At 41.4% G+C, this 576716-nt stretch overlaps 2 protein-coding genes and 1 long non-coding RNA gene across 11 annotated transcripts; 1 reads left to right on the forward strand and 2 right to left on the reverse strand.

Moving 5' to 3' along the window:
* The first annotated feature begins 58154 nt into the window (after positions 1–58154).
* On the forward strand, positions 58155–462409 carry dock1 (dedicator of cytokinesis 1). 3 transcript variants are annotated; one of them, XM_078413628.1, is made up of 52 exons: positions 58167–58421; positions 92075–92158; positions 99767–99807; positions 103545–103600; positions 106273–106369; positions 107317–107465; positions 110242–110377; positions 128190–128347; positions 132748–132829; positions 135840–135975; positions 138210–138282; positions 142314–142393; positions 144490–144615; positions 151089–151213; positions 151372–151470; positions 151566–151638; positions 154356–154459; positions 154573–154756; positions 161426–161523; positions 162902–162991; positions 163425–163525; positions 168167–168301; positions 174232–174340; positions 178680–178750; positions 179366–179472; positions 182583–182710; positions 184342–184437; positions 248919–249020; positions 253468–253562; positions 305331–305409; positions 321300–321400; positions 334461–334519; positions 340299–340447; positions 351564–351649; positions 351816–351972; positions 354819–354859; positions 356577–356667; positions 361430–361549; positions 366954–367043; positions 367123–367227; positions 379775–379916; positions 386571–386652; positions 406525–406609; positions 410717–410803; positions 420268–420444; positions 423076–423159; positions 441615–441752; positions 449024–449169; positions 452414–452612; positions 456664–456802; positions 459768–459913; positions 461573–462408. In XM_078413628.1, the coding sequence occupies exons 1-52, from the start codon at positions 58379–58381 to the stop codon at positions 461663–461665; spliced, it is 5574 nt and encodes a 1857-aa protein (XP_078269754.1). In that variant the 5' UTR covers positions 58167–58378; the 3' UTR covers positions 461666–462408. The 3 variants fall into 3 exon arrangements, with proteins under 3 accessions (XP_078269756.1, XP_078269755.1, XP_078269754.1); XM_078413629.1 differs by lacking the exon at positions 367123–367227 and having other exon boundaries at positions 58165–58421; positions 461573–462409; XM_078413630.1 differs by lacking the exons at positions 452414–452612; positions 456664–456802; positions 459768–459913; positions 461573–462408 and adding an exon at positions 450827–451244 and having other exon boundaries at positions 58155–58421.
* Positions 196634–224559, reverse strand: insyn2a (inhibitory synaptic factor 2A). 6 transcript variants are annotated; one of them, XM_078413635.1, is made up of 5 exons: positions 224421–224559; positions 224161–224258; positions 212753–213940; positions 205373–205444; positions 196634–197651 (listed from the first exon to the last, which is right to left on the reverse strand). In XM_078413635.1, the coding sequence occupies exons 3-5, from the start codon at positions 213931–213933 to the stop codon at positions 197462–197464; spliced, it is 1443 nt and encodes a 480-aa protein (XP_078269761.1). In that variant the 5' UTR covers positions 213934–213940; positions 224161–224258; positions 224421–224559; the 3' UTR covers positions 196634–197461. The 6 variants fall into 6 exon arrangements, with proteins under 6 accessions (XP_078269761.1, XP_078269760.1, XP_078269759.1 ...); XM_078413634.1 differs by having other exon boundaries at positions 224349–224559; XM_078413633.1 differs by adding an exon at positions 222486–222552 and having other exon boundaries at positions 224161–224559.
* Positions 441331–461711, reverse strand: LOC144601478 (uncharacterized). 2 transcript variants are annotated; one of them, XR_013548316.1, is made up of 5 exons: positions 461548–461711; positions 451911–452139; positions 450795–450890; positions 449558–449655; positions 441331–441697 (listed from the first exon to the last, which is right to left on the reverse strand). It is a non-coding gene; the product is annotated as an uncharacterized LOC144601478 (long non-coding RNA). The 2 variants fall into 2 exon arrangements; XR_013548317.1 differs by lacking the exon at positions 461548–461711 and adding an exon at positions 456946–457064.
* Positions 462410–576716: the final 114307 nt, after the last annotated feature.

The raw sequence follows: 576716 nt of genomic DNA on the forward strand, positions 1-576716 counted from the left end.
GAGGCTGTTTCAAGAGGAACTTAATGTAAAATGTCACCACTCTCTTCCTCCATCTTAAGGAATTAAATTGAGAAACGACTCCAGCATATCAATGTTACATTGAAAAGCCAGGCTGGATTATGTGCTCAAAACCCTGAACCTATAACGTTCTAATCCATAGCCATTAGGTTATATTGGGTCATGACTGACAGCATTCAGTACAATCGAAGGAGAAACCCAAAATATTCAAATCATATATATGTGTTTTGTACCTTTTCAATGGACGTTATAGAGTTCAGAAGAAACTTATTTATTTTAGGATCCATGGACAAGAAATGCAGAGGATATTCATTGATGCTGAAAAGTTAAGTGGATGTGTTTCCGCAAAACTATTTCTGGTGTCCAGTCTATTTATGCAAACCAAACTCTTTCCTGTTTCTGTGGCCAGCTAATGTTCCTCCATAGGAAATGATCACAATGTTAGATAATTTCCTTTGCTTCAGTAATAATATGTAGTGCCTCTGAGCAAAGTAAAACTACAGATTCGAAAATAAAAACAGAAATATTTGAAATAAAGGTGCTGGAAATACTCGGCAGTTCAGGCATGATTTGTAGAAAGAGAAGCAGAATTAACATTTCATGTTTGATGATGGCCTTTTGCTAGAACAAATTTAGAAATTTCAGAAAAATTTGAAACCAAACATGTTTAAGGATGCAGAGAAGAGGATATGTGACAATAGACAATAGGTGCAGGAGGAGGCCATTCGGCCCTTCGAGCCAGCACCGCCATTCAATGTGATCATGGCTGATCATTCTCGATCAGTACCCCGTTCCTGCCTTCTCCCAATACCCCCTGACTCCGCTATCCTTAAGAGCTCTATCTAGCTCTCTCTTGAATGCATTCAGAGAATTGGCCTCCACTGCCTTCTGAGTCAGAGAATTCCACAGATTCACAACTCTCTGACTGAAAAGGTTTTTCCTCAACTCAGTTCTAAATGGCCTACCCCTTATTCTTAAACTGTGACCCCTTGTTCTGGACTCCCCCAACATTGGGAACATGTTTCCTGCCTCTAACGTGTCCAACCCCTTAATAATCTTATACGTTTCGATAAGATCTCCTCTCATCCTTCTAAATTCCAGTATATACAAGCTTAGTCGCTCCAGTCTTTCAACATATGACAGTCCCGCCATTCCGGGAATTAACCTTGTAAACCTACGCTGTACGCCCTCAATAGCAAGAATATCCTTCCTCAAATTTGGAGACCAAAACTGCACACAGTACTCCAGGTGCGGTCTCACTAGGGCCCTGTACAACTGCAGAAGGACCTCATTGCTCCTATACTCAACTCCTCTTGTTATGAAGGCCAACATTCCATTGGCTTTCTTCACTGCCTGCTGTACCTGCATGCTTCCTTTCAGTGACTGATGCAATAGGACACCCAGATCTCATTGTACGTCCCCTTTTCCTAACTTGACACCATTCAGATAATACTCTGCCTTCCTATTCTTACCACCAAAGTGGATAACCTCACACTTATCCACATTAAACTGCATCTGCCATGCATCCACCCACTCACACAACCTGTCCAAGTCACCCTGCAACCTCATAGCATCTTCCTCACAGTTCACACTACCACCCAGCTTTGTATCATCTGCAAATTTGCTAATGGTACTTTTAATCCCTTCATCCAAGTCATTAATATATATTGTAAATAGCTGCAGTCCCTGCACCGAGCCTTGCGGTACCCCACTAGTTACTGCCTGCCATTCTGAAAGGGACCCATTTATCCCCACTCTTTGCTTTCTGTCTGTCAACCAATTTTCTATCCATGTCAGTACCTTACCTCCAATACCATTTGCTCTAATTTTGGCCACTAATCTCCTATGTGGAACCTTGTCAAAGGCTTTCTGAAAGTCGAGGTACACCACATCCACCGGCTCTCCCCTGTCAATTTTCATAGTTACATCCTCAATCAATTCCAGAAGATTAGTCAAGCATGATTTCCCCTTCGTAAATCCATGCTGACTCAGAACGATCCTGTTACTACTATCCAAATGCTCCGCAATTTCGTCTTTTATAATTGACTCCTGCATCTTCCCCACCACTGATGTCAGACTAACTGGTCTATAATTTCCCGTTTTCTCTCTCCCTCCTTTCTTAAAAAGTGGGACATTAGCTACCCTCCAATCCACAGGAACTGATCCTGAATCTATAGAACATTGGAAAATGATCACCAATGTGTCCACAATTTCTAGCGCCACCTTCTTAAGTACTCTGTGATGCAGACCATCAGGCCCTGGGGATGTATCAGCCTTCAGTCCCATCAGTCTACCCAACACCATTTCCTGCCTAATGTGGATTTCCTTCAGTTCCTCCGTCACCCTCAGATCTCTGGCCACTAGAACATCTGGGAGATTGCTTGTATCTTCCTCAGTGAAGACAGATCCAAAGTACCGGTTCAACTCGTCTGCCATTTCCTTGTTCCCCATAATAAATTCACCTGCTGCTGTCTTCAAGGGACCCACATTTGCCTTGACTATTTTTTTCCTCTTTACATACCTAAAAAAGCTTTCACTATCCTCCTTTATATTATTGGCTAGTTTACCCTCGTACCTCATCTTTTCTCCCCGTATTGCCTTCTTAGTCATCTTCTGTTGCTCTTTAAAAGAGTCCCAATCCTCTGGCTTCCCACTCTTCTTTGCTTTGTTGTACTTCTTCTCTTTTATTTTTATGCTGTCCTTGCTTTCCCTTGTCAGCCACGGGTGCCTCTTACTCCCCTTGGAATCTTTCCTCCTCTTTAGGATAAATTGATCCTGCAACTTCTGCATTATTCCCAGGAATACCTTCCATTGCTGTTCCACCGTCTTCCCTGCTAGGGCCTCCTTCCAGTCAATTCTGGCCAGCTCCTGCCTCATGCCTCTGTAATCCCCTTTGCTATACTGTAATACTGACACTTCCGAATTTCCCTTCTCCCTCTCAATTTGTAGAGTAAAACTTATCATATTGTGATCACTGCATCCTAATGGCTCTTTTACCTCGAGTCCCCTTATCAGATCAGGTTCATTACACAACACTAAATCCAGAATTGCCTTCTCCCTAGTAGGCCCCAGTACAAGCTGTTCTAAGAATCCATCTCGGAGACACTCCACAACCTCTCTTTCCTGGGGTCCATTACCAACCTGATTTTCCCAGTCTACCTGCATGTTGAAATCTCCCATAACCACCGTAGCATTACATTTGCGACATGCCAATTTTAGCTCCTGATTCAACTTGCACCCTATGTCGAGGCTACTGTTTGGGGGCCTGTAAATAACTCCCATTAGGGTCTTTTTACCCTTACAATTCCTCATTTCTATCCATACTGATTCTACATCTCCTGATTCTATGTCACCCCTTGCAAGGGAGTGAATATCATTCAATAGACAATAGACAATAGACAATAGGTGCAGGAGGAGGCCATTCGGCCCTTTGAGCCAGCACCACCATTCAATGTGATCATGGCTGATCATTCTCAATCAGTACCCCGTTCCTGCCTTCTCCCCATACCCCCTGACTCCGCTATCCTTAAGAGCTCTATCTAGCTCTCTCTTGAATGCATTCAGAGAATTGGCCTCCACTGCCTTCTGAGGCAGAGAATTCCAAACCGGGGCAGTATTTAAAAAAAATAATAATAATAAACTCAGCACCAACTCAGCACTATCTATATAAATATTAATCTGTTTCTACTTCTTGTGCAAGTACACTTGGATCCTTCTAAATGCAAACATATACTAGTTCCTCACCATTTAAAAAAATACTCTGTATTCCTGGGTAATCTAAAATGTCTCCATTGTCTCCTCTGCCAACCTCCTTCTTGCTCATTCACTTAATCTAGTTACAAACCTCACCTGACTTGTTACATTCCTCTCATGTCTTATTTCAATCGTTAGTTCAGTATTACCAGTAAATCTAGACAAACTACAAGGTCTCTTTATTTAAATAATACAAAATTTAAAAGAGCTGAGATCCTCAGCAGTGATCACTATGGCATAGTTTTAGTAACTGCGGAGATACCAAATAGTGCACCTCTGGCTCTACAGCATGAGAACACCGCAAATAAGCAAAAATGCATAAGCAAATCAGCATAGAAACTACAAACTGTTAGGACCAAATCTGAAAGGATAATCTCTTGGCTCAAATATACAGAAAGCTTGGCATGAAATTATAGAAAGGCTAGAGAGTTCGTTTGGATTGATTTTTTTAAGCTTTCATTATTAAAATACATGCCTTAAGTAACATTAGGTGTATAACTGTATCATATCAACAACTGCCAATAGTTTTTGTATTGTTAGCATTAAATTAGATTTTTTTTTGTTCTACTTTGGATTGCACTGCAATCTTGTACCAATCTGCAATCTTGCACCCGTCACATTTATTGTTGTTATTTAACATGATTATTGTTGTTATTGAACAGTATGTACACTGTTTATTTTGAGCTTCACATGAACAAGAAATTTCATTGCACCCTGGTATTTGACAATAAAGTAATCTGAATTTAATTCCGACTGATTCGTGATCATCATTCTCAGTTTTTGAAATTTAATTAATTCACTGTTCGTTTCACTTATTCCTCTATTTTAGAAAATGATACTGATACATAGTTTCTGAATTGCTCATCAAAGAATCTGTGAAATTTAAACATTGTGCCTGAAAATTAATCTTATACATGGACGTGCTTAAAGACAGTGATTGGCATTATTAAATTAAGATACTACACCATCAAACAAAGGATGAAAGGAAAAATTGCAGATTCTCCACATTTGAAATAAAGATAATAAATTCTATGGAGAATACTCATCAGATCAGGCAGCATAATTGGATAGAGGAACAAAGTTAGCGTTTCAGGTTCATTATCTTTCATCAGAATGCATATCTGTGATACTGAATTTCCAGGCAAGTATGAAGAAAGACACAAAAGACACAAAATGCTGGAATTACTCAGCAGGACAGGCAGCAATGCTGGAGAGAAGGATCCCCGTCCACAAAATGGAAGGAAGAGTTTATATCCCAAATTGAGCTGATTACGCAAGCTAAATCAAAACAGACAAAAGTCAAGGTGCCATTACATCTCATTCGCCATGTCCATTGAAAGGTATCGTATAGTAATGCCCTCAAGTGAAACTTTGCAGAATGTATTAAATATTTTACAAGAACGTTATTTTGTTCTTGTTTTACAATGGTCCACTGATGCATTGAGCTGTACAATTTACAGTAACTACTTTCCACCCGGAAAATGACTTGACATTATCAATGTTTTGTTCTTTATTTAATGATATACTCTTGCTAACACATTAAACTGAACTTAATCACGTTGTTCTGATACATTATAGTACAATGAGTGCTACAGATAAGAACAACAAGAGCCTTGGGAATCATTGGAGGAATGCAGCTTCAACCAGTACACAAGTGACCAGAACTAAAATAAACTTCTTAGACAAGTCTAAGCAATCGGTGTTTTAGAAGGCTTAGGATATCAGATGAGATGTTGCCAAGTGAACCACATAGTCTTTCTTTACTAGTATCTACTAATATCACTATTGTCATTAATATATTTGTCTCTGAATGATTCTAGAATTCCTCCAGAGTTTTTTAAAGGATCTCATATCTTATGTGCGCAAATGCAGATTCTTGGGGTTACTAATGACTTCTCTTTCAGAGCCTACAAAGATGTCAACCTCATTTGCAAAGATGCCAATTAGAATAAGCAGGCACTTGGGTTTGCTACTCTAACAGACTTCCCAAAGGTCTTTATTGACTCTACTTTTGTGGCAATTGAGGCATCATTAGGTCACCCTCAATATCTGTCACATAAGTTGATGCCTAATCAATGTCCTTCTGATGTGTAAGCACAGTAAGATGCTCAGGCAGTTGTCATGCCACTTATGTTCCAATGTCGTACATCCTTCCGAGCATCTTTGCTGCATAACTTTTGTTCTGCTATTCTACCAACAGCTCCAGCAGATAATAAAGCTCATCTTTCAGCCCCCTATTGTTCAGGTGCTCATGTTCTTTGTTTCAATATCACACATCTGAAAAAGGCCACTTATCCAACAGCAACCATTTTAAAAGGAGCAAAATAATCATATTTATATGACTTACATACAGTATATTATTTTAATAATGCACAACTCAGCCTTGTGCAGTACAAATCATGATTATTTTTAGAACACCTCCCTGCAATCCATAAAAGTGAGAAAGAGCTGCCAGTCATCTGTCATAGAATCATACAGGTTGGAAACAAACCCTTCAGCTCAACTTGATCATGCCGACGAAGATGCACCATCTGTACTAGTCTCACCAACCTCTGTTTGGCCCATATTCCTCTAAACCTTTCATATCCATGTACCTGTCCAAATGTCTTTTAAATGTTGTTATGGTACCTACCCCGACTAGCTCATCTGGACATTTGTTCCATATATCTACCATCCATCTGAAAAAGTTGCCCCTCAGATTGCTATTAAATCTTTCCCTTCACACCTTAAGTTTAACATGTAACTTTAATTCTCCCTCTCTCATTTTCATCTCTGCCTTTGGGCTCCAACATTCCTTCAATGAGGCTTAACATCTACTCAACGAACAGCGTCAAGCGGGAACATTTTGGCCTTCGGATTGAATACCGTATTTAACAAATTTAATTTCATCCGTTTAATCCCTTTTCCCCCCACAGTCCTGACTATGTATTTCAGATTGTGTTCTCTCTCTTCAGTCTCTAACGTAGTTTTTAAAGTAACTGTTACCTTGAACCTATCACAGACAATCCCTCTGTTCTCTCCCCTCCTCTCTGCCTCATGTCTTCTTACTTTTCCATTTCTGATGAAGGCTCCTTGACCTGAAAATTCGACACAGTTTGATCCCCTGTGTGCTTCTAGAATTTTATGCTTTTGTTTCAAATTTGCGGCATCAGCAGTTTCTTACTTCAATCATTTGATCTTTGCCATGTCTCTGAGATGCTACTGCTCAGCCTCAGCAAAAGAGAAAGCCTGCTCAGGTCCCTGTTCCAGGTCAATGTTATCATTTTGAACCCTGTAAAACCTCCAAAGACTGCTCCACACACTTCTTTGCAAGAGTGCATTCAGAACACAAGGCTGTATGTAGACTATTCACTGAGATGGAAAAAAAATGGGTGAAAATTGAAAGTTTCCTATTCCATACTCCCTTTGACCGTCATTCTATTTTGATCCAGTCACGTTTGTGCTGCAAACAAGTTGGATCATATGCTGTATATGTTGATTGGTCAATCACATTTAATGGTTTTAATTAGCAGGGAAATCCAGAAATGATATGTTGATGACTGATTTAAAAATTGATTTAACAGTTACATTACAATATATTTTGGGTTTCTCATGTGCTATCTGATTCATGAATTCCCGGTACACCTGCAATTAAAACACATTCATAAACAACAAAAAAACTAGGCTGGAATTTCCAGGAGAGTAATGAATGAATGCTACACATCAGAAATGCCATCATCCATGTAAAACATTCAACAGAAATCCTGCTTCCCTTCGCAAATGAATCTAAAATAAACAAAGGAATAATCTTAATGAATGATGAGATTTCCTTGGTGTTCTGGTCAATATTTTTCTCAGTCAGAATCACTAAAAATAGAACTGTCAAAATTTAAATGTCAGTGAGAATTATAATGACAATTTCCAGGTTATCTCATGCCATTCTGGAAATTCAATTGGCACTTTCCAATGTGAGATTTGTTGGTGTGTTAAACTTTGTCATTCCTATGGTGCACTCGATAGAAATTTGATCATACTATCTCTGGCATGACAACTGCTGGGCATTCCCATGATGGCTAACCAGTGCAGCATCTCTATTGTCGGGTCAGAGTAGGTCCCATTATTACTGCTCATTATCTCGCAGGCCTTTATCTCCCCTATCCCCAACTTGAATCCCTGCCACTGTATGTTTCTTTTTTTTTCCTAGTCAGATGTGCAGCACTTTGGTCAACGTGGGTTGTTTTTAAATGTGCTATACAAATAAATTGACTTGACTTGACTTGACACTCTCTGATATCTTCCCAATCAGCCTGATTCCTATTTCCTACAATGTCTGATCACCACACGTACTCTCCCAGTTGATACAGGCACCAATATTCTCTGATATCAGACTCAGAGACCAGTCTCCGATCTCCTTCTCTATTCCTTCAATGTGTCCAGCCCTTCCATTTATTATACTTCTAATCCACCATCCTCCAAATTAGTCCAGGCCCCAATCATCCTACATGCTCCAAAAAAATCCAAACCTTTTACTACTGAATATATACTTAGACTCCATTTAAACATGTCACCATTGATCTATTACAACCTCCCCCCCCCTCCACCCCCGCACCTCCCCCACCAACAACCCCACCTGAGCAACATATTTTGTTCGCAGTTATGCGCAAAGTTAATTCAGTACAAGGGTTAGACTCATGACCTGAATAATTGTTAGTGCCTAAAGAACAACGAGTTCAAACGTATATAGTTATTAAAGTACCTTAGGAAGTTCCAAAACTTATGAAAGATTCTATTTAAATGCAGGCCATTTTTTCCACTAGAAGAATTCTAAAATACCATTGAGGCATTCACTGAGCCTGATGGGCTCGCCACTAAACATACAGACGTACACTCCAAAGACGTACAGGTATGTAGGTAAATTGGCTGGGTAAATGTAAAAATTGTCCCTAGTGTGTGTAGGATAGTGTTAATAGTGTTAGTGTGCGGGGATCGCTGGGCGGCGCAGACTTGGTGGGCCGAAAAGGCCTGTTTCCGCGCTGTATATATATGATATGATATGATGATAATCCCAGTTTGTGACATCTGAAATGTTATATTCTTTGTAAAGTAATAATATCTGGGCTAGCAAGCACAATTAGCATTTGAATTTGAGTGAGCTTGAAATACGTTTACCCTGATCAAGGATTTTCTTGCAGTCTTCTTAGGGAAATAACTTTCTTCTGGGATTGAACCAGAAGCCTCCAAACCTATACTCAGATACCAAACGTCACTTTGATTGAAAGACTTCTTAAAGACATATGTTGTAAGGCTCATACTAAACATATTGTTAGGAAATCCAAAAATCATCAGTATTCTGATGAAAATTTATGTTCTAAAACACCTATGCGAGGAGTAATTTCAATTCTGCATCTACCCTCTGAAGCCCCATTAGAATTTTATACATCGGGTGGAGGATTGATGTGCTAGTTAGAGAATCCAAAAATGATTTGATTCACTGGAGGTAATTCTTTTGATTCACTTATCCATGTACTGAAATAGTGTACCGCAACGAAAGTAGAAATATAAATGAAATATTTTATATTGCTGATTTCTCAGGCACTTCCAGGATCTATGGAGTATAATTCCTATATAAAATATTGAACTTTTGAACAAATGAAAAACTAGGACCTTCAGCCTATGATTTCTCTACTAATTTTTTCAGATAATTGTTTTGAGACGGGAGTCTTCCCAATCAGGAAATCGACAATCATCTAAAATATGTAGCCATAATGAGCAGTTCAAAGAAATAACATGGAAAAGTGATGGAGTGGACTTTAAACCCACTGCTGGTATCACAAAATGCTGGAGTAACTCAGCGGGTCAGGCAGCATCTCTGGAGAGAAAGAATGGGTGACGTTTCGGGTCGAGACCCTTCTTCAGACTGATGTCAGGGGGGGCGGGACAAAGAAAGGATATAGGTGGAGACAGGAAGACTGTGGGAGAACTGGGAAGGGCCAGGGGAAGAGAGGGACAGAGGAGCTATCTAAAGTTAGAGAAGATAATGTTCATACCGCTGGGCTGTAGGCTGCCCAAGCAAAATATGAGGTGCTCTTCCTCCAATTTGCGGTGGGCCTCACTATGACTGGAGGAGGTCCATGACAGAAAGGTCAGACTGGGAGTGGGAGTTGAGGTGCTCAGCCACTGGGAGATCAGGTTAAGGTGGACTGAGCGAAGGTGTTGAGCGAAACGATCGCCGAGCCTGCGTTTGGTCTCGGCGATGTAGAGAAGTTGACATCTGGAACAGCGGATACAATAGATGAGGTTGGAGGAGGTGCAGGTGAACCTCTGCCTCACCTGGAAAGACTGTTTGGATGGAGTCGAGGGGGGAGGTAAAGAGACAGGTGTCGCATTTCCTGCGGTTGCAGGGGAAAGTGCCTGGGGAAGGGGTGGTTTGGGTAGGAAGGGACGAGTGGACCAGGGAGTTACGGAGGGAACGGTTTCTGCGGAAAGCAGAAAGGGGAGGAGATGGGAAGATGTTGCCAGTAGTGGGATCCCGTTGGAGGTGACGGGAATGTTGGAGGATAATTTGTTGTACATGCTGGCTGATGGAGTGGAAGGTGAGGACAAGGGGGACTCTACCCACTGCTTTTGACTTACCTCTCACGCCAAAACTTAGGCACAGCTTAATTTGAATATTTGTCGCAGGTATTCATTGGTGTTCTCAAATCACAAAAGTGAATGCCATCAGTGTAATACACCACTGCTCTGATGTTGTATTTGTTGTGCCCAGATTGAACCAAAAAAATCAGTAAAATATTAGGAATTCAACCCAAATTACAGAGAGATTTTATTGCATATCAATTCATCAATGAAGTCCAGAAACATCAGAGACTTGTCCAAAATTGTTTGTTCCGTACAGATAGAAATGTCTGCCTTTCTTTGGCATCTTAAATAAGGCAGAATCCAGCTAATTTTGTGTGGGCGGAATTTCTGTCCACTAGCATTCAGTTACCAACATGTACACACTAAATATGTCTTTCTGCAGTTTCCTTTGAATTCATTCGTAGATTGAGAATATCGCTGCAAATCTAGTTGTCACTGTCCATCCTTAATTGCCTCCTGAAACATGTGGCTTGCTAAACCATTTCAGATCTAGACCGAATATAAATACGATGTAAGCCATAGATTTGTGTAGGTTATAAGGCTCTGGAAAAAAAAAAGATGCAACATGGAGGTAGCAATCTAGTGAGGAAAATGTTATATAACATGAATGACATGAATGTATAATTTGCTTCATAAAATAAATCAATTCTAATGCTTGTGTTCTGGTGTGTGAAAGATAAATGCAGTGACACAGTTATAGTCTAGGAAGATCACATCCAGTGTCCCTTTCGGTGGACAGAATCCACAATGTGATTAGGGGAGGAGCCACTACATCGAAAGGGAGGTGGAGATTGATGAGATTCCTGATGATAGCTTTCCCTGCAGCAGATAGCAGAGAGACACTTTGTAGTTATTACAGCTGGACATCCCTTTTCTTGAACGTTACAGTATCTAAGAGGTCTAGTATATCCTCCTTTGTACAGATGTAAAAAGTGAGATTATGGATTTGTGCCTGAAGATCATACCAACATGTTTTAAAATTTCAGCAGTTTTTTTAAAAGTTGGTATGTTATTGGCTTATTACTGTAATTTCCTGCAAGATCAGTGAAAATCAGTTTGCATGCTATCTAAATACATGAAAGATTAATGATTCAACTCATTTGGGGGCTCAGCATATGCAGACATGTAGAAAGCTTTGAACGGGAAGGAGGAGCTCAAAATACCTTAGATAGTAGGTAGAGGTGGAGAACAAGATGGCACAAGTGGATAGATGAAAATGCTGACACAAGGAAGTGCATGTGCTGATTTATTTTTAAAAACTCACACAAAGTGCTGGGGTAACTTAGCGGGTCAGACAGCATCTCTGGAGAACATGGATAGGTGACATTTTGAGTCAGGGTCCTTTTCAGACTAATTGTGGAGAGGTGTGGGGGAAGGTGGAAGAGAGGTGAGAGCAGGAGAAAGTCTGGCACGTGACTGGTGGATATAGGTGGGGGGGGGGGGGAGTGGTCATTGGCAGTTGGTTGGACAAAAGCCAGAGATGAAAAGACAGAAAGTGTGGGATAAGGATGGAAGATTTGCAAATTGTGAGAGCAGACAAAGGAATATATGGGAAGGAGATGGGGTGAGGGAAAAGAAGGTGGGGTATAGCAAAGAAAGGGGGATAAAAGGGGGAGGGGTGTCTATACATTAGTTACCAAAAATTGGAGACATTCAATGTACATACCGTTAGGTTGTAAGCTGCCACAGCAGAATATGAGGTGCTGTTCCTCCAGTTTGCGTGTGGCCTCACTCTGGCAATGGAGAAGGCCCAGGACAAAAAGGTCAGCATGGGAATGGGAAGGGAAGTTAAAACCAGTACATCCAGCAAGCCTTGGCGGGCCGAGCCATAGTCTCCGCTTGGTCTTAGTGATGTAGAAGAGGCCACATCGTGAATACTAAATTAGTAGATGATGTTAGAGGAGGTGTACATGAACCTCTGTCTCATCTGGAAGGAATGCTGGGATCCCTGGATAGATGTGAGGGAGGAGATATAGAGACAGGTGTTGAATCTCCTGCAGTTGCAGGGGAAAGTACCTTGGGAAGGGGTGATTTGGGTGGGAAAGAACGAGTGAAGCAAGGACTTACGGAGGGAGCGACCATTGTGGAAGGTGGAAAGGGATGGGGATGGGGTGAAAATGCTGACTACTCCAACAACCAACCTCCAGATCTGTATTGGGAAAGGAGGCAAGCAACAGAAAACAAAAGAATTAAAAACAGACTGAAAGGTAGCTCTGCAGGAACTGCAGAAGACGAGTTCACAGGAACGAAAATGTCCTGCAGATATATGGACCAAATGTGGATAAAGTAGCAAGATCAGCCATTGGAAGAAGATGTATGAATCAAGAATTAACAAATGAGGACTATTAAATTTTATTAGCTCCAATAGATGCTGATAGTTACTGGTAAAGCCGGGGCACGGAATCATAACAATAATGATGACTTTGTTCCATGTGCAGATTTTCCTTCCAGTGTGTTATAGGCAATAGACAATAGGTGCAGGAGTAGGCCATTCAGCCCTTCGGGCTAGCACCACCATTCAATGTGATCATGGCTGATCATTCTCAATCGGTACCCCGTTCCTGCCTTCTCCCCATATCCCCTGACTCCGCTATCCTTAAGAGCTCTATCTTGCTCTCTCTTGAATGCATTCAGAGAATTGGCCTCCACTGCCTTCTGAGGCAGAGAATTCCACAGATTTACAACTCTCTGACTGAAAAGGTTTTTCATCATCTCCGTTCTAAATGGCCTACCCCTTATTCTTAAACTGTGGCCCCTGGTTCTGGACTCCCCCAACATTGAGAACATGTTTCCTGCCTCAAACGTGTCCAACCCCTTAATGATCTTATATGTTTCGATAAGATCCCCTCTCATCCTTCTAAATTCCAGTGTATACAAGCCTAGTCGCTCCAGTCATTCAACATATGACAGTCCCGCCATTCCGGGAATTAACCTAGTAAACCTACACTGCATGCCCTCAATAGCAAGAATATCCTTCCTCAAATTTGGAGACCAAAACAGCATACAGTACTCCAGGTGCGGTCTCACTAGGGCCCTGTACAACTGCAGAAGGACCTCTTTGCTCCTATACTCAACTCCTCTTGTTATGAAGGCCAACATTCCATTGGCTTTCTTCACTGCCTGCTGTACCTGCATGCTTCCTTTCAGTAACTGATGCACTAGGACACCCAGATCTCGTTGTACGTCCCCTTTTCCTAACTTGACACCATTCAGATAATAATCTGCCTCCCTATTCTTACCACCAAAGTGGATAATCTCACTTATCCACATTAAACTGCATCTGCCATGCATCCGCCCACTCACGCAACCTGTCCAAGTCACCCTGCAACCTCATAGCATCTTCCTCACAGTTCACACTACCACCCAGCTTTGTATTATCTGCAAATTTGCTAATGGTACTTTTAATCCCTTCATCCAAGTCATTAATGTATATTGTAAATAGCTGCGGTCCCAGTACCGAGCCTTGCGGTACCCCACTAGTCACTGTCTGCCATTCTGAAAGGGACCCATTTATCCTCACTCTTTGCTTTCTGTTTGCCAACCAATTTTCTATCCATGTCAGTACCCTACACCCAATTTCATGCGCTCTAATTTTGCCCACTAATCTCCTACGTGGGACTTTGTTTAAGGCTTTCCGAACGTCGAGCCACATCCACCGGCTCTCCCCTGTCAATTTTCCTAGTTACATCCTCAAAAAATTCCAGAAGGTTAGTCAAGCATGATTTCCCCTTCGTAAATCCATGCTGACTCGGTACGATCTTGTTACTGCTATCCAAATGCTCCGCAATTTCGTCTTTTATAATTGACTCCAGCATCTTCCCCACCACTGATGTCAGACTAACTGGTCTATAATTTCCTGTTTTCTCTCTCCCTCCTTTCTTAAAAAGTGGGATAACATTAGCTACCCTCCAATCCACAGGAACTGATCCTGAATCTATAGAACATTGGAAAATGATTACCAATGCATCCACAATTTCTAGAGCCAACTCCTTAAGTACCCTGGGATGCAGACCATCAGGCCCTGGGGATTTATCAGCCTTCAGTACCCAACACCATTTCCTGCCTAATGTGAATTTCCTTCAGTTCCTCCATCACCCTATCATCTCTGGCCACTAGAACACCTGGGAGATTGTTTGTATCTTCCTTAGTGAAGACAGATCCAAAGTACCGGTTCAATGCGTCTGCCATTTCCTTGTTCCCCATAATAAATTCCCCTGCTTCTGTCTTCAAGGGACCCATATTTGCCTTGACTATTTTTTTCCTCTTCACATACCTAAAAAAGCTTTTACGATCCTCCTTTATATTATTGGCTAGCTTACTCTCGTAGCTCATCTTTTCTCCCCGTATTGCCTTTTTAGTTATCTTCTGTTGCTCTTTAAAAGAGTCCCAATCCTCTGGCTTCCCACTCTTCTTTGCTATGTTATACTTCTCTTTTACTTTTATGCTGTCCTTGACTTCCCTTGTCAGCCACGGGTGCCTCTTACTCCCCTTAGAATCTTTCCTCCTCTTTGGGATAAATTGATCCTGCAACTTCTGCATTATTCCCAGGAATACATGCCATTGCTGTTCCACCGTCTTCCCTGCTAGGGCCTCCTTCCAGTCAAATCTCGCCAGCTCCTGCCTCATGCCTCTGTAATCCCCTTTGCTATACTGTAATATTGACACTTCCGATTTTCCCTTCTCCCTCTCAATTTGTAGAGTAAAACATATTATGATCACTGCCTCCTAATGGCTCTTTTACCTTGAGTCCCCTTATCAGATCAGGTTCTGATCACTAAATCCAGAATTGCCTTCTCCCTGGTAGGCTCCAGTACAACTTGTTCTAAGAATCCATCTCGGAGGTACTCCACAAACTCTCTTTCCTGGGGTCCATTACCAACCTGATTTTCCCAGTCTACCTACATGTTGAAATCTCCCATAACCACCGTAGCATTACATTTGCGACATGCCAATTTTAGCTCTTGATTCAACTTGCACCCTATGTCGAGGCTACTGTTCGGGGGCCTGTAGATAACTCCCATTGGGGTCTTTTTACCCTTACAATTCCTCATTTCTATCCATACTGATTCTACATCTCCTGATTCTATGTCACCCCTTGCAAGGGAGTGAATATCATTCCTTACCAACAGAGAGACCCCACCCCCTCTGCCAACCTGTCTGTCTTTTCTATACATTGTGTACCCCTATTCAGTTCCCAGCCCTGGTCCTCTTGTAGCCATGTCTCTGTAATTCTCATAACATCATACTTGCCAAAGTCTAACTGAGCCTCAAGCTCATCCACTTTAATTGTTTTCTACTTCGCGCATTTAAATACACTTTAACTTCGGTATTCACCTCCCCTCTCACACCGGTCACAATTGGCCCTGACCTTACTCCCTTATCCCATCTAGAACGTCCCTTCCCATTTATTCGAGAGTCCTTTGCAATTTCTCCTGTATTCGCTTCCCCTTTAACTCCATCTTCATATTCCCAATTTATCAACCCCTCCCCACCACTATTTAGTTTAAACCCACACGTGTAGCACTAGCAAACCTGCCTGCCAGAATGTTGGTCCCCCTGCTGTTAAGGTGTAACCCGTCCCTTTTGTACAGGTCACCCCTACCCCAGAAGAGATCCCAGTGGTCTAGAAATCTAAATCCCTGCTCCCTGCATTTGCCCCTCAGCCATACATTCATATCCCCGATCTCTCTGTTCCTGCCCTCACCAGCACGAGGTACAGGTAGCAGTTCAGAGATAACCACCCTCGACATCCTACTTCTTTTAGGCTTCTTCCTAACTCTCTAAACTCACGTTGCAGTATCTCCTTCCTCTTCCTCCCGACGTCATTGGTGCCCACGTGCACAACTACTTCCGGTTGATCGCCTTCCCTCGCTAGGATGTTCTGAAGCTGGTCCGTGATGTCTTGAATCCTGGCACCAGGGAGACAACAGACCATCCTCAAGTCCCGCCTGCCGCCACAGAATCTACTGTCCGTACCTCGGACAATGGAGTCACCCACTACTATGGCTCTTCCTGACTTCGGTCTCCCTGGTCGAGTCTCCTTGCCTGGATTAGAGCCGCCAACTTGTCCACCGCTCGGACTGGAAGCGTGTTATGTCTTGTTCTCAGAATTCTGTTTTTTAATTATACTTTTAGAATTAAATAACCTACATTAGGTTAATGTTCAGATTGCAGCAATATTTACTGTTGTACGAAGATTTTAGAACTGCAAAGGTCAGACCCTTTCCTTTAACTTAACTCCAACCACCAAAAGGTGATAAATTAATTGAGCTGTTGAAAGACAAGATCCCTGGGCTGCCTGGAGCATTACACAGCAATTAAGTGAATTTGCTACAGTCCTCTGCATAAATTAGAATGCCCTGATGCATGGATGTTAAGGAAAGCATTAACCTTAAAACCCCAGGTAATGAGGTACAAGATCTGATAGTGGACTGCAAGTAATGCAAAATAGTTTCCAAATCTCACTAATTGTACCCCAGGTGATGCAGAACCGCTGAACTTGCTGTTTTTCACTAGAAATAGAATTCAGAAGAAAGTTTTAACTGTATTGAGCAAGCAGGTTTTGAGTCATAGAGTCATACAGCATGGAAACAGGCCCTTCGGATGAAGTCGTCCATGCTGACAAAGATACCCCATTAAAGCTAGTCCCATTTGCCCATGTTTAGCCAATACCCCACTAAACCTTTCCAATCCATGTACCTGTCTAAGTGTCTTTTAAATGCCATTATGGTACTTGCCTCAACTACCTCTTCTGGCAGCTTGTTCCATATACTCACCATGATCTTAGTAAAAAAGTTGCCCCTCGGGTTCCTATTAAATCTTGCCCCTCTCACCTTAAACCTATGTCCTCTGGTTCTTGATTCCCCACCCTGGGTAAAAGACTGAGCATTTTTCTCATGTCATATTTCGCCATATTTCTCATGATTCTATACAACTCAAAGTGACCAGGCCTCAGCCTCCTGCAATCCAAGAAATAAAGTCCTAGCTATGCCCAACCTTTTCCCTTGCCAGGACGCAGGACCCAGGTCCTGGCAACATCCTTGTAAATCTTTTCTGCACTCTTTTCAGCTTAATGGCATCCTTCAGGGTGACCAAAACTGAACCCAGTACGCGAAATGTGGTCTCACCAATGTCTTGTACAACTGTACTATAACGTCCCAAATTCTGTAATCAATATCCTGGCTGACGAAGGTCAATGTACCAAAGGCGTTCTTTACTATCCTATCTAACTGTGATGCCACTTTCAGGGAACTATGTACTCCTAAATCGCTCAGCTCTACGATTCACTGTGAAAGTCCTGCCCTAGTTTGATTTCCCGAAATGCAACATTTAAACTTATCTGCATTAAATTCCATTTGGTATTCCTCAGCCAACTTGCCCAGCTGATCAAGATTTTGCTGTACATTTTGATAACCCTTTTCACTGTCGCCATCATCACCTACTTTAGCGTTATCTGCAAATTTACTACTCATGCCTTGAATGTTCTCATACAAACCATTGATATAACCCACAAACAGTAATGGGTCTAGCACTGATCCCTGAGTCACAGACCTCAAGTCCAAAAATCAACCTACGACTACCATCCTGCTATGAAGCCAATTCTGTATCGTTAGCTGGCTCTCCTTGAATCCCATGCAATCTAAATTTCCAGAGCAGCCTACCATGAAAAACTCTATCAAAGGCCTTGATGAAGTCCATAGAGACAATTACTATGGCCTTGCTCTCATCAACCTACTTGGTTACTTCTTCACCATTTTGTGCACCTTTATAAGTATTGGCATCATATTTTAGCTAACTTTCTGACTTCCACACAAATATCAGGCCACATGTAGGAAACTGCCATTGCTCCTTAATAGGTATTTGCCAATTTAACTCTTTATATACAGAATTCCTGATCTTCCTGGAACTCAGTAGTCAGACCAGAACAGAAACTTTCGGGTTACAGGAAGCAATACCTGCATCCTTGGCTTGTGTATCTAAGTTTTTTTGATATTTGCTGAACACCATTGTCAAATGGAAAATAGAGATATTACATTGGGTGATGGAAGTATTCAATGTTTACAGACACATTATCAGTTTGCTATTGAACCTGGCATCTAAGACTGTCAAGGATACACCCTTATCTTCGTAGCAATTAGATCTTTCCAGAGATATAAGCAGAAAATGCTGGAAATATTCAGTGGGTCCACAATTATTGGGACATTGGCAGACAGCCGTACTTTAATGCCTCAGCTCGTAAAGCACAATAATTATATCAACTTTGCTTGTGCTGAGGGAAATCAAAATGAAAAAGTGGCCAAGTGTATGGTTCTGGATAGTTTCTTGTGGTTGCAGGGACATATTGGTTAATTAGGACTCACAAATCACTCAGAAGTATTTATCAACTTCCACCTCATCACCAAGCTTCAACAAGCTTGAGGAACTACGAGCAAAGCTGATGTTTCAAAGGGAGATCATGGTCTGTTGTGTTCCTTGTTTCACTGAATCATGGCTCATCTCGCTCTGCTGGGAGGTCAACAAATTTCAGGTAGACCAAAGAGCATCTTTCACAGATTTGATAACCTTCCAGCAACTCTTGACATCCATCTCCAATTGTGTTCCTGGGAACGGTCCGTAAAACAGAGCTGCTATGGAGCTGTTTGGAATAAACCCTGCCAAGAACCCTTGCATTCTTCTCCAGACTCATTACAAATCCACACTCTGCAAAAAGGTGGGCAACCAGCTCTTCTCCGTAGCAGCCATCCCGAGGGTAGCGTGCACAGGTAGTAAGATTCCAATAGTGCAGGAAGGACCTGATGGGGAGGGCCATTCTCATCGCCAGCCAAGCAAGGTCTTGGTGCTTGTTGGTGCGTTCTGGTGATGAGGCATTTCGGCAGACAAGCTGGGCAGCCTGCTCAGGGAACCACACCACAGGATCCATCGTCCTTTTTCTGCAGTGCCTGCAGAATGTTCCCCGCTGGCTACTGCCTGATGCATATCTGGTCAAATACGTTGTTCCGGAAGAAACTCCACAGGACAGATGGTGTGGCAATGTCCAACTAACCAGGCCCATCAAAATGCACACACTGCCGGTTTGCCCTTGCCTGAGGATTCCATATGATCCAAACCATAGTTTAAACAAAAAACTGCAGATGATGGTTAATACATGAAAGGACACAAATGCTAGAATAACAGCAGGTCAGGCAGGATTGCTGGAGAACATGGATGGGTGACATTGGGACCCTTCTTCAGACTGATTGAGTCTGCTGAGTTAATTGAGTACTTTTAACTTAAAACTAGGTGCCGATGCCGCTGGTCTGCACCAGCGAGCCCTTCTTCACCCACTAGATGGTCCAGTTGATGCAGCTGATGTTGCAGCTCACGTTGTGGTCCTTGGGGACAGCACTTTCTTCAGGCCGCTACCACCGACAGGATACGCTCGGTCACTGTGGGGCTCCATCACCTCTCACCTGCTGCCGCTTCTTCCTGTGGCCGTCGCTCCTCCTCCTTCCTCCATCAGTTTGTCCAATCCACTGCACCCTCCTCCACCACTGCCCCTGCCTCCTCCTCCGCAGTCAACGACAACTTCCAAGGTGGAATATGTCGGTGACTCTGGGGGAGGAGGAGGGAGTAGCAAATGGACAAAATAAAGAATAGGAGATGGAGGATGCAGCGGTGGTGTGAACAAAACAACAGCCAACAGGAAGAATCAACAGCAGATGGGAGGGGATGGGGCCCCCACAGTGACCGAGCGCGTTCTATCAGTGGCCCGAAGAAAGCATTGCCTCGAGGGGCTACAAATTGAGCTGGAAAAACAACTACAGCATGTGTAGGCATATAATTCCTTGAAGGTGGAGTTGCAGGTGGATAAGGTTGTTAAAAATGTTTTTGGCACATTGGCCTTCATCAGTCAGAGTATTTAGTATAAAAGTTGGGAGGTCTTGTTGCAGTGAAATAAGACATTGGGGAGGCCGTAGGAGTATTGTTTTCCGTTCTGGGCACCATGTTTTCGGAAAGATGTTGCCAAGCTTGAAAGTGTTCAGAGAAGATTTACAAGGATGTTGTCAGGACTAGAGGGTCTGAGCTATAGGGAGAGGTTGACTAGGCTGAGTCTCTATTCCTTGGAGCGCAGGAAGATGAGGGGTGATCTTATAGAGGTGTATAAAAACATGAGAGGAATAGATCGGGGAGATGCACAGAATCTCTTGCCCAGAGTAGGGGAATCAAGGACCAGAGCACATAGGTTCAAGGTGAAGAGGAAAAGATTTAATAGGAATCTGAGGGGTAACTTTTTCACACAAAGGATGGTGGGTGTATGGAACAAGTTGCCAGATGTGGTAGTTGAGGATGGGACTATCCCAACTTTTAAGAAGCAGTTAGACAGGTACATGGATAGGACAAGTTTGGAGGGATATGGACCAGGTGCATGCATGTGGGATTAGTGTAGCTGGGACATGTTGGCCAGTGTGGGCAAGTTGGGCCGAAGGGCCTGTTTCCATGCGGAATGACTATGTGCTGGATGAAGAAGGGATCGTTGGGTCACCGAGCAGGTCAGCGGGTTCATATCCGCTATAACTGAAATCCATTATAAAGGAGACCATTAAAACGAGGGTTTATTGTAATATACCGTTTACTCTGTGAGCTCCTTGTGAGCAAGGAATTTCATTGCATCCTGGTGTATACGGTAATAAACTAAAGTGAATCTGAGAAGCTGACCTACAATCTTGGTCTGGGTATTATTTCCAAGTGTCTCACACTGCCATTCTGAGGCAGTTCCTCCTTCCTGATTTCCTCATATGCTCAAGCAGATATTATCAGCAGGTTGTTTAAAGATAAGATGTACCCAATAAGTATGAGTATTACTTAATTACTTCCACTCTTGCTTTGGAGTTAAAAGGTTATGGATTCAAAATCCACCTTGAGACCAACCAGGATGATACACCACTTCAGTATGGAAAAGAAGTTGTACATCGCAGGTATCCAATTTCAGATTAGATGTCAAAATTAATCCTAGTCTAGTCCCAGAGACGCACATAAAAGTTTACATGAATACAATGCAGGAGTCAATCCTAATTTTATGATCAATTTTTATTCCCCAAGCCAAAAAAAATGATCTGGTGATGATCACATTTCTTACAGTGGAAACACCCTGCATGGAAATTTTCTGACAAGTTTATTGGCTGTAAAATAATTGTGATGGCCTGAGACCATCACAGGTCTTATTTAAATGCAATGGTTGTTTAAGAATGGAAGTTGCAAAATCAGTGTGCAAAATTTAATATTCAAAGATCAACAGCACACAATCTACAGTACGTAAAACCAGGATGTTAGCTTATCCATACAAGTAGAAGAATTGTGGGTTAGAAAATTATTGTTGAAGAAGCTTTGGGAACAGAACTAAATTTTAGAGCAGTGCTCAAAACACAACCAATGTGCATAAAACTGAGGATAGGTTTTTCCCCCAAGATATTTTCCAAAGGATGAGCTAACTTAATATATCTGTGGATGTGAATGCCCACTACTTTTAGTTACCGTTGGATTTGTTAAATTGCACAATGGTATTATCTAGAACATTACAGGAAAATAAGCTGTTGTCCGGTGTTATAATCAGGATACTTTCAGTTGTAACAGCAGCGAAGAACTAAGTTCTTTAACGGCTTATCACCAGGAACATTTGAGAAGCAAAGGAATTTTATATCAGTTGCATGAGGATATTTTTTTATCTGGAAAGCATCATGCTTTTCTGAAGATTCCGTATCATCAAAAGTAAATTGCAAAGAAGCTAGGAATAGAAATGAGAAAGGAAAAGATAAATATCTGCAGTGAGGTGACGGTCGAGATTATCCTTTGATGCTCTTCTTGTTCTCGGCCACCAGCTGCTGTCATTTTAAACTACATCCACCAACTAATTCTAAATTCCTTGCTTATGAGAATTTTGTTTAAAATCCGAAATCCTTGAGTACTTTTTCAGGCTAAATTTGTTCATGACCACTGAGCTGAAGAATTACATGATGATGGCCAGGTAACATAATTCACACTTTTGTGATTTGAGCATATCAGGCAGATTCTGCTCACTAATAACATTTCTACTTTGACTTTCCATATCGCTGCTTGTGTTCCCATGCCAGTGTCAATTCTTTCAGTTAATTATATTTTTTAAAATCATTTTGTGTGCTTAACAGAATTTAGTATGCTAACAACCTGCTCGTAAATGGCCCTGCCTGAATGAGTTTGACAAAAAGATATCAATATTCAGAAACTGCCACCACTGTGAATGTCAAGTTAAAACCAATGGCCTTGAATAAATCATTAATAAAATTTAGAGCATCTATTCATTTAATAGTTTCATTAACATTCTTACGTTTTCTTTATTTAATCTTTAGCTGATGAAAAAAAAAAAAATGGTACAGTTGAAATTATAGCTCTGTACTTCATTATGCACAGCCATTACAGTGACCTTCAAATCAAAAGCCTGCAAATATTGATGAAGGTCAGCATGGTATGAATCCTTGGTGTTCAATAGGTCAGAATTCATTAGCTGAATCTGAAAATGTAATAGTCCTGTATTTTCTGTATCATTCATTTTATATAAGCTTTCATATAATTTCAGTTCAAGGAATAAGCATCTGAGACCTAAATTATGATTTTATTTTTAGCCGAGTAGCAAACATTGTAAACATGCTTTAAAAGAATCACATCAGACAATTTAAAAATCTGTTCTTACTAACTGTTAACATTACCAGATATATTATCATATAATAAAGGGCCTGTCCCACGTAGGCAATTGTTTAGGCGACTGCCGGCGACTGTCAAAGTCGTAGCAAATCGCCAAAATTTTCTTTTACCCTACGACAATGACCACGACAATGTCGAGTCAGCTCGAGATTACACCGTCTTCGGAAACATCGCAAAATTCCCACACTGTCAATGCTTCTCCGGCGTCCTCATTTTTGCTGAAATCACTGACAAGTCGGTAATTACTTGAGAGTTTTGAAATATAACATCTTGCCCGGGTTACTTGAAAATCAAGCTTCACGGTAACAAGGCATAAACTGGATTTACTTCCAGTTTACTAATAGCAGTATTCGGAATTTTAATTTTAAAAGTGGTTAAATGGATTTTTTGTGCGGAGTGTGGGCATTCTTTGAAAATGTATGGGAGATGCATATCTGGTTTCTGGGTTGCATATCTGGGTTGGGAGCCTACTTTAAATGTAATCGCTGATGGCCATAAACATCGCAAAAATTCCCACGTTTACCTGACCGTCAAACTGTCGCCTCCAATCTACCTGTCAAATGCCCCAACGGTAAATAAATTGGTTAAACACAAGTATTTTATGGTATCTTCAAATGACTTTACTTAATTTAATATTATGTGCTTCTAAATGCATCTAAGAGAACCTAGCAAACCTGGGGACAGCATGCGACAGCGCCCGCAATAAGCAACGATACCTGGCGACAAGCTGGCTGTCGCCGAGAAATTTCATACCGGTTGATTTCTCAGCGATGTGCCGAGATCCACTACGATTCTTTGAAGACTCCTCACGATCATGCCCGTGACACCCCGGCGAACTGTCGGCGACAGCGTAGTCGTCGGCAGTCGCCTTAAAATCGCCTAAGTGGGACAGGCCCTTAAAAAACCCAGCATTAATTATCTAGTCAATTGAGGTTCTTCATCTTAGTAGCCTATATTTCTAAGGATGTCATCAATCCTCGTATTGTCCAAAAAAATATTTCAAATAATAACTTAAAGGGGAAACATAATCTTTACAAGAAAAAGTCTTGCATATCGCACAAGTCCAAGGAATTAAGCATTTGAAATACTTTAAACATGGAGTGTAGATGTTACTCCTTCAAACTTCACTCCTCAATAATCTAATAGGCATTAAATCTCTAAAGGAATCAAATGTTGTGAATGAAGAGAATAATTGCTTCCAATAACTATTTTTTCTATGCTAATTAAACATCTGTTACAGATTAACCAAATGTTAACAAATTTAAAGTATTAAAATACATATGAGAACCAATGAATGATCAAAAAATTCAACAAATATTTTATTTTGTCTTCGAAGCTATCTTTCAGAAAATCACTCCCCATCAGTCACTTTCACATATACGTCCAGATTTACTTATACACCTATAAATCCAGGATATGATAAAATGACACAAAATGCTGGAGTAACTCAGTAAGGCAGCATCTCTGGAGAAAAGGAATAGGTGACATTTTGGGTGGGCACCCTTCATCAGACACCGGATAAGTGACAGATCTGCTGGTGGAACTACCAATGCAGTTCGACAGTAGGACACTATCTTCCTGGAATTCTCAGCTGTACTCTGACAAATCCGTTTTGCAATCCTACACTACTCAAGCATTGAAAAGGCTGGCCCATTTATTTCAGTGCAGGTTCCAAGCCTAAAGTTCGGAACGAAAAGGTAAGTTCGGTTATTAACCTTCTTTGTTATTTTGCATTATTTTCATGATTCTAGTTGTTTCTCAGTGTTTTCATGTGTTCTTATTTTTAGTTTGAATTGTTTCTTAAATTATTTAGTGTGATCTTAATATTTGTTAAATGTTTTAGTATATCAAAAACATTTAAGGTGCCTCAGTGGTTTTGAGGAAAGCCAAAATTATTTTATAGACTGTCAGGGCAACCCAAGGATTAGGCTTAACAATTGTGCTGTCTGAAGCCCACAGTGATAACACTTGGTGCCATGTTATCACTGCCCCTCCACCAGATACCTAAAGATCAGCTAGATCACCATTTTGTATCCTGGCAGAGTTTGGCTAATTTTAAGCTGATCAAGTTCTGACCAGGAGTAGGAGGGCTAAAATAAAGCCCTATTCCTTGATGGGGACCGATATACTGTATGTGGGACATAGTTGCTGAAAAGGTAATTCTTGATAGATAGTACTAAACATAGAGTGGAATCAGTACATGGCACTCAAACTTTGTTCTATTGAAATCACTGAATGAGGGAGATTAATGTTGAGGGAGCTTTCGTCTTAAAATACACGTTTGTGATGGTGGGCAAATTACATTCACTGGAGGAGTATTAACATTTGTCGTCGTCCCTCGATGCATCATTTTTCCACTCTTTAATGAACTATGTGATAAGAATCAATAAAGGTGAACCAAGATGAAAGGGTACCCACCCCCTCAAGGTTGCACATGCAAATCCCAAAATTAAGATATAATAACAATCAATTTTAAATCACATATTATGTACACCAGGTAATATCGTATGTGAAGCAACATTCTTTATCTTTCCTCCATAAATGACCACAACATTACTGTCTTTCTGGCAACAGAAATAAATTTAAATTATATATTTTATAAAATCCCCATTAAATATTTATTTAATAATTACCCTGATACATCCCCCTAGAATTAATTTTCTGTGTGCCATTGCCCAATCTAGTACTATCCAGCCAAAAAGCTATTGGGTTAGTGACTCAACACCTGTGAATACCTTTATATTTTGACCTTAAAATACAGCAGTATTTTAAGGATTTACATATCCAGAATTAAGAGATAGAGCTTTTTCATATGCAACATGAAGCTCCTCTTCCTCTTCTAACTGAGAAAAACCCATTTCTTCAGTACCTGAAAATATTTTTCTGAAATTCTCATTGAGATAATTTCTTTAGGTTTGTGGTCAGATTCCTAACCCATGTTCTTGTCCAAAACCGAGGTATAGTATTTAACTGCGGATGAGCAGTTAAAATAGCCTGACCCAAGGAAGCCTCGGTGGAGTTGTCTTCCCAGCCCAAATAACAATGGGTTCCTTTATTTTCCTTTCACAATGTGCCATAATTTACTAAATGAAACGAGAAAAAAAAGTCAATACATGCAAGCTACATACCTTCTGTTGAAGTGTCATTTTTTTGTCCGGGCGAGCGGCGAGGCGAGGTCGGGCCAGCGGCGAGAGGCGAGGTGAAGCCCGCGGTGAGAGGTGAGATGAGGCCAGGCCAGCGTCTAGGCAAGGCGAGGTCGGGCCAGCGACAAGGCGAGGCCGGGCAAGCGGCGAGGTAAGGCGAGGCTAGCGGCGAGGCCGGGCTAGCGGCGAGACCGGGCCAGTGGCGAGGCGAGGCGAGTACAGCGATGAGGCCGGGCCAGAGGCGAGGCGAGTACAGCGGCGAGGCGAGGCGAGTACAGCGGTGAGACCGGGCCAGCAGCGAGGCGAGGCGAGTACAGCGGCGAGGCTGGGCCAGCGGCGAGGCTGGGCCAGCAGCGAGGCGAGGCGAGTACAGCGGCGAGGCGAGTACAGCGGCGAGGCTGGGCCAGCAGCGAGGCGAGATGAGTACAGCGGCGAGGCGAGTACAGCGGCGAGGCGAGTACAGCGGCGAGGCGAGTACAGCGGCGAGGCAAGTACAGCGGCGAGGCCGGGCCAGCAGCGAGGCGAGGCGAGTACAGTGGCGAGGCGAGGCGAGTACAGCGGCGAGGCGAGTACAGCGGCGAGGCGAGTACAGCGGCGAGGCGAGTACAGCGGCGAGGCGAGGCGAGTACAGCGGCGAGGCGAGTACAGCGGCGAGGCGAGTACAGCGGCGAGGCGAGGCGAGTACAGCGGCGAGGCGAGGCGAGTACAGCGGCGAGGCGAGGCGAGTACAGCGGCGAGGCGAGTACAGCGGCGAGGCGAGTACAGCGGCGAGGCGAGGCGAGTACAGCGGCGAGGCGAGGCGAGTACAGCGGCGAGGCGAGGCGAGTACAGCGGCGAGGCGAGGCGAGTACAGCGGCGAGGCGAGTACAGTGGCGAGGCGAGGCGAGTACAGCGGCGAGGCGAGTACAGCGGCGAGGCGAGTACAGCGGCGAGGCGAGTACAGCGGCGAGGCCGGGCCAGCAGCGAGGCGAGGTGAGTACAGCGGCGAGGTGAGGCGAGTACAGTGGCGAGGCGAGTACAGCGGCGAGGCGAGTACAGCGGCGAGGCCGGGCCAGCAGCGAGGCGAGGTGAGTACAGCGGCGAGGTGAGGCGAGTACAGTGGCGAGGCGAGTACAGCGGCGAGGCGAGTACAGCGGCGAGGCAAGTACAGCGGCGAGGCCGGGCCAGCAGCGAGGCGAGGCGAGTACAGCGGCGAGGTGAGGCGAGTACAGCGGCGAGGTCTGGCCAGCGGCGAGGCGAGGCCAGAGACGAGGCATGTGTTTTGCGGAAAAATGTGAGGCAAAATCAGAATGGCGGAAATGAAATAAGAAAGTTTCTGAAAGCAGAAACTTTCCGCCAAATTCGGAAGGGTTGGGAGGTCTGGGATTAGTGTAAAATGGTTGGTGATGGTCAGCATAGACAGTTGTCTGAACAATCTGTTTCTGTGCTATATCTCTCCATGACTATGTAATGACTGTACGAAGGCAAGTCAAGCGCCTTTTGTAGAGATGGAAATAGTGTTACATTTCAGGTCGTATATGCTTTTAGGAATTGGGAATACAATGTGTATGAATATTGTACCAGATACTGCTGTTTGTGAATGAATGCCTTCAGTCAAGGGTGATCTGTTCTCAAGTCTCTCTGGTCTAAGTGATAATGAACTTAACCAAAGAAACCTACACACGCTTTAATGATAGACACAAAATGCAGGAGTAACTCAGCGGGTCAGGCAGCATCTCAGGAGAGAAGGAATAGGTGACGTTTCGGGTCGAGACACTTCTTCAGACTGATGTCAAGGGAGGGGGCAGGACAAAGATAGGATGTAGTCGGAGACAGGAAGACTAGTGGGAGAACTGGGAAGGGGGAGGGGATAGAGAGGGGAAGCAGGGACTACCTGAAGTGGGAGAGGTCAATGTTCATACTGCTGGGGTGTAAACTGCCAAAGCAAAATATGAGGTGCTAGTCCTTCAATTTGCGCTGGGCCTCACTCTGACAATGGAGGAGGCCCAGGACAGAAAGGTCAGATTGGGAATGGGAGTGGGAATTGCAGTGCTGAGCCACCGGGAGATCAGGTTGGCTGAGACAGACTGAACGGAGGTGTTCTGCGAAACGATCGCCGAGCCTGTGTTTGGTCTCGCCGATGTAGAGAAATTGACATCTGGAACAGCGGATACAATAGATGAGGTAGGAGGACGTGAACCTCTGCCTCTGTTTAGGTCCTTGGATGGAGTCGAGGGGAGAGGTAAAGGGACAGGTGTGGTTGCAGGGAAAAGTACCTGGGGAGGGGGTGGTTTGGGTGGGAAGGGACGAGTGGACCAGGAAGTTATGAAGGGAACGGTCACTGCGGAAAGCAGAAAGGGGTGGAGATGGGAAGATGTGGCCAGTAATGGGTTCCCGTTGGAAGTGGCGGAAATGTTGCGGGATAATTTGTTGTATGCGACGGCTGATAGGGTGGACGGTGAGGACAAGGGGGACTCTATCCTTGTTACGAATGGGGGGAGGCGGAGCAAGAGTGGAGCTACAGGATATTGAGGAGACCCTAGTGAGAGCCTCATCTATAATGGAAGAGGGGAACCCTCGTTTCCTAAAGAATTAAGACATCTCAGATGCCCTGGTATGGAACATCTCATCCTGGGTGCAGATGCGGCGTAGACAGAGGAATTGGGAGTAGGGGATAGAGTTTTTATAGGAAACAGCGTGGGAAGAAGTGTAGTTAAGATAGCTATGGGAGTGATTGGGTTTGTAGTAGATGTCGGTCACTAGTCTGTCTCCTGTGATGGAGATGGTGAGATCCAGAAACGGTAGGGAGATGTCAGAGATGTTCCAAGTATATTTAAGAGCAGGATGGAAAACAGTGGTGAAATTGATGGTCAGTGAGTTCTGCATGGGTACGTGGTAGCATCAATGCAGTTGTCAATGTAGCAGAGGTAGAGTTTGAGGATAGGACCAGTGTACGCCTGGAACAGGCATTGTTCGCCGTACCCTACAAAGAGGCAGGCATAGCTAGGGCCCATGCGAGTGCCCATAGCTACGCCTTGGATTTGAAGGAAGTGGGAGGGGTCAAATGAGAAGTTGTTGAGGATAAGGACCAGCCCTTCTAGGTGGAGGAGAGTATTAGTAGATGGAAATTGGCTGGTTCTGCGGTCGATGAAGAAACGGAGGGCTTTAAGACCCTCTGGGTGAGGGATGGAGGTGTAGAGAGACTGGATTTTAAAAAACTAATTTATTGTATCTGCTGTTCCTGAATAAAACTCAACAAACACTTTGATGATCTTTCATTAGACCATTTGGGTTTGTTCTCTCATACTTTGTAGGGAATGATAGGTGAGGAGTGATAATTAATATGGAATCCATTGTGTTTGTAATTTGCTGCTGCTATGCACACAAAATATCTCTGACACCACTCTACCCTTTCTCTGTCTCCATCACAGGGGTTACTCTATCAACTAACATCTACTCCAAACCTATTGAGTACCACAGTTACTTCAATATACTGCCTATCCTCTTGCAAGGATGCCATCCCTTACTCTCCATTTCTCCATCTCTGCCGCATCTGCTCCCAAGATGATGCTTTTGATTTCCAAGCGTGAAAAGCTGTGGAAATTTGCATGATGGTTTTCTGAATTTCAAGGAGATTACCGATTAAAAAAATGTCTTTGTGTGTTTTAATTGAAAAATGTCACTATCTGCTCAGATTGCAAAGGAATTTGTTTGGACTGCTTGGCTTGTTTGTCACCATCATAAGATTATGCAACTGATTACTAACAAGCCATAATGCAATGACATGACTTTAAAGTAGCTCACTGCAACAAAATTTGATCAACAGAATTGTCAAGGTCATTTCTGAACAATCAAGTCTCTCATCAGTAGCTTTGGCTCATTCGTATATATAACATCCAAGGTCACCATCTGCAAACAGACAGAATGAGATAGAATGCCCAGAGTGTAATCATGCAGCAAACCACCAGAATACTAATGCACCATTTCAGGTGCAATTGCAATGCTTGCCAGCAAAAGCATTTGATCATATAATCTGCTGTATTATTTTATTTTGATGGGAAAGGAAACATGCAATTATGTAAGTTTCACAATCTCAGGCTTTGGCTGAGAATGACAAGAATAATGTAGTCTTGAGTTGATATAATATATGCAAATATAATAGCCAATTTTGCGCATCATAATCACACTGTCTGTAATGAAGAAATGATTATAAAATGTTGTCAGCCACGACATTGGTAAAACTTGCTTATTTTTAAAAATTGTTACCATGAAATCACAAACTATCACTTGAAGGAGGAAAGAAAATTTTGTTTTAATGTCCCCTAAAAAGGTAGCACCACATTTATTGCAATTTTCCCTCGGGATTGCACTGAAGTGTCTTGCTCAAATTTCTAGACTAAGACAACATTATTACCACCGAGCCAGTTTGCATGTTGGCCCTTTGCCTCTGCAATTGAATAAAAACACCCAAAGAAAATATCGAAAGGCCAACTCTGATCTCAGGTTGCATCCAAAACAAGGGCCCAAGCAATGCCAAATACACAGGCGATAATTGTGCCAACTGATCAACTTGTTTGAAATAGCAAAGCAATATTATACCAGCTTCCTTGCCTGTTAAATCTAATCACATGGAAGCAAAATATATTATTCCTACATTATGTTCACTACTTTGCTTTCTCTGATAAAGTAACATACCGCATATACACATCAATAAGATTGTTAACTACTTTGTTACTTTTGGTAAATGGTGAGTTTTGCCTCCTTTCAGAGGTTGTTAGTAAAGATACATTTGGCTTAACACAACAGGACCATGCCTGGTGGAAATTGTTGTAATATATAAGACAAGGGGGATGTTGTGATATTGCTGGGACTACTTTGTGTATCCAAGGACCGGGAGACCCGACACCCACGGAGGTGTGCGGTGACCGGGGAAGACCGACACCCACGGAGGTGTGCGGCGACCGGGAGAGGCCGACACCCACGGAGGTGTGCGGCGACCGGTAAGACCGACACCCAGGGAGGTGTGCGGCGACTGGTAAGGCCGACACCCAGGGAGGTGCGGCGACCGGGGGAGGCCGACACCCACGGAGGTGTGTGGCGACCGGGAGAGCCCCGGAGGAGACCGACACCCACGGAGGTGTGCGGCGACCGGGAGAGCCCCGGAGGAGACCGACACCCACGGAGGTGTGCGGCGACCGGGAGAGCCCCGGAGGAGACCGACACCCACGGAGGTGTGCGGCGACCGGAGGGGGTCGGCGACCGGAGGGACCGACCACCCGTGGAGGTGCGGCGGCGGTAAGGCCGAGGCACTATATACTTACCCAGGCGCGTCGACCGGAGAGTCGGGACGGCCCTGGGCCCGAGGCAGCGGCAGCGCGTTCGAATTGCGCGGCAGCTGCCGGGAGCACCTGTGGGCGGGGCCGGGGAGCACCTGTGGGCGGGGCTGTGGAGCACCTGTGGGCGGGGCTGGGGAGCACCTGTGGGCGGGGCCGGGGAGCACCTGTGGGCGGGGCCAGCGCGCACTGCAGCGGAGGCGCGATCGCACCGCAGTGCCAGCCCAGCAGTGGGAGCCCAGCAGTGCCAGCCCAGCAATGGAGCCCAGCAGTGGGAGCCCAGCAGTGCCAGCCCAGCAGTGCCAGCCCAGCAGTGCCAGCCCAGCAGTGGGAGCCCAGCAGTGGGAGCCCAGCAGTGCCAGCCCAGCAGTGCCAGCCCAGCAGTGCCAGCCCAGCAGTGCCAGCCCAGCAGTGGCAGGCAAATCATGGCGGTGGAGCATCTAGAGCCTACACTACGTTTGATCTACACAGCACGTCTTCTTGAGGGGAGGATATGGAACAAAATGAATATTTTGTGTTTAATGACCTGTATAGTGATCTGTGTACTGAAAGCTTAATGTATTATATTTGATGCTGTTGTATATGTATATATCTGTGGAGTGACCACACGGAGATGAGTGACCACACGGAGTGAGTGACCACACAGAGTGAGTGACCACACGGAGATGAGTGACCACCCGGTGTTGAGTGAACTACCGCAGAGGAGTGACCACCATGATGGCGAAAAAAAAAGCAATTGTGTTTAATTGTGTTTAGTTGTGTTATTGGTTTTGTTTGCAAAAAGCAATGGTGTTTTGGTTTTGTTTGTTAAATATATTTTAGCCCTCGAATGGTAAAGAAAACAATTTTATATAAGACAAGGGGGATGTTGTAATATATAAGACAAGGGGGATGTTGTGATATTGCTGGGACTACTTTGTGTATCCAAGGACTACTTTGTATGCCTGTGTATATAAGTGATTGGTGTGATTAGGCGGTCACTCTGGATCCAGGCGGCCTTGGAACAAACAGCCTGGAGTACAAGCTGCACCATGATAACATCATAAACACGTGTAGTCGTGGTCCGTCCAGAGTCACCAAAGGTGACCACGAAGAACAACAGAAATCAGAGTTGCTTTTCTATGAATTCTGCTTTTTAGTTGGGGTGGAAAAGTATTTTGTCATGAGTTGGTGAATTTTGCTGTTAATTCCAGATATCTGTTAACCTACAGTGACTGCTTGTTATACATTGAGCTACAATATTATACACAGTTGCACGTTTTAGTTCAAACACAAGATTTTTATATTTCAACATTTGTAAATTTAGAGAGATACAATTGTTGCAAAGAGCATAACTAAATCTAAACACATGTGAGTTATTGGATAGCTTGAGGATAAAGGAAGACATAAAGGATCAAGGAAGATAAAGGAAAAGTGTCTTGGATTCACTCAAGCTTAAGGGAGAGTATTTCCAATAAACAGGTGAACAGCTCTTTCATACGTCTGTTCAAAAATGTGATGATCGTACGGAGAGTGTGACAGAAAATGTAAGCGGATATATAAAACAGTAGGAACGAAATGTAATGATTGACAATATTGCCTTTGCAGATACCCAATGATAAATAACTACGAGAGGGATAAAGTGTTGGCATTATCAACTCCATGAGCTTCACAAAGAGAATTCCCAACTATAGGTAACCTACCCACCCTGTCTCCTGCAAAAAGTCTATCCCCTACTCCCAATTCCTCCGTCTTCGCCGCATCTGCGCCTGGGATGAGGTGTTTCACACTAGGGCATCAGAGATGTTGTGGCGGCTCCCAAGGGTCAGGCCACTCCCATATCGAACCTTCCAGCACTGTGATGGACAGGTCCGGGGGCGGCTCCCAGCTGCAGAGATAATCCGGGGGCGGCTCGCAACTACACAGATAAGTAGCAAGGATTTTGGCGCGAGCCCTGTCTTCAGTCTCTCACTGAAGCAGAGAGGAGTGTGCTGTGCTCATTAAAGCCTCTACAGAATTTGCCTGGCTCCTCGCCTTCATTCTGGGCTTTCTCACGCACCCGCTACACTGGTGACCCTCGACGCTCCATTACAGGTATGATGGAGCCTAACAAGATGCTCGCCGCGCTGCCTGCCTAACCAGCCGACCAGGCCCAGCTCAATTCGGTCGCGTTAATATTGCCCACGTTCTGGACCGCCCAGCCTCACATCTGGTTTCAACAGGCGGAGGCCCAGTTCCAACTGCGGGGCATTACCTTGGACACCACTCGTTACTATTATGTGGTCGGCGCCCTGGACCAGGAAATGGCTGGCTACATCGTATCCTACCTGCGCGACCCCCCAGCCAATGGGAAGTACCTCGGCCTTAAGGAGCTCCTGCTCCATACTTAGGGGCTCACCCGAATGGAGCGTGCGGCCAGGATCCTCCGGATGGACGGTCTTGGCGACAGGCGACCGTCAGCCCTGCTGAATGAAATGCTGGCGCTGCTGGAGGGGCATGCCCCGTGCATTCTATACGAATATGCTTATCTGCAGCAGCTGCCAGACGACATCCGCCTGCAGCTCGCCGAGGCGTCCTTCGCCGACCCCCAAGCACTCGGCAGGCGCGCCGACACGCTGTGGATGGCGCGACGCAAGGACGTGAATGTGCTGGCCGGTAGCCTTGCAGCGTCCGAGCTCCTTCATCAGGGAGGTGGAGCCGTGGATGCGGTTGCGGCCTCACCCCGAAGGCCCGTGCGACCGTCCTTCGCGGCTACCGCGCATTCGTCCTCTGCAGTCCCGCCGCAGCAGGCTCCGGGCGCCCCTGGCAGGGGGCACTGGTGCTTTTTCCACCAGTACTGGGGCACTGCAGCCCCTCAGTGCACTGCACGTACCCGGGAAACGCCGAGGCCGGCCAACAGTAGTTGCCCGGGGGGCCAGTCAGATTCACCGCCTCTTTGCCTGGGATCGGCGTTCCTGGTCGACACCGGGGCAGAGTTGAGCATCCTGCCCCCTTCAACAATGGACATCCGCTCCGGCAAGCGGGGACCCACGCTCACCGCGGCGAACGGCAGCCCTATCACAACCTATAGGGTTCGCACGGTTGCCGACGTCTCCCAACCGTTGTTAGGCGCAGACTTCCTCCGGGCTCACTCCCTCCTGGTGGATGTCAAACAGCGGCGCCTGATCCACTCTGCGATGCTTGAACCGTTCTCCTTGCGCTTTGTCGCACCTGCAGCGCCGCCTCGTGACCCGGTGTCGTCAGTGGACAACATATATACGCATTACGGGCTGACTTCCCTGATATTCTGACTCCCCAGTTCCACTCCACGAGCCCCAGGCACGGTGTGAGGCACAGCATCCAGACTTTCGGCCCGCTGCTCCATGCCTGTGCGCGCCGGCTTCCACCAGACAAACTCCGCTTTGCCGGGAAGAGATTCGCACCATGGAAGCCATGGGAATTGTCCGTCGCTCCGACAGCCCATGGGCTTCCCCGCTCCACATGGTCCCTAAGGCGAGCGGAGGTTGGCGGCCTTGTGGGGATTATCGGCGTCTGGACGACGCGACGACCGCGGACTGGTATCCCGTTCCCCACATACAGGACTTTAGCGCGCACCCGGCAGGGGCCAAATTCTTCACTAAGGTGGACCTGGTGCGGGGATACCATCAGTTCCCGGTCCACCTGGATGACGTGTCCAAGACGGCAATAATCACTCCATTCGGCCTTTTCGAATTTCTTCGTATGCCCTTCGGCCTTAAAAATGCCGCACAGGCTTTTCAGCGCCTCATGGACTGGGTGTGCCGTGGCCTCGGGTTCGTGTTTGTGACATCCTTGTGGCGAGCCGCTCTCGACAGGAGCACGTTGCACATCTCCGGCTCTATCAGTGGCTCAACGACCACGGCCTGGCCAGCAACCATGGAGTAGTGCCGGTTTGGCCTCACGTCCATCGACTTTCTCAGACATCGTGTGACCCCACAGGGTGCAGTCCCACTTCCGGAAAAGGTCGATGCCATCCGCCAGTTCCCACGGCCTTCTACTGTGCGTGGTCTGCAGGAGTTCGTGGGGATGGTCGCATTCTACCACCGCGGTGTTTGTGCCCACTGCGGCCCGAATAATGCGGCCATTGTTTCAACTCCTGGCGGGTCGGCGGAAGGCCGTACACGACGAGGCCGTGGCCGCTTTCGACGGTGCGAAGGAGGCCCTCGCACGGGCGACGATGCTGGTCCACCCGCAGGAGGAGGCCCCGACCACACTAACGATGGACGCCTCGGAGACGGCGGTCGGTGCGGTGCTGGAGCAGTTCATGGACGGGTGTTGGCGGCCCCTGGCTTTTTTCAGCAAGCATCTCAACAACACCCAAAGAAACTACAGTGCATTCGACCATGAACTCCTTGCCTTGTACCTGGCAGGACGACACTTCCATTACTTCCTGGAGGGTCGACCCTTTACCGCCTACACTGACCACAAGCCCCTCACATTCGCCTTTGCCAAGGTGTCCGACACGTGGTCTGCTCGGCAGCAGCGCCAATTGGCATTTGTGTCGGAGTTCACCACCTCCATCCGCTACATTGAGGGGAAGGAGAACCGGGTCTCCGATGCGCTGTCCCGCCCCGCCATCAATGCTGTCCTGGAAGTGGCCCCGGGCATCGATTACTCCGCCCTGGCAGTGGCTCAGCTGGAAGACAACGAGATGTCCGCCTACCAGACTGCCATCTCTGGACTGCGGCTGGAGGACGTGCCGTTTGGTCCAGTGGGGGCAACATTACTGTGCGACGTCTCAGCCACAGCCCATCGTCCCTGCCGCTTGGCGCCGAAGAGTTTTCGACGTCATCCACGGGCTGGCGCACCCTTCCATCCGGGCGATGACAGCTTTGGTGGCCGCCCGTTTCATGTGGCACGGCCTGCGTAAGCAGGTTGGTCACTGGGCCCGGTCCAGCATTCCATGCCAGACGGCCAAGATCCAACGGCACTTCCTTTGTCCCGCCCCCCTGACATCAGTCTGAAGAAGGGTCTCGACCCGAAACGTCACCCATTCCTTCTCTCCTGAGATGCTGCCTGACCTGCTGAGTTACTCCAGCATTTTGTGAATAAATACCTTCAATTTGTACCAGCATCTGCAGTTATTTTCTTACACTAAATTGAGAGATAGTTACTTCTATGAAAGTAATATCATTTTTATATCATTCCTGGATCATTTTTGCATCATTGTCAAATGCAACATTTATTATCAACTGTCATAGTGCAATAGAATCTTACAGCATGGAATGAGGCTCTTTGGCCCAACTTGCCCATGCCAATCAAGATGCCCTATCTACACATCCCATCTGCCCCTGTTATTCCTCTCAATCTTTCCCAATAGAGCTCTTGTATAATGATACAAACAACGTAACATCTATTTCTAGGTTTATTAAGACAACAACCCTTTCTCTTCTGACCACAATTAAAACAGAATTGCGGTATTTATAGCCCACAAAGGGCATAACTGTTGAGAGAACAATTTATCTTAGGAACACCTCTCCACATATAACCTGGGATTCAATGGGAAAAAAGTTTGGATCATGGAAAATTGCAACTTTGAGGGTTTAACAGAAATGCAACCATCCTGTAAAATGGGGGGCGGGGGGGTGGGACATTGTATTTTTCCACTGTAATGAGGTGTCTCCTCAGGGTAGTTCAGATCTCGGACACAGTTTGGGAGGTGGGGATCACTGCTGTCTACTACATCAAGTTTTGTATCAGGTTTGAGGTTTCGATCTTCAAACAGTTTTCCTCAGGTAGCTGAATGTCTAGTTCTAAAAGATACCTGGATGAATATCCATGCCGTGGACCAAGAGCCGAAACCTGGCATTAGCTTTTATGGTCAGCATGCATACAATGAGCTGAATGGGCTCCTGTCCCGTGCAATTCAATTAAAAGATAAGTTATGCAAATCTATGTGCCTGTGATGCTGTTGCTGCAAGCAAGATCTTTAATTGCATTTGTACCTCACTATTCTTGTGCACATAATAATAAACTTGAACTGATTTGATGTGATCTTTTTCAAATGATCTAAATAACTCCTTTGCCTCAGAACGTAAAGCAAGCTTAGGCAGCACAATGATGCAGCAGATAAGTGTGGTTGCCTCACAGGTAGAGTGACTCCAGTTTGATGCATGTTTGTGAAGTTTGTATGTTCTGCCTTTGACTGTTTGGAATTCCTCTTGGTGTTCATCTTTCTTCCCACATCCATAAGAGATGCTGATTGGTAGGTCAGAAAGTAAATTACTCCTAGTGTAGATTTGTGTGGAGAGAATCAGATCTTTTAGAAAGTAGTAATTAGTCCACCATCATAGGAATTCTTTCAATACTGTTACACAGGGAGTTCCTGAATCTTGAATGAAAATGAGGATAATGTGTGGTCTGAAAGGGAAAATGCATGAAATATGCATGATATCTTTGGTAACAGATAACTACCTTTTCTCAGGTGAAATATTGTTATATATTCTTTAATGATGCAAAATAGAACAACCATTATAAATAGCATAAGGTACCAAGTATTGTGCCGCAAAAAAATATATTAGCAGGCTGCAGAATAATGACAACAATTCAGATGCCCTCTGTGCACCCCTTAAGTATTGAATACTTAACATCAGGCTCTGGTACTGCTCTACATTTTAATCTAATAACAAACTAAGAATTATAAAGATTCATGATATTTATAATAATAAAAATGTAACTATTTTGCACAAGATCAGATCATTATGGTTAAAGTGAAACATTTCACCAGCATTTCTTTTAAAAAAGACTTCTGATAAGATAATTTTGATGTAAAGCTGATCACAGCCATGCATTGAGCGAATGTGGTAACTTTATCCCAGGCTACCCATATTTTTTCTTTTATTTGCCCATAACATGATGACAAGATATCCATTAACTTAAACATATTTTATGGATATAACTATAAAGACCCAATACAAACAGTGAGGCTTGAGATGTAGCAATTAGTTATCAAAGACTTGTGTCCATTGTTTGTGGATGTCAATGGAAAATGAATCACAAAGGATGAAAATGTATCTTTCTGATAAATTATCATGATGTGGGGCTCTGCTAATGGAACATTACGTTCCATGAGCCACACTGTTTGAGGATGCTTCAAGCTGAGAACAGCAGATATATTTGAAATGGTGAAAAAACCCAAGAGAAGATGTGTGTTTTTTTGTACGTTCTTGCCATCATATTATGGACAACTGAAAAAGGCAATGTAGGCAGCCTGGGATAAAGTTACCACCCTCTCTCAATGCATGGCATGATAAGAACCTAGAAATGTTTTAAAAAGAAAAAATGACTTTATGTGTATAAAACGTTAAAAACAGATTCCATTATTTTAAATTTCAACTGTGCGACTTCCATACAGCATTGTTTCGATTTATGTCTGTTTTTTGGTGCTTCTAATGTTTAGAATTAAAATGATTCTGATTCTATTTGAAACAAACTTTTTAATATTTTCTGACATTACTTTCCTGTCACATCAACCACCTCAGAACCCCAAAGAACTAGAGTGGAAGCGTAACATTCTTGTCTCAAGAAACTACTTAAGAAAAAAAAATGTAAATGCAATGAGCCTGAGCTCAAAACTATGGTTACCAGTTCTAGAATTATTGAGCATATTTGTTGTCATTCTCTGCATAATTTTCACCAGCTTTGTTAAAGCGGTAGGTATATTCATTGCTGCTTTTCATTAATATATTGCTTTTTCATCTTGTAACTATTTTGTATAAGTAACCTATGTTTTACTCACCGATAAATAATAGTAGTGCTGAATTCAATGCACCCTTTGACTGAATTATAATCTTTATAATACCGGGGATCAAGCTGAAAGATAAACAGATCATGTGCAATTTAAAATTGCTGAAAGGGTGGGAACTGAGTCTTTATCAATTTTGTGTTTATTATGAGACCATCATTAAATATTTATTCAGTATAGTTTGAATAATACTTTCAACTTTGTATGCTAAGATGTGTATTGTAGCTCTAAAGATTCACAGTGGCATCACCAACTATTCCTGTTCCATTGCCATGCTTGCTCTGACTCCAACCTAAAAATAATACATTGCTACAAGACAAAAGTAACTTTCATAATCAAGGATAAACATTAGCATAAATTTGGCTAATTCCGAATTCTCAGGGTATATGGTTAATGAATCAATTGTCTCAAAATTCACACCCTTTCTTGTGTTGTTGAAAGATCGTTACAAATATCTATACAATAATGTTTCTCAAATTGAAGTGAAGGATTTATTTGGTGAAAGTAATCACCAGGCCTCAGGCTCGGCCTCCACAGCCACAGCAGCAGCGGCTCCATCCACCTCTTCTCACCCTGACTCCCTTCAGTACAGCCCCGGGACCGGGACGAGTTGGAACCGCACTCGGGCACCTTGGACACAGACCCCCGGTCGCTCCAACACCTCCCGCCCAGGGGATCTCTCACGTCCAACCCCGGGCCCAGGGCACTCAATTCAGTGTGGAAACCACTTGTCCACACCGGCCACATGTTTTTAACTCTTTGTTTTAGCACTTTGTTTTTAACTCCGGATTCCAGCATCTGCGGCCTTGCGTGCCTGAGGAGAAGGATCCATTTGGGACAACAGGACCGTGCATTTTTGCACTTTTTAGCATTTGGTGCATTTTAATTGGCATTTTTGGATTGGAATCTTCGCGCGCCGACGGCAGCCATTTTTAGAACCAGCAAGTGTGTATTGCGTGTATGTGTTGTTGCATTGGATTGTATCATGGACCACACTACCTCACTTCATTATGGCTCACTGCAATCTTCATTGGACCTTTGTTATACCAACTTTCATGCTGCTTATGTTCAGCAATGTTACTCCGCCTTCAATTTCTACTCTGCATTTTGTGGAACACTGGACTACACCAGTTGATGTTTTGGGTAATCTGAGACTACAGACCCCGGTGAGTCAGTTCCATGTCACCATTGACATTTGGATTCCAGCTTCCGACCACTCTTTCATTCAATCATCAAGACTAACTTTAAAAGTCACTCTTGTGTGAGTGTTGCATTATTTCTCACGTTAGCTGATGACGTTGCTCCTAACCCAGGACCAGCTTAGAAGCCGAAATACCCATGTCATGTGTGCAACAAAACAGCCAAATGTGGAAAAGAATGCCTCCAATGTGAGAATTGCCAGGAATGGTTTCACATTCAGTGTCTAGGAATGATCCGAAATATTTATCAAATTCTTGAGCAACACTCCTCTTGGGTATGCTGTACATGCAGATTGCCAAATTTCAACTACTCAATCTTTGGATCATTGAACAAGTTTAGTGACTCAAATATTTATGACTCCCTCTCAGACTTAAGTATTGATAGTTTGCCACTAGATATGAATTTTGGGCAACCAGTCAAAACTTCTAGCCCGATCAAGAACAGTAGTGAGACTAATGGAAATAAAAAAACGTCAAGCTAAGTGCCATAAGAATAAACAAAAGGATCGATCTCTCAAGATGATCAATGTTAATTGTCAAAGTGTGCATGCTAAACTCCTAAGCTTCCAGCACCTCCTCCAAGAAGAAATCCCTGACGTAGTTGTAGGTACGGAGTCTTGGTTAAATACCAACATTACCACTGGGGAGAGTTTTCCATTGAATTTTCAAGTGTCTCGAAAGGATCGCAGTAAAGAAGGGGATGCACATGGTGGTGTCTTCATAGCCGTCAGAGATAATCTGATTGCACAGGAAGGGAATGACTTGGATCAGCCAGACTGTGAAATGAAGTGGATTAGCATCCATGTGAGGGGCATCGCACCAGTTTATATTGGTGCCTTGTACCATTCTCAAAAAACTGGAAATGATTATATGCACAAACTCGAAAGCTCAATTGAAAAAAATCCTAAACATGCCTCTATCTGGCTGTTAGGAGACTTCAATATGCCAGACATAGACTGGAACTCCAACAGCCTATTGCCTGGTGGAAGGTACTGTGGACCTAGCAAGATAATGATTGAAATGGCACTTGATCATAATCTCCAACAAGTCGTTACTCAGCCTACAAGGGACAGGAGTCTACTTGACTTATGTTTCACAAACAACCCTGCTTTTGTCAGTAAAATAGAAGTCAAGCCAGGAATAAGTGATCGTGACATCGTTACTGTGGAAGCCTTAATCAGACCTAAAATGATTAAAAAACCAAAGCATAAAGTATTCATTTATGCTAAAGCCAATTACCAGAATATATCTGAGGACCTCAACACCCTCAATAGTCAACTCACTGATGACGTTGTTTTGAACTCCGACATTGGCAGCTTATGGACAAAATTTACCAGCACAATACAAAAATCTATGAAGGTCAACATTCCTCACAAAATGACCTCTTCCAAACCAAGCTTACCATGGGTTAATGCTTTGCTTAGGAGGAGGATTAGGAAGAAGCGCATGCTATATGACCGGGCAAGAAGCACAGGTGATTTTTCTACGCGGGACGAGTTTAAAAACCCTCAGGCTCCAGTACGACAGGTAAATGAGAAATCTTCATTGTGATTATGTGCATGATATTGGTACAAGCCTCCAGAGTGAAAACACCAAACCTTTCTGGAACTACGTGAAAGCTATACGTTGAGAAGTGTTTGGTGTATCTCCATTATTATCAATGAGTAAGATTGTGTCTGGTGCGAAGAATAAAGCAGAAGCACTCAACCAACATTTCTGTTCTGTCTTTACGAAGGAAGACATTTCGTCAGTACCGGACTTGGGACATAGCAGTGTTCCAGATATGCCGAGCATTAATGTTACCACAGCAGGTGTCGAAAAAAAATTGAAAAACCTCCAGGCTCATAAATCTACGGGACCTGATAATGTGCCGGCTCGTGTCCTCAGAGAATGTGTTACTAGTGCTGCTCCAATACTCCAAAAGATCTACCAAAAGTCATTAATTACTGGAACCTTGCCTAAAGACTGGCTCTATGCAAATGTTACCCTAATCTTTAAGAAAGGGGACAGGTCTTCACCATCCAACTACCGTCCAGTGTCACTTACTTGTATTGCGATCAAGTAATTGGAACATATTATGCATAGCAACATTATGGGGCATCTGGAGAGATTCTCACTACTCTGTGACAGACAGCATGGATTTAGGAGAGGACGATCTTGTGAAACTCAGCTAGCTGGACTGGTTAATGATCTAGCCCAAGTTTTGGATGCTAAGGGTCAAGTCGATCTTTGCATTATGGATTTTAGTAAAGCTTTTGATGTGGTGCCCCACCAACGCATGTTAGCAAAACTTGACCATCTTGGCATCCGAGGTCCTATCAAGAAATGGATCAAAAACTTTCTAACCAAACGACACCAGAAGGTATTAGCCGACAGTCAATCTTCATCCAGCTGTCCAGTGTCTTCAGGAGTACCCCAGGGTACTGTCCTGGGCCCCTTGCCTACTTAAATGACCTTTCAACTTGTGTAACATCTGAGGTCAGATTATTTGCAGATGATCTGATTCTCTACAGACCCATACACTCTCTGAATGACTGCGATACCCTTCAACAAGAGATCAATTCACTCCGCAAATGGGAATCTTCTTGGCAGATGAAATTCAACAAATCCAAGTGCTATGTCATGAGAATGACCCACAAGAAGAATTTTCATCATTATCAGTACTTCATGGGGAACTCTGCACTCCAGGAGGTAAAACATCACCCCTATTTGGGCATCGAACTGTCAGACAACCTCAGCTGGGCAAAACATATTAACCAAGCTATCTCAAGCTCAAACAAAATCCTTGGTCTCCTGCAACAAAATTTCTGGAATTGTACAAAATCCACAAAGGACATTGCTTACAAAATGCTAGTACGTCCAAGACTGGAATACTGTAGTGCCATTTGGGACCCCTACCAAATGACCCACATTGACAACCTGAGAAGGTCCAGAGAAGAGCTGCCAGGTTTGTAACCGGTGACTATAGAAAGACCAGTAGTGTCACAGAAATGTTTCATGAACTCAAATGGGACACACTCCAAAGATGCCGTATAATATCCAGGCTTGCTGCAGTCTACAAAGAAACCCACTCATTAGCTCCATCCAACATTGCCCATCTTTCGTACAATCGGAACAACAGACCAGGAACTTGACTAAACCAATCCTTGAATTATATAACCATCAAGACCAACAAAGACTGTTTCCGCTATTCGCTGTACCCCAGAACCATCCCTGTTTGGAATCCTTTGCCACCGCATAAAAATCAGCTGCTGATAGTAAATCTTTTAAACTGTTGCTTGCAAACACAAAATTTTAGATCTGCAACTACATGCATGAGGGGCTGCACGTTTATAGCCCAACAGCGGTGGTTGGTGCAGTATCAACAAGACAATATCTGGAATCAGATTGAAGTAGCTTTAGGTTTTATAATGCTACCTGGAATTCTGGAATAATTCTGGAATAACTATGGGACTGAATCATAATAGATTTTTCTCACTGTGTGTACCAAAGCTACCTTGGTACCAATGCACAATCAGCTCACCAGTTACATGGTTTCAAGTTATGCTGATTCATGTTTTGTACTTTAAGTAATGTTACCAATATTTCAACTTTTGTGATAACAGTTTTAAATTTATGCAATATACTGTTGCCTTACTTCGTACCTTGGAACAGAAATGCTAATGGAACCCTACCTTTTTAACTGATGTGCCAGAATCCTGGCACAAACCCCTGCTTTCTGTTGGCATTCCAGCAGCAAAGAAATTCTGGTGTGAAGACGACCGCTGTGAGGGCTGATGTAGAGCAGGATGTGGGAGGTGATACAGTTCTTCAGCATTGAGATGCAACCTGGAATTGGCTCCAATTGCTCCATTGATATGCAAATCACCGGATTGTTTAGTAATACTCATCACATCCTGTTGGATATGATGGAGGTTGTTGTCTTCCATCTCTCTTTTGCTGCACAGGACTCCCTAGCTGGTTCTCTAGAATAACAAGCTCAACAGCCATTGTTGTCAATCAAATTTTTATTCAGGCCAATGATTCCATAATTGTGTTTTTCAATATTCATTCCGTGTAAAATGAGGTTATCGAATTTTGGAACCAGACCCCTAACCCCTTATTTTCCATGGACATAAGTTACACATTTCAACTTATATAGTACTATGAAGCTTCAGTTGAAACTTAGCCTGAGCAGAAGAATAATTGACAGGGATCTTTGTTTCTTCTGCAGCCACATGGTCCCAGAGGACTTGAGCGTGGCTAATGTTCCTTTGTTTAAGAGAAGGGAAATAGAGAGAATCTAGGGATCTATAGGCCAATGAGCCTCACCCCCAATGATAGGCCAGTGAGCCTCACATCAATGGTGGGGAAACTATTGGAGAGAATTCTTTGAGATAGGATTTACTCGCATTTGGAAGAGAATGGGCTAAGTAGGAATAGCCAGTGTGGCTTTGTAAACAGCAGGTCATGTCTTACTAACTTGATTGAGATTTTTGAGGAGGTGACCAAGGAGATTGATGAAAATGGGGTGGTGGAAGTTGTATATATGGATTTTAGTTAGACTTTTGATGAGGGCTCTCATGGTGGGTTGTTCCAGAAGATTAAGATGTACAGGATTCATGATGACTTTGTCATAGGGATTCAGAACTGGCTTATTCGTAGAAGACAGAGGGCTGTGGTAGATGGAAGATATTCTGGCTGGAGATGTGTGACCAGGGAAGTTCCGCAGGGATCTGTGCTGGGACTTCTGCTGTTTGTGATATATATAAATGATCTGGATGTAAACGTAGATGAATTGGTAAGTTTGCTGATGATAACAAAATTGGAGGAGTTGCAGACAGTGAGGAAGGCTGTCAAAAGATAGTGGGATATAAATCAGCAGCAGAAATTGGTGGAAAAATGGCAGATACAGTTTAACCCAAGCAAGTGTGTGGTGTTGCACTTTGGGAGGTTGAATTTGAGGGGAAAGTATATAGTTAACGGCAAGATCCTTCACAGCATTATTGTGCAAAGATCTTGGAGTCCAAGTTCATACGTCACTGAAGGTGGCAGCACGTAAATAAGGTGGTAAAGAAAGTCTTATCGTATGCTTGTCTTCATTGAACACAAGAGCCAAGAAGTCATGATGCAGCTCTATAGGACTTTGGTTAAGCCGCATTTGGAGTATTGCACACAGTTCTGGTCGCCCCATTACAGGAAAGATGTGGAAGCTTAGTCAGTGTGCAGAGGAATGTTGACTCAATTAGAGGATTCAACTACATGAAGAGATTGGATAGACGGACTGTTTTCTCTAGAAGATCGGAGGTTGGGGAGAGACTTGATAGAAGTATATAAGAGGTAGACAGGGTATATAAGAGGTAGATATAGGGTAGACAGTCAGAATCCTTGATAGGTCCAACACTAGAGGGCACAGCTATAAGGTGAGAGAGGAAAAGTTTAATGATGATATGCCGGGCACGTTTCTTTTACACAAATAGTGGTGGGGGCCTGGAACGCACAGCCAGGGATGTTTGTGGAGGCAGAAATGATAGTGGTGTTTAAGAGGCATTTAGATAGGCACATGGAAGTACAGGGAATAGAGAAATATGGATCATGTACAGGCAGATGAGGTCAGTTTGACTGGCATCATGTTCAGCACAACATTGTGTGCCGAAGGCCTGTTCTTGCGCTGTACTGTTCTATGTTTTATCTTCATGAAGCAATCCTATTTGCAACTGAAGAACTACAGCAAATGAAGAACCACGTGGAATTTAGCGAGGCCTTGACAACATTCAAACATGGGTTGACAAGTGGCACAGAAGTACCAGTCATAAATATTTCCAAGAAAAGAGGATCTAACCACCTAGTCTTGACATTGGATGACATTACCATCACTGAGTCAGACATCCTGAATATCCTGGTTCTCCATTGACCAGAAACTCAACTAGACCAAACATGTCAACATCATGCCTACGACAGTGAGGTCAGAGGCTGCTTATCCCTTGCTGAGTGACGCATCTTCAGACACTTCAAGACCTTTCCACCAGATACAAGGCATAACTCAGTTGTATGAAAAATGTTTTCCACTTGCATGGATGATGCAGTGATAACAAATGTCAAGTGATAACAAATGTCCCATTTTTCTCTTAATCTGAACCAAGCAATTCTCATTGGAAGGCTGGAAACTTGGCAAGGATGGTATCGTGAATGTATTGGTAAATCACAAGTTCCACACTTGACAGCACATCTGTGCGAATGTGAGTTTTCTGTCAATTAGATGACTGATCAAATAGTTGTATGAAAATAGAACCAGGTATTGAAACCAGGTTCCAAATAGAACCAGTTATTGAAAATACTAAAGGTTTGCATAAGGTCGATAGAGAGGAAGTTATTCCTTGGATGGAGGATTTCAAGACATTGGGCAGTTAGGAATGAAAATACAAAGCAAAAAGTATTGGGAAGCTCGACCTCATTCTCCGGAAGGCTGTTGATACTGGGACAGCTCAGTTTTATAAGACCAAGATCGGTAGATTTGGGTTTTGTAGTTGTTCTGAAGGTCAAAGGTAGATAAATGGAATTCAGGAAAAAGTTCAGCTATTGTATAAGATCACTCGCTGGAGGAAATGAATTGTACAATTTGCTCCAAAACAAAAGGAAGGCGGCAAAACTGGAATGCATTTCCAGGGTAAATTTTCATTCATTTTAGCCAAATGTTAGTATCATGTAATGTAAATGGCTTTGAAAATTCCTGTTGATGAAATCATCAGTTAACAGTGTTAGCAGTCTTTTTATTTGCTCCATATTCCATTATCTCATCCCCTAATGGTCTTATATGTTTAAATAAGGTCACCCCTCAATCTTCTAAACTTTAACGAATACAGATCTAAACTACCAAGCATCTTGATATGTGTCCAAAAAGGTTTCATGCAGAAATACACATAAATTAAGCATAGATGCAAGGAAGATGATACCTAGCAGCTAAGAAGCAATTGCGGATTGACCAGAGGAATTGGTTGATGAACAGGAATAAATGGAATGTTAGCACAAGATAGCATGAACTATAGCAACTTGTGCTTACTGTGCCTTCAATAAAATTCCTCAAAGTATTTCACAGCAGTATTATCAAATAAAAATTGATACTTAGTTGTGTAACGAAACATGATGGCTGAGAGGCTTCAGGGAGATTTTACAGTAGAGGAGAGATGCAATGTCATTCAGGGAAGGAATTCCACAGCCTAGGGTTAGGTAGAATGAAGGTATGACAAAAATGATAATTTAAATAAAATAGTAGGATGAGTAAGGGACCACAGTTGGAGGTCTTAGAGATGTATATAACCTGGACATTTTTACAGAGAAAGCCATACGTAATATAAATACAAAGCTCAGAATTTTAAAACTAGTAATGAAAAAAGAAAAGAAAAAGGAATCGTGTGTTAGGTTTAAGAAGGTTGCATTAGATGAATAGAATATAAAGCCAGTAGGAAACAACTCGTGGGTGATTAGAAAGGCCATGAAATGTCATTGACAGAGTCAAATTAATGAAAATCTCAAGACTTTTTATACATATGTTAAAAAAAGAGGGTGACCCGGCAGAAGTTAGGACCACTCAAGGCTAAAGGAGAGTATCTACGCTTGGTATCGGAGGACGTTGGTGTGGTGATAAGCTAGTACTTTGCATCTGTATTCACTGAGAAGGACTTGGAGGACAGCGAGATCAGTATGTAGCATGCAAATATGCCAGGGCAGCGTGAGAACAAGAAAGAGGTAGTGAGGCTCTTGAAGAACATTCAGGTGGATATGTCACCAGAGCTTCATAGGTTCTATCCCAGGTTATTGAGGGAGGCAAGAGAGGAGATGGCGGCGGCCTTGATGAGGATCTTTGTTTCTTCTCCAGTCACAGGCAAGGTCCTGCAGGATTGGACAGGGGTCAGTGTTGTTCCTTTGTTTAAGAAGGGAAGCAGGGAGAATTCAGGGAACTATAGGCCAGTGAGCTTCATGTCAGTGGTAGGGAAGGTATTGGAGGGAATTCTTCAAGATAGAATTTATTACAATTTGGAAGATAATGGGCTACTTAGGGTTAACCAGTGTGGCTTTGCACACAGCAGATTGTGTCTTACTAACGAGATTGAGTTTTTTGAGGTGACAAAAAAGATTTAGTGAAGGTACGGTGGTGGCTGTTACATACATGGATTTTAGTATGGCTTTTGATGAAGTCCCTCTTGGTCGGCTGATCCAGAAGATTAAGATGCACTGGATTCATGGTGGCATGGTAGTATCAGTAAGGTATTTGACCCGTGGAGTTCCACAGGGGTCTGTTTGAGATATATATGTAAACGGCTCGGATGTAAATGCAGATGGATTGGCGAGTACGTTTGCTGACAACACCAAAATTGGAGGAGTTGCAGATAGTGAGAAAGGTTGTCAGATATATTGGGATATAGATCAGCTGCAGAAATGGGCAGAGAAATGACAGTTGGAGTTCAACCCAGGCAAGTGTGAGGTGCTGCACTTTGAGAGAATGTAAGGGGAGAGGATACTGTTAATGGCAAGCCCCTTAACAGCATTGATGTGCAGAGGGATCTTGGAGTCCACGTTCATACCTTATTGAAAATGGCAGGGTGGTAAAGAAGGCATATGGTATTCTTGCCTTCTTCATTGGTGGCACTGCATATATGAGTCAGGAAGTCATGATGCAGCTCAATAAGACTCTGCTTAGGCCATGTTTGGAGTATTATGTGCAGTTCTGGTTGCCCCATTACATACAAACATAGGTACAGGAGTAGGCCATTCAGCCCTTCGAGCCAGCACCACCATTCAATATGATCATGGCTGGTCATCCAAAATCTGTACCCCGTTCCTGCTTTCTCTCCATAATCCTTGATTCCGTTAGCCCTAACAGCGATATCTAACTCTTTCTTGAAAACATCCAGTGAATTAGCCTCTACTGCCTTCTGTTGCTGAGAATTCCAGATTCAGAACTCACTGGGTGAAAAGGTTTTTCCTCATTTCAATCTTAAATGGTCTACCCCTTATTCTTAAACTGTGACCCCTAGTTCTGGACTCCTCCAACACAGTTCTGGACTGTCCAATCCTTTAAGAATTGTATATCTATATACTAAAACTGTCGTTTGTTTGTTTATTTGTGATCGAACTACAGCCAAAACGGTACACGATAGCGTGACAATTTTAGGCCCACCTTACTCACCGTCATCGCTTTAGTGGTAAAGCAAGTAGTTTTATTGAAATCGGTGTTATATTTTTAAAGTTATTCACATTTTAACGTTTAAATCTATCTCCTAGGGAGGGAGGGGGAGGAGGGTGGATAAGGGGGGTTGAGGGGGATGGATAGGGGGAAGGGCAAGTGGGGAGGGGAGGGTGAAGGGAGGGAGGGGGGTAGGAGAGGGTGCTGCACCAATGCAGGAGAGGTTTGGGCCCAACGGGTCCACTTGGTGTAGTGTTTCTATAAAATCCCGTCTCATCCTCCTAAATTCCAGTGAATATAAGCTCAGTTGATCCATTCTTTCATCATATTTCAGTTCCGCCATCCCGAGAATTAACCTGCTGAACCTACGCTCAATAGCAAGAATGTCCTTCCTCAAATTAGGAGACCAAAACTGCACACAATACTCCAGGTGTGGTCTCACCAGGTACAACTGCAGTAGGACCTCCTTGCTCCTCTCCTCAAAAGCTCTTGCTATTAAGGCCATTTTTGTTTCTTCACTGCCTGCTCCACCTTACATGCTTACTTTCAGTGATTGATGTACAAGGACACCCAGATCTCGTGGCACCTCCCCTTTTCCTAATCTGACACCATTCAGATAATAATTTGCCTTCTTGATCTTGCCACCAAAGTGGATAACCTCACATTTGTCCACATTATATTGCGTCTGTCATGCATCTGCCCACTCACCCAACCTATCCAAGTCATTCTGCAGCCCCATAGCATCCTCCTCACAGCTCACACTGCCACCCAGCTTTGTGTCATCCACAAACTTGGAGATTTTACATTTGATTCCTTTGTCTAAATCGTTAATATATATTGTAAATTACTGAGCCTTGCGGCACCCCACTAGTCACTGCCTGCCATTCTGCAAAGGACCAGTTAATTCCCACTCTTTTCTGCCAACTAGTTCTCTATCTATGTCAATACCCTACCCCCAATATCATGTGTTCTAATTTTGCACACTAATCTCTTGTGTGGGACCTTGTCAAAGACTTTTTGAAAGTCCAGATACACCACATCCACTGACTCTCCCTTATCCATTTGACTTGTTACATCCTCAAAATTTTCCAGAAGTTTAGTCAAGCATGATTTCCCCTTCATAAATTCATGCTGACTTTGACCAATCCTGTCACTGCTTTCCAAATGCGCTGTTATTACATCTTTAATAATTGACTCAAGCAATTTCCCCACTACCGATGTCAGGCTAAATGGTCCATAATTCCCTGTTTTCTCTCTCTCTCCTTTCTTAAAAAGTGGGGTTACATTAGCTACCCTCCAGTCCACAGGAACTGATCCAGAGTCTATAGAACATTGGAAAATGACCACCAATGCATCCACGATTTCTAGGGTCACCACCTTGAGTACTCTGGGATGCAGACCATCAGGCCCTGGGGATTTATCTGCCTTCAGTCCTAACAGTTTACCTAACACCACTTCCTGACAACTGTGGATTTTCTTCAGTTCCTCCCTCTTGCTAGATCCTAGATGCCCTAGTATTTCTGGGAGATTGGTTCTGTCTTTACTAAGGAAGACACCAACAAATTATAAATTATATCCCATTATAAATTCACCTGTGTCTGACTGAGAAACCTACATCTGTCTTCACTAATCTTTTCCTCTTCACATATCTATAGCTTTTAGTCAGTTTTCATATTCCCCGCAAGCTTTCTTTTATGCTCTATTTCCCCCCCTCTTAATTAACCCCTTTGTCCACCTCTGTTGAATTCTAAATTTCTCCCAGTCCTCCGGTTTGCTGCTTTCTCTGACCAATTTATATGCCTCTTCCTTGTATTTAACACTATCTCTAATTTCCCTCGTTAGCCACGGTTGAGCCGCCTTCCCTGTTTTATTTTTATGCCAGACAAGGATGAACAGTTGTTGTAATTCATCCATGTAATCTTTAAATCTTTGCCATTGCCTATCCACCGTCAACCCTTTAGGTATCATTTGCTAGTCTATTCTAGCCAATTCCCATCTCATACCATCAAAGTTACCTTTCATTAAGTTCAGGACCCTTGTCTCTGTATTAACTGTGTTACTCTCCATCTTAATGCAGAATTCTACCATATTATGGTCATTGTTGCCCAAGGGTATTTGCACAACAAAATTGCTAACTAATCCGTCCTCATTACACAATACCGAATCTAGGATGACCTGCCCTCTAGTTGGTTCCTCTACATTTTGGCTTAGAAAACCATCCCGTATACACTCCATGAAATCCTCCTCCTCAGTGTTGTTACCAATTTGGTTAGCCCAATCTATATGTAGAAAAAAGTCACCCATGATAACTGCTGTCTGTACCTTTGCTACATGCATCCCCAATTTCCTGTTGGAGGCTATTCGTAACCTCATTACTGCTGTTGGTGGTCTGTACACAACAACAAATGTTTTCTGCCCTTGGCTATTTTGTAGTTCTACCCATACAGATTCTACAGCATCCAAGCTAATGTCTCTCCTTACCATTGCATTAATCTCCTCTTTAACCAGCAATGCCACCCCACTTCCTTTCGGTCTATCCTTCCTGAATATTGAATACTCCTGCATGTTGAGCTCCCAGCCTTGGGCACCCTGGAGCCATGTCTCCGAAACCCCAACTATATCATATCTGTTAACAACTAACGGTGCATTCAAATCATCCACCTTATTATGAATGCTCCTCGCATTAAGGCACAAAGCTTTCAGGTTTTTTTAACATTTTTGGCCCTTATAGAATTATGTTATAATGTGGCCCTTTTTTTACAGGAAGGCTGTGGAGGCTTTGGAGAGGGTGCAGAGGTTTACTAGAATGCTGCCTGTATTAGAGGGAATCAGCCACAAGGAGAGTTTAGATTAACTTGGAGATAGACACAGATAGCTGGAGTAACTCAGCAGGACAGGCAGCATCTCTGGGGAGAAGGAATGGGTGATGTTTCGGTTCGAGAAGGGTCTCGACCCGAAACATCACCCATTCCTTCTCTCCAGAGAAGCTGCTTGTTCCGCTGAGTTACTCCAGCATTTTGTGTCTATCTTTGGTTTAAACCAGCATCTGCAGTTCCTTCCTACACATTAGATAAACTTGGATTGTTTTCCCTGGAACGTCAGAGGTTGAGGGGAGACTTGATAAACCATATAAAATTATGAGAGGCATCGATAGGCTAGGTAGTCAGAAATGCTTTTTTCAAGGGTTGGAAATGTCCAACACAAGAGGTCATAGCCATAAGGTGAGAAGGGGAAAGTTTAATGGAAATGTGTTGGGCAAGATTGGTGGGTGATTCAGACCTGGACAACATTCCCAGGGGTGGTGGTGGAGGCAGATATGACAGTGGCATTTAAGAGACGTTTAGACGGGCATAGAAGTGCAAGTAATGGAGAGATATTGATCATGTCACGAGATCGGTTTGACTTGGCGTCGTGTTCTGCACAAACATTGTGGGCCAAAGGACCTATTCCTGTGCTGAATTTTTCTATGTTCTCTGTTTTATGGAATGTTATTGAAAGAGGCTCCAATGTAAATCAGTATTTACTGGGATTATGTAACTGACATTCAACATACTGAGACCTGTTCCCCATTTCAATTACCCAGATTCAAGAGAGTGCTAGATAGAGCTCTTAAGCAGAGTCAGGGGGTATGGGGAGAAGGCAGGAACGGGGTACTGATTGAGAATGATCAGCCATGATCACATTGAATGGCGGTGCTGGCTCGAAGGGCCGAATGGCCTCCTCCTGCACCTATTGTCTATGGTCTATAGATCTGCAAAGTCTGAAGGAAGGTCTCGACTTGAAACGTCACCCATTCCTTCTCTCTAGAGATGCTGCCTGTCCTGCTGAGTTACTCCAGCATTTTGTCTCTACCTTCTGCAAAGTCCATGTCGCAGATATCACTTTATGCGCATTATATTCTAACAATCAGCTATACCATTGAAATTTATTTGCATATAATGACCTTGCGTTCACAGGTTTACATAATAATATTAAACTTAGAAATCCAGCCCTAAAATGGTTAAAATCCAACAGTCTTCAAAATCTACCCTGATTCTGATTCTGATTCTAAAGTTTGAGATATTGTACATCTGAAATTCTGGTATCATCTTGATTTTTAACCAAATGCATCCTCTGATTCAATGTATTGCTGCAGGTAATTTGAAAAAGGAGGGGAAGTGGTCAATTTATTGTACCCACAATTCTCATAAAAATTAATGTGAGTGTGTCTGTGGGTAAAACTAGTTGGCCAATTCACAAACCATGACCCCATGATGCAAATCCTATGACCATAACTGAACCTTCTGAATACCTTATTTGAATCCATAATCCACAGTGGTTATAATGCAAATTAATGAAACAAAAATCAATAATGAAGTGGTCACACTAGCTGTACTTTTCAACAGCATTGTTGGAAAGGTGCACAAAGGCAGAGCGAACATGGGTGGATAGGGAAAGGAACATAGGGACAATGGATTATCTGAAATTGTAAAATTAGGAGCTTGTTCCTTTCCCACTTCCACCAGACCACCTATGTTCTCGCCCTTTCAATTTTTCCATCCCTCTCCCATCCCCCTTGAAAAGGACATTGGTCTCCCTCATGTTTCCATCTGCCCATCACCAACATATTTATCTACCTAGGGTTTTTCTCCCTTGGTTCATCTTTCCGATCCCCTTCCTGTCCAATGCTGTCTGCCCATGATCCCTCCCTTTTCTGGTCTCATTCATCACATGTCAGCCACTGTCTCCACCACCCCACCTGGCTCCATCTGCTATTTTTCCCCTTTCTGTTCCACCTATGACCCACCAACCTGGACACTGATGCGCCTTCTTGGTTCACCATAGCCCCCCACTGAGTCTGACGTCGGAAGATCCTCCAGGATGGCGAATCCTCGGAAAGCAACTGAACCTGCTGGCATATCTGATCAAAAACTGTGTGGACCAACTGGATAGAGTTTGGGTGGACATCTTCAACCTCTCATTACTGGGGTCTGAGGTTCCTACCTGCTTTAATAGGTCATCAATAATAAGGGCCCAAAAGAGTAAGGTGACATGCCTCAATGACTACTGACCAGTGGCACTAACGTCCGTGGTGATGGTGTTTTGACAGGTTGGTTATGGCGCATCTCAACTCCTGCCTTGGCAAGAACCTGGACCCATTATAATTTGCCTATCACCACAATAGATCAACGGAGGTTGCTGGCTCTCTATTCTGCATTGTTCTTTGATGACAGCTTGGTGTTTAACACCATCATCCCCTGCAAACGTTACTAAACTCAGGGAATTGGGTCTCTGTGCATTTTTTTCCAATGGAAATTACAATTTCCTCATCAACAATCAATATGAATTGGCAACAGCACTTCCTCCTTGATAACCATCAGCACAAGGGGACTTTGAGGCTGTGTGCTCAGCCCCCTGCTCCACTCACTCTATACCCATGATTGTGTAGCCGGACACAGTTCCCAATCCATCTTTAAATTTGCCGATAACACCACATTATTGAATTATTGATAAGAGTCAGGAGGGAGATCGATCCTCTGAATAAATGGCACCGGAACACCAACATCATTGATCTCAACATCAGAAAAACCAAGGAACTGATTGTTGACTTTAGAAGAGGAAGGCGAGGATCCTGCCTTCATCGATGGGTTGGTGGTGGCAAAATTTAACAATTTCAAGATCCTGGGTGTGCATATCTCTGAAGATGCATTCTGGACCCAGCACATTGATGCAATGATATAGAAAGCCCATCAATGCCTTTACTTCCTTAGAAGATTGGTAACATTAGGTGTGACGACGAATAATCTCTTAAATTTCTACTTACGGCAGAATATCCTGACAAACTGCAGCAACACCCAAACATCAGGCTGGAGTTGCCCACCATGGAACCGGCAAGGGAAGCTGCTGAGCCCGACCCCTGCTCCCTCAAAGACAGAGAACCGGAGAGGAGGGTGGAAGTAGTTGTCAGCACATGACAGTTCGTGGGATGACCAGATGGAGGAGAGGGCTGCAATGGGCCTTTATGGCCAGCTGCATCTGGGACTTTGGAAATGGCGCCTAACCTAGTGAATCTTGCAAATAGATTCAGTGGACTCTTTCTATACATTCTATACTTAACCGGCAACTGTACTTATGTATGGCAAAAATCTTACCGATCTGTATGCAAAAAAGGAATTTCACTGTACCTTGGTACACTTGATAATAAAGAACTATTGACCCATTGATTGAACCACTGTATGGTAGAGAGCATATTGATGGTTGTGGCACAGCCTGATTGGGCAACTCAAATGAGCACTCCTCTTGTACCACTGTAACATAACAATCCAACCTTTATACTCAATACTTTGACTGACTGCCGAAAACCTTCTTGACCACCCTTGACCAGGTTGGAACATCAAACTACACTCTGGCTTATGGGAGGATTGTACAGTAGGGAAGAAGGAATCTGCTTCTGTGTTTTTGTATCTTCTGCTAGACAGTAGAAGGGAGAAGAGGAATGACCAGGGTGTGAAAGGTCCTTGATTATGTTGGTTGGTTTCCTGAAGCAGTATGAAGTGCAAGAGGTGTAGAGTCGATGGCAGGGAGGCTGAGCTGTGTGATGGACTGGGCTACCTCGACAATTGTCTGCAATTTCTTGCATTCTTGGGAAGACCTGTTGCCGAAATAAGCTGTGATGCATCTCAATTGGATGCTTTCTATGGTGCATCTGTGGAAGTTGGTATGGGTCATTGGAGACATGACAAACCTTCTTGGTCTTCTGAGGAAGTAGAGGAGTTATCTAGCTTTCATGACTGTAACTTCAATGTGTTGGTCCAGGACAAATGGTTGGTAATATTTGCACCTAGGCACTTAAAGTTCTTGACCATCTTGACTTTGGCACCATTGTTACTAATTGGGCACATTCTCCATCTGGCTTCCTGAAGTCATCACCTACTCCTTCATCTTAATGACATTGAGGGGGAGCTTGTTGTCAAGACACCATGTTACTAACCTCTCTAACTCCTTCCTATACTCAGTCTTATCATTGTTTGAGATCCGGTCCACAAAAGCAGAGTCATCTACAAACTTGAAAATGGAATTAGAGCAGAATTTGGACACACAGTACTATAGGGAGTATAGGAAAGGGCTGAGAATGTATCCTTTAATTGCTTCAATGTTGAGAACTTTTGTGGAAGATGTTTTGTTAGCCATTCTCACTGATTGTAGTCTATGGTTCAGGATGTCAAAGATCCAGTACCAGAGCGGGTTGCTAACTCCTGGTTCCAGGAGTTTGGAGTTGAGTTTGGTTAGGATTATGGCATTGAAGGCAGAGCTCTGGTCAATAAATACGAGTTTGATCTAGGTGTCCTTGTTATCTAGAGGTTTCAGCGATGAATGCGGAGATCATCCATCTTGGACAGATCACAATAGTATGCAAACTGTGGTGGATCAATGGTCTCTAGGAAGCCAGAGTTAATGTACAACATGACCAGCCTCTCAAGGCAATTCATTGGTTCATTATGAGGAAACCAACATTTAAATTTAAATTAAATAAATTAAATAGAATACCCACATCACATTCGAAATACTGGAAGATCATTACTTTCCTTGCTCCCTCATCGGGGCGCACTCAAAAATTACCTACTCATGAATAACAAATACCAAACCTAGTCAAGTAACTTCAATGATCACAACCATAGTTTCCCATTCCTTCTCTCCTGAGATGCTGCCTGACCTGCTGAGTTACTCCAGCATTTTGTGAATAAATACCTTCGATTTGTACCAGCATCTGCAGTTATTTTCTTACAGATACAGTTTACCCTTATTTCAATGATGGAAGCAGCATCCCATTGTTTCTTTTCAAATAAGAGAATTAACAAAGTGTATTTTTACAATTCTCACCCGGTCACAACGCTTCCACTTTAAAAAAAACCACTTAATTGACTGTAAAACGCGTTGGGACATTACCTTGAAAAGTCATTTTCTAAGTTAAAGTTTAAAAACTAGAAAGTTAATAAACTTTCACCAGGAACTTTCTCCCTCTGCACTGACAGAATAATTTATTTCTCCCTGTCTTACCTTCTAACTATTTTCAGTATTTTCTGTTTTGTTGCAGATTTCCAATATCTGCAAAGGATGCAAACACGACTCTATTTCCTTGAATGAAGGAGTACATTAATGGAGTCATTTTTTATTTTTGTATTTTTCCTCAAGTGAGGTGATTTAAAAAAAAAAATTAAATAAAACAACCGCACCTAAATCACAACCTAGATTATCACCACAAAAAAAAAAGGGGGATTTGAACTCTCAGAACAAGAAAAAGTAAAAATCCAGCATTAGACTGATATGATCCTTAATTCCCTTCCCTTCCCTGCGCTCTCTGGTTGCGGGCAGCGCCCCACTACTGAAAGTTGGCTTGTTGTGAAGAGGAACAAAGTACATGTTACAATTCCCAGGCGGCAGGGAACGTACTGTGAATTGATGATGTTGTGTCGCGGGAGGCGGTGACTTCGCCCAGGAGAAGTTTTTTTTGGAAACTTGCCGGCCGGCCGCTCTCTCTCTCTCTCTCTCTCTCTCTCTTTCTTTCTCTCTCGCTCGCTCGCTCGCCCGACCGACGGCAGTTGTACAATCAGTGACGCTCGAGACACATGACTGGAACTTTCTTTCTCCTCCCGTGGAAAATGGCGGCCTGGAGTTTTCAGGACAAATGAGGAAAGGCTGGAAAAAGGCTGAAGTTGAGGAAGTTTTAAACCACAACAATGACGCGTTGGGTCCCAACCAAAAAAGAAAAATATGGAGTCGGTGAGTGGCATCCCCTCACGCAATTCCAACTATTTGCATTTCCAATTTGAAGACCTTGTAGTTTAAAGGCATTTAAAAAAAATTGCTTTCTCTCTCTCTCTCTCTTTTTTCCTCTTTCAACTTATCCCAGACCCGAGTCTTTCTCTCTGTCTCGTTTTCAATGCAATGTGATCCTGAACATTTCATCCTTTCGGAAGCGGGTTTGTTTTTATTTCCCTGAGAATAAATAACGACAAGAGTGCATTGATGCTGGGAATCTGGTCTCCTTCCTATCAAATGAGACACACATTAGGTTTGAGGTGCGCCGGGTTCAAAGGCCGTGCTCACCAAGTTTAATTTTGCGGCGTTGTTTAGTAAAACTTTAGTAAACATCAGCTTGTCAGGTTGAAAACAAACAGCACTTAATGTTTCAAAGTGGATGTTTGGATTACCTTGTAAATTTCGAAAACAATTGTCATTTCCATTTTCTTACCCTCTGTAATCGCAAACACCTGAGATTTTATAGTATTATTTATTAGCTCTCCGTGCCGTTAATAAAGATTGGTCTGATATAATCTTTGAAAATTATATCAGAATTTTTTTATTTTTAAGTGTTACAGTGTAAGTAAAAAAAGTATTGTCTTAACAAATTGGTTTGTCTCCTTGGGATCGCTACTTTTTAAAAAACGAACGTGGTGTCATGTTTATGAACGGAATTTTTCAATATACCTGTTGTATATTTGAGAATCAATGAACTTGGTGACAATTGAACTTAGTCTTCTGATCTGATTAAGATTTTTTTTAAATTTGTAATTGTGCAGCCATTCTGTATAATAAAAATCGTGCCTGTAATAAAAATCAGTCATGAACTATTCTACAGAAGTGACTTCGTTACCGATCTCAGGAATTACACACCCCTGTTCTGATAACAGATTTTGCCATTACTTTCAGATTAGTCATGAGTATAGACAATGCTTAATAGTCCATAATGACACTGGAAAATAGGAACAGGAATTGAAAACTTGGCCTCTTATGCACATCCTGCCATTGAATATGATCATGACAGGCCTCGTCTTCTCTTCTTTTCCCCATAACCCTCAATTCTCTGATCTTTGAGCTACTTCCTCTTAAATATCCCCAACAACATTTGCTGTAGGAATAGGAATACTTTATTGTTACATGTGACTGGGCACAGTGAGATTCTATGCTTGCATACACAATGTATACAAAGAGCAGCCACCAACGCAATTCCAACCTACGGCGCTGACTGTCGTTGAACCTTTGTTCTTGCTCCTACAACCCCCTGTGGTAGGAAAATCCAAAGATCCACCACCCTCTGCAAGAAGATTGACGCAACTCAGTTTTAAATGATCACCTAATCTTGTAATTATTTCCTCTTGTTTGAAATACATCTCAACGTCGATGTTTTGTTGCTCCTTAAGGATCATATTTACTTTAATAAGATCATCACTCATGTTTCAAAACTCCAAAGATTGTTTACAATAAAAACACATAAGTCAGACTGTTGTTCATAAACTACAGCTCAACACAACTACAGTTCAACACAATCATCACCTCCAAACCGGTTCTGAAGCTTATGGAACTGGGTCTCTGCATTTTTCTGCAACTGTATCCTTGACTTCCTTATCAACAGACTACAATCAAAATGAATTGGTTGAAACACTTCCTCCTTGATAACCATCATCACAGAAGCACCTCAAGGCTGTGTATTCAGACCCTGCTCTACTCACTCTATACTCATGACTGTAGCCGGACACCGTTCCAACTCTATTTTCAAATTCACCGATGATACCACTGTTGTTGGATGGATTATACATGACAATGAGTTTGAGTATTGGAGGGAGATCGACCGACTGACCAAATGGTGCCAGAACCATAACCTTGCTCTCAATGTCAGTAAAAACCAAGGACTGATTGTTGACTTTGGAAGAGCAAGGTCAAGGATCTATAAACCTTCTCAATCGATGGGACGGTGGTGGAGAGAGTCAAAAACGTCAAATTCCTGGGCGTGCATATCTCTGAAGATCTGTCCTGGACTCAGCACATTAATGTAATAATGAAAGCCCATCAACGCCTCTACTTCTCAGAAGATTGAAGAGATTTGCTATGTCAACGAATACTCTTGAACAGTTGACTGGTTGACTGATTACATCATGGCCCAGTTTGGCAACTCAAATGGCCAGGAACGAAGAAGATTGTGAAAAGTGGTGAACATTGCCCAGTCCTTGGGTATTGGCCTCCCCAAAATCGAAAGCATCTCTCGGAGTTGCCACCTCAAAAAGACAGTCATCATCATCAGGGACCAACACCACCCTGGCCATGCTCTCATTTCACTCCTGCCTTCGGGAAGAAGGTATAGGAGCCTGGAAACTGTAATATCAAGGTTCAGAAGCAGCTTCTTGCCTACAATCATCAGATTAAATCATAACTACAATCATTAAATACTAAAACCTCCACATAAGCTCTGAACTACATAGAATTAAGGGCATTATATATATATATTCAGTATACAGGCATATGAATTTTCCACGGATTTCCGCATTTTTAAAATCCATTTTCCGCGCTTTTTGCATGATTTCTGCGTTTTTCACTTAGCCAAAATCGCGTTAATCAACGGAGAAGTCGGATCGAAAAAAAGAAAAGAAACGATGTATAGCCTTGTAATGAACACTTGGGTTCCGCTAGAAGTCGCTAGGGGTTCTGCGAGAAATCCCCTGCGCCCTGGAAGTCTCCCCGAAAATGTGGCACCTAGGCTGGGCAAGGCAGCCAATCTCAACCGCATCGGGACTTCCATGGCCGATCGGTGGGTTGAATTTGCAACCTGCGGCCGGGGCTCTTGAACTCCAGCTCAGCTGGAGCCAGCACATCTATCCCCATAGCCGACTTCCTTGGTACGGCTGGATAAACCAGCAAAGCTCTGGAAAGTGCCAGAATATCAGTGATGGAACAGTAATGAGTAAATATTAAATTTAAGTGCAAGATTATAGAACTAAATTAATTAAGATGGGGTTAAAATATAAAATACAGCAGAAAAGCCAATTACCACCTTTTTGGGCTGTTTATCAATTAATGTGCGAATTTACTTAAATGTTATTAGTATACAGTGACATATTCACATTATTTAGTATTGTCCATTTTTACTTTGAAATACACAAAAAGAGGCTTGAAACTGATAATTGTGTGTAAATTTTCAAAAATTGTCCAATTTTTCTGCCCCCGTTGTAAGCCTCGCACAAGCATTCAGCTCTTTTTCCTCTTTTTCCACCTTGCTTACATGCCTGAGCACATATACTGAACTTTTTTGTTGTTGGTGTTATTCTGGTGTTTACAGGGTACTCTGTTTACATATCAGTTATGCTGCTCCAAGTAACAATTTAATTGTTCTGTTTCGGGACATGACAATAAAACACGACTTTCTTAACTCTCGACTAAATCTAATTTCTTTAGACATTCTTGAAAGGACTAACTTCTCATCCCAGGATCAGTCAAAGGAACCTCTTTGGCAAAGTGTAAAGTGCTGGAAGAACTCAGCGGATCAGGGTGCATTTGTGGAATGGACAATGTTTTGGGTCAGGACCCTTTTTCAAACCAGTTAAGTTCTTCCAGTACTTTGTGTCTTGCACAAGTTACTAGTATCACATTTTCTTGTGTCTCTGAATCTATTTTGGTCTGTCTCCAAAGCTAGTATATCCTTTATGCTAACATGGATCCTTACTCATATGATCAATGTTTTTATTTTTGTTCCCATCTGTAAATTGTCTCTGTCCATTTAGCTTTGTTTTAGTTTCACATGTGAATGTATTCTTTTTTAATTATTGGATTTTTTATGCTATCAATGGTGCAAGGCTTTAATCAGTCTCCAAATTCTTAATGAATAAGTAACATTTATCATTTTATTTACCGGGATTAATATGGTGCAATATACAGTATATGAACAATTTTCATGGTGGGGAACAAACAATTTTAAGGGAGAAATGTAATCTAGAAGATTTTCTATGTAAGAATTGTATGAAATTATGTTTGTCCTACATGTAAAACTAGTTTTTTAAAAAATGTAAATTTAGTGGTACTATCGGGAAGACAAGCATAATAGGGAACAAACCCCCGCAAAAAAACAGGAAATAACAGGCTAGGCAGCATCTGTGTGGAGCGATTCAGAGCTAATGACATGAAACGATGTCTTAAGAAGGTTGTCGACCCGAAACGTCACCTATTCCTTCTCTCCAGAGATGCTGCCTGTCCCACTGAGTTACTCCAGCATTTTGTGTCTACCTTCATGAAACAATCACTTCTTTCCACAGATACCCGCTGACATTTTGAATATTCCAATCATTTTCTGTTGCTCTTTCCGATTTTGTTTGATAGACCCTTGTATAGGAACAGCTTAGTATATAAAAAAAAAATATTTTTTGTAGAACAGTTCTTTTATAAAATTTGTCATTCTTGAATAGTGCTTTTCTGAAATAAACAGTTTTGATACTGCTTTACTGGGATGCGATAAAAGAAAAACTTGAAATCATACAGCACTTTTTGTGTTTCCATCAAGCTATCCCAAGAACATTTTAGAGATAATTAAGTATTTTTTGAAATACAGTAACTATTGTGAAGGTGGACAGTAAATTTGCATGGAATAAGCTCCCATGAACAGTCATGATAATCTGCCTCTTTAGTGAAGTTAATTTCAAGAGAAATTAATTGATTTACAGGTTTATTATGGGCATGTGTACCATAATATAGTGGAAAAACCTTGAGTGGTTTGTAGGCAAATTGTAACATACATAAGAACATTAAGGTACTGCAAGAGAAAAAGGAAAAAGGAATGTAGTGTTTCAGCTACAGACAATGTGCAGGTAAAAAATGCAAGGGCTGCAACAAGTTACATTGCAACATCAAGAATTCATCATGAGAGATCTTTTCAAGAGTATGATTACGCAGGAAAGAAGCTGTTCTTCAATCTGGTTACACATGCTTTCAAGTTTTTGTATCTTCTACCCAATAGGAGTGGAAAGAAGAGAGAATATCCAGGGGGCGAGTGGTCCATAATTATATTGCTGCTTTCCCCATGTGTGATGCGTAGACAATGTTGATGGAGGTGTGGAAGCTTTCTTTGATGGACAGGGTTACTCACAACTCTGCAATTTCTTTTGATCTTCGGGTGGACAGTTGGCATATCAAGTTGTGATACATCTGTAAAGATGCATTCTCTGGTGTCTTTGTGAAAATTGGTAAGAGACATGCTGAATTTGAAGTAGTGTGCATTTGCAGAATAAAATATTTGAGTGGACTGTGGAAGAAATTATAACTTATTTATAGCAAACAAGGCCATTCAGCCCATAAAGTTTATGCAGATTCTTTGTAAAACAATTTATTCACACCCATTCCATAGATCTTTCTCTGCAGGCCTACAGTTTTTGTTTCTTGTGCCTATTCCTTCTGAAAGCTCTGATTGATGGAACAGAAATCACGTTTGCAGGCAGAAGTTTCATATTATAACAGTTCCCTGGATAACATTATTTCTCATTACACTATTCTGCACCCCTTCAACTTCTGACCTCTTCATTGGCTTGAATTTTGAATTTGAAATTTTTACTCCTTTGTCCTTAAACTATCTATTTAGGAACAGTTTCTGTCTATCTCCCCCATTTTATCCTATCTAAACCATAATTTTGAACACGTCTGTTGGAACCTTCCCATAGTTGTCTTGGTCCAAGAAGGACATCCCCAACTTATTTGGCCTAACCTGTTGGTTGAAATAACGTTATGAGAGGCATGGACACTCGGAACCTTTTTCCCAGGGTGGAAATGTCCAACACAAGAGGACATAAGGTGAGAAGGGGGAAGTTTAATGGAGATGTGGGGGCAAGATTTTTTACACAGATAGTGCTGGGGGCCTGGAATGCACTGTCAGATACGATAGTGACGTTAAAGAGACTTTTAGATAGGCACATGGTAATGCAGGAATTAGAGAGATATGGATCATGTTCGGGCAGGTGAGATCAGTTTAACTTGGTATCATGTTCGGCACAAACATTATGGTCCGAGGGACCCGTTCTTGTGCTGTACTGTTCTATGTACTATGTTCCTTAACATATATCTCAGAAATCATTCTTTTAAATCTCTTTCACATCCTCTCCAGGAACAGCCGCCTATCCTTAAACACTGATCCGAGTTTGGAATTGTGTTTATTTGTGGTCTAACTAGTATTATCCACACATGAGATTTAAAGTTATTGTTATTAAGCAACTTTGCACATTTTATGACTATCCAATATAATTTACATTTTGTTATAAATAATAAAATCATTTGAAACTAAATACAACTAAATACAATGAAATTGTACAAGAGAGAAGTGTGATGGGACCAATAAAGATTATTAAACTTTCCAACGATACCTTCCTTTATTGACAAATGACTCTGCTTAATAGATCTGACTAGCAACAGAGCAATAGTGCTAACATTGGATCCAGAGTAAAGAAATATGAGAAGCATCTGTGCTTGTTCACAAATAATAACGCAATAATCCAACCCAGTGCTCACAGGCAGTTACAGGGAACATGTTGGAACATTTTCTTGAAACGGTAGAGTTGTGAATCAACAAGTCTCACATTTGAGATAATATTTTTGTGGAGGCATACTATAATTTGCAATTTCTGTGCGTGTGTATGTGCTTGTGTTTTGCAGCCACACCCCATAGAAATTCACTAATTCAACTGCTTGATTTATTTTGGTTAACTAAAATAAAGAATTAAGAGCATGATCAATGAAAATAAGTTAAATTAACTTTTCACTTGGCATATCTTGACAAATGTATCAAAAAGCATTTGTAATGACAACTCAAGTTTTATCAACAGAAATGTAATTGATGTAAATGAAACTTCACTCACAAGCCTTAAATTGTTTGCATTCCTAAGCAGGTTTTATGACCCTATTATTACACCCAACATGGCATTGTCAAGAGCAGATCCAGTCTGACCAATTTGAACTGTTTGAAGAGGTAACAAAGTATCGATGAGGAAAGGGCATTAGATGTTTTTTACGTGGATTTTAGTAGAGCCTTTGACAAAGTCCTCCATGGAGACTTGTTGAAATGGTTAGGGCCTGTGTGATCTAGAACAAGTTGGCAAACGATCCAAAATTAGCTTGACAATAAGAGACAAGAGGATGATGATGGAGGGTTGTTTTTGCAATTGGATGTTTTGTGACTAGTGGTGTCCCACAAGAATCAATGGTCGGACCCTTGTTGTTTGTAATATATGTGAATGACCTGGATGTGGGAGGCAAGATCAATATTTTCACGGATGACATGAAGATTGACACAATCATTGATAGTGTGGAAGGTAATCTTAGGCTGGAGAGAGATATTGATGTGTTGGTGCAATGGGCTGAAAACTTGCAGATTGAGTTTAAATGGGAGGTGACGTTGCTTGGGAATACTAAATAGGCTGGGAACATACACAGGCAATGTTTGGGTTTTAGAAAGTTTTGAGGAACAGAAAGAAGCACCTCAGAGAATATCCATCGATTCTTGAGGAAGGTCCAGAGTCTGGTGTGTTTAATTGTCATAATTACCGGTAATGGGACAATTAAATTCTTACTTGCAGCATCATAACAGGCCTGCAAACATAATACACTTTATGGATAATAGATAATAAGCAAAAAATCAATACATTTGTCACCACAATACTAGTGCGAAAATTTCTGAAGTCCGCAGTGCAACCAGGACAGTCCATAGTCATATATCATACGAGATAATACATGTAGCCAATATGGTTGGAAGGCAAATGGGATAGTGACATTAAATACAGATATAGGGAGACTGGGCTCCAACCTTATAAAATCTTGGTCAGATCTCAGCTAAAGTACTGCATACACTATTGATCACCAAGATATAGAAAGGATCTGATAGCGCTGGAGAGGGTGCAGAGGAGATTCATCAGGATGTTGGTTGGAATGCAGAGTTCAGTTATGATGAGAGAATGGAGAAACAATATCTTTCTGGGCAAATGGAAGTAGCTTGATTGGCCATCTTGGTAGGCATGGTTGGTGCTGCATGACTCTAAGAGACATGCGTTGATAAATAAGAGTCCTGCGAAGGAACACAAAAATACTTTCAATTGGATTCAAATTAAAATAACTAGTTGGTGTAACATTATTATTGTTTTGTTGCATTTTGTACTTCTTTATAAAATACGCATTTTCTCAAACCAAATGCAAACTGTCAGAGGAATTCATGGTTCAGATATCAACGGTGGAGGGAAAAGGACAAACGCTGTTGGGTCAGGACTCTTCTTCGTGACTGGAGTAGAGGGGAGATAATTAGAAAGTGATAATGGGAAAAGGGGCGTACGAGCTACCAGGTGAAGGATGGATCCAATTAGGGAAGGATTGATTGACAGGTGAGTCAAAGGGGACAGGGAAGGGTTGAGATGGTAACAAAGGTTGGAGGTAAGAAGATGAGACAAAGGGGTGAAGATAGTGAAATTTGAAAAGAAAGGAAGGTGAGGAGTGAAATGTAGACTCAGAGAAAGAGATGTTGGATAGATGGGAACAGTGGGGGGCTGTGGGAGAAATAGAGGCCCTAGAGGAGGAAGGGATCATAAGCAGCAAGTGGAGGAGGGGAAAAAAAACTGGATGATGGAGATGGGGGAGGGACTGGGGGAGTGAAAGAAAGGTTGTGCATGTGGACGTGGTAAATGAGAAAGAAAGAGAGAGAGAGAGAGAGAGAGAGAGAGAGAGAGAGAGAGAGAGAGAGAGAGAGAGAGAGAGAGAGAGAGAGAGAGAGTGAGTGAGTGAGTGAGTGAGTGAGTGATTGATTGATTGATTGATTGATTGATTGGATGGATGGATGGATGGATGGATGGGTGGATGGATGGATGGATGGATGGATGGATGGATGGATGGATGGATGGATGGATGGATGGATGGATGGATGGATGGATGGATGGATGGATGGATGGATGGATTGATTGATTGATTGATGGATGCTTGTAGACACAAAATGCTGGAGTAACTCAGCAGGATAGGCAGCATCTCTGGAGAGAAGGAATGGGTGACATTTCGGGTCGAGACCCTTCAGACTGATATTTATGCTGTTGGGTTGGAGACTACCGAAACAGAATATGAGTTGCATTTCTTCCAGTTTGCACGTGGCCATGTTCTCGTAATGAAGGAGACTGAGAACAAACAGGTTGGAATGGGAAGAGGAATTAAAGTGGCTGGCAATCAAGAGCTTCAGCTGGGCCTGGTGGCCAGAGTGCAAGTGTTCAGCAAAATGATCGCCTCATTTATGCTTGGTTTCACTAAAGTAGAGGAGGCCAGATTGAGAACCCTTATTGCAATCGACAAGATTGGTGGAGATACATATAAACCCTTGCCTTACCTGGAAGGGCTGTTTACGTTCCTGAATGGAGGGGACGGAGGAGGTTCAGTCACAAGTGTTGCACCTCATACACTTGCAGGGGAAAGAGCCTGGGGAGGGGCATGCTTTGGGTGTGGAGAGATGAGCAGCAGGGCAACATGGAGAGCATGGTCTCTGGAAAGCAGAAAGAGGTGGATGGGGTTTGATGTCTAATGCTGGGTTCATGTTGAAGCTGACGGCTATGCCGGAGAATGATATGTTAGTTGCGGAGGTTGGTGGGGTGAACGTTTGTGCGTTCCGCCAGGTGGAGGTGAGCATTAGTTGATGTGAACTGGTGGGTCTCTGGTGTATTGGTTTACTATTGTCACAGTGAAAGGACATAATGGAGGGCACTGAGGCCCTGAATGGAAATGTCCATGACCAAATGTCCATGGTGGAGAAGAGGCAGTAGGGGCCAAGGAATTTGAAGTTGATAAAGTGATGGAGACGGTGTGAGGTGCCCCGTATATAGGTATGTGGGTGGGAGTGGCCTGGACAAGGGGAGACAAGATAGAGGCAAAGTATGAAGAGATGATTTCAGTGGCACAAGTGCAGGTAGAAATAGTAGGGTTGGGGAACTATGATGTTGGAAACCGGAGGGGAGATTTAAAAATTTGGCGTCGTTCATCAGCGTGATATTTTCCTCATGCATTTTTGTAAATATATCTTCCATAGTAGTTCTTCCCAGAACTGTGTTTAACGTAACCAGGACACTCCAGAAATGATATTTTCCTCATGCATTTTTGTAAATATATCTATTCAACTCCACCAATGTTTATGTTGTTTGCAAACTTACTAATCAGACCACTGATATTCTCATCCAAGTCATTTACAAAGAGCAAACAACCAAAATCCCAATGGCAAGCTCCTCAGCACCTCCCTCCCCTTTCTTGAACTTGCCATCTCCATCACAGGAGATAGAATATCGACTACACTTCCCACCCTGCTTCTTGCAAAGACTCCATCGCCTACTACCAATTCCTCTGTCTACACCGCATCTGTGCTCAAGATGAGGTGTTCCATTCCATACCAGGATATCCGAGATGTTCTCATCCTTTGGGGAACGGGGGCTCCCCTCTTCTATCATAGACAAGGCCCTCACACATGTATCCTTGGTACCCCGCAGCTCTGCTCCTGCTCCCCTCCCCCTCGTCGCAACAGGGACAGAGTCCTCCCAGTCCTTGCCTTTCACCCCGTCATCTGTCACATACAACATATAATCCTCCCGACATTTTCGCCACCTCCAACAGGATCCCACCACTAGTCGCGTCTCCCCATTTCCACCCCTTTCCGCCTTCCACAGAGACAGTTCCCTCTGCAACTCCCTGGTTAACTCATCCCTTCCCAACCAAACCACTCCCTCCCCAGGTACCTTCCTCTGCGACCGCAGAAGGTGCAACACCTGTCCTTATACCTCCTCCCTCGACAGTCCTTTCAGGTTAGGCAGTTTCACTTGTACCTCCTCCAACCTCATCTACTGTATCTGTTGTTCAAGGTGTGGGCTTTTATACATTGGTGAGACCAAACATAGACTGAGTGATCATTTCGCTGAACACCTTCGGTCAGTCTGCCTTGGTCTACCTGATCTCCCGGTTGCTAAACACTTTAATTCCCCAGACTTTTCTATCCTGGGCCTCCATTGTTAGAGTGAGGCCAAATGCAAATTGGAGGAAAAGCACCTCATATTTTGCTTGGGCAGCTTACAACCCAGTGGTATAATTGATTTCTCTAACTTTAAGTAACCCTTTCAACCATCTCTCCTTCCCTCTCCCACCCAGGTCGTTGTACTAGCTTCAAAGTCGCCTTGTTGAGTCTTATTGCCTGTAGCTCTTTTTCAGCTACACCACAGTTATCAATGGCTCGTCTCCTTTATCATCGTTACTTTTTAGCTTATCTTTCATTCATTTGTTCTCTATCTCTATATCACCATCTAGAGAGATAGTCCCTTTTCCGTGACACTCATTCCGAAGAAGGGTCTCGACCCGAAACGTCACCTTTTCCTTTTTTCTATTCATGCTGTCTGAGCCGCTGAGTTACTCCAGCTTTTATGTCCATCTGCAGTACATCATTTAATACGCTAAATTTAGATCCAGTTTGCTATCATGCCTCAGATTTCTTGCGCCTTAACCTGCTGGATCAGCCTACCATGTGAGACCCTGTCAAAAGCCTTTATGAAGTCTATATAAATGACATCTACATCTACAGTGGTTCTGACCTCCCACCTACCTCATTGGAGACCTTTGAACTAACTTTAATCGGACATTACCTTGCATTAAATGTTATACCCTTTATTTGTATCAGTACATTGTGGATTGTAATCATGTGCAGTCTTTTCGCTGACTAGATAGCACGCAACAAAAAGCTTTTCTCACTGTACCTTGGCATATGTGACAATAATAAACTAAGCCACACTATCTAGTGTGTTACTTGATCCATTTTCATAGTTACCTTCCCAAAAGAAATCAGTCAGAATTGTGAGACATGATTCCCCAACACAAAACCATGCTGACTTCTAATCAATCGCTATCTTACCAAGTGATCATAAATTCTGACCCTTAAAATCTTTGCCAACCACTTCCCTACCACTAATCGAATGGTTCACTCACTGGCTTATCCCTGATGTACTTTTTGAATAAGGGGATAGATAACATTAGCCTTAAGTCTTCTTGTACCTGATGCATAGGTAATGGTGATGCATAAATCTCACCAGAACCCTAATAATAATCTTCCTTGCTTCCCTTACCATGCTGACATAGAACCTGTCTGACCCTCTAGTCCCTAATGTGCACTAATATTTCTAACCTTTCTTTCCCATATACATGAGCTCCTGAATATCAGCATATCTTTCTGTTAACTCATCAGCATCCACATCCTTTGTGATGAATACTGATGAGAAGTATTCATTCAGGACCTGTTCATATCCACTTCCTCCCCACATTCACTACTATTTTGGTTACTGAGCAGACCAACTCTTTCTTTAGATACTCGGCTCTAATATGCATAAAAATTTATTTTGTATTTTTAACTATCGTATAAATCTAAATTGAAAGAAATCTATCCTTGCTGCATGCTGTAAGATGACTACTTAAGTTGTAAAAATGAACAACAAACCAACCATTTGTTGCAATAGCATGCTTCAAATTATGTATAGATGTGGAATGATCGAATAACACAAGCTTAAACCTGCCCAGTGATGTATTCATGTTTCATAATCATTTACACATACCATTTTTGGGTGGGAATAGTAGGCCATGTTAATGTTTACTTATATTAAGTTCATGTTACGGAACCACTCCCAAGTGGTTATATAGCATGTTATCAAAATTGGAGACAGTAATGTATTTCTTAACGATAGAATCATGTTCTTTTTTTGTAAGTTATGATTACAATTTGTTCTGATCATGCATCTGACTTAATGGCAAGGAATCAATCTGCAAAGTAGAAAATAGTGGACATGCTGGCAGTTTCTGAATGTTTCCAGGATACATGCTTTTTCTCGGCAAAATAGTGCAGCTTTGTACAGTTGAAAAAGAGATTTTGCTATATAAAGTTGCTATTATTTAGAATAATGGGAACTTTAAGTAAATACAGTGTTTGTGTTTGAAGGGGGAGAAAGTTATTGTTATTCTCAACTGTATTCCTTCCATGCCAAGAATTATTTTGGCTGACTCATCAAGGTTTTAAAATATATTACATCTAAGAATTCAACTGCAGTGAAAATCTGAACTTTGATGGAGCCGAGCTAATAGATTTACTGGATTATTGAATGCTACTATTAATACCAAAACATATCTGTATTTTTGCATCTTAAATCATATTCTTACTATTTCACCTTTTTTTACATGTATCACTAGTGTAATACATTTTCCAGTGATCCCATCAGTTTAAAGGGAGCAGGAAACATACAACCACGCTGAACCCAAGCTCCGCTGCAGTCCAGACCATTGGTTGCACACCATTGCTACACTGTAGACCCCTGCCTCATGTTCCAGACTAATGAGTGAGCCAGATGCCGAACCATCAGGTTTTTAGTTTTAGAGATACAACATGGAAACAGGCCCTTGTGGCCCTCTGGGTCCACGCCTTTCCAAAGGATCAGATCCCAGACTATTGTAATTTTACTTTATCAAATCCCTTTAACCCACAAGATGTAACATTTTTGAATGTCATTTTTTCCATGTGCCTTCAGACTGTAGCTGTCTACTGGCAGGCTAGTTTTTCGCTGATCTGAGTCTTTGCTCTATGTAATCAGAGAGGCTCTCTGATTGTAAGTGGCTGGCAGTACTTCCAGAACAGCTTTGACCATGAGGTGAGATGCCGGAAGACTGGAGGGTGACAAAGGTTGTGCTTCTATGTACGAATGGCTGCAGGGAAAAGCCTGGGAACTACAGGCCAGTGAGCCAACATCTGTTTACACCTGATTATTTACCATGTTAGTCTGATTGTTTAAAATTCATGTGGATTTATGCATTTCCCAAAGCAGTCCTTGCTTCTATCATTTAGGATAATCCATAAAAATGCAATTGCTATTAAATGTCGATTTCCTCCCCCGCTAGTTGTACCATTGATATTTTAAAGGGACTTATTCATGAGTTGCATTTTCATGATTTTATCGCTGACATTGAAATTTCTTCTCACAACCGTGCAGTTGAAAATAAACCTAAAACAGAGTTGAAGAAAATTATACTAACTTCTGGATGTTGTAATACTCTGGAAATGTGATCTCTGACAGTGGGGGGGAAAGAGAGTGGGGGGGAGAGAGAGTGGGGGGGGGGGGAGAGAGAGTGGGGGGGGAGAGAGAGTGGTGGGGAGAGAGAGTGGGGTGGGGGAAAGAGAGTGCGGTGGGGGAGAGAGTTGTGGGGGGGAGAGAGTGGTGGGGGGGAGAGTGTGTGTGTGTGCTGGGAGAGAGAGGGGGGAGGGAGGGAGAGAGAGAGGGAGGGAGCAGCACCCGCTCCCGCTTTCACCCGCTGCTTCCTCAAAACATAGATACTCATAGGCTGCATTCTTAGTGTTAGAACTCCCCTTCACATCCTCACCTATTCCTTAATCCAGAGAAATTCCATTCACTCAGTGCACAGCTTTTGGTCTCAGAAACGTTTTATGATTAATTCAATGCATGTTGGCAAAACACTTCCATTCTTAGATGGTCACTGGTATCACTCATCTTTAGTGATGGTGGAGGTAGGGGCGTGTGGTTGGCTGTAACTCTGCCTTAGAGGATGAATAAAGGGAAATTATGGAGACAGAAAGCAGGAAATTAGAGACCAGTTAACCTAACATCAATCATTGGGAAAATTTGGATCCAAAACTTGGATCCAAAATCATTGGATAATCAAAGCAGAGTTGACATGGTTTTATGGAAGGAACCATGAGATTGACAAAATTACTTGCCTTGATTTTTTAACTAATGATGAAATATTAGTGGCCCTTAGCTCTGTTGCTGCTTCGCAATTGGTTCCTGACCTAAGTATATCTAGTAGTCTTACATTTTATTCGAGAATAATTTTCGTGAGGACCATAACATTCCCCCCTTCCAGTACGCTCGTCTGCTCATACTTAAACAATGTGTAATCTTACAGGGCCATTCAGGGGCTTACTGTATTTAAGTAATATTTAATTGAAACATCACATCAAATCTGTAGCACTAGAACATAGAACCCTGGAATGGTACAGTACAAGGACAGGCCCATTATTTCTGTGCCAACCATGATGCTAAACTAAATTCATCCCAACTGACTATCTGCATATGGCCTACATCCCTTCATTCTCTGTCTGTTCATGTCCCTGTTTAAATGCCTCGTAAAGGTTGCTTTTGTATCTACTTCCACCACCTCCACTAGTGGTATGCGTGACAATAAACTAAACTGAAACTCTGGGGGAAATATTTTGCCTGCAAAGAGCATTTCAACTCATTGAATAACTGCTTTATTTATTGGATCCAACACATCATGGCACATCTCTGCACCTGTGTTGAATTTTTGCTAACTATGGAAAATCAACATTATAAGCCTTTAAGGCATCTGCATTAGTCTATTTTTACTGGTAATGTTAAATCATAAAGTTGTAATTGGATCCTCGACTTCCTCATCAACAGAACATTATCTGTACAAATTGGCACCAATACTTCCTCCTCAATAACTATCAGCACAGGGGCACCTCAATGTTGTGTGCTTAGCCCCCTACTCCACTTGCTCTACACCCATGACTGTGTACCCGGACACAGTTCCAACTCCATCTTTAAATTCACTGATTACACCACTGTTGGACAAATTATGGATGACGAGTCAGAGTATAGCAGGCAGATCGATCATCTGATTGAATGGTGCCAGAACAACAACCTTCCTCTCATCATCAGTAAAACCAAGGAACTAATTATTGACTTTAGAAGAGGAAGGCTGAGGATCCACAAACCTATATTCATCAATGGGTCGGTAGTCGTAAGAGTCAACAACTTGACAACAACAAAATAACCCAAAAGGAAAAGTTGTCTTGCCTCCAAGAGAAGTCAGAGATAGTATTAGATCACAGAAAAAAGGGCATGCAATCTTGCCAGATAAAAAAGCAGTGAGCTTGAGAATTAATTGGGACTACTCAGCTTCCTCTCACATTCCAAAGACGTATAGGTTAATTGGCTTGGATTAAGTGTAAATTGTCCCTAGTGTAGGATAGTGTTAATGTCTGGTCGGTGCGGACCCGGTGGGCCGAAGGGGCTGTTTCCACACTGTATCTCTAAATTAAACTAAACTAAACTAAAACTACTTGACCAGGTTAGTGAAAAATATGAGTTTCTATAAATAGGTTAAAAAAAAGAGGATTGGCTAAAGTTAATGTAGGTGTTTTAAAGACCGAAATGGGGAAATCATGTTGAAGAATGAGAAAATGGAAAAAAAAATCAAACAAACATTTTTCTGTCTATCTTCAAATAACTAGAATAGAGCCCCCCTTCAGAAGCAATAAAGGATTGCAGGTCCAGGGCGAATGAGGAACATGAAGACATTGGTGTCAGTTATATGACGTTTTGGAAAAATTAATAACATTGAAAGCTGATAAATCTCCAGAACAAGATGATCTTTCTACCTGGGTTTTTAATTAAATGGTGATAGAGCTGGTGGATGTGTCAATTGCTGTCTTCCAAAATACCATAGATTCCAGAATGAAGAAAGGTCTCGACCCGAAACGTCACCCATTCCTTCTCTCCTGAGATGCTGCCTGACCCGCTGAGTTACTCCAGCATTTTGTGAATAGATTCCAGAATGATTGTCAAAAATTGGAAGATAGACATCCTACTATCTAAGAAAAGGAATATGAGATTTACCAGGTAGCTAAAGGAGACACATTGCTAGTAAAGGAATACTTGGAAATAACAAAAGAATTGGGCAGAATCGTCATGGATTTATGAAAAGAAAATGTTATGTTTGACAAAATGTTTTGAATGTTTTAAGGTTGTGTAATTTGTAGTATAGATAAAAGTAAACCATTTGTTGTGGTGTACTTAGACTTTCAGAAGACCTTCATTAGCCGTGTTCAGCCATGGTCTTATTAAATGGCAGAACAGACATGCACTAATAACCTATTTATTTCTGCTTCTTTGGCTTCTGCATGTTTTATGTTTTATTGACAGTGAAAACCTTGACAAAGAAAGGTGTCGACTGATATGGCACCAAAAGGGTCTATAGGAAAGATTGGTCTATAGGAAAGATTGGAGGGAAATGTTATCTATGGAATGGCCTAATAAATGTATGCAAAGGTTTAATAAGATAGTTGTAGAAATGATCAGAAGAGTGGTAAAGACTCAAACTATAGGCTATATATAAGCTTGTCACGACTAACTAATTGGGAATCACATTGACACACATTCGGAATAGTTGAGGCAAATTGAGACATATGCAAGGGGAAACTAGATACATTTTCTGGAGATAGAAATAGTTTGTTGATGAGATTAGAAGAGGAAGAATTGGAGGTGGTTTGTGTGGAGCATAAACTGCATGAGATTGACAGGTAAATGACCTATTTGGGTATGTTGAATATGAGCTAAATTAAGGAAGTTAATCATGTTTAAATAAAGAGGATGACTGAGTTATTTTGTATCTGTCTTTACTGAAGAAGATGTTGCAACTGTCAACAAAGACAAAGGTGGCAGAGAAATAGATAAAGGACACTTTAATTTTAGCATGAGAAATAAAGACACAATGTGCTGGAATAACTCAGCGGGTTAGGCAGCAAGTCTGGAGAATTTAGTTCTGAGGGATAAGTAAGAGTTGAAATTGTGGAAGTATGACTGCAGTAAAATTCTGATAATTCACTGTCTATTTGGAAATCACGATAGTTCGCCGATGTTTGCTCTGCTCATTTTCTGTTCACCTGGATCAGCAACATTTTCTAAGCTTTTGGCCAGCAATTTATATTGGTGGAAAATCTAAAATGTCAGAATAAGATGGGAAATTCTGAAAGCCATGCGACATCTCTGATAATGGAGGTAATTAATGTTTTGGAAAAAATACTTGTAGGTTATAATTCCACTGTAGCAAAAACAATCTCGTAATTGACAAACATTAGTAGGATCCTTTGATTGATTACATCAATTGACAATTGAAAATAAAACTTTTCTACACTATAGTACAATGGATATGGTATAGGACTTGTGAAACATTAATATAAGAGCTGCCATATGATATTAAACCATGCACTTTTCTGAAGAAAAAATGTAAATTATTCCAAAACGATCTTCTCTTTTCAGATTTCTTGTGATTGTTACTTGTTGATCTTGTCTAGATGGTACTTTACTGTCAGGAAAGAGTGTAGAGAGTCTAAGGTAGGAAAAAAAGGACCTTTATGTCAGCGTTCTGCTGACCATCAGGTCACAATAATTATTCCATTACAACTCGCACTCACATCAAACAGTTATTTACGTTAATCCCAATATATTTCCCCCACATTCTCATCAACTTCCTCCTGATTCCACCACCTGCCTAAATGCAGGGGGCAATTTACTGTAACCAAGAAAAATCAAACCTGTATGCCTTTGGGTTGTGGGAGGAATCTGAAGAACCTGGGCAGAAATGCAGACAATGTTAGGGAGAACTTGCAAACCTCATACAATCAGCTCCAGAGGTCAGGATTGAACCCAGGTTGCTGGGGCTGAGGAAGCGACATTACTGGCATCACCAATGTGCTATTCGGAGAGCCTGGTTCAATGTTCTAACACGGTTTTCTGATATTATTTGTTCTAGTATGGTTTCTTAAATTAAAGTTGTTTGTTTCTTGAGCATAATTTTCTCTGGAATACCAAACGTCTTTGAGCAGAAGTTTGGAAGGCTTTTCCCATCACTCTCCCAATGTTGCATTCTTCTAACCCACCACTCTATCTCCAGGTCCCTCAGGTCGGCCGATTTGGGGCTTCTCACTATCCCGCGGTCTAGGCTTAAGCTCAGGGGTGACCGCTTTTGTGGTTGTAGCTCCGAGACTGTGGAACAGCATCCCTCTCCCCATCAGAACTGCCCCCTCCATCGACTCCTTTAAGTCCAGGCTCAAAACCCATTTCTACTCCCCAATGTTTGTGCGCCATTGTATGTTCGTTTCTTAGTACCTGAACTGATGTACAGCACTTTGGTCAACCTGGGTTGTTTTTAAATGTGCTATACAAATAAAATTGACTTGACTTGAGGTGACTGGTAGTAAATGGGCAAGACAGTCCACCTTCTGTAATCTTTCCCATTTGTTTTGCTGCATCCTCCAATCAGTTTGCTCACTTATGCATATCAATCCTGCGTCTTGCTGTACAATAGAAATGTTGGTCAGATACTCAGGCTGCATGCAAGCTTACATCAGGCAGAACAATTTAAATGAGGGCCAATTAATATAAACATATTTATTGTCTTTCCCTTGTGTAATTGCAATGATACAGAATCAGAATATCCCAGTAACATTCAGTGACTCGTTTTGATGGCCTAAAGCAGTAATGGTCACTACGTAGTGTGATAAAGTATTTTGCAAATGTCAATAGGAGAGATTTGCCGTGTCTGTTTCCAGAGCAACTCTCTTAATGATTTCCTGCCGTGAATGGGCAGCTGCATTTCTTAAAGACAATGTATCTGTTTGATTACTGCTGGGAGGTTGCATGTCAATATTTTCTTTTGAAGATTGGTTGTCCTTTGAATTAGCTACCTGCTATATTTATTCTATAACCCCTGAAGATGTTTTAATTTCTTTAACTAATATTTGTCTTGAAAAATGCTTAAAAAATTAAAAGAGAATTTGAGTAAAGTCAGGTTTTTTGATAACCAGGGAGCCCTGTAGTGATTTGTTACGGGTAATGTAAATTACTGGAATAATGTTCCATTCTGTGCAATACTGGCTTGCCAATTTTTTTTGTGGGGCACTAAAAGTGTTTAGGAAAGAACTGCAGATGCTGGTTTAAATCAAAGGTAGACACAAAATGCTGGTGTAACTCAGCAGGAATGCAGCATCTCTGGAGAGAAGGAATGGGTGACGTTTCGGGTCGAGACCCTTCAGACTGATGTCAGGGGAGTAGGCGGTTCAGAGATAAAAAATCATTATCTCTGTACCGCCCACTCCCCTGACATCAATCTGAAGAGGGGTCTCGACTCGAAACGTCACCCATTGCTGCTCTCCAGAGATGCTGCCTGTCCCGTTGAGTTACTCCAGCATTTTGTGTCGACCCTAGATTTTGTTGTTCGCTCTCAGCGTTTAGACTGTTCGACTGTGCAGATTTAAATTGGAATTTGTGAAATTATTAATTGCAACCTCTGATACTTATTTTATACAGTTGGTAAAATGTATTGAAAACTGAATGTAAATAAAGAAAGATGTTTGCATTCTTCTATGGATTAGTTAAAGAATTGTGGTGAAACTTAATTAACTTAATTCCCACTTAATTTTGTTAATCTAAAGTTTTTACTTGGAAGAATGTAAGAGCATGAAAGACGGGAAAAAGAGTGGGCCAATTGGTCTCTATAGCCAGCTCCACCATTCATTCAGATCGTGGCCTCAACACTACTTTTTCACGCTCCCCTGATTCCTTTTGAAGTTCAAATGTATAAATCAACAGTTTGTAAAATCAACGATTCCACCTTCATAGTTGTTTGGGGGAAAGGATTCCAAAGGGTCATGATCCGTCACTCATTCCTTCTATCCAGTTATGCTGCTTGTCCCCCTGAGTTACTCCAGCATTTTGTGTCTGTCCGAAGAAATTTCTCTATTTTAAATGAGCATCCCTTTATTCTGAAACCATGCTCATGAAGGGAATGTCTTCAGTATTCACCCTTTTATTCCCCTCAGAATCTCATAGCATTTCAATATTGCGTCTAGTTATTCAGTTTGAGTAGGACCAGTCTGCTCAATTCTCTTCATATGTCATCTCTTTATTCTTAGAAATCAATCTGGTGGTTCTCTGCACTGCCTGCAAAGGAGACTAAAATGTATACAGTACTTTAACAAGCTGCAACATGTTTCCATTTGTGTATATTCTATACCCCTTACTAATATTCCTTTCTGATTACTTTTTTTTCTGGTGATAGATATTGTTTTAAGTCCCTCCCTCCCTCTTCATCACTTCTTTATTACCGGGATGTCTTTCACTTCAGTCGAACAATACAATACAATACAATATATCTTTATTGTCATTGTACAGAGGTACAACGAGATTGGGAATGCGTCTCCCATACGATGCAATAAATTAATTAGCTAGTCAGTATTAATTTAAAAAACCCAACGAAACAAATTAGAACAGTTTTAAAACAGAATAAAGTGCAAGTAGATCTGTGCCGGTTCACTCTGCGATGTGACCTTCTGGCTCAGCAGGACCGGTTCATAGCAGCAATGGCCCTGGGGATGAAGCTGTTCCTGAGTCTGGAGATGCAGGCGTAGAAGGCCTTGTATCGTCTGCCCGATGGTAGAAGTTCGAACAGACTGTTGCAGGGGTGTGAAGAGTCTTTGTGGCTGCTGGTGGCTTTTCTGAGGCATCGTGTGTTGTAGATGCCCTCCAAGGCTGGTAGCTGTGTTCCGATGGTCCTCTGAGCTCTATGGACTACCCGCTGAAGAGCTTTCCTCTCTGCCTCTGTGCAGCTGAGGTACCACACAGGGATGCCATGTGTTAGGATGCTCTCTATGGTGCAGCGGTAGAAGGTCGTCAGCAGCGGTTGGGGTTCTTAGGTAGAACAGTCATTGCTGTGCCTTCTTGACCAGTGCAGCAGTGTTATTGGACCATGTCCCCCAAAATGTGAGTGCCCAGAAACTTGAAGCTGGGCAAGTTGATGATCAGCTCCTTGGTCTTGGTGATATTTAGGGACAGGTTGTTATCAGAGCACCAGTCCGCCAGGTTCTGCACCTCCATTCTGTATTTTGTTTCATCACCGTTGGTGATCAGCCCGATCACCGTTGTGTCGTCTGCAAACTTGACAATGGTGTTGGTGTCGAATGCAGGAACACAGTCGTGTGTGAACTTGCCCACACCAGCCAACATGTCCCATCTACAGTATTCACACCTGCCTGCGTTTGGTCCATATCCTTCTAAACTGGTCCTATCCATGTACCTGTCATTAAACATTGCGATAGTACCTGGCTCAACCACCTCCTCCAGCAGCTTATTCCCCAGTGAACAGGGGGGCTCTGGGGAGTGTTGTGGAGCAGGGGGATCTAGGAGTACGGGTATAAAGTTTGTTGAAAGTGGCATCACATAGGGTGGTCAAAGCGGCTTTTGTCACATTGGCCTTCATCACTCAGAACATTGAGTATAAACTATGGGAGGTCACGTTGTAATTGTATAAGACGTTGGTGAGGCCGCATTTAGAGTATTACATTAGCTTTGGTGACCATGTTATAGGATATTGTCAAGCTGGAAAGGGTGCAGAGAAGATTTACATGGATGTTGCCAGGACTCAAGGGCCTGAGCTATATAGAAAGGTTGAGCGGGCTAGGACTAATTCTTGCAGTATAGGAGGATGAGAGGTGTTCTTACAGAGGTATACAAAATCATGAGAGGAACAGATCTAGTAGATGCACAGAGTCTCTTGCCCAGAGTAGGGGAATCAAGACCAGAGGACAGATTTTAGGTGAGGGGGGAAAGATTTAATAGGAACCTGAGGGGTAACATTTTCACACTGGGAAAAATCACTTTTTGAACTTTAATAAATGCTTTCTCCACTTGCCGTGCCCAAGATGGCCGCCGGGTGTGGGACCCGCCCGAGTGAAGGGAGTGGCAGCCAATGAGGGAGGGGGTGAGGAAACCAGAAGGAGAGGATGGGGTGGGGCCTGCACGAGTGACGGGAGCGGCGGCCAATGAGGGGCGGGGGAGTGAAGCGGAAAGAGGCGGAATGGCAATCAGGAGAGGCTTGGTCCCAATGGGTCCACTCGGGCTAGTACATTTAAAAAATATCTTTACAGTATGTATTTTGATGCAATCTTTAGCTTATTTGGTTAAGCATTTTCAACAACATTTTACTTTCTTACTCAAATATAACTTTGCCGACATTTACAAAATATTTTGTTAAATATCTGCCAATCCTGATATAATTCGGGTGTTAACTTCAGACACAAGTTTCTTATCTTTAAACTGCATTTGAAATTCAACCATGCACTGTTATTTGATTGTTCTTTTGCAGGGATTTTTAACTCTGAGATGATAACAATTCTCATGAGACGTTATCAAGGCGCATGGTTCTTGGTTAGTTCCTGGACATATTGCTATAAAAACCATCTGGAATATACTCTTCAAACCTTTCCTTAAGGCTACTCTTTTACAAAGCTCACTGATCCCATTTTAGACTGAGCTAGAAAGATAGATCAATTCGAAGGCAGATTGAAATGCCAGCTCCAGGGAGGCCTATAAAGGTGTGATTTATGATTCTGGGTAACTGGTTGATAGAATAAACCTGTCGCAATCACTTGCTTAGAGTGAAAAGCATTGGCTTGGGAAAAAGAGTAAATTGTATTCCAGCACTCTATAGGAAGATATGGAATTACTTCAGCCTAAAGTGTGACTGGATATGCTGAGAAATTACAGGTGCAAACTATTTTATCCTTAATAATCTTTTAAATGCCCGACCACCATACCCAACATTTTGCAATGTGAATGCTTGGTTAATGTCAACAGAGCATAAAAATCATTAAAATATTTATTCTAAGGAAATGAAGATGGTATTAAAATAAGCTCATCAATTATTTAATTTAACTTCAGTAGATCTGGATATGCTGTTTAAAGTAACTTTTATAAATGGCGAGCTGAACTTGGAAAGGAAAATGTGTTTTCCGTTCACAAACAAGATTTACCAAAGGACATAATTTTCTCCACAGTTTGTGAAATTTTAGTAAGTTACTGGTAAACGTGGACCTCTTTCCTGCTGAACCCTGGTGAAAACTGACGACGTAGGAATAATTGGGTTAGGATGCAGAGCCATATAAAGAATGAACTAGACAATTACACGGACGAGTGTCAGTTGTGATGGGAATGAACCATTTGTATTATAAAAAGAGAGATACAGGCATAAACCGGAGAGATTTACACATTAGGCTCAATCAGGGAAAGATCACTTACAGGATGATCCTTTTAGACCTAGTGCCAGGATAGAAGGGGGGACAGGTAGTCAGAGGGTTAAATCACCAATCACATAATAGAAGAGTGATCCGTTTATTCATTTTTAACCAACATCTGAGGATGACTACTTGAAGAGTTGGTTAATGGTCTGTGAAGTTCTCTGAAAATGTTTAAAATATACATAAGCAAGAGACTGATAATGACTTAATCAAGGAACGAGTGAATCTCCAGGATTGATTGATCACATGATTATGAATTACAAATTGTTTTGAGTTGTCATCAATTGCAATTAAAAGTCTATGAAATAAACATAACTGGAATCAGATTGCCATGAGATAAGGACCAATACTTCTTGGTAACATTATTCAAGCCATATTAATCTATTTGGAAGAAAGTTTTATTATTAAGACCAAAGGTCTCAGAAGCCTAACAATAGACAATAGGTGCAGGAGTAGGCCATTCGGCCCTTCGAGCCAGCACCGCCATTCAATGTGATCATGGCTGATCATTCTCAATCAGTACCCCGTTCCTGCCTTCTCCCCATACCTCCTGACTCTGCTATCCTTAAGAGCTCTATCTAGCTCTCTCTTGAATGCATTCAGAGAATTGGCCTCCACTGCCTTCTGAGGCAGAGAATTCCACAGATTCACAACTCTCTGACTGAAAAACAAATTAGGGCCAATTTGTGGTAGTGAGCTGGGGCCTCAATGGCAAACAAAAGAGCTGAGAGATAACCAATGTCTTTGATTAAGACAGAGCAATACCTAAGTGATGAGGTCTTATGTGGAAAGCGAGGTCTTTGTCAGGAGTAATCAATTCTATGTACCTCTGTACCTGTGTGGTTCAGTAGCACTAATGAAGATGTTATGGAATTGGTGAAATATAAATTAACAATAGTGCTGCTGTACTGGAACAAAGATGGCCAAAATGGGTCGGGCCTGTACTAGATAATTATGTGGTACACTCTTGTCGGAGGAGAACAGAAGAAATGAGAGGGATATAAGCCCTGTAAACAGGATTTATCTCCTTCCTTAACCTTGGAGCAGCACGAGAATCAGAGGTCACTGAGCGAACCTAGGACCAACACTCACAAGGAAAGACCCTGAAACTGGGGTTCAGATGAAAGGTAAGCTACAACCCTGACTCAGATTGATCATCTTGTGCCTTGACAGTTAAAGTACTGTGCAAGCTTGAGTTCCTCTATGTCGCCTTTGGAATTCGGAGTTTGAATATAGCTAAGTACACATTCCTGAGTCGTTTTCATGTGTCTCTATTATAAATGTGATTTATTCACAAAATGCTGGAGTAACTCAGCAGGTCAGGCAGCATCTCGGGAGAGGAGGAATGGGTGACGTTTCGGGTCGAGACCCTTCTTCAGACTGATGTCGGGGGTGGGACAAAGGAAGGATATAGGTGGAGACAGGAAGATAGAGGGAGATCTGGGAAGGAGGAGGGGAAGGGAGGGACAGAGGAGCTATCTGAAGTTGGAGAAGTCGACGTTCATACCACAGGGCCGCAAACTGCCCAGGCGAAATATGAGGTGCTGCTCCTCCAATTTCAGGCGGGCCTCACTATGGCACTGGAGGAGGCCCATGACAGAGAGGTCAGACTGGGAATGGGAGGGGGAGTTAAAGTGCTGGGCCACCGGGAGATCAGTTGCGTTAATGCGGACCGAGCGCAGGTGTTCAGCGAAGCGATCGCCGAGCCTGCGCTTGGTTTCGCCGATATAAATAAGTTGACATCTAGAGCAGCGGATGCAATAGATGAGGTTGGAGGAGGTGCAGGTGAACCTCTGTCTCACCTGGAAAGACTGTTTGGGTCCTTTGATGGAGTTGAGGGGGGAGGTGAAGGGACAGGTGTTGCATCTCGTGCGGTTGCAAGGGAAAGTGCCCGGGGTTAGGGTGGTTTGGGTAGGAAGGGACGAGTGGACCAGGGAGTTGCGGAGGGAACGGTCTCTGCGGAACGCAGAGAGGGGAGGGGATGGGAAGATATGGCCAGTGGTGGGGTCCTGTTGTAGGTGACGGAAATGTTGGTTCTACCCTTGGATTGGGATCCCTATGCTCAGCTAATTTAAATTATCTGGTACAGCACCAGCAACATTCTCCTGTAAGAGTATTTATTCACCCTGTCTCCATTGAAGTTCTACTCTTCTCATTTGTTGTGATGGTTCCATCTCTCACCCACACCGATCTATCACTGGGAACCTAAAGCTTTTCCTCCTGCAATTTTTGCTTGCCTATTACTGCACTCACTAGTGGTGGTGGTAATAGAGACTACTGATTATTTTTGAAGGCTCTGCTTTTTAAGCTTTTTCATAGCTTTCTTATTTAAGTCTGGTGAGTCTCATCTCTTTTTTCACCAATGTCATTGGTACTGATATATACCATGGCCCATAGCTATTCACTTTTTCCCTTGAGTCACATCAGTGCACTCCCTGTAGTGCTATTCAGTGACGTCTCTGACCTTGAAAACCAGGAAGATCAAGAGGGTTTAATTGTCACATGTTCTGGGAATGGAACAGAACCACCAAATTCTTCCGTGCTGCAACTTTACATACCCATTAACACAATAACGCAACAAATCAATATGCCATAATCAATAATGAAATAAATTAATCAGTGTTCGTCGGTGTACAGGAGGCCACATCATGAATACCAGGTGCAGGAGATGAGGTGAGGCGAGGTGCACGTAAACCTTTGTCTCACCTGGAAGGACTGCTAGGGTCCCTGCATGGAGGTGAGAGAGGAGGTATAAGGACAAGGAGGATTGCTTTTGAATTTTGAAGACGAGTGTTGCAAAATATTCAGTGGTTATTCAGTAAATACGTATTGAAGTATCCTTTTAGATGATATCAAAAGTAATTTCTAGTTGTGTTGTAAGACAAGTAAGAGCTCTGGACTATAAGTTATAAATATTTTCCCAAGAAAATTACCGAAATATTAGTAATTTGAGGCTACAGATTGAAACCATTTAGCTCATCTAGCATATGCTCAAAAGAAACAGTTGTATTTCTTAAGTTTCTTTGCCCTAAGATTTTGGCTTGATAATGTATGTTTGGTCTTAAGCGGAGTTATAATGACATTGAATAAAACTCAAAAATTTAGGCTTGATTTTTGATCAACGTCTGTGAAAAAATATTAGATTGGAGGATCCCATAGTAAAGATTCTGAGGTTCAGATCGTACATCCTTGTTTAATAGTTTGTGTATACTAGTTTAATCATTTGCATATTTCAGATTTCTTAAATATTCTTGGCTTAGAAAACACCTTTTTCAGCCATGAGGAAATCATATGTCTCTGTTCTCTGGTGGCTAATTTACTTTAATTGATACTACTTATGTTTAACAATGTTGGATGAAACTGGGGGAGGCTGGTAGGGGTTATGGGTAAAGTATTTTGAGAATTTGCAAAGAGCAAGAACCATCTGTCAGAAATGAGTTACATTATACCAATCATCTGCAAAGCAGCATTGACATGAAGTAATTTGTGTCAAATTTTATTGCAATGCTGTGATTTTATTAGCATCAGAGTAAAATAAAGGATGAGTTTCAAAACGTTCTAGAGTTCCAGGTGAAAGGGACAAAATTATGGAAAAATATTATCTGCTTCGGGTAACTTCCAAAAGTCAGCAGGTGTAATTATTTCTAGGGTGATAAGGAGTTTAAACTGGATAACACATGTTATAGTTCTGAATTTTGCTGCTAAATCATGTTTGTGGACCGTTTTACCTTGAGAGCTGTTTTTTTTCCCATTACACATCTCTTGGCTCATAGCTCCAATCCACGGCAAAATTTGTTTGCTTCACAATTTGCTCAGAAACAAGTGAGTCTGGGGACCTGAACAAAGCAGACAATGAGCCTTGCAAGTGTGTGAGATGCAAGCGAAAGTTCTAGGCTGCAATCAGGATCTAAATTTGAGATTCCAGAAGAAGCTGAGAGTAAGATGAGAATCTCTGGAAGTAGCCAAGATGTAGGCCAAAGATCCTAGAAGTTAAAAACAATTCAGATGATCTAGCTTATTTGCAAAAAGAATCAAATATTGTGAAATAGGTAATTTGTGCAATACCACAAATTGTATGTGTCAAAAGCATTACCGCCTCTAAATGTAAGCAATGCACAGAACGGGACTTAGTTTATCCAATATAAATTTTCAACAAATAGTCAAAAAAGTAAGGATCAACCTTAAACGTTAAAGGGCCTGTCCCACTTAGACAATTTTAAGGCGACTGCCGGCGACTAGTCTGTTGCCGACAGTTCGCCGGGGTGTCGCGGGCATGATCGTGAGGAGTCTTCAAAGAATCGTAGTGGACCTCGGCGCGTCGCTGAGAAATTGTCCGGATAGAAATTTCTCGGCGACAGCTGGCTTGTCGCCAGGTATCGTTGCTTATTGCGGGTGCTGTCGCATACTGTCTCAAGGAATTACAGACTTGTCAGTGATTTCAGCGAAAATTAAGACGCCGGAGAAGCATTGATAAGTGTGGGAATTTCGCAATGTTTCTGAAGATGGTGTAATCTCTTAGCCAGGAGCTAGTTTTGCAAAAAAAAGTAAATTGTATCGACCTGACTCGGCATTGTTGTGGTCATTGTTGTAGGGTAAAAGAAAATTTTGGCGATCTGCTACGACTTTGACAGTCGCCGGCAGTCGTCTAAAAAATCGCCTAAGTGCGACAGGCACTTAACTCTTTTTCTTTCCACAAATTGATGGGCTGGATAGCCTAATTCTGCTCCTCTGATTTAGGAACATAAAACTGGATCTCCAAAATGTATTCAATAAGGTGCTTCATGCAAAGGTACTACAAGGAATCATGGGGTTGAGCGTATAATATGTTTAGATTGCTTAACAGAGACAAAACAGGTGAAATGGACATTTTTAAGCTTGAATATCATGGCAAATTAAGAAGAACGCAAACAAATGTGAGGTTATCTGTTCAATTGGGAAGAAATGACAAGCAGATTTATAAAAAGAAACCTAAAACGTTAATTGTTTATATTTGGGGAGACCTGGGGATCCTCCTGCAAGAAATGAATTGCTGGCGTGCAGAGAGATCAAGTAATTAAGATGACAAAAGGATTAGAATCTGAGAGGAGAATCTCGGAAGGAGTGAAGTAAAGGCATGTGCAATATAGAAATCTGGCTTCTATATAGAATGAATAGGCAACAGGAACGATGCTGAACAGAAAACAGGTCAGAGTACAGGAGTAAAGGTGTACGTACACACAAGGAATTAAAGATGCTGGAATCTTGTATTGAACACAAAGTGCTGGAGGAACCAGTGGGCCAAGCAGCATCTTTGAAGGACATGGAAGGATAACTTATTCAAAGTATGCAAAGTAAGTGAGTCTGAAGAAGGGTCCCAACCCGAAACATTACCTATCCATATTCTCCAGAAATGGCATCTCCAGGCATCTTCTGTCAGATAGGATCAGGTGATTTCAACATTCCTTCCCCATCCCTCCATCTGAAGCACCAACAATTGGGGCGAGGTTGATCCGAGCAGAACTGAGTCACTGGGGCCAGCTGGTGGCTGCTCTTCCTAAACCTGTGCATTCTTCTGTCACAGTTCTCTGTGATCATCTGCTACACTCTCATTTCCTTCATTTTAAACATGATCAGTTTGGATTATGAGCAGAATTCTGTACCTGAGAACTGTTGTCACTTCCTCTTCAATATTGATGCAAGTTATTTATAGTTTTCTGAATAGTGATGTTGATATAGGACATAGTATAAATGAGGATATAAGATGTGCATGTGGGGCAGTATAGACAGGGCAACCAAATTACAGTAAACCCTTGTTTTAATGGACCACTTTATAACAGATTTCAGTTATAGGGGAAGGACCTCGGCATGCACCGCCTCTCTGTCCACTTAAAGCCCTGGCTGCCCACATTATCCAGATGTGGCTGATGGTGCGGCTCACGTAGTAGCTCACCTGGCCAACAGCACTTTCTTAAGGCTGCCATCGTTAATAGAATGCGCGCAGTCCCTGTGTGGCTCCCTCCCCTCTCACCAGCTGCTGCTTCTTTCTCTTGGCCATTGCTTTGTCTGCTCCCCCATTGCCTCCTCCTCCTCCCCCCCCCCCCCCCCCCGGAATCGATGGCATCTTCCAAGGTGGAATATCAAGGTAGGCTCTGGATGAGAGGCAGGAGAAGGCAGCAGTGGAGGGGATGGGGATCGGGAGGAATGGAGGCCACCAACGTGTTCCAGTGAACCCTTCTTCACCAGGTGACCACATCATCCGGTTAACGCGGCTTTTGTTGCAGCTCACATAGTAGCCCCCGACAGGACGTGCTCAGTCATCGAGAGGCTCCCTGCCCTCTCACGAGCCTCCGCTTCTTCCAGTGCTGGGTCCACTGTTCGGTGTCTATGTTAACAATTTGGATAAGAATATAGTTGGTATAGTTAGTAAGATTGCCGATGACGCAAAATTGGTGGTATGGTCCGCAGGCTTTACCTATATCTACAGCCTTCAGCATAATTGACCATAAATTCTTTACACAAGACTGTTCAAGTTCGTGGGCTGCTCTTGTTTGGATTTATCCTTATTCTATGAATCATAAGCAGAGAATTATATGCAAAGGATTTACTGCCACATATTACCTCTTGAACCTCATGATGATATTTTTTGAAGATGCAAGAGATTTCATTTGTATGCTGATGGCTTAGATCTCATCTCATCATCAGCTTCCTTCAATGTTCCATAGTCTTAAATTTGTCACAGCCTGCCAATCAATAATGAATGAGCAGAAATTTCAACATATGAATGAGAAGACTGAACATATTTTCTTTGGTCAGACTCTGGGGCATCTTGTCTGAGTGGCAAATGGGTTTTATGTAGACAGGTGCTAACCTTACTGAGGAAAGTACTATTGGATTTCTAGACTAAAATGTATGAATAATCTTTGTACGTTTTTTTGCATGTATTTTCTATTATGAATAAACTTCATATTTATTATAAATAAACTATGCTAGAGAATTTTCTGCAGCTGTGTCAGGCCATTGGTAAACTTTGTATTGTGTTCAACACAGCTGAAATACAGCCCCTCAGTAAGAGTAATGATTTTCATCTCCACAATATTGCCTGACTTTCTTCTTTCCTCTTTCTTTTATTTGTTGAAATCTTCATTCATGTCCTTGTTACGGAAAGTATTGATTATTCTAATGCTGTCCAGCATGCTGTCTAAATCTGTACTAAATGAAAATTCTGCTGGACAGAGTATTTTGTACTTCTTTGAATTCCTTCTTATCCTATGCTTGCTGCCAGCTCCCATTCGTAAAGTTGCATTTCTAAAACCTACATCCTGGTTTCCAAGTTCTCACTACCCCCCCCCCCCCCCCCCCCCCCCACATCCCTAGAAAGCTCATTGATCTCTGAACTTTTCCAATTTTAGCCTATTGTCCTTGACCCAATACCTACCTTCCAAAACCTCACTATCACTATATGATCAAGTCTAGTGATCTGTCACAGCAACCAATTTTCATGAAATTAGAGATGTTATGTCAATGCAAATAGTTTTTACTGATGGCCTGATGTTTTTAAAATAGGAGTTATTTTCAACAATGTGAAAAACGTTATTATGGAGTAATGGTGTATGATTATATTTTTGAATAACAGTTGAAAATAACAACAAATATTTTCCTGAATCCCTAATTAAAATGAGTAATATAACAAATATATGAATCAACTAGGCTGGATATTGAAATAATTTTGAGCATTCCTAAAAGGTGTAAGTGAATGTCAGTAAATGTCTTTCTCACAAATCACATGCAACAAGTCTTCAATGTTCGTCTGTTTGCATATTCTGTGGGGGACTTATTTTGCATTAGAAGTTGAAATTAGATAATTGACTTAACATTTTACTTGCAAGTTTTTATATACTGGTAATCTGAGTGTTATTGTTATTCATGCCCTTGTAGAATGGCAATGAAGAGAATGAAATGTGATGTAGAGGATTTATCGATGGTCTTGTTATTCATCTACATTTGATATAAATTAATTTAAAAGTTTAAAAAGTGCTTCATTTTCAATCCAAATTAAGAACCTATTTGTTTCCCACTATATCATTACCAAGAAAGTTCCTTTTGAAGATTGGATTTTATCAAATTCATATAGCTAGTTTTTGAGGTATTACTGGTTTCATTAGGAATGAAGATAGATTCATTATTCCAATGATGTAATCATGTTAGCACTTAAAAATCAGTTTGTATATTGCATTCGCGGCATGAAATTGTTCAAAGTGCTAATTACAACGGTAATGCAGCTGAATGCAGTAGGTTTCTAACAGCAATTGGAATGGGATCTCTGATGTTTTTGCCACCTTCATAGGCTATTTTCCTGCTACAGATCAGTATTTTTATCCATTGCACAATGAAATAAAATGTACATTATTTAGTGCAGGCTAATTTAAAATATTTATTGGAGGAAAAAATAGTTCCAGAAGCTTCAAAATTGTGATTATTGTTAGTCGCAGTTTATTGAATTAAAAAGATACAACACATTGTCCTTCACAAAGGGTACTCCACATATTGTGCAATACATTCAAATACTGTGGTTCCTTTGACGTATATGATAAAATAAATGCAAATGGCAATATCCCAAAACAATAATGTGAAATCCATTTAATCTGTTTTTTGGTTGAGGGAGGAGTATCAATATTTATTAAGATGTTCCAATGCCCTATGCCACTCAAGTGCATCATGAAATGAAAGATTTAATGGATGCTGAATTAATTATGCAAATCCTCCTTTGAATTCTCATGCATATTTTTTGTTGAAAAATATATAAATCAAAAACAGAAGTATAGTCAGACAAATAGAAAACTTGAAGTAGTGGAATAATTGACTCCACTTCTGGACAATTTCTGACAGTAAAGAAAATTTGTTTAAGATTAGGATCAGGATGGCACAATAGCACAATGAGTAGGCCTGCTGTATCAAATGTTCACCATCCTGGGATCAATTGTGACCCCTGCGTGGAATTTGCAAGTTTACACTGTGACTGCGTGTCTTCCAGGTGCCGTCCCACATCGCAAACATATGCTGATCAGTGGTGATTGGCTATTGTAAGTTGACCCTAGTATGTAGGTGTGTGGTGGAATCTAGGGTGAGTTGATGGGAAATAAAATGGGATGAGTGTATGATTAGCGTAAAGAGATGCTTGATGGTTGGCGTGGACTTGGTGGGGCGAAGGACCTATTTCTGTGCTGTATAGATATAGCATAATCATGAATATGAAACATGCTTGCGCTGCATAGATATAGCATAATCATGAATAAGAAACATGCTTGGTAGAATTATTTTTCAATTGAGCAAAATACACTTGTACTATGCTCTATTGCAAAGAAAATTCTTGCTTATGTTTTGCATTCTTACTCTCCCGATGAATGAGCAAGTAAAATTGCCAAAGAATTTTACGTACACTGTCATTTTCTCTGAACCTGAACAGGAGTATTACTTTCTGTTTAATCTTTAATTCTTCCTAGTCCTGCTCATTGTCATTTTTATTTCTCCTTTTGTCTCCTTTTAATTTATCTTTTCATGCTCTAAATCTTGACGTGTTATTTTTGTGGAAAATGTTGAATCTTTGAATTTTTTGTACATGAGAAATCTCATTTTAAGAAAAGAATCATAATTAAGAAATGTGTGTAGCTGTATTTTAAGCAAATCAACATTTAAATACACATTATTCAGATTTCTTTTTTCATTTTAGCCATATATAACTACGACTCCAGAGATGAAACGGAACTGTCTCTGCAGATTGGTGATACAGTGCACATACTGGAAACCTATGAAGGCAAGTTACCAATATTTTGTGAATCCAATTGAAGGGATCATTTATTTTCACCATTCATTTTAGTGATTATATTAATGATAACACCATAAAAAGATAACATTCATGTTTAGCCTTTTAGCCATTCTTTCTTAATTTGATGTCAATGATTTGTAATATCATAGATCAAGCAAGAAATTGTCCACTTAGAATCCTGGGCAAGCTCCTCCTCAGATGCAAAGACACCTTGGCAGACCTTACACATCTTATACTGCTTATCCACCGAATGTTTTGGTTGGAGATATGTGGGAAAGGAATGAAATAATGTGTTTTCATCAAATTTAAATCTCAATTTTAATGTTTCTCAATATAGTTTGCCCAAATCCGTCACCAGTCAATTAAGGATGTTACATAATCTTTACAGTGAAAGCCAAAGAATGGGCACTGAATTTCTTTGTATTTGGATCTTTATCATGTAATGATTAAAAAAAAATCAGGTACCTCTCTCTTCAGTACACAGGTGGCTACTGAAATTGGCAAGCAATTGATTCTATTGAAACTGTGCAATGATACGCAATTAAACAATGTAACATACAGCCCTAGGTATCTCTCGCTTGTAGTAACAAAAACAACTTTGTACCTATTAAAAAGGCCTTTTGTTTTGAAAATCCTATGGTAAAACAAAACTTTGTTCTTGTGAGTCTGAAACCTTTTTTCCCCGAATGATACAATTGTCTTTATAATGCAATTTTCTATACCATGAGGTTTCTGAGGAAAGCAACTATTGCTTTGTAGTTTAGTTTAAAGATACAGCGAGGAAACAGGCCCTTCGGCCTACTGAGTCCACGCTGACCAGCGATCCCTGCACATTAACACTGGGACAATTTTGCATTTATACCAAACCAATTAACCTACAAACCTGTATGTCTTTGGAGTGTGGGAGGAAACCGGAGAAAACCCACGAAAGTCGCGGGGAGAATGTACAAACTCTGTACAGATAAGCACCTGTAGTCAGGATCAAACCCAGGTCTGGCGCTGTAGGACAGTAGTTCTACCACTACGCCACTGTGCCGGTAGTAGAACTATCTTTATAAGAGCTTGGATGTCCTGTTACAGTGTAGGCCTCATTTGCAGTATTGTGTGCAGTTCTAGTTGTCATAGTAGAGGAAAGGTGTGGTTAAGCTAGAGAGGGTGCAGAAAAGATTCATAAGGATGTTGCTGGATTAGAAGGCTTGATTTACAGGGAGATATTGCACAGGATAAATCTGATCTTTCTGAACCAAAAGTGACAATTATAATTCCCTGCATATTCATATGCTTATTCAAAAATTTCTTAAACATCCTTTGGTATCTGCCTCCACCAACCTCCCTGAAAGTGCAACTTGGGCACCCACCACTTTCTGTGTAAAAGACATGCCCGACACATCTCCTTTAAACTCTTCCTCTAACCATAAAGCTATGCCCTATTGTCTTTGACATTTTCATCTTGGGAAAATACTTTTTCCTTCCTGTCGATGCCTCTCATAATTCTATATACTTCTGTTAAGTCTCCACTCAGCCTCTGCTCCAGGAAAACAAACGCAGTTGTCCAGTCCGTCCTTATAGTTGTCCACTGTGCTACCCTTATTGGTCGCCTTCATCACCTCCTTAAAGTCTCAATCAAGTTTGTGAGATATGACCTGCTGTGGACAAAGTCATGCTGACTGTGCCTAATTAGTCCATTCACTTCTACCTCCTCTGTGGTTTTCTTAGATTCCCTTACCTTGCCATCCCCATCCTTCCACCTTTCTGGAACATGATGATCCTGAAACTCTGATCAGCTGGCCTTTAAATTACTCTCACATGTCAGATGTGGATTTAACCCAATAACAACTGCTCCCAATTCACTCTCCCTAGCGTCTGCCAAATAATACTTTGGTCTGCCTTAATTAATTTTTCTTTCCTCAAGTTTCAAACATATCATTATTTGTAACGATCTTAAAACTCATGGAGTTGAGATCACTGTTCCCAAAATACTCTCCCATTGAAACACCAGCCACTTGGCCAGGCTCCTGGACCAACAAGGACCAATATGATAATTTCTTGAGTTGGACTATCCACATAATCTTTCATGAAACCCTCTTGGAAACACCAAAACAATCCTGTCCTGATATATACTTTATCACTGAGTAAGCCCCATTCAATATTGAGGAAATTAAAATCGTCCACTCGACAACCCTGGTGTATTTTCCATCTTTCTGTAATCCATCTACATATCCTTTCCTTTACCTCCTGCTGGTTATTGGAGGGCCTATCGGACACTTCCATTAGTGTGATTGCACTGTTGTTATGTTTGAGCTCCACCCTCATCACCTCTGTGGACGTACCCTCCAGAATGGCCTCTCTGAGTGCTGCTGCGATACTCTCCCTGATTAGTAGAGCAACTCCTCCATCTTCTTTATCTCCCTCTCATGATGAATACAGTTTAGATAATACCTAACTTTACTGAAGGCTGTACTGTTCATTTTATTGTTGAAACAGCATGAACTTGTTTTACCTCAAGAGTATGATTTTCTTTTGTAGGGAACCTGTTAGAAATTAATCGTATCTATAAATTATATGTTATCATGCAATTAAAATAACAACTGAGTTAACTCTATATTTCTCTTTCCAACTGGTGCAGCCTAACTTGCTCTATATCCTCAGCCTTTTTTGTTTCTATTTCAAATTTCTATTGTCTGCAGTTTTTAGCTTTTCAATTCATTTTACTTTGTAGATTGGTTGACAAACATGCATGTCACTTTTGAATTATGAGTGCAGTATTATAAATGTAAAATGAGTAGTGAATTTGTTCCCCCTCTATGAATCGTGGTTTTAGGTAAGTGTTTTAATTTTATTTTAAATTTACATAAATTCTGTTTCTAACATTAATTGACCTATACTTGAATAATTTGAAGATGCTCATTTTTAATGTAACCTATAGAGAGAGTGCACACAAAACAATTTATTATTATTTCTACAAAAAGCTAGAAGTGGTTTATACCTATTTTACCTTGAGTTATTTATCATTAATTTGTTGTGCTATAAATTGTCAGTAGCTGGATGTCACAGTACAATTATCCAGCTACTGACAATTTATAGCACAACAAATTGAATGTGAATCCAGTTGTTGACAATAATTTTGAAAATGGACTAAAGATATTGAGATTTGTTGGTAAAAGGTACATTTATTATGTTAAGATGTGTATCCAAGTTTTTGGAATTTACCTGAGGTCATCATGATAATCTATAATTGATTGCCTTCCATTCATTTATGTGCGTTACAAAAAAAACCCACAAAGTACTGCAGTAACTCAGCGGTTCAGGCGGCATGTCTGGAGAACCATGGGTAGGTGACATTTCGGGTTGAGACCCTTCTTGAGACATCTTTATTGATGTGTGTTGTTCAATATGATTTGTCAGACAACTTTGAGGCTGTTGTATTGAACTGCAAATACATTGATTATTTCAAAGCTGATTCTAGAAAGCATCATAAGATCATAAGACATCGGAACAGAATCAGGCCATTCGGCCTAGCGAGTCTGCTTCACCATTCGATCATGGCTGAACTATTCTTACCATGAGGGAAGAATCCTTCTTCCCTTAACCTTTGACACCTTTGCTAATCAAGAACACGTCAATCGCTTTAAAAATATCCAATTATGGTTTCCACAGCCATCTGTGGTAATGAATTGCACAGATTAGCCCTCTGGCTAAAGAAATTCTTCCTGATCTACCACAAGTGACACAGCTAAAGATGTCATTTTGTTATGGTGTTTGATAATTCATGGTTCTGAGACCTCAATTGCTGATATTTTCTATGGAATAGTAAAACTACAAATTATCATATGTCCCCCGATATGTCTATAAATAGATCTTTTGTAGAACTTTGAATGTCCAACTGTTCTTCAGAACACCTCCCTCTGTTTTAATTCTTCGTGATGTTGCCATCCTTGAACCTGTGGATATGATCAACCTGGCAAAGGTGCCTTCAAGACTCAAGAGAGTTTAATTGTTATTTGTACCAAAAATGAAACAATTAATTTCTTACTTGCAACAGTGTAACAGGCCAATAAACAAAATGCATTTTAGTGTAAAAATACTCGCAATGTCCTGTGTGCAACCAAACATAGTCCATTGAATTTAATTGTTGAGGTTAGTGTTGTCTAGTGTTCAAGATGGTTATTAGGAAGAAGCTATTCTTGAACCTAATGGACACGGTTTTCAGACTCCTATACCACCTTTTCAATGAAGTGAAATTAGAGTGTGGATAGGGTGATAGGGATCTTTGATATTGGCTGATATTTGCCTCCAATGGATGCATGTTGAATGTTGGAATGCATGTCATCTTTGTTCTTGGATGGGCTTTGACTTTGGAATTGTTCCCTTCCACAAGTGGCAAAAATATCGAAGGTGGAAATTGTTGAGCTTTCTTTATTGGCAGCTGAATGTAGCCCATAGTTTGCCAGTAGGCAGCAATGTACTAGAATGTGGATTTTGTAGATCAGCATCTTAATCCTAAGGGTGAATTTGTTCTTTTGCACCAGATTATGACATGTCGTCTTTTGTGTCGCTAGTTTTTAGAAGGTCCACCGAGTCTGCGCTGACCAGTGATCCCGGCACATTAACAATATCCTACACACACTTGGGACAATTGGGTAGCGCTGCCGCAGTGGCTGCCTCGCAAGCAGTCTGTCTGTCCTTTCTACTGTTTTTTTATTATTTTAAGTATGTGTTAAAGTATGTTTTAGTGTTTCTTGGTTTGTTTTATGTTGGGGGTGGGGCGGGGTGGGGTGGAATTGGGGGAAACTTCAATCTATTGCTTCGTCGGAGATGCGATTTTTCTCCGTATCGTATCTCCGTCCCCTCTGTGGCCTAACATCGTGGAGTGGTGCGGCCATTTCTGGAGACCGGGCCGGCGCTTCAACCCATGGGCGCTGCGCGGACTTTAACATCGTGGAGCTACGATCCTTTGCTGAGGATCGACTGTGGAGAGCTCCAACCGTGGGGCCTGTGGACTTTAACACCGTGAAGCCGCGGTCTCTGGTAAGAAGAGGACGATTTGGGAGCTCCATGCCACAGAGTGTTTCAATCCGTCCCGACGCCGGAGTTTCGATCATCCCGACGCGAGGACTTGGACAGTCAGCAGCAGCGAATGCGGATGGTTCAACAGTCCCAACCGCGGGTGAACAAAGGAGAAAGTTGATTGACCTTTATTACCTTCCATCACAGGGAGGGGAATGTGGAATCCCCTGCGGTGGATGTTTATGTTAAATTTTATTTTTTGTGGCTGTGTGTCTTGTTGCTTTTTACTTAGTATGGCTGTATGGTAAATCAAATTTCACTGTACCTTAAATGTTACATGTGACAATTAAATTGAATCTTGACTCTAACTAACTGAAGACAGAGGCCTTGTGGGCTGGATGGAAGAATTCTGCAAAGTGGTCATCTGATCCGTATTTCGTATCGCCAGTCGGAGCAGAGAAGATTTACCAGGATGTTGCTTGGGATGGAACATTTCAGTTATGAGAAGTGAATGGATAAGCTGGGTTTATTTTCCTTAGCGGAGGAGAATAGAGGTGCACAATTACCATGAATGGCATGGTTAGGATGTACTTTCCCCTGTAATGGAGGCATCTAAAATAAGAGGTTTAAGGTGATATAAGCTAGAGACAATCTGAGGATTATTTTTACTGAGAGGTCGATTATAATCAGGAATTTATTGTCCGAGAAGTTGGTGGAGGCAGGTATCTCATTTTTTAAAAAGTCTGAAATATTCTCACTCAAATTGCTAAAGCTTATAGAAGGCTATGGACCAGTTGCTGATAAATGGTATTAGTACAGATGGTTGATTGATGGTGAGCTGAAGGGCTTGTTTCTGTGCTGTGTGTCTCGAATATGGGGGTGATACTCCAGCTTGAAAACTTAAATTGCAGAAGAAATATTTTAATTTGATGTAGAATAACCTTTTCTCTTCCCCTCCTGCCCCTTAAGAATATATATTTAGTTTGAATGAATGAATAAGTTTATTGGCCAAGTATGCATATACAAGGAATGTGCCTTGGTGCTCCGCTCACAAATGACAACACAAACATCCAGTTAACAATTAAGAATTAAGCATAACCACATCAAAACAATAAGGATACAACATTACGGTCTAAACATGTGGGTGAAAATAAACCAGAGCAAAAAAGAGACTACAGACTTTGGTTATTGAGTAGAACTATCACTTGTGGAAAAAAGCTGTTTTTATGTCTGGCTGTGCAGCTTTGACAGTCCAGAGTTGCCTTCCAGAGGGAAGTGCTTCAAAGAATTTGTGGCCAGGGTGAGAGGGGTCAGAGATGATCTTGCCCGCTCACTTCCTGGCCCTTGCAGTGTACAGTTCGTCAGTGGGGGAAGGTTGCAGCCAGCAACCTTCTCAGCTGTGCGATCGATCTGTTACAGCCTCCGGATGTCGTGCTTGGTAGCTGAGCCAAACCAGATGGAGATGGTGAGGACGGACTCAATGATAGCAGTATAGAAGTGGACCATCATTGCCTGTGGCAGATTGTGTTTCTTCAGTTGCCGCAGGAAGTACATCCTCTGTTGGGCCTTTTTGACTGTGGAGTCGATGGTGGCCCCCCATTTAAGGTCCCTGGAGATGATGGTTCCAAGGAACTTAAATGACTCCACAGATGTGACTGTGGTGTTGTTGATGGTGAGTGGGGGAGGGGAGGGGGATCTCTTCGAAAGTCTACAATTAGTTTCACTGTCTTGAGAGCATTGAGCTCCAGGTTGTTGCGATGGTACCAGGACGCCAGCTGTGTCACTTCCCATCTGTAGGCAGATTCCTCCACCTCCTGGATCAGTCCAATCAGGGTAGTGTCATCCACAAACTTGAGGAGCTTGACAGAGGAGTCTGGAGATGCAGTCGTTGGTGTAGAGAGAATAAAGGAGAGGGGAGAGTTGCCGATGTATATATAAAATATGTTTGTGTGTTTATACATCTCCCTATATATCTATATACTAAAATTTGTTTGTTTGTTTATTTGTTCCTGAACTACAGCCAAAACAGTACACAATAACGCGACAATTTTAGGCCCACCTTGCTCACCATCGTCCCTTTGGTGTTAATGGAAGAAGTTTCATTGAAATCACTGTTATATTATTAAAGTTATTCACATTTGAAAGTTTAAATCTATCTCCTAAGGAGGGAGGGAGGGAGGGAGGAGGTGGAGGGAGGGTAAGGGGGATTGAGGGGAGGGGGAGGGGGGGTGGAGGGGAGGTTGAGGGGGAGGGGGGGTGGAGGGGGTGGAGGGGGGAGGAGGGAGGGGGGAAAGGAGGTTGGGAGCGGGGTGGGGGGGGAGGGAGGGAGGAGAGGGTGGGGGGGGGGGGGGAGGAGAGGGTGCCGCACCAATGCAGGAGAGGTTTGGGCCCAACGGGTCCACTTGGTCTAGTAAACAATAAACTTGCTCTTGCAATTTCCACATTTCACTGATACAATTTTTAAAGAGTTCTGCTTTTAAACTACTAATCCCATTCATTCTGATGAGCTGAACTTGGTTGAGATGTATTGTATCACTAAAATTATTATAATTTCACATTATTAACATGTTAAATATATTTTCTTTTAAGGGTGGTATAGAGGATACACACATAGGCGCAAGGCCAGAAAGGTGAGCAATATAAAGTTAATATATAGTATACAATTAAGAAAGTTGTTTTGTTGCACATTATAGTCTGTTGTGAAAAATCCAATGCATGAGCTAGAACATAGGAATCACTAGACATCGAAAGACGACTGACATCAACGCTTACTTTTTCCAAGCCGACTGCACCTACCATATGTCATGTCTTAAAGTACTCAAGATTCAAGATTCAAGATAGCTTTATTTGTCATCACTCATATTTGTAAACTAATTTAATTTGAATGAATCAGTACCATCAGCTTTCACCACCTCCCTCAGGAGCTTGTTCAATAGGTTTACCATTCACTCACTAAAATGCTTCTGAAGATTAATGTTGATGTCATCTCTCCTGGCTAAGGTTACTGCTTTTACAGAACAATGGAAGACATTGTGCAGTTCAGCCTATTAAAATTCCAAAAACCAATGTACTAATATAATTGATTTAATCACCATAAACCAATGACCCTAATTACAAATGGTTTGAACTGGAATGTGTGAAGGATTTTAACTATTGGTTTGGTTGTGTGATCCTCATGATGGGAGACTGTATCAATTGTGAAGGGCGAACTTGGGAAATTACTGCAGATTTGCACATATTCTAATGGGCAGGCTGGAGATAATGGTAAACGGCAGATAGGTAAGTGAGGGGTGGCAACAGGACACTAATTTTTCTGATTATTCAAGCTCAAATTCATAGAAATTCAGTGCACTGCAATTTAGTCCTCTGCCTAACCCGAAAGGACTGTCGGGGTCAGCTCCTACCAAAATCACTGTAGATGTACTGGTTTTTATGACATTATCCTCCCTTCCCTTTATGAAGTGCTGGTGCTCCCTAGCCAATTGTTTACACTGGGTGATAAGAATTGGAATTATTTTATGATTTTTAATGGTTCAAGTTCCTTTACAACAAAATGTGTTTGAATATATTATCACTGTTAAACAGTTGCATATGCTGGCAAATCGGGTAAAAGTTTTAACTGTACAGGTTTTAGAATGACCTGTCGTATTCTGTGTCTTTAAGTGATAAAGGCATGTATTGCTTATGTCTTTTAACTATCTTCTTTACCTCTGCTGCTGCCTTGCGAGAAGCATGGATATACACTCTAGATAATATGTTCCTTATCTTACAATCCATGCTAATATTTATTGTGATTTCTTTGGCCTTGTTTCCTGTTCTCATATGCCTCACATGCTTTTTTGTACAGAATTCCACTTGTCGTTGTGAAACCAGTCATTGTCTACCCGTGGCTTACAACTTTCTTCCTTATTGTTGGTGGCATTGCCAATATTAGTATCGCTGGCATACTTAATCATTAACCTAGTATTGAGCCAATTGGAACCCGACTGCATACACTCCTCTAGTTACTACAACTGATGTTGGCCATCAGCCAGTAGTTTCTCCCACTAATCCAATTTCTCATGTGATTTGCCACTTACCCTGGCGTGCCAGTGGCCTATCCTTTTTTTCATTGGACTTCCATAGAGGATTTAAAAGTTTTTGAACTTTATACAGCTTCCTTGTTACCTGAACAAAATAATAACAAGTGGCAATTTAAATGTTGAATCGGTTCAACAAAATTTTTTCCAACAACTTGCCTGCTCCGGATATTAAGCTGACTGATCTGCAGTTACTTAGGCCATTCATGAGTCCTTTTGTAAACTGTTAAACAACATGACCAGTTCTTGATCCCTTTGTACCATGCCTGTATCAAAGAAAATTAAAATGTGAACATAATTTTTCACTGTTTTCACTGTTTCCTCCCTAGCTTCTCTAAGCAGCCTAGAATATATTTCTTTCAGGACGACCGATTTATCCCCTTTTAAAAATATCCTCTCTTTCTGTATGTCATATGCAGTATTAATTCTTCTAGCACCTAAAATCCATTTACGTTTTGTGCCATTAAAAGTATCAATTAAATCTGCATTATTCTTCTACCTTGGTATACTTGAATGCATTATCCAAACTCAAGTTCATAGAAATTCAGTGCACTGCAGTTCAGTCCTCTGCCTAACCTGAAAGGACTATCGGGGTCCCTAGAGTCGAGGAAGGAGGTATAGGGACAGGTGTTGCATCTCCTGCAGTTGCAGGGGAAGGTACCTGGGGAGTGGGTGGTTTGGGTGGGAAGGGATGAGTTAACCATGGGGTTGCAGAGGGAATGGTTTCTGGGGAAGGCGGAAAGGGGTGGAGATGGAAACATGTGACTAGTGGTGGGATCCCGTTGGAGTTGGCGAAAATGTCAGAGCATTATATGTTGTAATCGGTGACTGATGGGATAAAAGGTAAGGACTAGGGGAATTCTGTCTCTGTTGCGACCAGGGGGAGAAAGGGCGGAGCTGCGGGGTACCTAGGAGACATGAGTGAGGGCCTCATCTATGATGGGAGAGGGGAACCCTGTTTCCTAAAGAATGAGGACATCTCAGATGTTCTGGTATGGAACGCCTCATCTTGGGCGCAGATGCGGCGTAGACGGAGGAATTGGGATTAGGGGATCGAGTGTTTGCAGGAAGCAGGGTGGGAAGAAGTGTAGTCGATATAGTTGTGGGAGTCATTGGGTTTGTAATAGATGTCAGTCGATAGTCTATTTCCTGTGATGGAGATCAAGAAAGGGGAGGGAGGTGTTGGAGATGGTCTTAGTGAAAAAATGATAATTCTTCTTAAAGCATCCTTGGTTAAATTCGTCACTATAATTAGCTAGGATGTGTTGAGAGTATGCAAAAATGTATGTATGCAACATGGTATTTTGCTCTATTACTACAAATAGATCTTTTACTACAAATCCTACCTCAAAATGACTGTAACCAATAATATTTTTTGGGTTCCAACGATTTAAACGCAAATAAATTGAAGTTTTCTCATTACGTGGTGCAGTGCAAACTTGGTCCCATTTGTGTCCTTTCAGTTCATCACAGAATTGATTAATATTTTAAAAATTCTTTTCATTGCCCAAAATATGAATTTGGTTTGTTAAGTGATATGTCTGGCATAAATTTCCATTTCTTTTCATAAATTAAAACACAGTTTTAAATTCTGGTTAGCATGTTAAAAATATTAGAATGATTTGCATAAATTTTGAAATTTAATTCCAAAACTGCTTTGAGTTGCACATATTAAAAGTCAGGACCTTTTATTTGACTGTGAATCTTTGACAACTTGTAATTGTTTATGCAACATTCGTTTCCACAACTTGAATTATGATCAATTTAAAAAAAAACAAGAGATGGGGGAATTTTGGATTCATTTAATCATTGGTATATCTCAAGACAGCGATTTTCTCTAGATAAACTGAGACTTTGCTGCGATAAACAATTTTAAGATTTTACAATATTTGAGATTTGTGGTTCATTATCTATTTTCCACATTTTCAAGATTCATGAATAAATTCTGCTATCATTCTGGGGGGGGGGGGGGGGGGGGGGTTGTTTCTGATATTACATTTGCCCAGCTACGGTTATTTGCAAAGTGAAATGGTTACATTGCAGTTTTGGAACATTGACTGTGGTATTTGATTAATGTGAATCTGTGGTGTGTTAATGAATACATTTGCAAGAAGTGTGTGACTGTAATGTACTACAATGTTAACTAATTTATCTTGTTTTTTCCCCCGTTTGCTGTGAACATATATATACATCAATCCCAGGGATTTCTAAAATCTGATAGTTTATAGCAAAATGCCAGTTCTGGTAATGGAATGCAACTCCTCTAATTAAAGGATGTTTTCTTATAGGGTATTTTTCCAGCTTCATATATTCAACTCAAGGAAGCAACAGTTGAAGGCAAAGGGTGAGCTAGTGAATTGAAATAGACTTTCATTCAAACAGTGTTTTTGCATTTTAATAAATTTGCACTGTGCGGAAAATATTGTTTTCATTTGTTATATGCTAAATCTATTTTCTCTACAGTGGATAGTGAGTGATGCCTTTCTAGGTGCAAAAACCACAGCGGGAATGATTTTGTGATGAATAAGAAAATGGAAGGAACAAAGTGCAAATGACATGGGAATTATGTACAATAGACATCATGCCATAACAACAGCTCAGATAAAAATACATTTAAGCTACTTAACATGTGTAACACATTACTTTTGGAAGAATGCATTTGAATTGTTCAGCTGCCATGGGTTTTGGATGGACTGCAATTGTTGATGGTATTTGCTTTATTATCCTTCAGGTTTCCTGATGGTTTATACTTATCCATTGATTTAATGAATTTTGCAAACTAGTTAACTGCAGCTGTGGATGACCTACTATTAAAAGAAAATTTCAGCTGTATAGTTTGCAGAGACTCAATTCAACAATTTGCACCAGAAAAATGGCGTTAGTCATAAACGAATAAGTAACATTAGATTTCATTAGAATTGAGTAAAGATGACAAAGGAAATCTTTTGTATCTTAATATGATTAGTAGGGAAAGGGGTAGAGAACCAGTAGTGAGTTGTGTTCTGAAAACTCATAGAAAATGACAGATATTTCTTTTTGTAAATTGTCGGTGCCTAAAATGCTATAGAAAAATGGGATATTATTTAGTCTTGGGATTACTTTTGGATTGCTGTAGCAGTAAGCAGTGGCTATATAATGATGACGTTGATTAATTCTTCTGTTTATTTTCTAAGTAAAAGCAAATGTAAAATTGTGTAATTTGTCAGATAAATTATAAATGATAGAGCAAATTACTATTTTCAATGTTCATTAGATGAATGGGCATACAAATCTATTTGCTCAATGCAAACAAAATGGGTAGTGTGGTCAGTGTTAGCCTTCTGATTTGTCTGGGATCTTGCTTTGAATCCTAACTTAACGGCTTGAAAATCCTTTTCAATTATAATTTTGCAGTTTCAGCTCAGTTTCATCAAATTGAAAATGCAGAGTTACCCCCAGCTTTGGATCATGATTTGGCAAAAAGAATGGCCATGTTCTGAAGTGTAACTATTGTTTTAAAGAATTAAGCTATTAATCTTATTCAGTTCTTTGTTCTCATTTCATTCCAATTGCGTTGTCAATTTTGTAATGGATTAAACAAAAACTGCAGATGCTGGAAATCTAAAATAAAAATAGAAAATGCTCAGTAGGTCTTGGCGGGGTACTATCAGATATACTCTGACAATTATAAATTGAAGCATGAGGGAAACAGTTCATTGGAGGTAAGGATAGAAGAGAAAGGTGGTGAAGGGGGTGATGTAATTAATGATAGCAATAAAAGTATTGGATTTGAATATGTCCCAAGGCAATAAACAGTCATTAGATAGACACAAAAAGCTGGAGCAACTCAGCGGGTCAGACAGCATCTCGGGAGAAAAGGAACAGGTGACGTCTTGGGTTGAGACCCTTCTTCAGACTCATTGACATGACAAGTAGTCAATGATGCCTTTGGTCTGAGAGGCCTTTGTATTTTGACAAGTAGTAATTAAAGTAAAAGCTAGGGGATGGCGTGAACATTTAGCTGAATATTGTGTAGTGTTGAAAGAGAGCTGAGAAGTTGGATATTATGGGTCAAGAGTCAAGGGTCAAGAGTGTTTTATTATCATATGTCTCAGATAGAACAATGAAATTCTTTCTGGAGGATTTTGACATAGGTATCTGAAATGTTTAAAAATATGTAGAAATTTTGATACCAAGAAGTGAATTTTGTGATGAAACAGTACAAAACAATGAGATATAAATATAACGTATTCAAAAATATTTTGTCATTTTTAATGGAAAAAGTGTGCAGGAAGCAGGAAACCTAAATTGAAGTACAGGTCCACCACCTGTACTTCAACCACCAGCGGTTGCAGCACCTAGACTATGGAACAGCATCCCTCTCCCCATCAGAACTGCCCCCTCCATCGACTCCTTTAAGTCCAGGCTCAAAACCTATTTCTATTCCCTAGCATTTGAGGCCCTCTCTGTTTATGTATGTGTTGTTGGGTTTGTGTGCTATTGTGTGTTTTTTAGTACCTGCACTGATGTACAGCACTTTGGTCAACGTGGGTTGTGTTTAAATGTGCTATACAAATAAAATTGACTTGACTTGACCACCGACTTTCCAGCAACTGGTGGTCCAGTACATCCTTTAATCAGGCCAATATTATGAGCGCTCACTTGCAATCCCCCACAGAAATCAACCGAAAATGTGGTGCCTAGGACGGGTGAGGCAGCCAATTTTGACCTCATCGTGACTTCCTCGCCGATTGGCGGGTTGAATTTGCCCCCTGCGGCCGAGGCTCTGGAACACTGGCCCGGCTGGAACCGGCAGATCCGTTCCCATATCCGACTTCCAAGGTCAGCTTTGTGGGCCAATAGCTCTGCTCCTTGGCTGTCTAGGTGGACCGCTGCAGTACCGTGGATTCTTCTCGGAGTCTGTAACCTCTTGGTCCAGCAAAACACCTCTGGAAGAAAGGATGCCGGAAAATCGGTGGTGGACCTTTAGTTATTTGACATTTAAATTTAATCATACTATTCTGTATTTCATTCAAGGCAACATGAAACTGTTATACCCAATGAGCTCCCACTGGTTCAGGAAGTTACCACAACACTACGAGAATGGTCAAGTATATGGCGACATTTGTATGTTGTGAGTGAAAAACAATGTGTTCATAATTTTTAAACTTTTAAGGTTTGAGCTTTTTATATTTTACATGATGCACTTTGGTACTGTCATTTCAACAAAAACATAATAATGATGGCTACTAAAATTTGTGATATATGAAGTTTTAAAGGTTGAGAATCCCAAACCGAAGATTAAGTTGTTAAATCTCCTATTGGGTGCCATGTCACAATGTTATATAATCATTTGGCTGTTATCCCCTTATGGAGCAACATTAATATTTACAATTTGTAAATTTACAGACAAGCACTCAAAACCAAACATAAATACACTACATTCTGCGATTTCAGCTCAATTCTCTTATGCAATTAAGTCTAATTGGATATTCTAATGTTCGGGGCACCTTTCTGCTTTCTTTAATGACATTTCTTTGTTGTGACATTGCTAAATGGGCTAAATATTCACATAAAACCTTCTGTAAGTGGATTGGCAACAATTCTGTTCAGGTGTAGACCATCTATCTTAAGCATCTCTATTCTTCCTGCTGCAAATTGTTCCCAATGTTCTCTGTCTTGCCCTGTCCAGCATGAATTTACAATATTCTTCTGTTTCTCCGTTATCTAGTACCTGGCCTGAGGTTACCCAGATGTAGTACTTAATATTGTCTTTGGCTGCAAAACCTCTTTCTCCTAATGTTCATGATATGTTCATATCAACATGGATAACAATGGACCTTTTCCTTTGCCCAGAATGTTCTGTACCTTTTTTATAATGTCTTGCCTATGAAATATGCTAATATAAAAGCTCTTATTTCGTTAAAAGCACAAAAATATGAAATTCAAAATCTGATGTGAACAATGCTGTTCAATTTTTAGATCACGATGTTATCTGGTAATATTAAATGATATTGGGACTTGTTTTGCAAAATGAATTGTTTCCTCCATTTAATTTCGTACAAATTTATCTTGCCTTAGATTAACAACCGGGAGATGTTCAGCCGAGTTAGGGTCATGATGTATGATCTCATTGAATGGCGATCACAGATACTTTCTGGAACGCTTCCCCAAGATGAGCTGAAGGAATTGAAGCAGAAAGTCACTGCCAAAATTGATTATGGCAACAGGTCTGCATGATATATCTAGATAAATTAACATTGCCCAATATATTGCAAAATTGGTATTTTACTACAAATGAAATGTTGAAAATGCTAAATACAAATGATTAATTTAAATACCTGCAATTTTTTTACATGTTAAGTGCAGAACTGGTTGGTTATTCTTTTCAGATGGACAGTTGGTGTGTGTATGTATCCATTTTAAATTTTGCTCAGTTTACCAGAAACTTTGTTCTGGTTTAAGATACATTTAAATTGAGCAAAAAACAATTGGAGGGCACTGCATGATGAATTTATTATGTGATAAAGTATCGACTATTTAAAGAGAAATGTTGACTCCCAAGTGTGATCTCACCAACGACATGTACAGTTGCATCATGAGCCAACTTGTGTACTCAGCACCCCTCTCAATGAAGGCAAGCATGCCAAAGATCTTCATGTCCATTTGACTAGGCAGTTTTATGGAACCATGCGCCTGTGCTCCCAGATCTTTCTATTCTGCAACAATCTCCACGATCTGACCATTTATTGTGCAAGTTCAACCCCGGTTTGCAAAGCTAAGTGCCGCACCTGACACTTGTCAGAGTTAAATTCCATTTGCCATTTCTTTGCTACCTTCCCCACTGATTTAGATCCTGTTGTATACTTGCATATCCTTCCACCATAGGAAGTGTCTGCTATACCACAAATCTTGGTGCCATCCGCAAATTTACTAACAGTGTTAACTACATTGTCATCCTAATTGTTAATTTGTTTGTTAACAAACCCTGCGGCACTCCACTGGTCTCCAATCAGCAAACAACCATCCACGGCTATCCTTTGATTTTGAATCCAATTGGCTAGCTCACCATAGATTCCATATAATCTAATCTTCTAGACCAGCTTACCAGGCGGGACACTGTCAAAGGCCTTACTAAAATCCACAAAGACAAAGTCCAGTATTTCAAAGGGTTAGTCTCTTCGCAATTTTTTTACTGTCCCACCAACCACTCATCATTTTGTAGCATTTTTCAAGATGCAATTACTATCCTTTCACCTCTCCTCTGCCCACTATGCAGGAACCTAAGCAGTCTTTTCAAGTGAAGCAGAGGTTCATTTGCATCTTTTCCAATCTAGTATGTTGCATTTGGCTTCATTTAGATTGGAGAAACAAAACACAGACTGGGTGGTCGTTTTGGAGAGCACCTATTTCAATTTAGTTTAGTTTAGAGATACAGCGTAGAAACAAGCCCTTTGGCCCATCGAATCCAGCAATCACCCGTATACCAGTTCTATCCTGGGGTTAATTCACTGAAGCCACAACCTACAAACCTGCACATCTTTGGAATGTGGGAGGAAACCGGAGCACTTGGAGAAAACCCATCAGTCACAGGGAGATTGTGCAAACTCCACATAGACAGCACCCAGAGTCAGGATTGAACCTGGGTCTCTGGTGCTGTCAGGAAGCAACTTTAGCGCTGCATCACTGTGCCGCCCCATAAGTTTGTTGGTGATCCTGAGCTTCCGTTTGTCTTCAGTTTTAATTCGTAATCAATCTCTTACACTGACCTTCATTCTTTGGCTTCCTGCGTTATTACAATGAGGCCAATTTCATCTGGGCATGTTTCAGCCTTTATGATTCAAGTCTCGAACTTTTGATAATTCACTCTTTCTTTAGTTAAGTTAAGCTTCAAAATCTAAGTAAATTTATGCACTACTTACATTTTCTACTTCAGTAATGAATGTATTGAAACAAAGTTCTAAGTATAGATGTCATTAACATTAAACTGTTATCTTTATCCTCAATGATTTGTTCTACTGAAATCCATATGCAAATTTATTTTAATTTTTAAAACTTTAAAAAAGATTCATGTCCCAATACTATGATGACCTTCAGAACTATTTAGAAAGCAGATGAATAGTTTCATGACAAAAGCTGATTCCGTTGTGCAGCTGCATAATTGGCTGTTTGTGGCATAAATTTGCATATTAACATTTATAACAATTCATAAAGAAATAATTTCAAAATTATTGGCTCTGTAATTTTAATGAACAACAGGTGACGAACAATAGAATGTATTGATTAACCCCAGAAATGAAAAAGACCTTCTGAAGGTCAATCTATTATGGAATTAATTTATTTCTAAGGTCTGTTTTTGTTCAAACCATTCGCCTTGCTTTGATATCATTTGGCATTGTGGATATAATTAAATCAACGAGAAAAATGTCAATTTAACTGGCATCAGAAGTTGCTTACACAAAAAATACTTGGTGGAATTAGTATATTCTTATTCAAGTTACAAGTCATGACCTGCCGACTCATCAAGCAAATGCAAAGATTCACCTTCTTTATTTTCTGCTCAGCATGGAATGTAATTATCACTGATAGCACTATTCATAAGTGCTGTTGTTTAATATATAGTTGCACGACAGCCTACTTGGCACTGCAAAAGATATGTTGGGAGCTAATTTACATATAACAAAAGTTACTTAATTTCAGTGTAGGTGAATGGGAAAGAAGAGTAACTTATTTACCAAATCATCAAATTGTGGTTGAGTAACATCTAGCAATATAGCAATATGTTCGTCAAAGTCCATGTTCTTATGAACTAATGCCTTATGCTTGGAAGTGGACACAATTGGACATTACCACGTCATTTGTAGACCTGCTTACAATGGAATATTATACAAAAGTAGAATTATTGTATAAATCACTATAAATTATACTTTTGCAGGAGTTAAGTAGTTTTAGAAGGAACACTATTGTATTTTTACCATAGTAACATTCGGTCCTAATTAATTCTAGAATCCTTGATCTGGATCTGGTAGTACGGGATGAAGATGGCAATATTTTAGACCCTGACCAATCTAGCACCATCAGTCTGTTTAGAGCTCATGAGGTGGCATTGAAAAGGATAGAAGAAAGAATCCAGGAGGAAAAGGTAAATTGAACAAATAAAGAGATAAGTTACTGTTCTCTTCTGAATATATTTTGAATCTTTATACATCGTTTGTTCATTGTGATTGGGTGTCAGAGTTCTTGCGGTAAACATATCTTTTTTTTTATTACCTAAATGAATGCTGGATGAATTTGAGATTTGCTTAGAAAAATAAGATATACATGATGTACCCTCTAAACCTTCCACATTTTACTTTTAAATTATAATTATATGAGCAGGCTATTGTAATATTGACTGAGATAAAACTGGAATATTTCCAATGAATGCATTCAACCTGTCTAAAGTACTTGGAAAGCTGCATACAGACGTTATAAACCTATATGGCAAATGGTTTAAATAATTGTTACATCTGATCAAACCAGACCATTTCAGGGGTTCCGCGCATATCCACTTGCCCATGATTTCCACTTCCTCACGTGAATTTATCCATGTATGGAGTAATTGAAGTGACTACATTATTGAATGCAATTAAAATCTCAAAATAGTGTGGCACGTTTATGAATATTTTAAGGAGTTTGGTAATGCGAAATAAAATTCTCAGCGGGATAGGCAGCATCTCTGGAGAGAAGGAATGGGTGATGTTTCGGGTCGAGACCCTTCTTCAGACTGATGTTAGGGGAGTGGGTGGTACAGAGATAGACAATAGGTGCAGGAGTAGGTCATTCGGCCCTTCGAGCCAGCATCACCATTCAATGTGATCATGGCTGATCATTCTCAATCAGTACCCCGTTCCTGCCTTCTCCCCATAACCCCTGACTCCGCTATCCTTAAAAGCTCAGTCTAGCTCTCCCTTGAATGCACTCAGAGAATTGGCCTCCACTGCCCTCTGAGGCAGAGAATTCCACAGATTCACAACTCTCTGACTGAAAAAGTTTTTCCTCAAAAAGTACCTGGGGTGATTTGGGTGGGAAGGGACGAGTTGACCAGGGAGTTGCGGAGGGAACGGTCTCTGCGGAAAACAGAAAGGGGTGGACATGGGAAGTTGTGGCTAGTGGTGGGATCCCGTTGGAGGTGGTGAAAATGTCAGAGGATTATGTGCTGTATGCGATGGCTGATGGGGTGGAAGGTGAGGACACGGGGGACTCTGCACTTGTTACAAATGGGGGAGGGGGAGGGGGAGCAAGAGCGAATCTGCGGGATATTGAGGAGTTTTTTTTCTGGGTTTAGACGTGGTTGTAGAATCGGAGGGCAGGAGGAATCACAGAGGGGGAGTAGTGAGAGAGGATGTTGTTGAACTCTCGTCAGAGAGCGGAAGGGATTTACATCCCTTATATTTCTTGCATACTATACCTGGTATAATATCCCAGCTGCCTATACCTGATGTGCACTTGCATCATTTCCCAATAGGAGGTCCAGTGTTATCACTCTAGTGTCGGCTGTGTCTACAGCCCTGCACAAGTCAGCCTTCTCGGTTACTTCAACAAAAATTTGTGAGGCATGATCTCCCATAAACAAAACCATGCTGACTATCCCAAACCAACCCCTGTTTTTCCAAATGCACATACATCTTTTTCCTCAGAATCCTCTCCAGCAGCAGTCTCACCACAGAATTTAGACTTACTAGTTTATAGTCCCCAAATTTTTATTTGCAGCTCTTCATAAATAGAGGCACAATATTACGCATACCCCAGGTTTCTGACATCTCACCCGTGTCTAACGGTGATTCATATATCTCAGCAAAGATTCCTGCAATCTCTTCTTTAGTTTCTTCCAGTCAATAGTCAATAGTCTTTTATTTGTCACATACACATAAATGTGTAGTGAAATGAAACATTACCCGCAGTTGAACAATAAGACCAATAAGAATAAACAATAAAAATGCAATAACACATACAATCAAAAACTAACACCAAACAAAAAGAAACATCCATCACAGTGAGTCTCCTCCAGTCCCTCCTCACTGTGATGGAAGGCCACAATGTCTTTTCTCTTCCCCTGCCGTCTTGTCCCGCGGTCAGGCTGTTGTCGTTGCCACGTCGGGGCGGTCGTGGCTCCCGACATTGAAGCCCCCGCTGGGCGGTGAAAATCCCACGGCCTATTCCAGGCCGCGCCGGACGGTGAAAGGTCCGCGGCGGGCCGACCCAAACCCCGCGATTCGGGGCGGGCGAACACGCTGCCTCTGCCGCTGCCGGAGCTCCCGATGTCGGCCCCCACCCAGGAGCCTGCGGGCTTCCGACGTCCACGCGGCCCGCGCCGGAGCCTCCGGAGACGAGTCGCAGCCGCTCCCGCAGCATCCGCAGGCAGCCAGCGCCGCAGGTGGTGAGTCCAGGCCACGGGCTCTGCGAACCAGAGCCCCAGGTGGTCCCAGGTGCATGGCCGGTGGTAGGCCGCAACGGGAACGGAGACACGACACAGAAACAAAGGTCGCGTCTCTGTTCGGGAGAGAGAATTTTACAGTTCCCGTTCCCTCCCAACCCCCCCCCCCCCCAAACATACAAACACTACACCATATTAAAACTACAATTCAGACAAAAACAACAAAAACAACAGTGTGCTTAGATATACCTTGTCAGGACATTTACCCACCCTCATGTCTTAGGACATCCAGCATCTCCTTGACTATAATAAGGACTGTGCTCAAGACATCTCCATGAACTTTTCCAAGTTCTCTAATCTTCATGTCTTTCGCCACAGGGAGAGGAGAAATATTCTTTGAATATTTAAAAAACAGACAAATCACTCAATTTGGCATGATGCCAACTACTGAAAAGAAACATGACACAGCTTAGAGTAAAACTAATTGTCTTTCTACTTCCCACTGTGTACAAAAGTTCTCCTTTTTGATTTTGTCCTCAACCCTCACTTCCCACACTTCAAGCTCCCTCTCCCTCAAGCAAACATCTGCTACACATCTAGTATGCTACCTAGCTATAACTGTACTTCTTTTCCTTTGCTCTGATGTGTCTGAAGCACTCTTCTTGTATGACAATTAAGCTAGTGCCGACAGAGTTATAAAAAGATTTGACTTAACTATGTCTAGGCAAATCTGATGCTTAGTACATCTTGGGCTTATTTCTTAAAACTTATTTCTTAACTAATGCTCCAAAAGTTATCAGCATAACTTTGTATTTATTTATATATTTCTACTAATGCAATACATTCCTTTATTCATCCCACACCGGGGAAATTTACAGTGTTACAGCAGCAAAGTGGTAGCAGGAGATGATTCATTATAAATAAAAGTAAAGACAAGGATAAATTGTCATCAGTTTACTGTGTATTCCTTAACTGTTACTGTTGACTCGTCTGCTGGGAGCAGTGCTGGTTGTGCAGTCTCACAGCAGCGGAAAGGAAGGACCTCCTATATCTCTCCTTCACGCACTTGGGGTGAAGGAGTCTGTCACTGAAGGAGCTACTCAGTGCAGTGACAGTGTCCTGCATGGGGTGGGAGTCGTTGTCCAGCAGCGATGTTAACTTTGCCATCATCCTCTTCTCTCCCACCGCCTGCACTGAGTTGAGGGGGTAACCCAGGACAGAGCTGGTTGAGGAATTGCTTTGTTTAATTTATATTCCATAATGCTACTGCTTATCTGCTATCCAAATAAACCTACTTTTTGATAATATTCTAACCCATGCTTTGTAGTTATTTATTTTGTTGGTTTCTGGTTTGAATGATTAAAATAAAATATTATGATATATTTAATCACTAAATATAGGGAGAAGTTTATTTTTGACCCTGAAGTATTGCCTAGTAGGATCCTGTTCATTGATTTATTTTTTTGGCATTAAATGAAATGAGCTGCGTGCAATGTAGAGGTGTTAATAGCAGTGGAAGCCCAAGAAACATGATTTATGAAATTGTAGTTATTTGTGCAACAGTCACATAGAGTAGTAAGAAAATCAACAGGTTTAGAGAAAAAAAATGGAAGTAGTTAGGACAGAAGTGGAAGTGATTTGCGCTGATACATTTTAGGGCAGGCTGGACGAACCTGTGAGGGAAGAGTGAGTAGGTATTGTTGATGGGTATAAATCAGGAAAGGAAAAAGGAAGCTAAATTGAGCATAAATGCTGTTTGGGCTGAAAGGTCTGGTTAGTGTTTTATGTTCCACGTGTACCTTCTACCTGTATCAGTCCAGCAGTGCTTTGCAGTATTCTTTCAGTGTGCAGAGACTTCACAGTTGCCTGCAGCATATTAAATTTAATAATTTGAAGATGGCAACTGGTGCAGGTGCCATATGAAAGCTAATTTGCAGGCCTTGTCAAAAAGCTGTTCTTGTTGGCGAATGAGTTAATAATCATGTTAAAATCAATGAAATAATGAAGTTGAGAAAAACTTTTCAGTGAGTTGTTCTGTGGAACACTATCTGAAAAATCATAATTGCAGATTCCATCAGTAACTTTAAAAAAGGATTTGAATGGACATAAGGATATGTGAGTTTATGAATAAAGTGCTCTTTTAGAAATTTAGCCTGATACAATACCCCTGGTGCAATTTATGACTAAGGCCATAAGCCAGAAGTGATAGGAGCAGAATTAGGCCAATCGGTCCATCAATTCTGCTCTGCCATTCAATCATGGTTGATCTATCTCTCCCTCCTAACCCCATTCTCCTACCTTCTTCCCATAACCCTTGACACCTGTACTAATCAAGAATCTATCTATCTCTGCTTTAAAAATATCCATTGACTTGGTCTTCACGGCCTTCTGTGGCAAAGAATTCCTCAGATTCACCATCCTATGACTAAAGAAATTCCTTATCTCCTTCCAAAAGGAACGCCCGTTAATTCAGAGGCTATGTCCTTTAGTCCTAGACTCTCCCACTAGTGGAAACATCCTCTCCACATCCACTCTATCCAAGCCTTTCACTCTTCAGTACGTGTCATTGAGGTCCCCCTTCATTCTTCTAAACTCCAGCGAGTACAGGCCCAGTGCCGTCAAATGCTCATCATGTTAACCCACTCATTCCTGGAATCATTCTTCTAAACTGTGTCACATTGTCAGATTTTAATAAAGGCCATTTTTATACATTTTGGTTTCATCATTAGGAAATTACAGCTGTGATAATACATAGTCCTCCCATTTCAGTGCACCATAATGTTTGGACACCTGGCTTCACAGGCGTTTGTAATTGCTCAGGTGTGTTTAATTGCCTCCTTAATGCAGGTATAAGAGAGCGCTCAGCACCTAATCTTTCCTCCAGTCTTTCCATCACCTATGGAAACTTTTATTGCTGCTTATCAACATGAGAACCAAAGTTGTGGCAATGAAAGTCAAAGAAGCCATGATGAGACTGAGAAACAAGAATAAAACTGTTAGAGACATCAGCTTACCAAAATCAACTGTTTGGAACATCATTAAGAAGAAAGAGCACTGGTGAGCTTACTAATCGCAAAGGGACTGGCAGGCCAAGGAAGTCCTCCACAGCTGATGACAGAAGAATTCTCTCTATAATAAAGAAAAAACCCCAAACACCTGTCCGACAGATCAGAAACACACTTCAGGAGTCAGATGTGGATTTGTCAATGACCACTGACCGCAGAAGACTTCATGAACAGAAATACAGAGGCTACACTGCAAGATGCAAACCACTGGTTAGACGCAAAAATAGGATGGCCGAGTTACAGTTTCCCAAGAAGTACTTAAAAGAGCAACCACAGTTCTGGAAAAAGGTCTTGTGGACAGATGAGACGAACATTAACATATCAGAGTGATGGTAAGAGCAAAGTATAGAGGAGAGAAGAAACTGCCCAAGATCCAAAGGATACCACCTCATCTGTGAAACACGGTGGTGGAGGTGTTATGGCCTGGGCATGTATGGCTGCTGAATGTACGGCTCACTTATCTTCATTGATGATGCAACTGCTGATGGTAGTAGCATAATGAATTTTGAAGTGTATAGACACATCCTATCTGCACAAATTAAAAAAAATGCCTCAAAACTCATTGGCCGGCAGTTCATTCTACGGCTAGACAATGATCCCAAACATAACTGCTAAACAAAGGAGTTTTTCAAATCTAAAAAATGGTCAATTCTTGAGTGGCCAAATCAATCACCCGATGTGAACCCAATTGAGCATGCCTTTTATATGCTGAAGAGAAAACTGAAGGGGACTAGCCCCAAAACATCCATAAGCGAAAGATGGCTGGAATACAGGCCTGGTAGAGCATCACCAGAGAAGACACTCAGCAACTGGTGATGTCCATGAAATGCAGACTTCAAGCAGTTATTGCATGCAAAGGAAATGCAACAAAATACTACACATGACTTCATTCATTCACATGACATTGCTGTGTCACAAACATTATGTGCTCTGAAATGGGGGGACTATGTATAAACATTGCTGTAATTTCTACATGGTGAAACTAAAATGTGTAAAAATGGCCTTTATTAAAATCTGACAATGTGCACTTTAACCGCATGTGATTTTTTTTCTATTACAAATCTTAAATTGTGGAGTACAGAAGCAAATAAATAAATGATGGGTCTTTGTCCCAAACATTATGGAGGGCATTGTATATTCAATCTGCCACTTTTTTGCCCACTCTCCAAAGTTGTCCAAGTCCTTCTGCAGAGTCCCTGCTTTCTCTGCACTACCTGCCCCTCCACCTATTTTCGTATCATCCGCAAATTTGGTGACAAAGCCTTTAAACCCCCTCATCCAAATTAAACATAGCACAAAAAGTAAGGAAATTTGTGTTTGGTAGATTATTTCTTTGATGTAACAATGCTTCTTGGCAATAAATCTTATACCGTTGGAAAACCTGTTTATTTCCCTTTTAAATGGTGCCACATTTGTAAGGAACATGCATTTGTGGGATGAGCAGCAGAGCTGAGTATGTGGGTTGCGCCCATGAAAAATCTGCCAAATCTTCTCTGCCAATGCCAAACAGCTTATTCTGCCATTGACTCTTGTTTGGTGTTGTTTGGTGGATTGGATGATTGAAGTCTGAAGAAACAAGACATATTGGCAATTTAACAATTTATTCATTTAATAAACAGGAGCCTCAGTAGCGTGTGGAAGAACCATACACAGCCACAACAGCCTGGCACCTCCTCCTCATGCTGGTCACCAGCCTGGTCACATACTGTTGTGGGATGGCATCCCATTCTTCAACCAGCATTTGTCGCAAGTCAGCCAACGTGGTTGTGTTGGTCACTCTGGCACGAACAGCACGCCCAAGCTGATCCCACAAGTGTTCAATGGGGTTGAGGTCAGGACTGCTGGCAGGCCATGCCATCCTCTCCACTCCCAAATTCTGGAGGTAGTCTCTGAGAAACCCTGCTCTGTGGGGGCGAGCATTGTCATCTTGGAGGATAGAGTTCGGTCCCAGACTGTGGAGATATGGGATTGCCACTGGTTGCAGAATCTCATCTCGATATCTCTCTGTTCCTCTATCGGTGCAGCAATCAGCATAGCGTTCTCCACGTCTTCTCCACACTTTGACCCTATGATCTAACTGCCGTAGGCAGAATCTGGACTCATCGCTGAACATAACGTTCCTCCACATGTTCAGGTTCCAGTGCACGTGTTGCCGACACCATCGCAAACGGGCCTGACGGTGAAGGGCAGTCATGGCAGGCCTCCTGGCAGCCCTATGAGACCGGAGATCGGCTGCGTGCAGTCTGTTCCGAATTGTCTGGGCAGAGAGCCGTCGGCCATATCGTCCTGCAAACGTTGACTGCAAATCTGTAGAAGACGGCCTACGGTTCCTAAGTGCTGACAGGGTGAGGAAACGGTCTTCTTCGGGTGTCGTCTTCTTGGGACGCCCACTTCGCGGCCTGTCTCTGACATCCCCCGTTATATGGAACTTGGCCTTCACTTCGGAGATGGTACTAGGGCTCACTCCAAATAATGCCGCAACTTGGTTTTGCGGAACACCAGCTTGAAGTTGCCCTATCGCATGGGCCCTATCCAGATCAGTCAAACGTGGCATGCCGATTCTTGGAGCAGACACCTACTGACCACTGTAGCAGGGCCCATGCTCACAGATGCTGCCAATCAGGTGCCAATCAGGCACCTGATTGTCAGCACCTGGGGGTACCAGAAGCTCAAAATAAGAGTCAATAGCACCAGCAGAATAAACTGTTTGGCATTGGCAGAGAAGATTTGGCAAATTTTTCATGGGCGCAACCCATATACTCAGCTCTGCTGCTCATCCCACAAATGCATGTTCCTTACAAATGTGGCACCATTTAAAAGGGAAATAAACAGGCTTTCCAATGGTATAATATTTATTGCCAAGAAGCATTGTTACATCAAAGAAATAATCTACCAAACACAAATTTCCTTACTTTTTGTGCTATGTTTATATACATGGTGCTACACAATTCTCTGATTCTCTGTTCAAATGGCCTCCTTGACTCTGACAATCAAAAATGTGAAAATATTCAAGTTGCGCACTTGTACATTTTGGACTCTGGTCTGCGCCTCAATCAAATATATTCCTCTTTCCTTCTCCCCAATCAGTTGTGGTGATTTAAATTTTTATTTTGCTGCTTTATCTTTTTCCACACCAAAGGGAAAAAGATAATCATCAATAACCCTTTAATTGATTATCACTTATTTACATGAGAAAATCCAAGCGTTCTGCCTAATAAAGATGTTTTGCAGATATCCCTACAGTGAAAATGAAAAATTGTGCAATAGTTATCAAAATGAATTTCTCATCAAGACCATTGTTTATTTTAGAGACATAAAAATGTGATCATATATTTCAGATGTAGCAGTGAATAGTGGCATTGCAGCAAAGTAATTTATTTGTGCCACATATTTCATTCTTCAGTGACTGCATATGTAAACATAGAACCTTACTGTAGAATTTCTATTTCGACTATTCCCTGTCCATTGAGTGACATTTTGTAGCTGATTCATGTATGATTTTTATAACCTATCAAGTATGTTGTACATGATATCTATTAATTACATTCATCGTTATTCCAATCTTGTTTTAAAGTAAAGTCTATATGACATAAACCAAAATGAGAATGAAAATTATTTACAATTTGTCATGAATGAGGTTAAATGAAGCCTCTTCATCACGTAATAGTAGTTGGAGCGGGGTTGACATTATTCTTCACTTACTGAATAATTCAACATTTTTCTATTTTATCATGAAAAGTTTGCAATTTTTATTTTGTTCTGTTTCCTTATGATAACGCACACATTCAGTATGCACATCCTGTGATATTCCCCTTAGGTTTTGCCTAGATGAACTCTGAAAAGAGACCAGGAAGATGAAATTGTGTTGTTCATTTTCAGGAAGGTTGAACAATGCTTGACTATGAATGATCCAATTAGTCTTCTGTATTATGCAAAACATATAATAACTGCTTATCAGGAGTAAACTCTTAACAATAACAGGGGAAGAAAAACATTGGTTGAATTTTGAAGAGGGCCAAACCAATGTTATTTTTGAAGATGTGACATCACAAGTGAACTGTGATTAATTGCCTCGAAATTGCACTCATTCATTCCTCAGCCTGATGCACATTTCATGTGTAAAAGCCAAAATTTGCTTGCTTTGGAAGACTATTTCTGCTCCTTTACAAGTATTCGACCCAAATGCAGAGTTTATTTGTTGATCGTATTTACCATATGATTATATCATTTACATGCCTTGTTTATATTAATTATGTAATGACAATTAAACAAGTTCATCAGCCTGAAAGTAGTGAACTTTGTATGATTTAAACTGAGGCATTGTTCCATGTTTAAAAATCCTCCAATGAAATTTCTATTTGGAAAGAAATCAATGCTGCGGAACTATGTAAAGATTATACATATTTTGTAGTATAGTTCATGGAATCCTTAATCTGTGGACCTATTGTTTGCTGCTGATCATGGGGACTGGGGCCATTAGTAATCGCAATACATCATCGGGCTACTTAACGATTGGGGTTGATCTGTTCCTTGGAGACTTGTTTGCAGAATGCCTCCTTCCACATTTTCCACAATCTGGCAACTGAAGGCACAGGATCTCAAAGAGCAATGTGGGTCAGCGCATCAATGACATGCCAGCTGCTGCCAGTGAAATGCACAGATGTGTTTTAACACACTTACAGGGGAGCAGATAATGTTAATGATATCTTAAAGCAAGGCTGCACCAATTTTGTCAATTTTTTATGGCTTGGAGAAAGCAACATTTGCAGCGTCTATTAAATAAGAAATATTAAAGCCCAATTTCTAGATAATTAGGTATTTTGCTGAGGCATTCCATCATGCATTCAGTAAAATCCTGCATGAAAGGCAATACATTCAACTCTAAGTTGTGGAGATTTAGGTAAATTCTTGGAGAAATTTTAAGGTTAGCAGGGTATTGGGGGTAGTTGATAATTACGTTGTCTAGTAATTTATTGGAATCACTACTATTTTTAATTTGCACCATTACATTGAGAAGTATACCTGGGAGGAGCCAGCGCTGCCGTCGCAGCTGCGGCTTGCCTGCAGTCCGTCCGTCTTTTGTGTTTGTTGTTGTTTTTGTCTGAATTGTAGTTTTAATATGATGTAGTGTTGTATGTTATGTTTTTGGGGGGGGGGGGGGGAGGGAACGGGAACTGTAACATTCTCTCTCCCGAACGGAGACGCGACCTTTGTTCTGTGTCGTGTCTCCGTTCCCGTTGTGGCCTACCATCGGCCATGCACCTGGGACCACCTGGGGCTCTGGTTCGCAGAGCCCACGGCCCGGACTCACCACCTGCGGCGCTGGCTGCCTGCGGATGCTGCGGGAACGGCTGCGACTCGTCTCCGGAGGCTCCGGCGTGGGCCGTGTAGACGTCGGAAGCCCGCAGGCCCCTGGATGGGGGCCGACATCGGGAGCTCCGGCAGCGGCAGAGGTAGCGTGTTCGCCCGCCCCGAATCGCGGGACTTGGGTCGGCCCGCCGCGGACCTTACACAGTCCGGCGCGGCCTGAAATAGGCCGCGGGATTTTTCACCGCCCAGCGGGGGCTTCAATATCGGGAGCCCCGACCGCCCCGCCACCTCCAACAGCCTGACCGCGGGACAAGACGGCAGGGAAGAGAAAAAGACATTCTGGCCTTCCATCACAGTGAGGAGGGACTGGAGGAGACTCACTGTGATGGATGTTTCTTTTTGTTTGGTGTTAGTTGTGATTGTATGTGTTATTGCATTTTTATTGATTAATCTTATTGGTCTTATTGTTCAACTGCGGGTAATGTTTCATTTCACTACACATTTATGTGTATGTGACGAATAAACGACTATTGACTATTGATTGACAGATATATTGTAGTTGCAATTACCAGGAAGATAGCAAAATAGAAAAATAATTCTTGAAACCTTTTTAACATAATTTAAAAGTTTTTCCACCACTGAACCTCATCTCATTTTACGCCTTTATCAATAATCTCTTAATATTATTCATAAATTTGCTTTGAATTAATGTGAAAAGTAGTCAAATTCATATTTTATCACAAAATAATCCGATACATTTACACACCATTCTTGTAAGTACGTGCCCTCCATAATGTTTGGGCCAAAGACCCATCATTTATTTATTTGCCTCTGAACTCCACAATTTGAGATTTGTAATAGAAAAAAATCACATGTGGTTAAAGTGCACATTGTCAGATTTTATTAAAGGCCGTTTTTATACATTTTGGTTTCACCATGAAGAAATTACAGTTGTGCTTATACGTATTCCCCCCATTTCAGGGCACCATAATGTTTGGGACACATGGCTTCAAAGGCGTTTGTAATTGCTCAGATGTGTTTAATTGCCTCCTTAATGCAGGTATAAGAGAGCTCTCAGCATCTAGTCTTTCCTCCAGTCTTTCCATCTTCTTTGGAAACTTTTATTGCTGTTTATCAACATGAGGACCAAAGTTGTGCCAGTGAAAGTCAAAGAAGCCATTATGCGACTGAGAAACACGAATACAACCAATAATCCATATCCCGCCAAACCTTAGGCTTACCAAAATCAACTGTTTGGAACATCATCAAGAAGAAAGCGAGCACTGGTGAGCTTACTAATCGCAAAGGGGCTGGCAGGCCAAGGAAGACCATCACAGCTGATGACAGAAGAATTCTCTCTATAATAAAGAAAAATCCCCAAACACCTGTCCGACAGATCAGAAACACTCTTCAGGAGTCAGGTGAGGATTTGTCAATGACCACTGTCCGCTGAAGACTTCATGATCAGAAATACAGAGGCAACAGTGCAAGATGCAAACCACTGGTTAGCTGCAAAAATAGGATGGCCAGGTTACAGTTTGCCAAGAAGTATTTAAAAGAGCAACCACAGTTCTGGAAAAAGGTCTTGTGGACAGATGAGACGAAGAATAACTTATATCAGAGTGATGGCAAGAGCCTAGTATGATGGCAAGAGAGAAGGAACTGCCCAAGATCCAAAGAATACCACCTCATCTGTGAAACACAATGGTAGGGGGGGGTTATGGTCTGGGCATGTATGGCTGCTGAAGGTACTGGCTCACTTATCTTCATTAATAATACAACTGCTGATGGTAGTACCATAATGAATTCTGATGTGTATAGACACATCCTATCTGCTCAAATTCAAACAAATGCCTCAAAACTCATTGGCCGGTGGTTCATTCTACAGCCAGACAATGATCCCAAACATACTTCTAAAGCAACAAAGGAGTTTTTCAAAGCTAAAAAATGGTCAATTCATAAGTGGCCAAGTGAATCACCCGATCTGAACCCAATTGAGCATGCCTTTTATATGCTGAAGAGAAAACTGAAGGGGACTTACCCCCAAAACAAGCATAAGCTAAGATGGCTGCAATAGCGGCCTGGCAGAGCATCACCAGAGAAGACACCCAGCAACTGGTGATGTCCATGAATCGCAGGCTTCAAGCAGTCATTGCATGCAAAAGATATGCAACAAAATACTAAACATGACGACTTTCATTTACATTACATTGCTGTGTCCCAAACATTATGTGCTCTGAAATGGGAGGGACTATGTGTAAACACTGCTGTAATTTCTACATGCTGAAACCAAAATGTATAAAAATGGGCTTTATTAAAATCTGACAATGTGCACTTTAACCACATGTGATTTCTTCTATTACATATCTCAAATTGTGGAGTACAGAGGCAAATAAATAAATGATGGGTCTTTGTCCCAAACATTATGGAGGGCACTGTATGTAACCCCTTTGTTGGATTTAGAAGCCAATGATTTATGATTTTAAATTCAAAGTCTAAAAAATATGAATGCTGTCTCCACAAGGTTTGATAGGGAGCCAACAGTGAACCTGTTAAGGTTTGCTTCTATGTTTATGTATGTGGCACAATTAACTCTATGGCTTATTATTCTTTACCCAACTTAAACATGTTCGTATTTTCAGATCAAAGAAATTCAAAATGGGCCATCATTTTCAAACTAAATTTATTGAACTGGCATATTTATGCCTCCAGCTACTTAACAACTTACACTTACTGAACTGAAAGGCATTTGAGTTTTCACAGTTGTGTAGAGATTAAAGAATTTTACACCTTAAAATTTCTCATGACACATGGTTTATTGCTTTCAAGTTACTCTCTGTTCTGAATTTACAATCAGACATCAAAGCATTTTTTCAGTAGAATACCAGCAGCCTCATCAGTTTCAGTTTGAGTTTTTTAAAGTTAATATTTCTGATTTTTTAATGTCAGATAGTATTAAAATAAAACTTTAAAGAAGAAAGCCTTTAGTTTTACGAAACAAAGCCGTTGCAAGTATAGGATAGCATTCAAATTTTTGACATAGATCTGTCCAATTGCTTGTGCAATTTGTAGTTATCTATCCTATCTATTTTTTGTACATTTTGTCATGAAAGTTAAATCGTGTTTGTGCCCTGAGCAGCTGATACTGTTCTAACGTTTCGTGAAAGTGCAAACTTTATGCTGGGGGGAGAAAGTAAAATAATTTACGAGGCTTCATTTTGAAAAAGGCTGTCCCGTTAAATATTGGTTCCAGTTTCTTGTTGAGCCATGGATCACATCAGTCCATGATAATGATAATAGAATGTTTTCACAAAATAAAAGCTAATTTTACAGATCTTTATTATTTTGCTGATAACAGCAAACAGTAGGAATGCCATTCCATTTGCTTGTAAGCTGCAGCTTTATTATTGAAGTTTAATTGCAGGTTTTATTTGTAAAGTTGTAATGTATGACCTTGCTGGCAGACATAAATTGCAGAGGAAGTAAATAGGTTTTAATTGTAATTGGCTGAAAGCTTAGCTTCAGGACTTTGTTGCTGATTAATTCAGCAGTTAAACATTCTATTGATTTTTGAAATAGTTTAGTGTATCCTGCTATCTAACGGTACAATACGAGAATCTCTTAGTTAACAATCTTTTGGAAGTGTTGGCACACTCGCATATATCTCCTGTCTGTGCTGTTTAAACTTTCATCAAACAGTTGCTAATTCGGTTCTGTTACATAGAGGTTGGTGTGATGCTATCTAAAATGATTTGCAGACAAGATGAAATACATAAATCATTACAGTGATAATTATATGATTAATCCATTGATCAGATAACCACACTTGTTGGATTCAATGACCTTTAAACATAAATAATTCATAATTTTGGGCATCATAGTTGGATAATATTTAGTAAATGTAGTAGAGTTAGATTTTTAAACAAAAATTGAATATTGTTTTTCTCTCCCCACTCCCACAACAGTTCTTGGTTCCGTTTGTGCTAAAACTATCCAAATAATGCATTATAACAGCGGTGAAAATATTGTGAGGGCATTGCCACTGAATTTGTAATGGCTTTCTGTGAATCCAGTTGTATTTATTGGAAGTTTATACATCTGCAATTGTGATGTATCTCTTGAACATGACTGAGAACAGAATTTAGTTGCAAACATGAATTTGTTTTCTGAAAGCTGCATGCTCATTATTGGTTCTCTGGTGTGCTTTGCTGCAGAAGATAGTTCCACTTGTCAGATTAACCACATAATAGGAAGTTCTATTTGCAGAGAAATTATAAACCTATTCTTTATGAATAGAGATATGATTTCATTACACACATGACCATGAAAAAATCAAGCAAATGGCCTACTGTTATTTCTCCTGATGTCACACATCGTTTGGAACTCAAACTTTCCTGTTAATAGAAACTGGAAGAATTGTATCTCGCAGCATTATTTTTAATACACTTCTATGCTTGTGATTTTTTTTTGTGCATAATACCGAGAAAATCTACTGATGGTTAGCTCATATCATAGTTGATAAAATAATGCATTCCATGGAACAGTTAATAGAAATTGTAAAATATTTCATGCTGTGCCTCCTTTTTGCATTTAAAAAAAAATCACTGATCCATATCTCAAATATCTTGAGATTGCACTGCAGAATTTGAGATCCTTCTAGGAGCTGGAATGTAGTTACTTTGGAGGTTACAAACAGGCAAGAGTTTTCAAAGAAACAATTTGTGTACTGTGAGGGTGTCAAAGCTATTCAAATAGAAGCTTATTTTATTATTAGTGCAGCTGTTATTGTCACTTCCAAATTTTATCACAAAGAGCCTATTCATCTCAAACATTCAATCTTTTTTCAACATTATGGATTTTGCCATTCTATAAGTTAAAATAAGTTTCCATGCAGTGGCAGCAATGTGGATAGATAAAAAAACCTAATGTAAAACAGAAACTACAATCAAAATTTGAAAATATATTTCTAAAGATCAGTATATATGATAAAATAAATTTTACCTTGACTATTTTAGATGTACTGAACATTGTTACTGATTAACAATCCTTGGACGAAGACTGTTTAACCTTAAAGAGATAAAACATAGAACAGTAGAGCACAGGAACACACCAAAGCACCTTTGGTCCACAACCTTTATGGCGAATATGGTGCCAAGACTTTATTTGCACGCCCATAATCCATATCCCTCCATTCCCTGCATATCCATGTGCCACTATTGTATCTGTCTCCACCACCCTCCTTGGCATCATGTTTCAGCACTCACCGCCAACAATGTAAACAAATTTACCCAGCAGATTTCCTTTAAACTTTGACCCTCTCACCTTAAAACTATGCACTCTTGTATTTGATAATTCCATCCTGGGAAACAGGTTCTGACTATCTACCCTATCTAGGCCTGTCATCATTTTACATACTTCTATTGGGTCTCCTTGCAACCTCTAGTCTTCCGCGGAAAACCATCTAAGTGTGTACAACCTCTCCCTGTAGCTTATACCCTCTAATCCAGGCATCGTTCTGGTAAACTTCCTCTGTACCCTTTATAAAACATCCACTTAATTTCTGTTAATGGGGCGACCAGAAGTGCATGTTGTGCTCTAAATGTGGACCAACCCAATTTCTGTAAAGCTGCATCATGACTTCCTGACTCCTAGACTCAATTTCCCGACCAATGAAGGCAAGCATACCTTGTGCCTTCCTCACCACTCTATCTACTTGTGTTGCCACTTTCAGGGAGTTATGGACTTGGGCCCAAGATCCCTCTGAACATCAATGCTGTTAAAGGTCATGCCATTAAATAGCATGGAAATAGGCCCTTGGCCCAGCTTGCACATGCCAACCAAGATGTCCCATCTACGCTAGTCCCACCTGTCACGTTTGCCCCATATCCATCTAAACTTTTCCTATCCATGTACCTGACTAAATGTCTTTTAAATGTTGTTATGGTACCAACCTCAACTACCTCCTCTGGCAACTCGTTCCATACACCCATCGCCCTCTGTTTGAAAGGTTGCCCCATGGGTTCCTTTTTACTCTCTCACCTTAAACCTATGTCCTCGTTCTTGATTCTCCTACTTTAGGTAAAAGATTCTCTGCATTCACCCTATCCATTGCCCCCATGATCTTATGCACCTCCATAAGATCACCCCTCACTCTCCTCCACTCCAAGGAATAAAGTCCTAGCCTGCCCAACCTCCCTCTATACCTCAGGTCCTCAAGTCTTGGCAACATCCTCGTAAATCTTCCCTACATTCTTTCCAGCTCAACATCTATGGCAGGGTGACCAAAACTGAACACAATACTCCAAACACGGCCTCATTTTGTACAACTGTAACATAACATCTCAAATTCTATACTTAATATCTTGACTGATGAAAGCCAATGTACACGAACAATGTACTTGCACTCCAGGATCCTTCTGGTTGACAACACTCTCCAGGCCCTGTGGAGGCCCAACTCTGGTTTGTCTTCCCAAAATGTACACCTCACACTTATCTGCATTATACTCCATTAACCATTTCTCAGCCAACCTGCCCAACTGATCAAGAGCTTGTAATGTCTCTTTCAACATGTAGAAACATGGAACTGCAGAAGCTGGTTTAGAAAAAAGAACACAAAGTGCTGGAGACCTGCTGAATTACTCCAGCATTTGTATTCTATCTATTTCAAGATGATTGACAGAAAGCAACTAGGGCATAATACTAGAGGTACTGGATTTGGAGAAGATGGTGACATTGGTTTGCTTATCCATTTTGGAAGAATTTGTGAAGACTGTGTTGACGGTATTTTTCCAGCACCTTGAAAACCTGCCTTTGGTAGTCTAGGTCTCAAAAGCACAACACGACGGATCAATATTGCATATTAAACCATGAATTTTGTACCAGATTTGGGGTTTTGATGTTAAACTAATATTTTTCTTAACAGAGCTAGGGATGTACTGCTGCACTGAAGTGAATTTCATTAAAAAAATTAGTTTCTATTTTGAGTACTTCAATTGGCTTCATGGAATAATGATCATTCTTTCTGCTGTCCCTTGGTGGTGTATGTGGTTTACTACTTATTTGTAATGTGCAGATAAAATACTGAATTGAAGAAGGAGGCTGGTGGAGTATGTGATTATTTCCGGGTCTTTAAAATAATCATTTCCTGCCTATCTTTCTTGCAGTCACAGAAGCATAATATTGACATAAACAGACAAGCGAAGTTTGCTGCCACGCCTTCTTTCAGTCTGTTTGTAACTCTGAAGAATGTTGTCTGCAAAATAGGGGAAGATGCTGAAGTCTTGATGTCTTTATATGACCCGATTAAGTCTAAGTTTATCAGGTTGGTTTTTAGCCTACTTTTGCATTAGTTTACTTAAAGGTATCCTGAATATTTTGTTACTTTTCTCTGATTAAAGTAAAACAATGCTTTAATTATAATTGATTATCTTTGAGAACTGAATAAGCAATAGATTCCACACCTGGGGCATCCAGATAGAAGAGGGCAATCTCTTATATTTACACAGAACAAGCATACATAATTTCTTATACATAAATTAATTGTAATAGCAGTCATTTTTAAAACTATTAACAATGTTTAAGATCTGGATTATGCTTGCTCACTTGGAAAATGTTGAATCCTGAATTATTGTATAACATCTTGCTTTTATAACATTTCAAAATAAGATGGCAGTGAAATATTGCATTTGTTATGTTTTGTTGTACTTTGTGATTACTGTTATTGTAATTGAAGACAGGCTTATTTATAATCTGAAGAACAAAACATGAATCACCTGAATTTATTTTATTCCTGTCAAAATATATTCATCAATAGCACTTCTTGTTTTAAAATGTTAGTTGCGACCTATTCTACCTACTCTGTTTTACATAGTTAAATTATGTTAAGATTAATAGAAATTACAAAACAGATCTGTGTAATCTTAATGTATTGCCTTTGGGCAGATAATTAATTTGCACAGGGGGAGAAGGCTTATAGAATATATAGAAATATATTAGTGCGAGCATTCTAGTTTTGTGCTATCCTTTATAAGGTCTTAAGGACATAAGTAATAGGAGTAGAGTTAGGCCTTTTGGCCCATCAAGTCTACTCCGCCATTCAATCATGGCTGATCCATCTCACCCTCCTAACCCCATTCTGCCTTCTCCCCATAACCTGTGACACCTGTACTAATCAAAAATCTATCTATATGTTCCTTAGAAATATCCATTGACTTGGCCTCTACAGCCTTCTGTGGCGAAGAATTCCACAGATTCACCACCCTCTGACTAATGAAATTCCCCTCATCTCCTTCCTAAAAGATTGTCCTAAAAATTCTGAGGCTATGACCTCTTGTGCTAGACTCTCACACTAGTGGAAACATCCTCTCCACATCCACTCTATCCAGGCCTTTCACTATTCTGTATGTTTCGATAAGGTCCCCCCGCATTCTTCTAAACTCCAGCAAGTACAGGCCTAGTGCCGCCAAACGCTCATCATAGGTTAGCTTACTCATTCCTGGGATCATTCTTGTAAACCTCCGATGGACCCTCTCCAGAGCCAGCACATCCTTCCTCAGATATGTTGCCCAAAATTGCTCACAATATTCCAAATGTGGCCTTACCAGCATCTTCTAGAGCCTCAGCATTACATCCCCGGTTTTGTATACAAACCCTCTTGAAATAAATGCATAGCATTGAGTTTGCTTTCTTTACTACCAATTTGACTTGCAGATTAACATTTTGGGACTCCTGCACCAGCACTCCCAAGTCCCTTTGCACCTCCAATTTCTGGATTCTCTCCCCATTTAGAAAATAGTCTACGCCTTTATTCTTACTACCAAAATACATGACTCCACATTTTGCTACACTATATTCCATCTGCCACTTCTCTGCCCGTCTTCCAACCTGCCTAAGTCCTTCTGCAGAGTCCCTGCTTTCTCTACATTACCTCCCCTTCCACCTATTTTCGTATCATCCACAAACTTGGCCACAAAGCCTTCAATCTCCTTGTTTAAATCATTAAGAAACAATGTGAAAAGTAGCAGCCCCAGTACCAACCTCTGCGAACTCCACTAGTCATTAGAAAAAGCAGCCAACTAGAAAAAGCCACCTTTATTGCCACTCTTTGTCTTTTGCCATCCAGCCAACCTGCTATTCATACAAGTGTTTCCCCTTTGATACCTTGGGCTCTTCCTTAGCTGCCTCACGTGTGGCACCTTAACAAAGGATTTCTGAAAATCTAAGTAAACAATGTCTACTGACTCTCCTTTGTCTGTCCTGCTATTTACGTCTTCAGAGATTATGTGGGAACATGGTACCTTAATTTCTTCCTGGATGGCAATGTTCGACCGTTCCTTTGCTTGTGCTTCTGTTCTAGTTTTTTTACACTAAACAAAGTAGTTTATGTTTACCCAATTAAAGATTAATTAGATGTCTCCTTCACTTCTGTAGTCAGCAGAGTATAAGACCGGTTTCCAAACAAAAACACCCAAAAATATCCAGAGGAAGGAGTTAAGACGTGTTCAATAACAACATTTAAAGTACATTTGCACAGGGACATGGATAGAAAAGGTTTACAGGGGTATGCGCCAAACGTGGGCAAATGGGACTTGCTTAGATAGGGCATCTTGGTTGGCACGTACGAGTTGGTCGGCACAGAATGAGTGTGATATATTACTCTATGGATTTATATTTAGAAAACTAGTCTTTCTAATTTAATGTATTGAACTTTTTTGTATGTTTCTGCTGAAACTGCTCGAACCAGCCAAGGTCAGAAATTTCTTTCCTGGGATGTGGAACTTGAGAGTTTGATGAAACCAAGATTTTGTACATCATTCATTTTATATTCTGGCTTCATTAGCATTAAGTTCTAAATCTACATTTTAGTTTAGTTTAGAATACAACATGGAAACAGACCCATTACCCTACTGATACCACATCAACTATTTATATGCCTGAACTGCGAACTTTTACAATTCCATTGTTTTCTCTCCTGCATGAAGTATTTTGATTTGTTTTTACGGATCCAGACTGGAGATACCTACTGTCTTACATGGTTTTGCTCAACTCATGTAACATATCCATGTCCTAATGTAATTTTCTGCTCCCATTCGCAGAACTTCTTTTATCTCTTGCTGTAGTTTGCAAACTGAGGTGCACAAATTCTGCTCCTTCATCCAAATATTATTTTGGCATGGTGGACAGTATAATAATTTGGAAAACTTTAAGATGACTAACTGTTGCCTAGCATATATGTTGACAACCACTTTGTGGTAAAGTAATTGAATATCCTGTAAAACAGAGCAGAAGGATTGCCATCATAGATTGACTTAACATCATCCAGGGGTATTATCGTTCTTGATGTGAGCATACAAAGTCCATGAGTGCATGCTCGGCAGGTAGAAATGGAGATAAGACAATGCAGCAGTTCCAATTAAAAGCTCTAAAGGGAACTGACATTTATTATGCATTTAAACCTGGATGGCGGTGTGAGATAAAGAAGATAAAATGAATGATGGAGCAAAAAACAAACTACCCGAGAAACTCGAGCCAAAAACAAAGTGCTGGAGGAATTTGGTGGGTTAGACAGCATCAATAGAGGGAATGGACACATGATGCTTGGGGTTGGGGCCCTTCTTCAGACCCATATCCTATCCCGCTGATTTCTTCCAGCACACTGTCTTTGGTTAAGATTCTGGCATCTGCAGTTTCTTGTGTCTCCATTTTACTGCTGGAGGAATTCAGTCGGTCGAACAACATCAGGTTGAGACCCTGCATCAGGACTGAGAGTGGAGAGGGAAGATAGCCAGTATAAAGAGAAGAGGGGAAGGGATGAAACAGTGGCCTACAAGTCCTAGGTGGGCTGAGGAGGAGTGAAGGATCATGAGCAGATGGAGGCAAATGGTGGAAACAGATGCTGAGCATGATAAGTGGGGACACAAATGTCAGAGGTGCTGGAATTTGATAAGTCAGGAAGGTGATAATGGGAACCTTTGAGAGAGAGATGAAAGGCAGATGGAACCAGACAGTCTTTTGCCTTTATTTCACCTCTGGCCTTTGTCACTTATTCCATTCATCTGCCAGTCACCCCTCATCACCTGCATCCACCTGTCACTTGCCCCACTCCTACCTCTCTTTTCCAAATTTCTCCCCCTTAGTCCAATCAGTCAGAAGAAGGGTCCTGACCTGGGAGTTCATCTGTCCATTCCCTACACAGATGTCGCCTGACCCACAGAGTTTCTCCAAACTTTTGTTTTTTGTTACTGAAATAGTTGAGAAGGACATGAGGAGACTTGTGTGGAGCATGGACCTGAGTTAAATGGTCTGCTGCTGTGCTGTAAAACAGTTCTCATTTATATTGAATCAAAAATCCTTTATTTCTGAATAATCCTATTTATTCTTCAAATGTTCTGCTTTCCAGTTCAGTTTCAAAAGTAAATGCATTTTGAACGTGACAAAGCAAGCACATTTAAACTCTTTAATTATCCACAAAACATATACTCCTGGTTTAATAAGATTCCCTATATTAGGAGTGCATATTTTGCATAAAAATTAGCATATCGCATTTTGAAGCTGCCATGACCTTTATTGCTAAAGTGAGTTTAAAAAATGCATATTTTACTGCTTTGTATCTCATACATTAGATGAATGTATCTAATCTAATGTACGAAAAGATAGATAGACATAAGGAATGCATGTGAGCACATTATGAATAACACTGACAAACCTGCCGTGTTTATACAGTGAAAACTACCTGGTGCGATGGGCAAGCTCAGGCCTTCCTAAAGACATAGACCGGCTAAACAATCTAAGAGCTGTATTTACAGTAAGTAATTCCCCCATTTTATCAGTAATGGTTGATGATGTTATTTGCATTTGCCTTGTATTTATTTAACTTTTACTTTGATTTGGTGTAATGTTGCATAATTGCAAGGGACACTGATGTTGCTAATCCTTTGCCATTAATTAAAACATTGAAATTAGGATAAAATTTCCAACACCTTCAACCTGATCCCACCACCAGTCAGTCACAAAGTCCTAGCCCACCCTTTTCCTCTTAACATAGATACCACTCTCTCCCTAACTCCTTGATTTGCTCATCCCTTCACACCCAAACCACCCTTTCCTCGAGTTTATTCTCCCGCAACTGCAGATGATGTAACACCTATTCACATTTCCTCTCTCACTTCACCCCAGTAACCCTTCCAGGTGAGACACCTGCACCTCTTCCAATCTCGTCAGTTATATTTCTTGCTCCTGATGTGGGTTCATTGGCACTGGTAAAACCAAGCAATCATTTGGTTGAACACTTGCCCTCTGCCCACCAAAGCCTGCTGGTTGCTTACCATTTTAAATCCTTACCATTTTCACACTGGCCTTGCTGTCCATGGCCTCCATCATTACCAGCGTGAGGCCACTCCCATATTGGAAGAACAACACCTCATATTTGACTTGGGTAGCCGACAACCCAACAGTATGAGCATTGAATTTTCTAATTTCAGTTAATAGACCTGTATTCCCACTCGTTCGACTGCCACCCCTACCCTGCACACATTTATCTCACCATCTCCCAATACCCGAGTCACCTCCTCCTTTCTTCTGGCCTGTTTGTCTCCATGAGTCCCACGTTTTCCTTTAATCTTCCATCTTTCCCCCCCGTCCCTCCCTGAACCCTTCCTCCTATCATTTAATTTTACCCTTTCACTCCTCCTCTTCTTTCCTCATCTGACACCCTTTTGTCTCCTTTTCACCTCAAGTCTTTGTCACTTACTCCACCCAATCAACTCCTCTCTCACCTTAACTACTTTTGCACCACTGTATTTCACTTTTCTAGCTTTTTCTCACCTACTCCATCAGTGTGCATATCCAACCTGAATTGTTGTCTGTTCATTCCCTCCACAGATGCTGCATGGCCTGCTGAGTTCCTCCAGCACTTTGGTTTTTTTGCTCAAGCTTCCAGCATCTGCTGATGCTTGTGTATTCAAATTGACTTGTGTTTGAATATAGTCTTTTTTTATTATTTGAATTAAATTGATAGTGTAAAAAGGCTAGAATGTAACCTTTATTTAAAATAAAAGTATGAAGACATTATTAAATCATATTATGATAGGTAAAAAGCCAATCTTAACCAGAATAATAAATGTAAAACATCAGTTAGAATCTTACAAAAAACAATTGTAATATTTCAAATTTTATAAGTTATTGTAAATATACATGGAATAAATGAAACAGATTACATACACTGTTGGAAAAGTAAACTTAACAGGAGGCCATTGAACAAAACAAAAGAAAGTATTGTCCTCAGAAGATCTATCAACTACATTAATTTATGTAGTTAGAATCTTTGGAGGATCTGTCTAAAGAGGTCAGGTTAGCTAGATATAAGATATTTCCAAAATATATATAGAAATGATTGTAGATGGTAGGGTGCAGAGAGTTTGCACATCTGATTTATGCAGGAAAAAAAAAATCTCAATGGTGTCAGGTTAGGTAAGGGGGAAGTGCAGCGAGACCTGGGAGTCCTTGTGCAGCAGTCACTGAAAGTTGGCGTGCAGGTACAGCAGGCAGTGAAGAAAGCTAATGGCATGTTGGCCTTCATAACGAGAGGATTTCAGTATAGGAGTAAAGAAGTTCTTCTGCAGTTGTATAGGGCCCTGGTAAGACCACATCTGGAATATTGTGTGCAGTTTTGGTCTCCTAATTTGAGGAAGGACATCCTTGTAATTGAGGCCATACAGAGTAAGTTCACGAGATTGATCACTGGGATGGCGGGACTGTCATATGAGGAAAGATTGAAAAGACTAGGCTTGTATTCACTGGAGTTTAGAAGAATGAGAGGGAATCTTATAGAGACATATAAAATTATAAAAGGACTGGACAAACTAGATGCAGGAAAAATGTTCCCAATGTTGGGCGAGTCCAGAACAAGGGGCCACAGTCTTAGAATAAAGGGGAGGCCATTTAAAACTGAGGTGAGAAGGAACTATTTTCACCCAGAGAGTTGTGAATATGTGGAATTCTCTGCCACAGAGGGCAGTGGAGGCCACATCACTGGATGGATTTAAGAGATAGCTAGATAGAGCTCTGGGGGCTAGTGGAATCAAGGGATATGGGGGAAGGCAGGCACAGGTTATTGATTGTGGATAATCAGCCATGATCACAATGAATGGCGGTGCTGGCTCGAAGGGCCAAATGGCCTCCTCCTGCACCTATTTTCTATGTTTCTATGTTAAAATCTTTCTGTCCTAATAGTCTCAGTCACTGGCTTGCATTTATAAAATAGGTTTAGAAATGTTGTTACATGGAAAGGCTATCAATATTGAGCAGACCTTTCAACAAACTTTTGCAGTAGCATTTCTTTGATAAAATGGACAGTGATTGTATGAAAAATTGCAAAATGTCAATTTGCGCTTGGCTCAATTGTTTTTCTGAGGACAAGTAATTTAAGATGGAAGCCGTTTTCCTTCACATCTGCTGCTCTGATGATCAGATGTCTGGACTGGAAAATTAAGGACATTTTAAAACCGTTATATATCTCGTGCAGGGTTGAGTTACCAAAATAACTTTTGTCTGCTTGTTCTTAGCATAACATTTTAATCCATTGAGAAGTTCTAGCTAAGCTAGAAAAAGAAAGCCATCTGTAGAAATAATTAAAAGCCAGCAATGCTTAGTCAGGGTAAGATGAATATGCCAGCTTCGCGCAGTTTAAAATAATATTGCAATATACACATGAGTCAGTACCTATAAAGGGGCAAACAGGTTATGACATTTTGCACATATATGCTTCATTAGAGAGGCAATGTTTTATTTGAGATATTTCTTATATATTTTTACAGGACCTAGGCAGTAAAGATCTTAAGAGAGAAAAAATTAGCTTTGTGTGCCAGATTGTCAGAGTGGGTCGCATGGAATTGAAGGACAATAATACCAAGAAATCTACCACGGGGCTGAGAAGACCTTTTGGAGTTGCTGGTAAGTACCTAGCATGTGATAATGAACATAATATTGCAAATAAAAATAAATATAAATTAAGTAGTTTATATACACTCTTTGATTTATTTCTCTTGTGTTTCCTTCAAATTTTAAACTCAGTTAATAAGCCAATAGGGTATATGTGAGCTTCAAGTTTTTAAAAGTTTTTATGGATGGTAAATATAACTTTCCATTCAGTCACTAGCAATATGGAACTTAGTCTTTCGTGGACAAAGCGAATGAACAACTCATTAAAATGAGCTAATTTTAAAGGTGAATGTTAGACAATGTGATCAAAGGATCTGGGTATTATGCACAGATATGATGAGGGCCATTTATATGTATGAGTGGTAAGCCCCAAATAGCTTATTTGTATTTTGTAACATATATGTATTTCTGAATGTGTGTTCTGTATGTTTGGAAGGTGGGATAAATGTAAAGTACTCTTCAAAACAGAGAAAGAACCCAGTTTTGTATTTAAATGCAAGAATTTAAAAAATATCCTGCACTTAATTATATCGAACATTTGTTTATCTTTTTTAACATTGTTAATGAAAGTAGTTCAGATTTTTTAATTTATCTTTTAGCATAATGAAACATGTCCATTGGATTAATGTTTAATTTTCACAAAAATTGAAAACAATATACAGTTGTTTGCAGAGTTGTACAAAAGGTTTGGAAAGCTATTTTCACACTAAAGTGGAATGTGCCTAAAGTGGAAAACTATGCACTGTCCATGTGGAGGAATTTTTTTAAGTATGGAAATGCAAGGAACAGCAGATGCTGAAATTTTGAACAAAACAAATTGCTGGAGGGACTCAGCGGGTCAGACAGCATCTGTGGAAGGATTGGACAGGCGAGGTTTTGGGTTGAGACCCTTCTTCAGACTGAATTTAATGGGGGTGTGTGGGGGGGGGGGGGATACGCTGGATAATATAGGCAGGGTGGGACAAGGCCTGGAAAATAATAGGTGGAAAAAAAGATAGTGCTGGAGGAACTCACTGGGTCAGGCTGAAAATGGATGGGTAACATTGCAGGTTGGGACCCTTTTACAGACATTGAGGGGAGAGGAAAAAAAGCTGGAAGAGAGGAGGGGCAGGACAAAGCATGGCAATAGCTGCATTCAGGTGGGGGTGGGGGGTTGTTGATGGGCAGATGGTTGGATAAAGGTCAGACATGAAAAGACTAAACGTGTGAGATGGGGATAGAAGAATTGTGAACTGTGAAACCAGAGAGGGGATAAATGGGTGCAAGTCCAGGTGTTACATAGGGAAGCGAGGGGGTTTCTCCAGCACTTTGTTTTTTGTAAACCAGCATCTGCAGTTCCTTGTTTTGAAGTGATAAATGGACACAGGTGCAGGGGTTTGATATGGTGAAGGGTAGAGTAAGAGACAGAGGCCAGAGGTGAAAAAGAGTTAAAAAGGTATCAAATTAGAAGAGAAGAATGAAATCTAAAGCTGGAGGGATAGAGGTGGTTGGTTGGAAGGTGGGGGGGAGAGGAGGGGGAATGAGAGGGAAATGAATGGGAACAGAGGGACTTGGGGATAGGAGACGAAGGAGGGAAATGGAGCAGAGTAACTGGAGGGGTGGATGATAGTTGGAGAATGGGTTCTCAGCGGGGGGGGGGGGGGTGCATGGAAAGTGGGGGATGTGTGTGTGGTGGTTACTTAAAATTGAAGAATTCATTCTTCACACAGTTGGGTTGTATGCCACCTAAGTGATATATGAGGTGCTGTTCCTCCAGTTTGCATGTGGCTTCCTTCTGGCAATGGAGGGAAGTATAGGAATGGAAAGGGGAATTAAAATGGTTGGCAACTGGGACTTGGTGGTAGAGCGCAAGAATTTAGCAAAAAGATACCACTATCAAAGTTCAAGGTAAATAAATGAGGACAATTAATTGTTTACTTATGATTTAATTCTGCCAAAAGTACACATTGAAGATACTAATATGAAATTGGCTTTGCAAACCTTGTGTGAATGAGGAATTGATTAATCCTGCATCAGACAGAATGCAGGTAATGTTATTTTGAGATTGTTTTTTTACTTGGAGGCATTAAATAGCCCTAGATTATATTATCCAAAAAGTGTTTGGCTCTAGTAAGTTTTGTAAATAATAGTGATGAAAATCTATTTTGTTATCTATAACCAACTCTGTCCAAATTTCCCAACTTTTAAACATTTGAAAGAAACTTACTTGTAAGAATGTTGATGCACTTTTCTTATTACTATTACAGTTATGGATGTCACTGACATAATCACAGGGAAAGTCGATGATGAGGACAAACAACACTTCATTCCATTTCAACCGTAAGTAGTAGTTACACTTGGTTGTTACAAATGTTGTAGTCAAAAAGCTGCAGCAGAATTTTGGATTTTTTTTGGCTTTAAGAAATTTGTTTTCGGCCATATGCACTTGTGGCCTACTTCTGAAATTTGGTTCCACTGAAGACAATAGCATTGAATTTTGGAAGCACAATGCAAAATGCATATGCTACTGTAAAACACTTAGCTTTTCTGAATGACTTTTTTACTTCATATTTTATATGCATTTTGCCTCCGTTCAACAATTAAATCTATTTATGGATATGTAGAGGTGTTTGAATCTTGGTTTGGTATCTATGACTATTTTGCTGATCACCATATTCAATTTTTTGTTTGATTTACCAGCATGTTAGATTTTTATGTTCCCTACATGAAGATACACAGATCTCTGCATAATTATGGTGCAGATCAATTACTGTACTGTCATTGCCCCCCTTGCTGGACTATGTTTTCTCCAGTGCAGTGTTCAAAGATGTGACCCTGGGGCACTGGGCTATACAGTGCAGTGCGTTCCAGAACCTCTCTCAGCTTAATGATCTGGCTTCACTGACAGATGGAACATAATGGCCAGTGCCTTAATGATCTTTGGCTGAATATTTGTAAATGACTTGGACGTGCACTCATTTTTAAAAGCACTCGATATTTTTGTAACAAAAAACGTCCTAAAACCCAATAAAATACATTAGAGTTGCTGCTTTACAGCGAATGCAGCGCCGGAGACTCAGGTTCGATCCTGACTACGGGTGCTGCACTGTAAGGAGTTTGTACGTTCTCCCCGTGACCTGCGTGGGTTTTCTCCGAGATCTTCGGTTTCCTCCCACACTCCAAAGACGTACAGGTATGTAGGTTAATTGGCTGGGTAAATGTAAAAAAATTGTCCCTAGTGGGTGTAGGATAGTGTTAATGTACGGGGATCACTGGGCGGCACGGACTTGGAGGGCCGAAAAGGCCTGTTTCCGGCTGTATATATATGATATGATATGATATGAAAGCAAATGAAAGCATTTACACTAGATTAAACCAAATAAAAAGCTAACCCTACCTTTCTTCCTCAGCTAGTTTCTCCCCTTTATGTCAATGAATCCATTATATTTGTCAGTAGCAGATTTCCTTCTGGGAGTGGTACTCTGGAGTGGACTGGTGCAGCAGAGGTAACCTGTGGTTGGAGCAGTGCTGTGGTTCACTTTCTACTCGCAAATAGCCCAGTTATGAAATTACCAGCTGACAGATCCAGTAGATTATTAGATGGAATATCTGTTTCAATATATTTTCTTCAACCCCATGAACACACAACATAAGTTATCTTTTTGGTGGCACTTTCTTAAATGCTTTTTGCAGATCCAAATACAAATAGCCACTGGGCTCCCTTTATCTATCTTGCTGTTACATTTCCAAAGTATGCTGATAAATACATTAAACACTCTTTTTCATAAAACCATGATTCCACAGCTTTTTGCTTTTTTAGGGCCTTTGTACGACAATACATATACATGGTTAGCGTTTGAAGAAATAATACATAAGTGGCCATAAAGATTTATTTTCAAGCATCAAAAATCACCAGGATTAATGATTCTTCTGGGATGACAAGTTAAATGAGAACGTATAATTTAAAAGTAATATATCGAAGGAATAGGCTTTTAAAGTTACAGTAAGTCTGAGAATTGGGAGCATTTTTGACCTCGATAAACAAAGAAATTGATAAAGAAAGATGTTGTGGAATATGAGGCGATTTTGGCAAGAAACGGAAACAACTGTAAAGGAAGTAAATGAGTAGTAGAGGGCAAGTGTTAGTAATTTACAGACAGAATTTTTTATGGAGAATAAAGAAATGACAGGGATTAAGCAATTATTTTGCATCTGTCTTCACAGAAGACATACAAAACAGGCTGGATTTCTTAGAATATCTAGGATCTGTGAAGAATATGGAACTGAAGGAAATTATTATTAGTCAAAACGCACCACTAGAGAAGTCAGTGACCTGCAAAGCTAATGATTTGCAAGGACTTGATCATTTACAATTGAGTTTTGAAGGATGTAGCAGTTGACAACTATAATGAAGGATTTAATAGTGGAACACCTTATAATAAATAATAAGACCGAGCAGAATTGACCTGGATTTGTGAAAGGAAAATCAGGTTTGACTAGCCTGGAGTTTTTTTAAGGATACAGTTCATAGAATGGGGAAGGTGGAAGTCAGTGCAGAGTGGTGTATTTGGATTTGCAGAAGGTATTCCAAAAGGTCCCAACCAGATATGGATCAGCAGAGCATATTAGAGCTTGTGGAATTGGGAATCACATATTGAAAAGGATTAAGAATTGTTTTTTGGTCTGAAAGCAAAAAATGGATATAAACAGTAGACACAAGGAATAAATGATGCTGGTTTACTAAAAAGAGACAAAGTGTGGGAATAACTCAGCAGGTTAGGCTGCATCTCTGGAAGACATGGAAAGGTTAAGTTCAGGGTTGGGACCTTTCTGCAGACTGGTTTAATGGGGAAGGGGTTGGGGTGGAGGGGAAGAAAAGAGATGGAGACAGAAGAAAGGCTAGAAGGTGGTTACAGGTGCAGGGGGGTTGATTGGCGAGGTGGACAGAGGCCAGGGATGTTCATACCATTGGATTGTAAGCTACGCTATTGTAATATCTGGTGCTAGTCCTACACTATTCCTACTTCTGTTCCAACTGGAAGGACTGATGGGATCTCAGGATGGATGTGAGGGAAAAGATGTCGGGCCAGGTATTACATCTTTGGCAGTTGCAGGGAAAAGTACTTGGGGAGAGGTTGGCATGGGTGAGAAGTGATATGCGAACCAAGGAATTGCAGATGGAATGTTCTCTACATTAATCGAAAAGGAATGGAGATGGGAATATGTGACTGGTGGTGGGATGACGTTGAAGGTGGCAAAAATGTTGGAGAATTATGTTTTGTATGGAAGCTGGTGTGAAAGGCAAGGATCAGGGGAACTCGATCCATGTTCCTTCGCGGGACGAAGGAGCGAGAACAGAACTACAGGAGAGAGGAGACACGTATGAGGAATTCGTCTACAATGTCTACAAAAGAAAGAGGATCTTGGATGTTCTAGAATGGACTGAGAGGTCCTCTTTCTTTAGGGAATGTGGAATTATGGGTTATGGAGATATGGTCAACTATTGCTTTTTATTTCCTGAGAAGCCAGATACAAAATATTTATTTAACATCTCTACTGTTTCTTATTCATTATTAATTTCCTATCCTCTTCTAAGGAATAACATTAACCTCTGCCACATTGGATCTCTTCATGTGCTTGTCAAAGCCCTTTTATTAATCTAATTTATTTCCAGCTCATATTCAATTTCTTCTTAAATTAATATATTTTAAAGTCACCATTTGCTGGTTTCTATGATTCTTCATTTTGCCTGGCCTATTCTTGTCAACTTTGAAAAGATTCTGTCATCAGATAATTGCCACACTCAAATGGAATGCTGAGCAAGCTCAATCACTGCGTATATTCAAGACTGAGACTGATTATTAGATATTAGATGAATTAAGGAGAATGATTTTAATGTGGGGAAGTGACGCCCGATAATGAATGGAAGAGAAGGCACAAGGGGCTGAATTTTCTGTTAAAACTGCAACCAGAAAGTACTTTGAAAGCACTTATGTGCATTTGTACTTTTTTACTTTTTCTATGCATGTTGGGTATTTTTTTTCATCATGCTCCTGAGAAAGGACTTAATGTAGTGAATAAAGCTATTTGTAAATTCAATTTGCAATTATTCTTGAGCAATCACCATTTTCTTGATTAATTGTCTTTCTGTGTCTTTCTTGTTATCCATCTGTCTTTCCCCTGCATTGGCTTATGACAACTGTTTGTTGCATTAATGCAATAATATTTTGTGAACCCCTGTACTGTGATTTCTGGTTTGTATGTTCCTTCCGTTTCCTGTTGTGTTGGCCGTCATGTGCATATTCCAGGCTAGCATTGGATGACGCCATTCGACATAAGCAGCTGAACATATCATCCCGTTTTTCATCCAGGGTAGCTGGGGAGAACGACTTCCTTCAGACTGTGATCAATAAAGTCATTACCGCCAAGGAAATAAACCACAAGGGTCAAGGTAGGTGACAAAATAACATTATTATGCCATTATTAAAATGCCTTCTTCTCAAGCATAACAAACTGGTTTTCAACAACTTTATAAATATTGCATTAACTTTTGCACAAAAATATGACATATGGCATTCTCATAACAAAACCTATTTTAGTAAAATCTTGTTATGCCAGATTTTGTATGTAAGCTCTTTTATGGTTGATGCAAAGTTGCAGGTTTTATATGGTGGACAGCACAGTGACTCAGCAGGTAGTGTTTCTAGCTTCCAGCTCCACTGACCGGGTCGGATCTTACAGTCAGGTTGGATCTTGGCCTCAAGGCCACCTTTGTGGATTTTATATTTCCCCCCTTGCGACTGCCTGGGTTTCAATGAATGCTCCTGTTTCCTCCCACTTCCAAAGACATGGTTGGTTGGTTAATTGGTTAGGGTAAATTACCCGTGGTATAGATGGGTGATAAGAGAATTGGATAGGGAGGGGGTGCTGGAGTTGATGGACCTGTGGGGGGAAAATAGTTGATGGGGAAATATGGGAATTGGCTTGCTATGTGAGTAAATAGAGACCAGATGAATCCAATGATCATCTCCAATGAAATGTGAAAAAGGTATATGTATGTTAGGGGGAAGTTGGAATGAGCTTGATAAGCCTGAATATACCTTTTATTACTCTGGGTTGAATTTTCCTGTGGTGATAAATTTCACCACAAGAAAATTCAATAATTAATATCTATCTCTAAGTTGTAATATTTCTTAACTACTATTCAAGCTAGACAGAGTTCAATAGACAATAGGTGCAGGAGTAGGCCATTCGGCCCTTCGGCCCTTCGAGCCAGCGCCGCCATTCAATGTGATCATGGCTGATCATTCTCAATCAGTACCCCGTTCCTGCCTTCTCCCCATACCCCCTGACTCCGCTATCCTTAAGAGCTCTATCTAGCTCTCTCTTGAATGTATTCAGAGAATTGGCCTCCACTGCCTTCTGAGGCAGAGAATTCCACACATTCACAACTCTCTGACTGAAAACGTTTTTCCTCATCTCCGTTCTAAATGGCCTACCCCTTATTCTTAAACTGTGGCTCCTGGTTCTGGACTCCCCCAACATTGGGAATATGTTTCCTGCCTCTAACGTGTCCAACCCCTTAATAATCTTATACGTTTCGATAAGATCCCCTCTCATCCTTCTAAATTCCAGTGTATACAAGCCTAGTCGCTCCAGTCTTTCAACATATGACAGTCCAGCCATTCCGGGAATTAACCTAGTAAACCTACGCTGCACGCCCTCAATAGCAAGAATATCCTTCCTCAAATTTGGAGACCAAAACTGCACACAGTACTCCAGGTGCGGTCTCACTAGGGCCCTGTACAACTGCCGAAGGACCTCTTTGCTCCTATACTCAACTCTTGTTACGAAGGCCAACATTCCATTGGCTTTCTTCACTGCCTGCTGTACCTGCATGCTTCCTTTCAGGGACTGATGCACTAGGACACCCAGATCTCATTGTACGTCCCCTTTTCCTAACGACACCATTCAGATAATAATCTGCCTTCCTATTCTTACCACCAAAGTGGATAACCTCAAAGTTCAATGTACATATTTTAAAATAGTGCCTGATAGAAATTCTATTTGTTAATTTTCTATGCATGGATGTTGTGGAATGGGCATCATTTATTGCCAGTCTGTAATTGCAATGAAAACGTGGCAATGAGCCCCCTCCTTGAACCATTGCTGTCCTTCAGAGAACTATTGGGTAGGACATTGCATAATTAGATCTAGAGACAGTGAAGTCTTGAAGGGCGTCTACCAGTACGCTTACCAATAAGGGCGGCACAGTGGTATAGCTGGTAAAGCTGCTGCCTCACAGTGCTAGAGATCTGAGTTTGATCCTGACCTTTGCTGTCCGTGTGGAGTTAGCATGTTCTCCAACTGACCCCATGGGTTTCCTCCGGGTCCTCCGGTTTCCTCCAACATCCCAGAGACGTGCAGATGAATACCTAAGATTCAACCTGAAATATTGAATTTTAAAAGCTACTTTCTTTTTTTATTGAATAAATAAACCTTGTGCTAAAATTTGGAGATTCTTTTTCACTTACTTTATTCATCCAGGTTTGTGGGCTACAATGAAACTGCTCTTAGGGGATGTTCATCAAATTCGCAAAGATTTTCCCCATCTGGTTGACAGAACCACAGCAGTTGCCAGGAAAATGGGTTTTCCTGAAATAATAATGCCTGGTAAGTTTGTGAATGTGATTTAACATATCTGTTGTCTAAGTGTATATATATTTTTGAAGACGTTATGTCTTCAAATTTCTGATGCTGATCAAAAAAAACAAAGTGCTAGAGGAACTCAGCAATTCAGGCAGCATCTGTGGAGGTAATGGATAAATGTTGTTTTTGGTCGGGATCTTTCTTTAGACTGATTACTTTACTTTTTTGCTACATACATTTTTGTTCATTGTAACAAGATTAGCATTAGATTTCAGATCATTGTGTTGTCATATACATCAGGGTGCAATTAAATTCATAGAATTAACAATAATCATGGTAATGATAGAAGCATCAACAAAACAGCAGAATGATGCAAAGATTGTAGTTCAATCTGAAGTAATGAAAAAAGAATGATTGAATAGGGAGAGGTATGAGTAAAAGATCATAAGATCATGTGATAGGAGTAGAATTCGGCCATTCGGCCCATCATGTCTGCTCCACCATTCGATCATGGCTGATCTATCTCCCTCCTAACCCCAATCTCCTGCCTTCTCCCCATAACCTTTGACACCCATAAAAGAGGTGATTGGTTCAGGAATCTGATAATCATGGGGAAGAATCTGTTCTTAAGAAGGTAGAAGAGAGCAAAGGGTATGGCCAGAGTAGCAGGCATCCTTGAGAATACTTCCAGCCTTCCTGATGCAACGCATTGTGAAGATGAACTAGGTGGAAGGAAGTGACGAGCTTGTGATGCACACAGTAGACACAAAATGCTGGAGTAACTCAACGGGACAGGCAGCATCTCTTGAGAGAAGGAATGGATGATGTTTTGGGTCGAGACCCTTCTTTGGACCTTCTCTCCAGAGATGCAGCTTGTCCCGCTGAGTTACTCCTGCATTTTGTGTCTACCTTCGATTTAAACCAGCATGTGCAGTTCTTTCAGACACATTTTCATAGACACATCTGTGTTCACCACTCCCTGCATATTCAGGCAGTCAAGAATAGAGCAGTTGCTTTACCAAGCTGAGTTGCATCTTGTCAGAATATTTCCTATATTGCATTTGTATAAGTTCGAAGGAGTCCTCGTGGAAATTCAAATTTTCTCGGATATCAAAGAAAGTATTGTTTTCTTCAAAATCGCATCAGTGTGAAGGGATAAGATTAGGTTGTGGTGATATGCATAACAAGGAACACAAAGCTGTTGACCATCTCTTCAGCAGTTCTGATGATGAGGACAAGTTGTGATTTACATACATTTTATTTTTTCAAGTCCCACCTGTCTGCAAAAGGGTAATGCCTTGAAATCAACATTGAGTATGTATGACAGAAGATTTTTAAATTCATATGTCGTTTACAGTGCTGTATAGTTTGCGTCCTAACTATGAAATAATAACGATTGAAGATGGTGACCGATTTCTGATAACAGATCAAAAATGTGAGCCATGCTCATTCATCCCTCCCAACCCTTCCGATTTTGGCGTAAAGTTTCCGCTTTTTTATTTCATTCCCGCCATTCCGATTTCGCCTCACATTTTTCCACAAAACAGTCGGTAATTGCAATTTGTCAATTCGGCCGTTAGAGGTCGCTAGGGGTTCCGCGAGAAATCCCTCCGCCCTGGAAGTCGCACGGAAAATGTGGCACCTAGGCTGGGCAAGGCAGCCAATCTCAACCTCATCGGGACTTCCATGGCCAATTTATCAATGCGGCTGCTAGAGGTCGCTCGAGGTTCCACGGGAAATCCTCCTGCCCTGGAACTCTCCCACAAAATGTGGCACCTAGGGAGGGCACCCAGCCAATCTCGACCTCATCGGGACTTCCATGGCCGATCGGTGGGTTGAATTTGCAACCTGCGGCCTGAGCTCTGGAACTCCAGCCCAGCTGGAGCCAGCACATCTATCCTCATAGCCGACTTCCTTGGACAGCTGGATAAACCAGCAAAACTCTGGAACAAAGGGTGCTAGAAAATCAGTGGTGGAACTGTAATGAGTAAATATTAAATTTAAGTGCAAGATTATATAACAATATTAATTAAGACAGGGTTAAAATATAAAACACAGCAGAAAAGCCAATTACCACCTTTTTGGGCTGATTATCAATTAATGTGCAAATTTACTTTGACAAGTATTTCCGGATGCTTAATCGAGTCGCATATATCAACTCTTTCTTCATAACTTAGTCATACATTTTATGACCATTGTCCTTTTATTTAATACCAAGAGAATTGGGATGTGTAAGGAAAAAGCAAAATAGAAAAAACAAAACAAAACAATTTTTTCTTTGTGTTGCAAAAAGTATCTCTGTTCAATAACCTTTCTATAAATAGCAGAATATACTCATGATAGGTCTGACATTATACATGTAGTCCAAGAACTACAGACGGTTGGAAAATAATAGTAGTTTTTCACACGTGAATGTAGCGCAACGCCTATGCGCATTTGGTGTGCATACTTTTTTTTGCATTATGCGCCATATCATGAATTTTGATGTAAACTGAATTTTGGACATCAAAATTATGAATTTGTAAAATCAAATGTTGGGAGGTCTGCACATTGATATTACTGCATTCATGGGGAAAAACCCCAGAAATAACACCTGTGCTAAAGTGAATTACAAGTTTTCAATTATATGACGGGTGGGAATTAGGAAATGGCTGCAAACAATTGTAAACAAAATAAATGTGCATTTTATTTATGTGACATATGCATAAAAGTAAGTGTATATCTTTTCATACTGATTACATTTATTGGTTATAGTTATTGGAGATTTGTGAATTTAATGTTTTGGGAAGTAAACTGATTAAGTGCATATATGAGTTATGTTATAAGTTAGCAGCTGCTTCATACATCATTGTAACATTAAGTTCTACTGAGATCTTTATGACGAATTGATTTTAAGCTAAGAATAGACACAAAATGCTGGAGTAACTTAGCAGTTAGACAATATCTCTGGAGAAAATGGATAGGTGATGTTTTGGGTTGGGACCCTTCTTGCAGGACACCAGGCGCCTTTGGCAGGGGCTACGGACTATAATTAGCTACAGGTCCAGCACCCCCTCAACTGGAAGTGCCGGCTCCTCCTTAGCTGATGACCTGAACTCTTTTTATGCACGGTTTGAGACGGGTAACACCACCAGCTCGCCGTCTAAAAACAGCACCGAAGGGGCGCTGGCTAGCGAGGCTGGAGGGGGATCCACCGCCGGGGATGTGCACACATTCTCGGTGTCCGAGCATGAGGTGAGGTGGGCTCTGACACGTGTGAACACGAGGAAAGCTGGAGGCCCAGATGGTATATCTGGGCGAGTACTAAAGTCTTGTGCTACTCAGCTTGCTCCAGTGCTCACCACAATATTCAACCTCTCCTTGGCAAAGTCCGTGGTCCCTGCATGCTTCAAAAGATCCATCATTGTACCGGTGCCAAAGAATGCCTCTCCAGCGTGTTTAAATGACTACCGACCGGTGGCCCTCACCTCGGTTGTCATGAAATGCTTTTAGAGGCTAGTCAAGAAGCACATCTGCGCCCTCCTTCCTCGCAACATGGACCCACTACAGTTCGCATACCGTCCGAACAGGTCCACGGATGATGCGGTCTCCCAGGTTCTACACACCGCTCTCTCTCATCTGGACAGCCAGGGGGGCTATGTGAGGATGCTGTTCATTGACTTTAGTTCAGCATTCAACACAATAGTCCCCAGCAGACTGGTTGAGAAGCTGCTGGAACTGGGGCTTAGCACCCCTCTGTGTGCCTGGGTCCTGGACTTTCTCACTGCCAGGCCCCAAGTGGTCAGGATGGGGGAACACACATTTAGCTCCCTCACCCTGAACATAGGATCCCCCCAGGGTTGCGTCCTTAGCCCCCTACTGTACTCCCTGTACACACATGACTGTGGGGCCAGGTTCAGCTCAAACTCCATCATCAAGTTTGCTGATGACACTGTGGTGGTGGGCCGGATCTCCAACAACGATGAGAAGGCCTACAGGGAGGAGGTGGCTGATCTGGCACTCTGGTGTCAGGACAATAGCCTCCTCTTGAATGTCACTAAAACAAAGGAGCTGATTGTGGACTTCAGAAGGGCTAAACATCCAAGGACGTACACGCCACTGGAGATAAATGGGTCTATTGTGGATAGGGTGAGCAGTTTTAAATACTTGGGAGTCCGCATCGCAGAGGATCTGACGTGGGCAACGCACATTGCCGCACTGGTGGGTAAGGCTAAGCAGCGCCTTTACCACCTTAGACCACTGAGGAAATTCAGAGTGTTTCTGAGGATCCTTCATTGCTTCTACTCTGGGGCTGTAGAGAGCATCCTGTCCGGCAACATTACAGTCTGGTTTGGGAACAGCTCTGCCCAGGACAGGATGGCCCTGCAGAGAGTAGTGCGTTCGGCAGAACGCACCATGGGAACTACACTCGTCCCCCTGCAGGACCTATACATCAGGAGGTGCAGATCCAGAGCAAGCAAGATCATGAGGGACCCCTGCCACCCCAGTAACGGACTGTTCCAGATGCTACGATCAGGCAAACGCCTCCGCTGTCACGCTGTGAAAACGGAGAGGATGAGACGGAGCTTCTTCCCACAGGCCATCAGGACTGTCAACTTTTATAACCCCAGAGGCTAAATTTTTGTCGACACTAATAGTAACTTATTAACTTTATTTATATGCTGTAACTGTAATTCTTTTTGTGCATAACCCGCAGGCATTGCCACTTTCATTTCACTGCACATCGTGTATGTGTATGTGACAAATAAATTTGACTTGACTTGACTTGACTGCTAAAATATATGATCCTTCGTGGAGCCCAGGTAGGTGAGGAAGTGTTTATTGAAGCTGTGGATGTAGCATAGCATGAAGTAAAGTTGGGGTTCATTCCAGGTGTGGATGAGTGAGGTGCAGAGCTGTGGGAGAGTCCGATCGAGTGCCTACTGGTGCCAGTGCATAGCGGCTCTTGTCGAACGCAAGAGAACTGGTGTGAAAAGCAGTGGATTGACTGTTGGTAACTGAAATATAGGTTGGGTCTGAACTGGGAGATCTGGAACTAGATTTGAAAGCTATGAGGCACAAGATGGAGGCGCAGAGAAGCACCGAGGTACACACGTGACTGGTAGTAAGTTTGGGTAAAACGTGGTCGTAGAGCTGGGAGCAGTAGGAATCGCAGAGGAGGGGCAGTGAGAGAGGGACTCGCAGAACTCCCTTCAGAGAGAGGAAGAGAACTTCTTCAAAGTAAGCATGCGATGAGATTTTGCAGTGGAACAGACAAAATGTAATAAAAAGGAACTGTAGATGCTGGTTTATACCAAAGAAAGATATAAAATGCTGGAGTAATTCAGCGGGTCAGGCAGCATTTCTGGAGAAAATAAATAGGTCACGATCCAAGTTGGTGACGCTTCTTCGGACTTTGATTTTTAAACTGCTTGTTTGACTGATTTAGAGAAGTCGGGTTCAGCAGCTTTCAAAGTAAGCTTCCCTCTTCCCCTGTCATTGGGTGCAGAAGATCATTTTTGAATTTCATACTGCTTTGCGTCATTTATTTCAACTTTTAAAATTGTTTTTACGATGGGAAAGAGGCCATTAGATCCAATTTTGAGTCCCAATTCCCATCTTATCAGGTAACCTTTTTTTCTCGCTCATGCGCTTCAATTTTCCGATTCTTCCACCAACTACATATAGTAGCGGTGATTTTTAGTCACCAATTAACTATCAACCAGCACAACTTTAGGAGTGGAAGGAAGCTCTCAGGGGAAAATACACGCGGACTTTGGCAAGTTCCAAACCAGCGGCATTAGAAGTCAGGATCAGAACTGAGCTGGCAAACTACTTCCTGTTGCACCATGTGTCACTCATTTATGTAATGATATCAAAGTTACATTGTAATCTGTAAATGTGGAGATGACCTATTGATGTTAGTTATGCAACAATATGCATTTTGTCTTTTGGGAATTCATGCCTGTATTGTCCATGTGGAATTTGAAGAATTCTGTGATATCTAGATTTGACTGACTGACATTTATTGATCAAAGACTCAGTTATGATTACTAGTAATTTGAATTATTGGGGAAACTGACCCATTTTATTTGACTTTTATGATCAGTCGGCTCCTCAATGATAAACAAATTATTTGAATTTCATTTGTTTCAGAAAGTACAAGAAGCTAACATTTTACCATGCTCTTGTATTTCTTCAGTTGAAGGAAAATACAGATTTTCTGAAATGTTATTTTTATGGGTAACAGTTATCATGCACTAAGGACCAGAAAATAGTGGTCATTTGACTTAGTAACTCAATGCTGCTGAACCTATTTTTAAATATTTAAAATTATTATGGTGTGTCTGGGGACAACATCGCACAAGATTGGCAGATTTACTCCCCTGATGACATTTGTGAACCAAATGAGTATTGTTTAGTGTCAAATATATGCGTTGCTTGGGTTAGTAGTAAAAGTATTCTGGTAGTATTAAAATCATAAATTGCTTAGGATTGTTTATCTTTGCTTCTTTAAGGTGATGTACGTAATGACATCTATGTTACGCTAGTACAGGGAGAATTTGACAAAGGCAATAAAACAACTTCCAAGAATATTGAAGTCACAATGATGGTGTATGATGAAGAAGGCAAGCGTTTGGAGGTATGACTATTCTGGACAATGTATCTGCGGTATAAACAGTTTGGATTCACATGTTTAGAGCACTTAAATTTAACTTAATGTTGTTCTTTAACTTTTAAATTCCTAACCCATTTTAATATGGTTCTGAAACTGAATTGACATTTTCTTCTTTTTTAAAGAACGTAATTTTTCCTGGTGCAGGAGATGACGCTATCTCTGAATACAAATCTGTTATTTACTATCAAGTGAAACAACCCCGATGGTTTGAGACAGTAAAGGTATGTTCTTGTAAGCTGGAACTGCACATGCTAAAATGTCCATCTCTATTTTTCAACCTTTGCTTGAGTATTTAATAGTTTTATTTTGAAACTAGGTGGCGATCCCCATTGAAGATGTAAATCGTAGCCATTTAAGGTTCACATTCCGCCACAGATCATCTCAGGAATGTGAGTACTGAAAGTGATTACTATATTGGTGTGAAAGGAAGGTTAAGAGAAAGTGATATTCCTCGCAATAGGAAGAATTCAAAGACTGGCTCTGTGGTTTTCTTATTCTGTTTTGTACTTTCAGAACAAAGCAACAACTCTACACTGCAAATGTCCTCTGTCCTGTTTCTGCTCTCACAGAGAAATAATTTTGTCTGAAATATAAAAGCTTAGATGAGTAGTATTAATTATTCTTATCAATGGGACACACTTTACCGACACCACTGTTTGCTAAGCAATACAACTATCTTTGTCCTATATTCATTTTTGATAAAGTGGTAAAACTATTTTGACTAGTTTTTTCACAAACAAGCGTACTGGCAAAGTACAGCTTCCAAATTTGTATAACTTTCAATTAAATCTCTAATTGGCTGGTTGTTTAACTCAACTAATGAGTGATTTTGGAAAAAATGGTTTATTAAATTTGCATGGAATGTCGCAGTGGTGCTATGGCTTCCAAAAAAATTAAAACTGCTGAAATGATAACCAGAAAATTATTTTAGAAAATTCTATCTTCTGTAATTCAATTTTTCCATGTAGTAAGTTCCAATAACAACCATCACTTTCCAAAGGAATCTTCACATAGTACACAGTGGCACAGCAGATAGTGCCGCTACAGCACATTGCCAGCAACCCAGGCCGGATGACCTTGAATACTTTCTGCATGTTTTCACATTCTCACTGTGAACTCATAGTTTCACCCTGTGCTCCAGTGTTTTCCCTCACTCCAAAGTGTGCTTTTCAGTTAATTGGTGCTGGTTAAGTTAATTGGTGCCAGTAATTTCTCTCTTGTGTAGCTGTGTATCAAGAGAATTGGAGGAGTTGATGTAGATATGGGAGAGAAAAGACTGGGAAATAAATAGGGATTGAGGCTGGGAGAACTCTGAGAACTGACATAGACTCAGTGGGATGACTGGCTCCTATGTCTTAAGGAAAAATAAAAAATAAAATAAAATATAAATAGGCAGTATCATAACTCACCATTATTTGATTTGATCTTTAGTGAGATCTTTCTTGGAGATACTTTCCAAAAGCAAAACATTATTTGAGCATTTTGAATAATCTAGATATTTATTTTGCCAAAGGTATATAAGATACAGATTCCATTATCAAATTACATGACCTCATGTAGTAAATGGCAATTAATAGGTCTTTCAAAGGCATTTGGAAGGCATGGATTGTGGCAGGAATGATAGAACTTTTATTTGTTCTGATTTAACAGTTTACTTTTTTGTTTAAACAAAGCAATAGACAATAGACAATAGGTGCAGGAGTAGGCCATTCAGCCCTTCGAGCCAGCACCGCCATTCAATGCGATCATGGCTGATCACTCTCAATCAGTACCCCGTTCCTGCCTTCTCCCCATACCCCCTCACTCCGCTATCCTTAAGAGCTCTATCCAGCTCTCTCTTGAAAGCATCCAACGAACTGGCCTCCACTGCCTTCTGAGGCAGAGAATTCCACCCCTTCACCACTCTCTGACTGAAAAAGTTCTTCCTCATCTCCGTTCTAAATGGCCTACCCCTTATTCTTAAACTGTGGCCCCTTGTTCTGGACTCCCCCAACATTGGGAACATGTTTCCTGCCTCTAATGTGTCCAATCCCCTAATTATCTTATATGTTTCAATAAGATCCCCCCTCATCCTTCTAAATTCCAGTGTATACAAGCCTAATTGCTCCAGCCTTTCAACATACGACAGTCCCGCCATTCCGGGAATTAACCTAGTGAACCTACGCTGCACGCCCTCAATAGCAAGAATATCCTTCCTCAAATTTGGAGACCAAAACTGCACACAGTACTCCAGGTGCGGTCTCACCAGGGCCCTGTACAACTGTAGAAGGACCTCTTTGCTCCTATACTCAACTCCTCTTGTTATGAAGGCCAACATTCCATTGGCTTTCTTCACTGCCTGCTGTACCTGCATGCTTCCTTTCAGTGACTGATGCACTAGGACACCCAGATCTCGTTGAACATCCCCTCTTCCTAACTTGACACCATTCAGATAATAATCTGCCTTTCTATTCTTACTTCCAAAGTGAATAACCTCACACTTATCTACATTAAACTGCATCTGCCATGTATCCGCCCACTCACACAACCTGTCCAAGTCACCCTGCAGCCTTATTGCATCTTCCTCACAATTCACACTACCCCCCAGCTTAGTATCATCTGCAAATTTGCTAATGGTACTTTTAATCCCTTCATCTAAGTCATTAATGTATATCGTAAATAGCTGGGGTCCCAGCACCGAACTTTGCGGTACCCCACTGGTCACTGCCTGCCATTCCGAAAGGGACCCATTTATCCCCACTCTTTGCTTTCTGTCTGTCAACCAATTTTCTATCCATGTCAGTACCCTACCCCCAATACCATATGCTCTAATTTTGCCCACTAATCTCCTATGTGGGACCTTGTCGAAGGCTTTCTGAAAGTCGAGGTACACCAATTTTCCTAGTTACATCCTCAAAGAATTCCAGTAGATTTGTCAAGCATGATTTTCCCTTCGTAAATCCATGCTGACTCGGAATGATCCTGTTACTGCTATCCAAATGCTCAGCAATTTCGTCTTTTATAATTGACTCCAGCATCTTCCCCACCACTGATGTCAGACTAAATGGAAGCTACTGTTTCACAAATGAAAGGAATGATTTAAGGCATTGTTTCCTCCTTTATCTAGCCAAAGACAAATCTGAGAAGATTTTTGCACTGGCGTTTGTGAAGCTAATGAGATTTGATGGAACAACCCTACGAGATGGAGAACATGATCTTATTGTATACAAGGCACGTTAGTTTACAATTATTTTTAATTAACATCTCAAGCAACTTAAAAGATTTATATAAAAGTAATTTAATAAGTGGAAATATAATACTTTAAGTTTATTTTTACTGAACAGTGGGATGCCAAAAAGCTGGAAGATGCATCACTATATTTAAATCTACCAGCAACTAAATCAGCACTTGAGGAGAAAGGCTACACAATGACTGGGAAAAATATGCACAGTTTTGGAAACTTTGCCATCAGCAAGGATTCATTTCAGATTTCCACTTTGGTCTGTTCAACAAAACTTACACAGAATGGTAAGTTACTAAAAAGAAACACTTGAGTATGCGTGATTCAGTTTAGAAAGTTGATTTTTAGATTATTTGCACTTATTTGTTTTCAGGTTTTATTTTAAAAATATCTTAAATATTCAGTTATTTTGCATGAGAATTTTCTCTCAAAAATTGATGTTTGTGCATGATATGTTATGCACATTTCTAAATTGTACCTATAATGTTTCCTGGTGCGATTCAATTTTCTTTCTGTAAGTCAAACAAATAAATTTTACATTAGCAGAGAAAAACTATCCTTGTGTTAAAAAATAACCTACAATTTATAAATGAATAGACCTTTTACAGCAAAAGTAGCATTATTTGAAATGGTGATGAGAATTACATGAATTAAGAAATGCTGCATAATCAATCAGCATGTTTGGTATTTCAGTGCACTGATAATATATAATTAAAAAAGTAAACTGCAATTAGTTGCATGATGTGTTCTAAATCTTAGCAATATTACTTTGAAGCATTTGAATGGATTACAGGTAGTTCTGTTATAATGCGAGTTTTCAGGACATAGTTTTCAGGAGACGCGCGTCCTGAAATCTGATTAACGAATTTAACGCAAGTGATAATTGGGGAACAGCTGATGAAAAGCCGTTTTGGATTTAAACAGCATAGAGGGGAAGAAACCTGTTTCTATGTAACCTCCCTGCAGTAATCAGACATCATTAACTCTTAAGAACACACCTGCTACTATATCACGGATGGGCATTGAAATTAACAATCGTTTCAATTCAAACTTGTGCAACAATACTCTATTAAACATTGTAACATATAGCCTTTAGTATTATTAGCTTGCACAAAAATAAATTCATTGCTTTTGAAAAGACCTTTATTTTTGAAAATCTTGCTGGAAAAATAATGTGGTAAGTTTGAAACTCTCAAGCCCCACTCCCCTTTCCCCCCACAGACATAATTGTCTTTGTGATGCAATTTTCTATAACATAATGTTTTTAGGTTGGTATTGTATTAGATAGAGTACAACTACTTGCATTGGGCATTTCCCTATAGGAAAAGAGGAAAATTGAAATGGAATTTACTAGTAGCTTGTCATCTTTAAGAAGCTATGAAACAGGACTGTTTCCATTTTTCTCCATGGCTGTACAGATTCAACAATTTAAAAGTATTTAATAATCATTAAAGGTAGAAATTGAAAATGTGTAGTGAACACCAGCTTTATGACATTTGATCATTTTTTTAACTGTCAAGAAGCCCTGAAACTTGAATATTAAGTAATAGAAAGTTTAAAAACATGCAGGTGCTGAAAGTGTTGAAACAAAATGTTAAATGCTAAACGTCGAATATCCATCAGAGAATGAAACAGAGTTCAAATCATTGGCTTTCCATCTGAGTTATGGAAAGTAGAGAGGAGAGAAAAGAACAAATGGGAATGTCAATTAGCATGGAAAATAGGAAATTCAAAGGACCAGAAGGGATGATGGTCCAGGGCAAATGAAGAGCTAGAGCTAGTGGGACAAGCCAATAAGATTGATTGAGGTAAGGTGGGAATAGCCAAATTAAATTACTGAAATTGATCATGAGCTTTTTCCACTAGTATTGTGGTTATTAATTTATTAAATTGTTTTGTTTATTCTATATTAGCTGCGTGTGTTATGTTTACAGATCTGTTACGCTGCTGCAAGTCAGAATTTCATTGTTCCATTGTCAGTGCATATGACAATTAAACACTCTTGTCTTGACTCTTGAGAATGCTGTAATATTCATAGTCAAAAATTAGTTTTTCTTCTTTGACTTTGCTTTTATTGGAACAGTTTAGGAGTCTGATCACAAAATGGTCAGAGTGGTGGATGACACAAAACGTATGGTCACATTTGTGAACTAATTTGAGCTGTTTCATAAGGTGGTGAATTATATTGTATTTGGTTGAGGAGACCCTATTGTGAGTAGAGCATGAAACGTATTAAATTGAATAAAGCACATGTCATTTTGTATTTGACCTGGTATTAATTTTTATATTTTTTAAAGAAAGGAAAGCTATGCGTGGCAATTTTATTAGTGGCTTTGGGAGGATGTAGCTGGGATACATTATGTTTAAGAGGGAAGACACAAAATACAGATGTAAATCAATGGGTCAGGCAGCATCTCAGGAGAAGGTTTTGGGTCGGGACCTTTCTTCAGACTGATCTGCCGTGATGACTTCCAAGCTTCTGTCCTGCCCCTCCGCTCTTCTAGCTTTCTTTCCTCCCACCTGAATAATGAAAAGTCTGGATAGAATGGATGTGGAGAGGATGTTTCCACTAGACCAGAGTGCAGAGCCTCAGAATAACAGGACATACCTTTAGAGAGGAGATGAGGGTAATGAATCTGTGGAATTCATTGCCACAAATGGCTGTGGTGGTAAGTATTTGGGTATTTGTAAACCAAAGATTGTCATGTTCTTGATTAGTGAGGGTGTCAAAGCTTAAGGGGGGAAGGCAGGAGAATGGGATTAAGAGGGAAAGATAGATCAGCCATAAATGAATAGTTGGATAGACTTGATGTTCTGAATTACCTTATTTTGCTTCCTTGATTTATGAATTTACACCCCTGCAATCAGTCTGGAGAAAGGTCCCGACCTAAGACGTTTGCGATCATGTTCTCCAGAGATGTTGCCTGACTCACTCAGTTACTCCAGCATTTTGTGACTTGCCTTGGTAAACCAGCATCTGCAGTTCCTTTTTTATATGTTTAATAGAAATTGGAGGTGAGAGGTGGAGGGTTGAGGCAGTGGACATGGTGCATTTGGATGTCTAAAAGGCATTTAATAATATAGCCCATATAAAATTACTGCACAGAATCTAAGGGCTCCCTACAATAGAAGAGCATTAGTTAATAGATGAAAAACAAAATCAGGTAAACTGTAAATTCTGCGACAACAGCTATTTACATCAAATTAAATTTCATGTAATTTTATGATATGATGAATGTTTTTAGGTTGTAGAGAGTTGCCTCCTTTAAACACCGTGCCTTCATTGTTAAATCTACTATTCACTGCTTTCTGAATTGCACACAATTACATTCTGGCAGATGACAACAGCAGGCAAAATAAATCCAGCAAAAGTAATGCTGAATATTTTTCAAAATAAAATGACATATTTAACATATTAGGGATTTGTAATTTTAGAAGTGCTGTGTTGTACACTGGTGTATGTTTGTCCGTGATAGGTTTTGTTCTTTCATTTCTATTGCTAGAGTTCAAATCAATTTTCAAATTTATTTGCCTTTGAGCAGAGCAGCGCTTTGTTAAATGAGATTTACTGATTTTACTTCACTGTCTAGTAAATTAGCTATCCTATTCAGAGTCCTTGGGAGATGGGAAATGGCAATATAAATATTCTTGTGACTAGCCACTGGAGAGCTCCAGTGGTGACAAAATTCATTGTTTATAAGTTCACACTCTAGCTCTTGTTTATCATGATGTTTAGAACTCTAATTTTTAGGTATGAAAACCAGATATGTCACTGGAGCATGCTCAAAAAAATAAATCTATTTTGCTGTTATCTATTTCGTGAGAGCTCTGAGTAGGTACATTGATCAATTGTGGACACAACCTATGCAATAAAATTGCCATTCTGTTTTTATTTCCACAGAGAACAATTAAATGATGTGCTTCTGGATTTTGAATGAATGCTCTTCTTTAGTCATTAAACAAAATAACATTAAGTTCGTGATTACAATCCAATCTACTTAAATAGAATGCTCAGGGATAAAATGATAGCAAAATAAAACAGTGACAGTAAATAGCCTAGTTTTTCTTTAGAATTCTTTGGGAAAGATTAAATCACCTTTGTGTAAAGTTGAGTATTTAAGAGATGTTTGAAGTTTTAAGGTTAAAAGGAAATTCTGAATAGTACTTTAATAAATAAATCAGGAGGGCAAAAAGAGGACACGAGATAGCTTTGGCAGATAAGGCTAAAGCAGAATCCTGAAAAATGCTCTAATTATATTAAGATCAAACGGATAGCTAGGGAGAGAATAGGGCAGCTAAAAGATCAACGAGGTTGTCTTTGTGTGGAACGACCTGAAATGAATATTTGTTATCTGTGTATACCCTGGGGAAGGTCATCGGAAGAATCGAAGGAAATGAATAGTGATATATTGGAATATATCCACATTAAGGCACATGTTAAGGTGGATAAATCCCTGGTCAAGTGTATTTTCAAACATTGTAGCAAACTAACAAAGTTAGTAAGCCTAACATCACTGGAGGGGATTCTAAGGGATAGGATCTATCAGCATTTGGAAAGGCAAGGACTGATTAAAATTTGTCAGCATGACTTTGTGCATGGGCAATCGTGTCTCATGAATTTGATTTGAGTTTTTTGAAGCGATGAATAAGAGGGTAATGCGGTAGATGCTGTCGACATGGATTTAGCAAGGGCCTTTGGCAAGATTGTGCTCTATCGGCTAACCTAGAAGGTTAGATAACATTAGATCAAGGGTAGGTTAACCAATTGGATACAACATTGGCCTCGTAGAAAGAGTCAGAATGTGGTAGTAGAGGGTTATTCAGGTTGGAGGCCTATGACCAGCTGCAGGGATCGGTGCTGGGTTCACTATTGTTTGTCATCTACATTGATGATTTTGATGATAATATGCTAACATGGTTAGTAGTTTTGTGGATAACACCAAAATTGGTGTTGTAGTGGACAGTGAAGAAGGTTATATAGGATTATAACGGGATCTTGGTGAATTGGGGAAGCGGGCGAAGGAACGGCAGATGGAATTTAATTCTGGTGTGAGGTGTTGCATTTTCCTAAACAAGGGCAGGACTTGCACAGTAAGTGGTGTAGCGCCCTGTAGAATAGAGATCGACTAGGACGTGTACTCCACCCCGCTTCCTGAAGTTGATAACCAGTCCTTTTTTTGCTGACAATGAGGGAGAGGTTGTTATCTTGACACCATGCTGCAAAACTCTTGATTTCCTACTGTACTCCATCTCGTCACTGTTTGAAATCCAGCACACTATGGGCATTTCATCTGCATACTTGGAAATTGAGTTACAGCAGAATTTGGCAGTGCAATTGTGAAAATATGGCGAGAGAGCATAGTAATGGGCCGAATAAGTGGCTTGTGCTGATGGGAATTATTGTGGAGAATATTTTGTTGCCTTTCATTACTGATTCCAAAAAATGTCTAGTCCTTTTGGAACCGGAAGTCGAGTCAGGTGATCGTTTGTTCCTGTGGATGTAAGATAACCAGGCCTGAAAGTAGATTTAGGAAAACATTGTTAATAATTTTGACATTCTTAGAATTAAGATTTCAAAGTGTAGAATAATTGGGAGCTAATGCAAGTAGATCCGCTGGGGCCAGCATGTGGCATCACCATGCACTGGCATCATCTTGATGGGCCAAAGGGAAAAGCTGTACATCTCTGTGACTTTCATAAGTTCAGTAGAAGATTTGTAATTGTAATTAATTTATTAGGCAAGTATGTAAAACATACAAAGAATTTGATTTGCCATACAGTCATACCAAAAAAGGAACAAGACACACAACTACATAAAAATTAACATAAACATCCACCACAGCGTACTGTGATGGAAGGCAATAACGTATCATCTTCTTCCCTCCTTTTCTCCCGCGGTCGGGGCAGTCGAACCATCCGCAGTCGGGTCGATCAAAGCTTCCGCAGCCGGCGATCGAAGCTCCCGCCTTCGGGGCGGTTGAAACTCCTGCGGTTGGAGCTCCCAAAGTCAATCCCTAACCAAGGGACCGCGAGTTCCACGATGTTAAGTCCGCAGGCTCCCGCAGTTGGAGCTCCCGAAGTTGATCCTCGGCAAAGGGACCGCCAGCTCCACGATGTTAGCCCGCAGTGCGGACAGAGATACGATACGTAAAAAGTCGCATCTCCATCAAGGAAGGAGATAAAAAAAGTTTATCCGGCACTCCACCCTCCACATAATACAAAACTAAAGATACACTAAAACATACATTTAACAACAGACTAAAAGCCACAAAAGAAGAAAAGGACGAGACAGACTGTGGGCGAGGCTGCCATCGTATGCCACCCGGCAAGATCAGTTCAGCATTTAAAAATGAGGATTGCGCCAAGCGGATGCAATCTTCGTATTTAAACAAATGAATTACATTTGTAATCCGTTTAGCACTACCGAGCAGAATGGTGGTTCATTATGGTGCACTTGCTCCTCCAGACCAAAAGACTATTTCTGATCTCCTTGTCTGGTTTTAAAACTCTTTCCCAGTTGAAAGATTTCTCTACAGTACCAAACTCAATAGTACTTTCAGGCTGTTGAGCGATATTTAAACTTAGAAATCTAAAGAGAAAGTGGCTTCTTGCGTCTATTATATTTTACAATCATTTTATTGCTTGGCATTGAAGTTAGGGGGTAGACTGAATTGCACTTACAAATTTTATTGTTTAATGGCTTAAGATGAGGGTTAATTTAAAATGTAACAAAATTAACTTGTTTAATTGTTCTCTGTGGAAATAAACCAAAATGACACTTTAATTGCCTGGTGGTGTCCACAATGGATCGTTGTGGACAAAACATTATTTGTAACCGTCACATATTGCAGTGCGATGAAGCTGTAGTTGCATTATTTTTTTGCTTTTATTCTTTGGAACTTTATCACCTTTATACTTGGTTATTAATAAAAAATTCATATCTGGTTTGCTTACAGTGGACCTCTTGGGGCTCTTGAAATGGAGGTCAAACACAAATATACTCCAGCAGAATTTGAGGCAGCTGATGAAGGTGGATGGAGAGGAGGTTGTTAAGGTAATTGACTTCCATTTTCTGAATAAAGTTAGATATGCTGTATGTTAAATTTCCTAAGCTTATGCACATCTGAACAAATGTGCATGCATGTGTGAAAATAATTTGACAGGTAACTAGGATATTCACCTGTCAAGATGCAATCAATTTTAATACTTAAACGGCGGGTACAGCTTTACTTTAAAAATAAAATAACTTAGCTGGATCTGATTCTGTGTACAGTTCTTTTCTTCAGATAGACAAAAAAAACCTGTGAAGTGGTTGTAAAAAAATCTCTTAACACTGTTAGTGGGAGACATTCAAAGTCTTCCCCACATGTCTGATGTGAACTTACCGAATAACAACTCCCACTTTATTCTCCCTAGCACTTGCCCAATGACTCTGTAATTTGCCTTACTCCAATTTAGTACCATTCCTTAAGGTCGAGACATCCATATTCAAAATAATCTTTATGGATTAAATTCATGGAATTGGGTTCACTCTCCCCAAAATACTCTTCCACTGAAACGCCAATCACCTGTGGTCCTTAAACATTTCATCCATTGACTATGTCTAAGGAGTTTGTCATATTGTTCTCTAAGATATCAGGCCATTCTCTCCTTCATCCCTTACTCTGTTATTCCCTTGGAATTGGACCCCCTCACCTGACACTTTCCCTTTTTTCCCTTTGATTGGTCTTTTGATTGATTGAAAGGGACAGCATGGAAACGGGTTTTAGGACCAACAAGTCAATGTATTGAGTCTATGTTGACCATTGTTCACCCGTTCACACTATTTCAATGTTATCCCAATCTCTCACATCCACTCCCCGTACATTAGCAGCAACGTACTGAGGCCAATTAACCTACAACCCGCATGTCTTTGAGACGTGGAAAGAGCACTTGAAGAAGACCCATGTGGTCATAGAGAACGTGTAAACTACGCAGACACACACAGCCCACAAAGCTTGTATTGAAGTGCCTCTGGCGCTACGAGGCAGCAGCGACACCAGTTGTACCGCTGTTATTTCAGACTGGTGTACTTGATATTTCTCCCCAACAAAATGACATATTAAGCTTGTATTGCCTATCCATATCTAGTACTGAAGTAATATCTTCTGCCCTTTAACGCTTGGCATCAAGACATTTACTGGTCAGCTGTAACTCGTGGGTGGGAAATAGAGTTTGACTAATATTAGCCCCAGTGTAGTCGATATGGCCTTTTCCTGTATTGAAATCTGTGTTTTTTATAAAAGCAATGAAGTATGCCGAGTATTTACTGCGATGCTTGACCAAAAACATTTAGGCTTTTAATCACAAGACATTTTGTGAATGTGAAAGCTAAAATATAAAGACAACAATATCTTGGATTGTGTATATTCAAATCTAAACCTTTCTTTCAGTTTTTACAAGATACACTTGATGCACTTTTTAATATCATGATGGAGAACTCTGACAGTGATACTTTTGACACGTTAGTTTTTGATTCTCTGGTAAGTTCATCCTTTGGAGACCTATGAGCCTCACTCGTTGTCTTTCTCTAAAGTTCCTTTGTAGGCCTCCTCTTTATTGGCACGATCCTAGAATGTTCTAAGGTAGCTCAGTTTCAGAGTTTGATTGATAGTGCTTGTGCGAAATACTATGGGGAAACTATACAATGCTAATAGAATGTAAATGTAACTTGGTAATTGGTTATTAATTATGGCATTCTGTGCTTTGGAGTTACTTGTCATGATGCATGCAGCATAACTTAATTTTACCATATTATCATCATTATTTGGAGTTTTGAATTTATTGTTCTAATTGAATGCAAATGAATCTACCAACCATACCATGTCAAGTAATTAGATGCAGATTTGTTAAGAAGAAGTCTCTAGGGAGGAATGCTATTCATTTCAACCAATTTATTTTTTCTTCCACATCCAGGTATTTATAATTGGACTGATTGCTGATAGGAAATTCCAGCATTTCAACCCTGTTCTTGAAACCTACATCAAAAAGCACTTTAGCGCAACCTTGGCTTACACGTATGTTTTTCAAGAACCTGATCTTTCATGTTTGTATTGTTGGACATTCTAATTAGAGTCTCATTTCTGCTTTTGGCTGGAGCATATTTCATGACTTTTATTGAAAATAATTACATTTATTCTCTGAGAAGGATCTACAAAACATGTTTAACTCTTGTTCATACATTCAAATTGTTGTCACTTAGATCAAACATGACCAATTAAATAATGGCAGGGAGGAGCAATTTTGTTTAGTTTAGTTCAAAGGTACAGCATGGAAACAGGCTCTTTGGTCCACTGAGTCCACGTCAACCATCGATCACCTGTTCACACAAGTTCATAAACAGCAATTTTGCTCAGGAAACTGGCTTTAATCGTTCTTGCTATTTTGGCAGTAAAATAACACTTCATGACAAGGCGTGAACATTTCCCGAGAATAAATGTTTTGCCAGCATGTTAAACTATGCTCCAACTTCACAGGGTGTCAAATGGTTTGAATGTATTTAACATTCAAAAGCTATGAAAGTTAGTCATACCATTAAAACATTAATCATGCCATTCAATTTCAAATTTAATTTAAAAAATAAAAGTAAAGCACTTAAAACAAGTTAACATAAGTAATTGCTAATTAAATGAAACTTGCCTCGCTCCCACGCAGCCATTCCTCTCCTCAGAAATGAATGGAATCACTGAACCTATGCCATGTCAAACCAGGTGCTGGTTCAGTGGGCAGGTTTCCCAGCAGAGATGTTGGGTAACTACAGGAGGTTGGCACATTTTCTGTGGCTTCATGAGGAATCCAACAAGATAAGGAAATTGTTGGTGACGACCTCTCAGGAACTCCATGTGAGTTTATATCAGAGTATAGAGTGTCTAGACTGTTAACATTTTTAAAGATGTTTCAAAGTCGGTCAAACTCTAAGCCAGTTATTTAACCTAATGTGCCAAATGAGTCATTCTTTAGTTTACAAATGCATTGGTGATGTCTTGTTTGCGTTACTTAAACACCACTTTGTTGGTCACATCTACACGACACCAGTACTGTTGAAAATTACTAAATTACCTATTTTCCAGTTTTTAAGTGTCGTGAACTGTGAGGAGGATTGTACTAGACTTCAAGAGCATAGGAACAGATGGATGAAATAAGCAGACTCATGGAAAATATAATTTAACAGTGAAAACTGATGTGTTGTACCTTGTTAGGGGAGAATGAGAATAGACAGTAAAAACTAGAGGGCAGAATTCTGGAAGGTTGATAGGAATACAGATCTGAGTATATCTTCATAAATCATTCCTGGATAACTCTATTCTCACAGTCCATTTAAACTTATTAGCTTATTTGATTTAATTGTGTAAAGTTTATAAAATGTAAATTAAGTGTTTTGTTTTATTAATAACAGTTATGTCCAATAGTTCAGAACATCTTCCATTCCAGCACCACTGTGTTTGATTATCAGAATATTACTCTATTTTGTCGTCCTCAATTGCAGTTTCTCCTGCTTGTACGCTTACTTTATTAAATCTTCTATAAACTTAAACATGTTGGACTAGAGGCCTATGATTGAAGGTATGCCTCAGGGATTGGTGCTGGGCCCATTGCTGTTTGGCAACTATTTTAAGGATTTGGATGAGAATGTTCAAGGCATGATTAGCAAATTTGCATAACACTAAAGTACATGATATTGTAGAAATGAAGATAGTTATCAAGAATGACAGCAGGATCTTGATCAGCTGGGCAAGTGGGTCAGGGAATGAAAAATAGAGTATAATTCTGATAATTTGTGATGTGTATATAAATGACTTGGACATAAATGTAGATGGGTTGATTGCTGAAGTTGTGGACTGTGAGCAAGGCTGTCTAAAGTATACAGCAGGATGTAGATTAACAATGGAAATGGGCAGTGAAATCGCAGGTGGAGATTAATCTGAGCAAGTGTGAGGTGCTGCACTTTGGAGGTTAAATGCAAGGGGAAAATATACAGTTAATGGAAAGATCCCAACAGCATTAATGTTCAGAAGGTTCTTGGGGGCCAAGCCAATAGCTCCCTGAAAGTGGCAACATGCTAGACAGTTGTAAAGAAGGTGTATGTTATGATTGCTTTCATCGGTTGGGGCAGAGAGCATGCAAGTCTGGGAAGTCATGATGCAGCTATATCGGACGGGTTGAGCAGCATTTGGAGTATTGCATATAGGTCTGTTTGCCCCATTATGTGAAGGATGTGGAGGCTTTGGAGAGAGTGTAGAGGAGGTTTACCAGAATGCCACGTAGCTATAAGGAGACGTTGAACAAATTTGGATTGTTTACTCTGAATTGTTGGAGGCTGAGAGGAAACCTGATGGAAGTATATAAAATTGTGAGAGGCATAGATAGGGTAGACAGTCAGAACCTTTTTCCCAGGATGGAAAAATCAAACTCTAGAAGGCATAATTATAAGACGAAAGGAGCAAAATTTGAAGGAGATTTGCAGGGCAAGTATTTTACACACAGGGTCTGGAACTAGATGCTGGGGTAGTGTGGAGGTAGATATGACAGTGGCTTTTTGATAAGCACTTGGATATGGGTGTTTCCATAAGTAAGGATACCAACCTGTGACATGGATGACCAAATTTGAAAGTTATTAAATCATAATGAAATACTGCAGCATTAAACGTGGGTCTACCTATGATCCTTTTGAGCTAATTTGTGATCACAATCGACCAAAATTTAATACTTTAAAAATATGGGGAAAAAAAGAGAATTAAAAAAAATATATAAGACATATGGGATACTGTCTTTTATACAAATTTCTAAGCTCCCTTACAAAATGTCGGCGCCTAACCCACCACGAGGCCCATAGTTCACGCCAGAGTCATTATAATTGCGTTAAAAAAAATTTTTAAATCGCTACGAGTGCAAAAAAAAGTTATAGCATTGACAACGGGAGGGACTACAGAATGAGACATCACTAAAATAGGTGAGCAAACTAGAGTTTTATTTCATGATTTTAAGTTCTATTCATTATTAAGTGGAAAGCTTAAACACAAAATATAAACAATAAAAAAAGAAACAATAAATATAAAAACAGTTACTCTGCTTTTAATTCACACATTTAACATGCGATCAAATGGGCACCGCTACTCACGTCGTGCTGCAAAAACTTGGGGCATCAGAAAACCATCTAATCGGGTGATAAATGATAAAAATCATAAGCATAATCGGAATTTGGCTTATATAGTTATTTATTTGCAAAATTAATGTAATCTTTCTGGTATAAATTAGCCTGAGGATTTGATGAAATCCTGCTTGAAAAATGTCATTAAAAAAGGCAAGAAAACACAGGGACATATCAGATATTTTTATTTGTAAAAACAGATTTATTGATTTTTGCCTCATCTCATTATTTTGGCTCTACACCATGATCTATACTACTTAAAACACAGGAGATGAAACAATGGGAATATTACATAAAAAACAGGAAAATAACCTGGAGGTTTGGAGACCTTCATTTTCACTACTGACAGCACGTCTTTACGGAAACACCCATATACAGGGAATGCAGTAATACGGATCATGTGCAGGCTGATGGGGTTAATTTAGCTTGGCTTCAAGTTCAGCACTGACATTTTGGGCCAAAAGCCCTGTTCCTGTTCTGTACTTTTCTTTGTTTTATGTTAAGTGTAAATGTTGCATTTTGGAATGTCAAGCCAGGCCAGGATCTTTCCAGTAAATGGTAAGGCCCTGGGGTACATTGCAGAGCAGGGGGATCTCGGAGTACGAGTACAGAGTTCCCTGAAAGTGGGGTCGCAAGTGGGTAGAGTGGTGAAGAAGGCTTTTGACATGCTGGTCTTCAATAGTCAGGGAATTGAGTTTAGAAGTTGGGACAATTGTACACGGTATTGGTGAGATCACTTTTAGCATATTGTGTCCCGTTTTAGTCACTCTGCTCTAGGAAAGATGCCATTAAGCTCAAAAGATGGCTGGACAGTTGGAAAGCAGTTGCGGCAAGGACATGAACAACATTTATAAGGCATTTGGACATATACATGGATAGGAAAGGTTTAGAGGGATATATATGGACCAAACACAGACAAATGGGATTAGCTTAGATGGAACATCTTGGTCAAATTGGGCTGAAGGGCTTGTTTCCATTCTGAACAAGCTGTGATTTTATTCCTCAATTTTGTCTTTTCCGAGAGAGGAATATTCCAGGCTGTTGAATCTATCATGATAATATCTGATTTCTCAGTTCTGGTATTATTTAAGGTTATCTTTATGACCTAACTTCATTGCACTGTTTTATAAAATGGAAAACATTGAAATTAGGTTTAAGGTAAATTGATCAGACTAATAAATAAGTCTGCACCACGTTTTAGTGATTTCTGTTGAAAATAGATACAGCATTTCATAAACATATCATTCTCTGGCATTTTATTCCGGAGAGAAATGTGTTTACCAGATTTTGACGTAATAGGGAAGGAGAACATTTTGGGGTCCTGTGTCCATTTCTTGGTTATTAATCATCATATAACATAAGAGATGAGGGAAATCTTATAGCATACTTTAGGGAAACAGCAGAAATAGGAAATTTGTTTTTTGGAGGAAGAATTTGATATGGAAACATTTTCTGAGGAGCATAATGTAATTAATGTATTCAAACTTACAAAGTCTTAATTTTCATTCAGGAAACTCACCACTGTATTGAAAAACTATGTGGACAACTCAGAGAAGCCAAACGTGACAGACCAACTTTTCAAAGCAATGAAATCTTTAGAATATGTTTTCAAATTCATTGTTCGTTCGAGAATACTATTTAATCAGTAAGTATCCCGTTTTTATTCATAAATATATATTATATATAAATGACTTGGACATAAATATAGATGGGTTGGTGATGGGTTGATCTGTGGCCTCCTTACTAATCAAGAACCTATCAATCTCCGCTTTAAAATTACCCCAATGACTTGGTCGCCACAGCCGTCTGCACTAAAAATTTGTAGGCACTCTAAAAATTCCTTCTCGGTATCCAATACAACTTGATTTACCCAGTCTACCTGCAAATTAAAATCCCCCATGATCACTGCAATATTGCCTTTCTTATATGTCGATTCTGTCATGTGATGTAATTTGTACCCTACAGTTCGGAGGCCTGCTTAAAACTCTCATCAGGGTCTTTTTACCCTTGCACTTTCTTAACTCTATCTACAAGGATTCTACATCTTCTGATCCTGTATGATCCCTTGCTATGGATTAAATTTCATTCCTTACCAGTACAGTCACCCACCTCCTCTGTCCCCTACCCGTCTTTTTGACAGGATGTATATCCTTGGGTGTTCAGCTCCCAGCTCTGATTTTTATCTAACCACATCCCTGTCATGCCCACACGTTTTACCTACAAATTTCTAACTGTGCTATCAGCCCATCCACCTTGTTCCGTATACTGCATCCATTCAAATATAACACCTTTAGTTCAGTATTTTTGGTTGAGCTTCTCTTATTCATGTTGATAGCTGTAAATCTACAATTCTAAGTAATCTTCAGCTGATAGTTGATTCTATTATTTTACACAGAATTGTCTGCATTTATGTGTAGTTCTACATTGTTATCTTTGAACAAGGGTCACCTGTTACCGTTTAAAATTTGATATTATCTCCCCAATATTTAGTAACCTTGAAATGATCATGCTCCATCACAAATCTCTCTACTCTTCATTGGTATAAAGTCATGTCATATACAAAAATAAGTCAGGGCACGTAGTTTTACTCAATCTCCCGTGGGCATGGATTTGGATGACAATTCACTTTAGGCCAATACCAATTGACAGCATTACCTTAAAATGGGAAGGTATTTACTTCAGGGACATTACCTTTACTTCAGGGACTGTTTTTAGGATTAACTGCATTTGTGTAAATTGCTGCAAATTAGTTTTGTCTTTTGTCTTTCCCATGCACAGGTTGTTTATTGTGTATTTTTTGTTTTGAGATTAAAGTTGAATTTAATATGTAAACGCTTTGCACATTGATAAACATTATGTAAATTATTATGTAAATTATACTTTATATCTGAGGAACAAATAATGATTTTAAAATTACATCTAAATACATGTATTTGTGATTGACTTTGGACTATTTAGTCCATTATTCTCCTTATTTCAACAGATCAAAAGATAAATGTTTACTCTCCCCATCTATCCTTCCCAAAGCCATTATGCTAATCGAAGATAAAAATCGAAAAAACAGTTCTCTAAAATGCTTTTATTCCTCTCTTCCTGCCCTAGCTAACTGTTGTCTCTCTGTTGTCATCCTGTCATTTAAGATTTGGCAACATCTGATTTGATATCATAGCAGCAATTATGTTTGGCTGGAGAACTTTTGTTTGGCTAGAGTACTGTAGAAATTCACTTATGAACCTACATATTCTGTTAGTTATAACTACAGGAGTATAAAGAATATGTCGTATTGTTTGTCTCAGCACAGAAATTTGCCAGAAACGTTATATTGATGAAACTTTATCCAACTTTTTTTCGGATCTACTTTATATGTTTTTCTAAAATTGTAGGTTTGGTTCTTACATGTCAGTCAAGCTGAGAAAGACGCACTCTTAAGAAAAAGTTTACCCCAACCTACCTATATTTCATTCATTGCATTCAAGTGCATTTATAATGATAACAAATGCACCTTTTTCCTGTGGCTATTTTACTATGCACCTTTAAATATCTAATATTGAATTAATATCAGTATATTCCAATTTTATTGTAATTTTGGTCACGAGCAGGTAAATAATAACAGCATTTAAAGTGGCATTCCTATAATTATCAGAAAACTATATTAAATACATTTTGCAAACTAAATTATATAAAGGTTTATCTCAGATTTATGTTCAGAAGTGTATAAAATATACAACAGTACAGTACAACACAGGAAAAGGCCCTTTGGCCCACAATTATGCCAAGATATCTGTACATGGCCTATATCCCTTAATTCCCTGCCTGTTCATATATCTGTTTAAATGGCCCTATGAATGCTTATCGTATCTGCTTCCACCACATCCCCAACAGCAAGTTCTAGACACATAACAGTTTCTATTTCACTTTCATTTGAGAGGTATGTTCATCTTTTGGATCAGCCTATCATGCGAAATATTGTCGAGAGCTTTAAAATGTCCATGCAAATACCATTCTTTGTCTTACCCTCATCAATCATCTTCATCACCTTCTCTATTTATATATATGTTCAGTATTTCTACAGAGCTAACGCTTGTCTTCATGTTTTAGTTTGCAACTATGATGTTAGCTGAATTGTGATTGTGTAGCCTCATCATATAAAGTTTACTTATTTTCTCTGGATCATTGCTGCCATTCAAGAGTTAAAGCTTCTGACAGTTTCAGCTCCTCTTAATTCAACGGGAAAGAAAGGTTCAGGTTACATATTTCAGAAGCTTTCAAAATTTTAAATAGAGAAGAATGAGCACTTCTTGTTTTCTTTGTGTACTGTAAATGACTAAATTTATTACGTTGAATATTTAACTTAATTTAAGTTTATATTTAAACAAAAATAAAATTTTGTGACAACAGCTTCTAATTTACACTTACATAACACTAATTATGTTATCTGTTGGACAATATTCAAATTTAAACTTTGTACCGTGGATCACACACAGGGAAATGGATAAAATATATTTCCTCATTTTTATTACAGTTTTTTTCAAAATATTTTTCTGTTCATAACTAAAATATTTATATTCTCTTACGTCTTTGCATGATATATCGCATTGTGGTTTGTATAATCCATTTGGAAACAAATCACTGCAGCGACACAAGGGTTCTTAGTGTAATTAGTTTGGTCAAAATACATGCTGATGTTGGTAGGCAGCAGACAATCAAAGATTGCATTCCACCTTGAGCTGTACCAAATCTCAGATTTTCCCTGAAACAGTTGTTAAATTCTTGTTTCCCTCTATAGTCAGCAGCTTAATTGAAGAGTGTGCCAATTACAGTGAAATGTCACCTCATGTCTAGTGCATACATCAGGCTGCAGGATCAGAAGTGCAAATCCTAGGTAGATTATTAGATGTATAGCAAATGTTTGATGGGGAAGGGGGGTAATGACTGAGCAGCTGGAGCTTCTCAGAAAACAATGTGGCCATCTATGTGTGGAGTTGTAGGACAAGGTCCTCAAAGAATATTTCTCCTCTGATTTTTACCACGGAGAACGAGGGAACTTGGGGCAGTTAATGGAAATATTTTGAGCACTGTCCGGTTACAATTAAGAAGGTGCTGAATGTCCTAAGATGTATGAAGGTTGATAAACTTCCTTGGCCTTATCAGATATATCCAAGAACACGCTATAGGTATACTTTTAGAATGTCTTTGTTTTCTTGTTAATTTAATTTTATCCTGCCAAGGATATTTTATGGCCTTTTTTGGCCTTTTAATTTCTTCATTAATTCTTCTTGTGCAGGTTTATAGTATAATCCCAGCAGAGTGATCACCCTTATCATATTCCTTAATTCCACCCCTATGGGCACATTTGAAGATCCCTTTAGGATATCCTCTTTTAGTACTGCCGTTATGTTCTCCAAAATCAGTGGTAAAGCTTTTCCTTCTCTTTTCCATTTTCTTCTGTCACATCAGACACCTGGAATGTTAAATTGACAACCCTGCCCTTCGCTTAACCCACCTTCTATGTTTATAATAACATTATAATACCAAGTGCCAATCCATGCTTTCCATGTGAGGCTCCTTGCATGAAAGCAACGCATTTGACCCTGTAAGCCCATCACTGCTTTCTAAACTGCCTCTGTCCACCAGAATTGCTTGATTTCTCTTTTACATTATTCTCCTGACTTGCTGCATTGCTACAATGGTTCCCATCTCCCTCTCCCAACCAAGTTAGTTTAAAACCCCCCAAGTAATGAGAGAAGTTTTCTGCGACAATATCGATCGCCCTACAGTTTGGGTGCAGCCTGACCTTGTACAGTTCCCATTTACACCAGAAGCGATCCTAATGATCAAAGTACACATAGCCCTCCCTCCTGAATCAACTCTTTAGCCATGTCTTCATCTGTCCTATCCTTCTCATTCAATCCTTACAAGCATGTTGCCCAGAGAATAATCCTGAGATTCCTTTTAACTTAATGTCTAACTCTCTATACTCACTTTGTAGGGCCTCATCTCTCTTTCTACTAATATATACTATGACCTCTGGCCCTATTCCTTCAGAATGTTCAGCAGCGGATCTGAGACTTCTCTGATTATTACATTAGCGAGGCAACATATCATGCTGGAATCTAGTTCTTGGACAGACAAGTACCTGTCCCCCTCATTAACGAATTTCTATCATTATTGCTCACCTAAACTTTCCGTCCTCTGCTAGTGATCAGCCATGATCGCATTGAATGGCGGTGCTGGCTCGAAGGGCTGAATGGCCTACTCCTGCACCTATTGTCTATTGTCTATTGTCTATTGTCTATGCATTAGAGCCAACAAAGTACCACAAACTCAGCTTCTGCTGCTTTCCCCTTAGGCCATCCCCAATAGTATCTAACGTGCTATACCCGTTGAGAATGGAATGACCATGGCAGTTTCCTGCACCATTTGTCTGCCCTTATTGCCATTTCGGATGGTCACCCATCTTTTTGTACCTATGGAATGACCAACTCGCTAAACTTACTGTCTGCAACATTTTCCAAATCTTAGATGCGACATAGCAAGTCCAACTGCAACACCAATTGAACTACCCTGCAATCTCCAATCTCCCTTTTGAGATTTACCCTGTAGGGAATTTAAGTAGTACTTTATATATATGATATAAACTCCTCATTTATGGAGTCTGGCTCATCATTCATTCACTCATCATTGTTAATTAGCAATTAATAATTCCTATTCTTGCTACTTCGCAGTTCCTTGCATCTCAATTTAAACAAAATAATACTTGCAAATTAGCAAGCCAATTATATTGGAGAAAGACTGATCCATTGTTATTTTGCATTGAAAATAATTCTAAATGTTTCATGGTCCCTTGCCCTTGTGGACTTTCATTTAAATTTATTTTCTAATCTAATTTTCTATAAATTTATCTGATATTTCTTTTTTATTTCAAGTGCTATCTTTTTTCTATTCTTAATTTAATTTGTCACTGGCTGCTGTTTTATTTTGACTACTAGTTATTTTTTGTTTGTAGATATTGTGAACTAATTTACTATACATTGAACATAGAACTGTACAGGAACAGGGACTTTGGCCCAACACATTGGCACTGACCATGATGCCAATGTAAAGTAATCTCATTTGTGTTGGTTGAATGGCCCTCAAACTGTGCTATTGTATTTGCTTCTACCATCTCTGCAACATTTTACAGGAGAGGGCCTGTGTATCTTACCTCCCCCTGAACTCAATATGTATTTAATGTCAAATGCTAATAACTATAATAACATTTGGGCAGATATATGAATAGGAAGGGTTTAGAAGGGACAAATGGGACTATAGACAAATGGGACTAGTCTAGAATGCTAACTTTGTTGGCATGGAAAAGGTGTGACGACGGGCCTGTTTTCGTGCTGTATAGCTTATGACTCGATAAATACTTATTCTGTGTAAAACAAAACATTCCAATCTTTGTTTTGTAAAACGTGATTTTTGAATGAATTTATCATTGAAAATATTTATAATTAATTGCCAAATTAATTGCTTTTTTGTTTACAAACTTTACCGGAATTGTAAAATGTTGATCATATTTGTTCATTTCTCAAGATTGTATGAAGATAAAGGTGAAAGTGACTTTATGGATTCCTTGAGACATTTGTTCAGATCAATTAATGACATGATGAGCAGCACTTCAGATCAAACAGTAATAGTAAAGGTAATTTTTACTTGAAGATTTAAATCAATAAAAATTACTCCATTTTTTTTCTCAGCTCAACTTGTGTGGAGTTGTTTCTGAAATTGTTTTTGGAAACAAACAAGAGAACTGCAATGTACTTGTACCTTATTGATTGCATTTATATTTAAACGTAATTATAAACAGGAGAATACATACTTTACTAATGTTAACATGAATGAATACTAAAACATTAGGAAGGAGAGGGCCTGTGTGTCTTACCTCCCCTTGAACTCAATATATATTTAGTTAAATCTTAATAACTATAATAACATTTGGGCAGATATATGAATAGGAAGGGTTTAGAAGGGTATATATAGACAAATGGGACTAGTCCAGAATGCTAACTTGGTTGGCATGGAAAAGATGTGATGAAGGGCCTGTTTCCATGCTGTATAGCTTATGACTCGATAAATACTTATTCTGTTAACAGCAGTAAGATTCTTATTGCATCCATTGACCTCGGAGAATGTTTCAGATGTTCAGATCTATATTGACACCGTACAATCATAAGCCTGTAAAATATGCTGATGTGATTAACCCAGCACAAGGTTCATCTTTGTCCCATACATTCCCCATTGCAGCCCTAAACATTTGCAGCAATGCAGGTTCATTCTGCTTGAGCCACTACCCCATGGTGGCACTTTGTGGCAGTGAGGGCCATGAATCGGTGACCAGGCATCGGGCAGAGAATCTGACTTACCCTCCCTCCCCCCCCCCCCCCCCCCCCACAGAGCCAAGCCACGAGTCGGCAGGAGGTCGGGAGAGTAATTTTTTAGCAGCTGTTATTGGACAAGTTCATATCCGATATATGGGAGTTGTTTAAAGGCCAACTGATCAGAGTTCTGGACCAGCATATTCCAGTAAGCAGGAGCATAGGGATGGTAAGGTAATGGAGCCTTGGATGGCTGGAGAGGTTTTAAGCTTGGTCACAAAGATAAAGGAAACTTATATAATGTTTAGGACAATGAAATCAGACAAGATCATTGAGGAATATAAAGCAAGCAGGAAAGAACTCAAGCAGGCATTGGAAGAACTTGAAAGGGCTATGAAATTTCATTGGGAAGTCATATTGATGGAAATCGCAAGCTTTTCCTGTATACGTCAAAAATAAGAGTTTAACTAGAGAGAAGGTTGAACCATTCAAGGATGAAGGAGGGAATTTATGCTTGGAAGATGTTTCAAAGGTCTTTTATTGTCACATGTACCAATTAAGGTACAGTGATGTGTGAGTTACCATACAGCCATACGGAAAAAAAAGCAACAAGACACACAAATACATAAAAGTTAACATAAACATCTACCAGAGCGGATTCCCCACATTCCTCACTGTGATGGAAGGCAAAAAAGTCCAATCTTCTCCCTCTTTATTTCTCCCGCGGTTGGGGCAGTCGAACCATCCGTCGGGGCGATCAAAGCTCCCGCATCGGGGCGGTCGAAACTGCCACAGCTTGCAGTTCCCGATGTCGGTGTCTGAGCAGAGACCGCGGGCTCTGTGATGCAAGTCCGCAAGCACCCACGGTTGGAGCTCTGAGGTCGATCCCTGGCAAAAGGATTGCGGTTCTCGCGATGTTAAAGTCCCGTACGCTCCCGGCGGTAGAGCTCTCAAAAGTCGATCTCCAGCTAAAGCTGCCAACTACTCAATGTTTGGCTGCAGTGCGAACGGAGATCCGATAAGGAAAAAAATTAGCATCTCCGTCGAGGTAAGAGATTAGAAAAGGTTTCCCCCAATCCCCCACCCCCCACATAAAACAAGCTAAAGAACACTAAAAACTTACATTTAACACAATAGTGTACCCTGCATCAATTTCACCATCCTCCATGTTCTTCCCCTTGCTGAATACAGCAAGGAGTTTGTACGTTCTCCCCGTGACCTGCGTGGGTTTTCTCCGAGATCTTCGGTTTCCTCCCACACTCCAAAGACGTCCAGGTATGTAGGTTAATTGGCTGGGTAAATGTAAAAATTGTCCCTAGTGGGTGTAGGATAGTGTTAATGTACGGGGATCGCTGGGCGGCGCGGACTTGGTGGGCCGAAAAGGCCTGTTTCCGCGCTGTATATATATGATATGATGATATGATATGATAACACATACTATTTAAACACAAAGAAGGAAAGGACAGACAACTGTTGGTGAGGCAGCCATTGCTGGCACCACCCGGTGGCATGTGGGATACCAAAGAGAACTTTGGATCTGTATTCAGCAAGGGGAAGAACATGGAGGATGGTGAAATTGATGCAGGGTACACTATTGTGCTTGGGGAGTTTGAGATGAAGAAGGAGATAGTATTGGGTCTCATGCAAAGCATTAAGGTGGACAAATCCTCAGGGCCTGACAGGATCTATATCAGGTTATTGAGAGGCATGAGACAAAAATCTAGGGGATGACAGATCTTTTTATCCTCTTTAGCCGCAGGTGAGGTCTAAGAGGGCTGGAGATTAACCAGTGTTGCTCCTTTTTTTAAGAAGGGAAGTCATCAAAGAAATGATAGGCTGGTGAGTCTTGTGTTCGAGAGAGGGAAAGTATTGGAGTGGATTCACTCCAATTATTCACATTAGGAAGGGAAAGGGATAAAGGGCAGTCAGCATGGCTTTGTCTGCAGCAGGTCACGTATTATGAACTTGGAATTGCGAAGGTGATTGATCAGCATAGGCCAGTGGATGTTGTTTGCATGGATTCTAGTAAGGCATTTGATAAAATCGCTCATGGCAGGTTGATCCAGAAAATTAAAATTCACAGCGACTTGGTAGTTTGAATTCAGAACTGGCTTACCCATAGAAGGCAGAGGTATTGGTGGAAGGTTGTTATTCCGGCTGGAGATATGTGACTAGTGGCATGACACAAGGATCTATGCTAGGACCTCTTTTGTCTGTGATATAAATAAATGAATAGATGTAAATGCAGATGGGTCAGTTAGTAACTTTGCAGCCAGCATCAGAATTGGTGGAGTTGCAGACAGTGAGGAAGGCTACCAAAGGATATGGGGATAGAAATGGCAGATGGAGTTTAATCCAAGCAAGTGTGAGGTGTTGCATTTTGGGAGGTTGAATGAAAGAGGAAAGTATACATTAATGATGTCCTTTAACAGTCGAAGGATCTTGGTGTCCAAAATGGCAACATAAATAGTTAGCATAGTGAATAAGGTGTATGGTATGCTTGCCTTCAATGGTTGAGGCTTTGAGTATAAGAGTTAGGAAATCATATTTCAGCTCTTAAAAAAAACTTGGGTTATGCCATTTGGAATATCATGCATTTCTGATCTCCCCATGAGAGAAAAAATGTGAAAGCTCTGGAGAAAATGCAGAAGAGAATGCAGCATGGATTAGAGCTGTAAGGTGCATGGGTGTCAGAGGTTTTGGGGAGAAGGCAGGAGAATGGGGTAGGAGGGAGAGATATGATTGAATGCCATGATTGAATGTGGCATATACTTAATGGACTGAATGGCTCCTATTACTTATTACCTAATGAGGTTAGGCAAATTTGGATTGTTTTCCCTGTTGGAGGTAAAGGAAGACCTGATATAAGTATATCAAATGATATAGCAGGGTAGACAGTCAGAACCATTTTCCTGGGTGGAACTATCACAGGCCTGAGGCATAGCTTCAAGTTCAGAGGGGAAAAGTGTAAGAGGTTGTGCAGTGCAATTTTTTTTACACGGCAAGTGGTGGGTTCCTGAAATGCATTGCTGGGGCTTAAGGTGGAAGCAGATACGATAGTGGGATTTAAAGGGCCTTTGGATAGGCACATGGATATATATGTAGGGGATGGAGGGATATTGTTCAAGCGCGGGCCGCCGGTGAGATTAATTTGGCATTATGTTCAGCACAGACATTGTGTCTGAAAGACCTGTTTTGTGATGCTTTTCTATGTTGTCGAGAAGCAAATCTACACCTGAAAGAATTGCTAATGTTTCATTTGAGGTCTATGACTTATCAAATCCATCAAAGGGTAATTTAGTTGAGGAAAAACAGCTTCTGCAGTGTTGGGATTTTATTTGGTAATTTATTTGTTCACTTACAAAGAATGGGCATTTTTGAGTGTCAACAGAGGAAGAAGAAAATTAATAGATTGGGTAGAGAAATGAACATGGCAAATCACGTGACATTGTTAAATTTGTTACGCTCCTCTGTTCTTAATGAAAAAAATCAGATTAATATAGGAAGCTCAGCATAAATATATGTTAAACCATACAGGAACATTCAGTATTTATGCAAATAATTTATGATGACATGTATCTTAATGAAGATATTCTGTGTTAAATACTGTATATTTGAAAACTATTATTTTCCCTTCAGAGCTAAATTTACTTACGTTATTTCTAGGGGGCTGCTTTGAAATACCTCCCAACAATTGTAAATGACGTTAAGCTGGTGTTTGATCCAAAAGAACTTAGGTAAGGAATGGGCTTTCCCAGAGCATTCGTAACAAGCTAAGTATTTGCCCTCTCCCGTGTGCAGAATAAAACATGAATAAAATAAAATATATGTGGAATTAATAGATATATAGTTTAAGCATTCAGATTGGATTATTCAGCCAGGTGGGTTGTTAATTGACTAGAAAACTATTGATCTGGATGGTACAAATATTGAATGACTAAATCTGTCACATAATTCTGAAAAAAAGCATTGTTATTGTTGTTTGCTATGTTTCTTATAACAAGTCAACCAAGACGAATCCGAAAATAAAATAAGTTTATTTTAATTTTTATACTGACATTGACCATATCTGAGGAGTGAGCAATGATTACTTTTGGACCAAATTAAAGTGATGTGATCTTTAAAAAAACCTCAAGCCTTTAATGTTGTTGGCCAAATTTCCTGCGTGTAGCTTCATCAAATATGAAGAAATCCAGGCATGTGGCTGGAATTTAGGGTTCAGAAAAATGTTCTTCCCAAATGAAAAACCTTATTAAAAGAGAACTTACACAATAAAGTGATGTTTTTGATCTTTGTGGGGCCCTCATTAAATTATAATTTACTCATGTTTTCTCTAATCACCTTTGTGACAGCAAATTGTTTACAGACTTCATTCATAATGTTCCACCGGGCAGACTTGTGCGTCAGAAACTCTACTGTTTGATTGAAATAGTGCACAGTGACCTCTTCACACAGCATGGTGAGTAAGATTTTCTTCTAATTGACATACCATTTTCTGCAAACAATGGAGTTTTTGCCAGGCTTTAATATACATTTCTACTATGTTATGGGGGCTTGAGCCAATTCACTCCACAAGAACAGCAATTTTCTGTATTTCATTTTTTGCCTCTGACTTCTGCTGGTGGAAACTTAAGGGGAATGCTTTGTGCAAATAAATTTCCTAGAATCCCAGAAATTTTATTTAAAAACTAGTCCAAACCTCTCCTGCATTAGTGCAGCACCCTCTCCTCCCCCCTTCCCCTCCCCTCGCCTCCCTTCCCCCCACCCCTCTCCTCTCCCCCCTGCCCCCTCCTCTCCCCCTGCCCCCCTCCTCTCCCCCCTGCCCCCCTCACTCTCCGCTCTCCTCTTCCCTTCCCCCATTTCCCTTCCCCCCACTCCATCCCCCTCAACCCCCCATTATCCTCCCCCCTCCCTCCCTCCCCCTCCCTCCCTAGGAGATAGATTCAAACTTTAAAATGTGAGTAACTTTAAAAATATAACACTGATTTCAACAAAACGTCTTCCATTAGCACCAAAAGGACGACAGTAAGGTGGGCCTAAAATTGTCGTGCTATCGTGTACCGTTTTGGCTGTAGTCCAGGAACAAACAAATAAACAAACGAGAGTTTTAGTATATAGATATTCTCAAGAAATTCCAGAGCAGATAAGTGAGTTAAACATGCCTCACTTCAATGGCTTTGTTTCATCTCGCTACTTAATGGCTTTTAAATTAACATAACAAAATCACTAAAATGTAAATTATCATAGCTTTGGGGTTTACATTAAATCTGGAATAAGGAGATGAAGCTATTGCTCGAGTGCATAGAAAATATTTAATTTTCTATTGTGACTTATCTACAAAACAACTTTTACATCAAGATGCATCTGTTTACTCTACCAAGTCAATCGCTGTAGAAATGTTAACTGTTTTGCCTGGCTTTTCAGATGCACTTAATGTAACTGTTTTATATTTTATGTATGGAGATCATGTCTTTAATTTTATGATTAAAGTTAATGCCCTAATAGAATCTTAAACAATTAAATGAAATTGTGTTTTAATGCAAATTAATAATTAAATTTATTGTGGCAGTGCTGGGGGCAAATTATTACCAAATCTCAATTTTGCTGTTTGCATAACAATCAAAAAGTGCAGATGCTCGAAATCCTGAAATTAAAAAAGACAAAATACTAGAAACACTGAACAGGTCAGGCATAGCTTGTGGAAAGAGTAAATGTTAAAATTTTGGGATTAGACCACTTCACCTGAATTGGGAAGGGGGAAAAGAAAATGTTAGTTTTTAACTGCAGATGAAGCAGGTGGGCGGATGGGTAGAGAAAACGGAGAAACTCTGAGATGAGACCAAGTGAGATAACATAGGAGATAGAGAGCATTCCGATTAAATTGCACTTGTCTTTGTGTAACATGTTGCTAGTAGCAAGGTCATGGGAGATTCTTAGCAGACCAGAGTACACTTTACAAAATGAAATATATGGCCAATATGACTCTAACCTCCCACACTGAACTATGTTTGTATTTTCATGGACCTCCTCATAACCTGTATAATTCAGAGATTTTGAGAAATTTACAAAACAAAGAGACGATTCCAAACGTTGAGTCGATGTCAGCCAAAAATGGAACAATTTGCATTACCCCACTTTCATCTTTTAACTATTAGCCTTGTAAGTTTATGTCTTCAAGAACTTGCTCAGGCTCATGCAGTTTTTTTGCCTTTGCTATTTTTTCAGGCATTGAGTGCCAGACAACCCAATATTCTTTTTGGATGAATTCTTTATCTTTGACACTTCCATAATCCCTTCATAAATTAATTTATATTCATGACCTATAGTTATTGATTAAAACACCATTATTTCACTTTCTTTTCACCTTGTGGAAGCCTCTTATTTTATATGTGTATTAAGGCAGAAAAAATATTTAGCTAATATTTCCTTATAACTATAATTATCTTTATATTTTGGCCTCCTTATTCAGTTGTGGTTTCTAATTGGACCTACTCATTCCTCCTTTCCATTCAGCTATTTGTGAAACAACTTCAGTCTATCCAAGATATTTCCAGCCAGTATTTTCATCAATGTTCTTTATTGTACTTTCATTCTTCCTGTCCCCGAAGCATCTTCATTAGTCTCCACTATGCTGATTTCTCACCAACTGTCATAAACTTTCTTTTTATGTCTTGTTCAGCTGTATATGTACTTTGACTTTAATTCTCCTTCACTTTCCATTTAAGCAACTCTCTTCTACTGCTTGCAATCCTATGACCTCCCACCCTCTCCCCCCAGCCCTCTCTCCCAAGATCCAAGTTCCCTTTGCTAGTTCTCCTTCCTCAAATATTCTCCACTGGTTTCTGGTGCATGGTCAACATAAAATTCATTGGCAACTCTGATATCCTTCAATGCTTGTCCAATCTATCTCCAATGTATCATACAGTTCTGTATTCTTGCACACAATTCTCTGCTTCTTCCATGCCGAGTTATTGTTTGTGTTTTTGTCACATATTTTGAACTGGTGTGAATCATGTCTCATTCTGCCACTGTGCTCCTATCCTCTAAACCTTTGTTCCTGTGCTTTATTCTTGCCAATTCTTTTCATTTCAAGAATGGGTTACTAAAAATTGTCCTGCAAGCCATCACTTTTGCTGCATAATTGATGAGAATTTCAATATATTGATGTGGTAGCAATAAGTCATAAGAAAAAACAAAGCCCTAAATCTTTAAAGATATTTTTGTGAAATATATATTGGTATTGTGCCTATTTTGTTTACTCTGTTTCAAATGCAACTGGCATTATGAACCACATGCTCAATTCAAAGCCAAACTCCACATCAAAGAAATCTGTTCAAGAGTACTTTTTCAGTTGTGGCTATTCTTTGCTAAACTATTCCAAGTCAAAAGTTGTGTACATTGAAAAATTCTAATGTTGGTATATGAATTTCCATGTATTACAAGGATAATTCGCTGATGATTACAGTTAAAGTGTGTGTGCCCTTTGGGTTAACAAACAATCCTAACAAATGAAATAATTTATTAGTTAGTAGTTTTTATGTTTTGAATACTGTTGTTCATTGTGCCTAGAATGCAGAGACATCCTTCTACCCATGATGACAGACCAGCTGAAATATCATTTAGAAAAGCAAGAGGAGCTGGAAGCTTGCTGCCATTTGCTTAGCAATATCCTTGAAGTACTCTACAGAAAGGATGTGGTTAGTAGATATATCCAATATTTGTCAAATGTAACTCTGTTTGAACTCTGTATACATTTATGTCTTCTTATATCTGGTACATTATTTATTCTTTATGGCGCACTTAATCTGATCATGTATCAGACCTCTAATTAGCACACTGAAATTGCAAAGCAGAACTCCTTTAGTTTCTTCATGGTGCTGCAGTAATGCTGTGAAACTCTTTAGTGCTGAAACTATCAATGAGGAGTTAATCAGTAGCTTGGGAGTTGTAAAGGAGATTTGATGGCATGTGTATTAGGAACTTAGTGACACCACAGCTCAATGCAAAGTTCAATCTTGGTGCTTGAATTCTAGAGGAGAAAAATAAAATGTTGGTTTTCAACAAAAGAAAGCAGACAGTAGGCTTGACAGGAATATTCCCAAGTTCCTAATGACGTAGGAGAAATGGAGAAATTATCTGGCAAAATATTAAAATTCTTCAAGATACTACTGGCAAATTAGTAAAAGGATAGAAAGAATCTGAGGTTATAGACCCTTGCAAAGCAGTAAACAAGAAACATGGTCCAAAAGGCTCCTCGGTTCCTTCCTTGTGGACAAAAATTACTGAATAAGATTCGGCCATGATTTGTTCCATGATTCTGAAAAATCTCTCTCTCTGTAAGTGACTGGATTTGCTGTGAACAATTGCTGATCACCAGAATGAAACCAGATTTCAACAGAACCTAGGATAACTGTAACATTCTTTGAACTTTCCTGTACTTATGAAGCAGAAAGAGTGGACTAAAACAAAAAAATCCCCTGGAATCCATCTGAAATAAAAATAGAAAGTGCTGGAAATACTCATCAAGTCAGGCAGCAATTGTGGAGGGAAAAATTATGTTTCAGGTTAGCTGTCTGCAAATACTGTTGGACTTGCTAAGTATCTTCAGCATTTTTGTTTTTAAAGAATGTAGATATTTTTTGACTGCCAGTATAGATGTGTATTTATTACCTGTTTATTGCAACCTCTTAAGGTACAGCATTCTTAGAGGAGAAATGCCCCAAGACAATTACAAATATTTTGTCAGAATATATTTTCTCTGGAATTATAAAATTACCTTTGTGAAGCAATCTGGTTCTATTTTACCTTTAAGGCTGCTATAGAAATGCAAGGTACGGGTTGTAACTGATTCAAGTAGTGAAGACCACCATCTAAGAAACAATTACTACATGAAAAACAAAATTTCCATTTCAAATGGAAAAGATTAAACAAAATTAGACACAGCAAACCTTACAGCTACTACAGGCTTTGTGCATTGATGGGGCTCTGGAATTAGGAAGACAGTTCATTTGGAGGTAGTACATAGCCTTCGTGTCCCATTTGTGGGCAAAGGCTTGATCTAATATTAATTTGTTCTTTGTTATTAACTTTGAAAGGGTTGATTGGTATAACATATCTTTGCAGCAAAGTATGATTTAATGTCTACTCCTTGCACCTGATAGTGCAAGCTTTATATATGACATTGACATTAGTTATATTACTTTCAATCGAAGTGCAATTATAATTGATTTCTTGCAATGATAATTGCTTTTTATGGTGAATGTCAGTGAATATGTTATTTCTATCATTGCTCTTATTAATATACTCCATTGTTTGATTTTTAACTTAGGGACCAACACAACGACATGTCCAGTTAATAATGGAGAAACTATTGAGAACTGTAAATAGGACAGTCATCTCCATGGGACGTGATTCTGATCTAATAGTAAGTTCCTGTTGAAATCAGTGTTGGAATCTTTATTGGAGCTGTGAGTAACCAGTTTGAGCCATATTGGCAAAATTACATGTCAGTGCAATACAAAATAGTTGAAATCTTGATCCAAGTGTATTATGAAGGAGAGGAAGTGCAACAGGTATACATGAGAATGATTTCAGGCATGGGGATTGTCCTGTGAGTAAAAATGGAGTTAGATTGGCCTAATCTTATTGGAATAAAGAGAAATTAAAAGTGATTTATTTGAAAATATTAGATTCTAAGATGCAAAAACACACATTTTTGGAAGAGTTTGCCCATTTTCCCTGTTTTCTTCGGGTGCTCCGAGTTCTTCAAACATTCCAAAGAAGTACAGGTTTGCAGGTTAATTGGCTTCTGCAAATTGTCCGTGGTGTATACGGTGAACTAGTGTACGTGTGTTCACTGTTCAGTGCAGATTTGGTAGGCCGAAAGGCCTGTTTCCATGCTGTATCTCTAAACTAAATACAAACTAAACTAAACTCAGTTGATCAGGTAGCATCTCTGGAGGGAAATGTGCAGAGGGTGTTTTTGTTCAGGACCCTTTAGACTTAGAAATCATGTCTGAAGAAATGTTCTGACACAAAGTGTAATTTGTCCATTTCCCTCTCCAGATGCTGCCTGCTGAGTTCCTCCAGTAGTTTATTTTTTGCTTAAGATTTTTTTGTCTGAGATTCTAAGATGGACTTACAGCACAGAAACCTATGAACTTTGTCAATGGCTATGAAGTCCAAAGTTATGAGGCCGAATCTCTGGATAAATGGTAAATCATTTTGAGTTAAGACTCAGAAGCTTGTTGGAAATCCTTTCTCAGAAGATTGTGGTTGCTCAGTCATTGAGCATATTGAAGACTTTGATCAATAATAAGCCTGTAACAGAATACACATAGATAATATATGATCAATAACATTTCAATAAAATAATAATCCCAATATTAGTGCAAAAAAAGCCAAAGTCCTAGTGCAACCCAGGACAGTCCTTAGTTCATGGTTAGTATTGTGTACTGTTCAAGAGCCTGATGGTTGTTCTGAAGAAGGTATTCTTGAACCTGGTAGTCATGGTTTTCAGGCTCCTATATGTTCCTAATGATAGGAGTGAAATAAGAGGGTGACAAGGGAGATATGGGTCTTTGCTGACGCTGACAGGCTTTTTTGTGGGTGTTCCTCCTCTCTATTGTGGGAAGATCAGTATCCATGGTGGACCACCATTGTGTCCACCTTTTTCTTGATGTTCCAGGACATTCAAGTTGCTGAACCAGACTCAGAACCTAATACATCTTTGAAAATCCTAGAAAATTGTGGTTGCTCAATCGTTGAGCATATTCAAGACTAGGATCAATACCCTTTTGACATTAAATGAATAAGTGGATTGAGTGGGAAATGAACAAGGCGCTGGGTCAGCTGTGATCTAATCAAGATGTTGTATGGCGTAAGTCTTCTGTTCTTAAATCAGATAAATTGACAGCAAGTTAGTATTGACTTAGCATGGGGGTTTGCCTTTAAGGCAGAAATGGGCTAAACATTTTATTCATTGTAGAAACAAGGAACTGCAGATGCTGGTTTACAAAACCCCCCCACAAAGTGCTGGAGTGACTCAGCTGGTCTCTCTCCCTCGCTCTCTCTCTCGCTTCCTCTCTCATGCTCTTGTTCTCTCTTGTGCTCACTTTCTCTCATGTGCACTCTCTCTTGTGCTTGCTCACTCACTGTCTCCCGCACGCTCGTTATTCCTCTCCCTCGCATGCTCCCCGCCCCCTCACCCCTCTCCTTCCCCCTTCTCTTCACCCCTCTCTTCCTTTCTCCCCTAACCCCTCGCCTCCCTCCTCCCCTCACCCCTCTCCTCCCTCCCTCCCCCTGGTTGCCCTGATGTGCCTGTTTCATTCCTTTCTAAATCAGTGTCATGTAGCACAGAAATAGGCTCTTCTGCCAACCATCCAGTTCCTATTGATGCTAATCCGACTTACAATCACCATCCTCTGCCTCTTCTGGATCCAAGTGATCCTCCACATTTTGAACCTTATGCTGGAAGAATGGTAATTGATGAAGCAACTGGCAATGCTCTGGCCGAGGTCACTGCCCTGTAGAGCATTGGTTCAAGTTGCATCTCAATGTTGGTTCTCATTTGATTGCACTACCTGATATTCATAAGGGAAGGAAACATTCTGAGGTATCCCAGCAAAGTTAACTCAGGCTTTTAAATACATACCAAACCATTTCTGCATGTTTTGTAATAGTTATTTATGATTTAGAATATTAATTCTTAGAAATTGAGTGTGAAGTTAATTAGATAAAAATAAATCTGTATTGGGAGAAAACTATTTAATTGATGTGTGATATGGTAATAGTCCCATAAAAATAATACATTTACGAAATTTAAATTAAATAGAGCTAACTTCAATTTGATTCAACATTGTTCATTTTTCTCACAGTATTTAATTCCATTAGAACAATTCTAGTGCTGTTGTGGAAAATTTTAAATCAACTAGTCATCAGAAACTTACACAAGGGAAACAAGACTGTGCAGCAGAGAATAGGATGAGAAAATATGCAAGGATGTTTTGGATGATAATGTCAAACTTAATTGAGATGGGAATAAAACCATTTTGAAGGGTTAATGGATACTTTCACAATTTTGCTTTGTGATTTCTAATTCCTCACCCATTTGAGAACCAATTAGATATATCAAAGTTCCCTAAGTGAAGTATTCTTATCTCAGTTACATGCAAAAATATGATATTTATAAGAACAGAAATGACAATTACCATATGATTTTGTATGCCATGCCTGAGGTTTGAATGTTTTTGTCACTGGAAGTCTTTTTCAATTTTGCTCTACTTGTGGGCATGACTTAGAAGAATTTTAGAAATTATATTTTTACCACTTTTTGCATAAAATAAAAATGCCAAGATTTGAGGATCAAACATTTTCTTGCATTAGGTGTGGATATGATGTTACTAATCCAGAATTTTGCCACCATTGATAATTTTGACCAGTTATGTTCAGTCTTATTAATTTGAAGTATTTTCTATTTAAATTTGATATCACATAAGAAATGCTGAGCAGATTGGTTAGCATCCATGCAGAGAGTAACAATTTTTGCTTATTTGTTTATTTCTAATAGGATCTAGCTATTGCTGGTAAGGCTAGTGTTTATTGCTCAGCTCGAAATGCCCTTGAGAACATGGTGAAAGCCATCACTTTGAACCATTCCAGTGAACACATTCTGACAATGCTGTTGGAGGATGATTTTTATAATTTGGACCCAGTGATGGTTTAGGATTGGTGACATAATTACAAGTTTGCAAGTTGCGCAATTTGGAGGGGACCCTGTATGTTTTGGCATTTCCATGAGCCTGTTGTCTTTTCCCTCCTTGGTTGGAGTTTGTTGTATTAAAGTGACCTAGGTGAGTAATCATAGTGTGTTTTGCAGATGCTGCAATCACTGTGCACTGGTAGTGGAGGAAATCTATGTTTAGGGTGATGGACTGGGTGGACAGGGTTCATGCTGACAGCGTGGTACTGGATGGTTTTAAGCTTGTGTAATTTTGGAATTTTACTCATCCAAGCACGTGAAGAGCATTCCATTGTACAACTTGCACATTGTAGATGATAAACAGGCTTCAGGATGTCAGGATGTGAGACACTTTCTATAGAATACACGCCTCTGATCTTGATAGCTACAGTATTTATATGGCTGGTCGGGTTAAATTTCTACTCAGTCATCACAACGATGGTGTGTAGAAAGGAACTGAAGATGCTGGTATATACCAAATATGGACACAAAGTGCTGGAGTAACTCAGCGTGTCAGGCAGCATTTCTGGAGAAAAAGGATGGATGATGTTTTGGGTCAGGACTCTTCTTTGGACAAAAAGTAGAGGAGTGGGAACTGGAGATCACAAAAGGCCAGAACATTGCAATGCTGGCAACAGATGACCAAGGAAGGGTGGAGCCCATAATGGTCCATAGTTGGCTGGGGAAGAGGTGGTAGCGAAGGGATACAAGGATGTGAACAGTTATCTGGACTGCACTTCTTCCCACCCAGCCTCCTGCAAAGACTATCCTGTACTCCCAATTCCTCCGTCCCCACCACATCTGCCACATAAAATATACGCACCCTCTCATTTATATTATTTCTCTGAAAAACACTGGGATTGTTTCAAACTACCTAATGTGTGTTTTATATGTAAATACAAAAAATTTAAATCTTCATCGAGATAACAATTTGGCTACAGTTGTTGCTATGTTTATAAATGTAAGCACATTTTTCATAGCTAGCCTCAAAAATAAAGATAAACTCAATTAGGTGTTTAAATTACATGTTGTATTCTGTTGCTGCTTGCCAACAGTTTACAAGCACGGTAGAGAGATTTGTTGTATAGCACTCTTAAATCTGAAAGGTGTGCATGGCCCACAGAATCACCAGGCGACTTTGATGTATGACGCTATTTCAAGACACTCTACCCTCTGGCTTAATTCTGTTCATTTCTATGTAAAAGAATGCCGCAAAGCACAGATCTTCAGCATTTCATTTATGTTTTTCTACCAGGAAATCTAGTTTAAATTTAGTTTTGTCAGAACCACAAAATTACGGGCTATGCAATGCAGTGAAATCTATATAGTTAATTTTCTTTCAGTATTTGCCATTATACATACAAACTAAAGTTATGAAAATGTGTGACTACTATCTGAAGGGTGAGTAATATCAATTCAATATTAAAACAATTTTACCATTTAGATCAATGAGGGTGACATCCTCTAAGCATTGCTGCTTTCACTATACTGCAGGAGAACTTGAAAAGCATTGTTGGATTGTGTGTTGTTGGACACTCTAGGGGCAATTAGGATTGATTTCTGCACTACTGACATGGGTGGCTTCTGAGGAAGCGAGGCACTTGCACATAGCATACCCTTTTCTATCAATTATATTCCTCTACCCTGACCCCCATTCTCCAACCTTTAGCAAATTCTATGACTCATCGGTCTAGTTGATCTGCTGGCTTCCACCCCCTCCCACCGCCAGACACATAAGTGCCAATCTTCACTTTCCTGCACCACTATGGAAGTATTAGTTAGGACATTTAAATCTCCATTTAGAACAGAGATGAGGAAGAACTTTTTCAGTCAGAGAGTGGTGAAGGTGTGGAATTCTCTGCCTCAGAAGGCAGTGGAGGCCAGTTCGTTGGATGCTTTCAAGAGAGAGCTGGATAGAGCTCTTAAGGATAGCGGAGTGAGGGGGTATGGGGAGAAGGCAGGAACGGGGTACTGATTGAGAGTGATCAGCCATGATCGCATTGAATGGCGGTGCTGGCTCGAAGGGCTGAATGGCCTACTCCTGCACCTATTGTCTATTGTCTATTGACAGGATCTACAATCCCTACCTTCCAATTCGTTACCATTTTCCCCCACACTGATCACCATCACAGAAGATGTATCCAAGTTCTGCACTTTTACCTCCCTTCTGCAACATACAGAAGATTGCTATTTGTTCCCTGTAGAATACTAATAATTCCCTGAACCAAGATTTTGGTACCATGTCCTCCATCACTAGCTCCCAAACTTCTGGAGATCAGAGCTGATCAGCACATTTTCAAAAATGTTCAAAATATTTTTTGGACATGTTGCAACTGAAATTTGATGCAGTCGACTTAGCAGCTTTCATTCCTGCTGGTTCAAAAAACAAACAAATTCTTTAAGTGCTATTATGAAGCAAGATGTCCTAAAGTTGTAAAGACTTTATTAAACAATTTTTATTCTTCCACAATAGAAAATCAAAAAAGCAGCTCACAAAATGTAAGATCTAAATTGGTTCACTTTGTCAGTGTATATATGACATTGGTGTTGGTTTATTATTGTCACAAGCTATAGTTTGCATTCTATCCACTTAAATCGGATAATACTACACATGAATACAATCAAGCTGTACAGGTAGACCAAAGAGAAGAATACCAGAGTGCAGAATATAGTTTTCAGCATTGTTGCATTGCAGTTCCAGAGAGTCTAATACATACAATAGGATAGTTTGGAAGTTTGGGGCTACACCCAGCTTATGGGACGTTCAGAAGTCTGATAACGGGGAAGAACCTGTTCCTGAGTCTGATGATATGTGCTTTCAATATTTTGTATCTTTTGCCTGATGGGACAGTAGGGAGAAGAGGGAATGACCCAGGAGAGAAAAAATCTTTGATTATCTTAGCAGTTTTCTCAAGGCAGCGTGAAGTGGGCGGCACAGTGCACAGCGGTATAGCTGCAGCTTTACTGTGCCAGAGACCTGGATTTGATCCTGACTATGGGTGGTCTCTGAATGGAATTTGTACTTGTTCTACCTGTGACCACGTGGGTTTTCACCGGCTGCTCCAATTCCCTCACACACTGATGTGCCGGTTTGTGGGTTAATTGGCTTCTGTAAATTGTCCACAGGGTGTAGGATCGGACGATCATTGGTCAACACAATTTGGGCGATCATTGGTCAACACAATTTGGTGGGCTGAAGGGCCTGTTCCGTGCTGTATCTCAAACCTTTTTTTTAAAAAGTGTAGAAGAGTTAATGGTGAGGTGGTTGTCTGTATAATAGACTGGGCTACACCCACAACTCTGCAATTTCTTGCTGTCTTGGGGAGTTGATCCCAAACCAAGTTGTGATGCAACCTGATAGTATGCTTTCTGCAATGTATCTGTAGAAGTTGGGAGACATTGTGAATTTTCTTGGTCTCCTGAAGAAGTAGAGGCGTTGTCCTTTTCTGGATGGAGATTCAATGTGGTTAATGCAGGACAGATTGCTGGTAATATTTATGCTTAGGAACTTGAAACTTTCAACCATTTCCACTTCGGCACCATTTTGCTGAACGTGCTAGACCAAGCATAGACTTAGTGACAGTTTGGCCAAGCACGTGCTGGGTCCGCCAAGGTCTGTTGGATCTCTCATTTGATAACCCATTCTTTCCCATTTCTCTTTCCCATTCTTTCCCATTCTCGTATTGACCTTTCTGTCCTGGGCTTCCTCCATTGCCACATGCAGCAGATGTTAAAAAAGTTTCTTCATAAAATGAAAATCCATGGTATTGAAGGTAACATATTGGCATCAATAGAGGACTGGCTGTCAAGCAGGAAGCAGTAAATTGAGATGAGATAGATTTTCAGGTTGGCAACCTGAGACTAACGGGGTAAGAAAGGGATTACTGCTGGCACCATAATTCCATTATTTAAGTTAAGAAACAATGCAAAAAACTGCAGTACAGGATGATATGGGGATCCTTGTGTGATTGAATATTGACCCTTATTTTATGGAGGTTAGAATATAAAAGTAGTGAAGTTCCCTTGCAAATGCAGAAGGTGTGAATGAGACTATATCTAAATTACTGTGAACAATTTTGTTCCCCTATTTAAGGAAAAGTTTTGTTTCATTTGGATTAGAGAAGATGCTCTGGCTTGATCTTGGGTATGGAGGTGCGGTCCTATGAGGAACAGGTTGAGACTGATTGGTGATTAGAAGAATAAGAGTTGATTAGATTGAAACATATACGATTATCAATGAACTTTCAGGGTAAATGCTGGAAGGATATTTCCTCCTCTGGAAGAGTTCAGGATCTAAAGAAGGCTCTGAAGAAGGGTCACGACCCAAAACATCACCCATTCCTTCTCTCCAGAGATGCTGCCTGTCCCGCTGAGTTACTCCAGCATTTTGGGTCTACCTTTGATTTAAACCAGCATCTGCAGTTCTTTCCTACACATTCAGGACCTAAAGACATGGCCTCAGTATATGGGGGCATCCATTTAATATTAAGATGAAGACAAATTGTCACTGAGTTTGGGTATATGGCTGAAATAGATTTCTAATCAGAAAGGAATTAAGGGCTATGGGAAAAGGGCAGCAAAGAGAACATTGAGAAAGTCAGAATCCTACTGAATAATCATACTAAATAATAATAACCAAGCTGGAATGGTCAACTCAGGTTCCTATCAATTATGATGATCTTTATGGGCTTGCAAAACAACCTGGGAATTCTCCATTTAAAATAAAGTAAATAGAGGCAAATGGGATTTTAAATACCAAAACAAAAATAGTTCTAATAGAGGCTGTCAAGCACTCAAATCTACCTTACTCAAAATCTGCCACCATTATCTGTCACAATATTAGGAATTGCCTTTTACTGATTACTATGCCTACGTTTGTAGGATTAATGCAAGGGATATAAAAGTACACAGTATTGTTTCCCAATTGTTGTACATCAGTTTTCTCTTTTCCATTCCCATAATCCCACCCATGCACATTTTTCTGACGACTCGGCTACCTTCTGTCATGAATGTTAAAATGGAACACTTTATTTTATCAGCTTTAATTGTTTTATATCAACATTATGACTTGGAGATTATGTGAAAAATTTATTTGCTTTTTCACTGCTGAGACTTAAAATCTCCAGACAAAAAAAAATCGACTATAATTACCTGACCAAATATTTGGACTTTGGCAGAAAATGCTATGAAATTGTGTGTTATTGTGACCCTGAGGGCATCCTAAAATATTTCATCTTATCTGAGAATCCCTGGTTGAATTTTCCAGATCTGTGAGCACAACAATGGTAGAACCAAAGACCATTTAAAACTCATCAAGTACCACACATATTTAATCTCTCTTCTGTTTAGCTCTCTTGTTCTAAAGACATACTGAGAGAATTAATCCATTTATTAATCATTTAAAAACTTTTTAAAAATCAACTTGTGATTCCAGCAACAGAATGTTTTAATCATCTTCATCTTAAAATGAAACAATGTTATTTTGTTCATAAAGAAAGCAAATGGAGCTCATTCATGTAAAGAGCAGCATGGTGGCACAGTAATTAGTGTTGTTGCTTCACTGTCCAGAGACTTGGTTTGATCTTGATCTCAGGTGCTGTCTGGGTGTTGTTTCCACTTTTTCTCCATGATTGTGTGAATATTCTCCAGGTATTCTGGTTACCACCCACATCCAAAAAGATTTGTTGGTACATTAATTGGTTGCAATAATTACACCATATAGACTAATGGCAAAAAGAATCAAAGGGAGTTGATGGGCAGGTGTGTGAATTTGATTTACTCTTCGTGGCATCTAAAAAAATACAGCAAGGATTTTGAGATCATTTGTTCCAGATCTAGTTGCACATCCAATGTTCAGCTCACAAAATAGAAAATTGTCCCTGACAATGCAGGATGAATCTGTGGGCAATTATTGTCCCAAAACAGAGTGATGAAAAAAATCATGGCTAATGCTGTCAAATTGCACTTGCAGCAATTTATTCACTGATGCTTAAACTGGGTTTTGATGGGTTAATTCCCTGTAAGCCTCATTAGAGTTTTCTTTGTTTGCTATTTTCTGTATTTGCCTGATGGAGAAAAGGTAAGGTTTGGGATAGCTGGTGGATGGTCGCAATTACTTGTTTTTTAATGATTTCTTCATGGATGGCTTAGGCAGAAAGAGTTTTTCTAGACTGTAAACAGAATATTTCATTCCTCTTCCACCTCAACTGCTTGTCAAAACTATAAATTGGCATCTAGGGCAATCCTCTCGTGATGGATAGGCTTTTACAGGGTGTCACGGACAATAGCAAATTTTGATAATTATTCTTGAGTCCTTCTCAAACATCCAGAGAAAGGAAGCAGTATTTGGGGGTATCAGTGATTTACCTTTATCTAATTTTGCATTTCCTCCTAGTGTGTACATGGACAGTACACCAAATTCATCAACTGTGTTCTCAATGTGCACCACCTTGATTTGTTCATGGTGGTTCAAATGCAGCTGATCCATTGGCAGAATGGAATCTGCTTCCAGAGTATAAGGCATAACTGTCTATTGTCGCACATGAGCCATCTGTTGAAGGAGTTCAATCTCTTTCACTCTTGGGTGGAGCTGATAGGAAGCATTTGCAAATGATGTGTGTGTATTAAAATGCCCTCCGTCTCAGGAGGATTTCCTAGTAATCCCAGTAGAAGCAGCATATTTTCACTGCCTGTTGGGCTCTGGCAAGAATTAACACTTTTTGAATAGTCAGTGTCAGTACCATAATTGATCGAAAACTGTGAAATATAGAAAATGTCTTCAGTTCCACCATTGAAGGAATGAGATATATAAAGGTTCAATGCTAAATCATCTGATCAGGCAGATGTTATGCTGTCCTTGTCATGTACCATAGTTACATTAGGAGGCATACTTTGTTACAAGCACACTTATTGAAGTGCAGGTGCCTCTTGCATTGTTCCTTTTTGAGGGTCAGATAGGAGAGTTGCTCTCAGAATACCGTAGACTGAAATGGCATTCTGCAAATTCTTTCACTTAATTGTCCTCAACAATATGGCATTTGGTAGATTTGCACAATCTCCACAACTGGGCACTCCAGCCATAGTACTCATTATGGAAGATAGACATGAAAAGCTGGAGTAACTCAGCGGGACAGGCAGCGGGACAGGCAGGAGAGAAGGAATGGGTGATGTTTCGGATCGAGACCCTTCATCAGGCAACAGTACTCATTATGTTGACACTTGTAGCAATTTAAAAAAACACACATTTTCCACTAATTATCATTAACAATTGAATCAAAAATATATATCCTAGAATCTAATTTCCACTTTTCCATATACACATGTATAATGTTATGTTTCATAGACACAATATATATTCCAGATTGTTACTTTATCCCTTGCAGACCTTTATTTCTTTTATGAATATTTCAGTGTCTTCCCTTCTTCTAGTCTCCTTTACTGGACATCTACCTATTGCTTAAAACATAAAACAGAAAGACCCCCACAAAAAAAATAGAAACTTGCCAGTATAGAATCTAGTAAGATGTAGAATCAAGATATAAGATTTGTAATTTTTAACTCAGGAATAGAAGATGTTCAATCATATAGAAGAAAATTCAGCCTATGTTCCAATTTTTGGGGATACTGTGCAAGAAGACCAAGATGGGTCATGTTTCAACTGCCCTTCGTAATGGAGGAATGCAGTGGACATATGGTATTTGGGGAAGTCTAATGAATACAATTATTGATGTTAGATTTTGTTGTAAATAACATATAAGATCTCCCTATCTTCCATTTTGGAGCAGTAGCCTTCAACTCTGGTGAAACTGAGTTTCCAATAGAGTAATTAAAAATGTGCAAATATGGCATTATTTTAAAAGTAAGTCAGATTAACCAAAAACTGGAGAATAGATAATCAAGCATTGACATTTGAGGTTCACTAGCATATAGATCTTATCCATAAATGTGCAACTGAAACATTTGATTTGCTTCAGTGTTTGAATTTGAGTTTCAAAATAATCATGTGATACAGGATTTTTAAAAGAAAATTAAACAGATTTTTCTAATACTAAAAATATTTGCTCCCTAAAATATTAGTTTCAAGATTTTCTTAAACTGGATTTACAGATTAAAGCAATCTTGAAGTTTATGTAAAATTAATTGCATTTATTATGATAATTTACAAAGGTTAAATGTTAAAATATTTTTCCAATAAGATTGTACTAAATATGAAAGTAATTTTTCATCATGTTTACAGTTAAACCATTTCATATTCTTGTATGCTGCATTACAAATATACACAAGTTAATGTTTAACTTCAAGTGATTCTTTCAACTTGTACAATAAAATTAAATATTTTTGTAGTGCAAAGTACTTATGTGAAAACTAATGTTTACATATGACAAAAGCCACTTCATATATTCTAATAGTCTCCTTGTGGTGTTTAGTATTATAATGTAGAGGAACAAAATCCATATCATATGCCAGAAAATCATTATATTCCACAGAATTCTTGTACAGCTTGTTTTCTATGTTGTACTTTGCCTAACACCGTTTTCTTTAAAAAAGCCTTTACTGTGGTTGCTATTACTTCCCTCACCTTCCCCTGTTAAAAATAATGCATTTACTTGTGGTTGATATTTCCATTTGGTTTAGTTTTTGAATACTATTAGATAAAAATATTCTTAATGAAGAAAAATATACTCTGTGCCAGAGCTGTCAAATGGAAAAGTTTAAAGATGCCTCATTGCTTATGCATAAGAGTACAGGGCGGCACGGTAGCGCAGCGGTAGAGTTGCTGCTTTACAGCGAATGCAGCGCCGGAGACTCAGGTTCGATCCTGACTACGGGTGCTGCACTGTAAGGAGTTTGTACGTTCTCCCCGTGACCTGCGTGGGTTTTCTCCGAGATCTTCGGTTTCCTCCCACACTCCAAAGACGTACAGGTATGTAGGTTAATTGGCTGGGTAAATGTAAAAATTGTCCCTAGTGGGTGTAGGATAGTGTTAATGTACGGGGATCACTGGGCGGCACAGACTTGGTGGGCCGAAAAGGCCTGTTTCCGGCTGTATATATATGATATGATATGATATGAATTCATATTTTTTACATGAATAGTGCATAAAAGTGATTTGGTAAAACATTACGCAGTATTAATGTTAGGTGTGATTCTATTTTATAAGCAGATTTACTGGGTTATCTTTTGGCATGTAAAGCTTTCTGAGAAGCATTGTAATATCCTGGCATACCTATTTGAAGATTGTGCTCTTCCTCCCGAATCTGCCGTCAGCTTGAACATGTTAATTTCGTGCCTTTTAACTTAAAGTATGAAATTCCTGTAAAAGTACACCTTTCTCTAATTTTCTGCAGTTATTTAATAGAAGAAGGCATTAGAATATCTTGCTGACTGGCAGAACACGAAATGGCGTTTACAGGCCAAACCATAACTTAATTGGTTAATAAAAATAATTATTGAATGTATACATTGAAATTGATACTTCATATTTGTAACTCTAACTCAACTGTAAATAATAAAAAATATATATTTTGTTTTGTTATGCATTGTAGTAAAATTCTCAACATTGCACGATCGGGCTGAATGCTGCCTTGAATTGACTGATGGCTGATTTGAAACTTCTGCTAATTGAATATTCAGCTTAAATCTCAAACCACTCAAAAAGGGATCACTTCAAATGAACAAAATTAACATTTAGAAATTTTAATAGGTTTTGTTAAAGAAACCATAGTTTCCATTTCCCATGCTTTTTTGATTCAGTCTTGTTAGGTTTTTGCTTTTGATAGGCAGATGAACAAAATTCTTGTGTGTAAGGCAGGGTTGAAACCTGAGTTTCTTCGGTTGAATGGAGTTTTCTCATAATGGGTTGAAACTTGTCTTCTTGTTGCTTGAAATCCAGTTCAACACTAGGCAATAATAAATGTAATTTTAATCAATTAACAGATGACTACATTGTCATTTATTGTACATGATAAGACGTAAAGAATGTGTCTATAATGAATGTAACATTCTCATTCACATAACATTAAATTAATGCAATGAAGATTTAAAACATTTACTTGTGGTTGATATTTCTAACATTAGAAATTAGGTTTCCTTTTCAATTTAAGTTAGGATATTTTCACGGTGTTTTTGGTCACTTTAAGAAGTAAGATTGATATGATTATGGGGAACATGTAGTCCATCAGTATTATTGTCATATGAACGGCTGGGAATTCTTGTCATTTTATTCAAGTTACTCAGTGATCTGGTTTTAACATATGTCCTTACACAATTGAGCTATAGTGAAATTAAACACGGGCTTTTAAAAAACAAACTAGGAAAGGGGCAGGGCAAAGGATGATTGACGTGTTTCACCATACAGTAAGTTCATGGCTGAGTGGATCATTCCTCTCACCTCCACTTTTCTGCATAATTCCCGTTAGCTTTGATCGCCTTGCAATCCAGCAATGTAACCATTTCATCAATGAATGTAGTGAATGATTCAGCATCTGCAGCATTAGAAAGTAGATAATTCCAAAGACTCACTTCGGAGAGAAGAAATTATTCCTCATCACAGAAGTAGCTGATGCCCTTATCATGCTCTCTAGTTCTCGACGTCCACGCCAGGAGAACTATCCACTCAACATCTTTCCTTTTCATTCCCTTCAGAATGTTAAATGTTTCATTACATTTTGTTGTTCCAAAATCACTTTCACTTTATTCCTTTTTAATGACCATAGATGTACTCTTGCCAAAACCCTGTAAATCCATACTAAGACACACTGTTGCTGTTGAAACTAACATTCAAATATCTGCTTTTACTTTGTTTTTCTATTTTTCCTACCAATGTATTACTATACCTCACATTTCCCTGAATGTGCTTCACCTATCATTTTTTAATCCACACATTTAGACTATCTTTATCCTCTACAGATTTATCTCACAATTTATTTTCTCATCCAATTTTGTATCAGCATGATTCACTTTGTCCCATGACCTAAGTTAGAAATAATTGTGAGACACCCCATTACTTCATCATGCAAATAACAAAATGACCCCTTTGTCACAACAGTGTTTTCTAATCCTTAGTTTATCCTATATCCCTGCTAACATAATGGGCTCGAACTCATGAGCCCACAAGGGCAAATTTTGTCCGGTTGATGAAGCCAGTTGTAAACATAGGTGCAGAATTAGGCCATTCGGCCCATCGAAACGTCTCAAATTCAATCGTGGCTGATCTATCTTTGCCATTCAACCCCATTCTCCTTCCTTCTCCGTAACCTTTGCCACCCTTGTTATTAAGAACCTGTCAATCTCTGCTGTAAAAATACCCAATGACGTTCTCCACAGCTGTCTGTGGCAATGAACTCCACAGATACACTAACCCTTTGGATAAAGAAATTCCTCCTCATCTCCTTTCTAAAGGTACGTCCTTTTATTCGGAGGCTGTGCCCTCCAATCCTAGACTCACCCACTAGTGGAAACGTCTTCTCAACATCTACCTTATCCAGGCCTTTCACTATTAGGTAAGTTCAAATGACATCCCCTCCCTCATCCTTCTAAACTCCAGCGAGTAAAGGCCCTGAACCAACAAACGCTCATCATACGTTAACACAATCAACCCTGAGATCATTCCCGTAAACCACCTCTGAACCCTCTTCAATGCCTGCACATCCTTCCTCAGATATGGGGCCCAAAACTGCTCACAATACTCCAAATGTGGTGTGACCAATGCCTTATGCAGCATCAGCATGACATTCTAGTCTTTAAAAAAACATTTTGTTTAGAGATACAGCATGGAAACAGGCCCTTCGGCCCCACAGAGTCCGCCCGACCAACGATCCCTGCACACTATCCTACACAAACTAGGGACAATTTTCTTCAAGCCAATTAACCTTCAATTAACCTGTACGTCTTTGGAGTGTGGGAGGAAACCGGAGCACCCGGAGAAAACCCATGCATGTCATGGGGAGAACGTACAAACTCCGTACTGACAGCACCTGTAGTCAGGATCGAACCCGGGTCTCTGGTGCTGTAAGGCAGCAACTTTCCCGCTGCGCCACCATGCCCTTACTAAGCTAAATAGTTTGTTGAAGATATTCAAAATGCCCTACTTTTAATAATATGGGATAATTTACATGACAATGTGACTTTTCTACAGACCAGCAAAAGGCCATTCAATCCAAAATGCTGCTGCTTTCCTTGACTCATCATCATCATGGTTTTTCCCTTTTCAATGATACATCCATTTTCCTTTTCACTGCAACTACTGAATTTACTCGCAACATGATTTCAGCAATGGATTTGCAATCAGACTAATTGAGTGCGTGAATTATTTTCTCAATATTTCCACTCCCGATGTTTTTAACCTTAAATGTGTTTTCCAGTCATTGATTTTTCTGCCATTGGAAAAAACAGTTTTTCCATACTTATGAAACTTTTCAAAATTCAGAACAGTTTTTGTGCTTTTCATCATTACTGCAAATGTCTGATAGAGGAAAATAATCCTCTTCCAACAGAAGCTCCTCATCTTTGATGCCATTCTAGTAACATCAGTACGATCCAATGCCAGAAATGAAAGTAGTAATCTAATTCTGGCCAGTTGTATTGCATAATACAAATTATATGTACAAGCAGATACCTTGTTAGAATATAACACAAAATAAGTATGGTGCCAGAAGACATCATAGTATTTTGTTTATACAAGAGTAAGTAATAGAAATTGTAATAAGGAACATGAGGATTAGTTTATGCGAGTCATGAATTATTTGAAAGCGTGATGTAAATCCTTATCCTAGGCATGTATGCAGAGATTAGGGAAAATTCAATTTATTTCACTGTGCTGGTATATAAATGGATCCTCATTGTCCAAATGGAGAAATTGATGAATGCACTGTAATATGAATTTCATTCCTTTTTGACCGGAACATACAATGAATGAATGCATGTACCTGGGTTACACCAAGAAGATCTGTGAATTTTTAGGTTTATGCTCCCATGCATTAATTCGTGGCAGATTTCTAAAATCTATTGAATTGATTAAAGTAAACATTGTTGTAAATATTATTTCTTCTGGTGAGCACAGTTGCTACGCTGGTAGTGCAGCATTTCCACAGCTGCATCAACCCAAGTTCCAATCTAATTTCTGGTGGTGTCTTTGAAGGGCTTGTGTGTTCTTCCTTTGCTCTGGGTTTACTCTGGGTGTGTTTACTCAGGGTGTTCCATTTTCCTCCAACATGCCAAAGATGAACTAGTTATTGGGGGAATTATCACTGATGTAAGTGAGCTGTAGGTGAATTGGGGAGGGATTAGTGTTAAAGTGCATGTCTGAGAGATTAGGTTGCATAGATAATAAGTAAAGGGGTGAGATTGTTTTGAGAGCTGAAGTGGTCTTAGTGGGCAGAATGACTATCACCTTTGTTTGATGGAATTATTACGTGTATTTCACATTCATTTGAAATGGATGACCAAGGAAAACATAAGATTAGATTTGCTTTTGATACATGATTCAACGTTGCCAACAATAACCTATAGAATTGTTATCATATTACAGGCAATAGGTGACACAGCTGTTTTATGTGTTGGCTATATTTTCGGTCTAGAAAGTATCTGTGGATGTTTTATGAGAAATAGGGTTCTGAATTTATGATATTTGATTACATACAAGAACATAATTTCTGTTATATGTAAATAAAGTAGTAATAGTGTAGTATCCTATAGATGACGTATGATTAACCTTATGAGCTAGGATAGACAAAATAAAGGGAGAGACGATATGAAAGATAAGAGTTGTTCATGGATTTCTTTATTCCATGGATTGAAGCTATTTGGACAGCTATTTCTGACAGCTATATGATCACTGTATCTTAGTCCATCAAGCTAAATGTCCTTTGAGACCCCTTCCTGTGCTGTCTAAAAGTTGCACATACCAGTTTTTCCCTGTTTCCTCCTCATCCCATGTCTAACCACATTTTTACCATCATCACTCGTATCTGCCCTTCTGGCCCCATTGTACCTGTTGTGTTATTCAGTAAGAACATGAATGAACAACTTCATTTTGCCACCTATTTCCATGTTTTAATGTAGGAAATGATATTACCAATGGGTACCGTTAGCTCCCACCAGTATTGATAAACTATGATATTAATTGAAGGATAAATACCAGCCATTTTCTTTGAAAAAGTGGCTTTGCGTTTCCAAATCTACCAGTAAAAACAAAGGTGTCTTTGGAATGGTTGTATGTAGACGGTCCTTACTTTGACTTGCGTATTGCATGGCACCAACCAGTCGGTTGCTGAAATCTTGCTGTCTCTTTCAATGGAAAGGTAGAAGAAAGGCAGAACATTGCAAAGATTTAATGAGTTTAAGATGGCAGGAAATGGGTATTTTTTGAGTAATGCTGACAAATTACTTAATATTGTTGAATAATAGGATTGCATTTGGTTCATTTTCCTGATTGTTGCATAATTGCACAATGATATTGTTGACTAATCTGTCTCCATTAAGTAGTCTGCAACAAATTGACTTTTGAGCACCATAATGGACACAGTGATATAATAATGCCCTATACTGTGGTATTTTCAAGTTTTTTCTTGGGAAGGGTTGTTTGGAAATTTTTAATTGTGAAAAAATACATTGAAACCATGATTTAGTTACAAATCATTTTATTTTCCACCAAGTGGTATGAGTTCTTCAGAGAAGAAAGTTATTTGTTGATAAGTAGACTAAATCTCCATAGTTGTTTGTTTTATTCTGACCTCCTGGTAAAAATATTGTGGCCTCAAGAAATGTAAACACTGAAGATTAGTGCTCAAGTTCAATAGAGAAGGTATCAGCATGGCCAATACCATCTTCTCTCAGATGGGAAATAAAACCAAGGCCATCTTTGCTCTCCACAGTTGAGATAAAAGATTCCACAAAGCTACTTCCAAGGGCAGGAAGTTATTCCCATCCACGGGCTAATTTTGATCTTGATAAACATCATAAAAATAGATGATCTGGATGTTATCACATTGTTGTTTCTGAGAAATAGCTGCATATGACATGGCTGGCACATTTCTTATGTTAGAACTGACTACATTTCAAAAAGTACTTGATTGGATATTGAGCACTTTTGAGGTAGAAAAATACGTTGAGTAAATGCAAATTGTGCATCTTTATGCTCAGCAGTCAAATTGTGCATTCTTAAATGTGCCAGACATGGTATGGCTTGCCAAAGGATGAACAATTATTCTTACATCACATCAATATTGCTCTCCTATCTGATCCGAATGACAGTAAATACAATGTTGCCAGTTTGTAACAAAGAATAACCTCAGGCTTCATTTACAAATAAGACTATTACACAAGCACGAGTGGAATGAAATGAGGTTGCCAGAATTCATGCAGCATCAAATTAAGGTTGTTGGAGGTTATTTCTTGCATTACAAAATTACATGCAAGGGTTTTGTGGGATGTCTTTTGCTTTTTATTTGTGGATGAGGGGATATTCCTGCCCACTGCTGAATGGGTGAAATGCAGAAATCTTGAATGTTTTTATCAGGAACTTAACCTAGCCATGTGAATAGGGTCTTTCATTTGAAAGATGCTGCACAGATGCTGTTACCCATGAATATATTTCAAAATCTTTATTTGATCTTGTCTTTTCAAAAATAGTTATTTATTAATAGTTCGTATAGCAGACTGGAGGTACATATGCAGAATAGAAGGTAGACACAAAATGCTGGAATAACTCAGCAGGACAAGTAGCATCTCTGGAGAGAAGGAATGGGTGACGTTTCTGGTCGGGACCCTTCTTCAGACTGATTGTGGAGGGGGAGAGGGAAAGAAACCTGGAAGAGAGGAATGGTAGGACCAAACCTGCCAAGTAATAGGTGGGCACAAAATGCTGGAATAACTCAGCGGGACAGGCAGCATCTCTGGACAGAAGGAGTGGGTGACGTTTTGGGTTGAAACCCTTCTTCAGACTGATTTCAGGGGAGTTGGCATGACAGAGATAGGATGTAGTCGGAGACAGTAAGACTGGTGGGAGAACTGGGAAGGGGGAGGGGATGGAGAGAGAGGGAAAGCAAGGGTTATTTGAAGTTAGGGATGTCAATGTTCATACCGTTGGGGTGTAAGCTACCCAAGCGAAACATGAGGTGCTGTTCCTCCAATTTGTGCTGGGCCCTACTCTGATAATGGAGGAGGCCCAAGACAGAAAGGTCAGATTGGGAATGGGAGGGGGAGTTAAAGTGCTGAGCAACCGGGAGATCAGGTAGGTTAAGGTGGACTGTGAGCAGAGGTGTTCAGCGAAACGATCACAGAGCCTACGCTTGGTCTCGCTGATGTACAGAAGATGCATAATCGATATGTTATTGGATTGATTACAGAACTTTTAGCCTGGGGATTTTAATTCAAATTCTGTTGGGGTAAGAGAGGAATTTAAGTTCTGTTTCTTCAATTATACTGGCTTAAAATGGTCGTTTTTGCATTAATCATAAAACTAATGGATTGTTTTAAAACCCCTATCTAGTTCATCTCTGCTCTTTATGAAATCTTCCACCCATTCCCAGTCGGTCCAGTGTGTGACCCCAGGCTCACTGCCATGTGATTGACTCTTAACTGGCCCAGTTCTGAGGGATTTAAAGATGGGCAATAAATGTTATTTTAGCCCGCAACGCAAGATCTTGCGAATAAATAAATTAATGAATTAAATTATTTACGCATGAATTTGGTCAGTTATAATATAATAAACATGGTAGCCATGTGATGCACAGCTAGCTCTTAGAAACAGCAACCTGATAATGTCCAGATCATGTGTTTAATTTGAAACCTAAACTCATTATTTACTTGGTTGTGGTAGTTCCTTTTCAGAAAAGATAGCCAAAGAAAAGTAATATATTTAGTGTACTTCATCTAACCTGACCAAAAGAAGCATCATCAATTATCTTTTTGCAAATTCCCTCAAGTCTATGAGCAGGAGAAAGAAACAAATGCCAGTATCATTTCCAGAATAACACCACTAGATTAAATTCATAGGCTACGTTCTCATGTGTCTGATGTCAGAACAGTATATTCTGTGCCAATGCAGCAAGAGATTACCAGATGGACAAAGAAAAAAGGTCAAGGATGTTCTTAAGTTCTTGTTTCAAGAAGTGTTACATCCCCAGTGACTCAAGAGAATCCTTGTCCCTTCGCTGCTCAAAGCAGACAAGTAAGTAACTTTTAAAATGACACTGAGGACAAATAGCTGTTAAAATGGCATTGAGCACGTTGGAATGGCATTGAGCATCGTAAATCTTATTCAGGAACACACTTTACTGGCAGAAGGAGCGCACCATCTCCCAACCTGCAACCTGCCTGCCGCATCAAGTGCCTCTTGCCCCACCTGTGGCATATTCTGTGGTCCTACATTAGCCTCATCAGATCCCATAAAATTGGAGTGGAAGCAAGCAATGTTAATTAGTGACCGAGAAGAAGAATGTCACACATTATATTTTCTACATGCAGGAATCATAAAGCACTTTTAACTGAATCTGTACATTGTGATGTGCATATGCTCAAACGCTTGCACAGAATTAAGGGAAATATAGTTTGGTTGTCGATATGTAATTATCTTGAAACATAGTCAGAAATTGTTTTTTTGCCTTGTTCGGTAGCTTACCTATAAATGATACAAGCGCTGTTTCGACAGGTGTCACAGTTTGCAGTATCTTGTCCCGTTCTGTAGGAAAGACTGAAAAGTAAAATCGAACATTATGATGTAAAACGTATTTAATTAGTTTCCAGGGAAAAATTATAAAATAATGAGGTATAAAAATCATTTCTGGAGTTCCTGTTGATAAAATTGGTATAATTTTAAATGGATATTTTGTTTTATGTTTTCATTTTGGTTGTTCTGGTCTACATTAAGCAGAAATCCTCAGTTTTTATAAATACTGATGATAGATCTAATACTTTTATTTAAAGTGTTCAAGATACTAATAATTCAGAATCCTAGACTAATAATGTAGATTTACGTTCAAATTTACTCTGGTAGCTGGGTCAGTTACATTTAATTATTTAACTTGCATTGAATGAAAATCTAGCAATACGAATTGGTACTTGGAACCCTTAAACTTCTTCTCCTACAGGATCATTGTTGATCCTGCATCCCCAAGTCCAAGAAACTGCATTGTCCCGGCACTCTGCCCTCCATTTCCAGATTCTCCCAATGGAGGAAGCATTTCTGAAGAAGGATACTGTCCCTTTTTCTTCTGAACTACAACAGAATGTGAGAAAATCAACATAAAATCAACATCTTCATCACTGTGTATATCACAAATATACCTGTCCATGATTTATTGGTAAGGGTGACCTTTAAGATTAAATTATGGAGAGGTAATTGATTGATTAAATTTGTGGAGGTGGTCCTTTCAGCATAATGAGGGCTCTATATTATGCTTGTAGTGCTACCATCATGCTAAAAGGGATAGATTCAGAAAGAATCTAGTAGTTCAAAACCTGGCATCTGTGACGAATATTAGTAACAGCAGAATTATATTTGCCCCCAATCTCTGCACTTGCAGCCCAGTTTAATCCTCACTTTATCATTGTAATTCAAATGAGGCAATCAACCATAATTCAACAAGGAACACAGAAGAGTACACCAGGAGTAGAACCACTCTGGTGGAGCTAAAACATAAGATTCATTTGTGTTAAGCAGAGATGGTATGCTATAAAAGTGTAGTCTTACCACATGCAGTATAGTCTTACATTATCATGGTAAGACTACACTATCACTAAAGAGAGAGAATCGGGCCCCTCAGAAACCAAAGCAGTCATCTCTGTGAGGAGCTGTAGGAGATAGGCAAGGTCCTCAATGAACATTTCTCCTCTGTTCTGACCATGGAGAAAGGTCAGACTGGGGAACTTGGGACAGTTAATGAAGATTTCTTGAGGACTGTCCGTAGATTTGTTGAGGAGGTGCGGGACATCCTAAGACATATGAAGATAGATACATCTAGGTCTGATCAGATATATTCGAGGACACTGGGAAGATAGAGAAGAAATTGCAGGCGCCCTGGCTGAGATATATGAATCATTGTTAGACAAATGTGAGGAGCTGGAAAATCGGAGGGTGGTTAATGTTGTATGTCTGTTTAAGAAGGGTTGCAAGGAAAAGTCTGGGAACAAGAGCCCTATGAGCCTAACATCTGTGGTCAGTTAATGGAAAGAATTCAAGCTGTAATGTAATCCTACGTGGAAACTTTTTCACATTGAGGGCGGTGGGTACATGGAACGAGCTGCTAGAGGAGGTAGTTGAGGCAGGTACCATAACAATAGTTAAAAGGCATTTGAACTGGTACATTGATAGGAACACTTTAGAGGTATATGGGCCAAATGCAGGCAGGTGGGACTGGTGCACATTGAGCATCTTGGTCGGCAAGGGGAAGTTGAGCCAAAGGGCTCCGTGCTGTGTGACTCTGACTTTATGCAATTGGAAAAGATAATGGACATCTCATCAGCTAATAGAAAGAGCAGGCTTTGAGCTCTGTGACATCAATGTGAGTGTAATGGATGTGGCTGATATACTTATAGCAATATTCAGCTAAGAAATTGTGCCCAACTTCACAGGGACCAGCTTATTCGATTGACTTATTCCAGCTGCACTCCTGTATCCTTGTGTTTTAGAAGTACCTGTGCTATTTTCCGAGTGATTTGTAATCTTTGTAATTTTGCAATCCAGCCACCTCCATAATAATTGCCGGGAAATATCTGGTCTATTAAAAGCCAGGAGCAAATTCGTTCAATCAATTACCACTGCAAAGTGTAATCTTAATTTTCAGGAAAATCGTGGAATGTATTAACAACGTTGAGCAACAATAGCTGCACTGCATGGTTAATTTTTGTCCACATTTAATTGCAGCCTTATAGTAGACAACAATTCCGAACAAAGGAATTTTAGAAAAGAAAATGATCATGTATTTTTAGGGTGAAGGAATCTAAACTAGAGGAAAAACACTCAATAATTCTCACAATCAAAAGGTCAGACATGAAAGTATTAGTACATGTCAGAGCTATAATATTCATGTTTTCTCTTCTCAATAGTACCAGATTTCTGTGGTTGGAGGTTGAAAACAATTTCCCCAAAGAAATAGAAAAATCGTAAGCAATATTGCATTTGCAATTTATAGTGCCCCCTGGGCAGCCATGAAACTTATATTTTAGAATTATTGAGGATCGCTAGCAACAAAAGAGAGTTAATGTGTATTTTGAAACAAACATTTGTATTTCTTTTTAATGTTATTGCATTTGAAATGGCTGTCAACATAATAATATTCTCTGTGCTCACAATAGTGCAGATTGTGTTTGAAAAGAACAGGATTTTTTTTTGGGGGAGCACCTCTTTAACTTTTAAAAAAGTTTTGCATGGCGTATTTATCAAGTAGTTATTGTGAAATTGTTCATTTTAATTATAAGAATTATCAGATGTGATTAAATGAACAGATTTCTGTGAGAGTGCACTAGTAGGATTGTTCCCATATCACTGGGCAGCTCAAAATATGTTATCTGTTCCTTAATAGAGCTATGTACAATTGCATTGTAAACAGTTCTTCTGATTTAAAACTGGTGTAACATGATTTTTAAAGGATGCATACATTAATTAAATGCTCTACAACTTCATTTTTTGAGCATGCATATATTTGTGGATCTAATTCAATGTTTTCTCCCTTTCCTCCCCTGTCCAGAAAGAGGACATGATTGGTATTAAAAAAAGGTCAAGATGTATTTGTTATGAATTGTCAATGTAAAATGCAGCTTTTTAAATTCTGAACTTGCAGTCCTAAAACAAATTCATGAACAATTTATATCCTGTCTTTAACATAGAAAAACACCATAAGGTGCTTCAAAGATTTAACTGAACAAAAATTGATACCACTTTAATAAGGACAAGGTAGATTTCCAATTGTGACTGTGAACTCCACTACTAACTGAAAAGCCCCAAGTAGTTCCATCAGAAAATGTGGGCAGAAACTTATACCTCCTTGACCTCGTTCTTAAGTATCAATGTGCTTTGAATGTTTCTTTCCGTTATGCGATTAATGACCACTTCATGATATTTGTGATTCGTCTTCACTCAGAGAACACCTTTATCTGTGTTGTGCATACCTGAAGTTTTATGAAATTGTGTGAATATCTAATCACAACTTATCTGGCAACTCAAAAGTGGATATGTACCCTTAATGTTCAATGGAATGGGCGTGGCTGAGTCCCCCTCCAGCAACATGTTGGGAATCATTAGTGACCAGAAATTCAACTGGAACATGCACATATGGTAGCTACAGAAATTGGCTGCAAGTAACTTATTACCTGACATCATAAGGTCTCTCCAGTATTTAAAAGGCATTAGGGAATACCATCCCCTTGTTTAGATGTGCAACTCAAAGTACACTTGGAAGCTCAACATTTGTGACAATACAGTTGGACTGAATGCCAATGAATTACCACACTAAACTTTCATTCCCGTGTTACCCTGGCTGCAGTATATACCATCTACAAAAAAGCATTGCAGTTCCATGCATAACCTCCCTCTTAAAGCTTGAACCTCTCGTAACAAGATGGATAAATGCTCCTAGGGCGGCGGAGCAGTAGAGTTGCTGCCTTACAGCGCTTGCAGTGCCGGACCCTGGTTCAATCCTGACTACGGGTGCTGGTGTTGTCTGTATGGAGTTTGTACGTTGTCCCCATGACCGCGTGGGTTTTCTCCGAGATCTTCGGTTTCTTCCCACACTCCAAAGACGTACAGGTATGTAGGTTGATTGGATTGGAGTATGTGTAAATTGCCCTTAGTGTGTGTAGGATAGTGTGCGGGGATCGCTGGTCGGCACGGACCCGGTGGGCCGTAGGGCCTGTTTCCACGTTGTATCTCAAAACTAAAGGTGCTGTGAATACGACTTAGTGCAGGTCACCCATTCATGTTGGACACAATCCTGACTTGGAGATATTTTGTTGTTCCTTTCCATTGTTGAACCAAAATTCTAAAGCTAACTAAGCTAACTTCAAATTCAGCTTTTCAAGAAGTTAGCTTGCCATCGCCTTCTAAGGGAAATAAATGTAAGCCTTGCCCGTAACATTCATGTCTCAAAAAAAAAAATCTTTGCTGAAAGCCCTTACTACCAAAACCTTGAACTATCCAATAGCTTTTAAGGTGCATTTTAAAGAAGGAAAGAGATTGTGAGGTTTAAGGATAGAATTTCAGATTTTTTGGTCGTCAACTGAATGTACAAAAGCAGAACAGTTAAATTTGAGAATGATCAACAGGCAGAACCAAAGGAGTGTAGATCTCTAGGAGATTATTAGACTGGAATAGATTCCAGGAATAGTGAAAGGCAGAAGAGTAAAGCGATTTGAAAGCATGAGTGAGAATTTTTACATTTATAATGTTCCTTAACCAGGAACCAATGTTGACTATGAAGGTGAAGCACTTTAGGATGTGTAGCACGGAGTTTTGTACAAAACATTGCTAACGAATAAGACAAATAATATTGAATTTAGCTTGAACAGAGCTCTTTATTTAGTGCAGTTTCATAATTCAGGTACTTTTGATCCACGAGGGTTCAGATCTTGGCGAGGAAGTTTCAGAATTTGAATTAATTAGATGCTGCTATAAAATGTCGTCATTAACTAATTAATTACAGTTCTTTATGGAAAGAGTCTTGTCGCACTTAATTGACCAGCCACTGTAATGGCACTCTTAACTGTCCTTGAAAGTGCAGTTTTATTAACTTGACACCGCATTGTAACTGCACTTTTAACCTACCGATTGCGTGATAAAGGAAGGCTCGTCTTCGCAAGGACAGCCTGACATGGACAATAATGTCCACAAATTGAATTTAAAATAATACAATTTAAAAACTTACGGAGAATTTTAATTTCCAGAACTGAACTGTTTAAACCACATTAAACTGTTAAATATGTCAAATCCTTCTTAAACATGCCCATTTTTTGTTTCTCTTCCGAAAGATACTACCTGACATGCTCAGTATGTCCAGCCTTTTCTGTTTTTGATTAGGAAGATGAGATGAGGGAGAGAGGTAACACAAATCAATGATGAAAAAGCTGAAAAATGTATACTGCAGGGAATGCTAATCCAGTGGGGCCAATCTAATAGGGAGAGAAAAACATATGAGTCAATGTTCCTACTGTTACAGAGAGCAGGAGTCTCATGAAGCTTTTTCATCCATTATTGAATCTAAAAGGCTGCAACATGCCTGGACTAAAGGTGAAGTGCTGTTCTTCAAACTTGCATCGAGCCTCAATGATGCTTCATGCCTGGGATGTAATCTAAAATTAAAGTATGGAGACAGCAATTTGAAGAAAGAACCCAGCCTGAAACGGCATTTATCCATTTCCCTCCATAGATACTGCCTGGCCCATTGTGTTCCTCAGGCACTTGGTTATTTGCTCCAATTTAAATATTCGTGCTCCCTTGGCCAAGGTAATCTGAAGGGAAGCAGAGATGGTTGGATCCCGCTTAACTGTACTTTGCTTTAATACTCCAATTTATTTACTTTGTATACATTGTGTATGCAAACAATGAATTACTTTGTATACATTGTGTATTTCACTGTACCTTGTCAGATGTGACAATAAAGTATTCCATTCCATTCCAATTTCCCTTAACCGTTCTAATTTCCCTCTTCCTCCTTCCAATCCACTCGGTCAACTAATTGTTCCGCACCCTACATGCTCTGCAATCTGTTGAAACTCACAGCTGTAGGCCCACCCAACAAGCCATCAGTAGCATCATTTGCCACAAATACAAAAAATTCTGTGAACGCAGCAGGTCAGGAAACATCGACAGAAAGAGTTGATGTTTCATATCAGAGGCCCTTCATTGGAACTGGGAAAGAGAGATAAAAAGGACATTTTAAATTGGAGAAAAGGAGATGGGGCGATAGATAGAACATAAAACAGTACAACACAGGAAAGAGTCCTTCATCCCACAATGTTTGTGCTGAACATGATGCATAGTTAAATTGATCTCATCTACCTGCATGATCCACATCCCTCTATTCCTGGCACTTCCATGAGCTTATCTAAAAGCTTCTTAAATGCCACCATTGTATCTGCCCCCACCACCACCTGCTGGCAATGCATTCCAGGCCCCTACCACCCTGTGTAAAAAAAATCTTGCCCCACATATCTTCATTAAACTTTCCTCCTCTCACCTCATAGCTACGTAGTGTTGGGCATTTCCACCCTCAGAATTGGAACGTGCAGAATTTATTGTTTTGGAAATTAACGATCTATATTACTTTGGTTGGTAGAGAGAATAGTAATCCAGTGCTTATTTTGCGGTTGATTAGAATGGAAACAGCACTGATTGTGCAATTTTTTTAAAAAAGTGTATAAAATAGAATCACAGCTAATTACTTTCACCAATACTTTTGAAACAGCTTTTCCTTAATTTGGAGAAAATAAAGCGATTGACTAGCTAAAAAGCTTATTACACCTGTGCTATTGTCTGAGCTGATTTTCCAGTTTGGAGATGCAATAATTCCTTCAGTAATCATCTTATCCCACTTTCAATTTGCACTAACAGCAATGCAATATCCTGCAATTTTCCCATCACTTTGAATGTTATGAATATATGGATTTTTCCTATTTAATATTCAGTGCTACATAATCAGAATTCCATGCATTTTAGCTTGTATAATAGTTTATTTTGTCGATGACCTTCATAACATTTTGTAATGCAGCACAATTGGCAGTACAACTGCAGATCACAGTCTGTGCATTGCATTCTCTAATTCTTGCCCTGAGGAGGATAATTGCTATTTGTTATTTGTGATTCTGTTTGTTTTAATGAATAAAACGTAAGATTTTTGAGAATCATCATGAATCTCATACTTTGTGAAATCAGTATTTTACAGCATGCATTAGTTAATTTTTTGGACACTGGTTCTCAGATAATATTGCAATATATCTCTGCATGACTTCCATTATTCAGACATTCTTTTGTAAATTAACATGAATAAATAATTTTGTATTGTCTTACCCTTCTCTGAGGGCTTCGCCTTTCTCTAATTCTTGAATAACCCCAAGCAACACCTTAATGGTTTCCTGACTGGAACTGATCAGATTTTCCATTATTTGCAGCTGAGCTTTCAGATCCACAACTTCTGTGAGGGGTACAATTTGTTGATCTGACTCCATTACTGATACCGCTGTTTGATTAGACTGATCTTCATCTCTCGGTGCAATGTTTGACACAGTGGATTCGGAGAGCACTTCTTTTTGTGGAGACTGTACTGAACAAAGTTGACCATACACCGATTTAGGTTGCTGACCGTCTGGGTGCAAAGTTCTTTCATACACTTCCCAGGCAGCCACATTTTGTGAGGAGTCCTGTGTAAAGGGAGTTGAGGGGTCAGACTGAGTAAGTTCACAGTTGCTTTCTGTTAAATGGAAGGAAGTAAAATCTGTTAGTTGCAGCTCAGTTTGATTAAATTTCGGATTTCTTGAAGACACCTTATCATATGTTGTTATATTGCACAGTTGGTAATTTTCCTCAGGTGGGTTAGAATCTGTCAAATTTACTATTTGAAGTGAGTCTTCAGTGCAACTGTGTATTTCTTGGTCTTTGTTGCTGGAAGCATCCAATCTCACACAACCGGCTTGTTCATTCAGTTTGCTGAAGTTGTTATTATGTGCACTGGTATCCGGACTCTTCTGACTGCTTCTCTTTGTACTACTTATGGTACGTGCTCCGAAGTCTTTATTGAGTTTATTATCTTTAATTTCAAAAGCCAAATCATTGTTTTGTCGCCTGAATGTTTCTAAAGTGGGAGCAATTTTAATGACATTTACTTTCTTCCTATCCAAAGGGAACGTCTGATAGCGTTTTTTGAGGTCAGGTGATGTCTGCACACCCGTGCTTCTGGTAACGTTTGGAATTGACCTTCGTGCAGGCACTGTCATGTATTTGCGATAAGCTGCCTTATAAGAAATAGCTTTCATCGTTTTTTGGTCCATTTGCTGTGTTGCAGCAAGTCTCTTCTCCTGTTCATTCTGAGCCTCACGAATATCTTTAAATCTCACCTGTAATGCTTTATTCCTTTTTCTAATCTGCCTATTTGGATCCAGAGCATATTTCATTTCCAATGCTGGTGATGCTTCTTGCTCAGTTTCATTTTCCTTACTTGTGAGTTGGCATTTACTTGGTTCCTTACTCACCATGTTTTACCTACAAATTAAATAAAAACACCATATTTTTACAGCAAAGTGAAGACTGTTGAAATTTATCATAATAAGACCTAAATGAATAACTAGTGTTAGATTGGCACCATAATACATTTCATATGAAGACATTGCGTAAATTAAATTAAAGCACAGTGCCCTCCATAATGTTTGGGACAAAGAACCATCATTTATTTATTTGCCTCTGTACTCCACAATTTGAGATTTGTAATAGAAAAAAATCACATGTGGTTAAAGTGCACATTGTCAGATTTTATTGAAGGCCATTTTTATATATTTTGGTTTCACCATGTAGAAATTACAGCTATATTTATACATAGTTCCCCCATTTCTGGACACCATAATGTTTGGGACGCATGGCTTCCCAGGTGTATGTAATTGCTAAGGAGGCTTTAATTGCCTCCTTAATGCAGGTAGCTCTCAGCACCTAGTCTTTCCATCACCTTTGGAAACTTTTATAACTATTTCACAACATGAGGATCAAAGTTGTGCTAATGAAAGTCAAAGAAGCCATTATGAGACTAAGAAACAAGAATAAAACTGTTAGAGACATCAGCCAAACCTTAGGCTTACCAAAATCAACTGTTTGGAACATCATTAAGAAGAAAGAGAGCACTGGTGAGCTTACTAATCACAAAGGAACTGGCAGCCCAAGAAAGACCTCCCTCCACAGCTGATGACAGAAGAATTCTCCCTATAATGAAGAAAACCCCCTAAACACCTGTCCGACAGATCAGAAACACTCTTCAGGAGTCAGGTGTGGATTTGTCAATGACCACTGTCCACAGAAGACTTCATGAACAGAAATACAGGCTCTACAGTGCAAGATGCAAACAACTGGTTAGCCGCAAAAATAGGATGGCCAGGTTACAGTTTGCCAAGAAGTAGTTAAAAGTGCAACCACAGTTCTGGAAAAAGGTCTTGTGGACAGATGAGACGAAGATTAACTTATATCAGCGTGATGGCAAGAGCAAAGTATGGAAGAGAGAAGGAACTGCCCAAGTTCCAAAGCATACCACCTCCTCTGTGAAACACAGTGGTGGGGGTGTTATGGCCTGGACATGTATGGCTGCTGAAGGTACTGGCTCACTTATCTTCATTGATGATACAACTGCTGATGATAGTAGCATAATGAATTCTGAAGTTTATAGACACATCCTATCTGCTCAAGTTCAAACAAGTGCCTCAAAACTCAATGGCGGGCAATTCATTCTACAGCAAGACAATGATCCCAAACATATTGTTAAAGCAACAAAGGAGTTTTTCAAAGCTAAAAAATGGTTAATTCTTGAGTGGCCAAATCAATCACCCGATGTGAACCCAATTGATGTTTTTTTTTATGCTGAAGAGAAAACTGAAGGGGACTAGCCCCCAAAACAAGCATAAGCTAAAGATGGCTGCAATACAGGCCTGGCAGAGCATCACCAGAGAAGACACCCAGCAACTGGTGATGTCCATGAATCGCAGACTTCAAGCAGTCATTGCATGCAAAGGATATGCAACAAAATACGTAACATGACTACTTTCATTTACATGAGATTGCTGTGTCGCAAACATTATGGTGCCCTGAAATGGAGGGACTATGTATAAACACTGCTATAATTTCTACATGGTGAAACCAAAATATATAAAAATGGCCTTTCTTAAAATCTGACAATTTGCACTTTAACCACATGTGATTTTTTTCTATTACAAATCTCAAATTGTGGAGTACAGAGGCAAATAAATTAATGTTGGGTGTTTGCCCTAAACGTTATGGAGGCCACTGTGTATTATCAGACTAGTAATCTCAAAGCCTATTTAAATAACCCAGAGGCATGAAATAAATTCTTTAGTTATGAATTAAATAATTTAGAGTATTTTTTTAAAAGGTGGTCTCTATCATGGTTGCAGTTATAGCCTGCCTATATCATTCATTGATGGCTTTTGCATAGGTGGCTTTTGTATGACTTCAGATCCACAGTCCTGCTTGATTCCTGTCATTGACATGGCAAAGTAATTGCCCGCCAAGTTAATCTTGACTCAGATAGACACAAAAAGCTGGAATAACTCAGCTTGACTCACTTCATCTGGTACTTAAATTAGAAGAGTTGTCCAATAGCACGCCAAGCAGCAATTTGATAACAATCCCAGACCATCATCACAATCCCTGTAAAAATATATGGTCCAACTGGTAGGTCAGACGCACCAGAGATCCGGGCCAGCACGGTTGACATATTTGCAATAAAACTGTTGAATGAATGATCTATTTCAGCATCCTCCTGATATCCCCACCGACACAGAAGCTAGTCTTCAGCCAATTCAATTCATTTCATGCAACATCTGGAATCTGCTCTGAATTCCGGATACACCAAAGGCTGTACAGCCAGACAATGTCTCAGCGATGGTGTCAAGGTATGCCACCAACGAATTGTTCTGGTATTGATACAACATTGGTATCTATATGGCAATGTGGAAAAATTGCTCACTCTGTCCTGTCCATGCAAAGTAGGACGAATCCTTCTAACAATAGCAGTTGCAGAAGATGTTGTAGACTGTGCTTTTTACTGGCACTTCCTCACAGATGAAGTTTGATGTTATCTGAACCATTTGGTTCCAGATATCATTGTGGCCTTTGGCCCTGTGGATCTAAAAGATGGATTTCAGAGAGCAAGTGAGAATGATTGCCCTTTATGTTAAGGTAGCATTTGATCAAGTGATGTGAGGAGAAGCCCAGGTAAGAAAAAGTCTTGGGGCATTAAATAAACAATGATTCAATGATTGGAGTAATACTCTGCATAAAGATCGCTGGATAAAGTGCTGAAAATAAATCATTACAACATGGGAAATGGTTGTAGTGGTTCTTCAGATTCCTGGGTAGTATCTCAAGTTATTGGCATGACCACCAGTGAGTTCCTCACCATCAACGTACTGGAGGTGGACAAGATTCATTTAAGTTTTAGATACCTATCGTATTAATAATGTTATTACAAGAGCAGTTCACATGCTGCTTATCTGGACACCCTGAAACAAGTTTCCACAATCTAGAAAGGGGCATAGAATTAAGAACATACTGCCCAGGTTTGCTGGATGAGTGCAACTCCCAGCAATTGTTCAAAAGGTTCAGCGACATACAAGACAAAGCTGTCCACTTGATTGGGAACCTGTCCAATCTTAGCTGCAGTATGCACCATTTGCAAAATGTACTATATACTGTAGTTACATGTCCAGGCTACTTCAACAACACCTGCCAAACCTGCAACCTCTGCCACAAATTCATATCATAAACCATACTGACTTGTAAATGCATTGCCATTCCTGTTGATGATGCTAAATCCTGGACCTCCCTGCCAAATATCAATATGGGAGTATCTTCACCAGAAGGATTGTGGCAGTTCAAGAACCTTGTTGCCCACCATCTTCACAACGACAGTTAGATTTGAACGACTAATACCAGTAACTGCTGCATTCAGAAAATGAATAAAAATAGTAGGAAACTATTTCTCATTATACGTGTTTAAAATAAGTAAATTTGTGTGCACACAGATAGTAATCTGTCTTCCCAACTAAGTTCCTTCAACCTTCAGAACAAAATGTGTATATTAACTGAAAATTTATTCTAGGATACATAGTATTTTAAATTACTTCATTCACCATGCTGTATCTCTAATCTAAACTATTCCACCCACACCACCACCTAACCTAATGACACAGTAACTCATCTCACTGAAAAACTCTCATTTTATGACTTCATTGTTGCTTAAATTTACAGTGCCCTCTGTAATGTTTGGGACAAAGAAGCATCATTTATTTATTTGCCTCTGTACTCCACAATTTGAGATTTGTAATAGAAAAAAATCACATGTGGTTAAAGTGCACATTGTCAAATTTTAATAGAGCACATTTTTATACATTTTGGTTTCACCATGTAGAAATCACAGCAGTGTTTATACATTGTCTCCCCATTTCAGGGCACCATAATGTTTGGGATACAGCAATGTCATGTCAATGAAAGTCATCATGTTTAGTATTTTGTTGCATATTCTTTGCATGCAATGACTGTTTGAAGTCTGCGATTCATGGACCTCACCAGATGCTGGGTGTTTTCTCTGGTGATGCTCTGCCAGGCCTGTATTGCAGCCATCTTTAGCTTATGCTTGTTTTGGGGGCTAGTCCCCTTCAATTTTCTCTTTAGCATTGAAAAGGCATGCTCAATTGGGTTCAGATCGGGTGATTGACTTGGCCACTCAAGAATTGGCCATATTTTAGGTTTGAAAAACTCCTTTGTTGCTTTAGCAGTATGTTTGGGATCATTGTGTTGCTGTAGAATGAACAGCCGGCCAATGAGTTTTGAGGCATTTGTTTGAACTTGAGCAGATAGGATGTGTCTATACACTTCAGAATTCATTATGCTACTACCGTCGGCAGTTGTATCATCAATGACGATAAGTGAGCCAGTACCTTCAGCAGCCATACATGTCCAGGCCATAACACCCCCACCACTGTGTTTCATAGATGAGGTGGTATGCTTTGGAACTTGGGCAGTTCCTTCTCTCCTCCATACTTTGCTCTTGCCATCACTCTTGTCCACAAGACCTTTTTTTCCAGAACTGTGGTTGCTCTTTTAGGTACTTCTTGGCAAACTGTAACCTGGCCATCCTATTTTTGTGGCTAACCAGCTGTTTGCATCTTGCAGTGTAGCCTCTGTATTTCTGTTCATGAAGTCTTCTGCAGTCAGTGGTCATTGACAAATCCACACCTGACTCCTGAAGAGTGTTTCTGATCTGTCAGACAAGTGTTTGGGGATTTTTCTTTATTATAGAGAGAATTCTTCTGACATCAGCTGTGGAGGTCTTCCTTAGCCTGCCAGTCCCTTTGCAATCAGTAAGCTCACCAGTGCTCTCTTTCTTCTTAAAGATGTTCCAAACAGTTGATTTTGGTAAGCTTAAGGTTGGGCTGATGTCTCTAACAGTTATATTCTTGTTTCTCAGTCTCATAATGGCTTCTTTGACTTTCATTGGCACAACTTTGGTCATCGTGTTGATAAACAGCAATAAAAGTTTCCAAAGATGATGGAAAGACTGGAGGATAGACTAGATGCTGAGAGCTCTCATATACCTGCATTAAGGAGGCAATTAAACACACCTAAGTAATTACAAACATCTGTGGTCATGTGTCTCAAACATTATGGTGCCGTGAAATGGGGGGACTATGTATAAACACAGCTGTAATTCCTACATGGTGAAACCAAAATGTATAAAAACACCTTTTAATAAAATCTGACAATGTGCACTTTAACCACATGTGATTTTTTTCTATCACAAATTTCAAATTGTGAAGTACAGAGACAAATAGATAAATGATGGGTCTTTGTCCAAAACATTATGGAGGGCACACTATATGACAAGTTTAGAATTTTGTAAGTCTGGTGTTTTTGCTGAACAGAAAAGGGTGATAATTATTATTGCTCTGGATCAGGGCTAGCTCGATTTAAGTACAGAGAATACTACCTGAAATGGAAGACTGAGCATTTATTTCCTGAAAGTGCATTTCAGACTACAACAATGCAATTGTTCATGATTATGCTTCATTTCACATGTTCCATTACTTAGTATTTTTAAACAGCTGTAAGTCTATATCTGAAATGGAAACTAACACCAGAAATGACTGATAGAATTATTACAAGGAATATGTGATCTTTGATTGGGTGAATTCACAATCTAACCACAAGCATGTGCTGATGAAATCGTTCAAAGAAGCAGCAGATGAAACACCTTTATCTGCTTAGGAAATCAAGTTCTGCCGATTTGTCTGCTTTAGAAAAAAATACATACTTCATCAGTTCTTGTTGAATAAATCTCAATTGTGATTGCTGAGACTCTTTGTATATGTTATTGTGATCAGGAAGAGAAGGAGAAGTTCTCTGAACCCCACCTTGAAAATGTACTCCTTGCCTGCCTCACACTTTCTTTCCATTCCTTCCAGTGAAACCTTCCTGCAACTACTTTTATTGCAAACCCTTTGCTTAATGAAAGTATTTAGCTTAGGTGAGCCTTTAGGTGAGGTGAGCCTTTCGTGAAGATATGTAATTAACTTTTGCATGCAGAGCATAGGTTTTTGATGCAATTTTCAGATATTGATGGATGGAATGTGAATTGCAGATTGACATACTTGGTGCTTCGTATATGGCATTGAATGGTCTTTTAGGGGGTGATGGATCTGCTTCAAAAGCATACAAACGTGCTGTGGTACTGTCTATGAAATCAGAAACCAGATTTCAACTACTGACGGGGTGATGGATCTGCTTCAAAAGCATACAAACGTGCTGTGGTACTGTATGAAATCTGGAGATATATAAATTCTTTTTTTGAAGCCGCTCAAATCTTCTCGTGTTATACTTGGTATCTCAGTGTTTTCTTTTAAAGAAATGTCATATTCCTTGACGTGTTCTTCAAACCAATAAACTGTACATTTAGTGTTTGCTCGGCATTGGCAGTTTTTCGTAATCTAAACCTGAAAATTGATCGGGTCAAAGACTGATTATGTTAGCTAAACAACGAGCAATGTTCACCTCCTAACTGGTGAATTTGGAACTTGCACACAAACATATTCCATTCTTAAATTGACAACGTCAAAATAATCTATTAAAATTTGTTCACTTTTCCACTTACAAGCTTCTCTAGGACTTCAAACAAACAAAAAATACTGCCAAATTATTTGTATTCAAACTGTGTTTTTAAAGAAGACCTAAACTAAAAATGATTAAGAATGTCAAAGTTAAAATCGCACCCATCTAATTTTGACATGTAAATTAGTCGCCTGCTTCGTTTGTCAGTAGTTGAAAAATAATATTTACCCATCAGCTGTATCAAAACTGATTTGATTTTTCCAATGATTATAAATGAAATAAAATGGATTATATAAAATAACAATATGGGATTTCAATTTCTGGGTTACATTTTCCTTATTTTACTCCATTTAACAATGTGTATCATAGCAATAGACATGTTGTTTGCATTCACACGGCTGGTTCTCTTAGGTCTTACAAAAAGTTATTCACCACATAATGTACAATTCATTATTTTCTACGTACATTTTACAGCATCTGAAATGAAAAAGGAAGACTTCGATTGACACAGCTGTTTTACTATACTAAAATCTTTGCAGCCAATGATATTCTTTAGAAATGTAGTCACAGAGATAGTAGAAAAAGCAGCAATGAATTTACACTGTACAATTCTCCCAATCGTATTTGATAAAGGTAGTAAAATGTTTTGGAGTGATATAGAATTAAAGAGTAAATATTAGCTTAAATTCCCTTTTCCTCTCAGAAGTACTACCATATGAGAGAATAGTTTAGGCTTGGTTTTTGCCATCTCCAAAAGATATTCCCTTCATAACACACAGGAAAGTCAGGTTGGAACATTTATTCCTGCCTCAAGATTAAGACCACTGACAGCTGAGATGTTACTAACAACATTTGTAATCACCTGTGTCCTAGTTGATCATTAAAAAGTGGCGAATTAAGAAACAACAAAATTGAGATGAAAAAGTTTTAAAACTATTTTGCTGGCATCAGCTCCCCCCCCCCCCCCCCCCCCCCCTCTTTTAAATTATGAGATACAGGTTTGTGGAGTGTTAGAATGTCTCTGTCACAGGCAGAAATGCCTTGCATGTATTTGTTATTTTCAGCAATTGCTTACCAAGGAGTATGCACCATCTTTGGGAATGTATACATCATAACCTGCCACCATTTTCCCAAGGACAATTAGAAACAGGCATTTAAAGTTTGCCTTGCCAGTAATTCTAGATCCAAAAATATGAATAAAACAAATTAAAGTGGATCGGTAATGCTGTAATTATGCTTGATTCCAAAACAATTGCTGTGTGTGTTTTGGAAAGTACAATTGTGTCTTTCACTAGTTTACATACAATCAAATGAATGTAAAGATTTGAAAGTATTATAAAAATGGTTTCTCTACAAATATATATGCAAGGTGCTTATAACTTATTTGAGGAATTGTGTTTTCTGTAAGCTGATGCAAAATTGGTTCAGATTTTTGGGGGTCTATTTTGAAAACTACCTGATTTGCCCCAATTTTTTTACCCTAACAGATAAATGATGTAAATGAATTTCTGGTTGAAGCATAAAATAATGCATAAATACTGAAGTATATCGCATTGATAAATTGCAATCAATTATTAATGTTCCAATCTTTGATTTTGTGATTGGTCTTGCTTTACTTTACCAGTTTACTGTGCACTTTTTAAATAACTGTTCAAATACTATGGCTAGATGTAATGTGGCTGTTGAATTTGATGCGATGACTCTATTAAAAAGAGACAGAAAGGTAGTGACTTATTTTTGAAGTAGATTGTGCAGTATGATAATATGGTTGCAGATCTAATTTCTAACTTTCTTCTTGTGAATGAAGAATAGACCTACGGATCTAATTACATCTTTCATTTTATTAAATGTGAAGCACATTTAAAACTGATAAATTGTTGATGAACATTTGGAGTGTCTTCATTTTTATTTAGATTCTACTTACAGAGAATTGTATGTGTATTCTCAGCTCCAGTTTGAAAATGTTGTGCAGTGGATAAATTACTGTGAAGCTGTAATAAATTTAACCCATTGATCAGTAAAAAAATCTCGCAATTCACTAACAAAAACACAGCATCTTTTAAAATATTCAAAATTTTCATTAAAATATACTGACATAGAGATTATAGAGAGTGAATTATATTAAAGACTTGATAACATTTAGAATTAATGGAAAATAAACTAGCCTTATTTTTATGTTTACATTCAGGGCTTCAAAACCACGGTTAAAATTTAATTGAGGATATTAATGAAATGACCGATAAGATTTTGATCTTAAAACTTTTAACAGTAAACTTAGATAGTAGATCCTCCTTTTTAATTGCGCTCTTAAAATTTGCTAAAATAATACATTTTGTTTTCAATTTGCTGTGTAAGAAAATTATAACTAAATTATCATTTCATTCTTTACTTATATTGACATTTGCTTAACAATCAGATGGTTTTAGATATTGTAAAAACAGGCTGTTAACCATTGTTTGTTAAGTCTCATATTTTGCGAACTATATTTTTCCTTAGAATCTAACTTTGGCAACATCATCGTCTGATTTATTTTCCAGACCACTTCAAGTAAATCACACATAACAAAAATATCTATAGGTGGCCTACAAGAGCTGCTTTTTGAGAAAGCTCACCTTTACTAGATTTACTTTAAGGCTTTGATATGCAGAGGATGATCTAAAATCATTTAATGTTAGAAACATAGAAACAATTAAGTTTTCTTCAGCCTCACTTACAAACCTGATCAAACACATCTTAAATTGAATTGTACTAGAGTTGGTGGGAAGCTAATCTTTAACGAGGAAGCAAAAGGGTTAAAATGAAGTAATTTTTCTCATGCAGCCAACCAGTGATATGAAACCAAATGGTAAAATGGACCACTATTCTCTTCAGCCCGACCCTTTGAAAGACATCAGAGCAACAACGTTATGGAATTCTTTCTGAAATTATTGATTTGTCAAGGAAAAATATTTATTTTTGTGACGTTTCCGGCTGACAAATATTTTTGAAGGATTTAATGGCAATGAGAATTATTGATCATCCCTTCAGCAGCAGAGATATCTGGTTTGCTGCATCTTTATAGAGAATTTCCAGGTAAACATGCACAACAAAAAAACATGGTGCACTATTAGATTACTTAAAAGACAAAGTACTTGAAACTTGATTGTTCCAGTTATTGCAAATTATTACCTTGTAATTTCTGCTTCTCTAACCTTTGGATTTCACTGGACAGTGGATCATAGCAGATTTTCTCCTCCTTGCCTCTTTTCTAAATGACACTTCTGTCTAGCAGACACTTATAAATTATTTGATGATAGGAAAGCTACTGCGTTGAGGTAAAAAAGCTCATTTGAGTTGAATATTTGTTCAAAAATCTGGTTTGTAATTTACTCAAAAATAATCCAGTTACCTTTAATCTAAAAGTTGGACTTTATAAATGATTGCAGTCACAAAGTACATCTAAACCTCAATTTACTTTTAAGATAATCTTAAATATTTTGTATTTCTAATAATTGATATATGTGATTGCGAGCTGCATTTTAAAATTGGGTATAATAAGAATTAATTAAAATATTTATTGCAGCGAAAGAGATAATGTTCTAGCTATAAATATTGCTTACCTTTAGGTAAATCAGAAATGAAAGAGCGATGTCTGTATGCTGCTTCTGTTGTGAATATCCATGTGTATGTGAAGTAGATTCTCTGTAATAATCCAGTGCTGTAAAATATGAAGTATTAGTTTACTTTCCAGGCTGCATTTTAAGCCATTGAATAAAGTTCCCTCTACTCCGTAGCATTTGGTCGGCACCTTTCCCTTTATAATACTGAGACATTTAGCCAGCTGTGACCAACGATGCATTCGCTAGAGGCAGCCACGCACTTATGAAATTTTCTGTTACTGAGATTGCTGTATGCAAGCTCTCCAGGCTGCTGGGGAAGACCAGTTCCTATCAGCTGCAACTGGCAAGCTGTGCATGCAAAGCAAGACCTCGCCTCCTTATCATCTTGGCTGAGATGTTTCTATAGTGGATACATGCCAGCAAGCTATTACACAAACTGATTTCCAGGCTTCTTGAACTGAAAGTGAAAAATGATATTTTGCTGCAGTTTTTTTTAATTGGATGTTTTCTGCCCACATGTTCCATGCTGACATTTGAGAGAAAACAATCAATTCTAGTAGTATTGCAGGCTGCTGGCTCCCCACTAAGGAGAGTTAGAATATTACTGCTTTTTAGCCCTTTTCCATATAAAACTGAATTTTGATGAGGAACTTGTTGAATTGGATGTCCAGGCCATTCTATTATATACACAAGCAAGCATTGAATAAATATAATCTAAAACATACCTCTTTTGGTTATCATATTTTTGTCTTTGCCTGTTAGATCTTGAGGATTCTTGCACATTATGAATTTAAGTATAGCTTCATAAGTTATTCATAAGTCATAAGTCATTTGTTCTTTAATTTAATGGCAGACATCTCATTCCAAATAGTGCCACATCATACAGATTTCTTCAAAAGATTTTTCTATGTAAAGCTGCATTCAAGTTTTGCTTTAAGCAAAATTACAAAATCCACATATCTTATTTGCATTAAGATAAAAATAAAACAAAGCTAGGGGTCGTGTGAGAGCTGTGCATCCTGAAGAGTTAGCAGCTTTAATTGTAAAGAGACTGCATCAGTTGCCGCATATAGTGTGAACTATTGGGAGTCGTTCATCAGTTTAGTCAGTTGGGAGCACTAGGATCATTAGATGGTGAGCTAAAAGCAATTCTTTTCATATTGCTGCATATTCAATGACATTAAATAGGTCACTGCTCTTAGACATGTAATGTGACTCTGGAGATTTTTCTTATTGGGGATCATAACTTGTGGAAATTGCAGATGCCTTTCATTTGAACAGTTGCTCATTAGTATATTTTGCTTCTAAAGCAATATATGTTTATAGACATGTATACATACATATGTGGAACTAAATTATGGATGTTGCCTTGGACAATTTTCTTATATGACCCCTTTTAGTCCATGTTCAATTTTCTTTAGAGTGGCATTTTAAATGCACATCAGCTTATGGAATATTCCCTATGATATTTTAAGAGAATCTATTAATTCAATTTGTGTGAATTGAAATCTAATTTTTTTTTAAATTAAAAGGAATTTATTAGGGTTCAGTAGAGTTAAATGGCAACTTGTGTGGCAGTTTTATAATTTAAATCAGTAGTATGAAAATAATTATTGTGGTGCATTGAAATGCAATTTGATAGATGCATCAATGTGACTTACAGTGCCTTGACTGGACTCTTTTTTTTTCTTCAAGAATCATGTAAGCTTGTCATTGTTACTGATGATTTGTTTCTGTAAGGGTCTTATTGATTGTCCTCTTGAAGGCCTTTATGATCATGGAAGTTGTAAAACTTCCTTAGGTAATGTGTTCAAGAAGGCTTTGACATGTAGCAGAAGAGATTGAGAGTTGTAAAAAGGACTGGGAGGCTTGTTATCAGATATTGAACTGAAAGAGTTTGAATACGCTTATTACATTAATACGTTTGAATACAGGATTATTACATATTTCTGCACACATAATACTTTTGGATACTTCATATTTTAATCATTGTACTGAATTACATTATTTTCACATTCAAGTAAATGTTTGCAACTGCTTTGAGTTGATTAATACAATGATGCATATGAATATCTAAACCCTTTAAAATTTTATGGAACTGGAAAATTTACTGGAAAGTTTGGAAATTAGAAAATTACAGGAAACTTAGGCAGAACTTTTCCATAATAGTGCATTGAAGTTGCTGGTGCCTCATTCAAAAATATAATGACACTTTCCACAATCATCTTCAAAATAAAAGCAGGGAGCTTTGTATAAAGTTTGTAAATAATTGCTGCAGTTTCAACAATTTGCCGAATCAAGTATTGTTCTGTTTAAAATTTTCCTCGTAAAGATTGCAAACAGAAGAAAGTTCTTCTTTCTTTTCTTAGCAGCCACAAAATGTATCCTCACATAGGAATTGTTTTGAAGAAGCAATGATGCTTTGCTTGTCCCTGACATCAGTCTGAAGAAGGGTCTCGACCCGAAACGTCATCCATTCCCTCACTCCTAGATGCTGCCTGACATGCTGAGTTACTCCAGTATTTTGTGTACCTTTGATTTGTACCAGCATCTGCAGTTATTTTCCACACATGATGCTTTGCTAATATACATATGACAATGGGAAGGAGAAAAAGGTGGTATTGAGTGGAGGGAGTTAAACTACATGGAATGATCTTCAAGCATGGAGATTGAAGATCATTGGGACAGGAGATCACACTGAGTGGATATGAGATAACTGGGTCACGAGAGAGCATTGATGGGCCTTGGATGCAAGGATAAATGGGATTGAAAAAATTAGAACTGTTTTCTGTTTACTGCATTTCCACAATACAAATGAAGTAGAATAATGAATTTATAAGACAGTACCCATAATTTTCCAGTCAATTTTAAAACTTATCTGTCCCTTTATAATATTAGCATCAATAGAAATAAAAATGGGTTTGTATTCAATTTTGTAATTAATATTTGTAATGGTTTATTTTTAATGGGACATAGGACTAGCAAATATGGTTAGTTTCAGGAGAAAATTGGAAATAAATCCTGATAGTTTTGCTATTATGATGTGAAAAGGTTGGACATAATGGAATGTGTGTTAATTTGAAATCTTTGCAAACTAAATTATGGGTGAAAGTGTAGTGGAATGTAAAGCTGGTGAAGTTTGGTCTGACGAGACGAGATGGTCTGAAGTCAAGAGATTATTTTGAAAAAAGAATTCTAGTTTAAAGAGTAGTCAAAAATATTCTGTAGTCTGGTATTTAAATATGTCATGATGGGTTTAGTGCAGGCTAGAACATGTAGGGTGGAATTTCCTAGTAAAGTTGATTAAATCAATGAGTTCTGCAAGGGTTTTGGAGGCATCCCTAGTGCAGTCGTCGATGTAGCGGAGAAAGAGTTGGCGAATGGTGCGAGGATATGTTTGTAACACAAGATGTTCAGTGTACACCAAAAATATATGCATAGCTGGGGCCCATGTGGGTGCCCATTGATGCACTTTTGGCTTGAACGTGAGAAAAATCAAAGAAGAAGGTGTTGAGGGCGAAGATGAGTTCTGCCTTGCGGATAAGAGTGTTAGTTGAGGGGTACTGAATATCTCTCTGTTCAAGGTAAAACCGTAGGAGCCTGAGGCCTTCCTGATATAGGTGTAAACGGTGTGGATGTCCATGGCAAAGCTAAGATAATAACAGTACCATGGCAATTCTAAAGGGCCCATTGAATTCTATTATCTGTATTCCTTGGAATGTGCATTGCTATATGTTGTTCTCAAACCGGCAATTAAAATACCAGAATGATTTAAAGTTCTAAATTAGACAATAGACAATAGACAATAGGTGCAGGAGTAGGCCATTCGGCCCTTCGAGCCAGCACCACCATTCAATGTGATCATGGCTGATCATTCTCAATCAGTACCCCGTTCCAGCCTTCTCCCCATACCCCCTGACTCCGCTATCCTTAAGAGCTCTATCTAGCTCTCTCTTGAATGCATTCAGAAAATTGGCCTCCACTGCCTTCAGAGGCAGAGAATTCCACAGATTTACAACTCTCTGACTGAAAAAGTTTTTCCTCAGTTCTTCCTCAGTTCGATATCAGATCGTATTGCCGTTTGGTTACAATTGTTTGGTTACATTTAAAATTTCCAACTTCTGAAATAATGAAGTGAATTATGTTTGGTGTATTTTTTTAAATATGCCTTGCCAGTTTATGAAGAGAGAGTTTAGCGAGGTGCAAAAAAATAAATATTGTACATTTTCCTACTTTAATGATGAATGCTACTTATGAATCAGAATCGACAAGCTACATTTAGAATAGTTAGCCTGCTGCACTAACTGAACGCCTGCTGCACTAACTGAACACGACCCTAGTCGTGATATTTTCCAATATGGGCATTTGACCAATCTAGTTCCTTTTATGTAATATTGACAGCTTTCATTGCGTTTGATCATTTCCCCTGTGTGTGTCAGTGATCGCGCCAGGTTCTGCAGTGATGACACTGGCACTCGCAGTACAATTAACCCACGTGATATAATTTATTTACAGTGGTAAGAAATCACTGGGTGGCACCAGCAATGGCTGTCTCGCCAACAGCCTGTCCCATCCTTCTTTGTTGTCTGTTTGTATGTGTTAAATGTATGTTTTTAAGTGTTCTTTAGCTTGTATTATGTGGAGGGTGGGGGGGTTTGGGCAAAACCTTTTCTAATCTTTTACCTCGACGGAGATGCGATTTTTTTTGGTATCATATCTCCGTCCACACTGCGGCCTAACATCGAGAAGTTGGCGGCAGTTGCTGGATACCGATTTCGAGAGCTCCACTGTGGGAGCCCTTGCACTTACCATCACAGAGCTTGCGATCCCTTTGCCAGGGATCGACCTCTGAGCTCTACTGCTGGAGCCCATGGACTTTAATATTGTGGAGCTTGCGGTCTCTGGTCAGAGACCGACTTCGGGAACTTGAAGCCACAGGAGCTTCGACCGCCCCGATCGCGGGAGCTTCGACCGCCCCGATCGCGGGAGCTTCGACCGCCCCGATCGCGGGAGCTTCGACCGCCCCGATCGCGGGGGCTTCGACCTCCCCAATGCGGGAGCTTTGATTGCCCCAACTGCGGATGGTTCGACTGCCCCGACCGCAGGAGTATAAGTGAGCAGGGAGGCACTCCACTTTGTCCCTCTTCCCATCAGGCTCTTGCCCAGATGCCTGGGGATTATAGGGAGTTGGCTGACAAGGTTCAAGTGGCCATCCAATAGCAGTTAATTGGACCCAGCTGTTACCAATGTTGCTGGGGATAGACCTCTCAGCCAATTAAAGGGACCTGAGCGACATCCATGAGAGAGGGTGCTGTCACACTGATTTTTTTTAATATATTGCAAAAATTATACTGAATTTGCAAAAATTAAATGGATATAATAATGAAAATTTAAGTCAACATTTTCATCAGAAGTCATCTATAACCAAATAGATGACGGATTCCAGCCACATAGAGTGCAATGTGAAATAGCTATAAACCTTTTTGCACTTGCAATGTATCCTTCAAAAAATTGTTCTAGGCCCTAGAATGTGACAATTTATACATTTGATCATGGAAAATAACCTTGTTGTAGAACATTAGTGACTTCTGGGCAGACCAGACAGTATCTTTCACGGACTTGATGGTTCTCTGGCAGCAACTTATATTCGTCTCACTGCATGTCTATATGAACAGCCTCTGGAGCATGTTTCTTGTGATATACAGCTAGGAAGAGCATCAAATCAAAGTCTTGGCATCTCTTCCCAAACAAACACAGTATGGGGTGTTGTGATATTTCAACCATATGTGAAAGATGCACTGGGAAAGGCCTTTCTTGTCACTATCCAAGTAAGGGCTTGGTAACTGTTTGAAAGCTTTGCTGAGGCATTTTCCAAATGATTGAGAATTTGCTCAGGTTCAACCATGCTTTTTTCCTATCGGGATCCAATTATGTTTTGTGTAAACCACAACCAATGGATTTGTGATCAAAGGTGTTCTTCTAGATATGTATTCTGTGAGGGATAGGTGGTGCAAATCAGTCTAACCCAAAGGAAGATCTCCATTTGTAAAGCTCAGCTTAGAAGGATTTGCTGAGCCTCAATACTTCATGCTGTGAAAATATTACCGAACTATTCCTATTCACATCCATCCTATTGATTGGAGGAATAAAATTCTGCATTCTTTCCTGGAGCGGGTTTTTTTACCTCATGGAATTCCTTTTCTATATCCACTTTCATCGACTGCAGCCGGAGGAAGTTTTGCATGTATTTTCTGGAATTGGTGCAGTTCTCTCTGACTCTCTTACTTTCTGAAAGTCCTTGTGGTTGAACAAACTCTTCAATCTCTTTTATGATTTTTTTTTGTGAACATAAACCTTATTCATAAAGTATACAGAACATAATTAAGACATTATTATCTTCATTCATTGCATCAAATGACTCAATATTCATATACAATTTGTTAACATTATTACTGTTTTATCCTTGAATTTTGAAAATTTGAGAGAAATTTCTATAGGAAAGGCCTTCCTCAGCATCCATTGCCGGCAGATTACTGCGCTGTGGTCTTTCCCGATAAAATCTGCAGTAGCTGCTCCACATCTGCAGTAGCTGCTCCAGCATGTATTCTTAAATGTCAGTGCCCAAAATGTGGAAAAGAGAACCTGCAGATGCTGGTTGACCAAGGTATGTCTTGAAATGCTGGAGTAACTCAACAGGTCAGGCAGTGTCCATGAAAAAAATGGATAGGTGACATTTCAGGTCGGGACCTATCTTCACATTTCTTGCTCTGACAAGAAATTTTGCCTATCCATACTCGACAGGGATGCTGCCTGACCTGCTGAGTTACTCCAACATTTTGTGTCTTTGCTATAAGTCAGCAGCATTTGGTTGTGGACATCTTGCACTGGAAAACAGTGAGATAGTTATTCCACTTAAAAAAAATTACTTTTCCACTTGTACTGTCTGTCAGCCACATTCAACATCACAATGGGACCCGCCCGAGTGACAGGAATGACGGGGGGTGGGGGGGTGCCCAAGATGGCCACCGAGTGGCAGCCATCCTGATTGGCTCCTGCCGCATCCCCCCTCCCACCCCCCCCCCCCCCCATCCACATGGAATAGATTGATTGGCTCTGACCTCCAGGTAGGATCGATTGATTGACTCCGACCTCCCACTCGACACCCGATTGGTCCGTGTCCCACGTGGGGGGAGCGCCGCCGCTGCTCTGATTGGTCGCCGGCTCGTCCCTCTCAAAGCGCGCTGGTTGGCCGCCGGGGCTTCTTCCGCTCAAAGCAATGACTGTCGCTATTGAGCTGCTGCTAAGAAGTAGAGCTGCTACTGAGCCGTTGAGCTGGTTGAGGGGGGATGGAGTGGGTGGTGGGGGGAGGGGGGGATAAGGGGGGATGGAGTGGGTGAGGGGGACAGGGTTAGGAAAGGAGGGGGGATAAGGGGCGTAGAGGGGACATGGGGTGGGGGGAGGGGGGGTTAAGGGGCGTTGAGGGGGGATGGAGTGGGTGGGGGAGGGGGGATTGAGGGGTGAGTGGGGGAGAGGGGAAGTGGGGAGATGTAATGGGTGAGGGAGGGAGGGAGGGGGGGAAAGGGGGATTGGAGTGGGGGAGGGGGGTTGAGGGGACATGGAGTGGATGAGTGGGGGGGAGGAGGAGGGGGCAGATAAGGAGTGTTGAGGGGGGATGGATTGGGGGGGGGGAGTGGGGGAGGGTGCTACACCAATGCAGGATAGCTTTGGGCCCAACGGGTCCACCCTGTTCTGGTTGGTAATAAAATTGAAGCCACTGGACAGAAAGGGCAGCTGGTTCATGTCAGCAGCGGTGGCAGCTGTTACAAGATGGCTGGTCATTTGTTCTGCAGAGCCAGGGTGTATATGTTCATTAGTTAAGAGTGCAACGTTTATATACTTCAAGAAGACAGCCACCAGCCACATTTTTAAATTGAGTGATGGTGAAGTCACCTTGTTGCGCATGTATATTGCAGCATGTGTGAAACCATTTGGGCAGGATCGATCTCTGATCAGGCGGGTGACAATTTTATTCAGGACCACTGCTTATCTGCATTCTAGTGCTCACCATTTTTTTGCTTTTACATCCACATACTGGGTTGTGAAAGTTTGGGTCTGTACTGACCTGAGAGACCAGTTGGCTGACCTTAAGCAGTAACCTCATTCATTTGAATCTGATCCCCAGCCTTAATTAAATAGGTACGGTCTTGTTAAGTTTTTTTTTTCCCCTCCATTTTATTCTATATTTGCATTTTTAATTAGTTCAAAGATTCTGGTTGCCATTAAACTAGCAAGTAGTAGAAATACTCGGCAGGTCAGGCAACATCCTTGAAAAATAAAAGGACAATATTAGAGATTGATGACCTTTCATTGGATAAAATGCCATTGATGTGTAGCATTGAATCTGTTTCTCTCGCTTCAGATACTGAATGACATGCTGAGTAGGTCCAGCATTTTCTGTTTTTATTTCTTAAAAGCAGATTCTGACTAACAGATGGATCTAACAGCTGGGCATAAAAAAAACAGGGTAGTTATGAGACACTGGGACCAATACATTGTGTTTTAAAGTAATTAAAACCTTCAAGCTTCTTTGCCAAATGTCTAGCTTTTAGCTTCAGTTCTATATGATCTCCACATTATTTCTCTTAAATCATTAATCCATCTACTAATTCACTTCCCGAATTATATTATATTTAACAGAGATAATGCAACTGAAGAAGGGTCTTGACCCAAAACGTCACCCATTCCTTCTCTCCAGAGATGCTGCCTGATCAGCTGAGTTACTCCAGCATTTTGTGTCTACCTTTAATGCAATCATAATATATTTGGCACTAGACAAGTATCAAAGAAACAAATTGATCATTGCTGTATGTACCTGTCATAAGGGAGCCACTTACCCCGGCCCCTGGCGGACATCACGGCGGCCAGCAGCAGTAGAGTGGCCGCCGGGCCCGACATCCCTCCCCCAACTGCCCGGCAAGTGGGAGCGCACTGCGGAGGCGCGGCTGCCGAACCACTGTAACTCCCCCGGGGCCGGAGGCGGGCGAGGGGGAGGAAAGGGGAGAGCGGACGCAAGGCGCGGCCCCATGTTCATCCTGCCGGTGGCCATCTTGTTTGAGCTTCTCTCTGCCGCCGCACCACGGGAGGAAGGTCATGCGCGGGGCACGCCGGGACGGGGGGGGGAGCACATTTCTTAAACTTATGCTAAACATAAGGTTCTACAAACAAATTGACAAATTGGAATTTACTTGCAAGCACGCTTTATTGTTAAAGTGCTTGCTGAAATGTAATTTTCACAAAACAAAATAGAGGGAATGAATCGTAAATAATGCAAAGACCATGTAAGAAATGCAAAAGCGCCGTTACATTTAAGAGCTGAACAGGTCGAGAAATACCAAATTATCTAATGCATGATTACAGCATTAATAAACATGGCTAAATAATTTTGTCCAGAATCTAATCAAAATGACCCAGTTCAAAAGGCATAAACCCATGTGTATCTGAGGGGTTTTGGAGTTATATTTGTTAAGTGATATTAAACCAGGATCAGATAAATGAAGAGAAATATTGAAGAATTTTAAAATTGCACATTACAATATCTATCTGTAACTAAAACTCTCATCTTGTATGTATGTTCCCGAAATACAGCCAAAACGGTACACGATAGCGCAACAATTTTAGGCCCACCTGACTCACCATTCTCCTGCGGTGTGCAGTATCGGGTTTTGTTACATTTTAAAAGTAATTAACTTTATAAAGTTTAAGAAATGTGCTCCCCCCCCCCGTCCCGGCGTGCCCCGCGCATGACCTTCCTCCCGTGGTGTGGCGGCAGAGAGAAGCTCAAACAAGATGGCCACCGGCAGGATGAACATGGGGCCGCGCCTTGCGTCCGCTCTCCCCTTTCCTCCCCCTCGCCCGCCTCCGGCCCCGGGGGAGTTACAGTGGTTCGGCAGCCGCGCCTCCGCAGTGCGCTCCCACTTGCCGGGCAGTTGGGGGAGGGATGTCGGGCCCGGCGGCCACTCTACTGCTGCTGGCCGCCGTGATGTCCGCCAGGGGCCGGGGTAAGTGGCTCCCTCTCGCATTTCCTCTCCCCCCTCGCCCGCCCCCAGCTCCACAACGGGGACCCAACGGATCCACGGGTCGTCTAATATTGATCTAGAAATATTCCTTAATTCCTATGTTTATGATTGTAGGAATATGCAGCGGATAAAATCCATGATTCAGATATCTTTCATATGATTCAGATACCTTTAAGCATGTGTCAATGATCTTTTAACATGATTATTCAGATGTAACAATAATAAATGTTTGCTGTCCCACGTAGCTGGGTTGTGCATGCAGTTGTGTTATTGCCTACAGCTGTTTATAGCTGCAAGGTATGACATCATAGTTCGAATTAAGCAACTTGGACATTTATTTTTTAGAGGTTATAAATTCACAAATTCACATGGCTGCAGTTCTGAAACATGTTACTTAAAAAAGAGAGTCACTGAACTACATGCAGTTTTACCTCCATAACAAAGTTTTAAAATATGCTAATTCCGGTTGAAGCATTGATGCGATAGTGCACTTAATGAGTCATAGAACTATACATACTCATAAGTAACCTGCTTTAAAAAAAGCGGAATGTAACCTAGAAAACCACACAGCATCTCAGCTGAGTGATGATGTTGTTTACAAACCATGATCCCAATATTGTTAAAGTGAGAAGCTGAATGAAAACAAGACATTTATCCAGGACAATCGTGAGACATCTCTTGTGGACACAAACTGCTGGAGTAACTCAGCGGGACAAGCAGCATCTCTGGAGAGAAGGAAGGGTGTCGTTTCGGTTCAAGACCCTTCTTCAGACATCTCTTGCTGCTCACCCGGTCTTTCTAATGGGCATTTAGAACCTCTGTAAGGAAAGGACACAGAAGGAAGATATCTTACCAACAAAAAAGAGAATAATAATAAAAATACAAATATATAAGAGAATAATTGGTCGCATTCTGTTCACTAAAGCATAAATACAAGTGAGCTCAATGATAATATAGTTAGAATAATACTCATATTTAAGCTATTCCAAATTCCCATTAAATCCTCCAGAATATAACACAATAGAAGCAATGTTCCAATACATGTCAATTCTTTCACATTTTTACTTTGCTCCCTATGTTGTTTGTAAGGATCTAATTTTGTACATGTGAATTCGTTTTGAACTCGGGGCTGAGGCAAGTTGCAAAAATAATTTTATTCCACTGCTCGAATTCCCACGTTTGAACAAAACCTCTTGTGGCTAAAATAAAATGTGCCATTCCATAATAGCATTGAAGAGCAGTCTGACAAAAGTATTATGGATTCTCCATCAGATTTATATTTGGGAGTGTATTTTTATATCTGAATATGCCTTACAATCCATCTTTTGTTCTTACGATGGTTATATAGTAGCACTCACCTAATATCTATTCAACAAAGAAGGCACTTCAATTTAAGTAAAAACATGTGCTAGAAGTGGGAAAAGGTAAATCAACTCCTTTTGCTTGCTGTACCATTTGTTAAGATCTCAGCTGATCTTTTATCTCAATGCCACGTTCCTGCATTAATTGCCAAGAACCAGGGCAATCAGCTAATTTTTTATTATTAATTTACATATTTAATAGCGATGCATTTGGATGAATGCAGAATAAAATGAGTGTAATTGGAAACATAGGCTTTCTTTGATCAATGCCGAGGCGTTTAATAGCCTGATTTTAAATAATTGGAAATTACTTTAAAAGCTATACAGGGCAGAAGTGCACGCTGCGTGGTTTCCTAAATAAGTTCGAAAATATGGATATTAAACATGGATTGAAAATTTAAACATTGATGACCTCCTGCCTCTTCAAAAAGATTGACATTTTAGAGCATTCTCAGAAGCACCTGCACATGCGTGATGCGAGATGCAGTTTCTGGTGAACATGAAAGGATCTTACTTACTTTTGCAGAAGAGCTGGGAAGTTTTCCCCAGTGTATTGACCAACATCTATTCTTCAAACAAACTTAAAAAATCTGATCATTATCATATTGCTGATTAGAAGTTATACAACTGTATATAAAAACTGCAGCACGTCCTACATTGTAACAGAAGCAACACTTTAGAAATTCTTAATTTTTATAAAATGTTTGGATCTTAAAAAAAGGAGACAAAGTGCTGGAAAAGGTGACCGTTTCACCGAACGTGTGCTCGGTCCGTCTTGGCTTGCTGGTTTTCCTGATTTCCAACCCTTTTAACTCCCATTCCTATACTGACCTTTCTGACCTGGACCTCCTTCATTTTCAGAGTGTGGTCACATGCAAACTGGAGGAACAGCACCTCATATTCTGCTTGGGTGGCTTACAACCTAAGGACTTATGAACATTTCTCCAAATTTAGGTTATCAACCTACATACAACACCCACACCTCGTTTCTCTCCCTCTGTCTTCCCTCTACTACACCTTGATTCGCACCCATTTCTCCCCTTTCCTTGCTCCCATCCCTTGCCATCAAAATTCTTTCCTTTGGATTCACAATTCACACCATTTCTATCCATATCTGCTTTTCTAACACTTTTTGTCTTTTCATCTCTGGGATTTGTTCAACCATCTGCCACCTCATCTGTATCTACCTATCACTTACTGGATTTTGTCCCATCCCCTCTCTTCCTCGCTACATCGTGGAACTCCCTATCCAGAGGTAGTATCGATATTTCTTAAAAAAGGCTCTGGTGGATCATGGCAGTGGTTGACAATCTTCTCAAAGGCAATCAATTATAAAAAATAGCTGCTGGCCTTGGCAGCCACACAGATCTCAAGAAATGAATAATTTAAGAAAAATGATTGAAATGCAGAATTAACTGCCAGATCAACATGAAGTGAATGAACATAGTTACCATACGTAACAGGATAAAATAGGTTATTAATTAAGATTGTGCATTTGGATTAGAAATATAAATACATACTAATGTGGAGGCTGTAGTTTTATCTTGCTGCAAATGAAGACGATATGGACAACTGCAATATAAAAGCATAGAAAAATGTAGCAAAAAGGACATTTGTTGCCGTTCCAAAACATGGGAAATGACAGAAATAAATTGGAATTTTATTTTTGCTTCTGATGTGTATGCCAACCAAATTAAAGATGATTGTTAAGACTCAGAAATGTTGAGTTAGTTAAAAATAAATTGTTCTGTTATCCGTACAGTTGGAAAATTTAGGACGGAATTAGTTTGGATACATACTGTCTCTTTAAATGGATGTATTTATTAAATTCATTCAGTTTGAATGGCTGTCAGCCCCAGATTTCCATAGGGTTCAGTTTTGCGTGCATATCTTGTACAGGATCTGAGATCCCATTTATTTCATCTGCATTAGTTTAATTGGGGCATCTAGGCTGTGGATAAGGAGCAAAGGGAAAGGTGTAGGAAGGAACTGCAAATGCTGGTTTACACAGAAGATAGACACACAATGCTGGAGTGACTCAACAGGACAGGCAGGATATCTGGAGAGAAGGAATGGGTGACGTTTTGGGCTGAGACCCTTCTTCAGACTGAAGAAGGGTCTCGACCTGAAACATCATCCATTCCTTTTTTCCAGAGATGCTGCCTGTCCCGCTGAGTTGCTCCAGCATTTTGTGTCTATCAGAAGGAAAGATGTGTTATTTTTCAATTCATTGTTTTGCTTTGATAATATTGATGTGACTTAATTGTTATTTTCTAATACTTTTATAACTTATTTTATTTACCTTGATTTTAATATTTTAAAAATATCTCTGAATATCACTGTAAAGTCATTTATAGCTGGTGAAACTCTGCCCTATGCATGAGCCATAGTTTCTTGCAGCAAGTGAAAATAAATCTGGCAAATGTGGTGTGATTATCTGTTTCACCATGCTTATCCTCTTTCATTTGGAGTGAGTCAGCTGAACCCAAAGCCAAAGAATGAAAGCCAAAGAACAGTGGAGGCTGTAGTGGAGCATGGGATTGAAAGTTGGAACATGCTTATCACATAGCCAGCATACTGTCAAAGGTGACATCCCAGCAACAAGAACTGAATTAATGTGTAGGAAGGAACTGCAGATGCTGGTTTAAACTGAGATAGATACAAAAACCTGCAGTAACTAAGCGGGTTGATCAGCATTTCTGATGAACAGGAATAGGTGACATTTCGGATCGATACCCTTCTTCAGACTTTTCGACTCAAAACGTCATCGATTCCTTTTCTCCAGAGATGCTGTCTGACCCGCTGAGTTACTCCAGATTTTTGTGTCTATCTTCAACATGTAATGTCCTTGGATGAGGGAATTGAAGGCTTTGTGGACAAGTTTGCTGATGATACAAAGATAAATGATGGGGCAGGTAGTGTCGAGAAAACAGGGACTTTGCTGAAGGACTTGGACAGGTTGGGAGAGTGGGTTTAGAAGTGGCAGATGAAATACAGTGCAGCAAAGTGTGGAGTCATGCACTTTGGTCGAGGGAATAACGACATAGACTATTTTCCAAATGGGGCGAGGATTTGGAAATCGGAGGTGCAAAGTGTCTTAGGAGTGCTGTTGCAGGGTTCCCAAAAAGCTATTTTGCAAATCGAATTTGAACAATTTTCCTGTGATTGTCCAATCCAGTCATTCATTACATTGAAAATGTAACATAGATCAGTTTCCCAGAGAAGAACCCACACCGAACAATTACTTTTGGTTTTGCTCAATGGTTTTGCATTGAGTCTCTTAAATTTGTATACATTTGATTTTTATGATTGCACATACCTTCCTATGCTCAGGGAACAAGAATTGTATGCCACAGACAAGTTAAGTACATATTAAGGTTGGTGAGTAATGAACTGTGTCATTGGAAGTTATAAAAGTGATGTTTTCTATTGTGACATGAAAATTTAATATATTACATTCTGTTGAGCTGTTCAAAAATATTAGTCATAGGAAAATTGCATAATAGGACATTTAAAACTATCATTAACTTCAAATAAATTATTTTAATCTTATAATTATTTTCTAATTTACTTTCAAGAATATTTTCTTTTCATGGATTAAAGCACATAAAAACAGCTAAAGTAGAAATGAATCTACAATGAATTGCTGACATTTATCTGTATAGTCCTGATAGGATTAAGGATGTCTCAAATCTGTAGCTAGTTCCTACACTTAAGCGACATACAGGCCCCTATAGAATCTAGCAGTTGCGTTGATATTTCACATTTCTTGGGAACATCTACCCTCAGATGTTACACTAAGTTTGACCAGGACAAATGGCAATTGATTTCAGTTAGGATTGGAGGAAAAAGGCAAGGGCAAAGTAAGTTTACTTTCAAAAAAAGTTATTTTTTAATATAGTTAAGAGTATTTAAGAATTCTTTAATTCTTACTCCATAGTTTTAAAGGGGAGGTGCCAATAGCCAGGGATGTGTTCAATACGCTGTCAAGAAATAATCTCAGCTCCACAGATTAGAATATATAATTAGAATCATTTTGGTGGACGAAGGAAGAACGAAGGGGTGAAAACAGTAAGGCCATCAGTTAGCAGCTGTAATACTGGGCATGGTGTGATATCAAGAAATTAGAAGTGCACGTAACACCATCGTACAATAATTTTGCGGAATTCTATGTATAAATGAGATACATCAAATTATCAGTATTACGGGAGGGGACGGATATCTGGAATATGAGAGTTTATAATCAATATGTTTAGGAACCAATGAAAGGAAAGATTATTGTAGATCTCATACTATTTAATGAAAAAGGATTAATTAACAATTTTGTTTGTGATGGAGGCTTTAGGAGGAATCCCCTTATAAATCTGTCATGGATATAGTTAAATGTGAGGGGCAGGTTGACCATGGTTGATTGAAAAGGTATGATGGTGGACTGGCCGTGGCTGGCATTTCAAGAAATAGTATGATTATCAAAACAGTCTTCCTTTAAGGCTAAAGTGCAACAGGAAAAGTGGTTTGTTTGTGAGTAATAGGAGAAATTAAAGTTAGTATTAAATAAAGGGAAGAGGTTTTTAAAAATTATAGTTAGTCTGAGAATTGTGAGCATTTTTGAAATCTGTAAAGGAGAGCCAGGAAATTGGTACGGTAGCGCAGCGGTAGAGTTGCTGCTTTACAGCGAATGCAGTGCCGGAGACTCAGGTTCGATCCTGACTACGGGTGCTGCACTGTAAGGAGTTTGTACGTTCTCCCCGTGACCTGCGTGGGTTTACTCCGAGATCTTCGGTTTCCTCCCACACTCCAAAGACGTACAGGTATGTAGGTTAATTGGCTGGGTAAATGTAAAAATTGTCCCTAGTGGGTGTAGGATAGTGTTAATGTACGGGGATCACTGGGCGGCACGGACTTGGAGGGCCGAAAAGGCCTGTTTCCGGCTGTATGTATATGATATGATAAGAGAAGGGAAGAATTTCAGGCTTGTTCTGATTTCCCATTATGGTTGAAGCTGTATCACAGTTCAGGGCCTCAATGATGAACACTGTGATGCATTGGATTTACAAATTACAGGCCCTCCATGACTGGAATGGATGGGTGAATGATGGAAAATTCTTAAACTTGTGATACCTACGTTCAGAATTTTACAAAATGATTGGTTTGTGTACATTTTTATTTATCTTCCACTTATGTGTGCATATATTATATATATATATGTGTGTGTATATATATATATATATATATATACGCAGGCTCGGCGATCGTTGCGCTGAACAACTCCGCTCAGTCCGTCTTAACCTACCTGATCTCCCGGTGGCTCAGCACTTCAACTCCCCCTCCCTTTCCCAATCTGACCTTTCTGTCCTGGGCCTCCTCCATTGTCAGAGTGAGGTCCAGCGCAAATTCGAGGAACAGCACGTCATATTTTGCTTGCGTAATTTACACCCCAGCGGTATAAACATTGACTTCTCTATCTTCAGATAGCCCTTGCTATCCCTCTCTATCTCCTCCCCCTTCACAAATCTCCCACGAGTCTTACTGTCTCTGACTACATTCTATCTTTGTCCCGCCCCCTCTCCTGACATCAGTCTGAAGAAGGGTCTCGACACGAAACGTCACCCATTCCTTCTCTCCAGAGGTGCTGCCTGACCTGCTGAGTTACTCTAGCATTTTGTGTCTACCTTATATTTTAACTAGTTCAGTTATCAAATTGTAAGCTTTTTACTAAACATCAATGTGATCATGAAATTCATCTACCTCTAAGCCCATAGAAACGTAGCAATAAAATGGGTCACTGGGAGACGAGGACTCCTTGCCAGAAAGAAAGGCCCGGAGCCAGAGTTACTCCAGCACCTTGTGCCTTTTCTTATTAACCTGCTCCTTTGTTTTAAAAATATCACAAGAAACTGCTTTTAATCTCCATTGTCCCTTGCCCCATTCTGCCCCTTGGACAGCTCCAGCAGTATGTGGCTCTAGAATGTAATATATTGTGTGATGCAACTACCCCTAAGAATGTTGATGGGAAGAAAATGACTATTTAACCATATGTGAAGTTAATTTAATGTCAGTTTCAATTTTGAGTCTTAATCATGCTAAATAAATGAAGCATGAAAAGCTCAGCATTTTTTTTGGCATTAGCACTTTTACAGCTAGCAACATCTCTTTACAACCGTGCTATTTACAACCTTGATTTTCTCATCATTCCTCAGTTAAACTTTATGTAGCCTCTTATGTCCACTTGAGGAAATAATTGAAAATTAAGAAAGCAAAGCTAAGGTACCATCAGAACTCAGGATATAAAATAAAGTTATTTTAGTTTGGAGTGGTAACACATCACACAACCATATTCCTGTTCTAAATGCACTCAGCTTGGCAGTCAATGTTAATGGCTAGCTTAGACTTTGTTTCAACCATTTTATTCATAGATTTGTGTGGAAGTGGGAATTGGTAAGGAGAGGGCATGGACAAAAATGTTTTGCCAGTAAAGACTTTGTCTATCTGGTAGGCACAGATAGATTATAATAGTTTCCCTCCTCTGCTTCTGTTCTGCAACTTGCATCAGATTCCATTTATCTGGAATTGTTCAGGCTCAAACAGCCAAGGGATCACAAGAAGACAAGCGGCAGAGGCAGTCAGGAATGCTTGCTGCAGAGCATCACATCTGAGATATGCCTTTTTAGGCAAAAACATATCCAAGAGCCAGTGACAAAGGTTAGTCTCACAGGCTGTGTCATGTTCAGGAATGGTTTGGTGGAGGAGCTGTCATACCTCATGTACTACTTGCCATCAGGAAACATATTATAGAAAAACAATTATTGCTGCAGTGTCTTCTATTCCAAGTTTAAAATTCATATTCAGTTTAAAATTCATATTCATTTTATCATAAACATATTATGATCATTATAGTGGCAGGTGTTGGATTTTTTTGTATTTCTAGATTCAGTTATATTAGCTTTAGTTATAAACCCTGGTTTTAAGTCTAACGTATTAACTATTGAGTTGAGTGAACTATTGAGTTTAGTTTTGTCCGTTTCAAATAATGGTGTCAAGATGTTAATAAATCCGGTAAGTACATTACTTCAAATAAAAGCAATTCCTAAACCTCAGGTTGTGGAGCTGAGTAAAGCGGATTTATGAACATGACACAGCCTGTGAGACTAACTGTTGTCACTGGCTCTTGGATATGTTAACCGAAACATGTGAATCTATTGAGAATGAAAACAGTTCAATAAAAAATATTGTGAAAATATACCAGCAAGAGTCAATAGAACTACATGAACACAATAACAGATTATTACAGAAAAGAGGTTATAAAAAGTAAGATTTTGGTATCCCTCAGAAAATTATAATTGTGACCTGGCAAGGATCTGAGAACATTTATTGTACTTTGATTGGAATTTTACAATAATAAGTACTTTATTCGTCCCACAACGGGGACATTTGCAGTAGCAAAATGGATAATAAAAATAAATATGCATTCATTAAAAAAATTAAAAATTAAAATAGCGGTAATGATGCATATTTAAGAAATCTTAAAAATTGGCATGATTACAGCACCTAATAATGTATTGAGGATATCGAGAAATCAGACAATGCCATAGCTAGAGCTCTGGAGTGAGTGAACGTTGAGAGTTAGGAAGCCATACATGCCCAGGATGGAAGAGGAAGTAGAAGGGAACAAATGGTTGCATAGGCAAAGTGGAAATCAAAACAAAATTGAGTAGCGAGGCAGATAAGGTGGCATTGATTGGGTCTGTAGATGCAATTTCATAAAGAGAACTATCTTTGCTTTGCTACACTCTTAGCAAGGTACTTCAAGCTGGCCTAATATTTATTTTCATTAAGAAATGTGACCAAGGTAAATTTTCAGAAAATGCCTTAATTGATTAAAATCTATTTGAGATTATGCCTTTTGCAAATCATGGCTTTAATACTTTAGGCTGGGAGAAAAGACATGGCTTACTCCACATATTAAAGAAGACCAATAACTCTTTAAGAAGCCACTTTAAAAATCAGTTGAATTATCATAAGGGACAGAAGAGCTCTAAAAGCTGTAGTAAGTAGTTTGACTGAGGTTTTTTGTGACTTTTGGTGGAAACTGCAATAAATTGGCCTAGGAAAGCTTTTGAGGCTGTTCATAATTTTTCAGGGAAGAACAGAGAAGGAAGGATGGATCGGGGATATTGGTCAAAATATATTTTGTATCCTATCATGTCTTGGAAAGGCCACAGGGCCTTCTGGATGATATCCAGTTTGTTTCTCCAAGAAAATTCTATTTGTAGATTGTAGGCAATGGCATATGTGACAAAGACTTAAACAACATCAGACCAAGGATGTGGCATGGACTGTATACATTGGAATTTGTGTTCAAAGACTGGTACAGGATAACAGCCCATTAGTCCGATTAGTCCCTCAGGCTGGCATAAATTAATCAATGTTGAAGGATGAAACCAGGGCACCACTGTAAATTCATCAATATGATGAGTTGATATGTTTGAAACAAAATTGGCTTGGTCAGAGAGGATAGTGATAGAGAGGACGGGTGGTGTTCCATGAGGATCAGTGCTGGGACCTCTGTTATTTGCAACATATAAAATGATCTGGATAATAATGTAGGTGGTCTGATCAGTAAGATTGCAGTCTGCATGGAAATTGGTGGAGTTGTAAGGAAGGTTCCTCAAATGATACAGCAGGATATAGATCAGCTGGAAATCTGGGCAGAGGAATAGCAGCTGTAGTTGAATTGGGAGAAGTGTGAAGTAATGCATTTTGGAGGTCAGTTTACTTTGAGAGGAAAGTACACAATAAATGACAGGATCCTCGGGAGCATTGAAATACAGGGGATCTTGGCTATATGTCCACAGCTCATTGGAAGTGGATAGAGTGGAAAAGAAGGCATGGCATGCTTATCTTCATTAAAAAGTAGGTGTAGCCGTGTCGGCCTATAAGAATCAGGGAGAGTGTATTGAATAATGAAGATACTAAATGATGCTCCAATCCAGCACTATACAAGTAAAATAATTTCCTGGGAGAACTTGGATGTTCCAGGTCAATATCATCAAATTCTCTTGCAGTACTCTGAAAGGTGTATTACAAAGGAATGATGGCATGCATGTACCTCTATTAGAAAATCTTGATATGGCCACAAAGGTAACTGATGCCAGGAACTGCCCTGTCGGATTTCCAGGTTGATGTGAAATCAGTCAAAAATGGCCATTGCCACCCTTTCCTCATTAATTTTCAGTTGCATAATTTTGACAAAATAAAATTAGGATAACAAGCAAACCAGCCCTAATCTTATAGGCCTATATGACTACTTCTCCTCTTTCTTATGTCCTTATGGTTTCTAAATTGTGCATTTCTTTGGGAGCAATTGTTACAATGCTACATTTGCCTCGTCCTCTAAGTCATGACTTGTCCTGATGGAACATTACCATCTGGAGATGGAGATCTGCTTCTAACTCTAAGTGTGTTTTGCTCAGGACTAATGGTAAATGGGTAATATTTGCCTTGGATTATTGAATGTTTGATCCATTCTATTTAGGTTTACATTTTTAACTTGAAGAACATTGTTCCATTTGCACTGCATGTTACAATATTTTATATTAAATTTTTATTCTCATCAAATATTTTATCTTTTTTCCCCTGTTCAAAATGTACATTGGTTCTTTCTTTTGTTGACATATTCCATAATTCCACATGTCAAAATGAATGTGAATATGTAGGAGGAATAATCTCTCCTTAAAATTAGTTGAGTACCTGGGCAGAGGGTGTTTGGTGGTGATCTGTTGTACTGCAAAGGAGAATCCTTTGAACATTTGAATGTTTCAGGGTTACTTAGGAAGTTTGTATGAAGTTCATTAGTTTTCTAATTATATCTCAAGGTTTACATACCAGTGCGTCTTGACGTTCTGATTGAAAATTAAAGTTCAAATTTGCCGGCGCACACCATTAAAATGGGATGGGCCAATAAGAAACATAATCACATTGGAAACTGAATGGAGTAGATTTATTGGGTTAGGTTTTTTTCCATTAAATGTGCAAGTTAGATCATTTGTGAAAAATGGCCTGTTTTGAGAATCTGAATATTGAACAAAGAGATGCAGAGTCCAAACATTTCTGAAGCTCGAACTTTTTTCCTTAGAGAGTAGGAGGTTAAGAGGACCTTATAGAGGTATATAAAATTGAGAGGGACATAGATAACATAGATGGTCATTGTCTTTTTTCCAGGCCGGGGATGTTTAAAACTAGAGGCCATTAGTTCACAGTGAGAGAGGAAAGATTGAAAAAGGACCTGGGGGGAATTTTTTCACACAGAGAGTTGTGGGTACACAGATCAAGCTGTCAGAGGAATCTGTAAAGGTGGATACAATTATTTTGTTCAATAGGAATTTGGATAAGTACATGGATGGAAAAGGTTTTGAGGGATCAGGGCCAAACACAGGCATAGGGATTAGCTCAAATAGACATCTTGGTTGACATGGATGAGTTGGGCCAAATAATCTGTTTCCATGGTGTATAATCTATGGCTGTTGTCTGCAATAGAAGATAATGGATGTATGCAAAGTAAACAAAAGGCAAATGCTGGAAATAAAAAATGATAGAAATGCTTATGCAGTATGTCTGGGAAGAGAAACAGTTAACATTTCAGGTCTAAAGCTTTTTGTCAAAATTGCAATTCTGTTCCTACATTCTTGTTTTTACTCTTTAATTGTTTCCCCCTCTTCTTGCTCTTTTTAATATCTTCATTGCTCTTGTTTTTTAATCCCGTTTTTATTTCTGATTTTAATCTCATCTTTACTCTTTTTTTTCTGTTCTGTTCCTTTTCCGATAAATCTTTTTCACTTTCTCTTGCCTTTCCTTCATATTTGGCCAGCACTTCTTTTATATTTCACTATCTATGACAACAGCATTGCAGCGCAAGAAGATATGAACATAAGTTTTAAAGACTAAAAGTTCCACAGGGAGATGGACAGAATGATTGCAATCTGAGAAAAATCAAGAAGGTTGAACTTAAATTTGGACCCTTAATATAGAGTACGTGGAAGCTGGGACATTCATATACATCTAAGACTATTTCCGTTGGGAAATCAAAACTAAGGTTTATGCTATATTTTATCTGATATTGGCCAAGCATGGGCAAATGGGACTAGTGTAGCTGGGACATTGTTGGCCCGTGTGGGGGAGTTGGGCCGAAGGGCCTGTTTCCACACTGTGTCACTCTATGACTCTATGAAATGATTATAAGATTAAAAATGACTGACTGTATTTGCAACTGAGTTCTGATTGCCTGGAATTCTGACTGCTGACAATGTGGCTGATTTTAGTCTCCAGCTACCAGATCCTAAATACAGATGCAGAAAATCCAATCATTTGGAGTTTGTACCTGGTTTTATTAGTTGTCATCGTAAAAAATAAATTGCTTCATGTTCTACTAACTTATCAAACAGAGTAAGATGGATTATAATAAAAAATAATGGCAAATAGTATAAAACTAGACCAAGTGGACCCGTCGGGCCCAAACCTCTCCTGTATTGGTGCAGCACCCTCTCCTCTCCCCCTCCCCCCCTCTCCCCCTCCCCCCCTCTCTCCCCCCTCCCTCCCTCCCCCCTCCCACCCACTCTCCTCCCCCCTACCCCTCTTCCCCTCCCCCCTTCCCGTCCCCCCCACTCCATCCCCATCAACCCCCCTTATCCTCCTCCCCCTCCCTCCACCCCCCTCCCTCCCTCCCCCCCCCTCCTTCCCCAGGAGATAGATTTAAACTTTTAAAATGTAAATAACTAAAAATATAACAACGATTTCAATGAAACTTCTTCCATCCGCACCAAAGGGACAACGGTGAGTAAGGTGGGCCTAAAATAGTCACGCTATCGTGTACCGTTTTGGCTGTAGTTACAATACAATACAATACAATACAATATATCTTTATTGTCATTGTACCCAGGGGTACAACGAGATTGGGAATGCGCCTCCCATACGATGCACTAATTTAGGTAATTTAGACAGCAGCAACCCAACGAAACGAACAGTTGTAACAGTTTTGGACAGGGTAAAGTGCAAGTTGATCTATGCGTTGTGGCCATCCGGCTCAGCAGGACCGGTTCATAGCAGCTATGGCCCTGGGGATGAAGCTGTTCCTGAGTCTGGAGGTGCGGGCATAGAAGGCCTTGTATCGTCTGCCCGATGGAAGGAGTTCGAACAGACTGTTGCAGGGGTGTGAAGAGTCTTTGTGGATGCTGGTGGCTTTTCTGAGGCATCGTGTGTTGTAGATGCCCTCCAAGTCTGGTAGCTGTGTTCAGGAACAAACAAACGAGTTTTGGCATATAGATGTACAAAATTACAAATGTATTCTAGGGCTGAGTAGAGAAAGTGATGGGCAGAGGAGGAGGCGGCAGTGGAGCGGGGAGCAGAGATAGTGAAGGAAGAAGCTGCAGCTGGTGAGAGGGAGCCCCATGGTGACCAAGTACATCCCGCTGGCAGCAGCAACCTGAAGGAAGCGCTGTCTCCATGCAATACAACGCGAGACACAACCGGATTGTTCGATAGGTGAAGAAGGGCTCTCTGGTGCACCTTGTGAGCCGGGGGCAGCATCGGATGCCAGAACTGGGGAGACCATGCGAACCGGGGGTGGGTCGGCAGGTCTATCTGCTATAACCAAAATCCGTTACAAATGGGATCCGTTAAAAAGAGGGCTTACTGTATTCTATACCGAATAAGTTTTTAATGGTAACCAATGAGTACCGTTAAATACATGTGATATTTCTTCTGCACTGCAGAAGCATGTTCTTTTTTGTGATATATCTTTTTGTAGTAGAACCCTACTAAAATATAAAAGATAGGTCATTTACAAACAGCAGGTTAACATTTTATCATTTATACATTTTATCTTTCTCTTTAAGATAAGCTTTCTTTTTAAGATAAGCTTCAATGAGTTTGTCATTTTGTAAAGTAGTTCTTGTTTTGGGGGTAAAATTGAGAACAAAAGTCCTAGTTGTGACTTAATGCATTAGGGAGTCTGGCAAACCTTTCAATTTATTTCTAACTAAGTCAAATTAAACTTGTTATGAGAATATGTGCACCAGAGACTTCATGCCTCATTGAGAACACAAGATGGCTCTTGAGGTTGGATTTGCATTGCCGACTAGGCATCTGTAAAACCAAAATCACATTGTATTAATGCAGAACTTACTCAGTAGATGTAATTTAAGAGATTTTACAGAAAGACTAAAATGGATAATTCCAGATGAAAATATTATTGATGATACATTGCATGATGTATTGATGTTTTGCATTCAGACAATAGCAACTTTGGATCTTATTTTTATTTCAGGGGAACTTTGTTGCTTGTATGACTGCCATCCTAAGGCAGATGGAAGATTATCATTATGCCCATTTAATCACAACCTATGGCAATATGCGATCAGATGTTGTGGTAAGTGGAAATGACATCCTTCACATATTTATTCATTTGGTTTTCGGAATCAAGATGCATGGATGCCTAACAGGTGCACAGAAGTATTTGAAACACATTTGTGCCAAAATCTAGTGATGAATTGTGAATGTGCTTCACAAACTGGAATGCATTTCAAATTTATTATGTAGAGAATATTTCCAATCTTTTGAGAACTAAGCATTGGTTGCTCTTGTAGGATCCCATAAATTGTTTCTTGATTACTTGATTGCAGTCAATCATTCATGCTTCTGAAACACCATGCTTGTCATCATATTTGGAACCTTCTCCAATTCCCTACTTTGTTTCTCTTCTAATATTTCCCCATCTTGTGACTTTATCCTTCCCTTCCCCATTGAACTTCCCATGCAGCACTCTATCAATCTTACTGACTGCTTGATTAGCAGTCACTTAATGCCTAATTACTTTTATGTCGTCTCTCATCCCACAAACCTCCCATAAGTAAAAACAGCTCAGAGGCCTCCTAACAATACCTTTCATAACTCCTTTTCACTACTGCACTTCTTACAATGCAAAAGTTATTGTGGCTGTAACATCAATACATTGGGACAGATTATTTTATTCTCTGGCTGATTACTCCTATGTCACCCCATTCATTCCAGCATGTGTTTGACAGTTTTGTGTTGAAGCCCAGCTTCTGACACGTCTGTGTGGCTAACTCAACATGGAGTTTGTGTCAGCACAATGTCAGTCAAAAAAGCCTTGTCCTCTCAGACTGCCGCAGTGATCAAGACCATTAAATATTTGTGAAACAATTTTTGACATTCAAAAGCATTCAGCAATGCTCAGGACCTAAAACAACCCATCCATTTAAAAGGTTAAAAAACTGGTTCACTCATCAAAAGTCCAGTAATTTAATTGAGACTAAATCGATGTGCTTGCACAAGTTAAACTTTGGGGGGTACAGATTCAGCAGGCAGGTTTGCCAGTCTGAGAGCTGTGCTGCTTAAGCACAATGGTGTTATCCTGTTGGACTTCATGAGGAACAACACAAACAATTAAGCAAGCAAAGATGGGGCAGAAAATACCGTGATTTAGGCCAACATTAAAAAGGGAGGGAGAGAGAAAACGGGGAATTATAGACCAGTTAGCCTAACATCGGTAGTGGGGAAAATGCTAGAGTCAGTTATTAAAGATGTGATAGCATCACATTTGGAAAGTGGTGAAATCATCGGACAAAGTCAGCATGGATTTACCAAAGGCAAATCATGTCTGACGAATCTTATAGAATTTTTCGAGGATGTAACTAGTAGAGTGGATAAGGGAGAACCAGTCGATGTGTTATATCTGGACTTTCAGAAGGTCTTCGACAAGGTCCCACATAGGAGATTGGTGTACAAACGTAAAGCACACGGTATTGAGGGTTCAGTTTTGAGGTGGATAGAAAATTGGTTGGCGGACAGGAAGCAAAGAGTAGGAATAAACAGGTCCTTTTCGGAATGGCAGGCAGTGACTAGTGGGGTACCGCAAGGCTCAGTGCTGGGACCCCAGTTATTTACAGTGTATATTAATGATTTGGACGAGGGAATTGAATGCAACATCTCTAAGTTTGCGGATGACACGAAGCTGGGTGGCAGTGTTAGCTGCGAGGAGGATGCTAGGAGGCTGCAGAGTGACTTGGATAGATTAGGCGAGTGGGCAAATGCATGGCAGATGCAATATAATGTGGATAAATGTGAGGTTATCCACTTTGGCGGCAAGAACAGGAAAGCAGAGTATTACCTGAATGGTGACTGATTGGGAGAAGTGGAGATGCAACGTGACCTGGGTGTCATGGTGCACCAGTCATTGAAAGCAAGCATGCAGGTGCAGCAGGCAGTGAAGAAAGTGAATGGTATGTTGGCATTCATAGCAAGAGGATTTGAGTTTAGGAGCAGGGAGGTTCTGCTGCAGTTGTACAGGGCCTTGGTGAGACCGCACCTGGAGTATTGTGTGCAGTTTTGGTCTCCTAACCTGAGGAAAGACGTTCTTGCTTTAGAGGGAGTACAGAGAAGGTTCACCAGATTAATCCCTGGGATGGCGGGACTTGCATATGAGGAAAGACTGGATAGACTGGGCTTGTACTCGCTGGAATTTAGAAGACTGAGGGGGGATCTTATAGAAACATAAAATTCTTAAGGGGTTGGAGAGGCTAGATGCGGGAAGATTGTTCCCGATGTTGGGGGAGTCCAGAACCAGGGGTCACAGCTTAAGGATAAGGGGGAAGTCTTTTAGGACCGAGATGAGAAAACATTTCTTCACACAGAGAGTGGTGAGTCTGTGGAATTCTCTGCCACAGAAGGTAGTTGAGGCCAGTTCATTGGCTATATTTAAGAGGGAGTTAGATGTGGCCCTTTTTGCTAAAGGGATCAGGGGGTATGGAGAGAAGGCAGGTACAGGCTACTGAGCTGGATGATCAGCCATGATCATATTGAATGGCGGTGCAGGCTCGAAGGGCCGAATGGCCTACTCCTGCACCTATTTTCTATGTTTCTATGTTTCTATTAACACCAGAAACCAGTTCTTCTGCAAGGATACCCAATTTAGTACAACATTAGCTCTGGTATCGAGACAACAGATCTGTCCCATTGTTTTATTTCATTGATATAGCCTCTAAGGTTAAATGAAAAGCATGCTCATCACATGTTTTTGCTTCATAAAGCTTGAAAAATATCTCTGTTCCAAAATTGGATGAGGAAAGGTTCATCTACGAACGTGGTAGAACCTGAAGAAAAATATCCCATTGGTAGAGTTGACAAAAAAATATTGATGCAGTCTGAATGATTAAGTACATCTCAGACTGCAGAATCTAATTTCAGCTCAGTGGAAATTCTGGGCAAATATATCAAATAGTCTTAGTCTAACACAGGGTCAAATCTAAAAACAAATGCTAAAATAATCTGTAGATTTATTTATTGCAAAGATATGAAAAATCCCCTTAAACTTTGGATTTTAGCAACTTCGTTTAGTGGGAAAAATACTATTAAAAGGTGACCTGAGAAGCATTTTGATTAGTGAATCATCCCAACAGCTAGACTGCAATGTTAAGATGATACAATCTTGTTTGAAAATAGAATCTATCTGTAGCAAAGTCACTCTTTAACATAAAGAAAATTCATTGCAAAATATAATCGAAATAACAGCTATTGAAAATTCCTTCTGTATTACACTGAAGTGCCCGTCTCTGTCGTTTTCAGAATAAGAATTGAGTACACAGCCATCTCAAAGGAGAGTGTTATCTCTGAGCCATAACTCGTGCCATCCTTGATTCAGAAGTGAGGCATCTTTCGTATGATGCCCACCAGACTTATCTGCGGAGTACTATTAATAAAGACCCCATAGTTCATCGGGCAGATCAATATTGAATGCACTAAAACAACATTGTTGTTTTAACTCCATATAGCGAAACCTCATTACAACAGAGCATATGGGGGGGGGGGGGGGGGGGGGGGGGGGGGGGCAAATGATCTCCATTATTGTCGATAGTCTGCTATAACTGCATAAGGTATTATCATTGTATGCAGTTGAAACAAAGAAATGCAGAAGTGGGTTTATGCACAAAAAGACACATAGTGCTGGGGTAACTCAGCAGGACAGTCAGCATCTCTGGAGAATATGGATAGGTGATGTTGGGACCCTTCTTCAGACTGATTCAGTCTGCTGAGTTACTCCAGCACTTTGTGTCGTTTCATCTTAAAGCTAGGCGCCGATACCACTGGTCTGCACCAGCGAACCCTTCTTCACAGGTTGATGCTGTTGTTGCCGTTCACATTGTAGCCCCCAATAGGATGGGCTTTCTTCAGGCCACCGCTATCAACAGGACGCTCTCTGTACCGTGGGGCTCCCCATCCTCTCACCCGTCCTTTTGTCCGCTCCCCGCAGCCTCCTCCCCCTTTTACCCCCGCGATCACCGATATCTTCCCTGGTGGACTATGTTGGTGACTCCAGAGCAGAAGGAGGAGGAGAGGGAGAGAGGCCGAGTGGATAAAGCATCGGGAGTACGAGGAGGAGGTGGTGGAGAAGAGAGCGGCAGGGTAGACAAAGCAACGGGAGAAGGTGGAGGGGGAGAAAGGCCAAGTGGCCAAAGCGATGGCCAACAGAAAGAAGAGGTAGCTTGTCAGAGGGGTGGCAGCCTGGCATTTGGCTGGTCCGTCCACTAACCAAAATCTGTTATAAAGGGGTCCATTGAAAAGAGGGTTTACGGTATTCTAATAATGCAATTAACTGCTTGATGCAAATTGTTATGAACTTATTGGGATATTTAAATTGGATTTTTCATTGATTGAAATGAAGGTGGAAAATGAAATAAAATTAATTTAAAATGTCTAATTTATTAAAAGGAAAACACTAGTTTTATGTGAAATTGCTATAATCCATCTTTCACGATGTAATTGTTCTTTGTAAAACTTTAACAATTGTGCTCTTTCAGGATTTCCTGATGGAAACATTCATCATGTTCAAAGATCTCATTGGAAAGAATGTCTATCTTGCTGACTGGGTTATAATGAACATGATGCAGAATAAGTAAGTATTAACAGAGCTACTGATTTTATTGAGATGTGTCTACAGGTTTGATTGAAAATGGTGCTTTTATGTAAAATAGCAAATTAGTTTAACATATCAGAATCTAGATTTATAGCAGATCATCAGAAAGCATTCGAAATAAAACATGTTTTAAGTTACAGAGAAAGTGGAGAGGGGAAGAGGGAATAAGAAGAAAAGTCTTGTGATAAATGGAAACCAGGGCACAAACATTAAGTTGTTCAATGGCCCTACCAAAACAAAATCAAATTGCAGAACGAGGGGGCGATAGCTGAATTTGGTGGAATCTATACATTTTAACATTTGTTTGAGCTTATATTCATATGTTAAATAAAGATTTTTTTAACCACATGACCTTCCACATAACCAGGAAGAACCTAAATGCGGTAGCAACAGATCAAAGTGTTTTGACCTTTACCAAGTGTATTAAATTACCCAGTGGCTATGTAACCTGATTACTGAGTTGTGAAAGGTGAACCATGCTGAGAATTAAAGGCACAAAGTAGATTTTTAACAGGAAGGGGTTGGACACTTTCACATGCCAGGTTACACTTTGCCCGCACATTCACATTATCATCTCATAAGAAATAGGAGCAGGAGTAGATGCCTGGGCCTTTGAACCTGAACTACTATTCATCAAGATCACGGCTGACCTTCTCGCTCAGCGGCATTTCCTGCATTATCTTCACATTCTTTGCACCAGAAATTGATCATATCTCTGTTTTGAATGTAATCAATGACTAAGCCTTCACAGTGAAGATATTCTCATTTCAGTCATAAATGTAGAGAGAAGCAGTTGCTATTTCAGATCCATGACCTTTAATCAGACTAGAAACTGTTAGAAAACAGGTATGTTTTAAGTTGCAGCGAAGCGGGTGGGATAAACAGAGCAAAAGGAATCTCCATGATGGATGGCAACCAAAAGATGATGCAATTGGCTGTGGTAAAATTGCAGATGATCATTTTGGAGGACATATAGATAGAAGGATACGGAGATGAATGAACATAAAATACACTGTGGGTAGTGAAAATGTGAAATAAAGCAGAATTCTGGTAATATCTGGTCAGACAGTATCCATGAAGACATAGAGATGGGTGAACATTACAGGTTGATGACCTTTCATCAGAAATGGACATTGTATGAGGCCCAAGGTTTATTAGAGTTGGTATGGTGTGGCAAAACCATTGTAGGCAATTGGCTCAGGATTACTGCTCAAGTTTTGTAAAAAATGAATATGTTTTTTCGAGTGGAGAAGAGACCACATCGTGAGCAATGATGGCAGTACACCAAATTGGACAAAGTGTAAGTGAATCACTGCTTTGCTTGGAGCATTGGTTAAATCTCTGCATGGTGGAAAAAGAAAAGATAAAAGGTGCTGATGTTGCATCTCCTGTGGTTGAATGGGAAGAGGAGTGGGTGGTGGTCAAGATAGATAAGTATACCAGAGAATCTCAGAACGATTGACCTCTTTGAAATGCTGAAAGGTAGGAGAAAAAAATTATACTTGGCAGGTGGAGGTTGCAGTTGATGATCAGTTGACTTTGGAGGCCGGTTGGAAAATGTGCTAAGAGCAAAAATTGGACTGATGGAATAGGCATAATTGAGAGGCATGTCAACTATCATGGTGGGGAAACTTTGCATTAAGACATATTGGAAGCATTACTATCATCAGATACAAAAGAACTGGAGGAATTGGGAGAATACAATGGAGTCATTACAGAAAACAGTATAGGAGCAGGGCTCGTACGGTCCTTGAAAGTCCTGGAATTTAAAACTGTTTTTCAAGGCCTTGTAAATCCTTGGATTTTTTTATAGGTCCTTGAAAGTCATTGAAAATTCACTTTTTATGATAAAAAAAAAATTCATGCAGAGTAATGTGGTGTTTTTTCATCGTTTATAATGCGTATTTTTATTAAAAGTCGGGAAACATTGTTATAAGACGTGTTTGTCTTTGTCACCTCTTTGCATATTCTCTTACCTGCTTTGCCGCTGAGAATAAAGACATTGAAGAAGCAGGAATATGTTTCTTGTCTGGTATTCATTTATGACCCAGAGTCGGGACAAGATGAGAGATCACAGCACCCCCTCGCAAACATCAAACTCAAGGAAAGTTCCCCCCCTCGCCACCACCCACCCCGGGTTTCTGAACAACAACTACAACACTTGTGTTTGTTCTTATTTTGCTGCGTTAGAGGGAGACAGGGCTAGGGAAGAGAGTGGAGGAGTGGCGCAGATCTCGCTGGCCCCTCTGACACTGAACCCTCTGACACCCTCCCCCTCCTCGTGCTCCTGCTCTCACCCGCTCCTCCCTCTCCCCCAACTCTCTCCCCACCCCTCTCTCTCCCCCCTTCTCTCTCCCCCTCTCTCTCCCCCCTCTCTCTCCCCCTCTCTCTCCCCCCTCTCTCTCCCCCCTCTCTCTCCCCCCTCTCTCCCCCCCTCTCTCTCCCCCTCTCTCTCCCCCCTCTCTCTCCCCCCTCTCTCTCCCCCCTCTCTCTCCCCCCTCTCTCCCCCCCTCTCTCTCCCCCTCTCTCTCCCCTCTCTCTCTCCCCCCCTCTCTCTCCCCTCTCTCCTCCCCTCTCCCTCCCCCCCTTCTCTCTCCCCTTCTCTCTCCCCCCTCTCCCCCCCTCTCTCTCCCCCTCTCTCTCCCCCCTCTCTCTCTCCCCCCTCTCTCTCCCACCCTCTCTCTCCCCCTCCCTCTCCCCCCTCTCTCTCCCCCTCTCTCCTCCCCCCTCTCTCCCTCCCCCTCTCTCCCTCCCCCCTCTCTCCCTCCCCCTCCTCGCTCTCTCCCCCCTCTCTCTCTCCCCGCTCTCCCAGCGCCAGCGAGATCTCTGCTGCTCCTCCACTCTCTTCCCTAGCCCTGTCTCCCTCTAGCGCAGCGAAATAAGAACAACCACAAGTGTTGTAGTTGTTGTTCAGAAGCCCTGGGGTGAGCGGCGGCGGCGAGGAGGGAAGTTTCCTTGGGTTTGTTGTTTGTGAGGGGGCGCTGCGATCTCTCGCCTCGTCCCGGCTCTGGGTCGGTGGCGATCCACTCTCCGGTGAACCTTCGCTGGCAGCTTCTGCCTCCAGTCCCCGCAGCCGCCGCCGCGGTTCCATGGCTCCCGGACAAGTTAAAGAGTCGGGGAGCGTTGAGGAGAACTCACCGCATAAAGTAAAAAAACCTATAAAGTCATCGTAGGATTTACTAATTAACCATATACACACCAAATCAACAGTTTTGAAAACAGTGTTTTTTTACCTATACGGAGAAAAACTGGAAAAAACCATCAGTGTTTGCTGGATTTAGGCCCTTGAAAATGGGATTTTTGGACCTTGAAAGTCCTTGAAAAGTCCTTGAATTTTTTGCTGTTCCAAGTGTACGAACCCTTTAGGAGGAAATAAAGTTAAAATGGTTATGTGCAAGTCTGTGCATTTGGATATTTCCAGAATTAATTTTAAAATTTCTCACAGCTGCAATTTCTGCATTACATTATTCCAGGACTTTATTCTTCACTCCCCTCATTCATCTTCTATTTGCATCTCCTCCAGACAATCTTCAAGTAATGCCTTCACCAAACTCTCTCAGTTTGCAACTTCACCAATGACTTCATCCAGTCACATCAGGTCTCCACCAAATCACAGACACTTCCTTTGTTATATCTATCGGTGTACATTCTCTATAATTTAAAACAATAGTGTATGAACTTTTCTTATTTTTGATGGAGACCCATCAACCTAAAATAAAGAGTTTGCAGATACTGGAATCTTGAGCAATAAACAAACAGCTGGAGGAACTCAATGAGTCAGGTAGGGTCTGTGGAGGGAAATGGATTCAGATTGGGATTTATTTAGACTGATGGAGAAGAGATGAGATAGCTTTTAGAAAGAGGTGAAAGGAAGGGCTATGGCATGAACAGGCAAGCGATTAGCAGGTCCAGGTGAGGCGGGGTTGATTAGCAGATGAGACAGGTGGGGGGAAGAGGGGTGGAGATGGTAATCAAGGCTGAAGGTGGAGGGAAAAAAAGGATGAAAATGCTGGAATATAAGGAAGGAAGTTGAGGAGTGGAATTGGAAGGAGTGATGATGTGTAGAAGGGAATGGGGTGTGGGGAGAACCTGTGGCAGGGAGGTCTGGGAGTTGAGCGAATGTCAGAGGTGGAGAAGGGGGAAAGGACTGGGTGCTGGGTACGCAGAGAGTAGAAAGAAATATGTACGCAGGTGGAGAGAGGGAATACTGTGTAGATGAGAGGGGGGGGGGGGAGGGAGAGAGTTACTAAAATTGGAGAATTAAGTGTTCATGTTGTATGAGTTGTAGGCTACCCATATGGAAAAGGAGATGCTGTTCTTCTAGTTTGAGTCTGGTCTTACCCCTGTAGTGCAGTGAAGGGTGGCGAGGACAGACTGGTAGGTATAGGAATAGGAAGGAGAATTAAAATGACGAGAGACTGAGATCTCCAGTTGGTATAGTGGACAGACCACCAGTGTTTGGTGAAACTAAAATGATTTTCTCTCTTCATTGGTACTTTTGGACCTACTGAGTATTCCAGCATTTGCTAATTTTGTTTTGCAGATTTACATCATCCACAGTTTTTTCAGCATTTCCAGTATTCTGTGATTTAGACTCGCCTGTCTTTTGCAGATTTCACTCGTCACCTTCTTACACCTCGTCCAGATGTATCTTCCATTATTCTGTAGCTTGTATGACCCTTGTTTATCAGACACAGCCTCACGTGCTATTCCACCGCATCCCTTCTTATCATTCTACTCCTGTTTCTCTGTAACTTGAAATCTGTTTACTTTTCAATTTTACCAGTTCTGATGTAGGTCATTGAACTGAAATGGTAATCCTTTTTCTCTCTGCATAGATTTAACTTGATGTACTGAATATTTATAGCATTTTCTTTTTTTTAAATTTCACATTTCCAGCATCTGCCATGTATTGCATTTGGATTATTATAACGGATATTTCCTTGGTTTTTCTGTGACTTTACTCTTGAAATGCATCGAGTTATTGCCAATTTAATTACCTTCGTATTAGGTTCACGAACTGTATAAACATTAATATTAAATACTACATTACATGCAAGGGTAGATCTTCCTCTGAGGTCCGCTCAAATCCATCAGTGATGTGCCCATACGTGGGCAACTGTGCTGCTGAATGCTGGACCTCCATAACACCTGGTAAGATTCCTCAAGTCCAATAGAGAATGCAAACTTCTACAGATTTACCACCTCCCATCCTGGGAAAATCACCTGCTGAACCATGCCAGGTTAACCATATGCAAGTAAACTAAGCTGAAATTAATGGGACCAGTTGGTTATAGGGTGAGAGTAAATATAGCTGCTATTTATGTTGTTTTTTCAGTGTTTTAAATTGTTTCAAGTGTGTGTGGATTTTTTCTCTTCTAATTATTGGTTTTTGAACATCAATTTCTGACAGAGCATGAGCGGTTGCAAAGTTTGTGCACATTGAAAACATTCACAATTTTTCAATTTAAACAGCAGAGATGACAGAATGAGCTGTCAACACTATTCTTGTCACTGTAGTCAATAGACAATAGACAATAGGTGCAGGAGTAGGCCATTCAGCCCTTCGAGCCAGCACCGCCATTCAATGCGATCATGGCTGATCACTCTCAATCAGTACCCCGTTCCTGCCTTCTCCCCATACCCCCTCACTCCGCTATCCTTAAGAGTTCTATCCAGCTCTCTCTTGAAAGTATCCAACGAACTGGCCTCCACTGCCTTCTGAGGCAGAGAATTCCACACCTTCACCACTCTGACTGAAAAAGTTCTTCCTCATCTCCGTTCTAAATGGCCTACCCCTTATTCTTAAACTGTGGCCCCTTGTTCTGGACTCCCCCAACATTGGGAACATGTTTCCTGCCTCTAATGTGTCCAATCCCCTAATTATCTTATATGTTTCAATAAGATCCCCCCTCATCCTTCTAAATTCCAGTGTATACAAGCCTAATGGCTCCAGCCTTTCAACATACGACAGTCCCGCCATTCCGGGAATTAACCTAGTGAACCTACGCTGCACGCCCTCAATAGCAAGAATATCCTTCCTCAAATTTGGAGACCAAAACTGCACACAGTACTCCAGGTGCGGTCAGCCACATGTTGGGAGAGGCCCAGTACTGCAGCTCATTGATGGCCGGGAGCCAGACACCCACAGGAAGACTGCACCCTGGAACACACCATAATGAACTGCACGATCCACAGCTGACTGGTGAATTTGGGTTGAGAAAGATCTTTCACAATGTAGTTCACCACTTTCCCTGGAATGAATCTAGATTTTTCAGCTGTTGCTGTTCATGTGGCTACACCTTTGCATATTGAATTCATAGAAGGTAAAATATCAATTGAAACAGTTCTCTGGCCTGGATTATGCTGAGTGGTCTCCGTGCCCTATTTGCTACTTGGATATTAAATTATCCAGAAAATATCTGATGTGTATGCATTGATACAAACTTCCTGAAAGAAAATGTCCTTTGCAAATTCAGCCACGACCTTTAGTTAAATGTGCCAGGCACAAAAACTTCTGAGAATTCCATTGACAGATTGCAAAACCATGTCCTGCCATCTTTCAAAAGTGTTGTGTTTTTTCAGTGCTTCTATTTGTCTCTGACTATTACCATTCTTCTGTGGTAACTCTCCAGTGCTGGAATGAACTTCCAAACGATTTCCCTCATTGGACTCTCAAATATCAAATCAATCATCTAGTCAAATTGCATTTATGTAAAATACTTGGGATTGTGATTGTGATAACTCTAAAACAAATAGAGCAGAAATAATAGGCTCCATTTATGAAGCAACGTTAACAAAGCAAAACATTTCAAGACATTGTCATAAAGGTGGGCAAAATAAAATAATGCTGACTCAGAGAAGTCAGTGGTGATCACAGCTCGGTCAAAGAGGTAAGGAGTTCCTTAAAAAGGAAAGAAAGATAGCGTGAAACAGAGAGACAAACAGAAAAAAGTTAATGAGGGAATTCCAGACCTTAGGGCCTCAGGAACTGAAAGCAGAGCTGCCGGTGCTAGCAAAATAGGATTTTGGGATACTTAAGAAAAATAGTGAAATCTACCTTTTGCTCTACCAGAATCCAATGTTGGAGAGCTGGCCTGCTGAACATGATTGAATATGATTTGTTATTAGCTAGGATATTGACAGGAGCATTTAGAAAGATTTCAATTTTATGAAGAGTAGAACAACTAATATGTTAGAAAAATCGAGTTCAGAGTCAAGGAAGGAATGTATGAGGATTTCAGGAGCATATGAGCTAGTGCAGAAAGAAAATTGGATCTGATTATGGAGACATAATCAGTTGTCAGAGTTGAGATTCAATATTTAACTATTTTAAAAAAGAGACCAACTACGCAAAGTCTAGATCATTTTCAGGCAGTTGCTTGGGTGAAAATGTAACACAACCACAAACCTCTCAGGCTAAAAAACATCTGCTCCCCCACCACCTCCAGCTTCCAGAACACTATGACATTAGGATAATTAATAAACAAAGAAGAAAGAGGCTATATATCATGGGCTGGGTTAGCCATTTAAGTAGCACAACTTCTTGCACATTATTATCAAAGACAGAATTCCTGTACAAAGACTGAAGGGTGCCTGAAAGCATTGAGAGCCAATAAAGCCATGCCTTCAACCTGCTGGTTGTAAAATGCACGATTTATAATACTTTTTAAATGGTAGAGAATCTGAAAATTGATCATATTAAAATTAATAAATAGAAATAAGGGGATGGTTTTTAGAGCAAGTAGGCAAGGCAAGGGTTAGAGGAAGAGATAAAATAATGTAGTTATGTAAAAAGAATGAATAATGAGGAGTGGGATCCTTTTCGACTGGAAACCCCCTTAATTGCCGATTTCCCACTTCAGATGTAGCAACTAATTTTTTTGCCAGATAACTCATCTTTCAAAAGTAGCAAAAACAAAGAAAATAGCCAAAAAAAGACTAAGGGAGGGAGAAAGAGGTAAAAAAAAGGGGAGAGATTGAAATTGCAATAAACGTTAACTGGTGAGAGATCACATTTGTCAATTCACCTTGTGTAATATTGTGGAAAAATCTCCGGTATTTGTATACGTGCATGAAAGCTTTGAAAGAGGTAAGCGAGTTGTTTTACATCTCAGAAGTGTAGCTGACTAAAATGAATGGGCTACCAAACTATCATAAGTTTGGGAAATGATAATTTATGTGAGGATTATGTAAAAGATAGAAAGTAATAGGTTTCAATATTTTGCAAGTGAATGCTACATCCAGGAGAATTTCAGTTTCACTAAAATGTTAGTTATTAGATATAAGAGATATTAGGCTATTGCTAAAGTTCCCAAATGATATATATTTTTCCTTAGGTTTATTTTACTGATGCTAGTTTATTTTATATTTTTATTTGCTTTTTGAGATGTGGGTGTTACAGGCAAGGCCATAATTGCCCTTCAGAAGGTTACAGTACAGTCCTTCTGGTGGTGTTCAGCAAACTTTGCTGTTTGGCAGATAAAGCATTTTTTAAAATATGAAATAAGAATACTTAATTATAATAAAATAATAGATATTTTAAAGTATATCTTTTGTAGATCTGCAAAACACTTGATGTGGCAGTGTGGTATTTATCCAGCTGCATCTGACAATTAGTTCATGAATGGGGAATGCATATTACTGATATTGAAATTGTAATAAATGTTAACAGGTAAGAGATCACATCTGGCAATTCACCTTGTGTAATAATGCCAGCCCAACTCGTCCGTGCTGATTCCGCATCTAAGCCAGTCCCATTTGTCCGGATATGGCCCATATCCCTATGAATCTTTCCTATCCATGTACCTGCCCAAGTGTCTTTTAAATGTTATTATAGTATCTCCCTCAACTACCTTCTCTGGGAACCCTTTCCATATATCCACTGCCCTCTGAGTGAAAACGTTGCCCCTCAGGTTTGTATTCAATTTTGTCCCTCTCACCTTAAACGTCAATCCTCTTGTCTTTGACTCCCCTTCCCGAGGTAATAGACTCTGGATTCACCCTATTCTCATGATTTTCTAGACCTTTATCAGATCTCCAACTCCTGTGCTCCAAGGAATAAAGTCCTGACCTGCCCAACCACTGCCTATATAGCTCATCCCCTCAAGTCCAGGCAATATTGTCATGAATCTTCTCTACACGCTTTCCAGCTTAATAACATTCTTTATAGCAGGGTGACCAAACCTGAGCACTGTACTCGAAGTGTGGCCTCACCAATATCTTGTACAACTGCAATGTAACATCCCAACTTCTGTACTCAGTATCCTGACTGATGGCCAACATGCCAAAAGCCTTCTTGACCACCATATGTACCTATGATGCTGCTTTGAGGGAACTATTTACCTGTGCTCCTAGATCCCTCTACAACTCTCACCAGGGCCCTGCCATTCACTGTTGTCTTGCCCTGGGTTTCCCTTCAAAAAAGCAACACTTTGCATTTATGTGCATTAAACTCCATTAGCCATTCCCCAGCCCACGACCATCTGATCAAGAACCTGCTGCAATTTTTGACAAATATATATTGCTAAATGTCCTGTTTTGTAGAGTCATGAAAATGATACTGTGTTGTAATTGATGAGTGGCAAGTTGAAGTGGCAAGGTCCACTTGATATTGTCATGAGATGTAAATGGTTGCCTTTTGAAAACACAAAGTTGAATTCCTTGGTGAAGAATCTGAGTGAATCAGGTCTTTGGTAGGGATTAATATGTTGGTTTTACATCAAATATTGAATTAACTGGCATTTTTAATGCACGTTACAGTTTAATGTATCCCTGTTCTGTTTTTGATCTTGCATATCACAAGCCTTTCTCTGTCTAACATCACATCTGTCATGTTGTTCCCAAGAGCTGCATCTGTGAATTAATTTTTAACACAACAGCTGCTCTGTTCATAAGCTTTGCCCATGAAGCCCATTCCAAAAGATTGCTGCATATTTGTTTCACAGATTTGCCAGTCCATCACAAAAGAACCCTCTATATCCATGGGTTTTAGTAATTTCTAGAGAAGGTTTCCTTGATACTTTGTGCATAATGGGCTCAATTCTGGTGTTAAAGAACAATATTGTGACATTTTGAATTATGTACTCTATGCTCTTTAAAAATAAGATGGAAGCTGAAACACTTAAATTTATATCATGCTTAAAAATGTATCTTAACTTTGTCCAAAGGTGTGTCATGTTAAAGTTCAATCACTATTATAGATGAACTTCTTTTTCGATTGTTTTTCCTGTTAGCAGCCATGAGGCAGTATCCTCATTTAGTAGAAATAGTGTACGTTTTTCACTTCAAAACTCAGCCTTATGAAGTAAATGTCTAAAAATAACATATTAGCATATTAAAAGCTTGACTAACTGTCAAACTCAATAGCCCAAATCTGTTCTTGCGCACTTCCTCCTTTTTACGCAATCAGGCAAAACAGTTTTGATCACTGAAGGAAGCTGTGGAAAACTGAGTTGTAACTCAAGTTGTAACCATTGTAACTTAACTGAAAATGCTATGAGATTATTACAGGATAATGCTCTGATGCCATAAAATAAATTATTTCCTAATTCTGGAAGGTGAAGTACATCAAATTCAAAAGACATCAGTTGCTGCTTAATCTCTCTTATCATAAGTCAAGACCTTAGCAATAGTACTTTGTTACAATAGAGCTATGAAAGAATATTTTGGAAGCAAGTGGAATATATCAATCTCAAGTGAATGTGGTATGAAAGAAAGGAGATCTAATTTGGCCCCACTGAACAACGATTTGTATCCATCAAGAGTTTTCATCATGGCTTATTGATTGCTTTGTTATATTTTGTCTTTAGACTATCAGTATTCTATTTTTTTTAAATGTCTTGGGGAGAAAAATTAAACAGCCTTGTATCAGCTGTTGTTTAGAAAAGTCAGAAATAACTTTATTGAAACAGTTAAGACCTTGGAGGTTCTGGAAAGGGTTGATGCAGGGAAGATATTTCTTCTGTGGGAGAAGCACTGTTTACTAAGGATCACTGTTTGGAAAGAAAGGTCTGCCTATATAAGATAGGAATGTGTCAATTGAGAGTCTTTGGAGCCCTTGTTCTCAAAAAAGTGGTTGAAACAGGCTCTCAATATTTTTAAAATAGACATAGACAGACTTTCTTAAGAATGTTGATAATAAATTAATGGGCTAAGTGGGAATATGGAAAAGTTACTGTCAAATTAGTCATTATCTTATTAAATGGCAAAGTATTGCAAAATTTGGCAAAAATTTAAATTCCTAATTTGAAAGTTCAGAAGTAAAATTAAGGTTTAGCAGTAATAATTATTAAACCTAACTAATCTCTGAAATGGTCGAGCAAGCTACTTGGTCCAAAGAGAAATTAAGAACGGGAACAATTGCTGGCATAATTACCAACAGCTACAATCGACTTTAAAAAAAGAATTATTGCCATTGCTATAGTCCCCACTAGACTGAGGAAAATAATCCAAGATGCTGTCTGTGAATTGTTTTGTTGCTTTATCTGTTGCTGCCTGCACTCTTTTCCCTGCCACCATCAACCCATTGCTGCTTAATCTCTCTTATCTTCCTTCCCGTCACAAATATTTTCTTTGTTTTGGTCACAGACCTCTCCATTCATTCTATCCTCAGCCACCCTTCAGTGTTCTCTGCATCTTAAAAGGGAAGCTAACGCTGTAGAACTGCTCAGTAGATCAGGAGATTTCTACAGAAAATGGAGAATAATATAAACACAGTGCCAATGACATATGTATGCCTGTTTTGTACCTACCATTTTATGGTTATGAAAGTCATTGGCCTGAAAGGTTAACATTGGCCTAGATTTTGCTAGCTGCAGTTGGTCACCTGTGGAAGCTGCTGAGTTATGTTATAGTTGGATTGTTACACAGGTAGTCTCTATTAGTTACTCAAAAGTAACTCCATATTCTAAATGATGAGAATCAACGTGGGCATGCAAAAACAAGTATCACCCATAAAGTAATTTAGAAAGCCTTTGACAGATGGCAAAGACATGTACCCAGCCATCACGGTTTTTCAATGCTTCTGAAAGTCTGTTTAATTTAAAGCCATATGGAAAATTCAAATCAAACCATTTGAAAACAGTTTGAAATAACTTGAAACAATTCCGAATTTGCAACTTTACCCTAACTTTAATATAGCCATAAAATCTCCATTCAAATTAATAGAAAGACAAATCCTGTCATTACTCGAATCTGCACAAGATATAGGACCAAATGTTTTAGTCTTAGTGCTGAGGCATTCCAGCAAGTTTGTTCTCCACTGATGGATTCCATGAAGTGGAGTGTGGTGATAGATTGTGTGCTGTTCATAATGTGGGCAAGTTCAATTTAAGGAGAAGTGCTGGTCCCAAATTTGTCAGTGTTTACATGTAAGTTCCAAATAAAATTCTCAACATGTACGATCAATTTCTCAACCTTTATATTTCTCTTCATGGATGCTGCCAGACCAACTGAGCATTTCCAGAATTTTCTTTTTTTTCAGAATTGCTGCACTTTGCTTTTTAACTAATTGTTCAATGCTGCATTGTGTATTTATTTACTAAGCTTGCTCTCAGTAGGAGTAGTCACAGATTGATTATAGTCATTAACCACAACACAGATGTCAATCATTATGTCAATACGCCAGTGTACTTATAATGGAAATTGATGTCAGCCAGAATATCTCACCTGCATACATAAATTATTATTACTGCAGACGAGGAATGAATTTAGGCTTTTGCACAGCTCTTGCAAAAGCAGTATAAAATAAAACTATCAACAATATAGAATATTGCTTTATCGTAATATTTCTATACAGTATATCAATATTAATTTAGATGTCAAGTTGTTTTCAAAAGTTATTTATCTGGTAGCATTTTATACTCATTCATCCTGCAGTATAATGACATTGATAAAGTTTTATTTGCAAGTTGGCGTGCCTTAACTAAAAAATTTAAATATTTATGTCGAGTAGAAACAAATTGATGCTTCTTATATGATTTTTTCTGGATTCTTTTTAAAGTGATGCAGTCATTGAATACAATGGAGGATTATGATATTTTATTACTTATTTCTGTCGAGCTTTATATGTGAATATTAAAGAATTTGCATTCCATTATATTGCGTTACAATTTTGCATGTTTCTTGTGATCATTCTGAATAACTTTACTGATGTTCTACAAATATTGCCTGATGGAAATAAGTAATGAACATTATTATGCTCTCTAATCATATATTAAAAACCGTCATTCACTTCCTGTCAGATTTTCACATTATAAATTTCTCTGACTGCATTGATAATGCGAACCGCCTATGTAAGCTTGTAGTGCTATAATTACACCTGCCAACCAATGTGGTGTTGTTAATACATCAGTTATATAACTTCCAGTCCCTCAACCTGTATAATAGAGAGGTTCCTGTGCTGCAGTCAAGTACTTACCTACCTCCCATATTAATGTTTGGGTTGCTATTTTATGATTAATAATGGATAAATTATATGAAAATAAGGATAGGATAAAGGATCTAAACTCAATCTAAGTGCACTATCCACAGTGTAGATTGTGACAGGTAAGGGCCTAGTGGGGCAATAGTGACAGGATTAAATACAAGAGTTAAGAGTGTTTAATTGTCAAACGTACTGAAAAGGAACGGAATGCTTATTTGCAGCAGCACAATAAGTTTGTAAATAACAGACAACATAAACAAAAAAATAAATTGTAGAAATTGACAGGAGAAAAAAACAAACAGCTGGTGGGACTAAGTGGGGGTCAGACGGCATCTGTGAAGGCAGAGGGATGGTTGGTGTTGCCAGTCAAGACCCTGCTTTTGGTTCCAATTTAAATCCTCTTTTATTAGAACTCTACATACCAATTGTCTTTCAAATTGCCCATTAACCTTCAATAATTTGTGTACGGGAACTCCCAGATCCGTCTGAACATAAGACGATCAGCTTCAATTTTAATTGTTTTTAAATCTGAGAGAATGAGTGTTATATTAAACATCAGCTACTCAGCGGTCCTCTACCAACCTGTCCCATTGCTTAAATCACCCCAAGAAATAAAGTTTCATAAAGAGACCATGAAATCTGTGGATAGCTTCCATTTTTCAAAATCTAGAATCCATCACGACAAACATACTGATTAAATTCACCCCAGTTTACAAAGTGCCAGCTAAGCATTTAATTTGCTGAAAAAAGAATTATTCAAAGAAGCCTTGTTACAGTTCTAATGATAGCAAAGAACCTCATCGTTTATGAAGGGAGCAATGGGATTTGTGCAAGAATGCAGTTAAACTAACAACTTCACAGTGGGATGGCTGGTGCCACCACAGGTTCACATTTCTTTAATGTGCAAACCTTTTGAGCCTTTTCAACAATTAATTTTAACAATATCTAATTGTTCCTGGAGCAGTTTTAGAGCTGCAGATTACAAGCACTTTTTTGATCAATTCCTTAAGATTCTGAAGAAGAATATGTACGCTTTCAGGAACAAAAGCACATGATGAAATATTTATCATGCATCTATAAATGAGGAATCTCATGTAGGTCATGAGCACAATAATACAATGTGCACCAAAAGACCTACCACAAAATATATACACAAATAAAAAGCATCCTCATAGTCATACCACAAGAATTTTTAAATTGTCAAATGACCCATTAAGAAATCTTAAAGCAATGCAGTATTCTTTAGGAAATCATTCAGATAGTCATAAAACATTAGATATAGCCACTAGTAAAGTTTATACACCATTGCAAACATCATTCCTGCCAGAAACTTTCACTCTGATTTTATTCAGAGAGGAAGATTTAGGCAGTAGTTTAAATGTTCTAGAAAAAAGCAATTAAGTAAAGACATAACTACTATGCACACATATTGAAAAGCTCAAATTTAAAATGGATTTCAAATGCAACATGCAAAGTGATTTACTTTTTTAGCATTTGGTTAGACACATTAGCTGAGTAAAAAGAAAATCTGATGGACCATATGTCAGAATGGTAGGAACACAATATTGGTGATTTTGATTAAATGCTGTAGTTAGAAAAGAAACTAGATCTCTCAATAGGAATCTGGTGTCAATAATGACTTTAGTGATGTCTGAGTAGAGTTTCCATGTCCAGAAAATGTATTTGACTTTGGTTTGAACATTCCATGATCAAGAATCAAGTCAAGAGAGTCTAAAGTCAAGTAAAGAGCATTTAATCTTATATAAACTGAAAACAGAAATATATTTAGAAAATAAATAAATTAAATACCCTAATAAAACTCCACCAAAATCCTGAGTGCAACTAAGAGTGTGTAGTTCATAGTTAGCTGGTGTTTGTCATGTTCAAAAGCCTGGTGGTTGTTGGGAAGAAGCCATTCTTGAACCTGAAGTTCACGGTTTTCAAACTTTTATACCTTCTTCCCGATGACACAAGTGAAATGTGAGCATAGACGTTGTAGTGTGGGTCCTAGATGATGCTGGCTGCCTTTTTAAGGCAGTACCTTCTATAGATTCCTTCAATTGTGGGGAGGTCAGTACTCATGATGGACTGGGCAGTGATCTCACTCTTTGTAATCTTCGTACCTGGGCATTGGAGTTGCTAAACCAAGTCGTCAATAGGCTCTCTACCATGCGCCTGCATGTAGAGTTCAAGAGACTATTCGTCGACATACCATATCTCCTCAGTCTTCTATGGAAGCAGAGGCATTGATTGGCTTTCTTTATATTATATCAGTGCGCTGGGCACAGGACAGTTTTTCAGTGATATGCACCCCCAGGAACTTGAAGTTGTTGACACTCTCAACTATCGACCCATCGATGAAGACAGGTTTGTGGATCATCAGCTTCACTCTTCTAAAGTCAACAATCAGCTCCTTTGTCTTACTGACGTTGAGAGCAATATTGTTGTTCTGCCAACATTCAATCAGCCGATCGATCTCCCTCCTATACTCTGATTCATCAATTACCATAATTTGTCCAACAAACGTGGTGTCGTCGGTGAATTTAAAGATTTGAGTTGGAACTGTGTCTGGCTACACAGTCATGGGTATAGAATAAGTAGAATAGTGGACTAAGTACAAAGCCATGAGGTACTCCTGTGCTGATGGTTATTGAGGAGTAAGTGTTGTTGCTATTTTGCACTGATTACGGTCTGTTGATGAGGAAGTCAAGAATCGAGTTGCATAGGAATGCGCAGAGACCCAGTTCCCAGAGCTTGATAACAAGTTTGGAGGGGTTGATGGTATTGGATGCTGAGCTGCAGTCTAGGAACAACAGCCTGACCTTTGGTGGTTTTGAGTGGAAAACCAATGAAATTGCATCACATGTCGATCTATTGTGGCGCTAGGCAAATTGTAGTTGGTCCAGGTTCTTGCTGAGGTAGGAGTTGATATACGCAATAACCAACTTCTCAAACCACTTCATCACCATGAGCGTTAGTGCCACCTTTTGGTAGTCATTGAGGCATGCCAACTTACTCTTCTTGTGCACCGGCATTATTGATGCCCTTTTGAAGCAGATGGGGACCTCGGTAATGTGAGGTTGAAGATGGATACTAAAACTCCAGCCAGTTGGGACCGCGCAGCTTTTGAGAACACGTCCTGGTACACCACAAGGTTCAGATGCTTTTTAAGGGTTCACCCTCATGAAGGATTTTTTGATGTTGGTCTCAATGACTGAGATCATAATGCCATCGGGGCTATGGGGGTTCTCCTGCCTTCATAATAACGCATGCATATTATTTTCACAAAAACAGAAATATGACATCATATGTAAGATGATTGATTTCAAGGTAAGAATCCTTGATGTATGCTGTCAGTTGTATGCTGTTCATGGTTTAAATTGTAACATGTTACCAAATGGCTGATGTAATTTTAGATGTATTTCATTCGTGATCTATTTTCTTTGTAGTCATCTTATGGGATTTGTGGCAGGTTTAAAAAGGTATTGTATCCATAATCATAAAACTCAAATTGCTATGAATTAAATTGCTGATTGTTTGTTGTTTGGCTAGAACAATTGATTTGAAAAAAATCCGAAATTAATTTAATAATGGAATTTGTGTAAAATGATGAATTGGTATTAGCTCACTAAACAACAGCAATTTATTTAATTAGGGAATCGAAAGGTTTTCCCTGTTAAAGGTATATGTGATATTGAATATAAACGCGCATTGAAGTTCCTTTAAGCTGTCATTCCACAAAAAGGACTCTTCGTTGAAATCATAGTAAATGAAATCTGTGTTTAAAAAATATAATTTAATGTTTGCTGAACATTACATTGCTTTGTAAGGCTTCCTGATTTTTTCTGGAATGTTTCCTATTAGCATTTGTTTGTATTTTTGTTATTGGTATCTTCCTATTACTAGTTGATGTTCAAGTTTCACGTTGAATATATGTTTGTCTTCAGGGATAGAAAATTAATAGATAAAGTACAAGGTTATCTAAAGTTAGTTAATAAGCTTGATATTTTGTGTAGTTTTAAAATTGCTAGTATTGACAAAAGAAAACATTTTGCTTAAAATTATTTAAGCATTCCAGTTAACACAGGTTTATTATAAATCTGTCCTGCTTGCAATAGATAATGTACTATCTTGCAAAACTGATATTTCCATGCTGCATATTAGATTTAGAAAGCCAATGTAATAGCCATACAGAGTGCAAGAAATAACATTATGATCTCTCGGCTATTTAATGCTCCAGTTGACCTGAAACAAAGTGTCAAGCTTCATTGCAGTAGCAGCATATATTACCTCATCCCCCTAATGCCCAGTGGTAGTGTAACTGATTTATAATCCATTAGATCTTATTCAGCAGAAATAAATAATGACAGAAGTATGATAGAGAATTAATTTAAATTGTAAATTATATGCACAAGCACTCTCAGATCTTATAATAAAGATGATCTTTTTTAAAGTTAATTACTACTTTTTAACTTATTTTAATGACATTTATTGACTTAACTGAAAGATGCATTTGTGGCAGATGTGACTTTTTGATGTAATTGTCTGACCTGTAAAGCAGCTGGTTACTTAATAACATCATGAGTAGCAACTTGCTGTGCATCATAATAAATGTTTAGATAAATATATGGTTTACCCTGAAAAAAGGTTCTAGTCAGGATTTCCATCAATAGAGGAAATTTATTAATAGTTAAGATTAAAGTTAACAGTATATTTGGATTAAACTATGAAGTTGTGAAGTCTTTTGCAAAAAAATTAATGGCTTAGAATGGTGCATCAGCTAGAAGATCAGAATCAGAAGAGCATGCATGGCACTGTGATTTGAAGTTGGAAAAGATTACATTGGAAAGGAAGGATACGAAAGTGACTATCAAGTTAATGTACAGGATTAGTTGAACCAATGGAGGTTTGTGATAGATGGTTTAGAGATTTCCATTGGGCTCGTAAATAGGGAGAGCAAAAAAGGCAGAAAAGGAGTTGGGTATGGAGCATATGTTGTGCACAATCGCAGCACAGAAATTGTAATCCTCATTTTATATGTTCTTACAATATAGAAGAAAACCATTCAACCCATTGAATCCATGCCATTTCTCAGAGCAATCCTGTTCCTGCACTTATTTCTCGAGAAGGTATTCTCTCCTAAATGCACATCAATTACACCTGATTCTCTGAACACAAATCTACACTAGGGGTGCCCACCAATCAGTATCACTTATGGTTGTGGGAGGAAGCCTGCATCACTGTGCTGCCTAACATTGCTTTACTTTTTGAGGCAGAAGAGTTTTAAGTAATCAGTAAAAGATCAAGTCAAATCACGTCAAGTTTATTTTCATGTATACAAGAACAGTGAGGTCCAGATGCAATTAGTATCTTTCTTGCAGCAGCCGCATCACAGACACATAGATTTGCAGAACATATCTTTTAATTGAGGAATTGCAGAATTAGTAATGGAGTAAGGAGGCGATTCAGCTCAATGTATGCAAGCTGACCATAAAAGCTAATGCCAGGTTTCGGCTCTTGGTCCACAGCATGGAATCTCATATGTTCATCCAGGTAGCTTTTAAAACTACCAGAGGAAAACTATGTTTGAAGATCAAAACCTCAAACCTGATGCAAAACTTGGTGTAGCAGACAGCAGTGATCCCCACCTCCCCAACTCTTTCTGAGATCTGAACTACCCTGAGGAGATACCTCATGACACTGGAGAAATACACTGCCCCCCCATGTTACAGCATTCCTTGCAAACTCTGCATTGCGATTTTCTGTGATTCAAACTATTTTCTTCCATTGAATTCAATGGTATATGTGGAAAGGTGTTCCTAAGAGAAATTGTTCCCTCAACAGTTCTGCCCTGTTTGGGCTATAGGCACAGGACTTCTGATCGAATTGTGGATGGAAGTGAAAGGGTTGTTATCTCAATTAACTAGAAATGAATGTTACATTGTTTGATAAAGTATGATTGTGCAAGAGCTCGACTGGAAAAAGTTTAGAGGGACATGGGACAAACATGGGCAGGTGGGAGTAGCGTAAATGGGGCCTCTGGGTCGGCATGGGCAAGTTGGGCTGAAGCGCCTGTTTAAATGCTCTAAGACTCTGACTCTTAAGTATTTTTGCCTTGTCAGTTTCCAAATTAAACCTCATGTGGTCATTCAATGTGAACTGACAGCCTGGGATAATTGTCTTTTGTAAACTACTTCAATTATTTGTCTGCGTTTTGCATTTATTTATATTTTTCACACAAATTCTGTAAGAGCAAATTTTATTCGGTATCATATTTTTAAGATGAAATTTATGTTACAAATTTAGCCAGACCATATTTTGGGCTAATAATTATACATCTTAAGATTTTACTGATGACGTTTTAAGTGCTTTGGATTGTTTTAAACAGATCACCACTGGTAACCTGGATGGCATGTTTCTGGATAGGATTTATAAAGTGGATATCAAAGTGTTGCCTGGAATGTATTCTTCTTGGGTTTGACATGGCAAAATTCCAGCTAGTGTCAAGAACAGTCGTGTGCAGTACAGTAGCAGGCAGCAAATCCACACCACCTGTCTCCCAAATGCTTGTTTATACGTATAAGCTTGTTTATGCATATAAGTCAGGTGTTAGCAAAATGAGGACTTTCTTACTTGCCCTTCAAATTATTTACCTCACAACTTTAAATCAAATTCCATTTGCCACTGGCTTGCCGAACCAAATTAGATGTTAATTTTCCTAAAGCCTACAACTTTCTTTCTCATTTTTAAGTACTTGCCAATTTTGGTGTTATCTGAAACCCTTAATCATGGTTCCTGCATACAATTCTTTGAATAGACTTTTCAATTTGTCCTTCTCCACTGCTCATACTCATGACCCTCCAATATTTTGAAGTCCAGTAAACCCTTGTTATAATGGACCATGGTGTCCATTATTGGCAAGTGTCCATTTTAACTTAGTACGGTGTTATCATTGTATGCAGTTGAAACAAAGAACTGCAGAAGATGGTTAATACACAAAAGGATACAGCTGTCTGATAAAGGGTCCCATTGTCTGCCTATTTTCCTCCACAGATGCTGCCTGACCCATTGAGATCTTGTGTATACTGTTTTAGTTCCTCGCAGCTGTTTTGCTTTAACTCCACATAATAAAAATTAGCTTAGGACACAGTGGGGTGGGTGGGTGGGGGGGGGGGGGGGGCATTGCTCCACAGTAATTATGACAATAAATAATTGCACGTAGTTTTAACACTGCATATTGTTAAAAAAAAATTCAGTCATTAATGAGTGAAGAGTTGAAATTTACTTCAAATTAATGATTTTGTGTTAACTGACTTGGCAAAGACCCCGATCCGTGACCATATCACCCCCGTCCTTTACAAACTCCACTGGCTCCCCATCCCCCAGAGAATCCAGTACAAAATCCTCCTCATGACCTACAAAGCCCTCCATAACCTGGCCCCATCCTACCTGACTGACCTCCTCCACAGGCACACTCCCACCTGCACCCTCCGCTCTGCTGCTGCCAATCTCCTGTCCCCCCCCCCCATCCGGACCAAACTCAGATCCTGGGGGGACAGGGCTTTCTCCATCGCTGCTCCCACCCTATGGAACTCACTACCCCAAACCGTCAGAGACTCCTCCTCACTCTCCACATTCAAAACATCACTGAAGTCTCACCTGTTCAGCACTGCCTTCAACCACTGAAGGTCACCTCACCTTCTGCCTCCTTTTTCTGCTCGTTTACTTATTTATCTATTTATTCACTTCTCTATGTCCTAGAAATCCCTGTAAAGCGTCTTTGAGTGTTTGAAAAGCGCTATATAAATGTAATGCATTATTATTATTATTATTATAATAAATGCACACTCTTTGGAGAAAGAGCTTGTCCGGTAACTTTTTGAATATTTTCAATTAAACTTGATTCTTCAGATGATTGAAGTCACTGACTTTGTCAGAAGACAGTTGTCGAACAACAGTAGTTAGGCCATTAATACAACTGAAATCTCCTTCCATTAAGCCAACTAGACAGTGTTAATTACTTGGAAATGCAGGAAACATTAAACAGATCCTGCTGCGTATATGGAAAGATAAATGCAGCTAATGTTTCAGCTTAAAGTCTGACTTTTCATCGATTTAGGAAGGAGTTATATCTTTTAAGTATGTCTCCCTAAAATTTTGTATCAGACATAGAGGTGCTACTGTTTGAAGTAGCTGTAACAAGCACACAGAGGTTTACAATTGCTAACAGTTGTGCTTTTTTTCTCAAAGTTGGTTGATCGAGACCCTCTTAAATCTATGGCTCAAACTATGGTAATTTTAAAGCAGTATCCATTGCAATCACAGAAATTTGTGGAACTGATGGGTAACACATTAACCAAAAGGTGGTTGCATGCAATTAAAGCGTGGTTTCAAATTCCCTGAAGTTGCAGTATATATGTGTGTAATTGTTACCTAACTCCAACCAAACAGGGAAGTTTATTTTTTTATCATCTGATTCACTAAATGTGATACACAGGCATTATGGTTAAATTACTGGATAATTAATCCTGAGGCCAGCACTAATGGTCCAGAGACATATGTTTGGATCTCACCATGACAGCTGGGGAATTTTATTTCAATTAATTAATTAAGTAAATCTGGAATATAAAGCTAGTGTCAATAATGGTGACCGTGAAGCTGCTGTTTTGTCGTTAAAAACCATATGGTACATTAATAGCGTTTTAGAAAGGCAACCAGCCATCCATATCCTAGTCTGAACTCCAAACATAACTGTGTGCTCAATTCAAGGACATTTAGGGATTGATAGTAAATGCCTTGTCTAGACCTAGTCAGCAATATAACGAAATTAAGTGAATTAAATCCAGTGTTTTAAATATCTTCATTCTTCTTTGGTATGTGATTTTTTTGTTGAACATAGGAAATGGGCATTTTAAATGTTTAAACTGAGACCTGCAGATTGGCCATTGTAAATTGCTCCCAGCCTGTAGAATCTAGTTGATGAGAATGTGGAAAAAATAAAAAGTGTGATTAATATAGAATTACTGTAAATGGGTGGTTGATGGTTAGTACGTCTAGTGAAGACTCAATGGGCCGAGAAGCATGTTTACGTGATGAATTTCTGCATGGCCCCATGACTCTAAAAAGCATTATATCCCAGCTAAAGCGAATGTAAGTATTCAGAGAGTCCTGTACAAAACTTGTTAGAACCATTGTAGTTATTATCTGTTCCTTGCAACAGGTTCAGCAGAATCAGTTTTCAGCATAACCATGCTGTTCTTATGGGAGAATAATTTTTGTCTCAAGGTAACTACTTTATTAAATCCCTGGCTTCATTCCAAATGTTCATTGAGCAATAGCAGAATGGATATGATTTGGCTTTAAACCAAATCATTGAAAAATCCACAGAAGTGAATTACTTGCATTAAAAATGAAAACAGAAAATGTTGGAAGTTCTCTGCAGGTCAGGTAGTATCTGTGTAGAGAGAATCACAATTAATGTTTCATGTCCATACCTCTTCATGACTGGGACAGGTATGTTTAAAATTTAAACTACAAATCTACTCTGGGAAAAGCAAAAAAAAATTGCATATAGTGGAAGTACAGAGCACAGACCGAAAGTCTTATAAATAATAGGTCAGTCAGCATCTACAAGGAAAGAAGTGAGCATCCCACCCTAATTAAACCCTACCATGACAGGTTATTTTGTGCAAAAGCACACATACCCTCCTCCAAGCAACCACAAACAAACACCAGTCAACTCTCTGAGTTACACCAATGTCCATTGGCTAGTTCGAGCACAAAATTCTTCCAGATTACATGTGTTTCAAAATGCTTTAAGAGTTTGGTTCCTAATGTAATTCTTGAACAGTTCTTTGGCATAAGTTTATTTTATTCTACCATTATTAAGTTTGGTTTAAAGATGTCAGAAAAAGTTATGTTCCTTGAGCAAGAAATTTCAAGTTGAAATGAATAGCATACTGCAGCTTAAATACCTCAACAGAGAGATAAGGCTGGGTATATTCACTTAATTTCATGTCTTAATGAAGATATCATGCCTGAGGAGCAGCAAATGAGGAATGGAGCATGGCAGAACATTTTCCACCGATAAAGTGGCAAAGCATAAGAAAAATCGGTTATCTATCTATCTATCTATCTATATACTACTAAAACTCAGATCTTGTGTTATATATATATATAACACTGATGTCGGCTGAATACGGCAATTCCGGCAAAACGGTGAACCGTAGCGCCACGATTTTTGTACCGCCTTAATCAGCATGCGGTTCGCTGCTGGAAAATGATATTTTTATTTAATTCCGGCAAAACGGTGAACCGTAGCGCCACGATTTTTGTACCGCCTTAATCAGCATGCGGTTCGCTGCTGGAAAATGATATTTTTATTTAATTCGGACGCATATTTTTTAAGTTACAGAGGTTTAAAAGTGCTGCCCCCCCTGATTTATCGAAGTTTTGACAGAAGGGGGGCGCTGCGGTGCGGATTGTGATGTCACAATGCCCCTGTGAGATGGACTCGAGCTGACCCCCCTTCCCCCCCCCCAGCGGTATTCAGCGTGTGACGTCACAATGCCCCTGTGCTACATTGTTGCGAAGAGCTGTCAAGTCAAGTCCATTTTATTTGTATAGCACATTTAAAAACAACCCACGTTGACCAAAGTGCTGTACATCTGATTAGGTACTAAGGAAAAAATGAAACATACAGTGGCACGCAAACAGTTCACAGCGCCTCCTCAATGAGCCTCAAACGCTAGGGAGTAGAAATAGGTTTTGAGCCTGGACTTAAAGGAGTCGATGGAGGGGGCAGTTCTGATGGGGAGAGGGATGCTCTTTCCACCCTCCCCCTCTCTCCCTCCCCCCTTTCCCCCCTCCCCCCCTTTCCGCCCTCCCCTTCCCCCTCCCTCCCCCTTCCCTCCCCCCACTCCCCTTCCCCCTTCCCCCTCCCCTCCTCCCTCCACACCTCCCTCCTCCCCCCCTCCCCCTTCCCTCCCTCCCCTTCTCCCGGTTACAATGTAAACCCTACGAGGACGGGCACAATGGGGAAAGAGGGGTACTGGGAAAAGGGGAGGTCCCCCTCCCTCCGCCCTTCCCCTCCCCCCTCCCTCCCCCTCCCCCTCTCTCCCTCCCCCTCCCCCTCTCTCCCTTCCCCCCCTCCCCTTCCCCCCTCCCCTCCCCTACCCCCTCCCTCCCCCTCCCCTCCTCCCTCCACACCTCTCTCCCTCCCCCTTCCCTCCCTCCCCTCCTCCCGGTTACAATGGAAACCCTACGAGGACGGGCCCAACGGGCACACTTGAGATGGGTGCTACAGTGAGAAGCACTATGTGACCGCAAATGTTTCAAAACAAGCACTTAAAAAGCACTTATCTCTTTTTAAAGTATATTTTTTTATTGCAAGTCACTTAACATACACAGATCAGCATTGGGCCCATATGCTCGTGGGCCACCGGGGCAAGTGTTTCGAAAAAAGCACTGAGAGTGTGTATGGGGAGAGAGAGAATGGGGGGGGGGGGTCTGTGAATGGGGACTGGGGACAACAGGGGTCGTTGCGGAGGGGGCTTGGTGGTGGGAGAAAGAGGGGTACTGGGAAAAGGGGAGGTCCCACTTCCCCCATCAACCCCTTCCTCCCCCCTCCTTCCCACCTCCATCCCCACTCCCTCCCCCCTCAATCCCAACCTCCATCACCACTCAGCCCCTAACTCCCCCCCTCCCTCCTTCCCTCCATCCCACCCTCCCCCACTCCCTCCCCCCTCCCTCCACCATTCCATCCCTCTCCCCCTCCCCCCTCCTTCCACCATCCCTCCACCCCTCCCGGTTACAATGGAAACCCTACAGGGACGGGCCCAACGGGGAAAGAGGGGTACTGGGAAAAGGGGAGATCCCCCTCCCTCCCTCCCCCACTCAATCCCACCTCCATCCCCACTCCCTCCCCCCTCCCTTCAACTCCACCCTTCCCCCCTCCCCTCCCACCCCTACCCCCTCCCCTCCCACCCCTTCCCCCTCCCCTCCCCTCCCCCCTCCATCCCCCTCCCCTCCTCCCTCCCTCCCCCCTCCCTCCCCACCTTCCAGTTACAATGGAAACCCTCCGGGGACGGGCCCAACGGGGAAAGAGGGGTACTGGGAAAAGGGGAGGTCCCTCCCCCTTCCCCCCTCCCCCCTACGAGGACGGGCCCAACGGGGAAAGAGGGGTACTGGGAAAAGGGGAGGTCCCCCTCCCTCCCCCTCCCCCCCTACCCCTCTCCCTCCCCCCTCCCCTCCCATTACCCCTCACCTCCCCCCTCCCTCCCCCTCCCCTCCTCCATCCACACCTCCCTCCTCCCTCCCGCCCCCTTCCCTCCCTCCCTTCCTCCCGGTTACAATGGAAACCTCCTCCCTCCCTCCCCCTTCCCCCCTCCCCTCCCCCTCCCTCCCCCTCCCACCCCCTCACCCCCCCCCCCTCTCCCTCCCACCCTCCCCTCCCCCCTCCCTCCCCTCCCTCCCCTCTCCACACCTCCCTCCCCCCTCCCTCCCCCTCCCCTCCTCTCTCCACACCTCCCTCCCTCCCCCTTCCCTCCCTCCCCTCCTCCCGGTTACAATGGAAACCCTACGAGGACGGGCCCAACGGGGAAAGAGGGGTACTGGGAAAAGGGGAGGTCCCCCTTCCTCCCCCTCCCTCCCCCTCCCTCCCCCCTCCCCTCCCCTCCCTCCCCCTCCCTCCCCCTCCCTCCCCCCTCCCCTCCCCTCCCTCCCTCCCCCTCCCTCCTCCCTACCCCCACCCTCCCCTCCCCCCTCCCTCCCCTCCCTCCCCTCTCCACACCTCCCTCCCCCCTCCCTCCCCCTCCCCTCCTCTCTCCACACCTCCCTCCTCCCTCCCTCCCCCTTCCCTCCCTCCCCTCCTCCCGGTTACAATGGAAACCCTACGAGGACGGGCCCAACGGGGAAAGAGGGGTACTGGGAAAAGGGGAGGTCCCCCTTCCTCCCCCCCTCCCCCTCCCTCCCCCCTCCCTCCCCCCTCCCCTCCCCTCCCTCCCTCCCCCCTCCCTCCTCCCTACCCCCTCCCTCCCCTCTCCCTCCCACATCCCCCCCTTCCCCCTCCCTCCCCCTTCCCTCCCCCTTCCCTCCCCCCTCCCTCCCCCCACCCTCCCCCTTCCCTCCCCCCCCACTCCCCTCCCGTTTACAATGGAAACCCTACGAGGACGGGCCCAACGGGCACACTTGTGCTAGTACACTATTAAAACTCACTTCTTGTTTATAAATATGTTTGTATCCTGGGTTTGTGTATGTATCAGTGATTGCGGCAAAACTGTAAACCGTCGTGTCACGGTTTTTGCACCGCCTTGATCACCAACTTCCCGTCTGACCGGCCGCGATATTTTCATTTAATTTGGTCATATATTTTTTAAGTTACAGAGGTTTTAAAGCGCTGCCCCCCCTGATTTATCGAAGTTTTGACAGAAGGGGGGCGCTGCGGTGCGGATTAATCTTCATTGTGATGTCACAATGCCCCTGTGCCAAGCAGCTGCTATTGGGTGTCTGCTCTTTACAAATTTACATTTTTTGATTTTTAACCTTTTTTTTCCAAGGTCTTCAGCTTGTGACGTCACAATGCTTGTGCTACATTGTTGCGAAAAGCAAATGGTTGTTTTTTAAAGTTGTGTTTTTAATTGCAAGTCACTTAACATACACAGATCAGCATGGGGCCCCTATGCTCGTGGGCCACCGGGGCAAGTGTTACGAAAAAAGAAAGGGGAGGTCCCCCTTCCCCCCTCAACCCCTTCCTCCCCACTCCTTCCCACCTCCATCCCCACTCCCTCCCCCCCTCCTCCCCAACTCCCTCCCCCCCTCCTCCCCAACTCCCTCCCCATCCCTCCCCACCTCCCTCACCCCTCGGGGACGGGCCCAACGGGGAAAGAGGGGTACTGGGAAAAGGAGAGGTCCCCCTCTCTCCCCCCTTCCCCCTCCCTCCCCCCTCCATCCCCCTCCCTCCACCTCCCCCCCTTCCCCCTCCCCCCCTTCCCCTCCCACCCCTTCCCCCCACCCCTTCCCCCCTCCATCCCCCTCCCCTCCTCCATCCCTCCCCCCTCCCTCCCCACCTCCCGGTTACAATGGAAACCCTACGAGGACGGGCCCAACGGGGAAAGAGGGGTACTGGGAAAAGGGGAGGTCCCCCTCCCTCCCTTCCCCCCTCCCTCCCCTCTCCCTCCACCCTTCCCTCCCCTCCTCCCTCCACACCTCCCTCCTCCCTCCCCCCTCCCTCCCCGCCTCCTGGTTACAATGGAAACCCTACGAGGACGGGCCCAACGGGGAAAGAGGGGTACTGGGAAAACGGGTGGTCCCCCTCCCTCCCCCCTTCCCCCCTCCCTCCCCCTCCCCATAACCCCTCCCTTCACTGTCCCTCCCCCCCTCCCGTCCCCCACTCCCTCCCCCTCCCCTCCCCCCTCCCTTCCCTCCCCCCCACTCCCCTCCCGGTTACAATGGAAACCCTACGAGGACGGGCCCAACGGGGAAAGAGGGGTAATGGGAAAAGGGGAGGTCCCCCTCCCTCCCCCTTCTCCCCTCCCCTCCCCCTCCCTCCCCCCCTACCCACCTCCCTCCCCTCTCCCTCCCCCCCTTCCCCTCTCCAACCCTCCCCTCCCCCTCCCCTCCTCCCTCCTCCCTCCCTCCCCCTTCCCTCCCCTCCTCCCGGTAACAATGGAAACCCTACGAGGACGGGCCCAACGGGGAAAGCGGGGTACTGGGAAAAGGGGAGGTCCCCCTCCCTCCCTCTTTCCCCTCTCCCTACCCCCCTCCATCCTCTCTCCCTCCCCCCTCCCCTCCTCCCTCCCCCCTCCCTCCCCCTCTCCCTCCCCCTCCCTTCCTCCCACCCTCCCCCTTCCCTTCCCCCCACTCCCCTCCCGGTTACAATGGAAACCCTACGAGGACGGGCCCAACGGGCACACTTGTGCTAGTCTATCTATATAATACTAAAACTCTGCGGTCCAACATTCCGTATGTATATACGGAAGATTCCGTATGTATATACGGAAGATTCCGAAGATTTCTGTCCATAACTTACAAACCCTGCTCCTCCCAGACGGTACACCAAAGCGCTACGATTTTTGTACCGCCGTATTCACCATTGACGTGGGCAACTGTTGTAAGTACTTTTGTTCAAATTGAAGCTACCTTTTTAAAGCTAGAGAGATATTAAAGTTTAAATTTTCATTTCTAACACTTTTCTTGAAGGGTCCAAACCCTACTCCTCCCAGACGGTACACCAAAGCGCTACGATTTTTGTACCGCCGTATTCACCATTAACATGGGCAACTATTGTAAGTACTTTCGTTCAAATTGAAGCTACCTTTTTAAAGCTAGAGAGATATTAAAGTATAAATTTTCATTTCTAACCCTTTTCTTGAAGGGGCTTCAGTGCGTGATGTCACAATGGCACCCGTGCACCAATGAGAGATCAGCTCGGTTTTAAATTTACATCTTCAGCTTGTGACGTCACAATGCTTGTGTGAGATTGTTGCAACATTGTTGCGAAAAGCAACTGCCAGTTTTTTAAAGTTGTGCAAGTCACTTAACATACACAGATCAGCATGGGGCCCCTATTCCCTCCCTCCCCCCCCTTCCCCCCTCAACCCCTTCCTCCCCACTCCTTCCCACCTCCATCCCCACTCCCTCCCCCCCTCCTCCCCAACTCCCTCCCCACCTCCCTCACACCTCCTCCCCTAACTCCCCCCCCCTCCCTCCTTCCCTCCATCCTCCCCCCCTCCCTCCACCCTTCCATCCCTCTCCCCCTCCCCCCTCCTTCCACCCTCCCTCCCCCCCTCCCGGTTACAATGGAAACCCTACGGGGACGGGCCCAACGGGGAAAGAGGGGTACTGGGAAAAGGGGAGGTCCCCCTCCCTCCCCTTCCCCCCTCCCCTCCCCCCTCCCCCTCCCCCCTAACCCTCTCCCTCCCCCTCCCCTCCCCCCCTCCCCTCCTCCCTCCACACCTCCTCCTCCCTCCCTCCCCTCCTCCCGGTTACAATGGAAACCCTACGAGGACGGGCCCAACGGGGAAAGAGGGGTACTGGGAAAAGGGGAGGTCCCCCTCCCTCCCCCCTTCCCCATCCCATCCCCCCTCCCTCCCCTCTCCCTCCCCCCCGTTCCCCCTCCCCTTCCCCCCTCCCTCCACACCTCTCTCCTCCCTCCCCTTCCCTCCCTCCCATCCTCCCAATGCTTGTTTGAGATGGGTGCTACATTGTTTCGAAAAGCACCACTAACAGATCGCAGTGAGAAGCACTATGTGACCGTGAATGTTTCAAAACAAGCACTTAAAAAGCACTTATCTTTTTTTAAAGTATTTTTTTTTATTGCAAGTCACTTATCATACACAGATCAGCATTGGGCCCCTATGCTCGTGGGCCACCGGGGCAAGTGTTTCGAAAAAAGCACTGAGAGTGTGTCTGGGGGAGAGAGAGAATGGGGGGGGGGGGTCTGAGAATGGGGACTGGGGAGGGGGACAACAGGGGTCGTTGCGGAGGGGGCTTGGTGGTGGGGGAAAGAGGGGTACTGGGAAAAGGGGAGGTCCCACTTCCCCCCTCAACCCCTTCCTCCCCCCTCCTTCCCACCTCCATCCCCACTCCCTCCCCCCTCCCTCCCCCCTCAATCCCAAACTCCTTCACCACTCAGCCCCTAACTCCCCCCCTCCCTCCTTCCCTCCATCCCACCCTCCCCCACTCCCTCCCCCCTCCCTCCACCATTCCATCCCTCTCCCCCTCCCCCCTCCTTCCACCCTCCCTCCCCTCCTCCCGGTTACAATGGAAACCCTACGAGGACGGGCCCAATGGGGAAAGAGGGGTACTGGGAAAATGGGAGGTTCCCCTCCCTCCCCCCTCACTCCCCCCTCCCTCCCTTCTCCCTCCCCCCCTCCCTCCCCCTCCCCTTCCCCCCTCCCTCCCCTTCCCCCCTCCCCCCTCCCTCCCCCTCCCCCCTACCCCCTTCCCTCCCCTCTCCCTCCCCCCCTTCCCCCCTCCCCTCCCCCCTCCCTCCCCCTCCCCTCCACACCTCCCTACTCCCTCCCTCGAAAAGCAACTGACAGAAGCACTAAGTAGCCGCGAATGTTTCAAAACCAGCACTTAACCGCGAATGTTTTTTAAAAAAGCACTTAACCGCGAATGTTTCAAAACAAGCAATTAAAAAGCACTTTTTTTTTTAAAGTATTTTTTTTTATTCCAAGAGAATGGGGGGGGTCTGAGAATGGGGACTGGGGAGGGGGACAACAGGGGTCGTTGCGGTGGGGGCTTGGTGGTGGGAGAAAGAGGGGTACTGGGAAAAGGGGAGGTCCCACTTCCCCCTCAACCTCTTCCTCCCCCCTCCTTCCCACCTCCATCCCCACTCTCTCCCCCTCAATCCCAACCTCCATCACCACTCAGCCCCTAACTCACCCCTCCCTCCTTCCCTCCATCCGACCCTCCCCCACTCCCTCCCCCCCTCCCTCCACCCTTCCACCCCTCTCCCCCTCCTTCCACCCTCCCTCCCCCCCTCCCGGTTACAATGGAAACCCTACGGGGACGGGCCCAACGGGGAAAGAGGGGTACTGGGAAAAGGGGAGTTCCCCTCCCTCCCCTCCTCCCTCTCCTCCCCCTACCCCTCTTCCCCCCTCCCCCTCCCCTCCCCCTCCCTCCCCCTCCCCTCCTCGCTCCACACCTCCCTCCACACCTCCCTCCTCCCTCCCTCCCCCCCTCCCGGTTACAATGGAAACCCTACGAGGACGGGCCCAACGGGGAAAGAGGAGTACTGGGAAAAGGGGAGGTCCCCCTCCCTCCCCCCTTCCCCCTCCCCTCCCCCATCCCCTCTCCCTCCCCCTCCCTCCCCCTCCCCCCTACCCCCCTCCCTCCCCTCCCCCCTCCCTCCCCTCCCCTCCACACCTCCCTCCTCCCTCCCTCCCCCTTCCCGCCCTCCCCTCCTCCCGGTTACAATGGAAACCCTACGAGGACGGGCCCAACGGGGAAAGAGGGGTACTGGGAAAAGGGGAGGTCCCCCTCCCTCCCTCCCCCCTACCCACCTCCCTCCCCTCTCCCTCCCCCCCTTCCCTCCTCCCTTCCCCCCTCCCCTCCCCCCTCCCATCCCCCCCTCTCCCCCCTCCCTCCCCCCTACCCCCCTCCCTCCCCTCTCCCTCCCCCCCTCCCCTCCCCCCCTCCCTCCCCTCCTCCCTCCCCCTTCCCTCCCCCAACCCTCCCCCTTTCCTCCCCTCCCGGTTACAATGGAAACACTACGAGGACGGGCCCAACGGGCCCACTCGGTCTAGTCTATCTATCTATCTATATAATACTAAAACTCTGCGGTCCAACATTCCGTATGTATGTATGTATATGTGTATGTACGGAAGATTACTTACAAACCCTACTCCTCCTAGACGGTACACCAAAGCGCTACGATTTTTGTACCGCCGTATTCACCATTAACCTGGGCAACTATTGTAAGTACTTTTTTTATTTGTATAGCACATTTAAAAACAACCCACGTTGACCAAAGTACTGCACATCTGATTAGGAAAAAACAAACAAACATCTGATTAGGGAAAAAAAAAAAGAATGAAGGCTATAGTGGTCACTTGACATACACAGATCAGGAGGACGGGCCCAACGGGCACACTTGGAGAGTAAGAGTGGGGCTGGGGGAGGAGAGAATGGGGGGTGTGGGGACGGGCCCAACGGGCCCTCTTTTCCGGGCCCAACGGGCACACTTGGAGAGTAAGAGTGGGGCTGGGGGAGTGAGAATGGGGGGTGTGGGGACGGGCCCAACGGGCCCTCTTTTCTAGTATCTATCTATATACTACTAAAACTCTGCGGTCCAACATTCCGTATGTATGTATGTATATGTGTATGTACGCAAAGATTCCGAAGAGTTTCTGTCCATAACTTACAAACCCTACTCCTCCCTGACGGTACACCAAAGCGCTACGATTTTTGTACCGCCATATTCACCATTAACCTGGGCAACTATTGTAAGTACTTTCGTTCAAATTGAAGCTACCTTTTTAAAGCTAGAGAGATATTAAAGTTTAAATTTTCATTTCTAACCCTTTTCTTGAAGGGGCTTCAGCGCGTGATGTCACAATGGCACCCGTGCACCAATGAGAGATCAGCTCGCGATGGACAAGCAGCTGCTATTGGGTGTTTACTACTTTAAATTTACATGATTTTTTTTCTGACCTTTTTTTTCAAGGTCTTCAGCTTGTGACGTCACAATGCTTGTGTGAGATGTTGCAACATTGTTGCGAAAAGCAACTGCCAGTTTTTTAAAGTTGTGCGAGTCACTTAACTTACACAGATCAGCATGGGGCCCCTATTCCCTCCCTCCCCCCCCTTCCCCCCTCAACCCCTTCCTCCCCACTCCTTCCCACCTCCACCCCCCCTCCCTCCCCCCCTTCCCCCCTCCCCTCCCCCCTCCCTCCCCCTCCCCCTCCACCCTCCACACCTCCCTCCCTCCCCCTTCCCTCCCTCCCCTCCTCCCGGTTACAATGGAAACCCTACGAGGATGGGCCCAACGGGGAAAGAGGGGTACTGGGAAAAGGGGAGGTCCCCCTCCCTCCCCTTCCCCTCCCCTCCCCCCCCTACCCCTCTCCCTCCCCCCTCACCCCCCTTCCCCCCTCCCCTCCCCCCTCCCTCCCCCTCCCCTCCCTCCACACCTCCCTCCTCCCTCCCCCTTCCCTCCCTCCCCTCCTCCCGGTTACAATGGAAACCCTACGAGGACGGGCCCAACGGGGAAAGAGGGGTACTGGGAAAAGGGGAGGTCCCCCTCCCTCCCCCCTTCCCCATCTCATCCCCCCTCCGTCCCCTCTCCCGCCCCCTTCCCCCCCCTCCCCTTCCCCCCTCCCTCCCCTCCTCCCTCCACACCTCCCTCCTCCCTCCCTCCCCTTCCCTCCCTCCCTCCCCTTCCCTCCCTCCCATCCTCCCAATGCTTGTGTGAGATGGTTGCAACATTGTTTCGAAAAGCAACTGACAGAAGCACTAAGTAGCCGCGAATGTTTCAAAACCAGCACTTAACCGCGAATGTTTTTTTAAAAAGCACTTAACCGCGAATGTTTCAAAACAAGCAATTAAAAAGCACTTTTTTTTTAAAAGTATTTTTTTTAATCCAAGAGAATGGGGGGGGGTCTGAGAATGGGGACAACAGGGGTCGTTGCGGTGGGGGCTTGGTGGTGGGAGAAAGAGGGGTACTGGGAAAAGGGGAGGTCCCACTTCCCCCTCAACCTCTTCCTCCCCCCTCCTTCCCACCTCCATCCCCACTCTCTCCCCCCTCAATCCCAACCTCCATCACCACTCAGCCCCTAACTCACCCCTCCCTCCTTCCCTCCATCCGACCCTCCCCCACTCCCTCCCCCCCTCCCTCCACCCTTCCACCCCTCTCCCCCTCCTTCCACCCTCCCTCCCCCCCTCCCGGTTACAATGGAAACCCTACGGGGACGGGCCCAACGGGGAAAGAGGGGTACTGGGAAAAGGGGAGTTCCCCTCCCTCCCCTCCTCCCTCCCCTCCCCCCTACCCCTCTTCCCCCCTCCCCCTCCCCTCCCCCCCTCCCTCCCCCTCCCCTCCTCCCTCCACACCTCCCTCCACACCTCCCTCCTCCCTCCCTCCCCCCCTCCCGGTTACAATGGAAACCCTACGAGGACGGGCCCAACGGGGAAAGAGGAGTACTGGGAAAAGGGGAGGTCCCCCTCCCTCCCCCCTTCCCCCTCCCCTCCCCCATCCCCTCTCCCTCCCCCTCCCTCCCCCTCCCCCCTACCCCCCTCCCTCCCCTCCCCCCTCCCTCCCCTCCCCTCCTCCCTCCACACCTCCCTCCTCCCTCCCTCCCCCTTCCCGCCCTCCCCTCCTCCCGGTTACAATGGAAACCCTACGAGGACGGGCCCAACGGGGAAAGAGGGGTACTGGGAAAAAGGGAGGTCCCCCTCCCTCCCTCCCCCCTACCCACCTCCCTCCCCTCTCCCTCCCCCCCTCCCCTCCCCCCCTCCCTCCCCTCCTCCCTCCCCCTTCCCTCCCCCAACCCTCCCCCTTTCCTCCCCTCCCGGTTACAATGGAAACCCTACGAGGACGGGCCCAACGGGCCCACTCGGTCTAGTATACTACTAAAACTCTGCGGTCCAACATTCCGTATGTATGTATGTATATGTGTATGTACGGAAGATTCCGAAGAATTTCTGTCCATAACTTACAAACCCTACTCCTCCCTGAAGGTACACCAAAGCGCTACGATTTTTGTACCGCCATATTCACCATTAACGTGGGCAACTATTGTAAGTACTTTCGTTCAAATTGAAGTTACCTTTTTAAAGCTAGAGAGATATTAAAGTTTAAATTTTCATTTCTAACCCTTTTCTTGAAGGGGCTTCAGCGCGTGATGTCACAATGGCACCCGTGCACCAATCAGAGATCAGCTCGGTTTTAAATTTACATCTTCAGCTTGTGACGTCACAATGCTTGTGTGAGATTGTTGCAACATTGTTGCGAAAGGCAACTGCCAGTTTTTTAAAGTTGTGCAAGTCACTTAACATACACAGATCAGCATGGGGCCCCTATTCCCTCCCTCCCCCCCCCTTCTCCCCTCAACCCCTTCCTCCCCACTCCTTCCCACCTCCATCCCCACTCCCTCCCCCCCTCCCTCCCCCCTCAATCCCAACCTCCATCACCACTCAGCCCCTAACTCCCCCCCTCCCTCCTTCCCTCCATCCCACCCTCCCCCACTCCCTCCCCCCTCCCTCCACCATTCCATCCCTCTCCCCCTCCCCCCTCCTTCCACCCTCCCTCCCCCCCTCCCGGTTACAATGGAAACTATACGGGGACGGGCCCAACGGGGAAAGAGGGGTACTGGGAAAAGGGGAGGTCCCACTTCCCCCCTCAACCCCTTCCTCCCCCCTCCTTCCCACCTCAATCCCCACTCCCTCCCCCCTCCCTCCCCCCTCAATCCCAACCTCCATCACCACTCAGCCCCTAACTCCCCCGCTCCCTCCTTCCCTCCATCCCACCCTCCCCCACTCCCTCCCCCCTCCCTCCACCATTCCATCCCTCTCCCCCTCCCCCCTCCTTCCACCCTCCCTCCCCCCTCCCCCCTCCCGGTTACAATGGAAACCCTACGGGGACGGGCCCAACGGGGAAAGAGGGGTACTGGGAAAAGGGGAGGTCCCCCTTCCCCCCTCAACCCCTTCATCCCCCCTCCTTCCCACCTCCATCCCCACTCCCTCCCCCCCTCCTCCCCAACTCCCTCCCCCCTAACTCCCCCCTCCCTCCTTCCCTCCATCCCTCCCTCCCCCAATCCCTCCCCCTCCCTCCACCCTTCCATCCCTCTCCCCCTCCCCCCTCCTTCCACCCTCTCTCCCCCCTCCCGGTTACAATTGAAACCCTACGAGGACGGGCCCAACGGGGAAAGAGGGGTACTGGGAAAAGGGGAGGTCCCCCTCACTACCCCCTTCCCCCTCCCCTCCCCCCTTCCCCTCCCTCCCCCTCCCCCCTCCCTCCCCTCCCCCTCCCTCCCCTCCCCTCCTCCCTCCACCCCTCCCTCCTCCCTCCCTCCCCCTTCCCTCCCTCCCCTCCTCACGGTTACAATGGAAACCCTACGAGGACGGGCCCAACGGGGAAAGAGGGGTACTGGGAAAAGGGGAGATCCCCCTCCCTCCCCCTTCCCCCCTCTCCCCCTTACCTCCCCCCCTCCCTCCCCTCTCCCTCCCTCCTCCCCCCTTCCCCCCTCCCCCCCTCCCCTCCCCCTCCCCTCCTCCCTCCACACCTCCCTCCTCCCTCCCTCCCTCCCCCTTCCCTCCCTCCCCTCCTCCCGGTTACAATGGAAACCCTACGAGGACGGGCCCAATGGTGAAAGAGGGGTACTGGGAAAATGGGAGGTTCCCCTCCCTCCCCCCTCCCTCCCTTCTCCCTCCCCCCCTCCCTCCCCCTCCCCTTCCCCCCTCCCTCCCCTTCCCCCCTCCCCCCTCCCTACCCCTCCCCCCTACCCCCTTCCCTCCCCTCTCCCTCCTCCCTTCCCCCCTCCCCTCCCCCTCCCCTCCCCCTCCCCTCCCCCCTCCACACCTCCCTACTCCCTCCCTCGAAAAGCAACTGACAGAAGCACTAAGTAGCCGCGAATGTTTCAAAACCAGCACTTAACCGCGAATGTTTTTTTAAAAAGCACTTAACCGCGAATGTTTCAAAACAAGCAATTAAAAAGCACTTTTTTTAAAAAAGTATTTTTTTTTATTCCAAGAGAATGGGGGGGGGGTCTGAGAATGGGGACTGGGTAGGGGGACAACAGGGGTCGTTGCGGTGGGGGCTTGGTGGTGGGGGAAAGAGGGGTACTGGGAAAAGGGGAGGTCCCACTTCCCCCTCAACCTCTTCCTCCCCCCTCCTTCCCACCTCCATCCCGACTCTCTCCCCCCTCAATCCCAACCTCCATCACCACTCAGCCCCTAACTCACCCCTCCCTCCTTCCCTCCATCCGACCCTCCCCCACTCCCTCCCCCCCTCCCTCCACCCTTCCACCCCTCTCCCCCTCCTTCCACCCTCCCTCCCCCCCTCCCGGTTACAATGGAAACCCTACGGGGACGGGCCCAACGGTGAAAGAGGGGTACTGGGAAAAGGGGAGTTCCCCCTCCCTCCCCTCCTCCCTCCCCTCCCCCCTACCCCTCTTCCCCCCTCCCCCTCCCCTCCCTCACCCTCCCCTCCTCCCTCCACACCTCCCTCCTCCCTCCCTCCCCCCTCCCGGTTACAATGGAAACCCTACGAGGACGGGCCCAACGGGGAAAGAGGAGTACTGGGAAAAGGGGAGGTCCCCCTCCCTCCCCCCTTCCCGCTCCCCTCCCCCCTCCCCTCTCCCTCCCCCTCCCCCCTACCCCCCTCCCTCCCCTCCCCCCTCCCTCCCCTCCCCTCCTCCCTCCACACCTCCCTCCTCCCTCCCTCCCCCTTCCCGCCCTCCCGTCCTCCCGGTTACAATGGAAACCCTACGAGGACGGGCCCAACGGGGAAAGAGGGGTACTGGGAAAAGGGGAGGTCCCCCTCCCTCCCTCCCCCCTACCCACCTCCCTCCCCTCTCCCTCCCCCCTTCCCTCCTCCCTTCCCCCCTCCCCCCTCCCATCCCCCCCTCTCCCCCCTCCCTCCCCCCTACCCCCCCTCCCTCCCCTCTCCCTCCCCCCTTCCCCCCTCCCCCCTCCCCTCCCTCCCCTCCTCCCTCCCCCTTCCCTCCCCTAACCCTCCCCCTTTCCTCCCCTCCCGGTTACAATGGAAACCCTACGAGGACGGGCCCAACGGGCCCACTCGGTCTAGTATACTACTAAAACTCTGCGGTCCAACATTCCGTATGTATATGTGTATGTACGCAAAGATTCCGAAGAGTTTCTGTCCATAACTTACAAACCCTACTCCTCCCTGACGGTACACCAAAGCGCTACGATTTTTGTACCGCCATATTCACCATTAACATGGGCAACTATTGTAAGTACTTTCGTTCAAATTGAAGCTGCCTTTTTAAAGCTAGAGAGATATTAAAGTTTAATTTTCATTTCTAACCCTTTTCTTGAAGGGGCTTCAGCGCGTGATGTCACAATGGCACCCGTGCACCAATGAGAGATCAGCTCGGTTTTAAATTTACATCTTCAGCTTGTGACGTCACAATGCTTGTGTGAGATTGTTGCAACATTGTTGCGAAAGGCAACTGCCAGTTTTTTAAAGTTGTGCAAGTCACTTAACATACACAGATCAGCATGGGGCCCCTATTCCCTCCCTCCCCCCCCTTCCCCCCTCAACCCCTTCCTCCCCACTCCTTCCCACCTCCATCCCCACTCCCTCCACCCCTCCTCCCCAACTCCCTCCCCACCTCCCTCACCCCTCCTCCCCTAACTCCCCCCCCTCCCTCCTTCCCTCCATCCCTCCCCCCCTCCCTCCACCCTTCCATCCCTCTCCCCCTCCCCCCTCCTTCCACCCTCCCTCCCCCCTTCTGGTTACAAAGGAAACCCTACGGGGACGGGCCCAACGGGGAAAGAGGGGTACTGGGAAAAGGGGAGGTCCCCCTCCCTCCCCTCCCCTCCCCCTCCCCCCTAACCCTCTCCCTCCCCCTTCCCCCTCCCCTCCTCCCTCCACACCTCCCTCCTCCCTCCCTCCCCTCCTCCCGGTTACAATGGAAACCCTACGAGGACGGGCCCAACGGGGAAAGAGGGGTACTGGGAAAAGGGGAGGTCCCCCTCCCTCCCCCCTTCCCCCATCCCATCCCCCCTTCCTCTCCTCTCCCTCCCCCTTCCCCCCGTTCCCCCCTCCCCTTCCCCCATCCCTCCACACCTCTCTCCTCCCTCCCTCCCCTTCCCTCCCTCCCATCCTCCCAATGCTTGTTTGAGATGGGTGCTACATTGTTTCGAAAAGCACCACTAACAGATCGCAGTGAGAAGCACTATGTGACCGCGAATGTTTCAAAACAAGCACTTAAAAAGCACTTATCTTTTTTTAAAGTATTTTTTTTAATTGCAAGTCACTTAACATACACAGATCAGCATTGGGCCCCTATGCTCGTGGGCCACCGGGGCAAGTGTTTCCCGGTTACAATGGAAACCCTACGGGGACGGGCCCAACGGGGAAAGAGGGGTACTGGGAAAAGGGGAGATCCCCCTCCCTCCCCTCCCCCCTACTCCCTCCCCCCTTCCCCCCTCCCCTTCCCCCCTCCCCTCCCCCCTCCCTCCCCCTCCCCTCCTCCCTCCACACCTCCCTCCCTCCCCCCTCCCGGTTACAATGGAAACCCTATGAGGACGGGCCCAACGGGGAAAGAGGGGTACTGGGAAAAGGGGAGGTCCCCCTTCCCCCCTCAACCCCTTCATCCCCCCTCCTTCCCACCTCCATCCCCACTCCCTCCCCCCCTCCTCCCCCTCCCTCCCCAACTCCCTCCCCCCTCCCCCCTAACTCCCCCCTCCCTCCTTCCCTCCCTCCCCAATCCCTCCCCCCCTCCCTCCACCCTTCCATCCCTCTCCCCCCTCCTTCCACCCTCCCTCCCCCCCTCCCGGTTACAATTGAAACCCTACGAGGACCGGCCCAACGGGGAAAGAGGAGTACTGGGAAAAGGGGAGGTCCCCCTCCCTCCCCCCTTCCCCTCCCCCCTACCCCCCTCCCTCCCCTCCCCCCTCCCTCCCCTCCCCTCCTCCCTCCACACCTCCCTCCTCCCTCCCTCCCCCTTCCCGCCCTCCCCTCCTCCCGGTTACAATGGAAACCCTACGAGGACGGGCCCAACGGGGAAAGAGGGGTACTGGGAAAAGGGGAGGTCCCCCTCCCTCCCCCCTACCCACCTCCCTCCCCTCTCCCTCCCCCCTTTCCCTCCTCCCTTCCCCCCTCCCCTCCCCCTCCCATCCCCCCCTCTCCCCCTCCCTCCCCCCTACCCCCTCCCTCCCCTCTCCCTCCCCCCTCCCCTCCCCCCCTCCCCTCCCCTCCTCCCTCCCCCAACCCTCCCCCTTTCCTCCCCTCCCGGTTACAATGGAAACCCTACGAGGACGGGCCCAACGGGCCCACTCGGTCTAGTATACTACTAAAACTCAGATCTTGTGTTATATATATATATAACACTGATGTCGGCTGAATACGGCAATTCCGGCAAAACGGTGAACCGTAGCGCCACGATTTTTGTACCGCCTTAATCAGCATGCGGTTCGCTGCTGGAAAATGATATTTTTATTTAATTCGGACGCATATTTTTTAAGTTACAGAGGTTTAAAAGTGCTGCCCCCCCTGATTTATCGAAGTTTTGACAGAAGGGGGGCGCTGCGGTGCGGATTGTGATGTCACAATGCCCCTGTGAGATGGACTCGAGCTGACCCCCCTTCACCCCCCCCCAGCGGTATTCAGCGTGTGACGTCACAATGCCCCTGTGCTACATTGTTGCGAAGAGCTGTCAAGTCAAGTCCATTTTATTTGTATAGCACATTTAAAAACAACCCACGTTGACCAAAGTGCTGTACATCTGATTAGGTACTAAGGAAAAAAATGAAACATACAGTGGCACTCAAACAGTTCACAGCGCCTCCTCAATGAGCCTCAAACGCTAGGGAGTAGAAATAGGTTTTGAGCCTGGACTTAAAGGAGTCGATGGAGGGGGCAGTTCTGATGGGGAGAGGGATGCTCTTTCCACCCTCCCCCTCTCTCCCTCCCCCCTCCCCCCTTTCCCCCCTCCCCCCCTTTCCGCCCTCCCCTTCCACCCTCCCCTCCCCTCCCCCCTCCCTCCCCCTTCCCTCCCCCCACTCCCCTTCCCCCTTCCCCCTCCCCTCCTCCCTCCACACCTCCCTCCTCCCCCCCTCCCCCTTCCCTCCCTCCCCTTCTCCCGGTTACAATGTAAACCCTACGAGGACGGGCACAATGGGGAAAGAGGGGTACTGGGAAAAGGGGAGGTCCCCCTCCCTCCGCCCTTCCCCTCCCCCTCCCTCCCCCTCCCCCTCTCTCCCTCCCCCTCCCCCTCTCTCCCTCCCCCCTTCCCCCCCTCCCCTTCCCCCCCTCCCCTCCCCTACCCCCTCCCTCCCCCTCCCCTCCTCCCTCCACACCTCTCTCCCTCCCCCTTCCCTCCCTCCCCTCCTCCCGGTTACAATGGAAACCCTACGAGGACGGGCCCAACGGGCACACTTGAGATGGGTGCTACAGTGAGAAGCACTATGTGACCGCGAATGTTTCAAAACAAGCACTTAAAAAGCACTTATCTCTTTTTAAAGTATATTTTTTTATTGCAAGTCACTTAACATACACAGATCAGCATTGGGCCCATATGCTCGTGGGCCACCGGGGCAAGTGTTTCGAAAAAAGCACTGAGAGTGTGTATGGGGAGAGAGAGAATGGGGGGGGGGTCTGTGAATGGGGACTGGGGACAACAGGGGTCGTTGCGGAGGGGGCTTGGTGGTGGGGGAAAGAGGGGTACTGGGAAAAGGGGAGGTCCCACTTCCCCCATCAACCCCTTCCTCCCCCCTCCTTCCCACCTCCATCCCCACTCCCTCCCCCCCTCCCTCCCCCCTCAATCCCAACCTCCATCACCACTCAGCCCCTAACTCCCCCCCTCCCTCCTTCCCTCCATCCCACCCTCCCCCACTCCCTCCCCCCTCCCTCCACCATTCCATCCCTCTCCCCCTCCCCCCTCCTTCCACCATCCCTCCACCCCTCCCGGTTACAATGGAAACCCTACAGGGACGGGCCCAACGGGGAAAGAGGGGTACTGGGAAAAGGGGAGATCCCCCTCCCTCCCTCCCCCCTCACTCCCCCTTACCTCCCCCCTACCCCCCTCCCTCCCCTCTCCCTCCCTCCTCCCCCTTCCCCCCTCCCCCCCTCCCCTCCCCCTCCCCTCCCCTCCTCCCTCCACACCTCCCTCCTCCCTCCCTCCCCCTCCCCTCCCTCCCCTCCTCCCGGTTACAATGGAAACCCTACGAGCACGGGCCCAATGGGGAAAGAGGGGTACTGGGAAAAGGGGAGGTCCCCCTCCCTCCCCCCTCACTCCCTTCTCCCTCCCCCCTCCCTCCCCCTCCCCTCCTCTCTCCACACCTCCCTCCTCCCTCCCTCCCCCTTCCCTCCCTCCCCTCCTCCCGGTTACAATGGAAACCCTACGAGGACGGGCCCAACGGGGAAAGAGGGGTACTGGGAAAAGGGGAGGTCCCCCTTCCTCCCCCCCTCCCCCTCCCTCCCCCCTCCCTCCCCCCTCCCCTCCCCTCCCTCCCTCCCCCCTCCCTCCTCCCTACCCCCTCCCTCCCCTCTCCCTCCCACATCCCCCCCTTCCCCCTCCCTCCCCCTTCCCTCCCCTTCCCTCCCCCCTCCCTCCCCCCACCCTCCCCCTTCCCTCCCCCCCCACTCCCCTCCCGTTTACAATGGAAACCCTACGAGGACGGGCCCAACGGGCACACTTGTGCTAGTACACTATTAAAACTCACTTCTTGTTTATAAATATGTTTGTATCCTGGGTTTGTGTATGTATCAGTGATTGCGGCAAAACTGTAAACCGTCGTGTCACGGTTTTTGCACCGCCTTGATCACCAACTTCCCGTCTGACCGGCCGCGATATTTTCATTTAATTTGGTCATATATTTTTTAAGTTACAGAGGTTTTAAAGCGCTGCCCCCCCTGATTTATCGAAGTTTTGACAGAAGGGGGGCGCTGCGGTGCGGATTAATCTTCATTGTGATGTCACAATGCCCCTGTGCCAAGCAGCTGCTATTGGGTGTCTGCTCTTTACAAATTTACATTTTTTGATTTTTAACCTTTTTTTTCCAAGGTCTTCAGCTTGTGACGTCACAATGCTTGTGCTACATTGTTGCGAAAAGCAAATGGTTGTTTTTTAAAGTTGTGTTTTTAATTGCAAGTCACTTAACATACACAGATCAGCATGGGGCCCCTATGCTCGTGGGCCACCGGGGCAAGTGTTACGAAAAAAGAAAGGGGAGGTCCCCCTTCCCCCCTCAACCCCTTCCTCCCCACTCCTTCCCACCTCCATCCCCACTCCCTCCCCCCCTCCTCCCCAACTCCCTCCCCCCCTCCTCCCCAACTCCCTCCCCATCCCTCCCCACCTCCCTCACCCCTCGGGGACGGGCCCAACGGGGAAAGAGGGGTACTGGGAAAAGGAGAGGTCCCCCTCTCTCCCCCCTTCCCCTCCCTCCCCCCTCCATCCCCCTCCCTCCACCTCCCCCCCTTCCCCCTCCCCCCCTTCCCCTCCCACCCCTTCCCCCCACCCCTTCCCCCCTCCATCCCCCTCCCCTCCTCCATCCCTCCCCCCTCCCTCCCCACCTCCCGGTTACAATGGAAACCCTACGAGGACGGGCCCAACGGGGAAAGAGGGGTACTGGGAAAAGGGGAGGTCCCCCTCCCTCCCTTCCCCCCTCCCTCCCCTCTCCCTCCACCCTTCCCTCCCCTCCTCCCTCCACACCTCCCTCCTCCCTCCCTCCCCCCTCCCTCCCCGCCTCCTGGTTACAATGGAAACCCTACGAGGACGGGCCCAACGGGGAAAGAGGGGTACTGGGAAAACGGGTGGTCCCCCTCCCTCCCCCCTTCCCCCCTCCCTCCCCCTCCCCATAACCCCTCCCTTCACTGTCCCTCCCCCCCTCCCGTCCCCCACTCCCTCCCCCTCCCCTCCCCCCTCCCTTCCCTCCCCCCCACTCCCCTCCCGGTTACAATGGAAACCCTACGAGGACGGGCCCAACGGGGAAAGAGGGGTAATGGGAAAAGGGGAGGTCCCCCTCCCTCCCCCTTCTCCCCTCCCCTCCCCCTCCCTCCCCCCCTACCCACCTCCCTCCCCTCTCCCTCCCCCCCTTCCCCTCTCCAACCCTCCCCTCCCCCTCCCCTCCTCCCTCCTCCCTCCCTCCCCCTTCCCTCCCCTCCTCCCGGTAACAATGGAAACCCTACGAGGACGGGCCCAACGGGGAAAGCGGGGTACTGGGAAAAGGGGAGGTCCCCCTCCCTCCCTCTTTCCCCTCTCCCTACCCTCCTCCATCCTCTCTCCCTCCCCCCTCCCCTCCTCCCTCCCCCCTCCCTCCCCCTCTCCCTCCCCCTCCCTTCCTCCCACCCTCCCCCTTCCCTCCCCCCCACTCCCCTCCCGGTTACAATGGAAACCCTACGAGGACGGGCCCAACGGGCACACTTGTGCTAGTCTATATACTACTAAAACTCAGATCTTGTGTTATATATATATATAACACTGATGTCGGCTGAATACGGCAATTCCGGCAAAACGGTGAACCGTAGCGCCACGATTTTTGTACCGCCTTAATCAGCATGCGGTTCGCTGCTGGAAAATGATATTTTTATTTAATTCGGACGCATATTTTTTAAGTTACAGAGGTTTAAAAGTGCTGCCCCCCCTGATTTATCGAAGTTTTGACAGAAGGGGGGCGCTGCGGTGCGGATTGTGATGTCACAATGCCCCTGTGAGATGGACTCGAGCTGACCCCCCTTCACCCCCCCCCAGCGGTATTCAGCGTGTGACGTCACAATGCCCCTGTGCTACATTGTTGCGAAGAGCTGTCAAGTCAAGTCCATTTTATTTGTATAGCACATTTAAAAACAACCCACGTTGACCAAAGTGCTGTACATCTGATTAGGTACTAAGGAAAAAAATGAAACATACAGTGGCACGCAAACAGTTCACAGCGCCTCCTCAATGAGCCTCAAACGCTAGGGAGTAGAAATAGGTTTTGAGCCTGGACTTAAAGGAGTCGATGGAGGGGGCAGTTCTGATGGGGAGAGGGATGCTCTTTCCACCCTCCCCCTCTCTCCCTCCCCCCTCCCCCCTTTCCCCCCTCCCCCCCTTTCCGCCCTCCCCTTCCACCCTCCCCTCCCCTCCCCCCTCCCTCCCCCTTCCCTCCCCCCACTCCCCTTCCCCCTTCCCCCTCCCCTCCTCCCTCCACACCTCCCTCCTCCCCCCCTCCCCCTTCCCTCCCTCCCCTTCTCCCGGTTACAATGTAAACCCTACGAGGACGGGCACAATGGGGAAAGAGGGGTACTGGGAAAAGGGGAGGTCCCCCTCCCTCCGCCCTTCCCCTCCCCCTCCCTCCCCCTCCCCCTCTCTCCCTCCCCCTCCCCCTCTCTCCCTCCCCCCTTCCCCCCCTCCCCTTCCCCCCCTCCCCTCCCCTACCCCCTCCCTCCCCCTCCCCTCCTCCCTCCACACCTCTCTCCCTCCCCTTTCCCTCCCTCCCCTCCTCCCGGTTACAATGGAAACCCTACGAGGACGGGCCCAACGGGCACACTTGAGATGGGTGCTACAGTGAGAAGCACTATGTGACCGCGAATGTTTCAAAACAAGCACTTAAAAAGCACTTATCTCTTTTTAAAGTATATTTTTTTATTGCAAGTCACTTAACATACACAGATCAGCATTGGGCCCATATGCTCGTGGGCCACCGGGGCAAGTGTTTCGAAAAAAGCACTGAGAGTGTGTATGGGGAGAGAGAGAATGGGGGGGGGGTCTGTGAATGGGGACTGGGGACAACAGGGGTCGTTGCGGAGGGGGCTTGGTGGTGGGGGAAAGAGGGGTACTGGGAAAAGGGGAGGTCCCACTTCCCCCATCAACCCCTTCCTCCCCCCTCCTTCCCACCTCCATCCCCACTCCCTCCCCCCCTCCCTCCCCCCTCAATCCCAACCTCCATCACCACTCAGCCCCTAACTCCCCCCCTCCCTCCTTCCCTCCATCCCACCCTCCCCCACTCCCTCCCCCCTCCCTCCACCATTCCATCCCTCTCCCCCTCCCCCCTCCTTCCACCATCCCTCCACCCCTCCCGGTTACAATGGAAACCCTACAGGGACGGGCCCAACGGGGAAAGAGGGGTACTGGGAAAAGGGGAGATCCCCCTCCCTCCCTCCCCCCTCACTCCCCCTTACCTCCCCCCTACCCCCCTCCCTCCCCTCTCCCTCCCTCCTCCCCCTTCCCCCCTCCCCCCCTCCCCTCCCCCTCCCCTCCCCTCCTCCCTCCACACCTCCCTCCTCCCTCCCTCCCCCTCCCCTCCCTCCCCTCCTCCCGGTTACAATGGAAACCCTACGAGCACGGGCCCAATGGGGAAAGAGGGGTACTGGGAAAAGGGGAGGTCCCCCTCCCTCCCCCCTCACTCCCTTCTCCCTCCCCCCCTCCCTCCCCCTCCCCTTCCCCCCTCCCTCCCCTTCCCCCCTCCCCCTCCCCCCTACCCCCCTCCCTCACCTCTCCCTCCCTCCCTTCCTCCCTCCCCTCCCCCCCTCCCTCCCCCTCCCCTCCCCCCTCCACACCTCCCTACTCCCTCCCTCCCCCTTCCCTACCCCCACTCCCCTCCCGGTTACAATGGAAACCCTACGAGGACGGGCCCAACGGGCACACTTCTTCTAGTATACTATTAAAACTCACTTCTTGTTTATAAATATGTTTGTATCCTGGGTTTGTGTATGTATCACTGATTGCGGCAAAACTGTAAACCGTCGCGTCACGGTTTTTGCAGCGCCTTGATCACCAACCTCCCGTCTGACCGGCCGCGATATTTTCATTTAATTTGGTCATATATTTTTTAAGTTACAGAGGTTTTAAAGCGCTGCCCCCCCTGATTTATCGAAGTTTTGACAGAAGGGGGGCGCTGCGGTGCGGATTAATCTTCATTGTGATGTCACAATGCCCCTGTGCCAAGCAGCTGCTATTGGGTGTCTGCTCTTTACAAATTTACATTTTTTAATTTTTAACCTTTTTTTTCAAAGGTCTTCAGCTTGTGACGTCACAATGCTTGTGCTACATTGTTGCGAAAAGCAAATGGTTGTTTTTTAAAGTTGTGTTTTTAATTGCAAGTCACTTAACATACACAGATCAGCATGGGGCCCCTATGCTCGTGGGCCACCGGGGCAAGTGTTACGAAAAAAGAAAGAGGAGGTCCCCCTTCCCCCCTCAACCCCTTCCTCCCCACTCCTTCCCACCTCCATCCCCACTCCCTCCCCCCCTCCTCCCCAACTCCCTCCCCATCCCTCCCCACCTCCCTCACCCCTCGGGGACGGGCCCAACGGGGAAAGAGGGGTACTGGGAAAAGGAGAGGTCCCCCTCCCTCCCCCCTTCCCCCTCCGTCCCCCCTCCCTCCCCCTCCCTCCACCTCCCCCCCTTCCCCCCTCCCCCCCTTCCCCCCCTTCCCCCCTCCCCCCCTCCCCCCTCCCCTCCCCCCCTCCATCCCCCTCCCCTCCTCCATCCCTCCCCCCTCCCTCCCCACCTCCCGGTTACAATGGAAACCCTACGAGGACGGGCCCAACGGGGAAAGAGGGGTACTGGGAAAAGGGGAGGTCCCCCTCCCTCCTCCCTTCCCCCTCCCTCCCCTCTCCCTCCACCTCCCCCTCTTCCCCCTCCCCTTCTCCCCTCCCCTCCCCCCTTCCCTCCCCCTCATCCCTCCACACCTGCCTCCTCCCTCCCTCCCCGCCTCCCGGTTACAATGGAAACCCTACGAGGACGGGCCCAACGGGGAAAGAGGGGTACTGGGAAAACGGGTGGTCCCCCTCCCACCCCTCCTTCCCCCTCCCTCCCCCTCCCTCCACTCTCCCTCCCCCCTCCCCCCCTCCCCTCCCCCACTCCCTCCCCCTCCCCTCCCTCCTCCCTTCCCTCCCCCCCACTCCCCTCCCGGTTACAATGGAAACCCTACGAGGACGGGCCCAATGGGGAAAGAGGGGTACTGGGAAAAGGGGAGGTCCCCCTCCCTCCCCGTTCTCCCCTCCCCTCCCCCTCCCTCCCCCCTCCCTCCCCCCCTACCCCCCTCCCTCCCCTCTCCCTCCCCCCCCTTCCCCTCTCCCACCCTCCCCTCCCCCTCCACACCTCCCTCCTCCCTCCCTCCCCCTTCCCTCCCTCCCCTCCTCCCGGTAACAATGGAAACCCTACAAGGACGGGGAAAGCGGGGTACTGGGAAAAGGGGAGGTCCCCCTCCCTCCCCCTTTCCCCCCTCCCTACCCCCTCCATCCTCTCTCCCTCCCCCCTCCCCTCCTCCCTCCCCCCTCCCTCCCCCTCCTCCTCCCCTCCCCTCCCCTCCTCCCTCCCCCTCCCTCTCCCTCCCCCTCCCCCCCTCTCTCCCCCTCCCTTCCTCCCTCCCTCCCCCTTCCCTCCACACCACTCCCCTCCCGGTTACAATGGAAACCCTACGAGGATGGGCCCAACGGGCACACTTGTGCTAGTTATTTATTTAAAAGTAGCATTTAAAAGACATTAGTTATAGTGATTTACAATCAGAAGAAATATATGCTTTTTTTCAACCAAATGAATGTTTTTTCAGTTTCATGAGAGTGAAAAGGGGTAATTATTCATGAGAGTGAAAAGGGGTAATTATAAATGGGAATTTAAATAAATATAAAAAAGAATAATGGGGATGTGCTGGAAGAAACACATTCAAGCACAGGGGTTCAGGACCAAAAAGGAACATGAAGAAAAACATGGTGGGGAAGAGCTATTTCAAAATGGAGAGGTGGTTGAGCTTGTTCTACTCTCTAAGGCTGTGTTTTGCCAATCGTATATCCTCATTTTGTGATAAAGCATGGGCATTTTTGCAGAACACTTTAATTTCTGCCCTGTGATTCTGCACCTTTCCAAACAAGAGAACTTTTCTTCTTTACCCCATGTTAGGGCGGTTTGGGTAACAGAAATTTGTCTTCACATATCACTACCCATAAATATGAGGCACAAAATAAAATAAATTTTTACAGAATTTATGTGGTGGGGGGAATAAATACAACATGCAAAAAAAAACAAATAATGTCAGTTTTTATGTTTAGTTTCCCAATACTGTGGGACAATGTTGATTGGGTTGAAATTCATTGCTGAATTATTTCTTTGCCATGCCCTCTCCAGTCCGAATTCATGTCAACAGACATCTCTTCATCTGCGAGGCATTTTCATTAATCTGCAAGTAACCCCATTATCCTGCGATCTAACCTGAGTTCATGTGAGAAAGGTATTGTAGTAAGAGTTCAGGGGGTAATGGTGAGCCCACACTTGTGAGCATTGTGTTCAATTTTGGTCATACTGTTAGAGGAAAGATGCTAAGCTGGAAAAGGTACAGAAAAGATTTACAAGGGTGTGTCCAAGGTTTGAGGGCCTGAGCTTTAGTGAGAGGTTCAACAGGCTAGAACTGTGCACCTTGGAGTGCAGGAGGATGAGGGGTGATCTTATAGCGGTGTACAAGATCATGAGGGGAACAGATAGGGTAAATGCAGTCTTTTATCCAGAGTAGGGAAATCAGAGAGGACATATGTTTAAGGTGAGGGGGCAAAGGTGAGGAACTTGAGGGGCAACCTTTTTTACTCAAAGGATGGTGCATGTATGAAATGAGCTGCCGAAGAGGTAGTTGAGGCAGGTACTATCACAATGTTTAAGAACATTTAGACGTACATAGATAGGATAGGGTAGAGAGGGATACGGGCCAAACGCAGGCAGGTGGGACTAATTTAGATGGATCATGTTGGTCGGCATAGGCATGTTGGCTGAAGGGCATGTTTCCACACTCTATGACTCTATAACTCAAATCCTCGAAACCCATCTCCCTGATATTCCAACTTCCTAAACTTTTTCCAAATCCATGAGCCTTGTCCAATCCCTGACTCTAATGTTGGCCTCAGCTGTTAACTAACAGCAATAAAATAATGAGAGAAGAATATTCCATAGGAACATAGCTCCATTTACATGATTCAATGGGAGAAGTATGTTTGTCTTGTAGAAAATCATGATGCAGATATTTTTAGGAATACAACCCCTCCTATATCACGGATGTCACCTGCATTTACTTTTTTGTTCTCTTCAATATCTTCAACACTTACATGAAAATTCCTCTTAGTCTTTTGTACGCTAAGTTAAACAACCCCTGCATTTTGATCTATTAAGTGAACTAGAGACCCTTATTCTTGAAATCATGTTAATAAATGTTTACCATAACTACTCAATGGTCATCACAGACTTTGTGAATTATGTTGCCCAGAATTAGACAAAGTATTCCAGTGAGAGACAAATCAGTAACATAAAAAAATATCAACAGGAAATATTAGAAACAGCAGGTCATTCAACATCAGTGGAAGGAGGACAGAGTTAATATTTTGTTGAACACTTGTTTTGTCTTAGTATTTCTTGTTTCTATGTTCTCTGACTCTGTTTATAAAACTTAGTTTTATGAGTAATTTTCTTAAACTTTTCAACCTAATAAAGATTTATATCCCAATTTCTCTGTCCCTGCAGTCTCTTTAGAATTGCACTTTTTAGATTATATTGTCTTTCATTCTTCTTTCCAAAAAGTAATGCAATGCATTTCTCTGTGTTAAATTTCAACTTTCTGGCATCAATCCATTCCATTACCCTATGTCTCTTAATATCCCCTCTATTGCTTATTGCACTTCTAGGTTTTGGTTCACTGCAAATTTCTGAATCTATTATATTGACACAGGAACACTTTACAAAGATGAATATTTGAGTTAATTATAACATAATTTGAAAGGAAATTGGATAAACAGATCAAAAAGACATGTTAGGAAAAAGGTTACTTCAGTTGCAGAATTAACACGAGAAAAGGCGCAGATGGCTAAATAATCTGCATTGTCATTTCCATTCATTAGTACTGTTGTCTGTAATCACGCATTAACAAATGCTGACAATTTTTACAATATTTATATATTGCTAAGTTGATGCTTCTTTTCCCTGATGTTTTTCCAAATTAGAGCTTTCAGAATCAATGACAGTTATTTAACAGTTATTAAAACTGTAAAGGTTGGTAACTTTGACTCCTGATATGAAAGCCCAGCTGCAGCGATACCTGAAACTGGGCATGCATGGAGCAAACTGCAGTGTGGGCATGCCAAATAAAATGACTGCATAGCAGGAAATGGACTCATTAATTTCAGTCATTATGTTAAAAGCCTGCACCACTTGAAATAAGTGCTTGTGTTCAGTAAGCACTTGTAATTTCCATAATTTAAGCTTCTGACATTCACTTCTCTACCTTCCCAAGAACTGAGAGTGTGGTTCCACTTCTGTGAAGCAGCTTTTTGGGTTGTTTCTTGCCTTCTGTTGATCACTCATGCTGAGTGTATCATCACAAACAGACATGCATAACTTACTCTCTAGCATTTCAATTCGGTAATCCCTGCAGTGATAGTTGTGGAGCATGCAGGGCATTCGGCTGCTATGTAACTGCTATTATCGTCCATTGGACCATCATTTCCTGGATACTGTTGTACCTTATATTATTGAGAAAGGGAATAAGTAGTAACTTAACATGAATGAACCTCACAGTTGAAATTGATACTTTTCACAATGTATATTGTTACTATATGGATGAATGAGATATCACATAAAGCATGAAGAAAATGAGAGTTCCTCCCTCATTTTGCACCTCTTGCATTTGGGAATATTTAATCTTCTAGAAAAAGAAGCCGTTCATTGTTATGTTTTATTATACATAAGTTTCAACAAGATTTGATCTAGTTCTACAGAAGACCCATCAGGTCCACATTGGCCTTAGTGCACCAAGTACACTAATCCCACACAAACCCCATTTCTGAAATGGAGACAGATGGAACTGCAGATGCTGGAATCTTGAGCAAAACACAAAATGCTGGAGGAACTCAACGGGTCAGGTAGCATATGGGGAAGGAATGGTCAGTCTGACCCTCATTCTGTAGAAGGGTCCTGACTGGAAATGTGGTCTGTCCAATCCCGCCACAGATACTACCTGACCTGCTGAGTTCCTCCACCACGGTATGTTTTGCCCATTTCTGAAATAATTTCTTGAAAGAAAAGTTTGTTCCTGATCCTACGAGATTGATAATTATGCTATATTTACTATGAAATTGTCTTATTTTTCCCAGTGTACAACTTTAAATTTTTGTGTATGTTTATCATTGTTGCATTTTGGATTGTGGTTCAATGTGTTTCTTTTCTTTTGTCTTTCAGAGTCTTCTTGAGAGCAATAAATCAGTACGCAGATATGTTGAACAAGAAATTTCTTGATCAAGCAAACTTTGAACTACAGGTATACAAATTAAAACTAACTATTTGAAATGTTGGGATTGTATTTTGCAGATAGTTATGTTGGAAATTCGAAGATAGTTCAAAAATAAAATGCATGCAGGTGACATTCTCAATAGGGGAAGAGGGTTGCATTCCAAGAAAACTGGTCGTTTCACAATCTTCCTTAAAACAATGCCATGTTATCTGCGCATTTGTCAAGAAACATTAATTTTATTCCATATCTCTAATTTTTGAGTAGTGATTTGTGAATTATGTAAGCCAAATGGCCGTTTTGAAAGTGACTCCTGCATTAAAACCAATGTATTTTCCTAAGTGGATTTTTAAGTAGCATTTTGGAGTGAATATTTTTCTCATCATATCATCATATCATATATATACAGCCGGAAACAGGCCTTTTCGGCCCACCAAGTCCGTGCCGCCCAGTGATCCCTGTACATTAACACTATCCTACACCCACTAGGGACAATTTTTACATTTACCCAGCCAATTAACCTACATACCTGTACGTCTTTGGAGTGTGGGAGGAAACCGAAGATCTCGGAGAAAACCCACGCAGGTCACGGGGAGAACGTACAAACTCCTTACAGTGCAGCACCCGTAGTCAGGATCGAACCTGAGTCTCCGGCGCTGCATTCGCTGTAAAGCAGCAACTCTACCGCTGCGCTACCGTGCCGTGGAAAGGGAAATAGATAAATCCAAACAATGCAGTATGTGATTATATTACATTTTGCTGAAGCATTTCATCTCATTGTTTTTTGAAGTTTAGGGGCACATTATTATAAATTTGGCAACTATTCAGATACATCAGCTACTCATAGACATCATTGTGAATTTAGCCATAAATCAGTTTTTGACAGTAGAGCTCGCAGTTCCCCCACACCATCACCAACAACTGTCCAGGACATCCATTTCGATTGGGTAGAAGAGACTATTGTTAACTATAATTAAAGTTAATCCAAAGTAGAACTATATACAAAGTGGGATCTTGGTTTTGCCTTATAATACCAGGATGGTCTTGAAACAATGCTGCCCATCCTCATTATCGCACAAGAACATCAATTAAATAAGTTCACATCCTGTGCAAGCCCTAGTACTGGATCTCAAAAGTAGTGGTGAAAATCTTGCCAATACAGGCAAGCTTATTGCCTAGACTTCCACGATGCAATTACAATTTGTAGGAACAGGGCAATTCTTTCAGTGCTTCTGAAATTGTTGGCCACCAACACTTGGATCAAGCTGTTTCTTCCATCCCTCAGTTGATTTGGCAAATCCCGGTCCAACATAGTGCTGCACAGAGACACTCTCACTTGAACAGACCTGAGAGAATGACTTTGACAATAGGTGAGGTACTGGCCCCAAACTTTCAAAGTCTTAACATTTCATACATGCAAATTTACATGGAATCTATTCAGAAATATGTAATGTTAAAAGAATTTGGTTGAGAATTCAGATGATTGATAATTTGGATGAGAACACAGAGGACAAGATTACAAGTTTGCTGATGATACAAAAGTGGATAGTTTTACAGATAGTGAAGATGGTTGTGAAAGATTGCAGCAGGATCTGGATCGGGCGGCACGGTGGCGCAGCGGTAGAGTTGCTGCTTTACAGCGAATGCAGCGCCGGAGACTCAGGTTCGATCCTGACTACGGGCGCCGTCTGTAAGGAGTTTGTACGTTCTCCCCGTGACCTGCGTGGGTTTTCTCCGAGATCTTCGGTTTCCTCCCACACTCCAAAGACGTACAGGTTTGTAGGTTAATTGGCTGGGTAAATGTAAAAATTGTCCCTAGTGGGTATAGGATAGTGTTAATGTACGGGGATCGCTGGGCGGCACGGACTTGGAGGGCCGAAAAAGGCCTGTTTCCGGCTGTATATATATGATATGATATGATATGAATGGCCAGATGGGCTGAGGAATGGTTGATGGAATTTAATACAGAGAAGTTTGAGGTGTTGCATTTTGGGGCGTCTAACAAGGGCAGGACCTACACAGTGACTGTAGGCCTCTGGGGAGTGTTGTAGGGCAGAGGGATCTAGAGATGCAGGTGTATGGTTCCTTGAAGGACGAGTCGCAGGTAGATAAGGTGGTCATAAAGGCTTTTGGCACATTGGCCTTCATCAGTCAGAGTATTGAGTATGAACGTTGGGAGGTTATGTTGCAGTTGTATAAAACGTTGGTGAGACCGCATGTAGAATATTATGTTCAGTTCTGGGCACCATGTTATGGGAAAGATATTGTCAAGCTTGAAAGGGTTCAGAGAAGGTTTACGAGGATATTGCCAGGACTAGAGGGTGTGAGCTTTAGGGAGAGGTTGAGTAGGTGATGAGGGGTGATCTTATAGAGGTGTATAAAATCATGAGAGGAATAGATCGGGTAGATATACAGGGTCTCTTGCCCAGGGTAGGGGAATCGAGGTCCAGAGGACCTAGGTTCAAGGTGAAGGGGAAAAGATTTAATAGGAATCTGAGCAATAACTTTTTCACACAAAGGGTGGTGGGTGTATGGAACAAATTGCCAGAGGAAGTAGTTGAGGTTGGGACTATCCCAAAGTTTAAGAAACAGTTAGACAGGTACATGGATAGGACAGGTTTGGAGGGATATGGACCAAGCACAGGCAGATGGGACCAGTGTAGCTGGGACATGTTGGCTGGTGTGGGCAAGTTGGGCCGAAGGGCCTTTTTCCACACTCTATCACTCCATGACTCTATGACGCTAAACTAAAATTATTAAAAAAATTAAAATACTAATAAGATGCACTTAAAATTATTTAAAACATTTCAATTGTCTTAATTAAATCAATACAAATCATTACCTACTGCTCCTCTGGTAGCCGATTTCTCCTGTTCATTTTGGAACAGCTGATTTGAAACACATGGGTTTTGGTTGGGATTACATAGAAACATAGAAAATAGGTGCAGGAGGAGGCCATTTGGCCTTTCGAGCCAACACCGCCATTCATTGTGATCATGGCTGATCATCCATAATCAGTAACCTGTGCCTGCCTTCTCCCCATATACCCTGATTCCACTAGCCCCCAGAGGTCTATCTAACTCTCTTTTAAATGCATCCAGTGAATTAGCCTCCACTGCCTTCTGTGGCAGAGAATTCCATAAATTTACAACTCTCTGGGTGAAAAAGTTTCTTCTCACCTCAGTTTTAAATGGCCTCCCCCTTATTCTTAGACTGTGGCCCCTGGTTCTAGACTCCCGCAACATTGGGAACATTTTTCCTGCATCTAGTTTGTCCAGTCCTTTTATAATTGTATGCGTCTCTATAAGATCCCCTCTCATCCTTCTAAACTCCAGTGAATACAAGCCCAGTCTTTCCAATCTTTCCTCATATGACAGTCCCACCATCCCAGGGATTAACCTCGTGAACCTACTCTGCACTGCCTCAATAGCAAGGATGTCCTTCCTCAAATTAGGAGACCAAAACTGCACACAATGCTCCAGATGTGGTCTTTCCAGGGCCCTATACAACTGCAGAAGGACCTCTTTGCTCCTATACTCATATCCTCTCGTTATGAAGGCCAACATGCCATTGGCTTTCTTCACTGCCTGCTGTACTTGCATGCTTACTTTCAGTGACTGGTGTACAAGGACACCCAGGTCTCGTTGAACTTCCCTTTTTCCTAATCTGACACCATTGAGGTAATAATCTGCCTCCTTGTTTTTGCCGCCAAACTGGATAACCTCATATTTATCTACATTTTACTGCATCTGCCATGCATCTGCCCACTCACTCAACCTGTCCAAGTCACCCTGCAACCTCCCAACATCCTCTTCGCAGTTCACACTGCCATCCAGCTTTCTCATCTGCAAACTTGCTAGTGTTACTTCTGATTCCATCATCCAAAACATTCATATTTTTTGTAAATAGTTGCGGCCCCAGCACCGAGCCTTGCAGCTCTCCACTCGCCACTGTCTGCTATTCTGAAAAGGACCTGTTTATTCCTACTCTTTGCTTCCTGCCTGCCAACCAATTCTCTATCCATGTCAATACCCTACCCCCAATACCATGTGCTCTAATTTTGCTCACCAACCTCCCGCGTGGGACCTTATCCAACCAATGTTCTATCCATGTCAATACCCTACCCCCAATACCATGTGCTCTAATTCTGCTCATCAGCCTCCTGTGTGGGACCTTATCAAAGGCTTTCTGAAAGTCTAGATACACTATATCCACTGGCTATCCTTCATCCATTTTACTTGTCACATCCTCAAAAAATTCCAGAAGATTAGTCAAGCAGGATTTCTCCTTCATAAATCCATGCTGACTTGGACCGATCCTTTTACTGCTATCCAAATGGGCCGTTATTACCTCTTTAATAATTGACTCCAGCATCTTCCCCACCACCGATGTCAGGCTAACTGGTCTATAATTCCCTGTTTTCTTTTTCGTTTCTTTCTTGAAAAGTGGGATAACATTAGCTACCCTCCAATCCACAGGAACTGATCCTGAATCTATTGAACACTGGAAAATGATCACCAATACGTCCATGATTTCTAGAGTCACCTCCTTGAGTACCCTGGGATGCAGACCTTCAGGCCCTGGAGATTTATCAGCCTTCAGTCCCATCAGTCAACCCAATACTATTTCTCGCCGAATGCAAATTTCTTTCAGTTCCTCGTCTCCCTAGATCCTCTGTCTTCTAATACATCTGGGAGATTGTTTGTATCTTCCTTAGTGAAGACTGATCCGAAGTACCTGTTCAACTCTTCTGCCATTTCCTTGTTACCCATAATAATTTCACCCGTTTCTGCCTTCAAGGGACCCACATTTGTCTTTACTAATCTTTTTCTCTTAACATATCTAAAGAAGCTTTTACTGTCCTTCTGTATATTCATGGCCAGCTTCCCCTCGTACCTCATCTTTTCAGCCTGTATTGCCCTTTTTGTTACCTTCTGTTGTCCATTGAAAGTTCCCCAATCCTCTGGCTTCCTTCTACTCTTTGCTATGTTATTCATCTTTTCTTTTAGTTTTATTGGATCCCTAACTTCCCTTGTCAGCCACGGTTGCCTCTTACTCCCCTTAGAGTCTTTCTTCCTCTTTGGAATGAAATGATCCTGCATCTTCTGGATTATGCCCAGAAATTCCTGCCATTGCTGTTCCACTGTCATTCCTGCTAGGATTCTTTTCCAGTCGACCTTGGCCAGCTCCTCTCTCATGCCTTCATCGTCCCCTTTGTTCAACTGCAACACTGCTGATTTAACCTTCTCCCTCTCAAATTGCAGATTAAAACTAATATTATGGTCACTACCTCTTTTACCTTGAATATCTCAAAATGCAATTTTATTTCTTTAAGCAGTATAATTTCATAAACCAGTCTGTTAAATCACTTGCTGATTGAGACTCGACGTCCAAGCTTTGACAATGTTCAGCTGCGTCAAGAAATTCTGCACGAATTCTAGCCCAGAAAATATAGCCTGATTGTGACTTTAAATTCAAGAATATGAAACGCTAACTGCAAATTTTAGAAATTTTGAGGTTATTTTTGTGTCTCATCAATAATAAAAAATTATGGTGGTATTTCAAAAGCTTAAGCTGCAGTTTAATATTCACTTGATGTAGAATAAATTATTATTGATAAAGTCAGGAGCATTAGAATAAGATGCACAGATATTCAGTCTTCATAGAAATTATATACCTGATTAATTTGATTAAGATTATAGAAACATAGAAACATAGAAAATAGGTGCAGGAGTAGGCCATTCGGCCCTTCGAGCCTGCACCGCCATTCAATATGATCATGGCTGATCATTCAGCTCAGTAGCCTGTACCTGCCTTCTCTCCATACCCCCTGATCCCTTTAGCAAAAAGGGCCACATCTAACTCCCTCTTAAATATAGCCAATGAACTGGCCTCAACTACCTTCTGTGGCAGAGAATTCCACAGACTCACCACTCTCTGTGTGAAGAAATGTTTACTCATCTCGGTCCTAAAAGACTTCCCCCTTATCCTTAAGCTGTGACCCCTGGTTCTGGACTCCCCCAACATCGGGAACAATCTTCCCGCATCTAGCCTCTCCAACCCCTTAAGAATTTTATATGTTTCTATAAGATCCCCCCTCAGTCTTCTAAATTCCAGCGAGTACAAGCCCAGTCTATCTAGTCTTTCCTCATATGTAAGTCCCGCCATCCCAGGGATCAATCTGGTGAACCTTCTCTGTACTCCCTCTAAGGCAAGAACGTCTTTCCTCAGGTTAGGAGACCAAAACTGCACACAATACTCCAGGTGCGGTCTCACCAAGGCCCTGTACAACTGCAGCAGAACCTCATTGCTCCTAAACTCAAATCCTCTTGCTATGAATGCCAACATACCATTCGCTTTCTTCACTGCCTGCTGCACCTGCATGCTTGCATTCAATGACTGGTGCACCATGACACCCAGGTCACGTTGCATCTCCCCTTCTCCCAATCGGTCACCATTCAGGTAATACTCTGCTTTCCTGTTCTTGCCGCCAAAGTGGATAACCTCACATTTATCCACATTATATTGCATCTGCCATGCATTTGCCCACTCGCCTAATCTATCCAAGTCACTCTGCAGCCTCCTAGCATCCTCCTCGCAGCTAACACTGCCACCCAGCTTCGTGTCATCCGCAAACTTAGAGATGTTGCATTCAATTCCCTCGTCCAAATCATTAATATACACTGTAAATAACTGGGGTCCCAGCACTAAAAATTATGCATTGTTTATTTTATTTATGAAAGATTAATGATATCTATTGATCTTCAAATTGTTTGCTTATTAATACATTAAATTGGTTATAAATGATGAACTTAACTTTGTGTAGCAGAGCCAAATGAAATATGTGCATGAAATGAAATATAACAGAATATTGTGTAAATTGCAAAAATAACACTTTTTTTTGTTTGAGCTATATTTAATATTTAGCAATCAAGGAATTTATTTCTATGTCTATTACATTATACACTGATTTATATTTAGTACTGTATATTGAAATAGTCACATAAAGTATTGTCAGTAATCACATTGTAAGTTATGCTTAAGTTAGAAGCAAACAAGAAACAGCTGGAGGATCTCAATGGATTAGAAAGCATCTGGGGAGAGAGAGAGAGGGATAGTTGATGTTTTGGGTTGAGGCCCTGCTTTAGGACTAAAAATGCGAGGTGGGGGGGATAGCCAATATAAAGAGGGTAGAGTGAGGGATGATGCAGGAGCTGGGAGACAATAGGTGGAACCAGGTGAGTAGGTGATTGATGGGCAGATGGAGCCTGGTTGGTGGGAGATGGAGGTGATTAATGGAGAAAACAAAGAGCGGCTCATTCTGGAATCTGATAATAAAGAAGCTATAAGTGGACCCAGATAAAGAAGGGGTGATGGTTAGATCAAACTAGTGGGGAAGAGTAAAGAAACGGAGTAATGGCGAGTTGGGGGGAAAGGTATTGTAAAGAAGATGGAGGTGAGATAAACTTTATGTATCCTCAGTACAACAACCCAAGCTTTTCTGGCTATTCCTTGAACTAGAACTTCTCGTCCTTGAAATCATGCTTATAAATATTCAATATAACTACACTGTCATCACAGCCTTTGTGAAATATAGTGCTCAGAATTAGACAATTTGTCAAAAATAAAGGTTTTTTAATAGGTTTAAGTTCATTTTTGTTACTGCAAGCTAAAAATGCTAAAGGCTGCACGTTACATTATTTAATAGAGTATCATTGCACTTATCAATAGAAGTGATCGATTGTGAATTTCAATGGCCTCCCACAGTGAAAATGACAGACTGATCTTATGAGTCAGTGTTGTCTGATTACATAGGTCCCATAGAAACTCAGTATGTTTTTTTTAAATAGGTTTTATTCTGATTGTCATTTTTCAAGGTAACTTTTAAGTCGTTCCCTATTTCCCAATTGAAATCAACATTACCAATTTGGCCTGCATAATAGAAAGAGTGTTCTCCAATTCATGAACACATTATATCCAATTTGTGGTGTGGAAGCAGGTGTTATAGCTGAACTATCAGTACTTAGTAATCCATGGAGAGTTGCGTGGTCAGCGGTTTTGTGAGAATAATGTTGGTGATGGGAATTGGTCCTAATGAATAAGATGGGCTTGAAAAGATCACGAGGAGACATAGGAAAGAAACTAAAGGGAGTTGAAAGTTCAGAAAAGTGGAGGGAAACAGCACATGAAATTGACTAAATGATTGCATATTTACAAGCATATAAACAAATGTCAATATATAATTAAAATTGCAAAAACATGGTTCGGCATTACAAAAAAAATCAATAATTCCTATAAACATACTTGTGAAAACAAGCATCCATTACATATTTGACAATTTATTGTAAAGTGATAAAAGATATGAACCAAATTTGAGAAGGACGTGGAGGGTAATGAGATCAGTGTGGGGTACACTAATATGACAGGGCAGTTTGAGATCATGAATAAAGTGGTGTTGGATTAAGGTGGATAGACAACAGACAATAGGTGCAGGAGGAAGCCCTTCGAGCCAGCACCGCCATTCCATGTGATCATGGCTGATCATTCTCAATCAGTACCCCGTTCCTGCCTTCTCCCCATACCCCCTGACTCCGCTATCCTTAAGAGCTCTATCTAGCTGTCTCTTGAATGCAAATAAATCTCAAGGGCCTGATGAGATAATTTCCAGATTATTTCCAGATTATTTGAGAGAGGCAATTAAGGATATTGCAGAGATCTTAATGAAAATCTGTGTGTCGTCCACAGGTGAGGTCCCAGATGACTGGAGCATTGTCAATATTGTTCTTTTGTTAAAGTAGAGATAACCCAGGGAATTATAGGCCAGTAAACCTGATGTCAATGGTGTGGAAGCAATTGGATAGGATTCTTTGGAATACGATTTACTCGCATTTGGACGAGAATGGGCTAATGAGGAACAGTCAACATGACGTTGTCTGCAGCGGGTCATGTCCTACGAACTTGATTTAAGTTTTTGAGGAGGTGACAAAGGTGACGAATGAGGGAAAGGCAGTGGATATTGTCCATGTGGATTTTACTAAGAAATTTGATAAAGTCTCTCATGGTAGGCTGATCCAGAAGATTAAGGTGCATGTAATCCATCATGTCTTGATATTTTGGATAGAGAACTGGCTTACTCATGGAAGGCAGAGGTTAGTTTGTTATGGCTTGGACTTAAATGCAGACATGATAGTGGCATTTAAGAGGCTTTTAGATAGGCACATGGATATGCAGGAAGTGGAGGGATATGGATTACATGCAGGTAGAGAAGATTAGTTTTACTTGGCATCATGTTCAGCACAGATATTGTAGGCCGCAGGGCTTGTATGTGTGCTGTAGTCTTCTATGTTCAGATTGCAAGAACATGACCCATATATTTATTTACCCCTGCTATATCTTGATTTGATAATATATGTTGGATGTGAACTTACCCATTCCTTCTCTCCAGAGATGCTACCTGTCCCGCTGAGTTACTCCAGCATTTTGTGTCTACTCTGACAGCCTTCCTCACAACCCCAGAAATCTTGATGTTATCTCCAAACATATTATCCAACCCATCTATGTTTATGTACGTCATTTATATATATATCACAAACCACAGAGGTTGTCCCAGCACAGAACCCTGTGGAACTCCACTGGTTACAGACCTCCAGCCTGAATATTGTCTTTCCACCACAACCCTCTGTCTTCTATCGGTAAGCCAGCTCTGATTCCATCCTCTATCTTCTACTCGTAAGCGAGTTCTGAATCTGTGGTAGACCCCTCAGTTCATGTTACAACTTAAAGGTCACCATGGAACAAGCATTGAACATAGCACACACAGGAACAGCCCCTTTAGCCCACCACGCCCTGATGTTAACCATGATGTTAATTTAACTAATCCCATCAGCTTGCACATAGTCTGTATCCCTCTACTTCCTGCCTGTTCATGCGTGAAATGCTTCTTAAACCCTGCTTTCGCCTTAGCTACTACCATCTTCCATTGCATGATCTTCCAGGCACCTATTCCAGGCACCCATGGCCAGATTTGAGGTGGGTTTTCTGTGATCCCTCACTTTGATGAGGTCAAGGAGGTTTATCCTATGATCACCAGTGTGCTTATCCTAACTTTTAAAGCTTCTGGCGAAGTCAACAAGAAGGTCTACTACGACATTGCAAAACCCTAGTCTGCATTCAAAGGGAGACAAACTGATCCATCTAATAACATCAGTGCCAAATTCATAAAGGACACAATCCTATGGCAAGGCATGATTAACAAAGAACAAGTCAGAAAATATAACTCCAACCATGTCCTTCTCGTGACAAATTGATGCACAATCTCATCATAACTCTTCCGCTGTTTATTAAGAGAGACCTGAAAAAGACATTGATCCCTGCTAGATCAGGCCATCACCCAATCAAGGAACTACAAAGGTGCCTACATCATTCTGCACCAGTATTAATGGTGGAAGAACAGGGCTTCTCTAATAAGAAGAAGCAAGACTGATTTGGTGAAATGTACAAAGCATGAAGAACTTACTGCTTCCATTCACTTAGGTCTTGTCGTCACTCCTGAAAACCAACGTCAAAAAGATCTTATTCCCAATTGAAAGTTAGTGTCTTCAGAATAGATAGTTTCTATGCTGAAATTCTAAAATTGGTGAAGAGCTCAATTCCATTACATCATCGCTCACATCTGGGAAGGGGAGGAGATTCCAGTGGACCAGTAAAGATGATCTATCATGAGCATCATCAAGGTAGGAATCAAGTCTAATTGCTGCCCAACACAGCTAAAATTAATTGGCAGGATCTCCTCACCCACATTCTCTAAATGGTTGAAGAGATCCACCTTGAATCGCTGAGTGAATTCTATCCATCTGGCGCATAGTTTCATGATATTTCCTGTATGACAACTCCAAGGAAATGGGAGAGTTTTCTTGGAAAACTCCAGGAGAGCAACAACAGCACTATAATACATTAGAGGAAGGAGGATAATAATAAAGAAAATAATAGGAACGAATAGAGACCAAAAACAAAGCTTGTGTGTAGAGATGGAATGCATAGTTTGAATACATTGAATTCTACCAATACAACTATAGAGTATGATATAGATGGTACTTAAGGAGGTGGAATATGAAATGTTTGATTTTAAGTATTAAAAGAAGAGAAGGTTTTTCCATGTCCAGAGAAAATTAATTGCAGGTTGAGGAACGAGGGAGGAAATGCAGGAGACCCTGGCAATTTATTTTCCAAATCTCTGGCCTTAGACAGGGTACCAGAAGTCTGTCAAGCTTTTACAGTGGTACCTTTCTTTAGTTAGTGGAAATGGATAAACTAAGTAATTATAAGCCAGTCAGCCAAGCAATGCTGAAAGTCAAATTATTCGAAGCATTCTAAGGAATACTATAAATTATCACTTATGAAGGCACACATTAATCAGGTATTTATTGAAGGGTTGTTTATGATTAACAATTGAATTTTTTATGAAGTTAACCAAGGAGAATTGATGAGTGCAGGGCATTTGAAATGTATTACATGGATTTTAGCAAGTTGTTTGACAAGGTTCCAAATGGCAGTCTGATCAGAACACTAACAGTCAACAGGATCCAAGGGAGACTGTGAAGCTGAATCTAACACTTTCAGATTTCCATCATCTGTACTCTTTTTTTTAAAGTTTGATTTAATTTTGGCTCAGTAGCAGGAAAAGAGTATGTTAACTAAGGAATGTTTTAGTGATGAGAAGATTACTTTCAAGGTATTTGGCAAGGCTCAGCAGGATAAGAAAATTTATTGAGCAGAAACAAGGAACTGCAGCTGCTGGTTTACAAAAAAAGACAAAGTGCCGGAGTAACTCAGCGGCTCAGGCAGCCTCTCTGGAGAACATGGATAGGTGACTTTTCGGGTGGGACCCTTCTTCAGATTGACTGCAAAATAAATTTGCAGGTGGTCACGTGAGGTCCAATTTCCTCCCCTTCCTAGATGTGGGTGACAATGTAATAGAATTGAGCTCTTCACTAATTTTAGAATTTCAGCACAGACACTATTGTGTCTGAAGGTCCTACTTTTCAATGATTAAGAAAGCGGGTTGACCACACTGGGTAGACAATGGCAGAAAGAATTAGAGTACTGCAAGTCAATGGATCTGGAAAGGATACACAAAGGCAAAAGAATAGTACGAGTATGGGAAATGTAGAAGTGATCCAGAACTCTAAAGGTAGCAAAAGTGGTCAAAGTGATGGTTAAGAAGATAAATGAGACTCCATTTTGTTTGGTTGGTGCATCGAATATCAGAGCAATTAAGTCATACTTGAAATATGTAATACACAGCTTTAATAATAATAATAATAATAATGCATTACATTTATATAGCGCTTTTCAAACACTCAAAGACGCTTTACAGGGATTTCTAGAACATTGAGAAGTGAATAAATAGATAAATAAGTAAACGAACAGAGAAAGGAGACAGAAGATGATTAGGGTATTGAGCATAGTTCTAGTTACACTACTATTGTCCCATATCTTGGAAAAAGAGGATATAGCAATGGATATCAGAGATGGCCAGTTGTGGTGAAAGAAGACAAATCCATTTGCTGAATGTTATTCCTGCTGTCTGCCACAGGGAAAAATATTGTATCAACCACATTCACCGAGTGACCAAAGAGTTGATTCCTAAGTTGCAAATTGGATTCCTTCCAAGCAAATATGTAGTTTGTGTGATCTTCACTGTCTTAACAATTCCGAGAAGAATCCAAGGAGCAGCATCAACAATTCAACACAATGTTTGTTGACTTCATAAAGTCTTTGACTATAAATGAAGGACTTGGGAGTATCCTTCTCAAATTTAGCTGATATACAGTGGCATGCATGCTGTGATCCTATCCAGACAGACCCAATCCTAATGAAGGTTGGTGCAAAACAAAGTTGCATCATTACCCAACACTTTTCTCAGTATTCCTCAGTGCAATATTGGACTCACAGATTGGAACTTATCCACGACTTCTATCACCTCCACTCCAAGAGAAGGTGACATGAGCCTCGTATTATGTAGATGGACATTCCTTTTATCCTTGTTTGCAAGGCCAGCTCCAAGTTTATTTAGTTCAATAAAGTGTCAATTCAAGTTTATTATCATGCACACAGATACGGTGAGGTACGGTACCATGAACATTTTGCTTGCAGCAGCATCACAGGCATATAGATTGAGACAGCACACAAAATAAACATACATCAATTATACAAGACAGTGGAAAACAAAAGATTGTGAAAAAAACAAATTAAGGTATTAGCGCAGAAACACAAACAAATAACAAGTCCATGGTAGTGCAAAAGGGAGCCCATTATGTTCCGTTGCTAAAGTAGGGTTGAGCAGGCCTGTTTGGGAAGCTGATGATTGTCGGCAGTGCTTTTTGAGTGATGGTACGCCCTGGTATGGCATAATGGCACATGGATTTTCACATTTGTAACATGTGATTTTAGACTTTTTAGTTATTATTTTATGCAGTTGATTGATCACTGCATAATCAGTAGTTGATTGATCACAAAATCAAAACAGAAGAGAGCAGTATATTGATGGGAAAACGTTGTTGACAAATGTAGCTTGATTTTTAATTGATATGCGCACTAGCAACTTTTTGTCTGCAAAGAAAAACGTTGGTTGTTGGAAAGTAGCTGTTCCTGAATCTGATGGGATGGCACCTCCTGCCCAATGGTAGCAACGAGTAATGGGCAAGGACCAGACAGTGGGGATCCTGGATGATAGATGCTGCCTTCATGAGGCCACACTTACGTAGATTCCTTCAATGGTGGGGAGGGCTGTGCCCATGATAGACCAGCTGTGTCATTGCACTCTTCAGACTCTTGAACCTGTTTGTTGGAATTGCTGTGCCAGGCCATGATGCAGCCAGTCAGGATGCTTCCTACAGTGCACCTATAGAACCTTTTAAAGAATTTAGTGACATAACACATCTCTAAATTTCTAAAAAAAAGTATAGGCACTGGTGCACCTTTTTTATGATTTAGAAGATCATAAATGATAGGAGCAGAATTAAGCCATTCGGCCCATCTGGTCTAGTCCGCCATTCAATCATGGCTGATCTATCTCTCCCTCCTAACCACATTCTCCTGCCTTCTCCACATAACCTCTGACACCCGTACTAATCAATAATCTATCTATCTCTGCCTTAAATATATCCATTGACATGGCCTCCACAACCTTCTGTGGCAAATAATTCCACAGATTCACCACCCTTTGACTAAAGAAATTCCTCCTCATCTCCTTCCTAAAATTCTGAGGCTATGACCTCTAGCCCTACACTCTTCCACTAGTGGAAACATTCTTTCCACATCCACTCTCTCCAAGCCTTTCACTATTCTGTACGTTTCACTGAGGTCCCCCCTTATACTTCTAAACTCTAGCGAGTACAGGCCAAATGTCGTCAAACGCTCATTATATGTTAACCTTCTCATTCCTAGGATCATTCTTGTAAACCTCCTGTGGACCCTCTCCAGAGCCAGCAATATCCTACCTCAGATATGGTGCCCAAAATTGCTCACAATATTCCAAATGCGGCCTGACCAGTGACTTACAGAGCCACTGTAAACATCGCATCCCTGTTTTTGTATACAAACCCTCTCGAAATAAATGCTAGCATTGTGTTTGCTTTCTTTACTACCGATTCAACTTGCAGATTAACCTTTTGGGAGCCCTGCACCAGCACTCCCAAGTCCCTTTGCACCTCCAATTTCTGGATTTTCTCTTCATTTAGAAAATAATCTATGCCTGTATTCCCACTACCAAAATGCATGACTCCACACTTTGCTACACTTTCTGCATACACTATGATTACATCTCTGTGCTGGGTCCAGGACAAGTCATCCAAAATATTAACCCCCAGGAATTTGAAGCTGCTAACTCACTCCACTGCCAACCTACCAATGGAAACTAACACATGGTCTCCCAAATTCTCCTTTGTATAGTCATGGATTGATTCCTTTGGTTTTGTCCATGATTAGCCTTTAGGAAAATATGGACTACTTCCCATGTCTTAGCAACACCTCTCAACAAAGACAGTCATCGGTATTGAAATTCACTGTCACCTTCAGTGTGCCAGCATAGCCTTTGCTCACAGCAGATTGGCAAAGGCTATGCTGGCACACTGAGAGATATCAAGATCTGATATCCAGCAAAGTGCTCAAGTTCTACCAGGTGGCACTGATCCCCACCCATCTGTATTCTTTTGAGATGAGCTGGCTACAGTAGTCAGGCAAAACACAGATGAGATATCATCAATGCAAAATGCTCCAAATTCAGTGTCAAGTTAAGCAATATAACATCAAAGCCTCTCCCAGACCAATGTACCTACCCTTGAGACTTTCATTATACTAATGCAGCTTTGACAGGAAGGCAACATTGTTCACATGCTTGCCCATAATATTCCTGAAACAGTTTATTCCAAGCTTTGTCACATATGATATTAGCAGTTGAACATAGTTGGTTGCATTCTAATTATTAATTTCCTCTGTTTTATGGTAACATAGACATGATGGGCTAAGTGCCCCCTTTTTGTGCTGTAAATTAAAATAATTTAATGATTATCGTGTTTTTTTAACACTTAACTTTCCTAACAAATTTAGCAGGTATCTGTAGCATTGCAGCAATATTACACATTCTGTGTATTTCATTGTCAAGTCTCGAAACCTCTATGGGAGTATGGACAATTGGACAGCAACTTCCAGATTTATGCAGTTGCCTGTGCATGCTATTCTTAGTATTTATTATTTAATGATGATAAGCAGTGACATTGAAACCGTTATTTCTACTGTAAAACCTGGGGAAATATAAATCCAAATCTGCAGGCAGTAATCTATAAAACCATAAACTATCTGTCATAATTCCATACTTTCTTTATTTTGTGTCTAACTTTCTTCTACTATCTAATTTACAGTTATGGAACAACTACTTTCATCTGGCTGTTGCTTTTCTCACTCAAGAATCACTTCAGGTGGAGAACTTCTCAAGTGCAAAACGTGCCAAAATTATCAGCAAGTAAGTCCAAGCATGTGATAAATTGATTTTTATTTAAGAAACTCCTCTCTTTATTTCTGTTTTTCCACTTGTTTAATTTCAACTACTCTTTCACTCTAATTTTCTACTCATTAAATTTGAAATGTGAGCTTGAAATTACTAAACGCACTAACCAAGAAGAGAACAAGGATTACAAAATTGTGAAATAGAAAAGGAAAATTACTTCATTGAGAAAAGTAACTTCCTTGAAAACACAACATTAGAACAAAATAGAAACAGAGGTAGGCAATCTCGACCCTCTAGCCCGCCCCCATTCAATACAAACATGGTGTGATCTGCCCAACCTTCCAGTCCACTTCAGTACCGATTCCCCAAAGTTTATATTTTCTATTTAAATCCTCCCAAAGATCTAGCCTCCTCAACCCTCTGGGACAATGAATTATTGAATTTCATCACCCTTTGAAACATGTCTATTGTCTATGAGAAGTTCCTATACATCCCAATTTTAAATGACTGCCCTCTAATTTTTTTAACTATGTCCCATTGTTCAAAATGTTTCCACTTGTGGGAACATAACAGTGTCCACCTACTTGTTCCTTCAAAGTATTTTATGTGAAGATCACTCCTCATTCTTTAAAATTCCAAAGAACATGGATCTAATTTCTCCTTCCATTCCTCAGCTGTCACCTTTTTGATATCCACTCCCTCCCACGACCCATTTCTATCCCCTCCCCATCCTGGTTCAATCCACTTAGTACACATATATTTCACCCTAGCCTTCTTCCCTGTGCCATTTGGGTCTGATTCCTTCGTGTTCCTCGCCCTCCACCAATTGTGTCCACCTTCATCACCACTTTGTTCCATCAGCCTCTTTTTTCATAAGCCAGCCTCCATCTATTATCCACCTGCCTCTCTTTCCCAACTCTATTGCTCCAGCTTCCCTACCTGGCTGCATCACCCCTTCTCTACCAATCACCTGCTCCAGTCTCACCAGTTCGCCCTGCTCTTTATACTAGTTCTCTCCCCTCTCCATTCCATGACCATAAGACATAGGAACAGAATTAAATCATTTGACCCATCGAGTCTGTTCTGCCATTCGATCATGATTGATCTATTTTTCCCTCTCAACCCCATTGTCCTGCCTTCTCCCCATAACCTTTGACGCCCTTACTAATCAAGATTCTATAAATCTCCACTTTAAAAATACCCAATGACATGGCCTCCACAGCATGTGTGGCAATGAATTCCATAGATTCACCATCCACCGGCTAAAGATATTCTCCTCATCCCCATTCTAAATATACGTCTTTTTATTCTGTGGTTATCCCTCTGGTCCTTGGCGCTCCCATTACCAGAAACATCCTCTCCACATCCATTCTATCTTGGCCTTTCATTATTCGGCAGGTTTCAATGAGAACCGCACCGCTCTCAGTCCCAATGCAGGGTTTTGACCAGAAACGATGATAAATACTTTCCCCCCTTGCCACCCACAGATGCTGTTTGTTCCACTGAATACATCGAATATATTGTTGCTCCTGATTCCCGCATCTGCAGTCTCTTGTGTCATTCGTACCTTGCACTATTGTAATGACACATGCAAATTTCTAATATCTAACCTTCTTGCAAAATGAATAAAATGCCATTTGGCTTCATCACAACCTGCTGCACGTGCCTGCAAACATTTAGCGGTTTGTGGACAGGAATACCTGGATCCTTTTCATTTCAGAAAATGATCTGTCTTTGGATTCCTCTTATCTAAGTGCATGCCCTCACATGTAGCCTGATTTTGTCTCTCATTAAAAGTCATAGAAATGCGATCGCTGTTACACTTGCCTTGAATCAACAGCTGAGCACGGAGAAGTGATCTTGTTTCTTGGCTTGTGAGCAAATGTAAGGGAGCTAGCAACCACAGAAAAGAAGCTGGTAAATGTGATTACGATATGCGTGCATTGTTGGCAGTCATAAAGGAGGCAAAATAAATGTTGATGTTTCGTGACTGTGCATAACAGGTATAACAGGTATAACAGAGCTTTATTTGTCGTTCGGCACCGAAGTACCGAACGAAACTACATAGCAGTCATAGAAAAAAAGAACACAAGACACATAACCCCAACACAAACGTCCATCACAGTGACTCCAAACACCCCCTCACTGTGATGGAGGCAACAAAACTTCCACTCTCTTCCCCACGCCCACGGACAGACAGCTCGTCCCCGACCGACCCGCACAGTCCCCGCACCGGGCGCTGAAACGTCCCGCGGCCGAACCGGGCGATGAAAGGCCCGCGGCCAAGCCTTGCGCAGCTAAGTCCAGTGGCCGAGCCGCACCGGGCGATGTAAAGTCCCGTGGTCGAGCCGCACCAGCGATGTTAAGTCCCGTGGCCGAGCCGCACCGGGCGATGTAAAGTCCCGTGGTCGAGCCGCACCGGGCGATGTTAAGTCCCGCAGTCGAGCCGCACCAGCGATGAAAAGACCCGCAGCCGAGCCGCACCGGGCGATGTTAAGTCCCGCAGCCGAGCTGCACCAGGCGATGTTAAGTCCCGCAGTCGAGCCGCACCAGCGATGTAAAGTCCCGCGGCCGAGCCGCACCGGGCGATGTTAAGTCCCGCAGCCGAGCCGCACCGGGCACTGTTAAGTCCCGCAGCCGAGCCGCACCGGGCGATGTTAAGTCCAGCGGCCGAGCTGCACCGGGCACTGTTAAGTCCAGCGGCCAAGCCGCACCGGGCGATGTAAAGTCCAGCGGCCAAGCCGCACCGGGCGATGTTAGGCCCCGCAGCCGAGCCGCACCCCGCGCCGTGAGGAAGAGAAAAGTCCCCCCCCCCACACCACCACCCCCTCCCACACATACACAACCAAAAAAATATATAAAAACCATCCCAACACCGACACACAACAAAAAAAAAAAGGAAAAAAGACGAACAGACTGCTAGTGAGCCGCTGCCGTTAGGCGCCGCCACTTCCAAATCATGAGGCAGGGAAACATACTGCTAGAAATTGAGAAATTATTACTTGAAGGCCTGAGAATGACAGTCAGTCATTCTACTACCAGTACCTCTGCTTATGTATGCACTATTCCCAAGGGAAAGTCTTCCACAGAGCCACAACAAAGTTAAGCAAAACAAGCCACTGAGATGGCATGCTCTGAGATAGGAGTATTATATTTGCAAAGGATGAAAAATAGTATCAATACTTTTATGACTTTATTTTTGCAGTCAAAAAACTAAACTAATGCCAAAAAAACAAATTGAAATGCAAATATTTTAGGTCTTGATAGTCTTCAGTTTAAACAAGCATCTGCAGTTCCTTCCTACACAAAGATTTCACAAGCTTCTCTCCCTGTAGTATTAAATGAATGAACCATCTCAACCTCCTACTGGAGTTCCATTTGGCATAGAATCCAATTGATCTCTTGCCTAGAAAACAGCCAAGTACACCAGATACAGCATTTACCATGGACCATGCAATTATGCTTCAGAACTAACTGTCTGCAGCCAAGCTGTTTTATTACAGCAGTCCAGTGGGGGTCTTACAGTGGATGAGGCGTCATCTTTTCATCAGCACAGAACTGTCTTCATTTTCTTCATCAGTGACCTCTACTTAAAAGCTAACCAAGTGAAAGTTTTTTGTTTATTGCTTAGTGTTCCATTCACAACTCTTGATACAATGAAGCAGCATATGCCCTCATGTGGGAAGACCTGCACAAAATGTATGATAATTGATAAGTAACAGTGATCACATACAATGTTAGTAATGTCCATCTCTAACAAGAAGGAGTAGAAAGACCTTTCCAGCATTGGCTGGAAAGCATTATTAACCATTAACATATCTCTCAGGATGGAGTTTGGCTATTATACTTTATTTGTCTTTTTGCCGTCTACGAAGCACATCGGAAATGTGATGGAACCGTCTTCGGTTGCCTGGATAACTAAAGCTCTAACACCAAGCAGAGTAATAGTCCATTTAACTTGCGCCCTTTCAATCCATCTACCATTAGTCCAATATGCCACAATATGTGTAATTCACAAGATACAGTGTAGTAACTCTTGAAAGCTTCTTCCAATGCATCTCCCAAACTGTGACGCCTGTAAGAAGGACAAAGGCAGCCCATGTCTGGGAAACTTTCAACTCCCACTTTGGTCTCTTTAGTGTTTGGTTTCCCACATTGTTCCTATTGAGATGAATTCAAATTCAATAAATAACACCTCATAGAGCCTTGGAGCCATATAGCAAAGAATCAAGCCCTTCAGCCCAACTTGTCCATGCCGACCAAATTGCTTAATTGAGCTTGTCCCACTTGCCTACGCATGGCCAGTTGTCCCCCAATGTTTCCTATCCATGTCTAAGTGTCCTTTAAGTATAAGGGAGTCTAGAGTACAATCCCATCAAAGTGATCACTTCCTATTTCTCATTTCCACCCACATAGCCTCACTGGACACCAGGACTATATTCTTTTAAGTACCTCTAGGATGTTCTCCCTCATCAAAAATACAACTGTCCTGAAACATTTGTGTCCCAGAACATTCAGCTATCAGTCCTGTTGCTCCCTCAACCACTTTTCTGTAATAACTGTAATATCCCAGTCTCGTGTTCTTATCCATGCCCTGAGTTCATCTGCATTACCTGTTAGCCTTATTGCATTGATATAAATGCAGTTTGAACCATCAGACTTCCCTCGCTCCTTGCCATGTCCCTGCCTGTCCTGTCTACTGAACTTGCTTTCTTTAACTTCTGCATTTGCCTCAACCTTCTCATCCGCCTCATTGTTTCATTGGTTCCCATTCCTTGCCAGGCTGTCATTCAAACTTTCCTGTGTATCTCTAGCAAATCTCCCCATCAGTATATTGAATGTACCAATTTCAGATAGTTCAACTATTCCACATCCCTGAATTCCATGTCTAATTTCCTCCTGGTAACTATGGATTTTATTCCTCTTCTTATTTATACTTTCCTCAATCTTTATTCAAAGGCAATGATGATTGCTGAGCTGTTGAGTGGAAAGCAGTGAATTGGTGAGAGAGAATAGGGAATTTGTCAGCAAGCATGTATGTAAATAAATGAAAGGAAACCTACCTGAATCAGATTGCTTTGGTAGGAATTTGCTCAAGGAGGCCCTCTTCTAATTGAACTGCTAGAGAAGTAACACTCCCTATTAAAATCTAACTCAGCAGAAAGTGCCCAATGAATGACAGGCATATTGCAGAATCACATTGACAAATTTCTCCCAGGAACACTGTAAGGGAAATGCCTTATCAGTCTGAGTTTATTTATGGCTGGAATTGCTGTTTATTTCCCAGAGTGGCATGATTCTAATGTAATCGGGTTCCATTCTAAAATCAAAAATTGATTTTGTATGTATATGGCACTGAAAATAAAACAGTGGTTTATGATAACATTTCTAGACTGGTATCTTTATCTGCTTAATTTCCCAGAAGGTACACCAAATTTCCAAATATTAACATTCTGCCAAAACAGTAGTGTTGAGCAAGCACATAAGTATCATTAAGTATAATCTTAAGGAGAAGATTAGCTTAAATTAAAAACAACTATGCCACTGTTGATTTATTTTACATAAGGTGCAACAGACATTGTTCAATTATTTTACAGTACCTGGTTCCATCAGGACTATAATGCAGATATTTGGGTAATATGCAAAAGATCTTTTCTTAATAAAATGTAGTATGTTCAAAGAGCAATGAACCTTGATGTATCAATTGGTTACGACTTATAGCTCAATCAGCCATTGTGGCACAGTACTTTAAAGGACATGAACCTCTTCAGCTGCTAAAGTGTTAAGGCCTTTTTGTTTCTACCATGACAAAAAATCCATTTTCAATCTATGAGAAGATGTCAGACAAAGAAAATAGATATCCTTCTAAGCTTAATGAGACATAATTTGTGTGCCAGCATGAATGAAGAGTACAATGGTTCATCACTGAGCAGCATAAGGCAAGAGCTGTCAACATATATAAACAAAAAAATTAGGTCAACAGAGATGAAATGTGTTTAATCAACTTCCACAGTTTCCTGTCCAGAAAAATGATTTACTCTATAAATCGACTGAACGTTGTGTCTTCTGATTAAATTGTGTTATATCTCTAAATCTATTTCCGTACTAAGAAAAGGAAGAAACCCAGGCAGTTCTTCTGTAAGAATTTATTACATATAGGGTGTTAATAAAGCAACAGCATGTATTTAATGCCTTTGATTCCTCCATGTGTGAAATACAATTTAGAAGGGAGCACAGGGCCGTTTTTACAGCATTATGGGCCCCCGGGCAAAGCAGTGTACTGGGGCCCCTACCGTTACTCTCCCCCACCCCCCTTTCCCTACCAGCCCCCCCCCCCCCCCCCCGTCGTGCCGGCGAAAAGCACTTACCGAAAAGCACTTAGCGATGGACTTAGGGTGCTACATTGTTGCGAAAAGCACTTACAGATCGCTGTGAGAAGCTCTTAGGGATGGAAAAGCAAAGCACTTAGGGAACTAATTGTTGCGAAACAGATCACTGTGAGAAGCACTTAGGGACTGAAAATGTTGCGAAAAAAGCACTTATTGAACCTACATTTTTAAAGTAGTATTTATTTATTGCAAGTCACTTAACATACACAGATCAGCATGGGGCCCCTATGCTCGTGGGGTCCCGCAAGTGCCCATCAGGCCCATGCGTTAAGACGGCCCTGAGGGAGCAGTCTATCTTTTATGCCCTACAACACTTCGGTTTTACAGAAGTGAAACCAGCAAGAGATTTGTGAATTAAATTATCGTGACAAAGTTGGATTGTTCCAACCTGCGTCCAAATTTGAGTGAATCTTGGTTGGAGTGGAACAACTGGCCATGTCCTCCCAGTGTAAAGAGAGGAAGATCAGCCATGTTCACATCATGCGCTGAAAATGGAAAGCAACTGAGTATATAATTGATCTTGTTTCTGATGTTTCTCATGCTCCAGTACCTACTGACATTCTGTTGCTAATTTTAATTCTGGTGAGTGTGAGTCTGAGGGTAAAGACGTCAACTGGCAATGTACAAGAATACACATTGGTAAAGCCTAATATTGCAGATACCAGATATCTGAACTCAAACAGAAAATGCTGGGGACCTAAGCAGGCTATGAGGCATTGATAGAGATAGGAATACAGTTGATGTTTCAGAATAATAACTTTTCATTAGGATAAATTGCACTCCCCCCCCCCCCCCCCCCCCGATCCATTTGAATTGACCACTTCAAATTTTCACTTGAACTTGGTGTCAGTGGCATCGTGCACGTGAGTGACTATATACTGCAGAAGGTTGAAGCCAGGAATAAAATTAATTCCACTGTGATTGCTCCAAGTATAGAGCAGAAGAGCCCCAAGAATAGTTTGCTCCTGCTCCTGCTTGTTCTCCACCCTGCCCAACAATTTATCTATCTAGAAACTAAAACTCGTTTGTTTGTTCCTGAACTACAGGCAAAACGGTATACGATAGCGCGACAATTTTAGGCCCACCTTACTCACCATCGTCCCTTTGGTGCTAATGGAAGAAGTTTCATTGAAATCGGTGTTATATTTTAAAAGTTATTCACATTTTAAAGTTTAAATCTCTCCTAGGGAGGGAGGGGGGTGGAGGGAGGGGGGTTGAGGTGGATGGAGTGGGGGAGGGAGGAGAGAGGATAAGGAGGGTTGAGGGGGATGGATTGGGGGGGAGGGGGAGGAGGGAGGGAGCGGAGGGGGAGGGGGGAAGAGGAAGTAGAGGGGGGGAGGAGAGGGTGCTGCACCAATGCAGGAGAGGTTTGGGCCCAAGGGGTCCACTTGGTCTAGTATATATATATATATCACTAAAACTCTCGGTTTGTTTGTGTATATGTTTATGTATTTAGTGTAGGAAAATAACTGCAGATGCTGGTACAAATCGAAGGTATCACAAAATGCTGAAGTCACTCAGCAGGTCAGGTAGCATCTAGGAGAGAAGGAATGGGTGACGTTTTGGGTCGAGACCCTTCTTCAGACTGATGTCTTCAGTCTGAAGAAGGGTCTCGACCCAAAACATCACCCGTTCCTTCTCTCCTAGATGCTGCCTGACCTGCTGAGTTACTCCAGCATTTTGTGATATCTTCTGTTTATGTGTTTATGTGTGTACCATGCCTTCTACACAGCCAAAACGATACACGACGGCATGACAATTTTGGGCCCACCCTACTCACCATTCGCCCGTGGTCTGAATAAACCCACTTTTGGTACTTTTAAAAAACAATTTACCTAATAAATTTTAATAAATGCTCTCCGGGAGGATCAGCGCGTCTGGCCCAATTTGTTCATGACGACCAAGATGCCCATTTTCGCTAGCCCCACTTGCCCTAATTTAGCCCATATTCCTCAAAAATTTCCTATCCATTCACCTGTCCACATGTTTTTTAAATGTTGTATCTGCCTCAAATACATCCTCTGGCATCTCATTCCGTATATCCACCAGCTAATATTATTTTAAATTTAGGGTAAGGTGATACATATTTCACAGTTCTTGACAGTATCTCAGAGATGTTTATTTCATGTGTTTATGCGATTTTTGAGAATCTTCAAATCGCTGACCATTCTATGCTATGCCATGTGATGCTGCCTCAATTTGTAAATGTGTAAAAATAAATGTTTCATGTGGAAACTTAGTAGTACATTCATTTAGATATTTCAATTTTTTGTCTGCTCTAAGACACCACACATGCCAATGTGGTAATGTAAGTGAAAGATGCTCAATTGTTATATCTTCAATATCAGGAGGCTTAAAATCTCTGCTTATGCATCTGTAGAAGTATGAATTACATATCCTGCAGTTTGATAGTCAAGAGTGATCTGCACACTATTTCTTTGCCAGTGAACAATAAATCTTTATGAGATCTCTGGGGTAAATTAAATGGTGTATCACCTTCATTCAGTCCAGATCTTAATTTATTTTCATTGCTTCCTCTTATCAGCTTTTTCTTAATTGTCTATTGGCACCACGTGGGGTTTAGTTTAAACTTTGGCTGGCTGAAGTAGTAGTGAATGTGAAGTGTGTGTTACTCTGCAAATTTGAATCATTAACTTATAGTAAAATAAAATGATATATTGCCTTTAGGGATCAAAGATTAGGAAAGAAGAGCAGAGTCTTTTCAGTAGTCTGTGCTATTTCATATTACTGAAAATTCCCAGAGTTAGAGGGATCCATGGATCAGAATAGGGATGAAATGTCACATTTTCAGATGGATGGAACTGCCAGAAAATAATTCCATCCAAAGGTACCATTGAACAGAAAATGCTAGGATTTCTGGATTTCAAAAGAATTTAGGTTTGACTCTGAAAATTTGGCCTCCTGTAATATCAAATGTTACTTGTCAACCTAAAATACTTGGAAACATTTCCAGAGCGGTGAAATATTTAAAGTCGAGATTATGAAGAGACCAGACCAGTATGTAGTGGTCTCAGAAACCTGCAAGGATGGAAGATGTTACAAAGATGAGCAGGAGTGAAGCAAGGGAATGAGCTGAAAACAAGAATGAGAATTCCCGAACAATGGCCAAGAATGAGAATTCCCGAAACGTGGCATTATTTAATCAAGAGTTAGTATAGTTCAGCAGGTAGGAGGGTTGGATTAGTAGAACCTGATGTGAGTTGGGACATCTGTAAAATTATTTTAGATGATCAATTTGGTGTGGGTAGGGCTTGGGAGGTCACAAAGGGTTGTGTTGGAATAATCATATAGAGATAACAAAGCCAAAAAAAACATATTAAGAAATCATTGAATAATTGTCAGTCATAAATGAACTACATCCCAGATATATAAGAAGCAAGAGAAGAAATTACAAAGACTCAAATTGCAATCTTTCAATCCTCCCTGTCTTCAGGAATGGTGCTCATGGTAGCGTCCTGTTTATTAAAGGGAGGAGGGGATTATAGCGGTTAGTTAAACTTCTTTGATGTGCAAATTATTGGAATCTATTTTAGGAAACAACAAACTTTTGTATTCAGTGTGGATTTATTAAGGAAAAGACATATCTGACTAACTCGACTGAACTTGACTGGGTGCTTTTTAAATGGAGTGCTGTCACCAATAAGGTTTTACAAGGCTAGTACTCATTACATTGTTTTGGTTGTAATATAAATGATTTGAACCTAATATTGGAGATGTGATGGAAAAAAATGTCCATGTTGTTGATGAATATAAGGATAGCTTAAGACCTCAGGATGTTAGAGATGGCCTGTACAGTTGGGCCATGCAGGGGGTAAATGTCGAAATATAGTGGAAAATGGCGGTACAAACGGACCTTGAAATATACATCCATTGATCCTTAATGGCAGCATGACATCAATTAGGTGATTAAAGAGCCACGAAAGATGCTTTTATTAGCTAAGGTTGCTGCTGTCTAAATTACTTAAATTATTGCATCGTATGGGAGGCGCATTCCCAATCTCGTTGTACCCCTGGTATATAAAGATATATTGTATTGTATTGTATTGAATATAGGAGTATGGAGCCTATGTTATAACAGACACTAACATTGCATGTCATTTTGGTCATTACATCCAGAAAGGGTGTAGAGGAGACAAGACAAGAATGTTGTCAGAACTAGAAAAATTATAGTATGAAGAAAGATTCACATGAAGTTGATCACTTTGAAACAGAGGAGACAGAGTGGAAATTTAATTTAATTAAGGTGTATAAAATTATGAGGGTAAGATAGTGTAAATAGGGTAAAACTAAATTCTTTAGTAACTTGTCAGTTTCATTGTTGAACTAAATTAAGGAGCATGTTGCAATCAAAAGTGCTTGAACAATTGGTTGGGCAGAAAGCCAAACTGTAAGAAAGAGGACTGTGCCTCCGTTTCAAGACTCTTAGCATTTAGGTCAGGAAGCAGAGGGTAAAGACTCAAAGAAATTGGTCGATATATTGAAAAGGGGCTAAAGAAAATGTTTTCACCCAGAGGGTGTTTGGAGCAATAATTGGACTGTTATACGAGAGTGGCACAGATATTTGATTGGATTCTTATTTAGAGAGAGAGAGAGAGACTGTGAGAGAGACTGAGAGAGAGAGAGACTGTGAGAGAGACTGAGAGAGAGACAGAGAGAGAGAGTTAGGGAGCGAGGGATCAGAGGTTTTGATTGGGACTGAAGGCTTTAGTCTTACTTGCATTTGGCTGAAGAGATTTTCTGCCCATCTACTCAATTCCAGGCAACTTATTAAAGCAATATAGGGATCAAAAGAGTTGGTGGTAGTGGAGTAGGAAAACTTTATTGTCACATGCGACTAGGCACAGTGAAATTCTTGCTTGCACACACAATGTACACACATAGCAGCTACCTACAGCGCTGAGGAGTGAGTTAGAATTGGGAGCTGGGTTATCAGTAAACATGTGAAAAGTGATTTTGCCTGATAAGAAGTTTTAGACAGCTGGGGCATTTTTTTATAATGTTTGCTTTTAAAATGTTGAGCTTCCTGGAGATTTATTTCTTAATTTATAAGATTAGCTGGTAATGCATACTAAAGATTTTTGTCACATTTACAAAAGTTAACCAGAGTTCTGTAAAAATATCTCAGTTACTTTGAATTATGATGAAACTTGAAGCAGTATTTGAAAGTGTAGAAAAAAAACTGCAGATGCTGGTTTAAATCGAAGGTAGACACAAAATGCTGGAGTAACTCAGCGGGTCAGGCAGCATCTCTGGAGAGAAAGAATGGGTGACGTTTCGGGTCGAGACCATTCTTCAGACATGTCAGGGGAGGGGGCAGGACAAAGAATGTAGTCGGAGACACGAAGACTAGTGGGAGAACTGGGAAGGGGAGAGGATAGAGAGGGAAAGCAGGGACTATCTGAAGTTAGAGAAGTCAATGTTCAAAGCTTTTCAAATCTCCTAAAATCTCCTAAAGTTTTTGAATTGAAACATTGTATTTTATATTTCTTTGCAATTAATGTGTGTGCTTGCTGAATAAGTAAACATTTATGATGGAGATGCAAAATACTGGAACTGATTTGAATGAATATACATGCAGTCATAATACATTGAGATTAAAAAAGGAGGTTGGTATTAGCTGCTGGTTAATTAAAATTCAGAACATGATATCGAGCAAATCTCCAAATGATTCAAAGGTCATATCCAAAGGCTTATTATTTTGTAATCCTTGCTATCAAATAAGTGGTTATCTTTCAGAGATTAATTTTGAAACATTTTTAATACCTTGTATTGTGCTTATCAACCAGGAAATGCACCATTTCCATTTCACATACAAAAATGAAATCAACCATCTCCATACAAAATATAATAATAATTGCAGAGTAAAACCTTCCGCCAATATCTCCAATATACCCAATAATGTTACTGTACTAGCTTCTTCAAACAATGCTTGCTGCTGCATATAATGTTTAATCTATAAGCACACCTACAAATAGCCAAGGGAAAGTGCTCATAAATTGGAAACATAATTTTCAGCCACAATTTTTTTTACATGTGAGCAAGATATTCAATTACATCTCTTTTTGCCTGGAACTCTGGTACCAATAGGTGGAGTCTTATTAGGGTTGCCAACTGTCCCGTATTAGCCGGGCCATCCCGTATTTTGGGGTAAATTGCTTTGTCCCGTACGAGACCGCCCTTGTCCCGTATTAGGCCCGGACACTGTAGGCCCAGACACTGTAGCTCGGGAGCTGCTGTCGTCCCGGACAGTGTAGGCCCGGTTGCCGCCTACCGGAGGTTGCATAGCAACCCGTCTCCCGGTCTGGGTGGCCGCCATTAGTGGAGCAGGGGCACGTAGTCGCTGGCTGGTGAGGGCGCGGGGTGGTGACGTCATCTTGTCCCTTATTTGGGAGTGAGGAAGCTGGCAACCCTAAGTCTTATCCACTGTGTCTTCTCGCAATTATCTAAATTTCAGCCATTTTTAATTGGTAGTCAAATTTATTTTAATACATATTCCTTTTTTTAGAAATAAAAAAGCCCTTGTATCTATCCATAGTGATTTTCAAACCTAAAGGCAAAAAAAGAAATTGCTGGGAACACTTGGCAGGTCATTCAGCATCTATGGAGAGAGAAAGAGAGTTAATTTCTATTACAATTTCTATTAATAATTTTATTTTTTTCCTTAGATACGGTGACATGAGGAGACAAATTGGATTTGAGATCAGAGATATGTGGTATAACCTTGGTAAGTTGGGTCTTTAAATAATTATGTAAAATTAATATTTTTTTAATCAAGAAAAGGATGTACTTTCTCGCCCAGGTTTTCCTTCTTGTCACCTGACCAGTTAACACAATTCCTCATCATCTCCAAAGGGAAGATGAAATAAATGTGGTCATAATTAAAGAATGAATGTTTTTAATTAACGAACCCATTCTCATGCTATGCTAAATGCTTTAAATCTAGTCATGTAATGTTTTCAAATTAGTTATTTATTATGGATGTAATGTTCTGAAAATAGCAGTGGTTAATGCCCAAGTAATCTGTTTGTTGTTGGTACTTGAGGGATAAACTCTGGAGTTTACCAAGAGGTTTCCCCATTCTTCTTTGGAAAATAACAAGCATAATAATATAGCATCCCATAATCATGCATAAGCCCTCTGTGAAAGTAAAGAGAGCCGCTATTGGGATTATTGCAAACCAAACAACTCTCATTTCCCCTGCAATTCTCCAACAAGAGCATTGCGTGGGAATTTACACATTGCACATAATACATAAAAATTGTGAGAGACTGAAAAATAGTCAGTTAAATTTCTGGAGTGGAGAAATGGAGCTAAGAATGGTAGTTACCGCATTTCATTCCAGGGTATTTCCTTATTAGAACAAACAGACATACACAATGTAATGTGACTAATTTTCACTGTGTAGAAAAGAGATTTCTGAGGTTATGAAGGACTAAGCAATACCATCATCCCCTAAAAGCTGGTTACCAAGCTCACGGAACTGGATCTCTGCGCAACCCTCTGCAATTGGATCCTTGACTTTCTCATCCACAGACCACAGTCTGTTCGCATTGGCAGAAATACTTCTTCCCCATTAACAATCAGTACGGGAGCACCTCATGTATATGTGTGTGTGTATATATATATATATATATATATACACCGATCAGCCAAAACATGACCACTGATAGGCGAAGTGAATAACATTGATTATCTTGTTAAAATGGCACCTGTCAGGGGGTGCGATACTCAGTTCTTGAAGTTGATGTGTTGGATGCAGGAGAAATGGGCAGGAGTAAAGACCTGACAAGGGCCAAATTGTTGTGGCCAGCGGACTGGGTCAGAGCATCTCTGAAACGGCAAAGCTTGTGGGGTGCTCCCGGTCAGCAGTGGTGAGTACCTACCGACAATGGTCCGAGGAGGGACAAACCATGGCGACAGGGTGTTGGGCGCCCAAGACTCATCTATGCGCGAGGGCAACGAAGGCTATCCCATCTGGTCCGAACCGACAGAAGGTCTACTGTGGTACAAGTCACAGAAAATTTTAATGGTGGTCACGGGAGGAATGTGTCACAATACACAGTGCATTGCACCCTGCTGCATACGGGGCTGCACACGGAGAACCAACAACATATTTGGCAGGTGGTCATAATGTTTTGGCTCACCAGGTCATAATGTTTTGGCTGATCGGTGTATATAGTGGGTGTGTGTGTGTGTGTACTTGTGAGTATGTGCATATATATACACACTGAACTTTTTTTTCTTTAGTTTATCATATTGTTTACAGTGCAATATGTTTACATATTCTGTTGTGCTGCAGCAAGTACGAATTTCATTATTCTCTCTGGGACATATGACAAAAAAACACTCTTAACTCTTGACTCATGATGTTAGGTATCAACCAAAGTCTTGTGTCCAGTTTAAGGATTTACTTGGAAGGCACTTAAAGGAAGGGTGCATAAAGCTGTCATTTTATTTTCGATTAAGTGGTCTCTATTTTCACCAAATCTCTTTCTAAATCCTGGAATGAAGCTGTTTCGTCATATTTGTTGGAGCACTTAGTCTTCTCAGCAACTTTGTCTCAGTGCCTTACCTAATCATAAAATTAGAGAGAGCCATTGAAAGAAAGTTAATGCAACATTATAACGTAGGTACGTATTAGCATTGCAAGCAGCCAAAGCACCCAAAACCTAAGATATAACCTAAGAAAACCTAAGACCTAAACCTAAAATATTATATTAGGTACATATTAGTATTGCAAGCAGACAAAGCACCTAAAACCTAAGAGATGTTCATATTGCAAAGCACGAACCTTGAATATCCAGAGTGATGAAAGAGTGGTAGAATGATTATCCCTCCTGCATAAAATTTTACTTTGTTGCCTTTATATTTTTATTGTGTTGTAATTCCAATGGTATAAATATATATTTTAAAAATTGTTAGGAAATATCAATTGCATTTTTAACATGGCCAGCTACTTTATTTCATAAGTAAAAACAAGTCTATAGATTCGTGTCTGGAGGGGAATACTCTAGATTTGCACCTTAAAAGTCAAATTTTACTTGTAGATTATTTTTATGTCTTATTCGAGGCACATTCCATTCATCCATGACCCCATCCATCTACTTAACATAACAATATTAAAATTATGATAAGTATGTTTAGTTTTCTCCCATTTATTCTTCTGTTAACCTCTGTAATATCTATAATTATCCTGATCTGGATCCCTTTAACTTCCTCAGATTTAATTGCTTCACCATTGGTGGCTTTGCCTTCAGTCACCAAGGTGTTAAGCTCTGGAATTCTTCCCAAAGCCACTCTGTTGCCCTTTCCATCATTAAATACATTTGATCACAGTTTTGATTGTCTGTAATAAGGCTACATACATGACCTAATAATGAAGGATCTTGTGGTATTATTGCTCGTGTAAAAGTTCTGTAAAATGGAAACTGATATTAACGAAGGAAATGTTTTAATTAAATATATATGATTTTTTTGGTGGTTAAAGTTTATTGATAAGTGTTGGACATTAAAGGCTCATTTAAGAAATGTATTATGGTGTATTCATTTTGGAAATGTATATGTTTTAATATGACTTATATGAAATGTTTAAATGTTATGCTTTGTGAAATCCTATTCCATGAAAAGGAAGATTTATTGTTTAAATCTAAAGTAATTAACTGAGTACTTGAACGTGAAGTTTTTTGTGATATGTGATGTGATTTTGAATACTAATTACCTGTTTTTATCTAGTGCAAGGTCTTCAGAAATATAAACGGCAAAAACAAGTCAATATCACTTTCTAGCAGTTGAAATTACTGTTATGTAACCAAATTTGGCATGCAGCACTCATTAGTTACTTTTCAAAAACCATTGATCGAAGAAACTGCCAAAAGGCTTTCTTTTGATCTTTTATGTCATGTTCCAGGTATCATTGCAATTAGTGAAAATTGTGAAGAAACTCTTTGTTTTGGGTTTGCTTTTAAGTATTATATATAATGGCCAAGATCTTGCTTCTGGAACACAAGTGAAATATTAACCTCTATTTGTCCTTTATATTAATATTTAAATCTAAAAACTAACTTAAAAATTCGGATATCTTAGAAGAAATTAAAATATGGAATTTAAAAATAGTCACTTGTGTCATCAAACGTTTTATAATGTTAAACGGTATTGTTTTTCCTTCTTGTGAATCCCTCCACGACATTCCCAATATCCAATGAGCTGTAGACAATAGACAATAGACAATAGGTGCAGGAGTAGGCCATTCAGCCCTTCGAGCCAGCACCGCCATTCAATGCGATCATGGCTGATCACTCTCAATCAGTACCCCGTTCCTGCCTTCTCCCCATACCCCCTCACTCCGCTATCCTTAAGAGCTCTATCCAGCTCTCTCTTGAAAGCATCCAACGAACTGGCCTCCACTGCCTTCTGAGGCAGAGAATTCCACACCTTCACCACTCTCTGACTGAAAAAGTTCTTCCTCATCTCCGTTCTAAATGGCCTACCCCTTATTCTTAAACTGTGGCCCCTTGTTCTGGACTCCCCCAACATTGGGAACATGTTTCCTGCCTCTAATGTGTCCAATCCCCTAATTATCTTATATGTTTCAATAAGATCCCCCCTCATCCTTCTAAATTCCAGTGTATACAAGCCTAATTGCTCCAGCCTTTCAACATACGACAGTCCCGCCATTCCGGGAATTAACCTAGTGAACCTACGCTGCACGCCCTCAATAGCAAGAATATCCTTCCTCAAATTTGGAGACCAAAACTGCACACAGTACTCCAGGTGCGGTCTCACCAGGGCCCGGTACAACTGTAGAAGGACCTCTTTGCTCCTATACTCAACTCCTCTTGTTACGAAGGCCAACATTCCATTGGCTTTCTTCACTGCCTGCTGTACCTGCATGCTTCCTTTCAGTGACTGATGCACTAGGACACCCAGATCTCGTTGAACATCCCCTCTTCCTAACTTGACACCATTCAGATAATAATCTGCCTTTCTATTCTTACTTCCAAAGTGAATAACCTCACACTTATCTACATTAAACTGCATCTGCCATGTATCCGCCCACTCACACAACCTGTCCAAGTCACCCTGCAGCCTTATTGCATCTTCCACACAATTCACACTACCCCCCAGCTTACTATCATCTGCAAATTTGCTAATGGTACTTTTAATCCCCTCATCTAAGTCATTAATGTATATCGTAAATAGCTGGGGTCCCAGCACCGAACCTTGCGGTACTCCACTGGTCACTGCCTGCCATTCCGAAAGGGACCCATTTATCCCCACTCTTTGCTTTCTGTCTGTCAACCAATTTTCTATCCATGTCAGTACCCTACCCACAATACCATGTGCTCTAATTTTGCCCACTAATCTCCTATGTGGGACCTTGTCGAAGGCTTTCTGAAAGTCGAGGTACACCACATCCACCGACTCTCCCCTGTCAATTTTCCTAGTTACATCCTCAAAAAATTCCAGTAGATTTGTCAAGCATGATTTCCCCTTCGTAAATCCATGCTGACTCGGAATGATCCTGTTACTGCTATCCAAATGCTCAGCAATTTCATCTTTTATAATTGACTCCAGCATCTTCCCCACCACTGATGTCAGACTAACTGGTCTATAATTACCCGTTTTCTCTCTCCCTCTCTTAAAAAGTGGGATAACATTTGCTATCCTCCAATCCACAGGAACTGATCCTGAATCTATAGAACATTGAAAAATAATCTCCAATGCTTCCACTATTTCTAGAGCCACCTCCTTAAGTACCATTATTTTTAAATATACTTTATTCGAGAAATAAATATGTACAATACATGATCCTTGCAAAACTACCATCCGACATTCTCGGAGGCTATACATACTGGTTCGGGGGGGGGGGGGGGGGGGGGGCACGCTTGCACCAAGTACAGCAGCCCAGAGTGCAACTCACACCTGATGACCAAATTTTTCCCTGTTATAGAGAGGGAGCACTGCTTCCACAGCTCCAGTTTGTCGTCGTCCCCCCCCCCCCCCACCGAACCAGATTCCCAGCACCTTCAAGAAGTCAGGCTTGATGGTGAAGAGACGGAAGATCGGTTGGGCCAGTTGCCAAAGAGCATGGACTCGTTCTTCCTGATGAGCTGTTTCACAGTTAGGGGTTAGCAACACTGATGTGAATCTGACAGTCCCAATGTGGAACCAAATTCTTTCGTCACTAGTGAATCAGATTGATTTTTACAATAATCCAGTAGTTTCATGATCATACTTGTTTGTACTATTTATATCAGTTTAATTTATTTATTTGAATTAAATTTCAGCTGCCATGGCAGCATCAGAACTCCAATTTCCGGAACCATAGGCAAACCTTGGATACTTATCCAACCACTTATGCAGAATGCTGTCATATAGTTTAGATATTATTTGAGAAGAGGATTGTTATAATCATGCAGACCTCATTTTGTGCATTGTGTGGCTGCAATTTATTTTTTGTCCAAAAAGAAACTTATACTTAAGAGCAATTATTTCCTTAAAAGGTCAACACAAAATCAAATTTATCCCAGAAATGGTGGGTCCAATCCTGGAGATGACACTTATTCCAGAAACTGAACTGAGAAAAGCCACAATTGCAATATTTTTTGACATGATGCAATGTGAATTTCACTCAACAAGAAGTTTCCAGATGGTAAGTGAATTTAAAATCGTATTCTCACGACTGTAATTTAATTACATTACATATTTGTGGTTAAAATTCATAAATGCAAAGAACCGTGTTAGCAAGTAAATAAATTACAATTAGTCATTTATTTGTTATAAATTAATGTTGTTTTAGAATAATATTGATTTTTTCACCCTGGTGCAGTGACATATATTTATGAAGTGTGTAGTGCTCCAGTGAAGTTACACAAGCATTCGAGTAGAGTACAAATCCTCCTTATGCATTATGTTCCACTGGCACAGATGTCTCTCTGGTTCTACATGGTGTATTCTGTGGTTTTTAAATATGAATTTAATAATCAAGATAAAATATAGACGAAACAGATGGTGCTTCATCTTTTATTTTTGATAGATTTATTTTTCTCACAGATGGTGCTCATAAATTAGATATTTCAAAAATGTAAATTCTAATAAAGCAAAAATATGAATAAGTCCAGTAGAATACATTTTAAAATAAATTAGATATCTGTAACTATAGCGAGCGGTAGAAACAAGTTATTGAAAGCTAAAAGAGATGTTATTAATCAAGTATTACAGCAAGTAAATCTGACACAAGAATTATATGTAAAGCTTGCAATATATTACAGATGTCCTGTGGAATTGCTTACAGTGAGTTGTCAATACCACAAATATTTGCACTTATTGTGTTGTATAAAATGTTTGTCTTTTTTGTTGTTGTATGATGCATGTATTTTGCTGCAATTTGTGTTGACGTATTACAATATGTTTGTAGATGTTTGATAAAGGAATATTTGTGTTTGATATTATTTGATGTGGTGAACATGGGTTTTTGAATGTATTGGAATGTGTACTTGTGTTTGTGTTTTTTAATGATGTGCATGACTGGATTTGCAGGCAAAAGTCTTACATTTTAAATTATATAGATAGAAGAACATTAAGACAAATGAAGCATTCAGCAAAAAATAAGAAGTTACACAATACCCTGTACTCAGTAATACCAATGGTTAGCTGACTGTTCCTTCTTCGGCAGTCTCTCAGGATCAACAATTGCATTCTTGCATTCCAAATTCTGAGATAGCTGATGAAGCCAATGTTGGAACTGCAGACAATTCCACAGATGAGGTCGGAGGTGGCCAAATAGGACGATTAGGTGGCTAGCTTGCCAGGTGGTCAGCAGCTTCTGAGCCTCTCTGCATCCAGTGCATGGCTTTGAAGTTCTCAGTACCAATCTGAATGCCCCTTCACTTGGGTCAGAGATTCCTAGGTGTCTTTTAGGATGTAGCATTTCTTTAAAGAGCTTTTCGGCACATTCTTTTTGGTATTTTTCCACTGTCTACTGCAGGTAGTTCAGCATACAGTAAGGCAGGAATCACTGGTGCTCAGAGGGCATGAGGTTTATTCCAGGTCTTAAAAAGTCCTATTCCTTCATTAACCTAGGGCTTTGATGGCATTTTGAAGGCAGTGGTAAATTTCATAAGTAAAGTCTGCATTCATGAACGGGTATGAAAAGGCTATGAAAAGCAGATGGTATTTTCCATAGTTTTGTTAAGAAACGTTATTATTGGGAGCATTACATGTTGGGCATCAGCAATGCCACAAACATTGCTGTGTCATGATCGTTGGAGATAAGCAAATAATGTTTATTTTAATGACATGGTTTCATTCCCAAACCCAGCAAAAGATTTTACATTGTGTTTACCAACATAAAGTTATAAAAACAGCAGTGACATTAAGAGTTTAAGTTTTATTCGATACTATATTAATTGTACCTGAGTTCAGTTATATTTTAGTTGTTATTTTGCATGACTCAGTAGCTTACGGAAGGAAAATTGGCTCCAGAATAAAATTTACAAAATTATTAACTCAAGGCAGATAAGAATTAATTAACTTTCGCAAGACAAATATTGAAAAATCAATACACCATAAATAGCACAGTTCGAAAATTGTAAATGAGCAGAGAGGCCGCTGTATGACATAGCAATATGTTATGGTGATTAAAAAGGATATGAGTTACTTCTGTTTATCGATATGGGTTATTAAAAAATAAAATGATAATGCTAGCATATTATAAATCAGTAGTATGACCTCAGCCAGAGTATTGTAGGCAATTTTAGGCATCATATTTCAGATGTAAATCCTTTAAAATGCATGTAGAGAAGGTTTAGGAGAAATTCACCAAGGATGAAGTACTTCATTTTGGAGGACTGCTCTTCTTGAAATACATCAGGTTAAGAAATGAGCCAAACAAAATCTTTCAAGATCACCATATGTTTTGAGAGTATAGAGAGATCTTCATTCCGGGCGTACAGCTATATTAGGGCAGTTACAATCTCAAGAAACCTCGAGTTATAGAAAATGTTTACATAATAATAACAATTGTGTCAATGGGGAAGAACAGGGTTATGATTTTCAGATTTGCAACTATTTTTCCTGCAATATTTTCAAAATAAAGTCCAATTTATTAGCTATAAGTTTATTTTTGTTATTGCAAACAAAAATTACTATAATAATAATAATAATATATTCCTTTATTTGTCCCACACCGGGGAAATTTACAGTGTTACAGCAGCAAAGTGAGAGAGAAATTTACAGTGTTACAGCAAGAGAGCAAGAGATCATTCATTATAAATTAAAGATCCATAAATTGTCATTAGTTTTCTGTGTGTTCTTAGCTGTTATTGTTGACTCGTCTGCTGGGAGCAGTGCTGGTTGTGCAGTCTCACAGCAGCGGGAAGGAAGGACCTCCTATATCTCTCCTTCACGCACTTGGGGTGAAGGAGTCTGTCACTGAAGGAGCTACTTAGTGCAGTGACAGTGTCCTGCATGGGGTGGGAGTTGTTGTCCAGCAGCGATGTTAGCTTTGCCATCATCCTCCTCTCTCCCACCACCTGCACTGAGTCGAGGGGGCAACCCAGGACAGAGCTGGCCTTCCTGAACAGCTTGTCGAGCCTCTTCCCTTCGGCCGCTGAGATGCTTCTGCTCCAGCAGACCACTCCATAAAAAATGGCCGATGCAACCACCGTGTTGTAGAAGGTCCTTAGGAGTGCCCCCTGCACTCCAAAGGACCTGAGTCTCCTTAGCAGATAAAGTGCGCTCTGGCTCTTTCTGTATAGCGCATCGGTGTTTTCAGTCCAGTCCAGTTTATTGTTGAGGTAGACACCCAGGCATTTATAAGAATCCACCCTCTCGATGTCCATTCCCTGGATGTTCACCAGTGTCGGGGGGACCTGGCTGCGCCTGCGGAAATCTACCACCATCTCCCTGGTTTTCCCCACGTTGATCCGGAGGCAGTTCCGCTGGACCAGTCCACAAACTCCTTGATCAGTTCTCTGTACGCCCTGTCCTCGTCGCCCGTGATGAGGCTGACGATGGCAGAGTCGTCAGAGAACTTCTGTAGATAAGAGTCTGCAGAGCTGTGCCAGAAGTCCACAGTGTACAGGGTGAACAAGAATGGAGCTAGCACTGTTCCCTGCGGAACCCCAGTCCTGCAGACCACCCTGTCCGAGACCAGGTCCTTTGTCCTCACATACTGTGGTCGGTTGGTGAGGTAGTTCAGAATCCAGGATGTGAGGTGGTGATCTACACCTATGCACTCCAGCTTGCCCCCCAGAAGCCCCGGCTGGATGGTGTTGAATGCACTGGAGAAATCAAAGAACATGATTCTCACAGTGCCATCCGGCTTCTCCAGGTGTGAGAGAGCTCTGTTCGTAGGTAGATGATGGCGTCCTCCACCCCGATGTGAGTCCGGTAGGCGAACTGCAGTGGATCCATTGATGGTCTCACCAGGGGGAGGAGATGGGCGAGGACCAGACGCTCCAGTGTCTTCATCAGGTGTGATGTCAGTGCCACCGGTGTGTAGCTGTTGAGTTCCTTCGGGTACGGCGTCTTTGGTACCGGTACCACGCAGGATGTTTTCCACAGCTGTGGAACTCTCCCCAGTTTCAGGCTCAGATTGAAGACATGCTCCACTATTCTGCACAGCTGGTCTGCACAGGACTTGAGCCTCGAGCTGATGCCGTCCGGACCAGCCGCCTTCCTCGCATTGATCTTCCTGAGCTCATTTCTCACCTGGTCTGTGGAGAAAGACAGATTGGAGCACAGGGGCTGGGTGCTCGAAGGTGTGAGAGGAGGAGAGGGTGTGGGGGGGGGATGGTGTGGGGGGAGGAGGTGGGGGTGGTGGGGTTGGGGCCGGAGAAGCAGAAGCAGTGTGTGGTGACTGTGACCCAGGTGCTGTGGGAGGGGAGGTGGGGCAGTGTACTGGACGTGCAGACAAGGGGGGGGGCTGCAGCAGGGGTGAGTGGACCAGGGGAGGGGTAGGTGACTGATCGAACCTGTTGAAGAAAAGGTTCAAATCATTCACCCACCTCTGGTCCTCCATGGCCCGGGAGTCCGATTCCTTGTACCCAGAGATGGTTTTGAGGCCTCTCCAGACTCCACTGATGTTGTTCCTCTGCAGCTGGTCCTCCATCTTCTTCCTGTAGCTGTTCTTCCCCTCTCTGATCTTCCTCCTCAATTTTTGCACAGCCTTCAGCTCCTCCATATTTCCCGAATTAAAGGCCCTCTTTTTCTCCTTAAGGCTGTGTTTTACATTGACAGTCTTACATTAGACTGTGTGTTACATTGTTTAAAGAGTATCATTGCACATGTGTCATTGGAAATAATTGCTTGTCAATTTTAATGACCACCTGCAGTGATACTATCATATCATATCATATATATACAGCCGGAAACAGGCCTTTTCGGCCCTCCAAGTCCATGCCGCCCAGTGATCCCCGTACATTAACACCATCCTACACCCACTAGGGACAATTTTTACATTTACCCAGCCAATTAACCTACATACCTGTACGTCTTTGGAGTGTGGGAGGAATCCGAAGATCTCGGAGAAAACCCACGCAGGTCACGGGGAGAACGTACAAACTCCTTACAGTGCAGCACCCGTAGTCAGGATCGAACCTGAGTCTCCGGCGTTGCATTCGCTGTAAAGCAGCAACTCTACCGCTGCGCTACCGTGCTGATAGACTGTTCTTAAGAGACTGGTTCCTGATTACTGTGGGGAGGTTATATTGGAACAATTTTCTTTTCCCTCGACTTTCTTTTCCCAAAAAATTGCCAGTTTTTTGCTTGGCAATTTTCAAAGTAAATTTTACGTTGTTCCTTATCAAAATCACGTAACAACCAATATGCATTGTGGATCACACATTATAGAAGAACTACGCGTAATTAATAATCAGAGATCATAGATGTGCAGTAAAAGATCAAGTAGAGAATGGAAGTTTTATTTCTAAATATCTATTCAGAGGCTTTGTGGGTTCTGAAAGAGGTTGTGGTAGAGATTGGGAAGGCATTTATAGCGATCTTTCAAGAATAAGGAGAGTCAGAAATGGTTCCAGAGGACTGGAAAGTCACAAACGTAACTCCACTGTTTAAATGTGAGGCAAAAGATAATAAATTATAGTCCGATTACCCTGACTTCATTGGTTGGTAAGATTTTAAAGTCCATTATTAAGGATGAGGCTTGGGGGTACTTGGAGGCACATGATAAAACAGGCCAGAGTCAGAACGGTTTTGTTAAGGGGAGATCTTGCCCAACAATTCTGTTGGAATTCTTTGAGGAAGTAACAAGCAAGATAGACAAAGGAGAGTCACTGGATGGTTATTTACTTGGATTTTCAGAAAGCCTTTGATCAGGTGCCACGCATGATGTTGCTAAACAAGATAAGAGCCCATGGTATTAGAGGCCAGGTACTAGAGTTGATAGAAGATTGGCTGACTGGCAGAAGGCAAAATGTGGGATTAAAGGGGTTGGCAGCCAGTGACTAGTGGTGTTCTGCAGGGGTTGGTGTTGGGTCTGCTACTTTTCATGTTATATGTTAATGATCTGGATGATTGAATTGATGAATTTGTGGCCGTTTGCAGGTGATATTAAGATAGGTGGAGGTGCAGGTAGTGTTGAGGAAACAGAGTTTGCAGAAAGACTTGGACAGGTTTGGAGAGTGGCCAAAGAAGTGGTAGATGGAACACAACATTGCATTGGTCATGCACTTTGGTAGAAGGAATGAAGGCGCAGACTACTTTCTAAATGGGGAGAGGATTCAGAAATCGAAGGTGCAAAGGGACTTATGTGCTTGTACAGAATTCCCAAAAGTTTAATTTACAGGGTAATTGGCTTCTTATCATGGAAGCCAATTGTGTATTCAATTAGCTAGCTCTCCCTGGATCCTAAGCAATCTCACTTTCCAGAGGAACCTACCTTGCATTGTCTTATCAAAATCCTTGTTGAAATCCATACATCTACCAAACTGCCCTCTTCTACTTTCTTGGTCACAAAACCTCAATCAAATTTGTGAGAACGATCTCCAAAGCAAAAAAGCCATACTGACTATTCGTAATCTACCCCTTTCCAATTACATATATATCTTATTCCTCAGAATCCATCTCCACTAACATACCCAGATGTTGGGCTTACTGGTCTTTTCTTTGCAGCCCATCTTAAATGGACGCACGACATTAGCCATCATTTAGTCTTCCGGAACCTCACCCATAGCTAACATTGATGCATGTATCACAGCCAGAGGTCCTGCAATGTCTTCTCTAGCCTTTCCCATTGTTCTCAGATATACCTGATGAGGCCTTGAACATTTATCTACCTTCATACATTTCAGGATGTCAAGCACTCTCTCTATTGTATTGCAGACTACTCCATGACATCCCCATTAACGTTCCAGAATTTCCTAACTCCACAGTAAAAATAGAGCAGAAACAATTGTTGAGGACCTTGGTCCTTGAGGAGCCCTATTCTCTCCCTAGTTACTCTTTTACCCTTAATCTATATACTAAAACTCGTTTGTTTGTTTGTTCCTGAACTACAGTCAAAACGGTACATGATAGTGCGACAATTTTAGGCCCACCTTACTCACCGTCGTCCCTTTGGTGTTAATGGAAGGTTTCATTGAAATCGGTGTTATATTTTTAACTTATTCACATTTTAAAGTTTAAATCTATCTCCTAGGGAGGAAGGAGGGAGGGGGTGGAGGGAGGGAGGGGGAAGGAGGGAGGATAAGGGGGGTTGAGGGGGATGGAGTGGAGGGGCAGGGGAGGGAGGGGAGGAAGGAATGAGGGGGAGGGGAGGAAGGAGTGAGGGGGAGGGGAGGAAGGAAGGAGGGGGAGGGAGGGGGGGAGGAGAGGGTGCTGCACCAATGCAGGAGAGGTTTGGGCCCAACGGGTCCACTTGGTCTAGTTTCCTTATAAAATCTCTTAGAATTTTCCTTATCTTCTACGCCAAAGCTATCTCATGCTTTCCTTAAGTATGTTCCACAATTCCGTACACTCTTTCAAACATTCACGATCCCAGGCGCTGTACATGACCCATGCCTTTTTTTCTGACTAGAGCCTCAGTATCTCTTGACTTCACTCTTAACGGCCTTACACTTCACTCTTAACGGCTTTGTCCGAGACTCTTTCATTCATAAGAGACTCCTTGTTAATGCAGCTGCATCAGCTTATTTTTTTAAGTGCTTTAGCTGAAGTATAACTCGTATGTATAATTATGATAAACAAACCTCGTGGTTGGATAAAAAAAATAGATCTTGGAGTTTCAGGGCCATCTATAATAATTAGACAGTCATGGTGATCGTGCATCGTGCCAGGAGTGACAAGGAGGATCTGGCCAGGGCAATTGGGAATGAGGGATGGGTCCATTCAGGAGATAAGTGGGGATGAGAGAATGAGAAGTTGGCAGTCAATGATGAAATGATATGTAACAAAGGAGAAGTGGTAAGTTCTGATCCCAAATGACAGGTGGGTAGATCGGCAATGAGACTTGCATTGATAGGGTCAAGTCAAATTTAAGTCAAATTTATTTGTCACATACACATACACATACTCGATGTTCAGCACCTTGTTTGTTTCATGATACGCCAAAATTATTGGCTTCTGAGAATAACATGATCTGATTTCCCTGCTGAATTCAAAGGACTGATTCACACCAGGAAATACTCAAAATTTCTTTAGTGATGCAAAGTGGCCCCCAAGTTCACTTCAGGAATTGTCCTTTTATGTAGTACTGAAATAAACAGTAATCAAATTGCATTGGTTAAGTTCTTCATCAGACACATATTAAAACAACAGAATTCCAAATGTTATTGAAGATTCTTTAGTAAGTAGCACAGGGTAATCAACACTATCTCTAAGATAGGGTGACCAAGTAGAATACATGAAGTGAGGGCCCCACCTTGGCGCCAGTTGAAGATTAACCAACTGTTTTTGCCAAAAGTTGTGTATGTAACATTCATCCAGCCATTCTTGATTAGTTGACCATTCAGAGGCCATGCTGCAAGATGCACTGAGCGATGTCGACTGGAATATGTTCCAAGCAAGTTCCAGAGACGTCACTGAGTTTGCGGAAGCGGTTACGGACTTCATTGCCACAATAGCCGATACCATCATCCCCACGGTAAAGGTCGGTATCTTCCCTAACCAAAAACCCTGAGTGGACAGGTCTATTCGCGTGGCCTTGAAAGCTCGCACCGCTGCTTACAACTCTGGCCTGGCATCCGGCAACAAGGTAGAGTCCTACCGATTGTGAAGGATGCAAAAAGGAGATACCGGGACAAGATGGAGTCACAGATGGAGCAGCAGGACACCAGGTGCCTTTGGCAGGGGCTACGGACTATAACTAGCTACAGGTCCAGCACCCCCTCAACCGGAAGTGCCGGCTCCTCCTTAGCTGATGACCTGAACTCTTTTTATGCACAGTTTGAGACGGGTAATACCCCCAGCTCGCCGTCTAAAAGCAGCACCGAGGGGGCGCTGGCTAGCGAGGCTGGAGGGGGATCCACCGCTGGGGATGTGCACACATTCTCGGTGTCCGAGCATGAGTTGAGGTGGGCTCTGACGCGTGTGAACACGAGGAAAGCTGGAGGCCCAGATGGTATATCTGGGCGAGTACTAAAGTCTTGTGCTACTCAGCTTGCTCCAGTGCTCACCACAATATTCAACCTCTCCTTGGCCAAGTCCGTGGTCCCTGCATGCTTCAAAAGATACATCATTGTACCGGTGCCAAAGAATGCCTTGAAATGCTTTGAGAGGCTAATCAAGAAGCACATCTGCGCCCTCCTTCCTCGCAACATGGACCCACTACAGTTCACATACCATCCGAACAGGCCCACGGATGATGCGGTCTCCCATGTTCTGGACACCGCTGTCTCTCATCTGGACAGCCAGGGGGGCTATGTGAGGATGCTGTTCATTGACTTTAGTTCAGCTTTCAATACCATAGTCCCCAGCAGACTGGTTGAGAAGCTGCTGGAACTGGGGCTTAGCATCCCTCTGTGTGCCTGGGTCCTGGACTTTCTCACTGCCAGGCCCCAAGTGGAAAGGATCGGGGAACACACATCTAGCTCCCTCACCCTGAACATAGGATCCCCCAGGGTTGCGTCCTTAGCCCCCTACTGTACTCCCTGTACACACATGACTGTGGGGCCAGGTTCAGCTCAAACTCCATCATCAAGTTTGCTGATGACACTGTGGTGGTGGGCCGGATCTCCAACAACGATGAGAAGGCCTACCGTGAGGAGGTGGCTGATCTGGCACTCTGGTGTCAGGACAATAGCCTCCTCTTGAATGTCACTAAAACGAAGGAGCTGATTGTGGACTTTAGAAGGACTAAACATCCAAGGACGTACACGCCACTGGAGATAAATGGGTCTACTGTGGATAGGGTGAGCAGTTTTAAATACTTGGGAGTCCGCATCACAGAGGATCTGACATGGGCAACGCACATTGCCGCCCTGGTGGGTAAGGCAAAGCAGCGCCTTTACCACCTTAGACAGCTGAGGAAATTCAGAGTGTCTCTGAGGATCCTTCATTGCTACTCTGGGGCTGTAGAGAGCATCCTGTCCGGCAACATTACAGTCTGGTTTGGGAACAGCTCTGCCCAGGACAGGATGGCCCTGCAGAGAGTAGTGCGTTCGGCAGAACGCACCATGGGAACTACACTCGTCCCCCTGCAGGACCTATACATCAGGAGGTGCAGATCCAGAGCAAGCAAGATTATGAGGGACCCCTGCCACCCCAGTAACGGACTGTTCCAGATGCTACGATCAGGCAAACACCTCCGCTGTCACGCTGTGAAAACGGAGAGGATGAGACGGAGTTTCTTCCCACAGGCCATCAGGACTGTCAACTTTTATAACTCCAGAGACTAAATTTTTGTCTACACTATAGTAAATTATTAACTTTATTTATATGCTGTAACGGTAATTCTTTTTTGTGCACAATCCGCAGGCATTGCCACTTTCATTTCACTGCACATCGTTTATGTGTATGTGACAAATAAACTTGACTTGACTTGACTATGGGTGTCAGAGGTTATGGGGAGAAGGCAGGAGAATGGGGTTAGGAAGAAGAGATAGATCAGCCATGATTGAATGGCGAAGTAGACATGATGGGCCGAATGGCCTAATTCTGCTCCTATCACTTATGTCACTTTATGTTTTTTATATTGCTTATACCTGGTCGCTTGCCTCTGTCGTTGGCACGTGTAACGATTAGCAAGGAGCAGTTTGAGACAAATTATTTAATGTTGTGTTCAACATTCAAAACATTGATTTATTGTGATGCTGTCAAGAGTGTAGAATGCATGGGGCCTATATTTCTCTGAGATGTGAATGGTGAAGGAGTCAAATAATGATGGAGTCAAATAATGATCTGTGAAAATACTGGCTACTTATATGTCTAGTTGTGGAAGTTTATTTTCTTGGGGAAATTTATATTTCTAATATTGTTTATATTCCAAAAGTTGGCTTACTGAATTCATCATGTTTTCAAAATTGTTAATCATAGAAAACCTTCTTTAAATTGTCTACATGTATTCATATATGTTATGCCTAACTTTATTTAGCAAGACGCGTAATGCATTCTTAAATTTACAGGCAAAAGTTTATAGTCTTGCAAATTCACTGACTACCAGGGTCCACAAGTGCATTACAATTGTTAATGAATGGATAGTTGTCATTTGCTTCTTCAATTAAACATTGAAATAACTAGCAATAATTGAAATATTTGTATTGAACTACAACATTATGTTCTGCTGATTATTCACTTTCACTGTTTAATTATAGTTTGAAAACGAGATCATCACCAAATTAGATCATGAAGTGGAAGGAGGCAGAGGGGATGAGCAGTACAAAGTGCTGTTTGAGAAGATGTAAGTTTCAATTGAAAATAATAAGTGTATTTAGATTTTGTAACAATTAATATCTGTAACTACAGTATTAGGAAGCTCTTGTGAAATTGGCTTCCTACTACTTTAATTTTGTTTGTAATTTTTCTGTGTGACTAAAATGCACTACACTATTTGCTATTTTATTCAGCCTTTTGGAACACTGTAGAAAGCACAAGTATCTTGCTAAAAGTGGAGAAACTTTTGTCATGCTGGTTGTCAGGCTTATGGAGAGGCTTTTGGATTACAGAACAATCATGCATGATGAAAACAAAGAAAACCGAATGAGTTGTACAGTTAATGTACTGGTAAGGATATTTGTCATATTTTTATGATTGTCGTCATCTTCAGGAATGTGTTGTTCACATTACTACATTAGTAATCATTTGGCTGCCAAATATTGCCGTGTGGCATTACAAAGTAAAAACCCCAATGTGTACTTGGGACACCAGTGGTGATCTAAATTCCTTTCTTTCTGGAAAATAAAAGGCTGAAGCAGAAAATTGTGCACATTTAACATTCAGTATTCAATGTAATTCTCTTCAGTGTAATTTCATTGATTGCTTTGCTTGCTTTGGGAATGTGTATTTAAAGTTAATAGCATCGAAGTCCTTTCTCCACCCAAAGTTGTTTCGATTGCAGATACCTTTGGAAATTGTTGAAATTGACTCCGTAAATTGCACTAAATAGCTATTCCCAGTGATCCAGCATCTATTATTAACACCACCTCAATTTAAACGCAGGTTAAAATTTGTTCTAATACTGAGAACTTTATAAAGTGAGTCCTTTATGATAAAATATATATTAGCAAAAAGCAATCCAATAACTTTTATTATAGAAAATATATACATTTTATCACAGGAGTTTTTGGTCTGTTTCATACATTAAGTTTTTACACCTTTGGTTTCTGCTGTGGTGAGATTTTTAATTGTTCTATTTGAGCAAAGATCACAATGAGATTCATTTGGCTGTTTAAAATAAAATGCTGATGAGTGTGAACGATAGTATTAGAAACATTACATAGAACATCTGAAATATACAGAAATAAAGAAACTTGAGTTCTTGAGTTTACTTGAGTTTGTAATGGCCTTTGAAGAATTGCACTCTTGAATAATAATTTCCCAATTTTATATAGAGGCAAGTGCATATACTTTAGAAATACCACAGGTGAACTATAAACTGTTTGTTGATTGAGTTTTGGATGTGTCATTCATATTGATTAACAGAGCTGAAAAATTAAGTGATTGTAATTCTTTCATCCACTATCTTAGTTCCGTATTCCTTGTAAGAACCCCAATTGATTTCAATTTATAAATATAATTGAGCTACCTTTGTGTAGGAAAGAACTGCAGATGCCGGTTTAAATCGAAGGTAGACACAAAATGCTGGAGGAACTCAGCGGGACAGGCGGCATCTCTGGACAGAAGGAATGGGTGACGTTTCGGGTCGAGGCCCTTCTACAGACTGATGTCAGGGGAGTGGGCGGGACAGAGATAGAATGTAGTCGGAGACTGTAAGATTGGTGGGAGAACTGGGAAGGGGGAGGGGAATGGAGAGAGGGAAAGCAAGGGCTATTTGAAGTTAGGGAAGTCAATGTTCATACCGCTGGGGTGTAAGCTACCCAAGTGAAATATGAGGTTCCGTTTCTCCAATTTGCACTGGGCCTCACTCTGACAATGGAGGAGGCCCAGGACAGAAAGGTCAGATTGGGAATGGGAGGGGGAGTTAAAGTGCTGAACAACCGGGAGATCAGATAGCTTAAGGCGGACTGAGCGGAGGTGTTCAGTGAAACGATCGCCGAGCCTGCGCTTGGTCTTGCTGATGTGCTGAAGTTGACACCTGGAACAGCGGAGGAGGTGCAAGTGAGCATCTAATTCACCTGAAAAGACTGTCGGGGTCCTTGAATGGAGTTGAGGGGGGAGGAAAAGGAACAGGTGTTGCATCTCCTGCGATTGCAGGGGGATGTACCTGGGGAGGGGGTGGTTTGGGTGGGAAGGGACGAGTTGGCCAGGGAGTTGCGGAGGGAATGGTCTCTGCGGAAAGCAGAAAGGGGTGAAGATGGGAAGATAGTGGGATCCCGTTGGAGGTGGCGAAAGTGTTGGAGGATTTTATATGCTGTATGCGATGGCTGATGGGGTGGAAGGTGAGGACAAGGTCCTTGTTGCGAATGACGGGAGGGGAGCAAAAAGAGCTACATTTTGCTGCTTTGGTGAAAGTATATCCTATACTTACTACATGAAGATGTATTCCACACTTTCTCTCCTGAATAACCTTGTTAAGATGATTAACCAACCTTTTCTAATGCATCAAATTGATTTTTCAAATATTGGATCATTAGTGTTGGTAGTCATTAAGAACCCCATTAAAGACACTTTGTGCTCCAAAAAGTGCCCAGCACTTTGGAAAACGTCTTTGTTTCTACCTTCATATTTTTTAAAAAGTCATTTTTTATAATTGGAATGGACAAATTATGCTGCCATTCGCATCATATGAAATTCCACTGGCAATTTGGAAGCTGGTAATTTATGTATACATTCCTGGACCTTTTGTCTGTTCTCCCTCAAGTCATAGCTAAACTTCATTTTTTTAATAAAAGACTTACCTGTATAATAAGCATTATACTGTGGTGATTCACAATATGATACAGTTGCTTTTATGAAACTTCAATCTGACAGCAATACACTTAAAGGACTAATTATCAAATTAATTCTCAGAATTTTGAATGTGGAAATGAAGGAGATATTTCTGGTCTGTGGTAACCACGAAGAAGACCCTTGATGATATCCAATAGGAATTCATCAGTTAAATCAGTTGCTCTTAAGGGAGCATTGCAACTTGTAATTAGAACTTGAAATGTATACATATTCAATGTTTCCATTAAACTGGTTGGAACCCTGATGGATTGCCACTAAAGTCTTTCAATTCCCACTTCTCTAACAGAACGGGAACGTCCCTAGTGTAGTGAACAACCGTTTGAAATTTACCTCAATCGCAGGGGTTGGTTAAATTCAGAGACAGATTGAAATCATGATGTATTTCTGCCAGTGGAGCAAACCTTCAGGAATTTATGCTATTATTTTGAAGTACTGTTTCATTCCATTGAAAAACCGACGTGTGTTAGAAAACTAGTAAAATCCTTTCATCTGCATTTCAGAACTTTTACAAAGAAATCGAAAGAGAAGAAATGTACATCAGGTATGCAAGACATTTTCACAGTACAATTAAAGTTGAAATTTTGAGTGCCAAGTCAATCAAGTCGAGTTTATTGTCATATGCACCTGTATGTTGTGGTAGAGCTATGATGAAAAAATTGCTTGCAGCAGCATTACACGACTCAGACAATGTGCAAAAACATAAATTACATATATTTTACAAGACAGTGAAAAGAAAAAACAAAAAAAGGCAAAATTACACAATTGGAAACAAATTCTACGGTAGTATAAAAGGTGATCTGTTGAGTTCCTTTACTGAGGTAGGATTAGGATTGTGCAGGATGGTTTAAGAACTTTAAAACTTTTGGAAAGTAACTGTCCGGAACCTGGTGTGATGGGATTTCAGCTTCAGTACATCCTGACTGACAGAAGCAGTGAGAAGTGGGCATGGTCCAAATGGTGCAGATTCTTGATGTTGCCTTCTTGAGGTAGAATTTCATGAAGATGATGAGGAGGGTTATGCACATGATGGCCTGGGCTGAGTTTACCAGTCTCTGCAACCTCTTGTGTCCTTGTGCGTTGGACTACCATAGCAGGCCATGAGGCCACCAATCAGGATACTTCCTACCATGCATCTGTAGATGTTTGATCGAGTATTCAGTGAAATGCTGAATCTCTTTAAGCTACAAAGCAAGCAGAGGCACAGGCATGCTTTCTTCGAGATGACAGCTGTGTGCTGAGCATAGGCCAGCTCATCCGTGATGTTAATGCCCAGGAATTTGTAACTACTAACTCTCTCCAATGCCAACCCATCAATGAAAACTGGCGCATGACCTCCCAAAGTCCTCTTTCTAAAGTAAATGTTTGAGTGAGAGGTTGTTGTTGCGGAACCACTCAATTAGGTGTTCCATCTCTCTGTTCTAAGCAGACTCTACACCATCTTTGATTCGGCCAACATCAGTGATATCGGTGGCGAATTTATAGATGCCGCCTGTGTTGATGATCAGTGAGGAGAAGATGGTGTTACCAATCTGCAATGATTGGGTCTGTTGATGAGGAAGTCAATAATCCATTTGCAAAGAGAGGTATATAGGTCCAGGTCTTGGAGATTAGTGATCAGTTTGGAGGGGATGATAATTTTGAATGCAATGCTGTAGTCAATGAACAGAGCAGCCTGACATGTGTGCTCCCGTTGTCCAGAGAGACAGCGCAGTGTAGATCCAGTGAGTTTGCATCTGCTATTGGTCAGTTGTGGCAATAGTCAAATTGAAGCAGATCCCAGGTCATTTCTGAGGAAGAAGTTGCCAAAACAGGATTTATTTCCACTAGAAGATTAAGAATTAGTCAGCATCCAAATGTTGACTTTTATTGGGTCTTCTGATTAAAAATAACAGGCAAATTGCCATTGCCAGTGAGGCCTAAGGTTAAATGTATGATTCTTCTAAATCATTTATATAAATTGTACAACTAGCACTGGTCTCAAACCAGAAAAGCCCCCTTTATACCTCCATTCTCTTTCCTGTTAGGATGGTGATCTTCTGTTTATATCTTTGCATTTCCTTCCACAGAATGAACTTTTTACACTATCCTTTGACTCCACACTCTATCAAATGCCTTCTGGAAATCTAACGACAATTATTTACAATTCTCTGTGTAAATTCTTTGCTTTAAGAATAAACTTAGTATTTGATACATTTGGACTTTTACAAGATGTGGTACATGAGTATATCTCTCCAAAACTGGTAATGTTGCTTTCTCAGGTATCTGTACAAGTTGTGTGACCTGCATAAAGAGTGTGATAACTACACTGAAGCTGCCTACACATTGCTACTTAATGCAAAGCTCCTGAAGGTAATATTTCAATGCACTGCATCAAATTATTTTCAGCTTTTGAAAACTGTTAATATGATGTTGGAATCAGTAATAATGAAAAAAAACATAATTAAGTTTGTAATAGTCTTGGACCTTCAGTTTGGCTCTGCTTATTGTATTTAAGAAATAAACCTTGCTTTCCAAATATCAACCTTGCTTCAAACATTTGAAAGCCTTAATCAGCTTATATGTTGTAAGTTATAATTATATCAGCTTTTTTTGAAAAAATGCACTGCAAGAGGCCAGAACAAGCCTATTAATTTCGTATAAAATGATCGTTAAAAATCTTGTCATTATTGCTACATATTGTGTTGGTAATCAAATGAAAAATGTCATCCCTTTTCTAGTTCTCAATCTTCCTGGTTTTGCTCTCACGTGACTTCATTGATTTCCTCCGAGTTATTGTCCCATGAGTTGCTGGCAGTATTGAAGTAGTGAGAAGTATTGCCATCAGAATTCTCAGTTCAGATCAGGAACTGAGTCATAGAAAATCTGTCAATGTTACTGACGAAAGTGCTGGCCCAGCATCAGCTCTAATTACTGTTGCTATTCCTCTCATTAGCTGTCTCAACTTCCGATCTAAAGCACTACACGAGTTAGGTTTTTTTTCTCAACATGGATGTTGAGGTGGACGTAGAGAGATATCTTGCTTCCCTATTAATATAGCTGATGTTGAGGGAATTGAATGCTTTTGCATTCCAAGTAAATGATGTGAATACAAAAGTATTCCTGGCCACGGTATCCCACAAGCTTGTGTTTTTAAGATTGCAATTTTAATACTAGTGAGTTGCCTTCTACCTGCTTGCAAGTAAATTGAGACTATTATGAAACCTAATTCACTCTTCTGTGTAATTACAATTTATAAAGTTTTCCCCAGCCTGTTGTTGCAAATAGCCTCCCTGTGAACAGACCTGTCAATTAGTTGACTTTTGATTTCTCCATGCCTGTTTCTTATTCCAGCATTCCACCTATGTAGCTCCCTTTTATGGTGAGTTGAAACATGATTTTCTTCAATCTTTCCTGTTCGGGCTAGACATCATGGAGGCATAGAGCACAGAAACAGGCCCTTGCTGATCAAGATGCCACATCTAAGCTAGCATATGAACACGACCCTCTTTATGAAACTTATTACCTATTAAACCATTACCTTCTTAATTTAAATCTATGCACTCCAGTTCTTGATTCCTCTATCTGGGAAAAAGACTCTGCTTTTCCCCAATCTGTTCCCCTCTTGATTTTATCCACTTCTCTAAGATTCTGGGTGACCAGAACTGAACACAATACTCCAAGTGTAACCTCACCAAAGTTTCGTACAACTGTAACATAACGTCCTAACTTCTGTAATCATCAATGCCTTTCCTTGAAGAATGCTAATTTCTTTATTCTTTCCACTAATGCTGCACATATCATGATATCTATAGATATGAATTTCTACTCCATAAGAGATTCTGGACAAATTATTCCTCTTCAAATCTACACATATCTTGAAAATTGTTAATTTTATGGCAAACAAGATTCCCACTCCTCACGATCTTGTAGTGATTAAATGTTGGTACCCTAGCCCCACCATAAAATTATCTTAGCGTTAACAGTAACTTACTTTCCCAACTTAACCAATTTCAGAAGCCAATTAAACTGCTCTGGCAGTTTACTCAAACTGCTCTGGCATTACTTTCAATGTCCTAAGTGGTTTTCCTCGACTACTTGTGCATCTAATCGCCGTTTATTTAGTATCACTGTATATATTTCCCAAATTGCACTCCAAATTTTCATTGTTAACCTTACAAATCTCTGATCTTGACTATGGGTGCTGTCTGTACGAAGTTTAAACATTCTCCTTGTGACCGGGTGGGTTTTCTCCAGGTGCTTCGGTTTCCTCTCACGCTCCAAAGACGTACAGGTTTGTAGGTTAATTGGCTTCTGTAATTGTAAACATTGTCCCTAACATGTAGGATAGTGCTAGTCGACCGAGTGATTGCTGGTATGCGCAGGTTCAGTAGGCAGATGGACCTGTTTCCGTGCTGTATGTCAAAGGTAAAGTCCCATGGAAATCAATTTACCCATCACTTATAGAATGTAGAAAAGTACAGCACAGGATGAGACCCTTTGGTCCACAATTTCTCTGCCAAACATAATGCCAAGACCAACTCTTATCTGACAGCAGTCAACCCTTATCCCTCCATTTCCTGCATATCCACATGCCTATCCAACGTATCTTAAATGCCATGATGGTATCTGCCTCCACCACCATCCCTGGGTGTGTGTTCCTGGCACTCACCGTCTTCTGTGTGAAAAGAATTGTTCCACACATCTCCTTTAAACATTGTATATCTCATCTTAAAGCTATGCTCCCTAGTATTTCATATTTTCATCCTTGGAAACAGATTCTAACTGTCTAACCTATCTATGCTTCTCGTAATTTTATATACCTCTCTCAGGTCTTCCTTCAACCTTTAGTTTCCTCCTAATCAAGGCATCATTCTGGTAAACCTCCATTCCATCCTTTCCAAGCCCTCCACATCCTTCCTGCCCTGGGGAAACTAGAAGTACACGCAATAGCCGAAATGTGGCCTGACCGAAGTCCTATAAAGCTGCATCATGACTTCCTGACTCTTAATGCAATGAAGAGTCTTCAAACAATGAAGACAAGCATACTGCAGGTGCTCCTCAGCTTACGATGGGGTTCTGTTCCGAGAAACCCATCGCAAACCGAAAATATCGTAAGTCGAAATGCATTTAATACACCTGATCGCGTGGCCGGAAGCAAGCTGCGGCTCGCTACGGGTTGCTGCCGTTTGCACCATCGCAAAGTCAAAATATCGCAAGTCGAAGCATCGTAAGCCGGGGAGCACCTGTACATGCCTTCTTTACCATTATGTACTTGTGTTGCCACTTTCAGGGGGTTCAAACAGAGAAGAGTACACTGCAGGAATGGGCCCTTTGTCCCACAGTGTTTGTGCCGAACAAGATACCTAGCCAAACAGATCTTGTCTGCCTGCACGTGATCCATATCCCTCTATTCCCTGCACTTTTATGTGCCTATTTAAAAGCTGCTAAACGCTACCATTGTATCTGCCTCAACGACCACCCCTAGCGATGCATTCCAGGCACCTACCACCCTTTGTGCGTAAAAAAAACTTGTCCCGCACATCTCCATTAAACTTTCCCCCTCTCACCCTCTAGCGTTGGACAATTCCACCCTGGGAAAAGTTTATGACTGTCTACCCTTCCTATGTCTCTCATAATTTTATATACTTCTGTCAAGTCTCCCCTCAGCCTCTGACATTCCGGAGAAAAAACAAGTAATGGACTTGGACCCCAAGGTCATTCTGTACATCACTTTTGTTAAGTGTCTTGCCTTTAAATATATACTTTCCCCTCACCTGTCAGGCTTTATCCCATCTCAAACTCTCTTTTACAACATTCTCCTCCCTATTCCAATCAGTCTGAAGAAGATTCCCGACCCGAAATGTTATCTGTCCATTTCACTCCACAGACGCTTCCAGGGTTTTTTTTTGCTCAAGATTCCAGCATTTGCAGTTCATTGTGTCTCAATTTAATCCAGTTGGCTAGCTCACTCTGATTTGTTCAAAACCTTTGGACCGGCCAACCATATAGATCTTGTCAAAGGCTCTGTTACAGTCTATGTAAACAATATCAACTGCTCTGCCCTTGTGAATCCTCTAGGTCACCTTCTCAACAACAAACTCAATCACATTTATGAGACATGATTTCCCATGCGCAAAGCCAAGCTGACTGTCCCTAATAAGTCCTTCTCTTTCTAAATGCAAATAAATCATGTCTCTCAGAAACCCTTCCAATAACTTTCCCACCACTGATGTAAAGTATACTGACCTGCATTTCCCTAGCTTGCAGCCCAGGTTAAATAAAGGCACAACATTATCTATCCTTTAGACTTCCAACACCTTACCCACACCTAACAAAGATACAAAAGTCCTTTACAGGGCATCAAAAATTATGTCCTGTGTATCCCACAATGTCCTAGGATACGCCTGGTCTGACACTGAATTGACCCACCTTTATATGCTTCAAGACTGACAACACGTGATCTTTTGAAATTACCTGATAATTCAGGATATCACCGTCATGTTTCCTGATAGTGTAAGAAAATAACTGCAGATGCTTGTACAAATCGAAGGTATTTATTCACAAAATGCTGGAGTAACTCAGCAGGTCAGGCAGCATCTCAGGAGAGAAGGAATGTCTGATGTCTGAAGAAGGGTCTCGACCCGAAACATCACCCATTCCTTCTCTCCTGAGATGCTGCCTGACCTGCTGAGTTACTCCAGCATTTTGTGAATAAATATCTTCGTCATGTTTCCTGAAATCACTAACTCCCATGTCCTTCTCCATGGTAATGGATGAGAAGTTTTCATTCAAAGTCATGCTCATCTTCTGTGGCTGCACACAGAGATTACCACACAGATCCTTAAGCAGATCTACTCTCTACCTAATTAAACGTTTGCTCTTAATATATAACCATGATATCTCATGGCTCTTTTGCCCTTCTAATTTCCTTCTTAAGTGTACTCTTACATCCAATACCTGTTCATAACTAATCTCACTGCTGTATTTTTCTTAAATTTGCATTTGTCTTCCACATATAATTTAATCTGTTGATAATGCTGTCTGGGTAGATGTTGACCAATATAGTTGTGTGTCCACGTGCACAATTATATTCAATGGTAAAATATATTCCTTTGTTGCTCATTTTTTTAAGTGGTCTGAAGAGCCATGTGCAGCTCACCTGAATCAGAGAGACGGATATCAAGCACAAACTCAAGGACAGTTGAAGGAGCAGCTCTATCAGGAAATTATTCATTACTTTGATAAAGGAAAGGTAAATTGAATTTGTAAAGCTGTATCAATATGTATAATGGAATGACAAATACATGGTTTTCAATTGTAATACTCATTGTTTGCCCAGTTTGTAGATTTAATATAATACTGCGAAGCCTCCAATTCAGTAAAATATCTGCATTTACCACAGAAAAGCTTCTAAAAAAATAATCTATTGCATAAATAATTATTTCATAACATCAGTATTTAGCAAGTTAAAGTATACCTATTACATATATATATGTGCAGAAAATTCAAAATTCTTTGCATCCCACATGCAAAAGCTGGAATTTATCTTATCGGAAACTCAATTTTGTTGCTCTGATACAATAATCCCAAAGTTGCATTTGCTGCCTTGATCTGTGCCACATGTATTGACTGGATAGTTATTAAGCTGTTTAAATATTTCAAACTACCATTATCAGAACACGCCACAAGAACAGGCCTTTTGGCCCGCTATGAGTGCGCCGAACATGATGCCAAGTTTATCTCACCTGTTCTGCCTGCACATGCAAATATATCCCTGTCTAAAAGCCTCTTAAACACCATTGTCATATCTGCTTCTACCACCACCCCTGGCAGTGCATTTCAGGCACCCATCTTTCCTCTGTGTAAAAAAAGTTGTGCAGCAGAACCCCTTTAAACTTTTCCTCCCTCTGTCCTATAGTCTGTAAAATTTCTCTACCCTGGGAGAAAGTTCCTGACTGTCTACCATAGTAGATTAGTTAAAATATGCCATAAAATTATTATAATTATCAAATATATAATAATAATAATTATTATTATTATTATAAAGATAAGCCATCTAAAACAAGAAAGACCAGGTGCTGGATATCTCAATTTAAAATAAGAAACAATTAAACAAATATTCCTAGCATTTCTTTTGCTTTTTTTTACCATCGTAATGTCAAAAAATGGATAGATTTTCACTGTAGACATGTACAAGTGATGAAAGATTGCATGCAACGGAAAACATAACGGAGTTCTTTGCAAAAGATGTTAGTAGTAATAACCCACACATAATAAAAATATTCTCATCTGAGAACCAGGTAACATTCTGTAATTGTTACATACCTTGAGCAGCATGATGTACTTAAATTTAATTTTCTCAGAAAACTAGTTTAATCCACCTCATTTCATCTGATTAAACAATAATCCCAATGGAAACAAATTTCAAGAAAATTAGCCCATTCAAGATTACATTGGTATTACATGGTCCTGTAGTCATGGAAACAATATATTCTGAAACAGAATAATTATATATGTATATATGTTTAAGTGCAATATACTTTGTTAATTAATAATATCTGCCAATTGAACGTTAAAATTGATATTATTTTAATCGGCATCCCATTGATACAAGGTTCCTTAAGCTTGGGGAACTTAACAGTTTTCTGGTTTCAAGGAGTAAAATTATGCTTAATGTAATGCTCACATTCTTCCCAAGCAATTTTGAACTGGATCAGAACAATTTTTAACTGCCTCATTTTTTGAATTGCCAACACCAATTTTTCATTGATTGCAAAATAACACTAACAATTTGTGTGTTAAAAGGTCACATTTTCTATTTTTATATACACTCTACTTACAATTAAAAAAAATCAGATGCCTAACATTCATGTGAGATTAATGTGCTTGTTAACTGTACACTGACTTTGCATATTTTAAATATTGCATTAAACCATCTGGCTCATACATTTAAGAAGTTCCTTAACAACGGGACCATGAGCTATTCATATTTATTCGTGATTTTCACTGTAACTTGGTATTAATTATAAGCTTTTCTACCTGCCTCCGCAGACACCCCAACATTTACTATTACCCTTTTATCCTTTTTTTTCCATCCACAACATTGTGACAATTCCCTTATTATTCCCCAAGCCTACATTTTATCCCTCATCCTCACTAATTCATCTGTATAAGGAAATAGCTCAGTCTTTAAACAATTATTTTGCTTTGCATTTATCATCATAGTGTGGAAATACTTATTTAAAATACTGGGAAGCCAGGGGTTTAATAAGAGTGAGGATCTTAAATAAAATATAGCAAAGGTAAAATACTGGAGATAATAATGAGATTAAATTGAAGAAATTTCCATTCATGATACTTAATATTCTCAGATTGTAAAGGTGATGGCTGCAGAAATAGTGGGTTAATTGGTTGTAAACTCTCCCAGATTCTTTGCCATTCTTGAAAGCTGTAGAATTGACTTCAATTTTACAAGGGTTGCTTGATGCCACATTTAATGATTTGCTACCTTGATGTCACCTCCAAGATTTAAACACTGTTGTCCTTACTTGGATCAAGGTGAGCATCTCTGGTAGAATGCAGAGAGAATCTTTGAGCAAGTTATTGATGAATACATGTTGCTTAATAACACTCTTTATAGTATCATCCTTCACTTTATTGACTATTGACACATGATTCATCAGGTAGTAATTGGTTAGAGTAAAACTAGTGCTTTTTGTAGACAATGTTGGATAGCTGGGTGCCTTATTGCTTTACTGGGACAATGCCGTTAATTCTAAAGCAAATATCCATTGCACTACAGCCAGCCTGATAAGATCACATTGCACAATATAGTGAGATTTGTTCCACAAAGTCTGCCGAACTTCTGACATTTACTCATGTGAATAACGCCATGGCCAAGACTCTCAAGTGAACTCAGAAGTCTAGAACCTCTGGTCAAGCTCTGCTGGCAAATTTTCTCCATTGCATACCATCTTTGCACATTGATAAAATACAATACGAGGGTGTGAACTAGCTGAATTTTCCAGCAATAAAGCTAGGAAATCTGTCTGCAAAATCATGCTACTTTTGATTAGACAAGTAGACTCCGAGGAAAAAGTAAGTTACATTTCTTTAAGCAAATGTTTTTAATCATTTTGAAATATTTTAAATTATTGCACTTCTTAAAAATTTGAACATATTTTTTTAAGTCTGTAATGTTTAATTGATATTTGATTAGCAGGTGTCACACAGCAATGGCTTTAACAAACAGCAAGGCCAAGGGGTTAGCAATGCCAACCATCAAATATATTTTCCAGATGTAGAAACAAGGATATTCTCCAGCTGATTTATGGCCCAACTTCCATGCATGACCTTATTGTCTTTGGATCATGCTTTGCTCAGCATATAGAAAGTTTGAAGTTTTCAGAACAGCGGGCCATTCTCAGCAAGTCTCATCTAATGTATATCTCTTCTAATGTATCTGGTTTTGTTAAGCCTATAAACCTGGGTGGTATCATAAGCTATAAGGAAGGTACAAGTAATGAGCAAATTGAAATTTACAGATTTCACAATGCCAGCAGGAGCAAGATCTGAGAAAATGTGACCTTATTTTATTTAGTAAGAAGTATAGAAGATCTGATTTCATTTTTAAATAGTATAAAACTTTTTAGATGTTCTTATATATAAAATTACTTTAGGCTTTACTTTAGACTTTAGAGATACAGCACAGAAACGGGCCCTTCGGCCCACCGAGTCCCCATACATTAGTACTACACTACATGCCAGGGACTATTTATAATTTCACCGAAGCCTATTAGCCCAAAAATCTGTACATCTTTGGAGTGTGGGAGGAAACCGATGCACCTGGAGAAAACCCACCTGGTCACAGGGAGGATGTACAAACTCCATATAGACAGCACCCATAGTCAGGATGGAACCCCGGGTCTCTGGCTCTGTAAGACAGCGACTCTACCCACTGTGCCACAGGTACTTTTAAGGCAAGCAAAATTACATGGTATGTTAAAATAAAGACACAAAATGCTGGAGTAACTCAGCGGGTCTGGCAGCAACGCTGGAGAACATTGATATGTGCGTTTCGGGTCAGGACCCTTCTTCACATCCAGACAGACCTTTAAGTATCCATGTCCTCCACAGACACTGCATGATCTGCTGAGTTACTCTCGGCACTTTGTGTCTTTATTGGTTACATAGCATCTGTAGTTCCTTGCGTCTACATGGTATTTTGGCCTTCGTCACAAAAGGGCATTGGAGTATAAAAGACTTGCTACAGTTGTACAGGGCTTTAGTGAAACAGAACCTGAGACACAACATTCAGGTTTGATTTCTGTACCGAAGGTAGGAAGGAAATTCATTGCAAAGGATTGATTTTTGCGAATGTGAAAGCATTCTTCCAATCTCCCAGCCTGCATTGGTGCCTTCCGAACCAAATGCCTTTTCTTTTGTTAATTAGCCCATTGCAAGTCAAGAACATATGTGAAGCAGGGTGCTTCACTGCCATAGACAGGGTGAATTGAAATCAAATTCTTTTAGGTGTAGAATGTTTTCAGAAACAGTATCCTTTTCTGGGTAGTGAAAGAAAGTGATAAACAGAATGACACAATTTTTAATTAAAGTAAAAGATTGCACTATTCCTGGGTCACATAATCTAAATCTTTGGGCAATGGGATCCTACCACTAGCCACATCTTCCCTTCTCCACCCCTTTCCACTTTATGCAGAGAAAGTTCCCTCCGTAACTCCCTAGTTAACTCGTCCCTTCCTATCCAAACCACCCTGTCCCCAGGTACTTTCCCCTGCAACTGCAGGAGATGCAACACCTGTCCCTATGCCTCCTCCCTCGACTCTGTCCAAGGTCCTCAACAGTCCTTTCAGGTGAGGCAGAGGTTCACTTGCACCTCCTCCAACCTCATCTCCTGTATCCGCTGTTCTAGGTGTGGACTCCGAAATATCGGCAGGACCAAGCGCAGGCTTGGCAATTGTCTCGCTAAACACCTCCGCTCAGTCTGCCTAGGCTTACACGATCTCCCGGTTGCTAAACACTTTAACTCCCCTTCCCATTCCGATACTGACCTTTCTGTCCTGGGCCTCGTGCACTGTCAGGGAGTCCCAAAATGGAGGAACAACACCTCATATTTTGCTTGGGCAATTTACAACCCAGCAGTATGAATATTGATTTCTCTAATTTCAAGTAACCTTTGTTTTCCTTCTCTCTCCGTCCCTCCCCCACCGTAGTTTTCTGACCTGTTTCAGTCCTAATTAATTTTGTTGATCGTATGCTTTGGTGTCATCTTCCCCTCAGCTAATAATGATCCATTCTACATTTCTTTGATCAACATCTGCTTTGATCTGTCATTTTCACACCTTACCTTTCCACATATCTCAAGTCTCCCTCTCCCCTGACTCTCAGTTTGAAGAAGGGTCTTGACCCAAACTTCACCCATTCCTTTCTCTCCAGAAATGCTGCCTGTCTCGCTGAGTTACCCCAGCATTTTGTGTCCATAATCTGAATCCTAACCAGCAGAAAGAATTGTTGGAATGGAATGTGTGGATTATATATGACTTCAAAGTTCATTAGAATTAGTACTGATTATTTATTAGTGGATAATTGTTCAGCATTAATATTTGCCTTGTATTCCATTTTTCCTTTCTTATCAGATGTGGGAAGAGGCCATTTCGTTAGGCAAAGAACTAGCAGAACAATATGAAAATGAATTGTTTGATTATGAGCAACTCAGTGAATTACTGGTAAGATATCAAAAGGCCAAATGCAAAAGATTGATAATTAATTTTGCTTGAGATGTTAATCGTTGTGCTAACTTTTCAGCAAAAACAAGCTCAATTCTATGAGAACATTGTCAGAGTTATACGAGCAAAACCAGATTACTTTGCTGTTGGATATTATGGTCAAGGTTTCCCTTCATTTATTCGGGTAAGAATGTGTTCATATTTATTTTTTAACATACAGTACATGATTAAATTTATTTAATTAAATATGAGAGATATCAAGAGTCTAGCCATATCTATCTTTCTAAAATATCAAAATTTATAAATATTATGGAAAGAAATTTGATGGGGGAGATGTATTGTGCTTTGGATAACTAACTGGAGTGTGATATCAAGAACCTCATGGGATAGAGAATACAAAAGCTTCACGATTTTCCAAGAAATTCCACCTCATCTCAGTGAATTTGTGAATTTGTTTCTAGCTATATTCTCCCATGAGACACATTTCTTCACAACATCTACCCTATCATGCTACCTCTGAAATTTTCTTTGAGATTATATCTTAGTTTTTTTTAAACTCGAGACCTCAAGCTAAATGTATTATTTTCTAAACAAGCAGCCAAAATCATATGCCTCAGTTCAAGTGTAGCTCCACCAAATGTCGGTACCATTAGACAACTTTACTCTCCATAGCGTCTTTATTTCTCAATGGAATGGATTTAGACATTGAAATACTGCTTAACAAATGGCAAAATTTGGGGGGCAGCACACTGGCGCGGCGATAGTGTTGCTGCCTTAAAGCGGCTGAGACCCGGGTTCGATCCTGACTATGGGTGCTGTCTGTACGTAGTTTGTACATTCCCAATGTGACCTCATGGGTTTTTTCCAGGTGCTCCGGTTTCCTCCCTCATTCCAAAGATGTGCTGATTTGTAGGTGAATGGGCATCTAAATTGTCCCTAGTCAGGGAGGGAGGATAGTGCTAGTGTACAGGGTGATCACTGGTCAGCGCATACTCGGTGGGCCGAAGGGCCTGTTTCCACACAGTATCTCTAAAGTAAATGAAAGTAAAATTCCTACCTACATTAGCGAACCTGCCTCCACACCCATGTAAATGCTCCCATTTAACTTTGCGACTCAAGTATCAAGACTTAGACCATCAGAGTTCACTGAGTTTAGTTAAATCCTCAGTGCTCGTGATGTTGGTCTAGGAAAGGATGCTGACTTTGATTCACTTAACCTGGAGATGAATTTGGAAGATTTGTCGGAGATAGCGTTGGTGGTATCACTTCAAGGCACACATGTACCTGCAGTAGGTACCCCATTTGTCAGAACCACACAGTAGGACAAGGATCACTGCTGTTTGTAGTCTGAGCTTGTCGAGCTAGCTTTGCATTATTGTAGTCTGAGCTTGTGCCAGGTCTGAGATCTTGTTCTTTAAACAGTCATCAGATGGCCCGAAGCTGCTCTGGTGCTCAAAGGATGAGCTTCATCATTGATTTCTGCTTTCGTAGCGAAGTAGTCCATTGTCTCCATGGTCTCATTTTAATTATTCAATGTGTAGATATTTACAAAAGGTACATTTCTTGGGCTCTCTGATCAATTCCAACTCTGAAATGTTACAGCAATGAGACATCACCTGCCCTGCAACCCTTATATTTAAAAAATCTGCAAAATTAATTGTTATTATTCACTCAATTTAAATTTGTTTTCAACTGATTAATGTATTAAAAGTTGCTTAATATTTATTTCTAACTTTCATTCTGTATCAAGCTTTTGAAAATGGCACATTTGCTTGCATTAAACACAATTAAATTTAAGTACTTGCATCTTTACGTAAACCATCACAGATATTGGAGTTGCCAAACAATTTTTCCTTTTCCCTCTGTATTAAATCCCCATGCTGATTTAATTTTTTATTTTTTCCATACTTTTAAGATTTCTCTCAGTTTAAGTTCAGACTGCACAACTACTTTCACTGTTGCACAAGGAAGATCACTTAATCTTTTTGAAAGGGAGCTGACTATATTTCATTCTCTCTTGTTGGAGAAAATATATGGCATTACTTGGATTTTTGCGTTCCGTAATACAGGATCACATTGATTGGATGCACTTACTTAATTTGCAGAGATCTCATTTCGACCTTGACAAAACCTTAGCCCAAAACCAATCAAAAGCATTGCAGTCCTCCAATTTCCCCAACCAAGTGGAATTTCACTTTCGCTGGTTCCAAATATAATGCAGCATTGCAGCACCTAGTGCCATGCATTCTAATAGCTTTCATCTTATCATCATTCTGCAGTAGTCATCAGTGCTACTTGTATTTAAGGCACCATGGCAAATCAAAGGATAGTTTTTGGATGACAAAGAGTATATGTTAATGACATAGGTTTTGAATCTTGTGCCCTGCCCTTGAATATCTAGATAACTTGTGTGAATAAATGCTAGGCGTTCATGTGAAATCTTAAAGAGCAAATCACGAGAGGAGCCTCATAATATTGAGCAAAATAAGACTCAAATTTGCTCCAGTCAGGTGCGTGCTCACCCTCATGTAGCCTCATATGAGGTGAAAGTAACTGCCCTTGACATCAAGATTACGTTTGATCAAGGAGGAAATTTTCCACTGACTAGAATTATATAACGCACAACGGAAATGGTTGGCAATCAATCATTCTTAGCCCCAGGGTATCAATGCAGAACTTCCTTAGGTCAGTGTAATAGCCTCAGCTATCTTCAGCCGCTTCATTGATGACTCTCCACACATCCTTCTCAGATGCAGAGATTTTTGCTGAAGATTGCACAAAAATTCAGTTCTGTGCCTCATTGTGGCAAGACTCACACGACATTCAAGTACCGGCTGGTACGTGGAAAGTAATATTCATGCAGGGAATGGCCTCTACCCCTTAATATTCCGAAAAAATTATAGTCATTGATTCCTCCACATTAACATTTTGGGAGTTACCATCAACCAAAGATGACGAGTGCATCGAAAATCCACCACCTGCAGTTCCATTGCTACTCACACACCTAGTCAGATTGGAAGTGCATTGCCGTTCCTTCATTTTCACTGAGTTTATATCTAAGAATTCCCTCTCCTGTGATACTGTGGGAATACTTTCACCAGATGAACTGATATGGTTCAACACTGTGACTTATGTCTATGTCATAATTCCGCAATTCAGCATGGGTAGTAGATAGTGGTCTTCTCAGTATATTTGGCAAGTTTTCCTTATCCTGCCAAGGAAAATCTTGCCAGACTACCACGGCACGTCCCTTGTCGGCGAGTTTGATTATAATGTCAGGGTTGCTGCAGAGTGTAGTCTCAGTTCACCTTTCATCGAGCTAGCTTTGCATTATTGTTAATTTGTATAGACTGCTGTCTTTCATGTAGTCTCATTTCATCTTTCATCTAGGAGTTGCAGATTAGCTTTAAGTGGTGTTGGCTTGCTTTAACTCATGTCACAAGTCAAGACCTTAGTTCAAGGGCAAAAAGCCTACAAAAAAGTATGGTTAACACCGATTACATGCAATAATCAAGTAAATGAATTGGCAGCTTGAATTTACTGTGTTACCTACATCGTAGCAATGTGCTTATCGCACAAGGCAGTTCTTGCACACAAGATTATCCAAGTTAGCAACTGTGTCTGTACAATTTGGCCATCCGTATTCAAGCAAATGTTAGCTCATTTTTCAGTGATTATTTGTAGATTAATTTTTGCCATATGATTCCAGTCATCCCAAATTTTATTTTTGCAAACTGCACTCCAAAGTTGCATACCTCTTTGAAACTAGTATGCACTTGAAGTTCAGCTAGAATGTCAGCTTCAGATTACAGAGCAGGGAAGGAGATCATTTCCAGTTTATACCATGGTCTATGTGCGAGTAATGCAGCGATCTGCAATCTTATTTTCTCAGAGCCTTGTTTCACAGATGAGGTGGTATGCTTTGGATCTTGGGCAGTTCCTTCTCTCCTCCATACTTTGCTCTTGCCATCACTCTGATATAAGTTAATCTTCATCTCATCTGTCCACAAGACTTTTTTCCAGAACTGTGGTTGCTCTTTTAAGTACTTCTTGGCAAACTGTAACCTGGCCATCCTATATTTGCGGCTAACCAGTGGTTTGCATCTTGCAGTGTAGCCTCTGTATTCTGTTCATTAAGTTTTCTGCGGACAGTGATCATTGACAAATCCACACCTGACTCCTGAAGAGTGTGTCTGATCTGTCGGACAGGTGTTTGGGGATTTTTCTTTATTATAGAGAGAATTCTGTCATCAGCTGTGGAGGTCTTCCTTGGCCTACCTGTCCTTTTGCGATTAGTAAGCTCAACCAGTGCTCTCTTTCTTCTTAATGATAGAAACATAGAAAATAGGTGCAGGAGTAGGCCATCCGGCCTTCGAGCCTGCACCGCCATTCAATATGATCATGGCTGATCATCCAGCTCAGTAACCTGTACCTGCCTTCTCTCCATACCCCCTGATCCCTTTAGCCACAAGGGCCACATCTAACTCCCTCTTAAATATAGCCAATGAACTGGCCTCAACTACCTTCTGTGGCAGAGAATTCCACAGACTCACCACTCTCTGTGTGAAGAAATGTTTTCTCATCTCGGTCCTAAAAGACTTCCCCCTTATCCTTAAGCTGTGACCCCTGGTTCTGGACTTCCCCAACATCGGGAACAATCTTCCCGCATCTAGCCTCTCCAACCCCTTAAGAATTTTATATGCTTCCATAAGATCCCCCCTCAGTCTTCTAAATTCCAGCGAGTATAAGCCTAGTCTATCCAGTCTTTCTTCATATGAAAGTCCTGCCATCCCAGGGATCAATCTGGTGAACCTTCTCTGTACTCCCTCTAAGGCTAGAATGTCTTTCCTCAGATTAGGAGACCAAAACTGTACACAATACTCCAGGTGCGGTCTCACCAAGGCCCTGTACAACTGCAGCAGAACCTCCCTACTCCTATACTCAAATCCTCTTGCTATGAATGCTAACATACCATTCGCTTTCTTCACTGCCTGCTGCAGCTGCACACTTGCTTTCAATGACTGGTGCACCATGACACCCAGGTCACGTTGCATCTCCCCTTTTCCTAATTGGCCATACTCTTACTCTGCTTTTCCTGTTCTTGCCGCCAAAGTGGATAACCTCACATTTATTCACATTATATTGCATCTGCCATGCATTTGCCACTCGCCTAATCGATCCAAGTCACTCTGCAGCCTCCTAGCATCCTCCTCGCTGCTAACACTGCCACCCAGCTTCGTGTCATCCGCAAACTTAGAGATGTTGCATTCAATTCCCTCGTCCAAATCATTAATATATATTGTAAATAACTGGGGTTCCAGCACTGAGCCTTGCGGTACCCCACTAGTTACTGCCTGCCATTCCGAAAGGGACCCGTTTATTCCTACTCTTTGCTTCCTGTCCGCCAACCAATTCTCTATCCACCTCAACACTGAACCCCCAATAACGTGTGCTTCAAACAAACCGATGTTCCAAACAATTGATTTTGGTAAGCCTAAGGTTTGACTGATGTCTTTAACAGTTTTATTCTTGTTTCTCAGTCTCATAATGGCTTCTTTGACTTTCATTGACACAACTTTGGTCCTCATGTTGATCAGCAGCATAAAAGTTTCCAAAGGTGATGGAAAGACTGGAGGAAAGACTAGGTGCTGAGAGCTCTCTTATACCCGCATTAAGGAGGCATTTAAACACACCTGAGCAATTATAAACACCTGTCCCAAACATTATGGTGCCCTGAAATGGGGGAACTATGTATAGACATTGCTGTAATTTCTACATGGTAAAACCAAAATGTATAAAAATACCCTTTAATAAAATCTGACAATGTACACTTTCACCACATGTGATTTTTTCTATTACAAATCTCAAATTGTGGAGTACAGAGGCAAATAAATAAATGATGGGTCTTTGTCCCAACCATTATGGAGGGCATTGTAGCTAACCAACAACAACCCTTTCCCCTGGTCCCCTTCCATCTGTATACCTTCCACTGACTATACATTTGGCTCCTCTATTGTCCTTAATCTCCTTATCTCACAGCCTTTTGTCTTCCCATTTCTGGCCTTTGCCCATCTGCCAATCAAGCCACCCTCACCTGTATCCACCTATCACTTTCCAGGATAGACACAAAAAGCTGGAGTAACTCAGCGGGACTCTGGGGAGTCAGGGGACTCTCGGTCGGAAGAATGGTCTCGGCCTGAAACATCACCTATTCCTTTTCTCCAGAGATGCTGTCTGACCTGCTCAGATACTCCAGCTTTTTGTGTCTACGGTTTAAATCAGCATCTGCTGTTTCTTCCTACACGTCACTTTCCAGGCATTGCCCGCACCCACCTCTCTTATCCAGCTTTCTCCCCCCCCCCCCTCTCCACTCGATCTGAAGAAATTTCCCCTCCCGAAACGTCACCTATCCATGTTCTAGAAATGCTGCCTTTGCCGTTGTGTTACTCCAGCACCTTGTGTCAGTCTCGTACAAAGTTTTGCAGATTTTCTGTTGCACAGTATTGATAAAGAACTATTGCCACCCAAAGTTGGAGCTAATAGGCATGTGAGGGAGAATAGGTAACATGGAAATACGTGAGGGATTGTGATTTTTCTGCAAACTAGTATGGACTGAATGGATCAAATTGTCACCTACATCTTGAGAAATATTAAATCTTTTTCATGGTATGGAATCATTGCACCATAATCTTTTACATTGCAATAATACATGTATTTGTTTATATATTTTTTGAGCCTAGTCCCGACCTATTTTGGTCACCCCTTTCCTCCAACGATCTGTCTGGAAGCTATTTTTCTGTTGTCAGTTCTTTCTTGGTTTCATGTTTTCAAGTATCACCTTTCTAGGCTATTCAAATATTCTCGTGTTTATGCATGCATGTCTTACATTTTTGCAAGCACTTTGTTCTAACAATATCACAGAAACCAATCTGCATTTTTTCTTATATTTCCATTATATTCATTTCTCCTACTTGTATTTTACATCTATCTCACTTCTACCCCAGACATCTTCATGCAAGATTCTTTAGGGCATGAACAATACCAAGCATAGGAGAGGGGGTAGGGAGTATTGCTTGAATTCGATGAATTCAATGTTTATAACTCACATTTATTCAAATTAAACCCTATTTACTATTTTTTCACTACCCACAGCTCCAACAGTTTTGTATCATATGCAAGGTCAGTACAGGAATGAGAAAAGGAGTTAAAATGGTTATCAACCGGAAGACCCATTGGGCAGATCTGCCAGTGTCAATGTCAGAGGCCTCTGAATCGCAGTTATAAGGACTTGTATGGTAGCTGAATCTTGCGTGTGTAAATGTCTTCATGAGTATGGGTTTGGCTTCAGAAGTAGAGCACAGAACAACTGATTTCAACTTTGGCAACTAACTAGGTAGTGAGTCCTCAGCAACCTCCTTGTCAGGTCAATAATGTGCCTTCAATCCATGAATAACGGATAATACAGCAAATTATACACCTTTACGTCAGCGGTAGGGAAGCTATTGGAGAGAATTGTTAGGTATAGGATTTACTCACATTTGGAATGGCATGGTCTTGTAGGGATTGACAAACTTAACTCTTTTTTGAGGAGGTGATGAAGATGATTGATGAGGGTAGGGGAATGGATGTTGTTTACATGAACTTAAGCAAGGCATTTAATAATGTTCTTTATGGTAGGCTGACCCAGTAAATTAAGACACATGGGATGCACAGTGACTTGGATATAAAATTGACTTGGATATAAAATTGACTTGGCCATTGAAGGCAGATGATAGTAGTGGAGGTGTGTTTCTCTGACTGGAGGTATGTGATAAGTGGTGTTCCACAGGAATCAGTGTTGGCATCTCTTTTGGCTGTGATATATAAATGATCAGGCTGATTAGTAAGTTTGCATATGATACGAAACTGATGGAGCTGTGGGTAGTGAAAAAGTAATAAATAGGGTTTAATTTGAACAAGTATGAGATGTTGCTCTGTGGGATGTCAAATGTAAAGGGAAAGTATACAGTATAGAGCTGGGCCCTTAGGAGCACTGATGCACAGACGGATTTGGGGTGCAAGCCCATAGTTCCCTGAAAGTAGCAACACAAGTAGAAGACATATGACATGTTTACCTTCATTATTCAGGCCATTGAGCTATTATAGAAGTTGGGATGCCACACTGTAGCAGTATAAAATTTGATTAGGCCATATTTGGAGTATTGTGTGCAGTTCCAGTTGCTGCATTACAGGAAGTATTTGGTGGGTTTGGAGAAGGTGCCGAAGAGGTTCACTAGGATGTTGTGTGGATTAGAGAGTATTAATGATCAGGAGGGGGAAGATAAACTTGGATAATTTTCTCTGGAATATTGAAGGCTGATGGGAGAGGAGAGGTTTATAATAATTTGTTCAAAGTTTATATAAATATTAGAGGCGTAGATAGGGTAGTTGGTCTGGGTGTTTTTCCTAGGATGGAAATGCCAAATATTAAAGTGAGAAAGGGAAAGTTTAAAGGAAATAGTTTAAAGGAAGAAAGGCAGGTTTTATTTACACAGGTAGGTGCCTGGAACATACTGCCAGGGTGGCTGGTGGATACAGATATGATAATTTAAGAGGCATTTAGACTAACAGATGAATATGCAGGGAATGGAGAGATATGGATCATATACAGGCAGGTGATGAGCTTAATTTGGTATCATGGTCTGCGCAGACAATAGGGGACAACGTGATTTTCCTGTGCTATACCGTGTGCTCTACTGTGTGCTATACCGTGTTCTATGGTGCATACAGCAAATAGATAAAGTCAGGGGGAAAATGAAATGTTCAACAAGATGGTCAAGCCAATGTGGTGAAAGAAGACTTGATGGATCAGATTGTTCTGCTTCCCATGTTTGTTACTTTTGCCTGATTAAAAGCAAGAGGAGAGAAGACTTTGATTGTTTAACATCTATCTTCTTGACAGCACCACTGAGCTATGATTATTAATGAGTCAAATGATTAAATGAATGTATTAAGGGGGAATTAAAAGTCCACAGCATTCACACCTCAACTAAAGCTTCACTGGGCAACTCACACTTGCACTTAAGCTTAAAGGGGGGGGGCTTAAAGTAAATTTCTAGACAATCTAAATCCATGTGCCCAAAGCAAGTGAGAGATAAAATAAATATGTTAACTGCAATCGATGACACAGTAGGATGTCAAATGCAACTTCCATGTGAGCAAATGTCAAGAGGAATATGGATCATCGCATTGGGAATTCTGGCATTTCAAAGGACCACAGTATGTCTGTGAACTTGATTTACTCTTGTCCACTTAAGAATTAGTGTGCAAGGTTGATTTGAAAATGATTACTCTCTTTGGTCATCCTTATAAAGAAATGGAAATTTCTTAGACAATGAAAATGACAATGACATCTCTTACTGAGATGACAACGTTGCTTATTAGAAGTAGGATGAAAGAAAGAATATGCTTTTTGTTTTCATATAAAAATCCAGGAGTTATCCAATTCTGTTCAACCTTCACAGAATGGGTGCTCATGATTTTCAAAGGGCTTGAGCACTTGTATTGATTGATTTATTCTAGTTGTTAACATCTCTATGAAGGGCAATTCAATAAATTGGCACAGTAAATTGACACACGTGGAAGCTGGAACAGAGGTGGGATCAGGGCAAACCTGACAAGTAGGTCAGTTACCCAGAACAGAAAGGTCATTATGGGGATGGGAAGAAAGTTAAAATGGTTAACAATTAGGAGAAGATAGACACAAAAAGCTGGAGTAAACCAGCGGGTCAGGCAGCATCTCTAGAGAGAAGGAATGGGTGACGTTTCGGGTCAAGACCCTGCTTCAGACTGGTTAGGGATTTGTGAAACGAGAGATATGGACGATGATGTAGGAAAATAACTGCAGATGCTGGTACAAATCAAAGGTATCACAAAATGCTGGAGTAACTCAGCGGGTCAGGCAGCAACTCTGGAGAGGTGACGTCACCCATTCCTTCTCTCCAGAGATGCTGCTTGACCTGCTGAGTTACTCCAGCATTTTGTGATACCTGAACGATGATGTAGAGAGATAAAGAACAATGGATGAAAGATATGCAAAAAAGTAACGATGATAGAGGGAACAGGCCATTGTTAGCTGTTTGTTGAGTGAAAACGAGGCCTTGGTGGACCGAGCACAGAAGTTAGGCAAAACATATAATATAAGAAAATAACTGCAGATGCTGGTACAAATGATTTATTCACAAAATGCTGGAGTAACTCAGCAGGTCAGGCAGCATCTCGGGAGAGAAGGAATGGGTGACGTTTCGGGTCGAGACCCTTCTTCAGACTGATGTCGGGGGCGGGACAAAGGAAGGATATAGGTGGAGACAGGAAGATAGAGGGAGATCTGGGAAGGAGGAGGGGAAGGGAGGGACAGAGGAGCTATCTAAAGTTGGAGAAGTCGACGTTCATACCACCGTGCTGCAAACTGCCCAGGCGAAATATGAGGTGCTGCTCCTCCAATTTCCGGCGGGCCTCACTATGGCACTGGAGGAGGCCCATGACAGAAAGGTCAGACTGGGAATGGGAGGGGGAGTTAAAGTGCTCGGCCACCGGGAGATCAGTTTGGTTAATGCGGACCGAGCGCAGGTGTTCAGCGAAGCAATCGCCGAGCCTGCGCTTGGTTTCGCCGATGTAAATAAGTTGACATCTAGAGCAGCGGATGCAATAGATGAGGTTGGAGGAGGTGCAGGTGAACCTTTGTCTCACCTGGAAAGACTGTTTGGGTCCTTGGATGGAGTTGAGGGGGGAAGTAAAGGGACAGGTGTTGCATCTCGTGCGGTTGCAGGGGAAAGTGCCCGGGGTTGGGGTGGTTTGGGTAGGAAGGGACGAGTGGACCAGGGAGTTACGGAGGGAACGGTCTCTGCGGAACGCAGAGAGGGGAGGGGATGGGAAGATATGGCCAGTGGCAAACAGTTGGACCCGCCAATGTAAAGGAGGTCAAATCGGAACATTGAATCCAGTAGATGAGGTTAGAGGAGGTGTATATAAGCCTGGGTCCCACCTCCCTTCCAGCTTTCTCCCTCCAAACACAATCAGTCTGAAGACGGGGTCCAACCTGAAACGTTGCCTATCCATGTTCTCCAGAGATGCTATCTGTCCTGTTGAGTAACTCCAGCACTAGGTTAATTCCCGGAATGGCGGGACTGTCGTATGTTGAAAGGCTGGAGCAATTAGGCTTGTATACACTGGAATTTAGAAGGATGAAGGGGGATCTTATTGAAACATATAAGATAATTAGGGGATTGGACACATTAGAGGCAGGAAACATGTTCCCAATGTTGGGGGAGTCCAGAACAAGGGGCCACAGTTTAAGAATAAGGGGTAGGCCATTTAGAACGGAGATGAGGAAGAACTTTTTCAGTCAGAGAGTGGTGAAGGTGTGGAATTCTCTGCCTCAGAAGGCAGTGGAGTCCAGTTCGTTGGATGCTTTCAAGAGAGAGCTGGATAGAGCTCTTAAGGATAGCGGAGTGAGGGGGTATGGGGAGAAGGCAGGAACGGGGTGCTGATCGAAGGGCTGAATGCACCTATTGCACCTACTCCTGCACCTATTGTCTATTGTCTATTATATCTTTTCTTGTAACCAGCTCTATAGTTATTTGTGTCTAATATTAGGTATTTTGGATGTTAAATAAAATTATGAAGAAAAACTGGACTAAACTGGAAAAGCAAGCAACATTGAAAATCATTGAGCAAATAACTGTGATTCTGTAGCAAATTTCTTAAATGTCAGCTGCAATCAATTTTCTCTGTAACAGTCATATTTAAAATGTCTTTAATCAATTTCTTAGAAATGAATTAGGCAGAAATCATCAAAAACATACAGAGCTACTTGTCATTTGATTGCAAAGAGGGTGCATCAAATTTCTCCTCATTTCTAACCTAACAATTTGAATGCAAGTGGCTTTCAAAATATAACTTAATTTGCTGTACATAAAAAGTCTCTTATCAATAAGAATGCATCTCCCTGCAGTGATGTTTTATTGACAGTTGCAAGTAATTAATGAGGCACTTAACTAGGATGAGCATTTTCTCATTGGTGAAGATAGCCTGTGAACATGTCATATTTGCAGGAAACATGGCAAAAAGCAAAGTGCCTGACCATTGGAGTTATTCCAGCTGTAATGGCAGTTTCTAAACCATCTCAAAGTCCTACTTCGATAGCCATTACTACTCGGGGATGAAATGTAGTTATAGCTTACGCACACGTCGCACCCGGATATGACAAAATGAATCTTCAAACGTCCTTTCTTAATTAATTGGTTGTATTAAAGTAGCACAAATCAAAGAGTAATTCATCACTTTCCGTACTTTATCAACTGTTTCTTCTTCAAACAATATCTTAGAAATCTTGCAGTTATTACCGTGTGGTTCTTACAAATATAGCTGATACAAGCGTATGGTACGAGCGCGTGGTAAAGAACTGTATGCTCACCATCCTCCGAGCCTAAACTGACCCACAACCTCTGTCCCAGCCTCCTCCCATCTAGACACTCCCCATTACGTATTAAGTCACACCCATAAGCATGCAAAAAAGACATAAACTAGAAATATTAAAACATAGCCATAACACAATGACAATAACTGAATTAAGCATAAATGGCTCCTACACCAGCACTTTGTCTTTTTTTTATAGATCAGCATCTGCAGTTTCTTGTGTCTACTTTGTACTAAACTGAGAATATTTAAGCTCTGCCATTTTTTTTCCCCAGAACAAGATGTTCATTTACAGAGGAAAAGAGTATGAGAGACGTGAAGAATTTGAAGCAAGACTTTTCACCATTTTTCCCAATGCGGAAAAAATGAAGACGACATCTCCTCCAAGTGATGACATAAAAAACTCATCTGCACAATGTATCCTTAGTATGTGCTCGGACATGTATGTTTTGGAGAGAATATGTTACTTTTCTGAACAAAGAGTTTTATATTGAGGGCTGACTTTATTGAAACATTAGATCCTAAGGGTGCACGACAGAACACATATTGTTATGTTTTCACCAGTGATAAAGTCTGTGTGCCTCTTTATTTCAGAAAAGGGGGCTACTCATTTTAAACAGGTACCGAGAAATGTTGTCTTACAGACAGTAATGCATCTCCAGAATTCTACATCCTGGGAAATATGGTATAATGTAGATAAATGTGAGGTTATCCACTTTGGCAGCAAGAACAAAGAGGCAGATTATTATCTCAATGGTGTCATATTAGGAAAAAGGGAAGTGCAATGAGATCTGGGTGTCCTTGTACACCAGTCACTGAAAGTAAACATGCAGGTACAGCAGGCAGTGAAGAAAGCTAATGGCATGTTGGCCTTCATAACAAGAGGATTTAAGTGTAGGAGTAAAGAGGTCCTTCTGCAGTTGTACAGGGCCCTGGTGAGACCACATCTGGAATATTGTGTGCAGTTTTCGTCTCCTAATTTGAGGAAGGACATCCTTGCTGTTGAGGCAGTGCAGCGTAGGTTCACGAGGTTAATCCCCGGGATGGCGGGGCTGTCATATGAGGAAAGATTGGAAAGACGGCTTGTATTCACTGGAATTTAGAAGGATGAGAGGGGACCTTATAGAAACATATAAAATTATAAAAGGACTGGACAAGCTAGATGCAAGAAAATTGTTCCCAATGTTGGGGGTAGTCCAGAACCAGGGGACACAGTCCAAGAATAAAGGGGAGGCCATTTAAAACTGAGATGAGCAAAATCTTTTTCACCCAGAGAGTTGTTAATTTGTGGAATTCTCTGCCACAGAAGGCAGTAGAGGCCAATTCACTGGACGAATTTAAAAGAGAATTAGACAGAGCTGTAGGGACTAGCGGAATCAAGGGATATGGAGAGAAGGCAGGCACAGGTTACTGATTGTGGATGATCAGCCATGATCACAATGAATGGCGGTGCTGGCTCAAAGGGTCAAATGGCCTCCTGCACCTTTTTTCTATGTTTCTATGAAATTGTGGAAGCTATGCAATGGGATTTATTTGGTGGAGGTAACGGAATTAAGGGATTTGGGGAACAGTGAAGACTTGGAGGCCTATGATAGATCAGCCATGATCATATTAAACATCATGGTCAATGGTCTAGCTCTTTTTTTTCCCGTATGTGTTCTATTTAAAGTGTTTTTTATAATCTATTTAAATGAAAATACATGCTGGTCATGATGTTGTAATATTGGCATGAATTGTCCTAAATCTAGGGAGCTCCATGAACTTGCTGTTCCATTGCTCCCCATTCCTCCCACTCCCATTATATCATTACGGATATACACATGTTATGGATACAAGCTGACCATCCATATGTCAGATTCATCAAACTGGTGGAGCAGGCTGGCAGGCCTCAGGATGCCCTGCTTAGTATCTCGATCACATTTAATTCATGATGTCAAATTGCTTCAACTGGAACCATTGGAACTAATATTAATGTTGACAATAACAACATTCTAAATTTTTACATAACTCACAATAATTGATACAGCTCAAACTTAAAATAGAATTTACATTTCTATGGCTGAGTGATTACTGAAGCTTTGTGACATTTTTAACAACCAATTGTGCTGTACAAAAATTCCGTTGTCAGCACCATCATGTTCAGATGGTGTTGTCACATACATAATAATATAACAACTTGTTCGATTATTTTTTGTATGTTTTTCACAATACAGCATCCTTAATCTTACTGAAAGCATATTTGCATCAGAATAAAATTTAAGGTGATTAGATTGACAAACAGTTGCTACAGTTGAAAACAAATTTGAGGAATATATATTTTGACCACATTGGTGCTGCCTTCTGCATTTATGAAAAACTCAACAGTTCATTACATTTTCTGCCAGTTTCTACCTGCCCTCACCTTCAGATGGCTATTCTCTGACTCTTCCCCTCCTTTTCTGGATGCCTGTCTCCATCTCGGGAGATAGGCTGTCTATTAACATATATATTAAAAACCTAACAACTCCCACATCTATTTTGACTAATCTTCAACTCACGCTGCCTACTGTAAGGACTCTATTCCATTCTCATGGTTCCTCCATCCCCAATTGCGACAGGTTCCGCATCTGGGTACTGTTCGTAAGTGGAAGTGAACAAAAGCAGTGTTTGGGAGGGAATGACAGAAACGGCAGTTGCGGGAGAGGAAGCAGGTGTGGGGAGAACAGCCATCAGCCCCCCTCACTGACTCAGTGAGTGAGTGAATAAATCTGCTCAGTTTGATTGTTGCACCGTGGTAATGCCTCATTCCCACCTGTAGTCCCAAAGCAGCTGGTAAATCCAACTTCATCCATCCTGCCGAACTCAAAAATGCTCATTTGTATGTATGGAGTGTCCATAAGAATGGTGTTCATAACTCAGGGAGTACCTGTTTTTTGCTCCAAAGATGAGACTTTCCTTAATGGTGTGTCTGAAATGTCTTTTTTTCTTTCTGAACTGTGTCTTCTTCTCTACCTCTGTTAAGAAATCTTTTGACTGCATCCCATTCATTTCTTGTGCCTCTTCCCTCATCACTTCTCCTCTGGGATAGAACAAGGTCTCAGTTCACCTTCCACCCCACCAGCCTCCGCATTCAACAGATTATTACCTGTAATTTCCGCCACCTTCCAAGAGATTCCACCACTAAACACATCTTATCCTTTCTTCCCCTTTCAGCACCTTGTACGAACCATTCCCTTTGTGACTTCCTGATCCACTCTACTGTTCCCACCAACCACCCCCTTCTTACAGCACTTTCCTTTTAGTCTACAGACGATGCACTTGCCCTTTCACCTCTTCCCTTCCCACCATCCAGGGACCTGACGGTTCACTCATGCTGACCTAGACAGCCTGAGTGAAGCAGCGACTCATTGGCACTTCTACCAACCTAGTGCATTACATTCTGTATTTACAATGAGGAGAAACAAAACACAAATTGGATTTATAGTTTTACGAGCACTAATGTTCGGTCCACATGGGACAACCGTAGACTTTTCCCTGCCTACCACTTTAATGCCCTGTTCCACTTTGACATTTCACTCTATGGTATCACAGTGAGGCCCAATGCAAGCTGAGGAACTGCACCTAATTTTCCATCTGTGCCCATTGCAGCCTCTAGACTCGGTACTAAATGCTACAACTTTAGATAGTTTGCTTTCTTGGTTTAGTTTTAGCTTTTTAGTTTTAGAGATACAGTGTGGAAACAGTCCCTTTGGCCCACCAAATCCACGTCGACCATCGATCACCTGAATACTAGTTCTATGTTATCCCACTTTCATATCCCACACACTTGGGGGTAATTTACAGCAGCCAATTTACCTGCAAACATGCAGGGGTCTTTGGAATGTTGGAGGAAACCGGACCCCAGAGAAAACCCATTCGATCACAGGGAGAAAATATAAACTCCGCATCGTCACCATCCATAGTCAGGATTAAAACTGGGATCTCTGGTGCCTTGAGGCAGCATTCTACTGCTGTGCCACTGGTCTATATTGATCTGCATCTGTGATATTAGCTCAGCTTTTTTCCCCTCTGGTAATGGAGATACCCAGTCTGCCCTGCTGGGCTTATCCTTGTCCTCTACCTTTTGCATTTCCCACGTTCTTTCATCAATGCTACTTTGTCCATGTTGTCACTATGTAACTGCACCCATTCACTCATTAACCAGATAACCTTTTTTTAAGCTTGTCCACATGGTCACCCTGGTTTGAGGGACATCCCTTCTTCCCTGACCTCCCTGCAGCTTTAAAAGTTTCTTTTGTCTTCTTATCAGTTATCCAACCTGAAACGATTACTCTGTTCTTGCCACAAATGCGGCCTGACCTGCTAAGTATTTCCAGCATGTTCTGTTTTTCTTTGATATAAATTGCTTATTTCAATTTCTTTGCATTGAAAATGCATTTTACGCACATTTATGATCTCATACAAACTCAGGTATGTTATATTATTTTTATAGACACAGTCCAATTGCTTGTATGTATACTATTGAGAGAAGCTGTATTTCCAAGCCATGTTCCATAATGATACAATTTATCTTTCACCTGTAGCACAACATATGGGGCAATTAATATTATAAATGTTGCAAGTCGATCTCTTTTGAAGCATTGTGAAATATCATAATTTGTATTTACATCTGAATTTACTATTTTGTTATTTTTACAGTATATATATATATATATAGCTAGATTTCTCATGTATTTTCCAATGAGATTAAAATAATTATTTCAGCCTGAAATGTTTGAAATAGCGTAATGAAACTTTCACATCATTTAGTAAAGACTGCAATGATGAAGATAGAAAATGGATCTTAGAATAGAAGTGGATTATTACTTTAACATTTTAAAAGTGAAACAATGACATGTTACATTTACACTGAGGTTTCAACACACACATATCCCGGGAGATGTGTGGTAATCAATCATAAATGATGGTGAGTCAAAGTGAATGAAAGTGGAAAGGGGCCAAAAAAGCTTGAACTGCTGTGCATTTTAAGGGAGAGAGGTTCTGCATAGAATTTTCGAGTCGTGACTAGATGTGTGAAAGGAAGACTGCTGGTGAAGGAATACACAAGACCAGAGAAGGGGGGAGGCCAAGAATGAATGTAAGATTTATAATTTAATACGTGGATTGGGTACCACAATAAATCAACAGAGAGTAAAAGTGATGTATGAGAAATAGGATATGGGCAGCTTTGGATGTGCTTTATTTTTCAGAGCGCAGAGGACAGAAGGCTGACCAGGCGATCACAGTGATATTTGAATTTGGAGAGGATAAATTCTTGGATGGCATGTTAATAGCAAATTAACTGAGATGGATGATGTTAAGGAGATAGAAATGGGCAATAGTTGTGATGGAGAAAGTGTTGAGTCAGAAAAACAGTTCAAGATTGCAAACATACCTATATTCAGTGGAACAGGTGCAGAACCTATTAAGTGTGCCGTCACTGATCCCTTAGGATTTTTCAGCATGTAGTCATGATGGTTATTATAGCATATCCAGATATCACACAACTAAAGACCAGATATCACACAACTAAAAAACACTAGAGAGTTCAACACGAATGACAAGATGCCACTGGATGTCTCATCCCATATTTTCAAATGTATTGACCATAACAATAAAGCCCATGTAGAAAGGAACTGAGCCTTGGTTTATTATGGAGTTTCAGGTTCAAAGAATAGATAAGCAACCACAGAAAACATTTTGAACAGAATTTTGACAGACAAGGTGGAGTGAAATAGGGGATGGGGGGAGGTGCATTAGAAATAGAAGAGGATATAGCATTAAAACAATGTCAAAATAAAGCTTGGGCCAAGGTTTGACTTGATAGGAAGCAGGATGCGGATAAAAGCAATGGTCCAAAACAAATGGATTCAGTTTTACCGAAAATGTCATGAGCATTTTGTTCTGGAGGCTGGGTAGTGAGTGCAAAAGACAGCGTTTTATAAAGATGATTAGATATTGCATAAATAAACTGGAGGTTATCATCGTTCTCCAGGATGATCTTGGACTAGTGGGCAGATGGTGTTTTGGCCATTGACTGGGAGTAGGTAGTAAAAAAAGCAAACTTAATGCATTTATTTCAAGAGGGCTTGTATACAAAAACAGGGATGTTATTTTGAGGCTCTAAAAGGCGCTAGTAAGGCCGCACTTGGAATATTGTGAGCAATTTTGGGCACCATATCTGAGGAAGGATGTGCTGGCTCTGGAGAGGGTCCAGAGGAGGTTTACAAGAATGATCCCAGGAATTAGTAGGTTAACCTATGATGAGCATTTGTCGGCACTGGGCTTGTACTCGCTGGAGTTTAGAAGAATGAGGGGGGACTTCATTGAAACGTACAGAATAGTGAAAGGCTTGGATAGAGTGGATGTGGAGAGGATATTTCCACTAGTGGGAGAGTCCAGGACTGGAGGTCATAGCCTCAGAATTCTTTTAGGAAGGAGATGAGGAGACATGTCTTTAGTCAGAGGGTGGTGAATCTGTGGAATTCTTTGCCACAGAAGGCTGTGGAGGCCAAGTAGGTGGATATTTTTGGCAGATAGATTCTTGATTGGTATAGGTGTCAGAGGTTATGGGGAGAAGGCAGGAGAATGAGGTTAGGAGGGAGAGATAGATCAGCCATGATTGAATGGCGGAGTAGACTTGATGGGCTGAATAGCCTAATTCTACTCCTATTCCTTGTGACCTTATGATCTGTGGTTCTATGGCCAAACCACTGGTGCCACAAATGCACAGCTTCTTACCCCTTGAACTTGCAAGATTGGAGATGATGACCATATTAGGAAAATAGTGCAACATGGAACGAATAAATGTTTCAGTATGAACAAGGGATTAAAGTTGGAGGTGAGACAGTAGTTAAGTAAGTGGATAATTGGTGAAGTAATATAAAAATTGAAATGAGGGTGCTGCAAGGTGCCTGAAAGTTAAGTAGTAAGTGAATTTTAGTTTAAACCTAGAATATGCATGAAATCATATGTTGTTACCAGATCTCTTGATCTCTTTCAAATGCTACTTGTGTATATTAATCCCTAAAATGCCTTAACAAGCTCTTGCAGATATTCAGTGTTTCACCGTGAAAACCATACGTGAATTACCACCAAAGTTCAGGAACAAGAGTGTCTTAGAGCAAATTTTAAGGTAAGCTTTTCTCCATTTTAGTGGGGCACTGCATATGGTGGTGATGTAGTGGTTTAGATACTCGACAAGTAATCCAGAAACCTGGGTTCAAATCCCATTTGAATAGCTATGGAATTAAAATCAGATTAGCAGTGTGGAATTTGGGGGTTAAAACAAGTGGTTTTAGTTTTTTTAAATGACTGCATAAAACTACCAGACCATCAGAGGAAAACCAGCTAATATGGTAATGTTTTTAATGTCTTCTCAAAGGGCAATTGGATGGATTATAAATATTGGCCCAGCCTTGTTATTTCCTCTATTATAATTAACCCACCGAACGAAATTAAACTTTACCCCACCCCTCTGCATCTTTAGCTGCACTTTTAATTTTCTCTTAAATCTTTTCATAAACTTCACTTCCATCATTCTTCCCTGATATCCATTATAAGTTTTTATTATTTTGTGCCGGTGGGCACAAACGACATGGGTAAGAAGAGGAAGGAGATTCTGCAACCTGAGTATAGAGAACTAGGTGGTAGGCTGAAGAGCAGGACCTCTAGGGTGGTTATCTCTGGTTTGCTTCCAGTACCTCGTGCTAGTGAGGGGAGGAACAGGGAGATAGGGATCTGAATGTGTGGCTGAGGAGTTGGTGCAGGGGGCAGGGATTTAGATTTCTTGTCCACTGGGATCTCTTCTGAGGCAGGGGTGACTGTACAAAAGGGATAGGTTGCACCTTAATTGGAGGGGGCCGACATTCTGGCAGGCAGGTTTGCTAGTGCTCCATGGGTGGATTTAAACTAAATAGTGGGGGGGTGGGGTCAACAACGTGGAAGCGTATGCGTGCAGTTAAAGGGAAAGAGAGTGTAGAAAAGGTCACGTTTAAACAAATAGGGCAGGGGAATGGGAACCAATGCAAGGAGACAGAGGGTCGTAAAATGAGGACAGAAGCAAAATGTGGAAGGGAGAAAAGAAAAACAAACCTTAATGTGAGGAGCATTCATAATAAGGTGGATGAATTGAATGCGTAGTTAGTAGTTAACGGATATGATATAGTCTGAAAAAGGGTCTTGACCTGAAATATCACTCATTCCTTCTCTCCAGAGATGCTGCCTGTCCCGCTGAGTTACTCCAGCTTTTTGTGTCTATCGTTGATATACTTGGGATTATGGAGACATGGCTCCAGGGTGACCAAGGCTGGGAGCTAAACATGCAGGGGTACTCAATATTCAGGAAGGATGGACAGAAAGGAAGAGGAGGTGGGGTGGCATTGCTGGTTAAAGAGGAGATTAATGTAATAGTAAGGAGAGACATTAGCTTGGATGCTGTATGGGTAGAACTGCAAAATAACCAAGGGCAGATAAATGTTTGTTGGAGTTGTATACAAACCGCCAAACAGCAGTCGGGAGGTTGGGGATATCATCAAGCAGGAAATTCGGGACACATGGAGCAAAGGTACAGCAGTTATCATGACTTTAATCTACATTTCGATTGGGTCAACCAAATTGGTAACAGCGCTGAGGAGGAGGAGGAGGATTTCCTGGAATTTAAGCCAATGTGTAGAGGAACCGACTAGAGGGCAGGCCATCCTAGACTGGGTATTGTGTAATAAGGAAGGATTAGTTAGTGACCTTGTTGTGCAAAGCCCCTTGGTCAACAGTGACCATAATATGGTGGAATTCTGCATAAGGATGGAGAGTGACACGGTTAATTCAGAGACTGGGGTCCTGAACTTAAAGAAAGGAGACTTTGAAGGTGATGAGATGGGAATTGGCTAGGATCGACTGGCAAATTATACTTAAAGGGTTGACAGCGGAGATGCAATGGCAAAGATTTAAAGATTGCGTGGATGAACTCCAAAATTGTTGATCCCTCTCAAATGAAACGGGGAAGGCGGCTCAACCATGGCTAACGAGGGAAATTAAGGATAGTGTTAAATCCAAGGAAGAGGCATATAAATTGGCCAGAGGAAGCAGCAAACCCCAGGACTGGGAGAAATTTTGAATTCAACAGAGGAGGACAAAAGGGTTAATTAAGAGGGGGGCCGGGGGGGGAGAGCATGAAAGAAAGCTTGCGGGGAATATAAAAACTGAATGTAAAAGCTTCTTTACATATGTAAAAAGGAAAAGATTAGTGAAGACAAATGTAGGTCCCTTACAATCAGAGTCAGGTGAATTTATAATAGGAAACAAGGAAATGGCAGAACAGTTAAATGAGTACTTTGGTTCTGTCTTCACTAAGGAAGACACAAACAATCTCCCAGAAGTACTAAGGGATCGAGGATCTAGTGGGAGGGAGAAACTGAATGGAATCCACGTTCGTCAGGAAATGGTGTTGGATAAACTGTTGGGACTGAAGGCAGATAAATCCCCAGGGCCTGATGGTTTGCATCTCAGAGTACTGAAGGAGGTGGCCCTAGAAATCGTGGATGTATTGGGGATCATTTTCCAATGTTCAATCGACTCTGGGTCATTTCCTGTGGACTAGAGGGTTGCTAATGTAACTCCACTTTTTAAGAAAGGAGGGAGAGAGAAAACGGGGAATTATAGATCAGTTAGCCTTACATCGGTAGTGGGGAAGATGCATGAATCATTTATTAAAGATGTAATAGCAGTGCATTTGGAAAGCAGTGACAGGATTGGTCAGTCAGCATGGATTTATGAAGGGGAAATGATGCTTGACTAATCCTCTAGAATTTTTTGAAGATGTAACAAGTAGAAATGATAAGGGAGAGCCAGTGGATGTGGTGTATCTGGACTTTCAAAAAACCTTTGACAAGGTCCCACACAAGAGATTATTGTGCAAAATTAGAACACATGGTATTGGGGACAGGTTATTGACATGGATAGAGAAGTGGTTGGCGGACAGGAACCAAAGAGTGGGAATTAACGGGTCCTTTTCAGAATGGCAGGCAGTGCCTAGTAGGGTGCCGCAAGGCTCGGTGCTGGGACCCTAGTTATTTACAAATAAACGATTTAGACGAGGGAATTAAATGTGACATCTCCAAGTTTGCGGATGATAAAGCTGGGTGGCAGTGTGAGCTGCGAGGAGGATGCTATGAGGCTACAGGGTGACTTGGATAGGTTGGGTGAGTGGCAGATGCATGGCAGATGCAGTATAATAATGTGGATAAATGTGAGATTATCCACTTGATGGCAAGAACAGGAGCAAGTATAGGAGCAAAGAGGTCCTTCTGCAGTTGTACAGGGCCCTAGTGAGACCGCACCTGGAGTACTGTGTGCAGTTTTGGTCTCCAAATTTGAGGAAGGATATTCTTGCTATTGAGGGCGTGCAGCGTAGGTTTACTAGGTTAATTCCCGGAATGGCTGGACTGTCATATGTTGAAAGACTGGAGCGACTAGGCTTGTATACACTGGAATTTAGAAGGATGAGAGGGGATCTTATCGAAACGTATAAGATTATTAAGGGGTTGGACACGTTAGAGGCAGGAAACATGTTCCCAATGTTGGGGGAGTCCAGAACCAGGGGCCACAGTTTAAGAATAAGATGTAGGCCATTTCGAACGGAGATGAGGAAAAACCTTTTCAGTTAGAGTTGTGAATTTGTGGAATTTTCTGCCTCAGAAGGCAGTGGAGGCCAATTCTCTGAATGCATTCAAGAGAGATCTAGATAGAGCTCTTAAGGATAGCGGAGTCAGGGGGTATGGGGAGAAGGCAGGAACGGGGTACTGATTTAGAATGATCAGCCGTGTTCACATTGAATGGCGGTGCTGGCTTGAAGGGCCGAATGGCCTACTCCTATTGTCTATAACAGGAAGGCAGATTATTAGATGAATGGTGTCAGATTAGGAAAAAGGGAGGTGCAACGAGACCTGGGTGTCCTTGTACATCAGTCACTGAAAGTAAGCATGCAGTGAAGAAAGCTAATGGGATGTTGGCCTTCATTGCGAGAGGATTTGAGTTTAGGAGCAAGGAGGTCCTACTGCAGTTGTACAGAGCTCTGGTGAGACCGCACCTCGAGTATTGTGTGCAATTTTGGTCTCCTAATTTGAGGAAGGACATTATTGCTATTGAGGGAATGCAGCCTTTGTTCACCAAGTTAATTTCCGAGATGGCGGGACTGACATGATGAATGAATGGGTCGATTGGCCTTCTATTCACTGGAATTTAGAAGGATGAGAGAGGATCTTATAGAAACATTTAAAATTCTTAAAGGATTGCACAGGCCAGATGCAGGAAAAATATTCCCGTTGTTGGGGGAGTCCAGAACCAGGGGGTCACAGTTTAAGAATAATGGGCAGGACATTTAGGACTGAGATGAGGAAAATCTTTTTCACCCAGAGAATTGTGAATCTGTGGAATTCTCTGCCACAGAAGGCCAATTCACTGGATGTTTTCAAGAGAGAGTTGGATTTAGCTCTTTGGGCTGAAGGGTTATGGGGAAAAAGCAGGAACAGGGTACTGATTTTAGATGATCAGCCATGATCATATTGAATGGCTCGAAGGGCCGAATGGCCTAATCCTGCACCTATTTTTTCTGTTGTCTAAAAATGTCCTAAGTTTTGTTGTCCAATGAGCCCTCTCCCCTTGTTTCACTATCACGACTTGAACCAGTATTTCAAATTGGTCTCTTCTGCATCATTTAGTATCTTATATATCCCTCTGGGGTCATTTTCCAGTTAATTTCTAAATGCAGATAAAAACTACCAAAATATGTTCAGAACACACAAAATGGTGACAACAGAATAGCAAGAGGAGGAGTTGCTGCCTTACAGCACCAGAGACCCAGCTTCGATCCTGACTAATGTGCTGTCTGTATGGAGTTTGTACGTTCTTCCTGTGACCATGTGGGTTTTCTCTGATGACACCAGTATCCTCCAACACTCCAGACATACTGGTTTGTAGGTTAATCGGCTTTGGTAAAATTGTGAAATCGTCTCTAATGTGTAGTATAGTGCTCGTGTACGGTGTGATCGTTTGTTCACTCGGACACTCAATGAGCCGAAGAGCCTGTTTCCGTGCTATATCTCTAAAGTCTAAAGTTAATAGAGTAAAAGATGGAGCCACTGTTTTATTTTTAATTTCATGCATTAATGTAAAAAAAAAACAGTAGCCCTGATTGACATGGATATATATATATTCCTAAATCCAGATCTTCAATATTTCCTCAAAATTCAGACTAGTCCCAAATAGTGTAAAACGTTATGGATTTCCTGTGCATTGCCTCCAGCATTTAATTATTGGTTTGTTTATTAACAATCAGTGCTAGGCAGACAGTGCAATGCTGTTGCCTTATTAATGATATCCTCTAACTTTATTTTATTGAAAAGCATATGAACTGTATATATTGAAAATTTAAATTAAAGCAGATAATTGCTGAATATTTTCAGTTTAGTCATTTATGATCGAGGGAATGGATTAATTAGTTTTGATGAAGAGTCCACAACCAAAAGGTTAATATTTGCCATCTTCATAGCTTTTGCCTGAGTGCGAAGTTTTTCATTGGTTTGGCTGGTGTAGTTTAGCGTTGTATGGGATTTTTAAATTGCTGCTGTCAGATGTTGTGTTTGTAATATTTCATCCTTTATTAATCCACTGTAAATTTGCTAAGTAGGCATTTAACTTTTCTTTGCAGTTCCAATATTCTGCACTTGATTACATTGTTTCCACATTTTCTTATGACATAAAAGGAGACAATTTTTGCCCCATCAAGTCCACAGAGCGATCCCATTCCTCAATAATTTTCCTGAGTACCTATTTTTCCTGCACACTCGGGACAATTAACATGTCCATTAATCTACTGACCCACTGGTCTTTGGTATGTAGGAGGGAACCAAAGTATCTGTATGAAATCCACTTGGTTATAGGGAGAACATGGAAACTCTTGTAATGGGAGCACCGGAGATCAGGATTGAACCTGAGTCTCTGGAGCTGTGAGGCAGCAGCACTACCAGCTGCACCATGCATCCTACCACCATCCAATAAAGTCTGAAGAAGGGTCTCGACCCGGTATCACCCATTCCTTCTCTGCAGAGATGCTGCCTGTCCCGCTGAGCTATCCCAGCATTTTGTGTCTATATCTTCGATTTAAACCAACATCTGCAGTTCTTTCCTACACATCCAATAAAGCTTTATCATTTAAATTATTAATTACAATTTCATTTGTAAAGAAAGTCTCAAAACATTCCAGTATTCAAATCCAAATTTGAAAAAATACTCAAAAATAGTCAAATTGCTCTCAGGCACACCCTAAGCCAAGAAAAAAAAGTGTAATCTTATTTTTATATAACGAAATACAGGACAGGATAGCACAGTGGTAAGCAGTTCTGCTGCCTCACATCTCCTTCGATCAGGTCTAATCCCATGGCTTTCTATATGGAATTTGAACATTCTCTCTGTGGCCTGGCGGGCTTTCTTCGAGTACTCTGATATCCTTCCAAATTCCAAAGATGTGCTGTATGATAGGTTAATTGACTACTATAAATTACAGTAATCCCTCGTTAATATGGACCTCTTTATAACGGATTTCTGTCATTGCGGACGGAGCATCCCCACAGTAATCAGATACCTTTGTCTCTTTAAGAACACAGACTGCTAGTTATGCTGCAGAGGCTGTTGAAATTGACAAGCAATTGCTTCGATCAACACTTGTGCAAGGATGAAGGACACAAAGTGCTCAGTTTGAACCTATGCTTTCTAGTTCTCGACTCTCCTACCCTGGGAAAGGAAAGTGGCTCTTCAGCTTATCTATGCCCCTCATAAGTTTATATATTTCTATAGGGTCACCCATCAGCCTCCTACGCAGTGGAAAAAGACTCCTTATACCTTAAACCCTTAAGACCCAGTGACATTCTGAGAATTATTTTTGCACCCTTAAGCGTGGCGACCAAATCTGTTCACAGTAAGCCAAATGTGGCCTTACCAACGACTTGTACAGCTATAACATGACAGTCCAATTCTTGTTTTCAATAACCAGACTGATGAAAGCAAGCGTGCCAAACACCTTTTTCACCATCCTGTTCAGCTGTGTTGACAGCTTCATGAAAATATGTACCCATTGGCCTAGTTGATCAAGATTCCATTGTAATAATACAAAACCTTCTTCACTGCCCCTTATATCACCAATGTTGGTGTCATCTGTAGTAATGTACGGGTTAAGACATGTCTGTAATTCAAATGAAGTTGTCAGCGAACAATACCTAGGCTGAGCAAGCTTTAGAAAAAAAACTAGTAAATAATGAAGTGTTGCGACCTGCAGCTGTAAAACGTGAAATAAAGTAGCGAGATGAGACAAGCTTGTTTATCAAAGAAGGTGATTTGGACTAGCTTGGTGCCTACTACAGTAAATAGCTTTGTATCATAACTACCATAATTTCTGTGTGAGAGAGGCAAACTGTTTTTTTTAATGTAGCTGGCATCTGTTGTTTGTAGATTAGGAAAGAAGTGCTGGCTTATTGATTATATGAATGCATGCTGCGAGAGAGCTCACTGGACCTCCTTGAACTGGGATCCAGAAATATGCCAGGAGACTCATGTTTTCTAGACCACACTGCTGTCAAAAGAGTCCCCATGTGCATAGGAAAGGTGTGGAACCCCCTGTTTTATTGTTTCGTTTAGTTTAGAGATAGTGTGGAAACAAGCCCTTCGTCCTACAGTCAGCGATCTCCGTAGGCTAATACTATCCACACACTAAGTACAATTTACAATTTTTACCAAAGTCAATTAACCTGTAAACCTGTACATCAATGGGGTGTGGGAGGAAACCGAAGCACCAGTAGAAAACCCACGCAGTCACGGGGAGAACATACAAACCATGCAGGCAGCACCCGTGGTCAGGATTGAACCTGGGTCTCTGACACGCTAAGTCTGCAACTACTCTGCTGCGCCACTGTGCCGCCCATTGTTGTTTCAATCAATATTTTATTTTTTTCTTAAAGTTTTATATTGTTGAAGTGTTCTTTCTACATCATTGATCTTAATCCTTGAAACCTGTTTATATCATTAAATCAACAAATTATTTAACATACCACCTACATTCACATCCAAATCATTAATGTAAATAACAAACTACAATGGACTCAGCATAGCTCACTGTGGCACACCATTTGTTAAAGGTCTCTCGTCTGAAAAACAACCCTCTATTACCACCCTCCGTTTCCTACCTTCAAGCCAGTTTTGTATCTAATTGGCTAGCTCACCCTGAATCCAGGGATCAAGAAAACATGACTCTCACAATGCTTCCCGACTTATCCAGTGAGCATAGGAACAATGGAGGAGGTGGATGATGGCCAGCGACAACATCCACCTGCTCCATTGTTCCTTTGCTCACCTGGATAAGCCGAGAAGCATTGTGGGAGTCATGTTTTTTTTACTTCTCCGGTGCTTTTAACATCACCCAGCCTGCACTGCTTGAGAGCAAACTGACAAAGATGCGGGTGTATGCTCCATTGGTGTCCTAGATCACCCAACTACCTGACTGGACGACCACAATATGTTAATATGTGAGCAACACAGGGGCTCCTCAGGGGACGGTCCTCTCTCCCTTCCTGTTCACCATCTACACCTTGGACTTCAGAAATAACTCGGACTCCTGCCACCTGCAGAAGCTTTCAGATGACTGCAATTGTGGGCTGAATCAGTGAGGGGAGGGAAGCTGAATACAGAGGTGTAATCAACGACTTTGTTGAGTGGTGTGGGCTGAATCACCTGCAGCTCAACACCGACCAGACTAAGGAGTTAATGTTGGACTTTAGAAGAGGAAGACCCCTATCCCCTGTCTCCATCAATGGTGTGGATGTGCAGTTTACCAGGGAGTACAAATACCTTGGAGTGTACCTGGACAGTAAACGACTGGTCCAGGAACACTGAGGCCCTGTACAAGAAGGGACAGAGCCGGCTGTACTTTTTGAGAAGGCTCCACTCCTTGAATGTCTGCAGTAAAATGCTGCAGTTGTTCTACCAATCAGTGTAGGAAAATAACTGCAGATGCTGGTATAAATCGAAGGTATCACAAAATGCTGGACTAACTCAGCAGGTCAGGCAGTGTCTGAAGAAGGGTCTCGGCCTGAAACGTCACCCATTCCCTCTCTCCTAGATGCTGCCTGACCTGCTGAGTTACTCCAGCATTTTGTAATACCATTTACCAATCAGTGGTAGCCAGTGTCATCTTCTTCACTGTCGTGTGCTGGGGCAGCAGGGCAAAGGCCGCGGACACCGATAGGATTAACAGGGAAGGCTGGCTCCATTCTGGGAGCAGAGTTGGATTTATGGGAGGTCGTCTTGGAGGGGAAGATGCTCCTCAAACTGCAGTGCGTATTGGACAATACAGCTCACCCCCTCTAGGACACACTGGTCAACCTGAGGAATATCTTCAGCAACAGACTGGTTCCACCAAGCAGGACAGAATGCCACAGGAGATCCTTCTTTCCTGTGGCTATCAAACTGTCCAACTCTTCCCCCTTCAGTCATGGGGTAGACTGAGACTGACTCCCCTTCCCCAACACCCCCTCCCCAATCTTTGCACATCTCCAATTCTTTCCACTCATCACATTAATTTCATGTATTTTGTGTTTTTATGACTATTGGCAGATCCATTTCCCTCCTGGGATAAATAAAGTTCTATCGTATCGTATCAAATCCCACATTCACTTCACATTCCAGCCCACCCTCCCATGTGTACACTGCTAAAGGCAATGGAGATAACGCCTACCACACCACCCTCATGAATTATGAATGTTCTTGGTCACCTCCACAACTTTCACTGGTGAGACACAATTTACCGTGCACAAGGCCATGCTGGTTATCTCTAATCAGTCCTTGTCTTTCCCAATGCATGTACATCATGACTCAGAATTCCCTCCAATAACCTACCCACCGCTAATGTAAGGCTCACCAGTCTGTGTAGTTCATAGGCTTTTTCTTTCAGCCTTCCTTAAATAGAGGCACAACATTAGCTACCCTCCAGTCTTCCGGTACCTCAGCCGTGATTGTGATTGACACAAATATCTCTGCCAGTGGCCTTGCAATGTTTTCCTTAGCTTGATGAGATCCTGGGGATATATCAATTGTAATTTAGTTTAAGACCTCCAGCACCTCCTCTTCTATTACATGGACTCTCTTCAAGGCATCACTATTATCTTCTTTGGTTCCCTTGCATCCATGTCTTTCTTCACAGTAAATACTGATGAGAAATATTCATTTAACACCATGCCACCAAACGTGGACAACTTTGTTGATCTTTAAGGGGCTCTATTTTCTCTATAGTTACTCTTTTCCCCTTATATGCTTGTCATATCTCTTTGAATTCTCCGTTACCTTAACCGCCAAAGTTATCTCATGTCCCCTTTTAGTCTGAGATAGACTCAAAATGCTGGAGTAACTCAGCGGGACAGGCAACATCTCTGGAAAGAAGGAATGTGTGACATTTCGGGTCTTCCTGGTTTCAGTCTTAAGTCACTCCTATACCTTCTATGCTCCTCGAGGGTGTCTTAGCTGCCTATATCTGACATATGCCTATCCTTTCTTGACCAGAGCCTTAATATCCCCTGTCATCCACAGTTTCCAAATCCTGCCAGTCCTTTACTGTAACAAGAATGTACTGGCCCTGAACTCTCACTGTCTTATGTTTAAAAGCCTCCCACTTGTCAGACATCCCTTTACCTACTCTGTTATACCTACAAACAGTCTTCCCAATCAACTTCTGAAAGTTCCTGTCTATTACCATTTAAATTGGCCTTGTTCCAATTTAAACTTCAATCTTTGGCCCAGTCCAATCCTTTTTGATAACTATTTTAAAACTAGTAGAATTATTGTCATTGCTCCCCCAACAACACTTCAGTCACCTGCCCTGTCTTATTTCCCAATGGTTGACGTTTGCCTCGTCTTTAACAGGGACATCAACATGTAAGACATTTAACAAATTTCACTTCATCCAAGCCGTCAGTACTCTAGCAATCTAAGTCGACAATTGGAAAGTTAAAGTCCCACTGTTACTACTGATCTCCCTGCAGATTTTGTCCTCTAACTCCCATTGTCTATTGGGGAGTGGGGGGGGGGGGGGGGAGGAGGAGGTAGGATAACTCCATTGAAGTGATAATGCCCTTCTCATTTGGTGTTGTACTTGGCGACACAGTCCTGGGCGGGTGGCTAATGGAGACGAGGAGTGGTTGAATTTGAGGATAATTTTACATATGGATTTTCCTTTATAATCAAATGTTGGAATGTTTCATGGAGAAATACGAAAAAGAACAAATGTATGACTTTAAAGATGTTCATTGATGATACAGCGTACTCTCATCCGTCTGGCATCCATGGGGAGCAAGGGATGTGGGTAGCATGATTCTGCCGATTGCAAAATAATTCCTCAAGTAAAACATTTCTCCATGACATACATTTGTATTCTATGCATGTCTCTAAATACGTTGCTGAACTATATATCAGCTTTATAAATGATGTTTTACTCTAATTTTATATTCCAAGGCCGGACAATATTAATGTAAAATATAGCACAAACAAATGAATGATTGTAGTCCCTTTCACATGAATTCTCAAATCTTCAAAAGGATGTTGCTGCTCATCTGACTACATCTGCTCGTCCTTTTATATTAATAAACTGAGCACTGATAAACTGAAAAATGTCTTTCCACAAATATTTTGCAGTTTGGAATTGGAAATTACTTAATATTCTTAGAAATTTGTGCTAGTTGCGTGAGAATTCTGGATGCTTAAATCTCAGATAAAGGAGACCTTACTCTACCAGGGTGCTTTGGTACAATTATTACATATCCAAATATTGCTTCCACTGTGCACAATGGCAACATATTTGTCTTATTTTAAGTGTTTGTCATGTCCTAACTATTACAATCAGGTCCTCTTCTTCATTTCCATTTTATTTACCACACATTCTCTGACCCCCGTTCTCAGCTCGTGTTTGTCTGATAATCTGAAAATATTTCCCTCAATAGACATAGGAAATCTTCTGGATCATTGAATGAGATGTATCCTTACATTTCTTTACTTATCTGCTCTATTAATTATCAATGTTTTAATTTTTTTTAATCATTATTTTTAGGTTATACGGTTCTTTAAGCAATTTTTAATTTATAGTAATTATTACTGGCATCCTTGCAGGAGTATGCTTCTTTTTTATATTTGATTTGTTATCTTAGCATAATGTTCTTTTCGTGGATCAAGTCTTTACCTTTCTTTAGCAGTTGTAACAGCGATCACAGATCCTACTCATTGATACCCATGAGACTAGTTCAAGAAAATATGGGTCAATGGCTAAATTCCTACTTGACCTGCTGCATTGATTTGCTTAAATTCCAGAGAAAATTTTTACTTTATTTTAGTCTGATATATTCCTTCCTCATCTACATCTAATTTCTACATCTAATTTTAAAAGAAAAGTTTCAAGGGCAAAAGCCACTGGGAATGCTGAACCGTTTTATGAGGGAAATTTTTCCATTCACTGGCAATTAATTTTCTGTGTAAAATTGATTGAACGTGATCAGAAACTTTCAACGTATTTGCGATGGATAATAGTAACTTTGGCTGGAATCTTCATTTTTTGCGATCAAAGTCGTGCAGAGTTTGAGTGACACTGAGCTCACGTTTACCGTCTTTGCTGCTTGTCATGGGAATTTCATTCGTGGTCCTACTGAGCTTCTGGAACAACCAAGAGCAGGAGGGGAGGATCCAGAGACAAGAATGACTTGTCAGAGAAGCCGAAAAGAAGGGGAACAAAAGGTCTCCTATATTCCAAGAATCTTTTGGGATATATTTTCTGACCTCCAACCTTCTGAGGAGTAATGTATGTGTAGGCAAAGGTTTTTCAAGGCAAGAGCGACAGACATCTATTGCCTTCTGTGGGTAGAATGTGAAGTTAATCTCCAGATCAATACAGGACATGAGCCATATTTCAAAGCTTGCAATTCATGCAGACTTTGAAATGTCACGGATGTTCTTACTTCAAGGAGCGCGTGTTCCTTGACTTAAGCCATGAGTTGCAAATATCACTGACCACAGATTTACCAGGATTTCAGGCTTCCCAAGAATTCAGTCGGTAACATTCATTTAACTCCCATGGTTCCCATATATACCTGAAGTAGTTTACGTATCACAATATTTGAATATGGTGATTGTACGTAAGTTCAATTACAATCACATGGTCATTACGAACATTGCAATGTTTTAATCCTCAATGTGAGGCTTTCCGGGTTCATTTGCACAGGAACAACAATGCAGTCCCCTACATTAACAATTCCTGCAGTATCGACGGGCTACATGCTGGATAATTGCAGCCGGTATAAGAATGAAGTCTCTTTTTACTGCACAGTAGCAACTGAAGGCAGAGAGTAAAGAAAATGTTATGTCACAATGTATAAATATAGGGTGATAAGGATAAACTATTAAGGCAATTTCCTTAATATCTTAAAGTCTTTCAATCCCTGTTTTGAATATACTCATTTAGAAAATACTTCATTATTCTGTTATTTTACCAAAATGATGGATCTTACATTTTTTCATATCATCTTCCACTTCCCATTTCCTTGTCCAATCCATTATCCGGTCTACATCCCCCAAAAGCCTTTTTACATACACTGCACAACTCCATTGCTACCGAGTTTTGTATCACAAGCAAACTAAAATGTATTATGCTTTATACCCTCATCCAAATTATTGATCAATATTGTAACACCTGGAGCCCTATGACTGATCACTGCAGCACCTTGCTTGTCAAGCTTTTCAACAGAAAATGACATTTTTATGACTGCGCCCTGTTTTTTTAATCCATAGTTGAATATTATCTGTTTTTGTTTTACTTAATAATTTCCAGTATAACATTTTATTAAAGGCCTTCTAAAAGCCCAAATACACTATATCATCAGTTTTTGTATCTATTCTGCGTGATTAACGTGATTTTGCTTTCATAAGCCTAGTTAATTCTAAAATGTATTATTATTTCCAAATGGCCTGATACTGTTTCCTTTACACTATATTCCAGCATCTTTTCTTCTGCTGATGGCAGAATTTCCTTTTTCTCTCTCTTATTTTTTAAATAATGGAGTTAGATTTGCTACATTCCAAATAATGGAAATCATTGTGGAATCTGTGGAATTTTGGAAGGTGATTGCTATACACAATCACATAGCCACCAGATTCAAAAACTAAGGGTGCAGATCATCACATCATGGGGATTTATTAGCTATTAGACTCCTCCTCCCACCCCTCATTCCATTGAATCCAACTCCACTTCTCACTGCTTCAGGAAAGCAGCTACCATGATCATGAACCAGCAAAAGGGACAAAAGGTTTAGACTCAATAACTGCCTCATCCCCACTGTTACCAGACTCATGAATGGATCTCTCATATGCTAAGGATAAATTCCTGATCTTCCAATCTACTTTATGTGGTCCTTGCACTTTTTATCTGCACTTTCTCTTTAGATGCATCACTATATTCTGCACTATCTTCTCTTTTGCACTATCTAATGTACTTATGCACGGTATGATATGTCTGGATAGCACGCAAAACAGTTTTTCACTGTATCCCGATACCTTTCACATTAATAAACCAATATCAGTGTGAATGAACCAGGTTGGGTTTCTGGTAATATGGATGCCTCAGGACTTGAAGCTGTCGACCATCTCTACAGCAGCTTTGTTGATGAGGACAAGGTGTGTTAACTCCATTGCTTTGTTAGGCCAACAACGCCAGCACCTCTTCTGTCTTGTGTAGTTGTTACATTGACACCATGATCTCTTTCCTGTACTTGGTTTTATCATTGTTGTTGAAACAGCCGACAACAACAGCTGGTACCATCGATGAAATTATAGATTGTGGTACCGTACTTGACCGCATAGTCTTGAGTGCATACGGAATAGAATAAGGGATTGAGCACACAACCCCTGAGGGTTCTTGACCCGAAACACCACCCATTCCTTCTCTCCAGAGATGCTACCTGTCCCACTGAGTTACTCCAGCATTTTGTGTCTATCTTCGGTTTAAACCAGCATCTGTAGTTGCTTCCTACAAACTCCTTCATAGTCCTATTTTCTTCCTGCATGCAGATCGCAGGGGGTAAAGATTGTTCCGAAGATGGGTTCAAATGTGGGCTGATACCAATCTTTCAAAGAACTTCATTATGGTTGGTGATAGAACTGCAGGGCTGTAGTCATTGAGACAGGTCATTTTAATATTCCTGTGGACTGGAATAATGGAGATTTCTTTGAAGCTGATGGGGACAGTAGCTGGTTTGAAGTGAGAGGTTAAAGATATCAATGAAGACTGTGGGAATTGATTGGCGCACTGTTTCAGAACCTGTCCAGGAACTCCATCCTTGCCATCCTCTTTCCGATAATTTACCCTTGTGAAATAAAATTTATCTTCTGCATCTGAGATGTATGTGACAAAACCAGCAGGGGATAGGGGAATGCTGCTCGGTGGAACTTTGTTTGATTATTCAAAATGGGTGTAATAGACATTGAGCTCATCCAGTAGAGATGTGTCATTGCCAGAGCTCCTCCCTTCCATGGATTATGGCGTGCAGCCTGTGATAGTTATCAGACTCTGCCACAGTTGCCTAGCAGCCACTTGATTGAAGAACCTTGTGGAAGTCATACTTGGTCTTCTTGTGCGGGATCATGAGCTGCTCACATTTCATTTACCTGAGCAATCCGTGTAACTGGGCTACTCACATGCACACTTCGTGGGCATGGTAATTTTATGTGGCACTCCGCCCTTGAATATTTCCAAGACACCAAGGGATTCCAAGGGATCGGTGTTGGGTCCCTTACTGTTTGTAATCTACATAAATGATCTGGATGTCAACGTACAGGGCATGATCAGCAAGTTTGCAGATGACACAAAGGTAGGGGGGAGGGGTGGTGAATAGCGAGGAAGGGATCTGCAAGCTGCAGGAAGATATAGATGAGATGGTCAGATGGGCGGAGCAGTGGCAGATGGAATTTAATCCTGAAAAGTGCGAGGTGATGCACTTTGGCAGAAATAACTTGGAGAGGGAGTACACCATGAATGGAAGGACCCTAGGGAAGACAGGGGTACAGAGGGACCTTGGAGTACAGGTACACAATTCCTTGAAGGCAGCAGGACAGGTGGACAGGGTGGTTAAAAAGGCATATGGGTTACTGGCCTTCATTAGCCGGGGCATCGAATATAAAAGTAGGGGGGTAATGATGGAATTGTACAGAACACTGGTGAGGCCACAGCTGGTGTATTGTGTACAGTTCTGGTCACCACATTATAGAAAGGATGTGATAGCTTTGGAGAGGGTGCAAAGGAGATTCACCAGGATGCTGCCAGGGATGAAGGGCCTCGGCTATGAGGAGAGACTGGGCAGATTGGGGTTGTTTTCCCTGGAGCAGAGAAGGCTGAGAGGGGACATGATTGAGGTGTACAAGATCATGAGGGGCATAGATAAGGTAGATGGCGGGGAACTTCTTCCACTGGTGGAAGGTTCAACAACGAGGGGACATAGATACAGGGTAAGGGGAGGGAGGTTTCGGGGGGATGTGAGAAATAACTTTTTCACCCAGAGGGTGGTTGGAGTCTGGAACTCACTGCCTGGGGTGGTGGTGGAGGCGGGAACACTCATAACGTTTAAGAGGCATTTGGATGGGCACTTGAAATGCTACAACATTCAGGGCTACGGTCCAAATGCAGGAAAATGGGATTAAAATTAGACTGTGTTTGGTAACGGGCGGCGCGGACACGATGGGCCGAAGGGCCTCTTTCTGTGCTGTAGGACTCTCTATGACCATATTGCTGTTAGATTTGAATGTTGTTTAAGAATCAAAGATTACTCAAAGGGTTTACAAATAGTTTTTTTTTTGAGATAACAAAATTTGTGGCATATTTTCTGAAATAGTTTAAGCAAAAATCAAAGTGCAGGAGGAACTCAGCAGATCAGACAGTGTCTGTGGAGGGAATGGACAGATGATGATTTGGATTGGGACCTTTCTTCATACTGATGGAGACTGGGGGGCAGGGAAGAAAGCTGGAAGAGAGAGGTAGGGGCAGGACAAAACCTGGGAATTGAAAGGTAGTTCCAGGTGAGGGTATTTGACAGATGGGTAGAGTAAGAGTAAGTGACTAGGACTAGAGGTCAAAAGGAGACAAGGGTGGGAGAAAAGAAAAGGCGGATAAAAATGTAAAGCCTGAGGCAGTGATATGGGTGGAAGGGGACGGAAGGAAGGGAAAGAAAAGATATAAAGGGGAAATATGGGACGGGATGGGAGCTGAGCAACTGAAGGAGGGGAAAGGTTCAGGGTGAGACTAGGGTGGAAGGAAATGGTGGATAAAATGAATGCAAACTGGGGTGGGCTTGGGCAAGGGAATGAGGGGGCAGGGAGGGAGGGTTATTTCATGAAATTGGAGAATTCATGCGTTAGGTTGTCGGTAACCCATGCATTCATACCGTTGGGTTGTAGGTATTCTATTTTTTGCTCAAGATTTCAGCATCTGCAGTTTCTTGTGTCTGAAATAGCCTCAGATCAGCCAATCAGCTGACTGAGCAGAAATGCTATCTCAGCAGTAGGTCATTATTTTCTCTGTTGCCTTCTCAATCTGTTACTGTTTGATATAGGTACTCACTAAAAGCAAAGGTAGACACAAAATGCTGGAGTAACTCAGCGGGTCAGGCAGCATCTCGGGAGAGAAGGAATGGGTGACGTTTCGGGTTGAGACCCTTCTTCAGACTGATGTCAGGGGAGGGGGCGGGACAAAGATCACTAAAAGCAACATCTTTTAGTATTCTTATTATACATTAATTACATTTGTGTATGATAATTTGAGTGTGTAAAATCAGTGACACAGGAGCTCTAGTGATGTAAACCTACCAATTTAATAAAACCCAAATTATTCTGCATTTTGAATTTGTTGTGAACTGGCTTGGCAAAGCTTAATTGGTTACTAAACCAAAGTAAAAGTTTCTGAAGGCCAGAAACAGTGAGTGGGGTCATTACTTAGTGCTAGTTAATCAATTTGTACCAGATGCTACAAGGTCATTTGTACGGAAACATTAAACAATACTGATAATTGCTTTGTTACCTGAAGAATTGGGAGGTAGAAGTGAAGAATGATCTTCACGGATGTCTCAAATGATGAAAAACAAAGGCCTTCTGTCTTGTACAAGGGTTATGAGCAACATTGATGATGTGTGGGATGAGCTAAAGTGGGCATAAGTGATAGGACATAAGTGAAATGTCATAAGCCATTCGGCCCATCAAGTCTACTCCACCATTCAAATCAAGGTTGATCTGAGGTTTCCCTCTCAACCCCATTCTCCTGCCTTCTCCCCCTCTCCCCTAACCCTATATATTTGTATTATATGTAAATATGTATAAAACCAGTGTACTCTAATGAACTGACTTTGGTAAAGATTCTCCCTTGCATGCTTGTATTGATTAAATAAAGAGCTGCTATATCTGTACTTCCAGGTGAAGGGTGGTGATGGAACCACAACAATGTCATTAAGGCACCAGAAAAATCAATAATCTTCATGAAACTTAACATGCTGGTGGTGCTTCTCTTCACTTGTCCTCTCTGTCTCTCCTGTCCTCTGTCTCCTCTTTCCTGTATTTGTCCTTTTCTTCATTGGGAGACCAGTCTCTAAAACACATTTCAGATGTGGGATTGCCAATAGGCAGCTTTAAAGATTTAGCTATGTTTTTCTACCTAGTTATGCAATAAAAGGGCAGCCATTAATAAGGATAGTCATGCAAATGAACTCCTTTGAATCCTGAGAAACTATTTCACTTATCTCTTGAATGTATTTCTTGCTAGTTCCCAGTCAGATAATTAGAATAACAGATCAATCGGATCCTATCTTATCTGGCCCAATTTATAGTCAAAGGTCTGTTTCTAAGCTAATTAAGGATGTTGTTCCCGTTCTTTAATAAATTGCCTCACTGTGGAAGGTATTATTCTGCTAATGTTGTTCGTTGTTCTGTGTTCCAAACTTAAGATTAAATTAAGACTCAGAATTCACTGCACAGGAGAAATATAGATATAATTTGTAAAATTGCCACCAATTATTTCTTGCATTGTTCTAAAAACTGTCCTCTCCACTGAAGACTCCTTTGGGAATCTTCAGTTGACACAAATCACCTCCTCTGCCTTTTCCTCTCTTTGGGACCGAGTGTCAAATTATGTTAAATATACTTTATCTTCCTGGACTGAGTCTTTGAATGCCCTGTAATTTCTCATCTGGATCCCTTGACATGTTCTTGAAGATGAATAATTTGCAATGTAGGGAAAGTGGTTGGGTGTACGACTATTTTGAGAAGCTCCATAAGATCATAAATAAATAGTGGATCTGTTATAACATTATTGTTTGTATTGAAAAGCCGAACTATGGAGACATGTATTGGAATCAGCAAAAACTGGTGAATGTTCAACTGAGTCATACATTTATGGTTGGATGACAATTGCCTTTAGCATCGGGAAAATACCTGAAACTAAATTCTAAATTATGATCCATGCATTTCTAAGATTTGATTGGGACATTTGTTGATGTTCCAATATGGAGGCTGTGGCTCTTCTGATAGTAAAGAATATAGCATTTGTCATTGTCACATCCCAAGAAACTAAAATGATCACCTAAGAGTTTGTGAATGCGTATCATGGGTGATGTGAAAGCTATCATTCCCTTCTGTAGGTTTCAATTACATTCTCTGCTGTTTTGGGTTACACATCTTACCTTTTTTTGCAAATTGCACAATGTTTCAACATCAATGTATACAATATTAAATATATTTCACAGAAAATATTGTTGTACTTATAACTTGTACTTCTCATATACCAATCATGGGAGTACTCAAAATTTATCAAAGAATTTGACACGTTCAACTTTGTCTACGCGATTTTGGTTTATGTACATGTTTTAGTACTATGTTTTGTGATTTTGTTTTTCAGTTTTTACACTATTAATGAAGTGCAACGATTCCAGTATTCAAGACCAGTCAGGAAAGGAGAGAAAGATCCAGACAATGAATTTTCTGTAATGTATTATGGTTTTTAATTGTACCTTTATCTTATTAATAATAGCATTTGCCATCAATTTCTTATCCATCTGTGGTGTATACAAGATAAAAATCATTTCCTTTATTTAGTTCCTCTTAATTGGTAAGCTAATTTAGTGAACTCCCGTCTAATGGTTGTGTTAATGAAAGGAAAGTGTATTTGTGTGAACAGGGTTGGTAAAGACGTGTAATCTGTTCAACTGGTACCAGAAATGAAAAGCAAAACACGCTACTTTCTAAGCCTGCAATTTATTTCACTATCTTATTTTGAAATAGTTGAAACCAATAGAACTGTCTTGCTTTTAATGAAATTGCACCCCGCTTATTGATTTGGAATATAATTTTATCTCTACTTTTCAAAATCATGAATCTGATAAAGCTTTTATGTACAATGTAAACAATAATAGCCTTCGCACTAATCCCCAGGATATTGCACTAATTGCTACCCTTTGCAACCAACCACTTTCCATTCTAATGCAGCTCCATTGCTAATTGAGTCTTCTGATTAAACTAAATTCTGATCTCATCAGGTTGCTTTCATAGAATGTAAAATAGTACAGCGCAGGATCACTATGTCTGTGCCGAACATAATGCCAAGTTAAACTAATCTCCTCTGCCTGCGAGTATCCATATTCTTCCATCCCTGCATATCCATGTGCCTATGAATAAGCCTCTTCAATGCTCCTATCGCCAACTCTGGTAGTACTCCACCACCACCTCTGGTCGTACATTCCAGGCAACTATCAGTGTTGGTGTAAAATGCTTGTCGCTCAATTATTAAACGTTGCCCCTCTTAACTGAAAGTTATGTCCTCCAGTCTTTGACATTTCCACCCAGGGAAAAAAGGTTCTGACTATCTACCCTATCTGTGCTTCTCATTATTTTAATATACTTCTATCAGGTCTCCCCTCAACCTCCAACGTTCCAGAAAAAACAGTCCAAGTTTGTCCAACCTCTCCATATGGATAATGCCCTCTAATACAGACACATTCTGGTAAACCTCTTCTGCACCCTTTCCAAAGCCTCCACATCATTCCTGTCATGGCGACTAAGACCGCACACAATACTCCAAATGCAGCGTAACCAATGTACTATAAAGCTGCAATATGACATCCTGGCTCATATACTCAATGCCCCGACTGATGAAGGCAAGCACAGCATTCGCCTTCTTTACCACCCTATCTACTTGTATTGCCACTTTGAGGGAGCTATGGACTTAGACCATAAGATTCCTCTGTACATCAATGCTATTAAGGGTCTTGCCATGAACCATATAACTTCCCATCACATTCGACTCCCAAAGTGCAACACCTCACACCTGCTTGGATTAAACTCCATCCGCCATTTCTCTGCCCATTTCTGTAACTGATCTAGACCATGCTGTATACGTTGACAGCCTCACTATCCGCAACTCCTCCAATTTGTTATCTTTGGCAAATTTACTAACCAACTCATTTATGTCCAAGTCGTATATATATCCCAACTTGTTTGGGAATAACCCACTTCCACCACAGCCCTATCTTTATGAGTAAATCAGTTCTGAATCCAAATGACCCAGGTCAGTGGTGCAGCTGGTAGAGCTGCTGCCTCACAGCACCATACTGGGTATGATCCTGACCTTGGGTGCTGCCTGTGTGGAGTTTGCATGTTCTCCCTGTGACCGCAGGAGCTTTCTCTGGGTGCTACAGTTTCCTCCCACACCCTAAAGACAGAGGTCAATGAACTTCTGTAAAATTGCCCCGAATAAGTGGATGAGAAAATGGGACATCAGAACTACTGTGAACAGGTGATCGATGGTCCACATGGACTCGATGAGCCGAAGGGCCTGTTTGCATGTTGCATATCTAAACTAAACTAAATTGTGGATCTCATGCATGTTAACCTTCTCTTTCAGCCTACCATGAAGAACTTTATCAAATGAATACTAAGATCCATGTACACAACATCCGCTGCCTTATCTCATTGATCACCTTTGTTATCTCCTCAAAAAAACTAATTCAAGTTTGTAAGATATGATCTGCCATATACAAAGCCATGCTAACTTTCACTAATTAGCCCATTCTTTTCCAAATGTGAGTAAATACCATCCAAAAGCATCCACTCCAAAACCTTCCCTGCCACTGATGTGAAACTCACCAGCCTATAATTTCCTGGATTATCTTTACTTCCCTTCTTAAATATTGGAACAACATCAGGTACTGTTCAGTCCTCGGCACCTTACCTTTGGCTAGAGAAGATAAAAAGATCTTCATCAATCCCCATGCAATCTCCCTCTGTTGCCTCTCATTATAACCTGGGATAGATCCTATCAAGCCTGTGAATTTATCCACCTTAATGGTCTTCAAGATCCCCAAAACAACCACCTTCTTGATCACAAACTGCCTTCGCGTACTAGTACTTTCCCACACTGATCTCACTGTCCTCCTTATTCTTCTCCAGAATATAGATGCAAAGTACTTGTTTAGTACCTCACTCACATCATCTGACTTCAAGCATAAATTCCTTATTTTATCCTTGAATTCCTTGCTTTACCCTTGGTTTCCCCCCTTTATCCTTGAATTCCCACCTTTATCCTTGGTTTCCCTCCTTTACCCTTTCCGTACTCCATATGACTTAATAAAACAAAAATGAAGAGCTTTTTTTGAAATAGCAGAGAAAATATTAAATAGAGAAGGCAAAATTTATGTAATCAAAAAAGTAAGCACTGCAGCTGTAGAAAATCTTTAATTCTCTTAATAACAATGTAAACCATACCAAGTGAAGAAAGCGAATGGTATGTTAGCATTCATAGCAAGAGGATTTGAGTATAGGAACAGGGAGGTTCTGCTGCAGTTGTACAGGGCCTTGGTGAGACCGCACCTGGAGTATTGTGTACAGTTTTGGTCTCCTAATCTGAGGAAAGACATTCTAGCCTTAGAGGGAGTACAGAGAAGGTTCACCAGATTGATCCCTGGGATGGCAGGACTTTCATATGAAGAAAGACTGGATAGACTAGGCTTATACTCGCTGGGATTTAGAAGACTGAGGGGGGATCTTATTGAAACATATAAAATTCTTAAGGGGTTGGAGAGGCTAGATGCGGGGAGATTGTTCCCGATGTTGGGGAAGTCCAGAACCAGGGGTCACAGCTTAAGGATAAGGGGGAAGTCTTTTAGGACCGAGATGAGAAAACATTTCTTCAAACAGAGAGTGGTGAGTCTGTGGAATTCTCTGAGGACGCTGGCGTTGAGTATTCGCCGCTTTTCCGTCAGGATAGTTTGTCTGTTTGTTTCTATGTTAATTGTTTTTGTAAAGCGCTTTGAGCATGTGATAAGGCGCTATATAAAATAAATGGATTATTATTATTATTATTATTATATTTAAGAGGGAGTTAGATGTGGCCCTTGTGGCTAAAGGGATCAGGGGGTATGGAGAGAAGGCAGGTACAGGTTACTGAGCTGGATGATCAGCCATGATCATATTGAATGGTGGTGCAGGCTCGAAGGGCCGAATGGCCTACTCCTGCACCTATTTTCTATGTTTCCATATTGCCGGACGGCTGCATTTATGACTTGTTCAGATTACGAACCGTTCTCGAGAACGGAACCTTGTTGCAACCCGGGGAAGACCTGTCAGAAATTAAGAAATGAGTGGCAAAAGTTGTTGTTTGTTGCAGTATTTATGATTACACAAGTTTCACCTATCCTCGATGCATTTTTAAATCAACTTTAATATCTATTATTTTTCTAGACATTTGCTTATTTAAGTGTTCCTTAGTCTAGAAAATTTGTACAACCCAGATTTTTACCCACATCATTTGCAAATATCTTGTTAGTTAGAAATGGCTTTACAGTCATTTACACGCATGTCAATGGTGGTAAATCCTGACAAACATGACACTGAAGAAACTAATACAATAAAGCAAGTACAGTTTTTTGAGTTCTATAATATGAATAATGATTAACAAGAGTCAAGTATATTTTTAAATTGTGCTGTTGTTTATGCAGTTAGGCATAGAATAGATTTAAATGTAGAAGTCGACGTGTGATTCTCAGAGGCTTTGTTTTTCCAGAGCATGGGCTAATTGCTTGAAATTGTTTCCATAGAATATGTGGATTGAAAGGACCACGTACGTGACAGCATACAAATTACCTGGCATTCTGCGATGGTTTGAGGTGAAATCTGACTCAATGGTAAGCATGATCTATAATGTCCATAATCAATTATCTTCCAAATTGAACCTGCAGATAAAATGAATATAATTTCTCTCGACAACCTTTATAGACAGTTTGGTCAACAGATATACATGCAACAAACTAAAATCATGTTGTTTAAGATATTATTTAAGATTGCTCAGTACACAACTGTATTACAATGATTAGTAATTTATTTGGAATGGATATTTTATTACCTAAACCTGACAGAGCTGATTCTTAATTAAATTAATTGAATTTATTTTGCAGATTTTCTGCACTTATCTGTTAAATTAGAATATTTAAAAAGTCTGTGTACTAATTTTGCAGTGATAATTCCACAATTTCTGCAGTTTGTAAGATTGCTTTCTGTTTAAAACATGTTTTTTTACATCAAATTTAAATTTAAACAATCTAAATCAATTTATAAATACCATGTTATGCAATGCATGGTATTGAACCAATTGTATATTGATTAATTATAACAAAAGGTTAAAATAACAAAATAGTTTAATTCAATTGAAAACAATCATTAAAGATTAAGGAAATAACATTCAAGATGCTATTTTCACCTCAATGTGGGCAGCATGAACAAAATATGTTCAGCATATCAACCTGAGGCCTAGGTGATGCTGAGTGTGTTCCAAAGAAACTTGTCAGCCTGCAATGAACGTCGAGCTGCTGACCCCAGATAACACCAAGGCACTAAAAAGAGATTACGCAGCTTAGAGAACCGCAAAGCCCCTCTTTAACTCCCTGATGCATTGGTGGGAGAACCTTGAGAGCCTTCATGCTAAAAGGTGTGTATAAAGCAAGACTGAACCAGTGGAAATTGCATCAACTCCAGGCAAACGAGTAGAATCCACCTTATGAAGGGGGTTATATGTGAGGGAGGAATGCTAAGAACTGAAGGGAGAGCAAGCTTTGCTTTTCGCCTTAGTATTGTCCAAGATTATCTTCTGATCCAGTATCCGCTCAGTGGAGCAAGATGAGAAATGCTTGTGCTTCTTCTTCTAAAGGGTTTACAGGGGGAGCCAGCTTCATGGTCCATAGGCTTACAAAAGATGGTTCAGTAACAACCTTGCAGATGGATATGTTGAGGATCTGCAAGTCCTTATATGTCCACCTGAATAGCAGAAAGGTCACAGACAGCACAATATCCCAGAACTCATGTCCTCTGTCATGAAGGCGCAAGAGGTTCTGGGCCACGCACTAACCCTGGAGTAGTTGCCAGGCTCCATCCATGTCTCGGGACATACAGAACACCAACTAAAAACAGCTTATTGGCTAGATTTTTTGAGGATCTGTAGGCCTGGATGTGTATCACTATCCTTCCTGTTGGCAGAATATCTGAATACATGATGAAAGGTGTCACCAAAATCAAGAATCCAAAGGATGGTTAGTATGGACATCGGGAATTGGCAATCCATCTCATTTTTGAACATGGATTACAAGATCCTGTTCAAGATCGCCGCCAATTGGATCAAGTCTGATCTGGGACTGTAGTGCTGTGGAAGACTATTAACTAAAAACAGACTTTAGTTTGCCCAGAATTATTTGGTCTTCCAGTTTAATGAGCGGATTGAAGTTCCTCAGTGGGTGCTGCCACCTAACATGTTCAAGACTGCAAGAATTAATGCAAAAGGATGCATTAAAGCTCTGTCTTGACAATGGTCATGGAGAGGATGCTTTCTCTTGTGGGAAAATCTGGAACTAGGGGGGGTCACTATTTGAAAATGAATGGTCACTGATTTAAGACAGATAAGGCATATGGAAGGAACTGGTGGATGTATGAAACAAGCTGCCAGAGGATATAAGAAAATAACTGCAGATGCTGGTACAAATCAAAGGTATTTATTCACAAAATGCTGGAGTAACTCTAATGCCTCCAAACTTATAGTTCCCCAGCCCCGCCCGGCCCGATTCTACCTCCTACCCAAAATCCACAAACAGAACTGTCCCGGCAGACCCATTGTCTCTGCCTGCTCATGTCCCACCTAACTTATTTCCACCTACTTCGACTCCATCCTATCCCCCCTGGTCAAATCCCTCCCCACCTACATCCAGGATACCTCACACGCTCTCCAGCTCCTCGATAACTTCCGGTTCCCAGGCCCCCACTCCCTCATCTTTACCATGGATGTCCAGTCACTCTACACTTCCATCCCCCACAAGGATGGTCTCGAAGCCCTCCGTTTCTTCCTCGACCGTAGAACCAGCCAATCCCCATCTACCAACACTCTCCTCCGCCTAGCAGAGCTGGTTCTTACCCTCAACAACTTCTCCTTTGACTCCTCCCATTTCCTCCAAACCAGAGGCGTAGCTATGGGCACAGGCATGGGCCCTAGCTACGCCTGCCTCTTTGTCGGGTATGTCGAACAATCCCTGTTCCGGGCATACACCGGCCCTATCCCCGAAATCTACCTCCGCTACATCGACGACTGCATTGGTGCTACCTGATGTACCCATGCAGAACTCACTGACTTCATACACTTCACTTCCATTTCCATCCTGCCCTTAAATATACCTGGACTATCTCCGACATCTCCCTCTCGTTTCTGGACCTCACCATCTCCATCACAGGAGACAGAATAGTGACGGACATTTACTATAAACCCACTGACTCGGACAGCTATCTGGACTACACTTCTTCCCACCCGGTTCCCTGCAAAAAGTCTATCCCCTACTCCCAATTCTTCCGTCTACGCCGCTTCTGCGCCCGGGATGAGGTGTTTCACACTAGGGCGTCAGAGATGTCCTCATTCTTCAGGAAACGGGGCTTCCCCTCTTCCATTATAGATGAGGCTCTCACTAGGGCCTCTTCCATATCCCGCAGCTCCGCTCTTGCTCCACCTCCCCCCACTCGCAACAAGGACAGAATCCCTCTCGTTCTCACCTTCCACCCCACCAGCCAGCGGATCCAATAAATCATTCGCCAACATTTCCGTCACCTACAACGGGACTCCACCACTGGCCATATCTTCCCATCCCCTCCCCTCTCTGCGTTCCGCAGAGACCGTTCCCTCCGTAACTCCCTGGTCCACTCGTCCCTTCCTACCCAAACCACCCCATCCCCAGGCACTTTCCCCTGCAACCGCACGAGATGCAACACCTGTCCCTTTACCTCCCCCCTTAACTCCATCCAAGGACCCAAACAGTCTTTTCAGGTGAGACAGAGGTTCACCTGCACCTCCTCCAACCTCATCTATTGCATCCGCTGCTCTAGATGTCAACTTATTTACATCGGCGAAACCAAGCGCAGGCTTGGCGATCGCTTCGCCCAACACCTGCGCTCAGTCCGCATTGGCCAAACTGATCTCCTGGTGGCCGAGCACTTCAACTCCCCCTCCCATTCCCAGTCTGACCTTTCTGTCATGGGCCTCCTCCAGTGCCATAGTGAGGCCCACCGGAAATTGGAGGAACAAGCACCTCATATTTCGCCTGGGCAGCTTGCAGCCCAGTGATATGAACATCGACTTCTCCAACTTTAGATAGTTCCTCTGTCCCTCTCTTCCCCTCCTCCTTCCCAGATCTCCCTCTATCTTCCTGTTTCCACCTATATCCTTCCTTTGTCCCGCCCCCCTGACATCAGTCTGAAGAAGGGTCTCGACCCGAAACGTCACCCATTCCTTCTCTCCTGAGATGCTGCCTGACCTGCTGAGTTACTCCAGCATTTTGTGAATAAGCTGCCAGAGGAGGTCGTTGAGGCAGGGACTATCCCAACATTTAATAAAGAGTTAGACAGGTACATGGATAGGACAAGTTTGGAGGGATATGGACCAAATGCTGGTAGGTGGGACCAGTGTAGCTGGGATATGTTGGCCGGTGTGAGCAAGTTGGGCTGAAGGGTCTGTTTCCACACTGTATCACTCTACAATAATTGAATGGCAGAGCAGACTTAAAAGGCCAAGTGGCCTACTCTTGCTCCAAAACCATATGTCTATTTGTATGTTCATAAGGTTTTAATGTAAATAAGGCATCCACAATAGAGATATGAGAATGGCCGAACAGCTGTAGTAATAGAGCAAATGGAGGTAAAAGACATTTAGAAAAAAAATGGAGCTGAGATGATTAATCTTTGGATGATTGATACTTGTAGTTATTGCAATGCTCTTCTTCATGTTCATGGTTTACACAAGATCAATATGGGATGTATTTATATGTGGGCTGGAGTACCTCCGTGGACCAGGCAGCATCCCTGGAGGTAACGTTTCAGGTCAGGACACTTCTTCAAACCACAAATGTCACCCATCCATGTTCTCCAGAGATGCTGCCTGATCCACTGAGTTACTTCAGCAGTTGGTGTTTTTTTTTGTTAACTAGCATCTGCAGCTCATTGTGTCGCCAAGCTAAAGAACAAGTTGAGTTCACTTTCTGATCACAGATTAATATAAAGCATTATAATGGTCTGCTTACTGAAATATTAGATATTAAAGTGTAGTTGAATAATTTTTATTGTTCCTGTGGGATCTCTTTTTATGAAAGATTTTTTTGAGATGGATTAATAAAGTTCATTAATTTGCAACTATGATTAATCAGTTCATTGTCTTACCCTGTTTAAATCCATTGGTTAAAAGGAGACCAATCCATTGGTCAAAAGGAGAACCTTGTTGATGCCACAAAAATGTTCTTATATGTAATTGGAAAAATAATGAAAAGAGAGGAACTTAATAAGAAGGGGTTAACATTTTCTTTTGAGTTATAATATAATGGAGTTCAATCCCAGATATAGCAATATTTTACTTTAGCATCTAAACAGTTTGTACCTGTGAATCCTGTCTGATGATAACAGCTTAGAGTGAAAATAGGAGTGCCAACGGCACAGTGGTAAAATGTCAGTAACCATTAATAGTACTGTACGTGTGAGTGGATGTGACTAAGAATTATTTGTTTGCTTTTAGCCCTTTGTCTCAATTTCTCCCTCTTGTTGATTTTTATTTATAATGAGCAGAAGGATGAATTTAAGTCACCACAGCACTAAAACATCTTTTGATATAACTTATCTTTTGGTGTGTTTGCTGGTAGTTGTAATAGCCGGTCATCTAATTATCCTACTTGCAGGACAAGCTGTTCAAGGAATGGGTATTTAAAAAAATTGCTATGATTGCTTGGATAATCATTTCAATTCATCATTTGAGCAGAACAGCATAGATAAATGGTTTAGACTTTTTTGTTCGAAAGAAGGCCAAATTAACTAAACAATATTCCTAAATGTGATGATAACATTTTTGACATAATTTTTCGGTTGACTCATTCACAGGAGGCTAATATTATGCTATACTTTCTAATCTTGTCAGCCATCTGTAAACACTTCAAGCTAGTTTTGCAAATGGAATATGTGACTTGCTATCGTCAGTTTCTCAGTAACATTTAAAATTGGCATGTGAGAATCTCACCATCTGTCTAACCATGACCAATAACTTCACGCCCAAATCTCTAATTATTGTGCTTACCAGACTCTTCGTGATAGTGCTCTATGATATATAACTCTAAAATTTTACAAATATTAGCATAATTTGGCAATATCTTTGATATTGTTATTGGATTTTAAGAAAGTACAGATATCTTGTATTGACCTTTACAATAAAGGATATAAATGAAATAAATTTTAAAAAATACCAGCTTGGTAATGAAGCCAGCTGGATACAGTATATATTTTTTTAAATGGTGATGAATCAGCAGGTGAGTCTGAAAATAGGTAAATCTTGTAGTTAAGGGAATCTCTGAATGTTAAATATATAGAAGTTCGAACACTAGAATAGAAATGAGTAATAACAGTGGGAATTGAATTCTTGGAATTACTGACAATGTATTGGCTTCGTTCATGATTGAATAGAAGACAGTAGAAATATTAGGATGCTTAGAAATATATAGAAATATTGGCAGACTGTGACGTCGTGTTATCCAAGGATCTTAACGACACTTTCATTATATTTTAAAATGACTTCAAGGAATATTGGGAACTCTAGACAGATAGTTCCGCTATAGCGCATTTCCATAAAACTAATTGGATATAATATGATTGACGACTCAGGAAACATTCTTTGTATTGCACGGGCTGAATTGGATATAACACAATTTCAATTGGGAACTAGAGAACTACTTAAACGTTACTTTGGAAATTGACAAGCATGATAAAAAGCTACCTTGATAAAAAGCCAACTTACATTTAACCTCCCTGCAGTATTCAAGTACCATTGTCTCTTAAGAGCACAGTCTGTCATTTTCAGCAAAGGCGGCCATTGAAATTAACAAGTAATCACTTTTGACAAGTGTGCAATACTTATACAATGTAACTGACACACATCAGTATTTTTAGTTTGCAATAACAAAAATATGTTTATTTTTGAAAATTCTGTCTGAAACTCTAACTGTTTCCCTTTTCATTTTTTCCCATTGACTCAATTAGTTTTATAACACGTTTTTTGAAAAACACAAGATTTCTCAGGAATGGGTGACAAACTAAATAGTATAGGTGGGAGCAATAAGTTTCAATAGGAACAAAAAAGGAGATGTTGTTCAATGGAGAAAGGTTAGGTCCACTGACCCTAAATAGAAATAACAGGGAGTTTTCTCAACAGCGAGAAATTAGAGATTAGTTGTATAGAAAGGTTGAAATTACAAGTTCAGTAATCATTAGACACAAAGATATGTTGCCTTTACTTCAAGAGGGCCAAAATCTCACACATCATCTCACTAGCAATAACAACAATGGTATTTTGCTACCACACAAATGCTTATGAAGAATCTGTATGGAAGAGATCATTTCACTTCTTTCATTGGAATGCTGAAGAAAAGATCCTTGTTGGTAACAATGTATGTTACCAAGAATACAAGTATTCTTTCTCATAAAAGATGCTATAAACCATTGGAACTTGCAGGATGGAGCATTTTTGCATTCAGGTATATTTCTGCACTAGTGGCACATAGTTGCCATCTGCTGACTGGCGTTATGCAACATTGTGAAACATTTTTGCTTTAATGTAATACAGTATTTCTTTTGGCTTTCTAAAGCTCACCAGGTTTGAGGGAAGTACTAACCATGGCAAAATATTGTTGAGAATAAATTCCTGCGGTTTTGTGCAGAGCCGATTAATGGTGTCCGTGCATGATTATGATGTAAATGGAGTTGGGGACGTGATTTTGATGTGCAGGGATCTCTTTTGCTTTATGCTGACTATTATATTTCTCCTCAGACTCATTCTATGTCCTCTAGGTCATCTTTCTCCATCTCTTTCCTTTGTTAGGCAGGGTTGTGTTCTCCCTTTGGCTATGTTATGCAGAATTCTGCACGAGTGTGCTACTGGACTGGTGCGGACAGCAGCAATTCATTATGAGTAGGCTGGTGATGGTGTCTTGCAGAGACTTTTCACTGTAACTCGGGAGGTATTGTTGCGGAATGTATTGCTGCTACCCCCAATGTCTAGCCATTGTTTAACAAGGTATAACAACATCACCTTCCATTTATGCAGCAAGGTATAGAGGGAAATTCACTTGCATTTTCATGTAAATGTATGTATCTTTTATTTATAATGAATGATCTCTTGCTCTCTTGCTATCCGCTGCTGTAACAGTGTAAATTTCCCCAGTGTGGAACGAATAAAGGAATATATTATTATTAAAAGATGAATATCACACACATTGTAGAGATGAGTGTCAAAAGTGTACATTTTAAGAAGCATTTTAAAGGAGGAAAGAAAAGAGGTAAAAAGGTTTAGGGAAGAAATTCCAGAATTTAATCTGCGTGGAAAGCAGATTAATTATATTTGGGAATGAACAAAATGCCAGATTTAGAGGACTGCACGTATCTTAGAAGGTTGCTCAGCTGAAAAAAGATTAAGGAAAAGGGAGGAGTGAGGTCATGGAGGGATTCAAAAGCAAAAACGATAATTTAAAAAAACAAAGTGTTAAGATAATTTAGATCAGTAAGCAGAGAGTTTGGGACAAGTTAGGGCATGTCCAGCAGTGAATTTGATAATATCATGTTCATTGAGAGTAGAATAAAGGAGCCCAGCCAAAGTAGTGCATAGGAAATGTCACATTTGGGATTGCTAAAAGCATGGATAAGAACTTCAGAAGGCTGAAGTGTGGTCGGATTTGGGTGTTATTACAAAGGTTGATTTTATTAGTCATAGAGACAGACAATAGACAATAGGTGCAGGAGGAGGCCATTCGGCCCTTCGAGCCAGCACCGCCATTCAATGACAGCGCAGCTATGAGATCCAAAACTCAAATGGGCATCACAAATTACATCAAGGCTGCAAAGAGAGTTTTGGAGAGTTGCCTAGGAGAGAACTGAACTCGGTAGCTGAATAATAGTTTCTGATAGAAACCAAAGATGCTACATTTCCATTTGCAATACTTAATTCTTTATCCTATTCGGAAGCCTTGGACTTCCAGTGAAAGGTTCTGCACTTTATCAGACTCCTACTGCCTTGGACATTACTCACAAGCCCACAAAGTTTCTGTGAGAAGTATAAATATGGTATTATCATTCCTTCAGTGCCTACTGAAATATTTAATGATGTGATTATGGCGAAGAATTTGAGATTTGCATGATGTATCTTAACAATTGCAACCTGAGTGTGGAGTTGAATAACCCTAAGATCCAAAAACCTAGATTATTCATGGCATGACTTTCATTGTTCAAGGAACAATATGGTAACATTGCTTCAAGCAAACTAAGTAATTTTAATGTGCTTAATGTTAATATAACTCACTTGATTATACCTTCAGGCACAAATCTTAACTTGGTAACTTCAAGAGAAAATGACTGAGGAAAATAACCCTCTAGAGCTGACATAATTTGAAACAGTTGTATCATTACATTACAGAAAAATTCTGGCGTTTGCTTGGAAGTCATTTGTATCCAGTTTGTAAATTGTAATCATGATAGAAGCTAAAGACATGACAAAAAAAAAATCTTGCCTAAAGAAATCATAAATATTTAGAATGATCCTTATACTACAATAATCAGAATTTGTAGAGTCATAGAGCTACACGTCACAGAAACAGGCGCTTCAGCCCAACTTGTTCATACCAACCAAGTTGCATAACTGAGTTAATCCCACATATATCACATGTATGTGGGAAATATTTGCCCCTCAGGTATCTTTTAAATCTTCTCACTCTCAGCTTAAACCTATGTCCCCTAGTTTTTTAACTCTCCTCCCATGGGAAAAGGACTGCAGCAGTTTGCATTGTCTGTGCCCCTCATGATTTTATGTACCTCTCCAAGGTCACCCCTCAGCCCATTCAATCCCTCCTTATCAAACTCTCCAGACCCAATAACATCCTTGTAAATATTTGTTTCACTCTTTCCAGTTCATGACATCCTTTGTACAGCAGGACAACCAGCAGTTTCAAATGTGGCCTTACAAATGTCTTCATTTAGAACTTTTAAAGAAACTACTTATTTAAAGCATAATATATCGGTTTGAAGTTATGTACTCTCTGTCTTGCAGGTTGAGATCAGTCCTTTGGAGAATGCAATAGAAACAATGCAGCTAACGAATGAGAAGATTAATAACATGGTTCAACAGCACATGAATGATCCAAATTTACCTATTAATCCACTCTCCATGATGCTGAATGGAATTGTGGACCCTGCAGTAATGGGGGGTTTCACCAATTATGAAAAGGTTTGTTTAATACGTTTTCTTTGTTTATTTATTTTCTTACCCAAGTATAGGGTTAGCGTTTGTTGCTTCTTAATCATCTTTGCTAGGCCAGCGAGAATCATACACAGTAGCCTCCATAATGTTTGGGACAAAGAAACATCAATTATTTATTTGCCTCTGTACTCCACAATTTGAGATTTGTAATCACATGTTAAAGTGCACATTGTCAGATTTTAATAAAGGACATTTTTATACATTTTGGTTTCACCATGTAGAAATTACAGCAGGTTTATACATAGTTCCCCTATTTCAGGGCACCATATTGTTTGGGACACAGCAATGTTATGTAAAAGAAAGTAATCATGTTTAGTATTTTGTTGCATATCCTTTGCATGCAATGACTGCTTGAAGTCTGCGATTCAAAGACATCACCAGTTGCTGGGTGTCTTCTCTGGTGATGCTCTTCCAGGCCTGTATGCAGCCATCTTTAGCTTAAGCTTGTCTTGGGGGCTAGTCCCTCTCAGATTTCTCTTCAGAATATAAAAGGCATGCTCAATTGGGTTCACATCGGGTGACTGACTTGGCCATTCAAGAATTGACCATTTTTTAGCTTTGAAAAACTCCTTTGTTGCTTTAGCAGTATGTTTGGGATCATTGTCTTGCTGTAAATGAGTTTTGAGGCATTTGTTTAAACTTGAGCAGATAGGATGTGTCTATACACTTCAGAATTTGTTATGCTACTACCATCAGCAGTTGTATCATCAATGACGATAAGTGAGCCAGTACCTTCAGCAGCCATACATGCCCAGGCCATAACACCCCCACCACCGTGTTTCACAGATGAGGTGGTATGCTTTGGATCTTGGGCAGTTCCTTCTCTCCTCCATACTTTGCTCTTGCCATCACTCTGATATAAGTTAATCTTCATCTCATCTGTCCACAAGCCCTTTTTCAAGAACTGAGGTTGCTCTTTTAAGTACTTCTTGACAAACTAACCTGGCCATCCTATTTTTGCGGCTAACCAGTGGTTTGCATCTTGCAGTGTAGCCTGTTCATGAAGTCTTCTGCGGACAATTGACAAATCAACACCTGACTCCTGAAGAGTGTTTCTGATCTGATCTGTCAGACAGGTTTTTGGGGATTTTTCTTTATTTTAGAGAGAATTCTTCTGTCATCAGCTGTGGAGGTCTTCCTTGGCCTGCCAGTCCCTTTGCGATTAAGTAAGCTCACCAGTGCTCTCTTTCTTCTTAATGATGTTCTAAACAGGTGATTTTGGTAATCCTGAGGTTTGGCTGATGTCTCTAACAGTTTTATTCTTGTTTCTCAGTCTCATAATGGCTTCTTTGACACAACTTTGGTCCTCATGTTGATAAACAGCAATAAAAGTTTCCAAAGGTGATGGAAAGACTGGAGGAAAGACTACGTGCTGAGAGCTCTCTTATACCTGCATTAAGGAGGCATTTAAACACACCTGAGCAATTACAAACACCTGTGAAGTCATGTGTCCCAAACATTATGTTGCACTGAAATGGGGGGGACTATGTATAAACACTGCTGTAATTTCTACGTGGTGAAACCAAAACGTATAAAAATACCCTTTAACAAAATCTGACAATGTGCACTTTAACCACATGTGATTTTTTTCTATTACAAATCTCAAATTGTGGAGTACAGAGGCAAATAAATAAATGATGGGTCTTTGTCCCAAACATTATGGAGGGCACTGTATTGGTCCGAATGATGTTAATGAACCAAATATGTTTTTAAAACAATTTGGTGGTTTTGTAATTATCATGACTTTAAAAAAATTAATTCAACATTACCAGTTTATTCGAATTCCACAACTGCTTTAGTGGAATTTCAACTCCAGCTTCTGGATTACTAGGCTGGTAATTTAACCACTTTGCCTTTCCTGAACTTTTTTTTAAATTCAGTATAACGAGGCGTTTTTTTTCAAACGTATTTTGTTTATGCACAATGAACATCACCAGCCTATAACTATCAATCCATAATTGCCCTTATTAACCATTCCGAGTTTCGAATCAGTCACATTTCTGGTTCTATAGTCACTCACATGCCAAGGCAGGAACGGGGTACTGATTGAGAGTGATCAGCCATGATCGCATTGAATGGCGGTGCTAGCTCGAAGGGCTGAATGGCCTACTCCTGCACCTATTGTCTATTGTCTATTGTAAACCAGTTGAGGACATTAGTAAATTGGGTGAAATTTTCATCAGATAATTTTTTTTACTATAATTATCTGGATTTAAATTGTACCATCTCCAGTAGGAGATCAGACATCCAGATACTTCATCAGTAATTCAACCTTAATATCACCACCGCAAAATATCTATAAATAAATATTTGTTTCTGCACTTTTAACTGTGCATGACATTTTAGAGCAGTTTTGGATAAATCAATTCTTAACCAAATCTTTGCTTATTCCTTTGTACATAATTCTCTTTGAAAGTTAGTTCACGTGTGTTTACTTATGCTTGCAGTTATAAACTAATATGTTTGATTCCCAATGCCAACACATTTCCAATTATTATCGTGTCACTTCCAGACATGCTGTCTATTGTGAAATATTGCTTAAAAATTGATTTTAGTTGCTTTTAATAAAATTGCTTGTTTGCTTCTTTTCAAAATTAGGCATTTTTCACAGAAAAATACATGCAGGAACACGTCGAAGACCATGAAAAGATTGAAAAGCTCAAAGACCTCATAGCCTGGCAGGTAAAGCCTATTTAAGTGCTTGAGATGCTGGACACATTGAAGCGAATAAATGTTCTTCATCTGAAACAAAAAATAAGTTCAGCCATTATTCTGGTGAAAAGCAATCTGTCATTTCATCTGACAAAATGAATGTCACAAGATCATAAGTACCGATTGTGCCACAGAAATGACAGTAGATAATCCGCATGGAACTAAACAACATAGTGATATTTTTGATGTCAATGCTTATTTCCCCATATTGTATCTTGTCTTCTTTGGCTTTTGTGTCTCATTGACATCCTCAGTAAAATCCATGATAGGAATTCATAAAATTCTCCACCCAGGATTTTATATTTGTCAACATATTACATCGCTGCTGAAAGACGGAGGATTATTTCATAATTTATATATTTTTAAATCTACATCTCAAAATGGTGTACAAGGGAAAATAACTAATTAGTTTTATTCTAGATAATATGTTGCTCACAAAGAAAGGAGAGTTAACATTTAGCTGCATTTCAGTGGTGGAGCATCTCTCAGGGATTTAGTTTTTTTTTAATCAGCTAATGCTTCATTAGTGACATACAGGCAATTGAAGATGGGCCCATTTCCGAAACTAATAGAAGCTTACTTTACAGGTATCCATCTGTGAGGTTTACAGAGCCAGTTGTCTGTCTACATTGTCACTGTGCCCAAAGTATCTGGCTTCAACCAAAGCAAAATACATGCTCACAGTTTTTTTTGCACTTTATTTCATTAGTATACCAGATTACTAAATACAAAAAAAAATCCTTATTTGGGATTTTTTATGTATAAGGATATAACACCTGCTAATTATATCTTTGTGAGAAGTAAAAAAAATAGTCAATCTTAAAACGAGGTCTGATTGTTGAAAGGATTGATATATCTGTGAATTATGTGTGCTCTTTATTCTGTTTGTTAGATTGTTGGTCTGTGTAAAGTATATGTCCATGTGTTAGGGAGGTGATGAGTGGAGGTGGTATTTTCTATGCTGATAGAAGTAAAACAACATTTTGTCATAGAATAGAAAATGCACGTTTTTTTAACCATAAACCAATAGAGTGACAAGTGTGATTTGAATTCCTTAAGATATAGTATTTCACTTTTGTAAACTAAATTAAACTTGGGCTTCGAATTATGTCAGCCTGAAGAATAATGGGAGTAAAGAACGAGAATGAAAAATATGAATGAGTTATTTAAAGTGGAAAGAATAAAAATGAAATCAACCATTTAAAAGCAGATCCATAAATATCATGTGAATGAATGAATAAGTTTATTGGCCAAGTATGTACACATACAAGGAATGTGCCTTGGTGTTCCGCTCGCAAGTAACAACACGAACATACAGTAAACAATTAAGAATAAAGCATAAAACATGAAAACATTAAGAATACAACATTACAGTTTAAACATGTGAGTGAAATAAACCAGAGCAAAATGAGACTACAGACTTTTGGTTATTGTATAGAGCTACTACTCGCGGGAAAAAAGCTGTTTTTATGTCTGGCTGTGGCTGCTTTGACAGTCCGGAGTTGCCTTCCAGAGGGAATTGCTTCAAAGAGTTTGTGGCCAGGGTGAGAGGGGTCAGAGATAATCTTGCCCACTCGCTTCCTGGCCCTTGCAGTGCACAGTTCGTCAATGGGAGGAAGGTTGCAGCCAACAACCTTCTCAGCTGATCGAATGATTTGTTGCAGCCCCCGGATGTCGTGCTTGGTGGCTGCCAAACTAGACCATGATGGAGAAGGTGAGGACAGAATCTATGATGGCAGTATAGAATTGGACCATCATTGCATGTGGCAGATTGTGTTTCCTCAGCTGCCACAGGAAGTACATCCTCTGTTGGGCCTTTTTGACTGTGGAGTCGATGGTGGCCCCCCATTTAAGGTCCCTGGAAATGATGGTTCCAAGAAACTTAAATGACTCCACAGATGTGACTGTGGTGTTGTTGATGGGGAGGGGAGGGGGAGCTCTCCTAACGTCTACAATCAGTTCCACTGTCTTAAGAGCATTGAGCTCCAGGTTTTTACGAAGCCACCTGTGTCACTTCCCGTCTGTAGGCAGATTCCTCCCCATCCTGGATCAGTCCAATCAGGGTTGTGTCATCAGCAAACTTGAGAAGTTTGACAGAGGAGTCTTTGGAGGTGCAGTCGTTGGTGTAGAGAGAGTAAAGGAGAGGGGAGAATACGCAGCCTTGCGGTGCTCCTATGCTGAGGGTCTGCGGGTCCAAGATGTGCTTTCCCAGCCTCACATGCTGCTTCTTGTCTGTCAGGAAGTTGATGATCCACTGACAGAGGGGTTCAACTGTAACTGGGAGAGTTGGTTTGTTGGTGGTGTTGGGTGGTGGTGTGGTTGTTGGGTGGTTGTTGTGTGGTCCACAACAAGGTCCTTGCGGATAGGTCCCCTTGCGGTTAGGTCTTGCGGTTTAGGTGCTAGAGGTTGAAGTGCAGGCCTAGGTTGACTGCGATATCCCCCGATCTATTGGCCCGATATGCAAACTGCAGAGGGTCTAGCAGGGGGTTTGTGATGTTTTTCAGCTGGGCCAGTACGTCTTTCAAAGGTCTTCAACACGACGGAAGTCAGTGTGACAGGCCTGTAGTCATGAAGACCAGTGATCCTTGCCTTTTTGGGTACAGGAACAATGTATAGAAATAATGTAAACATATTTATTATAATTAATTATACTTGCAGTCCTTCATGGTTTATTTCATATAATTATAAAACAAAAACAAAGCATTATAAATATTGAAAATCTGAACTAGATTTAGCATAAATAATTTTATTCTTATGGCTTAAAGTGATTTCTATAAATAAATATAAAATGCTTAAAACATTCATCGGGTCAGGTAGCCTCCGTGGAGAGATAAAAACAGAGAATGCCTGAAATACTCAGCAGGTTGAACCACATCTGTGGGCAAGGAAACAGACCTAAGGTTTCAGGGTGAGGACCCTTTGTCAAAACTGGGAAGGAGTAAAAAGAAGCTCACTAAACTGCAGGGAGGGTGGGAGAGTGGTGAAGTTCCCTATAGGGTAAAACCAGAATGTCTATGAAATAAAGCTGTAGACAAGGTTATCTAATCAAGGAACGAATGAGAACACAGACAGGCGAATGCAGGAAATGCAGTATGTAGAGCAGGAAGTCATGCCTAGCAGGTTAGGGCAGACATGTCCTCCATTTTCAGGGAAAAGGGTAAAAATCACAAACAAGCTGAGCCAATATCGCAGATGGACAACTAATACTGACTGCAAAATTGAGTTACCCGAGAATTCAATATTAAGTTCAGAAGGCTGCAATACGGCTAGGCAAGATGAGATGCTGTTCCTGAAGCTTGTGTTGGACTTCATTACAGGAGGTCACCGGCTGATAGGGCAGAGTGAGAGTGGAATGGAGATTTGAAGTGACCAGGTTATAGGAAGCTCAGGGTCACTCTCCACAAGTGGTCACCCAATTTGCAATTGGTTTCCCCAATGTAGAGGAGACCATATTGTAAACTCCAAATGTAGTGCACTAGATTGCAAGAAGTGCAAGTGAATTACTCCTTCACCTGGAAAGACTATTTGGATCCTTAAATGATAGAAGAGGTGAACGGACAACTGTTGCATTGCCTGCAGTTACAAGTGAAGGTGCCTTAAGAAGTGGGGTGATTGGTGAGTACGATTTAACAAATCATTCTCTGCAATTTCCGCCAACTTCAACGATTTCTCCACCAGACACACCTTTCCCTCCCCTTTCAGCCTTTTTTCAGAAACAGTTCCCTTTGCAACTCCCTCTCTGAAAGTGGAGGACATACCCAACCTGACCTTCCTGCTCTCCATTTTGTAACGCCAACATTCTTTTGTCTAAGTTCCCACTCTCTTTGTTTCTCCCTTTCACTCATTGACCAGATAACTTTGCTTACAGTTTACCCTAACAGAGACATCCCCCCTCCCTTATAAGAAAATAACTACAGATGCTGATACAAATCGAAGGTGTTTATTCACAAAATGCTGGAGTAACTCAGCAGGTCAGGCAGCATCTCAGGAGAGAAGGAATGGGCGATGTTTCGGGTCGAGACCCTTCTTCAGCCTTATAATCACTGCAGTTTAATTAGATTTTTTTTCTCACCTCCCCTGTTTCAGGTGTTTGACCTGAAACATTAACCAATAGATGCAGCCTGGCCTGCTGAACACTACCAGTAATTTCAGTATCTTTTAATTTTGGATTTCCAGCATTGGCAGGTTTTTTTTCTTCAATTTTCATTTTATGAAGAAAGAAATGGGTTGACTACTTTCATCAGAATTGCAAAAAAAAGGTTTTAATCATGGATTGTGGCAGGGGAAGACAGAGATGAATGAGTAGATGTTAATTATGTTTAAAAATCAGAAATAATCAGATGATGAAAGGATTGACATGCAAGCTAAATGGAAAAGGTATGAGAACATGAAACAAAAGTCACCTATGGCAGCTAAACGTATCAGTTGTTACCAATATTTAACATCGCAGAAAATGAGAGGTGCTGAGGATTTTCACCAGAGTTGCTGTTTTTGCATAAAATTTCCAGCATCCGAGGGTTTTATTTTTTTATTTGATTAACTGAAAGAATATCTATTCCAACCCAACAACTGGCCAGCCCAGAGAGATCAGAATTTCTCTGAACGGTCCAGAACTGAAACGGTTAAGGCACTTGAATTTAAGTGTGAACTAGGCAACACATACAAATGGTAGCAAACTGTGGAATTGGAAAGACTTAATTTTCTCCACGGAATAGCTGAAATTGAGATGAGACGAACAGTTACTGCTGTGTCAATTAACATTTACAAAAGAGCTGGATGATTGTCTCGTTAGGGCTATGATTAACAATATTAAGATAAGCGCAAATAGAGATAATTAAATGCTACAAGCAGCACACTGCATTCTAAACTATTAGGACCACAGAAATTCTGCGACAAAGCCAAAAATCCTGATGCTGGCACGGATTCCCCAAGGGTTTAAACCAGTGCTTCTTAAACTATTTCAGTGTCATTCACCCTTGAGTCTTTATCATAAAATTTCATTCACCCTCGACTAAATTTTCTTATCTTTTTGGTAATTTTCGTCATTCTCCCTTATGTATAATTTTATATATAATTTATGTTGTCACATGATCAAACAACATAAATTAACTAATTTCTTAAGTGTTTATTTTATTCAACTTTTTGAACATCCTAAAAATATGTAAAGAAAACTAGGAGTGAAAAAAAAAGTTTAATTACCACTGGAGTTGGAAAATCATTCTATTAGAATGATTTTAAAAATCCAACGCCTAAACGCTGGGCTTAGCCCCATCCTACCCTTTAGGGCTTTGATTACTGCAGTTTTTTTCTTGGAAAACTAGCTCAAAAAAACATGGAGTATGTAATTTAATATATTAGTAGTTCTAGCAGAAAAGTGGCTAAATTGGCAACACAAAGTAAAGTTATAGTTCAACAGTTACTTACGGTGATCCTCCAGTGTTGCCATTTATAAATTTATGATCCCACTAGCTCGTCTGGTCTTCCCTAAAAGGTTATATTACAGTACATTTGGGAAATATCCTGCTACTTTGAAATTAGAAAATCATAGGTAGAGAGAAAAAACATATCAAATTTCCAGCTCCACTGCCATTAAAACCAATAAGAGCTTACTAACCACTTTAATGGCAATGCCTTTTTTAAATATTGAAAAAAATATATAAATATCTGAATAAATTAAGTCATTCACCCTCCATTCACCCCTCTAGTTTCATTCACCCCAAAATAATTTCATTCGCCCTTGAGTGAACCATTCACCAGTTTAAGAAGCACTGGTTTAAACCATTGATAAACCCACCACTGCCCCTATATTCAGTTCAGGATGGTAGCATGTGGCTGCCATTCAGCCAACTAACATTTCTGTACCTCAGCATTCATTGTCACCAAACATTTCTTTGACCCCTATCTGCATATTTAAAATGGTACTGTTTTTCCTGCCCACATATTAAAATTGCATTTTCCTTCCACATTCCAAGGACGTGTGGGTTTGTGGGTTGATTGACTTGTATAAATTGTCCCTGGTGTGTTGGATGGAGCTAGTGTATGGGTGATCATTGGTCAGCATGGACTTGGTGAGCCGAAGGGCCTGTTTCCATGCTATATCTCTAAACTCTAAACCCATACTAAGGTAAAAATATAGTGTTCACGTCTACAGCTGAAATGTAATTCCCTGTCCATCTACATTCCACTAAATGAAGAAGTTAAAATTAAAAGCCATCTGCTCTCACTGCACTTAAGGTGGAACAGGCAATAAGAAAAAAAACTATTTTAGTATAAAAATGGCTATCGTTGAAAGTATTATTAATTGCATTTCTCTTATCGCATTGATTTGTTAACCATTTACAGAATGCAGGTAAAATCAATACCAAAATCAAACCCTAGTATGTATTAATAGTATGTATCTCCTTACCTATAATCAAACAACAAAGGACATTCACAAAATAATGAACATTAAGTGCTGGATATTTGAATAAAGAGACCGCTGGAAATATTGAGTAGTTAAGTCAGGCAGAGACTGTGGAGAGAGGAACAGAGTTGATGTTTCAGGTTCATGGCTTTGTAATGAAAGGTCATCAACCTGCCTGAGCTGCTGAGTTTTTCTAGGATTTTCTGTTTTTATTTCAAAAAAGGGAGCTAACATTCTTTGCAAATTGAATTGTATGATGCATAATGATCTGTATCAACTACTAAGCATAGAATCATTACTGTTGTAACAGAGATAATGAGATTAACCAGCATTTTTGCACATGCCACCATCTGAATCAAAAACCAATTTCAGGGACAAAATCTATCCTCAAGAACATTGTTCTTACTGAAAAATATTCAATCTTTTTTAATGCGTGGGTGAGTCTCTGACTTTAGGTGAATGTTTTAAAATGTTTATTTTATTCTAGCAGTTGTACAAATCCTTAAAAACTTCTTTCTCTGATTTATATCTCACCTGATTCACTACCTTCCCACGCATACCGTCAGTTGCACAAGTGAAGGCTAATGGGCACAGCAGTCCAATTACTACACATCTATTTACCACAAAAATCTGCAAAAAAATGAATTCAGACCCGTAGCAACGTGGCAGATTTTTTTCTTATTCCTAAACTGACTCAGCAACTCAATCAATTATAAAAACAAATGTAACATATTTTAGGATTACCTTCATTTCACAGACTGCCATGGTTCAAGGTGATTCATCATTGTCCTTAGGAAGCGATTGTAGATAACCAGTAAGTGCTGATTTTTCAGTTTAGTTTAGGGATACAGTGCGGAAACAGGCCCTTCGGCCCACCAAGTCAGTGTCAACCAGTGAAACCCGCACACTTACACTATCCTACACACACGAGGGACAATTTTACCAAGTCTATGGAGTGTGGGAGGAAACAAGATCCCGGAGAAAACCCATGCAGGTGACCGGGAGAACGTACAAACTCCGTACAGATAAGCACCCATTGTCAGGATCAAACCTGGGTCTCTGGCAACGTAAGGCAGCAACTCTATCACTGTGCCACTGTATTGCCCGATTCCCCATTGAATCATTTGGTCAACTGAATCCAAAGCCCATAGTTCTGCAAATTTATTTCTTTCAGATACTTTTGATTGTTTCAATTCAATCTGCCTGCAACCCTATTCCTGGTAGTGCATTTCAGATTCTAACCACCTCCTGTGCTTAAAAGAGACGTTCTTCATGTACTTTTGATTATTCTGTCAAACATCTTCATTCTTTGTCCCCTATTTCGTCTGCCAATGACAGTTTATTTCTGTCTAATCTGTTTATAACCTACATGATTTTAGATGCCTCCAAAAACTCCCCTTGCAACCATCCCTGTTTCAAAAATGCCAGCTTCTGCAGTCTATCCACATAACCAATCCACCATATTGCTGGAATTGTTTAATCAATCTTTTTTAGTCAATCTGATTTTCCCATGACATTTCACTTGTAGGCTTTGTGGCCAAGTTTGCAGATGACACAAAGATAGGTGGAGCAGGTAGTGTAGAGAAAGCCAGGACACTGCAGAAGCAAGAGGTTATAAAAGGTCATGCAGAGGTAATAAAAAATTCTGCATGAAGTAACAATTACCATAGTGACCCCTGGGATCTCCACTGTATCCTTTTCTCCAGTCTGAAAAACAACCTTTCACTGTTTTTTTCTGCCCTTTTGATTTCTATCCATGCTACTGCACTTCCTTTTCGACCATGTTCTTTGATCTTGACTTTAAGCTTATTATATGGCACCTTGTAAAATGTGTTTTGGAAATCTATGGATATCGCCTCAACTGCATTTACCTCGCCGGCTGTCGTCAGCTTGCCGTCGCCTATGTGGTAGGTTGTCTTAGCTTGTCACGGGGATTGTCGTGGACATTGTCGTAGGGTTAATTTTTTCGGCGATCTGCTACGACTTTGACAGTCGCCGGCATTCGCCTAAAAAATCGCCTAAGTGGGACATGCCCTTAAGGCAGCAACTCATAATGCTGCACCACTGTGCCGCGCAAAAATCATAACCCGCAGAAAACTAGTTAACACTATTCACCTTAAAGGGTTGTTGCTGGTTTTCTCTCAACAGTTAACACCTGTCCGACTCACAGTAATTATGTCTTTGATTAATTTTTCTAAAACTCGCTGGAATTTAGAAGATTGAGGGGGGATCTTATAGAAACTTACAAAATTCTTAAGATGTTGGACAGGCTAGATGCAGGAAGATTGTTCCCGATGTTGGGGAAGTCCAGAACAAGGGGTCACAGTTTAAGGATAAGGGGGAAGTCTTTTAGGACCGAGATGAGAAAGTTTTTTTTCACACAGAGAGTGGTGAATCTGTGGAATTCTCTGCCACAGAAGGTAGTTGAGGCCAGTTCATTGGCTATATTTAAGAGGGAGTTAGATGTGGCCCTTGTGGCTAAAGGGATCAGGGGGTATGGAGAGAAGGCAGGTACGGGATACTGAGTTGGATGATCAGCCATGATCATATTGAATGGCGGTGCAGGCTCGAAGGGCCGAATGGCCTACTCCTGCACCTATTTTCTGTGTTTCTAAAACTTCACCATCGTCGAGGTTATCATGACTGGTGTGTAGTTAATCGATTTATCCTTTCACCCTCTATTTTAATGAGGGTGCAATATTTATTTAAAGTCCCCAGCACCCCTACAGAATCTACAGAGGTTTGTAAGATTATGGTCATCACCTCTGCAATTACCTTTCTTCTCTGCAACCTATGATGTATCACATCTGGACCAGTTAGTTCATTCACTTTACACGCATTAGCCTATTTAGCACCACTTTAATTATTTTGAAACAATCGAGACTCACAGCAAAAGGTGTAGCTGATAGTCCAGCTACATTTTTTGCTGAGAGTCAAGCTGCAGCCTCTTTTTTTGTGAAGGATGATGTGAAACAATTATTTTGAACTTTACTCAGCCTGCTCTCTGCTTTCATGAATAGATTTCCTGTTTGGTCTGATTTAACAACTCTTTTTCCTTTTAATATGCACATAGATCTTTAGATTTCCTTTTTTTTTGCTGCCAATCCAATCTTTTCTCAAGATTATTCTTTGCTTCTCTTGTTCCCCTCTGCCTCTGAATATGCTGTAATCAGCTTAATTCGCACGTGTTGAGCATTTGTTCTTTGCTGTTTTACTCTCTATTTTTCATGAGTCATCCAAGGAGCTCAGGCTGTAATTTATCTTCGCTTTTTCCTTCATGGGAATGTATCTAGACTTTACCTAGATGAGCCACATCCTTTGATCAAATTTTACAAATCTTAATTCAGGAATAAATACTGGCAGCCAATGTAATTTGGAATGGGCTGGAGAGTGGTGGCTTGATACAGACTTAGAATCGTGCAACAATTTTTTGGAAGAGTTATCGTGTACAGACTGGGAATTGGAGAAAGAGCGAGGGAAGGGAAATAGCCAGGCCCGATGGTGACAGAAGCTTGATATTAGTGCCTTGGATTTAATTTCCAAAACTCCACTCCAAACCATCCATTTCCTATTTTAATATCTTGGTGTCAACTAACAAACTTGTAGTAAATAGGTTTAGCACTTAAATATTACAATTTATGAGTGTGTCAGAAATAACCACCACTTTAAATATGACATTGTGCAGCTGAATATACTTGGCCTGGGAAATCAGGTATCTCGAGGGTATTGGGGATTATTTCAGTTTGCTCCTATATCCATTTCACCTTTGTCTTCCCTCAGTAATCATACAATCTCCTGACATTTCTGATCTCCACCCCCTCCCAATTCTTCTGAAAACAAATGATGGATGAGAAACAAGCAATTTGAGAGTATGTAGGTCAAGACAAGGTCGAGAGGCAGACTAGTTGTTGCCAGCAAGCATGTGGTGATGTATGTTGGCAGGTGAGATTAGCAAGATTTCAGCGGACAAAAAATAAATTGCATTGTTGATTCTGAGGAGGATAGTCATATGCCACATTGATCAGTCAATAAAATAGGCGGAGCAAAGGCAGATTAATATTTATACTTCATTAGTATGAGGTGACGCACTTTGAGAGGATAAATAAAGGATGGACATACATAATGAATGTAGGGCCTAAAGGAGTGTAAAGGAACAGAGGGATCTCAACATACAAGTCCAAGAATCCCTGAAGATGCCAGCACAGATGGGCACTTGAGATACTCTCCTTTATTAACCATGCAGAAAATGTAGTCATAGAACTACTGCATGGAAAAAGGCCCTTTCGTCCAACTCAGCCATTCCAACCAAGTTGCCTAACTGAGCTAGTCCCACTTGCCTGCACCTGGTTCATATCCCTCCATACCTTTCCAATCCATGCACCTGTCTGTCTTTTAAATGTTACGATTGCGTCTATCTGTACTACCTCTGACAGCTTTCCATGTACGCATCACCCTCAGAAAAATAGCGAAATTCACCAATCTGAGTGAAAGGTTGCCTCTCAGATAACTTTAAAATCCTTCCCCTCTCACTTTAAACCTATGCTCTCTAGTTTCAGACTCTCCTCGCTGGGGGGAAATAAACTGGCTATTCAGTTTATCTATGTCCCTTATTATTTTATATACCTTTATATGGTCATCCCTCTGGCTTCAATAATCCTGGGAAAAGACAGCCTATCCAGCCTCTCCTTATAGCTCAAACTCTCCAGACCCAATGACATCCTCATAGAATGTGTTGGAAAGAACTGCAGATGCTGGTTTAAATCGAAAATAGACACAAAATACTGGAGTAACTCAGCGGGACGGGCAGCATCTCTGGAGTGAAGGAATGGGTGACGTTTCGGGTCGAGGCTCTTCTTCGGAAGGGTCTCGACCTGAAACGTCACCCATTGCTTCTCTCCAGAGATACTGCCCATCTCACTGAATTACTCCAGCATTTTGTATCAACATCCTCGTAGATCTTTTTTCACCCTTTCCAGTAAGAGCAGGAAGGTTATGGTATAACTTCATAAAAGATTACTAAGGCCACAGCTGAAATATTCTGGTTATCAGTATAGGAAAGATGTGACTGCACTGGAAAGAGTGAGAGAAGATTCAACAGGGTATTGCCCTGTTTGGAGCGTTTCAATTATGAGGAGAGACTGGAGAGGATGGGTTTGCATTCCTTAGGGCAGAAGAAGCAGAGGGATTCCTGATAAAGTCATACAAAGTCATGAAGGGCATAAGCAGGGTAGATTGTAGGAATATTTTCCCCACAGCAAAGTTATCTGAAACTGGATGACATCGTTGTAGGGGAGTGGAAAAAAGGTCTGAAGGACCTCTGCGGAGGAATTTCTTCACCTAAAGGATGGTGGAATCTGGACCCCACTTGAATGAGTGGTGGAGATAGGTACTCATGTCATTTCAGGAGTGTCTAGACAATGACTTGAATCACCAAGGCATAGATGACTACAGACTAGTATATGGGATCATGATAGACAAATAGTCAATGGTTAGCAAGGAAATAGTGAGCTGGGGGGCCTGTTTCTGAGCTGCACAACTTCAAGACTCAATGGCATGTGGAAGCTAGTGCCACAGTTTTAAATTATTTTGCCAAGAAGCAGCATTTGAACAGAGAAAATATATTCCTTTGGATATTTTAGATGCGGTCTGATAGGTAATTCTGTGATCGAGTAAGGAAATTCTGCTGAAATGTAGAGTATTAGAGTGAAATGGGATATCAGAACTGCGGTCTTCCTTCAGCTTTGCTCTTCTTCCATGATTTTAATCTCCATATCAGTTCCCCTTGTCTTCTCTGTTCTAAATTCACTGATTTTAGTTTGCTATAAAGAACACTTTTATCCATATCCACGTTGTCATCTCTGCCTTGTCAGGGTAGGATGAACAGACAGAACATTTTAGTATTTAAAGAAAAACGTTCCTTTTGACAGCTTCCTGATGGCATAATTGCTGCATATTTAGTTTCTGATGCTACATTAATTCAGTAAATATGTCTGCTTCATGCAGATGTGCTGGAAGTTTGCATTGTGATTTCTGGTATATAACCTATTCACTGGTCTGCCTTTTTCAATGCCACCATTGAGGACTAGCAAGGGCAGAAGTATATATACTGATGTGTGTTAAAAAACTAAGTATTCTTTGTCACAACTTTAGCTGGTTTGGGAAATTTGACATATTAGTGTTGAGCAACTTTATACCAAAATCGAAGTTATCTGTTAGAAATTGGATGACAGAGTTCTATTTTCTGCAATGCCATTTAAAAATGGATGTAATCCAGAGTAAGTCATATCTGTGATTATTGTTGGGTAAAATCGCATCAAATTCACAGTATTTGTATTCATGTATAAATTCATGTAGCACACAGTTGGCACGGCATGGTGGCGCAGCGGTAGAGTTGCCACCTTACAGCACTTGCAGCGCCTGAGACCCGGGTTCGATCCCGACTACGGGCTGCTGTCTGTACGTGCGTTCTCTCCGTGACCGCGTGGTCCGAGATCTTCTGTTTCCCCCTACACTCCAAAGACGTACAGGTTTGTAGGTTAATTGAGTTGGTGCATGTGTAAATTGTCCCTAGTATGTGTAGGATAGTGTTAGTGTGTGGGGATCGCTGGTCAGCGCGGACTCAGCGGGCCGAAGGGCCTGTTTCCGTGCTGTATATCTAAATTACGAGACAAGTTAATCCGGAGACCTGGACTAATAACACAAATCAGATTCAGTCAATAATCTGTCATTCGGGCAAGGAAAGAAAGTCTGAGTAACGATGACCATGAAAAATTACCGGATTATCATAAAAAATGAATCTAATTCACTAATATCTTTCTGCAGAGTAAACCCACCTGTGACTCCAGACCTATCCCAGTGGTTGTCTCTGAAATGCTCCCAGTCAGGGTCTAGCTAGCCACGGAATTGTACCAATACTATTACATTTAAACTGTGAAAGAATAAAATTAGTTGGCCTATCAGGCATTGACCTAGGCACTGAATTCAAGTATAGTAGGCCAAAGGACCTTCAAAATCCTCCTCACAAACAGATAAGCAGTTGCTTCTAAATTGGGAACATCTTCGCACAGACTAGCAAAGTGACGGCCTGACATAATCATGCTGTAGAGAAGCTACTGCACTGTCTGGTTGAAGCGACTGCTGTTGTGGCTCACAATCTTTATGGAGCCAAATTCTTGACTTCACACTGACAACACCCTCCATCATGTGCGACGCTACAGATGTGTTAAATGGGAGGAACTGCAGATGCAGGTTTACTTCGAAGATAGACACAAAATGCTGGAGTAACTCAGTGGGACAGGCAGCATCTCTGGAGTGAAAAGATGGGTGACATTTCGGGTCGTCTGTAAAAGGGTCTCAACGCGAAACGTCACCCATTCCTTCTCTCCAGAAATGCTGCCTGTCCCAATGAGTTACTCCAGCATTTTATGTTAAATGGGATGGTCTACTAATAGATTTGGTAGTTCAAAACTAGACATTCATCAGCTGCTTTAGACCATCAGTAATAGCAGCATAATTTCTACCATAATGTGAAACTTTGTAGCTCAACATATTCCTCACTCTACTAATATCAAGCTGGTAGATCAATGGGCAGTGCAGAGGGGTTGTCAGAAGCAGCACCAGGCATATTTAAATATATGAGGTACCTGCCCAGTTAAGGTGCAATGCGAGACTACTCATGTGCTAAATAACAAACAGTCACCAATGGTGAAATAAATATTCTCATTGTCAGTGCCACATTTTCTGGAACCTCGTATAATTCCTACATTTTTAGTGAATCCACTTCATGGCACAGTGGCACAGCTGATAGAGCTGCTACCTCAGAGCACCAGAGACCCATGATCGTTCTTGACTGCGTGGGTTTCCTCTGGGTGCTCTGGTTTCTTCCCCCATCCCCATCCCAAAGATGTGAGTTTGTAGTTTAGTTTAGTTTAGAGATACAGCGCGGAAACAGGTCCTTTCGGCCCACCGGTACCTACCTGTACGTCTTTGGAGTGTGGGAGGAAACCGAAGATCTTAGAGGAAACCCATGTAGGTCACGGGGAGAACGTACAAACTTCATATAGACAGCGCCCGTAGTCGGGATCGAACCCGGGTCTCTGGCGCTGCATTCGCTGTAAGGCAGCAACTCTACCACTGCGCCACTATGCCATCCACAAAGTAGGCGTAGTTTATGTATCCTCTGTAAATTGACCCAGTGTGTAGGGAGTGGATAGAAAGTAGGATAAAACCAGTGTTTAGAATGTGTGATAAAGTAGAACTAATGTGAACAGGTGATCAATGGTCGGCATAAACTCAGTGGACCAATGAGTCTATTTCCATGTTGTATCATTCAAATTCAAGTCTTTAGTGGCTAGGACAATCCTGAGAGACAAGAGTTACCCCTGACACCTGTAAGTTCAACCATTTTATCTCAGCTTCACTACCATGAAAGCTATTGCACCACCAAGAAACTCATGGAGAATGATATCAACCTTCCTAAGATGAGGTTCCTCTGTCTTCACTAGAGTGGTGGATTGCAGAATACATGCTACAAGAAGGGGGTTTGCAGATATATTCTGTGCAGTCCACAATCTCCCAAAATAAGTGAATATCCAAAGAGATGAGGTGCCAGAGGATGTGAAATGGAGAGACACCATGGCTAGTCCACAGCCAGGACTAGAATCCAATGGAAAGCACAGTGTTAGAGTAGCTCAGTGGATCAGACAGCATCGGAGGGTGAATAAGTGATATTTTAAGTCAGAACCCTTTGGCTCGGCACAAGAGGGGGACTGTGTTTGCTTTAATTGTCAGGGATTCTCTAACAGCCAGAAGACTCTTGTGACTCTTGTGAAGAACCATTGATTGGCTCCTCACTATATTTCATTTATTACACAATACATGTCTGCAATATTACCAATGTCTGACTGTTCTATGCCAGTTGATTTCATAGCAGAGGAAAGACGTTTTGATGCACTGACATAGGATTGTGCTGCAGTTATTTCAATCTACACTTCAGGGTAGCTATCAGACCTCAACAATCAAAAGATTGGTCCTTGATTTCTTCACCTTGTGAGTCAGCTTTCAGTTTAATTGGAGTAGCATTATGTTCATGATGATGACAAAATGTTTGAAACCAGTGTGCATTTTGGTCAGATTACAGTTGGCATTAATTCTGTTGCAGTGGAATTGTGATCTGTTAACCTTTGCCATCTATCTCTTTTTCTTGTTGAAGGGTATATTGCTAATGTCCAACATCTATTCCCAAAGAACTCCTCCCGCTTGAGGTGTTGCATCTCCTTGTTCTCAAGAACAAGTGATCTACACATCAGCAGCATCTCTCTGAGGTTATTCTGCAATGGGTATCTTCTCTCCACTCTGATGACTGCAAACTGCTGAAAAGTATCAACCTAAGCTCACAAACCAGAGCTCGACTAGGAACTGTAAAAATGCAGCAATACCTTGAGTGACCTGCATTTATCTTTCTATGGCAAATGCCACCTGACGTGGTAACAGATTTGTTAATGATTGCAGAGTGTTGCCCATGTATGCATGTGATTTTTGGAGTGGTAGAAAGGTTGTGCACGGAGTGGGTGGAGTGGTTGTGGTGTGAGCGTCTCAGGTAATGGTATTCTAAATGAACTGCAGAACTCATCTTAATGTATCTGGTAAGCTTTAATATTTTTTGCTGCTTTGGATTCGAGAATGTGGCAAACATTAAGGGCCAGAGGTCATCTGGCATGCTCTTACAAATTAAATAAAAGCAGAAAATGGCCATAAGGACTACAAGGTTAAGCAGCAGCTGTGAAGAGCAACAGCGAATTAATATTTTCTGGTGATAGCATTTTACAGAGATTTTAAAACTTAGAATCAAGTAAATTGAATGAATTTAACAATTATTGAAAAGCAAAATCATGTTTGATTTCCAGGTTTCTTCAGTTCTGAAGGATCATTGATATGAATTATATTTCTCTCTCCGTTAATGGTGCTTGACCTGCTGGGCCTTTCCAATATTCTGTTTTTATTTAGATCAGCAGCATCTGCTGTTTTCTTTCTCTTCTGGAATGCTCTCTTGGCTGCCTCAGCATGCCGTTTGACATTGAACTCCACCACAATGAGCTTCAGATCACTTTCAGAGGACTTTGGGGGCACTGTCCCTTTCCCCTGCACTTTCTTTATATCCCGTGGCAGCCATTATGTATGTATGTATGTATGTTTACAGACTACTATGTTTACATGTCTGTTGTGCTGCTGCAAGTAAGAATTTCATTGTTCCGTTTTGGGACATATGACAATAAAACATTCTTGACTCTTACCAACTGGCTGCCAAGGGGAATGTGCCCTTAAGAGCTGACCGATGTATAGAATGCCAGGAGACTGAATAGACCCACCATGACCCACGCTAGTTGCTACATTAGGAAATATTTGCTGCAAAGGATGTTATTGCGTTCTGCACATTCATGGAAGCTAATTTCAAAAAACTCAATCAAATTTGTGAGACACAATTTCCCATGCACAGAACCATGCTGACTAACCCTAATCAATCCATATCTTTCCAAATCCATATATATCTTATCCCTCAAAGTCCTCTCCATATCTAGTTCTCATGTTTCTCTCTGCAGCCCTGCTTAAAGAGAAGCACAATATCAGCCACCCACCATCCTTCTGACATCTCACGTCTATCTAACAATGATTCATATACCCTGCAATTTCATCTCCAGCTTCCTGGTGTCCCTCTCTATACCTGATGAGGCTCAGGTATTGGATCTACATTCATACATTTTATATCCTTGACTGTAATATGGATTGTCACCATTAACTCACCCGAGTTCCCTAGTCTTCACGCCTTACTCCATGGTAAAAACAGAGGAAAAATGTTCATTGAGGGCCTTGCCTATTTCCTGAGGCTCCACACATGGATGACCACTTAGGTTTCTGAGGGGCCCCATTCTCTCTTTGGTTACCCATTTTTCCTTAATGTACATAAAATCTCTCTATTCTCCTTAATCGTATCTACCAGAGCTATTTTATGCCCCCTTTTTGCCCTCCTGATTTCCTTTTTAAGTATGCTCCACAATCCCTTATGTACCTCCAGGAATACACTTGATCCTAGCTGCCTATACCTGACTAATGGTTTTATTTTCCTGACCATAGTCTCAATTTCTCTTGTCACCCTGGGTTCCATTATCTGCCTTGCCCTTCACTCTAACAGGAACATGCACTATCAGACATTTAAAAACATCCCTCATTCCAGACATTCCTTTGCCTGTCAACAATCTTCTCCAATCAACTTTTGAAAGTTGGCCTTGCCCCAATTTAGAACATTAACTTGTAGACCTGCCCTCACCTTATCCATAACTATTTTAAAGCTAATGGAAATGTGGTTGCTTGTCTCAAAGTCACCCACTGATACTTCAGTCACTTGCCCTGCCCAATTTCAAAAGAGTAGGACAAGCTTTGTCCTCTGTCTTGTAAGTCCTTCTACATATTGCCTGAGTAAGGAGATTGGACTTTATTGCCTTCCATCACAGTGAGGAACGTGGGGAATCCGCTGTGGTGAATGTTTATGTTAATTTTTATGTAGTTGTGTGTCTTGTTGCTTTGTTTTAGTATGGCTGTATGGTAATTTGAATTTCACTGAACCTTAATTGATACATGTGACAATAAACTGTCTTGAAAACACTTGACAAATTCCACTTCATCTAAGTCCTTGGCACTAGGTCAAACCCAATCTTTATTTGGAAAGTTAAAATACAGTACCATATTAAAATCCATTTATGATAACCCTATTAGTCTTGCGGCTGTCCATCAGCAAATACGATCCTCTAATTCCTATTGACTACTTGGGGCCTATAGTAATATCCTATCAACGTGATCATCCTTTCTTCTATTTCCCAGCTCCACCATATAGCCTCACTGGACGATTCTTCGGTAATGTCATTTTGGACTACTGTCATGATGTTCTCCTTAATCAACAAAGCAACTTCTCTTCTTCATTTGTGTGAATCGCTGATATGGAACATTGCTCCTCTTGTTCATTTTCTAGATCCCGTTCTTGAATGAGGGAGTCCGAATTCATGGTGAGAAGGTAACCGAGGCATTGCGGCCTTTCCACGAGAGGATGGAATCCTGTTTCAAACAGTTGAAAGAAAAAGTGGAAAAACAGTATGGAGTCAAAACTTTGGTAAAAATCTTCTGTTATTAAACCTCTTTTCACTTCTAGTTCTCAATAGAGAAAACACAATCCTAATGTTTTATTTTCCCTTCTCAAATAATTCAAATATTTTTGTAGTTGTAAGTGAGGAATCTGTTATATTCACTCCAGGAACCTTTATGCATGTCAGAGGAAAGGTTGGTGACATGTCTTGATACTTAATGTCAGCCAAAGGAATAACATAATGCATCAATTTGCTCAGTGACTCACTTTTGTGGGAAAATAATCATTTTTCAAAATGTCGCTAGAATGGGGCATCAGAGCTGTGGAATTCATTGTGTGGCGCTTCATTGCCACATACTGATATTAAAGTATTAACTGGGAAATGTACCTTATCGTTGATGTTCAACTAAACTTTGTTGGACATAGCAAAATAAATGCTTTTTTTTGGCAACATTTTATTCTTAATGTGCTTAAGAAAAATAACATAAGTGGCTGCTTTTATAATTGAAAATTGGTATGGGATGTAGCAACGTAGGCGGAAGTGCAAAAATACATTAAGCCTGCTTGATTGTTAAAAAGCTGCTATCGATCAAAAATGAATAACTCACACAACTAATAATTCAATCATTTGGCTTAGTTTTGTTTGCTTGACCAAGCCATAATCAGCCTATTTCTAAAACAAAACTATTTGTAATTGCTTTTTGTCAAACCAGAACCAAATTTTGGCAAGAAATAGGGGAAGGAGAAATGAAGTTCAAGCAGAAATGGAAAACAGGAAAAAAAAGGGCAAGAAACAAATGAGGCCATAAAGTTAGAAAAGGCTAAAAATACTTTAATTACACTAAGATCATTTTGAAAAGACGTCTAAGGACTTAGTGCCTTAGATGTGGAACCTTCACAATGAAGTTGATAAATGAATAGTGAAAAATATGTATTGTGACAGCGGCCAGTCCCTTGGATCTTTAACTGGCCACAGGCCAGGAGAAGCCAATCCTCAGCATCAGTGGTAACTGCTGGGTCCAATTAGCTGATATTGGTTGGCCACTTTAACCTTCAACCTACTCCCTATAAAACCCAGGCATTCTTGCCATAGGGGAAGAGGTGGAAGTTAAAGTGAGATGCCTCCCTGCTAGCTGTGCTCCCCGCTGCAGATTCAAGGAAGACTGAGCCACTGGGACAAACCCGGGACCACCAACACCACTGTGTGGTCAAGACTAGATTGCCAGGAAGAAACCCTAGACACCCAGCACCTCTACTGAGGCTACGATTGAGTGGTTTGGGCAAGCCTGAGAGGCTAGAACCTCTTCCTGCCCACAGACAAGAAGCAATGACTGGTTAGTGAGGGTTATCCATAGATTCCCACACCGTATTGATGATGGCGATAATTTTTAATAGAAAAGTAGAGATGAATGCAATAAGGCTACAATTGTGATCATGCATGTCTTCAATTTACATATAGATTGATCAAATCAAATTTACAATACTGTAAAGGAGCAATTCCGAGTGTTCCATAGAGAGCAAAAATGTTTTAAAACTTTCTGATGAGCAGGCTATCCTACATGGGTATCTTGCAACAAGAAAGGAATAATTGAACATCTTTGGTGTCTGGTCCTTTTGAGAAGAATACCAATATTGTAGAATTCTCATTAAGGTGCTCAGTTAAGTAGTAAAATCAGAAACCATGACCTTGAATCTCCCCCATAGGATTGGTATTGTTTCATTATTGTCACATGTGCCGAGATACAGTGAAAGCTTTTATTTGTGCGCGGTCTAATTAAATCACACAGTACATGAGTAGAATCAAGCCATACACAAGCACAACAGGTGGTGCAAAGGGAAAAGTACCAGAGTGCAGAATCCCTATCTTCCAACCTGACTTTATTGCAACTGTAACTCTGTAACTGTAATGCTACAATGCTGAAACAGTTACAGAGGAGTCCAGTGTTTGCAATAAAGGCAGGTTGGAAGATCGGGACTGCCCCTAAGTTATGGGAGGACAGTCAGTAGTCTGTTAACAGAAGGGAAGATGTTGTTACTAAATCTGGTGGTATGTGCTTTCAAGCTTTTGTATCTTATGCCCATTGGGAGAGGGAGAAGAGGGAAAGACCATATAACAGTGCGAGGCATGAATTGGCTGTGGTAATTTGGGAACTTTATTAAATGAGTCGATGGTGGATGAGCAATTTTTTAATATTTAAGGAATGTGTATGTGAATTGCATTTCTTATTTTTGTCTAGCATAAATATACGTCGGGAAAGATGATCCAAATGTGGCACACAAAGGAAATTAGGGAAAACTATCAGATCTGAAAAGGAAGCATATAAACGTGACAGAAAAGCATAATGGCTGGGGATTGGAAGCAGTTTTGAATTCAGCAAGGGTTTCAAAGGGTAAAAATAAACTCTTAATCCCTACAAGTCTTGGGGATGGAATAATAAAATTATATGAATTGGCAGTAAGACCCTATCCTGCGATTTATAATTTGAACACATATATCAATTGTTTTCGAGTAGAATGTGATTATGATCATTTTCAGGTTGAATAGCGCCACTCTGAGAATTAGTCGAGCATTTGGGTGGCAAATCACACACGCTGTGATGATGCATTTTCCATGTCAGATATGCAGCTAATGATATTATTCTTCATGCACACCTGGGTAATTAGATCACATTGTTCTGTGGTGGATCTATTGTTCGGCTTTCTCAGAACAGTAACATTTAATAGTATTACTAGATCTCGAGCAGCATGATTTAATGGGGCCATCTCACCCTAAAAACCTAACTCCGGTAATGTAAACGTTTAAATTTAGTGGATTTCCTCACACCCATCACATCTCCATTCCAACAAAGAACTACAAACCCCCAATTGTTCAGAATTTTCATGTCTTTTAACCACCTCTCCCACCCACCGATTTGTCAATCCACCCTCCCCGCCATTCAATCCAGGACTCCTCTTAGATCACCCACAATCCTTCAGGGACCAATCTGTGACCTGGCCTTGGCCCACATGCCTTGAAACAGCACGATTGTACATAACTCATCCGTTGTTTTGGGTGTGTTAGTTTAACTATTGTGACAGCATTCCCTCCCTTATCTGCCACTCTGATCCCCATCACCGACAGACAAGCCAGGAGAGGCCAAACCTCAGCACCATTGCCAGCTGTGTCCAATTAACTCATGTTGGATTCGCCCACCTGAACCTTAGAAACATAGAAAATAGGTGCAGGAGTAGGCCATTCGGCCCTTCGAGCATGCACCGCCATTCAATATGATCATGGCTGATCATCCAGCTCAGTAGCCTGTACCTGCCTTCTCTCCATACCCCCTGATCCCTTTAGCAAAAAGGGCCACATCTAACTCCCTCTTAAATATAGCCAATGAACTGGCCTCAACTACCTTCTGTGGCAGAGAATTCCACAGACTCACCACTCTGTGTGAAGAAATGTTTTCTCATCTCGGTCCTAAAAGACTTCCCCCTTATCCTTAAGCTGTGACCCCTTGTCAGCGTACTCCTTATAAACCCAGGTGTATCAGCCAGAGGGAATAAGGGAGAGGATAAATTAAGGAGGAATGAAGGAAGGAAGAGAGAGAGAGAGAGAGAGAGAGAGTGCTAGCTGTGTTCCTCTGTTGCACCTGCCCACAGAGGATAAGGGACTGCATCCACCACACAAGGGCAAAGACTGAGCCGCCAGGATAAGCCTGGGCCTGCCAGTCCCTCCTCGTCAAGTCCAAAGCTGAGCTGCCACGCCAAGCTTGATACTACTAGCATCTCCTCTAAAGGCAAGGGTCAACTGCTGGGATAATCCTGAGATCTCTGCCTCCTCTTTAAGCACAAATCTGAGCTGCCAAGACAAGCCTGAGACCGCCAGCACCTCCTCTCGAAGCAAGGGTGAACTGCAGGAACAAGCCTGAGATCGCCGTGCATCCTCCTTCGAGACCAGGACTGAGCTGCTGGGGCAAGCCTGAGATTGCTAGTGCCTCCTTAAATGTGCACTGCTGACGAGGGACAGCACCCCCGCATGGACCTGAACCTTTGTGCCACTTTAAATAAACCACATTACATGACTTCACCCGACTGTGAATGTCAGTGTAGTCATTGTCGACCCAATGTTGTCCCCTACACATTATGTGATGTCAATTTAGGGATCCGATGGGTTGGGCTGCAGATAATCTGTGTATTTTCAAGCGATGAGACAATTTCAAAGTGGTCATTGACTTGCTGTGCAGCAACTGATTAAAGTACCATTGTTGTTGACAAACCATTTCAGGGTTTATGTTTTGATTTAACATTTAATGTTTTTATCTTGTGAATTGTGGCTTCAGTAAATATGTGATACAACAAATTTAATGTGCTCCCTCAGGTTTGTTTGCCCCTTCTCAACTCATCCCACTCCCGGTTTGATACCCAACACCCTAGCTCTCAACTAACCACATTTGCATTAGTTACCTTTTGATATGTTTAGAATACACCTGAAAACATAAATAACAATGACTACATGTGGCTCCATGTAGGCAATACCATGGAAAGTTTAAACTGCATTGATACTTATTGAACAACAGTTTCAGGTGATGCTCCTATTTAGTAATATTTCCTTGTTTCTAACAATATAACCTTCCTTTCGTTTCCACTGGCGCTATTCCACTGGATAAGGCAGCAGATAAATCACGACAATGGAGCAAAAATAATGTTTTTATTCACTGATTTGTTACAATCTGGAATGCCTTGTCTTTTTGGAAGCTGGAAACAGATTTATTTCCAACATTCAAAAGGAAATTGAGACGTACTTGAAAAGGAAATATTAATATGTCTTGCAGAAGGAGCAGGAGAATGGATCTGATGCATAACTCTTCCAAAGAGCTATGCAAACACGATGGGCATCTGTGTTCCATCACTCTTTGGTCTTAAATATGCAAGCACATCACTGGAACAAGAAGCTGAAGGTTTTTTTCCAGTTTTCAAATGAAACCTGTTGTCATTGATGCTTAGAAACACATCGGTGAAATGAACAAAATATGCATGGTTGAGCAAAGAATTTTCTACATTGTAAGATAATTAAATATGATTAGTATACAAATATGGATCATTGCCTTCTGCAATATAATAGCAGTTCTACCTTATCTGTTTATAAATATTAATCATTATAAATTAACGGTTGTCAAGTGAAAATTGAGAGTTATGTATTTTCAGCATGGAGTAACATTGTTGCAGGTAGCAGTTTATATATCAGAGATTTTGGTTTCTTTTTTTAAAATTAATGTGGGAAATGTCATGATTCACGGTATTTTTAGGCTACACTTTGTAAAGCTCATGATTTTTGATAAATGAGTAGAAGTGAACACATTGCTGTAAATAATTGGTTTTAAAATATGCACCAGAGGTAGTATACAAATAACAATGAGTTAATCATTTTGTTGGAGGAATTTGCTGAAGTAGTCCATTCACCAGAAATGCCATGGCTTTTCTGCAATGACAAAACAGACATGGTCTTGTTTTTAAATGTTCGATTATGGCAACATTTTGAGAGATTTTCCCATTTCACAGAAACCTCTTAACCTTTTCTCAGAGTACAGCTTGTCCCACCCAGTTCATGGGTGCTTTCACATGCTAGCCAGTGATGGGAAGAGTCCTGCTTATATCCTTTCTCCCCTTGTTCTTGATACTATGTTAGAAAAATTGATGCAATTGTTTAAGGTGAAATTATACCAGACATCCTCTCACCAATCTACCTTTGCTGATAGAGGTAGGGGGCCACAATGGTGACAAGGCTGACATCCCAATGTATTCCAACAATTGGTCTCTTGCTATGTATAATCTATCCCATCATCAACAGGAGTAAAAAGATATACATGTCTTGTCTATGTATGTTTATATCTGAACCTCTTGATGTGTTGCTGCTTTGTTACTGTTAGATCTTGTCATTGGATCAATATGCTGTAAGTTTGAGTCAAGAACTTAAACATATTAACGTGAGCTAATGCTTCAGTTCAGTATTCAAATGTAGCTATATTAGATGACCAGTTGTCTTGCATGTCTGCATGCCTACTTGTTCAATGAATTTAAAACATCCTTTCATGCTATTGCTGAAGACAACATCCCCAATGAACAAACACCAGCAAGAAAGTGAGTAGCTTGCTGCTGTCGTTTCCACATGTCATACGGGGGTGCAGCAACTCATCAAACTGCAATATTACAAGACCAGATGATGTAAATGGTATTTTCATAGGTAATAGCTTAAAATATACTGAGGTGAACCAACGGAATGCATTGGCTGTCAGCCTGTGAATAAGGCCTTGTATTTTCACGATATTTTTCTCAGGTTAATCTGAGTGATTTTATATTCTTTATTACTAATCAATGATCAACTAGGGATATACTCAAATTAAAATTATACCCATACTTTTGTGAAAGAGCAAAAGATGTTTACACAGAAACAGCTGGTATGGTAGTGTATTAAAATTTAGAAGATTCGAAGCAAAGACATAAATGCTTCCCACCTAATAATTTAAAAAGTCAAGAGAATTTTCATAAGTAGATGTTCACCTTATTAAAAGAATGGTAGAAGAAGACAAAGTGATTGTTTAAATCAGAAAATGTTATACTTTTACTTTTGAAGACCACATAAGAGGTACCTTGTTTCTCACCTTTGCTAAAATCAAATTTATTGCATATATTCTGAAGATTTCCCCTTTCAAGTATACTGAGCACATACTATGTGCAGACTCATTTTAGATTGCCCATCAAATTTAGTATGGTCAATGAAACATGCAAAAAGATAATGTCCCTCTTAGTGAGAGACATTGACGTCACCCACCAAAGAAACATTCTATGCCTTTGCTGCCTTCATTGTTTCTTCTAGAGTTTACCCAACACAGAGAAACAGTGATTATTCAGAATGGGTAGCAGGTTGCATTCAGTAAGGTTTAGACCAGTATGTACGTTGAATTGTGATCGCTCCTGAGTACAAGCAAAAACTCTGTCTCTCCTGCAACTCAAATCACGGAATCTTGATTTTGTCAGCATATCTTCATTCCAACTAGCCTTCCCGGACCAGAATTCCTTACAAATACTATTTCCAGATCGTAAAGGGAATTATTTTTGTTCTTAAAAAATATATAGTCTTGCTAAGTAAAGATAGATTAAGATTGAAATTTCCCATGTTACTGAATAATGTTCACATTCAAGATATTTTAAATAGCTGCATGTAACATGATCACATTTATTTTTGTAACACAATTAGCATTACATTTCAGTATATTCAAAAGGATTTGCCTATACTGTGTCTTTCGTGTTGCTCTCAGGCTACAACTCTGGATGAACGCAGAGGAAGTCGGCCTCGTTCGATGGTGCGTTCCTTCACAATGCCGTCAACTCCAAGACCTCTGTCTGTTGCATCAGTCTCCTCCATATCATCTGACAGTACCCCGTCCAGGCCTGGTTCTGATGGGTATGTTTTACAGTTAATGTGATTACTTATAATTGTCAAAGTTGGAACTAGGATAATTTAGCTAATGGATGTGCTTGTCCATTGTAAGTGACCCCTCATCAGGATCTCGTGCCAGAAAAGTAGGGAGGAACATAATCATAGTGAGGAACAGTAAATGCTTTGAATTATTGTTTGGGTCTTCTCTGGCTTTTGGTCAAACTTAACTCGCATCCACTGATATGAGGAATATAACCCCATCGTCAACATCTGCAAGTTCTGTGAACATAAATGTGGGAGAAGAGGTTGAAAATGATCCCTTCTACCCCATCAATACCTGCCCGGTATTGTTGCAGATAGACATGCTGCTCCATCCTTGAATTGTGAGGTAATAAAGCCTGATGTTACTTACCATTACGCTTTTCCTTTATAATCTTAACCTGATTATATAAATATATATCCGTACACCATGAATTGCCATGGTCTTAGAACTGATCCCTTTAAAACATCCTGAAAAGTGAATAACCAGAGCATTAAAGGTAAGAATTAAATGGATAAGATATGGGATAAAGAGTAATTAAAATCACAACAAAAAAATCAGATAATAGCTGCAGCAGAATTATCAAATTTATGGGTTGTGTTCATTTCTAAAATGTAGCAAGAATATATGACTTTGTTTTGTAAAGATATGCAGACGATGAGAATAATGAGACAATAGAAACGTTAGGAACAGGTGTGGCCATTTCAATAAACTCATGGCTGGTCTTTTACTGCACCACCCCACATCCCCAACTCACTTCTCAGTACATAATGTAATACAAATGAACTGCAGATGCTGCTTTTTACCAGAGATAGACACAACATGTGCAGTAACTCAGCGGGTCAGGTAGCATCTCTGGAGAAAATAGATAGATGACATTTCTCTATGTATATTGCCATGTTATTATGGACCGTAATTCGATTAGTATTAAAAACAGTTTTGGAGAAAGATAGGACTGATCCACGAGTTATGATCCTAAATTGGGGCAAAGCCAATTTTGGAGGCTTTAGGCAGAAATTTGCATAGGTTAATTGGGTGAGATTGTTTGCAGGTAAAGGCATATCCCTTCTTTATTAGTTAATTATTCATCTGCCAGTCTGATGAAGGGTCTCGACCCGAAACGCCACCCATTCCTTCTATCCAGAGATGCTGCCTGTCCCGCTGAGTTACTCCAGCATTTTGTGTCTACAGTGTAAACCAGCATCTGCAGTTCCTTCCTACACTTAAGAGCAACTAATCAGATAACTGGAATATGGTTGGAAAAAAAAGTTGCTTTGAATCACCAGGAAGTGGGGGGCGGTCAAGCTCAACTTTCCTAAAGAGGATTAAAACAATGTTACACAAATCCAAAACCAATGAATGAGATTGAAATTTTGAAACCTTAATTCCAACTGACAAAAGTATTACTGAAACAATAGGCTGATATGTTCCTGATTTCTTAATTCCCAATTATGGTTACATCTAGTTCAGTGCCTTTAGTTTGATAATTACACATCATTGGTCATACAGTTTTTAGTTGAGAAGCAGACCACAAAACAGTGGCAAATGGATAAACTCTGGGTCAAGACCCTTCTTCAGACTGATAGAGAAGATGAAAAGGGATCCAAACCTGAAAAGTCACCTGTCCATTTCCCTCCACAGGTACGGACTGGCCTTGAGTTCCTCCAGCGGTTTGTTTTTTGCTCAAGGTCCCATCATCTGAAGTCTCATGTCAACAACAAAAACAAACTGGCTTTAAAAATTCTCAACCAAAATTAACAAACTATCATTTTCAAAAGTGTCATAAGCCATGAATTATATAACCAAAGATTAATTGTCAGGCTTACGTTACAAATAAAAACATTTAGTAGTATAGAAATAGATTTTAAGTGTCTATTACTAATGAAATAATTTATAATGATTTATAACTAACTAATGAAGCAATATCTAATTTAGATAGCCTTCATGCTTCAATCCATATAAAATATAATCAGTAAGTATCATTCTGCAGCGTAACCAAAAATCCTGTGTTCATCTTACATAATTGAATTCTGGGAGATGAATATAAAAATGGTGACTTTTTTTGGTAAGTTAAATTTGTGAAAGTAAATTTCACATATGATATATATTTTGATATTCCTGTCTGGGACATGCTCATTAAAACCATAGAATTTAACCATACATGTGTCAGCAAATTCAAGATTCAGAAGAAAATGTGAAAATCCTGAGCTCCCCCTGCCATTTGAAAGTCTAACCTCAGTGTGGGTACTTCCTGATTTGAACCAAATAATCTGCTCATTATACTTGGTGCAGAGACAGCAAATCTATATACTAAAACACTTGTTTGTTTGTTTGTTCCTGAACTACAGCCAAAACAGTACACGATAGCGTGACAATTGTAGGCCCACCTTACTCACCGTCATCCCTTTGGTGTTAATGGAAGAAGTTTCATTGAAATCGGTGTAATATTTTTAAAGTTATTCACATTTTAAAGTTTAAATCTATCTCCTAGGGAGGGAAGGGGGAGGGAAGGGGAGGAGGGTGATGGGGAGGGGGGAGGAGAGGGTGCTGTACCAATGCAGGAAAGGTTTGAGCCCAAAGGGTCCACTTGGTCTAGTATATTGTTAAATGGCAAGGGACCCAAGAACAGATTCATTAATTTACAGTTTTAGAATTTACTTTATTTAAATGTTTCTAATTGGCTTTAAGTTCTCATAAAAATGTTGTCAAACTATTAAAAACTTACCCAAAATAATTTTTGAATTACAGGGGTCATGGACTAGCAGGCTGTAAAATTTGTTTTTGCCATTTCTTGTGGAGTCTTATTCTGGCATCACTACCTGATGCGGTTTGTGTCAGGAAAGCATTGATAATGAGAATCTGGATGGCTTTTGCAAGGAGATCCATTCAAGGGAGTCATGGATTTAGCAGATGGATAAACAACAAGCTTGTGGGCAAATTCTGGCCATTGTTAGCTGCAAGAAAAATGACAAACCATTAAAATAATGTGGACTGGGAAATTCAAACAAAGCATTGACCTTGTTGAGTTTTACTTCTGCATTTTCAGTGCAGCAAGGATTTAACTTTAAAATCCAAAAAATGGCTGCCAAAAATCTTTGCTCAGTAAATGCTGCATTGGAGATCTATCTGATTCCATGAAGAAATTCATTTGAATTAAAAAAATATTGTATTTGTGCCTTTATAACACGTTTAATTTTCTTTTATTTTGTTCAATATTATTTATTTTAGATTTATTTTGGAGCCCCTTCTCCCAAAGAAGATGCATTCAAGATCTCAGGACAAATTGGATAAGGATGATTTTGACAAAGACAAGAGAGATAAAAAGAAAGAAAAGAGGAACAGCAGACACCAAGAAATGTTTGACAAAGAACTTAAAACAACTGATATATCCACCCAGTCTCCAGAGGCAGTAATCCTCTCTGAAACGGTAATGACATGATAATTTGTGAACTGAGTGTTTCTGTCATTTACTTGTCTTAATATTCAGCATTCTACCTGACTATTTAAAATGTAGGAACTGTGAGGTACTAAATAATTAGGAGCTACTCTTTCAATGACACCAAGTAACATTTAATATTGCACAATTTAGAAGTACACATGAGGCAATATAGCAAAACAAATGAGCAGTTGACATTGAGAAATATAATACAACTGCTATGGAAAATTGTTTTCTTTTTAAATATCCCTCTACATATTTTCCTTTTAAAGTTTTGGCCCTGAGCAGTGAACTACAGCAGCACCAGAATAAAGATTTTTGCCAGCTATTTTTTGGATTTTAAAGTTAAATACCTAAACTCGTCCTTGCTACAACAGCACTAACCTCATATCAGATTGTCAAATTTACATTCAATGTTAACAGCAATGTATCTTTCCCAAATCATCAGGGATCATTAATGAAGATATTCAATACTTAAAAGAAAATCCCTGCAAAGGTGGCTGGAAAAGCATGGAAAGTGATCTTCCATTAAAGACAAAGAAAATGGAAGAAAAAACAAAATCACAAAAAAGTAAAGGAGATTCAAGTGCAGGGTATTTAACTTTAAGATGTCTTTTGATGGGCACCAAATTAAAAAAATCTTTGTAAAGCACTAAAGTTATTTTCAGCATGAGCCACCTGAATTAAATTACACTCAAGTCAAGTCAAGTCAAGTCAAATTTATTTGTCACATACACATACACGATGTGCAGTGAAATGAAAGTGGCAATGCTTGCGGGTTGTGCACAAAAAGAATTACAGTTACAGCATATAAATAAAGTTAATAAGTTACTATTAGTGTCGACAAAAATTTAGTCTCTGGGGTTATAAAAGTTGACAGTCCTATCATCATATCATATATATATACAGCCGGAAACAGGCCTTTTCGGCCCTCCAAGTCCGTGCCGCCCAGTGATCCCCGTACATTAACACTATCCTACACCCACTAGGGACAATTTTTACATTTACCTTTGTACCATTGTAAAGCAGCAACTCTACCGCTGCGCTACCGTGCCGCCCTGATGGCCTGTGGGAAGAAGCTCCGTCTCATCCTCTCCGTTTTCACAGCGTGACAGCGGAGGCGTTTGCCTGATCATAGCATCTGGAACAGTCCGTTACTGGGGTGGCAGGGGTCCCTCATGATCTTACTTGCTCTGGATCTGCACCTCCTGATGTATAGGTCCTGCAGGGGGATTAGTGTAGTTCCCATGGTGCGTTCTGCTGAACGCACTACTCTCTGCAGGGCCATCCTGTCCTGGGCAGAGCTGTTCCCAAACCAGACTGTAATGTTGCCGGACAGGATGCTCTCTACAGCCCCAGAGTAGAAGCAATGAAGGATCTTCAGAGACACTCTGAATTTCCTCAGTTGTCTAAGGTGGTAAAGGCGCTGCTTAGCCTTACCCACCAGTGCGGCAATGTGCGTTGCCCACGTCAGATCCTCTGCGATGCGGACTCCCAAGTATTTAAAATTGCTCACCCTATCCACAATCGACCCATTTATCTCCAGTGGCGTGTACGTCCTTGGATGTTTAGCCCTTCTGAAGTCCACAATCAGCTCCTTTGTTTTAGTGACATTCAAGAGGAGGCTATTGTCCTGAAACCAGAGTGCCAGATCAGCCACCTCCTCCCGGTAGGCCTTCTCATCGTTGTTGGAGATCCGGCCCACCACCACAGTGTCATCAGCAAACTTGATGATGGAGTTTGAGCTGAACCTGGCCCCACAGTCATGTGTGTACAGGGAGTACAGTAGGGGGCTAAGGACGCAGCCCTGGGGGGATCCTATGTTCAGGGTGAGGGAGCTAGATGTGTGCTTCCCCATCCTGACCACTTGGGGCCTGGCAGTGAGAAAGTCCAGGACCCAGGCACACAGAGGGGTGCTAAGCCCCAGTTCCAGCAGCTTCTCAACCAGTCTGCTGGGGACTATTGTGTTGAATGCTGAACTAAAGTCAATGAACAGCATCCTCACATAGCCCCCCTGGCTGTCCAGATGAGAGAGAGCGGTGTGTAGAACCTGGGAGACCGCATCATCCGTGGACCTGTTCGGACGGTATGCGAACTGTAGTGGGTCCATGTTGCGAGGAAGGAGGTATTCAATACACCAAGTTATTCAGATGTCCTATTTATCCATTTGAACAATTAATTTATTGCTAGTTGAAATAATTGTGATATTTACCATTTGCAGTAATAGAAACCATGGAGGTAGAATTGTACGGATTAAATTACTATTGATTCAGTTGCAATCGATGTTCTGTCTAACCTTACCAATTGAAAATCTTAGCTTGTTCTTTTGCCTTCTCTACATTGGAATATGAAGAACAATTGGAGTATTCCTTCTACTACTCTCATTGAAACAGTAAAATTAAACGAGATATCCTGTTGTCTGCATCAGAACTAGGAAACAGGTCCTTTGATCCAATTTATCTATGCCGACAAAGTTGCTCATCTGAAGTAGTACTACTTGACTATGCCTCGTCATCTCTATATACTAAAACTCGTTTGTTTGTTTGTTCCTGAACTACAGCCAAAACGGTGCACGATAGTGTTTTGTAATCAATCCATTACAAAGTATTCGGTGAACCATAAAGCAGCAAATATATTGGTTGATCTACAGATAGCGCGACAATTTTAGGCCCACCTTACTCACCGTCATCCCTTTGGTGTTAATGGAAGAAGTTTAATTGAAATCGGTGTTATATTTTAAAAGTTATTCACATTTGGTGCAACTTCCTCCTGAGGAGGGGGGAGAGTGGGAGGAGAGGGTGCTGCACCAATGCAAGAGAGGCAACCCTTGGGGGAAGAGGGGGGTTGGGGGAGGGAGGGGGTGAAGGAGGGGGAGGAGGTGCTGTACCAATGCAGGAGAGGCAACCCTAGGGGGAGGGGGTGTGGGAGGAGAGGGTGCTGCACCTATGCAGGAGAGGCAACCCTAGGGGGAGGGGGTGTGGGAGAAGAGGGTGCTGCACCAATGCAGGAGAGGCAACCCTAGGGGGAGGGGGTGTGGGAGGAGAGGGTGCTGCACCAATGCAGGAGAGGCAACCCTGGAGAGGGAGGGAGAAGAGGGGGGTGGGGGGGAGTGAGTGAGAGGGAGGAGGCAGGGAGAGGGGAGAGAGGGGGAAAGGGCGCTGCACCAATGTAGGAAAGGCAACTCTAGGGGGGAGAGGTGGAGGGAGGGGGAGGAAGGAGCGGGAGAGGAGAGGGTGTTACACCAATGCAGGAGGCAACCCTAGGGGGAGAGAGGGAGGGGGGGAGGAGAGGGTGCTGCACCAATGCAGGAAAGGCAACCCTAGGGGGGGAGGGGTGGATAGGGCAAAGGGAGGGGGACGAGAGGGGGGAGAGGGAGAGGGGGAGGGGGAGAGAGGGGGGGAGAGAGGGAGGGAGGGGGAGGGAGGGAGGGAGAGGGAGGGAGGGGGATAGAGGGGGGAGAGGGTGGGGGGAGGAGAGGGTGCTGCACCAATGCAGGAGGCAACCCTAGGGGGGGAGGGGGGAGAGGAAGGGAGGGAGCGGGAGGAGATGGTGCTGCACCAATGCAGGAGGCAACCCTAGGGGGGAGAGGGGGAAGGGGGCAAGAGGAGGTGGGAGTGAGGGTGGGGGAGGAAGGAGGATTGGGGTAGGGAGGAGGGAGTGGGGAGGAGAGGGTGCTGCACCAATGCAGGAGTGGTTTGGGCCCAAGGGGTCCATTTGGTCTAGTTATCCCTATAAACCTGTCCGATCCATGAATCTATCCAAATGCCCCATAAATTGTATTATTGCACTTGCACCTGCCATTTCTTTGGGCAGCTTGTTCCATGTATGTTCCACCTTTTGTGTGAAGCAGCTGCCGCTCGGGTTCCTTTTAAATCTTTCCTCATTCAACTGCTCAACCAATGGTTTATTTATATGAATTGGGAATGATAATACCAAATTATTACTGCATAAAAAAAACTATTTAGGTATCAAATCTTCTACTTCTAAGTCTACTAAAGCTTTGATTCTTTTAATGATGGCACAAATTATCTCTTGTTTCCAGATCAGTCCATTACGACCACAAAGACCAAAGAGCCAAGTGATTAATTTAATGGCAGGTGATAGACGCTTTTCTGCATCATCGATATCAAATCCAGGAACTCCCAGAACTAAATTATCATTTTCCTTACAGCCTGGCCTAAGTAAGTAGTTTGTTTTTAGAGATACAGCGCGGAAACAGGCCCTTTCCAGGTCCATGCCGACCAGCAATCCCCGCACACTAACACTATCCCGCACACACTAGGGACAATTTTTACATTTACACCAAGCCAATTAACTTACAAACCTGTACATCTTTGGAGTGTGGGAGGAAACCGAAGATCTCGGAGAAAACCCATGCAGGTCATGTGGAGAACGTACAAACTCCGTACAGACAGCGCCCGTAGTCGGGATCGAACCCGGATCTCCAGCGCTGCATTCGCTGTAAGGCAGCAACTCTACCGCTGCGCCACTGTGACTGCCCAAAAGTGCTTTAATATAGGAAAGTGGAAAGGATTATTATAAAAAGTGTTTGTTTCTTCCAATAGTATGGATATCAAAAGCAAGAGATCATAGGTTTAAAGTGAGAGGAAGGAGTTTAAGGGAATCTGAGGGGCAAGTATTTTTACACAGAGAATTATCGACACCTGGAATACTTTGACAGAGATGAGAGAATTAGATACAACAATTACTATATTTAAGAGACATTTATACAGACACGTGAGGTGGCAAGGCATAGGATACAGTCTTAATTTAACAAATGTGATGGGCAAACAGGGAGTTGTCGTCATGGAGAGCAGAAGGGCCTATTTCTGTCTGATATGAATATTTTTTCTTTAGAATATTCAATGTACTATACTTCTAGGAAGAGAGTGGAGTCAACCATCCAAAACTACATTGTGTGGAGGTGGACACAAAATGCTGGAGTAACTCAGCGGGTCAGGCAGCATCTGAGTTACTCCAGCATTTTGTGTCTACTTTTGATTTAAACAAGCACCTGCAGTTCTTTCCTACATACATTGTGTGGAGTATTTAATTCAGTGCGATGATTGAAATTGTACTTACCATGGAATTAATAGATAATATTAGTTTCCAAATCCCTTTTCATCCCTTTGGAAGTTATATCCAGGTTACATTCTAACATCTATTGTGCCTGCACATCTGACATGAAATTAGACCAAGGCATCTGAGGAGCAACCATCCTTGTATGCTCTGAGTGTAACCAAATCTTCCTAGCTTTAGGCTAAAACAGTATCCCACCATGGTGAGTCCCATACATCGCTTCCATCCTTGAAGCCCCAAAGATACTGACCCAACAGGCCCCATTCATAATTGTCAACCTGAAAGCATCTCCAACTCTTGACTTTCATACTGCCAGCTCATCCAGAGTGGTGCATCTTTGACCCTGAAATGCTGCAATAATTATTTGTTAAGTGTTCACAGACTCAACTGACGTTTGACCGAAATAGTCAGTCACACCATTATCATGACCATCTTGTGCATCCATTGGAACACACCAACATTTCTAGGCCAACAACTGAAACTGAAATATCTACATGTACTTACTACAACATAAACTATTTAGGATTCCTCTGGATGGATAAAATAATTTGATCATCCTCCTCCATAATTATGAGTTCAGGTGCATGTTTTTAAATAACACAGTTAAAGATTGAAGAGGGGGCAGCATGCGTGAGGGAAGAGGTAAATGTTAATCCAGTACAGTTGATGTAATCAAGGCTATCCAGTGGATAGCTAAATAATTTAATTAAAATTACACGAGTGATGAGAAGCCCATTGTATAAAGAGACTAGAGAAAGCAGGGCTATCTTCACCGGAACAGAGTATATTGATGGAAGCATTTAGAATTATAAGTAGTATATTTAGGGAGAAATTAAATCAGTAGGAGCCTATCAAACCTATCAAAACCCAAAAACGAAAACCAAAGTCAGTAAAAGCTATTTTTAACATTAAAATTGTATTGCCTTTCCTTGAATAAAGCAAATGCAGCAGAATCTATTGCAACACAAATTTTACAGTCAGTAGCAAAATTGATTTCTTGATGTCTATATGTCACTGATACTGTTACGTTTGAGTTTTATACATTGGGTCGCCAGAATTAGCATTTGATGGAAAATACATTACCCAAGGTTGTCAGTCAGTGTTATGATAATAAGCATGTTATTTCCTTACTATTTTACCAGTAAGTTGTGTATTATTTGTGTGTTTAGAATTTAACTTGGAAATCATAAATTCATTGGATTGTGCTCAATATGTCCCATTCCCTGCAATACTTCACAGCCTCACTTTGTGGCCAATTGTTAACATTTGTCCTGGAGGTATCGATGCCATGGCATTTTTATCCAAGGTAGTGATGACCTGGCCTCGAGCAGTGGATCCTGAGACCCAGTTCTCAAGATACCTGGATGACCTTTTGCTGGCTCACCTGCTCCGAAGAACTATAATCTACTTGCATTTATTGAAAATTATTTCCATTTAGAGCCAGTAGTATCTTCATAGCTGGAGACAATGCAACAAAACATGGTTATACTATTCTTTTTATGGTTAGATAATGAGTGGATTCAATATAGGTTTCTTTTTCACCTATACATTGTCAAACATGTGCAGAAGAATGTTTCTTTACTAATTTTATGCAATAAGAAATGTAAAATTCCAAGTGCCTACAAAATGGTATCTTTAGTAGTGTAAAGCAAAAAGATTATTTTGTTATGTACAGTATAAACATCCACGTAAAATTAATAAGTCATAATGAATTAAATTAAGACAATCTGAACATTTTGATTAAAATAATTTCTCCCAGCTCTGAGGTTGTTATTGGATCAAGAACACCATGCATGCAGACCAGGGTTTGACAATTGTATCAATTGCAAAATATATCATAAGGAATATTTAATTATTATATTGATTCTCTTCTGTAACTAAAATTTTCATTGAATACTGCACTATTATAATTGTGAATGCCATTTATAAATTTCAGTTTTCTACTTAAAGGCAAGAAACTTAACCCAAGTTTTGTTTTACAATACATTTCAGCATATAGCGAAAAATGTTATAAATTGAATGCACCCTGATAAAATTCCAACATTATTCCAATTCATCCATTTCTAGCAATGGAGCTGAATGGTGCTGTTACTTCTGAGCAGACTGGAATACCACCTCCTCTTCCTATTAAAGGCAACACTGGTGATTATGGAATTCTGTCTGACAACCAAGAATCCGGCATTCCCACCACATCACTCCCTCATCAATTCAGGGTAATTGTATGCCTAAAGTTAACTGGCAAGGTTTTTCTCTTTCATAATTATAGTCTTTGTATAGGAACTGAATATTTTCTGGTAAGTTTTCAGCTGGTTATTTTAAACACATTGACAGCTTTCGGTGCTCCTTCTACTTTTCTTAGTAAACTGATGCAAAATAACTCAACATTACAAACTAACTTTACACAATAAAATAAAAGTGGGCTACCTAAGATAGGATAGGGCCCAGGGGAGTGTTGTAAAACAGAGGGATATAAGAACACAAGTGCAATAATCCCTGAAAGTGGTGACACGGGTAGACATGGTCTAAAGAAGGCTTTTGACATGCTAGCCTTCATCAGTAAGGGTATTGAGTATAGAAGTTGAGATGATATGTTGCAGTTGTACTCGAGGTGATAATGTTGCACTTAGAGTAATGTGTTCAGTTTTGGTCACCTGCAACACAAAAGATGCCATTAAGATGGAAGGAGATTGATGAGGATGTTGCTAGGACTCAAGGGACCTAATAATAAGGACAGGTTCGGCAGGATAAGATAGGGGACTGAGAGGTGTTCTTATGGAGGTGAATCATGAGGGAGATGGGTGGTGTGAATGCACAGTTTTTTTCCCCAGAGTTGGGAAATCAAGAAATAGAGGTCATAGGTTTAAGGTGAGATGGGGAAGAGTTAATAGCGATCCGAGAGGCCATTTTTTTCACAGAATGGTACAAGTATAAAAACATCATTTTAGAAGTCATTTGGACAAGTACATGAATACAAAAGGTTGAGAGCAATATGGGTCAAATGCATGCATGTACTATAAATGTACACTTAGTCAGCATGGACCATTGGACCCAAGGTCCTGTTTCAGTTCTCAATGACTTTGTATTTTGAATGAACGACATGAGAAAAATAGCAAAAACACTCAGTCAATTAATCTGTAGTTTAAACACCATCCTTCCAAAATAGTATCTAACAATAGTATCAAAGTTTGCCTGCCAATCATTAAACTTAAGATTTTAAACATTCCTCATTTCCATTTGCTCAAGTCTGGGTCTTGAGTGGAATACAAGCAATTGTATATCCTGTTAAACCAAGAAGATGCAAATAATGCAAATAAAACAAAACAAAGATTCTGGCAAAACTGTGCCAAATCAGGTACAAGGAGGAGGATTGAAAGACTGAATTCAGAGAAGAAAGGAATAGGTATCTTAAAAACTTTTCATTTTTTAAATTTGAGGGAATGAAACTCGACAATTCAATCGTTGACTTTAACTGACAGAGTGGCAGCTGTTCGTTTGTCTCCACAAGCAAAACATAGCAGTATACTACCAGTTTGAATGATGAGATAAAGAGCAAAATGCTACTTTTGCCAATTCCATGTGCAGCATAATTCAGAAAGCATTTTTGGATCTGCACATTGAAATCCACGCCTCTCAGGGCCTGTAGTTGTGGTAACATATGGTCATAACTCATTACTTTCACAACAAATTCTGGTCCATTGTAAAAGAGCAATTAATGATTTAGAAAATAATTATTAATAATCTGTTTTGCTGGCATTAAGTGTAAGTTAGTCCATTCACCAGTCATGATTCAATTTAAGACCAGAGATCGCTGCTGGAAATATTACATGACAAAGAAATAGTAGCTCACCCAAAATTACTTTTTCCCCCAATAGGCTCCTCCGCCTTTGCCAAGCAAGACACCACCGCCTCCTCCTCCAAAGACAGCTCGAAGGCAAGCATCGGTGGATTCCGGGATTGTACAGTGATGTTCTGACACTGTAACCACTACCAATTCTGGTCCATGCGGTTTCCTTCCAAAAGGCAGAGATTTCAGTCAGTTTCATTATTTTTCCTTTCCATCTAAGATATGATACTAAATGGTTTACCTCATTTACACAATGTCAGCAACAAGGAGACAAAAACAGTTACTTAGCCAGCAGATTTTGCTGTAGTATAAAATATTAATTCGTAAGTAGAGTGGGCTTATAAATGCTAAACTGCTTTTGTGGAGTAAATGATTGAGAAGGTTGCCAAGTGGATGAAATTCCTGCCATTTGTTTGGAGACTGATTTAAAATCACTCTTGTATTAGAAGCACATGAATATATTACTTTTCTTGCTTTCAGATTAAATAGCTTTTTGACAGTTACTTCATTCTCAGATACGGAGATTTGCTTACTTCCAAATAAGACGGGTAAAGTGATCTTTGAATCAAATTGCAGCTTTGTTCATGGGGTGTAATCATTATGTACAGAAGTTTGTATATATATATATGATGCTGAAAATTTTAAAACTTGTTCTATGGTGTCAGCTTTTATGACATTGGCTTAGTATAATTCTGCAAATGAATTACTTATACTAATTGCTTTTAGATATATTAAGGCTTACTGATTGTAAACTATTGGTTACTTTTTTGCTAAAGATCATGTTTTAGATTTATTTAATAGGGTCAAACATGGGAAATGGAATATACCAACTAACTACAGTTTTTTAAAATAATTTTGTCATTTCTGAAACATAATTTTAACATTTTCTGTAATCATGATATCCATGAATGTAGATTATTCATAACTCACAACTGATAAATAAAAACAAAAATTGTAACAGTTTCCGAGTGAAATATTTATGTATTAAGTGGTAAAAATAAGTATCATTGTTACTTGCAAACTAGAAAAACGTACAAATTTGAAAATCCAAATATAAAATGTTTGCAGTTTTGTCATTGTTCACTGACAAATATATTGACAAAATTATATATTTTCTCAATTTCAAAGCCAGCTTTACTGATATACCGTACATGTGTACCTGCAAACTATAAATAATATTAAAGATTAGAGAGGAATTCAAGATTACATGGATCCACTCATTCATTCCAACCCATTGAAAAAAAGCAGTTAGTGCACAACTTGACCAACTATTTCATAAAAGGCAAAGGTGAAAACTTCAAATTATTACCTCAGATTAAGTCACAAAGTGGTGGAGTATCTCAGTGGGCCAGGCAGCACCACTGGACTTTATAAACCAGTTTCTGTAGTTCAGTGTTTCGACAAATAACTTGCAAAGTTGCAGTTATCATGTAAAAATGATATCAAATGATGAGAAAAGTATGGAATGAGGCAGAAATGGAGGAAGGTTGTTTTGATTTTTACATAAATTTGGTGCCGAGACCACGAGATGTTTCAACAGATGTTAAAAATGATCGAATTACAAAAACAGTTATCAAGAAAAGCTGCAGGGTTGTGAATCTTTGCAACATTACTAAGCAATGTCTAAACCAATGTTTCATTGATCAGTGAAACCTCCAGAATGAAAGGCAAGCAAAACATTGTGACAAAAATCACAGTAGTTAAAGATAAAAGGTAACATCTCCAGGCTTTTAGAATTGTGTGTGGTTATTATTAGTGGCAGGATAGATTGCAGACCTCCCAACATTAGATTTTACAAATTAATAATTTTCATGTTCAAAATTCATAATATGGCACGTAATGCAACTTTTCAGCAAAAAAAAGTATGCACGCCAAATGTGCATACGCATTGCGCTACATTCATGTGTGAAAAACAACTATTATTTCCAACAGTCTAGTTCTTGAACTACATGTACAATGTCAGGCCTATGATGAGTATATACTGCTATTTATAGAAAGGTTATTGAACAGAGATACTTTTTGCAACAAAGAAAAAATTGTTTTGTTTTTTCTAATTTGCTTTTTCCTTACACATCCCAATTCCTCTTGGTATTGAATAAAAGAACAATGGTCATAACATGTATGACTAAGTTATGAAGAAAGAGTTGATATATGTGACTCGACTAAGCATACGGAAGTACTTGAAGTAAATTCGCACATTAATCAGCCCAAAAAGGGGGTAATTAGTTTTTCAGCTGTGTTTTATATTTTAACCCCGTCTTAATTCATTAATATAATTATGTAATCTTTCACTTAAATTTAATATTCACTCATTACAGTTCCACCACTGATTTTCTGGCACTCTTGGGTCCAGAGCTTTGCTGGTTTACCCAGCTGGCTAAGGATGTCGGCTATGGGGATAGATGTGCTGGCTCCAGCTGGGCTGGAGTTCCAGAGCCCCAGCCGCAGGTTGCAAATTCAACCCATCGATCGACCATGGAAGTCCCAATGAGGTTGAGATTGGCTGCCTTGCCCAGCCTAGGTACCATATTTTCGGGGGGATTTCTCGCGGAACACCTAGCAGACGAATTGATAAATTGCAATTATCGACCTTTTTTGCGGAAAAATGTGAGGCGAAATCAGAATGGCGGAAATTAAATAAGAAAGCGGAAACTTTCCGCCAAATTCGGACGGCTTAGGAGGGGTGAGTGAGATTGCTGAGAGTAGTGCCATGGCATCCGGAACCAGAGGAAATTGAAAATGACAAGCAGATGAAGGAGGTAACACAAAGGAGCTTCGACAATGGTGTGGAATGATCAGGGTTTTGGAATATCATGTCCAACAATACTTTGAATACAAGGGGCAAGATATAATGGAATGGAAATTTCTTAATCCGTCTTCCTAAGCAGCCAAAGGCTATGATTTATCGGCGAAACAACCATGCACGAAAGAGTATTGCAGTAAAAATTGTAAATCGTAAGGCAATTCATCTCAGCATCTTTGCAAATGTATAATATTTACAATGATCCCTGGATTTCTCCCTGATTGTGAAGGGTCTGCTTTCTAATTAACTCCACTTGGTGCTCGTACTTGACCGTCCTAGAGAGCCCCTGCTCCCCAGGCCTGGTCTATTGTACATTGAAGAGTCCCTCAACTAACTGCTGCAGGAATTCACTTTGGCTATCCCACACAGCAATCTATAGCCCAGCCCAGGCTGATGCTTAGCTTGCACTTGAAGTGCTACACACCGCCCCCAACATAGCCTTCAAACAAAGTACCCCAAGCCCTCATTCATAATAGCAATGAACTTCAATCACACCTCAACAGCGTGGTGCCAAAATATACTATCAGCACATTTCCTGCCCATCCGGAAGCCCAAACATCCTCGACCATTGCCAAAAATGCAGACGGCTCCATTCCCAGACCGAACTTTGGTGAATCGGATCACCTGGCTGTGCTTTTACTCATTGCTTACTGGCAGGAACTGAAGTGGGAGAATCCAGTACAGAAAGTCGTGCAGTACTGGTCCAAGGAAACACATGAGATCCTTTTCGACTGCGGCTAACCTAGATGAATATGCCATTGCTGTCACAGACTTCATCAGCAGGTGCACTGAGGACTGTACCAAACAAGATGATATGCGTGTTTCCCAACCAAAAACCATGGATGAATGCCTAGGTCCACTCCCAGGTGAAGTCAAACACTGGCATTTTAGTTTAAAAAAATCCAGAGCAGTGCAAGAAATACAGTTATCACCTTTTTGCAAAACCATTAAAGGTAGCAAAAGGAAATTCTGCACCAATCTGGAGTTCCGAGGCAATGATACAGATACCCTTAGATTATGATTAAGATTTGCGTGCTACAAACAGGCTATAAAGTGAAGGCAGGGAGTATCACTGGCAACAATGGGTCCCTCAATGCATTCTATGCCTGCTTTGAGTAGAAAATCAGTGGAGGAATATCACCCAGCCCAGCAGGATGAAAGAAAAAACAGTCTTCCTGAGAAAAAAATCTGGGGAAAGCAAGAGGCCCGCATGGAGTGACTGGCTGCATCCTCAGGGCTGTGCAGATTAGCTGGCAGAAGTATTCACAGACATCTTTAACCTCACTGCACCATCATGGTGCTTTGAGAGCTTGGTCATGGTGCACATTAACTGTAGCCAGCCTTGATCCACTGCAGTTTGTATACCATCACAACGGATACGCAGCAGCCACCATCTCCTTGGCCCTAAACTCATCTCGGGGACACCTAGATGACAAGGCTCTTTCATTATACGCCTATCTATCAACTATAGTTCCACCTTCAACAATGTAATACCATCCAGCAACCCCGAGATAATGAACTTAGTAACATGGTGTCAGGACAACAACCTTTCGCTCAATATCAGTAAGATGAGGGAGCTGGTTATCGACTTCAGGAAGCGTGGTAGAGTACACACCCCAATCGGCATCAATGGTGCCAAAGTGGAAGTGATTGTGTGTTTCAAGTTCCTTGGCGTTAATATTACCAATGACCTGTCATGGACCACCCTTATTGATGTGACAGTCAAGAAGGCACCTAATGCCTCTGCAGCTGGTCCCATAGTTGTACTGTATCCACTGCTAACAGCCTTCCCTTGATCTCATGTGCAAGTGAAGTTAATTGGCTGACGACCAGTTTCTGTAGCAATGGGGTAATCTCGAGAGGAGGCAGGTGCATCATTCTGCTGGAACTTCTAAACATGGCTGTAAATAAATAGACATGCTGGGTACTTCCAGTAACAAGCATGAAAATGGTCTCTAAGTTTAGTCCTCCAATTAGATTCTTAATTATCCGACATCCATTCATGCAGTAAAAGGTTGAACTGGATCTGTTCCTTGTGGAACTGCTTAGCTTTGTCTCGGGAATACTAATTTTGCTGAATAGCTGTTCCAATTTCAGCAGGATGCAGTTTTGCTCGGTGCTTACCATGCCATCTCATTTTAACACCTTTCCTATGTAATGCAGTTTGATTGATTTATAAATTTCCATCTCCATCCACTCAGAGTAACCTGGATCACCTCTCATGTCCACCAAGGCTCTGAACTTCCTCCTGGTCCCCATTTTCTAATCACACTCACTGCTTCTGACCTCCAGCTGTGCATTCACTTTGTCTACTCAAGTAGCTTGGGTTATTGGAGTGTTTTTTTACCATGAAACAAAATTGAAAGTAGGAAAATCCTACCGAATTTTATTTTACTCTGCATTTAATATAGATAAGTACATCGGTAGAAAAGATATCAAATATTCTAGTTGAAAAGCCAATATTCACCAATATAATATTTAATGCTGTAAATTAGTACTAGCATATATAAAACCTGAATAACTATTGTCAACATTCTTGGATTTCTCAACATGAAATAGTCAGAATTTTTCTACAAAGATTCTTTGATTACATGGAAATGACCAATTCAATATTTTCAGAATTTCTTGTCCAGGTAAATCTTGAATCTCCAATTTAATGACAATTATTTCAAAACTTATATCAAATATCCAGCTGTGCAACTCACCATTCATTTATTAAAAGTCAACAGCTTTATTTACCAACAACTTGCGTTCAGTTTGCTCAACATTTAGGAAATGTGAGCACATAGACACAAAATATAATAGCAAGGTAATGATCATTGCCACTGACATGGAAAGCACCTTCAAAAAAAGATAGAAAGATGCTTAATTAACAAGCTTTGGTGCAACATTATATAAACACTTCAATTCACGATCAAGAACTGCAAATTATATCTGCTCATGACCATTACAAAATGTTTGGCAAAGATATCCAGTTAATATCAAAAGTCATTGCAATATTTTAAGTTTATAACTTTATATAATATTCACTTATTTATTCACATTTATCACTCTCTCAGGTCACCCCCACCCTTCTTCATTCCGTTCTCGCTAATTTTATATCATGTTCCCTTAACCTTTCGTTCACTTAAGAAACAAATATTCGTTGATATGAAAAATAATTACTCTGCTCGGCTATAGTCATGCCAAAATAGCCTACTCCATTAAACTGAATACACTTAAAATATAATTGCACATTATTTGCAGAGTTGCATATTCATATCTCACATAATTTTTTTAAATGTCCATTCTTCCTGCTCACAAATAACAATTTAGTACTTTCCAATAGAATACAAAGTTTTCTTTTAAAATTTCAATTTTGTCTGTTTTGCATTTTACCTTCATTTTTGCACGGCCTCTTTCATTTCAGTAATGCATAAAATATATACCAATAATAATGCTGACTCAATTACAATTTCCTCCATTATTATATTGTAAAATGCACATTCAATTTCCCATAAGGACAGATCCACAATTTATATTTTTTATTCTAAACTCTATTTTGATTTTCTTTGCATTCAATGCCATAGGGATCCACCAATAAAATGCTGATTATAGCACAAGTGATTGTAGCACATGCATGTCACCTCAGACTTTGGTTGTAAAACTAAAGGAATTTTCAGTAAAACCAATTCCCTGAAAAAACGATTGGCCAGTAAAATCGACACTATTCTAGTTGATCTGCACCTCAACACATTTATATGCCATTAATCTAACTTTAGATGCTGTTACCTTGCAGAACGCTATTTATTTCTGAAAATTTCAAGTGTGGACTTGTACATTTTTGATTGACTGAGAATCTATACCAAGCACATAACTCAATGGTCAAAGTAACCTGCTACATTTAATGGAGAAAAATTAGACAATAGACAATAGGTGTAGGAGGAGGCCATTCGGCCCTTCGAGCCAGCACCAGCATTTAATGTGATCATGGCTGATCATTCTCAATCAGTACCCCGTTCCTGCCTTCTCCCCATACCCCCTGACTCCGCTATCCTTAAGAGCTCTTTTTCCCCTTTCAATTTCTCATTTCTATCCATACTACATCTCCTGATTCTATGTCACCCCTTGCAAGGGAGTGAATATCATTCCTTACCAACAGATCAGCCCCACCCCCTCTGCCCACCTGTCTGTCTTTTCGATAGGTCGTATACCCCTGAATATTCAGTTCCCAGCCCTGGTCCTCTTGTAGCCATGTTTCTGTAATTCCCACAACGTCATACTTGCCAATGTTTAACTGAGCCTCAAGCTCATCCACTTTATTTGTTATACTTAGCGCATTTAAATACAACAATTTAACTTCGGTATTCACCTCCCCTCTCACACCGGTCACCATTGGCCCTACCTTACTCTCTTATCCCATCTAGAACTTTCCTTCCCATTTATTCTAGAGTCCTCTGCAATTTCTCCTGTATTCGCTTCCACTTTAACTCCATCTTCATATTCCCAATTTGTCAACCGCTCCCCCCCCACTGCTTAGTTTAAACCCACACGTGTAACACTAGCAAATCTGCCTGCCAGAATGTTGGTCCCCCTGCTGTTAAGGTGTAACCCGTCCCTTTGTACAGGTCACCCCTTCTGCCTCGTTCAGGCACATGTTTACATTTTAGAAGTTGCATTTTAGAAGGCTCATTGCTATCTACTTTGGAAGTCAAGTATCAAGATGAATGTTAAGAAATCAAAGCCAAGAACAGACACCCTCTTTCCCTGAGCCAGCCAGATACAACTGTAACCACTAGGCCTCTTCATCTTCAAGAGGTATCAATGGGAAGACCATGTCATTTTAAAACCGCTTCGGATGCGAGGGTCAATAAGAGAGCCTCCTTCAGTATAGTCTGTTGAATTTGTAAAACATTGGCAATTTTGCACATCTTCATTTTACAAGGAAAACATTTTGAAGATATGAAATTAGAGCAGAAATAAAGCAATTGGCTTTGTGGCATTCAATAAGAACGTGACGATCTGACTGTAACCTCTGTACTACATTCCCCTCCTTTGAAAGTTTCTAATTCTGTCTTGAAAATATTAAAAATTCTGCTTCCTCCATCCTTTGAGTAACGTTGTTCCAAAATTAAAAAATCATGACCCTCAGGGAGGTAACCCCTTATTTTTAAAGAGTGGTGGTGAGCAGATTCTCCCATGAGAGAAAACAATGCTTTCCACATCTACCCTGTAAAGATCTGGATCTTATGCATCAACCAAGCAGAGGCATCGTTCCAACTGCAAGAGGGGGAAGAGCACCAACAGCTGAGGCTCTACCAGAAATGTAACTGATGTAATACATGCCAGGAGATGAGCAAACACAGATAACTTATCCTGTCCATTTGACTTTGGCCTGATTAAGTTTATTATTACCGGCACGGTGGCGCAGCGGTAGAGTTGCTGCCTTACAGTGAATGCAGCGCCGGAGACCCGGGGTCGATCCCAACTACGGGCGCCGTCTGTATGGAGTTTGTACGTTCTCCCCGTGACCTGCATGGGTTTTCACTGAGATCTTCGGTTTCCTCCCACACTCCAAAGACGTACAGGTTTGTAGGTTAATTGGCTTGGTAAATGTAAAAATTGTCCCCTAGTGGGTATAGGATAGTGTTAATGTGCGGGGATCGCTGGTCGGCGCGGACCCGGAATGCCGACAAGACCTGTTTCCACGCTGTATCTCTAAACTACACTAAATGATATGGAGAGTCCACCACCTTAGGCGACCTAAAGAGTTACAAAGAGACTGCAAAAAAGTTCAAAATCTTATGTAACAGCTGGCACCTTCATGCCTGTAATAATAAAAGTAGCAACAGACCCCGACTTCTTTATCTCAATATCTTTTCAGCTGCAGTTTTGAAATGTGCATTTCTGTGCAAAATGCGTTAAATTAAAATGCATATCAATTGTCAGCAACACTAACGTGATGGTTCTCCTGCCAGACTGGATCACCAAAACATGATGACAGAATATTTATTTCATCACTACGAGATCATTCGAGGGAAAGGATCCATCTTTTGCAAGTTGAGCTGATCTTTTATGTTTTGCATTTGCCGGTGGTTCACTCTTCTGCGACAGATATGAATCTCCTTCTGTGGCAGAGACAGCAGGCAATACAAGGCTTTGCCAACAATCAGCGTTGTAATGATTAGCGAGAAGTTTCCGTTGTGCCTGCCAATGCCCATTGCCAACGAGAAGAAACACTTTGCATTGGCATTCAAAGGCATTACGAAGCAGGAGAGGTTCCATTCATTATCAGCAACAAATAGAACATCAAACCCGATCAATATGCAGCATCCTTATAAGCCACCCGCCGTGCAGAAAAACCCACTGCTGATGTGGCCTCGAGAAAATGAGTATCATTAAAGTCTGATCCATTTCACAGATGTACAGCCGAAGCTTGACCGGTGCAGGACTGCAGAACATGGAACGAGTTTAACAGAATAACTATCAGCACTGTGCTGCTGCCCCAAAACTCATTAGAGGCTGGAGCAGTGAATAAGCACAGCAGTACATGCTATTACTCGAAATCAGTCAGTGTTTGCAGTTGGGTACCATCAGTAACGCTCCATCAGTTCTACAACCTTACAATTATATTTAACCATGTTTGCTGTGTACTGAATGTGATTTTGCCAATGTATTGTAACAATTATAAAAATATTGGTGCAGCAGCTTGTGTTCACGTACAAAAAGCTCCCAGATTGTACATTTTCTTTAGTTCATTCAAATGGGGGAAAAAAAGTAGTCTGATTATAAGTAAACATGAAAGTAATTCTGAATGCTTTTTATTTAAATAGATTGAGGCAGATTGTGATCTGAGCATTTAACACGCAAACAGATATTAACATAGAAATAAGTAGGTTATTTAATCTGCACTATGAGACCTAGTGTGGAGAAGAATAAAATTAACAAACCAAAATCAAATTTGAAATGAAAAAATAAACTGTTTATAGCTCATTTTCTTAATACTTCCTGAAATAGTGGATATATAAAAAGCACACCTAGCCACTGTGGTTTTGATTACTTCCTTCATATGCGGTCTAAATGGATATCTGGAATTTGCTCAATTACGAAGGGGAAATTTTAAAGTTTACCATTTGTGTCATTTGCCATGCAGTTAGTCAACTCTTCAACAAATTGAGGGAGTACACAACGGGCTGAAAGTACTACGTTTCATGGACAAACTGTGCATTTGTGTTCTAATGCTACTTGTTCTATTCCTCAAGCGTACTGACTGAGGAATTCAATCACAAAGCAAAACTGTCGCTCGATAGATTACGGGTGGAAAATCAATCTCAAAATGCAATTGTCGGGAGGAGAGACCTTTTAAATTCTCAAGGGCTCCCAGCAACAAGTTTTACTCTTTTTGACATACCTACACAATGTATATTGAGCACCCAGTGGTGACAACAATGCTGATGGAACATACAACAAGTGATTCCCCAGTGATATTAAATCACAAATATACAATTAGTATCCAGTGTGCTCCAAACACAGGAATGTAAGTTGTCAGGGGTGGAGAGGAGGTGGGTGGGGGAGGGAGGAGGAGACATATCTATCTATGCCTGGACAATATTAGGTAATTACTTGTAAGTTTATTTGGGATTGATTAGGAGGACAATACTTCATCCCACAGGACTGAAGACTGGTTTGAAGTTGCAGAGGGAATCCGGGACAGCACAGTGATCGCAGTGGCCTTTTCCAGTTTTAGCTGTGGTGTTACTGGACATTTTGAAGAGGAATAGGGGAAGAGCTAAAGAGAACTTGCCAGAGATGACTAAAGAAGCAAGACAGATGACCCGAGCAAAGGCAGGGATCCAGCGAGTCTCTTCCAGGTGTTAGGTTTCTCATTATTAATTTTCATACTCTCTTTCGAGATAAAGGCAGCACGGTGGTGCAACAGTAGAGTTGCTGCCTTACAGCGCCAGAGACCAGGGTTCCATCCTGACCACGAGTGCCGTCAGTACCGAGTTTGTACCTTCTCCCTGTGACCGTGTGGGTTTCTGTCCACATTCCAATGACCTGCAGTTTGTAGGTTAATTGGCTTCTGTAAATTGTCCTTAGTGTGCAAGATAGAAATAGCGTATGGGTAATCGCTGGTCGGCGCGGACTCGGTGGGCCAAAGGGCCTGTTTCCATGCTTTATCTCCAAGCTATACTACACTAAACGGCGACCATTTAAGCCATCCAGAAATAACCTGCTCTCAGAGCATTCCTATCAGTCCCATCCTCACACGTGTTTCTCGGCAGCTTATTCTCTCTCACATGCCCATCAATTCTCCCAACTCTTCTGCCACTTATCTACACCCAGGATGACTTTACATCAACTGGCACATCCTTGGGATGTTGGGAGGAAAGCTGAGCACCTGGGTGAAATGCAGGTAGTCACAGAGAAAACACAAACTCCTCACAGACAGCACCTGAGACCAGTACCAAATCCTGGTCCCTGGCCCTACCATGCAGCACCTTTTTGTTGTACTACTGGCCACCCTTATGCCAACCAACTACCTTTTGCAAAGCAATGCCATCAGATATAAAAGGTTTTCCATGGCAGTGGTGAGAGTGAGAGAGGCCGGCCGGCCAACTTCTGAAGGCAGAACCCCTGCTATGAAGTGGTGCAAGGTACAAGTAACAGCTTATGATAAATAATTTCAGGGACTAGGTGGTGCAGTGCGTGTACATTATCCTTTGTCCGCCAGGAGCAGAGTTCCCAGCTGGATAAAAGATCTCCCTCTGGCAATTATTAAAGCAGCTTTTAAAAAAGAATTTGCACATTCCCAGTGCTGCAATCACAAGCACACTAAACAAAATTGCTTCCACACTTGAAAGTAATTGGCGCAGATCTCAGAAATGTCTGCTTTCAGAAAAGATGATGTGAAAAATGAACAGGCTCCACCTGTGCAAGCGAAAGTTACTGTCACTCCAACCTTTTTGCATCTGGACCATCCCAGGGCGAGGCTGGTGATTTATGCCACAGTTCACAGTTTGCTGTTTACCCCAGTCTGCAGGATGTCAACGTTGCCCTCCACGCAAGGGAACTACTGCTTCTGCTCAAAGAGTGAACCACAGCTTTCAGGACTGCAGACCTCCCAAAGATTCAGGAAAAGGTGGCTGCTGTTACATGGTGCTCCAGGGTCAGAGCTTCCAACAGATTGCAAGGGGTGTCATTCCCTGAATGTATGCATTTTATCCAAGTCCCAATAATAAATCCTTATAATAATAATAATAATGCATTTTATTTATATAGCGCTTTCCATATACTCAAAGACGCTTTACAGAGATTTAGAGAACATAGGGAAATGAATAAATAGATAAATAAGTAAATAAGTAAACGAACAGAGAAAGGAGACAGAAGGTGAGGTGACCTTCAGTGGTTGAAGGCAGTACTGAACAGGTGAGACTTCAGCGATGTATTGAATGTGGTGAGTGTGGAGGAGTCTCTAACGGTTTGGGGTAGTGAGTTCCATAGGGTGGGAGCAGCGATGGAGAAAGCCCTGTCCCCCCAGGATCTGATATTGGTCCGGATGTGGGGGGATAGGAGATTGGCAGCAGCAGAGCGGAGGGTGCAGGTGGGAGTGTGCCTGTGGAGGAGGTCGGTCAGGTAGGAGTGTGCCTGTGGAGGAGGTCGGTCAGGTAGGATGGGGCCAGGTTATGGAGGGCTTTGTAGGTTATGAGGAGGATTTTGTAACTCCTTGAATTCAAGACATATCCTAAGGCAGTCTGCCGTGCCCATCCATTTTCAGTTGCTGTGTTGGACTTGCAAGGAGAGCAATGGAGCTCCTATCCTTGCTGACTAACACCAACCAGTCTGGTCTCCTGGCCATTCTGGACATATGAACCACAAAAAGCTCTGTGGAGAATGACATGCTACTGTTTGCATTGTTAAAGAGTGTGCAGCAGTAATACCAGACTGGGCCACATAGTTCTGATAACAACACGTTTTACATAGAAACATAGAAACATAGAAAATAGGTGCAGGAGGAGGCCATTCGGCCCTTCGAGCCAGCACCACCATTCATTGTGATCATTGCTGATCATCCACAATCAATAACTCGTGCCTGCCTTCTCCCCATATCCCTTGATTCCACAAGCCCCTAGAGCTCTATCTAACTCTCTCTTAAATCCATCCAGTGATTTGGCCTCCACTGCCCTCTGTGGCAGAGAATTCCACAAATTCACAACTCTCTGGGTGGAAAAAGTTCCTTCTCACCTCAGTTTTAAATGACCTCCCCTTTATTCTAAGACTGTGGCCGCTGGTTCTGGACTCGCCCAACATTGGGAACATTTTTCCTGCATCTAGCTTGTCCAGTCCTTTTATAATTTTATATGTCTCTATAAGATTCCCCTCTCATCCTTCTAAACTCCAGTGAATACAAGCCTAGTTTTTTCAATCTTTCCTCATATGACAGTCCCGCCATCTCAGGGATCAATCTCGTGAACCTACGCTACACTGCCTCAATTACAAGGATGTCCTTCCTCAAATTAGGAGACCAAAACTGTACACAATACTCTAGATGTGGTCGTACCAGGGCCCTATATAACTGCAGAAGAACCTCTTGCATCATCAGTGCTCCTGAGATGAATCCCATCTTCATTATACATAGTTTCTTCTCCATCATTGTTGATATGGCTCTCAGCTGCATCTTTTCCATTTCCCACCCATCTATTCACACTCCCTTTATTCTGGTTCTCTCTCACTTCGACCAACACCAACTCTTGCAACAATATGAAATGCAATTTTTGCACTTTACCTCTTCCCTTATCACCATCCAGAAAACCAAATACTCTTTCAAATTGAAGCAATAATTCACTTGCATCTTTTCCAATCTAATACACCTCATTCACCGCTAAGATGTGGTGTCCTCCTAACATGAAGGCCAAATGCAGAGAACACTGTTCCATCCACCTGATCCTGAGCTTTCATCCTCAAATACAAGGGGAAAATTAATGACAATACCCTGAACATCATTAATGTACAGAAGGATCTTGGGGTCCAAGTCCATAGCTCCCTGAGAGTTACAAGACAAGTAGGTGGAGTGGCAAAGTCAAGAGAGCATATGGTACGATTGCCTTCATTGGTCAGGGCATGGAGTACAAGATTCAGGAAGTCATGTTGCAGCTTTATGGGAGTTTGCTTGGAGGTATAGACAGGTTGAACAAACGTGGGTTGTTTTTTCTGGAGCGTTGGAGGCTGAGGGGAAAGCTGCTAGAGGTACATCACATTATGGGAATCATAGACAGGGTAATCAGAACTTATTTCCCCCTCAAGGTGGAGATGTGAGGGGCAAACTTTAAAGGAGATGTGCAAGGTAACTCTTTGTCTTACACAGTGAGTAGTGGGTGCCTGCAACGTGCTGCCAGGGGTGGAGGGGGAGGTAGATATGATAGGGGCATTTAAGACGAGTTTACATAGGCACATAGATATGCAGGGAATGGAGGAATATGGATAATGTGCAGGCAGAGGAAATTAGAATAATGGCATCCTATTCTGCATGGATCTCTCTCTCTCTCTCTCTCTCTCTCTCTCGCTCTCTCTCTCCCCTCACCCTCCCTCCCCATGATGCTACCTTACCTGCTTAGTATTTCCATAATTCTGTTTATATTCCAATTTTCCAGTTGCAATGTTTTGCATATCAGTTCCAACATGTTTTTCTGTTTCATTCCCCTGTTTCCTGTCATCCCCCGTTTATATCCCCTCCAGCCATCTGCCATGACCAAGCTTTCATCACCTTCCCTGCCAGTGTTATTCCAATATAACTTTATCTTTTTCAACCCATCCCTTCTGATGAGAGGCCATCAACCTGAAGATTTAACACTACTTTCTTCCATAACAAGAGCAGAGGCCTTTAGTTTTGTTTTGTTTAGAGATACAGCGTGGAAACAGGCCCTTCAGCCCACTGTCCGCATCGACCAGCGATTCCTGCATATTAATGCTATCCTACACACAGAGACAATTTACAATTACACCAAACCAATTAACCTACAAAAATGTACGTCTTTGGGGTGTGGGAGGAAGCTGAAGATCTCGGAGAAAACCTACGCGATCATAGGGAAAATAACTGCAGATGCTGGTACAAATCGAAGGTATTTATTCACAAAATGCTGGAGTAACTCAGCAGGTCAGGCAGCATCTCGGGAGAGAAGGAATGGGTGATGTTTCGGGTCAAGACACTTCTTCAGACTGATGTCAGGGGGGCAGGACAAAGGAAGGATATAGGTGGAGACAGGAAGATAGAGGGAGATCTGGGAAGGAGGAGGGGAAGAGAGGGACAGAGGACTATCTAAAGTTGGAGAAGTCGATGTTCATACCACTGGGCTGCAAGCTGCCCAGGCGAAATATGAGGTGCTGTTCCTCCAATTTCCGGTGGGCCTCACTATGGCACTGGAGGAGGCTCACGACAGAAAGGTCAGACTGGGAATGGGAGGGGGAGTTGAAGTGCTCGGCCACCGGGAGATCAGTTTGGTCAATGCGGACTGAGCGCAGGTGTTGAGATCATAGGGAGAACGTACAAACTGCGTACAGACAGCACCTGTAATCGGGATGGAATCCGGGTCCCTGGCACTGCAAGGCAGCAAATCTACCACTACGTCATCATGCAACCCTATATTTTTTTTTAAACACAAATGCAGTCCTCCCACTCCCACAGATTTTGCAGTCAAGTATCCTGCATTTGGGGACATGGCACACGTCAGCACACCCAGAGGACAAAGGGAAAGAGTGGTCCTGGAAGAACCACCTTTGCGATCACGGTCTCTCCTCTGCCATGCAAGGCCTTATGTGTAGGAAGGAACTGCAGATGCTGGTTTAAACTGACGATAGACACAAAAAGCTGGAGTAACTCAGCGGGACAGGCAGCATCTCTGGAGAGAAGGAATGGGTGACGTTTTGGGTCGAGACCCTTCTTCAGACATATCTTGGAGGAGGAGGAGGAAACGCCTCTGGATATCCTAGCCGGTGACCACGTTACAGCCTCATGGTCCCCCTGAGAACACTGTACTAGGACACAACAGCAGACTGTGGCCAAATGCAGTCAGATCTCACCACTGTTCAGATGGGATAAAAGGCAGCAAGTTATAGTGCCCTCCATAATGTTTGCCTCCTTAATGCAGGTATAAGAGCGCTCTCAGCACCTAGTCTTTCATCCAGTCTTTCCATCACCTATGGAAACTTTTATTGCTGTTTATCAACATGAGGACCAAAGTTGTGCCAATGAAAGTCAACGAAGCCATTATGAGACTGAGAAAAAATAAATAAAACTGTTACACACCAGCCAAACATTAGGCTTACCAAAATCAACTGTTTGGAACATCATTAAGAAGAAAGAGAGCACTGGTGAGCGTACTAATCGCAAAGGGACTGGCAGGCCAAGGAAGACCTCCACAGCTGATGACAGAAGAATTCTCTCTATAATAAAGAAAAATCCCCAAACACCTGTCCGACAGATCAGAAACACTCTTCAGGAGTCAGGTGTTGATTTGTCAATGACCACTGTCCGCAGAAGACTTCATGAACAGAAATACAGAGGCTACACTGCAAGATGCAAACCACTGGTTAGCCACAAAAATAGGGTGGCCAGTTTACAGTTTGCCAAGAAGAACAATCACAGTTTTGGGAAAAGGTCGTGGACAGATGAGACGAAGATTAACACATCAGAGTGATGGCAAGAGCAAAGTATGGAGGAGAGAAGGAACTGCCCAAGATCCAAACCATACCACCTCATCTGTGAAACACGGTGGTGGGGGTGTTATGGCCTGGACATGTATGGCTGCTGAAGGTGCTGGCTCACTTATCTTCATTGATGATACAACTGCTGATGGTAGTAGCATAATGAATTCTGAAGTGTATAGACTCATCCTTTCTGCTCAAGTTCAAACAAATGCCTCAAAACTCGGATTTTTTTTGTTGTAAACCAGCATCTACAGTTCCATCTATATCCAATTCAAAATGGGTTACCAGGAGAAACTCATTACACAGCACAAAATGAAACAGCCATTTGGTACTGTCTAGAATGACTGGCTAGGCCTTTCAAAGCCAATAGCCTTATACGTTACCAAGAAAATTGCCCAACAACAAAATGCAATGATCTGCAAGCAAAAAGAAAATTTGATGCAAGCTCAAATACTTCGACAATGTTCGTTAATTTATTGGCACAATGAATGCCTGTGTGGCTGATGTTCTATTTGATGAGGTGTTCAAGAGATTAAAGTCAGATCAGCAGCAATTGAAATATTTCAAAGCTTCAATTTTTGTACGTAATTAGATACACAAGGATACAATCGGTGATTGCATTGTGAACTCGAGAGATCTAAAGACATTGTGGAATCTGATAATGACCACGGCAGAAGAGGAAACCTGTGTGTGCATACTGATTTCGAGAGTTTCTTGGACCGAATGTTGAGGGTTAGATTAGCATGCAGGATAACTGATGTACAAATACAGGGTTCTTCAATGCTTCAGATCTTATTGCTGAAAAGGCAAGGTTGCTACTGCAGTGTAAATGGCAGTGAATAATGAGATTACAACATTTTCTTCAGCTGAAGGTGGATGCTGAAAATGCTAATTCCTGCAAAGTGGACTCCAAGCCACACAGTCACAGACAATAACCCTCTCCTGTGTTGTACTGGCTTATTTGTTATGCTAGAGTGCCTCCATCGCAAGAAGAGAGAGTTCTCTGACCACAATCCCATTGACCACGAGGAACACTCCCCTCCAATTGCATCTCTGCAGGCTCCCTTAACATTGCTGTGCACAGTGGACATCTTCCTTGTTTTGCATCTCCATCTGTAAAGCAGCACCTACAGACCTTGGAGCTAGTCTTTTCCATATTATATGATTCTTCAATGTCTCCTGGGTCAGATTCACTTCCACCACATCTGTCCCAGCCTCGAATTACCTCCCTTTTAAGATCTTCAGGCTAACATTAAGTAGCATTGACGAGCTTTAACTGGAGACTTTCACTCCTGCTATTGACCCCTGGTGATCAATACAATACACAGGGTGGATACTCTCAGCAGCCAGTACATGCCGACACCCTGCCTACACTGCAAGCAATGGGTGCAGGTTAATCACGTCTCACAATCCCCGCACCCTTTCTCAGAGGTTATCGGATTCGGTTCCAACCACAGGCCATTTAATATGCTGCTGGAAACAAACCAAATGAGTTCTTCTCCTGGCCTTTTCAATTGTCAAATGTGCTTCTCTTGCATTTAGAGTGGCTCACCTAAACTGGAATTGTGCCAATTTGCCTTTCAAGTGGAACCTACAAACAAGGTATTTTGGCACTAAAACGACATCTTAAAATGACAAGTAATTAATATGGATTGCAGAAAGCTCCAAAATCTTACAGAAGATTATGTAATGCTTGCAAATTTGTGAGAGGTTTTTTTTTCTGAGGTGACCAAGTGGATTGGCCACGGCAAGACAGTGGACGTTGTCCATGTGGAACCTTGCAAAAGTCCCGCATGGTAAAATAATCCAGGTTAGAATACATGGGATCCAAGGTGAGAAAGCAGATTAGATACAAAATTAGCTTGCAGTAGGTGGGTTGCTTTTCAGATTGGAACCATGTAACCAGTATTGTGCTACGGGGATGGATGCTAGGTCCTTTATTGTACTGGATGTAAATGAGGTGGATGAGAATTTAGGTGGCAAGATTGGTAAGTTTGCAGACAATACCAAAATTGGTGGTAGACAGGATGGTGAAGGAAGTTGTCTAAAGGTTACATCTCGAACAATGAAGGACCTAGCACCAATCCCCATAGCACAATACTGGTTACATGTTTCCAATCTGAAAAGCAACCCTCCTACCGCAGTCTAATTTTGCATCCAATTTGCGATCTCACCTTGGTTACCACAGACTCTGGGTCAACAGCAAAAGCAAGCAAGGGAATGGCTGATAAAAATTTAACTCGGGCAAGTCTGAAGTGATACGTTTTGGGCAGTTAAAACAGGCCAAGACAATACCCAGTGAATGTCAGGCCCTGGAGAGTGTAATTGAATAATGAGCCTTTGGGATATAAGTGCATCGGGTCCACATTGTTCCTTGAACGGAGCGTCAGAGATAGACAGTGATGAAGATGTATGGCATGCTTGTCTTCACTGGCTGAAGTTTTAGGCATAGGAGTAGGGACATAACGCTACGGTTGTACAAGTCATTGGTTTGGACTGCACTTGGAATATTGTGTGCAATAGAAAAATTTAGAAAAAATGTGATCAAGCCAGTAAAGGTGTAGAAAAGATTCACAGGAAAGTTTCCTGAGTTACATGGAGAGATTGGATAGGTTGTGACTGCCCTGCAGTGGAGAAGGCTGAAGCCTCCATAGAGAGGCTCCATATAGAAGTTTCTAAAATTATTAAAGGCATAGATAGGGTAGATAGTCACAGTATTTTTCCCAGGGTAGGGACGTCTAAAACTAGAGGGCATGGATTTATGGTGAGAGGAGGAAGACTAAAAAGGGTTATCAAGGGGAAGTTTCTGATAAAGATAGTGCTGGGTATATGAAGCTGTCAGAGAAAGTGGTAGAGCCAAGTGCAAGAACATGATAGGTAATGTTTTGAGGGATACTAGACCATGGACCTGTTGGGCCCAAACCTCTCCTGCATTGGTGCAGCACCCTCTCCCCCTCTTTCATCCCCCTCAACCCCCCCCCCCCCATTAGGCTACGCTTGTATACACTTGAATTTAGAAGTATGAGAGGGGATCTTATCGAAACATATAAGATTATTAAGGGGTTGGACACATTAGAGGCAGGAAACATGTTCCCAATGTTGGGGGAGTCCAGAACCAGGGGCCACAGTTTAAGAATAAGGGGTAGGCCATTTAGAACAGAGATGAGGAAAAACTTTTTCAGTCAGAGAGTTGTGAATCTGTGGAATTCACTGCCTCAGAAGGCAGCGGAGGCCAATTCTCTGAATGCATTCAAGAGAGAGCTAGATAGAGCTCTTAAGGATAGCGGAGTCAGGGGGTATGGGGAGAAGGCAGGAACGGGGTACTGATTGAGAATGATTAGCCATGATCACATTGAATGGTGGTGCTGGCTCAAAGGGTCGAATGGCCTACTCCTGCACCTGTTGTCTATTGTCTATTATCCTCTCCCCCTCCTTCCCTCCCCCCCCTCTCCCTCCACCCTTCTCCCCCCTCCCTCACTCCCCCCTCCCTCCCTAGGAGATAGATTTAAACTTTAAAATGTGAATAACTTTAAAAATATAACACCGATTTCAATGAAACTTCTTCCATTAGCACCAAAGGGACGACGGTGAGTAAGGTGGGCCTACAATTGTTGTGCTATCGTGTACCGTTTTGGCTGTAGTTCAGGAACAAACAAACAGGAGTTTTAGTCCTGATGGGCAAATGGCCAGCAGGCAAACGGAAATAGTATAGATGGGCACCATGGTCAACATGGATGGGCTGGCTGAAGGGCCTGCTTCCATGATGTGTAACCCCATGAATTTACACAGTATCAGAATTTTTTTTTTTTAATCCCAAACTGCAAATAAGTAGACATTTGAGAAAGGTCAATCCAATTTACTGAGCATATGCTAACCCTCAGCTACATTATTGATTTAAAATAGAAATATAATCACATTATGGAAAATGTGAAAAAGCAAGAACAACTGTTGTTTTAGTACTGTTCATGACCTCAGGAAACTCAAACAACTTCAATTTAATTGAATCTGAAAAGTAGTCAGTGTTGTGGTGTAAACTGTAAGGAAATCAATTTCTACACAAACATTTTACAAACGGTGCATTGGTAATTACCAAATATCAACTCTGAATTTTATATAAGCACCATCAGACTGAACTGTGGTATAGAAATGTATAAGAAGATAACTGCAGATGCTGGTACAAATCTAAGGTATTTATTCACAAAATGGTGGAGTAACTCAGCAGATCAGGCAGCATCTCGGGAGAGAAGGAATGGGTGACGTTTCGGGTCGAAAGAAGGGTCTCGACCCGAAACGTCACCCATTCCTTCTCTCCCGAGATGCTGCCTGACCTGCTGAGTTACTCCAGCATTTTGTGGTATAAAAATGATCACTAAACATGATTGGGAATTTACAAGGCAAAATGAGAAATGATATCTTGCATTTCCTTGCATGTAGTGCACATAGAAGCACACTGAGCCCGAAGGGATGAAGTAACTTGGCCACAACACAACTGAAACCTCCCTGTGAAGGATGAGATGACCACACTGCAGGCCACACACAGGAAATCATGAGGCTGAAAAGCAGGGAACAGCACTGCGTGTGTGCTGTTTACAGAGATCATCAATTTCTTGCATGTTTGTAGGGACTTCATTCGGCAGAGTTCATTGGAGAATGATCAACAGAAGCATCAAACATTTTTCCGTACTTTTGAGGTAAAGCTATTTGCTTCCAAAATAACTGGGTGCTTTCATGATGGTCCCATTGATCCTTCTAAACAAGGTGGAGCAGGCTAAAGTCAAGGCCCCCCATGTGGAAGTACTGGGAATCGGGATTGGGGGTCAAGGGAGAAGGGCTCTGCTCACAAGAATCCATCTCCCAACTTTTCTGGAAGCAGTACTTCACATTTGAAATGCACTTAGATGCAGTTCTTCTTGGGGAGTGATCGTGGACTTTGTCATCTCAGCTTGCAGCACACGGGAAATAGTAGATGCGCTCCACTTAAGGGAGAGGGCGTTCCTCCTCTCCTGCCTCGGTGTATCGCATCAAGCAATGTTGGCAAATAAATCTCCTCACGCTGCAGACTTTCCAAATGATAGACCGTACTTGCATGCAGTGCAGAAAGCGAATGGTATGTTAGCATTCATAGCAAGAGGATTTGAGTATAAGAGCAGGGAGGTTCTGCTGTAGTTGTACAGGGCCTTGGTGAGACCGCACCTGGAGTATTGTGTACAGTTTTGCTCTCCTAATCTGAGGAAAGACATTCTAGCCTTAGAGGGAGTACAGAGAAGGTTCACCAGATTGATCCCTGGGATGGCAGGACTTTCATATGAAGAAAGACTGGATAGACTAGGCTTATACTCGCTGGAATTTAGAAGACTGAGGGGGGATCTTATTGAAACACATAAAATTCTTAAGGGGTTGGAGAGGCTAGATGCGGGAAGATTGTTCCCGATGTTGGGGAAGTCCAGAACCAGGGGTCACAGCTTAAGGATAAGGGGGAAGTCTTTTAGGACCGAGATGAGAAAACATTTCTTCACACAGAGAGTGGTGAGACTGTGGAATTCTCTGCCATAGAAGGTAGTTGAGGCCAGTTCATTGGCTATATTTAAGAGGGAGTTAGATGTGGCCCTTGTGGCTAAAGGGATCAGGGGGTATGGAGAGAAGGCAGGTACAGGTTACTGAGCTGGATGATCAGCCATGATCATATTGAATGGCGGTGCAGGCTCGAAGGGCCAAATGGCCTACTCCTGCACCTATTTTCTATGTTTCTATGTTTCTACTTGCGTGACTACTCTGCCAACTCACAGCACTTTATCGACTGAGAGGTGGATCTAACCCTGAGCACTCAGTCCTTGTCTGAGCAGCTGAGAGATCTGTGTGGTTAACATCAAGCACATACAGTCACGGGGAGACACAAGGAAGAGCAGATGCTAAAACCTTACGTTGAATAAAAAGTGCCAGAGTCACTCATCAGGTTAGGCAACATCTGTGGAGAACGAGGATAGATGGCATTTCAGATCGGGGCCTTCTTCACACTGATTGAAACGGGGTGGGGGGGGGGGGAAAGGGGGGGGGAGCTGCAAAAGAGAAGTAGAGGTGGAACAAAGCCTGGCAGCAATAGGTGGATACAGATGTAAGGTGTTTTTTGATTGCAAATGGGTGATTGACAAAGGGCAGCGATGAAAAGGAGACAAAAGAGTGACTATAAAATGTAAAGCCAGACACAGGAGGAAGGGGACAGAAGGGAATGGAGGGGTAGAAATGCACAGAGGAAAGGGGGAATGATAGAAGGGGGGAGGGGCTAGTGGTTGAAATGGGTGTACATCCAGTTGGCAGGCACATGAAGAGAGTGGGGACAAAGGAGGGGAGGGGGGGGGCAAGGTTACCTAAAATTGGACAATTCAAACAGTTTGTAAGGTACCCAAGTTGAATGCGAGGTGCCTTTCCTCTGATTTGCAGGTGGATTCACTCTGGCAATGGAGATGGCCCAGAACAGAAAGGTCAATATGGGCATCTGCAGTTCCTTCTAACACACAAGGTCAGTATGGGAATGGGAAGAAGCGTTAAAATTGTTAGCAACCAGGAGATCCAGCTGACCTTGGCGGACCAAACACAAATGTTCGGCGAAACAGTTGCCGAGTCTTCCAGGCCTACTGGATCTCCCAGTTGCTAACTATTTTAATTCCCCTGCCATCCATCTACACCGAGGATGATTTACGGTAGTCAGCAACCCCTTGGGAAGTCACATCTTCCCAGTGCCACTTCATAGACAATAGACAATAGACAATAGACAATAGGTGCAGGAGGAGGCCATTCAGCCCTTCGAGCCAGCACCGCCATTCAATGCGATCATGGCTGATCACTCTCAATCAGTACCCCGTTCCTGCCTTCTCCCCATACCCCCTCACTCCGCTATCCTTAAGAGCTCTATCCAGCTCCCTCTTGAAAGCATCCAACGAACTGGCCTCCACTGCCTTCTGAGGCAGAGAATTCCACACCTTCACCACTCTCTGACTGAAAAAGTTCTTCCTCATCTCCGTTCTAAATGGCCTACCCCTTATTCTTAAACTGTGGCCCCTTGTTCTGGACTCCCCCAACATTGGGAACATGTTTCCTGCCTCTAATGTGTCCAATCCCCTAATTATCTTATATGTTTCAATAAGATCCCCCCTCATCCTTCTAAATTCCAGTGTATACAAGCCCAATCGCTCCAGTTGCATGAGTTTCTGGGGCACCGCGCACACAAGGATTATCTTTCCCACTATCCAGCCCTTGATTAGGACAACCATAACTACTCCAATTAGATGGGATGCCAGTTTGCTTTTCAGTACTTCTCAAGTTGCACAATGGATTGCACCAGTAGCTTTCTCGTGTGGTGAGCGCGTCTCCTGAAATGACTTGCACTTCCACCTACGCCAATAGAAAGAACTTCACAGTTGGCACCACCCAAGTACTAAAGTATAAACCATGCACATGGCAATCAAGTGCTAATAATTGTGGTACAAACTGCCACTGATGCCCCAGACTGCAACATAATACCACATGTTTTTAAAGGGCAATTGAATTTTTAGCCATTTTGTTTTAATAACATTGATAGAGATTTTGACAAAATAACACCTCAACCACTTTTATGCCACACTGAAAGCAACACAAGACTGTGTGAAACCTCTGGAAACGCAACACTGCCACTCTCCCTCAATAATTTAGTTAATTTACTTTGATAGGTTGACTTCTTGCACAAATCAAATGCTTGATGAAACAAAGTTAATCGATGTTCTCAAACCAGTTTCCTGTGAAAATAGATTTGCAACAGCGAACATTTAGGATGCAAGTCTTTTATCAGTTGTTCAACCATATTTCAAATTAGATTAAGAAACTTCCAAGAAAGTTAACTTATGCATTCAACTGTTTTATATTTGCAAGAACTGTATTAATCAGGAACCTTGCGTCAAGGTGTCAGAACAAGTACCTAGTCCTGAACACCAGCAAGATGAAAGCATTGGTTGTTGACCAAAGGAAACATGGAGGGGTGAGAGGATGTGGTGAAACCTATCCTGTCCTCATTAATGAAACTACTGTAGAGATTGTCGATGGCTTCAAGCTCCTTGGCATCCACATCACTAATTTAGCCTGCTCCCTTCGACCGATGTAGTGATAAAGAAAACGCATCAGTGTACCGAGTTTCTTCGCACCCGAGACATTTCGACATGTCTACAAGGGTTCTCCTCAAACCTCTACACATCTGTTACAGAGTATTCTGATGGGATGCATCTCCGCCTAGCATGGCATAGATGGAGGAATTGGGAGTAGGGGACAGAGTTTTTACAGGAAACAGGGTGGGAAGAAGTGTAGTCAAGATAGCTGTGGGAGTCAGTAGGTTTGCATTAGATGTCGGCCACTAGTCTGTCTCCTGTGATGGAGATGGTGAGATCCAGAAATGGTAGGGAGATGTCAGAGATGGTCCAAGTATATTTAAAAGCAGGATGGAAATCAGTGGTGAAATTGATGGTCAGTGAGTTCTGAATGGGTACAAGTGGTAGCACCAATGCAGTTGTCAATGTAGCGGAGGTAGAGTTCGAGGATAGGGCCAGTGTACATCTGGAACAGGGATTGTTCGATGTACCCTACAAAGAGGCAGGCATAGCTAGGGCCCATGCGAGTGCCCATCGCTACGCTATGTACTCGCATAGGAGTACAGGTATATAGTTCCCAAAAAATGGTGGCACAGGTAGATGGGGTGGTAATAAAAGGCTTTTGGTATGTTGGTCTTCATCAGTCAAGATATTGACTAGAGCTAGATCAAATGCTGGAGTAACTCAGCAGTTCAGGCAGCATCTCTGGAGAAAATAGATAGATGATGTTTCGGGCAGGGAACCTAAACATCACCTATCCATTTTCTCCACGGATGCTGCCTGATCCGCTGAGTTACACCAGCAATTTGTTTTTGTATAAACTAGCATTTCCAGTTCCTTTTTATTACATATTGACTATAGAAGTTGGGATGTCATATTACAATTGTACAAGCCATTGGTAAGGTCACATTTGGAGTACTGCGTTCAATTTTGAGCAGTTTAGGAAGGATGCCTTTAAGCTGGAAAGAGAGCTAAGATTTACAAGGATATTGCCAGGACATATAGGCCTGAGGTATGTTGGGCTGGTTCAGACCATTCTTTGGAGCACAGGAGGCCGAGGGGTGATCTTATAGAAATGTATAAAATTATGAGGTGGATAGATGGGGTGAAGGAGTCTTTTACCCTGGGTAGGGGAATCAAAAACCAGAGGACATGGGTTTAAGGTGAGAAGGGCAAGGATGGTGGGTTTATGGAACAAGCTGCCAGAGAAGGTATTTGAGGCAGCTACTATTACAGCATTTAAAAAACACTTGGACAGGTACATGGATAGGAATAGCTTAAGAGGGTTTTAAGTCGGGCAAATGGGACTAGCTTAGATGGGGCATCTGGTCGGCATGGACAAGTTGGGCCAATGGGCCTGTTTCTGTGCTTTGTGACTGCTCTTAACCAATCATCTTTGTATCCCCTCTCTCCCCCCCCCCCCTTGGAGGTGCTGCCATGCATTCTTACTCTCAACTCTACCACATTTAGTTATTCCAAACTACGCTTTAGTAGTTGCACTACTTCAGAATGCACGACAACTTCTGCACCAATCTGCAGTTTAGCATTCATTGTTGTTTAGTTTAGAGATACAGCGCGGAACCAGGCCCTGTGGCCCACCGAGTCCGCACCGACCAGCAATCCCAGCATATTAGCATTATCCACCACACACTAGGGACAATCTTTTACATTTACCAAGCCAATTTACCTGCATACCTGCACATCTTTGGAGTGTGGGAGAAAACCGAAGATCTCTGAGAAAACCCAAGCAGTCGCAGGGAGAAAGTACGAACTCCGTACAGACAGCACCTGTAGTCGGGATTGAACCCAGGTCTCCAGCACTGCAAGCATTGTAAGGCTGCAACTCTACCGCTGCGCTGCCCTTAAATCTATCTGTATTCATCATCATCCTGTATACTGTTTACTCTGAGCTTCATGCAAACAAGCAATTTCACTGCACCTTTCACTGCAATAAACTACATTTAGTTTCTATTGAAACCGGATCTTTTTCCCTGTTCCAAGGCTGAGGCAAAATGCACAAGAAATGTACCTAGTTCTGTTCTATTGACACTATTTTTGGATAAATAATAATATATTCCTTTATTCGTCCCACACCGGGGAAATTTACAGTGTTACAGCAGCAAAGTGGATAGCAAGAGAGCAAGAGATCATTCATTATAAATAAAAGATACATAAATTGTCATCAGTTTTCTGTGTGTTCTTAACTGTTATTGTTGACTCGTCTGCTGGGAGCAGTGCTGGTTGTGCAGTCTCACAGCAGAAAAAAGGAAGGACCTCCTATATCTCTCCATCACGCACTTGGGGTGAAGGAGTCTGTCACTGAAGGAACTACTCAGTGCAGTGACAGTGTCCTGTTTACAGTGTCCTGATAAAGTCATATAAACAGCTATTTCCCACAAATCAGTGCAACACCATGTGTCCGCCAATGAACAGAATCATGATTTTGGTGGTTGGACAAGAGGATAAGTGCAATCCCACTGATCACTTGCTAATTCCGGTCTGAATTTACCTTTGGCAGCAGCTGATAACGTGCTACTAAGGAGTTGAAGACATGCTTGAAGCTTAAATAGGATGAACGAAACTTCCAAACAGTTCCAAATTTTCAGTCAAGAGGGTAGTGAATCGCTGGAATTCTTTGTCCCTGAGGTTGGTGAAGCTAGATCATTCAATATATTTTGGGCAAGATGGATAAATATTTGAAAGATTGAGGAACTGAGAGTCATGGGGAACCAACACAGAAGAGAAGACGAGGCCAGCACGTGTCAGCCACGATCATATTAAGTGACAGGACAGTCTTGAGGGACCGATTGCTCCTACTTCTGCTCCTTTTTGCTTATGCTCTTGAAAGCTGCAAGACCATTTTGTGATCAGTGAGACACTTCCAGATACAGATGCCGTGGACCCCGCTAAAGAAATTCACCACAGAGAATGGTGAATCTGTGGAATTCTCTGCCACAGAAGGTAGTTGAGGCCAGTTCATTGGCTATATTTAAGAGGGAGTTAGATGTGGCCCTTGTGGCTAAAGGAATCAGGGGGTATGGAGAGAAGGCAGGTACGGGATACTGAGTTGGATGATCAGCCATGATCATATTGAATGACGGTGCAGGCTCGAAGGGCCGAATGGCCTACTCCTGCACCTATTTTCTATGTTTCTATGAAATGCGAATATGCTGTTTCAAGGAATGCTTAAGCTACTTGGTCGTCTGAAGAAATCCACTGCCTGCATGAGTGGAGAATTTGCCTTGACTGTTACTCACCTCAAACAGGTTGGATTTTCTCAGAGGGCATTCAGATATCTCAGTGAATTAAATTTAAATCAGCAACTTCTGCTTGCACGAGGACAGCTCAAAGTATGGATGTGAAGTCTGTAAGCACACCATCAATTGAAGCACTAATAATGAATATTCAGCTTGAATGAAACCATGTGGTCCATACTCCAATCAATTAGTGGCACATGTTGAATATCTTGCATGTCCTGGTGCTCAGCATTTGCCACTCTCAAGGGTTGTCGTCGGGTGTCCAATTCAACAGATGCTCAAAATAATTGGTAATGAGAGATCATGTTACTGTGATTGTGCCTCACTATGGAAATCTGCATTTATTCCTTTGTTCCCTGAGAGACAGCCAACACTTCATAACTCTGAGAATCAGCAACTGGCATCTTGATCACAGAAGTAATTACCGTTACTGAAACGTGTTAAGAGCACGTAGAAACATAAGAGGAAACATAACATATATGTTATAACACATTCAGCGCATCATGTAAACGCCAGCTCTCGGGAAAACAAACCTGTTAGTCCATTTCGCCTCTCCTTATTTCCACGTATTCACTCTCACACATGGTCATTAAATTCCCTTTTTTGTCCTTGAGTTATACAATTTACAGGAGAACCTACAATAATACACCGAGACAACCCATACCATTCGCCTACCAACACACCTTGCAGAGACTTGAGAAAACTGGAGCCAAAAAATGAAATCCATACAGTCAGAGAGAGAGAGAACATGCACACTTCACACACAGCACCCAAAACCAGTTTTAAACCCAGAGCTGTGAGACAACAACATCACGACTTAAGCTTTTGTTTAATAAGCAATATATTTCATTGGCACTTAATCTTCAGGTTTCTATCCCCAGAGAGACTTTGGAATGGCACGTATGCCGTTTGAAGAATCAATTTCTCAATGAAGAAGAGAAATTAGTTCTCCAACAGTTATCAAATAAACCAGCTGAGCTTGAAAGCCACAAGAATTGTTTTCTCAAGCACAAAATCCTCAAAATCATTTGAGAAACAATTGGATTTTACAATGGAATTGCCTTGATCTCTCAGGATTAATGAGCTTATGGTCTTTCACAACATAAATTTTCATACGATCCAGTAACTTAGGAAAGAGCTACACGAGATCATGAACCCAGTGCCTCCAAGAAAGCAGCCAGCTCTGCATATTTAATTCTGAATAGAGATAGAAATGACCACAGGATGAATGAACGACAGAGATTCCCTGAAAGCTGGGCATCAAAATGCACAAAACCATGTCTATAATTGCACTTTAATTGAACATTAAGCAGATAAATGACTTTTGGCTTGTATTATATTAAGTACTCACATGGAGTGAATGGCCAAAAGTGCTATCTCTATGTTTAAATACTCATGATCACCCTGTGATAAGATAATTAATGATCTGCTCTCCTTTTATCCCTGTCTTGCATTGAATGTAATGAACTGGAATAGGCTGAATTGGCAAACACAAAATTAATTATTAGCCTGATGCAAGAATGAGCATGCAATCAACACGAGGAGTCTAGAGCGTGTTGCCTCAGCTGTGAGATTAACTGTAAGAGATTTAGAATTGAGTGCAAGAGTAACATCTTTACATATAGTTGAGAGGATGTTGGAAATTATTATAATTAGCTTCCCCAGAAGTTATAACAATAGAAGTCTTGAGGAAATACAGCACATCAACAAGCTCCTGTTCTATCACTGAGCTGCATGCAGTGTCCAGCAATGAGGTACAGTTGCACAATAGCCACCGGTTCTCAGCTGGAGAGTCCACAACCCTGACATATATATTTGTTTTACACACTATCAAACCAAACGAATTGATGGGCAAATCTTTATGATTTATTTTTAGTCATAGAGTCATAGAGTGATAGTGTGGAAACAAGCCCTTCGGCCCAACTTGCCCACACCGGCCAACAATGTCCCAGCTACACTAGTCCCACTTGCCTATGCTTGGTCCATATCCCTCCAAACCTGTCCTATCCATGTACCTGTCCAACTGTTTCATAAATGATGGGATAGTCCCAGCCTCAACTACCTCCTCTGGCAGCTTGTTCCATACACCCACCACCCTTTGTACCCTCTCTGCCTTGAAAATATCCAAGGACTTGGCCTCCATAGCCTTCGATGTCTAACTGTTTCTTAAACGATGGGATATTCCCAGTCTCAACTATCTCCTCTGGCAGCTTGTTCTTTACACTCACCACCCTTTGTGTGAAAAAGTTACCCCTCGGATTCCTATTAAATCTTTTCCCCTTCACCTTGAACCTATGTCCTCTGGTCCTCAATTCCCTTACTCTGGGCAAGAGACTCTGTGCATCTACCTAATCTATTCCTTTTATGATTTTGTACACCTCTATAAGATTCCCCCCTCATCCTTCTGCACTCCATGGAATAGAGACCAAGCCTACTCAACCTCTCCCTATAGCTCACACCCTCTAGTCCTGGCAACATCCTCATAAATCTTTTCTGAACCCTTTCAAGCTTGACAATATCTTTCCTATAACATGGTGTCCAGAACGGAACACATATTCTAAATGCGGTCTCACCAACATGTTATACAACTGCAACACGACCTCCAAAATTCTATACTCAATACTCTGACTAATGAAGGCCAAAGTGCCAAAAGCCTTTTTGACCACCTTATCTACCTGCAACTCTACCTTCAAGGAACCATACACCTGTACTCCTAGATCATCAATAAGACAAAACAATAAGACTGTGCGTATTCTTGATGGAAGTGTCGGCGTGATTCACTGTTTAACCTAATTTTATTTTCATTTCACGTAATAGTAAATGTGAATTTAGGGTCAATCATGAGGAAGATTTTCTTATATAGAGTAATCTGACTTCCAGACAGTAGAAATGGAAATTCTATAATCATTGTAGGAATAATTAAATACTTCAATCAGGGGTCTAAATGGTCATTTAAGAATGAATTACGATGGGCTAAATTGGTTTCTCATTGTAATTATTGTCCGAATGATTTTCTAGATAGTGAACTGCTGATTTCAGCCGCATAATTACGATAAGATACTGAGTGATGAACAAGCATAATCTTGAGATGACAGAACAGTTCGTTTTCTCCTTAAAAACAGCCAGAATTATACACCTAATTTTATATTCCTTGAGTCTAAGAAATTATATATTTGTCATATCACTGTTCAATAGAACATGGTCAATATGGTCTTCTGCTGAGATTGCAACTGATTAAGAGAGTTGAGAGGAATATTCCATATTCATGCCATAAATTGTTGTTTTTTTAAATCTTTCCTATGCTTTATCTTTGAGACTCCATGAACGTTGGTGAGAAAAGTCAACTGTTTCCCATGCCAATATGACATGAAGCAGTCTTGCTGGATGATATGTATAGGAAGGAACTGTGGATATTTTTAAGGCAGAGATAAACAAATTCTTGATTAGAACGGTTGTCAAAGGATATGGGGAAAAGGAAGGAAAATGGGATTAGGAGGCAGAGATCAGCCGTGATTGAATGGCGGAATAGACTCGATGGGCCGAATTGCCTAATTCTACTCCTATAACCTGTGAAAATGCTGGAGTAACTCAGCAGGTCAGGCAACATCTCTGGAGAGAATGAACAGGTGATGTTTCGGTCAAAACCTTTCATCAGACTGAAGAAGGGTCTCAACCCTAAACATCACCCATTCCTTCTCTTGCTGGATGATATCATTTTTTTTCTTGCATGTTTAACTGCTGAAATAACTGTAAATGACACAAAGAGACCAGGAAATCTAAGTAGATTTAACGCTAAACATGTTTAAATAATGTGGAGCAGCTATCAGCAGAGCCAATAGAATTCGTAGGAAGGAACTGCAGATGCTGGTTTAAACCTTAGACACAAAATGTTGGAGTAACTAAGCGGGACAGGCAGCATCTCTGGAGAGAAGTCTGAGTTCTGTACTGGATCCTTTTTCAATTTCTGCTTGTAACTAGGGAGTAGAAGCACAGCCAGGTAGTCAGGTTCACAGGAAGTGCAGTCGGGGGATATGGTAGGCGTCTTTGGTGTGCAGCAGTAATCACTGGTGTTGGGCCTCTGGTTGGGCAGGAGACATGCTGATGGTATTTTGGTAAAACACTCTGGAGGTTGGCCTGATTAAAATCCCCAGCTATTATGAACAAGGCCATGTGTAATATTATCTGATTTGATTGGATAGCATGCAAACAAAAGCTTTTCACTATACCTCGATACACGTAACAATAATAAATTGTTTATTAAACCTGTGGGGGCACAATGGTAATGTTGCTGCGTGGGTTTTCTCCACGAGATCTGGTTTCCTACCACACTCCAAAGATGGAGGTATGGAGAGAAGGCAGGTACAGGTTACTGAGCTGGATGATCAGCCATGATCCTATTGAATGGCGGTGCAGGCTCGAAGGGCCGAATGGCCTACCCCTGCACCTATTTTCTATGTTTCTATGTACAGGTTTGTAGGCTAACTGGCTTGGTAAAATTGTAAATTGTCCCGAGTGCGTGTCGGTTACTGTTAGTGTGTGGGGATCACTGTTCGGCACAGACTTGGTGTGCCGAAGGGAGTGTTTCCACACTATTTCTAAACTAAACACATATGTGCTAATATTTGTTAGCTGCATGCATTAATGTAAAGTGTGCCTTTAAGTTAACTTGATTAGTATTTGAATTCATTTAATATTAATTTCCTCGTCTCCTTGCATAAAAAAAAACAACTTTTGAGTGTAGGTGGTATTAATAACATTCATTTCAAGGTTCACTAAAAACAAAGATAATTGAGGTAATATGTTCAAATGGTGAAGTTTCATGGTTTCATAAACTAAACCATATGGATTTGACCAGAACAAAACAAACAGATCTGCAAAAGTTGCAGCATTCAATCCTGTTATGTTTTTCCCAATACTCAGTATGCCCTTCACTAAATTACCAAAGGTATTGATTTAATGCTAGAACAGTTTTTTTTTTTTTAAACATGGCATGATTGGTATCAGAATTAATTCAGCAGAGGATAATTTTATGAGACCATGGAACTTCAGCATCTGAACAAATGACCTTAATTTTAAGAATTTCTATAATTTACATCAACACATCAATTATCCTTGTTTTTAGTGAACCTTGAAATTAATGTTATCAATACAACCTACACTCAAAAGTTTATTTTTTATGCAAGTAGACAAGGAAATTAATATTAGATGAATTCAAATACTAATCAAGTTAACTTAGAAGACACACTTCATATTAATGCATGCACCTAACAAATATTAGCACACATGCCCCAGTTAGAAAGTATGTAAGCAATTTGTGGAAATAGTCAAATTCTGAAAACTATAGAACTGACATGGCAAGGTAATATGGAGAAAATGGAAAAAAAAGTGTAATGTGGGATTAATATGAATAGACTGATGGCTACCGCTTAACTCGTGGTCTGAAGGGTTTGTTTCCGTGTTGTATCTCACTTTGACTATGATTCCACCTCCCATAGCAGCTGTTCTATCTCTTACTGGAACCCGTCGGGCAAGAGTTCTGTTCGCCCATTTGTTAGATTGTACAGTAAGCAGCAAATGATACCATTGGAGGCCTTGTCTGGCAGATTCTGGAGGGGACCCCTGAGTGATCCAGGCAGCATCTCTCATTTTACCAAATGCCAACAGTAGTGTCTACTTAGCTGCTTTTGCTGCTACAAGATTCTTTTCAGCAACATTCAGCTTCCAAGGCTGGAGAAGGCCAAACATGACTGAATGTTAAGGCTCGAACAATTCAGCAAATGTTCTGAGTTCTGAACAGGAGCCCAAAATTGCTATGAATGCATATGATGGGCTGGATCGTGGTGAATCTGGCTGCGCTGAGAGATTAACCCATCACCTCTGCTATAAAAGGAAAAATAGATGAAGTTATTTGTCCTCCTCCTCCAGGAGGTAACAACTATGATCTATCTTCTCCTTGGCAGTTCCTCAGAACCAAGGATGACTTGGTCTGGGGCTCCAGGTTGGTTGAGAGTCCCATGCAGGTGAGATAAATGGGACTTGACTAGGTGAGTGAAAAACCCACACAGTCACAGGGAAAATGTGCAAATTCCGTACAGACAGCACCCATAGTCAGGATTGAACCCAGGTCTCTGGCGTTGTAAGGCAGCAACTCTACCACTGCGCCAGTGCGCCAAATGCTGGAATCTTAAATTAAAAAGACTAACTGCAGGATGAACTGATAAAAACAGTTGGCCTATGACAGACTAATGGCAGGCAAAGTTTGGAAGAAGAGTTTCACCTGGAAACACTGGAAAGCAGTAATACACAGGAAATGATCACACTCAACGTGCCACACCGTAAGCAGGTGCAATGGCTTGGTATCCCAACTTCCAAAATAACCTAGCGTTTTACTTCAGAACTGCTGATTTTTATGTATTTTACACTAAAGAAGCAGAATTGTGCAATTAAATTCAGAATTCATGATGTTTGTTGTAATCATCAGGTTGTAGGTGCTAACACCACAATAAAATCAGTGTTGTACATTCAGTGCAGTCACAATCTGCACACTTCTGGCATGGAATCTTAGTTGCACCATTTCCATGTCCTCCCACATTAAGGAAATCAGCTATGCATGTGCACAAATACTTTGGATGTCATTTTGCAATCAAATTTGCAATAATGGTGCCCCTACACATTTACAATATGGCCCAACATAAACGTAAGGAACTTCATTTAAAAGGGTAACACTTCATCTTCTGTTTGGCTTGCCTTCCTGATTCAGTACCAAGTTCTAACTTGGGATAATTCGCTCTCTGTCAGAACTGGCTATTCTGCTGTAAGTCATTCATCTGCGACAATGACTCCGTTTCTCTCTCCATGGGTCTGACCTGCTAGGCATGTGCCAAAGTTCTGCCTTTTGCTACACTTAACACTGAACAAAAGATTAGTCACTTTCCAAACTATCCAATGAACCCCTTTGACCAGGTTTTACCCCTTCACAGATATTCCTTTGTCCTATCCATCCCTTCCATCAAAGTAAAACAATATTTTTTATTGCTCTTTGACAGAAGGGGGGGGGGGGGGGGGAAGGTGGCAGATATCTAACATTGCCGCTAAGGGCGGAAAATTGATTGCTTCATACATGGAGTCATTTGGATTCTCTGAGGATGAAAACGTAACTCTTGGATTTGAGATTCAGATAGTCAGCAAAAGACCAGGTCATTTTTGTTAACCAATGGGGAGCATTGTAATGAACTGGATTGATAAGGGAACTCAAGGTAAAGGAACCACTATGAGGTAGCGACCACAACATGGGAAGTTTTAATCTGCAATTTGAGGGGGAGACGGTGAAATTGGATGTGTCGGTATTGCAGCTGACCACACAGAGGTATGATGGAGGAGCTGGCCAAAGTTGAGTGGAAAGGGACCCTGGCAGGGATGACGGTGGAACAGCAATGGCAGAAATTTCTGGGTACAATTCGTAAGGTGCAGGATCTTTTCATTCCAAAGAGGAAGAAAGATTCTAGGGGAAGAAAGAGGCAACCATGGCTGACAAGAAAAGTCAAAGGACAGTATAAAACTAAAAGAGAAGGCATATAACATTGCAAAGATTAGTGGGAAGCCAGAGGATTGGGAAGCGTTTAACGAGCAACAGAACATAATTAAAAAGGCAATGCGGGGAGAAATGATGAAATAAGCTAGCTAAAATTATAAAAGAGGATAGCAAGAGTTTCTTCGGTTATATAAAGAGCAAGAAAGAGGCAAGAGTGGACATTGGACCACTGGAAAATAATGCATGAAAAGTGATAATGCAGAATATAGAAACGGCAGAGGAGTTGAATAACATTTTTTGTCTTCAGTCTTCACTGTGGAAGACTCCAGCAATGTGCCTGAAATTCAAGAGAGTCAGGGGGTGGAAGTTAGTGGAGTGGTATTACTAGGGAGAAGGTGCTTGGGAAGCTGAAAGGGCTGAAGGTGGATAGATGGAGTCCATCTAAAGTGGTGGCTTTAGAGATTGTGGAAGCATTGACAGTGATCTTTCAAGAATCACTAGAGACAGGAGAGGTCCCAGATGATTGGAAAATTGCCAATATTACCGTGCTGCACAAGAATGGAACAAAGCAGAACAGTGGGAACTATAGGCCGGTTAGTCTGACTTCGGTGGCTGGTAAGATTTTAGAGTCCATTATAAAGGATGAGGTTACAGAGTTCATGATAAAATAGGCCAAAGTCAGCATGGCTTTGTGAAGGGAAGGTCTTGCTTGACAAATCTGCTGGAATTCTTTGAAGGAGTAAATAGCAGTTCACAGGAGAGTCAATAGATGTAATTTACCTTGATTTTCAGAAAGCTTTTGATAAGGTGCCACATGGGAGGCTGCTCAGGAAGATGAGCCCATTGTATCATAGGGCAGATACTCGCATGGATATCAGGTTGGCTGGATGGCAGAAGGCAAAGAGTGGCAATAAAGGGGGTCTTTTCTGTTTGGCTGCCAGTGACTAGCGGAGTTCCGCAGGGGTCGGTGCTGGGGCCGCTACTCTTCACATTATATATTAATTATTTGGATGAGGGGATTGAAGGCTTTGTGGCCAAGTTTGCGGATGATACGAAAATAGGTGGGTGGGCAGGCAGTGTAGAGAAAGCAGGGACTCTGCAGAAGGACTGGATAGGCTGGGAAGAGAAGCGGCAGATGGAAGTGTAGCAGTGTGGAGTCATGCATTTTGGTAGTAGGAATAAAGGTGTAGATTATTTTCTAAATGGGGAGAGAATCCAGAAATCGGAGATACAAAGGGACTTGGGAGTGCTGGTGCAGGATTCCCAAAAAGATCATCTGCAAGTCGAATCGATAGTAAAGAAAGCAAACTCAATGCTAGGATTTATTTCGAGAGGGCTTGTATACAAAAACAGGGATTTGATGCTGAGGCTCTATAAGGCCCCGGTCAGGTGTAAGATTTGAGAAGTTTTTCTCTCATTCTGCAATCAACACCAAACCAAAGAGCTGCAGTTTGGACATTTTACACGGGAGACTGGGGCTGATAGCGGAGAAAGGCTGCGGTCAGTTTAACAAGGGATGTCACAATCCGTGGGTCCTAAGATGGCCGCGGGACCTCGTGACCAGCCACAAAAGCAAAAAACCTTACAGCCCAGTCTCTAGGTTTCTGCAAAGCCACGGCCAGAACAATGGATGGATATTGGCCGTGCAGAAACCTGCGAAACCAGGTCGAAGTCCAGACACTGGGGCGCTGACATCAGCATACTCACAATGCCCCAAGCCGACCTACACAGTTAATCTCGTTAAGGGGGCACAATAGCCCATAGAAAACTACCTGGTAGGTGATGGGAAACCAGTTAAACCCATCACCTCTCAACGAGAAACAGATTAACAGACCGTCTGGCCATCACCGGTACCCCCGGACATAACGCAGATCAAAGAGAAATCTCAAATACCCATCTTTGAAACAAAGAGATCCCGAGATCTGGCGGGAGATAGGACGAGTCAGAATAGTATAACTGGCCACGATTTTGGGGTTTTAAAGACGAAACTCATGCAAGTCAAATGGGTGCAAGACAGAAGTCAGAGGAGGCAACAAATGGCACGGAGAACGGAGACTCACCGAGAAGAACGGAAGGAAGAAACTCACGGAACAAGCACGACCCTCACGGAGAACAGCGGAGAAGCAGAACGAACAGCCAGTAACCCCAGTAATAGCCCCATGGTGAGCATGTACCCTGATCCTGCACATCCTGGACATAGTTTAGTGTAGAGGGGAGGGTGGTTTAATTAACGTGGGTGTATAAGTAAATATGTGTTGGCCAATTTTGCAATGTGTCGTACGTTCCCCATCTTACAGTCATGTATATGTCTTGTAGAACTGTACGTTTTAGAATTCAGAGTCAAAAGTATTCATGTATATGTCTTGTAGAACTGTGCGTTTTATGATTCATAGTCAAAAGTATTCATGTAATTCGGTATGTGTCTTATAGATATGTCTTATAGAACTGTGAAGAGCATTCATGTACAATAGTCCCAAGCGCTCAATAAAAGCCTTTTCCATTTAAACCCTGGTCTTCAAATCTGGTCTGGTTGAGTTTTTCTGCACTATCAACGCTCCTACATCTAAGTCCAGTGTCTAGAACCGTAGGGGGAGAGTGGGTCGAACCACTCACGGGGAACCAGTGTGCACGGCCTGGTCAAGGGATCAGAGCAAGGCACGGGGACCTTAGGTCGGGCGAAAGCTCAGCGCAAAAACCCCTTACACAGGCCACATTTGGAATATTGTGAGCAATTTTGGGCACCATATGTGAAGAAGGATGTGCTGGCTCTGGAGAGGGTCCAGAGGAGGTTTACAAGAATTATCCCAGGAGTGAGTAGGTTAACATATGATGAGCGTTTGACACCACCAGGCGTATACTCGCTGGGGTTTAGAAGAATGGGGGGGGGGCCTCATTGAAACATATAGCATAGTGAAAGGCTTGGATAGAGTGGATGTGGAAAGGATGTTTCCACTAGTGGGAGAGTCTCGGACTAGAGGTCATGGCCTCAGAATTAAAGGATGTTCTTTTAGGAAGGAGATGAGGAGGAATTTCTTTAGTCAGAGGGTGGTGAATCTGTGGAGTTCTTTGCCATAGAAGGCTGTGGAGGTAAAGTCAGTGGATATATTTAAGGCAGAGATATATAGATTCTTGATTAGTACAGGTGTCAGAGGTTATGGGGAGAAGGCAGGAGAATGGGGTTCGGAGGGAGAGATAGATCAGCCATGATTGAATGGAGGAGTAGACAATGGGCCGAATGGCCTAATTCTACACCTATCACTTATGATCCTACTTTCTGACAATCTATTTAAGGAATTCATGAGTGAGACATTGACTAAAACTTAGAGAATTCTCATTGCTCTTTATCGGAATAGTTCATCTGAGTTTTGTCCACTTGAATGGGACAATCGGTCTGTGGTAATACCAAAACCTATTTTGAGTTGATTTTTGAAATGCAATCAGGGGAAGTTCACTCTAACCTCAATATGATCATCTTAATCATAATTTTCACTGTCCCGATGGCTCTAGACTTCTCAAAGTGGAAAGGTGCAATCATCCACCAGCTCACATCCGTTTTACAATTTCACCATATATTTATACACAACTGACCTTACCTATATCCAGAAAAAATGTATTGACAAGTACTGGTTTCAGCAGAGAAAGAGTCATAAATGAATGATGTATTACCTGCAGTTTTCTCTCCCATGATTCCATCACAAATCAAAAATTTAAAGGATTATAAAATCTAAAAATGGGAAATGCAATTAATTATTTGGTTGGAACAGGGCTAACAATTCTCACAGGGAGTGTTTAAAGGACACTCTGCGGGCTCTTCTTGAAAAGGAAACAAAATGGAAAGCTGGAAGCTAGGATCTGGAACCAGCAGTAGAGCTGGATTATTCAGGAATGGTAAATGGACGTAGCATAGATTCTATAGTTCAGGTCTTCAAATGTATAGAATACCACAGTAAAGAAAAGTTAACTCATGTAATTGTAAACCACAAGTATGAATGTTTAATACATAGCCCCGCAAGCAGGCAATTTAAAGGGGATATCTCCGACTAGATACTGGTCCAAGATCCCATTTCAAATAATTCCCCTTTAAATTTTCTTACCTGTTCACCTATAGGAGACCCAAACCTCCAGCTCACCTCTCCATTGTAACAACTTTCACCAATTATAGTACTTGCCTGCCCATCACACAACATCCAACCCAGCAATTTCCTAACCCCCATGTCCTAATTACCTGACTCATGGGCAATAAACTCCTTCCCCTTTCTCCACGTGAACCACAAGGACACTAAATCAAATCCTGCAGAAACAGAATTTAACAACATTGAACTGTGGGCTATATTTAAACACTACAGCTTGCTTAAATAACTCAATGAAGTGGTCTGAAGAGTCAACAAGCCCTCTACTGACCTTTGCAATAAAAGAATCTATCGAACCTGTAGTCAAAGTCGATTTAAAATGTTGGATTGAGACTTTCCTTTGATTCCATTTCATTTATTCAAGTATGAAACCATAAACAGGATTCATACCTTGGCTGCTCTTCAACCAGGGGTTCATAAAACAAGGAAAATGTGATCCTTGGCAAGTAAATTAAGACTGTCCTAAATTTCCTTAAGAAGATTATTATAGTGAAACTATACATTTATTTTTTACACTAAAATTAATGTCACGCTGTGGAAATGAACCTTTGTCAAGAATTGGAGGTGAAAAGAGAAGAGAGTCTTATGTACTGAACTGCATTTCAATAATGGAAGTGCAAGGATGAAATCTTCCAGTCCGACATTACGGTTCGTCAACACCCCTGGTCCAGCACGTTTTGAATCTGCAGCTCAGATCTATACCAACTAATTCTAATTAAGATCTAATTACGATGTAAAATTAACCAAAATCCATATTAACCTTTCAGTTAATTAACCTACCAGCGTAACCTTTGCAATTTCAGCCCGCGGCGTTTTCAACTTAGGGGCACAGACAATGAGTCACGGACAGTTTTTGGAACCCTTACTTTACTCGAGAGCATCCAAGCTTAAAACAAAACAGTTCTCCTGCCTCAAGGACGATCATCAAAGGGCAGTTTCTATGATCCTGATTTTTTTGTGGCCAGGCACCGGTCACCCTAGGGTGCCAGACTAGAAAGTTTCAACCTGTATAATTTAGCTATGAAGGTTTACTCAAATCCCTTAACTTTGCCTATGAAGGTTTACTCAAATCCCTTAACGTTTTAAACAGCAGCACAAAATATTGGAAATTGTATGAGAACACGGTCAAATTAAATTCACCACAATGTTAAAAAATGGCAAAGTACGTTACCACAGCTGCAGACATGTGAAGCAACTCAAAAAAATCACTGTAATTTGACCCAAGCAAAATCACCAGATCCTCTGAGGAAATGTGGTTTTATTTATCTATTTCACGTGACGTCTTACTGAACATTGCAGCTTATTTTCAGTTTCAGGGCCTAATGCACAGTGGGTGAATTAAGCACATGTAACAAAGTGCTAGAAACACTCAGCGGGGATAAACAGAATGAACTGTTGTATGGAATCCAGGGAAAGCCAGCAAAATGGATACAGAATTGGTTTCACGGAAAGAAGCAGAAGGTAGTAATGGAAGGTTGTTTTTCAGACTGGAGGCCCGTGATAAGTGGTGTGCCTCAAAAATCTGTTCTGTCCATTGCTGCTTGTAGTTTATATCCATGATTTGGATGAGAATGTACAAGGCATGATTAGTAAGTTTTCTCTCCTCTCCCATCAGGTGCTGTCTCCTCTCCCATCAAGTACTACAGGTGACATTGTAGACAATGAAGATGATTATCAAACATTACAGCAGGATCTTGATCAGCTGGGCAAATGGACTGAGGAATGGCTAATGGAGTTTAATGTAATACGTACGAGGTGTTGTATTTAGGGAAGTCAAACCAGGGCAGGACCTTCTCCCTGAATGGTAGGGCCCTAGGGAGCATTTTAGACCAGAGAGATCTATGTACAGGTACATGGCCTTCATCAGTCAAGATATTGAGTATAGGACATTATATTATAGTGGGCGGCACGGTAGCGCAGCGGTAGAGTTGCTGCTTTACAGCGAATGCAGCGCCGGAAACTCAGGTTCGATCCTGACTACGGGTGCTGCACTGTAAGGAGTTTGTACGTTCTCCCCATGACCTGCGTGGGTTTACTCCGAGATCTTCGGTTTCCTCCCACACTCCAAAGACGTACAGGTATGTAGGTTAATTGGCTGGGTAAAATGTAAAAATTGTCCCTAGTGGGTGTAGGATAGTGTTAATGTGCGGGGATCGCTGGGCGGCACGGACTTGGAGGGCCGAAAAGGCCTGTTTCCGGCTGTATGTATATGATATGATGATATGATAAGACATTAGCAAGCCTGCATTTGGAGTACTGTGTTTAGTTTTGATCACCCTTCTTTAGGAAGGATGCCATTAAGCTGAGGGTAGAGCAGAATTGGGACGATGTTGACAGTACTCGAGAGCCGGAGGTATAAAGGTTGGGCAGGCAAGGACTTTATTCCTTGGAGCACAGGAGGCTGAGGGGTGATCTTATAAAGGTGCATAAAATCATGAGAATAGATAGGGGGAAATCAAGAAACGGAAGTGAGGGGCAAGATTTAATAAGAACCTGAGGGGCAAGTTTTTTCACACAGGGTAGAGCAAGTTGCCATAGGAGCTAGTTACTATCACAGCATTTAAAAGAGTTGGACAGGTACACAGATGGGAAAGATTCAGAGGAATATGGGCCGAATATGGGGAAAAGGAGATAGCTTAGATGGGGCACCTTGTTCAGCATGGATGAGTTGGGTCAACGGGCCTGTTTCTATGCTATACGATTCTATTTCAGGACAAAAAGATGACCCAAATATTTCCAGCATTTTCTGCTTCTTTGAAATTTCAACCAATCTGTTGTCCTTATTTTCCCCCAGCTGATTGATCATCACCATGGGGTTACTCGTGGCTGCAAGATTAGTCCCCAGCTCTACTCTATACCCATGACTGTGTAGCCAGACACAGCTCCAAAGGCATGTTTAAATTCACCAACGATACCACTGTCAATGGATGAATAACAGTTAACAATTAGTCAAGAGGGCAGGACGGAGATTGATAATCTGACTGAGTGGTGCCACAGCAATAATCCAACATCTTTGTGTAACGCAAAGTTGTGGACTTCATCAAGATCATAACTTTACCTTCTAAATGATTTTTCATTGTATAATGCAGTCTTCAGTAAATCCCTTTTCTGAATTTTCAATTATATTCTACAACATGTGGTCATTCACATGCTAACCAATACTGGTCCGAGGGGCCTCATTCTTGACCCTGGCCTCTGACCAAGGACTACTTGGCAAGAGTACGTTAGGTCAATGAACGCAATATAATCTAAATTTTCATAAGAATATGTACAAACTGCATACAGACAGCACCTGATGGGGGAGAAGAAGGAGCAGCCGGGGCGAGACTTGTCCTTGATTATGCTGGTGGGCTTGTAGATGCAGCACGAGGTGTAAATGGGGTCAATGGAAGGGAGATTTCTTTGTGTGATGGTCTGGGCTGCATCCACAGTTTCACAAGTTATAGGAGTAGAATTAGGCCATTTGGCCCATCGCATCTACTCCGCCATCCAATCACGGCTGATCTCTGCCTCATAATCCCATTTACCTGTCCTCTCCCCATAACCCTTGACACCCGTCTTGCAGTCTTGGATGGAGCTGTTCCCAAACCATGGTGGTATGGCTTCTGATAAAATGCTTTCTGCAGCGCATTTGTAGACGTTGGTGAGGGTTGTTGGGGACATGTCGAATCTACTAAGCCTTCCAATGAAGTGGAGGCGTTGGTGTGCTTTCTTGGCCATTGCTTCAATATAGGTGGTCCAGGACAAGTTGTTAGTGATATTTACTCCTAGGAACTTTTTGAAGCTTTCAACCATCTCTACTTCGGTGCCATCAATGCAAACCGGGAGTAGACACAAAATGCTGGAGTAACTCAGCGGGACAGGCAGCATCTCTGGAGAGAAGGAATGGCCGATGTTTCAGACTGATGTCAGGCGAGTGGGCGGGCCAAAGATAGAATGTAGCCGGAGACAGTAAAGCTGGTGGGAGAACTGGGAAGGGGGAGGGGATGGAGAGAGAGGGAAAGCAAGGGCTATTTGAAGTTAGTTAAGTCAATGTTCATACCACTGGTGTGTAAGCTACCCAAGCAAAATACGAGGTGCTGTTCCTCCAATTTGCGCTGGGCCTCACTCTGACAATGAATGAGGCAAACCGGGATATGTGTACTGATTTATTTCCTGAAGTCGATCACTATCTCTGTCTTGCTGATGTTAAGAGAAAGTTTGTTGGCTCGACACCAGGCTCTCAATCTCCTTCCTCTACTCTGTCTCATCATTGTTTGATATCCGGCCGGATACCCGGGAAATCCAGGATTTCTGGGATCTCAACTGGATTCTCTATTTTCCTCACAAATCCTAGAGACATGCTGGTCGGTTAAGTGATTACCATGAATTAATTACCTATCAGTTAAGCAAGTGGCAAAAAAAAAACAAACAAACAACTGGCATCATTTGATAACTAAGCACATGAATGAGATTCAAAACGAATTAACTACAATGCGAGAGCATTCTGGGCATCAAACAACCCCAATAGCTGTCGGTCTTCAGATGTAGGAAATAGCTTTTCTACCAGATTCTCAAGAGTTAAATGAGCAACCGGGCAAGAGATGAAACGGCAAAATAAGTTACCTTCATAAAATGCTTTTATGGTGCAGGTACCCAACTCAAAACATTTCAATCTTCAAAGGAAAAAGGCATCAGGATTTTCAAACAGCAAAGTTACAGAATTCCATCATTCACCATGTAATTTATGAAATATTCTTTATTTCTCCCACTGATTTTTGGCAAACATTTTATTTTGAACCTGCTGAACATAGGCTGGATGCTTTCATCTCTTACGTTTTCATTCTACAAAGAGAACACTAAATGTAATTTCAAACACAAAGTCATCAAAAATTCCAAGCTTTGAAGCCGGTGAGTTTTAAAGGCACTTTTGTTTTGAGGTGACTCAAGAATTCTCTTGAAATACGTGAATCATGCCAAGTACAACCCAAAGGCCTCCACTGGCTTATACAGTGCCTTCCATAATGTTTGGGACAAAGACCCATCATTTATTTATTTGTCTCTGTACTCCACAATTTGAGACTTGTAATAGAAAAAAAATCACATGTGGTTAAAGTGCACATTGTCCGATTTTATTGAAGGCCATTTTTGTACATTTTGTTTTCACCAAATGTTTGGGACACATGGCTTCACAGGTGTTTGTAATTGCTCACATGTGTTTAATTGCCTCCTTAATGCAGGTATAAGAGCTCTCAGCACCTAGACTTTCCTCCAGTCTTTCCATCACCTTTGAAAACTTTTATTGCTGTTTATCAATATGACGACCAAAGTTGTGCCAATGAAAGTCAAAGAAGTCATTTTGAGACTGAGAAACAAGAATAAAACTGTTGGAGACATCAGCCAAACCCTAGGCTTGCCAAAATCAACTGTTTGGAACATCATTAAGAAGAAAGATAGCTTACTAATCGCAAAGGGACTGGCAGGCCAAGGAAGACCTCCACAGTTGATAACAGAAGAATTCTCTCCATAATATAGAAAAATCCCCAAACGCCTGTCTGACAGGTCAGAAACACTCTTCAGGAGTCAGGTGTTGATTTGTCAATGACCACTGTCCGCAGAAGACTTCATGAACAGAAATACAGAGGCTGCACTGCAAGATACAAACCACTGGTTAGCCGCAAAAATAGGGTGGCCAGGTTCCAGTTTGCCAAGACGTACTTAAAAGAGCAACCACAGTTCTGGAAAAAGATCTTGTGGACAGATGAGACAAAGATTAACTTATATCAGAATGATAGCAAGAGCAAAGTATGGAGGAGAGAAGGAACTGCCCAAGATCTAAACCATACCACCTCATCTGCGAAACACGGTGGTGGGGGTGTTATGGCCTGGGCATGTATGGCTGCTGAAGGTACTAGCTCACTTATCTTGATTGATGATACAACTGCTGATGGTAGTAGCATAACGAATTCTGAAGTGTATAGACACATCCTATCTGCTCAAGTTCGAACAAATGCCTCAAAACTCATTGGCCGGCGGTTCATTCTACAGCAAGACAATGATCCCAACCATACTGCTAAAGCAACAAAGGAGTTTTTCAAAGCTAAAAAATGGTAAATTCTTGAGTGGCCAAGTCAGTCACCTGATCTGAACCCAATTGAGCATGCCTTTTATGTGCTGAAGAGAAAACTGAAGGAGACTAGCCCCCAAAACAAGCATAAGTTAAAGATGGCCGCAATACAGGCTGGCAGAGCATCACCCAGCAACTGGTGATGTCCATGAATCGCAGACTTCAAGCAGTCATTGCATGCAAAGGATATGCAACAAAAATACTGAACATGACTACTTTCATTTACATGATTACTTTCATTTACATGACATTGCTGTGTCCCAAACATTATGGTGCCCTGAAATGGGGGGACTATGTGTAAACACAGCTGTAATTTCTACATGGTGATACCAAAATGTATAAAAATGGCCTTTATTAAAATCTGACAATGTGCACTTTAAATACATGCGATCTTTTTCTATTACAAATCTCAAATTGTGGAAAACAGAGGCAAATAATGTGTCTTTGTCCCAAACATTATGGAGGGCACTGTATAAGGGACAGTGATTAATTCCCAGGGTCACATGATTCTCAGCTAAAACTATATTCACACCAACAGTACAAAGACGTGTTCAAGATAAATTCTTCACCTTAGGCTAGTCAAACCAGTGGATCTAATTGCTCAAACTTACATCTATTCTTTTAAATTGCATTTTTTAAAGTCAATGGAAGTGACATTGTGAAACCAATTGAAATTTTTGAAGAGGTAATGTTAAAACTCACCATAAAAATATTAAGTGGTCCAGAAATACACACAAATGCACATTGGTTTACATTAGCTTGCAAACAAGTGAATTAAATATAATCCAGTGAGACTCTCAATCTCAATGCTTTACTGCCAACACCATTATCATGATTTAGTAAAAATCTAAAGTCATCTAGCAAACGGGACCATCACACTGCACACTGTGATACTGAGACACAGCAGGTAGTACAGCTATCCTATTGCTGCAGCAACCCAGGTTCAATCCCCTTCCCACAGCCGACTGTGTGGAATTTACATATTTTCCTTGCAAACAGTTGGATTTCCCATGAGTGTTCAAGTTCTTCTCACATGACAAACACAAGCTCATTGGTGATTCAATTGGCAATACTCATATAGGTGCCGGTGGGAGAATCAAGGTTTCTTTTGGGCATGTGTCAGAGAGCAGGACGTGGTGAAATAATAGAGGATTTGGATGTTGAGATTACTCTTTACAGACAGCACTGCCTTGATGGCTAATTACTTCCTTCTATGTTGTAAGGAAATATGAATGTGAAGGCAAAGAGATTGGAGTCAACATTTTGCTCTGCCACACTATGGTCCCATATGTTGCTTTGCCATCCCTCTTAATGTTACTCTTACTTTGGCTCACGCACAGTCATCACCTAGAATGCCTTTGGCATGGCTTATTCAATGCAGGCTGCAGCACAAAAATCTCCTGAACTAATCTTGTATTATGGAATGGCAGCCTAATATTCATTGCATTTGTTGCTACCAATGGCCTTGAAGTGCATGCAACCCAAAAGCTGACAATTCCAGGCTGTAGTAATTCAACTCAAATATTTTAAATTCATATATGCCAACTTCATTTGATGAAGAGTCTCAGACCTGCTATATTGACTGGTTTGTCCTTCCACAGATGCTGCCGATTGTCTGAGTTCTTCCACGCTTTCCTGTTTTTGTGCCAGATTCCAGCATCTGCAGTCAGTTTTGTTCTTCAGGATCACGCCGGCCCTGGATAAATGAGGATAACGCACAGGTTGCCTTTGACAGTTCTTTAGCCGGAGGGCCAGAGGCATAAATCAAAAGCACACCCAACTTAGGTTCCCCATTCACTCTGGGCTGCTTTACCAAATTTCCCTCCCCTCCCCCCCCCCCCCGGACCAAACCCCAGGCATTATCTGAATATAAATTGGTATTCACCTTAAGAACCACCTCCTCCGCTCCCTGCTAAGCAACACTTGGCCTGGATCATCTCCAGCTTGGCTCAAAATACTCCAGAATGGCCAGTCTGAGTTAGTGATCTGAAGAACCATCTGTGGAGTCGCCAGCCAGAAAAAGCAATTCAATTAGTAAAGGTAAAAGTGGCTTAAACCACACATGAATTTAAAATATTTCCAAAGTGATTACATTCTAAATTCACCAGCTTTTAGGTAGCATGCACTTCAAGGCCACTGCCAGTGACACATACAATGAAAATTAAGCTGCCATCCCGTAAAACCAGATTGCAGCATAGTTTGTTTTGTTGGCAGAACCTGGAAATAGAAATTATGTTCAGCAACGAGCATGAACCCTATCAGTTGTGCCCAGTTTCACATTCGGATAAGCGGTCACACTGAAAGTACATCAGGATCTGGTCAACCACATAATGGTTGCAGCACAGGCGGCCATTCGGCCCATCAAGCCCATCGCAGATCTAGCTAAATAAACACACTGCTGGAGGAACTCAGCGGGTCAGGCAGCATCCGTGGATGGGGAATGGAGAGATGACGTTGCAGATCGAGACCTTTGTTAAAAACTGACAGAGTAAGGGGCAGGAGAAGGCCGAGGTGGGGCTGAGGCAAAAAAAGTGGCAAATGACAGGTGGGCACTACTACTCCATTTTACTGTGAATCCATCCCACCTCCATACAGATCCAAACCACTCCATCCCACCTCCAAACACAGCCAAACCACTCCACCCCACCTCCATACAGGTCCAAACCAGCCCATCCACACTCCATACGGATCCAAACCAGCCCATCCCAACAGTGCAAATCCAAACCAGCCCATCCCAACTCAGTGCAAATCCAAACCAGCCCATCCCACCTCCACACAGGTCCAATCCAGCCTTCTGTCCATGCAAAGTCCTGCAAGCGGTTTCCTTTCAGACGCCCATTCAGCTACAGGTGGAGTGTGTCGCTGGGCAGGCTGCTTTCCAGGGGTTTTGTACATGAATGAGTCTGCGACAAAGTCCAGTGCGAAGTCGGGGGAGGCCACTCAACCGCAGCTAACAGTCGCGACCAGCGCATCAGTCGGCACTGGAAAATAACGTCACGCCTTTTTCGTCGGACTTTATGAAGCCCCATGGCCACTCACTCACCTGGTCACCACCTTTTGGTTTCAGCAGCAGACAATGTGCCGGCTCCCCCTGCTGGGTCCAAACCTCCACCCGACCGACCCCCCCTCCCCCCCCCCCCCCAGTAGTTGAGTCAAATCCATCACCCGACGCTACCGCACTAAACATCTCAAACTCATTTAACTTGAAACATTAATGTGGTATTTGATGGCTGCGTGAAATTTTAATGTAGACAGGATATTTTTTTTAAACAAGGGATGATCTCCAGCAGGGTATACACATCTACTGTGTGGTGTGGCACAAACACACTGAGGGACCTAAAACCCCTCAGAGATTTGCAAACTTTATCAAGACTTCATTAGAGAATTAAAAAACAATTTTCATTTGGACCAGACAAAAATATTGGTATTCAAGGGTTGTTCAACAATGCAATTAAAATGCGATTAATTCACAATTCGTTTTTTTTCCCCCCCCCCATTTAAATGGTGCAATTAATCACAATTGTTTGACGGCCCTTTTAAAAATGTTTAATTCTAAATTCACCATTTAAACTCTGCATGAAAATCTACGTTAGCTTCAAGGGAACATGATAATTAGAACTCTTTTTAAAAAAATAAAAAGAATGAGTGCTATACCTCATTTCCACCAAACATTTAAATCCCTTGTACTCAGGGGCAAAGGAACAGGATTCAGATCTTGCAGATGCTCCAGATAATCTGCAGGGAATGAATGCGTGGCGAAAAGTTATCATATTTTAATAAATGTTATGGTTTAGGAATCAGATGTATTCAGGACCAGAAGCTATGCGTACGAGAATAGAAAAGCAAAAGTCATTAAATTTTTAATGGAAGAACATGCCATTATCAACGATCGTGCTTAATCATGAAAACATATAGAACAGGAGCAGGAGGTGGCCACTCAGTCCCTCATTCCTGGCTGATCATCTAAATTCAGTACCCTGTTCCCACTTTCTCCTGTATCCTTTGCTTTAGGATAATTGTAACCTGCAACTTTCTCTTTTTTGATAATTTGGATTCAAGTGCTTTTCCCCGATGAAAAATTCACTACTATCTGTAATTTCTCCTCATCGCCCCTTCATGACTAATCAGTTATCTGACTGTGGCCCCTGGTCCTGGACTCTTATACAGTGGAAGACCAGGGGAGTATATTTCAAGGCATAATGCTGAATATGCAGGATAAATGCGTACCAAAAGTCAATAAGTACAAACTGAAAAAAATGTGACCCAAAATGGATTCATAATTACAGTTGATATGAAGAGAGAAAGTAACCTTTACAAATCCCGCAGAGCAAAAGGCCAGGGATTAATAGGGGGGTGGGGGGGGAATCCAGAAACCTGCTAAGTGGCATCAAGCAGCAAAGCGAGGAAAAAATCAATAGCAGCTGAGCCTGCAATTAATCATGAAAGAAACAACTACATCAGAAATTGAGGGTGAATGCAAGGTAATAAAACATTCTGAATGCTTGCTTCTGGAGAAAGTCAAAGGACAAGGGGAAAAGAGTCTCTATTGAAAAGCACATATCCTCCTTGATCATTTGAAAATTATGGTCATATATCCTTCTCACAGAGGTGTGCTGAGGATATGATAAGGGGAGTGAACACTGAGACATGTTTCTGCTTAAGATGGAGCTCCCCCATAAGAGCCCCATACAGACTAAAAGATTGTGACCCCCTGGAGTGTTCTGTCTGTTGTCATGGTGACCACAAGATTCTGAAGAAGGGTCTTGACCCGCAACGTCACCCATTCCTTCTCTCCAGAGATTCTGCCTGAGTTACTCCAGCATTTTGTGTCTATCTTCAGTTTAAACCAGCATCTACAGTTCCTTCCCTCCCATAAAATTCTTGACCTCTGGATCATTTGAGAGCTCTATAGCAGAAACACTATGTCCCCAGTATGAAGCTCCCAGCTGCATTTAGGTTTCAACCAACACTGAAAAGCATTCTCCTTTGGCTGGATGAATGCAGCTAAAATCACCACTTAGGGAGTTTGACTGAATGGTATAAAGCAGTACATTTAATTGGCACCTTCACCAACAGTGCAGATGCACTGTGCCTGCTGTGTGTACCATCTACAAAATGGTTGTCAGTAATTCACCAAAACATCCTCATCAACACCTGGAAACCCCATAGATTCCGGACTCTGCTATCGAGCTAGCAGGCTACACAGCACAGCGTCATGACAGGACAAGAGACTCTGGTAAGAGCAGAGGTGGAGGGCTCTGTGTGTACGTGAACAACACCTGGTGTACAAACACAGTGATTGTAGACAGTCACTGCTCCCCGGACCTGGAGTATGTGACTGTTAAATGCAGGCCCATTTATCTCCCTAGAGAGTTTACTGTTGTCATGATAACTGCTGTGTACATACCACCGGATGCTAATGCTAACTCGGCTATCGGTTATTTGTATGGTAGCACTAGCAGTCAACAGAGCATATATCCTGACGGTGTTCACATCATAGCAGGGGACTTTAACCACGCGGACTTGAAGAAAATGCTCCCCAAATTCTATCAGCATGTTAAATGTGCTACAAGAGGAGCTAACACACTGGACAAGGTCTACTCCAACATCAAGCTGGGCTACAGGGCTAGACAACTACCACACCTGGGTCAGTCGGACCATATGTCCCTGTTTTTAATTCCTGCATATGCCCCCCTCAGGAAAACCGCTCCTACCATCACAAAGACCATCACAACTTGGCCTGATGGTGCATCTCAGCAGCTGCAGGACTGCTTCGACAGGACCAACTGGGATGTGTTTGAACACCGGGACCTGGAGGTGTTCACAGACAGTGTACTATGTTACATTAAAAACTGCATGGACACTGTCACAGTGGACAAACGCATCCGGGTCTACCCCAACCAGAAGCCCTGGATGACCCGGGAGGTCCAGCGGCTGTTAAAAGAGAGGAACACTGCTTTTAGGTCTGGCGATAGGGCTTTATACAGCATGGCCCGAGCTAACCTGAAGAGAGGCATCAGAGAGGCCAAATTAGACTACAGGAGGAAGATAGAGGACCACCTGGACAGTAACAACAGCAGGCAGGTGTGGCAGGGGATCCAGTATCTAACCAACTATAAGACCAACCTTGGAGCTGCTGAAGGTGATGCCTCGTTGGCAGAGGAGCTGAACCTCTTCTTTGCTCGCTTTGAAGTGGAGCCACCCGAGACAGCCATATCACACCACATGGTCCACAGCAGCCTAACCCTCAAGATAGAGGAGCATGAGGTGAGGCGCACGCTGCGGGCCATCAATCCAAGGAAGGCTACTGGACCCGACGGCGTCTCTGGACGCGTGCTGAAGGACTGCGCTGACCAGCTGGCTGGAGTCTGTACGAGGATTTTCAACCAGTCTCTGGCCCAGTCCACTGTTCCATCCTGTCTGAAGTCCGCAATCATAGTCCCCTTGCCCAAAAAACCCCACATTTCCAGCCTCAACGACTACCGGCCAGTCGCACTCACACCAGTGGTGATGAAGTGTTTTGAAAAACTGGTCCGGGGTCATATCACATCACTCCTGCCCCGAAGCTTTGACCCCCACCAGTTTGCGTACAGAGCGAATAGATCCACAGAGGACGCTATAGCCACAGCCCTCCATGCTGCACTGTTCCACCTGGAGCAGCCGGGGAGCTACGTGCGGATGCTCTTTGTGGACTACAGCTCTGCCTTTAATACCATCCTTCCCCATAAACTGGTGGACAAACTGGGGGACTTGGGACTTCCACACTCCACCTGCATGTGGATAAATAGCTTCCTGTCAGCTCGCAGCCAGAGAGTCAGAGTGGGCCATCACACATCCACGGCCCTCAGCCTCAGTACCGGCTCTCCACAGGGCTGCGTGCTGAGCCCCCTGCTCTACACCATCTATACACATGACTGCACCCCCGCCCACCACAGCAACACCATTGTCAAATTTGCGGATGACACTACGGTGGTGGGACTCATCACCGGGGGGGACGAGTACGCCTACCGGGATGAGGCGGAGCAGCTGACAGTGTGGTGTGGAGAAAATAACCTGCTCCTCAACACCTTAAAGACAAAGGAAATAATAATAGACTTCAGAAAGAATAAAACGGACATGGTACCATTAACTATCAGAGGGGACTGTGTGGAGAGGGTGGCGGATTTCCGCTTCCTGGGAATCCATATTGAGGAGGACCTGACGTGGAGCGTGAACACCTCTGCGCTGCTGAAAAAGGTCCAGCAGAGACTGCACTTCCTGAGGGTGCTCAGGAAGAATAACATCACTCAGAGACTGCTGTTGTCCTTTTATCGGTGCTACATTGAGAGCATCCTAACATACTGTGTATGCGTATGGTACACCAGCTGCACAGCGGCTCAGAGGAAAGCGCTCCAGAGGGCCATTGACAACGCCCAGAGGATTGTCGGCTGCCCTCTACTTACCTTGGAGGACTTACACAGTTCCCGCTGCATCAAAAAATCCCAGAGTATTATAAAGGACATTTCCCACCCCGGACACTCCCTGTTTGAACTGTTACCGTCAGGCAGACGGTACAGATCTACAAGGACAAGGACAAACAGACTTAAAAATAGTTTTTACCCCACTGCTATAAAGGCACTAAATGTAGCCGCCAAGGAACGCAGGGGCGATACATAATAAGAGACTGTGAAATCGACAGAAGGATGTAGGGTTGGGTGTTTATGCGTGCTATTTTCATGATATTTATTTTAGTTGTTTATCTTTTTTAAAATATTTTACCTTGTATGTATCGTTAGCTTTTAGAAATGTTTGAATGGTGCACTGACTGGCTGACATTTTACAATTTCGTTGTACATGGCTCATGTTACAATGACAATAAAGGAACTATTCTATTCTATTCTATTCCATCATCTGGAAGAACAGCGATAACTATCCACTATTATCTGAAAGTTACCCAACAAATTGCACATTATCATTATTTGAAAAAAAATACAGCTGCACCAAATTTGTAAATACTTGATGATGCTACCTAACGTCGCATTCCCTGTAACTTCACCACAATCACAACAGGTGGACGAGAAGTCCATTCTCACTATTTCTCACTATTTCCCCATGGGAAATTAGGTGTCTTCATTAAATAGTGACCTGCATACAATAACCATACTTCCATGAGTGTTATAACAAACATAAGGAAAGAAATATCCACTATTATACCAGAGGTCCCATCTTCGTTTATCTTAGTTGCTAATTATTCCACTATCTAGCTGACCACAAATCTCTCTCCACATGTACAGCCTGAACTATAGATTATTCGCACGGTTTGGTAGGTATACAAATATTAAGTTGAGGTTGTGTGGATTGTGATTAGATGACTGCAGGATGTGTATGGTGTAGATGAGTGTCAAGCTTGCAATGCAGTTATTATGAGCTGGAATTTACTGAAGTGTTCATTAACCTTGTGGGGGTCATTAAATATTTTCTGGCATTTACCATTCTTGGTACTTTACCGCCGTTTGTCAATGGTTTTTCATGATGATCATGCTTTTCTGAGTCCACAGCTGTAAAACATGTCTCAACCTTCCCACCTCATAAATAAAGCTTTAAAAACAACAAAATCTAAGTGCCAGTTCTGGTCCTTGCTTGGTTTACATTTGATAGCACCTTCGTAGAGTCATACAGCATGGAAATAGGCCCTTTGGCCCAATTCGTCCATGCCGACTAAGATGCCCCATCTAAGCTTGTCCCATTTGCCTGCATTTGGCCCATGTCCTTCTAAACCTTTCCCATCCACGTACCTTCCAAGAGTCTTCTAAATGCTGCTATAGTGCCTGCCTTAACTATCTCCTTTGGCAGCTCATTCCATATACCCATATACCCATATACCCATATACGGGGCAGAAATAACAATCCTGGACACAGGAGGTCGGGAAAACAAACTTTATTCCAAATAAGTAAATTACATTTTCTTGTCCCCTTTCTTCAATGTTAACTTATCCAAGATTTACACTGAAAAATTGCTCTAAATTAACCTGCACATCTAGGAATCTAGAAAGCGAGACAAGGATAAAATGAGAAAGGCAGCATCAGAAAAGAATAGGCAATAAAAGTACGATCAAGTGGGAGAATTGCACCTGCTGTTAGGATAGTTTGGTTAAGCACAGCTCGATGATCCTGTCCATGATTGTTATTTAGTTTTCTCTGCTGCACGCTACTCATGCGTTTAGATGAGAACGGGGCAAAAGTTGGTTTGTATCTCCCCTGTGGTTAAGTACCTTGTCAATACTTGTTTACACTTGAGTAAAGCATCGAGCAGGCCTTTGCCGCAAATTAAAATGTATTGAAACCTCTTTTAGAGATAGTCGATGAGAAAGAAAATTGAGTGGGATACAAGTGGTCCACGAGGAACTCCCATCCTTCTGTGTTTTAAACTGAAAATTTGCTCACTATTTTCTTACAGATAATAAAGGAGAAACCATTTTTGGAGACTTTGGCCTAGAAATTCAATTATGTGGAACATTTTTAGTGTGCTCTGTGATTTCAGTGTAACATAAAATCAATTGTCAAAACATGCCTGAGACCTCATAAGATTCATAGCTCAAAATACAAGTTTCATTTATACGGTTCTTGTGCTCATAGATGAAGCACTCAAACATCACTAGGGTGATGTCAATCACTGCACAGTGCACAATAAATGCCTTCACTCTGAAATTGATACAAATATTGGAATTTCCATATAAGATATACCACAAACAAGAAACCCCATCTGAATAATGAAGACAAAAATGTGCAATAGTGCAAATAAGTATTGTGTTTAAGCATCTCCACGTTTATATTAATCAGTCTTCAATAATAGACTTTGTAGTTCTCTCCTGAGTCCTCTTGGGTAGAACTGGTTTGTGCCTTGTGTTCTAAGGAGTTGACAACATTCCCTGGTTTGGCTGAAGTTGCTTCATTCTAGATGACTCACCATGTGCAGAACATGTGTCCTGATTAAGTGCCAAGTGTCAGGACCTGAGGTACATGGGCATACATCGGATGTAGCGAGGTGGTGTTTTTTACTTCTTCTTCTTCCTCTGACAGATCTTCAGTTTATTCACTGGAATTTAGAAGGATGAGAGGGGATCTTATAGAAACGTATAAAATTATAAAAGGATTGGACAAGCTAGATGCAGGAAAAGTATTCCCAATGTTGGGGGAGTCCAGAACCAGGGGCCACAGTCTAAGAATAAAGGGGAGGCCATTTCAAACTGAGATGAGAAAAAACTTTTTCGCCCAGAGAGTTGTGAATTTGTGGAATTCTCTGCCACAGAAGGCAGTAGAGGCCAATTCACTGGATGAATTTGAAAGAGGATTAGTTAGAGTTCCAGGAGCTAGCGGAATCAAGGGATATGGGGAGAAGGCAGGCACGGGTTACTGATTGTGAATGATCAGCCATGATCAGCCATGATCACAATGAATGGCGGTACTGGCTCAAAGGGCCAAATGACCTCCTGCTGCACCTATTTTCTATGTTTCTATGTTTCTATCTCCTCTCAGCAATTGGGCAGATGATATTTCTGAAGTAACAAGGCACCCAGACCACGTGAGCAGGACATAGTCTAGTTCTGATTGAGTCACACAGCACAGAAATAGGTTATTTAGTCCACTGTCAATACAGACCAACAATGCACTGACTTACACTAATCTCATTTTATTCTCCCCACATTGTCATCAACCTTCCCCAGATTCAACAATTTACCTACACACAGGGGGGCAATTTGCAACAGCCAATTAACCTACCAACATGTCTTTGGGGAACACAGGGAGAACTTACAAACTCTACGCAGACAACACTGGACTCAGGATTGAAACCAAATCAGTACCGAGGCAGCTGCCTACTATCTGTGCCGCAGGACAATCCTGTTATAAAGTAGTGAAGATTGTGGGGTGAATTGGAATGTGAGGAATATTAGGCTTGAGTGCATTGTCATCCTCAATGATTTCTAACGCGTCACTGGGCGTGAGGTGGTTCACGACCACCACTGGCCTTGAGGTGGTTGAATCCATGATCACTCACATCTTCTCCTCTAGACAAGAGCTCCTCACCTTTTGCATTCTTCACTGGCATACCATGCCGGAATGTGAGGCACAGTATATTGGTGAATGTGTGTGGTGCAATGTGCATGCATGAATCGCCTGTCAAATTCAAATAGATAGAAGTATGAGTAAAATGTGAGGGATATCTATATGTCACAGTGGGGGTAGTGGTAGATGAGGTTCATAATGTGGTTCATTGCAGATGGGGTTTGTTGCTGTTTACAATTACTTTCAACAGACAGGTGAAAACAGTGAACATTTTTCAGCACAGGAACTTGCTCCTTCGGGCATCACCTGACACCATTCACACTATCCCTTGTTTCCTCTGATGAAGAGATTTCTAGAAATTGTGAACATTTTGCAATATTATAATGTGGTTAACCTAAGAGCCTTACATAATAAGATGGAAAATTAGTGAAGGTAATAGTGATGGTAACTTAAAGGTCATGTTTGAAGAGGCCGTAATCAAATTAGGGAAGTGTTTATATCGCGAGGCATCGCTAGCTGGAGCAAATAACAAACATAGCGCATTTGTAAATCAGGCTGAGTGCAATAGAATTGATCATAAGAGAAGCAGAGTCGCAAGACTTGGCCGTAATTGATGAATCCATTTACAGAGCAAATGGGGAAATTGGCTGTTAGGGAAAGGAAGACATGTACGAACTGTCAGACAAACAGAAGCAACTCCCGGTAAAGATCAAAACAAGGATCAAACACTACAAAGAAAAGAAGGTTACTGGTGAATTATCATAAAAAAGGTAAAATCAACATGTAACCATTGTATCAGGAATACTATAAATTGCTGGATTTGTTTGAGTCAGTAAAACGATCTTACTCTCAATTTCTCTGTCTCTGCCACATCTGCTCCCAAGACAAGGCTTTCCGTTCAAGGACATCTGAGAGGTCCTCTTTTTTTATTAAACATAGTTTTCCCCTTTCTGTCGTAGATGGATCCCTCACCTACATCTCCTCCGGGTCCCATGGTTCTGCTCTTGCTCCCCCTCCACCCAGACAGAACAAGGAAAGAGTACGGCAGGTCCTCACCTTTCACCCCATCAGCCTCCACATCCAACACATCTGATATTTCCACCACCTCCAATGCGATCCCACCACCCAGCCACATCTTCCCATCTCCACCCCTTTCTGCGTCCTGCAAACACCATTCCCTCCACAACTCCATGGTTTACTCATCCCTTCCTACCCAAACCACTCCTTCCCCAGGTACTTTGCCTTGTAACTGCAGGAGGTGTACCTCCTCCCTCTCCTCCATCCAGAGATCCCAGAAATTCGTCCAGGTGAGACAGAGGTATATGTGCACTTCCTCTAACCTCATCTACTGCATCCAGTGTTCCTGATGTGGCCTCATGTATATTGGCGAGACCAGGCATAGACTCAGTGATTGCTTCGCTGAACATTTGTGCCCGGTCCTCCATGGCCTACTGGATGTCCCAGTTGCTAACTATTTTAACTCCCCTTCCTATTCCCATACTTACGGTTCTATCCTGAGCCTCCTCCATTGCCATAGTGAGGCCACATGCAAACTGGAGGAGCAGCATCTAATATTCTACTTGGGTAGTAGCATATAACCTAACAGTCTAAACATTGAATTCTCCAATTTTAGGTAACCTTTAACAACCTCCCTCTCCCTCTCCCTCTCCCTCTCCTTTCTCCTCAGACCTCCCTCTCTCCAACCCCTTCCCCACCCCATCTACCCCCTTGTTTCACAATTTGCAACTCTTCCATCCGTTCATCTCTCACCTTCTATTCAAATCTCTGGCCTTTGTCCAACCATCTGCCTATCAAATCCCCCTGGCCTGTGTTCACCTACTACCCACCATGCTTTGTTCTGCCTCTCTTCCATCTTCCATCTTCCTCCCCACACCCCCCCTCCCCCGGGCTATCAGTTTGAGGAAGGGTCACCATCTGAAATGTAACCCATCTATGTTCTCCGGAGATGCTGCATGACCCGCTGTGTGAGTTACTCCATCGCTTTGTGTCCTCAAGTATAATTGAGCCTTCTCCCTATACTGTGTTAAAGCCTGAATAATTAAGAGTGCGACTGGTGAAAGCCAGACTCAGCAAGCAGGTCAACCACACAAATCCTCCCCACAGCCACTTCCTCCCAGTGAAACTACATTTCAGCTGTTGATAAATTCCAATCAGTGGTTTGATGGTACTTTATAGTCACATGCACCAAGGTAGAGTGAAAATCTTTGTTGTGCATACAATACAATAAAATCATACTGTATATAAGTACAATGTTTATGTTCATAACACCTTCATATAAGTACAATGTTTATGTTCATAACACCTCCATTTCTCAAAATAGAGTCAGATCTTGGCCTTAAAGACCCGTTGTCCTGATGGCAGCACTGGGTCAGTGTTGCAAGGTTTGGTCTGGTCTACGATGCTGTCATTTTTCTCCACGGCTGCTCCATTGGGTTGTGCCACTACAGGCCGCATCTGATCTGCACGGGTGGTCTCTGTAGAGTCCCCAGCGGTGCCCCGATCCATATGATTTCTTGACTGCTGCAGGGCCTCCAGCGGCCCACTCCGCCAACACCTTGACCCCTGAATGGGTTGTCCCCTCACCCCCTGTAGCCACCACCCCACCTCCATGTACCTGGGCACCTCCCACAGCCAACCTCAGAACCCCCAGAGCGCCTCCTAGGGGACAGGAGGCAAGCCAACAGCCTGCTCATCCTCTCCTTGGTCTTCACCACTGCCATCTTGAAGCCTTGCAACACCTGTAGGCAGGATCTCTCTCTCTAGATAATCTTCTCCCAATTAGGACCTCTGCAGCAGTGTGGCAAGGCAGCACAGGGACCATTTGTGCTGCCATCCTTCTCTAAACCACCTTCGAAACCATATAGTGACTTTCATCTGCTGCTTGATTCAAGGCTCATCTCAGCCTTAAAGAGATGCAGACATGATGTGAATTCGCACAAGTCCATTTCGACTGATACTCCAGAAATACTGAAATTACTTTTGCTTGATCTGCACTAATGGAGAGAACCGCATTTGGCATTTACCAAGCTTTCCAGTATTTGCATGGATTGCACGTTCGGAAAATCTGCACCAACGTTGCACATGGTGAGATCAAGGATTTTCTGCCAGTTGTTAGGTTAAAATGCTGACCAGCAACATTTTAGCACATTTGACAGTTTGTTCACAGATATATCAGCCACTTTCTTTGCAATCAATATGAATAGCATAGATCATTTGAAGGGCAGCTTTGCAAGCCTGCAGAAGCAGTCAATTAGATACTACCTTCTCTAACTTCTGGATGCACACATGCAGGGTAAAAATGTCTTATGGTGAACAAATGGTTTCTGTGAAGACAGCATAAGTTCATTCAGCTCCTTGAGCTTAATTAGCAACTTAATTATCTTACGGACGTAGTTGCTTCAATTCTATCAACCTGTGCAAGCTTCGTAACCTTAGGATTTCACTTAACAAAAGCTGTCTTTATCAGTCTTGAAGGCTCCAATTGTCCCAATTTCCTTGGCTTTTTGCAAGCACAGCTTAAGAAGTCCTGCCTAGAAATGATGGAAATAGGATGAGAACTGCTGGTATTTTAAATGCTATTCCAATAGTTTTCAACCTATTTGCCAAACCTTCACAGCTCTCAATGCGTTATATTAGCTGCACTAAATAACTTACTCCTTGCAAATCCATTTAAAAATAAATTGTAAAGTAAAAAAACTGCATATGCTGCAACTGCAATAATAACACACACACACACACACACACACACACACACACAAAATGCTGGGGATTCATAGAAACATAGAAACATAGAAAATAGGTGCAGGAGGAGGCCATTCGGCCCTTCGAGCCAGCACCGCCATTCATTGTGATCATGGCTGATCGTCCCCAATCAATAACCCGTGCCTGCCTTCTCCCCATATCCCTTGATTCCACTAGCCCCTAGAGCTCAGTAGGTCTGGCAGCATCTGGTGGGGAATGATTAAAAGTTTAACATTTCAGGTTCCCATTGGAACCGGAGAACTGAGATAACAAATGCATCATAAGTTGCAAGAGTATGGAGTGGGGGGAGAGATAGAGAGAGCAGAGGGAATATCTGAGGGGGTGCTGACCTCGTTTGGATACCTGTCACAATTCTTTGGGAGAGAGAGTAATGGCTACGTTAATTCCAGCTGATATGTCTGACATATGGAGGTCAATGGGGGACAGTAAAAAGCTAAACAAAAACTGGAAATGTGAGATGCCCAACACAACAGTTGCTTGAAGTTGCTGCGTTTCTCTATGACTCTGTGAGGAATGGTTGTGTCTGGGTCATTTTTGAATTGTCAGCATTCCTGATGTATGTCCGTATTATAAAATGGTTGGTCAGACTTACCTAGTTTATTGTGCATGGTGTGGTTTTGTCTGTGGGAAGAGCATTGCCAAGAATATGATTTATTGATGCATGGAAGAAAAGGAAGTGAACATACTTAGTAAAAGACTATTTAGGTAGTGACCGATAATTACTGACTGCTAGAGTAATCACAATATGGACATTCATGGGGATTTGGGAGTATCACAGATTGCAGACTGAAAAAAATATTGTTGGCTTATAACATACTTGAATGAAATTGAGTACAAGAGTCAGAAAGTTATATTGGAACCTAAGAGGACTTTGCTTCAGCTGCCTTTGGAGTATTGTGCACAGTTCTGGTCGCCCTATGACATGAAGGATGTGGGGGCTTAGCAGAAGGCGCAGAAGAGGTTTACCAGTACACTGCCTGGATTACAGTATTGACCATAAGGAGAGGTTGGACAAACTTGGATGGCTTTACCTGGAACGTCGAAGGCTGACGGGAGATCTAATAGACATATATTAAATTATGAGGGGCATCAGTGGGGTTGAAAGGCCAACCATTTTACCCAAGGTGAAAATGTCAAAGATTAGAGGGCCTGGGTTTAAGGTGAGAGCGGCCAAATCTAAAGGAGATGTGCAGTGAAAGTTTTATTACACAAGTGGTGGGTGCCTGGAATGTTCTGCCAGAGTGGTGGTGGAGCCAGTTACGATAGTGACCTTCGAGGCTTTTGTTTGGGCACATGGATGTGTAGAGAATGGATCACATGCAGGCAGAGGAGATTTAAATTGGCATCATGTTCAGCAAGGCCAATGTGGGCCTGTTGCTTTGCTATACAGTTTTATGTTCTATGCATGATATGGAGTTGAGAAGTGTATTTTTGCTTTTGAGATTTGGACAGGAAAAATGGAGCAATGTGGAAGTGAGCAGGGATCTTCATGAAGAAGAAGGGTTGAATATGAAGACAGCGAGAGATAGAGACAAGGATCCGGAGATGCTGATTATAAAATGACACAAAGTGCTGGATTAATTCAACAGGTCAGGCAGCATCTCTGGAGAACATGGATAGATGGTGCTTTGGGTTGGGACCCTGCTTCAGACTGGGAGGAGAATTTCATTAAAGTAGGCATAGGTTGGGGAGATTTCTCGAAGGAGCAGTAAAATGGAGACAAGTATATGAAACGGATTCATTCAGGTCACGCCAAATCATGTTGGGCAGGCGTCTTTTGTGAGATTTGACACATTACAGGGCACTGCAAAGGGAAAAGCTGATGGGGTGTGTGGGTGAATGAATACTCATTGTAATGCTGGAAGAGATCAAAGAGCGGGCGGGCCATGTAGCATATTTCTATGTAATTAACCAAACTTAGGCTGGAGGAAGTAGTTAAGATTATTTTAGAGATACAGCGTGGAAACAGGCCATCCAGCCCACCAAGTCTGCGCCATTCAGCAATCCCCACACATTAACACTACCCCGCACACACTAGGGACAATTTACAAATTCACCAAATTTACCCACAGCCCTGTACATCTTTGGAGTGTGTGAGGAAACCGGAGCACCCGGGGAAAACCCACGCAGGTCACGGGGAGAATGTACAAACTCCGTGCAGACAGCATCCGTAGTCAGGGTTCCGGGTCTCTGGCGCTGTAAGGCAGAAACTCTACTGCTGCGTCACCGTGCCTCCCGAGAAGTTGCTGATGGATTTGAAATGGAGAGCGGTGTGGGTGTTAAGATGTTGGCCAGCAAGGCAGAGAGAGAAAGGGAGAAGAGGGAGTTGTGGTAAAGCAAAATAGGTAAAATGGACCGGGAACTCAGGTCTGAGACAATAATTATTATGTATGCACATTGTGTTACGGGAGTAATGGTGATCATATTAGCAGCATCAATATGAGTCAATGTGCCCGTAAGCCTCAAGGCTGCCGATCTCAGGGCACAGTCATTCGCTTTGGCCAAGTCTATGGAGAAAGCCTTGAGGTTGATCGTTGCGATTAGAGATGATAACTTAATAATCCAAATCTGACAATGTTCAGAGAGTTTTCATTCCTTCCAGCACTGATCTTAATAATTTTAAGGCCTCCGCAACGAAAAAGGATAAGTGGTGATTGTTGTAAGCATAAGCTAATTAAGATTTTAGACCTCAGGGGCAATCTCACAGGAAAAAAAATGCCACTTGCATTAAGAATCAGTGAGTAAAAGACAGTTCAATAAGAACCTATCTTAAGTGTAATTAGAATATATTCCATTAATGTCCATTCTTCTCTTGTTATAATTTGCCTGCTACAACATCCTGCCTAATTTTGCTCAGCAAATTTTAAATGTAATTCATAATCTAATTATTAAGACCTGACATTCTAATTGTTCTGTGATATAAACCGTTTATTCTTAGGCAGAGATTGTTCCCAAAAGAAGATGGACACAAAATGCTGGAGTGACTCAGTGGGTCAGGCAGCATCTCTGGAGAGAAGGGATAGGTGACGTTTCGGGTCGAGACCCTTCTTCAGACTGGATTGTTCCCAATACATGTACAACCCTCCACCAGCACCAATGGCTCCTTCCTTTCCACAACCACCCCAGAGATCAGCTTTCAGATTCATTAATCTTCATGAGATGGCAGTATGGAAATAACCTCTGACTAACTGTAGTGAAATAAATAGGTCAGCATAATACAGGAAGGTCAAGCAGTGACTTTTGTAAGGAAATGAAACATGTTATGGAACTATAGCCGTACAAAGCTCTGTCATGAAGCAATAAAAATGCAATGAAAATCAGATTACTAGTAGCTATAGAAAATAATCACTCAATTCTTGTAGCTTTGTATTTAGGTATTCATACAGTCAACGTAAAAAAGACCTGAAGATGTTTTGAAGAAGAGCTCAGAATCCTACAACTCATGGGAACCATGAACATATTATTTAACTATATACAGAAAACCCAGATTCAATCACATACATCTACAACATTCTTGTTTTCTTAAAGTTAAGGTTCTGGTTAGCAAAACTTACTTAAGATGTAGCAAATCTGAAAAAAAAGGTCAGAGAATTCAGGGCATGATTAGTAGGCATGAAGCATTTGTGGAGAGGAGTTAAAATGTTTTGACAAAAGGTCATAGAAAAAAATATTACCCATACATACCTCTCCGAACAAAGTCACCTCTGTTTTTTCTGTCCATAGATATTGCCTGAACACTGAGAATCACTCTTTAAATCGTAAGTGTTTAATAATATCATGCTAATTCTTCCATGCTAATTGTGTATTGGTCCAACCTGCTCAATCATACATACAAATCTAACTCAATTTACAAATTCGTAGACGACACCACCGTAGTGGGCTCAATATCAAATAATGACGAGATGGGGCACAGGAAGGAGATTGAGAACCTTGTAACCCGGTGCGAAGACACCAACCATTCCCTCAATGTCAGCAGGATAAAGGAGATTGTGATCGACTTCAAGAAGCGAAGCGGGACACATACCCTGGCATTGATGGCACCCAAGTGGAGATGGTTGAAAGCTTCAAGTTCCTGGGAGAAAAATTCACCTGCAACTTGTCCTGGACCAGCCATATTGAAACATTGGTCAAGAAAGCACACCAATGTCTCCTCTTCCTTGGAAGGCTTCGGAAGTTCAGATTGTCCCCTACAACTCCCACCAACTTTTACAGATCTGCCTAGAAACCATTTTATCAGTATGCATCACGGCATGGTTTGGGAACATCCGAGACCGCAAGAAATTGCAGAGAATTGTGGACGAAGCCCGGACCACCGTGCAAACCAACCTCCCTTCCTTTGACTTTCTCTACAGAATCATATATCAAGATGAGGAAAAACTTTTTCAGTCAGAGAGTTGTGAATCTGTGGAATTCTCTGCCTCAGAAGGCAGTGGAGGCCAATTCTCTGAATGCATTCAAGAGAGAGCTAGATAGAGCTCTTAAGGATAGCGGAGTCAGGGGGTATGGGGAGAAGGCAGGAACGGGGTACTGATTGAGAATGATCAGCCATGATCACATTAGAATAGAATAGAATAGACAATAGGTGCAGGAGTAGGCCATTCAGCCCTTCGAGCCAGCACCGCCATTCAATGCGATCATGGCTGATCACTCTCAATCAGTACCCCGTTCCTGCCTTCTCCCCATACCCCCTCACTCCGCTATCCTTAAGAGCTCTATCCAGCTCTCTCTTGAATGCATCCAACGAACTGGCCTCCACTGCCTTCTGAGGCAGAGAATTCCACACCTTCACCACTCTCTGACTGAAAAAGTTCTTCCTCATCTCCGTTCTAAATGGCCTACCCCTTATTCTTAAACTGTGGCCCCTTGTTCTGGACTCCCCCAACATTGGGAACATGTTTCCTGCCTCTAATGTGTCCAATCCCCTAATTATCTTATATGTTTCAATAAGATCCCCCCTCATCCTTCTAAATTCCAGTGTATACAAGCCCAATCGCTCCAGCCTTTCAACATACGACAGTCCCGCCATTCCGGGAATTAACCTAGTGAACCTACGCTGCACGCCCTCCATAGCAAGAACATCCTTCCTCAAATTTGGAGACCAAAACTGCACACAGTACTCCAGGTGCGGTCTCACCAGGGCCCGGTACAACTGTAGAAGGACCTCTTTGCTCCTATACTCAACTCCTCTTGTTACGAAGGCCAACATTCCATTGGCTTTCTTCACTGCCTGCTGTACCTGCATGCTTCCTTTCATTGACTGATGCACTAGGACACCCAGATCTCGTTGAACTCCCCCTCCTCCTAACTAAACACCATTCAGATAATAATCTGCCTTTCTATTCTTACTTCCAAAGTGAATAACCTCACACTTATCTACATTAAACTGCATCTGCCATGTATCCGCCCACTCACACAACCTGTCCAAGTCACCCTGCAGCCTTATTGCATCTTCCTCACAATTCACACTACCCCCCAGCTTAGTATCATCTGCAAATTTGCTAATGGTACTTTTAATCCCTTCGTCTAAGTCATTAATGTACGGTGGCTCGAAGGGCCGAATGGCTTCCTCCTGCACCTATTGTCTATTGTCTATTCTCTATTGTCTATTGTCTATTGTCTATTGTCTAACCCGTTTGACTCAGGAACATTCACTGCACTGTGAACCATTCCAAGCACCTCTTTCCTTAAATACAGAAACCAAAATTATATGTTGTACTCAAGGTGCAATCTCATCAGTGATCTGTAAAGCTGCATCTAAACTTGTATATTTTATCCCCTTGCAATAAAGTCCAACGTTGTATAGGAAAGAAATGCAGATGCTGGTTTAAATAGAAGGTGGACATAAAATGCTGGAGTAACTCAGCGGGACAAGCGGCATCTGTCTGAAGACTGAAGAAGGGTCTCGACCCAAAATGTCACCCATTCCTTCTGTCTGCCCCGCTGAGTTACTCCAGCATTTTGTGTCTACCTTCAAAGTCCAACAGTTAATGAGCTTTCCTAATCATTTGCTACATTGCATGCTAACGTTTTGAGTTTTGTATACTTGGACCAGAAATGTTAACTCAGTTTCTCTCTTCACAAATGCTTTCCAACTTGTTGAATATTTCCAGCAATCCCAATTTTATTTACCATTTCTGTTTCAGATTCTGGTCAATATTTTTCCATTTACAGAATATTTTTTACACTACTTGAAGAATGAAGGAGAGTAAGTGTGATCCAAATGTGTGACATGTTTTATGTTATAATACGAAAGTTGAGGCATTGGTGACAACCATAGGAAACCTTGAAGAATGTCAGGCTTTACAAATTCCCTTGCATTTTACTGCATGAAATGGCAAACCATTCAGAATAACAAAGAACTACATCCCAAAGGAAATTCTAGTAGCACCAAATTTGGAAATATCTCAGAAGTTTAAATGAAAATTTAAAGTCTTCTATTCACTTATTCAACAATCATTTTTTCACTGTTGCTCCAAAGCAATTTGTAAATATCAGATCTAGAAGGAATGGAATGAATACACTGGCCAATTGGCTGTTTGAGAACAGTTAAGATAACAACTTACATGAATCTTGCAGGTAAGGCAGCAAGGATTTTGAAGAGTGCAATATGGCTATTAACCCACTGTGAGTTTATATTGTATTAGCAGGGCGTTCTAACGAGACAACAAAGAGCAAATTTCATGAAGCAAGTTCTGAAGTTATTCCCAGGAAATTAAAGGAGAAGGAACAACATATGTGAACACTCTCACATCAGAAGAGTTAGACATCTCCAGACTTTGAGAAAAATGAAACAAGGAAACACCACTACAAATGTCCCAAAATAAGAAGTAGCAAAACACAAACAGCTGGAAGAATTCAGAAGGCCAGGCAGCATCTGAGGAGGGAAATAGACAACATTTCAGGTATGGACCCTTCTTCACCCACTCTTGAGTCTCCAAAGAAAGAAGCAAGACGGGTTAATCTGGTGTGGCAGCAAAATGCTATTTATAATGGGAAAATATTGATTGAAAAGATAAATAGAGCTATATGCTCACAGTAAAGCAAATGTCAGTGTACTGAATGTAAATAAACTCTAACAGGACATCAGAGCCTAGAAGAATTTAATTGTACTCGCCACTTGAGTCGACCAATTTGAATGCACTTATTACTGCATTGTGTTAACAAGGTTATAGTATTGAAAATAAATGGTGCCATGCCACATAACCTTGCTAATTGGTTTGAGCTACTCCACCCAGTCAGACCACTTAATCACACTGTGCTGGGTTAGTGGAATCAGGGAACTAGGGTGAAATCTGCTGTAGTATATGAACTGCTAACTTGGTTTCAGAGATGGTCGGATCTGAGTGAATGAGGAATGAAATGTATTTAGGTTTCAGATGCAATATCTCCTGATCAGCAGGTCTGAATTCTTTACTGAAATGAATGGGATTTCTGAATCTAAGGATTGAAGAGGTGATTCCCAGACTAGTTCTGGGAACTTCCAGTTAACCGGAACCACCATTGGAATCTTTATGGAGTGCAGCTGAGAGGATAGAGACCGCTGCAGCATCATCTGCCACTCAGTAGGTCTGGGATTTCTGTTTCTCGTAGTACATTCATTGAAATCTGAGACTTACTGGAATTTCTAAGCATGCTGACTCCTAGGTCCAGGAGTTTGGAGATGAATTTGGTTGGGATTATGGTGCATACGGTGTTGGTGCCTCTTTAGCAAAGAACAAAGAATTCAGTGGATCAGGCAGCATCTATGGAGGGAAATGGACAGACAATGTTTCAGATCAGGACCTTTCTTCATTAGATGGTGTCCCTTTTCAGTGTTAGACAATAGATAATAGACAATAGGTGCAGGAGGAGGCCATTCGGCCCTTCGAGCCAGCACTGCCATTCAATGTGATCATGGCTGATCATTCTCAATCAGTACCCCGTTCCTGCCTTCTCCCCATACCCCCTGACTCCGCTATCCTTAAGAGCTCTATCTAGCTCTCTCTTGAATGCATTCAGAGAATTGGCCTCCACTGCCTTCTGAGGCAGAGAATTCCACAGATTCACAACTCTCTGACTGAAAAAGTTTTTCCTCATCTCAGTTCTAAATGGCCTACCCCTTATTCTTAAACTGTGGCCCCTTGTTCTGGACTCCCCCAACATTGGGAACATGTTTCCTGCCTCTAACGTGTCCAACCCCTTCATAATCCTATACGTTTCGATAAGATCTCCTCTCATCCTTCTAAATTCCAGTGTATACAAGCCTAGTCGCTCCAGTCTTTCAACATATATTGGTGTTGGTGTTTAGACAATAGACAATAGACAATAGACAATAGGTGCAGGAGTAGGCCATTCAGCCCTTCGAGCCAGCACCGCCATTCAATGCGATCATGGCTGATCACTCTCAATCAGTACCCCGTTCCTGCCTTCTCCCCATACCCCCTCACTCCGCTATCCTTAAGAGCTCTATCCAGCTCTCTCTTGAAAGCATCCAACGAACTGGCCTCCACTGCCTTCTGAGGCAGAGAATTCCACACCTTCACCACCCTCTGACTGAAAAAGTTCTTCCTCATCTCCGTTCTAAATGGCCTACCCCTTATTCTTAAACTGTGGCCCCTTGTTCTGGACTCCCCCAACATTGGGAACATGTTATCTGCCTCTAATGTGTCCAATCCCCTAATTATCTTATATGTTTCAATAAGATCCCCCCTCATCCTTCTAAATTCCAGTGTATACAAGCCCAATCGCTCCAGCCTTTCAACATACGACAGTCCCGCCATTCCGGGAATTAACCTAGTGAACCTACGCTGCACGCCCTCCATAGCAAGAATATCCTTCCTCAAATTTGGAGACCAAAACTGCACACAGTACTCCAGGTGCGGTCTCACCAGGGCCCGGTACAACTGTAGAAGGACCTCTTTGCTCCTATACTCAACTCCTCTTGTTACGAAGGCCAACATTCCATTGGCTTTCTTCACTGCCTGCTGTACCTGCATGCTTCCTTTCATTGACTGATGCACTAGGACACCCAGATCTCGTTGAACTCCCCCTCCTCCTAACTAAACACCATTCAGATAATAATCTGCCTTTCTATTCTTACTTCCAAAGTGAATAACCTCACACTTATCTACATTAAACTGCATCTGCCATGTATCCGCCCACTCACACAACCTGTCCAAGTCACCCTGCAGCCTTATTGCATCTTCCTCACAATTCACACTACCCCCCAGCTTAGTATCATCTGCAAATTTGCTAATGGTACTTTTAATCCCTTCATCCAAGACATTAATGTATATCGTAAATAGCTGGGGTCCCAGCACCGAACCTTGCGGTACCCCACTGGTCACTGCCTGCCATTCCGAAAGGGACCCATTTATCCCCACTCTTTGCTTTCTGTCTGTCAACCAATTTTCTATCCATGTCAGTACCCTACCCCCAATACCATGTGCCCTAATTTTGCCCACTAATCTCCTATGTGGGACCTTGTCGAAGGCTTTCTGAAAGTCGAGGTACACCACAACCTTAAAGTAATGATTTTTGGTTACTTTGGGGAAGCTGGGAGTAATGTTTGTTACCACAAAACGATACTTCTTTGCAATTGTATCTCTTCCTAAAGAAAACCAGAGCAATTAGAATTCCAGAGGATCGATTGTGACAACTTTCAGCATGTCTGGTCCATTGCATATTCTGCACATTATGCAAATTTAGGCCCTTTTGGTTGAACAAGTTGAAAAGGAGCTGATAAAGCAAAGTAGATTCTATTGATTGCCCATTGGAACCTGGCAAGCTACGGTCTTGTGGAGCTAGGTGGCCCTGCAATGCTAAGATGCTCCATAGATTTATTTGAAGAGTGTAGTTTAATGAAATATATTTTTCAAAGGTAATGAATTCTTTGTCTTCCTGAAAGAACATTAGTTGCCTGACAAATACTCGCCCAGCGGCAGTATTCTGATATTTCAGAAATCCCTCATGGCTATCTGCAATGAGACTGCACCAGAAAGGTTCTGTCTGAAAGTCACTCTCATTGACATCGAAAAACTGTGAACCAATCTCCTTGATGGGAGACTCTAATGTGGTAGCTAGACGAGTTGTTCAATTACCTTACTGGCAAAAGGTTTATTCTTACACAAACCTCTTTACTAAGGCCGTCATATAATTGATATTCCTTGTGTATATCATAGGATGAACAAGTACTGGTGCCCTGCAACAAATGTTGAATACACACTGCACACTAATGTTCTGTTCTTATTCACTAAAGCAGTGCCATTTGCATTTGCCTTTATATTTCTTTCCTATTTAATTTTGAGGTTGTTCCTTAGCCGTGCTTTACTACAATCATGTCATGATTTCCTGACGCTGGGATACATCTTAAAGTTACAGACTCCTTCATTGAAAATATTGCTCCTTCATGATTAACTAACAGGAGGCATCATTTAGAAGGGATGCATTGATCTGTGTCAACTATAATCTACTACCTTGTGTCTCTGAATGCTCCCCATGGAGGAATGTTAATGGAAGACATTCAAATAAGGGAATTTATACTTTTAGAATGTAAATATGAATCTCATGGTTTCTCTTGCATCAAAATATAGAAAGCAAAACTCACAACCTTACCTTTCTATAGATAACTATCATTATCGTGATTAATCGTGAAATGATTCTATTTCACGCTCAGAGCTGTTTTGTTGCCTCAATGATTTATTTGAAGAAGAGAGTTAAATGAAATATATCTGAAGAACAGAGTGAAATGAAATATATCTTTCCAATTTCCTCCTTCTCTGCCCTGCAGGCAGGGAAGGCACTAAGAGAAAGTTCCATGGAACACGCATCACCCAAATGAATGAACGCTTTATTCTCACATGTGACATGTCACAGTGAAATTCTTTGCTTGCATACCCAAGGTAGGCAAATAGTTGCCACAGAGGCACTTACAAAGTTACCAAGTACCCCCTCACCAGGTCCCCCTTCCTTCTCCCCCCTCCCGCTCCCTCCTCCCTCATGGCGGTTCCCCCACGCCGGGTCCTCCATTATTCCTTGATTATTCTATTCCGTGAACAGAAATGACTATTCTTCGTGTCTGAGCTTGGGCAAAATGTGACATGAAGTTATGGACATCTTTAGACATTTTTTGCTCTGTAAATCCTTTATTGCCTATGCCACCCATCAATATAGAGTTGATTTGACAGCCAAATGGAGAAATAATTGCATCTCCTTTCGCTCTAACATAATTAATATTGTAGTATATCATTTACCATAGGAGCATCAGACGTTTGCTGTTGTCAAAGTACTCATCCAGCATTGACTCACAGGCTTGTAACAGTGCAGAGTTGCACATTCATTTATTACTTTCATCTACTGCAAGCAATGAAGTCGTGCACATTCTGGACGGCAGAGCTTTTGAACAATAGATTTTACATCAAATAGACAAGTATCTCAAAATTCATCCCTAGTTGGTGGCAATAAGTGGAAGTCAATGGAATTGAATTTCAGAGGCAGAGATCAATATGCAGGCATTACTATGAACCATGTTTAATGCTATTGAGTAGGAATAAAATTGTCGGTAAATAGTTTCTCACAAAGCACCACGTGGTATGGTAATAATATAATCTGCTTCTGAGCAAAGTTGAAAGAAAAAGCACAGAGGAATAAAATGTTATTTTTATGCAACGCCCTTGATTTTGTTTTACTGATTTGTGGGATAGGAGCAGCACTGGCAAGCACTGCAAAGCCAATTCCAAATTGTCTTGATCTCATGTCTGTGCATATTTGAGCAACACTGCTCAAGGGTAAATTCCAAGACTTTGACCCATTGACAATAAAGTACAATGTATTTAAGTACAACGTACAAAGTACAAAGTGGCCGATTAACCTATAATGTATAAAATTATTAAGAGGTTGGACACGTTAGAGACAGGAAACATATTCCCAATGTTGGGGGAGTCCAGAACAAGGGGCCACAGTTTAAGAATAAGGGGTAGGCCATTTAGAACTGAGATGAGGAAAAACTTTTTCAGTCAGAGAGTTGTTAATCTGTGGAATTCTCTGCCTCAGAAGGCAGTGGAGGCCAATTCTCTGAATGCATTCAAGAGAGAGCTGGATAGAGCTCTTAAGGATAGCGAAGTCAGGGGGTATGGGGAGAAGGCAGGAACGGGGTACTGATTGAGAATGATCAGCCATGATCACATTGAATGGCGGTGCTGGCTCGAAGGACCGAATGGCCTCCTCCTGCACCTATTGTCTATTGTCTATTGTCTATTAGGAAAAGGGGAGATGCAACTAGACCTGGGTGTTGTGGTACACCAGTCATTGAAAGTAGGCATGCAGGTGCAGCAGGCAGTGAAGAAAGTGAATGGTATGTTGGCATTCATAGCAAAAGGATTTGAGTATAGGAGCAGGGAGGTTCTACTGCAGTTGTACAGGGCATTGGTGAGACCACGCCTGGAGTATTGTGTACAGTTTTGGTCTCCTAATCTGAGGAAAGACATTCTTGCCATAGAGGGAGTACAGAGAAGGTTCACCAGATTGATTCCTGGGATGGCAGGACTTTCATATGAAGAAAGACTGGATAGACTCGGCTTGGAGTCGCTGGAATTTAGAAGATTGAGGGGGGATCTTATAGAAACTTACAAAATTCTTAAGGGGTTGGACAGGCTAGATGCAGGAAGATTGTTCCCGATGTTGGGGAAGTCCAGAACAAGGGGTCACAGTTTAAGGATAAGGGGGAAGTCTTTTAGGACCGAGATGAGAAAGTTTTTTTTCACACAGAGAGTGATGAATCTGTGGAATTCTCTGCCACAGAAGGTAGTTGAGGCCAGTTCATTGGCTATATTTAAGAGGGAGTTAGATGTGGCCCTTGTGGCTAAAGGGATCAGGGGGTATGGAGAGAAGGCAGGTACAGGATACTGAGTTGGATGATCAGCCATGATCATATTGAATGGCGGTGCAGGATCGAAGGGCCGAATGGCCTACTCCTGCACCTACTTTCTATGTTTCTATGTTTCTACTTCCAAGTAAGGACGGGTTCTATAATAAAGGGGAACGGAGGTAATACTGATCTCAATTTACTGCTTCCCAAGCCTTCCAAGGTGCCAGTGGTTACAAATTTGGAAAGTACTGGCAGAAGTCTTGATGCATTGCTCCATTGGTTCTTATAGAAAGTGCACACCAGCGTAGGTTTTCCAGATTTGCCAAGTGCATTGGCCATCAATAATACTGGTACCCAAGAGGAGTAAGGTGACATGCCTCAATGACTAGCAACCCATGGCACTAACATCTTTACTGATGAAGTGCTTTGTGAGGTTAGTTATGATGCAATCTTGCTGGCTTTCCACCCTGCACTGGACCACTTGCACAATAAAAACACATACTGTGGAATTTCTTTAGCCCAAGGGTGGTGAATCTGTGGAATTCATTGCCATGGACGGTTGTGGAAGCCAAGTCATTGGGTACTTTTAAAGTGGAGATTGACAGATTCTTAATTAGTATGGGTGTCAAGTGTTACAGGGAGAAGGCAGGAGTCCAGGGTTGAGAGGGAAAGATAGATCAGCCTTGATTGAATGGAGGCGTAAACTCGATTGGACGAATGGGCTAATTCTGGTCTAATGCTATTTTGATTGGGGTGAACATTAGCTGCCATTTTTCAGTATATGATTTGATGTTGTCCATGTCTTGCTTCACTATCTGAGATCTCTTGAATTTTAGTGAATATATAGTCAAGCCTGGAATTTTGGCAGGATTACACAATCTGTTAATTTAGATGACTATTTCCTGTCCAAAAGCCACACCCTGCCCCCTTACAACGAACAATCTCAACTGCTTTATCCTAATCTCTGTTTGCATTCCCATTCAGCTGGAAGGTAGACTTATCAGCTTCATCTGTCATTCACCTATCCAAGTCCCTGTTGTCTGGTCTTTGCCACTGGATTAATTATCATTCCCCTTATCTTCATCGTTCGCCAGAATATCAAGTCACTCGAGCAAATTATGCACCATCCACAAGCAATAATGTGGAAGAAGGTTTAATGCAAAGTTCAGTGATGACAACTTTCCCTTTACTGAAATGTTCCCACTTTCTGATACATTCAAGTACTTTAACTGTCCTGAGTACTGCTGCCTTATAACAATCCACCCCTTGCTCCCTCCCCCCCCCCCCTACATCTGTGGTATTGCTAGCTCCTATCGGCTTTTTAATATCTTACCGTGTTCGACAGTTCTTGCCCTTGATTTAAATTCTCATTTACTACATTTCACGGAAGAACCAGTGTTCTCATCAAAAACTTTTATTGGTATTGCACAGGTCATTTTTCATCTATTTTCTTTCTCTGATCAGTTTCTGCTTGATGTGCTGAACCTTCGCAGCATTTTATGTTTAGATTGCAGCCTCTCTATCTCCCCATGTTTATGTTACTGCTGTAAACCAATAGTTCTATTAACTTTAATAATATTCCTTTTTGTGACATTGTTCAACATCGATTGATAATTGCTTCTGTGAAGGACCATGGGACATTTTACTGCATTGCAGATTCCTTATGAATTCATTTTATTTTACTTGCTACTTCTTAATATACAGTAGGAACATCTACTTCAGTGATGACACAAGGAGTCACCATATTAATTCTTAATTGCAAAAATGAGTTTCCAAAAACTACAGAATCAATTGTTCTTATAAATTAAAAAAAAGCCAAATTTCATACTATGAACATTCAAGTAGAGAACATTTGAAACATGTTGAAAGTACGGTTATTCAAATGTGAGTGAAATATATGTAACCGCCTTATATTGCCACCTTATAACAATCTGTGGTGTTGCTAGCTCATTTCGGCTTTTTAATATCTTACCGTGTTCGACAGTTCTCGCCCTTGATTTAAATTCTCATTTACTACATCTCACGGAAGAACCAGTGTTCTCATCAAAAACTTTTATTGGTATTGCACAGGTAATTTTTCATCTATTTTTTTAGATATGTAACCGTATATGTAGCCATATATTTAGATGAAATTTATTTAACCATATATTTAGTATGTTTCATACATATTTCTACCATTTTCAATTTTGAAATGTAACATGCAGAGAAAATGAAAATACATTGCAAATATTTTTAAACTGTGTTTGAAATCGATAACTTTTGCTGAAGTTTTTGCATGAAATGAGGAATATGTTAAGTTTTTTAATGGATACAAATTTAATATGTCCAGAGGGCTTGTTTGCATGGTTCATCTCACTAACCAACTCCTGTGTTTAATACTTTTACATATGGCTGAGGTAACAGAATAATATTGAAGGAAATGAATTCCAAGATAAACACTTTGCTCAACCCTATCGTCTCCTCTGCGATTTCAAGCAGCTAATTTTTCAGTATCACAGTTCAGTTGTTTGGCCCACAAACACTACCTATTAGCTTTTTTCTCATTGCCAGTTTCCAAATGAATTTTACAGTTGTTGCAAGCATATTGATGATACTGCTGCTGCCTGCTAATCTACTAATTAGAATAAGAGATGATTAACTATATGAAATGAATTATGCGAGAACGAAAATTGGAAAATTATTAATGAGGGCAACTATATGTGAGTCAAATACAGAAGAGAAAACCTGCCTACGAGCAGCCAGGTCTTCACCATTCCAAATAATTAATCAAGAACCACTTCTCTAAAAAAGCACAATTTAAATTATTAACATCAAACCTTCTGTCACTTAAATGTACAGCAGGGAGAGATGTAAAATGAATCACTCTGTAATAAGCTTCCCAATGTAAAATTGCTGCCAGAAGAAATGTTTTTGGACATTTATAAGTTTAAACTGTTTCTGTTTTTGCTTTCTGCTTATGATGTTATCCTGTGAGAACAATGGGTTGGATTGTTCTGGATCTGATATTTGTGCAAACCCTCCACCTATGGTACTGCTCTCCTTCGTTAATCTGTTCCTGACACAGAGAGATGGTTAAGATAATCTTGAGACACAAGGAAATATCTGGAGGAAAAAAACTGCAGATGCTGGTTTAAATGCTGGAGCAACTCAGCAGGTCAGGCATCATCTCGGGAGAGAAGGAATGGGTAACGTTTCGGGGCGAGACCCTTCTTCAGACAGAATCGTGAGCAAAACACGAAGTGTTGTAGGAACTCAGCAGGTCAGGCAGCATCTATGGAGGGAACGGGTAGACAACATTTTGGGTCAGAAGGAGGGTCTCAACCTGAAATGTCGTCTGTTCTTTCCCTCAACAGAGGTTGCCTGACCCACTGAGATCCTCCAACACTATGTTTTGCTCTGAACTTGAGAGGCAGCTTGTTAGGAGAAGAGGACTCAGTACTTTAGGCAGACGTCTGGTGTCTGATCGCTGGGATCCATTCCCCCCAATCCCAAGAATGCCTCAGACAAGATAAAATTAATATAAAGAAAATTTATAGAAAACCATTAACAACATGTTGAAGTTACAGCCTTATGGAAAATATTAGAATAAAGTAAATAATGAACATATAGTGAACCCTCATAATAACGACCTCTTTGTAATGAACATCCGTTATAGTGGATCGAGGTTCCCATTGCACTGCACCCCCTCCGCCCAACGTCTGCCAGTCACACATTGAGCTGGCATCACGTGGCGTGCTTCCGGTTGTGGGAGTGGAGAGAGTGAGCGGCATGAAGTCGGCCTGAGTACCGGACCCGTCCTCTGCAGCTCCCCGGCCTGTGAATTCCCTCCTGTATATCTCCCCAAATGCCACAAATCTGCCTTCCTGATCTTGAGGTTAAACTTTACCCCCCTCACTCTGTTATAGTGGACAATCGGCAACAATGGACACCTTCTCCCTCCCCTCCCTCCTTCCTTTATCCCGCCTCCCTGACATCAGTCTGAAGAAGGGTCTCAACCCGAAACGTCACCCATTCCTCCTCTCCTGAGATGCTGCCTGACCTGCTGAGTTACTCCAGCATTTTGTGAATAAATACCTTCGATTTGTACCAGCATCTGCAGTTATTTTCTTACACATACTGTACATGAATATAATCAAACCATGCAAAGAAAGAAAGGAAACAGCTGCAGAGAAAGTGCAGAGAAAATAGATGCAAGGGTCACACAAGATAGATTGCGAGATCTGGAATACATCATTACCTTATGAGAGGCCCATTCAAGAGTCTGAGAGCAATGGGGATAAGCAGTGAAAATGTTATTTTTGAATCTGGGGTTATGTGCTTTCAAGCTTTTGTATCTTCTGCCCAAAGGGAGTTGAGTGAAGAGGGAATGAGTGTGAGTGGTGCTCAATTCTATCGGCTGCTTTCTCGAGGCAGCGTGAAGTATAGATGGACTCAACGGGGAGGAGATTGGTTTGCGTGATCGACTGGCTTTGTCAACAACTCTGGCATTTCTCATGGTCTTCGGCAGAACATTTCCCAAATCAAGTAGTGACGCATCTTGAAAGGATGCTTTCCATGTGGTTCTGTTGAAATTCCTAAGTCATTGGAGACATAACAAATTTCCTTAGCTTCTGATGAAGTAAATCAAATGGCAAATGAAAAAAAAAGGAGAAAAATACACAAATGCGTCTTCCACTTACACCATAAAAAATGCCAAGCATAGAAATATCACTATTATGAAATAGACAACACAGTGTTACTTAAGTATGGAACAGATATGTTAATAAATCATAGTCATAAGTAAAAATGGTTTTTGAACTATAATCAGTCAAATTAAGAAATGTTAGATATGAGTCAATACTCTATTTCAGACCTGAAATTAGAATTAAACCTATCTCAAATTAACAAGAGGAAAATCTTTTCTTACATTCATGAGGCAATTATTAATTAGATTTGGATTGTATCCATCCAGTGCTTAATAGACATGGAGCCACATAAAAGTGTCTATAAGTCATGACTAATTGGTACTGATACGATGATCTCATTTGCCATTCAAGACTGTAAAGACTATTACTGTTCTGACTAAAACTGTTATGGTAGTACATAAAATTATTCTTGATGAAGAAAGGTTTTGAGAGCTTCCACCCAATATTTTTGTAATTATAAACAAAGTTATTTAACTTAGGGCAACACAATGGGGCAGCTGGTGGAGCTGCTGCCTCTAGCACCAGAGACCCAGGTGTGATCCTGACCTTGGGTCCTGTCTGTGTGGAGTTTGCATGCTCCCCCCTCCCCCTCCTGTCTGTGTGGGTTTCCTCCAGGTGGTCCAGTTCCCTCCCACATTCGAAAGACATGTAGGTTTGTTGGTGAATTGGCTTCTACAAATTGCCACTAGAGAGGAGGGGGTGGATGCAATAGTGGGATAGCATAAAACTAGTGTGAACCAGTGATCGATGGTCTGACAGGGTGGACTGAATAGCCTCTTTCCATGTTGCATCTTTCAATCAATCTTTCAATTTTATAAGAGAGTGAGTGTTAATGTTTGATTTTAATCATTCGTTTAGCCAGATTTTCAGTTTTTATCTGAATTAATTTTTATTAGTCCAATTATAGCCGAATTATATAGTATTTAAACTTTATGATATAATTGACCCAAACTCCTTCAAAGGACACATGAATAATGGACCATTGTCATTGAGGATTAAGGTATGAAGATAGGATCTTAAATGAAGTGGTAGAACATGTGTTTGGTCTATCCAGATGCGGGAACAATGAGGTGATTTTAATGGATGACCCTCATGAAATGGACACTTTCTGAATACTTAACAAAAATGTTTGCTTATAGGAATTGACCTGCCACTGTTAAAACTAGTTGTATGGTATCACCCCAGAGGACCCTGATCCTGCCATTACACCTGGATTTTGGTGCTAGATGTGAAGAAACACCACAGCAAGTTTACCTTGCAGATCTTTGAGCAGAAACTGTCCGTCACGGGCTTGTCACTTCCTTCCATCTAGCCCATCTTCACAGCACATTGCATCAGGAAGACTGGAAGTATCGCCAAAGATGCCTGCCACATTTCCTTTTATTTTGTCTATCTTCTGGAAAAAGATACTGGAGCTTGAAAGCCTGACTTAAGAACTTTCTACTCCTGAACCAATCTCCTCTTTCACACTCCCTTCCCAAAGGTGGGGTCACGTACTCTTAGTAACTCTATCTCATTTGGTTATTCTGTGATTGCAATTTCTATGTTTTCACTACCTCAGATTACACGACAATCTTTGTACCATTCTGTTGTTTTGCATTTGCCATTGCATTCATTATTACAGCTATCATTACCATGTATATTGTTTGCTCTATGAGCTTCATGCTTCAGGTGTACAAGGAATTCCATTCCCGTCTGACGTACAAGACAATAAACTCATCTGAATCTGAATGTTCTAAAGCTGTGTCTAATAAAGTGTGTTGCCATTCATAAGCAGCTAGTAAATGGAAAGCATGACACAAAAACAGTGTGTATCTTCAAACAAATAAGGAATCTAAAACAGATATAAATCAGAAAATCATACAATGGTTCCTGCACAGAAGTAGGTTATTTGGCTTATCATGTCCATATCACTGACACCGAGATGCAAAACAAGTACAAAAATGAAATAAATATTGGGAAGTAGAGATGGGATGAGGAGAAAAAAATCTTAATTAATTTCTGCAGTCACGGGCGGTAATTAAACACGTTACAGCCGTTTGATAATTCATTAACTCTTGAAAATAAGACCCCTAATTTTTCAGGCGGCATTTCCCCAAGGAAACCAATGTTCAAGCCCAGTACTCTCATGCTGCTGGTTTTAGCTAGTTTATCAGAAGGATTTTTATAGTGTCTCCTTTAAAATAAATGGATACCTCAGACAACAGCTTCCAGAGTTTTTACATTTAACTGCATGAATGCATCCCCGAAGAAAGACACAAAAAGCTGGAGTAACTCAGAGGGTCAGACAGCATCTCTGGAGAAAAGGAATAGGTGAGGTTTCGGGGTCAAGACCCTTCTTCAAACACTTCTTCAGAAATCCCGATGTTTTGATTTAACATTCTTTTGCAATTGTGACTGCTCATCACCTCACTATTACTATCCACACAATACCCAGGGCTGGGTTTACTGGGCTTCTCCTAGGCTTGGCTTCTGCTCATTAGGTCTGGGTGTCATCCAGTCCTGAGCTACATATTTAAAAATTACCCCCTTTCGATCTTTTTTCTTACCATTTGAACTTACAAGTGCTGTTTGGTTACGTTGGGGCTCGAAAGTTCCGAGCATTATCCAGCATCACTTTACCTGCTTCTTCTTGTCGGATCAGTACAAGAAAGAAGGTTAAAATCAATTTAATAATATCACGGCAACTAATTCTTAATCAGATGAACCTCCCCAGACAGAAAACTGAAGAAGTGGAAAACACAAATCAGCTGTCAGAATATAGATTAGGAACATGCCTCATGTAATGAAATTAATAAGATTTATTTCCTAGATGCATAATTCTCCCATGCATTTCTTAATTTAATTCCATCTGGGTTTGTGAACATGCAATTCCAAAGCTTACAGCTAAAATGCAGTATAAGAATAAATCCCAGTCACCTATTATAAGTCCATGATTTCCATCAGCTCTGCAATTCATCTGAGTTTTAACTACTGCTTTGCTAACATGGTATGATGGAGGCTATAAAAAGGCTGACTCCTTGAGAACTGCAAGCACAGAACAGACGAAAGGCTGTAAGTTAGATGATTTTAAATTGCGGATATTTTATATTAAGCTGAGCTTCTAAAACTTCATTTATTCTTGCCCCAATACTGTAAATCAAACTCAGAATACATGAAATGTGACATTGCATTTAAGTAGATAATATTTGAGTTAGTTAGCAAAATACAAACAATTAATTTGGAGTCAGAATTGTACATCAGTAAAACTTCAAGATTTTCAGCACTTATTTATTCAGTGAAGTGTAGAAATTCAAAGATGAAATGTAATATTCAGACAGAAATGCATTTAACATATATTAACATACATGTCGAACATCTGCATTTTACACAAATGTGAATGGAGTAAACTTCTGTCTGCTGACTCTTCGTAGAACCTGCCTAATTATTAAATGAAATATATCGTTTGAATTAAAGGTGGAAGTGGAAAGATCAGATAACTACACGGTTGTTAATCCAGATACAGACAATGCTTGCTTATTTTTTTCCATCACAAGTCCTGGCATTTTACCTGACTAAGTCTGGCAGCAGATTCCATCATGTCCTTTATTTGTGACTTTGAGACTTATACTAACGACAATTGGAAACAATTTTAATAAACATACATTTAAATTAATAATTAAATGGTAAAACAGGATGTTGCCTTGCCCTTTCAATTCTGTCCCAGCCCACTTCTTCTGATGAAATTAATGCACTCAGTTCAGTGAGTGGTTTGCACATTTGATTCTGAGAAATGCACAGGGGCTTATGGCCCCTTGCTGTTCTTCATGAGGAGTTCAACAGCATAATGCAGTTGTCAGCTGAGTTGAAATTTGGGATTTTCACCTTTGCTTCGAGGCCCCATACCTCTGCTCATTTACACAGGCAAAGGCCAACATTTCCTATCAAAAACACAAAAACACCAATGTTTCCTCCACCCGCTTCATCGATGCATTAGAAAAAAATCCTCATATAAAATATTCTCTTCAATATTTCCTTCCTTCCCTTTATCATTTTATGTGCAATTCTCTATTTTACAATGAAGTGAAAAATATAAAGCAGCTTCTTGTTGCTTTTAAGTAAAACATTTCCTCGTGGTAAAAAGTGTGCATTTTTCAGGTTGATTGCGAACAAACTCAAATTATGGGACCTGTGGAAAATGATCATCTAATCCCACAATGAGAATCATACTTGGCTCAGACTGCAGTATCTGACAATTGCTGCCTCACAGTCACTTAAATTTCCATTTGTTAGGCTCTGGGAAGATCAACTCCATTTTCAAGTTTGGAGAGAAGCCCATGCCCCCAGGTATAAATATTAGTCAAACTACTCATTGATACGAAAGACAATTCTATGGGTGATTTAATCATTTTAGCGTGAAATGTGTAACTTTTAAATGTTAATATTACATTAGATATTAGGTCCAAATTAATTTTGTGGCAAAGAAAATTGAAGAAGGAATTTTTTTTTGAGTGGTATATTTAATTTGTTCAATTTCTCCCTGATAAGGAATTTGCATATGATTAAAACATCAGCCAGTCAGATGGAAGAGTCGTGAATTCAGTGTATCGGTAAGAATATGAACAAAACAGCTATAAAAAGACTTTATAAAATATTTTCTAACAAGAGCCAGGAAAGTAAACATATTATTAGAAAGCTTTCCATTTGTCCCCAGACAAACCCACAATCTATTGCTATAATGATAAAGTTGGTCTGAACTGGACATTCAATGAGGAGTTTGTTTGAAGAAGGGTCTCGACCCGAAACGTCACCCATTCCTTCTATCCAGAGATAGTGCCTGTCACGCTGAGTTACTCCAGCATTTTGTGTCTATCTTTATTAGAGCCCATTTCAGCAATTTTACCAAGTTAATGGTCCAGTATTTTCTTCAACGTTTGCAAATAGATGTACATTTTTCACTTACATTTTCATTTCTAAGGCATCTTCCATAATGTCTGGGTGCCTCAAAGCACTGCAGCCAATGACGTACATTCACTGTTGAAATGCATTTAACAAGTAGCTATGTAAGAATAACACTCATCAAGGGATGTACATTTTCAAGGTATTAGGATCTCTCTCTGATATTCCTCTGAAGAAAGTTAAAGGGCTCTTTGCTTCTACCATGATAAACAGACAGGTCTTGGTACAACATTCCTTCAAAACCATACCAGTGTACCAGCCGAGATATTTGCTCTGAATGCTCTAATGCGATTTGAACATGTAACCTTCTGAAATAGTAAACAAGGGAACCATCCATTGCATCCAAATCTCCTTCATCCTTTATATCCATTTGTCAAATTCCCTGTTTGCAAAATTGGGCCAACCCTGAATCCTCAATTGCATGTATCTCGGTACATATGTTTGTGGAGAAGGTTGGTTCCAAATGTTCTAGTGCAGTTAAATCCAATTATTGTTTTTTTTTCTGGTCATTTATTTGTAGCAGTATTTTACTTGACGCTTACATCGCATATTTTCTGTTTAAACTATGTTATTTTTGTGAGATCAGTATGCCAGATGAAAAATTAAAATCATTTCTGGGTTGCAGGTTCTTAAATAATCTGCAATTACTGTGCATGGATGATAAACAAGATGAAAGTAAAGATTGAAAAATGCTAGCATGAAATTTGACCTCTATCAATGTCAAACGTGTTATATAGCACGAGACATGTTGTACTCTAATTCTTTTAAATTTGTTTCTTTGACTTCAATGGAATGAAATAACATGAAAAACTCAGCCATTGCTTCATTACCTGCTAGCTCCACTGACTGAGGACAAATAATACTCCGGAATTTCATTGGATTCTAATTGTATATTCTTATTTACACCCATGTTAATTTAAGATGTACTGTAATGAAATTGAGGACAATTAGACAGAGCTTGATATCAGCAAAATTAGGCCAACCTTTGGCATGTTTACTTCATGATAACTTCTTGATTTTGCAAGGAAGAAACTTCAGGGCTGGCACATTAGAGGTCTCTGAGCACACTGCATTTTGAAGTGTGCTATTTAATGCTGCTGTGGTTCTCAAAGAGTTGAAGGGAAAAGATGTTTGAAGCGATCTGGGTGGTTTGGTAGTCGGTTTCAAAGATTGTAATCCTAAGAGATAGGATAAAATTTACCTTTTAACTAAAAATACAATGAGTAAACTTGAGGCAATTTCAGTTCAGATTTCTGTAGGCCCGTAGCACAAAATTGTGCAAATATATCACATTTGCAATCATACTTTTAAATAAAACACATTTGCATGTATTCTAAATCACATTTTAAGATGAAAATGAACAAAAATGACACAAAGGTGCACATGGGTATTATCTTCTGATGTTGGAACAATGTCATTTTGGAACACTACAATGTGAGTTTTATACCACATCTGACATGCGATAAGTATGTGTTAGATGCTCACACCCTGTGCCTGATAATATTCAGATCCCCAGTAACCATATAGACACAAATTGCTTGAGTAACTCAGCGGGACAGACAGCATCTCTGGATAGAAGGAATGGATGACGTTTTGGGACGAGACCCTTCTTCAGACTCTTCAGACTGAAGAAGGGTCTCGACCCGAAATGTCACCCATTCCTTCTCTCCAGAGATGCTGCCTGTCCCGCTGAGTTACTCCAGCAATTTGTGTCTATCGTTGGTGTAACCCAGCATCTGCAGTTCCTTCCTACCCAGTAATTATATCCCTGCCTTGATGAATGATATAATGATAGGTCAGTCAAAAACATTATCAGGAGGGTAATCTCAAATAAATATTTCAGGCATTAAGAATTTCTTGAGAGGTCGGAAAAAAATAATCAGCATTAATGGTAGTGTCGCCAATATTAATTATCATGTTCACAACAAATGTCATGCAGCAACTCTAAAATTTCTACTTCAAGTTATTTTTAAACATTTGTTTCACACAAACTTTGACAAATGCATGTGAAGTGCAGGGAATCTGTGATAACTTCACAATGACTGTAAACTGGCAGATCAGCAGGTCTATTGTACATGATTAAAGTTTCTTCCAAACATTTGATGACAAGATTGGTAAAAGATCCGTGGTTTAAGTAGTTTAATTTACAAGTGAATTATTCATAAACCACAAATAATTCAAAATCCTTTTGAAATTACTTTTGTGTAGATAGTTTTAAATATGAATTTCAAGCTAAAGTTTTCTTTTGCAATTTAAATTGCTGATTTAAGCAATAATCAAAAGAGCAGAGGAAGAGACAAAAATAGCTGCTGGAGGACGTTAACCAAATGACCAGGCGGTGTCTTTGCAGGTAGAGGGATGGTTGAAGTATTGGGTTGACACCTTGTATCAGGACCGAGAATGTAGAGGAGAGGCAGCCAGTATAAAGAGATGCGTTTACATTTCTTACCTGCTTCCTTCTGTTTGTGATCACTTACATTTGTTTCTTTCTTGTAGTCAACAGCATCACTCCCACCCAGTCCTCAGCTACTGAGTCATAGTTTAGATTTTTTTTTAGATTTAGAGATACAGCGCGGAAACAGGCCCTTCGGCCCACCGAGTCCGCGCCGCCCAGCGATCCCTGCACATTAACACTGTCCTACACGCACTAGGGACAATTTTTACATTTACCCAGTCAATTAACCTACGTACCTGTAGGTCTTTGGAGTGTGGGAGGAAACCGAAATTCTCGGAGAAAACCCACGCAGGTCACGTGGAGAACGTACAAACTCCGTACAGACGGCGCCCATAGTCAGGATCGAACCTGAGTCTCTGGCGCTGCATTCGCTGTAAGGCAGCAACTCTACCGCTGCGCTACCGTGCAGTGATTGAAGACGACTCTCCATCATTCAATCTGCACGCACAATCATAAAGGGGAAGGATAGCCCAGATCCTACGGCTTTAGGGAGTGAAGTCGTACACAAATTCAGCTCTGAAAGACTCGGATGAGGACTGTGATGGGCCAAATTATAGATAAAAGATAGAGTCACAAGAGATGCTAGGAGTATTAGAAGGGTCTTGAATCCAATATGTTTAGAAGCAGAGGGTATCCCAGCTCAATTATTGCAAAGGGGAATGTGCAGAGCTTTACAGCTCTTCTTTGTCAAAATGAAAATCATGGCCAATCTCAATGTTGTGAAGTCATCCATTTTACAGCATTTAATGTGTAGGAAGGAACTGCAGATGCTGGTTTAAACCGAAGATAGACACAAAAAGTCAACGTTTCTTCTTCTGTTGTATTCCAGGCAAAAACAATATAATATACAAGTGACACATGATACAGTGACACTCCAATGGTCCTTCTTTCAGGATCACGGAGGGATGCGTAATTGCTGTCCGAAGGAGACACAATGAGTTGTACTACAGATGGTGCAAAGAAAGCATAATGTCTGGTTGCATCACTGCTTGGTTTGGGAATAGCTCTGCTCAAGGCTGCAAGAAATTGCAGAGAGTTGTAGAAGTAGCCCAGTCCATCACACAGACCAGACTTCCCACCATTGACTCCATCATCGACACATCACACTGCTTTGGAAAAGCAGCCAACATAATCAAAAACTTGTCCCACCCCGGTCATTCCTACCTGCTCCTATCCGGCAGAAGATACAAAAGCTGGAAAGTATGTACCACCAGACTTAGAAACAGCTTCTTCCCCTCTGTTAACAGGCTTCTGAATGGTCCTTTCATAAGCTAAGTGTACTGACCGATTCATCTCTACCCTATTGTGGACACTATCGTTTGTCTTTGGCATTGCTGCACTACAATGCTGAGAACTATATTCTGCACTCTGAATCTCCCCCTTTGCTCTATCTATTATATTTGAGTCTGACCTAATTGTGCTTATGTCTGGGATATCTGATCTGTTTGGATAGCATGCAACGCAAGGCGTTTCACTGTACCTCGGTACATGTTACAATTATGAACCTAAACCATTGGAGCACGTCATTTTCTCTCAAGATGACAGTATTTGTAATCCTAAACATATGCTTCACTGGTACCTTTGTTCTGGCCTGTTGACCAGCAAGCCCAGACTGCGGGTATATGCTCTGAAATGGTGCAGTCCAACTCCAAACCATCCACCCGAAATATCTCAGGATCATCCTTCATGGCATTTGGAAGGCCTTCCATACCAAACATTTAAAAAAGTCTTTCATTAGTTTCATATGTAGCCACTCAGTGTTAGTTGCTATCATTTGGATTTGTATGTTGGACTGATAAGTTTGACATGGAACAGAATAACATTATGCCTTGATTTTAATACAAAGATCCTGTCACAAAACAGGTACTCTGAACATCAGGGATCATTATGTCCTTGAATAATCAACTGGAAAATAATAGCAAAAGGCCCTGCTCCTATTCAACATTACAAGTATTTCAAGTTGCACTATAAATATGGAATTGTGATTTATTAATTAAATTAGGAGAACCAAAAACAATTGACTTTGACTGTCTAATTGACTTTGGAGCAAACACTTAATAATAAATGTAGGTAGGAACATAGCAGTTTCAGTTTCACAGTTTGCAGAGAGGGTTCTGTTAATGTTTGTTGGGCTTCACAAGGACAACAGCTAAATTTAGATTGAAAATCAATATTTATCTACACGTATGAGTTGTCCTCTATAAATCTGGGACATGCAGATGCTGTAGTCAAGGAGAATGTAATAAATATAGCTCTAATTCACCATGTTCCAGGTACCAGTCTGACAAAAACTATCCAGTACACTTTCAATCATTTCTAGGTGCAAATTATGGTAGAAAATTGATTTCTTCAGAACGTCCATATTTCTTAGTTGGATTTTTTGGTAGACATCATCTCTTTAAAAAATTTACCTGTGCTGACTACAGAGAAAAGGAAATAGAATAATAGAAAACTTTGGGTTTTGGATTCACTTTGTAAAATAAAAATATTGTTTCTACCCTACCTATTTCTATTGATTTTGTCAACTTGCTTGATTTTCCATGGACATAATCAGAGCGAGTTAAATTATATTTAACTCGATAATCAAACTATTATGTTTGAACCAAAAGCAGTTCTTCTGAATATTTAGTTTTTCAAGTCAAGTCAAGTTTATTTGTCACATGCACATACACGATGTGCAGTGAAATGAAAGTGGCAATGCCTGTGGATTGTGCACAAAAAAGAATTACAGTTACAGCATATAAATAAAGTTAATACAGTTAATACAGAGAAGACAAAATTTAGTCCCTGGAGTTATAAAAGTTAACAGTCCTGATGGCCTGTGGGAAGAAACTCCGTCTCATCCTCTCCGTTTTCACTGCGTGACCGCGGAGGCGTTTGCCTGACCGTAGCCGCTGGAACAGTCCATTGCTGGGGTGGCAGGGGTCCCTCATAATCTTGCTCACTCTCGATCTACACCCCCTGATGTATAGGTCCTGCAGGGGGGCGAGTGTAGTTCCCATGGTGCGTTGTGCCGAGCGCACTACTCTCTGCAGGGCCATCCTGTTCCCAAGGGCAGAGCTGTTCCCAAACCAGACTGTAATGTTGCCGGACAGGATGCTCTCTACAGCCCCAGAGTAGAAGCAATGAAGGATCCTCAGAGACACTCTGAATTTCCTCAGCTGTCTAAGGTGGTAAAGGCGCTGCTTTGCCTTACCCACCAGTGCGGCAATGTGCGTTGCCCATGCCAGATCCTCTTTGATGTGGACTCCCAAGTATTTAAAACTGCTCACCCTATCCACAGTAGACCAATTTATCTCCAGTGGCGTGTACGTCCTTGGATGTTGAGCCCTTCTAAAGTCCATAATTAGCTCCTTAGTTTTTTTGACATTCAAGAGGAGGCTATTGTCCTGACACCAGAGTGCCAGATCAGCCACCTCCTCCCGGTAGGCCTTCTCATCGTTGTCGGAGATCCGGCCCACCACCATAATGTCATCAGCAAACTTGATGATGGAATTTGAGCTGAACCTGGCCACACAGTCATGTGTGTACAGGGAGTACAGTAGGGATCTATCTATGGATACAATTATTTACATGAGATAATAAAAAATGTATTTTTAAAATTGGTTATGATGGCATTGTGATCCCAGGATCTGTTTTCCAATGTCCCCACTTGATTAGGATCACATCTATACGTCCAACTTTGTTTTGACATAAATCAGTTTGATCTTTTCAGTCCGCATTGATTCTTAAAGTTACCTTAATTTGATCTTACTCTCATTAGCTTCCCACAGTTTAGGTTTTTTTTCTACGTACAATATCGTACACTTTTGAAATGCATGTAAGGAATGTGCACCTTGAATTCTGGGGCAGTGTGAAATAAAACCATAGATCGTTGACATATTCTACAATGGAATATCTGGGTCATTGTTTCAACACCTTCCTTATGCCATACAAGCATGTAAAATAGGAGCAGGTTTGTATCAAATGGTCCTTTAGTATTGCCCTGCACCTATTCCACTTGCCTTGTGTGCAGTCAGCTACGGTTCAATTACTTCCACTCCTGTAGTCAGGAAAATTGTGCAATCAAGACCCACTCCAGAAAATTGAGGAAAGATTTTTTGAAACTCCGGTGCAGTATTGAGAGAGTGATTCTTCGATAAGGATAAAGTTTTTTGATTGAAACGCTAAACTGAGGTTCTGACAAAAGAAATAGCCCATTCATCCTCGAAGCAGCAGTATGTGCTTTTCTTAGAATCCCACCATTATGAGAAAAAAATATATGGATCTGTAAAATAATTATTTTGCACACCTATTCAGTAGAAGAGGATGGCATCTCAAACAAACAAAAAATGAGTCCAACACAATGAGGGTTAATCAACTTCTTCCAAATAAATGTCATAAGTAGGATCCTAAACAGTGAAGACCATTGCAGTAATTATGATTTGCGGCTGCAAGTGATTACTTAATGGAAATAATGTATTTCTAGAAGGCTTATTCACAAACAAGATAAATAATGAGTAATTTAATAACTAATTGAAGCTGAATATATGAATAATAGATGAGCTAAGAAAGGACAAGTGGTGTCATGTCCCTTAACTCAGTTACAACTGCTTATTTTGCATGCAGTGGAAGTCTGATGCCAGTTATTTTGCATTAGAGATTGCCCTAATTGAGCCGTTCTTAAATTATATAGAAAGACATGAAATATACAGCAGAGACTCAGGTTAATTGGCCTAAATGGTTTCTGTTAGCAGTTATGGTCCACAAGAGACTGCTCCCACTTTATTTTATCTATCCCTATTATCATAGGTGCCTCTTTACATGTATTTAAGTTTTCTTTAAAGGGAGCTGAACCATTTATCTTTATTGATCAGGGCAGAATATATCAATCACTTTGCACATCTTGGTTTACCAATTTGATTACATTACACCAATATCCAAAATATTTCTAGTCATTGAGAATTAAACTAATTGAACTGAATTTGAACTCTTTATCTTCATTATAGCCATTATTCATCCTTGGATATTTCAGGCAGCAGCGTTATGTCAGCTAATTGCTATCTATTCCAGATTTTTAAAACATTCCACATTCATTCCTAGATGGCTTTTCAACTTTTCGCCAAATATTTTGTGATTAGCTACCACTTATTTTGATTGCTTTATTTTTAACAAAGATATTCTTAAAGCAAAGACATAGGTTAATTGACTTGGTATAATCTTAAATTGTGTGTAGGAATAGTGTAAGTATGCGCGGATCGCTGGTTGGCGCGGACTCGGTGGGCCGAAGGGCCTGTTTCTGCGCTGTATCTCTAAACTGAACCAAACTAAGCAGGTAGAAACAAATTGATGCTCTGAATCTTGTTGGTACCAAGAAGTAAATAGATTTTTAATGAGGAGGTAACAGGATTACAGGAGGCAGAATCAGAATCAGAATCAGAATCAGAATCAGAATCAGAATTACCTTTATTGTCATCCAAAAAAACAAGTCTTTTGGACGAGATTTCGTCACCCACAGTCCAACAATAAGAGCAATAAAATAAGCAATTACACACACAACCACAAACCAACACAAAACAAAAAAAGAAACATCCATCACAGTGAGTCTCCTCCAGTCCCCTCCTCACTGTGATGGAAGGCCAGAATGTCTTTTCCCTTCCCCTGCCGTCTTCTCCCGCGGTCAGGCTGCTGAAGTTGCCACGTTCCAGGCCGCGCCGGATGGTGAAAGGTCCGCAGCGGGCCGACCCAAGCCCCGCGATGTGGTTGAGTCAGTCTACTTCAACGCTGGCAATTCTTAGTAACGGTTTGGAATTATTTAATTGTTTGTTTTCAGAGGTAATTTCTGAGAGTAGGTAAGAATCAACAACATTGATGTGGAACTGGAGTCACGTGTATATCAGGACACATCAGGACAGCAGAAGTTGGACCTCAGGCATAATTGATGTTTTATGCATGAGCTTCCAGTACCACCTGTGCCTTTGCTAACCACTTGGACTTTGCACATACCAATGTCAGGCAACTTATCTTGATGATAGTGAGCCATAGAGTGATGATTGCACCTTTATCTAAGTAAGTCCTGATGTTTCATAATTAAAACTTAAATACTTAATTTTCAAGTTTTAATTAGTGAAGATAAAGAAGTTTTCATTATTCTAAAAGTAACTGAATGAAATTAATTTCTGAATTTACTTATCTATATAAATTGAAAAGACACAGATGCTTATTGATTAATGACATATACGCAAAATGACAGAATGAAATTGCATCAGTGCAGTGCACCTGCAGTTTGCTAAGAAACAGCTGGTGATGGAGCAGCATTGCTAAGTCACATTCAAATATAAGTCAGATTTTCATGAAAACAACCAAAATATTGCATGGATTGAGCAAAATAAAAAAAACCATAGCATGGTCTGTAAAAAATAGTCATGCTATATTATTTAAACTGCTTCTTTTCCTGGCTCTATATCATCTGCTAACCTTATTAACGTTTCACATATTCATTTTCTTCATAATTTTCATTGGCACTTTAGTATAATTCCAGCAATTAGTCAGTTAATTGGCCAGTAACTATTTTTTTCATGATGCTGACAAAAGGAAAAAAAACAGATCTCCCTCAGCATCTTACACGAAGCATCTAAATTAAAAACAATCGGCTTTATATAATACTTAGAACATAATGCAATTCTGCCTAGCACACTTTGTCCTTTAAATAAACCTATTTAAGATCACGCCGAAATTAATCCTGACATAGGAATGAAAGGACAAGAAACGATCATGAATACCAAACAGCTGACTCTGCCATCCAAGCCCTCTTTAAGGATTTGATTGATGACCTTTTGGCAGCATGCATTCTCGTTTTACTTCTATGACCTGGATCGGAATTCAGCTCTGATCAATAGAATGAAAATCTCTTTATTTGCTGGATATAACACGGAATACAGCCACACACGAGAATTGCTCGAAGCAATTTTTTGCTGCTCGTGATAATTATATTACGTATATTTTACATAATAAGGTGACCGTTTGCGTATTGTGGGCTCCTGTAGCTGCTTAATTGATCAATTGCAAAAAAACCCGATCAATCAAAAGATTCATGTCACTTTCTCTTGATACAATTTTTATTTTAGTTGGATATGGTTTGTGGGATAAAGAGTATAAAAGATCATGATATAGAGTATAAAATCTCGTTTGACATTGGTCCACTGTCACTGTTAAGCATCAGTGCTTCTTGGCCATCTGGTAACTGCTGCCATGATCAGTCTGCGGAACAATTTAGCTGAAGAATCTCATCTGACATTGGACTAAAGTAATTGCTGCTCATTGATCCCTAGGAGCCATACAACAGTAACGGTGCATTACATCACACTCAGAAAGATACATCACAAACCAATTTCTACTTTTCTTTTTCAGCTGCAGAAGAAATTGCTTTTAAGATGTGTTATGGAGGTTTATAAATTGAAAACAAATTTGGAAGGCCATTTTCTTACCATTTACTGCAACATTTATATGGAAATTTGTAGCACAGACAGGTGAGCTACCATAAGCAATAGACCAGATCTCACTGACCTGATGGCCACCCTACTCTGAATCACCACCTGCATTCCCCTCCCCCCCTCCCCCCCTCCCATGTCAAAACCCACATATAAAGACATAAGAGACTTGCAGATGGTGGAATCATGAGCAAAAAGACAGTGTAGGAGGAACTCAGCAGGCCAAGTAGCATCTGTTTTGGCCCCAAACCCACCTGAAGAAGGGCCCTGACCCAAAATGTCATTTGCCCATTCCCCTTCATAGATGCTGCCTGGCATGCTGTTCCTCCAGCACTTTGTTTTGTTGAAGACCAACTTGTCTGGATACATTGAGTATTATAGGCCCAACCTATGGCATAGTGAGAAAAGCCTACACTCAAATCAACCCCCACCCCACCAAAACCTTTTGAATTCACCAAGGCCGTGCCTCTGGTTTCAAAAGCTGTGAATTACTTTTTAAATAGGTCAAATGTCCCAAGCATTAAGCTAATGGCAAATAATTTTAAAGAAACATACCTTTCTCTGCCTCCTAATCCACTTCTAGAAACTCCATTGAAATCAATTACGTTCCTGATCTTGTGCTAGGTATAACCTGGCGTAAGATCCAAGTGTTGATTGGCACAGAAACAGACCATTTAGCCTACAAAGTCCACACTGACCGTCAACCATCCATTTATACCAATTGTACGGTAATTTTTATTTCTCCCCATTCGGGTCAATCCAGGGCTGAGTTCAGGTGGAGTAACACATGACAGAAATAACCAAGATGCTGGGTGAGAGGCATGGATTGGGATTAGAGGCAAGAATGAGTTTAGAGGCAGGAATCGTCTGTAGGCATTTGGTGCTGGGGGAAGGACCATGATAAACGGTCAGAGTGGTTGGTGGTGGGGGGATGGAGTAGGGAGGGCTGTGTTTGAGGGGTTCAATGGTTAGATGGTTAGAAAGTTAGATGGTTGAGTTTGTGTAACCAGTGTCGGCTATTGGGTCAGTTTGTGCGGTTGATGTAAAATGGTTAGCTTGGAAGTGGGTCGATTTAGGGAACCCAATGAAGACTGGAATAGGTTGAAAAGGTTTTCTGCATGAGTAGACCATGGACACCTCAATCTCAACTGCAATTAATGTCAAGTTACACATGTAATTCCAGGATCCGTTGTTCATAATTCAACAAAAATTGTAGTCTTCACAATTCATTATTTTCCATAAATATTAGATAAATTAGCAGGCAAATAGATGGTGCAATGTCATTTACGTCCAAGTTAGAGGTCTTTTTAGCTTGTCTGAAAAGTTGCCAGAACGCGTAGGTCAGAAACTTTTGCCAGCAACATCTGTAGGCAGTCTATGGAATGATCCCCACTATCAGTCTACTGTTTGGGTTCACCTACATATTGTGTGGACATTTGCTATGTGTTAAATATCCCTGACATTCAGAAAGACATCCAAAACTTTTAATCCTAAACCAATTTAAAGAATTATGAATAATTAAAAAATGTTAACGTTGCAAAAGAAAGCAAAGTATGAAACAATTAAAATCAAGTAAAAAATTCAGAACAGTTAAAACTTCGAATTAAATGTCACAATGTGCAAATTGCCTATCATCTTTCTCTTACATAACCATTTTTTCTCCATTTAAATGAATAGAGTTACTGTTCCGACATCTAACCTGGCATAGATTCTTTGGGCAGATCTTCAAATGTGCTGTAACTACATTGGAACTGCTACAGGTTTACACTACACTGCTATGCTTTAAAAGGAATCCAGCATTGCTTTGCATTTGAGAGATAGCTGGTGAAGAGCAACTAGAAAGTTGGGACCTCCCGTGTTTAATTCAAAATGTGGTGACACTTATATGAGGAAATATCAGTAGTTGTCAATAGCATTTCCATGAAGAACCTAACCTATTGCTTCACCTGGGCCGACCGAACCATATGTCATGAGTACAGTGTCATATATTAACCGAATGGATTGGTAACCACTCAGAGGAAGAGACAACAATTATATATCACGTTAAAATTAATAGCTGTCTTGGTTATTATAAGAATTTCATGTTTCATGACATGATGTGCACAATCCAATTTTGATTACGACTTTCTACAACTGTCTAAGTCAGCCAATATTTAATTCATCATATCTTTGGGCAGAGAAGTTATCACCAGCGCACTTCTCGTGTAATAACTTACAATATGAATGATGTTTTTGCGTGAGGGACTCAGAATAGTGAGGATGAATTGTGCTAGTCTGACAATACCTATTTTAAGACTCCGCTCAGCTTTACACTTGGATTCCATTTCTATAAACTATTTATTTTAGGTGGTGGATATCAATTGTTATCCATCCTAAACTGAAATAAAGAAGTTAGTGTTAAAGAATACAGTGGCGCAGAGGTAGAGTTGCTGCCTTACAGCATTATAGACCTGTTTGATCCTGACTACGGGTGCTGTCTGTATGGAGTTTGTATGCTCTCCATGTGACCACATGGGTTTTCTCCGGGTGCTCTGGTTTCCTTCCACACTCCAAAGATGTACAGGTTTGCAGATTAATTGGCTTCTGTAAATTGCAAGTTGTCCCCAGTGTGTAGGATTGTGCTAATGTAGGGCAGTGATCGTTGGTTGATGCAGACTTGTTGGGCCAAAGGGCCTGTTTCCATGCTGTGTCTTTAAAGTAAAGTTGTTGATGAACGGCCTTCAAAAACTGGCGCGGGCTGCAGGGACTCCTCTCGCCTGACTCTCAGTCTGAAGAAGGGTCTCGACCTGAATTGTCGCCTTCACGGATGCTGCCTGAACCGCTGAGTTACTCCAGCATTTTGTGTCTACCTCACAGTACAGTCAGATGGGGAGGTCCTCTATGCATTATGATACAAAATTGAGGAAGGGACAGATGTTGGCAGCAACTGTGAACTCCAGGGTCTCAGTCAAGGTGGGTCCATAAAAAAAATATAGAAATTATGATGCTGATAAGTCAGATTCCTCTGAAATATAAAATAAAAAAAACTTTACTCTGCATTTGATATACTGGTTTCAGACACCCCTGGACCTTTGATGAGGAGAAGAGGAATGCAGATGAAAGCAAAAAGTAATGAAACAAAATGGCAAGTATCTGGAAACGGAACAGTGAAGCCTGCTCAAGCGACAGTCAGAGAAAAGAAAGGAGGAGGATAATTACAGTTCACAACACAGGGAAAGGCCATTCAGACCTATTAGGTCCATGGTGATTCCCAGCAGAGCAATCTCAGAAGTTCCATTCTGCCGCTCCATATCTTCCTATGTTTGTAAAATTTATTTTCTCACACAAGCCGATTGATTACCCTCTGATTCTTCACATATTTCTCCAGTGCATTCAGAAAATATTCAGACCCCTTCACTTTTTCCACATTTTGCTACGTTACAGGCTTATTTAAAAATGGATTAAATTCTTTTTTTAAAAATCGTCAATGTACACACAATACTCCATAATAAAAAACCGAAAACAGGTGTTTAAAATTTTTTGCAATTAAAAATAAATAACTGCAATACCACATTTACATAAGTATTCAGATCCTTTGCTATGACGCTCAAAATTGAGCTTAGGTTCATCCTGTTTCCATTGATTATCTTTGAGATGTTTCTACAACTTGATTGGAGTCCAACCGTGGTAAATTAAATTGATTGGACATGGTTTGGAAAGGCCCACACTTGCCTATATAAGGTCCCACAGTTGACAGCGCATGTCAGAGCAAAAACCAAACCAAGCCATGAAGATGAAGGAATTGTCCGTAAACCTCCGAGACAGGATTGTGTTGAGACACAGATCTGGGGAGGAGTATAAAACAATTTCTTGCAGGTCCCGAAGGACACAATGGCCTCCGTCATTCTTAAATGTAAGAACTTTGGAACCACCAGGACATTTCATAGAGCTGGCCGCCCGGCCAAACTGAGCAATGGGGGGAGAAGAGCCTTGGTCAGGGAAATGACCAAGAACCCGATGGTCACTCTGACAGAGCTCCAGAATTCCTCTGTGAAGATGGGAGAACCTTCCAGAAGGACAACTATATCTGCAGCACTCCACCAATCAGGCCTTTATGGTAGAGTGGCCAGACGGAAGCCACTCCTTAGTAAAAGGCACATGACAGTCCATTTGGAGTTTGCCAAAACACCTAAAGGACTCTCAGACCATGAGAAACAAGATTCTCCGGTCTGATCAAACCAAGATTGAACTCTTTGGCCTGAATGCCAAGCGGCACCGCTCATCACCTGGCCAATACCATACCTACGGTGAAGCATGGTGGTGGCAGCATCATGCTGTGGGAATGTTCTTCAGCGGCAGGAACTGGGAGTCTAGTCAGGGTCGAGGGAAAGATGAATGGAGCAAAGTACAGAAAGATCCTTGATGAAGACCTGCTCCAGAGCATTCTGGACCTCAGACTGGGGCGGAGGTTCACCTTCCAACAGGACAACAACCCAAAGCACACAGCCAAGACAATGCAGGAGTGGCTTTGTGACAAGTGTGTGAATGTCCTTGAGTGGCCCAGCCAGAGCCCGGACTTGAACCCGATCAAACATCTCTGGAGGGACCTGAAAATAACTGCGCATCAACGCTCCCCATCCAACCTGACAGAGCTTGAGAGGATCTGCAAAGAAGAATGGGAGAAATAACCCAAATACAGGTGTGCCAAGCTTGTAGCGTCGTACCCAAGAAGACTTGAGGCTGTAATCGCTGCCAAAGGTGCCTCAACAAAGTACTGAGTAAAGGGTCTGAATACTTATGTAAATGTGATAATTCAGTTATTTCTTTTTAATTACTTTGCAAAAAAATTCAAAACACCTGTTTTTGATTTTTTATTAAGGGGTATTGTATGTAGATTGATGATTAAAAAAAAAAGAATTTAATCCATTTTAAAATAAGACTGTAACTAGCAAAATGTGGAAAAAGTGAAGAGGTCTGAATACTTTCTGAATGCACTGTACTGTCATATTGATCAAAAACAGGCCCTTTGGCCCATCATGCCCATGCCAACACTCTATGCATTGGTAATTTAAGCACTCGCAGTTCACTTGTGTTTTTCTCTCAGTAACACCATTTAATTAAATAATAACATTTAAAAGACACTTGGACAGGTACATCGATAGGAAAGGTTTAGTGGGATATGGCCCAAAAGTGGGCAAATGGGACTAACTTAGATGGGGCATCTTGGTCAGCACGAACTAGTCAGGCTGAAAGGCCTGTTTCCATGCCGTATGACTCTCCTATTTACATCTTAAATGTTATGAGAGCCTGTGGCTCCACCACCCACTCAGATAGTGTGTTCCAGATTCCAACCACCGGCTGATGGAAAAGCTCTTCCTCAGATCCCTCCCACAACTCTAATCCTTACCCTGCACAAAGGGTAAATTCACATACCAGTGTCTCTCTGGTATACCAGAGCTATTGGAAAAACTCGCATGTCATGGCGAGAACAGACTAACTCAATTCAGACAAAGCCAAAGGTCAGGATTAAATTCAGGTCCCTAAATGTGTTAGGCAGCAGTACAAACCATTTTGTACACAAGGTACACGGAGTTATGAAGAAAAATAGTTTAGATACAAGATCCCAAAGATTAAAGAAGAATCACCATGAGCAGAATAGCAGGGCGCATTTTGAAGTTGTAAGAGTAGGCAAAAGATATTATGCTGATACACTGGTAACAGAAGCAGAAGATACAGCTGCCTGTAGCAAACAAGGAACCATCTATAATGTGATGCGGCTCATCAGTGGCAAATGACAGACATCATCACATATACTCAGAGACAAGCAAAATCATCGACTGACAACAGAAAAAGAACAAGGCATTTTCTGGGCAGAGCTCTTCAAAGACTTATCGAACAGAACATCACCTAAAATGGAAGCAAACATTTAAGAGATGGAAACAAGTTCTTGATATCAACACATTTGCATTCAACAAAGGAAGAGATGATCCAAGCCAGCGAATCCTTACAAAAAAAGCAAGGCTCCCGGCAAGGACAACTGCAATGCCATTTTGTTCAAGAAAATACTGTTTGCAACATTTATTCTGGCCCAGATCAGTTTACGATAGAGAAAACATAGTGGACCAAATGGGTTCTGGTGAAGATACCCTAGAAAGGAACACTCGTTGCTTTTAAAGCTGCTGTGGTATTACATTTTTATTAGTGCCTGGCAAGGCAGCTGTAAGATCACAGTGCAGTATAAATCAACGACAGCCTTCTCAGTCAGGAGTAAGCCGGCTTTATGAAAGAAAGGTGATGCATAGATTAGGTTTTTACTTGACAAAACATAAAAGTTCAATTCTCAGAAATGACAACAGCAACTATATGTAGAATCCAAAGAGTTTGTGATATACTTTGACAGCATTCACAAGTTCAATCACTGATTTGATTACCCAACTCGTTTATCATGTTACAGAAATAAACCATTCAGCCCACTAGATTGCTGCTAGTTCCGAGCGGGGGTATTTCACATTCCTCCTCTCTCTATACTGTAACTTATAATTTTTGCCAGAGAGGGGTAATTTACAATGATCAATTAATTTACCAACATGTCTTTGGCATGTGAGAGGAAACTAGAGTACTGAGAAGTAAGTTTACAAAATACTGGCTAACCTATCATTATCACTTTTTTAAAAAAACCCATTTTTTTTCCATTCATCAAGAAAGGGATATAATTACTATGTAGGAAGGAACTACAGATGCTGGTTTACACCAAAGATAGACACAAATTGTTGGAGTAAATCAGTGGGATTTAGGAAGGAAGGAATGGGTAATGTTTCGGGTTGAGACCCTTCTTCAAACTGGAGTCAGGGGAGAGGGAGACACAGGGATAAGGAAGTGTAAGGTGTGAAAATGAGACATCAAAGGGGATGCAGTTGAAGGAAAATGTAAAATAGATCGTTGTTAGCTAAGAGATGGTGACAACGAAGCATACAGAGGTAAAATTTAATCAGGGGGACAGTCAGACTGGTCGGAGAACTAGGAAGGGGAAGGGTGGGGAGAGAGAGGGAAAGCAAGGGTTACTTAAAGTTAAAGAAGTCAATATTCATGCCGCTAGGGTGTAAGCTGCCCAAGGGAAATATGAGGTGCTGTTCCTCCAATTTGTGCTGGGCCTCACTCTGACAGGGGAGGAGGCCCAGGACAGAAAGGTCATTATGGGAATGGAAGACGGAGTTAAAGTGTTCATCAACTGCAAGATCAGGTAGGTTTAGGCGGACTGAGCAAAGGTGTTCAGCGAACTGAAGTACTGAGGTAACCCATGTTGTCCCAAGAAAAGTATTGTGTGCTAAGAGGTAGCAATGCTAACTGCTGTGTCTCAGTGCCGCCCTCAGGAATTCTGCAACCATTAGGAATCCCTTTCCAATAATTAACATCAGTAAGAGCTTATAGAGTCATAGGGTCATAGAGCACAGAAATAGACCTTTTGGTCCAACTCGTCCATATTACCAAAATGCCCCATCTAAGCTAATGTTTGGGCCATAAGCTATTGTTTGGGCCATTTGCCTGTGTTTGGGCCATATCCCTCTAAACCTTTCCTAAGCATGTATCTGCCCAAGTATCTTGTAAATGTTGTTGAGAGGACTTGCCTTAATGATCTCCTTTGGCAATTTGTTCCCTATACCCATCACACTCTGTGAAAGATTTGCCCCTCAGGTTCCTATTAAATTTTGCCCCTCTCACCCGAAACCTATGCCCTCTGTTTTTTTATTCAGCTACCCTGGGTAAAAGACTGTGCATTCACTCCATCTATTCCCCTCATGATTTTACACATCTTTACGTTCACCCTCCAGCCTACTGTGCTCCAAGGAATAATGTCCCAGCCTGCCCAAACTTTCCCTGTAGCTCAGGCCCTCAAGTCCTTGCAACATCCTTGTAAAACGGCCAGAAAAAAAGTATGCTGAAAACCTATGGAGCTAACTTATTGAAAGACTTGCCAGAAACAGACAGAGGTGCAAATGCTTCCTCACTGCCCCAAATACTAAAGCGTTCTCCTTCTTTCATGTCCATCATCCATGTTTCAAATGTTACATCACTGTCATCATCCGTCCTGAAAAGGGCGCAAGCTTCCGGCAACAATCAGTGGGAGCCATCACTTGTACAATAGATGATGGTGGTAGCAAAATCAGCTCAGGACACATCCAGTTTCCTGCCCCGCGATGTGGACACTTCTGCTATGGGGCCACTAAAGCATTGTAAGTAAGTGATTGCAGTTACTCTTGTTGGAAATGGGCATTGTCTAACACCTATACACTCTGAATGTCACTTGCTACATGCCTGACTGCAGTCCACACCTCATTATTTACAGGACAAACTACAAATGAAATTAACTATTAGGCGGTCATCTGTTCAGTTTGCCCCTTCAGACCTTTGTGATGATTGATATTCAGTTGCCACAACTGCCTTTTTGCTGGGATTGGAAGCCAATGTGCATGTTTGCCTTTTGGTTCTAATGAGCTTCAGTTTTACAAAGATTGTTTGATGCCACATTCACCCAAGTGCAGCCTTCATGTCAAGGACAGTCACTGTCACCTCAGCTCAGAAATTCAACTCTTTTGTTCATGTTCAGACCAAGGCTTTAATGAGATATAGCGCTGAGCTAACTGATCAGAATTAATTAGAACTAGTCTTGCATAATTTTACTTCATGCTTGCATCGGATGTGTTTTGAATTTGGAATCCACTGAGCAGTTTGACTATGAAGGCTTTCTGTATGCGATTCAACAGTGAAGGTTTATCCTCTGTATTCTGTGCCTATGCTTCACATGCCTTTTCACTAAATCTTTCTGACCTCTGCCTTGTACTGTTTTTGCATTGGAAAGCACTGACGAAACAATCATTTTTTTGTACATTGGTTTCAAATATGGAACAGCAAATCGTGCAAATAATACACAAGCATATGTAGGAATCCGAATTAAAAACAAAACGTTCTGGAAATATTCCACAGGCCAAACATATCTGCAGGCAGGGATAGATAGTTAACAGGGTGGATGTTGTGCAGAATATGCTTGTGGAAGAGCTAACATGATCGAAATTTCCACTAATGTTTATGCAAAGATCGAAGTCCTGAATTTGCTGGCAGCCGATGACCTGCAGTTTCCTAATGCACCCCCATACTAGACTCTACATGACAACTAACAGCAGAGAGGGGAGCAGTGGCATCTCCACAGCACTTATGCTGGAATTCCATTTATAACCATAGTCATACAGCATGGAAACTGGCCCTTCGATCCATCGACCAAGATGCCTCATCTGTGCTAGTCCCATTTTCCCGCGTTTGGCCCAAGTTCCTATTAACCTTTCCTATCTATGTACCTGTCCCAGTATCTTTTAAATGCTGTTTATAATACCAACCTCAGCTACCTCATCTGGCAACTCATTCCATATACCCTACAACACTCTAAGTGAAAACGTTGCTCCACAAGTTCCTATTAAATATTGTCCCTCTCATCTTAAACCAGTTTATTTGTGTCTTTATGTATTGTAGTTTTATTTTTAAATCTTTTAATTAATCTGAACATTTTTAACAATTTTGAAATGGTTTTGAACATTTTTAAAGATCAGAAACAGTCAGCCACTTTCAATATTTTGACAGCCAGAAGCACGGCTGGTTGATGGTTATAGAGTCGGAGTAGTACAGCACGGAATCATGACCCTTCAGCCCGACTCAGAGGGAGATGTAGAAGCAGGTAACATTTAAAAGATAAGAATATTGATTAGAAAGGTTTAGAGAGATATGAACCAAACACAGGCAAGTGGGACTAGCTCAGTTATAAAAAGCTGGTCAGCATGGATGAATTGATCCAGCTGTGAATCAACCTCTGCATGAAGAAATTACTTAAGTCTCTTTTAAATCTTTCCCCTCTCACCATAAACCTACGCCTTCTAATTCTGTACTCCTCCATTCTGTACGAACGATTGTGACCAATTGCCTTGTCAATGCAAGCTGAGGGCTCAGTCTCCTACACTCCATAGAAAAAATGTCCCAGCCTATCCTTATAACTTAAGCTCTCATGACTTGGTAACATCCCGGTGAATATTTTCTGCATCATTTCCAGCTGAATGACCTCCTTCTTAGAACAGGGCAACCAGAGCTACACATAGTATTCCAAATACGGTCTCACCAAAGTCTTGTACAGCTGTAGCATGACATCCCAACTCCTGCAGTCAATTCCTTACTGACAAAGGCAACATGTGAAATCCTTCTTCACCATCCTGCCTACTTGTGTCATGATTTTCACGGAACTGTACCCCTCTGTCTCTCTGTTCTACAACACTCTCCGATGCTCTACCAATTATTGTGTAAGTGCTATCCTGCTATTTCCTCACACTTGTCAAAGTTAAATTCCATTTGCCATTCCCTGGCCTACTTCCTTAGTTGATCCAAATCCTTGGGTAGCCTTCCTCACTGTCCCCTATCCCACCAATGTTAGTATCATCTGTAAATTTACTAGCTACATTAACAACGTTGTCATCAAGTAACAAAAGTGGCACAGCACAGATCCCTGTTGCACAGCAATGGTCACTGGCCTCCAATTTGAAAGAAATACCACCGTCTACGACCATCCTCTGACTCCTTCCACCAAGCCAAATTTGAATCCATTGGCTAGCTCACTCTGGATCCCACGTGATCTAACCTTGTGGGAGGGACCTTGTCAGAAGCCTTGATAAAGTCCTTATAGAAAATGTCCACTGCCTTGCCTTTTGTCAATCCTCTTGGTGACCTCTTCAAAAAGCTATACCAAATTTGTGAGATGTGATTACTCATGCACAAAGCTACGCTGATTATCCCCAAATCAGCCTATGCCTATAGAAATGCTGGTAAGTCCTACCCCTCAGAATCCCCTCCACTAACTTACCCACCACTGATGCAAGGTTCACTGGCCTGTAGTTCCCAGGCTTCTCCTTGCAGCCCTTCTTAAAAGGCATCACAGTGGCGCAGGGGTAGAGTTGCTGCCTTACAGTGCTTGCAGTGCTGGAGACCCGGGTTCGATCCCGACTACGGGTTTATGCCTGTACAGAGTTTGAACTTTCTCCCTGTAACTTCGTGGGTTTTCTCCAAGATCTTCGGTTTCCTCCCACACTCCAAATACATACTGGTGTGTCAGTTAATTGGCTTGGTGTGTGTGTAAATTGTCCCTGGTGTCTGTAGGAAAGTGTTAAAGTGCGGGGATCACTGGTCGGCGCGGACTCAGTGGGCTGAAGGGCCTGTTTTTGCGCTGTATCTCCAGACTAAAAACGTAAACTAAATTAAATAAAAGTTGTTTACAGCAATTTCATGGCTTGGATTTGTATTGACCTCCTGCCTCCACTTCATGTGATTGGATTCACAAAGTGAAGATTCTGTTAAAGGCCAGGAAATGGTGGTAGATAAGAATCTAAATGATAAAGATGATGATGGTGCAAGGTAAAAGGAGACATAATAGGAGAAAAAAAAGGCAAAAGATGTGTCTAGAATTATAAATGGTAGTAGCAGAATTTCTATTAACTGCTCTTATCTGCAATGAGACCTTGAATTAAGGTTCAAAATAAATAAATTCACAGTTGAATCTAGAAATGATCAAAGAAAAGCAAAGCAACATGCCTTATTGGCTATCACCCAGTGGCTCTAACATCCACTATCATGAATGAATGAATGAATAAGTTTATTGGCCAAGTATGCAGATACAAGGAATGTGCCTTGGTGCTCCGCTCACAAATGACAACACAAACATACAGTTAACAATTAAGAATAAAGCATGAACACACCAAAACGATAAGGGTACACCATTACGGTCTAAACATGTGGGTGAAAATAAACCAGAGCAAAAAAAAGAGACTACAGACTTTGGTTATTGAGTAGAACTATCACTCGTGGGAAAAAAGCTGTTTTTATGTCTGGCTGTGGCTGCTTTGACAGTCCGGAGTCGCCTTCCAGAGGGAAGTGCTTCGAAGAGTTTGTGGCCAGGGTGAGAGGGGTCAGCGATGATCTTGCCCGCTCGCTTCCTGGCCCTTGCAGTGTACAGTTCGTCATGAAGTGATAGGGTGGCACAGGGGCGCAGTGGTAGAGTTGCTGCCTGACAGCACCAGAAAGCCGGGTTCGATCCTGACTATGGGTGCTGCCTGTACGGAATTTGTACATTCTCCCTGTGACCACATGGGGTTTCTCCAGGTGCTCTGGTTTCCTCCTACACTCCAAAGACGTGCAGGTTTGTAGGTTAATTGGCTTCTGTAAATTGTAAATTGCCCTAGTACTAGTGTACGGGGTGATCACTGGTTGTGCGGCCTCGGTGAGCCAAGGGGCCTGTTTCAACGCTACATCTCTAAAGTCTAAAGTAAATCTAAGGGCTTTGAGAGGCTGATCCCCCATTTGAACTTGACTTTCCCAAATCATAGTTTCATCCAGAAGGATTTTTATGGCATTGTTTGGTGTGAAGGGGGTACTTTAAAAGGGCAGCTATTGTATATCATGGGAGGATTTTAGGAGTTATTGAAGAACTAGACCAAGTGGACCCATTCGGCCCAAACTTCTCCTGCACTTGGTGCAGCACCCTCACCTCCCCCGCTCCCCCTCCCCTCTCCCCCTCCCCTCCCCTCCCCTCTCCCACTCCCTCTCCCCCTCCACCTCCCCCTCCCCCTCCTTCTCCCCTCCCCTCTCCCCCCTCCCCCCCCTCCTAGGAGATAGATTTAAACTTTAAAATGAGAATAACTTTAAAAATATAACACAGATTTCAATTAAACTTCTTCCATTAGCACAAAAGGGACGACGGTAAGTAAGGTGGGCCTAAAATTGTCGTGCTATCATGTACCGTTTTGGCTGTAGTTCAGGAACAAACAAACAAACAAACGAGAGTTTTAGTAAATAGATGGGCCAAGTTGTAACTTGGGAAATAGTTTATTCGGAATGCTGAAAGATGAGAGTAGAGTAATATGTACTTCGTGGTGGCATCCCACAGAAGGCTTTAGAGTGGAGTGAGAAAGCTAGGGTAAATGGTGTCCTACTGAGGACACCATTTAGGAGAGAGAGGAACTGCTCTGTCAACCATAGTGCAGGGGAATCCTTGTTTGAGAAAGAGGAAAGTCGTGTTGGAAGATTGGGAATGGAAGATAGGAATGCCAGAACCAATTCCACAGGGAAGGAAGAATTAAAAGAATAGAATAGAGTTTCTGTAAGAATTTGGTAGATTGCATCTTTCACTGATCACAACACTGTTCTTTTAAAAGGAGTTTCCATTTCACGTGTGAATTGCTGGAGAACACACAATAGTAGATATTGCAATGCTGAAAATTTGAATATGATGCTTTAGCTTTCACATTTTTAATTTTAAAGGAACCTCTTTATCTCCAATTAAACCCGTGTAAACTTCGCAAACAAAATGCTGCTATGGTCGCAGATTACAATCTGATCGAGAAATAAATTTTACTCTTGAAAATACTGCCACCAATTGGTTGACAACTTGAATTACCCACTATATCATGAAGTGAAAAAAATATCCCATTGGAATTTACTGCTTGATTACGATGATCTATGGTACCTTAATTAAAACCAGTGTTACGGAATCTGTCGAAGATATTCATTGGAATTAACATCATGTTTGGCAAAGCCTCAGTTGTTTTAATATATTTGCAAAACATATGGGAAAACCCTTCTGAGTTTTGAAAATTGAAAGGTTGCCGAGATGCCCAGAAAATTCAAAACAATTTATTAACACCGGAATATTGCTTTGTAATTAAAAATGTAACTTCTAAACCTCAGGATTTTATAGCAAATTCTTCTTCTTCCTTGATGCATGTGGCACATTGATAATATCAATGCATTTAATAATTTAGGTGATTGTCAATGCAGAAGATAGCGATAAATTATTAAATGAATTCAGCATCTTGGCAGGCAACCCACTCTTATCACTGTATGCTACAATGTCCCTGTAGATTTGCACTTCTACATTATTCCATAGAAACCAGGAAGCGATGAAACACTTCTAAAATGGCACAGAATTTTGCTCAATATGAAATAATTGCTATAACTTTTCTGGAATAGTCCAATAAATATTTAAGTTATTATTTGAAGCATACATTCAATATCACAGAGCGAACAAAATGTCATCTTATTAATAAAGGTCTATAATTGTTCCAATTAAAATCAATGGCACGTTATCAGAAACACAAATACCATCCGTCAGATTAATCTATTGGGTACAGTAGCATTGTGGGTAAATGAAAAGGACGGGACTGATGAAGTGCCCTCAGTCTCAAACATTTACTGTGTTTCTCTTTCCACAGATGTCGCCTCATCTCCAGAGTGTTTCCAGCATTTCCTGTTTTTATTATTATTATTACTAAAAAATCACGAGTTCTAGATTACTGATTTGGAGATGTGGTTTGAAATTTAGCGATTAAATAACCCTGCAATAATATATAAGTTACAGAATCGCCCAATATCCCTTGATATGGGAACTCTTAAAAGCTGTCCTCACCTGGCACATACGCGATTCCTGACTATCGCTGTCGCTAACTTCTCATTACCTCCTACATTAAGGGAAATTATGGAAAGATCGATCAGATTAAGAAAACTTGTTTGTATTGACAGTTTGACCAGTACAAACTAATGAGAATGGAGATTTAAGCTTTATTGGACGAATGTTCAACCTCCATTAACAATGGAAATGTTCAAGGCACACACTGCCAATGAAATGAGGGAGAGCCTGAGGCAAACAAAGTTTCTAGGGCTGTGGATTTACAATACACAGGTAGGTACTTGCGTTGATACTTGGACATTTTGGGTACTTGCTCAGAGGTAGAGAACAAACGATTTCACCTACCAGTCTAATGTCTTGCATTACAAGAACTGGCTTAAAATATAAAAGAAGTCTGCATTAAAAGTCCTGATAAGAATTAATGAAACAGAAGCAGGAATATACCAAAGATAGACATAAAGTGCTGGAGTAACTCATCAGGTCAGGCAGCTTCTCTGGAGAAAAAGGATGGGTGACGTTTCGGGTCGGAGCCGTTCTTCAGACTGAAAGTAGAAGGGAGGGAACTAGAGGTAGGAAAATGCCAGAAAAAATCAGGGCGAGCAACAGATGATCATGGAAGGGTGGAGTCCATCATGGCTCATTGATAGCTGGGGATGAGGTGATAATGAAGGGTTACAAGGATGCGAACAGTGAAACTAATAGGATGACTAGGGTGAGGAAGGGGGTGGGCGGGAGGGGGGTGGCGGGGAGACGCAGGAATATACCAGTCAGACTACACCAGCTCAATCTCTATAATACCATCAACATGTATCTAGCCCCATGCAGGGGGGGGGGGGGGGGGGGCTGGGGGGGGGGGGGGGAGATAAACATACTAGACCACTGGAACACCATCATCAAATATACCTATCGCCCCATAACTTATGGCTTACAGACATTGAAGTGCGAAGTGCCAATGAGAAGAGTCACACAGCACTGGCCTGTGGAGCCTCAGCAACTACTTCAGGACTGCCTTGTGTAGGTGGATGAGAGCATGTTCATCCAGCCTGAATGAGTACACCTCACATCACCGGTTTCATCAAGATATGGATTGGCAATGGTATTCTGACAAAAACAATTAGGATAGGCAATAGACAATAGGTGCAGGAGTAGGCATTCGGCCCTTCGAGCCAGCACCACCATTCAATGTGATCATGACTGATCATTCTCAATCAGTACCCCGTTCCTGCCTTCTCCCCATACCCCCTTACTCCACTATCCTTAAGAGCTCTATCTAGCTCTCTCTTGAATGCATTCAGAGAATTAGCCTCCACTGTCTTCTGAGGCAGAGAATTCCACAGATTCACAACTCTCTGACTGAAAAAGTTTTTCCTCATCTCAGTTCTAAATGGCCTACCCCTTATTCTTAAACTGTGTTGGCCCCTTGTTCTGGACTCCCCCAACATTGGGAACATGTTTCCTGCCTCGAACATGTCCAACCCCTTAATAATCTTATCCTATCCTAACCAGATCCCTAACCAGGATCTATCCTAACCAGACACCTTGGATGAACAGGGAGATTTATTCTCTGCTTAAGTCCACAGCTTTCAAGAAGATAATCCTGTACTGTGCAAGCATTAACTAGGCAAATAACGTTCCATCAAGGTACATCCCCCCATTTCCAACTGGCTCAATCCCATACGCCTGGATGGCAGAGGTTAGATCTGCTTTCACAAAGGTGAACTTTGAGAAAGTGGCTGGCTGCTTTAGAATTGGTCATTAAATGACCTCCACCCTGCCCCTCAACACTGGTCGTCCTCAAGGTTGCACACACGTTCCCCAGCTACATCCTCCTATATCTTGACTACGTGGCCTAGCACAGTGCCAACTCGGTTTGAAGTTTGTTGAATTATATCACTGTTATCTGTTGGATTCGCAACTATGATGAGGTGGAGTACAGGAAAGAGAATGAGAATCTTGAGTCATGGTATCAGAACAACAACTCAGGTCTTAAACTTAACAAGATGAAAGAGTTGGATGTTGACCTAAGGAAGTTGTGGAGTGTAAACACAATTCTGTCCTCATCACTAGAACTGCTGCTGTAAATATAGTTAACAGCTTCTGTTTCCAAGGCATCCATTTCACCAGCAACCTAACCCTTCACACTGACATATACACCAAGAAAGTCAGCAGCATATTTACTTTTCTAAGCATTAGAGAAGATTAGGCATGTGTACAATGATTCTTTCTAACAAATGTACTGTAGATAGTATTCTGACGGGAAACATCTCAGCCAGCTATGGCAACTACTTGTTCTTGTCTGCCATTACCTGCAGAAAGTGGTGAACACCCCCTTCCTTCCATCGGCCTATTTCCACAGTGTGTTCCATCAGGGAGGCTGGGAATATACGATACGATATGATACGATAATACTTTATTGTCAGATCATGTCTAAAATTGTTCTTGCATCTCAGCAGCTCCACTTGCAACATCAACAAAGACAAAGAATGTAAGACAAGAAACGAGGATACATATATTCACCATAACATTACAATCACAAATGACGACACATTCAAGACACTTCAACGTACATTTGATCTGGGATTAAGTTCTATGTTTAGTTTCAGGACTGACTGGTGCATAAAAGAGTGCTTCAGTCTAACCTTATTATCAAGGATGCCTGCATCCTGGCAATTCCCTTTGCTCACTTTTACCTTCTGGGAGAAGATATAGGTGCCTGAAACCCCAGATGGCCAGTCTTAACAATTTGTTCTTCACAGCTATCGGGCACCTGAACCAATCACCGGTTCACACCCCCTTTCAGGAGATGCTACCCTATATTTATTTCTCTTAGCTCTACCTCATTCGGTTATTGTGAAACTCCACTTTAGTTTTTACTAGACCAAGTGGACCCATTGGGCCAAAACCTCTCCTGCATTGGTGCATCACCCTCTCCTCCCTCACTCCCCTCTCTCCCCTCCCTCCTCCCCCTACCTTCCTCCTCCCCCCTTCCTCCCCTCCCTCCCCTCCCTCCTCTCCCTCCTCCCTCCCCTCCCTCCACCCCCCCACTCCCCTCCTCCCTTTCCCTCCCCCCAACTCCAACCCCCTTATCCTCCCTCCTTCCCCTCACTCCCTCCCTTCCTCTCCCCACACTCCCAAGGAGATAGATTTCAACTTTTAAATGTGAATAACTTAAAAAATATAACACCAATTTCAGTGAAACTTCTTCCATTAGCACCAAAGGGACGACAGTGAGTAAGGTGGGCCAACATTATCGCGCTACTGTGTACCGTTTTGGCTGTAGTTCAGGAACAAACAAACAAACAAACAAGAGTTTTAGTATATAGATTGTAATACTTCGGATTACCTGATAATCTTTGCACCATTCCGTTCTTTTGGATTTGTATCTATTGTTGTGTTTATCATTCTGTTGTGTACTGTTTACTCGATGAGCTTCATGCTAACAAAGAACTCTGTTGCACTTTGGTGCACATGACAATAAACTAATCTGAATGTCTATCTGCTTATTCATTCCCTTAAACATCCTCCTCCTGGCTGATCCAATCTTGACCTCGGTGGCATTTTCCCTTTCTCTCCCACTCCTTTTTACTCCTTGTGAATGAAATATCATTGACCCAGAACTTAGTTTCTCCCTCATGGTCGTTGCCTGAACTGTTGAGTACATGAATGACCTACTTTGTACAAGGGCCAATTTGTCCTGGCATCAAGGAAAGACAGAAAATGCTGGAGTAATTCATGCAGCATCCCTGGAGAGCACAGATAGGTGATGTTTTGGGTCAGAATCCTTCTTTAGACATAGCAGGGGTGGAGGCGAAGGAGAAAGCATGGCAGTTCATAGGAAGAGTAGAGGGAGAGGTCAAAGCATTGCAGGTTTCCCTGTGCTTGGACTGGCATCAATTAGTTTCCAAGTTATGACTCGAGCATGGAACACGATGGATAATTTCCCCATTGTTACGCTCGATAAGATGTTGGGATCTGGCAAAAATCCACTCTCTTTGGGATAGAGAAGACAGAGGCATTGGCAATGTCAATGAATTCTGTCATCTGACAAGTCTCGGACAATAATGGACTGAACTGATAAAGCTTTGCCATCATGATTCCTCAATTACAACCCAGAACTGAAAATCTGCCAGACACCCTTTCTAATTATGTTAGGCCTTTTCACATGCCAGATGATGATGGTGGTCAAAAATACCATGCATCACCATCCCTGCCTGAAGAAGAAACTCCCATGGCCTGCTCCACAGGGCACACAGCAAATATTACCTGGTGCATCCTATATCACACCTTTACACACCAGTATGACTCCACATGGACACCAAGAAAACTCAGTAATTACATGTGGGCTCGACGCTACACCTTTAGTGCTCACAAGACAAATAAATTGGGAAATCTTGCAAGGATGAACCATGTACAGCCGGTCTGAACCTGCAGTGGAATTTGATGATTGCTGCACGAAAAGCCCTTTAGCCAATTTGGAACATTGAGATTGCAGAGAGAAAGAAATCATAAATATCAGAGATAAATATTTTTTTTAAACATAGATATACAATGAAAACTTTAGAATATAATTTGGCAAGTTTTCATATTGATCTTGAGCTCATGAAGTTTAAATGCTTTCAAACATTGAGTTTGATAGACTTTGCCAAAATTTATTATCAGCCAGTTCATGCTTTTGGGATTTTACTAATTCCTAGCTAGAAATATAACAAAACAATACATCAAGGTTGTTTTATGTATAATATTTACAACACAGTCTTATCAAAATGAAGAACTGGTTACTAATTATGTTGATGCTGGTTATAATGAAAAGATATTGGATACCACATTGCGAATTTTCACTGTGATGACATTTCATCATAACTCTAATCACTGCAAAGCTGTTGGTTCACTGGTAAACTTTCATTCCATTAAATAATTCCCATGCACAGAAAGACTGCTGGGCATGTTCAAAACACTGAGAAGCCATGCAATATATATTATATTACTTGCGCAAAACTGTACGGCACATTTGAGAACTGAGACATTTTTTCCATTACGTCACTCGACTCGCTGCTAATATCCTAAGGTCCCAGTCACCATCCCAAACAACTTGACAATATTAGCCCTGAGCATCCCTCTCAATGATCTTCCTTTAACCTTCCCACTCTTGTCAAAACTTTCTGATCATTTTATCCACTGGCATTATCTCTCCACCTTCTCAAACTGCTACCTATCTTCACTCTTCCACTCAACAAAACCTGACCCTCTCTTATTCTCTTTACCCACACTAGTCATCTCTATTCCCAATCCTCTACAGCTCCCCCCCCCCCCCCCCAATTTACAGTTTCCTGATCCTTTATACATCCTCCCCCCAGTTTACAATCCCAACACTCTGATTCTTTAACCACTCCCATTCACTCACCATACCCTGATTAAATTCTGTGATATTTCAAACATCCATTCTCTCTACATCTCCAAGCCTCTGCCTGCCACCCCCTGTCCTGCCCCCAATCCACTACTTGTCTCCATAGTCACCACAATGAAAGATCTTGTTGGATGAAAGGCTCTCTCAATGCGAGGGCCTTCAAACAAAGCTGGTTCAGCACTCTGTGTGGCATTGCTTTAATGAACCATTTCAAGCACAAAACCAGTTTCAGTCTAAAACCGTTACTAAATACATAATTCAAGTAGTGCACATAGCTTGTTTAGAAGAGCCATATCATCAAGAATGTCCAACTAGATAAATAATTAATGTAAAAGTCACTTTTGATACAAGTTTGAAATTCAGTGGACTGTGGGTACCATTGACTATTGGATTAATGCATCATTTAAAAAATAATATCAGTGAATATGTTTACGAATTCACATTAAAACTAGGGAATCACTGGAAATTTGATGAGATGTATATTTTCAACATAAGCCAACTTCAGTCTTAGCAAATATAAAACTAATGATGGGTCCAATGGAAATCTGAGGTCAATGTTAATAAATTTTGAAACTTTGCTGAAGAACCACTGCTTCCGTAAACTCAGCTCAATTCAGATCGAAAAACGGTAGTCTCAATTTGTACAATTATATTTGAAAAACCTTAAAATATTATACTGTTTTTATTTTATGAGTGAGAAGATGTTCACTTCAGGAACAACTTCTCACTCATAAAATAAATAAATAAATGTTTACGTGCTGCAGAGCTACACATTTTCTGCAAAAAGTGTAATGTCACAATTGTTTTTTTTATATACTTTATTTGATATTTTTTCTTTTAATGACATAATAAACTAGACCAAGTGGAACCGTTGGGCGCATTCCTCGTAGAGGGGGTACAGGGAAGGGGAGAGGGTGCCACTCATCTCGGCTCTGTGGTGCCAGCGCTGCAGCCAGAGCGAGCCGTGGACCCAAAGCCACTCCTGTATTGGTCTAGGACCCTCACCCCCCCCACTCAATCCACCTTATCCCCCCTCCTCCCCCCCCACTCACCCACTCCATCACCCCCTACCCCACACACACTTCCCCTCCCCCACTCCTACACCCACTCACTCCCCACCAACCCTCTCCCCCACTCCCCCTCCCCCCTCCCCCACACCCCCCACTCCCTCTCCACTCCCCTTCCCCATCCTCCTCTCCCCATCCTCCTCCCCTCCCACCCCCACTCCACTCCCCTCCTCCACCACCCCACCCCCACCTGTCCCTGAACCTCCCCTCCCCCCGACCCCCACCTACCACTTGCCCCCACTCCCCCCTCCCCTTCCCCCCCACTCCCCTCCCCATCCCCCCTCCCCCACACCCCTCTCCCCACCCAGCCCTACTCACCCCTCCCCTCCCCATCTCCTTCCCCCAGTCCCCCCTCCACTCCCCACTCCCATTCCACCCCCTCCCATTCCACCCCCCTCCCATTCCACCCCCCTCCCATTCCACCCCCCCTCCACCACCACTCCCCTCCCCTCCCCCCCACACCCTCCACTCCCCCCTTCCCCCCTCCACTCTCCCCCTCCCCCCCCCACCCCACCCCACTCCCCTCCCTCAACCTGGGCATCAGTTAGACCCCCCACATCCCCCTCACCTGCAAGAGATTAATATATATTGAAAGATATAGAATATAACATTTTATATTCTTACATTATTATATATTAAGTATTATTATTATATTAGATTATTATTATTACCGTGTGTGTACGGTGGGGTTGTGGTCCGGTAATTGTCCGGTGCTCTGGGTCCGGAGCGGTGGGACCACACGGCGGCGGGAGGCGCATACAAGATGGCGGAGCAGGAGGAGGAGGAGGAGAAGGAGAGCGGCCGCCATTTTTGAGGAGTCGTCGACGACGCCATCGGTTGAAGCGGGCGCTGGAGGAGACGGAGGGGAACGATGAGACGATGGGAACGACGACCAACTTCCTCCTGCTCGGAATCTCCCCCGGGGCCGGGTGCGGATGAGGGGGAGAGGAAAGGGGAGAGGGAGCCACTCACCCTGGCCCCTGGCAGCCATCGCAGTGGCCAGCAACAGGAGAGCGGCTGTCCTGCCAGCGGTCATCTTCTTTCGCCGTCTCTCTGGCGCCGTGCTCCTCGGGGTGGGGGGGGTGTGGGTGGAGTGCAATTTAAGTCGTGCGGGTCCCATTGTGACGTCACACGCTGAAGACCTTTAAAAAATCGTTTTGAAAGGACAATGGTGATGAAGGTGGAGCTAAAATTGTGGCACTATCGTTTACCGTTTTGGTTGCAGTTCCATAACCGAATCTCGGACATGTACATATCAGAGTTTTAGTAATCTACTATAGATTCTCATGTATCTCATTGTTTCATGAAGTAGTTTATTGATGAACAAGTGAGCTAACGTTCTCAGCAATGTTGCCTCTTGCCACCAAGAACTGCTCCAAGTATCCTGGGTGATGCA

This window comes from Rhinoraja longicauda, chromosome 16 (genome assembly GCF_053455715.1).
Source record: "Rhinoraja longicauda isolate Sanriku21f chromosome 16, sRhiLon1.1, whole genome shotgun sequence".
NCBI lineage: Eukaryota > Metazoa > Chordata > Chondrichthyes > Rajiformes > Arhynchobatidae > Rhinoraja > Rhinoraja longicauda.

What these genes read in the sequence shown, in the direction of transcription:
- insyn2a (XM_078413635.1), bottom strand. Translation starts at nt 213,933, where the DNA reads ATGGTGAGTAAGGAACCAAGTAAATGCCAACTCACAAGTAAGGAAAAT. An exon ending in GGCGAAGCCCTCAGAGAAGG is followed by an intron (nt 205,445 to 212,752) that starts GTAAGACAATAC and finishes TTTACTTTTCAG; the next exon opens with TCTTTCCTACAGAACGGGAC. An exon ending in AGCGCTTGTATCATTTATAG is followed by an intron (nt 197,652 to 205,372) that starts GTAAGCTACCGA and finishes ATTATTGCCTAG; the next exon opens with TGTTGAACTGGATTTCAAGC.
- dock1 (XM_078413628.1), top strand. Translation starts at nt 58,379, where the DNA reads ATGACGCGTTGGGTCCCAACCAAAAAAGAAAAATATGGAGTCG. An exon ending in TATGGCGACATTTGTATGTT is followed by an intron (nt 106,370 to 107,316) that starts GTGAGTGAAAAA and finishes ATCTTGCCTTAG; the next exon opens with ATTAACAACCGGGAGATGTT. An exon ending in TGACCTCTTCACACAGCATG is followed by an intron (nt 179,473 to 182,582) that starts GTGAGTAAGATT and finishes CATTGTGCCTAG; the next exon opens with AATGCAGAGACATCCTTCTA.